The sequence below is a fragment of the Ornithodoros turicata genome, chromosome 2, assembly GCF_037126465.1.
Source record: "Ornithodoros turicata isolate Travis chromosome 2, ASM3712646v1, whole genome shotgun sequence".
In the NCBI taxonomy this organism is placed as follows: Eukaryota; Metazoa; Arthropoda; class Arachnida; order Ixodida; family Argasidae; genus Ornithodoros; species Ornithodoros turicata.
The window spans coordinates 37,666,537-38,243,252 of record NC_088202.1 but is presented as its reverse complement, the minus strand read 5'-3'; the positions used below and the strand labels follow the sequence as shown (position 1 = coordinate 38,243,252).

The window sequence follows — 576,716 nt, the reverse complement described above, 5'->3', positions numbered from 1 at the left end:
GTGTGACAGGGGTATTAGATGTGCCAAGTTAACTTGATGTCTTTTGTTTCTTACTTGAATCCGTGAATTACTTACAGAGCACGCATAATTGCACACACAAACACTGGCCAGATCACGTCTGTTCGATACACAAATAAATAAAATGAAATGAATTTCATAAATAATGTGAATAAATAAGTCCAATAAATCATATAAAAATTAAATTATTTTTAGCGGTCTCGGCAAGTTGACATTTCGTCAACTTCACTTTAGTTGACTCGTCAAATTAACTTTAAATGCAGGCAACCTCAACTAATTCAATAGTTGCTCAAGTACATTTGATTAGTAACTGCAGTTGTAACTGAGTTGCAGTAGCCTTTCTTGTAACTTATTTACTTTCAAATTGATGCAGCTATTAGTGTAGCTTCCCAAGCAGCACACAATACTGGACCCATATTGGCTGGGCATTGGCGATGCGGGTCCAATATGGGACCCATTTTGTGAGGACTTCCCCCATATTGGCTCAAACTTGGCAGTATGGGCTCATATTGCCCGTGTACACCCCATATTGACTGAAAATGCAGAAAGTGTTACGTACCCGTGTTGGTATACTGGTGCCAAATGCCCAAGCAGCACGGCAAGATTGGACTTTGAAGCGTGTGGAATGCCCAACTCAATGCGTCGTTACATCCAACAACTTCCCGCAGGTGATACACATTGTTCGAAACAGTCAACATATCTGGCGATCCCACTGTAACATGCACTGCAACTCCACAAATTCACTTTCCACTTGCTGAAAACAGCCGCCATCTTCCTTCGCGTTGCCAGTCGGTCGAACCGACTGAGACCATGGTCGTTTGTGCGAAATCACGCGTCCTACAACTAATGCGCATGCGCGACATTCGTATAGGACGTTTCGTTCTGGCTAAAATGTCGCTGGTTCCTCTAATGACAACGGAATTCCGGCAGGTCAATTAAAAAACACGATGTCTGATAGGAAGGGATGTCTCTTCTTTAAAGCTAGGCGCTTTCAAGTTACTGCAGGCAGTGTGACTGGCTGGGGCGTATGACCGTCACCGTCACGAAAGTGTTTCGCTCCTGTGTGCACTAAGAGCGGGCTCGAAATTTTTGAAGGGTTCTGAGGGATGTTCGGCACTGGCAGTTCCGTGGGACTGCCTGCCTAGCACTAGTTGATCCTGCTCTTCGTTTTTAGAGCGAGGGCAGTACTATTTTTGAAATGTCATGTGAGCAAGCTTTCGCTTGTCCCATCCTACAGTTGGCAATACGACTGCTTAGGTCCTTCAGGAAGACGGGCGTAGCACCTGTTCTTTGTTTTCAGGGCGATGCAGTCTTGTTTTTGTAAAGCTATGCAACGTGGATCAATTAAGGAGATTCGCAGAAATAAAAAAGGAAAAAGAAGAGAGAAGTAATAGCTGTGGTGGGGGAGGGGGGTATATGTTTAATCACACAAGAGGAGATGTCAGCCAGGCAAGTGCTGCAAGTGTGGTGGATATTATACCGGATAATGCTTTATTATTACGCGAACTCACCGCTGCCGTTCTCACGGAAATAATTGCGCAATATGGGCAACATGGGCTTGCCAATATAGGCAGCCCATATTGGTCCAATATAGAGCCTCGTTACACTCCCCATATTGACCAGCTCCCCTGGCATAATGGTTAGGGTGATCGCTTTCCACGCCGAGACTGGGAGGTGACACGGGTTCGGATCCTGCCACCGGCTGTCTGTCTGAGGTTTTCCCTGGGTTTTCCGAATACTTTCCAGACGAATGTCGGCACAGTTCCCCCTGAAGTCGGCCCAGGACGCATACTAATCGCCTGCCCCCTTCCTGCTGTCCTCTCTCCATCTCTCCACATCTGTACGCCGCTCATAGCCACACGGAATTAAAAAAAGAACTCCCCATATTGGTCCCATATTGGCAGCCCATAATGGACTAATATTGGTAATCCTAGCAGCCCACATGGGTCCAATATTGGACCAATGTTGGCGTGCTGCTTGGGTTAGCTACATCTTTTGAGGATTTACACAGCTCTGATTGTGACGTCATGTCATTTAGCACTTTTATTGACTGCCGAGCAAAGCTTTCGCTGCAGATAGGATTCAAGGCTGTTATCCTCACGAATTCGCGTAGCGCTCTCCAAATGGTGACGAATCCGTCGTGCAATAACATTCTAACATGCTGTATCATCATGTGCCCAGCACAGAGCAATCGATGGAGCCATCTCCCTGCAATGGATGATCTCCTACGCCGACATCACTAGCGGCTTTTCCATCCGACTTCGGTCGATGCAACAGATGAGGACAAGGTTGGAACAGCTAATTAGGATAATGACATCTTTTACCCTTTGGAAATTTCGCTGCACAGCCGTAGCCGAGAATAGGAGGAACCAGCTGATGCAGGCCGGTTCCTCCTATTAGGCTCTCCACGGCTCTCCACGGTCACTCAGCTGGTAACAGACTACTTAGAACACAGGCTCCCTTTTTTTCTTGGGTGACCAGGATCGAGTTCTTGTGACAGTGGTCCTGCCGTCATATTGCTCTTCACAAAGGACATGTACGCCTAACGGGCCTCATCTATACATAGTTCAATTCTCTTAGGTAGCTACAAGTTAATGCCCGTCAAGTTGTCTACGAATAGTGCACTTATAATACGTACGTACCTCATATTTCTTGTATACTGAAAACGTTTCCATTTTTTCTTTCTATTTCTATTCTATTCTATTCCATTCTATTCTGGGACTGGAGAAGTTAAAATATCAGCGTAGGCGGATGACATCGTTTTATTTTTAAGGGACGGAAACCGTGTAACACGCACGTTCGAGATTTTTCAGCAGTATAGGAAGCTGTCACGAGCCCATAGATATAGTTCATGTTCGGTCATGTTTGGTCATATTATGCATATTTCGTAAACAAGTGAAATAAATATTCTATTCAGCTACGGAAAAGCGGACCAATTAGCCTCTGCTGCGCTCCACAACAGTATAGCCTCAGTTTGCCATTCCCGGGAGGCGGCGACAGAAAATTTGATCTCAATGAGATAGTACTTACACAGCACCCTGGAATTCGGGAAGCCATACAAAATCATGGACTAGATCTCCCGCTTCAGCTACTTTCCAAGCAATACGCAAACCCTGCTCTTCGGGTTACGAACAGGAAGCTCATTCACCAAATTACAAATATGCGATTGACTCTCTGGATAACTCAAATTTCAGACACTGTCAGCAAACCGAAACTATCGAACACATCCTGATGCTTCATTGTAGTGCATGTGCTGTGGTTGCGTGAAAAATACCTTGGACACTGCAGGAATTGTACGCTGGGTGATGTCCTACATCCCAGAGGCTCTTTCACGGAAAGACACTCCAAAACTCGCAGCCTAGTCTGCTTTCCACAGACTATCCTCGACAGACTATCCACCGACTCGCCCAAAGACTATCGGTTTCTTTGCTCGTGCTTTTCACCAATCCTGGTAGTGACCGGCCTGTACATCTTAACTTTCGACCGTCATCACTTAAATATCTGTTATCATATCAGATAATCCCATCCTGGCTACAGCCGACCCACATATGAATGAGGCCAGCAAGGGTAGGCCGGTCTCGTCCCCATCAGCAGGATGGAGCGGTCGACTGCTCAGAGTCAGACGCGGCACGGGCGACGCCAAATAGAACCGCAAAAAAGAAAGAAAGAAGAAAGGGCGCGCGCCTCACTATTGAGCGGAAGACGTGAAGTCGCAGAGTGGCAGCCAAGATTGAAAGCACTCTTGCGTACCAGGATTTCACGCAACACTGGTACTTTTTGTGCGAATATGTATCCCAGGGCTTGTACTCCTAATTTCCACCCCCTCCGACATGTTTAATTTTTTTTAGACCTTTCATGCTCACTTGACTGATACGCTTTCAAAATTTATTGGATCCCAACTTGGCTCATCAAGCAGCCTATCGAGAGTGACCGTGCAAAATATTTTCGTTCAACGGTGAGCTATGGCTGCGAAATTCAATATACAGCATGTTTTTTTTTTATCCGTTACAGATTTTTAAAAAAATGCTGTGAGAGCAGCACTGATGCCATTTTTGCGGAGGGGTTACGCGGCTAGGCGGACGTCGTGGGGGGTGGGGGGTGGGAGGGAATCTATTTATTTCGGCAGGAAAAGTTAGTCAGAAGGACGGCTTGCTATTCCTCGGTAAGTAATTCCTTAGTGGGTAGTGGGTCACTGTGGGAAAGAGCGCGTAGCTACTGGACGACTCTAATTTTTTTTCAATCCAATTTATTTCCAATTCAGTAATATGGGTGACGTTGCCGACAAAAGCTGCAAAGGCAGCTTGGCAGACTCTCATCACCTAAAATAACCTTTCCTACTTAGGTGTTTTCGCGAAAATACGTGCAGACTTGGAGACGATCATTATTTGAATCCACCCTCTTTCCCAAAATCCTGAAACGAGTACGTACCCCGAACACAAATCGCCAAGATTTGTTGTGCAAATGAGGCGAATCCAGAACTACGCACTTATAGTAGTGCATAAGCGACATCGCTTCGGCTCATCTGGGATGGAAGGGGGTCCACCTCGCAAACACATAAGCGTTTATTCGAATGAGCTCCATCGCTAGAAAACGCGTGGCCTTCCGATGCGAACGCCCTTTCCCTCCTTTTGCGCTAGAGAAGGGTGTGGTTTCAGTTTCGGCTCATTTGCATAGCAAAATTGGGCGTGTATCTAAAAGCATGTGCTCATTTCAGGACACACACACAGACAAAAAGAAGGCGATGGATTTAAATAATGGATGGATTTAGATAATTTATGAATTTTATGTAATTACAGTCCGAAAACTGAACTTCACCGCATAGCACGCTCTGCGCCAACCATTGCCGCCAATGATAGGGTTATCGCTTCTGATTCGAAGAGAGAGGAGGGCGTACGCCTTTTTGTGTCAATATGGATATATGATAATTGACACAAAAAGGCGCACGCCTCCCTCTGTCCTCGAATCAGAAGCGATAACCCTATCATTCATGACAATGGTTGGCGCAGAGCGTGCTATACGCGGTGAAGTTCAGCGTTTAGAGATAGACGCTGAGCAGCGACGAGCCCTTTCCCACGGGATGTCCGCCCAGCCGCATAACCCACCTGTGAAAACCGGATCTAATAGCTGTCATAGCTTTACTATACGCCCTGTAAACAAAAAAAAGAGAAAAAGAACATGAGCGCACTCTATGGCGCACTGCCAAACGCGTACGAGATGCAATTGTATTGCAGCAGACGCTGAGGTCTCTGTGCTGTTCCTGCGCTGTCACCGTATATGATCTGCGTCTGGCCCAAAGGCAAACCCGACCGTAGGTTCTTATGGGCCCTGTGCAGAAACACTAGATTCGCCTGCACAGACGTTCACTCCTGAACATCTGGCCGAGTGTATAGTGGCAATACGCTTTGTCGCACGCCGGTTGCGTTCCACATCTCACATCTAATGTTCCGCGTGTATTGGGGTAGTGCACTGCTCGCCAGTGGTGAATCACCCCATGTCACAGTCACGATTTATATGTGGTTATTATTCTTCATTTTCGAACACAGCGTCCGCACCTCCCACAGCAATGGCGAACTCTACCGGGTTTTTCGCCTGGCGTGATAAAAAAATCGCATTAGAAAATCTGCTTTTGTGAACATTAGGGCGTCACTATTTGTCTCGGGGGAGATATTACCATTATTTCTGAGCCCTTTTATGAAATTTAATTCGCCAGAAATTGAATTCCCCCAATAGATCTGAAATTTCCAAAACCAAAGTTTTTTTTATTTCTTTTCCACGGAAGCAGAAACCGCAAGTCGAATTTACCCCATTGAACTGCACAATACATTCCCTACTACTAATAGCTGAAAAATGATAATAATGGGAAAACCAACGTTCGAAGCGCGCAATGGGTGGCAAAATGACGCAAATGAAGTTGTAACGTCACGTCGGTTTACGCTTTCGGTTCGAAGATCTGCTCGAGTCGGATAACGCGAGCGTGTTTTCATCGTTCTTAAGGAAAAAATGGGCGGATGTTCAGCACAAACTCTGCGTAAAAACGACATAAAATATGTCGCGTACCCTTGGATCCTGCACTTTTGGAAAAATGTCATCAGCGTAAAACTACACTCTTAAAAATGAACTTCTCCACATAGCACGCTCCTAGCCAACCATCATCCCAAATGACAACGTTCTCACCCCCGATTTGTTGAAAACGTTGTCATTCGGGATGATGGTTGGCTAGGAGCGTGCTATGTGGTGAAGTTCATTTTTAAGAGTGTACACTGACCTAAGAGGAGTAAGCACTTGTCACAAAATGCCGTGCTGTGAACTTACCATGTTGAATTGTGCGTGGCTGTGATAACCTTATAAGCTCATAATGTGAAAATAATTTGATTCAAGTCACAACTTCGTCTGAAACTAGAAAGGAACGACTACCCAGACAGAACACCATCTCCCACGGACGTCCGAAATAGATCCCTATGTTCATATCTGAAAATGGACCTCCGTGGGACTCCCCTGGAATATTTATGGAGGGATATCCGTAGCCGTGTATCCGCAGGAGATCCTGTTACGGCTATTTCACGGATTGTCTGGATCAGCTCCGTGATAGGATCCTGTATGGATCATGTATTGCTAGAGAGAGAAACGCGGGATGATGTAGTACTGCACAAATTCGATTTTCTATGAACCAACTCACTTTCTCAAATCAAATGAGTAAGAAACAGAGACACTACCTCCACGGTGACTTACGCAAAGCAATTAATTTCGCATTTCATTGTTGTTTGCGTACGCAATCGAATTAAACGTAGACATCTCACCCTTCATTTCGATTCACGGGCGAACAGGGCTCTCGAACATGATGAAGCTCTCGAGAACACCAAGGTACAGTGTCTGTTTAATGTTTGGAAGTGAATGCCACTTAATTTCCAAAGCTATGCGGCGGAGTGGCCCAATCTCTCGTTGCTGTTTGTTTTTCATTAATTTTTCTTTTTTGAAACGCCGCGCTTATTTTCCATCATGGGAAACAAAACGGAGCTACAAAAAAAAAATGAAAAAACACCTGCGATGGTGGCAGGTGTGAAAAAATGGCGGAAAGACGTTATATATTCTACTACAAAGCGTATACTGCTTCTGTATGTTTTACAGACATTTGACAAATTCATTTTGTGTGCCGCTTGAGACTGGACATAACTTTTCATCAATTTTTCCGTCTGTCATTGCAACACAAGTGTCTTGTATATGTATCGTGCGTAAAAATAAATCACTTCTGTCCTTTAGTGATTTCTATATTTTAATTAATATAATGATTAGAAATAAACAAATCATTTAAATTTCAACATGAAAGAGTACTTCCGTCCGTCGCCCGTCAGCATCCCCCATTTTCAAATGGGACCGCCGTGGGAAGTCACTGGGATGTTCGAGGAGCTGACAAAACGGTGTCCCTAGGACGCCTTTTGTCCCACTAAACTCGTGAGATCACGTTTAAGAGGGGATACGAGTGAGGCGGCATCTCCGATTCACGATTTTTTCGCTCGTAGATGGCGCCACACGAACATACGGGTCTCAGCCTGGAGGAAGCTGTAACCATTACCCTTAGTACAAATAACTCACTCCTCCGCAGGATTGTGTAGTCCCAAAAACACGTGTGACCTCCTTGACTATTGAGACGCAGGGATCTCACGTCATGTTTGGGTTGCCAAGGTCAACTCAGCTACAAAGGAAGAAGGAGGTCCCGACGAAAGCCAATTCTTCCCTTTTGTCCCTTTGTGGACTGCATCTGGTGACTTCTTGATGTTTTGCTATCTTAGCATGTCTGACTTTCTGGACGCAGCGCGGAGTCCAAATGTTATATTTCGTTGGCCCTCGCTTATTTATATTCACCTGCTGATTTTTCTTTGGCGCCGAGTTCTCACACTAGAACATTTTGCGGACGTATTTTGTATTTACCTGACTATTCTGATTTAGTGTATTTACCTTGCGTCTGTGTGCAAGTGAATCTAAATATATTTGTCGCTACAAACATTAACCGAATAAGTCCTCCGAAACCTAGACAAGATAAGCCGTGCAGCAGACCATTGCATATTGTCTTCTTTATTTTTTTTTCTCGGACAGCGTGGATGTGCAGAGATCCAAGACTGCAGATGCATACTCTAAATGAGGGGAACTAATGTTTTGATTGTAGATGAGTAGAAATCCAGCGAACCGGTAGAGATGTAGGAAGGGAGCTGCCTCAGGACAGCAGCCGCCGATATTTCGAACAGAGACTGTTGAAGAAGAGCAGTCTCTGAAGAACAGAAGAACAGTCTCTGTTCGAAATATCGGCGGCTTCTGTCCTGAGGCAACTCCCTTCCTAATGTTTTGATTGATTGATTTGTAAAAGAAAAAAAATGGAGATGTTAGTCCCGTGCCACTCGGAACTAATGCTTTATATGCTGTTAATTTAATATGTTTTGTTGTACCATGGCGAAATTTCCTTCTTATAGTTTCCACAGACAAGCGGCTTTCGCACACATATGGATATCCGATTTCAGAACTTTCCCTTTAAATTTGCCGCCAGCAATGAGAAGGGTGCCCAGAAGAAGCACAGACGGTCGGCTGCTCCCAACGTCAGGCCATATTCTTCAATATGTGTAATTCGTCGGATTGTACCCACTTTTCTGTTCAGCTGTGTTGTTCGCAAATGACAAAGGTCTTAAAATAACCAGTGGCCTCCCCTCTTCGGCTGAACAAAGCAAACAAATAAATAAAAAGCAGAGTCTGATTGCCTGCACCGTATGCTAGAATCGAAACTTACGGAAAAATAGGCGCGTATGACCCACTCCACGGAGCTTTGAACTCCTTTCAAAACAAACGCCTTTCCAACAAACGGCGTCGATCAAACGGCATTCGACCAAACGATTTTCGATTAAATGGGCGGACACCCAGTTTTAGTTTATTTACTTTGCGCCTATGTGCAGGTGAACCTAAATTTGGTCCTTACAACATACATGCATCCTTCGAAACCTAGACAAAATATCAGAAGGTCGAAACTTAAAAGGCCGAAAAATTAAAACATCGAACGATCAGAAGGCTGAAAATTCAGAAAACCGAACTATCAGCAGGCCGGAAAGCCTTTCGATCACTTAGGCAGAAAACAAAAAGTAAAAGTAGAGATGACTGTGTTATTGCAAGTGTTTATTGTACACGACGACAATCACGTTCGGGTTGCCAAATGCGACACCATCTCCTCTAAAATTCATTGAGTGGGTAGTACAGGTCATTCACTGGCAATCACCCACCAGGCACTTTCTTTTTGTAAACATGTCCCCAAGAGTCCAGGCAGCTAAGACGCTCAGACTTGCAAATGCAGGTTGCAGTACATCAGTGCAAATAGTGTTCCGTGAATTTTGGGAGCAAGCCTTTTTTTTTCAGAACTTGCCATTTTTTGGGTCAATATACCTATAAGCACCCTTCTTTTGGGTGTAATATGTGACACCCCTGTTACACCCATCATTGGACCCCGAGCCCGAGAATTCGGAAGACTGAACTATCGAAAGCCAGAGGCCACCAAGAAAGGAACAATATATATTCGAAAAGTTACATCTGCTACATCAGGTAGATCCACAACGCTGTGCTCAGGACAGGTATTGGGAATTAATGTGCTGAATGCTTTTTATGCATTTAAAATAACTTTGTATGACCTTGTCCAGCGCATGCCACTTTCTGGCAGCATCCCTCGTGTACTGGGGTTGATCTTACAGCTGTGGATAGAGAAAGAGCTTCTTTTGAAAAAGTTATCTTAAAAAGTGAATTTCTACGTGGAGTCTTTTTCAACGTTTTATTCATAAATTATTTATTTCGCAGACATCCTCTTGGAATTCCTTATTTTTTGGCCTTTCTATAATCCAGTCTTTGACTGTTTGATATTACCTCATTAAAAAAAAGAAAGAAAACTGTCTTCCAATTTCAACACATCGGGAGAGCGAATGATAACACCACTCGGTCTCACTGTGCCTCACCTCCCGTAACCCTACCGTTCTTTTTACGTGCATGCGATGCGAGACGAATATTGTGTGGCTGTGTAGCAAAGCTTTCCTGGTCTATGCCGCCTATTCTCCCTATTCTCACTCAAGGCCTTCCCATTATTTTGCGACGACCTACTCAACGTGGATCTCTTCAGACAGGTTTCACGACCTCAATTTCGCGCGTCCGCTGCCGGGGAAACCCCTGCTGGGATAGGGTGCCAGAACAGTGACTGCATTCCGCGGAACGATATGAAGTTCTCTTCTGACCAGCAATGTGGCGCTACTGTACGATGGCAAGACGGGGCAGTTCACGGAGCCGTACATACCTTAAGTTTTTTCAATATTGTGAACAACTGGAGGCATGGACAGACATGACATGGACACGTAAATATTCAAGAAAGAATTCCGCGTAAATGCTACTGATTACATTTCACATATGTGCTACAGTAAACGAGCTACGAACTTCCAAAAGCGAGAGACCGAACTTATAAATTTTTTGCAGCTTTCGTAAGGTTTTGAAAAATTTCAGCAAAAAAAATTGCAAATGTCTCCAATGCGAATTTTTTGAAATTCTAAAATCTATCGAACAAGGCCATTTTGGTCCAAATCGGTTCAGTATTAGCTGCAAAAGATCGCATTGTTTCGCCCATAGAGAATACATGGGGCCGCCGGAGGTCGTATCCCGTGGGATCTCCATCCGTGGGATCTCCATGGGATCGATTTGTTCTGTCTGGGTACATACGTATATGATCCCGAGAGCGCAGATGATCGCTGCTTCAAATACTGTCTGCATTTGCTGTTATGCGACTCGAGACCGAATGGTGCCGGCACAGTGCAGCGGCTCCGTGAACTGCCCTTAGTGGGGATGCGCGGCTTGAGCCGGTGCTTAGGCTGCGGACATCGTTCTCGAAAACGGGGTGGGGGTAGGGGGGGTTATCGGAAGAAAAAAAATAAGAAGATAATAAAGTGGTTTGCCGGCCGAGACAGGCAGCAAGTTGCCACGGAGAGCAAAAAGAGGAAAAGAAGACGGGGAAAACGGACATACCAACAAGTCGTGCTTGTAAGGCTCACTTTGTGGACATTTCAGTTCTTCAAATCACTTCAAAATGAGTGAAAATTAGTGAAATAAGCCGCAGTGCGGGAGCAGCCGCTTCCGCGTTCCGCCTTTCCTTGATCGCGCAGTGCACGATTTTCAGCGGCATACCGCCAATCGTCGTTCAATCAGGCGGTCGATGGCGATTGCATCACACACTTGCTTTCTTCCGGCCTCCCACGCAGGCTGCAGTACGTTCATATCATCGTCAGTGTCGATATCTTAAGAGCCGCGGAAACCGCAGGCGATAGCGGCTGCTCTGCGGCATGCACTTTTTCTTGCCGCCCAGCGGCAGCCCACACGTGGTTTCCGTACATGTGCACCGCATGTGGGTTCGGGTCCTTCTCGTGCGGCCGGCAATTAGGGCGCCTCGAAACGATAGTTTTCGCTATTTTTTTTTCTGGCTATTACCATTGCGGTAGTGAATATATTTTGCAATAGAAAGGGGTAAATCCGGCACTGCTCTTTCTGTTTCTGTGAAAAGAACGTGAGGTCCACTCAGCAAATTGCGAAGTTCAATTGGGAAAATCCAGTTTCTCGAGAATTGAATATGATAAAACTACTCAGACGTCATGACAAAATATCCCCCGTTAACCCCATAATATTCAGACAAATAGATTTTTTCAAATTATAGTTTTATCACGTTAGCCGAAACACCCTGAATTCTTGCTCCGAATGCTCCGCAGCACACCACCTACGCAGGAACTCTGCGTCGTCCGTGTTGCCAGTCGACGTGGACTACATCACTTGAGACACTAAAACACATGAGACACACGTGGGTAAAAGCGTCCGCTCGTTGGTGATGTTCGTCAGGTTCGTTTGTAGGTGGAGGGTTCGAATCCTACCACCGGCTCTGCTGTCTAGGGCTTTCCCTGGGTTTTCTGGCAGATGTTCCGGAGGAATGTCGGCGCAGTTACCCCTGAAGTCAGCCCGTGATGCACACCAATCCCCTGTCACCCACTCTTTCCTGCTGTCCTGTCTCCATTTGTCTACGTCTGTACGCCGCTCGTAGTCACAGCAGCTTCGTGGCGCTCACACGAAATCAAAAAGAAGTAACGCCCCCTCCCATGTCCTCCTCTGCGCGCATGTTTGCGACTGATTTGGTGCGCCGTTGAATACCTGAAACTTTGAAGCCTCAATTTCGGGACTTTTTTTGGGCAGTTACATTTGCAATATCGAGCTATCTGCGGGTCCAGATCCAGGAATTTCTCGTACGCTTCACAAGTCAGTACCCCAACGCAGCTATGATATCAAAACTTCATTTCCTCATCGCTTTATCCTACATCGCTTTATCCTTCATTTCATTCCTTTATCCTTCATCGCTTTATCGCTACATCCTCGCTTTATCTCTATGTTCGGCCCTCTTCAGCAGTACTGGGGGGTGGGGGGGAATTTGCAGATTTAAAGAAGGAGGAAAAAATGAAAGATAGGAAAGTTAGAAGAGGAAGAGAAATTAATCTCCATCCCTGTTCCACAGTAGTATTACAGGAAATGGAGTTTTAAAAAAAATGAGGGGGAGAGGTTAGTGTATATACCATCAGCGACACCACATCAAGGGAACGAGCAAAGCTGTCAGCGGATTTATTTAAGTTTCTTGTATCTTACAAGAAATTTGTATAAAGGAATATGACATCATTGCTAACTATATAATTCTAGCTAATTGATACAATTAATTGATTTTTGTTCTTCTCTTCTTTAAAGTCTTTATCTTCATTGTATTTCCATTTCTTGTTGAATCCTATGGTCACTTGGTCTTCTGTTCCGTTTTTGCTGTTCTCCCGTCTGTGGCTTGAATTCTCGCGTGGTATTTACTCCTGTAAAAAGCTTAATACATATCTTACAATTTTCCTTTGTTTTGGATGTCCCCGTGTTATGAGGGATATTATTAGTATGTTTTTAGAAATTAACATATTTATTTATTTTTTGGCTTTGTGTGTTGGATCTTTCAAGAAGGTTATGTTTATCTTCTCTCTCCTCTTTTTCCTTTTGCTCTTTTCCTTCCCTTTTTCCCTTTTTCTTTTATGAGTCTGTACATCCTATGGATTAATTTAGTCCTTGTTTTGTTTGCGACATTTTTTTTTCTTTCCTTTTTCCTTTTTTTTTTCTGATTGTGTGATTTATGTTTTTGGGGTTAGGTAGATATATTATCCGGCCTCCCTTGATGTTCTGCTTCAGTTCATCATCATCATACGTGAGTCCTTCTATCTCATTTTCTGCCCTTCTTGACTTCAGGTGAACTATATGGCTGCTCGCTAATTGAAGAATCTTTGTGATATTCTGCCTGGTCGATTTCGCTGGATCTACATCCCCTGGGGGTTTGGGATGCAGACAGGCTCCAGGCTTAGATAAGCCCTTGTAGTTAGCCTCTTTATACAGATTCTTGCCAGTTTCCTGGCTTCCAGCAGGCAGATTGTCCTGGCCCTCAATCAACAGGAGCCCTCGTCCTCCCCCAAGGTCCGAGCCGGTTGAGGCCGCAGCGATGGAAGTCAACGGTATATTTCACAGAGGTATATCATCATGTCTTGGATTGCTGACATCGTTTGTTGATTGCTTAGTATGGTTGGGAAGCAATCTCTGGTGATCGGTTTTTTCATTATATCTTGAATTTTTTCTCTGTGGGTCTTTGTATCTGGGCATTTTATCATGTAGTGCACAACATCACCTATACCTTGGTTGCATTTGCATTGTCTATTATTGATAATTCTGAACTTTGCCAGATATCCAGGGAAGCTTCCATGACTTGTTAATATTTGGGATTCATAATGGTTCATAACTTTATTTGGCTTTTTCGTAATATTTGGTATCCATATTTTTATGTTATTATTATCATAGTTTAACCACCTTATGTGCCATTCTCTCGTTATGTCTTTGATTATTAAACTTTTTATGTAGGATTTAGTCATTTTTACTTGGATGTAATTGTTGCAGTGCCGAGCTTTATTAGCTATTTCATCTGCTATGTCGTTGCCGAATATATCTGTGTGAGAATTTATAAAATTGAAATCAATACTTTTAGTTTTTCTAATTTCCAATATTTCGTTTTTTAATTCCTGAATTCTAAGATTATGATGGATGGGGTTTGCAAGAGCCATGAGGGTGGACAGACTATCGGAGTATAGGACAAATTTATTATGTGTGGAGTTTTTTATATACCGCATACTTTCTGTTATAGCGGTAAGTTCAGCATCGAAAATATTTGAGTAACTTGGAAGTTTAAATTTCCCAATATGAATTAGTTCTTGTTCATCCATCACACAAAAGCCAGCTCCTACATTTTCATCCATTTTGGATCCATCGGTAAAGATGGTTTGTTTTCCATAAATGACCTTGTCCGGTCTTTTAAAGTTAATTATTTTTAGTTCAGTGGGATGTATTTCCCATTTATTGTAAGGATATTCTACGTTTTCACTTTTTATACTTATATTATTTATTGTGCAATTCATCTTTTCCTGCCATATTTGATACACTAAACATTCCTTTTTTATTTGTAGATCTATGGGGTTAACATTGGCTAAAACTGGGAGGGTTTCGTTTGGGACGGTTTTGTAAGCTTTAGTTATCTTCAATAAGGGAATTATTTGTATTGATTTTAGTTTTCTTAGCATGTGAGAATTGTTTTCTGCTTTGAACCAAGCCGGTGCAGCATACACTATTATCCGTTCTACACATCTTAGATATAGTTCCCTAAGTTCCCTCTTTCGTTTTTTATTTTATTAGGAAAACTAGAAGTTAGTGTAGTAACTTTGTTTTTTATTTTGTCTAGATGTTCTCGAAAATTTAAGTTTTCATCTATAGTTACTCCTAATATCTTTATATTTTGAGACATTTTTATACTTTGATTTTTCATTTTTATAATAAGTGGTCTGTTTTTATATTTAGTTCCTGTAGTTATTAACATTGCTTGTGTCTTTGTTACGTTAAAATTAATACCGATATTTCTACTCCATTCTGATAGGACCTCCAGGGTCATATTACCCAATTCTTCCAGTTGTCTTCTATACTTACCTTTGATGATAATAGTTAAATCATCTGCATATGCTTGTATATTTACCTCTTCTGAAAAGGAGACTCAAATATCGAATTAATAGCAATATTCCAAAGGAGGGGACTCAGGGGGGATCCCTGAGGACTTCCTGTATTCATCCTAAAGGTCATTTCCTTTTTTGTGTGTGATGATTTGGTATCTTCTATCGATTAAGAAGCTTTTTATTAGATTAGTTAAATTATCGGGGCAGTTAAGTTTAATTAATTCTTGGATGACGATTCCAGGATTTAAATTGTTAAAAGCATTCTTTATATCCAAGGATATTAGAATGGAAGAAAATTCGTCTTTTTTATTTCTTCTCAAAGTGTCCATTATTCTTTTTATTGCGGTTGTGCTTGATCTACCGTGTATAAAACCATATTGGGGTTTATTGAAAAATTTCCTTTTATATAGGAAATGATATAACCTTTGGTATATGAGTTTTTCCAGTATTTTACTAAATAACCCTGGAACAGCTATTGGCCTAAAATTACCCGGTTCGGTTTTGTTTCCATTGCTTTGGAATCAATATTAATTTATTGATTTTCCATTGCACAGGAAAATACCCTATCTTGATGCATTCGTTATATATCCAAAGCAAAAACTCGGGATGTGAGGTTGTGATAGATTGTATTGTTTCGAGATTGACTTTATCTATTCCGACGTCTGTTTCTTTCTTTAAAGTTTTTATAACCATTAAGATTTCATTTTTGGTAAATGGAATGTCATTGTTATTGCTTGTTATTATTTTATCTGTTATGTTTATTGGGATTGTTGTAGGAAATAAATATGTTATTATAGTCTCTATGCTATCTTCTAACGTATTGGTATATGTACCGTCTGTTTTTAGAACGGCCGGTATATTTTTTGGGGCATCATTGGATTTTTTCATCATCTTATATTGTATAAGGTAAAGGGATTTGATTTTTTTATCTGATTAATTTGGGCCGACCAATGGTCTTCTTTGGCTTTTTATATTTTATTTTTATACTCTTGAAAATGTTTAAAATATGTATTTTTGTAGTGTGCTCTCATTGTTGGATCGTAGACTTTTTGATATCTTTTCCTCATTGCACGAACTTTTTTACGTGTTATAGTTAACTCATTGCTCCACCATTCAACTGTATCTCCTCTGGGTGTTATTCTACGCATACATTGTTTCCTGTATAAGTCAATTTTTTTTATAAGTTGCTTCTATTGTTTTATCTATATCATCCCTTGTTTGTAGTTCTGTTTTGGAAATCAAAGTGAACCATTTGTCCTTATTAATTTTCTGGTTTAGATATATCTGTCCTTTTTTCGTTAGTCTCCATATTGAGCTTTTTTCTTTATTAAAGGCTTTAAAAATAATGTATCTATGGTCGGAACATGATGGGATATCACTGACTGTCCAATCTTCGATTGATTGGAAGTCCCTTTCTGAAATGATCGTTAGGTCAATCCATGAACTGCCGCAGGGGCCATGGAAAGTCGCCAAGGATCCACTGTGATTTCTTAGAGCTAGGTCATTTCCCGTTAAAAAATCTACTACGTTTTCTCCTCTTTCGTCCGTAACATTTCCACCCCATAGGGTATTTTTGGCGTTAAAATCTCCGGTTATGATTATGGTTGTTCCTTTGAATTGATTTATTTCTTTATTTAAGATTGATAAATTTTCCATAATATCTGAGGTAGGTTCAAAATAGAGATTAATCAAGATGAAGGTTCTAGTTCTATTGGAACATTTCAGTATAATCTGATTTCTTGAAATATTTAGTGGAAAATAGTCAAAAGTTTTATCTCTACAAATAATTACAGTTTTTGGATTTTCATTTGCACAAAAGAATTTACAATTAGGGATGATATCCTGGAATTTTTTATTTTTAATATAAGGTTCTTGAATACAAATTATGTCTGTGTTTAGTTCTTTCATTATAGCATAACAATTGTTTATTCCTGCCTTGCTTCTGGCTATATTACTTTGTAGAAAATTTAGCATGTTGATTAAGGTAAATGTGTAATTTAGATGCCCATTCTTTTCTTTGCAAGGGCTAGTTCCCTTTTGTATTCGGGACATTCCCGGGAGTAAGCCGAGTGGTAGGTATCATGGTTGGCTCCTTTCATGGAGTTTGCATACCCGCATGGCATACAAAAGTACTCGCCATTTCTTTCTTGGCAGTCTTTTGCCATATGAGCTCCTCCACATAGGTGGCATCTAGATCGCTCATCTTTACAATCCCTGGTGTTGTGGGTGTATAGCAAGCATCTCCTACATCTCTTGATCATGATCTCTTCGCTTACCCTGCACTCAGACCATCCCATATATAGATTTCTTTTTTCTAGTAGGGCTTTTGCTGAATGTAGTGCCACTTCTACTATGTACGTTGTGGTGCGTCCCATTTTGATTTCCTTTATGATATTGAAGTCATCCTGCTGTATCTTTAGGTCGTTTTTAATGTTGATTGTTGCGAGCAGGATGTCCTTTGTGATGCGTTTTTCCACCCCTGCTATGCGCAGTCTGGGGTTTCTCTTTTTAGGTAAGGCTGCCTGGAGTACTCCCGCCGTTTGTTCGTTTGTGTTTACTTCTTGTACTAGTTTTCCCAGACCATTTATATGTCGAGACTTAACCATTATTCCTCCATTCTTCATGGGTCGCAGCGTGGCATCTGGAATGCCCATTTCCGAGGGATCAATGTTTCCTCTCAGTAAGATACCTATCTCCTCTTGTGTTCTTTTATCCTTTGCGTGAATAAATGCCACTTCCATAGAGGGTTTATCTTTGTGTCCGCTAGGATCTGGGATCGATCCCACCGCTTGCGCGTAAGTCGTCTTGGGGAACTCACTCATTTTGAGTTCAAGGGTCTCCACTTTACTCTCTTCCTTCTTTAGTTCCTCCTTTAGAATGGATATTTTTCCTTCAGTTTCATTTAGGTTCTTAGTCACTGCCTCCAGATTCCTAATGGTTGTCTCCCTATCGGCAAGTATAACCTCTCTCTCTTCTTCAGCCATGTTGGCCCTTACTTTTGTTTCCATTAGTTTTAGCTCGAGTTCCCTTACAAGGGCTTCATACTCGTGAAATACTCCTCGTACTTCTTGCTTATGCTTTATGGGTATTGTCTGCTCAACATCTATGTATTTGTCCCTCAGTCCTCTCAGTCTGGCTTCGATGCTCTGTTCTTTAGTTTTCCCAACTCGTTCTGCGTTCTTTTTTTCCTGTGATGCCATGGGCATTTCACTTGTCGAGCACTTTTCCTTAGAATTATCACTAGCATTCGTCTTTTTCCTTTTTTCTTTCTTTGGCTTTCTCCCTCTTTTAGATTTACATTCTCCTTGTTCGTTACTTACACTCCTTGGAGTGAGTACCTCCTCATCAGACTCCGAACTTTCCTCAGTCGATTCCACGTCCCGATCATCTCCTCCCTTGGAATCCGTTTCCATATTCAGGGCTATAGCATTTTGCTTGCCCTAGGAATGTATGTGCCAACTTCAACTGCGATTTCGGCACTTTCTATTGATTTTACAAGGTTTTTGCTTTCCATTGTTTACTTTCCTTTTCTAATTAGTTCCTTATTCTTTTATCTTTATTTTAGTTTTTACCTTATTTTGATACGTTACCTAGGACTAAAGTTATAAGGTGTTTAGTACCAGTACATCTTTATCACCTCTTTCGCTGTTTAGAACCCTTTTCTGGTGTTGTATATTGATTTTTATTAATATTTAGGAATTTATTGGTATTTGGTATATTTTCCTATTCAATAAGCTTACCTATTTACTAGTAATTATGCTAATTTTAGCAGAATTAAAATCGGAAATAGCCACGGAAATCTAAGCTAGTAGTTCTTGCCTTTAGGAAATAGCTTTCCACCCAGTGGTTGGCGGCATTCAGGTCTGCAAAGTGTGACCGTACTCTAACCGAAGGCAACAAGCTCGAGTCGTTGTCGGCGGCGGCACTAGTAAACAAACATGGCGGCCCCCATGGATCGGGCTATCAACATGTTTATATTATTTTCTAGCGTTCTAGTGAGCGGATTTTCAAAAGTTTTATCTTTTTGGAAATCGGAACACTAGATCTTTAATTTGAAACCAAGATGAACGTTCTACACTGTAAATTCACGAAGTTAGCTTCCTCGTGGTTGTAAGTTTAGGCCTAACCAGTTACAGTGATAATAGTGAGTTTATTTTATATCTAGGTGGATTTAAAGGAAAATTCCACTTACTTTGTGGTCCTGACACCTTTAGACACCACTGTATATGTTAGAACTCCTCCAAACCACACAAAAAACCTCAAATCGATCACTTTTTTGCAGAGCACAACACAGGAACATCCATGCGCGTTACTAATTAGATGACGAGGTTATGATTACCATGGACCATGCGCTTTGAGTCAAAGCACCAGTACTTCAAGCAGCTAGCATCAAGAGTAAAGAACTTCAAGAATATATGCAAAACGCTATCTGCCAGGCATCAAATCCGACAGTGCTTTGAGTTGCAAAGCGACATCTGTGTTGACGATATATCCACTTCACGAGGAAAACCTGTCCGCAGTGATTCCCTACCTCCCTGTGCTGCTGAACTCTCTGTGGGCAGCAGCTTATACGAAGTTACAGAAGCTACTGTTCATGCTTGCCGTTACCGAAGGAATGATGTACTCATCTTAGAGGAAGGGCCCATTCCTTTAACGGGTCATGTGAAGGCAATTTATGTGTCCCATGGTGATGTTTACATTGTGGTTGACCTTTTACATACTGTTTCAGTCGACACAAGTTCTGCTTCACTGTTAAGCCAACTGATTTCCAGAGAATTATCCGTCCAGGAGAGGAAACGAGCCATCCACCTCTGGACTATTACAAAGACGCAGTAGTCACAAAATGGGCCATCTTCTGAATGTGATGGGATGATGTCACTGATCTGGTGAACGAGAGTGCTGGGCCCTGGGGAATGAACGAACTGTGTGCACCACGAGTCCAGCTCATTGCCTCTCGTTTTGTTTACATGTACCTTTGTTACATCTGTAATGTATCTGTTGATAACTGTAACAGGTCATCAGATGGTTGCCAAGCCCCAATGGGAATTTCTCCAAACCTTATTAAACTGTGTGATGAGAGGCATGGATGCATTGTGCACGCACCATTATAGATGACTCAGTCTCATTTCCACTAACATTCCACATTTTGCGGTCGGCTTTCCATGCAATGCATGGTGCAACACATATTTGGCTCCTGACGCACCAGAACGTGGCTAATTCAATGGGCTGTATCTTTTCTCTAAACTTCTGCAAATTGGTTTCGTTAATCTCCTGTTGCGTTATGGGCGTTCTGTCTCTGCAGCGGTTTTTACCAAAGGGTGAAAATATGATTACATCGTCACTGATATCCGTGCATAACGTGCCTCCCACTATGTCTGCATAATAATTGTAAATGAATACATCGATTGAACTACTTGTAGTGGATGTGATGCAGACAGGAGTACCAATTAAATTTACAAAACCGTTAGGTTCAGTCAACAGTCAGTAAGCGTCATCTGATGAGTTGACGTTCTAGATACACCTAAAAATAGTGTCAGTTTGTTGTCATTGATACCAGTTGATTGATGACAGTGAACCTTGTAAGAAAATTAAGAACAATAAGGTATTACTGTCATGATCCTGCATTACCCTGATAACAGCGAAAGCACTTCGTAATCAGCACTACGAACACTGTATGGTAACAGAACATCCCATGGCATGTGTCGAACAAGCCGGGAGACTCTGCCACCCCTTTTCACGGTGCGGTTTAAAAAGTACGTTTGGAAGCCGGTCAGCCGTAGGGCATCGTAGTCATTCTAACAACATGTCTCCATGAACATCAAGACTCAGTCTCATTTCCACTAACATTCCACATTTTATGGTCGACTTTCCATGCAACACATGGTGCGACACATATTTGCATAATACGCTAAAATTTTGGCATTGTTGGTAGCAGGTCGCAGGTTTCGGTGATTGATATGGTTAAAGCTTGGGCTAAAATAACATTTGTGCTCACTGATTTACCACGTATGCTGACCTGTGGTCGCCTGTCAAGTACATATCCCAAGGTCTGTTATCGTTGATAAAGTTTGTCATAAACTAGGCCTAGGCAGCACACAGTTTCAGTAATAATCTATGCAGTTATTGATTGAAAAGAGGATGTAATGTGACTGCTATCGATGTATTTGACTGATATCGAAGTTTATAGCTCTACTCGAACCTTCCAGGTGAGGGCGCAGATTTCGCGGATTGGATGCTGTCAAAAATATAACTCGGAAATGCGGATCAACTGCAGAAATTATGTGTGCTGAAGGGGGTTGGATGCGTATGGCCAAAATCTCATCGATGCAGGGCTTTAGTGCAGGTGTTCTCGCCTGTGCTCATTTCTTCGCAGAGTATGCGCGCTGAGTGGAGGTGCGCTGCAGTTTCAGGATGTACCCAATTGTGACAACATTTATATTTTGTCAATATTATTTTGCCTTTCGAGGAGTGAATGCCTCTTTGCGGCACTCAGGGCGCAGCTACACAAGAGCGGCCATGCTATCTGCACTGGCTCTAATGATGATGGCAAGAATGTGGCCACCATTTTGCAATACTCCGGCCTTCATGGTGAAATGCCATTCAGTGTGGCAGCAGAATACCTCTTCTTAGGGAGCATTACTTGTAAGACGAATACAGACAGGCTATCATATCAAAATTCAGTTGTTTCTCGCCATAAACAACATTAATAATGTTGGTTTCTGGAATGCGAAATACTGAGACTCTCACGGTAGGTGCTGGCAGCTGTGCGATGAATGAAGTTGATGAGAGCGACCAACCATTGTTCACGCCATCTGATGAGCGTGATTGACACGAATGATGGCTTGGGTTGCTTGTCATCTGAAAGGAACCAATTTGGTGCGACTCCAGTTCCATGTAATAGTTGCTTTAGAAAAGTCGCATCGTGTGGATGGGCCCCACATTTCCTTGCCCAACGAGGACGTTCGCAGACAAGAACAGTGCTAGTGATTTTTCCATTGCATTGATACTGTGTGTGGTAAATACCAACTGCAGCAGATTTCTGCAGACAGATCTCAATTAATAATAATAATAGTTTATTACCACATTCGTTAGTGGCAAGAGCTGTGAAAAAGTCACTAAGGTGGCTTGACGGGCTCACAGCTCTCATACATTGACAAAAGTGGCAGCGAAACACAACATTAAAGACGAATACATGTAGAATCAATTAGTCTGTACACAAAAATAATTGCAGATGGTTTTCCGTGGAACATATAACGGATCAAACAAACATTCACTGAGTAAACAGGGAAGAAGGTAGCTAACACTTTGTTCGCCATAAGCAGTCCGACAACAGGGAATTGTCCAGACCTTGGGGTTACGAGAGTCGTAACGAGGGGCATCTGAACTGAGAGCGCAAGATACACGGACAAAGAACGGAGAAACAGACAGGACGGGCGCTAACTTCCAACTACGTTTATTGAAGAAAATGAATAAGAAAGCATAAACCCTTCACAGCACACGTGTCACATTCTGGGCGCGCCGGTTCTGAGCACACCGGTTCCGAGGAAGATCAGTTCCTTTTCGGTTAGAGATACAGAAGGTGTGCTAACGCATACATCTTGATGGTTATTCGAGCTCATGGCCCTAATCAACTGACGGCAGCCGACACCGACAGAGGGAGAGTAGTTGTCATTCCCTACCTGCATAACATCTCGCACCGCCTAAAAAAGATTGGTGAAAGGGCAGGAGCAAGGGTTGTCTTCTCGGCCCCAGAAAAGCTAAGTAAGCTCAGTAATTTGAGTTGTCCCCAGGCTACGCACACATGCAGTACCAAGCACAGAAATCCCTTTGTTCCCTGTGATGAAGGAGTGGTGTATAAGTTACCACTCACTTGTGGAAAATGTTATATAGGCCAAACAGGGCGATGTATCAATGATCGCTTGCGCGAACACCGGAACCATGTGAACAACAAGAAAAAAGAGGGGTGGTTGGCTTATCATTGTAACACTCATGGATGTGAACCCATCTATCGAGATTGCCATATCATCGCAAGAAGCAAGACTAAACTAACAAGGGAAATAATAGAAGCAGAAAAAATAAATAACCATCAAGATGTATGCGTTAGCACACCTTCTGTATCTCTAACCGAAAAGGAACTGATCTTCCTCAGAACCGGTGTGCTCAGAACCGGCGCGCCCAGAATGTGACACGTGTGCTGTGAAGGGTTTATGCTTTCTTACTCATTTTCTTCAATAAACGTAGTTGGAAGTTAGCGCCCGTCCTGTCTGTTTCTCCGTTCTTTGTCCGTGTATCTTGCGCTCTCAGTTCAGATGTCTCATTACCAACTAGCCCAATCCTCAACCCTTCTCAAGTAACGAGGGGGTGTTGCCTCAGCTCAAGAATGGACAGAATAGTTGTCAAGAACTTTTTTGATGCTGTTTGGTAACTACATAACAATATGTATTGGTATAAAATATGTACCTTTATCACACCTTATTTTTCAAAAAGCCCTTGAATCGTGTGAGGCACTGTAAGTTGTCCAGAATTCGGAAAAATTTCTTTTGGAGAGCAAACAGAATGTTCAATCTCGACTTTGCGGAAGTACCCCACACCAAAAAGCAATAGTTGTAATGTGAGTAAATTAATGCATAGTGGAGTAATACAACAACAGACTCCGTCATGTGCGCTCGATATCTGTACAGAAAACCAAATATCTGCGAAGCATTTACGTGAACGTGACTGATGTGTAGCGTCCAGGAAAGATTTGCGTAATGGAGTTTTGACAGTGTCAGCGAAATCCACAACCGTGTTATTTATTACAAGTGTCACTGTTGCTTCTGTTGTTTTATTGGCATTTACTCTCAATTGGTTAACGTCAGCCAAGGATTTTACTTCCTGGAGTACGCGATTTGCATTGTGTACTAGAGTGCCAGGATCATTGCAAGCAAAAAATAGACTGGTGTCATCTGCATAGATGATGAACTCGACCTCATTTGTTATTAGTACATTGTCATTTAGATAGATGGAAAAAAGGAGTGGGACCAATAGGCTTCCTTGTGGTATCCCAGACTGTATCTTACGCAGAGTAGATGAGTACCCATTAATGACCACCTTCTGATAACGGTCCGACAGATTCGTTGTGAACAATGAAAGTGCAGGACCCCGAATCCTATAATGGGATAGGTTTTCAGTAATACACTGAAAGATACAGAATCAAAAGCCTTGGTGAAGTCAATAAACACCCCCAGTGCTAGCAGCTTACATTCAATATTTTTTAGAATAATTTCTTTTTGTAGTAACAGAGCTTGTTCGGTTGAACAATTTTCGCGCAAACCAAACTGCCATTCGGATAGAAAGTGATGTTTATCAAGGAAAGCGACAAGTATACGTTCGAAGCCCTTTGAAAAAATTCGTAAAATAGAGATAGGGCGGTAATTTGAAACACAATTTGTGTTGCCGCTCTTGTAAGTCATAGTAACTTTTGCTACCTCCATGCTTTTAGGAAACTCTCGTGTGCACATACAAAGATTAAAAATAAACAATAGATAATATATTATGAGGTCAAGCACTACTTCAATTGAACCTATCTGCATATTATCGACACCTAAAACCTTGCTATTTTTTATATTCATAAAGCTATTAAACACTTGAGACTTGTCGGTAGGGCTCAGGAATATATAAGTACTCTGGACTTCTGCTATTTGTTTGCATGCATTCTCGGTGGGACTCTAGATTATTCCCTGACATGGTAGGGCTGACCAGATAATCATTAAAAACTTGTGCCATGTCCTGCCCATGGAAGCGAACACCGTCCATGTCAATGTGTGTCAAACCTTCCCGTGGCTTTCCGCCGTTTAGTAACATATTTACATTGCGCCATATCGCAGACAAGTTGCCACAACTGGAAAACAGCAAAGTTGTAGTCCTGCTTAGCTTTTTTTTTTACCCTTTTGTTGACATGTATCTGTATTGTACGTATTATCTGGCTCCTGACACACTATGATCTCAGTTGTCTCGCGACGTAAAACCCCCAATTATGAAACATTATCCTGACACACTAGAATGTGGCTAATTCAATGGACTGTATCTTTTCTCTAAACTTCTGCAAGTTGGTTTCGTTAAAAATCAACGATGAAAGATGAAAGTCAGATCAGTTTCTCTCTTGGTTTCGTTAATCTCCTGTTGCTTTATGGGCATTCTGTCTCTGCAGCGGTTTTTACCAAAGCATAAAAATATGATTACATGGTCAGTGATATCCGTGCATAGCGTGCCTCCCACTATGTCTGCAGAATAATTGTAAATGAATACATCGATTGAACTACTTGTAGTGGATGCAATGCAGGTAGGAGTACCAATTAAATTTACAAAACCGTTACATTCAGTCAACAGTCAGTAAGCGTCATCTGATGAGTTGACATTCTAGATACACCTAAAAATAGTGTCAGTTTGTTGTCATTGATACGAGTTGATTGATGACAGTAAACATTGTAAGAAAATGAAGAACAATGAGGTATTACTGTCATGATCCTGTATTACCCTGATAACAGCAAAAGCACTTCGTAATTAGCACTACGAACACTGTATGGTAACAGAACATCCCATGGCATGTCTCGAACAAGTAGGGAGACTCTGCCACCCCTTTTCACGGCGCGGTTTAAAAAGTACGTTTGGAAGCCGGTCAGCCGGAGGACATCGTACTCATTCCAACAACATGTCTCCAGGAACATCAAGATGTCAAAGCAGTGCTTGCACTCTTGAAGTAAAGCCTCCCCAGGGAGTACATGGTGGGCTAGTAGACGTCTAAATGACGTCTAAAAAAAGAGATAAGGAATGTCTATAGAATGTCTAGGCACTAGACCAAATGTCAAGTATCCGTCCACTAGACGTCAAATAACACGTCTAACGTTACGCCACCTAGCCATCTAGCCCTAGACATCCGATGTCTATGTACCTAGCCCAGATTTAGACATTCTTTTGGCCTGGATGTCTGGAACAGGGTCAGACACTTAACCATGTACTAGACATGAAGTCTACAGCTAGACCAATTTTATCCCTCCATTCAGGCGACAGGTCTAGGGTTATACATTTCCTGTACCTTACTTTAGCCACCCTTAGACCTACTTTAGACCATGACTAGTCCTGCTACCGTCCTGGCATGCATTCATGCAGAAATGTGATATAATTGATAGCAACACGGATCTCAGCATAAACATTTATTCACAGTAAAGCACACACGAAATCTACGGTACAAAACTCAGTGTAAAAACCGGATTGACTTTTGCCGCCAAGCAGGCGTCTTGTGTTTCGACTGAGGAGTGTTGAACTGGCAGCAGGGTGTTGATGGCCACCTCATTCCTTTCTTCCAATGAGTGATTGTTGGTGCGGCAGCAATGCCTCCAATGACTCACTGTGGCTAGAAAATAGAACAAAACATGTCAGAAAGCATTATGTAGCCTGCTAGTTCTAACTAGTTTGTTTAGTGGCTATGCACACTCTTTCACGGGATGCTTGTCTGGCCACATAAGAGCAAAAACTGTATCAACACTGATCTGAGAGACACATAAAGGAAAGAAGCTGCACGTACAAAAATCACAGAACTGTTACAGCTACACAACACGAATTGCAGCAACAGCTGAAAATCTGTTTGTGCGTGACTACCTGATGTGGACGCTAGAGCCCTGCACCATCCGCGGATGGAAGCGGATATCCGCAAGATACTTGCGGATTCTGATGAAAATGTATCACTTTCTGCGGTTTGCGGATCGGATGCGGATGGATGCGGATATACCGCATGCTGTAATTTTTCTACTAGCAATTTATTTGTATTGCGCACCGACAGCGAGCGCATGCCCGGGTTCACCTTTGACCATACACGGCCAATACGGGAGAGAAGGCATTCTGGCGTCCACACGAGCACCGGCGAGGTAGCGTTCCACGCGTTCCAGAAGACTCTCCATATCGCGTTTGTTGAAAGGTTTACCTTTGCTTGTCGTCGTGAGTCCTTCCGTGAGAGCATGGAGGCATCCGAAACTATACCAACATTCTTCCGGCGGTGTTTACGCGTCCTTCGAAACTTGCGGATTTTGCGGATCGGATGCAGATGTAAACTGTTGTGTGTGCAGTGGTGCGGATCGGATGCGGATAACGTGTGCGCGGATGCGGGTCGGATGCTAAAAATCTTATCCGCGCAGGGCTCTAGCGGACGCTGCCAGGATCTCAGGTGCAAAAATTCTGTACAGGATAAAAATAAACACTGTGTATATTATAAAAGACAATACAAAGCAAGAGCTGTATCACTACGTCAAATATTATAAGGTTTATTCACATGACGTCATCCGCAGGAGACCGCCACTGTCGCTAGCGGGCAGATTTGCTGCCATCGGCCTTTGTAGATCTCGGCCCTATTGCAGATTTCAGTCAAGCTGTTACTCCTATTATACTCACCGTATATCTGGTGTTTAAAACTTGTTGATCTGTGATTTGTAGAATACCCAAGCAATTTCCATGTTATTGGTGTTAATAGTCACCTAACTAGCACAATGCAGCGAACAAATGCAATGACTTGACATTGAGGGACCTACAGTATGGGGCTGCGGTGACTTCAGTGAATAAACCTTTTAGGAATTCAAATCTTGCACTACTGCCAGATAGCTGTTTGGGTGAAGTAAGACGGAATGACATAGTCATGCTGTTCTCCATACAATACCAAGGATGTTTCAAAACGACTAAGCACAGAAATACTAGTTTTGTACCGTTTGATGAATATTTTGTCTGTATACTTCATTCTCCTCATGCTCAAGGTGATGCTTCCTACTTCTGCGTTGCACCAGCTCACTTGTGTACTTTTTCTCTCTTTGGCAAATTTCCAGATGAATTTCTGTAACAAATCCCGAGTCTTCGAAGACGAGTGCAGACAGCGTTGACGTGGCATGCTACACCCTTCCAAGTCCTGTGCTTTTTTGTTTCATTCTAGTTTGAAGCTTACCCAGGATCTCGCAGTACATCTGCATTTACTGTGATTGTGCGTGTGAGGTAATCTACAAGTTGCACACAACGACAGTCCTAAAGCACTGTCGGCATAGCTTTTCCAGACGAAAACACGAGTTTGACCTCCTTCAGAATGCTTTCACCGGGCACCCACCATGACTTCCTATGGTATTTTTTCTCAGCACATGCATAATGCACCCACGTTTAATTAATAATAATGGTTCCAAGAAAGTCTTTTTTTTTTCGTCTTGATACCATTGAAGGAAAATTCAAGCTGCATTTATTCGTTGCTCTTTATGAACGTTACCGAGCGAATGTGGCCCCCATCTCGCACTTTCGTTGACCAAGCTGAAGGAAACTTGTTCCTATGAGTATCAGAGTGCAGTACCAGTGACCCGCCACTCTCCGTTAACAATTCTCGGAATTTCAGAAAAGAAACATTGTTTCGTGGTGTTATAGCTGATCTCCCACTGTACTGTTCAATGTGCAGATTTTCACGACCCTGTATAGAGGACACACCATTTCAATACCTGTAAAGTGTTTTGTATAAACAGGTGTTAACTGTCAGTGGATATTCTCTAAAGCAGCACTCTTTTTTCTTTAACGAAAAGTAGGATAGCTCTTACTTACTAGGATAGTCAGACGTACTCGGAAATATTACATCCATATTTGAATGCCTGACACATAGGTGAACGGCACTCCATTAACCAACGTCTGCAGTGCCGGGATGTCACACCCAACTACTACACCATTCAGTTTGTCCTAGTGGTGTTTCCATTGAATAACAAATATCGGGAAACTTATTTTTGGATGACCCTCCTAATTCCAGTTCTCTTTCTGCATTTGGCTACATTTTTTAGATTTCTTGTGGTGACTCTTGTGGACAGATACCAGCATGGAAGACTTAAGAATAATTGGGGTTTACATTGCGAGACAACTGAGATCATGAGCGACGCCACAGCAGTCGGTCTGTGGATTGCCCACCTGAGTGTCCTTAAATGTGCAATGAAAGCTCACCACACAACACACCATATTTAATGTCCCTTGCGGAAGATGGCATGTCTAAGCAACTTGTATCTTGGCACTAAGTTGCTGGTGTTTTTGGCCGGGTTCGAACTGGCAATCTCGGGATCAGAAGGCGAACACACTACAGGCTCAGCCACCAGGCCGGTTCACGGACAACTTGAACAACACAGTTATGTTAACTCTGCCATCAAGTAATTCAGTTTCCTGCATATGTTTTGTAACAATTGAACTTCAGATTTGTAAGTCTGAAGGCTAAGTTTAGAACCACCTCTCATAATTTAGTGACTCTATTTGATGTGTGAGTGTGTTCACACCTCTTAAAAACCTAATAAGACAAAATCTTGATGATTTGTAATATGTGGTATATACAAGGCCAGCTACAAGACGTCTACAAGTAGACGTCAATTACTAAATGTCTACCAGATGTCTTGTAAATCACTAATTTTAGACATCTAAATAATGGTAATACTTTTAGACGTCTAGTCAACGTCTAGTATGGGCACTATCCCTAAAGTCTAGGGTTAAAACAGGTCTGGATGTCTTGTAGACTACCATGTGTTCCCTGGGTCATTTTTCTCTGGTTTGTTTCCGGTTTACATGTAACACTTTTAGTCGAGAACTGCCAACAATGTCATGCAGTTCACTTGGCAGAATTATTGGATGCCTCATTCTGCATGCAAGTCATATGTCCCCCGATAGACCAGATAACGGGGAACATTGAAATCACTGCAACGTTGCAAACCCATGTAGCATCCGTCAAAGGTGGTCGAGTTAAACGCATGTGTGTCGCACAAAGCTCGTAAGCATAGGCGTAGTTTACTGACTTTGCGCAAGACGCGCTTAGTGGCTATGTCACCCCCACAAACTGCTAGCAGACAGCACAGCATAACACATTGCACAACAAGTAAAACAAAACGAAAATCTCGCAGCGAAATGTCCGCATACAGGAAATGCATTCATCTCCTGCTCTCGGGATTCACAGGTATAGGGACGGCTCGGTTGACCGAAACGACGAACAAAGCAACGTTCACACTTTCACCATATGTTCATCTGCTCCATGAGCACTTGCACCATCGCCGCAATTACAACTTGGGATGCTCGGCATTCGATATCAAATATGACGCGCAGAGAAAGCGAAGGAAAGCTAAAAGCGGAATCACCACCAATGTCTTCGTTGCTGGTTTTGCGATGACTTTCTAAACTGCGTCCACGACTGCGTCGTTGCTCATTGCAAGTGATTGCAAGGGCCTCACCAATACCTGCGCAATCGCTCTGGCCTCCGCTGTCAGCACAATATCCACGCATGACTGCTTGAAGCACCGATAGCGGACAGACAAGACGACGCAAAACCAGCAGAACATTTAATTTACAACCCCTCTACCGCCACACAGTGCAACCCGTAATGAACGCCGCCAGCGGCAGCTTCCATCTTCCGAAAAATATGTCAACTTGACATGCTGTTCGGACACAAAATAACATGCAGAAACGGCTGTGAAAAAATGTCAGTTACGAGAAAATAAAATACACATTCATCGAAATCATCCATCGTTGCTTCAGCCACGACATCTTGCAGCCACTCACAACCGTTGTACCGCTCGCACTCACTTGCACCTGTTACAAGCCAACCGCACTTGGGTGTCTGACGCAGTGGAGAGGAGAAGATGCGAGGGAAGCGCCCAGTTATACTGATGGCGGAGGAACTGCTCATGGGAGGTAGAAAAGCTGCCGTTGTACCCGCAACGGTTCAAAATTCTACTTCTTTTTCTTAGAGTGATGCGTCTGAGTGGTCGTCATTGACAGCAGCCGTGAAAATTAATACACTTGTCTGCGACATAGATGTGCCTAGGTCTGGTGCGTTTACGGCGTTCAACAATAAGTCCAAAAAGTGATACTTTATTGAATTTATTTATTGTAGTACCGTAAGAGCCCGGGGTTAATACATGGCGGAGTGAAGTTTTGCAAAACGTGAAGAACAATGAAATGATATGAACACATAAAGCAAATACAAGAACCGCGTATTTATTGAAAGACTACGCCGTAATAGCTATGAGCCGTGACGGCATTTTTGCCGATCATTGCTAACTAGTGATACTGAGGTAACCAGGTGTTCTACAGTATAACGATACGCAGGAAGAATGCATCGACATGTGAGCTGAATTATTCAAGCGTTTATTAATGAATTACGCGGCATTTAAAGAAAGTACCGAATTGATGTTCCTACGGGCCATGACAGATGGCGCCAGCGGCGCCAGTCCGGAAGTCTGTCCAAAACTCCGCCGATAAGGCGTCTACCTAGCAGTCCACTCAGACAGCTTCTCCTGCGTCGTGTATTGAAACACAGCCATCGTCTTCTACGGCGCAGCAGGGGCAAGTGGGAGATGGGACGCAGACCATTTTGAACAGGAGCGAACGGGTGAGGACAACGTTCAGCCGAATACGATGTAGAAGGGACTATTCTTCGCGGGTAAAGTGGCAGCCGATGACAAATTCCAGTGAGGGGTCGATGGACTGCAGGAATGCATGAGGTCGGATAGCGTCTGCAAGAAACTGGCGGGTGCCGTCGCCGCAGAGACGGCGTATTAGCAGGCGACACGCAGACACCGGGAGCGGCAGTAGGGGCACCTGCGTGGCCGCATCAAGCACGGCGCGTCTCGCAGCCGCGTCAGGACAGGTGTTTCCGTGTAGCCCTCTGCGCCTGGGTACCCACTGAAGGCAGATACGGTGGCCGGTCGAGGAGGGGTAGGCGTACCATGGTACGCAGATCACTCACAACGCTCGGGTGGTACACTCTTAAAAATGAACTTCACCGCATAGCACGCTCCTAGCCAACCATCATCTCGAATGATATCGTTATCTGCCCTGATTTGTTGAAAACGGAAGGCGTACGCCTTTTTTGTGACACTTATGCTGTTCATAATTGTCACAAAAAAGGCGTACACCTCCCGTTTTCTAACTGCAGTATTTTTCTAACTGCATCCAATTGTTGTGTGAAACCCGTCCTTATTAAACCTGACTCCGAGGATTTTGGTCTCTTCCACAATGCTCAGACCCAGATCTTTCCTCAGCTTTTCCCCACCTAAATATACCAATTTTGATTTGTCTCTATTTATTTTCACCCCGCTCATTGTCGCATATCCTTCCATTACTTCCAGAGCTTTTTCAACTTCCTTTTCGCCTTGAACTACCATAGTGAGATCATCTGCGTAGGCCACTATGGTTTTACACTGTACTGCCCCAGGTAATCCAACCCATTTCACTGCCTCAGACTGGTTCAGCTCTCGTATTAACCTATCAAAGGCTAACACATACAGCAGGGGAGAAAGGGGGCAACCTTGCCTTACTCCTCTTTTGACCTGAAAGCTCTTTCCCAATTGCCCATTGATGAGTACTCTTGGCGTTTTCATACATGGCTTCTATTGTGTTTATTATTGGATTTTCCGATCCCAATTCCTTCTAATGTTTGTCTTAAATATGCGTGTTTAAGCCGGTCAAATGCCTTTTCTTGGTCTAAGGTCATGAGAATACTTCTTATTCTCCTTCTGCTTGTCCATTCTATAACATCCCTTAGCTCCCATATTTGCCTTTGGATTCTTCGATCTTTAGCTGCAGCACCCTGTGATAGTGACACCCACTCTTCCATATTTCCTTGTATTCGGCCCACGACTGCCCTTGCTAATATTTTATAATCTAAATTTAACAACGTTATAGGTCTCCAGGCGCCCAACTCCTCCTTACGCTGCTGCTCCTTGCACATCATAGTGACCGTTCCTTCTAGGAAGATTTCTGGAAATGTACCATTCTTAAGTGCACCATTAAGCACCTTCACCAAAGAGGGACCTAGGATGCTCCATTATCGTTTGTAAAACTCTGCCGGAAGCCCGTCGGGTCCCGGCGACTTCCCATTCAGGCTTCTAACAGTCTGCTGTACCTCTTTGCAGCTAAGCTCTATGCCTTTTCCTGGCTTTCCCCCCACAAAAGGAATCACCTGCCGTAAGTCCATTCTCAAACATGTTAGCGTAGAACTCTCGTGCCACAGTGGCTATTTCACCTTGCTAGGTGACTCGCCTGCCCTTGTTTATGAGGGCCTCCATGCGCGGTTGCGCTGAAGCCAGATGTTTAGAGAGGAGCCTCCGGAAGCACCAGGCTTCCTTCTCTAGATTGTCCCTCGCCGCCATATACCTCAACGCCTCCCACCTTTCCTCCCTTAGGAGTGCGAGGTGATCTTTGGCGGACGTGTAGCTCACACCGGAGAGTACTCCCACGCCGAACTGTTGCAACCGCCGCATGTGATCCTGGAGCTTGTGCGTCGTTGCACGCTTCTCATGCGCCTTTTTCTTCCCCCAGGCCTTAAGGCAGTTTTTCACAGCATTTTGAGTTTATCCCACCAATGAAAAGAATTGTCACTATCCTTGACCCCTCTCTGGATTATGGCTTTGACTCCTTGGTCAACTTCTGGGAGATCGAGCAACTTTATATTCATTCTCCATGGACATTGGGAACACGGAAACCCCATTTCTGTCACTTCCAACAAGACATTCTTGTGGTCGGAAATGTCAATTGTTTCGATGGTTTTAACGACCCTTACTTTCTGTGCCATTCGACTTGATACATATATTCTGTCGATTATGCTTCCCCCTTTTTTATTGAGGCGGGTAAAACCCGTCCCTCCCCCACATGCTATTGTCCACACATCTTGTAATTGTAATTTTTGTACTGCCCACTCCAAGTGTCTAGCACCACTACTGTTGGAATGTTTTCCTGATGATGTATCTCTAGTATCAGTAACGCAGTTAAAGTCCTACAAAGTATAAAATTGTGAGCCCCAATAAAATAATACGGAAGTTATCCTTATAGTACTCCTCCGATTCTTTTGCTCTATTACGCCCATACACGTTAATTATTCTAAGCACTCCTCTTCCGTGAGCTATGTCCACTGCAATTACTCTCCCACCGATGTCTTTTTCGAATTTAAGTACTCTTATGCTCCTTGGTTGCAGGAAAATAATTCCAACCCCTTTTGAGTTGTGCGTTCCATAACTCCAGTACGACTTTGTGTTGAATATTTTATCGAATTCCATTGCTTCTTGTTGTTTGTGCCAATGCGTCTCTTGAATTAGGATACAGTTAACTCCCAAAAATTTCAATAGACTTCATTTTGTTTCGGTTTACTTCTAAATCCTCTTGCATTAAATGTTAGAAATTTGAATGTCATAATGGAGTGGAGTGGAGTGGAGGAGACTCAACTGACTGACACGGTAACATCTTTAACAACTTTGTCTTAAATATCAACCTTCGCCTGTCTGCTACCTTTTTTGCCTTTCTTCTTCTTCTTTTCTTCTCCTTTTCACCCTTCTCCTTTTCAAAGCCATACCACGACCCTTCTTATCAACGTCCTCGCTTTCTTGTCCCTGACCCTCCTCTGATGCCATCGTGTGGAAGCTTTCTCCACTGTCAGAATATATAACTTGTGACATTGAAGACATGCTTAAGGTTGTGCTTGTTAACAGAGGAAGCATCGTCCGGGCTTGCTTCCTCTTCAACATTGCCATTGCGAGACTCTGACCCTCGCTTTTCTTCCGTTCCTTCACTCTTACTTTCATCATTTGCGGTTTCCTCCACCTCCTTTCTGACCTCCATTTGGTGCTCTAAACCTTTTTCTTCTGCCTCTTGCTGCTTATCACAGGCCCATATTTCTCCCTCTTTCTTACCACTGACTACTTCATTCATTTTAACTTCACCATCATTCTTTACGATTGTGGTGCCCGACTTGTTTGCTTCCTCTACAACCTCCTGCTGCACTTCCTGCTGCTCTGTACTTTCCAAACGTGGAAAGTTCTCCTCTGACACCCATGGCGTACTCTTCGGCTCAGCCACGCCTCCCCAAGCCGATGGCCTTACATCTGCCGGGACGTTCCTCTTTCTTGCCAGATCACTTTTACATTTCCCACACTCCACCTCGTAGTAAGACCCACCCCAGCGGTTTCTATGAGCCTTACATTCACGAGCTAGGTGACCAGTTGCGTCACACTTCGCACATCTCCGTGTGACCCCATGATACAGGCACTCAATCCCGACTCCTCTCAACGTAAAAACATTCGGAAGGTCCCAATTAAGCTCCATGATCACAAATCTTGTTCCAGTTTCGCAGTCTTCATGCTCTCCACCATATTTTCCCCTTTGAGTCTGCATCACCAATCCATACTGCCATAACTCTTTTTCCAAGTCGGTATCCGGATGATCGATGGGGTATCGAAATACAGTTTTTCTTCGCATTTTCGCTCCCAAATAATATGCTTCTACCCGTTTTAAACCAATTACTACACCTCCCTCTTCCTTCAGTCACCTGATACCCTCCATATCATTCATAACTACCTCATAAAAGCCATAACCCTGATTCTGTGCATCGCGGACTCTGACGGGGGCTACCTTCTTACACGCGTCCAAAACATCCTTCCCGAAGTACCCCTGAGGGGCTCTTACCTTAAAAACCAGGATGCGGTTATCCAGGCTCTCATTCATTCCTCTGCCGGCGTGTCAACCTACGAGACCCGGTTACACCCTGTAAGCCGCTCAGCCCTTGAAACTCACACTTGAAAAACGAAACACACAACTAACAAAAGGATACAAAGTGCAAAATGAACAATCTCTTGACAAGGTTTTTAAAGCCTAACAGCGGAGCTCTCACAGAACACGTCCACACGCGCTTGCACATTTTCGTAGCTCAGAAAGCGCTCTTGTTTTCGCTTGATGCTCCTGACAAGTGTTCACTGCCCTACTTTAGGTGGAGCGCGGCCTGCAGATTGCCTGGTGAGGTTGCTTAGAAGCTGGCACTCAACGGCAGTCATGTCAAGTAAAGAAAAATCACAACCGAGGACGCCGTTCCACGAAGTTAAAAGCATGTTTCGACACGGTTTTCAAGCGCGCATGAGTTCTGCGCACGAAACTTGAGAACCAGAAGGGCAACAAAAAGAAGTGACAGCGACAGCTGTATCGGTCACGCCCAACCGGTCGCGGTGTTGCGCGCGTGCCGGTGCCACGTCAAAGTCACCTAGGTAACATGGTCTGAGCACTCTTTCGATAACGTCACCCCGATTTTCAAGTCTCACATAGCGATCGTTATCGTTATACGTTCGCGCTCTCCATTGCCGCTTTGATAGGCTCGCGCGAGAGCTCGTGGCGAATCACGGGCCGAAGTGATGCATTTAACGCGCGTTATGGGGTAAACAGCTCACGTGGCTGACTGGTTAGCGTGCTGGCCATGTCACGTAGAGACTGGAGGTACCCGGGTTCGAATCCCGGTGCCGGCTGTGTTGTATGGGGCTTTTCTCGGGTTTTCCTCAGACATTTTCAGACATATGACGGTATAGTTCCCTTAGAAGTCGGTCCAGGATTCCCAGTCCAGCGCACATTCCCCCAGGGCGTCAGTCGTGACATTCCCCACCTCCGTGAGGCCGTCAACGGCGAGCCCTTTCATCAGCACCACCACCACAAGTTATGGGGTAACGACACGATGAAAATCGGGCCCCTGGACCGGCTGCCAAACATTTTCAGTGACAGAGCTTTCCTCTTCGTTCTTTTGGTAACGCCATATCTTATCCCCGACAACCCGCAGCCTAGCGCACAAACTCGTTATTCAGAAACCTCTCCGCAAACTCTGCGTTAGCCAACGCAAACTCCGACGGACGCGCCCTTGTTTCCAGTACACACGTTAATACGTGAAGTCGGGACTGTTGGTACAAATCAATTCTGTAGCGCCAGGGGAATGAAGACGAAGGACACAACAGCACAGGCGCAACTTTCAATAACAGTTTAATGAACGAAGCTGTGGTTTTAAACGCTCCCCCCCCCCCCCGAAAAAAAAAGCTGACCCACTATCTGTCACCCAATGATATCGATGGTAGGCTGAAGCATCTGACTTTTTGCTCACTGATAAAGAATGCTCCTACACTGTTAAAACAGAACTTCACCACATAGCACGCTCCTAGCCAACCATCATACCGTATGATATCATTCTGTGTCATGATTTGTTCAAAACAGGGGGAGGGGCCTATCTGGGACAAGATAATCTGTCCCAGATAGGCGCCTCCTCCCATTTTCGCCAAATCAATGCACAGAATGATATCATTCGGAATGATGGTTGGCTAGGAGCGTGCTATGTGGTGAAGTTCTGTTTTGGCAGTGTAGGATCGACGTTTCGGACTCGTTCCAGTACTTTCATTTTGTGATCCTATCACTTAGACTGGCAGCAAAACCGCAAATGCGTTCCGATAAGGTGCCCGTGTCAGTTTTGAAGTTGTACGCGTGCTCATGTAATCTGAGAGAACTGATGTTCTGAGGCTGGAACAACATAGAATGGATAATTACATACAAAGCCTCAAATTGCCTAAGAAATTAACGATGAAGAAATTAACATCATGCAATCTGGTTTTTATGCATTCGCGCGTCTTGCCTGTGAAGTGTTTCCCACAGGCCAAAGGAATATTTGATACAACATGGGTGTTGCAGGGAACAAAATTGGCTTCTGAACACAACGGCCAGTTTATTTTTCCGTTTCTTTTCATTTTCTTTGTTTTTTCTTTTTCTTCTTTTTTTTTTTTTTTTTTTTTGCGGGGGAGGACGATTTTGAGCTGAAGTGATGATTCCTCTGGTCAACTGAGATAAGGAACGTCCCGTTTTTGACATCAAACAGAAAAAAAAGAACAATTTCGTCCCCTGCAACACCCAGGTTGTGTAATACAACAACAACATATACATCATGACTTCAGCCCGGATTGTTAGGCAAATACTTATTTTTTTTCGTGTGCTCTCAACAGTGTCTCTCCGATACATGGCCACGAATTGGGTGCTGGGGAACCTCCTGTATCTATCTGATAGTGCCAATAAATGCCTATTCCGGCTTTAGTGCCTCTTGTGGCGTAGATGCCTAAAACTCTGATTAAACATGAAATAATGGCCCTATAGCGGTTGCGAAACACCGTTGTCCAGGCGAAATTGACATGGATGACGTCGCACGTCCTTTTGAAACCATCGATCATTTGAAAGAAGCGAGTATCCCAAAGGTATTGGAATGTACGTTGTGAAGTAAAAATCGATTACTCGGTACAGAGCTTTCTCGTTCTTTCTCTGCATTCCAGCAATGTGGAGTCTTGTGGGTCGTTATTAAATAATATAGGCACGTTTCGTAACGGTTCTGTGTCAATCTAGAACACGCATCGCTATTGCCTGCTTACATCTAGAGGAGTCCCCGAAGCTTCCCGTTTCTTTCTTTTTTGCTAACGAGGGGGCGTGACGTACGAAGGTAGGTACAAGTGCCTACAGTTTGGCAACCTTAGAAAGCTCCCTTCCTCGCGGGCTGTCAGGGCCATAGGTATACGAGCAAAGGTGACACCGCGTCCAGTGTGAGCAGAATTGATCCCCCATATTTGCAACTATTGCGACCCTTGTGGTAATACTGAAAACGAAATCCAGAAGGCGAGGCTTAAACATTTTTAGTTCGAACTTTTTAGTTCGAGGACTAAGAAATTTTAGCGTCACACTAAAGCTTCCGATGCTCGAATATCCCCAGTATACGCTGCCCGCGACAAGTCATTCCGAGAAGTGTCGTGGAACCGGTGGCAATGGCTGCAAGTGTTGTCTTTTGACCATAGTAGGATCATGATGGAAATTGATTTCTTTCACCATAGTAGGATCATGATGGAAATTGATTTCTTTCACCATAGTAGAACAATACGTTTTGCATTTCGTGCAGGAAAAAAAAATAAGAAAAGAGCCACAACCACCATTTACGGTATCGTTCCTGCACTCTAAAGACACAACTTCACCGCATAGCACGCTGTGCCCCAACCATTGCCACGAATGATAGGGCTATCGCTTCCGATTCGAAGACAGATGGGGGCGTACGCCCTTTTGTGTCAATTTGGATATATAGTAATTGACACAAAAAGGCGTACGCCCCCTTCCATCTTAGAATCAGAAATGATAACAGTGTCATTCGTGGCAATGGTTGGCGCATAGCGTGCTATAAGGTGAATTTCTGTTTTTAGAATGTGCGGATAACACTGATTGATTCACTTTCTTTTTGCGATTTCAGTGCTACAGATGAAAAAGCTCGACAATTTTTAGTGCCTATAATACCATCTTGAGTGGTTAAATCGGGTTTTTTGGCGCATTTTAAAGGCGCCTAAAACAAGATTTTTTCGTGCCTAAAAACCCGGGCTCTAATCATGACTAGGACATGGGGTGATTCACTGCTGGAGAGCAGCACACAACCCCTACTTACCACACTACCCCTACACTTACATGCGAACAGGTTGTGTACAGAGAGAGATACATGATGACGATGATTCCTTTGGCCTGCGGAAAACAGGTTGTTGAAAGTTGCGCCTGTGTTGTTGTGTCCTTCGTCTTCGTTGCCCGAAGCCTTCATCGCTGCCTTGGAGTTCCAAGATTGACTGAAACACGGCAAGTCCTAGCTGAAGCTGGTGAACTCCCGGTGGAGGTTTTCTGTGCGCGTGAAAGGCTCGACACTTCCTACGTCTGCGTGTGCACATACCCCGTCACCCACACTCTTAAAATGAACTTCACCGCATAGCACGCTCCTAGCCAACCATAATCGCAAATGATATCGTTATCTGCCCTGATTTGTTGAAAATGGGAGGCGTACGCCTTTTTTGTGACAATTATGAACAGCATAAGTGTCACAAAAAAGGCGTACAAAAAGGCTAGGAGCGTGCTATGTGGTGAAGTTTATTTTTAAAAGTGCACTCATCAGGAAAATTCGATACAGTCCTGAAAGTGATTTCCATCGCGTAGCGCAAAGGACACGCCAGGCTCTCACTGGCTTCATGGCTAAGGACGTCACACCGCCGGACGCCCCCTGTTCTCTGCCTGTGCCACCCGCCTTCGTCCGTCTTCCGTACCGCATCCGGAGCGCATTTTTATGCTCTGGTAGACGCGAAATTTTCTACCTCTGCCGCAGCATACACCGATGACGCATCTCGAAATGGGAAGTCCGCCTCGGCATTCGTCATCCCATCTGAAGGCGTAGTGGAAGGACGTCGCTTTTCGCATCAAACGCCATCTACAGCTGCAGAACTCTATGCCATACTTTTCTTTCTGCAGCACATCGTTGATTTTGCCCCGCGGGAATGGGTCGTGTTCACTGACTCTACATGTGCGCTGCAAGCAATTGAAAATTCTGGCATCAGAGGCTCACCCGCACCGTTGGCGATGGATGTGTTAATGGCTTACATCCTTGTCTACGAAGCAGGGCGCAGGTTGGTTCTCCAGTGGGTTCCAGCCCATTCCGGTGTCGAAGGGAATGAACAGGCTGACAGCGTCGCAGAAGCAGCTCTCTCGTCTCGGAGACGGACGCGTATCGCGCTGCTGAGAGGAGATCCTCGGTCCGTACTTCGACGCCTCGTGACTCCTCCGGCTACCCGCCAATGGACCGCTGACATTCTCCCCCCAGCCATGCTGAGCAGAGTTGATCCAGCGCTGGCTTTCCGCATGCCTCGACATACCTCTCGTCAAGATGCAGCATTAGTTCATCGAATGCGCCTCGATGTGGCGTTTACAGCGCAGTGGCGTTACCGCTTGAGGCAAGTTGAATCTCTCCACTGCAGTCATTGCGGTGCTGTAGAAGATCTAGAGCACATTCTTTTCAATTGCCCACACTACCAACCTTCTCGAACCTTTTTTCGTCTTCGCTACCCTGCGCTCTTAGAAATGAGGTGGTGCTGGTGCTGGTGAAAGGGCTCGCCGTTGTCGGCCTTACAGAGGTTGGTAACGTCACGAATGACGCCCTGGGGGAATGTGCGTCCTGGGCCGACTTATAAGGGAACTGTGCCCACATATGTGTGAAAGCGTCTGAGAAATGAACTTCACCGCATAGCACGCTCCTAGCCAACCATCATTTGAGATTATAGTTGGCTAGGAGCGTGCTATTCGGTGAAGTTCATCTTTAAGAGTGCGGCGCTTTACAGAATGGTCAAGTACACACGTCTACGTCCATTTGCATCTCGGGGCCACGGCTACGTGCTCGCATACTTGTTCGTTCTCTCGCCTTGGTCTCTTGGCCTCGGTTTCCATTCCATAACTTTGTGATCTTCTCGGCTTCGTCTCATCGTAAACGCTTACTGTTCCCTCACTCCCATGTTGTGCAGCCAATGTCCGTTGGCAGAGGCGGAGAGTTTTCATTTTCCCGGAGGGGGCAAGGGCGCACCGCGCAGTAAGTATTCTGGCGGGGGGGGGGGGGGGGGGATATGTTTATTAAGAAAAAAAAAAAAAGAAAGGAAAGGTAAGCCAGATGAGATGTCGGCTTGTTATTCCAATAAAAAGTGAAAGGGGGAAGTAAAAAAAGGCAAAGAAAATAAGAAAACAAAAAGAAGGAAAGAAAAGGAAAAGAAAAATGAAGAACACAAAACTAAAGCTGAAGAATCACACACCCTGGCGGGATCCTATGATGTATGCAGAATTGGTATAGAAATAAGAGGAAGGAAGAACAGAAAAAACAAAACAAAAGAAAAAGAGATAGAACGTAAACAGTGAACATGTGCACAACTGAAGGCATTACGCCTTTGAAAACTGAGTGCAAAAAGAACAAAATGTATTGAATCCTCTGTGTTTGACCGCGCAATTTGAAATGCGCGCAATATAATGAATATGGTCAATGAAATGGACCAGCGGGAGTTGAACCCGCTCCCAACGAATATGCGTTCCGAAGATCCTACCGTTACACCTCACTGGCAGCTGCTGGTATCTTTTCGACTGCTTTGTTTCATTGATCTGATTGCTTTGGGCGAAATTCAGGCTATGTGTTGTGTCATCCTCTGTGTTTCTTCGCCTCACCTTCTACTGTGATAATGAGTATGGTGGGCGGATACATATTTTACAAATTGCAAGATGCATTTTTGGGTTGGTGCCTCTTCGCTCTTTTGACCTGGGCGCGCCGAGCCCCAAAGGTTGGTGTCAGTCTCTTAGCGGGACTTCCCGGGGGAGGCGGCGCCCCCCCTAGTTCATGTTCCGGGGGGGCAAGGGCCCCTGCGCCCCCCCGCAGTCGGCGCCTATGTCCGTTGGTCTGCTTGTCCCCTAGGGTGCGTGAATGCGAGCGCTCTCCTCCTCCTTGACAGGATGGGGACAACGGCGGATGTGCCGCCATGTTCACTCACAAGCGCCGCTTGCAGCCTTGGGTTCTGATAGAAAAGTTCGCCTTTCGAAGCTTCTTTCCGCACTTCTTTGTTTGTTTGTTTTCTGGCCTAGGGGAACGAAGTGGCGTCTGCATTCCAAAGCGTTGTGTTTTTGAGTTTGTCTCGTTGATGGCGAACACCTGCTTTAGTTTGTTATCGTGTCGGGTGCGCGTTGCTGCAGGTGTGACAAGTTTCGGCTTGCGTAAGACTCTACCTATGGGGCGTCTACGGGGTTGTGAATGCCCTAATTCGTTTGTTTGAGCTCCAGTCGCAGACATCAAAAGCAGCTGAGATGCGCACGTACTTGCGCTTACGCGATATAATAAAAAAATCGATGCACTTACAGTCAAACTCAGTTCGGACTTACACCTCGTATTAGCCATATTAGCCAAAAGAGTGAAGTTACACGAAATTGTTTCTTTATTCAAGGTATACAAAATGTACATATCAAAACAACATTTTAGTTCATTATTCAATACGAAAACACCGTTTAGGAACTTCTGAGAGAACAGGGCAACTTGATATATGTAATGTTCTCATGGGAGATTTCCCGCTGCACAGGTTTTACTGCTGTAACACTTTTCTGTACAGATGTTTACACTCCTGAGGGACGTTTGTAGGCGCACTGTGACGAACCTTATTCAGGAACGCCTCGTGGCAGTGCTTGTGTGCCTCACAGAAGGTCAGGTCCATTGTGAGCTTAGCTTCAAGAATTTGAAGAAAGCACTGTAGTGGTTGTCCAATTATTGTGATGTCATGTTCCTTGTCGGCAGCCTGAAATATCTGCTCATATTCTTGTGTTGCATCATAAGACCTGCATGCTGACATACGTCAGCTTCATCTGCCCATGAACAAACTTTTTAAAGTCGTCGGAGTATGTCCCTCAGTAGCGGACGGTGCAAGAAGGAGCCCACGGCATGTATGACATCCTTTTGTTAGAGGTAAAACCCTGCTTACGATGAAACCAGCCAGATGGCTCACAATGCCACACTCAACCTGTGAGCTCAGGTAGCTCTTCATAGCCCTCCAGGAAGTCGGTGTTGTCCTCCAGCACTTATTTGATGTTGTCCTGAAGGAGGTCTACCAGGTACACACTGTCGTCAAGCTCGTAGCTGGTGTTCTTTGGAGTCTTCAAAAATTGGCTCACAGTTATAATTTTTAGGACGTACTTCAGGTCCAAAGCATTTGGCACTGGCTTCTTCAGTCTCACAACGGAGAACAAGTTTTCCAGGCAATCCTGGAGGAATCGTCCAGCAAGAACAAACTTGTATCCCCTTGTTTTCAAAAGGTACTCTTGCAGCCTCAATATTACAGTTGTCGATATCAGGATGTCTGCTTGAAAGGGCTCCCACAAGCCTGAAACGTTCAACTTCAGCTTCACTGTGACTGCAATGACTTCGTGTAGCTTCCTAATAGCTTCAGCGTGTTTCTTAGGCTTGATCAGAGTCAGTGCTGTGGTAGCAGATCGTGCCGACATGATGGTGTACCCAGCAAATACAAGGTCAAAGAACCAGGCTGTTGTCATGGCACCATTTTCCAAGACTCCGTATCCAATGTAGTAGCGAATTGCGGTTCGTGCCTCTCGAAACAGTTGTACCGCTGTTGACATCTTCATCTTCGTGAAGTGCCCATTACTGACGTGGTGCCTCGAAATGCGATGGGCTGCTCACAACTCATTTTCTTCTTCATAGTCTAGCACTGCAATGACATCCTTTATTGACACCTCGTTTGGTGGGAGCTGAAACTCCCGAACCGTGTCTTCATCAAGAAAGAACACATCACGACGGACAAGATGACCACGGATATTTTTTTAGAACGTGCGCAGCATCTGCTATAAAAAATAGCTCACAGTCAGCCTTGAATGGGTGGGGTATGCTGCAGGTGGTTAGTGACATCCGGCCACTTGAAAGTCCGAGGCTCCATACTGCCCTATTGGAGCTCCACATATCGGATGTCACACAAACAACGTTTAGTGAAATGCTCGTTAAGACCTGAATGCGCTCAAAAATAGTTCTTCAAGAGGTTTCCATCAGTTGATTTGCCTGTTAAGAGGTACGCAACTACCTGCTTGTACCGGGTGTTCTCCCCTCCTATCATAAACGCAAGTGCACGGCTTGCGAGTAGGCAGTCTTCGTAAGACGGGCTCACAACGAGCGACGAGGCTTCACCCATTAGCGAGTCAGATGTTTTGTCCAACTGCACACCTTCGCGGATCTCCATTTCATCTAAGAAAAGAGCACAGTCTCTTTCAATGTCGCTCATTTTGGCAACTTTCATTTCCAACAGGTGGATAACATTCTGGAGGGTGCCTAGTTCAAAATCAATTTTGCTGGGCCGACGAGTGAGAATCTTCACTGAGGGCAGAGGATAGCCCTCATCCAGGAGGGATTGGTAGCCTGCTCTTCTACATCCAAACCTAAGCCGCAAAGGTTTCGCTGTATACTCTCGTGTCCCGATTTGTGTCCTCTTGTGCTTCTTCTGTTTAAGGATTACTTCTGGCAGTTGGTCAGGAACCCCATCTTTCGCTGCTGGCATTTCCGCTGCTAATCTGCAGTTCTACATGCTTTGCGAAGTCTCTTTACTTCATTTCTTCGGCATTCATTTAGCTGCTGCAGCAGGGCTACACGGTTCTTCGTGTCCTCAAGCTGTTTCCTGAGTTCTGCCTCGCATAAAATGCACAGCACAAAGAAAGCATCTTGTATACGTATAAAAAACAGTTTTGAGATTATTCTATTTATACTTCACAATTTATAAGTGGCTTACTATGTTATATTTAAATACAAACAGCTATTTCAGATTTTGCATTCTGTTGTGTCCGCTCAGCCAGACATCCCATTCCAGAATCCTTTATTGATAGCGATCATCATGGTGCTTCTTACACTCGCGCGCTATCGGCTCTGCGTGACACCATACATTCCCACATGGGCCTTTCACTATAGAGTTATTCTCCTCAAAGCAAGTACCTACCTAAAGGCACTGGCAGGAGTACTGGCTGTGGACTCTCACACTCACTGTCTTGCTCGCAAGGAATCATCGGTTCAGCCTGCTCGTTGCTCTGTTCCTCTGTCTCACAAACCCTCCTTGTTGGTAGCTTCCTTCTTCTCTGAGGTGCTGAAAGGAAAAGTGAGCCTCATTTGTGTGAAAAATGCCATGCTTCCTAGCAGTCACGACTAGAAACTGGTGCACGCGTACAACTTAATCACACGTTACCTAAAAATAATGTGATATTGGCTCTTTCTCTATGTACAGAACAGACCGTAGCAATGCACGTGAAAATACTTAAAATTTCAGTGGAAATCTGAAGCAAAAAGAGCACAGAATAGTTGTGCTTACGTCCGATTGAGAATACACGGCGTTTGGCTTTCATTTTCGTCATCCGTCTTGCCTGTTCAACTCAAACTGGTCTTCATCGAAATGTGCCTGCGATGTCATATAATTATTGGCTTACCCATTATCGCACGCTAAACAACCTGTGCTGTGAAGCTTTCGAGCCATAAAGAAACGTGCAAAAGAAAACCAACGCGACATATTTCAAAGATTCCTTCACTTCAATAATTCCGGAAATAAGTACAAATAGACACTACAAGTTATATAGTATATACTACATCATTACCCAGTTATTGTACCCCGCCACGAACTGGTCCATTCAAATACATTGCAGTTATGTATTTACTTCGCATAACGCTGAACTGGAGTTTGGAGTCCATTTGTCACGCTTGCACTGAACGAGCCATTTTGTTTCCGTCGTTCCGGATCCCGCGGAAAGGTGAAGCACCGCAATCTTTTCCGGGAGGAATTCGCGCACGTCGGAGCACAGCAACAAACCATTTTCTGCCAGAAACACACTTCCAATGACGAAGTCTCGCCTCGCTCCTACGTCTGTGCTCGAGAAAGAGATGCAGTCAGTGAGGAAAAATGGCGGCAACCCCCACTTTGTCGGCGCGACACAGCCACTAAGGTGTCCCCACCCTTCAACGACGAGGGAGGAGGAGAGCGCGCATTCAGGCACCCTATTGTCACCCGCTGTGCTCCGCCGTTCGCGGGCTGCAGCGCCGTGCCGAGCCACACATCATAATTTAACTGTTGTTGTTGTTCATCAACGAGGGAACGGAATATTATTCATCATAAATTCCATTAAACAGGACAGACCTGAACCTAAGTACGAAAGGATATTTAAATAAAGACGTCGGAGGGCAATCGGAAGCCACACAATATTATTGAGGGAAAAGCCACTGATTTCTTAATTTTGACTCACGAAAAAGGTGAACGCATCTTCCTTAACGTTCTAACCCACTATTTCCTATACCCTTAATTTACAAATTCAATTTATCCCCCCCTCCCCCAACAGAGTCAACAATTCAGGCCAGTCCTAAAGCTCTGCCTCATTGCATTTGTACTTCCGTGATACACTGCATCTCGTGAACTGCATGTGACGTTGTTCTATAGTGTCTCCTTCCTTCTTTCTTTCTTTCCTTCTCCTGGACAGGACAAATAACTGTCGATGATATATGGATGTCTTCCACAAACGTGAATACGACATTGGCTGCGACGTTACAATATCAACGTGGCAATTAGTCAACCTCCATGAGAGCAATATTGAAGATGGCGCGTTTTTATGAAAAACGAAAATAAAAGAAGACGTTGTTCTTTTCATTTCTACTATACCACATAACACACCCCTGAGAGACATCCTCTGCGTTGAGACAGGGCCCCAGACGTTTTGTGACGGCGATTGCCTTCTTCAAAGAACTTCCAATGAGTGTCTCGTCTGAATGGACTTTCCACCAGTGGCACAACGCACTCAGAGACTTGGAGATGCTGAGGGAGCCCAGGGAAATCGACTTTCTTGAAAGTCTCATATTGCCGGCCCTCCTTTTACTTGTTCTGTACTTTTCAGGTCATTACGTTTGCTCTCATATTACCGTCGCTGTGGGTTGGCATTAAGTTAAATAGATAATGCACTTACAAAGAAAGAAAGAAAGAAAGGTGACGTTTTTGCGACACTGAAATATATCAGGAGGACTGAGCTTGACCTTTGTGTTGTTCTCAACAGGAAAGGCGATCCTTCTTGGATATTTGGAAACTGACGAGACGGCTACTAATGGGGAGGGCAACGTGAAACAACAGATACGCTTTAAAAATTCCGATATACAGGGTCTGTAAGCGCTCAAACATCGCTGTGCCTGTACTGGACAGCTGTTTATTTATTTATTTATTGTTAGAAACCCAAAGGCCCGAAGGCATTACATAGGTAAAGAAAATACAAGAGAAAATTATAAGAACAACCACAGCAATTACAATCACTGAATAATCAGTGTGGCTGGGAGGCCAGACGGTCTAGCGTCGAAATAGACGAGTTCAGAAAATCCCACAGTGCTTAGCGCCGCTTTGAACTGTTAGAGTTTACTAATACGAAAGAAACGGGTGGCCTCCAAACTGTTCCGATTTCTCTCCTAGCGGTCCATTGTCCACGACATATCAAGTTCAGTGAAAGCGAAATGTGAAGGGTTATTCTTCGTTCTCCCGCTCAGCAAGCGCCCGGTATGCAATGCGTGCGCAAAGAGCACTGGGATTTCCTGAACTCGTGTATTGAAAATACAAAATAAGAAGATGGTTATGTGCGCTGCGAAGCAAGGTGCGCTACCGCCCGATTTGAATGATGAATGATCATGGATGGATGCGATTCCTTCGGGCAACGAATTCCAAAGTTTGATGGCGCGCGGGTAGAAGGGGTGAAGGAATGCTTTGGTGTGACAGAAAAATGGTTCGCACTTGTAAGAATGGTTGACACGCTTGCTCCTACAATGAACTTGGAGAATGTAAGAGGTAAGACGTACAGAAGAATGGAAAAGGTTGTGAAATAAATATAGAGTTTGAATAGTTCGGCGGTGCTCTAAACGGTCCAGATCGAAAGTGCATTTCAAACCGGTGGCGCTAGTGGAAGAGGACTTTAAGGAGTATAGTCATTTAGCGATGAATCGAAGAGCACGTTTTTGGACGGATTCGATGGGTCGAGACAGGAAGGATTGGTGTGGATGCCAGATACGTGAGGCAAATTCCAGTTTTGGTCGGATGAACGGATGAAACATCCGTTCATCCGTCCAAAACTGGAATTGGGTCATCGTCAGCAGTACGCTGGCAGGCAACGCTTGAGCTGATGGCGTCAGAAGATCGCGTTACACAGGTCGATATATTCGTACAGATTTAAAAAGAAAGAAGAGAAACTTAAAGCCGCCAGATGCTGTTTATGCAGGCCGATTATATGGCCAAGCGAACACGACGACCTTCTTCTTCCGACGACAATTATATTCTGGTTAGAGGCTTCCCAATAAATATGAGATAGCAGAATTGGAGTCAGACATCATTCCATGCCACGCTATATCCTGATCCTGAGATGCACCCTATAAGATCCCGAAACGACGAAATGCATTGTACTATTCATCACGAATTCCTGCTATGCAGGTGAGCGAAAACCGAAAGAAGCGCGTCTTCAGCGCTTGAAGAACACGCCGGGTTTCACGTCGGAGGGCCACATGCTTTGAAGCAATAAGGTTGATTGGAGTAGGCCCCGATCTGCTAGCAAATAAGTCGTCCAATGCGAAGGTCGTATCGTTCCTGTGCTTCTGACGTGCTTGGTTTCGGTTTCGGCTGTTTTGCATGAAAAAATTTGGCGGTAGATACCTCAAAGTACAGCTTGGGACATACGTGTTTGGAATCTGTCCACCTCGGCTGCAAAAATAGCATTTGTGCTGTTTTCATAGCTCTTATTAAAAAAAGATTGTGACGAAGAAAGCAAACACCCAGTGCCAAGCAACCAAGCAACGGGAACACGTAAATTCCCGCGTCGTGTCATAACATACGGCTCGTGCGTGAATCAATTAAAAATAAAAATGAAAACTTGAGACGGTTGCCATTTGTGTCCTTTCCTGATTACATTTATTTATTTGTTTCAGGGTTTTGTGTCTGGGGAACGTGTCCAAAGAAATAAATAAACATTTTGAAAAACAGAAGACAAGCTTAAACCAGACGGATGCGTCAATCACAAACGAGGGAATTTTATTTGTCGTTGATCCCTGTAATGCTGGAAACTCTAAAAACAGAACTTCACCGCATAGCACGCTCTGCGCCAACCATTGCTATGAATGACAGGGTTATCGCTTCTGATTCGAATAGACAGTGAGTTGTACACCTTTTTGGATCAGTTATCATATATCCAAATCGACACAAAACGGCTTACGCCCCGCCCTCTCTTTCGAATGAGAAGGGATAACCCTATCATTAATTCGTGGTAATGGTCGGTCCAGAGCGTGCTATGCGGTGAAGTTCTGTTTTTAGAGTGAGGGTTATCCAGTTAGGCGAAATCGAGTTCCATGCAGCGCTTTTACAGCCCGACGGGTATCCGACGTGCGTTTAGATTCCAGCAAGGGCTGTGATGTCTGCAGACGCTTTCAAATACAGATCGGCAGCGGTCCTCATGAAGTCGGCCCAGTACACACTAAGGAACTGAAGGCGCAGTAACCTAACCTAACAGCTAAAACGAAGTAAAGTTTCAACTATCCTTGCGCCAAGGGCCCAGATTTCAGCTGATCGATATTCCGCGACGAGCGACAAACACACCACTTGCCGCGTGATTCGTCAGGAGCTCCCGCATGTATAGGCGAATCGCAACGTTTATTTGAAATACCCGCGGACCGTCGTGTGACGTTAGGGACTTGCCAAACTCGAAAATAATGATGCTCGTTAACTGCGCGTTTGAGATCAATTTAGAGTGACACAACGCATTTGGTTTTACATGAGCTGAGGGAACGTAAAAGTTATCGACTCAAGTCCCATGTTTTCAGAATTTACATTTCTTCTACTATATACACAGCTACTTATACACAGCTTCTTCCAAACGCAGGGAAGAAAGAGAAAATAATATGGAGACAGAAAAAAGAAGGAAGAGAACACGCAAGTAAAATGGAACCAGAGTATCTCTCGAATTTGCTAGCAAGGGTGCGATCTACATAACTTATGCAGGGGCATTGTCGTCTGGCGCTGATAATGACATCGTAAGCTTCCACCAATAACCCATTACACATCAGTTTATCACTGAATCGATCCACTTCTCTTTCTGACCATGGAAACACCACAGTTACCTGCAGCTGCCTCCTGGATCTGCTAACATTGAAATATTACATGATCTGAAGCTCACGTCTCCAACAACAACAACAACAATAAATGAAGGAGAAGCGATGATGACATGGGATGTTTCCCCGTGGTAGCCACAGGACTCTACCCCACTTCACAGTGGTTAATGTGAGAGGATGAATTAATGGTGAACTCGAAGCGACGACAGGTCGGAGTTCTCTTTAGAGCTTTGCGTGAAAGCAAAAAGGGAGCGAACAGCCCGGCACCGATGCGCTGGTGAGCTCCATGGGCCAAGTACTTTGGACAAGCTGAATGGTCTATGGTCAAGCAGCTCAAGTTGGCGTCGAAACACCCGGCGTTCACACGTGTACCTGTCACAGTCCTCGATGATGTGGAAGATCGTAGCTGGGGTGTGGCAAGCTAGGCACAGCGCCATGTTCTGTAACCCAGCTTAATCCTGAACACAGGGGTGAAGGCGACGTTGAGTCGTAGACGCCGCAGAAGTGACGTAAAGCTGCGGGGGAAGCCACCTGGCATCTTAAATGATAATGACGGGTCCACTGCATGGAGGAGTGACCATTGAGTGATGTCATGGCGCCATTGCTGACGGGCCAAGGGTGACACCAACGCAGACAAGTAAGAACGTCTATCTCCGTTGGAGAGGATAACGGGCACGGCTCTGCAGATACGGCAGATTCCAAATCTGCCTCCTCGTTGCTCTGAATGGCAGTGTTGCTGGCCCACAGTAGGGTCAACCGGCGTCCTTGTTCCCCAAGAACCATTGAGCGCCGTTAGGATATTCACTACGACCGGGGCCAAGGAGCCGCGGACGCCCATGCTTCCTACACATTGCATGACTGACTTTGCGTCAACACTGTTAGAAAAAAAAAGTTGAAAAAGGGTAGAAGCGCAACAGCTCTCCCCGACCTATTTTCCTTCTACCGACTGCAGGTTGAGGTGATGCGGTTTCTGCCCTTTTTCTCAACTCTCTCCCCCTAACGGTAAAACCACTGTGGCAATTTTATCAGGACTAGGGTTCAAGTGAATATTTTCTGCTTTTGTGTGTTTCACAGCAGGGTCACTAATGGAAGTGTAAATGGAGTCCTAGAGTCGCCCAAGTGACGGCAATAGCTATAGCGTCACATATTCCAAGTAGGACTTTAAATCGTAGACATGTAAACGATAAGCCTTGGTTCAACTCAGAGCTACGGGCTTTAATTAAGCGTAGGAAACTTGCATATGTAAAATATAGAAAATCCGGTAGTCACTTCCATCTTTGTAAGTGCGAAAATCTCTGTGATCAGTTTAAAACCAAGGCTAATGAAGCAAAACAGAAATTTTTCCAGCGGATTAGCTCTGGAATGAACGGAAGGAAGGAATTTTGCAAATTTCTGCGGTCGAGCAGAAGTGATAGGGCAGCAGTCCCAGATATTTTTCATGAAGGCACGTGTGTATCAGATATCGCAGAGAAAGCTGAACTGTTTAATTGATACTTTTCATCTGTGTTTCGATCATGTAACCCAACCGTTCTCCCAGAGACCACTGAAAATACTACCGATACGATGGTACAAGTGTCTTTTAGCTATGAGGGAATTCTGCATCTGTTAGAAAATCTTGATGCTAAAAAAGCAGTGGGACCTGATGAAATATTGCCAGACATTATGAAACGTTGTGCGAGTGTAATTGTCATTTGTCATTTGTTGTCATTTTGTATAGTAAGTGACCATGCTATGCCCAGCGAATGGAAATTAGCAAATATTGTCCCTATCTTTAAGGCTGGCATCAGGCATGATGTTGCTAACTATCGTCCAGTTTCTCTTCTTTCTGTGTCCTTCAAGATAATGGAACATATATTTTTTTCGAGTATTATCAAGCATTTGAGTGATCACGATTATTTTTTCAAAGCTCAGCATGGTTTTCGACAAGCTTACTCACATGCCACGCAACTAACAGAATTTACCATGACTTAGTTTCGTCCTATGATAACTCTGTTCAAACAGATGTTATTTTTGTGGACTTTAAGAAAGCATTTGATATGGTACCACACGCTTATGTGTTGCACAAACTTTCTTATTTAGGTATTGATAGAGACGTTTTCCTGTGGCTTAAGGACTATCTGAAAGACACAGCACAATGCGTAGTAATCCAAGGCCAAAAGTCTTCGAAGTGTCATGTGCGCTCAGGAGTCCCACAGGGTTCAGTTCTGGGACCTTTACTATTTCTTATTTTTATTAATGATATTATGTTCTCTGTTAGTTCCAAAATTAGGTTACTTGCCGATGACTGCGTATTATATATATATATAAAACTGCTTCGGATGCGCAAATACTTCAAGATGACATAAATGGCATTGTTTCTTGGTGTGAGAAGTTGGGTATGAACTTAAACATAAACAAATGCAAAGCAATTAATGTTACAAGAAAAAAGAGTAAGATTCCGTTCTGTTATAAGTTGTGCTCTTCCAACCTAGAAATAGTTTCGGAGTATAAGTATTTAGGTGTTATTTTCATGAGATGACCTCAAATGGATCTCGCATGTAAGCTATGTTTCTGCAAAAGCTATAAAAATGCTTCATTTTGTTTATCGCAACATCAGGCAGGCTAATTTCAAGCCTAAAGCGATTCCTATACTACAATGATCAGGCCGATTTAGAATACGCAAGGCCTCCTTCCACCGACTTGCCAGGGACTTGCCCATTGGTTGTAGATCTCGAAGAGGACCAAAAAGGCAGGTAAAATACCCCCTACTGCTAGCTGGCTCTAGACTGAACTACGTCTCGCATCATCAGTACCTAGGCATAATCATTGATAGAGGACTGACATGGTCGTGGCAGATCAACTCCCTGTTTGCTAGCGCCCGCATCTACTGTAATGTGCTCCGGCACCTCTGTGGATCCACATTCTGGACCCACTGCATTGTGGATTCCACTGCACTGGATGTGCTGGTGCATTGTGGATCCACATTCTGTGCAGCCCGTCCTGTGCTGACCTCCATCGTGTGCATTGCTCGCTGTTGCTTGGCGTTATGCGCTATAGCCTGCCTGTCCTTTATGGGATCTCCAACACTCACGAGCAGGAGCTGCTCAATATTCAAGCCAGAAGCCTCCGTCTCTGTTTGGGCGTGCCAAAGACAACGGAAACCTTCTCTGTTTTGGCGGAGGCACGCGAGCAATCGGTGCTTATTCTTCGAGATAGTGTGGCCTTACACGTGTACACACGCTATATTGTAGCCATCCAGCCCATTACCTCTGTGACATTGCGCAAAGTTATCCCGCATCTGCATTCGGTCAAGCTATTTGCATTTACAAAGCAACATCCCCTCAACCTCAACCTCGGCCCGGACCTCCTATGCGCCACCCATGTGGACACTTCACTAGCCCACTGTACAAATGTCAATTCCGACCCTTAGGAAAAAGAAGGTTGTGCCAACAGTCGTGGCCTGCCAACTGACCTTGCACCACATCTACAGTCACCACCGGCATCGAACCCAAGTATACACCGATGCCTCAGTTTCTCTAGTTGGGTCGTCTGGTGCCTTCTGCATCCCAGAAGATGAGTTGAGCACGGCTTCAAGCTCCCTCTTATGTCACCTGCTGAGGCCGAGGCATTCGCGCTACTGGCCGCTCTGAGACATGTCTCCTCGTTGGCGCCCAGGGCCTGGACGATCCTCACTGACAGTAAAGTGGCTCTGGAGGCGCTGACCTCTTACTCTGCTGCAGTCATCAGTGACACCTACACCACGATCATCGCCCTGCACTCTGAACTTGTATCCCTGGGACACGGCGTGGTGTTCCAATAGATTCCGAGCCATGTCGGAATTTCCGGCAATGGTCGTGCGGACGCTCTTGCTCGGCAAGCCCACGACACTGAGCAACCAACTGTCCTTCTCCTTGCGCACTTTATGTGCCAGCTGAAAATCGACCGCTTCATTGCCAACCGCACACAGCTCTTTCAGCAAGAAGCTATACGAACCAATGCCTTCCTTAAATCCATCGACCCTTTAATGACATACCTGTGCCTGGCTGCATCCCGCGCATCGAGGAATCGTTGCTTCATCGGCTGCGGCTAAATGTGGCACGAACTCCACTCCTCCTATTTAAGATAAGTCAGCATCCATCGCCTCTTTGCCCCACGTGCCACGTAGAAGCTGACGTGCCACACATACTACTTGCCTGCCAGCGGTACGAAGATCACCAGTCGAGTCTCCGGCGTCGCCTTGCTCATCTAGGCTACACTCTCAGAAAAACGGGTGGAGCAGTTATACCTTTCAGGAGGTAATATTTGTCGCATATGTTCATTCCCACCTGCACACCTTTCTTGCTCAGGCTGCGAAAGGACTGCCGATTTGTCAACCCAGCGATCCTGTGGCCTGCACCGAAAGTGTACATGGAATACGAAGGGAATATGGGGAGATCATCGCTGCCTCTACCGTCCAAATCCCTACTCCACGTGAAATGTGGACAAAGATCCCTGGAACACGTCTCCAACTCGGAGCGATACCCACACAAATGCGTACTTTGCTTGGGAAAGGTTTTTGTGACAGATTTCTAAACTCTCAGGGAACAATGGTGTTTCGGATCACTTCTTAAAGCGATTGATTATCAATAACAGGCTTTTTCTTTCCACTGGCTTGGCAAGATTGCTCACCCGGTGGAAAAGTACCTGATAAATAGTGATGTTAGTTGAGAGAAAAAAAAAAGGAGAAAACCTGCTGTACAGGACATTGAGCCGGAGCCTATGCAGGAGACACGCTACTTGTCGAGCAAACGACGGAGGCACATGGAAGCGTAGCTCGGGGCACATGGAAGCGTAGCTCGGGGTCGACCCTGTACAAAAGCGAAGACCGAGCAGACCCTGTCAGCCAAGAAGAATTGCACGTTTGTTGTCTCGGTTCACGTGTCATCCTCTTCGCGTTCCCTATGGTGAAATAATTGGTCTTTATTTTAACGTGACCGTGTGAAGTGCTCGGCGTGCAGCAGCATCCGCGGCCTCGTTACCGGCTATGCCGCAGTGACCAGGGATCCACTGTATATGATATCATGCCCCTGTGAGACTGCGGCATCACATATAGGTGCAGCACATCATGAACAATTAAGGCGAGAGACCCTGTGATGACCATGAGAGGCCAACGACTCTAGGCCACATCTTGAGTCGCTATACACAGACCACAGAGAGCACGTGAGTTTTGAAATGATGAAGATTAGAGACAGATGGATCCCGAGCTCAGCTGGTGAAGCCGAGGTGGTGTGTAACAGCCGTGCTAATCGTTCGACATCCATCTCAAGGACCATGACGCGCATGACGAGCCAGATACCGTTGCAGATTCATCGGTGAAGATTTGTATTCTACCCGCCGACCTCTCCAATGGGTCAACATTAAGCTCCCGGAGGACTTCAGTCGATGCATCTTTCCGGCGCGGCAGACCCGGGATATTGACCCTCACTTCGGGTGGTTGCAGGGCCCATGTTGAAACAGTTGGGTACACGTGCTGCTTGTGTTTAGGGATAATTAACCGTTGTGCCTCGATAGCATAAGTGAACGCAGCGAGAATGAGAGCGTCGCAATAAGGCTCGAAGCAGAGTATGGCGATGATGACTAGTTGCCAGTCGAGAGAAGTGGGGAAACGACTCTTGCGTCCTGACAATAGGTACAGGTGCTTCCCGTGCCTCTGCCATGGCTGCCGTGTTGGAAGTTGCTCGAGGGACCCCAAGACTGCTTACTACCCAGTCAACACACATTGTTGGTAGAATGCAGAATTAACGTTGAATATTGCTGAACAATGTAGAACGCAAAATGCGAACATTGATTCCGCGCTGACATTACGTAGTCAATTCAGCATGTCAAATCTTTTACGTGAATATAACGTGGATTTGTTGCACACAAATTAACAGTAGATTGTCATACGTGAAAACAGCGTCGATAACTGTAATGGAAAGTCACAGGAGGACAGACGTCGAATATACAACGTTGCTTTTGCGAAAATTTTGCCTTATGCCTTTAGCAAAAGCATGCTCAAACAATGAATCTGCCGCGCAGGCAGTTCAACAGCGCTTTACCATGGTTGCTTTTGCGTGACTCTGCTACTGTTAACATTGCAAAAGATCGTACAAAGAAAATATTAATATGGTAGTAATTCGATACGTCGGAAACCTACAGCTGATGGACAGCCAGTAAGTGCTCACCCAGTAATCCAGACACGGGTATTTTATCAAATTCAGAGCATCTTGAAAAGCCTACCTATAATCAAATTCTATTCATTTCAAAGAAAAACTAAAGTTTGGGCGTTTGAGCCCCCTTTTCTCCGCCATCCGCCTTCACCCCATCTTCTTAACTCTGCCCCCCTGCCAGCTGAGACCCCCACACCGCCGTACCACCGCCATGGCGCCTGGCCAGCCGGTCACAGGAGAAATCTGCGCAGAAGGCGTATTTTTTCGTCAGGCGCAGAAGAGAGAATCACGTGATGCCCTCGCCCGTTGCGCCGTTGCAGCGGTTAATTTCAAACTGCTCGAGACGCCGCTGGACGATGGAGCTGAGGAACATGTCGGCGTCTCGATAGGAGTGAGGTAATTTCCAGCGCGAACAGCTCAAGCACAGGTTGAGTGAGTATCCCTCGTAGGTAACGGATGCACCACATGCGGCCACAGTCTATACAGGTAAACGGGCGTGGTGTCTTTGTTTATTAGCGTTCGTTTGAGACTCTATTGTTCTTCCAGTCGATTCAGCCCACCGAGTTCATGAAAATGAAAACGATCCTGGCTATGCTTCTAGGCACATTAGCGTGGTGTGCTACTTTTAGTTTGTGGTCGATTCACTGCAGTTTTCATGTTACATATTCTTTTGGGACTCGGAAAGTGTCTCTTTGAGCAAGCTTGGAATCATTTACCGTCTAATGCGCTACAGGTAAGAATGCTGCGTAAATCGGAGAATTCTCTAACGTCGAAATGTCTGTATCATGTCTGTGTCGTTTTTCTCAGTGTTCTTTGACGGCGGAACTTCTACTTGGCCGGTGAGTTCCAGCGACTGGAAAACACGAAGGAACAATGAAATCGGTAGCCGTTCATAAGGCAACAATTGACCAGAGGCTACAGTTGCGTCGCTAGCAGGCAGGACCCGAGCTAATTATACTGGTGAGTAACATCGACGATCCTTCTTATTTACATAAGGTGGTGATATTGTGATCGTGATCTATATAAACGGACGCTCTGTGATTTGCAAACATAAATAACCACAAAGTGGTCTTGACACAGGCATGAACAGCTCATCAGTTGACACTTCACGATTTTTTACAGATGCAACATCCAAGTGCCTACGTGTACAGATAAGCAGAGGTCCCAGCACAACCACAAGCCAATAGTGCAGAAGATAAACACGAGGGCTATAGCAAATTCAAGTCAACGGTTATGCCATATGTGCTTTGGGTAATAAAGTGATTCTATTCCCCACTTTCCTGCGACGTTATTTTCATACCTGACTTGGGATGTCTAAATGAACATTCAAAGTGTTAAGGGGATATACTAAAATAAATGTAAAATTACACTGAACGTGTAATTTTTATCGTCATGGCAGCGTTGGAGAAACGTTGTAAAGCACTGTTTATTTTATGCTCTCATGTCGTACAGTCTGGTACGTTGTATTCACATATAAACTGCATTTCATATACGTTAAGCTTACGTTGATCGGCACTTGTTAAATTAACATGTTTTCGAGCGGACATTTGACATCATGATTTCACGTTCGCTTTCATCGTCGATTCAACATTCATTTCGTTGATATACAACGTTTTTTCTACATCGAATTTACAATAGTGTGTTGACTGGGTACTCTTTACAAGAATTGTTTGTAGGGCTTGCTGTGTCGTGAGAGGGAGGTTGTGAAGCACCGGTATGTGGTACGCTCACAATGGCGTATGAGGGGGCAGTGAACACCAAGCATTGCTTTCGTCGAGTTACCCCATCGAGAGCCGAATAGACATCTCAGTATGTTGAGTCTGCTCTCCGCTCTTGCCTTTAGACAATGCACCTTGCCTCCCACAACAAATTGCGACAAAAGTAATCCACAGAAATCTATGAATCTATCATGCGGCACTCGGTGTATCTGGAAGCTGTCAATATGCCGTTGAAATTTCTTTAGATGCGGGCTTGAAAAAGGGAAGCAATCGTCTCTGATGAGACGTCCATGCCCCTCTGCAGGTGGAAGGTTCTAACACAGTAGGCACTTTGAAGGCGACGCTGCAGGGGTGGCCACCGCTTACCGGACGATCGTATGCAGATGTCGTCCGCATAAAGACCGATGTACGCACCGCGAGGTAACAGGGCGGGCAGCGCAGCCAAAACGACATTAAACAGGAGTTGACTAAGGACGCCTCCCTGGTGCACACCAGCTGTTAATTTGTGAGAGCTTGTGTCGCCTTCAGATTCAAGAAAACAGAGCTTCGTTTAAGATAGTCGGCAATCCAGCGAAGTGCCCGCCCCATGATGCACAGAATCCATAGGTGATGAACGACATGGCTGTGCGTTGCTGTATGATAAGCCCTTTTATATCCAGAAAGACTGCAACGGTGAATTTACCATTTGCCCTGGCTTCTTCGATGTGACTGACCAGGTTTAGAACGCAGTCCATTGAGCAGCACGCCTTCCTGAAACCTGCCATTTGCCAAGGAAACAGAGGACGAGATTCCAGGAACCAGTCCAAACGCTTCAGAATAAGTATATCCATGGTCTTCCACAGTAAACTCGTGAGGCTGATGGGCCGAAATGATGCAAGCTCTCGAGGCGGTTTCCCCAGTTTCAATACTGGTACAACCTGCGACATCTTTCATGACTCAAGGACAACGTCGTTTCTCCAAGAATAGTTGATAAGGGCAAGGAGTACAGAGCGCGACGAGGAGCCCAAAGGTGCTATAGCCTTGTATATGAAACCCCGTCGGGCCCAGGAGCTGATTGTTTCGCGGTGAGGCGGATGGCAGCTCCCAGGTCTTGAACAGTGAAATCTTTGTCCATGTGTGGGTCTTGGGCTCCAACAATATTTTTTCATACATGTCATCTTCTGAGGATCTGTGGGTGGCAGTGAAGGACGCCTCCGAGGGCTTGGATAGGAGCCTGCAAAAGTCTTCCCCGATCAATATCTCCGATGTGGCTTGATGAACTGCGACAGCTCGGAAGGGCTTCAGTTGTTCCATTGGGGAACTTTTAAGAACATGCCATATACGTCCTGTTGGGGTGTACGACGATAATGATGAAGAGAACGACCTCTATTTCTGCCGGCTCAATTGCTGGAGATATCTCCGGACTAGCGATCGTAGCCTGCAGACTTCGTCATAGTTACTAAGACACCGAGACCTCCGAAATCTTCTCTCCACCCGACGCCGTATAACCCGTAACCTTTCAAACTCCGCATCGATATTGCTGTACCTGGCAGGGCACGAGACCCTTTTGCTCGCTACACGTCTACAGTCAGGCCCACTGGGAGCGCGCTGTTAAGATCTTGTAATGTTGTGGTGTTTTGTACTAGATGCTCTGTCCTTTTTTGGAACACGGCCCAATCGGTGACTTTTACTGTGCGTGAAAATACCGCCGTACCAGTGAAAGAAATCAGCAAAGGCACGTGATCTCTTCCCATTGGGTCCAGGTCTGTCTTGCAAAGCAAACCGGAAGCGACGCCCATCGAGCAAATTGTAAGATCTAGGCAGCTGAGCACGAATGGTCTCGAAAATATGTTGATCAGCTGTCATTTAGGACCTCGGCATTAAAATCCTCAATGCACTTTCCACGGTGTCCACGGTGATCGGTGTTCTGACTTTCCCAACTACCACAGTGGGCATTAAAGTCACCACATAGAATAAAACTGCTAGGAAGGCACTGGAAGAAATCTCTAACCACGTCCTCAGGGATGCGGACCGAGGGGCGATATACACACTAGCTGTACAGCGAGCCTGCGTGAGTGCAGGAGGAGGCTATACAAACAACGTAATCAAAGTCCCCAGTAAATGGTCCTGAAGATGCGACACCCATTTCCTGTCTAAAATACTATTATTATCCTTATTGATCACTCTTTAAATACAAATGAACCTCAGGTGGCGCATCATCGGTTAAAGCCGCAAGATCGGTTGTAGAAGAGCATCTAATCGATTAATGGACCCATTAATCAAAGGGCAATTATCTACTTTGTCACTTGTGGACAAACAACGAGGGATGACCCTTGTACAAATACGAGGAAGTACTTGTCGGCCAAACAAGCAATATAAAATATTCACCCCTGCCTTAGTAATCAGGAGCAACCTTGCTTGGTACTTGCACGTAAAGTGGGTACTTAACGAGGCCAGTGGAAGAAAATAAAAGTTTTACAGCGTACACAGATGGTGGTCCCGTTTTCCCTTGAGCGGGACAACGACGAGTGTGCTTGTTATCTGAAGGCGCGCACGATGTGAATACGGAAAGAGTAATCACGAGGAATACACATGTCCGGGAGGGCTACATCTGCTGGGGAGCTTCTGAACCCCGTGGTCTAATTCTAGTGAGTCCATTAGCATAGAAATTAGGCTTCTGATGCGACGTTCTTAGCACACGAGACAGACTCTTAATAAAATCATTCTCTGTGTGTGCCCTTGGAAAGAGAGCTACGCAGACGACATTGTTTTGAGGACCCATTCAAGCGAGGTCAGCTCCTCATGCTCCCGAAAGTGTACTCTTGCGATGAAATAACGTCTTGCCCAAAGAATATGATTACAGTGAAGAAAGGCTAATTGAAGGCAGTTCGCTATTATGACGGCTTTCAATAATCAGGGATTGGACGTGTGAGCAATGACGAGCGGGATCCTGATAAGCAAAGCCCCATAACGAACACGATGAGAATAGAGGGGGATGACGACAACATCTCTTCACCGTACTGTTGACGGCAACCCTAATCTTGCAAGACCCGGCTACCCTAGTTTCGCAAGCTCCGACTGCGCCCGTCTCACAAGCACCGACAGCACTCGGCTCGCAAGGCCGGTCCGATCTGCCCATCTACTCGACCACCTCAGCTCGTCGTTCCCACCAGCGGTCTGTAGCCGCAGCCTGTGCGGAACGACAACGTTTCACGGCGAGCAAAGCAGCATCGTCGAGCAAAGTCATCAAACTAACATAAAAAAGACAGTGTCTTATCCATAGCTTTGACATATCATTTTGCAGGAGCTGGAAGAGAACGAGGCTTAGTGCTGCATCATGTGCTTCAAGCAGCGGCAGTACTGCAGTGAAAGAGGCCCTGGAGTTCACTAACGAAGCAATGATGTGACGTTGAACATGGCTCGAAACTGTGTCCCATTCGTGAAGCCGTCCACCAGGATCCACCATGCATAATATTTTCGCTGTGCGATGTATTGTGACTGCGGAGGCAAATTTACAAAAACACTCGGCGAAGGCAACGTCGGATGGACGGCCAGATCTTGTCGCGTGACGTCGGCAGCTCCACGTGTGCTTTCTTCCATGTTTCGTTCTTCTCACGTTATGTGCTTACATTTGCCTCTGTCGTGCAGGGCTTCGTGACATCTGCACAATCGGCCCTGCCAGGGAGATAGCTGACGTCACGACGTCCCTTCCTTCGTTCTCTTACATGTTTTTTAAAAGCGTTAAAGGAGTCCAGAAAGCCATCCAAATAATTTTCTGTTTCTTGGGAATTACGGAAGGCCGTAACTTGACGTGACAAGTAACACAAAAAAGTTATCTGTACGCAGTATTTTTCTTGGAATAAAACCCCCAAAACATCGACGCGGGCGTTCCAGCTCGACTCGCTCTGCAGACTGAAACGAGGAGGAGGAGGAGGATTGTGATGTCATCGTGGTTACAAGAGAGACGGTGGCGCTCTTCCTCATGCACTGCAGCTTTTACGCTAGGCTTCCAGAGGCCTATATAAGTCTCCCTCTCCGTCTGCTAGGGTTTACCGTGTCCCTATCAGCCCTCCTTTCGTTTGGAGCCTCCAGCACTTCCAGCTGGGATAGATCGGTAGCGGTTGGGCTTGCGTATTTCCTTTCTCGCTCGCGCCGCTTCTTTGCATCCACAATCACCCATTGAGTGTTAACACGTGCACACCGAAGTAGCTCATTAGGTCTGAGAAATTCCGGTGGCTCCCTCGCACGAGGCGAGTCACAAGCAGCAAAAGTCTGAAAAGGGTGGCCGAAGGTTACAATGGCATCTGGTTGCTTTGGATTACCCCAAGTATCACTTCGTGCCACACTTTCAGTGTAGAGTATCCAACTCCGCAAGCTCTTACTTACCTGGAATGGAAAGCTACGGTCAAACACACAGACATACATCTACAATGACTCTACATCTGAATTATGCAAATAACCACGACATGCACGATGCTTGCCCTTGTGCCATGGAGCCAAAACAAGCGAACTTCAGCACCTCCACCGCTTCAACCATCACATTCTCCACTAACCATCACATTCTTCACCCAAATTGTCACCGTCAGCCATAGTACAGTTAGACATCCTCATAGCCCTGGCCGATCTCCCTTGTGGCTAATGGCCATTCTCCGTGGGACGAAGAAGAAGAAGAGAGACCGCGCTCCAATCGGGGTCGGCGCTTTTCGCACTTTTTTTTTCTTTTTCGTTTCTGCTCGCCTCTCTGTGTAGCAGACGACGCTTCTCCAAACAAGCAAACCAGTTAGCGGGTTGCACCGCGATGACGTCAAAGCGACTCTGGCGGCTAGTCGCTGCATTGCCACGGTTGCGCGCGGTCGCGATCTCCAAAATGGAATTCCGCGATATGTATGCATCTGTCGAGTGAATTACTTTCCATGGTTCGTTTTAGCAGTCATGCTAACGGCATGGTTTGAAAAAAATAGTCGTGACAGAAGCGCTTTCTCTGCTCCTTTAAGGCTTTTTTTTAAAGGTGTGCAGAACAAGAGTCAGGCTCGTTTGACTTCTTGAAGAACACATACGTCGTAGCTGTTTCGCTTGCCCGTGGTGGTCTTGTCCTCGTCGTTCACGGGCCGCTACATGTCTTTCCTCTCAGATGCGGAGTGGTGAGGCCGTGTGATGTGGTTGAGGTACGCACTGCTATGAAGGTCCTGCACGTCGGATAGACCTCATAGGGAACTGTGCCGACATTTCTTGTAGGCCCATATGAAACACCCAGAGCGCACAACCGGTGCCATGATTCGAACCCGGGCCACCTCCCAGTTTCAGTGCGAAAGGAGATCATCTCAGCTAGTAATTCACTGGAACCTATGAGAACGCAGAGCAAGTGCTAATTTTGGATTTTGTTTTGTTTGTCTAGTAGTTTATGAAGCGTAATGATATATTTCCCTCAGATACTAAGGGGCATACATTTACTCAAACGTCCACGCTACAGAACATGCGTGTGTAATGCGAGGGCAGCCCCATGAGTTATCGGCGTGACTCAGGAGGAGGTAGCCAAGGTGAATGAACTAATGTTACTATTCAACATAGTCCCCACCAGCGCTCCAGTGTCGCTACATGACTGAATGCCGTTGTAGAAAATCTGGGTATTTGTCCTCAGAAAGAACAAAAGGAACGAGCTGGTCAGGGTGTCAATGACGTCACCGTCACTCGACTGCACAACCGGGCTCGTAATCACCACTATAAGCCCTGATACCCATGATGCCATCCCAGAGATAGTAACGTAGAGCACTGCACGGGCATGAATTTACCATCCCGACCCATATCCCAAGCCACGAACTCTTACTTGAGCCTTAGTCCGACCTGACTATCGAAAACTCAACCAGGCCCTGCGTACAGATTTGCAATGCGATCCGTGGACGAGGCGAAGGTCAGCAGCGCATCTCGTGCTCTCTGGCGAATGTGGGTGTAGGACCCTGCGGGTACAGGATGGACGGACCTCGCGCGACACGAATACCGTTGACTATTCTTTCGAACAGTAAATCAGCCGTGGATGCCCTGGCACCGTATTCGCAAAAAGTGATCAATGGCATCTACGCAGACTTCATTGGCCTGTACACCATGCTATCGGGTATCTTGGGGATGTTATGTATACCGTCGTCGCCGTTTGCCTGGGCCAAGGAGACAACGAGCACAACGAAGAAAAGGGTACGAGGGTGTCGTGCCACGTGATGCCGCCACTGAACTGTTTGTTCCAGTTCTCCTTGGGGGGGGGGGGGAGGGGGTGACATTGGGTAGACGAGCGGTCTGCGTGCCTTTGCTGGCCTACGCAGCTTCTTTAAAAGCGGATTGAGCTGTGTGTGTGTATGTGTGTGTGTGTGTGTGTTTAGTAATTAAACTGGTTTGGGCACCACTTGGCACTTGATCATTGGGTCATTGCTTATCCTGGAGGGGCCATTAAAGTGCCAATTAGAAACGACTCGTCCGGTGCAAACCGATGACTGTGGAGAGCGTAACACACATGGGAAGGCCACCCCGCGTTCTTGACTACCTTGAGGAGAAAAGGAAATTCACGGTTCAGCAGCACAAACTGAAATATCAGTTTATTGTTTGGTTAAGTGCGATGAGACAAATACAAGTAAGCGAGCGGTGGCATGTTTCTTTATTTATTTTTGTTCTCGTCAAAAGCGTATGGTGTCAATGGGTGTCATTATTGTTGCACTTAAACGGCTCTGCTGAGTCTTCTGGCCATGGCTTAGTCAAGCACAGCAGACATGCTACACGTGTCACCAAGCACACCAGCGAACTGCTTAAAGGCTCCTCGCCGCATGATAAGAGTTTCAATTTCCAGCATACAAACTTTACCTACGTTGATCAAAAAACGAGTCGACGTCCCTTGCTGGAGCGAAACCAGCGTTTTCCTGTTTCGTCTTTGCAGGATACTAAATGGCGCGTTGCTACACTTTGCGCAGCAGGTCTGCACACAGCGGAAACGGGTGGATGGTACCTATTCGGGTGAATTTCATCTTCTACTTTTTAAACGGGTGTTCGTCTTCACCATGCGCGGTAACAGAGCTGAAACCAAGTCTGTCTCGGACGGCACGTACAGTTGAAAAATGTAATGTCGGGACCCTCACAGCGAAAGTTCGGGGGAGGGGGGAGGGCGACCGCCTCCTCTGCCCCCACCTTCCGACGCCCCTGGTTGCTTCGCTTTCAACGTTTTCACGTTGAGGATTAAATAAGGTGACAGCATAGCTCACACAAATTCGACCCGACTCAGGCTCCTCAGCTCTCGGACTAGACCCGAGTCCGGCACGGGACCGCAGTCAAAATGACCTTGAGGCTTTGAGTTTTTAGGGCAAGCGCTGCCCTTGCAGTACCCTCGCGTGTTTCATATTCCTGGTTCCCCGTGAGGTAAAGAAGCCAAGTCAAGTGCAGAAATACACTGAATACTAAACAAACATCAAGTACGGAAAGGGTCAAGGCAAGATCGGAAGTTAGTGAATGGACTGGGCGGGTTAATGAATGGACGTGGAAGGTCCAGTACATCGTTGTAAAGTTTTCTAGGAGCGAAGACCCGTCGTGCCTACAGCTATACAAGATATATGGGGGTATCCAGGAGTAGGGAACATTAAACGATGCACTGCATTACACGTCCCGACGCTGCAACGGCAGGTGGGGTTGAGGGGCACGTCGTCAGACTGAAATAGTAAGCAGTCGAGCAGTGAACTGGTTTTCCGGTCTTAAAAGCACAGATGCGAGAAAAGCCATTGCTTGCCTGGGATGTGTTTCATATAAAAGCGGTGGCTCAAACAGGCATGGGTATCACTGCGCTGCAAGCGAAACTCCGTTGCTCTGTGAGGCCTTTCTGTGGGTAGTAAGAGTAGGAGACGCAACAGTACCGTGTTGTACGTTGTTCGTTATGTGCAGTGCTTGCAACTTCCAACCGATCTCCCGTTCCCGTGACTTCGCTCCGATAAGCGGTCGACTGGTGGCGAACATCGCAATCGGTACCGGGTCTGACCCATGTTCTTTCGAGGGGTGGCAGGATGTTGACATGCAGTCGCTTGTTGTCAACACGTGTGGAAGGAGACTCGACAAAAAAGGAAATCTGGGGCAATCTTAGGGACGACATTGCAACGTCTCTGTTTTGCCACTTACCCTTTTCTTTAGCTGGCGTTGTCCGGTGCAGCGTCCAGCCTGGGGCCCGTGAACAGCACCATATGCCATCCCCCCCATTCTTTCCTTCTTCTTCCTTCTTTTTCCTTCTTAGTAAGCATATCCCCCATTACATAATGTCAAATAGCGATTGATCACAAGCTTGTGCGATAATCCTAAAGGGGCACTAAAATGCAAAAACAACTTGTTCTTAAATGAAAGTCCGTGTTTCAATTAGTATAGTGCAAGCAAAATTAGTTTACACAGCGGTACCGCTTAGAAGGAAAACGCAATGAAAACAGAGCCGTCTTTGGCGGCAACCAGTGGGATCCTCAGGGAGCAAAGATTGGCGGCATCCAGTGAGACAGCAGGAGGAGCGCGCGCATGACTATCGTGTGCGTGTGGATTTGGAACGAGGCCTGTCGTAGTGCTCCGTACATGCGCGGCATGATGCACATTGCTGCATTTTTCAATACCGATTTACTGAATTGTAGTCCGCAACAGTTATCACAAATGTTCCACTGACAACAATTATATTCACGTCCTTCGGACAGCGACACCAGTCGGCTTGGTAACTTGCCCTCTGTTTTTTGTTTGTTTTTTTGCGCCGGAACTGCTTCATGGCGTGACACGCACAGCATGGACTAAAAGTACCCGATGTATACCCATGATACATGTGTATGCACGAGCTCAAGCAGCGTTAGCTGCTTAGTGCCGAAACAAGAAAGAGCCCAGTATAATTCTGATTGTAGCTTCGTAACGAAATCAAAGTTTTGAGTTATTACAAGAAGTGTGGAATGAACACAGCGTGCAACGTAATTTGAAGTGAACTTGTTTTGTATTTTAGTGCCCCTTTAAAGATATTAGTGGTAAAAAAGAAACGTTGCAATGCCGTCCCTAAGACTGCCCCAGATTTTGTTTTTGTCGAGTTTCCACACCTGTTGACGACAAGGACATCATGTCAACATCCTGCCAACCCTCGGAAGAACATAGGTCAGACCCGGTACTGATTGCGATGTTCGCCGCTAGTCGAGCGCTTATCGGAGCGAGGTCACGGCAACCGGGGATTGGTTGGAAGTCGGGAGCACTGTACAGTATCCGAAGCAAAGCACCTTCCTCTCTCAGAACAAGGGCTTTCGGCTTACCTTAGCAAAGACGTTCTGGAGAAGAAAGACGCGACATTTGACGCTGCGACTATAGTTTTATCTGTGCCTACCTCGTCAAATAACCGGCGGATGTGACGACTACTTGTTACCCGAAGACGACTGGCAAAATGGTGCAGCAGATCGATCTCAATTTCCTCTAACGGACGGGCGTACGTCTGAAAAATGCCAAGGTATACGACTGTAAAGGGTTGGAAATTGCGTGAAGAGGTCATGGTGTCGTCTTCGAAGAATATTGGTAATGCGGTGCCCATGTTTTCTCCTTGAGCGATATTCCGTACCTGTACGTATAAGCCTGAAAACGCCTCGAGAAAATGTACAGAACAAGTGGGTGCTGCTTCATACTAAGTTTTGCATATACATCATACATACTAAGTTTTGCACGCATATATCACGCATCCATCAGCGACAACTCGCAGTGGTATCAGCGCAATACTTCAACAACACCTCAGATGATGAAGGCTCCCCTTTGTGACAATGCTGGCTGTGCAACTCCACATCAATTAACCCTGCAATGCTGCTTTAGCATCACAGATTTGAAGAGAAAAAAATCGTGTCCTTCGTGGGGCTTCGTAGTGCATGTGTGCATGCACTGGCACATTATTTGCCGAAAGAGAATTAAAGTTGAGTGCATTGTTAGCAACATCTCAATGAAACTCTCACGATCTCAATACTAGCAATACTTGCAGCAACTGCAAAAATATTTGAAATGCCCTTAATATTTCGAAATAAATAAAACATTAGAGTCCGTATTCACCAGCCGACTTCAACCATTGGTTTAGTGACGTCTGGTTTAAATCGATCACGTGATTTCTCCGGCTATGAAGAGCGGTTGACCAAAGGTTGACCACAACGCATGCGCACTATTGACATTGCCATGAGATGGTTGAGGGAGGGAGAAAGTAGCAGATGACAGGACTGCGAAGGGGAAGGCTCCCCCTTTTTTTTTGTTTTTTTGTTATGAGATTGTTCGCGGAAGAAAAGTTCAGGCGGCGCTGGCGCTGCTGCAGGTGGTTACGGATCAGGATGTCGGTAATCGGCGGTTATGCGTACCTCTGTTTTTGTTAATGACAAGCTCTGCGAGATATGGTTGATATGGTCGCTAAAAATGTGTTCATAGCGAGCGTTTGCCATGTTATTTGAAAGGCAGCAGTACGTATCCTCGCGCAGGTGAACGTTGTGCTTTTGTCGGTGTTCGGTCGTCGATAGTGGCTGCGTTTATAATAACTTCATCCGCATCGACCATCGCTTTTTTATCGTCTGTTGTGCGATCTGTGTGGTGAACTGCAACGATCAAACTAGCCTCTCGATTGATGGGGCACTCCAGCAGCGTTTTTTATACGCTTTCGAGACTGATGTCATGTTCGCAACGTGTGTGCAAGTGCTTGATCACTGTAGGATATGTAAACAGAAAGAACATTCATGCAAGGGTGGCCTTATCCTGCAGGTGACTCCCACACGCACAGCTTTTACGGTATTGTAGTTTTAAGAAGTCGGCGTGGTACTACAACGCGTTGAGCATCTCTTCGCGTGTTTCTTTTGAGTGCGACTCATACGGAAAAGTACTCAGTGTGCTACCGTGTTTACGTCCTCGTCCTGTGTGTGTGTGTGTGCGTGTGTTTTTCTCTGTTCGTTTAGCGCTGTTTTCGTCATGTTACCTAGGGCGTCCCTGCTTGTGGGCGTGGAGGTTGCCAGTGTCGTGACCCCGTGTCAGTGCGGTGCTGTGCTTACCTCTGCTGACCTCTTTTTATTTCTGCATTTCAGTGTATAAGATTATTGTACATATCATTAAGCACTAAATTGATTGTTCTGTTCAGCCAGCAAAGATTCATCATTAGGTTGTGACTGTCTCTTGCTCTGCTGAAATTTCACAAAATGGGAACATGCAAGTATACAGGGTATCCCAGAAAACGTGTCATTGAATTATAATAAAAAAACTACACCACCTAGGGTCATGCGGTCAATGGCATTTGTTCTTACTGGGTTTTTACCACCTCCTCATGTGAATGTCGTGTAACGTAAGTTTAATTATGTAAATTTTTGCGAGCTAAAGTCGGAAATTTGCCTAGTAAAGGTCACTTTTTTACCCCACCAATGTGGAGAACGTGTCTAATTTAGTCAAATTAATGATAATTGACTGGGATATTCAGGAGCTATCCCATCGGAAAAAATCATGCCGAAAATCGCCGAACATCATGCTCTACGGAGGTCGCACAGAATAGCGCACGATGAATTTTTCAGCCCAATCTTTGTCAGTCCGACGAAAGGAGGTTGGAAACCCAGCTCTCCCCGACATCGCAGAAAGAGATAAAACAGGCACGGCTTATCACGTTCGACTTTCGCTAGGATAATGTTTTCCCTCTCCCAATTTTAGGAACAGTTACTTTTTCTACTATCACCCTGTGGGGGTGGCTTCGGAACCTCCTTTCGTCGCACTGAGAGCGATTACGCTCAAAAAGTCATCGCGCGCTATGGTCCGGTGCTCCGAAAAGCATGATATTCGGCTATTTTTTCCGATGGGATAGCTCGTGAAAATCACTGTGAATTATCATGGATTCGAGTGAATTCGGCACGCTCTTCATATTGGTGGGGTAAAGAAGTGACCTTTACTTGGCAAATTTCCGAGTTCAGTTCGCAAATATTTACATAATTAAACTTGGAGTACATGACATTCAAATTAGGAGTTGGCAAAAACCTAATAAGAACAAATGCTGTTGACCGCATGATTCTAGGTGGCGTAGTTTTTTTTATTATAATTCAATGACACGTTTTCTGGGACACCCTGTATATTTGTCCTTACTTGTCATCTGCTATGATGCACTGGACATCACAGACGTAATAACTGCTAAAATAAACGGCTACACTTTAATGCCATTACACGTACTGCATCCGAGCCATTCAGGATTTGCAGTTTATTGAGACCAGGTACACAGATGTAGATGATAGATGTTAAAATGAACCAAATATCTCATAAAGAAGGATGTCTTATACCGGTTTCAATAGTGGTGTTTCAAGGATGAAGCAAACAGGAATGGACCAAAGAAAACACACACTACAACAGCTGCAAAGTCAGCTACAAACAAGCCTGTGCTGATATTTTGTTCAATAATTGCATTGTGCTTATTTGTTCAAAGCCATATGTTCTTACCGAAATACTTTTACATACCTGGTTGGAGACTTATCTATTTTTCCTAGCTATCTCTCCTATCTATCCTCTATTTCCTATCTAAAAGTTCTCTCTCGACTCCATACTGGCATTGTAAGCAGTTTCACTAGCATTACCATCGCAACATTACTTGCCAAACCACCACCGCCGCCGCCAATGCCTAAAAACTCCCCACAGCTCATGCCATGCTATAATACAGCTGCCAACAGCATATCATGCACTAAACAAGCATATGAAGCCGGGGTAGTTGGTACAAATTCATGATTCATGATGACAACAAAAAGACGCGAACAGAAGAACGACAACACGGACGACCGCATCATGCACTGAGATCTTTGAAATAACTCCTTATTTAGTTTTTTTTTTAATTTAGGCTTTTTGTTCAGAAAGAATTTCCATAGTGATGCAGTGACAGTTATCACTTCACTCTGACACAGATCACTCAACCTTGACTGTGAAAGGACATAAGAGGCCTGTGTGATGCCATGACAAAGACAATTGCCACTGCACAATTGTGTAAACTTACTTAGTGTATTTTTACTTCAGCAGCTCTTCACCACTTTGAATTTTTTTTAGTTTTCCAATCATGCCATAGTTCTCAGAGCATTCCCAGTTTTCCATGTTTTACTCGATTGCAGACATCCTGAAATATAGACGATAATTTAAGTAACTCAACTGGACCTTTGAGGCTTACATGTTTGTATCGTCCGTCTTTGTGGCCTGCTTCGACTAATTTTCGTTGTGTGCACAGATGATAAAGCTATGAAAAATTATTCCACAGGCTGCATTTCTGCACTGTATGGTTATGCAGTTTGATTGTACACCTTTGTACTGAGAGATTGTGCTATTTCTTGAGAAACAACACAGTGGAACATCACAGCAAGGCACACCCAGAGGCGCTCGTTCTAGCATGAAATCTCAGTGCCACAGCAAGCAGCAGCACTGATCATTGTCTGCTCGCTTTCCGTATTGATCTATATCATACCGTAAGAGGAAGTCTGTAGTGGAAAAATGGACACAATGCATGTAAGCTCATACAAAGAAAAGGATGCAACTTGAAATCAGGTCCATCTTAGCTACTATGTGCTGTATTGCTTTTATTGAAATTTACATGATTGTATATCTTTCTTCCACAATTTCAGTTTTTTAGCCACATTAGTAGTTGTCACTTTGCAGAACCCGACATATTGATCCAGTTGTGTAAGCACAAATGCAAATGCAGGTCAACTATGCAACTGGACAGTTTAATGTAGTGAGCACGGTGTACTGTGTCATCAAGGACAAAGTCTGGTAGCAGATGTATGGGACACAATGCTGAATTCGTAGTAAAATAATATAGATGCCTCTGATTGACTAACCACCTAACCTCAGTAACGAGTAATGAACATGCACTGTCTTCAGGCAACTTCTGGAAATTAATACATGACATATGGGAGACGGTTTGGAAGATACCAGCACCCAAAGCAACAGTTTCACAGATTTTGGCCATATGCATTACGTTGGCACACAAGAAGAGCATGTAATTATTTCGGTCCACTTTACTGAACTTTAGCACCCCGAAGGGTGCCATAGAAAATGTAGGGGGAGAGGGGGGTTCTAAAAAGAAACAGATGTAGTGTGAATTCCCCATTTAAAAAAAATGAAAAATTTCACACACACAACCACAAGATTTCTGAACCTATTGTGGAGCTAGCTCTTACACAGACATGATTTTTGTAGGGGATCGCATTGCATGCCATAAGCCCAAGCTAATGCCAGCCACATTTTGTATAGCAGTACATTTTCTTCACATATGGCGTTGAAGAACTGCACACCTGAAACAAAATAAATAACCATGTGTGACACATACAGGGTGTTTCAAAAAACGTGTCATTCGGACTTTATAAAAAAACGGGGCGACGGAAAAATACGGGGTAAAGGGCACTTGTGTGGCAACTGAATTTGCCATCTTGCAAAATTATTTTCATTTGATTTTAATTAAAATAAATTGAATTTCTTTAATTGAACTTCAAAATTTCCCAAGTCAACCTAACGTTGTTTTTACAGAATTTGGGAGCCCGTAGCGAACTTAGTCAGATCCACCAAGAAATCCGCTCGATATTGCAAATGGCACTGCCCAAAAAAAGTTGAGGCTTCAGAGTTTCGGGTATTCAACAGCGCACCAAATCAGTCGGAAAAATGCGCGCTGGGCAGGACATGCTCCTGCCCCCATGAAGCTAGAACAGTTTATCGCCAAACCGGCGTGCAGCACAAGACGCGCAGATAACAAGGCAGGTGACATTCCACCATACGTTGGTAAGCGGCAAACAAAAATGATTCCGCCTCTTTTTTCCCGCCCTGTGTTTTTTCGACCTTCTATCTTTCATGGGGCAAGGAGCATGTCCTCCTCTCCACGAATCTTTGCGTCTGATTTGGTGCGCCGTTGAATACCCGAAACTTTGAAGCCTCAATTTCGGGACTTTTTTGGGGCAGTTCCATTTGCAATATCGAGCGGATTTCTTAGTGGATCTGACTAAGTTCGCTACCGGCTCTCTAATTCCGTAAAAAAAAACGTTAGGTTGACTTGGGAAATTTTGGAGTTCAATTAAAGAAATTCAATTTATTTTAATTCAAATCAAATGAAATAGTTTTGCAAGATGGCAAATTCAGTTGCCACACAAGTGCCCTTTACCCCGTATTTTTCCGTCGCCCCGTTTTTTTTATAAAGTCCGAATGACACGTTTTTTGAAGCACCCTGTATATGATATGTACAATCATGCGTCACAGGTATTTGCTGCCAGGCATGCAGTGAAAGCAGTATGCACGAGATGGCACATATTTTCCTGGTGATGATGTGAAGGAAGGAAGCTTTCCAGCAGTAAATATATGTCACGGTGTCTCGTATTGCAACAGCATCCAGCTACTGTTTCGAATGACATATCCATAGATGTTAGAATCATTTGTCATGATGCTGATGACACATTCTTAGTTACATCAGAACTTTGTGACCGTAGTATGCCCATGTTCTGTTCATCTTCCACGCACTGCTGTACAGTTAGGGGTGGAGTGCAAGTCAAGGCAGAGGAGAGCTGGTGTGAAATGAGAGTACCAATGTACAGGTCATGTCATACAGCAAAACCGTGGACACTTACATGCACCTGAGCCGGTGCAAGGAGAACAAGTTGTAACATAATTGAAAGTACAGTGATGTACTACACATATGCATATTGGAAGGATATTGGTGCATCATATTGGTGATCACACCAGTGTAAAGCCCTGCAGGCCCTGTAGTGTCGTCGAGTAATTTTTAACTGTCGTACTCACAAAATGATGCAGAACAGCACGCATACATTTTTGTTTGAAAGAAAAGCCTTGAGCTTCAGGAGGCACAAAATGGAAACCTTATTTTGTTTTGTGCTATATTCACACTGAACACATGAGCACATGGATAAACTCTGTGGCCATATGACAGCTATCACTAACGTGAAAGAAGGAGAGGTGGTGTAACATGGGTGCTTGTTTACCCTGCTTTACTGCTGTCGTCAATATGCACACTGAACACATGAGCACAGAAAGGCTATACGGTGATACGGCAGCTGTCAACAACGTAAAAGCACGATAGCTATTGTTAATATGGGTGCATGTCCTTCCACGTGCTCGTGTGCACAGTGTGGATATAAACGGCTGCACTGGCTGGAGAAATCTGTACCCATTTAACGCAAGCTAACTTTCTTTTAAGTAGTTGACAACTGTCATGTGACCATGTACAATTTGTCCATGCGTTCATGCTACAGTATGGCAGAACCGCATTTCCATTTTGATGTTGCATGTACCACCTGACTCCTATTAGAATTGTCTATACCATCTATTTCCTAGTCTATAGCCTATGTTCTGTTATATTCGTCTGCAAGGTGCTATATGCAGTAACTGCAGTTGATCTAATTTTCAACTTTAAGCGCGGTGCAATGGGAGCTTCAAAGTTTCTGTACGCATTGCCCTTTATTCCTCTGCAATTCAACTCTATTGCAGTACGACACCTCAGATATATTAGTGGAGTCAGCATGTGGAATGTAGCAAGGTTTTTTCCTTGTGCAGCGTTTCTCACCTATGTTCTCATGTGACCTGGGCAATTAATTGAGCAGGATATTGAGAGTGCACGCTTCTATGAAAAAAGTAATCGTTGTGGAACTACGTAATAACCTTTATTGTCTGAATATAAACAAAAGGCTCACGAATACAAAGTTGTTGTGATAAATGAGTCCATAACAGATAATTTTTGAGAAAGGACCTCCAGAATATCTGTGCTTATACAATGCACAAAAGCTGTCGGTGATTGGTGATGGTTATGCACCTGCAATAGTTAACCTAAAAAAATAATGATGCTTCCAAAGGTTTGCAGCCTCCTTTAGCACATTGCTGTGTAGTGTCTTTTGCAGAAGCAGCCCTACAAAAGTATATCTACTGTTACCAGATGATAAATCAATACAGAAGTAAGCAGTTGTCTCTTTGAATGTCTTCTAATGTAGCAGCGATAACACGATACCTGAAGAAATGTTCTTCATTGGTGTGTTCTGCGGTGGCGTGCTGAAATAAGTGAAGGACACATGCAATATTTCCATGCCTTGATAGTATCCACACAAGAGCTGCAAGACACTAATGCACTTTATGATCAGTCCTATTGTACTGTATAATATGCCTGGAGATCAGACACGCTGCGAAGAGATCATGCCAGGAAGAGATACCGGGATGGTTGATAAACATGCCAGATGGATAACGCCCCTCAATTTCTCCATCGGGGCTCGCAACAACCATCAAGCACTCTTACTGTACAATGACGGGGGCGCTTACAGTCTGTATCACAGGAGATGACACTCATAATAAGCGGCAGCACTACTTATACTTTGTTTTTGAAGATGCACGTTGACGTTCGGCCATCCGCTCTCTCGGTCCCTTGGATTGGTATATGGATTTTGTCCAGTGGCACATGTCGATGTGACTCTCTTTGACCACACTTTGACGGAGTTTTTTGCGTTTGCCAAGCACGCAATAGCGCCTTGAAACAACTGCCGCATTTCGTGCCCCCGGTCCAGCGTTACACCGTTTTCTTTACTAACCGTGCATTTAAACGATTCTGCTTATTTTTTACCAGTTAACTTCAAATTAGTGCAACATCACCCACCGCAACCACTCTACGATAGTTTTTTTTCAACAAACATGTTCACAGTAGTTGCAACGTACTTTGACCGACGTTAAACTAGCCCCTCCCCTCGTTTAACATACGTCCCATTCAAATGCATGGGGCTTAAAACACCAGTTTAAGTAGCTTAGGTGGATGATCGAAATGGAATATTCGAGGCAAATATTCGTCCCACTGTGATAAAATTCGTGTCCTGGGCGCTTCTAGTAACTATGTAAATAAGAAGTTACCCAAGATTTGATGAAAAATTATTCATGAACCGGGGATTAGGCCTACCGGGCTCCTTCGCTTCTCGCAGACTCTGGCGAAATGCGCATGCGCCGTGCAGGAAGCTCGCTATGTGCGGTGCCATGAGTTGCATGAGCTTCACAGCAGCAGGTGGTAGAGCATGGGGTCGTGATCCAGGGATTGGCGAACGAAAGTCTCATTTAGTCGATTTAAACCCGACGTCACTAAAGCAATTACTTAAGTAAGTTGGTGAATACGGACTTAGATGACTCACCTGCTGCAACAATACACATCTCGGTAGCATTTCAGTCGGAACTCCATTTGACGAGGAATTTCTTTCCTCTCGAATCATCTACGCTTTCCGGTTAATGCAGTGTCCGTAAACCCGCATCACCGTCCTGAACGTTTTCGATCGGATAGTCCTCCACCATGCCCACATCTGGACACTTCACCAAAATTTGCATCGCAAAACAACAATCCACTTGAAACACGAAAAACCAAATTATCAGAGAACTTCTAAATGGCGCCACGATGCTATCAAATAAAGATGGCAGTCGAGGAAGGAAGGGGTGGCTTGGCTTCTCTTGGATACTAGACAATGTTGCCCGCCGTGTTTCATTGTCACTAACTGTCAGCAAGTGCGGGAACCGGAGGAACGGTGCACGCTAAAGAAGGAGGCAAAGAAAAAAAATCTAGTATTACCAGAATAAACGGATACAGAAACGCAAGATTTTCCTTTTTTGTTGCGCAGCGCAAACAATTGGGTATTAGGTACCGGCCATGCAGGAGCGCTCGCCGTTGCCTGTCGGCTCGGTAGGTGGTGTTTAACCACATCTTTGTTGCGCTTCTCCGTACATAAGTCCTCATTTATTTATTTTTTAATTAACGGATGTGAAATCATGCAGTGACCTATTCAATTAATCATGCTCAGCCCATTCCTGGGATATGTACGTTCGTGCTATCGCGTGGAGCCCCCTGACTTCTCTTTCCTGCCCTTGGAATGTGTACTAACAGCCCCCTATCGTGTAATATGTTACTGCAATATTATTTCAATTTAGACCTCCACCTAAGTTTTCTTGTTCTTGTTTCCGTCGGAACACCCTTTTTTTCATAATGGAATGGAAAGTTTTTTGCAGTGGCAGGAAAACTTATGAAAAGTTATGTTGTGTTGCGACGTGGCCAGGAATGAGGCAGGACGTAACTAAGTATGTGCGTACTTGTCCGATATGCCAGAGAGCAAAACCTCGTGGTGGTTTACCCCCTGGGCGCTTACAGCCGGTTCAGAGCAATAGGCCCTGGCAGATAGTTGCTTGTGATGTGATGGAACGTTTTCCTCGTAGTTCTAGAGGTAACCAGTACTACCAGGTAAACAGTTTGTGGTTACTGATCATTTCACAAAGTGGGTGGAGCTGTTTCCTCTCAGGACGCTGACTTCCCAGGGAGTATGGGAACGACTACTCAACACCTTTTGCCGGTTCGGGTTTCCCGCTCAGCAGATCACTGACAACGCAACCTACTTTACAAGTAAGGTGTCCTCAGATTCTTGCGCTGTCTTAGGCATTCAGCACAAGAAGACTTCCCCGTATCACCCTCAGGCTCATATTACCGAACATGTTAAAACCTGAAGATGATGTTGGTTGCTTTCACTAGTCAGCACCACTGTGATTGGATCTTCGCATGACTAAGCTGGCGTTCGCTACACGGACGACGGTCAACAGGCTTCACCCCGGCGTTCCTGAACTTCGGACGAGAGGCACCTTTTCCAGTACAGAAGGCTCTGCGCGTCCGGCATGGCAGTACCCAGCCTCCTTATTCAAGGTACGCTGAGGACCTCCAGAGCCGACTGGACGTCGCAGCTCGGACGGCTCAGGAGAACTTGGACGTCGCAAGGTTGGACCAGGCTCGCCAGTACAACCCTGGACGACAGAATCTCACTTACAGCGTCGGTGACCTTGTCCTTCGACGGACTCACCCGCTTAATGATGCGCCACGCGGCTTTGCAGCTTCGCTCGCAGATACCTCTCTGCGGCCCCTTCGGGGGGCGGCTCCCTCAAGGTAAGTGCGTCCTCCTCCGGCCTCACTTACAGGCTCCGTCACTGTGACACCGATGAGGAAACTGGGCCAGTACACATCTCGGATCTGAAAGCTTACCACCTTCGAGACCCCGACGGAGAGTAGACTGATCTTCAGCCGTCTCCTCCCCAGGACCTGGACCAGGATTCCGCTTCCGGACAAGCTTCTAGAACCTACAACTTGCGTCCTCGCAGGCGGCGCACGTAGCAGCTACTATTTCGGTCACTAAGACCTAGTGCTCGCGGCTTAGTTGGACACAGTGTGATTTCTGTTTCGCAGTCTTCCGCTATAATTGTTGGGGGAGAGCCTTCTCAGGCACTCACGGCTTGAAGTACCCTTTCTCACCGTATCGCTCCTTGTTTGCACATTTCTTTTTCAGAGATGCCCCCCCAAGGAAAGCGTAGGAGTAGTTGCGGGCCTGGATGCTCTCCAAGAGCTAGTTCTTCTACCGCCCTGCCTCAGGTTCCGAGCCGACCCGTGCCACCAACTCACCGGTCAGTTGCTACATGGACCGTCGTAGCGGGAGGCAGACCTGTATCGTGTGCCTCCCGCTCTCGCTGGACCTCCCAACCCGCCCGCTCCGCACCGACGACCCGGCGAAAGTGCCTCAGCCTTTCAGAGGCCAGTGGCTGACAGACCGACACCTCAATGATCCCCCGATTGCGCTGACTCAGGAGGAAAGGCGACTTCTATGTCCTCTATGTCAAGTCCCCGAACTGCACCGTCGAACGCATCAACAAGGGCCACTTCATCGGGCTAAACAACAGTCCAAAAGCGGGGACGTAGCCGCAGCCCTAGAGACATTGAGGAGGCATAGGCCCGACCTCTTAAGGCCTTCCTCTCCACCGAATCCTGGAGACGACGTCCTGGAGTTCGACGACGACGACCTCTAGAGGAAACATTGTAGTTGTTTGAGTTGCTGCATTACTGCATTGTAGTTGTTTTTGATTGCGAAACTCTGTGCCATGTTTTGCGGTAGGGGAAGTGTGGGGAAAAAGAGGACGAAGAAGTCGAAAGGTGGGGGTTGACGGTGAAAAGAAGAGGAGGAGGAAGTTTGGGAGTTGCTGTGTGGACGTGAAAGCGGTCTGCTGTAAGATGTGAGTTATTAAAATAACGAGTTTCTTGGCACATCTTGTATTTCTTGTTGTGTTTCGCCTTCCACGGAGACGGAACGGATGGGCCTTGCCCGGAGAGTGGGAGTAGGATCCCACAGGTTTGAACACCCTTTTTTGGTTGTTCTTTGCTCTACCTAGTAGTATACGACTTGTGTTAAACTCAGAGATGGCGAAACTCAGACATTGCCGACAGGGCAGCGACACCGTCGTTCGCGTATTTTTCCCAGCACGAGGTAGGCGGCGCTCGGGTGGAGGGCTGCTGCGGTGGGCGGAGCGTGGCCGGAGGGTTGCGTGCGCGATTACCCGCTCACATTTTTCAGCCTGGGCCGACTTCTTTCATCATTTTTCAATCTGTGTCGACTTCAATCGCATTTTTTTCCCGCTACAACAGGTGTGCAGTAGGCAGTTTACATGCAAAGGATAGCCGTACACAAAAGTACAAGTGAAAATATGTTTATTAAAGTCATTAGTGTCAGGAATTATGTTATAACTCTGCGTCGAGGGGGCAAACCCAGCCAAAAGCATAAAGCAATAGCATTGAATGGTATCACAATTTTTTTATTAGTGATAATCACGCAAGTTTTCAATTAAGCAGAAGGAGTAGCACATTTAATCAAAGAAGATACTTTTAATCAATACGATTACAATCAAAATTAAAAGTTTGATTATAAAAAGTCTAACATGAGCACCCTGGCGGAGTTTTAACTACAAAGTTCTGACAGATGTACGTAACTTCATGTACAACAGCTAATATTCCATTATGACACATTTAATCAAAGAAGATATTTTTAATCAATATGATTACAATCAAACTTAAAAGTTTTATTATAAAAAGTCTAACATTATTATACGTGACCACCATAGTGGAGCTTTAGTTACAAGTGCCGATAGATGTATATAGTTAATCGTGGACAGCAGAGAACCTGGAAGACTATGGGATAAGAATGACAAGAATGACACGAACACAAGAGGAAATAAAATCTATAACACTACATTTAACCAAAGAAGATATTCTTAATCAAAACAACAGAGGAGGAGAATAATCTATCATTTTGACTATCATAAAATCATCCTCGTGACTTAAACTAGTCGAACCCCATAACCCCCAAAATGAACTTCACCGCATAGCACGCTCCTAGCCAACAACCAGCTCTAATAATATCTGCCCTGATTTGTTGAAGACGGGAGGCGTACGCAGGTTTTGTGACAGTTATGAACATTTTCGAGCGCAATAGGGAAGATAAGTTGATTATTCCAACATTACACAACTTTTAGTTAATCAATTTCTTATTAAGTAAACAGCAGACATACGGAAATAATGAGAAACAAAACGATCAACAGCTAGCATTATTAGAGAGCCAAAACCATGCACAATCCAACATGTAAACAACACACACATGCAGGAAAATAATTGAAAAAGAATCTATCAAAACGAGAAACATGTACGGATGAATAATGAATAGCAGAGAAACACTTTGAACGGCACACCATCCATAGGTAAACAATAGCACACACACAAGGAAATAATGAGAAATACGATCAACAGCTAATGGAGAACCAAAACCCATCACGTAAACAAGAGGCACACAAAGGATAAATAATTGAAAAAGAATCTATCAAAACGAGAAACATGACTAATTTAATACAGCACAGAGCTAACGCTGAATAGCGGACAAACAATTTGAACGGTGCATTATTCACACGTAAACAATAGACAGGAAAATAATATCGAAACAAGATCAACAGCTAATAGAGAGCCAAAACAATTCACGATCCAACACGTAAACAACAGGTACACAAAGGATAAATAGTTGAAGAACAATCTATCAAAACGAGAAACATGCACGCACTTAACACTGAATAGCAGAGAAACACTCTGAACGGCGCATCTACCAAGGTGTAAACAACAGACACATGCAGGAATATAATTGAAAAAGAATCTATCAAAATGAGAAACATGCATGGAGCTAGCACTGAATAGCAGACAAACACTTTGAACGGCACATGATGAATAATTTAATACAGCACAGAGCCAACGCGGAATAGCAGAGAAACACTCTAAACGGCGCATCTGTCAACGTGTAAACAACAGACAGGAAAATATTGAAACAAGATCAACAGCTAATAGAGAGCCAAAATTCAACACGTAAACAAGAGGTACACAAAGGATAAATGGTTGAAGAACAATCTATCAAAACGATAAACACGCACACACTTAACACTGAATAGCAGAGAAACACTCTAAACGGCGCATCTGCCAACGTGTAAACAACAGACACATCACTGGGATTGATGGTGGAGTTTTTGAGGTTTGCTAACGAATAATTGAAATACACTAGACCAAACGTAATTGTAATCATTGCAATGGGCATTGCATTAATCAAGAAATCAATAAAGTCAAATTATCATATACAAGCAGTCTATATCGCACGATTCATTACGGATTTGTTGAAATTACACCTAACAGTTGAAATGGAAAGTATATAAAAATCTTATCACGTGATATATTCCACTAGAGCCTCTACCACATTTATTTTCTTCTATCAGTCAACGATGTCGAATGAACAGAAGTTCAATATTGTCGTGCAAGGTCTGATGTATCATCACTTATTGAAACTCAACAAACATATCAATTGCGGTGGGCCACCGGACGATTTTCATCTAATACTCTCTTGTACGCCATTTAAGAATCTTCATACAAAGAAAGGAAACGTCAATAAGGGACTATGCATGTTCATCGCGACAAAGTGCAAGTTGTGGTGGTGGTGGTGATGGTGAAAGGGCTTGCCGTTGTCGGCCTCACGTATGTGGGCAACGTCACGACTGACGCCCTGGGGAAATGTGCGTCCTGGGCCGACTTCTAGGGGAACTGTGCCGACATATGTCTGAAAGCGTCTGAGGAAAACCCAGGAAAAGTGCAAGTTGTTGAAGCAATACAAACACGGCGACAGCGTATCACCTGCATTAATCAACGCTGGATTCAAGCGCCCAATAATCAGAATAAACTACTTGATGTCTTCGGAATTCATCAGTCAAGACAACAAACGAAAATTTCAGAGTTTGGAATAGAGTTGTAATTTATCGAAATAAACAAGTGTATTATTGAAGTAATAATTGTATTCTTTGTCATCATTGTAATGTATTCTACACATCGCAACGAAAACAGCTTACGATTAGATTGAAGATTGCTAAGGAGACGTTTATTCCACACTATGTACAAGGATATTCACATGGAATCAGCGCTGACAATCAAATAGATTTTACACGACCACACTCTATACAACACCGACACCCGAAGGAAAGAATTGTAGAAGAATCGCTAATGGAAATTTAGAGGCATGTTACATCAATCTTTGTTTACAAAAGAGGGTCACTAATATTTTGCGAAAGCTTATTTTATGAATTAAATTGCACAGTGTATATATTTTCTCAGACGATTGGATAGTTGACAATACTATATTGAAACGAATCTATTATCAAATGACGCGCAGGCGGAGTCTACAATTCTAATCATAATAACATGCGGCACACAGTTCCAATAAGATTTTGGGAGAATCGGATCACACAACTGTCATCAGAAATGTTTAACCACTATACAATATTCCTTTTGCAATCTTAACCAAAGCACCACCCATAAACATTGAGACTTCGTGTTGTGTCCGTCCCTTCCTGTTCCCTAGTCTCGGGGTTTTTACATTATACATCATCTTCACCAGCTCGCTTGCTTCCTAGCCATTTTTTCATTGTCACATAAACGTAGCTCCAATTCACAGAATGTACTCGAGGTTTTTCATTAGCCATACTGAAAAAACTATCAGTCTATTCATTATGTCATGGCATATGAGGCACTACAAATGGGAAGGGCATACTTTAATTTTAGAAGATTTTAGCTCATAATGAAACAAAACGCAAACTCCAACACCAAAGGTTCTTGCTTAAATTTTCAAAGTCAAAACTGTGCGCTCTTTCTTACAATTTTTCATTATATAGATTAAAAAGCTGTCTATATAGTCACATGTTGTATACAAGATATTTGTTTGTACATTAATTGCTAAAATTTATCAGATCACGTTCTCGAGCAGTGGTGACTATCACGCATCAGTAAGTGCTTAATTAAAATTTGAACTGCTGCCGCAATTTACGAACTGAGTTGTAGAAAGTGTAATTTCACAGCTTTAGCTGGATCACTTTGATACACGAAGGTTTTAAGAACTCTTTCACGGTGACAAAGAATTTAGTCGAGTGTATTGATATTTTCTATGTACTCTATAACGTAATGTGAATTCTCCATGACGCGGATAGTAAAAGTTACAAATATTTTTCGAGCTGAATTTACTTAAAACTCGAAGAAATGGTCATCCGCGTCGTCGAATGCGTTTCGGCAACACGCCGGGCAGCGTTTCCCGGACACCCTTCAGAAATCGAACGCGATTCGGTGCCCGACGCGTTAACGCGGCACCCCACGCGAGCGTGTTGCTTTCTTCCGGAAACGGGTTCGACGATGCGGATGACCATTTCTTCGAGTTTTAAGTAAATTTAGTTCGAAAACTATTTGTAACTTTTGCTATCCGCGCCATGGAGAATTCACATTACGTTATAGAGTACATCAATACACTCGATTAGATTCTTTGTCATCGTGAAAGAGTTCTTAAAACCTTCGCGTATCAAAGTGAGCCAGCTAAAGCTGTGAAATTACACTTTCTACAACTCAGTTCGTAAATTGCGGCAGCAGTTCAAATTTTAATTAAACACTTACTGATGAGTGGTAGTCACCACTGCTCCAGAATGTGACCTGATAAATTTTAGCAATTAATGTACAAACAAATATTTTGTATACAATATGTGACTATATAGACAGCTTTTTAATCTATGTATTAAAAAATTGTAAGAAAGAGCGTACAGTTTTGACTTTGAAAATTTCAACAAGAACCTTTGGTGTTGGAGTTTGCGTTTTGTTTCGTTATGAGCTAAAATCTTCTAAAATTAAAGTAGGCCGTTCCCATTTGTAGTGGCTCATATGCCGTGACATAATGAATAGACTCGTAGTTTTTTCAGTATGGCTAATGAAAAACGTCGAGTACATTCTGTGAATTGGAGCTACGTTTATGTGTGCTGCTTTGGTTAAGTTTGCAAAAGGAATATTTACTTATTATAATTACTTATCTTATGCATAGTGCTCATCTTCATTGTATAGTGGTTAAACATTTCTGATGACAGTTGTGTGATTCGATTCTCCCAAAATCTTATTGGAAAGGTGTGCCGCATGTTATGATGATTAGAATTGTAGACTCCGCCTGCGCGTCATTTGATAATAGATTCCTTTCAATATAGTATGGTCAACTGTCCAATCGTCTGAGAATATATATACACTGTGCAATTTAATTCATAAAATAAGCTTTCGCAAAATATTAGTGATCCTCTTTTGTAAACAAAGATTGATGTAACATGCCTCTAAATTTCTATTAGCGATTCTTCTACAATTCTTTCCTTCGGGTGTCGGTGTTGTATAGAGTGTGGTCGTGTAAAATCTCTTCGATTGCCAGCGCTGATTCCATGTGAATATCCTTGTACATAGTGTGGAATAAACGCCTCCTTAGCAATCCTCAATCTAATCATAAGCTGTTTTCGTTGCGATGTGTAGAATACATTACCATGATGACAAAGAATACAATTATTATTACAATTATACACTTGTTTATTTCGATAAATTACAACTCTGTTCCAAACTCTGAAGTTTTCGTTTGTTGTCTTGACTGATGAATTCCGAAGACATCAAGTAGTTTATTCTGATTATTAGGCGCTTGAATCCAGCGTTGATTAATGCAGGTGATACGTTGTCGCCGTGTTTGTATTGCTTCAACAACTTGCACTTTGTCGCGATGAACATGCACAGTCTCTTATTAATGTTTCCTTTCTTCGTATGAAGATTCTTGAATGGCGTACAAGAGAGTATTAGATGAAAATCGTCCGGTGGCCCACCGCAATTGATATGTTTGTTGAGTTTCAATAAGTGATGATATATCAGACCTTGCACGACAATATTGAACTTCTGTTCATTCGACATCGTTGAGTGATAGAAGGAAATAAATGTGTAGAGGCTCTAGTGGAATATATCACGTGATAAGATTTTTATATACTTTCCATTTCAACCGTTAGGTGTAATTTCAACAAATCCGCAATGAATCGCGCGATATAGACTGCTTGTATATGATAATTTGATTTGATTGCTTTCTTGATTAATGCAATGATTACAATTACGTTTGGTCTAGTGTATTTCAATTCTTCGTTAGCAAACCTCAAAAACTCCACCATCAATCCGAGTGATGTGTCTGTTGTTTACACGTTGGCAGATGCGCCGTTTATAGTGTTTCTCTGCTATTCAGTGTTAAGTGTGTGCGTGTTTACCGTTTTGATAGATTGTTCTTCAACTATTTATCCTTTGTGTACCTCTTGTTTACGTGTTGGATTTTGGCTCTCTATCAGCTGTTGATCTTGTTTCAATAATATTTTCCTGTCTGTTGTTTACACGTTGACAGATGCGCCGTTTAGAGTGTTTCTCTGCTATTCAGCGTTAGCTCTGTGCTGTATTAAATTATTCATCATGTGTCGTTCAAAGTGTTTCTCTGCTATTCAGTGCTAGCTCCGTGCATGTTTCTCGTTTTGATAGATTCTTTTCCAATTATATTCCTGCATGTGTCTGTTGTTTACACGTTGGTAGATGCGCCGTTTAGAGTGTTCCTCTGCTATTCAGTGTTAAGTGCGTGCATGTTTCTCGTTTTGATAGATTGTTCTTCAACTATTTATCCTTTGTGTACCTCTTGTTTACGTGTTGGATCGTGAATTGTTTTGGCTCTCTATTAGCTGTTGATCTTGTTTCGATATTATTTTCCTGTCTATTGTTTACGTGTGGATGGTGCACCGTTCAAATTGTTTGTGTGCTATTCAGCGTTAGCTCTGTGCTGTATTAAATTAGTCATGTTTCTCGTTTTGATAGATTCTTTTTCAATTATTTATCCTTTGTGTGCCTCTTGTTTACGTGATGGGGTTTGGTTCTCTATCAGCTGTTGATCGTATTTCTCATTATTTCCTTGCGTGTGTGCTATTGTTTACCTGTGGATGGTGTGCCGTTCAAAGTGTTTCTCTGCTATTCATCCGTGCATGTTTCTCGTTTTGATAGATTCTTTTTCAATTATTTTCCTGCATGTGTCTGTTGTTTACACGCTGGATTGTGCATTGTTTTGGCTCTCTATTAATGCTAGCTGTTGATCGTTTTGTTTCACATTATTTCCGTATGTCTATGCTGTTTACTTAATAAGAAATTGATTAACTAAAAGTTATGTAATGTTGGAATAATCAACTTATCTTCCCTATTGCGCTCGAAAAAATGTTCATAACTGTCACAAAACACGCGTACGCCTCCCGTCTTCAACAAATCAGGGCAGATATTATTAGAGCTGGTTGTTGGCTAGGAGCATACTATGCGGTGAAGTTCATTTTTTAATATATTTTCTGTGTTGGATTCATACAACAAAGTAAGGTTTGTAGTGTCTCTTAGAATGAAAATTGTATGGGGTTCGACTAGATTAAGTCACGAGGATGATTTTGTGATAGTTAAAATGATAGATTATTCTCCTCCTCGGTTGTTTTGATTAAGAACATCTTCTTTGGTTAAATGTAGTGTTATAGATTTTATTTCCTTTTGTGTTCGTGTCATTCTTGTCATTCGTGTCCCATGGTCTTCCAGGTTCTCTGCTGTCCACAATTAACTACATACATCTATCGGCACTTGTAATTAAAGCTCCACTATGGTGGTCACGTATAATAATGTTAGACTTTTTATAATAAAGCTTTTAATTTTGATTGTAATCATACTGATTAAAAATATCTTCTTTGATTAAATGTGTCATAATGGAATATTAGCTGTTGTGCATGAAGTTACGTACATCTGTCAGAACTCTGTAATTAAAACTCCGCTAGGGTGCTCATATTAGACTTTTTATAATAAAACCTTTAATTTTGATTGTAATCGTATTGATTAAAAGTATCTTCTTTGATTAAAATGTGCTTCTCCTTCTGCTTAATTGAAAACTTGCGTGATTATCACTAAGAAAAAATTGTGATACCCTTCAATGCTATTGCTTCATGCTTTTGGCTGGGTTTTTTCCCCTTCACGCAGAATTACAACATAATTCCTGACACTATGACTTTAATAAATATATTTTCACTTGTATTTTTGTGTATGGCTGCCCTTTGCATGTAAACTGCCTACTGCACACCTGTTGTAGCGGGAAAAAATTGCGATTGAAGTCGACACAGATTGAAAAAGGATGAAAGAAGTCGGCCCAGGCTGAAACATGTGAGCGGGTAGTCGCGCACGCAACCCTCCGGCCACGCTCCGCCCACCGCAGCAGCCCTCCACCCGAGCGCCGCCAGCCGCGCGCTGGGAAAAATAACGCGAACGACGGTGTCGCTGCCCTGTCGGGCAATGTCTGAGTTTCGCCATGTCTGAGTTTAACACAAGTCGTATACTACTCTACCTATATACTGTTGTCTTTTAGAAATAAAGAAAGTCCAAATGCAGTCAATAGATTTTCTTTCGTGTGACCTCCTCAGATATTCAGGAAAAAGAAAGGCCAAAGTTCGTCTACAGCCATTGCTTGGACAATTGTCTACAGGAAATCAAAGTCAAAAGAAAAGTCAAAGAAGTCAAACAATGTCCCTGACTGAAGACGCGGCGCAGGGGCCCTGTAATCTAGATGGTGCATGTAGGGCAAGGCTTCGAGTCTTTGTGACGACATTGCCCTACCGGTCCAAGATGCAGAAACGAATACAACCATGCTCGTACCGACGTCGATCGGCTATGCTAGTGCAGGACGGCACATATTCACCGAATGTTGGATGTGTTTTGCGAGTGCCTTGTGAGACGAAACAGGAAGTCAGGTAACAGCTTCGGCTCGTTTGTGTAGAATCTTCGTAACGAGTTAGTGCAACCAGACAAAGGAGGGAAAGACGACGACAGGGAGAGGCACTAAATTTCAACGAACCGACAGTCCAACAAGATGATCGAAAATGAACACCAACCACACACTGCAAACTACGTACCTTTGCCTTCCAAGAAGCGGAGGTTTTATATAAGACAAGAGAGGAAATAAAAAGAGAAGCAATGAAGGCGGCACACATTAGAAATGAACAGGGGTGCATAAGTCAATATCAAGCCATATCAATCAATAAGTATCAACAAGTCAAGTCAGTCAAATCAGTATAAGTACATAAGTCAAGTCACTAATCCCAAACAGAACAAAACCCCCCGGGGTGTTCCTGTGGATATCCCTTCACGGAAATTCGGATCTCCCAGGGGAGACAGACATTTTTCCGACGGACGTCCCCCACATCTCAGAGTGGCCACGGTTCGGACTTCCCACATATATCCGTCGTTTGTCCTCACAGGATGTTACATGGAGATGTCTGGACATTGCATGGACCTACTTATGTACATGCACACGTTGTGTGGATATACAAACATCCGTAGAGGAGATAGACATTTATCCTCAGATTTCGTAGAAATCAGCATTTTTCTGCCTGCCATTTTTTTTAATCCCCGCCTACGCACTTTTTAATTTTTGTTGCTCCTCTTTGTTTCTCGTGCATGCCATGACGGAGAACGAACGCAGCGTTTTAATCTAAAAAAAATATATATATACAAAAGCTCCGACAGGACCACCCAGTCCCAGAAGCAGTCGGAAGGCAGTGCCATTTCCTTCCAAAGAGAGAACATATACCATGTATTGCTTGTCTCGCGAGCATCCCCATATTCCAGATACCTTCTCGTCTGTGAATCAAAATGATGGGTGAGTCTAAGCTTAATTCGATTACGCACGCATACAACAACGAAGTGAGAAATTGCTCGGTGTATTAACTCGCTATCAAGAGAACGTCTGTGTTTCCTACTGGTTTTTGGGTTAGGAGACATTCAGCTGGTACATCGAAAGTCAAACTTCCCAGTGCTACATTGCCACCCAATTTCTCTCTTCCCGCAATAAATGATCCGTGTAACATCCCGACAGGGATCTAACTCGGACAATTCTTGAAACAGCCGCGACCGGACATCCTGTGGATACAGATCCTGGGACTTCCATGTATGAGGCTCCTAGTGATATCCGACGGATATAGATTTCCGGAGATGGACCTTGGGATCTGTTTCGGACGTCCACAGGAGAAAGTGTTCTGTCTGGGATAGCGATTCACCCGTATCATGAGTGGAATGTTACCTCGTAGGGGGCGGTGTGTGGTTGGTGTTCATTCTCGATTATCTTGTTTTTTTCAGCAAGAAATGCGTCGTTGGAAATTTAGTGATTTAGTGTCTGTTCCTATCGCCTTCTTTCCGTCTTTGTCTGGGTGCACTAACTGGTTATGAAGAAAACACGAAGGGAGAAGTTCAACCTAATATCTGCTCGTGTCCTTCATTCCTCGTTGTATCTTCTCTGTCCCTAGCCATCTAGCCTAGTGTAGTGCCTGTGGCAATGTTGATTTCCCAGACAGAGCGCTTTGTCCTGTGGAGGTCCGAAATAGACCACTATGTCTGTATCTGAAAATGGATGTCCCCGGGACATCCCTGGGATCATGGTAAATGTACGTCATTAGTTAGATGCCCGCAGGATGTCTCATGTCGGCTGTTTCAAAGACTGTCCAAATCACGTCCCTGACAAGATATTACATGGAGCATTTCTTACGGGAGAGAGAAACGCGAGGTTTTTATCAGTGCGGCAGTTTAACTTTTGGTCGAACAACTGAATATCCCAAACAAAATCAGTAAGAAACACACGTTATGTTGATGGTGTACTAATACTCCAACCAATTTCTGACTTCAATAACGTTTGTGCGTGTAATAGAATTAAACTTAGACACCTCGCCCTTTTTTCTGTATCAGAACTGAGCAGGACTCCCGAATTCACGGAAGCTACTAAACTAGACGTGTGTAGTATCTGTTCTCTCTATGGATGGAGTGATGAATGTTCAGGTCTCCCTTCAAATCTGCGTACTTACGTGAGGAGGCGGTAGACGTCCGCCTGCTCTCATGTTGACGCGGTCTGTCTTGCTGGATCGTGTCTTGGTTGCGAACGGTTTGCGGGGCTGTATTGCTTGCGCTACTTCTCCAGGAAATCTTTTCTCTTATCTTTTTAAAGCTTCTTGGACTTCGTGGCCCTATCAACTGTCTCTGCATTTTGTTTTTGGCAACATCAAATGGCACTAACTCCGTGCATTATCGCGTAACTCCGTGTTACATCTAGATACAGCCAGAGAACGGACGTTCCAGGGAGGTCCGAACCTCGGCCACTCGTATGTCCGTGAATGTCTCTAGGAGAAACGGCTCTCTCCCACGGAGATTGCAATCTCCCGTTACCGGATGACCCATGGAAATCGCCAGGACATTTTGTTCTGTCTGGGTTCATACAAACATTACATAAATATGTTAATAAAAGCGGGCCACCTCGTCTGTAACGCTTGTTTTTTCTTAGCTCTTCTTTTTTTGCTGCGCAAAAGGAGGTAGTAAAGTTTTTCTTTTTTTCACAGTCCAGGAACGTGTCGCACCATAACTCGACTCGTTCTGGGGGACCAAGGTGCTCGAATTGCTCACCATAACAGAACTAACATATAAAATCTACTTCACGCAATCCGACGCGAAATACTTGCTCGCCTCCCTACGTGATCGCCTCTCTAAGACCATGTGGACAGGCGACGCCATGAATAACTCGTTCTCGCGCGAATCGACCCCACTGCACCTACTGCCTCCCATCGAAGATGCAAATGCCGTGAAGCCTGAGTCACACTGCTGCGTTTACGGTTGTCCGTGCGTGTTACGTCCGCTGATAGCGACTCATTGCAACTGAACGCGCTTCAGGATGGAACGAAGGTACATGTAAGACGCATACGGCAGCCGTAAACGCTGTAATGTGGATCAGCTTTAGGCGGTAACCGCACACGACGATTTTTTCGACGGAAAACGGCCACTGTCAACGGTTTTCTGCTGAGCCGACTCGAACAATGGGAACTCACCGATTTCCCGACGACAGCGGTAGACAGAATTATCAGGCGAAAGGCGGAGCGGCCGCTCGACGGCAGGCAATAGGACCGCTCCACGTGCGGCCGCTCCACATCCGGATGTGACGAGCATTTCGGACGCCCGTATGACCAACCTGGGAAGCATGCTGTCACCTGCCGGCTACCGTCTGAGGGCGCTTTTGTAGCGCTTGCTTTGCGAATATGCTTTGACCGGAATAGCTTATTGTGTGTGCCAGTAGAACTTTTTCTATGTATAGCAAAATATGTACTATCAGTGAATTTGAAGTCAATAGTTTAACACAGACGAACGAAACGCCTGCTAGGGCACCACCGTCCGCAGCAGTGGAAATCTGTGCATGAGGTTCGTCTCGCCGTTTCTCCGGCGAGTTGTCGTGCCGGTGAGAAGTTGCCGGTTTCCCCGTCGGAGAAATCGTCGTATGCGGTTACCGCTTTTGATCCGTCATCCATTCCCTGCGACTATAAGTCCCGTTGGCAGCAGCATTCCTTCCTAGATAGGTGTCGTTGGATCACCGAATTGCTCAACTTGTGGAAGCGGGGAGAACACGGAGCAAGTGCTGGTACCCTGCCGATGTTGCGACTCTAGTCGGCAAGCACCGAAGAACGTCCTTGGTACCTTGACAACCAGCCTTTAGTGTTGAGAAGGTACTCGGGAGCTGGCCAAAGTAGCACCACAACCTACGCTCTGTAGCCCTGGCGAACTACCTCAAGGACATACGTGTTGAAGTAATCTTTAAATAACTCAATGCTTTCACAGATCAAGCGTCGTGGAACAGCTGGTCGCACAGTGCGACCTACGTTTCCATTTTCTCGCTCTACTTCTAATCTAATCTAATTCGTTCTGGCTTAAGTGTTGCATACAGACACAGGGAACTACGTTGGAACCATTGTAATGATTTATTTTGGTATCATGTTCTCGATAAATAGAATATATGATAGTGCTCTGTTTACATAAGACATCACAAATGTAATTTCTTGCAATATAATAACAAAAGCATGCTTGATGTTTTTAAGTCTGGTGGCTTAGCCAATCGTGGATGCTCATTAAGGTAACGAAGGGGCCCCGAACTCGGCAGAACTCCATGATATAGCTAGCTCTGCTAAGCTTGCTTCGTCGCCTTGACGAAGGCAGCCATAACTGGCCACCGTTGAGGCAATGTCGTAAGTGCGGCGGCCTTCAAAATCACTGATTTATCAGTTTAGTAGTTGTATATCTCAAATAATACAACAGTGATGGGTAATCCGCAAATAAATCATCTATAATTCTATCCAGAAGGTTATGCGCCCGTCCGCACTTCGAGAGATGAGTTTTACACTTGCTGCGCGTTTTAGAAATAGGGATACGCATTCTGCCTCTGTGTTCATCCTCACGAGATGTTCACTTGCACAAGGGCAATATCGGCTGTGTAATCAACATGCTTACTAAAACAGAAAGCCGCTGAGGTAATACACTCACTTACTTAGCTTCAAGCAATGAAATACAACAAATGGTTTTTACAACAGTTTTTGTGTCCTCTTTAGGCACACCAACCATCAGACGACAACTTTATACATTCTCCGTAGACTTCACGATGATCACAAATCGCACGTAACGTCACCCCCTCAGTCATGGTCACGCCTGCTTCTCACATCATACGTCCTCCGGGTATTTCCTTTCTTTCTTTTCGAGTCTTCAACTGTACCGATAAGCCAACATGCTTCCCTCATCAGTGCGTAACACACCTGAACTACTACACACACAGATGTGGTCAATACCTGTAAAATAACATAACGGTGCCTACGGAGGAGTCTGCTCAGTATGAGTTACCGCGACGTTGTTACACCAGGGTGCTTAAGGCCACTGAATCAGTACAACAGCGCGGACGTTTGGACACTAGGAGTACAGGGAAGCGATGCACCCGTCAAATGACGTACAGACGTAGGCGGCGAGGCGCTATGTGGAATACTTTCAAAGGATTGTCTCGTTCGTCACGGTTCTCGGTCCGTTCACGAGCGAATACCGCGTCGAATTCTGGGTTCTGGTAGTAAAGGCTCCAGCCACGAACAAATCTTTGAGGTCTTACGGAATTGTTTACTCATCCGCAGTAGATGGCAAAGTTGACAGGATAACTCAGCATGAGGAAAAAATTCGTGAAGAGCAAGGTAACATTGAGGACGGAATAGGAGACAAACTGTACACCCGTTGCGTTGATGAGCACATGCAGCACAATGGTCACAGCCAACGGAATTTCGACGGCCAAGAACACAGTGACAACGACGATGAGCATCATGGTGGTGCAGTTGCTGTCGCGAAGTTTCTTGCACTCGCTCTTGCGGTTTTCTTTCAAGAGCCTCGCTCGTTTCTCCTGTGCTCTCTTAAGCGCTCTAACAGCAGTATATTCAGCACACGAGCACGGTGCACGGCCCGATATCACGAAGATCACCTTGAAAGCGTAGTAGAAAATGAAATACACTTTCGCGGTGAATATGTGCGTCACCCAATCGGACACGAGCATGAGGCAGCCCCCAGGGACCTCATTTTGCCACCAGAAGCGCACGTTGATGAATGTCGTGTCGAAGAAGCGGGGAAGTTGGATGCGCGAACGCTATGAACATTACCCAACACACTCTCCGAAGCACGCGAGGCACTGTGCACCAGGTCACGGCTGTTGTCGGGTTGACAGACGTACACGTACCGTTGACTCGCTAGGACCAGGGTCAACCAAAACGGAAGCAGTGTGGAAGGAGTTTGGAATGACTTCGTTCATGCTGTTGTAAGCATAGCAGGTGGAAGCAGGGCTGAGAACGCGGGCGTAATTTTCCGAGTGTGTAAATGTAGAAGTACCAGGGCGAGGCACAAGAAGCGTCATCATGTCGCAGATGGCCATTCCGAGAAGCACTATGTTGGTGGGAGTGCGCATGTGCCTCTGCGCCAGAACGACAACGACGAACGTGTTGGCGATGATGGTTACCACCAGAGGGCTGGCATGGCATACCCGAGGAGTGTAGAGCGAACTTGATAGGCGGGCCCCGGTTTGTGAGGTTCAGAAGCATCGGGATCACTTCGGCAGGAGGAATCAGATTGGTGTAGTTCACTGAATCGGGAGTGAAGTTGTCGTACATGTCCTCCGTTGTGCCTGCGACAGAAGAGAAGAGAATAATTTGCTTTGGCAATGCACTACCAATACTCGTTACGCTTTTGAAATGTAAAGATCTGCATTACTCGGTACTTTTCATGCGTAGAAATGCAGGAGTAATAAAAGATCCAGAACCGTGGGATTCTTTTATTATACCTAATTCCAATCGAAGCAATTGTCTCATTAATCAAAGCCGCATTATTACTGGAACCGCTATACGCCACAAAAAAGCAGACTCGGTCTTTTCCGTTATATATACTACTTTCACAGTCACATTTTAAAACAGCACCGTCCGTAGCACCATCGTGCGTTTCATCGCGTGTTCATCTTCATTAGAAAGTAGCGATCTCACACTGGAAGAACAATGAATTCCTAATAGTATATACACATATATAATTATGTAAATATGAACTGAAACCATTTTCGTTGTTGTGCATTAGTTCTAACATTTTTCACGACATTACAATTGGTCACCGTACACCTCTACAATGCTTAATTGTCCGGGGACACTAATTTAAAAAATAAACACATTACAAATGTCATTATTTTCGTCAACTAATGGCATTACATTTCATCGTACGTAAGTCTCTAACACAGTTCCCCGCTGTGTTTGAAGCGCTTATGGCGTGATTACAGTTTTACCCCACATGCAATACCGGTGGTAGTCATATGAGTTTCTGGACAATTGTTACGTATGAATGATTTCGTCGAGAGATGAGAGAAGTAGGCATCATATACAGGGTGTTTCATTTAACGTAAAAAAAATCGTATCAAAAATTTGTTTGTCTTAATATTATGGGGTGACCGCTATTTATCTTGGTGAGAGATTTTGCCATCACTTATGAGCGCTTTATCGAATTTAATTCGCGACAAATTTACTTTCCCCAAGTGGTCTATGAAATATGCCAAGTCAACCTCATGTGTGTGTTTTTTTATTGACAGAAACAAAAAGCCCACGTCAGGTTTTTTTTAATATTTATTTTCGGATGCTCCATATAGAGGTCCAAGTAGGAGTGTGGTGTACAAGAGCACAAAATACTAACACATACTACAAACAAAAACGCTCAAATAAACACCAACACAATTAAATAAACACCTAACACATTGAAACAATCCCTTACAAGTATGATTGCATTTTTGACATGAAGTGCCCAACAGTTTTCGCCGTGACGAACGTCGTCCGGTAGAGAATTCTATTTCGTGATAGTCCGACTGTACTGCCTGATATACTGTGAGTTCGAATTGCGTGTCAGACGTCTCTCAGGTAATGTTATAAATCTCTCATTGTCTGTGTTGGGCTTACTGTTCATGACAAGGTACAAAGTTTTTAGCCTAGCTCTTTTACGTCGTTTATGTAGCATGTCCGCAGCGTTCGTCGCATGGTTCGTCTGTATGTATTAAATATAAATCGCAACGACTTCTTTTGCACCGCCTCAATCTTTGTGGTGTTACGAGTTGTAAAAATATCCCATGCAACGCTTGCATACTCTAACACCGCCACCAGTAGGTCGGTCTTGAAGGCTGTAAGTTTCGTTTCCTACGTGGCAGTGGATTTACCCCCACTGCATTGTAGAATACATTCCCTACTGCTTTGGTAATAACTGAAAGAAAGAAGAAAAGAAAAACGCTAAAAACGTCGTTTCGAAGCGGGAAAATTGTCGGCGGAGCTCACTTCTCCGTCAAATAAACGTAAGATGCTGCGGAAGACACACGGTAGCTCCTGCATCCTTCTCGCTCTCCTTTCAGATAACTTCGCGTTGCAACCACGCTGCCGTTATCAGCAGAGGCTTGGATAAGGGAAAGTAGGTACACCGCCTCCTGGCATATCGCTTCTTTCGGAGGTCTGAGGTCTTTTTTCACATTAGGTGAAACACCCTGTATATTGAGCAATCATAAGATTCATTGCAGCGTAAAAGGAGCTGGTGTTCAAGGACTCCACTTTCACTCCGTCTTGGTATCTGGCCCGTACCAAAGGTTGTAAAAAAAAAAAAGAGAGAAATAGATCAGGGATATTTCTTGCCTGTACCAGGCACAGTTCCTAACTGCTGGCTTCAGACAATGTGTGAGCTTGCAACCCACGTAAATCGCATTGCATTACTCATTACTTCTGCACAAAATGAAATACCTTAGCCTTACTGGCTACCGAGACGTAGCTCATTACCTAGAACCTTCCGACCTGGCTCCCCGTTACGTGGCATTTACATAGTGCTCGCAGAAAGGAGCGTCGCGCCATGTAGGGCTGCCACCCGGCCGGTATTTAACCGGTTATTCCGTCGTGCCGGATGTCGGTTGAAAGGCAATACTGGCAGCGTGTTGTCGGTATTCTCAGAATGCGTTCCTTCGAGAAATATGTGAGGTGTATCTTCGAAAATAACATATTTGTCATAGTACTCTTCCTTGTTTAGTTCTTAGTATTTAGTCTTGTTCCTTATACGGATCTCTCTTCATCATCATCTTCCTCTCTCTTTTCATTTCACCCACTCAGACTGTATCTTTCGTGGCGAAAAGTGGCAACCCTGTACCATGCGGTCAGGGGCGCCGTCATGGGTTACGGGACCGGGCACAGCTGCGACAGGGTAAATTTGCTTTGCACGACGGCTCCTGGCGGCACTTCGTTTAAATTATTTCGTGAGAAAACCTTTCGCAAAGCTCCAGTTACCTGTTGAGAAACACCTCTCCTGCCAAAAAACAAAACGAGAACAAATTCATTCCTAGTCCCTTTACGGTGCAATGGAGGCATCGCACACTATATTTTCGTTGGACCCCATTTCGAAACTAGAAATCTCTGCAACACGTCACCGCTGCAGTTCCAGGAGTCCCTCATGCATCAACAGCTAGGTGGTTTCATTGTAAGTGAATTATAGTGATGCGTCGGCTTTCTTTGCCGCGGCACTAGCAATAGGAAATCCGTAGGAAATGCATCTGTAGGAGCGTATTTCATTTACGAACAATAGCACTTCCAACATTGTATAAAAACGTGGGTGCCGAGCATGTTGCGGACAAAGATCCTGTTCAAACTTTGTATCGTACCGATAACAGCATGAAAAGAGGCTGTTTTAAGCTTCCCTGTGTACATGGGCACGTCCTATAGAAGTTGCTTCCTATCTGACGTCACGCGCGGTTGTGGTGGACCATCTTCGAGTTGGTTTTTTCTCAAGCGGTATATCCCGTTTGAAGAAAACTGCGATTTCGGTATGGCTACATATTCCTGGTCTCAGGAAACGATTCTCAGAAAGTAGTTCAGTGGTACAACAGCTTGATGTGGGCTGTACCTCACGCAAGATATCATTCATGGATGAAATGGTATATCGACACTAGTTTTACGCGACTGGGAATTTAGCGGCGCAATCTAAAACATTCAGTAGAAGTTGAATGACATCTCATTTACATACTTCAAAAGAGCTGAAGCGGACTAGGTCAGAGCCGGGACGATACGTTTATTCAGCGCTTCGGTAGAACTGGGGCAAGTGCCAAGCGTGAGTTCCTTTTTTAAAACACCCGGTGTAGCCACGCGCCATCAAGCAAAACGCAGGCGCTGGGACCGGTCTCTGACCTGGTCCGCTTCAGAGCAATCATATGTTAATCCGAAGCCAGCTCATTAGGGCAGAAAATACGTGAAAAGATTTTGCCAACAACGGGCAGCACGTGTTCCCCGTAAACACGGATCGACAGTAGTTCAGTACTTTTATATCGGATACAGTACAATCCCTAAACTCTCGTGGATGAAGTGACGCAGCTGTATTCTTTCGATGCTGGTTCTACGACCCGTCTTCCGATAAACTTTCCGCGCTGCTGCTGCATCCTGTATGTGTTCAGTTGCTTTCAAAATTTCATGATTCAGCATGCTTAGCCAACTGAATGGTTGTGCACGACTGCACGAGCAAACAAAATCGCAATCTATAAATCATGGCTCCCAAAGCATGAGCAAAGCATGAGCCTCCTTATGCAACATTCAGTATTCAGTACGTTCAGAATTCAGTACGTATGGTTATGCAACAGTAAAAGGGGGGTGACACTTAAAGTGGTTCGAAATCCTGCTTCGTTCTCAAGCAGTCCATCACAATACTTGAACTGTGCAATGCACCGTCGATGAAATTTACAAAAGGCTTTCGGGAAAAGCAGCCTCCGGTCACCGTGATCTCCTCGCGTGACGTCAGGAGACCCCGCGTGCGTCGTGCTAGCGTGGGGTGCACCCGCAAGCCCTCATTGGCCACCGAAGATTCGTCATCTACTGGTACGGCGCTTCGGCAACGCCGGGCTACGTCAGCTGACCTGCCCTCCCATCGAAACTGCGAACATCCCGAAGTGTCGTCGACTTCCCTCGTTTATTTACACGCTCTTTGGAGGAGTGTCACAATTCTCGAAGAAACGGGGCAAGTCGTGTATGGCAGTTCTTTTTCCTTGCCACTAAAAAACTTCTGTCCGGCACTGCAACAGAGGCAAGAAACTGCGCGAATGGCTTGCGCTCTGTTAGCGGCCATTCGCAAACGCTATGGGAGCTGGAGGTACCCGGGTTCGAATCCCGGTGCCGGCTGTGCTGTCTGGGGTTTTTCCTGGGTTTTCCTCAGACGCTTTCAGATATATGTCGGCACAGTTCCCTTAGAAGTCGGCCCAGGACGCACATTCGCCAGGGCGTCAGTCGTGACGTTGCCCACCTCTGTGAGGCCGACAATAGCGAGCCCTTTCATCATCACCACCACCACCACACCCTATGGTGCCTGGTCCGAATTGCAGGTCTCCGTGTAACTTCTTCCTCAGTGAGACACAAAAACGTTGCGCGCTTGCGAGGGTCTGCGACAGATTTATGGAGAGTGGATAGGTCCCGAAACGCGACAGAATAATGAACTGTAGTTAGTCAGTATCGGGCTGGCTCACGAAAAAGTCGCACTATTTTCTCGTGGCGTATCGGGCACCTCGATGCAGTGCCACCAGTATTGGGATGGTGTAGTCTTCAGTTAATCTGTGCATCAGTGTTTCCGTGCTCAAGCTCCACCTTCATTGTCAACTTTAATCGGACTTCTCGTCAAGGCTTTTCATCTCGGCTTCGCACCTCATCTCAACGAGGGATCCCACTCATGAGAGATTGGACATTCTTTTACGGCAAGTTTGTTTTCTTACTCTTTAAAATGTCGCACTTATGCAGCGTCTCATAGCAGTACTGTCATGCACCCTCCTTTCTCATTGTCAACTAATGATTGTCTATAGGCGATTATTTCGTTGTTGATGGTTCATAAATGTGTGTTTTCCAAAAACGATCGTGTGACTTCGTCTGCTCATTGGTCGGGTGACAACACAGCTCGTCCTCAGTGTTGAGGGGTCTTTCGCTCATCAAACTAAATGACAAGGAGTGAACGATTTCTAGGGGCGTTTTGTTTATTTGCTCGGAGAAAAGCCCGAGCTGAAAAGAAGGGTGTCATCGAACCGGAAATCGATCGGTCGAGGGAAACCCAGGAGAAAAGAAGATTCCATACGCGACCGAGTAAGAAGGACAAGGCGCTTGCGCCTTTTCTTTTGCTGTCCCTTCTGCTTCCAGATGGTATTCGTCGCAGGACACTGTTTATTACCTTGTAACAAAAGACCCGGATGACATGCGTCCCACGAAGAGACACACAGGTTCTGGCAGTTCACCTGATTCTCTCCGGCCATTCTAATCACATGCCCAGATTCTGTTGTGTAGTCATTTTACCTCATCGATCCGTCCGCTGTGTCTTCCTGTATGTTAATTGCTCGAAGGTTTCACTTCTGCGTATCTGGCTTTACGGTTTTTCCTTGTTTTGTGTTCCTTCTTTTTTTCTTTTTGTCCACCATTCCATGTTCCATTCCATGTTGTACATATGTTCGAAGAAGCGCAGTCTCTGCATGAGAGCCCTTGTCACATAAGAACAGTCTCTGTTCGAAGTATCGGCGGCTGTCGTCCTGACGCATTTCCATTCACATAAAGTTTTTATATATGTGTCATTACCAGTGATTCTTTTTTCTTTTTTTATTCCAGAGGCAAAATTTAAGCACTTCCAACCTACAATCTGCGAAGCAATCTGCGCAGGTGGTAAGGCGACCTAGAAGGTCTGGATGAAAACCATTTCACAATTCAAAGTAGCCGCCAACTTGTAGTTCAGGACGTGGGGAGGACCTGCGAGCTCGGCCTCCAAGCTCCGAGCGAAGAGGTGCTCCGATCTCCGAGCTGCCTCGGAGGTGACGCTGAGCTAATATCGAAACACGGAGCGTGCGGATCTGCGAGCTAATTCTCATACGTCTTCGAGCTAGCTCCGTGACGTCATATCCGATCCAAGTGCCTCTGAGCGAATAAACATCAACTCCCTAGAACGCGTCCAGATAAAAGCATATAGGAAGGCTAATTTACTCATGATGGCCATCATGGCTCTCAGCATGGAGAATCATGTGGTTTCGAGTTATGCGCTGCGATGCAATGCGATGTGATGTTGGAGTCGATGTTGACGTGATGCGGTGGATTGTGACTAAGGCCCACCATGGTGTGGTATTCAATGAATTTCTGGAAGCGCCGACCAATGGCTAAGAGGCAGCTCGCACTCGTCGTAGGTCAGCCGCACGCGTCCTCCTTTCGCGAGAGCTCGCGTTATATGTTGCACAACAGGCTGTAGCCAGCAACTAAAACAAGAACAAAAAAATCATAAAAATATGGATGGCGAATATGTAGGGCTGATATGTGTGTATGCTGTGTATATGTACGGAGGTGCTATTATGGAAGGGGATTCCACTGTTCCTTTCAGTTGTTGGAAGGTAACTATGGTTCAGGTGTTGTGTATAACTAAAACGCTGCACTGCGCGACTTCTGTCCACGCGAAAACCAGCAAAGAAACCCAACAAGAAACGCGGCGTTCAAAGTTTTTGCGGAGACTTCCTTTCTTGATTCCCTGCCACATAGAAATCAACTATGTATCGGGAATAAAAGAAAAAGAAGAGACTGCGACCTTACTGGGGCAGCAGTAAATTATTTCACTCTCTACTGGCGCGAGGACACCTTTGCTGTTTTTCATATATTCGCTTGAGTATATTCGTTAAAAAAAAGGGAAAGGAAAAACAGTGCTTCTCCCGTTCACTTGATCGCTCGAGCTCGGTGCTCTATAGTTGGTTGCTGTATTATGCACGTCGTAGTCCCTAAGACAGTCTAAGCCGCTCGCTCGTACTCTGTGATCTACAAATGACCTATGTTTCTAATTCTATTATTCATATCTTTTATAACGCTACTTACGTCAAGCCTCCTCGATGAAGGGAAGACTAAGCAATTCCCCACATAAGCTCTCCAACAATACTCAAGCACTTTCTGTATAAACACGACTTAAATAAAGAATGTTTCGTCGGGACCTGGGAATTATATATTCCGACTTTCTAATCTGCATTTGAATTTCAGTAATCTGCTTGACAGCTCTCGGGAACAACGCAACGTGGAAATAAGTATCGTAAATTTCGACTGCTTGGAGATATCCTTGCGAAATGTTGTGACATTGGTAACGGAGGTTTTCTACAACGAACACTAAAATAATAACATTTACGGAGACCTCTATACCACATTTTGTGATCTTATGTTTGCATCTTCCCTGTGTAAGACATGTTACTAGGTGTATTCTTATCTAAAATATATCGCGTTTACTTATGTCAGTGCACGATTTTGCAGAAGTGCACAACGAGGGCGATTAAGAAAGAGAGAGAGAGAGAGAAAAGAAAAGGGACATAACGTCGCGGCAAAGTTGGAATGGCTGCCCCAGTACACCTATACACATAGTAAATTAAAAAAAGAAAACAAAGAGAAGTAAAAATGCAGTTGGTGCAGGTTCCAATCCCGACATTAAACATTTTATAGCTTTCCGTCGGGTGCATATCATACAGGATGTTTGTGATTTCTTCAGTCGTTACAGATTTTTTTATAAAGGACTATGGGAGCCGCATAGATAGCGTTTTTGCAGGTGGGTTTTACGGCCAGGCGAACAGCCTCCCGAAGAGAATATTTTACCGTAGATGACTAATTACCTAAAATTCATTAACCAACTCTTTAATCAGGAGATTTCGGGCAAAAGTGAGACTGCAGAATTGGAGACAATCCTCGTTGAAAGCATGCCTATTTTTTAAAAAATCCTGAAACGAACACGTACGTTGAAATAGTGTACAAGTAGGGGTAAAGTGACCATGCGGGGCAATGTGGCTGTCACCGCTAATTTCAAAAACCGCTTAAGCGATGTCGCCACCGTAACTTCGTACATGTCTTATGTAGGTGTAGTGTCTCATGTACAGAATTTGTGGACACTGTGGCACCCAAAGAATGAAGAAGCGGACAGGGCTGCGGCAGCCACGTATGCAGGGGTGCCAATCGACAATATCAATTATCCTCTGCAAAGGGGACAGAAGAAGCTACGTTGCATATACGGTAAAGCCCCTGTCCCATCTAGAATGCTGTCAAGATGTCCCATCAAGCATCCTCATGAGAGAAGTGGATCCCGACTTGTCCCTCAACTTGCCCAGTCCTTCACCCCGCCCTGTAAACGCAGGCTTGGTCTCTTTGACACCATGTGATGATCCAGATGTGCCATGCTACCATATCAAGCACGTTATCTTGGACTGTGTCCTCTTCAGGTGTCAACGAGAAACGCTACGAAACCACATGAAGCAAATCACTGCCGCTCCGTTCACTCTGGCGACAGTCCTTGAACCCTGGACCCACATCCTGCAATACCGTCGCGCACTGCAGGTTTTCCTGGGTTTTCTGCAAGACAGCGGTCTCCTGTATGTCATTTAGTACGCCTCTCCACATTCTGTGCCTTCCGTGTCTTTCTTCATTTACGGACGCCTTAAGGATGATTCAGACTGCTGAGTTTACGGTTGCGCTTGCTTCTTACGTCCGCTGACAACGAATCATTGCAACGGGACATCCTTCCGGATGGAGCGAAGGACCACGTCAGACACTGTACGCACCCGTATGCGCAGTAATGTCAATCAGCCTTTACTCTGCAGAGGCTGATGTGCAGCCTCACTACCGTCCCTCGCCCATCGTCACCTCGTTGTCATTTTACATCTTATGCAGTACCGTCGGCGTTGGGGTAGTGGGCCACAAGTCAGGTGGCGAATTTGTCCATTCATCAACATCAGTGTATTTGTTGTTGTTGTTATTCTAACAATGCAAACAGAAACGGAGAAATGACGCACGCGGAGCAGCATGTTGCTGCGCGTCAACTCTCCACATACTCCAGTGTTAGGTAAATGCAGCGCGTTTCTAAAGCATTAAATTTGCACGAGATCTGGTTGAAGTGTCCAGATATTTTATAGGTGCTTCGTCCATTGGATGTAGAATAAGAAACAACTTTTGTACGGCCACATGGTTTTTCTTTACTGCATTCGTGCGAAGCTGTTGGGGGTAAGTGCCCGAACTATAGATTCGGTGTAAACTGACCGCAAGACGTTGGGGGAATTCGCCCCTGGTGGTGTTGACCTTCCAGATAGATATCGGAAGGATATTTTCTGATCTCATATATGGCTCGCACGTATTCCAAGAGATAAATTTGCTGCTGGGGTGCCGAACAGCTGGTGGCAGCTATTCTCGGCCCTCGGCCTAACCAGGTTGACCATCGCCAAGCTCTTGAGTATTTCAAGATTTTTCTCCGGGACACTGGTCTCCTCTCTACCCTATGATCTGCCTGCGTACCTGTGTGCTGTGTGTGTGCTTGTGTGCTGTGGTTTTGCCTACCGTTCTGATGTCTTACTGACTCCACTGACTATCGACCCTATTTAGCATCGTTCATCCCCTCATCATCAAGACACATCTCATCCTGCCCCATTGTGCCTTGTGGTAGTGGGCCGCACCTTACGTGGCGAATTTCCCCATTCATTATCATTAACTTATATGTTGTTGGTGGTGGCAATCGTCAAACGGACGCTGTCAAATGGGACGGCCGCTCCATCCATGATGCCGCTGTGCACTGCAGCATCACATCACAAATCCTTAGTAGAATGCTCCAAACAGGCACGACCGGTGTACCGTGTGTTGGGATGAAAGGCGGAAAGGCCTCCACATCTGCTTACACAACCTCTGCCATCACTCATCTCTTACATAAAATCGAGGTACACGTAACCCTGAGCAGTAAGTGAAGGGACTAAAGCTACATAGTCGGTGGGCTGAGCGGACAGATTACAGCCCTTACTTATTCTCCTTCTAAAAGCGATAAAACCCCAGTGCAGGGGACACAGACAGAAAAAACACAGACGAAGCACTGACTGACAAACACCTTTAATGGCAGAGACACCGCTAAAGTACACCAACTGCACACAACCGACCCCTAGTGGTAGCCAAGGCAATCATGTAATGATCAGGTAATGATCAGTGATTCGTCTGTGTTTTGTCTGTCCGTGTCCAATGCACTGGGGTTTTATCGCTTTTAGAATGTACCACCAAACAGCCCGGTTTTTATCGCGTTTTGTTCCCCTTGACGACCACCTGTGATTCAGAAACACTGTAAAACTGAAACACACGTGAAGCACGCTACATGGGATCCAAGAACGAAGCGCTCCTGTACGCACATACAGTCACTAGAAAATGTCGGCTTTCACCAATAAGGGGCTTTGTGCGTGCTGTGGTTGAATTGTGCTCATTGTGTGCTCACTGACTTGTGCCATGCAATCCGACTTACCCTATCCTTCACAGATGTTTGATATGCAAATGAGCTGTACGCATATCAGGTTCGCAGGGGGATATGACCTTCGCCATCGGCAGCTTATCTGTGCCGCAAAGCGGTAGGTCGGGCCTGCAAGTGAGCAACTGCACTCTAAGAAAAAAATTGAGTGAAATGGGGAGCAATTGCAGCTTCTAGTCCCCTAGACTGCACTTACTCTATATTTTTGTGTCCTAACCCCTATATTTACTCCCCAGAACTTCAAATAGTCACTGAACTTCGCAAATGGTCTTCCGACTGCAGTAGTCTACGTAAATGCGTGCTCTTGGTTAATTTAATGGCATGAGGCTGTATGACTCAGCCAACTTGGCAATTTTCCACCCACACAAAGTAAGAAACAGTTAGCGCTGCTTTCTTCGCAAATTGTGCAAGATTTTGCACTGCTTTTATTATTTTTTATTGCTTTCAAGATAAAGTGAATCCTCGGCAAAACCGTTGTTGTACCTCTATAACAGCAGCAACGAGTGAACCTGCCAACATTGAAAGACCACAACATTTGGACAAAAATATACTTTATTGAACGACACAAGTTTCTGATAATGAGAGTAAACATAATCATGTCACCGTTTTCAATATAAATGCAAGCTCTCTTATTGATTTGTGTTCTCGCTCGTAATATCGTTGCACATGACACTCACGAATTTCTGAACGAGAACATTTTGATATGTTCGTGACAGAGCGCATTCCTCTCAGTAAGAAGTTAACTTGTCGGACAGGTGTGGGGACAGAAGCTGTGCTCCTACAGTATTTAACCAATAGGTCATAATCAGTTTACAAAAGTATGTACATCGTAGAAGGTGGAATGTATCGGTCACAGTTGCGTGCACAAAATTGTGTGTGTCGGGATATTCTCTTGAATGAGTTCCAAATGGTTCATGCGCCAAGAAATGAAGTCACGCACCTAATGTAGCGTAAGAATGACAAGCCAGCGCCGAGTTATCTGACCATGCAAAGATAAAACGAAAGCTGCTTTGCTTTGTATTATTAGCACGGCAGGGGTGCCAGCCAGTGAGGCGTCCGCAGGCGAGGTCACGTGCTTTCGAGAGCCAATGGGAATGGCCGAGGCTCCCGTTCCTCCAACGTCAGAGCTTGGGACAGTAGTTTGTTAAAGCGTTTGTATCTGGCAAACGACGACACGAAGAAGAAAAATTATTTTTTATCATCACTGTGGCGTGTACTATTGTCTGCATTATTTAATGAAGCGCACATATCAAAGGATCGTAAACACACTTAAACGAGATGTCATGTCGCGACATTGACCCAAGTGTTCTTCTAATTGTAGCAGTGTGAAGAGAGTGTTTTTTAGCTGCAGTAGGTCTTTTTTAAGAAAGCTATGAGGGCAGCATAAACACATTTTTTTTAAGTTGAGTCATACGGCCAGGCGAATATCTTCTCGAAGAGAGTATTTCATTACTGAGTAGTTGCCTAAATTTATTTTACTCTTTGATTTAATGATTTCCGGCCAAAGTGAGAGTGCAGAATGGGAGACAATCCTCGTTGAAAGACACTCTTTTTTTTATCCTGAAACGAACACATAATATCCATCCCTGAATCTTGCTATGCAAATGAGCCAAAGCCGAGCGCCTCAAGAGCGATGGGAAGACAGCGCTCATTCGACGTCAGAGGGCCACTTGCTTTGGAGCGATAGAGATGATTGGAGTAAGTGCTGAACTGCTGGACAAATCAACCGCTTGGCGGCATTCCCTCAGGGATTTAGCAGTGACGTTGCCCATCTTTGTGAGGCCGACAACGGCGAGCCCTTTAACCGCCACCACCACCACCGTTTTGCTGCCCCGGTAAGCCGACGACAATGAAGGCTAGCTCCTCAGGCGCGTGGTTTTGGTTTCGGCTCATTTGCATAGCAGTATTCATCAATGAACATTTCAACGCAAGTGGTGCCTTCAGGATAATTTTTTTAAAGATGGAACGGCTTTCAACGTGGCTTCCTCCCCATTCTGCTATCTCACTTTTGCCCGAACCCCCAAACTCAGAGTTAATTAGTGATTTTTTTTTGTAATTAGTCATCTAATTTAATACACTCTTCGAGGGGCCGTCTGCCTGCAGAAATCGTTTTTAAAGGCTGATCTTGTAGCTTTCAAAAAAATCTAGTACAGCTAACAGTGCACCCTGTTTAAGCTAAAGAACTGCGAACGTGTATTGAAAGTTCTGTTCCACTGTACGTTTGTGAGCTTCGTTTTCGCGTCGTCGACGTTGCTAGTGGTAACGGATCTGTATCCACTGGCCTATACTTAAGTGACACTAGTAGTGCCTCTCACTCATGATACACAATACGACTGATTACGTTGACGGGACATGTCTTCTTCCATTAGAGCGTTAATGCAACAAAAAGTCAGATAAACTGAAGCTCTTCGACATTCAGTGTCGTGAGTTTACCTCACTAAATACATGTTATGCGTCCTCTCAATGTCCACTGAAAGCCTTAATGGATTAAACGTGTAGAAGTGTGGAAACGTCAACTTTAGTCTTATTTTCATCCTGTCAAAGTCTGTTCCAGCTAGGGATTCTGGTTTTAAAGCTTAAATCTACGTAAAGGAAAATCGTATTTTTCCTTCCCGCATAGCTTCGCTGAAAGAACCCAAAGGTGATATTCGTTATGAACTCCACAGTAAGGAATCCCTTGCTACAGGCTTAAGTAATGCCTCAGTTGAATACCATGCCAGGCTTGTGTGTGCGGCTTAGTTAGGAATCCCTTGCTAAGAAAAGTCATCAACGTTGGAAATAGTATAGCAGGAAAATGGATAGCAGTCCTTCCTCGATACACTTTCTATCAAGGTAGGAAATTGGGCTTGTTGGCAAACCAGCATTATGAAAGAGAACTGGAGCTACAAGACCCGAACAAAGCTAGAGAAGTAGACACACAAACGCTCCACCAAGACCGATTAACTCACAACAAGATTAAGTGCGCCCCCGTCGCATATGTCGGGAGTACGAACCCAGAAGCCTCTTCTTCCGTCCAATTATGGACACGCACTAAAAGCTCTTAAAAGTTGGACTAGCTCTATCGTCCACTAAGAACGGCCTGGGCAAGTCGTGTAACCACAGGACACGCTCAAGCTTACGTCTACAATTGGAGAGGCTAGAAGCAGCGGTATTCCCTCTAGGACCCGTATTAGCGCCCTTCTAGAGCGGATATTAAGGGAGCTATAAAACGTCCGTAAGGCCACAAGAGGATCAAGTGGAGAACCGACTATAGTTTTTCGGCACGTGCATCGACTTTCTCACCGGCTCAAGAAGGCTGCTGCAAGATATGGAGTTTCAGGTTTCTTTAAAAACACTTTAAGCTCGCCTCCCTCCTTAGCCGTGTCAGTATAGACCTCCTCACATGACCTGTGCTGTAGAGTTCACAAGAACCCCCACGTAGCCTTGCAAAAAGCGCGTGGTCTAGGATATTCCGCTATCTTGCAGAAGGAGTTACGTCAGTCAACCAGGTAGGTGCGTGAACGACAGACTTAGGGAGCACAATGCCACCATTAAGGGCGATGCTGTCTCTGGCCATCTTGAGTTACGCACGATACGTTGCGCATGCGCCCCTATATTCGAGCACACCATTATCAGAGGTTCGTCTGCTATAGTATTCGAAGCGTACCTCATTGATAAACAGGGGACACATAAATGTGATATCCAGTTATCTTTAACGCTATCATACAATACATAGTTAATTGTTAGCCGCCATACGTGGATGACGAAGCGCTTGCTGTTGGGGGGTGGGGGGTGCAGGCGCCTTCGTTTTCCTCTTCTTTAAATACGTGTACACTTTGGCATGCAAACACCTGTTGTTAGTGGAGTGTTCGTGTGTCTACTTGACCACCTTCGTGTGTGTCTCGTACCTCCAGTTCTTTTTAATAACCTTCTTTCTATTTTCTCTTTGGGAGCTGTTATCTCATCCTGAGCAACGTTTCTGGCCACATGCTCAGGGAATCACTTCGCCAAGTGTTTTCCATGAAGTGCTAAGAAATTTTATCTGACGTTGACGATTGATATCTAACCTAACGTAAGACAGCTGAAAGAGAAAGGCAATTGGCTGATATAAGCGCAGCAACGTCGTGTGAATCAAACGCGTAATCGTGATTCTGATCAGAAGATGATGAATAATTTTTATCACAGCCAGTGCTTTATTTGATGTGTGAATTAGTCCCTCCTAAACAAAACCTGCATATTTTTGCAGCTGTTATATGATAAACGACGCATATTCGACGGTGTTTGTGCCACTCGAACTGTGCAGTTTCTTCAGAGATGGAGAGGGATGTACTGGTTATTGCGAAACAGCAGAAAAATGGCGGACACTAGAGATGGGCCACACTGCAGCATATAAAAGACGTAAGAACAAGTGTCTGTGTGATTATGCTGAAATTTTCGGGTGTGGAATATATCGCTAAGTTTCAACGCTATGTGCCATTGATAACAGGGTATATGTAGTGCAGTATTCACACATATACGCAGTGCACCGTGAAAGCTTGCAAGCGACTATAGCCTACATTCTGTGTTGGGCTTTGCGACACCTGAGTCTTATTCAAGAATGAAAACGGAGTTACACACATAGTTGTAAACATCACAAACATTATAAGCTCGTGCACAAAGGTGAAAGTCAATCAAACACGTGAACTTCACAACACACACTCACGCACTTCGAATGTGCACATATACTACAACACACACTCCGTAGGACTCCCATGTCAAGTACGGTATGATAGGAGGAGGAGGACAAAGGGCCTCTTACAGGACATGTTACACGTAATAACAAATGTACACGAAATTAACAATTACAATAAATTCCAGGTACAATTGCCGCTTCTTATCGTAAGAGGATAGTGTCAAAAGCATTGATACATCACTACATACAACATCACATTTTTGAGTAAACAGGCGCTTGACCGAACATTAGCAGGACACCATGTGTTCCTCAGTCCGGCTGCGTTGTGAGCGGAGACATGGATCTTCCGGAACATTACAAAGCCAAGGAACCACAAAACTTTACAAACTGTATGACACACATCTCTGTTTTTTATTGTCATGGCCTGTCCCACAGCAAGCAACTCAACACTCTTTCATAATCGCCTTGGAGCATTGTCACCCTTAGCTCTACTACAAGACGGCAGAAAAGATACAGTCTGTAGATTGTCTCTGAAGACAACAGGTTACACGCCGATTATCTTGCTGTGTATATTGCATTCATATTTTACAGCGCTAAAAGGCTTTTCTACGCAGCGGATGAAATGAAATTGTCCATCGCTAAAGGTAACCGGAATATAAGCCCTAAATGAGATTGGATTGATTAATTGAAAAAGATAAAAATGTTGAGTAGACTGGATTGGAAAGCTTGGATTGAAGTGGAAGCCCTGGCGTGAATTATATTGGACTTGAGAGAAGAGCATTGGAACCAGGGATCGGAACCGGTATTTTTTTCGGTCCGGTTCGGGTTCGGGTTCAGGCATATTGGTTCGGTTCGGGTTTAGCTCCGCTGAACCGAAATTATCAGCTTGAACCGGTTCAGGTATATCGGTTCGGTTCGGGTTCGGCTCAGGGAAAACACCCTCCCCTAGCAACACAGACAAAAAATCGGTCAGCGGTCGGAACATTTACAGGGGTTGGAACCGTTACTTTTTTCGGTCCTGGTTTAACCGGTTCATGGGCAGTAATTTTGCTACATGAAATCGAGCTTACGCTCACCGTACACGGTTGTAAGAGAAAGGTGTGAGATAACCGTTTCAGGTGAAAAACCTTTCAGGAAAGCAGGTGAAAGCACAAGACGAGTAATAAACACATTTATTATTTACCTGATATTTTACTCTATTGTACTCTCGTGGTCGTCTGCTGAAAACGAAAAGCGAAGGGCTGGAACCCTTTTGGCAGAACCCGGTCAGCGCCCTATTTTGCTGCGGTAAAAAACTGGCGCTACAGTCACAAACTTTTACAAGCATCTCGCATCGTATAAAAAATAAATAAACAAAAAAAAGGTAGGTCAGTAGTACAATTATTTCACCTCTCAACCGATTCCCGAACCGGTAACCGTATGAGTTTTTTTTTTCGGTTCAGTTCTGGTTCGGTTCAGGAGAAGCAAAAAAATTGTTCTGGTTCGGTTCGGTTCGGGTTCGTCAGAAAATAACGTTTTTTTCCGGTTTTCGGTTCGGGTTTAGTTCCGGTTCCGATCCATGATTGAAACACGGTTATGAGAGCAGAAATGACTGGATGGTCAAAACCACGAGGAATTTTATGGGAGAACAAAAACAATGTTTACGCGAGGCATGTCGTTTGTACCATCAGTCGCGCTAACACGTAGTTTCTATAATGTAATCAAAAAAGGTGCACACGACAGTTACGGCCCCTTACGTCTGCTTGTGTCGCATGTTACAAACGCCACCCGTCGTCTCTTTGTCTTTTGGCTAATATGATAGTTCGATATTGGTCTGAATGGGTACAGCACTGACTATTGTGCCAAGAATGTATATTTGTTGTTGACAGAAGGAAAAGTGCGAAGACTAAATAGAGAACTGTCCACGGAGAAGTAACGCGACCTGTCATGGGGGCTGGGTTCCCCAGGCATGAGCAAAGGTGATGATGTTGTTGGACCCCAAATTTAGAACCAGCAGATTGATAGAAAATCGTCCATTTGAGTTCACGAAAAAAATGCAAGATTTTCACTTGCAAGGCCGACGTGTGATTCAAACACAGTTCGAAGGACCATGTGTCGATAAAATGGCCATGAAACGGTGTTAAATCGTCTATGAAGCGTGGTAAAGTAGCAGACGGCGCTAGAAGCACGTTCGCATCTCTTGTGCAACCCTTCTTTACATTGGTGCGCCTGGCATATGTACAGTAATCATTCGCATTGCCTCGCACTCATATTTTGTGCTATAAGGCTATGACATATTGTATAGGAGGCTGTATACAGCAAACGGGATAGCCCCGCATAATGTCTCGTACGTTGTGATTCTGAGAAACAATACATTAGCGTCACAGCCTTTCATTCAACTTACACCTATAGTGACGCGCATCAAAATAAAATAATTGGGTAAATTTCACAATTGTTTGCCATAGCTGTACGTGGTCATTACAAGTTCAAGCACTGCTCGAACACCATTGTTTCTTTTAATGCTGTGAGAATGGTTAAAACCCGCAAATCGTTTATGCTTGATGAAAGATGAAAGTCACTGAAAATGTTGGCCAGCTGTAGGACTCGAAGCCACATCTTCTGGATTCGTTCATTTCTTAGGCAATTTGAGGCTTTGTATGTGTTTGTCCTTCCTGTGTTGTTCCAGCCTCAGAACATCAGTTCTCTCTCGTTTATGCTTGTTTCAGGCCAAGACTAAGCACACGCTAGGTGTTCTGTCATTTCCGAGTTAACTAACATAAAATGTAAACGTTTGAGTGTTCTGTTGCTAATACCAAAACTTCTCGCTCTTTCCACTAGAAAGAGTTACACTGACTGCAGACTGACCAGAAACGCAATTGCTGTTACTGAGAGAAATTCGACTGCACGCATCTGGCATTTGGGAGATGCTGCAACGACGGTCAGGTTGCATCAAATTTGCAACGAGGCAGTCTCGTCTCGTGGGTGAATTCGTTGTCACCGCACCGTGAATGCAAATAGGTTCCACTTTGTAGTTGCTGGCTGCGGGGGAAGATTCGTTAGCGAAATCGAGTGGTCAGCATACCCGGCCCGATCCTGTTTTGTGCCACCACAAAAGTTTGGACCGCTGCGTCGATAATTCGTAGCGTAGGAAACGATGATTTCGTACAGCTATACGACAGTAATAGAGTGACCCTGCATTCGTCAACTCAAACTTTACATAACTGCAGATGTTTCTTGGGCCGATGGAAACTAAAGAAATAATCACAAGAAAGGCGAATGCATATTTTAGTAGCTTTCATTTTCTGATCACCTGGCTTCACTCGCTGTCAGCCAACAAACCCTAAATGTAGAGTGCCAAGCCGAAATCCTTTTGTGACTCGCATCTTCGAATAATCGCTTTTACGTATCAGACGTGCCCCGACCCTGGAAGTCTTAGAATGAAAAACATGTTAGCAGAACTCAATTTGCACTCTTTCCTTCGATTCCAGTTTCAATTTTGTTTTCCAAGTACAGCATGTGGCGTGGTACAATATGGTGTCCTCCTCGTTAATCGTATACTGATAAAACGCTGCGCAGGTTGTCACTATGCAAAGCATAAGTGACAATCAGGGGGTCGCACAGTACACAAATGTAAGATGTAAACGTCAAATTAGGTTGCAACTTGTCTATAGGGACGAGGACAAAAATAAAACAAGTCGCAACGAAACGAAGGCGTCTCCAATCGAAGTCTGAAGCACTGCGTTGGAATACACCATTTTCTTTTGGAGAAAATCTCGGACAGAACGTAGTCGTTAGTGTCATCTTGTGCGCTGTCAACCGGAATCTAACCAGTAACGTCAACTCCACCCCACTAACGTTTTCTTACAATCTTTTTGATAGTCAGCAACTGTCTGCGCTGAAATGTGCACATCGGAGCCTTTTATGCCACGAATCCCTCTCGTGGAAAAGTCACAACATTGATGCAATTCCCACTAAGAGCTTTCTTGGGAAGATGCTCCTCTGAAAGGGCATGTTTAGTCCGCGAGAAAATTTATCCGTAAAGTACAGCTTGGGACAAAAGTTTACGGAACACAGCACCTGCGTATTTCTTCATCGGAGCGGCCACCTCCTAGCTATGAGGAAGAGATCGAATAAGAAACGGGTGGCCGGTAATTCCATCCATTTCTCAGTATGTGTGTTGACTTCGGTTTGCTGCTAGGTAGCCGCCTTATTGGAGAAATGCGACACCCCGGTGTTCCGTAAACTTTTGTCCCAAGCTGTACCAGTTGAGAACCAGCCGAAATGGTTGACGTTGACGCAGTAATCGCGTCGCAAAGGGACAGTACGTGACGTTACGAAAACGTGGTTAGTGCTCTTTACGAAATGCACTGCATGAATATCTCGGGGTAAAAGTGAGATATACCGCCCTGGTTTATCATGTTCCCCTGGGTTTCGGAGACCACAGCCATAGGCTGCACCCAGAAGTGGAGGGAGCTATTTTCTCTGGTAACCACGGTCGCGGAGTTGCCACTCCCGAGGTGGAATGATTCCGGAATCATTCAAGATTTAGCAGGGCCCGGAATGGAATTGGAATGGAATGGCCTGGGTGCCCCGGTGGCCAGTTTTTGTTTTAAGGTGCTGGTTTCTGCCCTCGCACCTTTGCACCGCACCTGCACACAGTCAAGAGTGAAATAACCTTGTCTTTGTGCTTTTTTACGGTGCTTGGTAATGTCAATCTCCTCTAGCACTGCTGGACTTTCCAGTCTGGTTACCGGTCCTTTTCTTTTATTGAGGGAATCAACGGAATGGAATTGGGTTGCCAAGCCATTCTAGGAGTGGGAACTGGCCATACCTTTTCATTCCGAGGAATTGAAAGGAATGGAATTATCGCAAATCTCCATTCCTCGGAATGGAATTTGAGCGGAATGGGAGACCCCATTCCGCAACCCTGCTGGTAACAATCCCTATTTCAAAGTATTTTGCACGTAAGTTCAATACGTATTAAAATGACGGAAGCGTTCGCAGTCATCAGTGACCTATAGCGTTCGTCTCGATGCCTGTCTTGCTTCTACGTGAGCAGCGCCACATGAGCTGCTGAGGCAGCGCCAGCAGCAACACCCCCTGTTTTAGAAGACGGTCACGAGGTCAGCAGGCAGCAAAATGATATTGCGGAACGTTGTAGCAGACTACGTGTGCATTTTTCTCGTGGAAAGGACATTTTGCAATGTCGTGTTTGGATAGGAATTCGATGACTCTCCAAAAAAAGCGCATTGCAAGCAGCCTGTCAAGGGCTACGCGCACAGGCTATATATTGTATTTTCGCTTTTTTTACTATTTTCTTTGCCTTTCTTTGCACTACTAGCATCCTGAATTTGACTAGCATAATCCATCTCCAGCGTACCTGTATCATATTACTGGTGCATGCTCACTGTTGTTATTTTGATCTATCATGCAAAGCGGTACAGGAACAGGTTAAGTTCCGCCGCAGTTGCTCTTGCCGATACAGTAAATTTGTGAACGCAAACGTTGGCCGCAAACTTATCTCCTCTATGCATTGAGTAAAACTATTTATGACAATTTACAAATAGCTCTCACGCAGACTTCATGATTAATCGGAATGAAAACATGCAGGCAACATAGGCACAGGCATGTTATAACATAGGCAGGACGGCCGGCATTCATGAAAGATGGCGCGTCCGTACCAAAGGGCGAGCTGTGGAAAAAATATGCCGTTGATGGCATTGTTGACACCGTAACAATCGAATGATTACGCCGCATAATCAACGGACATTGCGATGACTTTTTATGATATGTTATTCATATGTTGTTATGCACACCTGTATTTTTAACAAGGCTGGCGAACATGCGCATGGTGTCATGCCTTCGGGGCGAACCTTCAACAGGACGAAAAAAAAAAAAAGAAAAACATTCCTCGCTGTATACAATATTAAGTGTGTCGGGATATGGCTTCATTCTGCTATATAAATGTTAAACTCACTTCTTTCTTTTCGGCCTTTTACGTTATCTTAATATTATGCTATCGTTTCGCACTTGTTGATGCAATGTATGCTGAGCGAAGGGGGAATTGGAGAAGACATGTTTCTATCCCATATGCAGCGTGCTCAGAGTTCGTCCAAGCTTTGTCGATATCGTGGTTTCAGTTAGGCCGGTTTCACACTAACGTTTTACTCGTCTGTGTTTTTCACGGGCGGGGAAGGGATCCATTAAGGCCACTCAGTTCTTAAAGGGAGGCTCCGGGGCAATCCGAAACTATTCTAATATATGCGTAAATAAGTTCGACACATTCTTCTGAAATGAGACATAAGGCTGGTTTAGCAATCGGGAACTCGTTAGTTGCCAAAAGAGCTGGAAAACTGAAAATGAAAGCGAAACTTCTGAAAGTTCCGTCTGCTACCTCCTGTACCATGCGTGACGTCAAGGGTGGTCTCGTGTGGGCCACCGCCTGTTTTTCGGGCACGCACTTTGTAACTTCTTCGTGCCACATGGATGACCAGTCATCTACTTCCTCGATTCGTTCTAAAATATTCGCCAGCGGTAAAAGCAAAACCTACCGAGAGCCGTACACGAGGAATACCGGTGAAGTGAAGCCCAGTGTTGCTGAACTGCTTTTCCGTGGAGCAGCACCTAATCACTCAAAGGAAAATATTCATTTTCTAATTATCTGTGCCACCTAGGGATTGTAAATTGTATTCACAGAAATACCATACAGTACGGATCGGTGTCGCACTGCTACCTCAACACGTTTTTGGTGCGGGGACTATGGGCAATTTTTGTTCGCAGATTTCCCGTAAACCTCGCTAAATTTCTACACGAAACAAGTACATGCGCGTTCTCCTCGAGTTTATCTATGGAATGACACATTTTTGAAGGCCTGACGCGATCCACTGATTTTTGGCGAATTACACTTTCTCAAATTTTCAATACATGGGAGTCAATCGGAGATGCAACAAAATCGCATCTCTCGACCAGCGATATTTGGGCAAAAATGATGTCATTCCCTAGAGTAGCAGTCTGGGAATTGATTGCAATCAACAAATTCGACTAGCTTGCTGCAGTTTTCCAGATCCCTGAGAATGAAAATGATGGCTTTGTCGTCTGCTAGCATGTTCTGCATGCTGGCGCCGATTATATTACTTCCTTAGAGCGCTCTAGAAAAGGAAAGCGATAAAAACAATCTTGGGACGGTGCAGCCAACCCTTTCCGGAAGCGAACGTTGACTTGTTGAACGTTGAACGTTGAACGTTGAGTCCGCCTTAAAGTCTATGGTGCCATTTACACATGCACGTTTACTCACGGACCATGCGTCCGTGCCGAGAAACTCTTGGCGTGTCCCATTCTGGCCCGTTTTTAACGCACCCACCTCGCCATTTCACACAACCGAATTCCTCGTCCGTGTGCATCTTGACCCTGATAAAAATAAGAGATAAATGAAGAAGAGGAAGAGAGTGTTCTTTAACTTAGGCTAGCCTCAAGGACAGTGGCCTCATAAGATAGGCGAGACACCAGTTTTTGCTGTTTCTGTAGGGTTCTAAGGTCCGTCTTTTTGGCCGGCCATCCCGTGAATTCAAGCTATATGAATCTGAGACCTTCACACCACGCATTTTTGCCCACCGTGGGTGTGACAAATAGCTTGCGACAAGAAAGTGTTGCAAGCAGAGAAAATTTTTAATTGCAGTCTTCTGTTACGATGATGATGATGATGATGATGAGTTTCATGACACGAAAGTATTCCAAGCAGAGAACGTTTTTAATTGCAGTCTTTTGTCATGATGATGATGATTTTGATGGCGCATCAACTAGCCAGGTCAGTCTTTTCTCAACACAGAGGCAAAAATATATCTTGTACATATAAAAATATATGTAAATGTATCAAAGGATCCAGAATACTGCAATATCTATGATAGGACCGCTACTGGGGCAAGAGCAATATGTACTTGAAACAGCGAGCTAACAAAATTCCAACATCCTGGTATAGTTGAGGAGCGGGAGAGATAAAAAAATGCGTACGTACAATGGGGATGTGGTGCCACAGAAACACGGACAAGAAACGGACATGCAGTAATTTTCACGGACCGGCCAGACTGGCTCGGTCATTGTGAACAGCAGCCTTGAGCAATGCTGGCCCGTTTTCTACCCGCTACAGATTACGAAGGAGAAACTCTGTAATCTGAAAAGGCACGGAGTTAAAGACGTGTTTGTTCCGTGAAAATCGCTCAGAAAATTGGGGCGTGGGAAGGATTTATCGTCGCGAGCGCACCTCTCGTGAGGAAACCAAACCAGACTTCGCCGTCCCGCGGCCCATAAAAGTACAGACGACCTCGTACCCCCCTCGGTTTCCCTCGTCGCGTTGCCGGACGTCCTCCTATCTCATTGGCCAAAACGATACGCTGACATTTTATTGGGGCAACATTCAGAGCGAGTTCTCTGGGCCAAAAGGTCTATCACAACGGCAGGAGCGCTTGTGTTTTTGGACTCCAGAGTTGATTTTCGTATGACATCGGTCCGAAATCGTTCCATGATTAAACAGCTGGGCGCACGCAAAACTCTGAAACCAGAAACACGAAGGAACGCTTAATCCTGAGCAAATACGGCGCCGTGGTCTGCTAGCTACTGCATGCTTGCCCACTGACCACGCACGCGAAATGGCTTTCTAAGGTTTTTGGCGTCCGCTCTAACGGGAAGATGGAACTGCGTGGGGCACCCTGAAGGCTGGGCGTCCGCGTGTGTCGCGATAGACGCAGCGCGTGGAATTTTTTTTAAATTATTATTTGTAGGTCACTACGCGACCCCCCTCAGAACGTATGGCGACCCACAGTTCGGGTGCCTCTGGCCTACATGAACCCGAATGGAGTCTGTGAAAAGTGCAAAAACAGGCACAAGTTCTCGAACACAGACGGATGATTACCGAGAAAAAAGAAAGCGGTCAAAACACGGACTCATTTCGCGGACGCGAAAAACGTCACGTTAGTGTGAAACCGGCCTTAAAGAATTATGTACGTACTCTATGTAGGCGTGGTTTTATCACATTCGTGCTTTATCAAGTTCAAGTGCATTAGATCGTCTATAATGTGGGTGTTCTAAGGCGAGTCTAGCGCTCTTTCTCGCACGTCCTGCAGAATTTCCTTTGTTAATGTAATGGAACTGCTATTCCCCTCTAGCCCCAAGGGAAAAATGGGTGTGTCCTCCTTCGTCCGTTCACTGTAATCAGGAGCTGTGTCACATGTCACCTAACTTTCCATGAGTGTGAACCTGTTCTGTTCCTTGTTCTGGCAGTGGACGATCAGGGGATAAAGTAAATAGAAAATGCTAAATAGAACTGAAGTGGAGTGACCGAGGAATAAAGAACAGACTGCGTCGCTACGAAAAAAAAAAAAAAACATCGGTAACTCATATTCTGCTTAAGATAGATCATTGTTACAAGAGCGTCTCGTTATTAAGAAGTGGTCTAGGTCCGTTGGCGCAAGAGTACCTTGAAGAGCTATCTGGTCTGGTCATGAAGGTACCAGCAGCGAAGAGGTCTTTGAAAGTTTCGCGAAACTGCCTGCTCATTCCGCAATAAATCGCGAAGTTAACGGGGTAGCTAAGCATGATGAAAAAGTTCGTGAAGAGCACGGTAATGTTAAGTGCATCGTACGACACAGGATTCACATGTAAAGTATTCATAAAGACGTGTAGGAGCACAGTCACAGCAAGCGGAATTTCGACAGCAAGAAAAACAGTGACAACAACAATGAGCATCATGGTGGTGCAGTTGCTATCCCGAAGCCTTCTGCTTTCGTGTTTCCGGTTTTCATTGAAGAGCTTCAGACGCTTTCTTTGCGCTCTCTTCAAGGCCCTGAAGAGCTTTACATTGAGAACAACCAAAACTGTGCACGGTCCTATGTTCACAAATATAACTTTGAAAGCATAGTACAGCACGTAATAAACATTCTCGCCAAATGTGTTCTCTACCCAAGCAGCCGTCCTCATGCAACAACCCCACAGAACTTGGCCTTCCCAGCGGAACTGCACGTCTTCGTAGACTCTGTCGAAGAAACGAGGCAGCTGGTGAGCAAAAGCCAAGCATAATATCCAGCCCACCGCTCGAGCAACCTTGGGCATTATGCACCAGTGTCTGGCAACAGTCGGATGGCAGACGTACACGTAGCGCTGACCGGCCAGCAACAAAGTCAGCCACACGGAGGACGTGTGAAAGAAGTTTGGGATGACCTCGTGCATGCTGTTGTACGCGTAGCAGGCAGGTGCTGGTTTGATAATGTCCACATAATTGCCGAGTGAGTAAATGTAGAAGTACCACGGAGAGGGTACCAAAAGAGTCATCATGTCACAGATGGCCATGCTCATGAGCACCACATTCGTGGGAGTTCGCATGTGTCGTTGAGCTAGTACCACAACGATGAGCGTATTGGCTATGATAGTGACGACGAGAAGAAATGGCATGGCGTATCCAAGCAACGGAAGAGTGTACCGGATGGGGGCCTCGTGGCTGGTCAGGTTGACCAAACCAGTTATGTTCTGGGCTGCTGGAATGGCGCTCATATCTTTGGGCGCGTTACTGATCTCAGTGGTGTCCGTAGACTCCGAGGACCCTGTAAAGAGTAAATGCAATGGAATCACACTGCGATGCAAGACTGCTGCTAGGATAGGTGCGTTGATTATATATAAAAATCATTTTTCAATTTTTCGATATTCCTCTGCCACTCCCTGCAATTAGCCACAGTTACTTCGCGGCGCTAACATAGAATCAAATTAAATCAAACTATTGGCAGTTGGCAGTACATTTCTTTTAACCTGATACTCTACACACCGATAAACTGCAGTACACCTTACGTGGTGAACGAGGTTCCTTCATTTAAACTAATTTGGCTACCTACTGCCAGTGAGGCAGTGCAAGATATGACAGATCCAAACCGAACCTGACCAATTAGTAAAAGACAATCTGTAAGGTAAGGTAAGACGTACACATTAGCGCATAAGGTGCACACAAACGGTGCTTCCCAACTTGGTCGTTAATGTAGTGCTCTCACACTGTCTTCCTTGTGTATTTGCGCCCCGTTGTGTGACAAGACGTAGCGAAAAGCTTAGCGGAATAGACCATGTCTTTGCAGTGTTGCCGCCGGCTCTGCGTTTCTTTGTGTGAACACGGGTGCTATATAGGTACTACGCGGGTGCGTCAAGAGCATGCAATGAACCGCATGCGCACACTTTCGAGTGCCCAGACACTCCAAAAATACCCTTTGCATTTTTTTTAAATTAGCCACGCGCACTTTCTTGCGATATTATAACCACTTAGGGGGAAAATGACATTCTAAACCATAGGAGTGATTATGAGCTTGCATGCTCTAGCGTAACGACCATTCAGGAGCTGCAAATGTCTAAGAAGGAAACAGAGCATGAGCGAGAGAGAAAAGGTGCACAGTGAAGCTGCTCATTTCCGCCCCCTAAATTACGTTGCTGGTATTGGTGCATATAGGTAAGAACTGTCCCAAGCAGCACAACATATTGAAGTACAAGTACACTGTTTGGGGCACACTGGTGCTTTTTTTTTTTTTTTTTTTGTCAGTGCGGCGTTTCAGTTGGCCGCTCCTCTGTGAGCACTGCGAAACCCTGGTTGGTCTTGGTGAAATTATAAATGCTGAATATACCACTCCCACCGAACGAACGCGCTGAATATACGTTTTTGTCGCTCGAAATTGTCGATGCCGTCAGATGTTGATATGATTGTCACTGCCACCGCTGGAAAGCTGTTGATGATGGGGAGTCGACGTGATACTGTAAGTGTATTATTATTATTCGCGGTGTATTAATTGCGCGACGCCAGAAAAATCGCGAAACATTGTAATCGGGAATAAAGGTGCACTAGCCGTCACCAAAAGCACACTGTTGCCAGTTGAGCAATCAGAACAACAACGAAAAATAACGAGATGCACTCCTTTATTCTGCGCTTTATTTCACGTGTTTGAAACCAGTCCTGCTTGCACGTAGCCTAAACGAATATCGGCAGGTCGTCTAGCGAGTTCTTCTTCGGCTTCAATGAGCCACGCAGGATGGATAGGCTTGGATAGGCTTTACAGGCACTACAGGTCGCGGGTCCTCTCGCTATGGATTGGTACTACTTGCGACTGACGTGCGCACCAGTTTCCGAACGCTTTCACGAATTTGCTCTGGGACCACAGACCGTGGCCTTGTGGTATACAATGACCGCCCAGGAATTTGCTAATCTCTTTGATCTCTCGTGAATCGTGAATCTCGTGACCTAATCTCGCTCAGCTAGAGAACTAGTGCAGAGTGTGGAGCCCCATTCTGGGAAGCTTCCTTGTCAAGTCACAACAGGGAAAGAGGCCCACGGCCTCCTGAAGCTACACTTATGCTGTCCCCAGGAAATGAGGGACTGTTCTCAAAGGGCGAAACCAAGTAAACGCAAGTATGTCTGAAAATGACAGACTACTGGATTCGGGAAAATTAATAGATCGCGAATGCTAATACACTTACAGTATGCCGAGGTTACGTCGGCTCATTCGCACGGCCCTGCAAGAGATTTATCCAGACCCCTCCACGCCCCTTAAGAACCCGCAAATGTTTTGCAACATCCTGAATTGAACTGAAACTGAACTCAATTGAAACTTTATTTCACATTGTAGCAAGTCGCATTCCTTGCGTTCCATCCCATTTCTTTATTCCTACGCCGCACCTCCTACATGGTAGCGTTTGTCATCTCAGCTTTATAGACGCATGTCGGCAATCATAGATAAAGCTGTTACAACTAACCGTAATGACGCCCCCCCCTCCCCCCCCCCCCCGAGCTTGCGATTCTGGATACATCACTGGTGCCTGCTTAACTCACTTAGGGTTCGCATGTTTCGTTGATTCGTCTACAACTACCGGATAATCCACTCCATGTCAATGCAGCGGTAATTATTCAATTCCGCGGCTAGCAGCACATTCACTCTTACGCATGGCTGGATGTGTTTCTCGAAGTGGAGCTTCTACGGGATTGAACACGACCGCACAGGTCTCCGCGATTGGGGTGTAAGGGTGAAGATGCGGTGTTGCTGGTCCCCGTTTCGTTCCACATCATTGCGCGAGGGGGTAAGTCTGACAGAATGTCCTCGATAAGGGGAAAACGTAATCGGAGTTCAGGCAACAGCTTCCACCTAACAACCAAGCTACCCTTTGCACCCGCAATTTCAGTACAGTGTGCTACTAGTGATGTATCAAAGTGTACTCTGTGATAGGCGAGCCCGAGCGATGGACGAAAAACACACAAACACGATGTCGTGAGCTGTCGTGTTTGTGTGTTTTTCACCCATCTCTCAGGCTCGCCTATCATGGAGCTTATCCACCAGCTAGCTTGCATGTACGACACCTTGTCAAAGAGTACGAGCCCCGCGTTTTTGCCATCTGCCTTCTATACATGTGTGCACTTTTTTTTTGCTCGCTAACCTTGTGGATGGCATACGATAATATAATCACTCTCTCTCTATAACATGCTCTAGAGCGGAGCAGCAGAGGTCTGTCGCCATTTTCAGCACCTAACAGGACGATTTTCTGCAACGATTACGCTATACTTTGTAATGGTTTAATTTCATAACCTCGTCTAGCCCTATAGCGTCTACACGCTATGTCTTCTTTAATGTGTTTTGCTAACTTTTATACGAGATATCAAAACAAAATTTTCATAAATTTTCATTCAGAACGCTTACCTGAAAAGCTGGCAGAGGCATCTTGCGGTTCCCCACGAAAATCGCTTTCGCTGCTTACTGGCCGCATTCGCCCTGCGCGACCGACAAACGGCTGCTGCTCCTCTCATTACACTGAGTTTTTCACATTGCAGGGCTGCATGAAGGCCATCACTGAGAACACGAAACAAGGTATCACTCATCCCGAATGTGATCCGAGGAAGCTCGCGTGGCTTCGTCCTAGAAACTACGCTTCCGCTCCACTGATCGACGATGTCCCAGAAGACTTCAGATGTACCATATTCACAGCAGCGCGTTTAATGTTGGCAACCACATACATCATTATCACCCAGCTGCCCATGTATTATAGAGGAGAGTTTCGACAACTGAAGACTCACTGATATCTCTCAAAATAGCAGTGAACGCTCCCTTCATAATTTCCTCGTTTTTGACGGCGTCGTACAGCGCAACGAGCGCCATGTACTCTTCCGCAAGAACGATGATCGTATAGCCATGGCCATTGCTGACCTGAACCGCTCGCGAGAGGATCAGTCTTCCCTCTGTACACTTTTCCCATCCTCCGCGGTCCCGTAAGCGAATGAGTGATGCTGAGGTCATTCCGTGACGTGCACAGTCTACCGCAAGTAGCGCCGCGCCGTGTCCGCAGCAGACGAATTTTCAGTGGGAAATGGGACCTCATGTGCAGCCACGATACCACGCGTCTGCTCGCTACGGTGATGAGACGACAGGCGTCATGCCAGGCGATCGGGCCGGGCCGCCATGGTCGTGTCGCACAGCTCTTGGAGTGGCCGAAGTTTTATTTGTGCAGTGACAAGACAATGCATATATTGTGCATGGTGGTCCCTGTGGAACTGTTCGATGAATGAAGCAAGGTTCTGAACAATGCTAAATGTCGCTTCCTTACTCCTGGAAGTTACAATATTGGTACGCAGTCACGAGCAGCCTTGCGTGTTTAGCGACTGATGAAAATGTACGGAAAGGTTGTAGAAGATACGAAGCTATTGGCTGAGTAGATGCAAACAGGCATCGAAATAATGGAGAGCTTTTGGGCGTCCATTTCCCCCCCAAACAAATCGTCCGGTTCAAGCGCCTCGCTTCCGCTTTAGAAATCGGTTAGCGTTTCGTTTGAACATCCCACTCGCTCTGAATTGTTTGTTGTAATCAGCGAGCACGACCGAATGACATCGTCAAAAAAGACGACGGCAGTCAGCAGTGGTAGGAGCGCAGGGCTGCAGGAGTTCTACTTCTCAGAAGAAGAAAAGTTGTGGCAGAAATCGCTGTGCACCATCGAAATGCGACAGCATTTATGGGCTTATCGTAGGCATTCTCCGACGATGAACAGTGGTGGCCTGTGGAGATTGAAGTAGCTGACGCACTTGGCAACCACTAGGGGTGGGGGATATACGTTTATTCCGGAAAGGTCAGCCTGACCGAAGGTCGGCTTGCTATTCCGAAAACAAAAATATGGCAGAAAGATGAAGCAAAACCGAATATAAGAAAACGAGGATGGGTGAAGTGTAGATGACATGAAAGGTCAACCCATAATGTGTTCATGAGGTGCATCGTCTGGAGGAAGTCGAGCAAAGCTCGAGTGACGCACCAATGACGGGAGTGTCCCACAGGGCCAAGTAGTACAGAAAGGTCTATGTGTGTGTGTCCCAGAGCAGTCAGGCGTTCTTTGAGGGTGTCGCAGGCAGTGTCGTAACGTCTGCAGTGCAGTAGTAGATGCGCTGTGTCTGCTTCCACCCTGCAGGTTGCGCATGCTGAGGGGTTCAGTTGGCCCATCTTGAATAGCAGTGACGATATTCGGGCAACCACTAGCTTGTCTATGCCCCTGACGAAGACACAAGGCATACCACTTTCCGGACGGGTTGTAGGAATTTTATTGTCGCTGTCTAGATGCGAACTGCAGACTTCCTTTATGACGTCAGCGAACCGGTTGTTCTGGGGCTTGTTTATGTCCCATGAGGTTGTCTTCCATGATAATCATGGACATGTTGCTTTACTTCAAGGTTTCCACGTAGGTGATGCTTGCACTGCCCATAATTGAAGAGTTTTGTTAGAAGGAACATCTTGATCTTGCCTTACAGAGGATACCGGTTAAGTTAAATCCCCGGGCTATGTAGTTCGCGAACCGGTGCACCAATCGAATAACTTTCTTTTTTACAAGTACCTCTCCAATACCGCCTACAAGGTGCGCACCGCGTGAATGGGCGGGAGGCGCTCATTATTTAAATAAAAATTCAAACGAGTTTCGTGAAAAAAGCTAACTTCTAAAGCAGGGCGCCGTCGGCATTAAAATGGGTACTACCCCTTTTGGGACCTTCAGTGGACATCTTTTAGAGAAAAATCTGCCACCGAAGCGGGTCATTTGTTGCAGTAATTAATTTGTTTCGGTTTACGTATTTTTGTCCCGGCTGGTCGCGGCGAAGCGCAAAAGGATGTAATTCATTGGTGTAAGGACGTAATTCATTGGTGGACATGGGAGTGAAAGAGCGTCCTTTTGCGCTTCACCGCGACCAGCCGCGACAAAAATATGTAAACCGAAACCAATTAATTACTGCAACAAATGACCCGCTTCGGTTGCAGGTTTTTCTCTAAAAGGTATCTACTGAAGGTCCCAGAAGGGGTAGTACCCATTTTAATGCCGACGGCGCCCTGCTTTAGAAGTTAGCTTTTTTCACGAAACTCATTTGAATTTTTATTTAAATAATGAGCGCCTCCCGCTCATTCACGCGGTGCGCATCTTGTAGGCGGTATTGGACACATACTTGTAAAAAAGAAAGTTATTAGATTGGTGCACCGGTTCGCGAATTATTTAGCCCGGGGATTTAACTGAGACACCCGGTATAAGCGCTATGAGGGTAGGGGCATCCTTGTAGTCCACTTCTACAGCGGATAGGTGGGGTAACTTCGCAAAACATCGTCGCCTTTACTGTAGTACAGAATGCAAATGAAGGCTTCTGAGTAGGGTTCGGAGCCCGGGATCCCCAAATCCCGGGATTTCAGCATAATTTCATGCCCCGAAATCTCGGGATTTTGCAAGGCCAAACCACGAGATTTCGGGATTACAAATTTCGGCTTTTTTGACAAGAACTATTCGGTGCAGCGAGTGAGAGGAAAGAAATGTGTCCAACCGACTTTTTGTTTAAAGCGTCCCTTCCCAGAAAAATATTATTTGCAACCCAAAACCGAAACAAGCTTGTCGTCCACGGCATATTACAACGACGTTAGTGGCTGACTCATGTGAACTGTGTAAGCCACAGCGGAGAACAGCGCTCAGGTAACATAAAACTCCCCCCATGAAATCAGAAGGAGCCTTCCAATCATACAACAATCAATATTGCAGATCTCTCTCTCTCTCTCTCTGCAGAATCTCCCTTTTTGTTCTTTTTATGCTCACGAATACGTATATTTCAAACGTCAATATCCATATATATTCGCGAATGGAGACAGCCTTTCCAGAAAACTATAGACTCGGCTGCTGCAGACCAGAACACAACAGTCACTGTGGATGAATAAAAGGTAACAAGAGCAAAACGCACCACTCATTGGATTCCCCACAATACAGCAGCGGATGATGCGAAAGACGTCATTGATTCTGGCGGCTGCGTAAGTACAATTGCTGTACGTCATAAGTATTTATCTTCTCGTGCACTACTAACTGCAGGAAATATCCTGGGGCGCGGCCAGAAGATATTCCATAGCAGACGACAAGAAGAGACGCATTTCATTGCGAAGTCGACATTCCGGCACGGTGCGAATGCTTAATATGATACGCAGGTTTTGCCCCGCGAGCGTTTTTTTTTTTTTTTTTTTTCGCGTTCCCTTCACTATAATGTTCGGTGGAGCAACAAAACCGTACGTTGCGGATGCCTTGTCGTCATCGTGTGGCTCATGTCTCAGAATGAATTTTTCCATCAGCACGTCTCCGGGAACTTTGGTGTATGGCCCTGGCCACATATATGTGGGATCTCCATCCTCGATGGTTTCATGAATTGTCCAAATCACTTCCCTGACGGGATGTGACAGGGAGAATTCATAGCTCGCGCGCGAGAGAGAAACATGCGATCGTGTAGCACTGTAAAAGTTCACTTTATGTGGTCCTACTAAATGTCTCAAATCCGAAGCAGTAAGAAACACAGACATTATTTTTATGGTGAGTTAATGCTCCCAGGAGTTTATCACTCCAGCGTTGCTTCTGTCCGTAATGGAATTAAACTTAGACACCTCATCCTTCATTTTGACTCAAGGACGAGCAGAACTCTCGAATTTGCTGAACCGCTCAAGATAAGTAATGTATAGTATCTGTTTTCGCTTAGGAAGGCAATGCTGCCTCCTCTGTGAAGTCTCTTGGACTTCGTGGCCCAGGAGCCTTTATATTCCTCTCTTTTTGTTTTTGCAACGTCGCGCCCATTTTCCGTGGTGTGAAATATGAGAAACAAAGAGGAGCAACAGATAATGATACGTCTGGTGGCTCTGGTCCAGGTGTTGAGAAAAGGAATATCTTCGTAAAAGGATATGCGATTGATATCCACAGGACAGAATTTTCTAACTGGGAGCAGGAAAACCGGCGTACTGCATTAACGTTCTGGAATATCCTGAAAACCTTCCTGAAAATGTCATGAAGGAAGGTCCCAGGATTGCCAAAATCAAATCACCGGCTGCTGCAATGGCAATACGGTGATGTCCAATAGTATGTCACTCGAACAATCCGGGATATCTCATGGGCATCTGATTGTCCGGTCGGCGACATCCTGTAGGCATCCTTAGGATGTGCCTTGGATGCGTGGGAAACGACGGAACCGGAATACGAGCGACCGCGATCACCCTAGCGTGATTCAAGTGACTAAAATCGCTAGCTTCTGGGCACCCATGTTCAGGTGAAAATTGTCACGTGACCTGGTGCGGGCGCAAAGCTCTCAATTTGCAAGCGCTAGGTCGTGTTGCCACATTTTGACCAAGCAAATGCTCCACTAATGTCGCTGTAGAATGTATCTGATATGAGCGTACTGGTATGTTCGTCAACCATATCGAGCACGCGTGCAATGCTCATTCTGCTCTCTTCTATTTGTAATCTCGAGGAAGTGTTCCTGTTGTAAATTTACACGTCAAATGTCTATAGAGGGGCCAGTTCTAGGGTTTTCCTTATTTTGTGTCAACTGGGTGACCGTGAGGCGGGCTTCTTTTGTGCTACTGAGCAAACAACTTGTACGCAGAACCCATTCTATGAGTATGTTAGCTCCAACGCTGTCGCCAGAAGGCAAATAAATTTCGCGGTGGAACATACGAACCCTTCTTTATGAACAACATTGTGTGGATGTTTGCCACGTGAGCTCACATGTATACACTTCACATCGCACCATGCTCCGGAATGAACAGTGTGACGCGTACACAGGTAATTAAGGCCTGTCCGAGACTGAAAGAAAGTATCCAACAAGTCAGCTCTTTGTAGACATGCAACGCGTTAGCTGCGATGTCATTAGCACATGGGATGTCATCTGGAAATTTGCATTATACCTGTAGGAGAGGAGAGCAACAGTGGAGGGAGGGGTGATAGTGAGAAAGCAAGTGGAAAGAGAATGGAAGAGAGCGGAAACATCTACGCCGTGCGTGTGCTCGTTGTGTGAAGAGGCACAGCTCGCCAGACCAAGTGAACTACAAAGTTACTCATATATCGTTAGAATGCATCCTGCATTATAAAACTCGCGATGGTGCGCCTGTATATATATATATATATATATATATATGACAAATGGGTTAATATATCAGACGGCTACGAAGTTGAATAAAAGTGACATTCATCAGTCGCCAATTCCCACCCAGTTTAGTTGAGGACGCAATAAGGAAGGCCCGCAGGGCAGATCGCAAAGCTCTGTTCCAAAACCAACCGCAACCGCAATGGTTCCGTTAACCTCGTTGTAACATTCAACAATAATGTTTCCAACATGAACAGTATACTTAATCGTCACCACAGTATTCTTCCTCAGTCAGAGCGCATGTGACAAATCTTCCCGGAACCCCCACGTGTGACCTACAGGCGCACGCAAAGCCTCCACGATAATCTAGTCAGCTCCAAAGTCAACCGACCAACAAGTCCGACGGCAGGCTGCCACCCGTGCAATGGCCGTAGATGTTAAATATGCAAAATAATGCGAAGTGCCCACATGCTTAACAGCACAAATTCGTTTCTTCGTCTAAATTCATGGTGACTTTGACTGTAATTCATGCAACGTCATTTATGCCATTCAGTGCAGCGCGTGTCAAGCACAATACGTAGGTCAAACCAAAACATTTTTTCGGATCAGGTTCAACAACCACCGGTCGGACGTTAATAAAAAGCCAAATCTTCCTGTTTCTCGTCATTTCAACCAGCCTGGTCATTCAATAAATAACACCGCCCTTTTTATTCTTCAATCAAACTTTAGCTGCGATAGAGGCAGGGAACAACGCGAGTCTTACCTCATTTACAAATTCCAATCAATCATTAACGAAGATCCCGGTGTACTTTCAACAGTAAGGAATCCGGTCGCCTAGATGGGATATACTTTCCCATTTGGAGGAGTGCTCAGTCACCCTCCCAGGTGTATATCGCTCGCTGAGCGACCCCTGGTTTGCCAATTCCGAATGATGCGCAGCTACCTAGAGCTGACGACCCGCAAACACGGCGAAACACGTGTCTTCTGGTGCTGTCGCATCGTTCGATGAGTATCTGTTTCTCTGCGTGCAGCCATAGAAGCCATCTTAATCTGTAACTTTGAATTTCAAACACGTCTAGTGTCATTTACTTGTTTCTTTAATGGCTTTTTTCCCTCATTATAATTCACTGGCTTGCACTGTGGCATTGAGGAGTGCTCAGTCACCCTCCCAGGTGTATATCGCTCGCTGAGCGACCCCTGGTTTGCCAATTCCGAACGATGCGCAGCTACCCAGAGCTTACGACTCGCAAACACGGCGAAACACGTGTCCTCTGGTGCTGTCGCATCGTTCCATGAGTATCTGTTTCTCTGCGTGCAGCCATAGAAGCCATCTTAATCTGTAACTTTGAATTTCAAACACGTTTAGTGTCATTTACTTGTTTCTTTAATGGCTTTTTTCCCCTCATTATAATTCACTGGCTTGCACTGTGGCATTGAGGAGTGCTCAGTCACCCTCCCAGGTGTATATCGCTCGCTGAGCGACCCCTGGTTTGCCAATTCCGAATGATGCGCAGCTACCCAGAGCTGACGACCCGCAAACACGGCGAAACACGTGTCCTCTGGTGCTGTCGCATCGTTCCATGAGTATCTGTTTCTCTGCGTGCAGCTATAGAAGCCATCTTAATCTGTAACTTTGCATTTCAAACACGTCTAGTGTCATTTATTTCTTTCTTTACTTGTTTTTTCCCTCATTATATATATGTATATATATATTTATATATATTTGATACGAGCGGATCTGCATACTACAACGACGAAATAATATGTAGAAGAAATATTATATTTATGAACCCTTTCGCACTTTGAGAAGCTCAAAGGGACCGTCCAGACCTTTATTGAGGTCTTAACAGAAGCTTAGAACGGTGTACACAATGGCCATGTCGAGCGACGTGCATGAAAACGAAAACCTCTTTATGACACAATATTAGCCGGAAGCACGCACACCGTACACCAGCAAATCGTCATTCAGTGATAATCCTGCCCCGTACCATATTACTTCTCCCGCTTGACGCCGTTACTTCCCAGAGAGACGGGCTTATCCGGGCGAAATTGCACGAAATTCCGGCACCCTGAATTTATTGCAATGTGGTTATCGATTATACGCCACTCACGTTGTGTGTGCGTGTGTGAAAGTGTGACAGAAAGAAAGTATATAATGGCTCCAAATAGACGTCCGCGCGCTTTTCTATTTTCCTTTTCCTTCCATCTGTTTCTTGAAAATCTAAAACGAATATGTACTTTTTGCATGCGAATCTTCAGTATCAAATTCTTCAACGAATTCATTTCATTTCTTGTTACATTGAAACGCTTCACGTCGTTTCTCGCTTACCACAGCATGCATGCCTTCACGCGAATGACGCTGGAGATTAATGGAGATTAGGCTTGCCGTCATGTTCATAACGTTCGCCCGTCGGACACTAATAAGGCAGGACGTATTGACTATACCCTGCACAATCTGTGAATAATTATAGAGTTTGCGTTTCACCGGACACAACTGTAAGGATCGAACGTCTTCAAGGGTCCCAGGGTGGTACGTTGCCTTTTCTTTGCACACTTCCAGCATTTCAAACAAAGTAATTTATTTCTTAGCCTGTTACCTAAAAGTTGGTTAAGCTGGGGCACGCGAAATGCATTCTATTGCAGATAGCAAAGCGACCAACGGCGACTATCAGACCATTCTAGCTCACCATGATCAGACTCCTTCCCTTTCAAGCCCTCCTCACTGCCTATGCACGTGCCTATATGCGATTTCTGCTATGGACTCACAATTGGCTTGGTCGCTCTTTCATCTTTGCAGACTTGCAGTCTGGCATGTGATGAGCTACGGCCTTCCTCAAGATAAGCGCATAGTGCATACAGGCTCGAGACACATACATTCTTCGCCCATTAGCTTCATTTGGGGCTTCTAAGTGAATGTGTCACAGGAGAAGAAACGGCTTCCACGCGTTGCACCGAAGAGCGCTGCTCGACTGAAACTTTTCACGCCGAATGCACGTTCTCGTCCCATCTGATGCTTAATGAGACGTGGAAAGGTTGCTCTAATCAACGTATGTGATGGCTGTCAACGGGGCGTGAATTTTCCGCGAAACGGGAAGCCACACGCACGGTTCGGCGCGATTGTTGTCGTCACAATGGGACGAAACTTTGGAGCTCCTTGAACGTAGAACACGTTCTTGAACTTGTACTACGAGTTTCCAGTGTAGCACGCGTGAACAAGGTGTCCCAAAAGGCTCGCGAAATTGCCCATTTCTGCCCTTTCATTTAGCTCCAAAGAAAGAGCATGGAATGCACTTTGAATAGGGTGAGGGGCCCATTCTGGGTTTTGAAAGCAAAATTTAAGCGAGCGCGATTGACTATCTTATAAAAATGGTATGTTATCACACGTAGGGCTATCTCTTGAGACAAGAGAGCAATATAATTGGCGCTTTGAGCGCTATAAATGGCGATCGTTGGTGGTAAAATGGCTGCTGACAGATCGAGTGCTACACCTGCTCCCCAAGGAAGTGCAAATAATAAGGTAAGACGTTTGACATATTTCCCAAAGTTGTAGGCCAAGAAAATTTAATAAAAATTCGACAGGTCAGCTAGTAGAGGTTCTATCTGTGAGGCTAAATAATGATGGTCATTAACTGGACTTATGTTCATGCGGTTGGTGGTACATGTTGTTCACTCACATTTCAGCCAGTCATTTTGTTGTAATGAGCATGTTATAGATTATTACTTTGCAGTTTTTTGTCCTTAGACAGCTATTACCGAGAACCAAATGCTATGCATTCCAATTATTTGATTTCTAATCCAAGAACACGAAACTTTTTTTAATATTCTTGTGGGGAGAACGATCTCTTAAAAGGTCATTCACTCGGCTGCTCACCTTATAGGGAGTTTTCACCTACGTCACATTGTGACGTGTCAGTGACATGCATGCTCGTAAGCTCCTCCCACTGATGGTCAATTTTTGTGTTGGCGGCATTGAAAGATAAAAAAGTGCGATAGTTTTCCATGCGACAACCATAGTTTCATAAAAGAAAATGTGAGAATGACAATGACGAAATGTATTCGGGATAAAAGAACGGTACGGAGGCGACCGAATTTCAAAACACCATTCAAGGCTTCGTTTTCGAGCAAATGCTAGATAATCACGGCAGCTGCGCCGAAAAAGTGGCCACCAGCATGGCGGCAAAAAGGGTTGACGTCATTTGAAAGCACCCTATATATAGGGGTAGCTACCTATAAAAGTTTGCCCAGTTTTTCCACCTTGATTGTTTTGTCATTGGCATTTGGGGGTATTTGGTTGTGACTTTGGCTTGAGATGTTGAATCGGTTTGAAGTCTACTAAGATGGAACGTACCAATTAGAGTTCCATGCCAGGAATTGTCATATACTTTTTTACCGCTTAATATGAATATACTGCCTTCAAAATATTTCCTTTGGGAAGCGCGCACTGCCTGAGTAGGTTAGTTTGCAAGAGTGCGCGCAGCGGCATCGAACTCTCTCAACTCCTTCTGGCGTGCCGTGACGTCAGGTCGTGTGAACACGTTTATTGGCTGGCGAGAATCGTCCGCTACATCAAGGAAGCAAGGTCGACTGCTCGACGTCCGATGCTTGACGGGCGGCGACAGGTACAACCGCGAAAAGAAAGAATGAAAAAAGGAGGCGCGGCTTCCTATTTGTCGGATCACATGTGGTCGCAGAGTGGCAGTTCGGGGAAGAGGCTTTTCTTACAGGCGATATTGAAAGCTCTCTGGTGCATGCAGTACTTGTACTTTTAATGCGATAGCATTATTGCCGTAGCTCCTCAGAAATTCCTGTGGTCTGCTCCTGTAGTCTGCTCGGACGAGAGATGGCGCCACGGCGATCGTGGGACGAGAATAGCTAGTGGCCGCCGTAAAGAGAGCAAAAAAAGGCTTCAGTAGTCGCATGGCATCCACGGTTCCTGCGCAAGAAGCTCGTTCATGGCCCCCTAAAAGGGTATGCAGCCGGAAGGTGGACTGTTGCCGTGTTGTGCGACTTTCAAACTCAGTTAACCCTCGGGACCGTGACACAATGAAGAACGGACCGGTTAACATTTAATAACATAATGGTAATATCAGCAGCATACAGAAAGATTTACAAAGTCCGCGTGAACAACTGCGTAGATACGTTGAGCTAAATATAAAAAAAATAAACGTTTGGGTCGATTAGAGCAAACAATGACAGTACAAGTGTACAACATGGAAATAGAAATATTTTCTTAAATTGCTTGGCATCGGTAGCTGGGGTAATGGCACCGGGAAGCCGGTTACACTCCAGCGATATTGGAGGCAGAAGTGGATCGTGAAATGACCTTGCCGAGCGTTAGGGAATGGCCCCGTTCTGCACTTTTTCATTTATTTTTATTTCGGAATAGCAAGCCGACCTTTGCCTGGCTGACCTTTCCTTTTTCATATAATATACTTTCACGTCCCCCCCCCCCCTCGCCACTTTCCGCGGGTGATCGGTACGAGTTGCGATGTATGTGTGACGGACCCTTCTTGTGAACTTGCGACATGAACAATATGCTGGGTGGGTCAGGTAATGCAGACCAGGTGACGTACAAAGGAGCAAGCGACGCGACAAGGCTCCGCGTCTGGGAGCAATTAGAAGACCCCATCACCTCCGGCGACACGGTGGCACCTGACGGCGGCATCAAAGGGGCGCGTACTTCGAGCCGAATGAAAACCATATGTGCGGGGTGCTCGAAGGGAAACAAGCAGGCGAGCGAGAAACAAAGGGACCAAGCCTTTGCGTTAAGGAAGAGCTTTGACGGTGGACAGAGAAGACACAATAACCAACGAGAAAACATCTCCTGACGATTGGGAGCTCTGAGATCACCTGTCCACGGTTGACACTAACCGCCTCCCGGAACAACGCCGACCAGGCCCTGCGTCACAGCCGACGTGTCTGCGTCCCCGGATCTGAACTGAACACCAACGTGGTGCGACCGAGACCATCGCTCAGGGTGCCGTCGTCAACGAAGGCCTGTCAGCCAGAACAGCCTGCAAGCCACGTCGAAAGGGTGAGCCTGTCCCACATGATGCGATGTTGTACAGCTAGGAAAGTAAAGATGCTAATACTGCAAAGCGGTCTCGTCTCGTTTTTCCTCGCCTCAGCGTGGGCCCACCCGTTTTGGTTGTGTAAACATTAATGTGGATGCAACGCGAGCAGGCGGGTGCATACATATGCAGGCTGCTGGATTAACGATTATCTGATGTGATTAATTATTATGACAATAAATTTTGTGAAACAAACAGAGACAAGTTATTGTTCGCCGAGTGGAAAGCAGAGGTAGATTGGGGCTATGTTTCGTAGCAGTGACATTGACGAGGAGGTTGTAATTTCCGAATACGAATCGAGTGGCCCTGTTTTGTACTGTTTCTGTTGAGATTGCGCTGTGATCTCTCCCACACCGACGCTGCACATTCCAATTCTGGAAGGACTATAGTGACTTGAAGGACTGTCGTTGCGGGACCAACTGCGGGTTCCTTTCCTTTACGGCTTTCCTTTACGGCAGACCTCACAACGCGTTATCCTTTCTAGCATTACATCACAGAGCATTGCAGTTGTGCTCCTACATTTGACCCATATCGGCAGACCACTACAAGCACTTCAAAATGATTTCTGTATTTTCTTAGCCGTTCAACGATTGTTATCGCAGTACTCGTCGTTGCATGAGCAGGGAGAGCGCAACTTTCTTTTTCTTTTTTGTGGGTGTGAATATGTATCCCAGGGCTTATAATAGTAATTTCAACTCCTCCTGACATAATTTTCGAGCCCTTCCATGGTCAGTAAGCCTTGCACATTGAAAGGAAATGACCCTGAGGCCCACATATTTGGCCGCTATGTATGCTCTATTGAACACAAGTGTGAACGTTATGGCGGAAGTCAGGAATATCCTTGAAGACCCTTTGCTCCTTGAAGAAAGACAAGTTTCTTCTAAAAGGCGAGTACTTTTAGAAGACTAGCATGCTGCTAGCAGATTTCCAGACGGGTAGTAGCCTCTAGGATGTGCAAGACAGCTGTATACGACAACTTTCTTTATCGCTGCAGCTACGTGATTGTGAGAATTAGTACAACTGCGGACTGATAATGATATTTCTCTTACTCTGCATTGTAAATCAACGGCGCTCAGACACTCAGTACACAAGATACAATTGCCGCCTGTGAACATTACGCCATTCTACGAATTCTCCAGAAAACCCGCAAAACTTCGTAGTTTCGGATTCTCCGAGAACAGGTGACGTTATTGAAAGCTGTAGCACCTCCCTCCTAGCAGCAGTGCGCGTTTCCGCTCTCCACCACACGTTGAAAGACTGCCAGCAAGAATGCTAAGACGGAAATCGACCTTCTTGGAACGTTGTTTCCAGACGTGTGGCCATTTTACGCACGCTGTGACGTCATACTTTTTAAAACTCGAAATTAATTTTATGATACTTCCATGTCACATGGAGAAACAATATTTGGGAGAATACAATGTGAGACAGGAGGATTACTATGGAACAACTTCCGTATGGTTCTGAAGACACAACAGTTAGGGGGTTCTTTAAGCACTTTAGCAGCACGTTGAGTGATGACAATAAAAAAAAACAGACTATACACCATTCTCCTTTCCTACAACTTATCTCAAATCTTACATGTATACCTTCTAACGAGTGTATTATTTATTTACTTAAAGGCTCACCTTGCACTTTGTTCGCATTATAAGTGCACTGTTATATGCACGATGCACAGAAATGGTGTTATGCTTAACGTAGCCTTCTACATCTTGGATTTTGCGAAGATTGTTGTTCTAGCTGTTTCTTTTTAGTTTGTTTGTGGTAATTGCATGTGTTCCTGTAGTAGCCAGCCTTGACACAGTAGGCACTAACAACCCCATATTTTTCTTTTCTCCTCCAAGCGTTGTGCAAGTTATTAAGGCATTATTTTTACCTTCACCTAAAGATCGTTGTCGTCAAATCGGGATTCCTTAGCTCCTTGTATTATCGGTATGAAGCACAGAACCAAGCAGCAATTAGGATTATATTTCAAGAACGTGTCCCAAACAGAACCAGGGGCCCGAAATCGTTTCATGCGAGACTGAAGGAAACGCTATTGTGCGAAACGTTATCAGCGTTGACAGAGTGGGAAGGGTTTATGGGAACCCTGCAACGTGAACGACGCTCCTGGGACGACGTCTGCAATTTCGTCGGGTTTCCTCGTTTCCTCTGAACACGTTTTCGTCGGCTTCACTCGCAGGCGGGAGAAGTAGAACGTGGCTTCTGACTGCAAAACGTTGTACGTTTTGTTCGTTCTATATTTCTACGCCGTCTGCCTGAACTGGAAAAGTACGTCCCATGACGCTGCGCACTCGGGATGGGTGAGGCGTCCCATACCAAGAGTTATGTTCGCGAGTGTTATGTACCTTGTTGCGAGTGCGTGGACGAAAGCGTGACGTACCAGAACACTACACCTACGCTTTGTCTGTACTTTTGCCTTGTCGTTGAGGAGAGTGAGAAGCGAAATATACATTGGATGTACACTGAATCTTTATTAGATCCGCTCTGCACGTACTTTTTGCGTATACAGAAAAGTATCGGAAGGGAACCGCGACTTATGACAAACAACGTGTACTTTAACATCGGCAGCTGTATCTGGGAGGTTTTGCGGCGTTGATGGCGGTAGCAGAAACGAAATGGCGTCACCGCGCCATGACGTCACAATATCACGTGGTACAGTAGGAGCCACCAATGACATCACATACACCACACCACCTCCAGCACCCTTAGTTGCTTGTGTGCCACAAGACTTCAGTCATCATCATCATCCAGCACCGCCATTGGCCGGCGCGGTAGTCAATCGCGGCGCTGGTTTCTCCTGCCCACGACCTACTCTATACTAGAGACCTGGTCAAATGGCAACTGCCTATGGGAGAGCCGGGTCATGGGTGAGTTACGCTAGTGGCCACTGCAAGCGCCACATAGCATTATTGGGGAGAGGAAATGATTTGCTCACTACTGTCACCATTGCCACCGTCGTTCGTCTGCTACACAGGGCTACTAGGCTGTTGCTAAGCACGCGCTACCCTCTTCCGTACCTCTTCGTCGTTGACAACACAGCGTGTGGTGGTTGTGAAAGGTCTCGCCGGTCAACACAGTCCATCATACATTGCCACGGATTCGGCAAATCACGTGGTAACAAACAGTGTTAACTAGCGCCAAATCCCATAGCGCAGCGGCGATTGCCAGAATTTCTACCCCGGTGCTAGGAGCGTTGCGGATGTCCAGCTTCCTAGTATAGTAGTAGGTCGAGCCCCTGCCCTGTTCGGCAAACAATTCCATCATGACCATCGCCACCGGCAGCGGGGGGGGGGGGGAATCCCGTAGCTGTGCGCTTGCCGCCATTGTTCCAGACTCCCCTCAATGGCCCAGCCATCAAATTGCGCACGCCATCTGAAGAGCGGGAGTGATCGCACCCCTCACTCGCAACGATACGTGCATTCAGTTTCGTAGCCAAGAGTACAAACCAGGAGGACTTGCCCCTTGTTTCCCTCTCCGTTAATGCACTACCGATGGTACAATTTGGAGGGTGCTTGTACCCCGCAAACCGCCCCCTCCCTCCCTGGCTACGCCACTGCGTGCATTGACCTAGACCTCGACACGAACATTCCGACGAAGTCGGTGGTGCTTCTGACAGACCGCCGACTTGTGAGGGAACTGTGCCGACATATGTCTGACAGCCGTCTTAGGAAAACCCGGGAAAAACCAGACAGCAGAGCTGGCATCAGGATTTGAACCCGGGTACCTCCCAGTCTCGACGTGACATGGGCAGAACGATAACCACTCAGCCACGCGAGCTGGTGTTCCCACGAAGGCTCAGTGCCTCGTCCACCCGACATACTGTATTGACCATAAAGGTATGTTGTCGTTATTTTAATAAACATGGTCGATCCATTGGTGGATAAGACGGAAATGCGTTAGCATTAAAACTTGAAAAGCCCTTTGGGAACTCCCCTTCACAGCGATACACAACCCTGCAACGACCTTTCACAAACGCTACACAACCCTTCACAACGCTAACTCAAGACAGCATTCGCAGCCAAACGAGCCTTTCGGGCTTCCCCCGATTCAGCTTGGCGGCGCTGTCTCGCAGCGTCAGCCTTCTTTCGCCGCCGCTTGTTTAGTAGCGGGTGCTGCTTCGCACAGCTTTTATAACCCACAGCGCGCCCACGCAGACACGTCCGAAGCAATCGGCCACCACAGCTGCACGCTGCGGTGCCTGGCACTCCTAATGCACTTGCGCCCGGCGCCACGTCGCGCCGTATCCTTCCCTCCTCCCCTCTGCACTTACCGCGCATGCGCGCCGCGCCGTGGCTACAGACACACCACGCGATTTTGCATAGCGAGGACACTAATGCTAACGCATTAAAAGCAAATCTGAAAACAGTTGTCTATGTGTGTGTGTGGTGAACACAGTGAACAGTGAAAACATTGCGCCAAGGTGATACAGATATCGGTGTCACTTCTTCGCACGTTGGATGCTAAGAGGCACGTTTTTTTCCACTGTATGCTCCACAAGCCAAGCGATTTAAGTTATGTTCTCACGCATGTCGCTTTTAAATGTCGCTAACCTCTGTGCCCGTTACCTCCGCGTTTCATCGGATGTAACCACAGCTGCTGCAGTTGCGTTTAACAACCAGTTTCATCGGAGATGTTCGAACTTGTGACGTTAGAGCACATCAAAGGCAAGAAGCCATACATAGCGTGGTGTGAACTGCAGCTGTCTAGAACGCGAGAACTACATTTTATCTTTCTTTTCCATTCATGGTAAGTACGTGAAACCTTAAGTAAAAGTTGTGCACGAGGAATCACGCAATTTTAATACGTGTTATAATGATAATAAGAAGTGTTATTTCGAAAAGACCCATTGGTTCTTCGGAAATTCCTTATACACTCCTATTACAAGCAAGTGCGTCTACGGTCGATAAGTACGTAGGTAATCAAATGACCATGAATGAATGCTGCGTATGTTGACATATGAACTCTGTACCTATTTAGTTCTACGAAGTACGTGCTAATATGTTTCTGCAGGTTCAGAGGCAGCTCGCATGACTTGCGCAAATCCCAGAAGGGTTTCGACCCTTAAACCACCGATTTGCTTTAATCCGTGGGAGCATCAGTAATTATTTTCTGAATCGATTACATAACAACACGAGAACACAGCAATTAAAGGTCCTTCGAATACTCCGATAACTGTACTAAATACTCCGATAACTTCTAATCTGTGAATGACCATCTTAGCCAAGTATAATGTATATATCTTGATGTCGTGTGTTTGTTTTTGTTCTTGATTATACATGTTGTTTCTATGTAGGTTTTCATGTATCCACTCCTACAATGACGTCCAGAGGACGTTAGTAGTATCTGCAAATAAATAACTAAATAAATAAAATAAAACTTCTTGGGCGTGTTAAACAGTATAGGAACGTCCTTGGGGATTCGTGAGGTATGTTACTCACGAACGAGAAAGCGGGGGAACTATACCGTAGAACTCGTCCCGTTGCATCCATCCATAACATCATCACGTCTTTGCTCCACAAACTCCCGACTCTCCCACTCCCCTTGACTGTCACGCGACTGTGGCTTCTCCACTCGGCTCGACTCTTTCACACGTCGACCATGCCCGATCCCGGATGTGAAGCTTTCACTGTGAAGCAATGTCGTCCACACACAAGCGTGTGCTGTTCTAGCAGACGTTCGCTAAGAAGAGTGGGGCACAGATTATGCGACGGTATCAGCAATGCCAGAATGCAGTGAACGTGCGAGGAATATTGGGAGAGAACAGTGTTTGTTTGCGGGCATTGTGCAACTTTAAGGTCCAGCAGTCGTGGAAGGTTCTCTCTTCGGTAGCATAACACAATGTAACAGCACAGATGGCCGCTTTAACACTTGAATATCAACTCCGAAACTATACCGCTTCTTTCTCGCAAAAAGTGGTGACGGTAAGGGTCCAGGCAATGGACACGCCGAGCGTATTACTCGAGAATGTTCTGGTATTGGAGACTATATGGCCACTATAGGGAAAATAAAGGAAGCGCCACCACCTGTAACTTTCGTCGTATACCTTCCGCTTCATCAGGCTGAAAATGAGGAGCACGAGGAAACTACGAGAGTGAGAAAAGAGGAGCCCAAAAAGTTTAGATCTAAGCCATAGCCCCGACGCCCCTTCCATTCGTCCCGCATTTATCTTCATCATTTTCAGGTTCGCGCCTGTCTTGGCGTTGCTCCTCAACGTGAGGTACACTACAGCAACAAACGGATAGCCGCCACCAACGCCACCTTTCGTGTGAACTGCTGCAGAAACAGCGATGCGGCGGTCTAACTCAAAAGATGCGAGGCTCGCTGCACAACATGGTAATGCACCAGAATGAAGCTCTTGAGAACCTGGTGTTGCATCGATATTTCTCACGGGAAAACATCTTTTCGTGGTTTTCGACAGCGTCATCGCTTTATCCACTCTAGCCGTTCTTGCAGTGCACCACACATCCGAGGTTTGCAGCGGATGTCAGCGGATGAGTTGGACAGGATGTCACGAAGGCTCCATAGAGGCAGGACGGCTCCCATGGAAACAACGTTTGCTTTGACAAAACGAAATGAATTAATTGCTTTCGTCAGATTCAATGTGTTCATTTTTGACAGCGAGATGTGCGTTGCCTCTTTTACCTTGTGCCGAAACGGAGAAGTGTCAAAACAGCCTGGCTCAAAGAAGCCAGATAAATGAACGAAACCGCTTTTTCTCTGTACATGCGAATCTAAACTGAAAAACTACATTATCGTCATAGCCTTGCGATATGCATCAGTGCAGGATAATTGAAGAAAATTTGTGGAGCTGTAGGGTACTGATAATAAATAAACAAATAAAAAATATATCAAATGCATCCACTTTATTTCCGGTGTTCACACAGCATGCAGTTCGGTGTAGTGGCTTGTTCTCGTTCTCGAGCAACTTCCGTAGCGCAACACCAATTAGTAAAACACATAAAGTGTTTTTACTGATAGTGTATCTCTCTCATTCTGCCAACACAGTTAATGGAATACTGCTGCGCTCGTTGACTGCTTACCTGTGTCGTAATCCATCATGTTGTCGCGAAGATCTCACTCAGTTTCTTCTTGAAAATATAACTGTGAACAAAGAATGCATGAGCATTAGCACAGGAGCATGCGACCGATCTAAGGTGTAACACTAAAATTACAGCAATTTCGCATCACAAACTCTGTGAAAAGCAACCCGTACAACTTTCTGTAGACAGCTGTGCTAAGGTAAGCTACCGTTAAAGGGAGACGCCACGCCGAAAACGTGTTGAAGTAACAGTTGGACATCGATCCATACCGTATCATGCTTCAGTGGACACAATTTCTCATCCCCAGGTGGCACAGATAATTAGAAAACCAATATTTTCCTTTTGAGTGATTCGGCGCTCCTCACGGAAGAGCGGTTCAGCAACACTGGGCTTCAGCTCACCGGTATACTTCACATGCGCCTTTCTCGATGTTCCCTGCTATACCGGTGGCGAGTAGTTTACAACGAAATCGAAGAAGCAGATGACCCGTCATCCATTTCGCACGAATACGTTACCAAGCACGCCCGCACGAGACTACCTGTGACGTTACGCAGGGTACAGGACGCCGGAGGGAGAACCTTCAGGAGTTTCAATTTCGATATAAGCTTCCTAGCTATTTTGGCAAGTAACGAGTCACCGACCGCCAAACCAACTATGTTTCTCATTTCTGAACAATGTACCAAACTTATTTACACAGTCACTATTTATTTATTTATATGTTTATGTATTGATTGATGCCCACCAAAGGAAAGAATCCTTATGAGTGGTGCACTGTAAACGAGAGAAAGAAAGAAAATAAACGTAATGAGTAAAAACAAATAACACTCTGAGCAAAAAAAAAAAAAAACGATGCTAAGCACCGGATAAATAGCTAAGTAGATCTCGTTTCATTATATGCAGGCCTTCAAAAATATCAACATCAGTGTTACGAGCAAAACCATTGAACTCGCGCTGTACACGACTATGTCGATGATGGACTGAAGGATAGAATAATATTGCAGAACATGTGGGCCAATGCGGCACATGTAAATAAATGTCACTCAAAAGATTCGGACTATTGATTTTCTCATAAATAAGCTTGTGGTGATAACAGAAATCACGAAACGTACTCCTCGCTGATAATGAACACATATTAGTCATGCGGAGGCTAATACTTATAATAACAAGCATTGCTGAAGTATCTATCATACAATATGCCTATGAACTTCTTTTGCACTCTCTCAATTTTTTCAGTTTGAGTCATATTCAACGAATTCCACACAACTGAAGCGAATTCTAGTCTACTGCGAACGAGAGCTGTGTACAATGAAACAGCACAAACGGGGTCACGAACTTCCTTTGTAAGTCGGGTGATAAATCCAAGAGTAGACACTGCAGTGTCGCAGATAGCACTAACATGCTCGCGAAAAAACAAACACGTTCAACAACAGCATAAGAATTTCGAATTGTCCCGGTGTACCCTTTAAGTACTATATCAAAGTGACACACTCGTACCCATCAATCTATTACTTTCCGTTACTTGTCACGTGGAACAACAGTCCTGGTTACGAAACTTATACTTCGCTCACGGTACCTAGGATTAGGGACCGGAATCCAGGAATGGTTTCTGGGCGAATTTGGACAAACGCATGTAAATTACTGCCACTTGTGCGGAGTGGCTAGCCGTGTTTTGTCGCACACGCACCACTACGAAATGCGCATGAAACGAACATCGCACGATGAACACTGAGGTGGCGTTTTTATAAATAACACGACAGAAACTGATGTTCTCAGGCTGGAACGCAAATGATGCACCCTTGCAAGTCGTTGGGGAGGTGTGTTGGCTTAGGGTCGATCGATTCATACGATGCAACTTTTTGCTACAACTCTGTTCCCGCTACAGTTGCGCGCAACCCAAGTTGCACCAAAAAGGTTCCTTTCATATACGGCGAGCAGCTCGGAATGCCGTAGTTGTCACCGAGCTCGCCAGATGGCGCGAAAAAACATAATTGTCATCATTTTCGTCCAATCGCACTGCGACTTCCGCTCGTTACAACTTCAATCCGTTGCGAGTTTGATAATTTTTCATAATTTCCACTAGTCAGTGATAATTTCATCGTCTCGCGTACTGCCGCTGCAATAACTGACACATGGAAGTCTTCCTGATTCGTCGCGCTTGCAAGGCGGAGCCGTGTGATTGACAGGTTGCAGCTAGAGTTGCAGGAGAAATCGTTCGTGAAGCGATCGGCTGTGGAACTCCTGCAACTCGAGTTGCGCAACCAGAGCTTCGCAGTTCACACGGTGCAACTTGGTGGCGCAACCTGGTTGCGCGCAACTAAAGTTGCATCGTGTGAATCGACCCTTAGCTTGGTAGAGCCCTAATCTTGTCAGTGACTTCCTTCTTTCATCACGCAATGAACTGTCGATTTCACGTTTGGTTTATTAGCGCGGAGCACGAGCTCACCTCCAAAGGCCTGTCCTGGCGCGAACTCCTTATCTCGCTGTGTTAGTTTGGTTTGGTGTAGGGAAAAATAAAATGAACAATGTGCGGCTCATGAGGAGAGCCGGCCGCACAAGCTCCATTACAGATGCAGTAAAGTAAATAAAATAATAACTAACCATAGAAACGAAGAGGAAATGGCAGCCGCGTTCGAACTCCCTGTGTTCGAAACTTTTTTTAAATCCTGTGTTAGCGCCGCGAAGCAACTGTGGCTATGAGCGGCGTACAGACGTGGACAGGTGGCGAGAGGACAGCAGGAAGAACTGGGGGACAGGGGGTTTAGTATGCGTCCTGGGCCGACCTCAGGGAGAACTGTGCCGACATTCGTCTGGAAAGTCTTCCGAAAACCCAGGGAAAACCTCAGACATCACAGCCAGTGACAGGATTCGAACCCGTGTCACCTCCCAGTCTCGGCCTGGAAAGCGATCATCCTAACCACTATGCCGCGGGAGCTGGTGTTCGAAACTGTACGCACAATATACTTGCTTCAGCACAAAGGAGTTCAAGGTAGAATGCATACAGAAACGTCTACAACCACGACGAGTAGATGACTTTTGGATATGTGGGTAGATCAAGGTTTGGTCGCTCATCAGTATGGTTGAGAGATACTCCCAGTACACGCCCATCGCATCTTTCAAACTCTATTCGAGTCGAACACGCCTAAGAAAAATTAGAGGGTAGCTGTCACCGACGATACAGGTGATGATGATGATGACGAGACAAGAAAATGCGCGAAACGGTGTGCGAGAGCACTGGACCGAGCACACGGCATACCGAGACTCTAGGCCAACTTCCTTAAAATCTTCCAGGGAACGTTGAATCTATTTTAAGGGGGCACAAAACAGGTCGACGAACATTCTCCAATTATTATCCTCAATGAAAGAACGCATCTCACCATACCCAATTATGAAATTCTTCTGCTTCTAGGGAGCGTCTTTAGCACGAATCAATGCCATTCAAAGAGCATAATCCGCGCGAGACTCTCCTTATCCTCGGAACCGGGTCACGACTCCATGTTCCAACGTATTGCAACGGCGAATTCTAGGCGCTGGAGGTGGGGAAGATTTCGCTCCCCTAGCCAATTTCGGACCCCACTGAGACAAGCAGTAGCTCGCGAGGGAACCGGTTGCGGGAACATCGCGGTAACCTCGCAGAGCAATACAGCACTGAAAACATATTGCGCACGTGAAATAGGATATTGAGTGTTTTTGGTACAGTTTGAACTGACTATCTTGGATGTGACAAGTGGGTATATGTTTAGTTTTGACCTCACTTCTCTATAATTCAACAATATTCAAGCGTCCCGTTCTAAATGGCTGATGATGCGCAACGTCAAAATGACGAGTCGCCATTGTCGCAGGACATCGCAGGGCGAGGCATGAGAGGGAAAGAGTGCAGAGAATATTCAGTCGGTATGGAGCCATTATCTACTTTTTTGCGACAACAGTTTTTTTGAAGACGTTCACCGTCGGCAGCTTATCGCAATGAATTTAAAAAAGTGCGTGTCGTATACCTGTTGATTGCCCCTTTAATACATAAGGCATTGAAGGCATCGGGAACCCTGGTCACGATGACGCGTATGGGAACTGTAGTCGATACTGACAGGACGACGACCGCTTTCCCAGTTAGCCACACAGCTCTTCTCTGCACTTCTATTACCTTCGCACGCGTTTGTTCTGCTTCGAACCCATACGGAAAGTGCTCGAATGGCTACATTGTGGACGACTCGATGGAAGGGGCATGTGAATATGTAATGGGGAATATGTGGAGAATTGGTCGCAACTATGAGTACCTACCAGTCTGCATTCATGTGGCGCTGTAGGACGAAACTATGTTGTTCTATAGAGCAGGGCCGGCGACAAGGGGGGGAGGGCGAGTAAGGCGACCGCCATAAGCCCCGCGCACGAAGCCTTCAACCAGGGATTACTTTTTTTTAAATATCAAGTATGCACTTAATGGTGTGAAACAGGCCCAGCGATGTGCCTTTGCGTCAGGCCCGCACACCCCTAGCACCGGCCCTGGTAAAGAGTCATAATAAGAGATCAGGCACTAAAAATGACGTACGACACTGTCGCAGCAGTTGAGGTAGCATTGTTAATCTACTACTATGCCACATAACTCTGCTGTCGAAGGCGCCGTCCAAGATAATCGAAGATGTTTGTAGAGGAATGTAGCCTGCCGGCTGGAGACTGGATGCTGCCGTTGAACAGGCTCAAGCGGTACATGTACAGCTGGATGATCAATATTTTAGTTATGGCTTTCGATTGGTTCCACACCATCTTGTGAGTGCAGGCAATCGCAGCAAACTGGACGAAGACGTGATAAACAGTGGCACGGCTGCGTGCTGGATATTCAAATTGACTGCTGAAAATATTGGCAGCGCAGCAATGGTTCCAGCCATGTCACCCACAGGTTTGCGTCTTTGGAAGCATCAGAAGATCGTGCGCTCAGCATAAACAAACCGGGGGCGATGTCGTCTTCCAATGGATCCCCCCTCGTGAAAATAAATTTGGCCTGTCTATTGACTCTGTTTGGACGTTTTTTGGCCCCTTTGGCTTTTCTTTTTACCTTGCCTTTCTATAGACAATTGTACAAATAACGTCTAAAGACGTGCTTTGGACACCTTTTTTCCCGCATGTCCAAAGCACTCTTCCAAAGGAAGTCTATAGACGTTCTTTGAAAATTCTTTTTCTCCACAATTAATAGACAATAGGAAATAGAAATACAAAAGACAGTTCATTCGAAAACTTGATGATTGATTGAAAGAAAGAAAAAAATGGGGATTGTAGCCCTCATCACGAGGGCCGGCTACCCCAGATTCGAAAACTTAGTGAAGCAAAACAGCATCGTGCTGTCATGCTATTTCAGTCTCTTCTGTTTCTACATATACAGCACATTTTCAGAAGCTTGATCATAATTTTTAATTTGTGTTTATATATACATGGATGTGTGACTCCCACATGTATAAAATGATGAGTGCAGATCACATCACGAAAAATGTGTTGTGTTCTCGCAATGACGAAAACTATGACAATCCATTACAGAACAATTTAATGCACCTGTGTCACTGCACAAAAAAAAAAGAGAGAGAGAAAAGGAAATAAAAGGTCAAACGAACACTGAGGTCATTACATACACAATTACATGCGAAAGCGGTTGACACGCAGAATTGGCCAAGAGATTAAAAAATCTAGATTTCAGAAAAGTTCTGTAGATCAGTACAACCCACTGGAAAACTGCAGGTATTCATGCAACACTGCTTGGCACCTCAGGCGAGGGCCACGTGTATCAGTCGTGGTTATCCCCAATGTGGGTCAACGGGGTCATCCAATGAGTCGACGGGACTGGTTAGCCTCCCATTCAGGGGAAAGGCACCATTGACAAAGGGACAAAGTGACCTATTTCGCCATTTGTCGTAGGTGTGGAAGCGTGAAGAGGTCTGTCTTGCCGTGTTCCTTCACAGATTTGCCTTGCAGAAAATGCACGTTTTAGTGATGTGGCCCCATATGAACTCTTTGTATGTCTACCCGGTGGATCAAATATTTGATGTGGACATTGGTTTGCACGGTGCGCGTGTGGTGGAACGAAGCTCCCCGTGAAATGGGATCTGGTCGCTGAACCGTCCGAAGGTTTTATCGTAGCAGCTGGTAAGTTACTTGCTTATCTGAAGCTCTTGGCACCGTGTGTGCCCGTACATTTTACGAGTAGCATTTTTAGGAAGGTGTTCTCTGCTGCATGCATGCGGTTCATAATCTCTTCTATTGGTACAGGGGATGCTGCAGCCTTGGAAAAAATTAGGTTAGGAATCCTCAAGGCGCTCGAAATCGTTGCCGACCTATGTGGAAACTACGTAAGTACCCCATGATCGTGATTAATTTATAGTCTCATTGTTTGCCATCACAGTTTGGATGATCAAAATGGCTACACGCGTGGCTTGCGTGAAAACGGGATTTGCCGACGGAATGCTCCGATAACCGAGCGTCCATGGGAAACCATCCCAGTACCAAATTTAAGAATGCAATACGTAACTGGAATCGGAGAGTTTGTTGAATGCACTTGTTCATTAATCAATCGTAACCGGGAAAGAACTCATTCGAACTGCCGTACGGAAGAGTGAAGGGCTCACCGTTGGCCATGCTTACATTTAACGATAGATAGGCTTAATAGAGCGGCAATGCCGGAGCTCCAACAGCTCTAGCTTTGCCCCTTTTTATACTTTTATTTGTTTTGGATTTTGTTTGGATTTGTTTAGATTGGAAAGTGATTGTGACATGGTGCATGGCTATGCGATAAATGTGCGGGATAGCATCGCCGTCAGAGAGGGACAGTCTGGGATATTGTTTTTTGTTTTCTTTTTTCATTGCGTGTTAGCGCCGCGAAGCAACTGTGGCTATGAGCGGCGTCAATCTGGGATATTGAGTACCCAGATATTCTTAAACAGGTTCTTCTGGTAACATTTTTTGAACGCAGGTCACAGCAACACAAGAGCCCACTGGCACTACATGTGACAGGAACGTGAAACGAGCAGCTGAGCTAGAAGACGAGAACGAAGCACTGTCCAGAAGGCTCCCGAAGTGTAGGAGAAAAAATTATGTATGAGGAACAATAAATTTTCTGGCGTTTCACATGTCTGACTTGGTCAGTGTGTTATCTACGACAGGGCGCGTTTTGGGGGGGGGGGGGGAAGAGAACATGCGAAAACAAATGCATGCAGGCCACCGTAAGCATTCAAAGAGAAGGAGCATTTCAACTGCAATGGGCGGAAGCCCCAGAAGGTGACCTTTATAAAGTCTATAGCATGTCCAACGACAGATTATCTTTTGCTTTCCAATAGCACAAATGCTATAGAATGTCCGTACCAAATAGCTAAACGGAGGAAAAAGGAAGGAAAGTACTGTGTCCAAACAGCGTCTATATGCCGTCTATTTGTTGTCTATAGCCTCTTTAGACTTTTCTCTATAGAAATGCTATAATATGACCATAGGATTTTTCACAAGGGCCGCCCCACGTTGGCGTCGGCGGCAACGAAAGGGCGGACCAGCTGGCGTCCTCGGCACACCTGGGCTGCAGCAATATTTTGCCAACTCCGGACGACGCCGACAGGCAGATGGCCGTTCAGCAGCTTGTTGAACTGCGCCACCCTGGGATACGGGACATCATGCACCATCATCGACCCCTTCTTCCCATGAAAAACCTTCCTCGAAGCATACAGGCCATGCTCCATAGGCTCCGCACTGGGCGTGCGTTCACCAACTCTCAGCTATTCAAGATCGGCGATAAGGGTGACGCCTGCTGTGGCCACTGTCAACAACCCGAAACAATCGAACACATCCTGCGAGACTGCCGCGCATACCATTCTGCGCGCGAAGTCCATCTTTCTCGCTCCACCTCGGGCACGCTAGCGGACATCCTCTAGCCCGGTGGTTCTTCTGCAGAACGTGCCGCCAAAGCAAGATACCTCATTCTCTTTCTGCAGAAGGCAGGCCTTGCTCAACGACCCATCTAATACTTTGCTCTCCCCGACGAACTCGTGAACCCTCACCGCATCCCCACCTTCATCCTCCTCTATCCTCCATCCGTCCGTCCTTTCTTAGTGTTTTGTGTTTTTTAATTTCTTCTTTTTTTTTTGCTATAGCGTGACGACGCCCACTTCTGTGTGACCAACAACGGCGACCCTATCCTGCCATTACCCCCCCCCCCCCCCGCGTCTTTCCTTCACTCCCAACGGAAGAGAGTGAAGGAGCACAGCGCCGCCTCATACATCGAAGATGAGGTTTAACTTGCGGAAACAAAACAAAACAGACGTATCGGGTGACGCTATCGGAACTGCCCTTATCTTGGGTTGCATTTTCTATTTTCTTTTAATCTGTTTCCAGGACGCAAGAGGCGACAGTGTGCTCTTTCACCTAAAGTCCCTGGATTGGGAAAAGTAGCGATATCTTTACTGTCACCCTCTCACATTGGGGGTGAAGGCAAGGTGGGTCTCAGAGAATGCGCAATGAACAAAATAAAGAAAAAAATCTGGGTTCCTTCACGAATTGTTTACGGACGATCTACCGAACGGATTTTTGTTATGAAAACGGCTACGATATCAGATGACCGAAAGGAACAGCTGTTCCCATTGGGACAACTTTATCGCTTTAATTAAAAAGTTAGCTAACGATTTTTAGGTAATTAGTCATTCGACGGCTGAGCAAGAGATGGTCAAGAACGTCCGCCGGCCCAGAGATGATAGAAGTGAAAACAGGATGTCTATAGCCCTTATAGCTTTTTTTAATGAAAAATCTGTATCCAAGAAAAAGAGACACCCTGTAGAAATTTTCTATATACCCACCCAATTCCGCGTCTCCTGTTCGTCCGCCACTGGAACCACTACATCAGAGAGTTCACGAACGAGGACATAATCATGTAGAAGGACTTCATTCGATGGAGCATAGCCAGCCACTCTTATACTCTGTGACTGTATAAATGTCTCTTTCCTGCCGAAGATTTCATAAACAGACAAAACGGAATGCCACAGCGACTAGTTGATCGTCCTAGAGTGCCCGATGTTTATCCGCAATGCGCAGAGGAAGGAAATTGCCAACGACGACATGTAGGAATCCCTTTGAGCCACATCAAAATGGGGTAATGCCAGCGCGAGTTTATTTCGACATTCGTTGCCGTTTCTCATGCTGTTGCCACTCTCATGCCCACACCGTAAAAGCTTGACGAGAAGTCATAAGCTTGCAGGAACGGTACCCAAAATAATATCAGTAAAAACAGATGGAGAATAAATTTCCTCCCTAAGCGGAATCGGGAAGCTTTTTGAATGGTGGAGGGGAATTGCAGAAGGCTTGCTTACATGCATCAGAATGCAGTCAGCTTCACTGTCGTGCCGTCAGCGGAACTGGAAAACGGTTTTAAGACCGAACAGACAGATATAGAAATTAATGAAAAAAAAAAAAAGAAACATTCCGAAATAGGGGAACACGCCATACCAGAATTCAAGTGCAACTACGGAGGAAGAAAATTATATTTCTTTTATTTCGCATAAGAAATCAGCCTCGCTCGGAGATTCAGCATGCAAGATAAAATTGCCGGCAGTGAACAGCACGCACTTCCGTGAATTTTCCAAAGAAGCCACAAACCTCAGTATATTCCGAAACCTTCAGGACCAGATGGCGTCATTGAGAATTGGCTTCTTACCCTTAGCAACAGGGCGAGCACTCTCCGCTCTTCCTCCAGCATAGGAAGTTTGGAAAGAATATTTCTGGAAGTGTACACTGTGAGCTAAGCGGACTGCAATGGCACAAACAGAGGGAGATTCTGAACACACGAGAATAAGTCCGTGGTGACAGTTTAACGTGTTTCGCCATCTTTCCAAGCGCGATGCGCTGCGTATAATATTGCTGTCACGCGGACGTTTCAATGCTCCTTGAAATGAACGACGACCGAATTGGATGGTAATTGGACGCTGCTAGCTGGCCATTTTGAATTACCTTTGGCTCGTATGGTCCTCGACTCGATGAGGTTCGAGACACACCATTGAAGCCGTCAAGCCTGGTCCTTGAAAGCTACCGCTGACAGTCCCGTGGTCATGATCAGCGAATAAGCGACCGCTTAAAACGGTGGTGCTATGAAAAGTCCTGAAACTTCACTTTAACAGTTATTATGTTTTCTTTTTTTATGTGTATGGTATTCCTAAATTTACTGTTCCACTCTCGAAATCACGCAGAGGACGGTGTCGACACCACGCACGGTTGTACAAAAGTGTGCATTAAGTTAGCAGTTTTCGTGTTGATGAACAATTCAAACACTAATAAACTTCCCAAACCGTTCGTTACCTTGCAATTTACGCCGATAGACCCCTTCTTGTCTGCTAGAACTTACGCGCGCGACGTAGACGGACACGCGTAGCGTCACATCCGTCTTTCAACGTGTAAATCTCTGAAGGAGCTTTGGATAAGCCCGTGTGGCAACCTCACAGCGTCAGTGGTGCTCAAAATGATCAATGGCCATTGCTTTCAACAATCATTCAAATGCCCGTGTGACGGCGGTATAATATATATCCGCTTCCTCAGTACACATATAGCGAGCTCACGTTCTGACATTTTGATTACGATTGTACTACAATATTTCAATAGCCTCTGTCAATCATGCCTGTGAATCACACTTCTGTAACCAACGCAATACACAATGACCGAAGGCCCCATTCCGGAAGAAGCCTGACTAACCTTTCCTCTTTTTTCAATAAACATACCCCCCCCCCCCCGCCCCGGAAGAATCGAAACGTAACAACCTGTCCACGTCCTTCTCCTTTTCGCGAGTGAAGTACATCATACGCCGTCTACAGCTTGCAATTGCAGTCAGTTGCATTTATAAAGGAAATCACCGAACCCTTTCGAGAAGCCTGTCACGCAGTTTGTCCCGCGAAGTGAATAAACCAAAATGATGTCCGGTATGCTTTCTCCTATCGTCATAGCCATCACCATATCCGACAACTTACGTGCGTACACTTTGACGATGGGGCCACTGTCATTTAATGCCTAAGGCCAGCAACATCACTGTGGATCTCATTTCGCAAGTCCCCGAGAGAGAGAGAGAGAGAGGGGGGGGGGGGAGATGTTTAATGTAAGAAGGAGAAAAGAAAAGACTGGTAAATGTCAATGGACTGTGGGGGATCATCGATTTGCAGTTGCAGCAAATTCCAACGTAATATTGCATGTTCGCAAGAAAACGGATCTCGCCGGTAGCGAGTGTTCCTGTGTAATACACGACCCAATTACTGCGGTCCCCAAGTTCGTAAGGCATTCCGCGATGGGTTCCAGTATGTCCGGCGTCGTAAGTGGCATGTTAGTGGTGACAGGAAAGAAAGAAAGAGAGAGAGGGAGAAAAAAGATCGTATGTGCCTCCATAAAACATACATCCAGTGACTTTGGGCTAAGCTGACAACGGGTTGTTAGTACCACGGCAAATGAGGGGTAACAAAACTGTTATTGCACTTTGAAAGGCAAGGCTTCAAGGCGGTCCTCTCTCCCCACTCGCGGTGCTGATCATTTCCGATATATCGTATCGTGCTTTAACTTCTGTCACAATTGCTTACTGGTTCACCACTAGCGATGCGACGCAGTCAATAGAAATAGAAAGCCGCGTACTCTCGATCAAAGTTCGGCGTCTTACTCAAATTTTGCGACGAGTCCTACAAGCGAATGAAACGGCTTGGCATAATATGGGCAAGTAAAACGACCGCGCGCAGCTGCGGCAAACGAGATGGTCAATGACGGAACTCGCACCACGCGAGCAGTCATCGACCGAAGGGTTTCCTCGTGGTCGATATTCCAGCTGATGTAGCAGGTGTTTCACGGTCCTTGCAGAGGGCGCTGTGCTTAAACAATTGATGTCATGCTAATATACGCTGTGGATCAAACTTACGCGGATATCACTATGCAAATGGATGGAATCACGGAGCCTTTGCTGCCACGGGGTCATCGAAGCCGGTGAAATTGTTAATAAATCATACGACAAAAACGAAGACTCCTGTTCCTCTATGGTCAAGCGTGCTGGCTGCAGGGTGCTCATGTGGAGGCATGTTGCTCGAGGGGGGGAGGGGGAAGCAGGTCCTCATCACTGTTTTAGGAGACAGAACCGTGCCACGCGAGCCGGAGTTCCATGCGACGGTGTCACACGCAGGAAAGACCTGTCAGCTCGCCTTCGCTAATGGGCAGACGTCATCAGCAAAGCACAACCTTCTTTCTATGTCGCAGGGGAGCACACCGAGCGTAAACTATTAGTGCGTCACAAGGTATGTCCGCTACATTCATCGTTGTTATGTCAGAACGGCCGGGCATTGCGGTACCTCCGGGATCGGCATAACGGAATATTTATGGTGCGGGACTTGCACTGCTCCATTAATCTCCACACGCATAGGCGGGGTCAAATGTCCTTATCATTTTCTGCTTCTTGTTGGTGACGTCCTCGTGCAGTATACGTACGAGAATATGTTCACGCACTGTTATTATGCAGTTCTGCATACGGTGCACTTTACACTGCATGGAGCAGGCGTGTACGTCGTAGCGCGGCATGTCGGAAGCAATGGACCCCTAGCCATTTCTACAGCAGCTGCGCCCTATGTCCTATAGGAGCACCGTGCCCGCCGACGACGTTTCTTGCGGCGCAGCAGAGCACCTCCGAGGGCAAAGGAAGTGAAAGGCCTTTCTGAATTATGGGAAAAGAAGCGCGGTAAATCTGTGCAAGGTCACACAACACCGCTGCCTACTTGTAAACTTTGGCAAGCGATTTTTATCTGGCATAGTTATAGGGCGTAACGCTTTTTGTTTCTGAGAGTGGAGGCGGCACTTACAGGTACGACCCCAAAACGCAAATCGCTGCTTCGCTGATTACTTTCTTGGGAGCAGCTCAAAACACATTTCTTTCCTATACGGAACAATCGATCGCAGACGCGTGCGCAATGAAGTCGATCTGTGCATTGGAGGAGAAAGAAAATGTCCCGATAGTCTTACGATGACAGATATTTGGAACGTACGGACGGAATGAAGAGAACGGGCACAATTGAGCGGCGGCAGAGCGTTTGTCGCTTACGCAAGTCCTACTTGACGCTGTCATCGATCATCAAGCTGCACAAACGATAGGAGTGGAAAAGTATGTGACGGACACCAATTACCGATCATGGTTGGAAGTAGCCTTGCACAATGCAGGGGTTTTCGATCATGCGGAAAGTACGCCCTATCGCGCTGAATAAGGAAGGAAGAACTAGGGAACTAGGGCTACTCTAGGGTACGTAAGCGAGTTTGTTTAAAGGTTTCGGGGTCACTGTGCAAATATCTACTTTTATTTACATCCTATTTGCGCCGTGAAAGCATTGTAAGTGCGAGACATTTAATGTTTGCAGCACACTGGGGACAACGAGACACGATGTGTGAACAATGTGGGGTACAATATAATTTGCCATTATTTCCCCGTTTTTGTAGATTTTTTCCATAGTAAACTATTGTACTATTTGTGCTACATGTAACACTGCACTGCCCATACTATATTGCTACTAAGAGCGGCTGAAAAAGAATGCAGTGTCGCACGTAACGCAAGAACGAAACATTGTACGGAGCGGCGCGTGCTGCCATCTTCTACCTGCATTAGTCCAGTACAACCATGCCAAGAATCGTTGAATTCAGTACACTCGCCCTTCGTCAGGAGTCGTTGCCATGGAGCCGAGTATACTTGCTATTTCAACGCGTTTAAAACAAAGCGCAGTGACTAGATATTTAAAAAAGTAAATTCCAGTAGTCCTATTAATCGTCATTTACAAGCTATACTGCCCTAATGAAGAAGTACTGTGCATAGGTGACCCGTGAAATTTCGTGCTTCAGGTGCTGGTCAAGCGAATACTGAGGATGCATCTTGCAGTGGTCGACCAGTTTCTGCGAGCAAAACACTTGTAGAGGACGATGGTATTCCTCTATATGAGTCCCGACCGTCGATGACGGTGGCCTATCGGATGACGGTGGAGAAAGGATGCCCTATTGATGTTATTAAACCTTTTACTGCGGTTGAGAACTTTACGTGTTTGTCTGCGTGTCCCGTGTCTCTCGGTTATTCGTTCCTTCATCATGTTTCCGAATTTGGGAAGACAATTACGAGGCCAGCACATCACCGAACTTAGAAAAGGGGGACATTAAAGAGGGACATTAAAGGACCACAGAAAGCAGTCTAATTTTTTTTTCCCCGAACGCGTTGTGAGAGCAGGCAACTTGACTTGATGATTAACACAGCAATTTTCTCTCTAGGCAATATTTTCTACAGAAAAAAAGAAAAGAAAAACAGACTCGATCATCGCCGCCCGCGTTCCCGCTCGATTCGATCCACGGGAGCGAGGAGGAAAATATACAGGACTGTTAGGATTGCGTAACGCGAATTTCAACGGTATCTTTTGTGTGTGGAAGTCGACACTTTGATTGCTGACATATGCGGCAACTACTTTAGAGTGATGAGTACTGTCTTGTGATCTCTGAAGTGAGTGGTGACGTGTAGAGCTGGGATTAGCGGGACAAAAGCGGGACAGGAAACGCTGAAAAATCGGGACACTCTCCGGGACAACCAATATGTCACAGCTGCTTTTATTAGCTTTAGATTATTTTAACATGTTTCGCATCATCTAATCCGACAGGGAACAGATAGAGCAAGGCATAAGGAAACAGAGAAGAAGAAGAGAGAAGAAGCGGAGGGTGCAGTGAAATGGCCACAGCGATTTCCCAAGACCTTCCCATTATCAGCTCCGGCTGTAAAACATCATCGGTGACGTCATTACGGTTCAAAGGGGTGACCGGGCTTCCATCGGGGTCAGCGCTGTCCAATTGTCTTTTTACTTTGTGTTGCTTTCTCCCTGTCAAGTGGTGAATAATGGAGGACCTGGAAGTGCCTGCGGAATATCGACACGTGTTGCTACTTTCAGAGTGGGAAATTGGCACTCCGCAGAGATGCACAAGTTTGAGTTATACGCGGTACGATGCCGTACATGTCGGATGGCACAAACTTAACCGGCGTTGTCGGTCGGTTGCGGCCACACAACAGAACAACAGTAACAATCACGATAAGGAACGCGACACATAACAGAGACACGGACAGAACAACCCTTCTACTATCCAATCCACATACTCAGGGTGGTCGCGCTAGACAAATGCGAGGTGGAGGGGGGACAGGTTGTGGCGGGGCGAGGACAATCTCGCGGCTGAACCTTGAACAGTGTGTGTGGACCAATGTTCGTTCTATGTATCTGATGAATCGAAGGAAAAGTGGAAACAAACACTTCTTCCAGCGCTGCGGCGTACGGCGTCGTTCCGATTGAAAAATAGCAGACGACGTTTCTCCAAGAAAACCAGCCGGCTGTACCGTAGTGACGTCAAAATGACGCGAGCGGCTGGTCGGCTCGTTCCGAGCAGTGCCGCCGTTGCGCACGACCGCGATTTTTGAAACAGTGACCGCCGTATTCTTGAACGAGCCTCGACTCAAAACTCGACTCGAGCTGCTCCTCGAGGCCGGTTTTGCGCTTCATAAATCGACCTTGACTCGAAACTCTCCTCGAGTAGAGGAATTCCTCCGGGCATTCCTCGAAAATCTTGAGGTAGCATCGGTGCTACCTCGAGAACGCTCCTCAACTCGAGTTTGGCTGGTGTCATGGCGGAAGACAGGTCGTTCGCTGCGTCCATCGACTGCGTTTTGTGCCACGATGGCCTTTAACTGGGTGCTGAAAACATTACCACTGAGCGACAACGTTCAATAAGAGGCCATCAAACTCCTTTTGACCATTTTGATGATCACGAGTTCCTCATATGGTACACGGTACCGCTTCATGAAGAAAACTGTACGAAGCATTGCCAGTGGAGGAAAATCTGTGCAATCGTGGGCTGCCTCCACCTCCTGTGCTACAACTGCCCGTCGACATGTGATTTTATGGCGATAGGACTTTTCGAACTGCCACGGGAGACATTGTGAATGTGTCAGAAACGACGGTGTGCCGCGTTGTGGAAAAAATCCCACACCTTCTCGCAAGCACACTTTTCAAGACAAGGTGTAATAAATTTTCCTTCTGTCGCGCTATTTAGCACAAAGAAGGTGTGTTCGAAGGATGTTTTCACGCAAGAAGTGGTGCAAAAAAAGAAACACTGCATTGACTGGACATCTAAAAAAAATAAACATCTGATCTGCCTCCTCAATGTTTTTCCGTAATCTTTATACTGTATCAAGCTGGCCCAACCCCTGCTCCAGGTATCACCGAAACGGCTCAACAAATCTTCCATTCATGTTTTTTTTCTCTCTCGTTTCTTTTTTTTTTTTTTTGCAGTTGTTGTTCCAATAGTACAAATTCCGTTTGTGCAGTGGGATAACAGGCTCCACCGTTTAGGCAGAGCGCGATTGAGAGCCATTAAAGTTCGTACGACATGCTCGCGGTGACTCCCCAAGAATGGTCTCCCCGATTCTTTGCTCGGGATGTTGTTGTAAAATCTGTTTTGTTTGTTTGATTGTTTATAGCTACCCTCAAGGCGTTGGGTAAACGTACCCATCCGCTAACAAACAGTCATTCACGCCACATATTGTAACATAATAGAAGAGTGACAAGCAGTGACATCATCTTTCATATTATTTGACACGAGGTGACCATGCCATTAAGCTAGCTGCTGCCGTTGTGGTTGTAGTTGCCAGACCAGAAAACTAGGAAACCTATCAGTCTGTTTCCCTGTTCGAAACCCCTGCACCCTTCTTCAAACACTTGCAGACCTTTGTGTTTGTATTTGTAATGCACGCTTGTAGCGGACGCTGGACAACGACAAGGATGGCCACGCGCATGGAGCACCCGCTTCTCGGTTCCACCGGCGCGGCCATAAGGATAGGCCACCGTCATCGCCTCTCCGTGGCATACCATCATCGCCGGTCGGGGCTCATGTAGTGGAAGACCATCGTCCTCTACACGTTGGTCGAAATAAAGTAAAGAATTACATTTATTTTTCATGCCATAAGTGTGTTTTAAGCACGATAATTAACATTTTCGAGTGGTCCCGAAAGACGGCTGGGGGCGAGACTAGAGCTTTATTCGAGGACGGTTTATCGAGGAGCGCCTTGGCGGAGGAATCCCCGAAGCGGGTTCATGAAACGCATGGGCTCTTCGAGTGGAGCAGCGCCACTTTCCTCCACTCGTTGGAGTCGAGGCTGAGCGTCGGGTCGAGGCTTGTTCAAGAATACGGCGGTGAGAGAATCACCACTGAAAGCCCAGTGCAAAGCTAGTGAAGTATTATAGAAGCGGGGGGGGGGATAGTTTAAGCTCCTTGGCTGCACGTGGTGTATGTGTTTGTAAATATTCAAACGTCGCCCTGACGCACAATGCCCCGACGGGAGGTTTTCACGATCCACGTTACCTTCTGACGCCACTCGCTCAAATGTCGCCTGACTGCGCACTGCTGAAGAGGCCCAAAAAGGCCGAAACAGCTGTTCACTGCTGGTAATGCGACGTTTGAGCGCTTACAAACACATACACTGGGTGCAGCAAAGAGCTTCGGTTATTTTTTCCACTATATACTTCACTGGCTTTCCACCGTGTTTTCAGTGGTGAGTCTCTCACGGTGACGGGAGGATATCATGTTCCACGTGACCTTCTGACGCCGCTGTCTCAAACATTGCCTGCCTGCGCTCTGCTGAGGAGGCCCAAAAAGGCCGAAACAGCTGTACAGCGCCACAATCCCGGCTGTGAACGGCCGCTTCGAGCTGTTGTCTCTCATCGGCAAAGCCTGGGGATGTGACACGCTTTAGGGTCGGCGCGAACAGTGTGTCTCGGCGAGACATGGATGTTCCCGGATATTAGCAACATGTCTGAAGGCTGCGGTGCAAAGCCATCAAGTACTGCTTGGGGCAAAAGTTTACGGAACAACGGGTTGTCGCATTTCTCCACTGAAACGACAAACTAGGCGAAAACAAGAGCGGACACTGTAGAAACATAATTTCATCGCATAGGAAGCTGTGCGCCAACCATTGTCACGACTGATAGTGTTTTAGCTGCTCATTCCAGGAGAGAGAGGGGCGTACGCCTCGTTGTGACCATTTGAATACATGGTTATTGCCTCAAAACGGCGTAGGTGCGATAACCCTACCATTCGCGACAATGGTTGGCGCACAGCGTGCTATGCGATGAAGTTGTGTTTTTAGAATGCAGTGCCACGGATGATGTGGTTATCACCACTGATTCGAAGAGAGAAGGGGCACACGCCTTTTTGTGGCAATTTGGGTATACGATGATTGACACAAAAAGCCGTACGCTCCCATCTGTCTCTCTCTCTCTCTTCGAATAATAATCGATGCCTCTATCATTGGTGGCATTAGTTGGCGCACAGCGTGCTTTGCGGTGAAGTTTTTTTTATAGAGTACTTAAATATTAGAGGTTGGAACACAGGTTGTGATGAAACATGTGGAAACTACGATTCTGGTGTAACTGGTGTTGTTACACCCCTCTTTGGACTCTGTCGGATCTGCAATATATTGGTAAATAAAGAAAGAAACTCCACACACAGAGTACAAAGGCGCACCTGTTCAGTTCCTGCGGATCTGTGGCCTTCTGGGTGAACTGTGATCAATTTCGAGGTTGTTTTCCTTTTTGTTTTTGTTTTCTTCTTTCTCTGCTTGAAATAGCAAGCAGCAGTAGCGTAGGCTAACCTTTCCCTGCTTTTTTTTATAATAAATATATACCCTCCCCCCTCAGCATGCCCAATTGCATATTTGAATCCACAATGGGAGTTCAAGTAAACAAAGAGAACAAAGGAAATTTCACTGCTGGCACCTTTTCTTCAACTGTCATCGTTCAACAGAGCGGGAGCTGAACAACAAAATAATGCACAACAGCAAGAAGGCAACACATGCCTTTCGATCAATATCCTCCACACCTAGCTCTAATGGAAAATCTCTCTTGACCACCTGTGAGAGCCGCAACAGAGACGCGTTATGGGTTGTCATTTCACCCGACATCGAGTGAGGCACCCATCCCAACCCTTTACTACCACGTGCCTGAACAGCCTCTTACAGTGAATCTGGTACTTCCTCTCTTTGATGGCCTGCCAGTGAATGTCCATCGGCCGACAATAGAAGATTAGGTGGCGGTGATTGTCTTTGTTCTGGGCCGTGATTAGTTGGGCCGTGATGGTTCGGTGTCACATTGCGGAACGGGTAATTACAGAAAGGGCTCAAGATGAGGCCGGATCTCTTTTGCTCCCTGTTTTTGTTTTGGTGCACCTTCTGCAGCACAAAGGCAAGCAGTGGTACGGGTAATACGGCCGCGCCGCAGATAGGCTTCCGAACGGGTCTTCTGGACACGCATGTAAGGATCCTACTAGCCAAATAATCAGCCCCAAAATATCTAATGCTAGGTTAGAGTTACCGTCAATCATTTACGTAATGTAAACCTCTGTGAGAGGTAACTGTGTGATTACATCACGGCAAAGGTACAAGCTTGCGAACAGGTAGCTGTCCTGACCACGCTGTCGCCCTCCACTGCATGCCGTTTGGGCTTCGGGATCAATAGACGTCTACCCGAGAAACGCCATCATGAGGTTTGTAGACAGACTGAAACCGAAACAAATCTGAAGGGGGGGGAGGGGTGGCACGAATGGGCACTTGTTCGCTGCCTCCTATTGAAACAAAAGTAGGACCGAAGGTCGCGTCCCTTTGAGGGACCATCGTAATCCCCTCAAGATCGTGGCTTTCGGGCGCGAACTTGTTCGCCTCTAGCTTCGAGCATATTTCAACTCTGCCAAACTGGTTGCGCTGTCGAACACTATGACGTTATTTGTTTACAAACAAGGAGAGGACTATTGGTATGAGATTATGCGAATGTTAAAAGGTAGCGTAAGGCAGCAGAGAGACAGGTTATGTTGGCGGCGTAGTTTAACAGCATGTTGATTGTAAACCCAGCACAACATGTTATGCATGTAACAAGGAACGCTAAGTATTTTTAATTTGCGAGTAGAACTGCGGTAATACGGTTCGGAGCCACGTCTGGTAAGAAACAACCCCCAGCTCGTGGAGCAACAATGACCTATGTTCCCGACTGACTTGCTGCTCATGATGGCTTCGTAGCCAACACGTAGCCGACTTCTCTTCTTTTAGGCACAGTGTTACGCGCATACAATGTAGCTTTGCCGCCGTACTTGACTAGCAATGCGCAGCTGGTGGCGACTTCGACACACTATCTCATCTTGTACGTTACACCTAAATTCTATTTTAAATTAAAAAAAAAAACCGGAGCGCAATTGACACGAAATTTGTACACGAAAGACTACTGAGGGTTCAGGCTATCGAGCAGATGAATTTTCTGAGATTGCACTCCTGCTACGTTACAGTACCTAGACTCCAAAAATCAGAACTTCACCGCACAGCATAATCTGAGCCAACCATTGCCGCTATGATAGGATTACCGCTTCTGATTGGAAGTGAGAGGTGGGTGTACGCCTTTTTGTGGCAATTTGAATATATGGTAATTGCCATAAGAAGGCGTACGCCTCCTGTCTCTTCGATTGAGAAACGAGAGCCCTATCATTCGTGACAATTGTCGGCGTACAGGGTGCTACGCGGCGAAGTTCAGTCGTGTACTAATGAGGAGGAACGGGGTCAGTGTCAGGCTGACACACTGGCGTTGCAAACAGCAAAGTATTTTCACAAAATTCAGCCTGCCTCTCAAAGAGAGGGAGACAGAGAAAGCAGCAACCTCAGGTCCAACCCAAACTTTTCGGAGAGTACAATTTCAACAAAGACATTTGCAGACTATACTTATTTTCACCAGCTCTGTAAACGCGCAGCTTGTCTGAAAATTATACGTGGTGATCGAGCGTCCAGATTGAATGACTTTTCGTGAAACGACCCAACTATAATAGGAGGCTCAACTGACGTGGCGGAGGTGCTTTTGCTTGTCGTTTTCGAACTCATGTTCGTGGGCAAGATTACGTTCAAGCTTAGCGACCAACCAATCCGAAAGACACTGCGGCCACTATGATGAACTTACAGTGTCAGAACCGCTACAGGTACAGAACCGCTATAGGTGTCGTCGAAAAAAAAAAAAATCTGAGTTAGCAGAAGTCCTTCCAAGAGAACCAACACTGAACTCGCATTCAGAGGCTTTCATTGTTACCTTCTTCCGTGTCGTCTGCTTGGCAGCCACATACCTCCGCATTAATTCCCCAAGCCAAGTTAGAGCGTGGGATTGCTGCACGGCGAATATTCCCAGAGTACAGAATGTGAGCGTCATGAAAGGCAAGCGTGGAGCAAGAAATTAAAAGCGAAACTTGCCGAAGGCTCGATTTTGCAGCGCTACATCTAGATCTTGTTTTTAGTCTCGAAAAGGTCACTGTGCTCGTATTGCCAGGTCACTGTGCTCTGCCGACCTTAATTGTTATGTCCATTAAACGTTTGCGCCAATCCTGACAGCGCCAAATTTAAAGGGGAGGGCTCAAGCTAATCAGGTATTGTACAACTACATCACTGGTGTCACTTTTAGAGGGTGTGATATCCATTCGAGGATTTAATAAGGAGGAGCATTGCAGGTGACAACGAAACGCTACCCTGCGGGCCGGAGCCTGTTCAAGTAATTGACCAACGTGAGTGTATTTACTTTGACGAAGGATGTAGATTGGAAATTCGTGAATCTGTTAAACACAACATTTGTTGCATTTATCGTGCAAATAGTAACGTGCTGATACTTAGGCTTGCAGAACCTCCCTTTCTACTCTCTAAAAACAGAACTTCAGCGCACGCAGTAGGCGAACTATCACCACGAATGATAGGGTTATCGCTTGTGATTCGAAGAGAGAGAGAGAGAGGGGTGCACGCCTTTTTATGTCAATTATAATATATCTAAACTGACACAAAAAGGCGTACGCCTCCCTCTCTCTATCTTCGAATCGGGCTTCATCGCTTCCAGTGCTCGCGAGCTAACGAGTGGCGGGGCTCTCGTTAACACGGACACGTTACACGTTTCACGTGACGCGCTTTCGTTAACGGGACAAAGGCGTAATCTCTCGCTCGCATAACGACCAACGGTGTCGTCTGCCTAACGAGTGTGTTCACGTGTTCTCATGCTTCATCGCCTACATGGCTCATGATCTAACGAAGCGCGAGGCACTCGTGAACTCGAGCATGTGGTGTATGACGTGTTCTTTTCGTTAACGTAACAGGGGCGTAATCTCTCGGTCCAGTAACGATTGAACGAGATCGTGTGCCTTACGAGTGGGTCTACCCACTCGTTAGAATGTTAAACATCTTCGTTTGCAGATTTGCGTAAACAAAAATGAACATGTATTGCTCCACGACTGCGTACAAAATGATATACTTTCCCTTTCATCGTATTCACACCACTGGTTACATGAGGGCTGTGACATATTCTCGAGAAGATGAAGATCAAGACGAGAAAGAAGATGAAGAGGTGACAACGGCAAGCCATAGACAAGCCATGCGAGCTATCCAAACAAAATTAAACAACCCCATTGGTCGAAAACATTGCATTGATTACCGGTCCAGGGTAATCCTGAACGAACTACAGCTGAAACGAGCTGCAGACCAGCTCCCGTGGCTCAGTGGTTAGCGTGCTAGCCATGTCACGTCGAGACTGGGAGGTACCTGGGTTCGAATCCCGGTGCCGGCTGTGCTGTCTGGGGTTTTTCCTGGGTTTTCCTCAGACGCTTTCAGACACATGTCGGCACAGTTCCCCTAGAAGTCGGCCCAGGACGCACATTTCCCCAGGGCGTCAGTCGTGACGTTGCCCACATACGTGAGGCCGACAATGGCAAGCCCTTTCAACATCACCACCACGTAGTTTGTTCAGGGCGGTGACATCACAGCACGTAAGGGCTGGTAACGAACAGGATAGCCTCAAGGAGGAAGCTAAACGAGGAGCAGAGAATGTGACCACAGCAAAGTGCAGATAAGGTTCATTGTTTCGTTATTGCGAACGACTGGCTGATGTTGAAGTTGCCAAAGATGTCGGAAGGATTCGTCACTTGGGCGATCTCGCAAGCCGGTAACCAGTCCCCATAGACTCGATGGCGTCAGGATGCCTTTCAACTGGACGAGACCGATTTTGTAAAATTGTTCCGTCTGCCAAGAAACGTTGTCCGCGCCGTTTGTGGGGCCTTGCGGCTGTACTTCACACCGTCTTGATAGCAACGGGGTTGTGATGAACAACTAAAGCGAATTGGGTACCTATAGTAGTTTTCGAATTCTTCTTTTTTAGAGTACATTTCGGACGTAGTGTTGATGTTGTAATGAATGTGAGGATCAAAGCATCCTGTACATTTCCTGAGGTAGATTCTTTCGAATAGTTCCATACCATTCTCTTGCTTCGTGGCACAAACACGGAATATAAAAAAGCTCATTAACGTTTTGTTCAAGCTCGCTACAAAAACGTAATAAAACGTTTTCTGGTAATTTAATTTAAGGCTGCGGTTTATGAAGCTTACTAAGGCTGCGCGTTGTACTTCCATGCTTGAAACAAAAATTAACATACAGGTAATCAAATAGGTGTTTACGCTGAGGAGAAAGGGCAGCCTCCTCCTTTCTTCTTTTGATACTACTGATACCACTAAGTCTTCCCATTCTTGCCTCGGACTCCCATGTGCCCTAGAACTCGGCACACACTACTTCTCGTGTCACGCTGAAGACCATTCTCACACAAGACCATCGTCGGGGCAGGAATATGGTTTATAATTTTTGCACGATGCGTATTACACGATTTTTTGCGTATTGCACGATTTTACTTACAGTGACATACTTTTTTGTTCATTATTTTTACACGACTAGCGAGTCATATAATGGGACGTGAAGAAGAAGATGAACGAGCATGGGAACGAACATTGGAATGGAACGAGCATGTATGAGAGCACGAGAATGAGAGTTAACGGAACAAATAAAACATTTCTATTGGTCGGAGAAAATGCAGCCTCGCTGGCAGCCTGCTCTTCGCTCAGGGCGGTGACATCACAACACGTGAGCACTCGTAACGTGCACAATAGCCGGAAAGAAGAAGCTTCACGAGGAGCACAGATTGTGACCACAGCAAAGCATCGATAAAGTTGCTCGTTTCGTTATCCTGAACGACTCGTTCAGCTGTCTCGTGTCGTCAAGTTGAATGTGCGAAGCGATTAATCCCTGGCAACCTGTCGTTCGTGGCAACGGTCCGGTTGCGGTGAAGTCCTGGTTTTAGAGTGTAGCACGCTATTAGCCAGCCATCATCCCGAATAACAACATTCTCGCCCTTGATATGATGAAAACAGGGGGCGTACACCATTTTTGTGGCAATATGCAGTTCATAATAGCCACAAATATGGCGTACGCCTCCATTTTCATCAAATCACGGGAGAGAACGTTGTCATTCGGGATGACGGTTGGCTCGGAGCGGGCTATGTGGTGAAGCTCGTTTTGAAGAGTGAGCGGTTACGATGAATGGAAATGAACATTATCGAGAAAAAGTAGCATAGGTTCAACTAGGATAGCGTTTATAGACATGTAATATCATCCAGCCGTATGTTTCTTGTGTGTCCGAAATGTCCTAGTCGCGCTTTGAGTCGGGTGGGGGCGGAGGGGTTATTTCTTCTTTGCGAATGCTTTGAGAGACGCATTTTTGAAAATACTGTAAAAGTCGTGGATTTGGTGAAGGCCATTGTTGAAGCCGGAACCTAACTTCGCGAAAAACGCAAGCTCATGTTTCTCGGTGAGGTCAGTGTATCTACTTCGCGGATACTTAAATTCGCGAATTCTCGGCGCTCACGAAAAAATCACAAAATCGTTCCTGTCGAAAAAAAAAAAAAAAAAATGCCGTCGATTGGATTGCACTAGGAAGCTGATGTACAACGTGACATTTCATTTAATACACCCCCTTGCGAAAGCCTGTTTATTGAGGTTCCTACTGACACCAGTCATGCGTTCTATCAATGTTGGGAACAAGCGTTATACTTCATGTCCCGCCCTTTGCTAGTTGGGGTAGTGTACAGGTCGCCCCAGAACTTAATTCCTCATTTTCTAAAGGAATTAGAGAGAATATTGCACTTTTGTCGATCAAACAAGTACAATCTGGTTCTTCTGGGAGACTGTAACATTGATCTGTTCACTAACAACCCTTACTCGATAGCGTATAAGGAAATTTATTGTTCTTATGGTTTTCAGCAAGTTATAACTTCGCCGACAAGATTTAGCTCAACATCTTCCACATTGATAGACCATATTCTTACCAACCTCAGGGAGGACCATTTGCTTTATGGTGTTGCTGCATGTGACATAAGTGATCACGAACTCGTGTATGTGTCTCGTGCAGCTCGAAGCATAAGGGAAATACATAGAGTAAGACACCCGTTCGTCGATTACACCATTGCTGAACCACAATTGTCTGCACAGCTGTGGGAGTTCCCAGACAGCTTGAACGCTGAAGACAAGTTTAGATGTTTCCACAATGTTTTGCAAACTATTATCACAAAGTCGACTTTCTATGTTACGCGTACTAAGCGAAATAGGGCAAGGAAACCGTGGATCACGAGTGGCCTCGTGAGGTCAATCAAACATAAATACAGTATCTATAAAAAAAAAACATCGGTCCAATCCAGGAAACCATGCACTGCACTTGAGGTATAAAAAGTACAACAATGTTTTCCTTGCGGTCCTTGAGCGAATGCGAGGGGAACAAAAAAAAGTGTGGAATCTGATAAAAGGTGCACTTAACCAGTCAAACAACAGTGTAGAAGTGTCTGCTGTGCGAAATTATGACGGCAACATTATAACAGATGCGTCCGATATGTGTAACCTTTTTAACCAATACTTTTGTAGCGTCACAGACCAAGTCAAGTATATACCTCCAGCGAGAAATGATTTAGTTATGCTACCAGAAAGGCGCTCACCAACATTTTTCTTGGACCCAACGTGTGCAGAGGAAGTGGAAACTATCATGTTAAACATGAAGGTAAAAAAAATCCACTGGGTACGACAACATTTCACCCACGTTCTTGAAACATTTTCGACATTATCTATCTGGCCATTGTCTCGTATTATAAATGACATTTTCTTAGAAGGAGTGTTTCCAGCGGAACTAAAGGTCGCTAAAATCATACCAATACACAAAAAGGGGATAGGCTCCAGATTTCCAATTATAGGCCCATAGCTGTGCTGAGTACACTCAGTAAGGTGATCGAAACGCTTCTCCATCGTAGACTGTTAAAGTACCTTGACAAACATAGCTTCTTGTCGGAATGTCAGTTCGGGTTTCGCCCAGGTAAATCTACAGATTTGGCGTTACTCAACACTGTTGAGAAAGTTAGAACAGCCATAGATAGAAAAAGATTAATAATGGGCATATTTATAGATCTAACGAAGGCGTTTGACCTCATAGATCATGAGAGATTACTGCTGAAACTAGAACTGTACGGAATAAGAGGTACGCCACTTCAACTCTTTAATAGCTACTTAACTGGCAGAACCCAGTACGTATCAATAGGCGGTGATAAATCTACTAGCCTAAAAAACATAGTTGGGGTACCTCAGGGTTCAATCCTGGGCCCTCTGCTTTTTTTAGTTTTTATCAATGATCTGCCAGAGTTCTTGTCAGCAGAGTGTACCCTTTACGCGGACGACACCAGCGTGTTTGTGGATGCCGTAACCCTAGAAACACTTCACCACGAAGCTAACCAAGCTCTTAACAGACTGTCAATCTGTCTGTCTTTAAATAAGTTAGTTCCGAATTTTTCAAAAACTAGCTACGTAGTGTTTCGACCAGTACAGAGATCACTTGATCTTGAGAATTCAAGTGTGTATTTTAGTTGTCACAGGCTCTCTCGGGCAGAGTCGGTAAAGTTTTTGGGTGTCGCACTTAATGAGCACCTTAATTGGCAAGAACATGTTAGTTACATTAGAGGAGAAATGTGCTGCAGCCTACAGGCACTGTCGAAGGTCAGAACCTTTTTTCCCACACACATACTAGTCAATATCTACAATGCTTTGATCCACTCACACTTAAACTATGCTCTCGTGGCATATGGACTAACCTATAGCAGTGTACTTCAGCCTTTGCTAATAGTTCAGAAGCGTGCACTGAGAATCATACTGGCCAAGGGTCCCAAGGACTCCATCACACACACCTTCTCCCTATTTTCGATTATGGATGTTTTTACACTTATCAAATGTAAATTAATTTTACTAGCACACAGATTGGTGTACTCCACTAGTGTACTTAGTTCTGTTTCTCTTACATATTACAACACAACTTATTCGTCGCGCAGAACATACATGCACCTTAGAATGCCCTTCCCAAGAACTAATTTTGGTATATATAGATTTAGTTATTGCGGACCAAAAGCATGGAATGAATTACCAAAAGAGCTTCGGCAATTAAATAACTTTTTCTTATTTAGACAGCGACTACGAGCACATTTAACTGGGCATTGATACACCGCTATCTTTGTCACTGTTTTACTGTATGAGCTTGTTGTCGCTAGTGATGCATGTCACTAGTCATTTTACGTTAGGTGTTAGCGTTGTAGTTGAGATCTATTGCTGATGCTGTTAATTTGTTGTGCATCTGTCACATACCTGTGGTTTCACTTTATTACACTTGTGCTGATAGGCTGATAGACATGTAACGCAGTTCCCATATTGTTTGCCCACACGGGACTACATAACAGGCTGCGGCCTCGTAGTCCCACATTTCATCAGTGTACGAGCAATGTGTCAGTAAAAAAGAAAAGAAAAGACCGTCTACCTAGGGTCCAGAATCTACGAGCAACGCGGCATTCAAACAAAACATGTCTGTTGGCTTCCTGATGGCCGCAGTACGGACACGTGTCAGTTGAAGTAAACTCCCGCGAATAGAGGTGATCACGAGTAAATTGGATGGCCCAAGCAAAGGAGCACGTGATGTCGCACAGCGATTCTGTGCGCCAGGCAGGCGCAAACGTAGTCCATGTTACGCCTGACGTATGGTTCGACCCGCCTCTTGAGGCTTTTGCTCATTGTCATCGTACTTTCCAGTGCTGTCTCTGCCATCGCTGAAGGCAAAGTAGATGAAAGGATCCATCTTGAGGAAGTCGAGCGATGTGGTCGCCAGAGAAAACCAAACACGGCACAGCGGCCCAGGCTTTGTCCACCCACTCGCCTGCGTCATCTCTCGTATCATCTAGATGCCAGGCTAGATGTCTCCGTGACAGCTTTAGACGATAAGCTGGAACAGCTGCATTGAAAAGCTGTGGCAATCGCTCGATGGCACACAGTTCGCGCCATTTCAATTGCGGTCCGCTGGTATTGCATTAGCCTGATAGGTATCTTGTCACCGCTCCCCCCCTGGGCGGCCTGATGCAAGTCTCCGATACCGATGCAAGGCTTTTGAGAATGATAGTTTCATTTTTCTTTGTTTCATTTCTTGCTATCAAATTCACGGTCGTGTCTTGTTGCTGCAGTTCTCATCGCCAGGGATAAGCAATGGCCAACTCGCAGAAGGTTCAGAGATAATAATAATAAAAAGACTAGAAAGTGGCCATACCAACTATTTGGTTCCTAGTCTCACTTCTATGTTCTCCTCTTTGAGATGACACCCGTCGTAGATTATGTTTCAAGCTTTCTTCGAATTCTTCCCTTTGCCAGACGATTTAGAAAGGCTCTGCCGCAGATTTTAGTGAATGGTTGGTTGGTCACTTTGCAGTTCGCCAAAAGATGCGGTGGCTTCTCTGGAGCAGGAGGCTCCAGAGCAAAAAAATGTTAGAGGAGCCCACCCCATGACTTTCTCGCTTTAAGCGGGCATCTACTCGCTGGGGCACAGTCGGAAGCATATACCGGCCGGACGATTTCACTGGAGCTGTGAAGGTCCAAGACGTCATAAAGCAGAGTGTTATTTAGAGAGAAGAATGATGAAAACAATAAGAGAAGTAACCTAAGACGTACGCATGCCATTTGACTTCTGGAACACGTTTTCGTCGGAATCATCACCATGATCATAATCATCGTTCCAAGAGTTTTTCACCAACCTAAGCGGTGCAAGTGATGTGGAGTTGCTGTCCTCACACTAGTGAAGCCACTCTATTTTTCCTTAAAATCAATCAATCAGTCTGGAGCTGTATTCATCGAGATGCTTCTCGTGACGACTTCCTTCACCTTCACTTTTATGAATACCACTTCCAGATCTTAGCCAACAATATGACCAAGCCATTTGAAAAGAGCACAGTTTGAGAATCGGTCTCACTCAAGCAAGTCAGTAAATGTGTCCATGAACACAGCAGCAGAGGGCAAGGAGCTGGCGGACACCTGAAACTGGCAACATTTCTTTGAGCCTGAGGAGATGACAGACACATATCGTTCTTGTGTGTGTCGTCCAAGTTCCCCTCAGACTCAAAGAAATAATCCCCCGTTTCACTAAATGTAAAAAAAAAGAAAGAAAGAAAAGAACAGAAATGGCAACAATGAAGTCAAGGTGACAAGGTAACGGTAACATGAATGGCAAGGTGAGGTCTCCCGTGTTTGCGCTCATCTCCAAAAAATGTGCAAGGAACTTCAGGTGTCAAGACCTCAGCTCCCTTACGACACTTTTTTCTTTGTTCTTTTTATCGCGGCACAGGCTATAGAGTCAACACCTCCTTGATAGCAGAAGGCCTGCTCCATACGCCACGCTCGGAGGCCTGCATGAGCTTTGCTACCTGCTTCGAGCTTTTTTTCTTTTTCGCTCTTTCGTTGACGTCGTAGCAGCAACAAGAGTTGTAACAGCAGGCCTCCCTATGCGACCTAGTGCGAAAGCCTTCCGCTATTTAGGAGGTGTTGGTAGAGTGCACCGCATTCGCACGTTTTATTTCCTTCCTCCATTTGGATCAAGCATTCATCTGTGGCCGGCGTGCTCGTCAGGACAGATCGTGAGTGCACATAGATAACCTAAGTAAGTGAGACTAGTGTATCTGGGTGAGACATGCGAGCACGCCAAGCCGCCGTCGAGAGATTGGGCCTGTGTGCACTGATGCAGTATCTCGAATGGGGCTGTCAGATGGGAAAAGGTGCGCGTAGGGAATCTCGTGACTCACGTAACCAAAATGCAGTCAAATTTTGCAGCCTTGGTCTCAAAGCTTGGCTGTCGCACTCTCCTACACTGTTGCTTTTGGTGCCAAGTTTTGTGGTGATGCTTTCATCCATTCCGTTTCCATTCCGTTTCAAAGTGTATAGATTTATGTAGTTTCCCTTTCTTTTCTGAATAACGCATCCTGGAGTATCCAGTCCCGAGTGGCTCGAAACTAACAGCTCCATTTTTTTTCTTTTACAAATCAATCAATCAAGCTTGGTTGTCTTGGCGGTGCTAGCGTCTATGTGTGCCACGCGCCTGGGCGTTAAGCTGGAACCGCATGGCGCGTATCTCAGCGCGATGAACGCGCAGTAGTACGCTTGGCGCAAAATTTCACCCTGAGAACCGGTTTCTAGCGTGTACTCGAGCGCGTCAGTAGCCTCTTGATAGTTCACGAGGACGGCAACGTGGCAATCACAGCGTGGCATGCGGTTCCACCGTAACGGTTAAAGGGAGGCTCCGGGACAATCCGGAACTACTATAATACGAGGGGTGTTCAAGACAAACCGGGACTTTTCATTTTGGGCAAAAGTAAAATGAACTTAGAGGCGAGAAATTTGTTTTATTTTTCAACGTAATCTCCAGCTGCACTAATGCACTTGTCCCAGCGTTTCACGAGGGCTTGGATGCCAGCAGCGTAGAAATCTTTATCGGCGCGTAGCAGCCATGATCGGACCGCATTCTTGACCTCGTCGTCGCAGATGAAGTGGAAGCCCCCAAGGGACGCCTTCAATGGACCGAAGAGATAGAAATGGATGGGGGGCGAGGTCTGGACTGTAAGGGGGATGCGGCAGCAACTCCCAACCAAGTTCCTGTAAGGTGCCTGTCGTGAGATGTGCGGTATGCTGGCGTGCATTGTCCTGTAGGAGGAGGACTCCTTTGGTGATGAGGCCGGCTTTTCGAAACTGGAGGCCTTCATGAATGACAGTGTTCAACGTTCCCACAGAAAGGTCCGTCTTTCGAGCCACTTCGAGACATGTTGTCCGTCGGTTCTTGAGGATCAGACGCTCCACAAGTTGGATGTTCTCAGGAACTCTGAAACTGGGCTCTCAGCCGTACCGGCCGGGATCGTCCTGCACTGATGTACAGCCTTCTCGGAACCGTTTGCACCACTCAAACGCTTTGCTGCGGCTAAGTGTATCGTGGCCATACTGAGTCTGAAGTATTCTGTGAATTTCAGATGACTTTACGCCTTCACTCACGAGAAACTTCATGACGATTCGCTGTTCGATGTGCGCGCTCACCTCGTTGTCGGACATCTTGTCCAGCACGTGTCTTCTGTTTTGGACAAGCTTTGGACCACCACGTGGTGAACGCGGAGGCCTGTCGCGTGTGAAAATGACGAAAAAGAAGTAGCGCGAGCCATTTGTACACTCAGGAGACAGAAAGTCCCGGTTTGACTTGAACACCCCTCGCACCTTTGTAAATAAGTTCGATACGTTCTTCTGTAATGAGAAATAAAGTTGGTTTGGCAGTCGGGAACTAATTAGTTGTCAAAAGAGCTAGGAAGGTCAAAATGAAACCGGAACTTCTAAAGGTTCCATCTCCTACGTCCTGTACCATGCGTGACCTCACCAGTAGTCTCGTGTGGGCCACGGTTTGTTTTTCGAGCACGGGCTGTGTAACTTCTTCGCGCTACACGGATGACCAGTCATCTGCTTCCTCGATTTTGTTCTAAAATATTCGCAAAGTGTAAAAGCAAAACCTACAGAAAGCAGCACAGGAAGAATACCGGTGAGGTGAAGCTCAGTGTTGCTGGACTGCTTTTCTGTGGAGGAGCGCCTAGTCATTTAAAGGAAATATTCATTTTCTAATTATATGAGCCACTTGGGGATGAGAAATTGTACTCACTGAAATATTATACGGTAGGGATTGCTGTCACACTGTTACCTCAACACGTTTTTGGTGCGATGCCTTTACGCGTGCGAACAGCTATAAGCTCATCCTAAAACGTGCGTCTGATTACCTATCTTAGCAATCTATCTTAATCATGTGGCGATGACGATGATGAGACACGTTGTTGGATAGATATAACAGATCAAATCTTCTCTGTCGGACGAAGCGCATGACGTGAGCTGCGTTCCATCCAGTGGCAGGCGGGATAGAGCATCGGCAACTCTGCTGCCGCCCCCTTTAGTGTATTGCACTTCGTACTTGTACAGCAACTAACGTGCAGCCCATCTGGCAATCCTTACTGGCGGACGTCCATATCCTTGAATGGGCAATAAGGTAACCAGTGCTTGGGGGTCAGCCTGGAACTTAAATCGCCTTCCAAGAGGTAGATGTGCCTTTTCTCACGAGCCCAGAGACTGGCGAGAGCTTCTTTTTCTCTTGCGAAATAGTCAACTTCTGCAAAAGTCAATGTTCTGGACACGCAGCAAACTGTTCGAAGGCCTTCTGAGTGGTGTGTGCCTCCATAGCTGGAGGCATCGGTGGAAGCAACTGTCGACAAGCTGTCCTCCACAACTTCCCATACATGTAGCAAAGCAAATGTTTCCACGCTTAGAGATTTAAAACCAAAGGGATTTCCGTGGCTACTTGTAATCCCTCGCCATCTCTGGCGCGCAGTCATTGCTGCCTGCCACGACGACCCTACAACAAGGCCACCTTGGCCGCCGTGGGGTCATCACCCAAACGGAACGAAACAAGCCGTGGTGTTCCTGGGGCTAAACTAAGGTCTACTTGGGAGACAGACATTTTTCCTACGGACGTCCCCACATCACCAAGTGGCCACGGTTCGGACTTCCCGCAAGTATCCGTCGTTTGTCCTCACAGGAAGTTACACGGAGATGTCTGGACGTTGCACGAGCTTACTTGTGCACGCGCTCAGGGCTGTATCGCTAATACAGTTCGTTGTCGAGCTGCGGCTATATGGACAGATTCTTATTCGGCATGTAGACATTTTTTTCTGCCATGTTGTTTCAACTTCGGCCACTACGTCTTTCTTTCTGTGTTGCTCCTCTGTGTTTTTTTTTTCTCGTATTTCTATTACGGGCAATGAGCGTGAAGTTTTAAAAAGCAAGAACACAGGCATAAAAAAGGTCTTAGGAACATTGTGTCCATGAAGATCGCTTAGAAAGGCAGTGACATATCTTTCCAACGAGATAACACATACTATATATTGCGTGTCTCACGAGCTTCCACAAATTCGGGAGTCCTGTTTGCCTGTGAGTCAAAATGAAAGGAACTGCTGAACTGAGGAACTGCGTGGAGTATTAACTCACTATGATGATAACGTGCTGTGTCTCTTACAGCTTTCGGTCAAGGCATTCAGTTGGTTCATCGAAAGTCGGACTCGTGCCGCGATACACCATGCCGGGTGTAGGAAAGGACAACTTCAACTTCGCACCGGGCTGTTTAATTGTCCGACGTGATCTGGACGAGCCCAGAAGAAACTAGCGCCGAATCAGTCGGCCGTAGCAGAGATATGAGAAACGAAACACGCGCACAGGCGCCAGGAACACCTGACAGGTGGTCCAGAACACGTCGTTGTCGTCTCTCATTCCTTACACCGGGGTTTTCTCTCTCTGTCGCAATAAATGCTCTGCGCAACATCCCATCAGGGACCATATTCGGACAATTCTTGAAAGTGCCGTTACAGGACATCCTGCGGATACACAGCTAGGGACGTCCATCTATGTACCTCCCAGACTTGTCCATCAGACATCCATTTCCGGACATGGACGTTAGGATCTATTTCGGACGTCCTCACGAGATAGTGTTCTCTCAGGTCATGAAGGGACCGAAGCACTGCTTCCCAGAGATGATGAACAAAAGGCGAGGGCCTTTAGGAGTGTAGTTTTTGTACAATATAGGTTTTGCGTAATTTTTGTACAATGTGTCATCATGGAGCACGAAGCGTTTAGATTTGCGGATGAGCTTCTTGTCTGGGAATGGAAAGGTGCCCTCAATGTGAGAAATGAGAGGGCTAAGCGTCTTGTCCCGAAATTGCTTCGAAGGAGATGAGTTTGGGTCAAGTTGGGACAAGAACAGTACGCCATCATAAAAGAGGACAGTATCACAGGCGGGATTCTCAATTGACATCGCGACAGTGCACCAGTATGCTGTGTTTACATCCGGACTTGTACAGCACCGTGAAGTCGAATTCCCCAAACACCCGACGTCCTAGAAGACGATGTGGGACCCTTCAAAGTTGCTAGCCAGCATAAAGCATGGTGGCAGAGCTGTCGCGAGATGTGTTTGCGCCCGGGCGGGGCAAATATGAAGCGCCCCCTCACTGCCGTAAGAAGCCTTGTAAAGAAAGAAAAGAAAACGCCATTTACACTGCCGAGTCCCTTAATTCAAATTCTCTTCATTTCTACTTCATACTGTCCAACCAACCTACCAAGGCTTGCCGTTCGGCGCCCTCTCTGCGAGGGCGCCCCGGGGCGCTGCTCTCACGCACCCCCGTCGCTACGGCTCTGCATGGTGGTATGCGATCACAGAGAAGTAGCGTCCATAAAGGTGCGTGCCGAATTTGCAAATTGCCCAGATAACGGGCAGGCATTCCTTTTCGGTGGCGAAATAATTTGTTTCGGCCTTACGGCTTGCATACGAAATAACTTAGTATGCGCCGCTGGCATCGGTTCAGGCGGAGCGGAAGGATGGAAATGGCGGAGAACAGGAGCATCGTTCAGAATGGAGCTGAGGCGCTGGAAAAGGCTGGGTCAGATTCGAGATCCCACGTGAACTGCGAAGGAAAGGCGACAAGGGAAAAGAGTATCGATAGTGTGCTCTGGTTCAAGGCTATATAGTAGGAAGAATGGGCTGAACTGTGTTGCCGACTGCGTGGCAGTGTTGTGGGCGCCCACAAGATATGGGAGTAAAGCGTCTCAATTGTCGTGCCGACGCGAAATGTAGAAAGGCACCATGTTCATTAGAGTGTGATTAAACTGGTCGGTGAGGCGTTACTCTTTGGGCGATAGGGCGATATCAGCGAGTGGGAAACTGAGCAGTTGGAGAGGACCTCCTTGACGATTTGTGCAACGAACTGCGGTCTTTTGTCGCTCACTGGGACTGTAGGAGGGCCCCATGCCAAAAAAAAAAGGGTACGTAGAATGAAGGGGTTGGCGATCTTCGTTGCCGTAGTGGTGGGCAGCCCAAATGCAACGGGATACAGGTAGAATGGTCTACGGCGGTGACTATTAGAGCGGTTACCCGAGACGAGACCGACAATGGTAACGGCCCGAAGAAAGCGATGCCGACCCGTTAAAAAGGATGGTGTGGGGTACGTGAGGGTTGAAGAGGATCGGGATATAAGGAGAGGTCTCGCATCGTAGGCACACCTTACATGACGACACATCATAATGTAGAATACATGACGACAGTTGCAAAGTCAATACAGAAGACGACCAGAGAAGCATCGCGGGCCTATCACATCTTGATAGGAAAAAAGGACTAATGGTCAGTGCCCTGCCAATGGAGTTGACTAAAGCAGAAATTAAGTTGCGCATAACTAATGTGGGTAGCGTATACCACATTTGTGCGTTTGAATAACCGCTGCACCAAAGTATTGGCATACCTTGTCCAACCCTCCACCATAAGGTTACAAGAGGAAGCAGTTCACATTTGGCTTGGTGTCGTCCACGCCGCTTGCGTTCTCTAACTATACTAAAAACTAACGGTTCTAGTTCTCTCCGATATCCTCTCCTAGTATTGCCAACCCTGATTTGTTTCGCATTTCACTGATTTTTAATTTTTTTGTCATCACAAAAATTGAAGCCGCCTAAATAACGAAACGCACCTCGACAAAAATCGCAGCATTGCTAGGTGAGGGGGGGGGGGGGGGGGGGGTAGGATGTACGAGCTACCGGCCTGCCTGAACAGTTGTACCAAACTGTACGTATTGCAGGCATTGCACTTTCTTTCGCAGCAGACCTTTCAAATGTTTCATCAGATCGCGTCTCTGGCGTGCAATAAATTCCCATTCGATCCTCGTTTTTCGTATATATATGTCGATGTAGAACAGAACTCAGCATCGCTCGCGATATATTTTTCGCGAAGCACCTCGCATAAACGCGCCATAAAATGGGACGATCGAAATAGAAATAACTGCAAGAGACAACACGGCTGAAAGGGGCGACTTTACGGTACAATTTGAAGAGACGCTTTCCTCGTGTATTTGCACAATATCGTTCCAGCGCGCGACGGGGCGAAATAACGAAGCACTGAAGAAGGAACGACGCACTGAAGAGGTACGCATTTTTATGAGTCATTCCGCGCTCGACAATGCCTGTCAAGGATTCTTGAATAATTATAGGTCGGTGTAGATGAAAATGTTCCCCGCTGATTCTAAAAATGTTCCTTCTATTTTGCTTTGTGCGTGTGTACGTTTAAAATCGATGAAACATGGACGAATAGAATAGGCACACAAGGTACGGCTTACTTTTTATTGGATCCTGACTCCATTTTATTCGTTCATTGTTTTAAGCTCCTCTCACTTTACGGGTTTCGACAACATTTCAACAGTATTTCGCAGCCTAGGGAAAATACAGAAACGGGAGTGGAAACGACAGACAAGTCGCCGTGAGTTCGAAAGAGTGCATTGAGACGAAAGAAGATACAGTAACGTCCTAATGTCAAAATCTGACGAAACGGCCTGAAGGTGGTGGTAATGTCGTAAATGTCATTACGAGAAGGTGTCTTGAATAGCAGGGCTGCACTCTAAAAACATAACTTCACCCCATAACACGCTACGAACCGTCATTCATAAGGATATACCGTTCGCTTTCGTCAGTTGTTGAAAATGGGAGGCGTTCGCCTTTTTTTGTGATGGCAAATTTGCGTGGTCATTTCCCGGCAGATTCCTTTGCCGGTAGGCGAAGCCGTATTGGCGAGGAGAACGGCCTATGGGTGGCGCTGTGGATGGCGCGTTTGATCTGCACAGCGTTCCAAGAGATTAAGGAAAAATTGTCTATTGTTGCTCTGTTATCCATGATGGAAAGCCGTTGTGAGACTGGAACACATAAGGACGGACACAAAAAGCATCAAGTTACCTTAAAACATAAAATATTGAAAGATGGGAGACATCCAAAAAGCCAATTGTGGCGACGGGACGTTGACTAGTGCGATACATGTTGCACTGAACCCTGAATGAGCATTCACGCCTTCCCGAAGGACAGGAAACAACGAAAAGTTCGGTGTGTCAAACTCAGAGTTGGGAGACAGCTCACGAAATATGCGATGATGTGTACCAAACACATCACCTACGAACACTTCCGGACAGTAAAGGAAGACGACAATATACGGTCCCGTAGAAATGCTGAGATCATCTAGTGTTATCAGTTGTTACTATATGAGCGCGATGGAAAGTATATATAACTGTTCTGAGGCTGAAACAACCGAACAGACGAGCACAACACAAGCCTCAAGGAGAGATCGACAATCGAGAGATGCGTGGCTCAAATCCGACTTTCTAACGACTGTCATAGTTCAATCGTAACTGTTAGGTTTACAGTCAGCGGATGCGTGTGACACAAGTAATCCCTATGCAACGTTCCCGTTCTTCCGCAGAACTGCTTAGCATGTCGCCGTAAAGCACTAAAGGCGTGATAGAATTTATCGTACTGATGGGTTTTCTTACATGACCTACTTTTATATTCATGTTATCCGTGTGATGGCACCTCTCATACTCATTGTAATCAGTGTGCACTGGTTTAGGATCAGCTTGTTGTCCCAAGTTATATTCGGTATTTGTGGACACAAGATCAACATGAGGTTTGCTTCGATATGCGTTTATTTGTTTATTTCATTTCTAGTCTTGCTGAGTTCTACTCAAAGTGTACACGGTCCACAAAGTGAGAGCAATGTGATGAAATCATCAACAGCAATTCCCAATATCTGCGAAATTCTGCGCTGGAAGATAGATTCGTTATCTAGTGCGTAGCGTATTAAAAAGGACAATTGCATAACAAACACTTGCTTTGCTGTTAATAACGACGAAAGCAAACGTGTGCACACCGCAGTTGCAAAAGTTTCCATTCTAAGCCTAATTGAGTTGCTTACATCGCCGTCATCGTAACGTATAAAGAATTCATAATGCTGTTAATGCATGTAGTAGATGACGAGGAGGTTGGGACGTGAAGGAGAAGAGAAAGTGTGGAAGAAATAAAGGGTGCGTTTTCTTATTCAACTCTGGCAACTCCGAGTTACTTTGAGCCGGCGAAAACTAGCCAGAGAGCCTGTAAATATAGCGACAGTGATATGTTTTGTCATCGACACAAACAAGGAGTAGTGACGACCAGCAGCATGGACGAACGGGTTACGGCGCGCTCGTTGGTGGTAAACAAGGTCGAGCTGAATACTTGGAGGTGGCCGGTTCGAATCCTACCACCGGCTGTTCTGTCTGAGGTTCCCCCTGGGTTTTTTGAAGACTTATCAAACAAATGTCGGCACAATTGTCTCTGAAGCCGGCCCAGGATGCATACTAACCCCCTGTTTCCCAATCCTTCCTGCTGTCCTGTCCACGTCTGTACACGGCTCATAGCCAGAGTTGCCTCGCGGCACTAACACGGAATCACAAACTGAAGGACGAATAATGTAATTAATGCGGCGGATATGCGTTAGCATTGAGCCGACCCACCCACTACCCCTATCCACCCCAACTGACTACACAGCCATAACAGCGGCGCAAGCCTTCTTCCACGCCCGCGGCGGACTTTGAAACGCTGCTTTCGCTCTTCCTCCGTCTCGTTCGCCCGCTTTCAGCGCCGAGCAGCTGCATCCCCTGCCTGATGTTTGCGTTGTTGCTCTGTTTCGGAAGCTCGTTGCCTTCGCTCAGAATCTTTTGGCGCCTACTTCGCAGGCACTTGTACAGGGTTCGTACTCCATTGTGTACTTGAATTCAGCCCATACGCGCCTTGCACACCCGCAAGTTCAGACTCGCCCGCGTACCCCGCGCATCGCCAAGACCGCTGCTGCTCCGTTTCCTACTTTCTCTTACTCTCAACTCTCCACTGCCCTGCTCCTCTCTCACGCGGCGTACTTCCGTCTCCACGTTTTGACAACGGATCGACAACGACGCTTTTCCTCGGAACGCCGCTTCTCTTGCCCTAAACTCTCTTGACGCCCTAAAAATAAAAATAAATAGCAGATGACGGAACCCGAAACCACCCATGGCGCCTCTAGCAGCATCCAAAGGAGTTCAACCGCCAGATTCTCGGCACTTATTGGTGGACCAATAGGGGGGGCAGACTCCGTAGTCTGAAGAGGCACTGGGTTAAAGGCGAGTTTGTTTCGTGAAAATCGCTTAGACTTATAGGAATGGGGGAATTCTTCGTCGCGACCACGCCACTCGCGAGGAAATACGGTAATAAGAGTGTCCAGAGCATCTACGAGAGAGATAGAGGGAGAAAAAAAAACAAAAAAAAACAGGCACACGTCTCGAACACGGTGAGCACACGGATGATCACCGAGAAAAAAACAGCGGTCCCAACCGGTCTATATAAGGCCCGTTTCACATGATAGTTATTCCCGTCCGTGTTTTTAACGGATGCAAAATGGACCCATTGGATCCTATGAGGATCGAATGCCCTTAGGTTCTATGTTTGAAGCACACGGACGACGAACTGTCGTGTGAAACGGTCGTGTGAAACCGGCCTAAAGGAAGCTGTCGTATCAATGACCGGCAATGTGATACCAGCCAGTCCAAAACAATACGGCAACCTTTTCTTTTTTTTTTAGTTGCTGGCTTTTCGGTTATCGTAAATACCTTCCGGTGTGCTAAAAGTATTTCGGAGCGATATTATATGTTTGTTTCTTGACAGTCAGTACGACTGAGAGTTCCTCTATCGAGATACACAGCTGAAACAATTCCACTGTCGTTCCGTATAGTTATAGATTGCGCCCAGTATCGCGGGGAGTGGGCTCACATCTCCATAATTATTCTCCTACCATCACCATTATCATCAATAGCAGTAAGAGATAGATCGAAAAGTGCGGAATTGTCATTAACAGAACTTTCTGTATCTATACAGGGTGTTTCACGAAAATTTCCCGGCTGAATAATTCGTGAACAGGTGGCGCCATCGAAGAAATTTCTTTTTGGTAAAGATCCTTGGGACATCGACCATGAACCGAGTCGTGAGCGGCTCATTTGCATACGCTCATTAATTAAATAAACATTTTAACTTTTAATTCGCACGCTTACGGAACCTCTGTTTTACGCATCGGGACCTTCAGCGAAAAATATTGAAATAAAAGAAACGTGTCGACATTCAATGATTTCTCCGAGTAATTAATCGGTTTCGGTTTACACACTCTTGCGCGGAGGAGTGCACCAATGCGCTCTTTGGATCAGCTATCCGGCTGTCAATTTCGTGTTCATCCGCCTGGTTCACGCACGGGGCGACGGAAGATTAGGAACAGCCGCCGCCTTTGAAGGCGACAACTGTTCACGAATTATTCAGCCGGGGGATTTTCGTGAAACACCCTGTATACTTATGGTGTCGTTTTTCTCAAACGTGTATTAGTGTCTGCATAGACTACCAATCAACCGCTCCAATCGATTTCCCGAATTCGTTAGGAATTAGGAAAAAGGGAAGAAAGAGATAAATGAAAGCTTATTTATAAAGTTGTAACTGGGCAAGACGTCTAGACAGTTCCATAGTGTCGGCCAATTCTACGATGTACGCGTTGTGCCCGCAAGAGTCGTAGGTAAAAATCGAATTCTTGTGCGTGAGTAGTCAATGCAAGCACACTTTCACTGCGACTAACGTCATTAGAGTACCTCGATTATTGTTTCTGGTTTTCTTCAGCTGCCATCTTTCAATTCCTTCTGGTTCCCCTTCTGTTCTTTCTCTTTTTTTATGCACCGCAGTTTCCTGTTAACCTTTTTGATGTAAAACTTGGATCATACATTTTAGCATTCGATCTCACGCATTTTGCAAGTGGCTTTCTCCTTTCTGTGTGAACGACATACGAATGAATACAAATACAGCTACGCAAACAACTTCCTTTTAGAGCCATTCAATAGAACTCCCTGATGTAAGTGATTAAAAATAACGACCTTTCATTTTCTCCCTCAAAGCTCCCCGCAAAGCAAACAAATAGTGTGAAGAGGTGGGGGTGATGTTCAATGAGAAATGTGTGAATAACTGTAAATGAGCTTGGGACATTGCTGCAGGAGGGTAGCACGCTCGGCGAGCACGTTATTCATCACTTCTTTTATCCTGTAGTTTGCTAACGAGCCATGAAGTAATTTCACCTGCACCTTTCATGCGGAGAAAAACGAAAGCGTTTTTCGCCGAATGCTCCATTATAGGAGAAGACATGTTCTAGCCTTATATCACGGATTTTATTTCGTATAATACAAGCGCACAAGCAATATACCCGATAGTTTTTTTCTTCTTCTTTTTTGAAGCGACCTTACGATAACGCATGCTCCGCATCGTTGCTGCCTAATCAGTAACGATCTAGAGTAACGCCAGCAGACGACATGGAACTCAGCTATAGACCAGCTGCGTCCCGTGTTGAGAGCAAAAGCACACATACGGGTTTCGCGCTCACTGTGGACTAACACTGTTGTGGATCCCGTCTCACTGCTTCGCAGTATAAACATTGACAGAGTATGTGTGGAGCGGAAAGGAACATTCCGGTGTGTTCGTGGATGAAAGAATTCCCTATATTTGCTCGACCCGCTGCAAACGCGTGCCATTTATTGCAATAGCTTTAGCTACAGAGCAGTTTAATTATTTGCGCGATGAAGTTGTGAGTGAAATAATAGTTGTTCCAGGTAAATTGCAGACGTAACGCTGGAGGGGCGAGGGCGCAGACGGGCGGCCATATGATGACGACGAAGATGAAAACCCGAGCCATTCGCGGTGATATTCGCGGCGTTTACATGAACTCGACAGGAGCGGGTCGAGTCGAACCTCTCCAACCGGAGACGATTGCAGCGGCGCCTTGCGAGTGTACCGTCGAGCATATAGCACGAGCGTGTCGAGTCGAATCAACCTACCCCCTGCTTTCAGGATGACTCGACTCGACGCATCGCGACGCCAGGTTAACACGACCCGGCTGCGTTTGCGTGGGCGAGTTCAACTCGACAGCCTAACTCGGCCTGCATTTGTAGAGTTCACGTAAATGCGGCTAAATTGCGATCGCGTGTGGTTCGCCTGTATTTTTTAGTTCTCCCTGCCTCGTGTTTTTATCTACCTCGTTTTTCGGTGCCAAATATGACCTGCGGACCAGAGGCAGATCGCTCGTATACAGCACGCGGCCGCCGCCTCCAGAGTGGGGGGCGAGATGGCAGGGTTCCGGAAGCTCATAGCTTTTGGCAATAAAGCGAGAGCCGGGAGAATGTTTTCACTGCAGTACTTTTCCCAATTTGCTTTTTTTTTTTTTTTCAGGGACAGTTCTGCTGTAGAGCTTTCAAGTCCAGAGCATTAACTTAAGCATTAACTTAAGCATACTTAACGATGGCGAGCACATATGTAGAATTCATATTGCGTAAGTGTGTAGGTCCTTTTTACTAGTATTATGCAATCTTTAGATAGTCCTTTCTGGTGAGGGGGAGAGGGCGCTTCACGTTTATGCTGTCTCTTGCGGAAGAGGGCCTCAGAACGATTCTTTTGCTGACGTAAGGCATGTTAGGTGGCAAATAAACAACTCGCTACGACTGCTCACGAGAGAGAAAAAAAAAGTTCGGAGAAAGCACGTGACAAAGCGCCTGTATGTGACAGACGCATTGTAAATTCTTAAAGGGGCCGTAAACAGGCCACCAAACATTTCTGAAATAATGATTACCCATGAAAGAACGCAGATCATAATACCCACATATACATTTCGTTCGGCTCGTGCCAGCTCATTGACCCATATAACTACCATCAAAGATGAGCAACCAGCGAGCCTCTCTCTACCACGCATACGTCACATGGCTGCGTAGCGTTTTGCCGTCCAATCGGGGGGCCGAGTTGCGCACATGACGTTTCAAATTACCAGCCAATAAACATACTTCGTTATCACCCGTGAGTCGAAGCGCTCAGTTTGTTTGTGTGAAACGACGTTTTGCGCTCCGTGGTTCCAAAATTCAACGTCATAACTTCTTCAACATCTCCGGCTTGCGCAAACGTCAACAGTTGGGCTGCTATCACATGACGCGATTCGAACCCGGGTTCCTCCCAGTCACGACATGACATGGCCAGCACGCTATCCACTGTACCAGGCGAGCTGGTGACGCGATGCCGCGTGGCTCAAACCAAATTACGGCAGCTCAGTTGTCGGGACCATTCGAAGATGACGAAGATGTTCCATTGCGCACCTACCTAAGATTCCGGAACTGTAGTCCCGGATATTCATTCGCGCTTGTGATGTGCTGCTTGCTACTGCCCAGAAAACGTAGTGCGCGTATGATACCTAAATTAAACGCTTTTTTTTTTCAATTTGAGGCTGCAACTGTTTAGATTTTGAGTAGAAGAGGATTCACGTTTATCTAGTCCAATTCCGCATTTGAAATAAAATCATACGTGGAACACTCCATCGTAATTGGTGAGGAAAGCGCTAACGTCAAAATGACGTAAAGTTAGAGCGCGGGGCGGAGCTTAAATGGGAAAGAGTGCAGTGAATATTTAATGCGTATACAAGCGCCTTTTGTTTTTGAGTGTTAGTAATTGCAAGGAGTTTTCACTGCCCAAGTTCCAATAATATAACAAAAATAAATGTGCACCTTTTGTACCTGTTTACGGCCCCTTTAAATAGATTACGAATCATTGAGCTGCTGCGCATGTTGGCAAACACATCCGCTATTTTCCAGCAGCTTGTTTCCAAGCGAACGCTGCGCAGCGCATCGCTACCCTACCGTTAACGCAAAGGGTGAAAGACGTTTGCTCACCAGACGAATGCTGAAGCAATCGATTAGATGCATATGCCACTTTAAATATGGACACGTTCAGAAAATGTTTCTTTCTTCTTTTCTTTTTTCTCTCTTTACGAAAAGTCATATTGCTAACAAAAATGGGGACGAGTTGAGTAGCCGGTCTTGCCATTTGTTTGAACAAGGTGTTCGTTTGTGCCAGCTAGAGCCCTCCTTTGGAACGTGAAAACAATCCCAGGTGGTTAAAATTATCCGCAGTCCTACCCTGCGGGACATGCAGCATGTCTACACACCAATAGGCTGACACAACTTACATGTAAGTACTCTACTCGAATTACTAGCTCCTCGAACGCCAATTCAATGCAAGAAAGCGGGCTGAAAATATACAGTGAAATACGTTACGCCGAACAGTTAAATTTTCTATGAACTCTTACTCTCTCTCTCTCTCTCTCTCTTTGATGAAACTCCCCATTCACCACCTTAGAAATAGAGTTGTTGTTGTTGTCCATTTTGATATCAAGCGTTTCGTGCAGTTCTACACACGTGCATCTTACCTTGTCTACTTCGCGTTCCGTCTTCTCTCGCACGCCTCATTGTAAATCTGCTTTGAATGTACAACAGGTCGCTTGCATCTATGTTGAACGTAATTATATCTAATCTGCTAATCTACGTACTATTCCTGTTTTCGTTCACACTGCTGCAGTGAAACAAGACCAGGAGCCAAAGGTTGAGAAAGGGCAATGTTGCTTCAGCTTTACCATATCTCGCTCTCGCTGTGCTGTTTTTGCGGATACAAAGCATGTGCTCCGCGACTGCCATCTTTACACCTCCCAAACAGCAGCTCTACAGTGCCGCCTGCAGTCGATCACAGCCGCACCATTTACATTGGCAACCATTCTCGGCCTTTGATCTAACCAGATCGACCATCGCCAAGCTCTTGAGTATTTCAAGATTTTTCTCCGGGACACTGGTCTCCTCTTTACCCTATGATCTGCCTGCGTACCTGTGTGCTGTGTGTGTGTTTTTGTGTGCTGTGGTTTTGCCTACCGTTCTGACGTATTACTGACTCCACTGACTATCGACATTTAGCATCGTTCATCACCTCATATTCAAGACATATCTCGTCCTGCCCCATTGTGCCTTGGGGTAGTGGGCCGCACCGTACGTGGCGAATTTCCCCATTCATTATCATTAATTTATTTGTTGTTGTTACCATATAGGCTAATCTGGCTGTTGCTATACCCAAAACCAAGGGTGCTGCCCGTGTACGTAGTTTAATGGTTTAGTGTTTAATGGCACAACTGCAACATCAAATACAGGCAGAGACGATGAGTCAGGAATTATGCAACTTATTTGTGACTGAGCACCCCATGGCACTGCTTAGTACTGGAGGAAATGATGAGGTGATGCGATGACGGGTGGATAATGATAGTGCTTAGTAGAAAACGGAGCCGTGACTCTTAGAAAATGTAAGTTCACAAAAGCATAAGAGTTACAATATGAGTCCAGTTCTACCGAAATGTGTTAAGGAGACCAGTGTCCCTTTGAAGTCGAAGTTGAGAAGAAGTGCGTGACAGTGCTGCATGATATTGGGATAGGGACCTAGCACTTGAACCAAGGAGGACCTATGGCCGAGCACAAAATGTCATTCGGAATCGCGTAGGCACGTGCAATTTTCCAAACGGCGCGATAGAACAAGTGATCGCTGGGTTGGGACTATATGCAGTTTGGTACTTTGATGACGTCGTCGTTAGAGTACGTCTCAACAGCATCTTTCGAATTTGGAGAGCGTTTTCAAGCGCCTTTCTCAAACCTCAAGACCGGTATTTATTGCGATAGATAATCGTATCAGAAGACGTTTTCCGGCCACCAGGGTATCTGACAGAATTATATACGAACCGAATAACGTGTCGCAGCTGCGAGGCACAATTGAGTGTTATTCAACATTTTTCACGAATGCATGTACCTCTGTTACCAGACGCGTATGCTTCCGCTTCATGAGGTACTTAGCAAGGGCTGTCGTCAAAATGGCGGTCCAAATGTGTTCAAGCAAAACGTCCACCTGAAGCCTTAGCTCACTGTAAATCCCACGAAACCTTTTTTTTTTTTTTTTCTCGCAACCGACACATCTTCAGAGGGTCTAGAAGAAGTCATTTTTCATAAGATCGATGGTAAGGAGCGTCCGATTGCACATGCTTCGGAATCCCTCACGTCCACATAGAAAATGTACGTCTAGACTGAACGGCAAGGCGTTGGCCATGATTAATGGCACGGAGAAGTTCAATGAATATGGGGACCCAAGTATACGCTGGACACAGAACGCACGCCTCTGGCAACCATCTAAGCGCTTGGTACAAGTTCTTCACGATCGTTATTTTTGTCCTTCTATCAACTACAACTATGCGAAACTATACTACATATATGTTGGTTTTATGTAATCGCCGCGCCATCCGCAATAATCTTTTCTGGTCTAAAATCAGATGCGTATACGAAGAGGGGAGTCAAGTCCTGTAGATCACATAAACAAAATACAGAAGCCTACACTGAAGATTTTTGCTTAAGTTTAATTTGTACAAGCTTTCGCGTGGAGGTCCACGCTTCCTCAGGTACAAAGTGAAGTGGTGACACACATAAGTATATATAGTATAGACACTGCTGTACAAAGAAAGGGAAGAGGAAAGGAGATCGTAAAGAACTGCATTGACTGAGACTATTTGTTATTCCTTGTTCCATTTCGTGCGCATGACATCTGTACTCGCTCTTGTGTTGGATTCTAGGTACCCCGCTGTTATGACTTCTGTCCTCTATGTCGAATAATGAGTTCCCTCAATGATACCTATTCTAATTGTTGTATAAATTGTATATATGGTTGTATATATTTTTGGCGTCACGTGACCTGTTTTACGAGTCGTATCTGCACACAACCTCTTAAAGTTCTTCTTATATGTTCTTAGTTTGCTTTATTTCGATTTGTTTTATTTCCGTTCTTTTTCCATTCAGTGCCGCACAGAAATGTGTGTACCGGTCACCGCTGCAAACCAGCTACAGAGACGGGGTCTCCGACATTGTTGTTCAAGACAACAAACAGTTGTAGTGGATGAGGGAATCAAACATAGGGCAAGCAGAACACAAGCCTCACAACGCACAGTCGCATACTTCTTCAGCTGTCAGCATTCCACCGCTTCAGTATTGTAAAAAAAATGCTGTAAATCAAGAGAGTTTGTCATGACAAGTGGGGGGTCCAGATATCGTGTGTAAAGTTCACTGAGGGTAAATTTCGCTGATGTCATGGCGGTTCGCATTTGACGCTATCAGTTTTCCAATGTTGGGGAATGACATAGCTAAGGAGACAGCACGAGTTTCGCTTTCGTATTAGCGCACTGTTACATTTTGGAAGGACGGCACCCACATGTATACTGGTGTACTACGATGGGAAAGTAATCAATCTCAAGATAGCGCGTTCCCATATTTCAACGGCAAGCATAATTTGCATTGTTCCATATGGATTGGGATTTGCGAACCTTCCTTAGGGAAGTTTATAGGCCACATATTCTTGATGTCTATCACCTGTATCAGCCTGGCCAGAAACGAACCAATCGAAAGAGCAGGAACACGAGAGTAACATCGTCCGCAATCGCCATGACATCCCGGCCATCCCGTTACGTTCCACATTGAGGGAAGGAATTTTGTGAGTTGATAGGAAGATGGGAGGAAACCTGCTTCAAGCGGGTCGACACTGCGCCAGACATCTCAGTCGTGGCACCTGGGTCGCTTTCTCGGCACATAAAAACATTATTGCATCGATTCCCGCGTAACAACAACTGCATGCGTGACGATGGGTCGAGGTATTTCACCGCAAGAAACCTCGCGTAACGTCCCCGGTATATTGACCGCTTGGGAAACCGGCATCCTCGAATCGCCCTATATGTGGTGTTAAGAATGACGTGGAGCAGACTTTGCTGTCCTGCAAACGCTTCACTGGAGTCTCTTGGATAATGCAATCGGAGTTCGCAGCACTTGACAACTCCGCCTCTCAGTGTTCTCAAAGGCCGCGTCACCGCCTAGTCAGGCATCGGCCATTCTGCACCGTTGTCAAATATTTCCGGGACATCCAACCGGACACAACCTTTTGACGCATAGTGGCATCAAAAAAGAAAAGAAAAGTGGAACTCAGCGCTTCTGCCGCTTTATGATGAACCCCACCAACCCTGTGCGGTCGTCGCGTAGTCAACACCAAGCGCTCTGGGTTAGCTGGCTCCACAATATCCGCATCACAAACTCAGCATGATGACCACAGTGCCTAAAGAACAAATCCTTCCGTGCAGAACAGCTAATTGCATTGCGCACGGTCAGTATATATGCATGTATGTTTCCTTACTTTGAGCGCCCACGAATCATTATAATTTTATGCATGCATGTAATCTATCTCCAGACAAGCCAATGCGATACATGTACGTTGTATCGTCGCAACCTCCACCATGATCCCCTGAAACTTCTCAACATCCACCACTTCAGACTTAACGCTGTCATAGCAAAATCCCTCGTCCTATAATAGAGTCCCTTTATGGAACGTTCAATGCTCTGTATTGCTTCGCGTGTGTGCACGTTTGGAACACCATTACTGGGATTAGCTGTGGAGTTGGACGGGCATACCCTTGTACAGTAAAGCCGGTAGAGGGTGGAGTAGCCAGGCGGGCACGTTTCTCTCAGCGAGTGCCTTCATTTCAAGGTAGGTATTTATAAGACGTGTAGCTGCACTCATAGAATCACGCATATATCAGCGATAGAGTCAAAGTTATACAGCCTTAATGCGGATACGCGGCGCTACGGGGATTTATATTCGGGGTACAGCTCGGGTAGAAAAGGTCTGTCGGTCCTGCCTGACAAACACTGACGGTCTCTTGTGGCTCTCAGCGTCACTGTAGTCTGCGGTACACATTCGAAATAATCTAGAAGTAACTGACGACACATTACAAACACAATTACCGCAACAATGCGGCGTGCCACTTCGCAAAGGGGTGACTTCAGGGAGTAACTCGCAGGGAGTGACATTTTTCTTGGTCTGACGAAGTGCAAGGGACTGATACAGCGTAGCTAGTCCAGCTGTAATTGTCGCGAGAAATACCACGTGAGAAACGACTCGCACTGCGTACCTTTCTGTAAGGCGAGCTGCAGCATCCTTCTCCAATCTTCTGCGGCGCTGTGGTAATCTGTCAGTGAAAAGAAGAAAAAGAAAATTGTAGATTACCCTTCACAAAGGGATTCCGACAAGTACCCAGCTATGAATAAGACGATGCTCACTGAATAACACTCGATCGTCTCTGCCCGGAGAAGGAAACCGTAGAACACATTTTTCTTGGCTGTACAGATGCCATCTGGGATGTCTTCCAGCGCACTTTCAGGGAAGATATTTTCCTGTCTCCCCGTTCAGTACGCTATCTTCCTGTGCGGGGTGGTAGCGCACCGCCCGCGGATATTTTAATACTCTTGGGATTATATGCGTTGTGGGTCGGACGTAGGGTCCATGACGACAATTAACCGCCTGTAGGGTCATGGCCCATATTTCGACGAATGCTGTTTCCGCTGGGCAAGTTTTTATTCTGCACGTCTTCAGAGGAGGTATCACAGAAGTGGCTGCATGTGAATGACCTCCTTCGGGAGGCGTTGATTACTGAGGCAGGTTTGTGTTGTGTTTCCCTTTGTATTGTTCCCTCCATTTTCTGTGGTGTTGCATGTTGGATGATTGCTATCGTAATGTCGCTAGAAACCGCTAATGTACATAGTGTACATACCTGTTGTTCTACACTACCTCTTGTATATAACATTGCAATGCATTGCAATGCAAATAAGTTTTGAAAAAATGAAAATAAAATTAAAATTAAAAATAAACACTTGGTAGCTCAGCCGGTGGCGTGCTGCCTTGTTGAGCTCAAGATCGTAGGTTCGATCGATCCAGCACCATGTGTCGGAGGATCCGACGCACGTTAAAGAAACCCAGGTGGTCGAAATTATCCGCAGTCCTTCTCTGCGGCACGTGCAGCATGTAGCCGCACTGGACGGACTCACCTTACGTGTAAACCTACTCCAAATGATTACTTTACTCTGGCCCCCAGACGTCTGACCACAGAACGATGACATTGGTACACAAGACCACGATACCATCGGGACAAAAGTCACTTCCAGAATCGATTACAAAGTGGGAGGAGCAGCTGCCGCCGAGAATATAACATGCTATATATCGATCAGTAATGGGTACAGTAACGATTCAAAGTGTATAGATTTGTGTAGTTTCCCTTTCTTTTTTGAATAACGCGTTCTGGAGTAGCCAGCCCCGAGTGGCTCGAGAATAACATCTCAATTTTTTTCTTTTACAAATCAATCAATCAATCAACGAGATACCAAATCCCACTAACGCCTCCACTTTCTCCTGTTTCCAATCAATCAGATACCAAATGGCACCATGGGGACGAAATATACAACGCACAAGGGAAGATTTGCTTATAATCGAACGACTAGCTGCACTCGAGTCCAACGGTCAAATGGTCACGAAAAGTCCGTAGGCAACAACCGAACCACATGCATAGTACAGCCCATCCGCGAGTAAAGAGGACCATGCCATATGACGAATCTTCTTTCGGGGAGGATCCCCATGCATTGGAGGCGGTAGACCACAGCAAGAAATTATCCTGTTCTATTCACAAGCCTGTCTCGTCATCTGGGTACCGGTACATAAGCACCGATTTCCAACGTCCACGACAAAGGTATCTCCGACTTGGACGTGGAAATAATTTCCCCAGTATTACTCAAAGAACATCAAGAGTCAAGGTAACATTATTTCGAAAATCATTACGTGCTGCACAAAACCCTTTGATCGCATCCAATCAACACAAATGATACTCATAGACACTTTGTGATCTAAAGTAGCACTGAGTGCGCCCCTCATAATTTTTTGTGTTGTTTATTTTCAACAAACAAAATGTGGTCCTGCGAAATCTAAGTCTCACACGCACACTTGCAAAACTGCTGCGTCGGAGTGTGCACCCCACCCGCCTCATGCTACAATACAGATGTCGTGTTTACGGTTGCACGAATTATGTACACTTGCCCCTAGGTCAAGCTCAGTGAATCATCACTGACAGCGCAAGAAAGGGCTCACAAGAGGGACTGAAATTCGCCATGGGGTTCCTAGGACCACAAGGCACCAACAGCTACTCAATAAATTCCCAGGCTGAGGACAACAAAAAACAGTAAGGGCTCTCATGGCTAACTCCTGAGTAGGAAATGCTCCCGCACCGTGGCAACTCTGAGAACTCACTGGTTGATCGGAAGTCAACATCGACGAACAGGCCAGCCCGACTATGCACCACCCACAATGTAAAAGAACAACCCTAAGCATAAGGGAAAAAAAGAGAACACATCAGACGTAGTTGCTCAGAAGTTAGATGGAGACCATAGGAACATCACCGTGGAGCACTACAAATATTCACAGATACATCGATAGGGCAAAACGCTGAAACGAGGCTTCTGCATCTCTTCCCTGCAAACGGACTGGGCAGAAGGAATGCAGGGGATCCCGCTGAAGTGACCTAAATTCTGGCATTACTGGTGAATATATCAGCAATGAACCGACAACCTGGACATGTGGTAATCGTGTAACATTCAAAAGCCTACCTACAACAACAACCTAACAACTACGAATACCATCACTTATCATTAGAAATTCTGCGAACTACATAGGGGGACTAAATGCCACAGACGATACAATAACCCTGCAGTGCGTACCATCACATAACGGCATGCATGAGAATTATTTATAAATACTGTTCGCCCTTGACGATCCATGGCAGGGGAGAAAAATTCTCACATATTAACTACAGTAAATATTAAGTACCGTAACTACAATGTCAAAGAAAAATAAAGCCAAAACAGAACCTGCAGTTCCTGCATACGCCAAAAACATTCACCCGTGCAATATAGGAGAAACAACAAGGGAAGAACAAGAAACAAACAAACAAACAAACAAACGAAAAATGAAGCTCATGGATGCAGAGCTACATAAAGCACCCTAATGCCCTAATAAAAGCTGGCAAATTGTGTAGGTGTTCTACTACATATCCTGAAAGCCTATTCAATCATCTAGAGTACGAACAAAATATGAATGCCTAAAAAATATTTATCAGCTTTGGAAAGGTGTTGAAGAATAATGGTGACGTGACCGCAGTGCCATTCCCTGTTCCTCAGGAACAATGTAGTGATTTGCTCCGATCCCTAATTCACTGTTCATTATCCTACAATAATGGAATGGAAGAACTGATAGTACTAGCCAAGTAACCCACAGAATTTCCTCCTACTCTGCCTGCCATTCCAGGTAACATTCATGCCCCAAGTGCCATTAACCTTAAGTATGGCGATTTCAATCATCTGCATTCACGAGAGGCTTCACTAATGAAAAAAAAAAAAAAAACCTCTCTACTAATGGGGCTGACAATTAATAAGCGCCAGGGCAAAGTAAGTCATCTCCATTGGAGGCGGAAGTAAAGATGTGTCATGCACCTTTTGCTACGCCCAAAAGTCTGTTGAACATATACTGCTTCATTGCACAAAATATGAGCACAAAGAAGACATCTAAAGGGAAAGATGAAGGTCCCCGGCCACCAAGCACCCTTGCTGGGATTCCTTCTTTACGCCAACGGGCCAATGCCGACGTCCTGGGCCGACGTTACAGGGAACTGTCACGACATTTGTCTCAAAGCGTCTGAGGAAAACCCAGGGAAAACACACAGACACAGAGCCGGCGCCCGTATTCAAAGACGGGTTACCTCCCAGTCTCGGCGTAGAGGGGGTCGTTACGAGGGCACGGAAGACGTTACGTTTTACGTATCGTGTATGCAGCTGTTACCTGCATATCGTGCCGAATATCGGGTGATGCAAGCGTGACTGGATATCCCCTGTGGTATATAATACAATGCGGAAACACTAAGGAGATCAGCCTCCTGCACACCTATCGTTATAGATAGTGGTAAGCAGAAAATGGTTTATTTTCGCCAGCATCCAAGGGCGCTGACATCATCTATCCATCAATGTCTAGTTTGAAATATAATTAGATAATCATTGGGTCCTATTGTACTATCTCGCATTTTCCCGAAAACAACGTTTTTATTCTGTATTAGCGCCGCGAAGCAACTGTGGCTGTGAGCGGTATACAGATGTGGGCAGATGGAGAGATGACAGCAGGAAGGAGTGGGGGACAAAGGAGTTAGTATGCGTCCTGGGCCGACTTCAGGGAGAACTTCGCCGACATTCGTCTGGAACGTCTTCGGAAAACCCAGGGAAAACCTCAGGCAGCACAGCCGGTGGTAGGATTCAAGCCCACCACCCGTAAGCCTTCAACACGACGTTGGCTAACATCAACGAGCGGAACGCCTTAACCCGATCGGCCATGCCGCTGGTCATCTAGTTAAAAAGTTAATTGGTTAATTAATGAATTTCAGCTAATCAGTCGTCCAGTAGTGGCATACTATTGCAGGTAGGATGTCCGACTAGCCGTAGAACCCATCTGCAACTTGCGTACCTTTCATAGCTTTCTTCTGGGTTTCTCAAAAAGCCCGATAAATTCATGGGCGTGGTCCGAAAGCTCACTGTGTGCTTTCATTCACAATTACATCTGACGACATATCTGACACACGACGTGTCATAGGTCTGCGAATTCATTCATAATCACCTTCACGTCACGGAAAATGATGTGATGTTGAGGAATGGCATAGCATGTGATGGGATATGTTAAATGAATGACGATAAATTAATGTGATCTTGAAGTTGATGACGAATGAAGTCCACTGATGAGCCCTGGAATAGAACTCCAGTGATGGGTTCTGGAATTAACGTCCAATGGTGGATTTTTGTGATGAAGTCAGTGTGATGGGTTTCAAAGTTGATGTTGGATTGCTGGGTCCTGATGTGCGTTTGTTTACACGCCGCATACTTTTCTCGTGCGAAACCCCGTGAGCAGAAAGGTGAATATGGAAGTTCAAAACACGTTCATTTCATCTTATTTGCATTTTATTTACCCTCAACGCCAAGAAGCATTACATAAAGTAGTGGAGGAAATAATACACGAAGTCGCAGACGTGTGACACCGGGGACTGCACGATATTTAAGTTACATGGTAAGCTAGGTGGGTCAAAGCCGTTTTGCCCGGTAGGGGTATTGAAGTGGCGCTAAAAAAAAAGAAACAAGAAGAAGAAGAACTGGAGCACAATGTTTTTATTTATTTTGTTATATGAGTCAATGAAAGCCTCAGTTCTCAAAACATGTAAGCGGTGCACTGACCGTTACGCTTCTTCGACGAATTTACGAAAGAACCCGAAAAACTTCTCCGAGTATCTGAGCCCCAGCAACAGCGCGCGTCTCCGCCCTCCGCCCCACGCTGGAAGAAGGATATCGTTCATTGAGGAGCAATATTGGCAGATCCGCGGCGGGTTGCGCGTCCCCATGAGGTGATAGTTCCCAAAATTTGAAATTAATTTTATGATACTTCCGGGTCACGCAGAGAAACAATATTTTTGGAGAACACGCCGTTTTTTATTCCGTGTTCGCGTCGCGAAGCAACTGTGGCTATGAGCGGCGTACCGACGTGCACAGATGGAGAGAGGATAGCAGGAAGGAGTGGGTGACACGGGGGTCAGTGCGCGTCCTGGGCCGACTTCAAAGAGAACTGTGCGGACATTCTCCTGAAATGTCTTCCGGATAACACAAGGAAAACCTCAGACAGCAAAGTAGGTGGGAAGATTCGAACCCACCACCTCGCACTTTTCAGCACGAGCTTGGCTACCAGTAACGAGCGAATGCCTTAAACTATAGATAACAATGACAACCCGTAGATTGAAACGCAGATTGGAATGACAAAAATTTGGTAGGATTCTGAAGACATCACATCTAGCCCACAGTGACACTTTAAAGGTAAACTCTCTCTCACCACTCACGCTTCCTTTTTCCTTCTCGTTTTCGCTTTATAGTGCGTTAGCATAAGAAGTGTTAAAACGGAAAAAGGTGTATCTACGTGTGGGTAGGTATCCGTGTATGCGATGGTGAAGCCTCACCGAGGCATAAGTGGACAAAGTATAAGTGGACATGTAAAGGGGATATAAGAGGGTAATTTTTTTAGATTTCCGTGTTATCGCCGCGAAGCAACTGCGGCTATTAGCGGCGTACAGATGTGGACAGATGGAGAGAGGACAGCAGGAAGGAGTGGGGAGCCAGTGAGGTTAGTATGCGTCCTGGGCCGACTTTAGGGGAAACTGTGCCTACATTCGTCTGGAAAGTCTTGGGAAAACCTCAGACAGCGCAGCCGATGGTAGGATACGAACCCACCAGCACCCAGTGTTCAGCACGACCTTGTCTACCACCAACGAGCGGGATGCCTTAAACCACTCGGCCATGCCGCTTGTAGAGGGTAAATGTAAATGGAGGTAAATGATTTGAAATTGAAGTAATTGAAGTAATCGAAGGTAATTAAGAGTAAGAGGAATTGAAAGTAATTAGAGGTAATTAAAGGCAATTAAAGCAAGAAAGTTGAGTCTAAACGTAATGAATGTAAGATATATGTAATTAAGAAAAAGATTAAATTAAATTAAAGATTGCGGAGGTAATTAAATGTAATTAAAGAAAATTAACGTCAATTAAAGTGTAATTGAAAGTAATCAAAGCAAGTAAACGTAATTAAAGGGAATAACATGAAATTCAAGATTACCTCACGTAACCTGCGGTTACCAGAGGTAACTGGTAATTAATGGGTAATTAGAGTAATTGAAAGTAATTAATGATAATTAAAGGTTAATTGAATTGATTTCCCCCTGTCCCCCACTCCTTCCTGCTGTCCTCACTCCATCTGTCCACTTCTGTACGCCGCTCATAGCCACAGCTGCTTCGCGGCGCTAACACGCAATAAGAAAATAATAAAAAATCGATTTACACATAGTTATCGATAGTGTGAAACCGGAAGTCAAGTATAGACCGGAGCTGGACAACTGGTAGTCAGGTTTGACCGGCAGTGGAGAACCGGAAGTCGAGTTGGACCGGAGGTGGATACCAGAAGTCAAGTATAGAAGGGAAGTGGACAGTCGGAAGTCGGATTTAGACCGGAAGTGGTTACCCAGAAGTCCAGTATAGACACGAAAAGGCGCTTAGTGATAACGCATTTCTCTCGCATTTACCGCTAAATCGCTACTAAATTGTTTCAAGCGCACAGAAAGTCCTGATGAGTTCCAACACGCCTCAACTGCCGGCGCTAATTATGTTACTGCTCATAGCCTTCGGTCGAGGCCTGTAATAAGGTCACACTGTATCCTTTCCATAGTGACTGTTGAGTACGCAGACCGGGAACGACCGAGAGATTGCCTCACGCGGATAGCCAGGACATGAAAGCCAAAGTCTATCCAATGTCTATTGGAACACAGGCTACGCACAGATGGGAATTTGCGAGCTAGCGTTTCTTTCTTCATTCCCTCTTTGGAGCAAGGCTATTCTCGTTTACAGTTTCAACCACGTTGCAGACGGGGTATCGAGTGGGTGGAGAAGGCAAGGATGTTTCATCCCGAATGCTTCGAAAGTGACCAGAGAAGAGATAAGATACCAAGCAGCAGAGACTTGAGAAGAATACGAGATCTCGCTTAGTTTCCTTTCATTGGCAATAAAATACAACGTTATAGCATTCGACTTCCTGTAAAACTACACAAGCACGTTCTGCACACCGACTGGATCGTTGTCAAATGGTGCCGTGCTTCAGAGCTGTGTCCAAGTTCCAAAATCTCCGATTTACTGCCCGGATGTTTCTTTCCCAGATACCCAGACTCGTTGCTACGCATGTGCTATCCTTTAACACGGTTCCACCCTCCTTGCGTTTCCCTGGAGATAAAAGACGGTGCTATAACGGTGGCGCAACAGGGAAGCGGATTATGGAGGAAGAAGAAGCGTGAGTGAAACTTATCCTTGGTCCCCCACGAATCATCGAACGCTGAGTGACATTTCGTGATGGGAGCTACTCCATGAGGCCACGCGCAAAGTCCACGTGTTTTCGATGTCATTATGTTGTCGCGATTAGACTGCAAATGCAGTGGCGCGGCTTCCTAGAATCCGTTGCGACGTATGGCACGAGTTGCACTCACTCGTCATGCCGGGCTTCAATTAGGCGGATTATTGATGGTTACTTAGCGAGTAGCTCTCAGAAGGTCACCTAACGGTACCTTCGGCTGATGACACGGATTCTTTGAGCCGGAGCACGTGAATCCGGCTCTCAGTTCGAAATCTAGCACAAGAAGCCCCACACGAGCCGAGTACGGCAGCCGCCCTTGGGGTAGGAGAACGGTGGGTAAGTCGCTATAGACGTGGTTTCTAGTTTTCTGTCGAAGAAAAAGGGAATACGCAGTCTTAAAAATGAGGGAAAGGGGGGGGGGGGTCCAAGTAGCTTGCTGTTGTTCGTAGCACTCAAGTGGGCATCGTCACGACTATAGCTAAAAAGAAAAAAAATGGGGGGGAGTTGACGATTTCAAAGTGTGGCATAGGTAGGATGAACGATACTCATGGGGCGGAGGCACACTGTGTATGAGAGGTGCGCTTGAGTGGTCTTTCCGCGAGGCCCGTTTCTTGAAGAAACGCACGAGGGTTCGAGTCTTTGTAAGTCGTTCTGCATAGGAACCTTCGGGGAATAGGACGTCCGTCAGTATGCCAGGCCTGGCGTGGGGAAGGTGAGTTTCCCGCATAGCGTACCCTTAAAACAGAATTTTACTGCAAAGCACGCTGTGCACCAACCATTGCCACGAATGATAGGGCTATCGCTTCTGATTCGAGGAAAGTGGTGGGCGTACACCTTTTTGTGGCAGTTTGGATATATGATAATTGCCACAAAAAGGCGTACGCCCTCCTCTCTCCTCGAATCAGAAGCGATAACCCTATCATTCGGTGCAATGTTGGCGCACAGCATGCTATGCGGTGAAGTTCTGTTTTTAGAGTGTATGGTATGCGCGGCATTCTGTCAGGTCGCACCTCTGTGGTTGTTTAGGCACGAGTGACCTCCACACGCTTAAAAATGAACTTCGCCGCATAGCACGCTCCCAGCCAATCAGCATCTCGATATGATATCGTCATATGCCTTAATTTGTTGAAAACAGGGGGCGTACGCCTTTCCTGTGACAATTATGGACAGCATGAGTGTCACCAAAAAGGCGTACGCCTCCCGTTACGAGGTGCCATAGGGCGCGTCAGCGCAGGCGCACACAGTCAGGTGACTGTAACTCTGCCATATGTTGCTACCGCTCTGACAGTGCAGGCAGGTTTTTCAGGGCGCTCCGACTTTAAGGAAGGCGATCGAAAAGAAGCAGCCGAATGTAATAAGAAAACACCCCTTTCCACCAGCCGAAGAGGAAGTGTCTCGCCAAAGCGCTCTATAGAGCGATCTGAGGCCACCAGTTGAATATACCATATGTGTTGCAATAGGAATTTGCCGGCCGCGGATAATGCAGGTAACCACGCGTATTTTCTACAGTGTACTAACATATTTGTTATTCTGAGATTACGGGACATTCCTTGTTTTTCTCTGTGGTGATGTTGCAGTGGCTGAATATGGCAATAAAAATAATATTAACTGAGAGTGAATAATCCTATTTTAAGTTACAGTGGACTCTCGTTAATATGACCAAGGCCTTTCCTGTGGATTTTGGTCATAAAGCGAATTGTCACATTAACGAGCAATATGGATGATGCTCCGTAAACTGGAGGTAAGGAAGTCTCTTTCGCTCCGTCTCATGTATAAATGACGCAGTTATTGCAGTCACAGTACTTCAATTCAATTTATTTTATTTTACCAACATAATTTATTATTTATAACCTTACAATTTATCGACGAATGAAATTCGTTACAAGCGTCTGGTTAGAAAAACTGTCAATATGTAGCGTTTCCCCTGACTCAATTACTGGGGCGATGGCGGGCGAATACATACTGTGCGTACGTCATCCGTGAACCACTGGGCTTGTTGGTTAGGAGGACGACTCGGTAGAAGTGGGGTCGTGACTTGGGCATTCATGACGCATACATGTTCCCGGGACCACTGGACTTTTGAGTCAGGAGGATGACTCATTCTGTGATGAACGGTCACAATAACAGGGGAGGAATACAAGTGTTCTTCCCAGTTCGTCCCCCGGAATGTTGGTCATAGTCAGTTTATCGAGTTGCCATAATAACAAGGGGCCTATACACAGGACCTCCATTGGCAACGATCGGTGCCCCAGAAAAGTGTTCATAAAGTGAGGATGTCGTACTAACGAGTGCCATATTAAGCCGTGTCCACTGTATTCGCTATTCGGCGATTATAACACGTGCGTATGTGTTTAAAAAAATGAAATTATTGGACGCAGATGTCATATCAATCCAGTTAGTCGTTCTCGTTTTATTCAGTAAGTTAATGAACTAGACGTTGAGATACCAGGCCCAGGGAGAAATAAACGGTTTAATGGGTCATGTGAGAGAGACCGTGGACAGCGAAGCTTCCCCGTCGAGGCCCACGATCGAAGACGAAGCTGATCCTACTAGCTGGTGCTGAAGAGCGCGAGAACAGCTGACGACGTTTCGTCTTCCTCTCGATCAGCTGTTTCTTGCTCTCAGGCCACTACATCCCTCCCACCTTAGCTGTAGCCATAACGTTGGGGGCCTCTCCGGAGACGCGAAGGATAGCGCCTGGTGGCAGCATCTCCTGAGCCCATGACCTGTCCAGGCTCGTGATGACCAGGAGCAATAGCGTCATTGTTACCATGGGGTTCATGGAAGTCGTTCTGGTTCCCCTCTTCTGGACGAGGATCTCGGCGGCAAGGAGGGGGAAGAGGAACCTCGTCTTTTCGGAATACCTCTGGAACTGAAGCTTGGTCAGGCCAGGAATCAACGGAGTGCCGGCACTTGAGGTGGTCCTTGTGTACGCGGTGTCGCCTCTGCTGCTCATCTTCGACGACGTAAATTGCCGACCCTTGTTTGGAGAGAACGACACCAACTTTCCAGTGGGATTTCTTGCCCGGGTCCAACATCCAGACCTTTTGGTTTATCCCAAAGCTCCTGTCTCGGCTGCACTTGTCATAGTTGCGTTTCTGACGTTCGCGCGACATGCGCACTGTACCGGAGATATCGGGCTGACCAGGACGAATAAAATCTAGGAAGTGTCGAAACTGACGTCCATTTAACATTGCACAGGGAGAGCGCCCTGTTGTGGCATGCGGGGTTATCCTGTACTTGAACAGGAAACTACGAACACTGTCCTTCGTCCCTTCCAGCGCTGCGCGGCGAAGGGCTGTTTTGAAGGTACGCACAAAGTTCTCCGCGAGACCATTCGATTGCGGATGGTATGGCGGCGTCAGAACGTGACGTATCTCGTTTGCCTGAAGGAAGTTCTTAAACTCCTTGCTGGTGAACGGTGGACCATTGTCGGTGACCAGAACCTCTGGCAAGCCATTTCGTGTGAACATGTCGGAAAAAGCAATAGCAGTCTTCTCAGCAGCTGTGCTTGTCAGTTGTTCTATTTCCGGCCATTTGCTGTAGGCGTCTATTACTATGAGGTAGTGCTTCCCATTCAGCTCAGCGAAATCGGCATGCAGACGTACCCAAGGCTTATCTGCGGGTTCCCATTGGTGAAGTGGCACCGGTACCTCGTGGGCAGCAACAGAGGCGCATGGCTCACAACTTCTCACTTCCCTTTCGATATCTCTGTCGAGGCCCGGCCACCACAAATAGGACCGAGCTAACATCTTCATCTTTGTTTGTCCAATATGGCCCTCATGAAGGAGACTTAGCAGAGGACTTCGGAATTTGGGTGGTATCACCGTTCGTATCCCCCAGAGCAGACATCCTTTGTAGATCGTTAGCTCCGTGCGGCGTTGAAAGAACGCTTCCAAACAGGGATCGACGTGCGTCGGCCAACCACCGGAAACGAATGCAGCCACCCTGGCCAGGTCCGGGTCCTGTGACGTGGCCACAGCAATATCCTCGACGGAAATGGGTAAGGTAGAGACCTGATGGTCCAACACTACGTTTACCTCTGTCAGGAAGACGTCGAAGATGCCCCGTTCCATCTCTCGGTCAAAGTCTCCATCTGGACCCTCAGGCAGACGAGAGAGGCCGTCGGCGTTTCCAAATTTCGCGGTTGGCGTATATTGAATGTCAAAGGTGTAGTTCATTAAGATCAAAGCCCATCGTTGCAAGCGACTGGCGGTTGTCGCAGGAATTCCTTTCTTGGGACCAAAGATCGTGGTCAGGGGCTTATGGTCCGTGTACAGAACAAACCTCCGGCCCCAGAGATACTGATGAAACTTCCTGACGCCAAAAATGATGGCTAAGGCCTCCCTCTCTATCTGTGAGTAGTTCTTCTCCGGGGCAGTCAATGTCTTCGAAGCGTGTGCCATTGCCATGTCTTTGCCATCGACCTTGTGATAGATAACAGCTCCAAGACCTCTAGAAGATGCATCTGCGGCTAAGAAAATGGGTTTTGCAGGATCGAAATGCGTAAGCGCGTCCACAGATACCAGCATCATCTTGACCTTTTCAAAAGCCTCCACACAACCCGAAGACCATTCCCACGGTACGGCTTTCTTCAGGAGGTCATTGAGGGGCGCAACGACATCAGCAAGCGATTTTAGGTATTTTCCGTAGTGTTGTACCATACCAAGGAATGACCGCAGCTCGGAGACGTTCGTGGGTGCTGGCATATTGAGCACTGCGGACACCTTCTTGGGCGATGGCCGGAAACCCTGTGCGTTGACTACATGCCCCAAGTACTCCACTTCGGCCCGAAAAAAAGCACATTTCTCGCGCTTCAGTGTAAACCCAAACTCGCGTAGTCGGCTAAAGACCTGCTGGAGATTGTCCAAATGCTCATCATCGGATTTGCCTGTGACGATGATGTCATCTAAATAGCAGGCAACCGACGGTATGCCTGCGGTGACCTGCTCCATGATTCGTTGAAAAACTGCCGGTGCTGAGGCGATTCCAAAGGGCATTCGCGTAAATCGGAAGAGTCCTTTGTGCGTATTGATGACAAGGACCTTCTGTGCTTCGTCGTCGAGCTCCATCTGGAGATAAGCTTCCGACAAGTCTAACTTGGAAAACCGCTGTCCGCCATTGAGTACGGCTAACAGCTCTTCAGGCCTAGGGAGTGGGTACTGCGATACAGCCAACTGCGGGTTCACCGTCACACTGAAATCCCCGCAAACCCGAACAGCCCCATTCGGCTTAGGAACGACGACGATGGGGGTAGCCCACTCCGAAACGTCGACCGGCGTTAGCACTCCGTTCTTAACTTGTCTCTCGATGTCTGCTTCGACTGCTTGCCTCGTAGCAAATGGAATCGGACGCGGTTTAAAAAACTTTGGTTGAGCAGCCTCCTTGAAATGTAGATGCACCTTCGTCTTTGTGCACCTCCCCAGACGGGATTGGAACAGGTCGGGAAACTTGGACAAGACCTTTTCGAGTGAACTTCCAGGCCTGACAACACTTCCGACGAACAACTCATTAAGATCCAGTCCCAGGTGACGAATCCAATCTCTACCCAGTAGGTTAGTGTGCTCCATGTTAGTAAAGAACACTTCTAACTTCCTCTTCCGTCCACCATAAGACACTTCCACTTCCGTCTGGCCACGAAGGGGTATATCGTCTTTGCTGAAAGACCGAAGACGGAACCGTGGTTGTTTCAGCTTGGGTTTACCTAACCTAACATAGGTAGAAGTATTGAGAAGAGTGGCCTGCGATCCGGTGTCCACTTGTAGCAGCACATCGTGCGACCCTATCTGGCAAGTCACAAACTTGTCTTCACCGGTACCCGCGAAGAAAACATCCGAAACATACTCCACGTTCCGATAGCTCTTCTTCCCTTTCGAAGGACGATTGGCACGGCACATCTTAGCGATATGGCCAGTTTTGCCGCAGTTATGGCAGTCTTCATCTCTGAACCGACATGTGTCCGAGTCATGATTAATATTGCCGCAGCGAAAACATCTTGCATGATCGCTTCTTTTTTCTAACTTATGCACGGTCTGCTCGGCATGAAGTTGGCGAGACTCGGCTTCTGCGGTCAACGTTTTGTCAGCCATGTTGGTAGCAGTTTCAAGCGTGAGACCCTTCTCTAGGACTAACCGGGCGCGAATTCGTGGATCATGAAGTCCCACAATGAAGGCAGTTAATAAAGAACATGCTCTCACATCGGTTTCTGCTTCATATTCACAATGAGGGATGATGGCGGAAAGGCGTTCCAAAAAGTCTTTGACAGACTCCGACTCGTTTTGACGGGTTGAAAAAAGTTTCCACCTCTCAAATTCTTTAAACTTCTTTGGGGTGTAATGCTCGGCAAGCTTCCTTGTGAGTTCAGAATATGCAACGGACAGAATGTCCCGTGGCTGAACAAGGTTGTACAGATGTTTGAATACTTCAGGGGTGAGCGACGTTATGAGCAAATTGGTTTTGTCTTCCTCTTCGGTGACTCTAGCCACCCGAAGTGCAGCCTCAAACCTTACTTGATACATGTTCCAATCTTCCTTGGCCGGGTCAAATATTCCTGGACTGCGGAACCTGCGAGAGTTGTCGTCGCCCGACAAACTGGGTTGAGTCGCCATTGCTCGTCGCCAGTTGAGATACCAGGCCCAGGGAGAAATAAACGGTTTAATGGGTCATGTGAGAGAGACCGTGGACAGCGAAGCTTCCCCGTCGAGGCCCACGATCGAAGACGAAGCTGATCCTACTAGCTGGTGCTGAAGAGCGCGAGAACAGCTGACGACGTTTCGTCTTCCTCTCGATCAGCTGTTTCTTGCTCTCAGGCCACTACAGACGTAAGGTCCATACATCTGGGGTGTAGCTTAGCGGAAACCGAGGAATCCTATAGTGCCATGATGGTGGTGATGGCGGCGGAGGCGATATTTTACTCGTGTGCCGAAGAGTGGGCCTCACATTTGTGGGCTTGCGGAACGCGATATTACTTATTTATTTATTTATTCACGTTAAGGACCCCCGTTGGAGCTCTTACATAACGAAGGGACACAACTTTGCTCTTCTTGCCGTTGCGACGAACACTTCGCGTTACAGACCGCAAACAACAGGAGTAATATCAGGACGAACATAGACCGGAATAACATCAGAAATAAGAACAGGCTACAGCAATCACAAAATACATCAAACGGAAAGAAAAGCAATGATGACGGTGGCTGGAGTGACGGAAGGAACGCGAGAGAATTGTAATGGTATGCGTGTGACTGCTTCAACCAGAGCGTTATACTACGCGTTATGATATGTAAGGTTGAGTAATGGCAGCCTTGAAACGAGCAGCATCATGAATATAGACAGGAGATTCCGGCAGGTGGTTCCAGTCGCGATTCGTCTTAGGAAAGATGGAGTGCATGAAGAAATTTGTGCGACAGTGTAGAATTTTGATCTTGTGGGCATGGTCATGGCACGAAGAAATGTTGTCAGCGGGGGGGAACGGTCGTGTGTACTTGTGTTATGATATAATTTGTGGAAAACACACAAGCGTAAAACTGCTCGTCTGCATGAGAGAAGTTCAATGCCAAGGTCCCGTTCTAATTGTGAAACACTACTGTCCGGTGAATAATTGGAAGTGATGAAACGTGCGGCCCTGTTCTGAACTGATTCCAGAGCTAGATATTCCTGACGTGGGTCCCAAACAGTGGAGGCGTATTCTGGCAGGTAATACGAAAGCGCGATATGATCGAAGCTTAATTTGAGATGGAGCGAGTGCAAGATGGCGACGAAAATAGCCAAGGGTCCTGTTGGCTTCCGACACAATTTTGTCACTATGATTAGACCAATGTATGGTCGATTCCAAATGCAGGCCAAGATATTTGTACGTAGGAACACGAAGTTGTTGGGAGCCATTCAGCAAGTAAGATGTAGAAATGTGAGCTGAAAAACGTGAAGGAGTCATGACTTTGCATTTGGTGGCGTTGAGAGAAATGGGCCAAGTGTTACACCACCTCGATACAGCGTGTAAGTCCTCCTTGAGAAGATCATGGTCAGCACTGGACGCCATCTTCCTGTATAAGACACAGTCGTCCGCGAAAAGTCGAGTGGTACTACTAAGGGACTGGGGTAGATCACTTATATAAAAGAAATAAATAAAAGAGGGCAAAGAACGGACCCGTGAGGAACACCTTACACTCTAAACCTCTTTACACCTTAAAGGGTGTAAACCCAAATGTGCAGGGCATGCACCTTTTAATGTGTAGTTTAACGCCATCAACATTGTTAGGGTGCAATCATGTGAAAGGGTGTAATTCGCAACGCCGAATAAGAAAATACGCAGAAAATGTTGTCAGCTTGATGCGAAAAAACTACTTTTTTCGCATCGAGCTGACAACGCTTTCTGGGTATATGCCCAGGACCCTCTAGGAATGAAGTGTAATTGTATGTCATTTTGATAATCACCAAATGAACATATCTATAAAAAGTTTCACTGCATTTAAAGTATTCCGTAAAAGTTGGTCTGCTCATGCAGCATGTCTATAGGTAATTGGTTAACTCTAAGGCGATCAACTATGTGTACAAGAAATATATACGGCTATACTGGGCAACTCAAGGATAGTCCAATTCGCCAGAACACACTTCAATGAGCTATATGAAAAATGGTATGTATGGCTTGTTATAAGCTCTGATTTTTTAATTTTTATTGAAAACTAATGGAACAAGAGAGGTGTCACTTGAACAGGTACTAGAATGTCACATACGAAACAATGTTTCTGACAATATAGTTGTTGACATTGCGATGTCTGTCAGAAGTGTCACGATTGATGGCTTTACAGTTTCAGTAAGTTGTGTAATTGTAAAAGAAATTCCTGAAAATTACATGCCGGTATTTTCTGAGATCTTAGGAATATATGTTGTAAATTCTCAGATTATTTTCATTGCCCTGTGTTTAACCACCGTCGAATACGATTGCCACATGCATGTCCATATGGTAACCACCACTCAGGAATCCACTGTTTTGGAAAATTGGAAGAGCGTTTCACCTGACGGTGCTGAACCTACACACACTCCCGGACGGCAGGCGCGTTATCAATCCATGTAATGCGCTTCTGTAGTGTGACTTACTTATATCAATTCATGTGATGCGCTCTCTGATTGCCTATGTTATTTCTTAACTTATGTCAAGCTCTCCTTAGTGTGCCTGAATTAATCCACGTCTGGCTGTTAGTCATGACATGTGGTTATTATTTCGTCATGTCGAGCGTTCTTCTAGTGTTTCGCAATTATGTAATGTGGAAAACCTGCCCACTTCATCGTCAAAATATGATTGTTGTTGTTGTTATGTAATGCGCTCCTTTATAATGTTCCCCTGTCATGTCTGTAGTATTCGATCTCCTTTCAGTAAACAAAGTCAATGTATGTTCAAGATTCAAACACACCTTAGAATACACCCTGTATCATACCCTCACCGAGATTTTCCTGAAAAGGGTGTAATACACCATTCTTACACCCTCAAGAGCTCTCAAACAGATGTTTGGGGTGCACAAAGGGTGTATTACTGCTGTGTACAGCCATTTTACACCTTAAGGGGTGTGAAAAGATTTAGAGTGTAGTGTACTCGAGTGAAGCTCGATAGAGTGTTGCTACTGAAAACCACCTGTTTACGGTCAGAAAGAAATGCTCTGATTCAGGTTAAGACTGAAGGGTCGAGATTTAAAGATGAGAGTTTAGTCAAGAGACGGCAATGAGGAACAGTGTGAAAAGCCCTGGAAAAATCTAGGCTGATGGCGTCCGCGTATTCGTTGGAGTCGAGGCAACTCCGGATATCGTGAACAAACTCAACTAATGAAAAAATGAAAAAATGACTAAGAAGCAAGCGAGGTGGCTTTTATATTATGCATCAAACTCAACGAGTTGCGTCTCACTGGGGTACCCGTTCCTAAATCCATGCTGAAAATCATAAAAGCAATTTACACAGGAAAGATGTTGGCGAACATGGGGTTATATAATGTGTTCCATTAACTTACAAGGAATGTTGGTTAGTGAAATGGGCCTATAATTTGAGGGAGTAAAGGCATCACCAGTCTTGATGATAGGTATAACCTTGGCCGCATGCCAGTCGTCGGGAACTTGTCCGATTAACAAGGATTGATTGAAGATGAGAGTCAGGATCTGGCTAGATGTTGCAAAGGTATCCTTAAGCACTTTGGGATTGATTCTGGCAAAGTCAGGAGATGATGATGATCGTGCACACTCCATAAGCTTAGCTACACCATGATGGTCAATAGTGATGCCAGGCATCGTAACAGTGTCGAACACATAACATGAGGAACATCAAAGGCACTTTCAGAGACGAACAGTGAAGAAAAGTAAGTATTTAGTATGGCAGCACTTCGCTCTAAATGCACAACATCACCGCAACCATCTCTCAATTGGATGCGGCAGTCCTTATTTGGGTTTATGACCTTCCAGACTTTCTAAGGTTATTGCTTAAAAGAGTAGGGCGTGTCGTGTTGAAACACGAGCGTTTCTCTTCTTTGATTGCTAGATAATATTCCTTGGCTTCCACTTTATAGTCTTCCCAGGCGGAACTGTTGTTGCGCGTCATCCCATTGCGGTATGCACGTTTCTTTTTGTTGGCCTAGCATTTCAACGCACGGTCGTACCAGGGCGAGCTCTGAGATGACAGCGCAGTAATTTAGGTATGTACTTTACCGTCCGGTTGTTAAGGGTAATCTTGAAATCCCCCATTCCCATTGCCCTCAACAGATCGCGTCGAAAACAACCGAACAAACTCATCAAAAAACGTGCCTAGTTCCCTGTTTATGACATCATAATCGCCCTTGGCGTAGTCTATTATGTCAAACTTCTTATTCTTGCGTTCGACGTGCGGGACATTAATACGGGCGTATATAAACCTGTGGTCGCTGAGGCCATCAAAAAGTGCAATTGAAGAGAATAGCTCTGGTTATTCTGTAAGAACGAAATCAAAAATATTTTCATGAGATTCACAAATACGCGTAGGCTCAGTAAGTAGCTGCTGCATGTCAAACGATAAGCATAGTCCACAAAACTCGGATGACAGAGTCGTGGAGGCTTCGGGATGATGGATCGATATCCGGGAAATTGGAATCATCAAAAAGCATTATTTTGTGGGTTGGAAAATTCATTTTAACAAATGCGAGTGCTTTCGCTCTAGCTCTAGTGCGAGCTCAGTTACAGAACAAACATTATTCTGCTGACGGTAGGAAACACCAATAAGGATCTTGTAGTGAGGGTGGTCAAGGTGTCATTAAGCCACGATAGCGGGAAGACTCCTCTGCCAATCGGCCTATATCACGAACAAGGAACACCTTGCGAATTTCGAGCCCCCAACACGCCAACGTTGCGGGGTAGTACATCATGCAGGTTCATACGTCAACCCAGCCATTCGCGTCCGCACCTATGCAGTCGTGGAATGCAGTGCCAACTCATTTTTCCTGTTTGTGCGGTCCTTGCGGTCCGGTGCGGTCCGGTTTGTGCGGCTTGTGCAGTGTGTTAATCCACGTCACACTTGATGCGGCCAGGAATATATTGGACAGTTGCAGGGCAGCTACATGTGCGTCGACGTGCTGGTTGCAGTGGGTGCTTCGGACCAACGCTATTTCAGAGTAAAGATTGTATACTTTAGGCACGGTTTCACCAACGCTGGTTAACTTTAAACCGAGATCAGGGATTGCTAAAACTTGAACACTCAAATCTCTCTTAAAAACGTTAGTTGGTGACATGATGAACGCTTCAGTGACAATAACTGCCTTTGATGAAGCAGGGTTAAGCGTTAAATTCAGGTTAAGGGGCCGTTAATCTCGGTTCCAATGTTAATCGGCGATGGTGAAACCGTGCCTATGTGTGTCATTCGTCTTATTCGCTCCGTTGCCACTTAATATCTCGGTATGGTCTGCTACAGCGGTCCCTTGTGCGAGAAATTCAGAAGCTGGTATGCGACTGCATGTAACCTCGCTTAATAACGTACTCGCATTATTATGCACACGAAAACGCTTTTCGCATTTCCAAGAAAGCAAGTCTGGGACACACTGTCTGTTTTTATACTGCCACTGCCTGCGCGTGCCCACATGCAGGTCGAAACAGGAAATCAAACACTGTTGGGTTAATATCGCTCGATATGTCCCATGGCAGCTACTTTTGGGAATATCTACGATAAGCAATGCGGCCGTTCTAGGACCATTTGTCAACGGGAAGATCGTCTTCTATCCGGGGTAGTCATCGATAAACACAGCAGCCATTCTAGCCGCCATACTAGATCGAAGAAAAGATGAGAAAGGGTATGAGAAGAAGTGGAATACATGCAAGCATAAATATGCTCATTCAAGACAGCGTGTCCCTCTCTACATGAAAAACACAAATCGCTAGGGGTGACAGCCGCAGTGGATTTGCTTGTACCCTTGCGCTTCTCATCTGTCATTTGGCAAATGTCCAAATCTAACATCGTCGGCCGATTGTGTCTAAAGTTCCATGGTACTTTAAAGGGAGACTCCGCACCAAAAACGTGTTGGGGTAACAGTGCGACATCAATTCGTGCCGTATAATATTTCAGCGTATACAATTTCTCATCCCCAAGTGGCACAGATAGTGAGAAAATGAATATTTTCCTTTGAGTGATTAGGCGCTCCTCCAGGAAAAAAGCAGTTAAGCAACACTGGGCTTCAACTCAACTGTGTTCCTCGTGTACGGCTTTCCTTACGTTTTGCTCTTACCGCTGGCGAATATTTTCGAACGAAATTGAGGAAGCAGATGACTGGACATTCATGTGGCACGAAGAAGTTACAAAGCACGTGCCCGAAAAACAACCAGTGGCCCACACGAACCTACTGGTGACGTCACGCATGGTATGGCGGGCTAGTCCGCCATACGCATGGTACAGGAGGTGCGAGAGGGAACGTTCGGAAGTTTCGGTTTCGTTTTGAGCTTTCCAGCTCATTTAGCGACTAAGGAGCCCCCACTGCCAAACCAATTTTATTTCTCATTTCGGAAGAATGTATCGAGCTCATTTACACAGCTATTATGATAGTTTCGGATTGTCCCGGAATCTCCCTTTAATGCGACAGCCCATACGCACTCCAGTTGGTGATGGTGATGGCGATGTGACACAGCTGCAGTTAATGCGGGACTTCTAGTAGAGACTATACTCGGGGCGACATGCGCCCTATACGCTACGACAGTTTGACTCTACACATGGGAGAGGGCAAAGCTTGGAGGGACCACGTGACGAGGTGTCTGTCCACTCAGAAGGCAACCGTAAGGGAGTATACGTTGACCCGCATTGTACTGCACGTAGAAACCGCTCGCGCCTCACGTTCAGCTTTTACGCTCTTTTATGGGAGAGGGGTCAATGACGTCGCTCCATTTGCAATACGGAACAGAGAAAAACTGGGGAGCTGCGGAGACAGTTGACATACTTGCGTGGTGTATTGAAGTGAGATAGTAGATGTCACGTCAACATGATCAGGGATCTTAACACTACCATTTCCTTCGTCACGGACCTTCATGCATTCCATAGGTAGGAAGTGAAGTGTGAATAGGGAGAGGTGAGAGTAAAGAGAGTGTAAGTGAGTAAGCATAGTGAAGTGACAGTCGAAGCGAAGTCGAAGTGAAGCGTGCTTTCGCTGTACTGGCTTAATACGTGCAGGCGAAGCGACCAAACAGTGTGACGTTTCTCCTTTGAAGTTTCTCCTGAAGTGAGTCATTTGTGTTTGATTAGGTTCACACTCACGGAATACGCTAATGCATCGCGATTCAAGTGAGAAGGCCAAAGCAGTTCAAGCAAGACGGCAGCGACTACATCAAGAAACTGAGGCCATAACCTGTGTACATTCCGTCACTTACTTCGGCCATCACAAGCCCATTCGCTCCACATACGACTTCGAACAGTCCGCAATCGACGCAAAGCACGAAATAAGTGTCATGACGTGGCATTCACGCCACTCGTGCTAATTCCTACCAGTACTTCGGCGTCGGAAGCTCGCAGAACAAGATTACCACGAGTGCAAAAAAACAAACAAAGACGCAAACAATACGCCGCAACAATCTGTCTCTTCGCAGGGGAGAGCGCAAAGTGGATAAACCACGTGATGAAGTGTTTATCCAATCACAAGGCACCAATAGACAGGCATCGGTTCACAGAAGGAACTACGTACTCCTCGTAACCTTCAACTATTTGCTGTTGCATCCTTATTTGAGAGAGGGACCAATGACGTGCTCCATGGGCAACAGGGGAGAGTAGGAAACAGTAAAGCTACGCAGACAACTGAACTACTTGCATAGCGTATTCGATACACATTTACTTTGTCTTTCGCGACCAAATCGCGCATACATTGCGGTAGAATGTATTCTGCATGCGGAGATTCGGTCGGAATCACCAAAAGACCTCTTCATTTTTACCATGCTCCCGTCATCACCACCACCACTGCAGACTAAAAGACTCTGCCTCAAAGAAAACATCAAATGTGATGTGCAAGCACACTGGTCTTTTTAATCGTGTCATGGGCGTAGACACCTCCTCTGAACATATTGGGTTGTCTCCGTGGTCTTGTTCGATGTCCAGAGCAGCCGCGCTATTTGCATTATGCTTGGGGTTTACACCGCGCTGCTTCGTGAACAAAGTAGCCAGTAAATTTGTTTCTGTTCCATGCGTGATCATGTAGTCCACATTTATACAAAAAAGCCGCAGTCGGCACAACGGGAGCTTGCGAACTGAATACTGTTGATGCGGTAATAAGATATCGGTATTTCTTAACATGTGTTCAGAATTTTTGCGTTTTAGAATAGTACAATTTGCACGCGTGCGTGACGATACTTGCAGATAGGGTCAGGCGTAAGCAGAATACAAAAATTTTTCAGTTACCATGTCCAGCCTTCTTCCGTTATGTAGTTCGTTACATAACTTGCGGATATGTCCCGCTCAACACACAGCAACACCATCAACAAATTTTGTATCATCATAGACATAAGGTGGACATGTCTGGACCTGTATTGTCCCGCCGCAAGACGTCTACCAAACACAACACATGACCCCAGGCAACACAATTGTTGGTTCGTCGGTTGGTTGGTTTTAAGAAAAAATTAAATGTAGGTTTTACAGTTGTTGTTAGCTTCACGATCTTAGGTCGCTCAATACGCTGGTCAAGTGTCGTTCAAGCCGCGCGTGCATAATGTTCCGATACAATCAATCCGATCAGCAATGCATAAGAAAAAAAATGAGTGAATGGGTTTGACTGGCACACACGGCGGTTGAAACGGGGCGCAACAGTAAATATACGAGGTGAACCAGGTTCGAATCCGAGCGCCGGCTGTCTGGGTGTTTTCCCTGGGTTTTCCCCAAACTCGGGGGGGGGGGGGGGGCTCAAGGCAAACGTCGGTCTAATTCCTTGTGGTATCGGCCGAGGACTCACGATCCCTCCCCTGTGATAGCTGTGACGTTGCCCGCATGACTGTGGCCGACTACGGTAAGCAATTCCACAACCACCGCCATATCCACCATAGTGTAGCTGGAAGTAATCCAGCTACGTGTGTCGGGGATTTCCGAAGCCCGTACAAAGAACCCCATATGATCGAAATTATCCGCAGTCCTACCCCGCGTCACGTGCAGGATGTCGCCACACAAACTGGGTCACACGCATTACGTGTAATCCTACTCTAATTACCTTTATACTCGTATCCGAGTCTGTCTTGCGATCGAGCAGTAATGCTGACGCCTTACGGGTCCTCAACACGGGTCCACGTCTTCGGAGGAAATAATGCAATTTGTTAATTTATTTCACTATGCAACATTATTAAATCGATAGCTTCATCTTGCATGTACCCGCGCACGACGAGGTCGATGTCAGACAAGTGACCAGCAGCACACGCCGCACACTCGAGCTGCATTCCCCAGCTAGAGTGGTCACGGTTGAAGACCTTCAGCAATCCCACCTTTAATATGCCCCAATGACTTCACAACAGGCCCTGCAAAGTCGACAGCCGTGTAGGTCCGTCCGTAAAACTTCTGGAGACAGCAGATGGAAAGAAGGGATAAGTTACGAGTGTGGCCGCCGTAACTCCTTCTTCCCAATAAAGTTGCTGCATTTAGACGCGTTTTGCGGAATATTCAAAGATGCAGCCCGTTTTAATGGCGAATGCCATAAGGACAGCAACGTTTGCTTCTCACGGAGTGGAGGTTGAATGCATGCTCCCGGCAGGGGTGAATCCAGACCCTCGGTTTGGGGGAGGGGGTGACGGTTTCTTTGCCGAAGCGCGTAGCGGGGAAGGGGAGAGCAGGAAATCCAATGTATAAACTTTTTTTTCTCTCTTGGGCGATTGCTCGCCCCTCCCCCTCCGGATCCGCCACTCGCTCAAGGCGGTATCGTGCTGGTCTGCTTCGTCATTGGAATGCTAGAACTGGTTCAAGGTGCGACGCACTATCTCGGGTATGCTTTGGCCACATGTGTTTCAGCAAACTGTGTGGGAATTGCGCCATATAATTTGAAGTACACACAGCCGGATGCGCCATGTTTTCAATGTTTAAGTGACACACGACATCCGTCGCAACACACGAGAAACAAAAGTTCAAACAACACTGCACGCGTGGCTCTTCTACTCTGTCATGTTCCGCCTGGCTTTGCCCCAAGGATCTTACAGGGTAAAAAAAAAAGTCGGTCCCTGGAGCAAATGTGTTGCCCCTGCTCTGCCAATGGAACACTCAACGCGGAACGCTACCTACCAATTTTTTGCTCTTTCCCGGTGTTAAACCTTTCACTCAGCTCTGTCAATGAAACGCGCCCTACCTTTAGCTCTTTTCAAATATTTGAGCTTTCGGTTCAGGCTTTTAACAACTAGCTCCTAGATAATTCCAAGAAAATTGCATCACATGTTACGCCAATCTTTGCTTCAAGAGAAATAATCGAGAGAAAAGAACATTTGAATTAAACCTATTATCCAATAATTGGTACCGTGTAACATGACGCTTATAGGTGGGAATGCAGCCTGCTTAAGCAATTGACTCCGTTACCTGGAGGCTAACATGGCTGCCGCATCCTCGCCACTAACGTAAGCGCCAGCTAGACTCCCTATCAGTGAAGCGCTTGAGTTCGCACTACGTGATGGATAACAAAAATGTGCCGCTTGAATTGGAGGCGCTGCGCTTCAATCGTCACTCGTTCATCGTTCGTCATACTGTAATGGAGAGATAATGATGTGCCTCGGCAGAGTGAAGGAATAGAACAGTTTGCCTCTCTATAGGGGTGTCGTGTTGAAAATGCGTTAGATTTTCGTTTTAACTGGCAGGTTCAAGTATTAACCACTTCGAACGAAAGCTTGTTTAAGTAGGTGCCTCTTCTTGAAGTGTCGGTCGTCATCGAAATGAGACAACCATGTACGTTAAGAAATTTGAGCTTTTATATAAGAAATTATATTTACTGCGAAATAAATCCAGCTTTGTCAAGCATGCATCTAGAGATCTTCTGACGAAACAGCAGTACCTAACAATAAGGATGCCATCAAGTCATGTACTCTGGAAGAAAGCCTCGGCTTGGTCGGGAGGGAGTGGGAGGGTGAATGCATGGGACGAAGAATGCTCTCACATTCGGTTTCCGTCAAGCAGTGTCGCTGAGACGTCGAAGGGTTGGGTCAGGAACGCGTCTCTTGAATACCTTAGCGGCGTATCAGGACTTCTTTGTCCCAAAACACGTACATGCACGTCAAACAGAGTCAAAGAAAAAGAAAAAAAAGGTGAGAAGAAAGACGGTACAGAATGTCTTAGATTATGAAAGCGACTCAGTGATGTTATTCATGGAGGTGGAAAACATTTTCTTCAAAACCCAGCTTCGTCGAGAACGATGCGTGTCGCTAAGGTTTATGTGACGTCCCTCTTTCCTTTGTCTTCATAAATATCAGTTAAGCCAGTTAAGGACACGGAGAAGGTGGAGAGCACATAATTATAAAGCGCTCAACACGCCGGCGTGCCATTCACAATCATGTGTTACGTCAAGCCACTATAGATTAAGCAGGCTAGACAAAGCGAAGCGTACAACAGAATCCGTGGCGGAAGGTAATTAAGTGTACTTTGCTGGTCCACACGACTGCACTTCCGTCGCAACAAGTACACGACAGGCCTTTCCTTTCAGAATAGTGACGTCTCTGTGCTTGACTGCGCTTGCCAGGGAAAGCAACGCCGCCTTCACTACAGGACAATCGCCGCTGAAGGGACTGTCAAACAAAGGACAGTTCCGATAGGTGCGACGAACGGTAAAATGAGAACTAAACAATACGGCAGAAGAACGCAGGAACAAAGGCCTTACACGGCGATCGAAGGCGGGAAGGAGGAGGAGAGAACATATTTGCAGGTAACATATGGATAAAACTGCTTACTCATGTTGAAATCTTTATTGGGCGTTTTTCCCCATTCCATGCATCAACTAAAGTGACAAGCGCCCTAATCAAATTATAGGCCAGTTTCGTTGTTATGAATAGTTCCCCGGAACGAGATACTCGAGTGTCGTGCTTCTAACTGAAGAGCAAAAAATCATTTCTAGTGTGCAGTTCGGTTCCACTTGCAGTGCACACAAGTCGACCGAGTTCAAACAAACATGTTATCAGTCCTTTCAAGGAAAGGCACGTCGCGTTGAAGACGGCTATTGATCTCACGCAAGCTTTCGATGGCGTCAATCATGGTCGCCTTTTAAGGAAGTTGCATATACAAGGTGTTTCAGTTAAATCCCCGGGCTAAGTAATTCGCGAACGGGTGTACCAATCGACTAACTTTTTTTTACAAGTGTCTGTCCGATAACCATCTACAATCTGCTCATCGTGTGAATGAGTGGGAGGCGCTCATTATTTAAATAAAAATTCAAATGAGTTTTGTGAAAAAACGTAACTTCTAAAGCAGGGCGCCATCGACATGAAAATGGGTACTACCCCTTTTGGGACCTTCAGTGGGCACATTTTAGAGAAAAATCTGCCACCGAAGCGGGTCATTTGTTGCAGTAATTGATTAGTTTCTGTTTACATAATTTTTTAAACATAATTTTGTCGCCGCTGGTCACAGCTTCCGTGGCAGATTTTTCAGTAAAAGGTGTCCTCTGAAGTTCCCAGAAGGGGTAGTAATCATTTTAATGTCAACAGCGCCTTGCTTTAGAAGTTATGTTGTTTCACGAAACTCATTTGAATTTTTATTTAAATAATGAGCGTCTCCCACTCATTCGCACGGTGCGTAGCTTCTAGGTGGTATGGGACAGATACTTGTAAGAAAGAAAGTTATTCGATTCGTGCACCCGTTCGCGAAATATCTAGCCCGGGGATTTAACTGAAACACCCGGTATAGGTATGGCATCCCCGCGATCCGGTACCTACACTCATTTCTTCATATTTATTAGACCGTTTACAGCGTGTACAACAACAACACTCAACAACTACAACTCACCAGTGAAACAAACGGCACACGGCACAGTGAAACACGGTTCCTCAGGGTGGCATCTTGGAGATAATTCGTGGCTTTACCTCGCCAGACAACTATATTATGATCATGGGCGGCGCCACAGCGGTCGATCTGTGGATTAATTTTGCCCACCGGAGGGTTCTTTGACGTGCACTGAAATCTCAGCTCATGGCACACCGTGTTTAACGTCCTTCGCGGAAGACGACATGCCTCAGGAAATTGCACCCTGCCATGACGTTGCTGGAGCCCTCGGTCGCGTTCGAAGCCGCAAGTTTGGAATCAGTATAGGCGGGTATGTTGCCAACAGATCCACCCAGGGCGGTGGGTATTCTTAGTCTGCGTTTTTTAGTACAAATATAACCGATATCGCAAATACATCTAAAGATGCAATATGTATATTGAGCACGAATGACGTTGCACTAGTATTCTCTTCCAACGCAGTTGATAATCCGACCAAATATCGCGCTAACTATACTACATACTAATTCTATGTCGGTCACATAGTAAGCAGTTAAAAATCAACGTGAGCCAGATTACGTTCTTCAAATAACTCGGAAAAAGAACACGAACACAAGGAATTGAACAAAAAGAAACGAACTGATTCATATGCCGCGTGGTGTGGTGTGATGTGATGTGATAGAAAAAGGAAACAAAAACTGATTGATAAGCCCCATCATCAGCGACTTGTTTGATGTTGTAGAAAATATATTGGGAGTTGTTTTTAGCATGTAGTTAGCTGACCCAGGATCATGATTTGAAAACGACAATCACTAAGCAATCAACTCTATCTGCTCCCAACCAAAGTGTAGTCTATGTGATATAATTCTTGTTTTCATCACACTTGAACTATACGCCACCCTTAGCATGGTGGGCCACGATTTTTGTAAACGAGGACGCAATATATAGCTTACACAATAGCTTTGACGCGCAATATATGCAACTAGAGTTATGCAACTCCTAAAGCGGAGTTCATTTCAAAGTTACATGCTGTGAGGCTCTTTGAACGTTGTGAGAAGGGAATGGCGAAAAATGCCACTGTCTGGCGCCGACCGGCAGGTATTTGGCTTCATACAGGACATACCCGTGCAGGCATTTCCAGCACTGCAAAGTTACAATTCCTCGTGAAGCACATAGAAAACGCTGACGCGTATACTTTTTACCTTAGTATCCAATTGGGCGAATTTCTCGAATTCAACTTCTCCACGTCTTTATTTTTGTCATTCAAACTCAAACTCTTGAAAAGAACCACAAGAGAAAATTGTATTAATGTAAATAACGTTGCGTCCGCTGCATTTAAAGCAACCTTTCGGTGTTCCGGAGCATAGCGTGTCGTAAAGCGTAGAGCCAGAAGATCTGCAGAGCAACATTTTTCGTCTAAGACTACTCTACCAATTTCATCCCAACGCTGTCAAACAGGCTCGATCACCATCCAACGGCCGTCAACGTTCAACCTACTAGCAGAACTCTCAAACAGAGCTGCAACTTACCAGTCAAAATCATCAACCCATTAACACAGGCAACATCACCAAAGTCAACAAAGCAAACTCTACGCTCGAAACCTTCATGGAAGGGAGCGCCCAGCCAATGTCACCAACCAGCCCACTATGTGCTTCAGCTCATTCTTTCGCTTTTGTTTCTTTTTCTTTCTTTCTCTTTCATTTCTCTTTTTTTTTTCGCGGAATTGCAAGTCGACATATCGTTTGGCGAACCTCTCCTCCTTTTTTCCCTGGCTCTAATAAATATATTCCGCCTCTCATTCCGCCTTCATATGTTTTCCACACGCCTGTAACGCATTCAAAATAGCAAAAATAAATGAAGGAGAAGCGATGATGGCATGGGATGTTTGTGTTCACAAAGTTGGTAAACCCCGGGGTAAAACTAGGACCTTCTCAGACTCATTTATACCGCGAACATCAAGGAACTGAATTTCCTTCCCACGTCGCTTATCACATCTCGCAATTTTTCAGCATTTCGCTCAACTGTGTGTAACGTCATACGAGAACATGACAGCAGCAGTACTGTAAATAGTGACCGTTAAATGAAATGATTTGATGAACAACTTGTGATGAACATGATGATGTGTTTGGCGATGAATGTAATGAATGATTTGTGAATGAAATGAATTGATTCATGGAGTGAGCAGTTTCTGTAGTACTCTGTAATGTTTTTTTTATTAATAATAGACAGTATTAATTCGTTGGCAATCGACTCTGTACACACATGCTGTACGTCAGCACTTCGTTATCTTATTGCTTGTTTTGACCCCTTGACGCCATCATTATTTAAGTGTCATTGCCTCTCGACGTCATCATTCATCATTTAGCAGTCAGTTCTGTTGTGTTGTGTGTTAATCCACTCCCCTCTGTAGTGCTCTAATCTTGAGGGGAACTTACAAATAAATAAATACATACCCCCCCCCCCCCCACACACACACACTTCCATCTCTTCATCAGCCCCGCTCTCGTCTTATTCACCTTCATTCTTTCGCCGCTCCTACTTCATTACCTGTAGCGCGCATGGCAACAAATCTACAAGAGGAATTAGTAGCAGCCCTTAGGGAGGGTCGTTTTTCTTTCTCTCTTATTTCGCGTTAGTGGTCATGAGCGACAGACAGGCATAGACAGATGGAGAGAGGAGAGCAGGAAGAAGTGGGGTCAGTATGCGTCCTGGGTCGACTTCTGGATGAACTTTGCCGAGATACCTCAGGAAAGCCTGCAGGAAGCCCCACTTAAAAACCTGACACAGCACAGCCGATTCCGGGATTCGAACCCGTGTCCCCTCCCAGTCTCGGCGTGGAAAGCGATTATCCTAACCACTATGCCACTCGAGCTGGTGGGCGCGTTGTTGATTATCAATAAGCAGGCAAGATATAGAGGTTCGTAACGTTTCGCTGAGGCTGAGGAGCTACGCACGAAAACACGACACGTACCGACGAGACGTCGGTTTATGCATCACGTTCCAGGCTCAGGGAAATGTTGCCAACAACAATTCCACGCCGGCTTGCTCGCATTTTGCGTCTGTGTTCCAGAGAACAGAGGTTGGTTCAGGAAAGTGTCTTGCAGATACTACTGGTGAAACTATAGCAGCTATACAGTCTTACAAATCTGACAGGTCGCGAGTGTTACATCTGGTCAGAGGCGAATGGACTGTCTCTCAAGATTCTAGTTCAAGTACTATCGCTCTAGACAAAACAACATTACGAAACCCGATTTTTTTTTTTTTGTTCTCTGTTGTTCACTGCAGGGACTTCGTACAAACGTTAGCCATTAAGAGAACTGACATCGATTCGTCGACAGTGTTTCCATCTCTAGTGCGCCATTGGCTGTCTACAGGAAGCACCGAACACAGACAATAATAAGATTTAATTACATAAGCTACACCTACGTTGCATATTCGACATCAGCGAAACTATTACCGTGGTCACGCTCTACCATATGCTCAACTCACTGTGTATAGAGCAAAAGCACCCGAAGATCTTTACTCTTATTTGGTGACCAAACCACCAAATAGCAGCAAAAAAACTGAAATACATTCACAGAAATCTAATGCGGAATACATTTCTAATATAATGAAATACGGATTCGCTCTGAAACAGCAAACCCTGCAGCTGTTTTTCGGTCTCCCGAGGTTGTTATCGATCGGTCACTATGTATTCACGACCACACCGATCGCGAGTGAACCAACGAAGTTAGTTTACACACCGAGTGCCTGGGATCTCTATATTAAAACGCACCCATATGGACATACCAACAGCGATTATGTCGCTCTCCAAATTAATAACGTGCCTTAGTAAGCCCTAAGACGTGCACACAGAACCAAGTGCTAATCCGATCTAGACGAACCCTCATTCATAGCCGTGCATTGAATAGAAGCGCGAATGATTGCGAAGGTACAGGGGCTATACACATACTGAATGTGAACCGAAGTGTAATAATGAATTTATATAATCTTTCTGGCAGCTTATATCGCTACTATAGCGTCATCTTGTGGAAAGAACAACAAACAGCACGAATCTTTATAGGAATCCCAGAGTAAATATTGATATTTTGAATATTATATATGTAACGTTTTAAGCATACACAGCCACTGTAAAACGTTATTCATACATGGTATATTAAAATATCGGATGTCCCATTAATAATTTGGCTCCTGGGCAATTGAAGGAGTACGGAAAAACCGGGAAAAATAAGTCAGGAGAAGAAGAAATTAGTGCGCATGTGAAATAGAATATTCCGGGGTTTTGGTACAGTTTGAACTGGCTACCTTGGATTGGACAAGTGGGAATATGTTTAGAGTTGACCTCACATCTCGATATTACAACGAAATTAATGTATAAGCGTCCCGCATTCTAAATGGCTGAGGATGCGCGACGTCAAGATGACGTGTCGCTATTGTCGCCAGGACATCGCAGGGCGGGGCATAAGGGCGAAAGTGTGCAGTGAATATTCAGTCGGTTTGGAGCCATTATTTACGTTTTTGCGACTTTGAAAACGTTCACCGTCGGCAACCTTTCACAATGTATTTTAAAAAAGTGCGCCTCGTATACCTGTTTATTGTCCCTTTAATCGTAAACACGTGACCCGTCCATCTTGCCTGAGAAGTGAGCAGGACTCTCCAATTTGCGTTATGCCACAAAACAAGCAATATATACAATGTGTTCCTTTTTTTATTACAGATTATTACAAAAAAACAAGCAGAGCAAAATAGATGCCGGTTTTGGAGTGGAGCTATACGTCCAGAGGAACATTCTCTCGAAGAAAGTATGTAACGACAACATGACTCCACGGGCCGCCACAGACTAATTACCTAAAATTCATTAATGAACTCTTAAATTAGGGGATTTCCCGCAAAAGCGAGGCAGCAGAATGAGGGTCCCATACCATGTTTAAAAGAACCCTTAAACGCGCACATGTGTTGATATGTCCATCGTTGAATTGCGCTATGCAAATGAGCCGACACAACAAGTACGCATTGCTCGAGCGCAGAAACGACACGACTTTCGCCTTGTCTGTGTCAGAGAGCGGTCTATCTGTCCAACAGATTAGGTCCTACACCAATCAGTTCCATCGCTCCAAAGCACGTGGCACTTTCACTTGGACTGCCTGTAGCTCTTTCTGCACTCGAAAAGAGCGTAGTTCTTGTTTCGGCTTATTTGTATCGCGAAATTCACCGACGGATATTTCAACACACCTTGCGGTTGAAGGTTTTGAAGGAAGGAACGAGGGGACAACCTTCATTGGCAAAGATCAGAAGGCGATGTTTGTCGCCAGAGGAGTGCCGGGGACAAACCGTCGTGAAGCAGGTGGAGGCCAGAAACTGAACTCGCTGTGATCTCCCCGCGTGTCCCCGGTGGAACTGGGGTCCCGATATGCGACTTGTCCACCAGAATGTGGTTCACTGCTGGTTTGCCGAAAAATTTAGGGTGATGAATGGCCGAATTACGCCGAACATGGTGTTCGTTGTTCGGGTCACCAAAAATGAAGGAAGGAACGAGGAGACAACCTTCATTGGCAAAGATCAGAAGATAACTGATTCACGTTTATTCGCGCCAGCTCGCGGCTGGCGCCGGCCGTGTGGCGATGGCACTAGGGCCGCCACAGTATCTTTTAAACATGGAATAGCTTTCAACGAAGAATATCTCCAGTTCTGTTAACTCGGTTTTGTGCGAAATTATCTAATTAAAAGGTTAATAGTGAATGTTAGGTAATCAGTGATCTTGTAGTTACATCCTTCCTTCGAGAGGATGTTCGCAACTGCAAAAACGCCATCTATTTTGCTCTTTCAAAGGAACTCCCATGGAGCCATTCGAAGAGCTTCATGGCCTTACTGGTCCTAGAAGCTTTTATATTTTTCTATTTTTTACTTTGTAAAATGCCGCGTTGTTCGTTATGGGGAATGCAAGACACGAACACTCTCGACGTCCTCAGGATATCCGGTAGACGAACATACCCAAAAAGATCATGTCCCACGAATATCCCGATCTCCTGGCACAATATCTATGGGATGTCCCGTGGATTGCTTTGTTCCCTCTGGAAAGTTAGAAGACCGGCCACTGGGATACCCCCAGGACATCCACTGAAGAAATTTTATTATACTATGGATATCCGTATCTCCGTGAAAGTACATGCACTAGACATCTGTAGGACAAAGTTTTCTCAAAGTTCATGTCCTAAATTGTGTTTGTAGCTGATAATTTTCTATTCTCCTTGGGGAGGTGCAGTAGTAAACTGCATGAATGTATGATTAACTTGTCTGAGTATTATTTAATTGGTGTTTAGTAGTCGTATTTTTACATTTTATTTTGGTGGTTCCCTAGTGCTACGTTGTTACGTTTGGATTTTCATGCTCGGACCTAACAATACAACATGCCAGGCATAAATAAACTCGGACTTGCACTAAAAAAAAAAAAGAAAAAAAAAACACCAGAAAACCAATCACTGCTATGCCTTAGAGCATATTTAGGTACACTATGACCTGTAATGGGTTTGTTACTGCAGCCGTATGGGGCAAGATAGGGGAAAGCGCTGAGGTTGGTCTTGAGTATTTCACTCCCTCTGAGTCCCCGAATGTGGCCGCCATTTTTCATTCATGTTGAATTCATGGCGGGTTCTGGAGCGACATTGTTTTAACCATGCGTGAAATTCAACTTAATCAGCTAGAAGGACAGGGTAGGCAATTGACACTGAGCTGCCAAGACGGCCATTTATATTGCCATAGGTGCGTGGGGTGCCACATGAAATAAGGTATACGTATACAGGTGTTGTTTTTCTTATCCTTTACAGAATTTTTATAATAAGACTATGAGAGCTTCCTAGACACGGTTTTCGTAGATGGATTATGTGGCCAGGCGGACGCCCCCTCGGAAAGTGTACGTAACTGTACTGGACGATTACTTACCTAAATTCACTAATTAACTTATTCATTAACTGTTTTCGGAGAAATGCGAGACAGTAGAATTGGAGCCAGCCACTATTTCAGTCCATCCTTTCCTTAAACGTCCTAACAAGCACGTACTTTTTGAAGCATATACATCGCAAAAGTTCGCTGCGTAAATGAGCCGACCCTGAAACCATGCGCTTCTCGAATGCAAAAAGAGAGCTCGGGTGTTCGCGTCGGAGGGTCACGTCTCTTGTAGCGATGGAGTTGATTGAAGTAAGCGCTGATCTGTCGGACAGAGAGACCGCTTTTCGGCCCAGATCAGCCGAAAGTCACGTCGGTCCTGCGCTCGAGAAGTGCGTAGCTTCTTGTTGCGGCTCATTTGCATATCAGACGATTTATATCTCAAAGTGCATGCTCATTACAGGGTTTAAAAAAAAAACACACAGAGCGTTTCTTCAAATCCTCCAATGTCCCGAATTTCTTTAAAAAAAACTAATTCAAAATATTAATGCATGAATTTTAGGTAATTAGTCATCCAGTAGATACACGCGCTTGCCGCACGATGTCCGCCTGGCCGCATAAACCGCCTGCGGAAATGGCATCAGTGTTGCTCTCACAACTTCAAAGCAAAAAACACACAAAAAAATATAAAGGATAACAACAACAAAAAACAAAAAAAAACATCCATTATAGCGTGGTCACGGGGTTTCTGATATGGAATAAATTATAGAAAGGCTGCGCGCGGTGGTCAAGAATACACCGAAGCAACGGTTTTTGCCGTTAAATCTGCGTCAGAGTGCGTACAGGGGATAAAAAAAGCCGCGTATCACATTCTACTGGGGATGTGTACTGACAGGATGCTTGGAATGTCTGAGAGATCTTGCCGGGTCCTTTATGTCCACATAGCTGGTATCTTCTTCTCTACACTTTAGGAGGAGAACAACTGAGGTACATAATATGGCCGCAGGAGTGAATCGTATCTCATTCCGGCCTGGGCGGTCCGATGTAGCAATTATGTTATACCGAGCCGGGTACCAGATGGCCCTATATTGAAGTTACGCGCTCGAGTTGGTGCACAACTGCATTCGGACGAGAGCTCCTTGTGACGGCGACGCAGTTCCACGTGGAGGGGTTCGAAGGGGATATCAACGTCGAAAATCAGTCCTTGGTGGGTCGGGTTATTCGTCACTCAGTTTTGCTCAGCAGCTTTGCAGCGCGTCTTTATCTGTGTCACTGGTCTCTATTTAGGGAAGGCTAGATAGCGGATGGGTGAGGGCATCGCGGAAAGGGTACGCCAACCGGCCGCCATACTGCGGTGCTCAAAAGAGCGATTACAGCCCATAGGAACGCATGTAAGCTGTGACATGTTTCGCTGTATGTGAGCGCTTCCCGTGCTGCTTCACTAAAATTTTTCCACTGGTCGCTGCAGGAATTCCTCGTGATTGGGTTCCTTACGTTTTTTGTGTGAAATGCCGTCACGTACATGTTATTTCCTGTCTATTTTGTACTCGTGTGAGTGCGTGTCATTCCAATTTTGTACTTTGAACTTCTATTATGTGATTTGGTTTTCAGTGGTGTTGTGTTTGTTGTGTTACGTTTCCTTTGTGGTCTGTCAGCCTGCGCGCGCGTTGCTTCTCGTGTTTCTCCCATTTCCTTTCTGCTCGGGGGTCTGGAATGCTAGAATTCTCAGAATTGAGTCGTGGCATTCAGCAATGTTTGGCACGTTTGTTTATGAAACGACCTTAATATGCCTATGAATGATTGGGCATAAACATTAAGCTTTGCACCGGAAGTATAGATATGACTAGGTTTGACACGAAAGGGCAAACGGCAATAAAGCACTTCTAAAGGACTAGAATGGGATTAAGTATGTGATATAAAGGCTATATGACGGTAAAAACAAATCGACTAGAAAATGCGCACTAGGAAGGTAAATGGCAGTAAAGACAGTTCAAAATGACCAGGGGTAGACTGAACATGTCATAAGAAGGTTAAGTAGCAAGGTCCTCTGGTGAAAGCTCCAACACCAAAGTATCACAAGTCCAGTTGCAAAGGCAAGTTTGAAGCAGTTAACCAGGTAAGTGTTCAGAGTGCACTACTGGTTGTTGAATACGATCAACCTTGACAATTGCTTTCGCAGATGACGCCTGGCTGTCACCTCCTCTGTATATTCTTTGGCAAAGTGGTAGAGTTTGATCCTGCTGTAGCACTGGAAAACTTATTTGATCAGACGGATACCGCGACCCCCAAACACAGCGGTAGATCCCACACCAGGCAAGCGCACTTCCACGCCTGCTGCGTGCTGAGACCATTCCAGTGAACTCCAGGAAGTCTACACTATCACAATCACTCTATCCAGAAAACGTACTGCTTAAAGTTTAACGTTTAGATCTTGAGATACGAGTCACAAAGTGCCGCGCACATGCTTCAACGGCAACGTTTTGTCGCCCCGCTCGTGGACTAATAAATCACATTTCTTTGTAAAACTAAGTCACTTACTTGTGAAATGTCGCCCCCGGTGCCTTGCCAGTACGGGCAGTACACCCATAACCACAGCAGGAGGGCCTGACACCATCAAAATGCTACGCAAAGGCTCATGCAGAATATGCAGCTGCAGTCGCGGACGGCAATGTTTTGAGCTTCCCAAGTTGGCGGCCGGTGACCGTAGGGTTGCACCCTCAGTCCGCTATCCAGCCTATTACTATAGACATCTGTGAATTCACTCGATCGACATCCTTACGGAAGATTCTAGTAAAAAAAAAAAGAAGCAAAAACACTCTTCACAGAGACGGAGTTCCGTCCCGTGTTATGTTGAGCATTCACACGGTGCGGAACATCGGGAGTGGCGCACTGCGCACTTTGCAGACGACACCATCAGCGTCTTTCCTGTCGTCTGCTACGGAATATCTTGTGCTGTGTAGCAGACACCACGCATTCCCCATAGGGAGTTTTAGTTGGCCACTTCTGCTCCTCTGATAACTTTCCGACTCAGCTTTCCGCAAAGCGCGCATGCGTAAACTGAGTCGGAGATCTCTATCGTCTACGAAAAATATCGGAATCCCACTCATTGCGAATTTATCGGACTTCTTTCGTGCGAGCTTTCGTGCTCCCACTCAGCTGGAGCATGCGCAGAGCGTTCACTTACATACAAGATGGCTGACAACAACAGAAACAATATCGTTCGCTCGCGGCGTGCACTGCGAACGATTTTGGTCTGCAGCTTCCCGAAATCATGGCTCTGCGACAACCGCGGGTACAGTAGCGTTTCTTCTGAAGAAAGGACAGCGGACTGTTGATGAGGCGTAGTGTGCGTACTTCACACCTTGTGTGACTTCCTCCGTCTGGACGCCTAAGCCTACGTGAGGATGGGCATTGTTTCGCATACAATTTTTTTGACCAAAAACTGTTGCCGCCGCACAAATGCGCAGCGAAACATTTAGAAACATTACGTCTTCCACAACCATTGATACACATGCTTGGAACACGCGTTTCACGCGCATAATGTAACTGGAACCTAGCTTATGATACGAGTAAACTAAGTTGAGATTTGTGCAGACAGATGGCGTCCCGCTTGATTTTCCGTATCGATGGGGTAGTTCTCGGTGACTCTTGGTCTGCAAACTAAAACTGCGGACAAGCGCTATACGAATCATTCCCACCGACTCGTGAATCGTATGTGTTTTTCGGAGATCGTATCGATCGGCGTGTTATCGTAGTGGGAACTAAAGTCACTATTTAGCATTGTACGTGAACGCTAGACGCTGAGCGCTCGCGCTCAGAAAGCTAGGACGTTTTTCGTGTCTTCCGCTTCAGCGGGGAATGTCGCTCGTGTGAATGCACGGTATGAGTAGCTCTCAAGGAAGTAAAGGGCTGGCATATAGGCCCTTGTTACGTAACGTTATATTTTTATACCACATAATATTCCACATGGGCACTGATACACTCACCACTCGCGTATCACGCTGGTCAGAAGAGCACAAACACACTGCAGCAATTCATACCAAGCGAGTGATCGACAAGTTGGAACGAACAGACCATAAACCAAACACCACCTGCACTTCACCAGCTCCCAGAAACAGCTGGTATCCAAACGAGGTCACAGTATTGTTTCGATCAATATTTTGGAGTTCAACGAGCACGCGATAACGGAAGAAAGAGAAGTACGCATATCACGGCTCAGGCAAGCAAATGCCCGTGCGTCTATACGCATGAATCGAAGAAACGTCTTCTGGCCAGAAAGCCACAATAGGCTACTACACAGAACACAACTCTTTTGTGCTGCTACGCTATCAAAGCTGCTGTTGCTGTCACGGCGTTGAGTTCCTTCTGCGACATGAGTGAGAACGAGAACATTCGTACAATAGGAGGCCCGGTGAGTATTGCGGATCAAGCGACTTGTTTACGTTCGGAGAGCGGCACACGTCAGATGGCTGCCGTTGTTGTTTCAGTCGCTCCGTTCCCGTAAACATGTTGCTGCAAGGAGGGGGGGGGGGTATTCTTTATTATTTTTATTTACGTTGATGTAAAGAATGCCGCGGGAAATCAAGGGCCCGAACAGGGGTGCTGAGACACCACACAATATCCGCAACGATCAATAATAAGATGCGCTCCGACGGCACTACGCACACAATATTCTTACACTGTAATCTGTGAACATTCGGAGAAGTTACTGATAGGATAATGAAATTGCTTATAAGTTACAACGCAGGAATAACCTACATATCAGAAGATGGTTAGAAGATGGACTCAAGGGTCTATGAAGGAATTATAGATATTGTACAAGTCAAAGGCTGGTAATGGAAGTATACTGCCCTGTTCCCGTAACTCCGGAAAATAAGAGTATTCTATATCTGCGAACCAATGTGGAGGTTAGCGAATCGGTATTGGTAATTCTAGTTGGCAGGTGTAATTTGCACACGCACTTAAATGGGTTTGTTCCTAGTCTGTGGAAATACAAAGTTGACTGAAGAGCTCTTGTTGGTCTATCGCGAACCTGTCGCTGAAAATGTTAACTGATGCAACAATTCGCGCCTCATTGCTTCATAACGCTTTGCACCGGGTTAGAGCGGTGCGAGGAGCAAGAAAAGGTTGGGTGTTGGAATTTTTCATCAATCGTAAATGTGCAATCTTGATCAGGCATGCACAGAAAATATATAAGGAAAGATGACTGGTATGTGTACGGCGAGCACACAAGTACCAAGTTAGGGTACAGAATAAAGTGGCCGCACCACAGTGTAAGAAAAAGCAAAGTAACTTTAATTCGTGTTGACCAGGTGCATTGCAGCAACCATTCGTCCCCTTCGGGACTAAATGCAAAGCAGTTTATACTCGATTTGCAGTACTGGAGAGTAAATTTCTGAGTGAGCGGACTAAAATGGGGAGTAACTGCAGCCTAGAGGACCATGTAAGCTGTTATTACTCATCAATTTAGTTCGTCTTCCCTTAGAGTGCGAAGCAGATTGTTGTCTTGTATTTTTTTCTGCCTCCTCTCTCTGAAACTTCCCTCGCTCTCTCTCTAGAATGCATCGTATCATGAAAAGGCAAGCCACAAAAATAATAATAATAATAATAATAACGGTACTCTTTGGCGCGCTGCGAAACGCGTACGAAATGCGGTAGCATTGCAACAGACGAAGGGCGGTCCCTGCGCTGTAACCGTACATGATTTGCTTGCGGCGCAACTGCAAACGGGACCTCATGTGCAGAATCACGGGGTTCGCCTGCAAACGCGTTCACTTCGTGTTTAAGTCACTGTACTCTTTGGTACTCATTTCCGGACACCTAACCCAGCGTGGCAGTGCGCTTTGTAGCACTCCGCTTCCTGGCATTCTATGCCGCACGCAGCTTTGCGTTCCTCATTTTCGTTCCTTGTCTGCATCTCCCGCAACAACGGCGGCACATCTGCGAAATCTATTCGCGTTTTGCATGACCTGTAGGTGGCGCATCTAAACTCCAACATGGCGGACGTATCCAGAGTGTCGCTTAGTTTCGATTTTGAGATCTCTGAACTGCAATGTTGATTCTCTATGCTTTGAAGGCGAACGAGTATTAACCGCTACTTCCGGCAGGCGTAACCGAGCTGTCCAAAGAGAAAGCTATAGTTGTCGCGTATTGTTTGCGAAGCTCCGACGTGTTTGGTCAACCACTCTTCATGAAGGTGAATTCACGTTTACCGGTTGCGAGGCCGAAATAGCAAGCAGCGAGTGTCCTGCGCTGCAGCAATGTCAGACACGCAAGCACACGACAGCTGTGCTAATGCTCTCTTATAGATAAGACATTCTAAGTGTACAGTGCGTGTGTGTTGCGACACGCGTGTGTCACTGGTGCGCATGTTTTTTGGGGGAACCTGAACAAGACGTCGTAATTTGAAATGCACAGTTACAAAACTGACTTTGTATAAGCTTTCGCGCGCTATCTCATGCGCTTTCTTATACAAAATGGCTACTCAGGTTCGAAATAAACCAGTTCTGTTTTGCCTAGACAGTGTTTTGCTTCCCTTCCTGACGTGAGCTGCAAGAGAGCGAGAGCTGCAGACAAGCAAAAGAAGGAGAACAGCTACCCACCCAGTCAACCACATCTGTCCTACGGATGTCCGGTTATTATCCCAGAACAAACTGCCTGAATCGATGTTCTATAGATCTCCGTAGGATACCCTTAAAGGATATCTAATGTCCCAAAATTATACAATGAACTACGGACGTCGGATGGACAGAGGACGTCGTGTGGGCATCTGTGTCAGTAGACTTCGCAGTGAAATTGAATTAGAATTAGTGCTGTGACTTCAATTAGCATTAATCTAGGGTACCTGGCTCGAGAGTTGGCTTCATTGGTACTTGTGATCCCAAAATGCAGTTCATTACCGCGACGCATTTTTGACTGGGGTAGGAGATCATGCACGAAATCGAGAGCAGCTCACGGCTGGCAACAGTGGGCAGGCGGTCGTGGCGGTTGGCTTTGACCAGTTTGCCCGTCGATGAGCGTGTCAGCTACACAAGTTGGTACTTGTGCACGCTTCAGTTAGTATCGCTGAAGCAGTAGCGTGTACGACAGGTAAGCTATGCAAAACAGAACGGCGAGCAGACGCAGCTCATATTCGTCTTCCACAACAGGTCATGCAGCAGGGAGCAATTCACCCGGCCGCCATATTGCTGTCTCCAAGTTATCACAACAGCTGAGAACATCAGCTACGGATATGTCAAGCAACAAACAGTGTTCGCTCAAGCGGTGATATTGGTGATCGAGGTGGGTACTGGGTACACCTATCCTATCAGAGTGCCATATATTTCGGATAGCGAAGTGTTTTCAGGTAGTATTTCTGATTTGAATGCACTTGCAGGTCGTACGCCTGGTTCAGAGGTGCATTTTGCGTTATGACATATGTATCTGTGTAGGTCTACAACGACGCATGGAATTAACTGACGGTGACAAAATAAAGCTATGCTCAGTGTTGTGAAAGCTATAGCTAGGATGCTTCAGAAAAATCTTAAAGCTGTTCTTTTGCAGTGTAGAAGTGGAAGCTGACTTACACGCCAACTGCATTCCTCCAGACTAAGGGACTGTAGCACTCGCAGATATACCGCTTTGAAGTTTCTTATCGTGTAATAAACGTTCTTTGTTCTGTATATGCTGTCTTTACTGTGTAACCACCACAAGTAAATAAAATAGAGAAATAAAATCAAATCATATACTACCTGTAGAACCCAATAAAAACCTGCCACAGCGTCCATAGGATAACCACAGAACAGCCACCTACATGCCTCAAATTATCCAAAGTGTGTCCTCTGTTCGTCGGCCAGGATGTTCTGTAGACCGGTTCGGGCGGTAACATTGAACAAACTATGTTAATACAATTTCCATCCGTGGGAAGTTTCCCGACGTCCTGCGGACGTCTGGTTATCCGAGGGCGCTACTCCATGGGACATCCTAAGGTTCTATATGGCTGACTGGGTAGGACGACGTGCGACATTCTTCTTTAGTTTAGTGTCCATGTTTGGGGATACCAACCGTATTACAGTAGTACAAACCATAACAGTGGAAACGATGGGAACACGGGTTGTTCTTTAGTCGGATTCACGCGGGTACAGTTGCCAGATACGACTGCTTTCCGACTACGAAATGTGAAAATCTGTGGTAGTCTTATCGTTGCGCTGCGTCGAATCGCGTCAGACAATGAACCCAGTAGGATGAGGAAACGTGGCATAACGGACATTAACAGTCGGCGCGGAACGCGGGCGGCGACGAGACTACGTCGGACTCTAAACCAGCCTTTACACACAGCCACGCCAGCGCGCGACGCACGTGGAATACAACAAACACCGAGAGCGCGCACGGGAGTAGTACAAACATACCGCTGGGAACAAATCAAACCCTGCAGTCTCGCTCCCATTGAAACGTTTGCATAGAGCTGCGAGGAGAACGAGCAGCAGAGGGAGAAAACGAAGTGAGTGACGAGGAAATGATTCGGGGCGACGTGCGAACGCATATAGTAGTTATCGCGTGCACGTGTGAATGTTTACCTGACACTACCGCCTTAAACATATCAGTGCTGTCTCGCCGCCAAGTTCTGAAGGAGAATTTCATTTAGCCACATCATTTTCCGTGTTCGACAAATATTTTTTCAAGCCGAGTCAGGTGCTGTACCTCATCTAGACATTGTCCGAATCAACCTGTTTCTTCATGCCTTCTCCCACGAGACACGTTTCAATGATTGTACAAGTAACATGCTGACGTGTCGCTCAGCTTTCTTCGTTGTTTTCGTTCACACCGCTCCTAGGGCAGTATCCTTTTTCTCTTAGACTTCGCTGCATTGAATGATCTTCTTCGCAGTATTTTAGCGCTGCGGAACTGGACAGTGCTCATTGCTGTTTGAGTTTTGTAAGCCGGAAAACTCCATCTCACTTCGGGAGGGTTCGACATTGTTTCGGATCACCGCGAAAGATATGGGCCGGCTGCTGTGAGTTATAGTTCATTGATGCTTCTATTGGGGTCTGCTTGGCGAGCAGCCAGTTGGAGCGGCGAATAGTCTATCCATCTGTCCCCAAAAATAACGGTTTCGAGCCCTGGTGAGTTACGAAGTGCGGTTGCTAGCGGTATTCTCTCATGCAGAACAGAGCTCCCTCAGTAGGTCATTATCGCGCAAAAAAATTTCCTCACTGTCGCAGTAGAAAAGAAGAAGAAAAACAAAGTAAACGAACACAATGTAAATGGCGACACGTTAATTACCTCCTTAATTACAGTGGATTGCAAAGCATGGACTTCGATGAGAAATGCTTCCGAATATATTGGAATATACTGCGAAAGTAATTTATTTTTTGTCACATGCGTGAACGCGCATAGCGGCTGCAGCTTCCACGCAATTAAATTTTCTCGTTTTTTCTGTTCATTTTATTTTTCATTGTCAAATTTTTCAATTTCTTATCTCTTCGTCGCAACTCTGACATGTTGTGCAACTCGTTTTGTACGTCGGCGAACTGCAAAAAGGCTGTTTCGGGATGAATAAAGTAGCTGTGGCAAAAATGTATTGCTTGCATGAAGCGAATGTACTTGGAAATACGCCCTTCCGGAGTGTGTGACATGTAAAAAAGGCGAACTGCCTCTCATTCCAAAGAAGCAAAGATGCGTCGCCAAATCAAATTACAAAAAAAAATATATATATATCACGGCGTAAATTGCCAAAAGGCAAGCGTCATGTTTCGAGAAGCTCACAATATTTCTCTCAGCATCGGTTAACAATGGCCTATAGGGCAATATTTCTCTGTGCGAAATTTGTAAGCCTCGCAGTCACATAATATTCCGCAAACTCGTGTCGTTTAAAGGTACTGTAAAGCAGCACCGATCAAATGTCATTTAGTGTGGCTATTCGATAGTCCAAGCCACCAGGACAAAAACTGCGCAAGTTTCATTCCAATCGACGGTGCAATTAATTAGAAAATTACAATTAAAGATTATGGGCAACACTGTACTAGGTATTCGAAATGAATCCGTACTCCTGACACATACGGCGGCAACCACATTGCATGCGTATAACACTGGGCCCGACATAACAATCCACCACAATCCACCATAAAATCTGCCCCTGCAATCCACACAACGGTCCACATCTGAGGATAAACGGATAAGCGAACTGAAATGAAATGCTGAGCCGTCGCAAAAAAAATGTGTCAGACGTTCAGGAAGCCAGACAGCGTCGGGTCTTGTTTATTCACAGAGGTTCACAGAGAGAGTCTGTTCGTTCGAAACAGGCCGCGAACAGAAGGAGCGCGCAGGCGCAACAGAGAAGTAGGGAGAGCCTCCATCGAACAGCGGCCAGCACTGGGTTACTTGGCAAAAAAAGGGGTGAACAGGTTAAACTGTTAACAGGGGTTTCAGAATGCATAGATAAACAGGAAAACTAATAATATGGTTACTAAAATAACCAAGTTCCGATGTAATAGTGTGTAATACCAATTTTCAGTGTTGCCCGCTGTACACCAGGCGTCGCACCGCTCAACTACGCCGCATCTTTCATTTCAAATTAAAAATATTTATAGCGCGTTGTCGGTCGTATATGGTTCCACATATGATATTTAGAAGCAAGAAAGTCTCTAGTCACATCACCGGCATATCATGCTTGTCTACTGCTTTACAGTAGCTTTAAGCAGAGCACACATTTCCCTGAAGCACGCACGAAAAGATAGTTCGTAATTACTTAGGAAGCTTCTTGCGTGTATAACCCTTTTAACTATTGGAGACGCGGGTGTCCCATTCTTGCAGTTTTCCAGCTTAACAGGGCGCGTTCGTTTTCTAGCAGTTTTTTCGGAGACCCTGCACAGCGAATGATCTTCATCCTGTTGGTGGAGGATGTTTTGCACCAGACGACTTATCTTGTGCGATTCACAAGATGGCTGCGTAAGCGTTACTGTTCTGAACAACAGCCTACTAGGTCTGGATATTTGCTGCAAAGCTATACGATAAACCCGTAATCCCATGTGGTACGCCCACTCGTCGAAAGCGTCAAGCGTGCCCTAGCCTGCTGACAGAGCCCTTAGTTTCCGATGATTTTATGAGGAAGCTTAACACACTATCGAGTCACGCAGACACTAAAAGACGATGGGCGGAACAAGGCAAACCTTTCTCAGTTAAGTACACGGTTGCCCAATACCCATACAGAGTACAGTATTTCTTCCGCTCTGTAAAAAAAAAGAAAAAAAATAGCACTGTCACGGAGAACTCCGAAACTCTTGTCGCGATGTACCGAGTGCTGAAAACAGCTTTAATGGTGTTTCATTTAGTTATGAAAAATTAACACCACTCGGTATCACGCTACAGTGAACTATAAGAGGGCAGTGCAAGGAACGTAGGGGACTGCACGTTGGGACGGCTGTCAGAGCAAGTGCCGAAAGTAGCTGCGGCACTGCTGTCGCCAGCTACAGTGCGTGGCCTGGTCGAGGGCATGCTCCGCAAAGCGTCTCAGCCAGCGTCAGCGTCTCAGACATTTTACGAGTTGATATTTTTGTCCTCTTCTGGTCTGTTGAGAACAAATTATTGTAATTGTAATAATGATTGTAATTAATTGTAATGGTATTCTTATTCCGCGTCCTCACAGTCGTCGACTGCAGCGCCGCCGCTAGCTGCGATAGTCACGCGAAGAGCGGTGTCGTTCCACTGTCTTCTTCTTGTTCACTGTAAGTATACACTGTCGATACAGTCTTCTGCCTTTTCCTGAGCCGGCGGGGAATTGTTGGGGGCATTGCAATTACCGTTAGAACTGAAGTTTACTAAAACAAAAGCGATTATGCTTCAACACATAAGCAAAACGTAGAACAAAACTGCATGTTATGCTGTTATGCTTAGAGGCATAGCAGCAATCGTAACAAAGCTGCCAGGAAACGGCTGCTTCGAAATAAAGTGATCCAAATCCCCGCTGCACAATAAACTACTGGAAATAAATGCTGTCTGACGGTAAGACGCAGAGTCCCACGCGGGAAAATGCCAAGAGCGAACTTAGCTACTTTACTACGAACTCACCAACAGGCTTTTCGGTCGTGTGCTCCCTACTAGGACTAACAGCCGCTAAAATGCGGGTTTCATTCGCTAAAACAACTTGGACAGACATGGAAAACCCGTGAGTTTGAGTGGTTAAATAGTGATGTCAGAGTGTTTTAAACGTGGCATGTGACCCAATGTAGAGCCACTACTCTTCAGTAATACCTGCTTTAACTACCTACAATAATTCAGTGTGAATTATCTCAAACTATGGGCTCTATGGGGAGCTGTTGGAGCCTGACAATACTTCAAAGAGCGCTTCATGGTTGGTGCTGGAGGTCACACAGAAGCAACATGGCGGCTCCAACTCGCCCTTTTGCCTCGGTGTTGATACTCTGAAGCGTAGCTTATTTAGTGACTCTTACCTAACGAAGGAATCGAGCATTTTCATTGTCTTTAGATCGTGGAATCGGGAATTCGGGACTTTCGCAACCCGGAGTATCGATCCCCCCCGAAACTACGCAACGCCAGCATATACAGGAGACTTAATAGCCGGTACATGTCATGGGTGCTCTTATGATAGGACATTATCAGCATTTTTAAAAGCGTTGTTGTTGTTGTAGGAGCGTTTTCGCTCCTTTCCAGTAACAACTCCTTCTGGAAAGTCAATCCTAACGAAGTCGCTAGCGAGCTGCCCTGCTAGCCCAACAACAGATTATGCACCACCGTTTCCACCGAGATGGTTCTTCCTTCGTCTCCGTCCAGTCTGAAGCGGCTGCCCGCAACCTTTTGTCAGCTAAGTGCTTAGCTGGAATCTCTGTGTTACCTTCAATACCTCAAGAGTGCGCCAGAAATATGGGCAAGATTTATGCTGTACCTAAAGAATACTCCAATGACGATCTCGTGCACTTCCTGAAAGACGCAGGTGTTATATCTGCAAGGCGACAGATTATGCATTGCATGACAGAAGATGGCAGAGATGTGTTCACCCCGTTACGCAGCGTCGTCCTAACTTTTCAACCCACAACCCATCTTCCACACTGAACTGCGTGGACTTGGCTCGATCTGTACATTAGCGCAGAAGTATTGTAGCACTGTGTAATCAACTGACACGTGAAACGCAAACACGATGACAAGGTAGGTGGAGCACTTCATTAAGAATTAAGATACCCTCGAGGATGCAATGCAGACGTTCCAAACGGTGGAATGATAAAGAATACATGAGGATGACTCCATTTTCATTTCATATGAGACTCCACTGCACGCCTCCAAAAACCAGCGCCGATGAGACAGCCAGTGACAGCCGAAAAGTGTGGTCCAAGCTGGGTTTGTGACAGAATTGCAATTTGGCTGGACTAGCAGGGAGTCTTCTTGGGGAACCGCTGAGTCGGTTTGGGTCAGGCTGTCGCTCGCTGACAAGAGGCGATCGTGACTCCTTCTCGCGGCGCCCGAGTCTTCGTAACTGTGTCTGTGTTCTGTTATTCAGCTCGCGTCACACGGAGTCTTGACGTACAGGTTTTATCATATGTGGTCGACTCCAACAACCCGCATCGAAAGGAGAGTCGCTGCGAGCCGACTCTCGAGTATGTCTAGAGTAGAATCTTCGAGTTTTTGAACGGGAATCACTGCCACGGTGATGAGATCACAAGAGAGCCGCAGTGGAGTTTTCGGCCACCAAGAGTCGGCTCTCTCGACTCTCAACTTCCTCCAGTCCAGTAGACGAACGCGACCCGGTGGTCGTGGTTGTGGTGATGATGATGATAACAGCTTGCCTTCATTGGCCGAACGCAACACAAAGTTCATAAGGCGATGACACATGCGTCGGCTGTAGAAATCACAAGGAGCTGCGTCTGCGGTTATTTGCCACAGTCGTTGCCTCATTTTTGTCATGTTTGCGCCGTTGTGCGAAAAGGAGCGCTCGGTTTTGTTCGGAAAATGTGCGCCGGGAAAAGAGGGGGGCGTGCTGATATGCCTCGGGGTCCGCTCGTGGGACGAGGTTCGTGCTGATGAAGTACGACATTACATTGTTCCATTCAGGAATAATTTACCTGCAGTGTTTAAAAAGAATAACGCACCAGGTCACGAGCTTAATTTCCGTTATTATAGAACCATTAGAAAGCCCTTAATTTCCTTTGTTTGTCTGTTTGTGGCAGAACCTCACAGGGCATTTCGTCCAGGGTTGCCACCGTCAAATTCGTACTATGAGGCCGGGCATTGTCATGAAGAATGACCCTTCCGCCCATCACACCAGGCATTTTCTTGCGAATTGCGTTTCACACGGCACCCTTTATCAACGTGGAGTAGCACTGGGCATTATCGTGATCCGCTGCTCCAAGAAGTCCAGATGGATTATGCACCAATGGACTTCCCAAAAAGTGGCTGCATCTCGCTTTCCTTTGACGGCGGGAAGTTGTATTGCGCCATTGCATGCTGCTTCTTTTAGTCTCTCGTGTGAAAATATGCATCCAGGCCTCATCGCATGTGAAGATTGATTCTGAAAATTCGTCCCCCTTGGATAGAAACCAGTGCAGCAGCTGCTCAGAGACCGGCATGCGCGCTCTTTCTGGTCACAAGCGAGGTGTCAGGGAACTCATTTTGCACAGACTCTGCGGAGCAGTAAGTGCTCGTGCATGATTGTCTCCACATTGTCGACACCAGTATTACGCTGGGCTGCAATGTCCGGAAATGTTACTGGGCGCTTTTCGATGATGGCTTGCTTAACACCCTCGATGTTCACTGGCGTGACTGCGGTCGGACGAACGCCTCCATGTGGTTCATTCCTCACCATATAACGTCCTTCGCCAAACTGTCTGCACCATTCGTACTCTCTTCACCTTGACAACGTTTGTTCCCCATACTGTGCCTGTAATCTTTGCAAAACCTTAGCTGATTTGGCGGCCTCCTTTACAAGGAACTTGATTATGCGTCGCTACTCCCGAGCTACAGACAAACTGCTCACCGCCATGATAGCTGCCGCTGCTGCACGCGCCGCTGACCCGTGAAGGATTGCACTTCATCATCCGGAAGTTTCATTCAGTTACATTTATTCACTGATTTTTCTCGAGCGAAAGTATCGGTCAACCTTGAACGACCCTTGTATTTTCAACATCCTCCCGCGGCGAAAGTGATGCTCTATACTTCGAGATGAATCTGGCGGTGGGACGCAGCCTTTATCGGCTTCCCGCTTTGATGCTTCACAACGCGCGATCTTACGTGACCGTCTTGTTCAGCGTAGTCCTATATTTTACTTCTCCCACATGTCACAGACCTATTGGTGCCTTGCTTTGAATGAAGACTATATCGCTAGCTTCTAACTTTTTGAAATCGAAGAATTGAAATGGTGCACTGGTCGAAGCTGTAGCAAACAATGATGTCCACATAATTATTTCCAGCGGTCCCAGAATGGCTGCATTAGCTTTTCTCGATGCATAATTTCTAGAGTGATTTCGTCCTTGGTACACAAAGGCTGGTCTTCACTAAGATTTTCTAATTGCGATGTCAAAGAGACTATCCTCCTGCCTACAAGAAGATAGGATATACACAGCATATGAGGCTCCTCTGGATCATAGTAAGAGACATTGTTTGGGTGTCTGCAATTCAACCAACTTCTGTCATCAGTATCTGAAGTTCTTGTCAACAAGCTTAGCAAGAACCTTTCGAAGTGTGACCTTTAGGTTACGAACTATCCTCTTCCACCAGCCTCCTCATCATGGAGCTCCGGAACGATGTATTTTCGTGCTATGTTATGGTGACCAAGATTGTTGCTGACCGCTGGACCTTTGGTCGAGTTCCAGAGAATGCGCAGATTTTTTACTCGCTCTTTTAAAACTATACGGCCGTTGTCAGAATATATAGTGAACGACAGTCCTCTGTCGTCGCCGAAGTCACCTCGACATGTATGGCGCTGGTTGAGGCGCAGATGAACAGTACGACGTAGAATTTGACACTCTTACTCCTTCCATATAACCATATACAGGGTGTCCCAGGTAAATAAGAACATAATTTTTATAAATATGTACATCACTTTTTCCGAGATGAAATCCATTGCAATATAGACGCATATAGCTGGGACACCCTGCATACTGCGATGTCTGCACCGACTGCCTGAGATGGATCACTGCCCCTAACACGGGTCTCAATCGTGGGAGGGTGCCGTATAGATGCAACTACCGGTTGTGCTCTATACCTAAAACACACGAAACGCCTCTTTGTCACCCTATTCACTACATGACTGCCTCTTTCTATGTGGAACGCTTCGTGCAGTCCTGCGAGGGTACACCAGGTTCCTGCATAAAAGACTCGACCGTAGGCCTTTTGTACTGCTAAGGCTGTGAAGTGATCCACAAGGAAAAATGATAGGGTGTTTCACTTTTCCGCTGCTCTTAAGATGTTGCAGACGACTTCTTAACCAACTCTTTGTTCGTCTGAAAAGTGGTACAGACCTCTGAGCTCGTAGACATAGTAACCCTTTTTTAGCTTCGCAGTGTGTGCGTCTTCTTGAACCTTGCCTATCCGATACATATTTGCCTCGTGTATATCGCTTGCTGAAAGTGCTCCTGTGTTTCTATGCTAGAGTTTCTTGCAGTTTGCGACAAACCACAACACATAGCCGCTACATACACCGCCGAGGTATAATGTATGACATAATAACTGCTGACGGTACTGCTGTGTCTTCAGAATGCACAGAGGGCTTACATTACTTTCGCTTACTGCTGTGGGCAGGGCCAGTAACCCAACAGTTTGCAAAAGCTGAAAGGTCGAAAGGCAAGCTTACAAAGCGCGGTATGAAGGCGTCCTCTGGGAGTTTTGTAAAAGGAACAATATACGGTTACGTGAAGTGTGTCTCCCGGAGTGTTGCAGATTAGTTCCTGCTGCTCTCACCCTTCTTGATACAGCGTTTTCGAATTCGTCTTCAGAATCTGTAGTAGCCACCAAGTCGGCTGCATAAAATGATCGCATTAGTTTCCCTGCGATCGCGCCGTGTTCACCGGTACTACCAACATGATGGTGGTTAATGATCGCTGACAGAAGGAAAAATTACTAGATGCCGCTTCGAAAGGCACGCCCGTCATATGTTTGATCTTCTTTCTGGTTCTCATGAGAACTTTTTGAATGAGGCAGATGTTCAAACCAAAGATATCGAAAAACGTCGCGATCGTCTTCACGAATTTGCACTTGAAGGAAGGCAATTTCTATGTCAGCCACAAAGGCAGTCTTGTTGCTCCGGAATCGGAGAAGAAGTTGTAAAATACCAGCGTTTAAGTTGACATCCTTGTCCAGGCATTGATTCGACGATGTAAAGTCGGGTTCGTGAGGTGAGGTGTCAAAGAGAACTCCAACCTTCACGGTTGGCGACCGTAACGCATAACAGGAAAGCGCGACATGTACAGTCAAATCTCGCTTTACGAACACCCTTCGTTTCTCAGAAAATCTTTCGTAAATCGAGGTATTCGTAAATCGAGATCCGAGGAGTGCAGTGCACAAATACCTCACAAAAGCACGGGAAATTGATTTGAATAAGATTGATTTTTGAAAATACTGTGTAATTGTGCTTTGGACCATACTTTCTGCAGGGCCTATCCTGTTTAGAAGAGATGACAGAAGTCTGACACTTGACTCATCCACCCGTTCCTCAAAGTACCGTATCGCGCGCGGATGAGACTGTTTCCAACGGCAAATATCACGCTTGTCACCGGCTGTCATGACTGAACGCCTTCTCTTGGAACGGCTTCTCTTGGAATATGTTTTCATCTCGGAGACCTGGTCCAAACTCACAACCGTTCGGCTGTAAACGCCCGAATTATTCTTTCAGGAAGTGGTGAATCATGTTTGTGGAACGTAGCGACGTTGGGACATTGTATGTTTGACCTTGGCAGCATGTACTGAGGAACTTTCATTATCCTCCGGTCCATTGGCCTGTCCTCTGTACGGTCATAACGCCCGTTCGTATATCGAGGTCAGAATGGCTTGGCTACTTTGGGTCCGTTCCCTAATAATCCGTTCATAGTTCGGATATCGAGGGTTCGTAAAACGAGGTCAAAATACACGGAAAAAGTTTGGTTCCCTGTGGAGCCGTTCGTAGGTTGAGGGAATTCGTATATCGAGGGTTCATAAAACGAGGTCCGACTGTAATACTAGCCGCGTTTATATGAATACGACACAAGCGTATCGTATATATCGTATACATGGATACACTGTTAGAAGAAAAGGTATATAAAAGGTATAAAAGAGGTATAAATAAGGTCTAGAGAACGACATTTATACCTCATCACCACTGTCTATACCCTGTTTAAACCATGTGTTAGGTATAGATCACTGATTCTATACCTTCCACGGCAGCTGAGGGTATAAAAAAGTACTTCTATATTACGTTTATACCTTCAGCGTTTTGTATACCTTTTCTCCCACAACATCTGGGATCACATTAATTTGTGACGGCGACTATATCATCTCAGTCAAGCAATAAGTTAATTTAAAAACATAGTCAGTAATACAGTAGCATTCTAATTATATTGGGTAGTGACATCTGGAAGCCAATTATTTGATCCCAAAATAAATAAATTTACACGCCCTCACTTCTTAAGTTGCTTTCCGCGCGAAGGATGGTCTCCACCATGTGTAGCCGCGATTTGTTGTATATGTATCTGTTCTCCAGCAAATGCCAACTGCTCCTGGAAATATTTTTCCTAATATTTGTTGGCGTAGCTTCTTGGTTTCCAATGTAATGCTAACTCTTACTTAATTTATTTCCTCTCCGATTCACATCCATGCTTTGTGAGTTTGTGCGCGAGTGTCTCCAGGTATTTTCTTTTTTGTTATCGTTCGTTTGGTCCTTTTTTTTCTCGATATTTGTGGAAAGCTGCGCTGGGACTGGGAAGCCGCCACTCGGATATGACGCTGAAACAAATCGGATATTACCGTTTTCTTCAATTACACCACAAAGCCCTTAAAAATATACCCTCTAGGAGGCATATGTTTATACTCTGAGGTGCAAATAATATGCCTTCAGGGAGGTATAAAGATAGTATACCTTGAGGAAGGTATAGCGTTTATACCTCAAAAGGTACACGCCCTGGGGCAAGCCGTTTATACCCCAAAAGGTATAAATTTTTCTAACAGTGTACGATACGCTTGTGCCGTATTCAAACGCCTCCCACCACCACAGTTTCTTCCCATTTCTACTCCCAACGAACCAGTTGCTCGGCACAAAACTGTTACCTGCCACCCATTCGTACCGAGGGTTCTACAACTTGTCATCTTCCATCAAACGGGGTGGAGGGGGGCCCTGTGGTGCGTCCGAAGACCACGCTGATTGCTACAACTGCTAGTGCGCGACGGCGCGTGAAATAACTTATTCAGTTTTCGTTGCTCTTCCGCACTAGTCATGTCGTCCTTCTGTAGCGATACGCTACAGCAGGTCACCAGTTGTAGCGTGTCGCTACAGAAGGACGACACGACTAGTGCGGCAGAGGAATGAAAACTGAATGATTTATTTCACGCGCACTTGTAGCTTTCAGCGTCGTCCTCGGACGCACCACAAAGCAACGCTTACGCTGTGTTCATACACATTGCCGCCACACAACAGAACAACAGTAACAATCACCACGATAAGAAACGCGTCTGAAAACACAGACGCGGGCCGAACAGGGTTCAACTAGCAACTGAAGTTTATTTTCGTAGTCCACCTACTCGGGAAGATCGTGCGAGACAAACACGAGCTCGAGCGAGGACAGATTGACCGATTTTTGGCTAACGTTGTTTGGGGACATCTTAATGGGGTGGCCTCCACAATTTCACGGCCTAACCTTGAATGGTGTCTGCGGGGTGTGGACCAATGTTCATTTACTGTGCCAGAAGAATCAAAGAAAAGGCGGAAAGAAACATTTCTTCCACTTGCGGCATGTTCCCAGTGAAAAGTAGCAGGCGACGTTTCTGTAAATCAACCAGCGGGATGTACCATAGTGACGTCAAAATAGCAATAACAACAACAACAGTTATATTCTGACCATGAAGTGGGGAGGTTTTCCACTCTTGGAGTGGAACGCTACCCCATAGCTAGGGGGTCTAATATGAGTGATGACAATGATGAGTGATGACGATGATGAGCGATGACGATGATGAGAGATGACGTGATGAGGGATGACGGTGATGATCGGAGCGGCGATGGCGATCCTGATCGTGAAGGTGGGAATGTCCGAGAGCGCTGTCGGGGTCACAATGACTCCTTTAGGCCAGTCGCCTAAAAAAAAAACGACTACATGACGTAAGGCCGCCCTGGACTGGGCCGTGGTGTCCCAAGGGCCGAGGATGCTCGACAAGTGGATTTTAATAGGCAGGCTTGAAAAGCTGGTAGTGATTCAAGAATGAAAGGAGTTGCCTCAGGACGAGAGCCGCCGATATTTCGAACAGATACTGTTCTTCTTCTGGGCACCGTCCTCATCATTGGCATGGCATTTAAAGGGATAGATATGACGTGTTAGAGGTTCATGCGCACTGTCGGCCAACAGCCTGGAGGGAAGAAAGGGTTCTTACAGGCTTTTACGGCCGGAGTGAATGACCGCTTTGTTAGAGTGTGGAGGGGATTATGTGAGTGAAGTGATCTTGTCTCCAGACTGGTTACAGAAATGGGAGGTTCACGAACAGGGGGACAAAACCAGACAACACGCAGGAATTGCCGAGCATTCCGAAAGATAAGGAGGTCTGGAGTGAAGATCACTTCATTCACATAATCCCCTCCACACTCTAACAAAGCGGCCGTTCACTCCAGCAGTAAAAGCCTGTACGGACCCCTTTCTTCTCTCCGGGCTGTTGACCCACACTTCACATGAACATTTAACACGTCATACTTACCATTTAAATACCATGCCAATAATGAGGACGGTGCCCAGAAGAAGAGCAGTCTCTGTTCGAAATATCGGCGGCTCTCCTCCTGAGGCAACTCCCTTCTTACTTCCTCACCGGTTCGTTGGATTTCTACCCGTCTATGGTAGTGATTGAAGTGCTTTCTGAGCTACTTTAAGTTCAGCGAGGTCGTCCCCGAACGTGGTTGGAGAACAACGTCAACAACAATAACAACTAGATACTGACGATGAGATGGGGTCGTTGGACGTCGTCTTCTGTAATGCTCGATTTTGGGACAAATGTGTAAAGGTATAAGAATTATGACCGGAGTCATTTCAACACAACAAGTGCGTAGCGTTCTAGTAGTATAAAGGGCTGTCGTGCCCTCGCAGTTTGCCGTGTATTTACGAGCATTCATTCTTACTTTGTTTGGAATGAATAATAAAGTAACTTAGAGCCAGACTTGTGCCCGTTAGTCGAAAAAAGTAATTGATTACCGTTACCGTTACTTCTACGGAAAAAGTAATCGATTACCATTACCAATTACTTCGCTCCAAATGTAATTGAGTAACGAGTAAAAAAGGAACCCGTTACTCCGGTCGTTACTCTGCATTCACGCAAATTATACCCGTCTTCGTGTGCCTCAGGACAGAAAGAAAGAAAAAAAGCTTCAACAGCGGAACAGCTGAAATACCATGATAAACAAACACACGTAGGACAAGTAGATCTGTACGTCTACTGAATTTATCGCCTAGGAAGACGTTGACCCGATTGTAGAAAAACATTGCATGGAACCTCCCCATGACTCACTAAACCTATAAAGCTTCAGGTACTATCACCACGCTGGTGTAGGAAGAGATTAGGGAGAGAGACCCATTACAATGCCCTCTGCTTGCTATAGTAAAACGGCCCAACAAAGGCTGACCCCAAGAGGGGCTTGACTTGGGGCAGAACATCCGAAAGATAAGTGAATCTCGGGTGGAAAAGCAATTACTGAGTAATCGATTTTCCTCAGAAAAGTAACTGATTTCTCCAAAAATTACTTTGATAGTAAAGTAACTGATTACTCGAAAAATTACTCAAAAAAGTAATTGATTACAAGTAACGCAATGACTAGTAATGCGTCTGCTTGGAGCCGCCTGTTTAGTTCACACGATTTAATTAGGTCAGCAAGGACTCCAGAACATAACGTGCATTCGGCACGCACAGATAAACACAATAACAAAAACTTGAAGAACGATTCCAAAGAACTTGCAATCATGACCAGCACGATGCTGCTTCTCCATTCTAAGAGGCTCGTTACGACATTCCTTTCCCCTACTCTGATGTTTAACAGTTTGGGGGACGTCGTGTCTTGGTTGATTGGCGAGACGGGTTGGGATCTCTGGAAGTCGACGGAGATGTCGCAGAAACGATGTGTCCTTGTGATGGTTCCTGTAATGGGCAGACGTCAGTGGAGCTGGCCGGATGAGTCATGTGGTTTCTCATAGCCTCAGTGGGTGGAGAGGGTGCACCAAAACTGTACGCTTCTTAAACTGGTTTCGTTGTTGCCGAAGCTGTTCATCGCCTGGGCCTCCAATAGTGACCATTCCAGAGCGTTGAGCTTCGCGTGCTACTGCAGGCTTCCGGTCGTCTGCTTGTCTGTAGTTCCTCATCAAAACTGATTGTCCAATGCAAACCTTTTGGCCGGATGACCCGTTGTTGCCCGATATTGGCTGGGGAACTACACAGGTCTCGGCACCAGGTTATCCTATCGTGGTCGGAGCTCCCTACCCAATAGCAACAGAAGCTGACGTTTAGCCGTTCCTCAGCGGAGTTCGATTATATCTGTGCGAAATTCGGGCCGGTCAAGTGGATAACGTCCCATTGACATTCTTCTTCAGAGCAGCCTTATTAGAACGCATGGTATGTTCCACTAGACTGAGGGTAGTATGGCCCTAATCATAGATGAGCGATATCGTTACAGGCTATGAACTCTTTAATAAGCTCACCTGCAAACTGCGGCCCGTTGTCAGAGACCAATGTGCGCGGAATGCCATAACGACTGAAGAGACTCCACAATTATTCAGCTGTCCTCACGTTTGAAGTCGACTCCATTGTGATGGCCTTTATTCACTTGCTCTGCGAAGCAACCACAATCACCAACATGTGGCCGTGAACTGGCCCGGCAAAATCGACTGGCGGTTGCACTGGTGTCATTGAAGCCATCAGTGCACGCACTGAGCAAGCACTAGCCAGATGCTCGAGGTCCGCATCCAGTCCTGCGTACCATCACAAGGTACGTGCGTGTAACTTCATACCCTTGTGTGTCATGCAAAAATGGCATAACATCTTGTGAACGGCTTGAGGAATAACGACTCGTTGTCTCAAGCACACTAGCCCGTGGCTCGTAGTGAGCACTTTCCCACTGTTGAAGTATGGACGAAGTTCGCCATGTTCCGTGCGCAGAAGGTGTTGCCAACCATGCAGTATCCAGTCATGCACTTGTCTCAACTGCGCATTCTTGAATGTTAGCACTCCCAATTGCTTCGCAGACACTGGACAGCAGTCAAGATGTTCAGCATGTAGAACGTACTCTTCGGCGTCCTTAACTGCCCGAAAATCACTCCGCTTGCCCGGGACCTGTGGAATCGCCAGCCGACTCAGCATACCGGCAGGTACGTTGTCTCGGCCCGGTTTATCATTAATGTCGTAAGTGCTCAATAGCAAAGCCCAGCATTGAATACGTTCTGCCGCCTTTGCTGTTACCGGCTTCGCAGGATGTAAAAGTCCAACCAACAGTTTGTGATCAGTTAAAAGGATAAACTTGCGTCCCAGTAGGCACTGCCGGAACTTCGTTACTCCACGTACCAAGGACAACGCTTCTCTTTTCATCTGACAATAATTACATTCGGCCGTTGGGAGAGTGGAAGAACGAAATCTGATCGACCCCGTCGATACGGTGAGACAACACAGCGCCAAATGCCTGTCTGTGAGGCATCGCATTTTAAACGAATGCGCAGTTTGCTGTCAAGGTGTACTAACGGATTCCCTTTTCGAAAAGCTTCTTTTGCTTGTGTGAAAGCTGCTTCCTGCGTAGGCGTCCACCGCCATTGCGTGCCCGTTTTATACAATGAAGCCAGTAATATGGCGACGTGGAGAAGAAAATTCTGGTGATACATTATCGTCCCCGAAAAAGATTTGAGTCCGTTAACCGTAGGCGGCCTGGGCGCCTCTAACACAGCTGCAACGTCCTTCTTGTTATGGCCCCAGAACATAAGAACACAACATGCCGTTCGGCACGCGCAGAGCAACAGAACGACAAAAAAAAAAAAAAAAAGAAAGAAAGAAAGAAAGCGCAATTGTGACGAGCATGATGCTGCTGCTCCAATCAAAAGAGTCCCGATACAATAAGTAACACTGAGAAGATAAAATGCGCACAACAATCTACTGAACTTGGTTACCTGGTATATCTCCGTTGTCTCAGAACTGCATCTAAAGTATCATCAGCATTAATTTAATTAGCACTAATTAATCAGCATGAATTTTTCACGCAATAGAAGTCTACCGTTTACATGACACGGGGAGAAGACAGGACGGCAAACCAACTCGCTCGATCAGTGTTGTGAAGCATAGCTGAGGTGTAATTACATTTCATATGTAAGCTAACCTAATTTACATTTAAAACACCAGGTCTATGGACTACTCTAGTAGATTGCCATGCACCTCGAATGCTCCTGACATATTGTGGGTATGAGGACCAGATGTCTCACTAAATAGGTCCATTAAGCTTAGCGTCTAAGTGATAAAGGTAACCATATATCCCTGCGTAGGTTCCTGGTAGATATGGTTTGAGCGGGAACGTAGAAGCCGACAGAGCGGCATCTGCGTTCCCATCAGTCTCGGACGGTCGTACGAACTGTGCTGTCGAGAGAACACAACAGACCACTTTTGTCTGGGATAATCTAGTCTCTGGCTCGGTAGCAATGGAGTCGGAGCATCACCGACAGGTCTCTCATGTATTCGGTGGATCGAAATTTGTCATTTTCAGTTCCAGGCCGTTTACCACGTTATTTTACGTCCCTCCCGCACAGACTTCGTCTCAGTGTACCCTTCACTCCATAATTCAAGTTCCGGATAAGATACTGTGACAGCAGCCTATCCTGAAAATGTGGCGTCGTGGCGGACATTGAGCATGTCCTGATAGAATGTGAGCTCCACGAAACGCAGAGGCGGTTATTGTATGCTCTGTTGAATACTGATAGCAGGCAGACATTTAACACACCTGCAATTATAGGGCGTTACCAGAACCTTGTCCAACACCGTCGAGGTCTTCTAATGTTCATGGAGTTTCTTATGTCTACCGGTTTGCCTCAGCTGCACCCCCCTCCCCCCTATGACCCGGGGGGTTATCTTGGGTAGACGAGTGGTCCGTCTGCCTGGACTGTCGGCACGCTGCTCGGGGGAGAGGGAAGTGAGAGAAAGGGGGAAGGGGGTTAGTTAACTTATTCGCTGGTAACGACCATGGACTTATAGTCGTCCTTGAGGGTCGATGACCTTGAAAACGCGATTTGCCCCAGACTCGCTTTAGTGTGATACTCAATATACCGATAAACCATCGGTGCTTCTTCCGTTTTTCCCCCTTCATCTTCTTTTGGTTCGGCGTAGCAAAGCCAGCAGAGGACAGCTCACTTGTTTCGTAAATGACTTGTACATAGCTCATTTACCTTCATTCTCATATCTATTGTTACGCATGGAATTTGGTAGGGCACTGCTCGTCAGCGGTGAATCACCCCACGCCATAGCCACGATTTACCTCCTGTTGTTGTTCACTAACTAGGAACTTCAAAACGGAGGAAGAGCCACATTTGAAAACAAAATGGACCGTAAACGAAGAGGTTGAGTCGAGGACGAAGAGGATGTTGAACCGTGAACCTTTGACAGGACTGGTTAACGCAAGCCCGATGCATAACGTTAATATTTTACCTTCACCATACCTTCACCGTGTTGGGCGCTCTTTGTCCCCCGTTTACTCCCGCAGTGGCCAGGATGAAACAGTTGAACACTTTTTGCTCCTCTGCCCTCATTTCGACCAACTCCGCCACAACTATATCTGCACGCCTTTGCGTTCATTGGCAGCCACCCTCTCGCTAGTATCACTGCTGTCCCTCTCGCAGCATCTCATGCAGCGCTATGCAATAGGCCTGTCGCAGCCTGCCTCGTTTCTTACAGCCTGCTCTCGAGCCGCTTTTAGGCACTTCCTCAATCCTCTATCACACATTAACGTACACACATTCGCAAATATATAGATCTCTCCTATACACGCGTATACGTCATACGTTAGTTGAAACCTGCGCTCAGGCTGTTAAGGGACTTACATCTCAGCACGACCACACAGACGTAGTTTCACCCTCCTAGCCAATCTCCCTTAGTGGCTCACGGCTGTCTTTTCAGAGGACGAAGAAGAAGGAGAAGAATGTACCATTTCTGGGTACGCGTATGCGCATGCCCAGCCACTTCTGTAGGCGGCCGCCATGTTTGTTGACATGAAAACGTGCTGTAGGCTGTGATGCGAGTTGGCGAAGCCTTTTCTCGCAATGCCTGTAATGCGTCAACTGCTGAAACATGAAAGGTATAACGTCGGTGTATGGTTCTTCCATTTTCCACCGTAAAAGCATCACCGCATGAGGCGGGAGCTTTGCATTCGCCCCGTTGGGCGCAGGAAGAAAGATGATTCCATGTGGATGACGACGAAGAACTCACGTGTCACGTTATCCGTCCCCAACATCTTTCTCTTTGCCAGTGTTTGCGCATGCGATTTGAAGCTTCTTGCAACGCGATAGCAACGTGGGGGAGGTAAACATTGCTTCCAGCACCCTGCGTCAGAGATTTCCGACACACGTGAAAAGAACCCCAGGTGCTCCAAATTATCCGCAGTCCTGCCCTGCGGCAAGTGCAACATGTCGCCACACTGCGCAGACACACGTTACGTCTAACGTCACGGTACCATTATTTTGTAATGTGTTGCGTCGAACTGTACGAGCGTCGCCATGATAGTTGGCCTGAAAATATGGCGTGTTATGAATTGCGTGGCGTGTTGCTTAACAAGTTTTCAGTAACAGGACAAGTAACAAGTAACAGGAGCAGGCTATACCATTCTAAACAAATGTTATCCTGCTGGAAAGGAATGCCAGCCACACCCACGTTGCATAAATTTGTCACCATTGCTTCGTCGTTTTCTCATCATGTCGTTTCTTGCCGCCAGGAGCGACGCGTACATGGAGATAGTCCATTGCAGGTAGGTATAATGCATAACGTATAACCAGCGTGACTCCGGCCTTAGGGCGCGTTAAGTAACTGCTCTACTCAATACGCTCGGTGTACTCTGTCCCTCGTACTCCGCTGCCTCTACTAAAGAGTCTTTCAGAGCCACGAGTGCGATACGCGCCCCTGCGAAGTTTCCAAGCCGGTTCATTGGTGTTCCGGCCTCCAATTCCTACATACGTCACGGAGCCAGAGCAGCACTTGCGCGCTCCGACCCGCAAGCTGGAGCGTGAGAGTTCATCGAGAGCGCCACGCTCCGGAAAAAGAGTGGCACCGTCTAGTAAAAAGGAGCGCGCTCCCTGCGCTCTGGCGCCGCTACTTAACGCGCCCTAAGGTTACTCCAGTGTCATGAACAGTGCTCCAACCTTGTGAGCGCAACAGACGATTTTACAAAGATGCGCGCGCCACAAAGTGTGCGCCGCAAAGCAGCACGGAAACTTTGAGGGACACTGCTTCGTCGTCTGCTTCGGTTATGGTTTACCCCGGCTAACGCTGCTGGTGCGCACACCGGGAATGTTGTTGTTCTTCTTCTACCTCCGCCTCTGGCCGTCTCATAATGCATGAAGGCGCTCTAAGTTCCCATGAGCCCTTGCGTGCCTAAATAGAGTTTGCAACACAAAATGATGAAGGAATATGGGCTGACTAATTCTGTGACTCATCTAATCGGTGAACAATACAAGGAAGCTACATCTTCAGTGCGAGAACTGTAATTACAGAACGCGTATTTTTCGTACTCTAATTATCTCATTACATATCAGTATTCATTATCCACTGCGTTCATTTTCATCGCTCGTTGTTTTTCGAAAATTTTGTGAAAACCAATGTAGGTTGTATGACGATGTCAAAGGGTTGTGTGGAAAGCTTCACTGTTCATTGAACAAAGCACTACGATCCACGCGTGACTCTCCTATTCGTTACTTCTAGGCACACACTTCGAGTTCAGCAAAATCTCGATATGGCTCTCCTCCAATGCGGACGCACGGTGGGGGAACTGCGTTGTGTCTTTTAGTTCAGAGAAAGAAGTGACGCATTAATTTGTATTGTTCAAGCCGCGTGAGTCTCGTCTAACAGATTTTAGCGTGAAAATGTTACGTTGCACATGTCAGATTACCGAGCACATGGAGCGATGTCCCGATACCGGCGAAACGAAATAAAAGACAGTTCACTCTGCACCGTCATCCTGCATGGACTGAGAGATTATGCATCATGACTAAGAAAATCGGAGAATCTCTGCATAAGATTGTGTGGCGGATTACCATAGTAAGCCAGAGAACGGATACACTCGCATTCCGCTTGCAAGAGCTCGAGATACCCGCGTACGCCCCTGCGCAGGGTTTTCTTTTGGAGTAGAGTCCGGTAGTCCACCTTTGAAAGCTCGGTTATAAGTTAACCAGTAGACAGCGCAAATATCGTTCCTGTAGAATAACTCTGCGAGTAAACTATTCTTGTTTTCACAATAGCAGGGGCATCGTGGCAATCTAGAGCGTGATATGCTCGTACCTTTTACCTGTCCGTATCGTGTAGAAAGCGGCAGATATTCGATAACTTGCTTATTACATCTGTAACAGTGACAATATAATATATTTTTCTTCTTCGGTACCGTCAGTTACAGAGGGCTCCAGCCAGGCTCACATGAAAATATGATCTCACGCGGAGACGCCGACCTATTTCTCATCCTGTCTCATGCCACCGCTGAGCTCGCGAGTTTGTTTTGTGTGGTGTCAGCATCGCTGTGGACGTTCTTCGCGATATGTTGCACACGCGGTACATTCCCAGCTACATTACATCAAGCAGGACAGACACGGCAGTCGCGTTCGCATTTCATGTACTAAGTGTCTTAAGAGAAGCAGGCCAAAACTTATGATTCATCTTTCATTCGAAAATAGCGCCGCGTACGCCTACTTGCGATATGGCCCACTCATATGTGCCATCGTTTGAACAGGCGTCTTAATGGAGTTTAAAATTTAATTTCGTGAATTAAGAACTTCGACAAAGTTGAAGACTCCGCAACACCGCACCAGTTTCCGTAAAATCCGCAAAACCGCAAAAAACCGGAACAGCTGCCAGCTTCTTTGAAGCAGTATGAAAGTGGTGAAAATGTAAAATCCGCGTGCGCTCGCCGGAGCTGGGTGCTCTATCTTCTCTCCCCGGCAGGCAGACCGCGCGCGCTCTCTCTCCCTCTCCCTTCCGTTCTTTCGGTAAACAATACGGCACCCCCCGCTGCGTCACCCCCATGGCGAATTCCACTGACAGATTCCATGTTAGCGCCGCGAAGCAACTGTGGCTCTATGAGAGGCGTACAGATGTGGGCAGATGGAGAGAGGACAGCAGGAAGGAGTAATTGACAGGGGGGTTAGTATGCGTCCTGGACCGACTTCAGGGTGCATTGTGCCGACATTCGTCTGGGTAGTCTTCAGAAAACCTCAGACAGCACAGCCAGTGGTACAATTCGAATCCACCACCTCCCAGTCTTCAGCACGGCCTACCCTGGCTAGCCTAGGCACCTTGGCTACCACCAACGAGTGGGACGCCTTAACGCACTCGGCCATGCCGCTGATTCCACTGGCAGAGCTTCTTTCAAAGTTTTGCTCCGGGAAGGTGCACAACAAAAGAAGGTCCACTGGCGGAACTAGGGCAGGTGGCATATGGTCCACTCTGGGGGGCGTGGCAGAACGTTTGCTCCAACGGGCAATATACTTCTTCATTCCACATTTCGCATGGGGCATGACGCGACAACAGAAGGCAGTAATGTCGGAAAGTTTTTGCAGGTTCGTATTATATGTAACGCCAAAATTATTGCTGCAATAACAAACATTGTACCATAATACACGATAGCTCATGATTCCGAGGAATACGGGAGCGGCCATGAAGTCATGCACGCATCTTGGTCAATTCAATTCAAGGAAGGAGACTCGGCTTAAAGCGCTGTGCAATGGGGGGACGCCCTTTGCTCGCGACGAGAGAAGATGACATTCCATTGGGGAGACAACCCCATCTGACACCGCCGGAAGTAGGCAATTGACCCACAACCGTCGTGAGGCAATATTTGCTTTCTCAATGGAATTCGCCATCGGTTTTCTGGCTGGTTGTTCCTCATGCGAGGTGCATCCTCGCTCTGTGCCGCAGAGGAAGGCGTGAAAATTGCTTTTCTTAAAACTTTTTTCGTTGTCATCAAACCGTCACGCAAAGCCGCGATGAAACATGAGAGAACGCGTCTTGGGGGAGGGCACGCATTGTGGAACAGGGTACAGCAGACTGATTTGTCGAATTCCATCGCTCGGTATAAAATAAGCCGTGCTCCGAGTCAGGCGCAATGTTCCGCTGGGCTGGAGAGAACTTCGCTCCAGGGGATAATAGTTTTCGACCTGCCAATTCGCATAAGGGTAGCGAACGAGCGGAACGGAGCGGGAGAGGACAGGTGTTATACCCCTGTCACACGGGCATTTCGATCCTTCTCGAATCCGATCTGCATTGAACTTCCCGAGCACGCTCGAGTTTTGACGCTGCTACACGGCCACTTTCAATGCGCATTGAATGGTTGACCTGTGCAAATGAATAAACGGAACTCATTAATTTCGCGTTTCCTATATAAAAGCGATATTAGTGGTAATTTATAGTATACCGATGTAAGCATCATTTGTAGCTTCGCGCGCATGTCCGTCTTAAGTTATGACAGTTCACCGGGGTCGAGGATGCAAATGGCGACCGTCGAGCAGTCTCGAAATTCTCAATCCTGTTATGGGAACTGTCTTGAGTCAAGCAGGATCAAAGTTCGATCCTGCTTGGAAGCGGCCGTGTAGCACCATCCGATCTGCATTGGGTTCAAGCAGGTTCGGTCGAGCAGGATCGAAAATGCCCGTGTGACAGGGGTATAACATTTTCGCCAAATTACCAGGCAGAACGGAGTACAGTTGAGAGTATCGCCAGTGACGATGAAACACCCCAATCATCATCATGAAAATGAAGGTTTTGCTGTTGAGAAAGAGCTTATGCACGACAAATGAGTTCAGGAATGCCGGATAGTTTTTTCGGGTTCGTATTGTCGGTAGCGCCAAAATTATTGCCGCACTAACAATCGAATACTACAATGAGTGGTTGGTCGTGCAGTTTCACAGTTTCTTCTTTTTTTTTTCTTTTTCGACGGACCGTACGTCTTTCCCAAGAAACGCATACTGATACGCGTGTGCACACCGATTGTGAACGGATGCTCGTTCACACAAGTGTGAAGGGTTGCACGCACGTTTTTCACGAGCACAAACAGCGTCACGTTGGTGTGAGTCCGGCACGAAGGTTTTTGTTGATAGCGGATGCTTTATCTCGTCTGCTGTTTCTGGAGTCACTAAATAGAGGTACAGATTATCGCGTTCGTTTTCCGCGCCGGAGCCGTCGTTCTGTGTACACAATGGGGCCGATCGTGTCACATGGTTTCTCCTTCCAAGAACGCGCCGCCCCTGATGAGTCCCCTCCATGCAAAACCGCCTTCCTCGGTTGCGAGCTGGCTCGACTGCACGCTGTTGTGCGGCGGAGTAGGAGGAGATTGGCGTCCTATTGCCGGGCGACGCAGCCACGCAGGACCCAAGATCGCGGTCTCGCTCGCCGGCGTGGCTCAGTGTCACTACTCTGACCCTTATTTAGTGAGTCTAGCTATTTCGTCTTCGGCGTTCCCATTTGTACCTTTGGCACTCTAATCTTCACCAATGTTCTATACACTAGCAGTAATGTGTGCGATGTAAAGCCGTCAGATGAATTACGACCTGCTACTCCGCATTCATGGGTTGCTAGCTGCTAGTGAGTGAGATAAGTACAACTGAAGCAAAAGCTGGAGTGGATAGGGCATTAGGCATACATGGTAACAGGAATGCTGCTGTGGTTGAAAACACTTTTTTATTGTCTCTCTTGGTCTTGCAAAAGTAGCATGATGGATCTCACAACGAAACGAAATGTTCTTCTTTACTCCTTTTCATGGAAAGAGTTTAACTTTGGTGCCTTTCTCCGTTAGTTTACACTTTTTCAAGACAATCTGCTCTACAAAAAAGAAAAAAGAAAGATATGTCACAAAATACAAAGGATCACCATAGTCGATATTGGGACCCGCTCGTTCTTTGATACAAAGCCTCGAAAAATCACATTGTTCACTTGCATCCAGTCTATATCTGGGTTTCCTGCTATTCCATATTGTGAATGGCAAGCAGACTCAAGCCTTCTGCAACGACAATCCACTAAATGCATAGAGGGGATAACTGTATAAAGCGCTTCGTTATTCAGGATCGCTGTTGGTCACAGACTGCCGTAAGACGAGGTTATGCTGGGCTCTCGAGGAGCTATAAAATCCACGTAATGGATGCAATGAATTTCAAAGTGTATCATCTGGTAGATCCAGACGCTACGCGTGCAGTTAAACTCCGCCAGCCCGGTTACAGTGCGCACGCCCACGTGCATTTCTGAATCCCTTATGGCTTAGGGTTGTCGTTATGTAGCCATGCCTGCCAGATGACCCGTCATTGTTTTACTTTTGCAAGGAGTCTGCATAAATATAACAAATGGAGAGAGATGCTTTCTGCAGCGGCATACCTCGTTGCCGTTTCTCTAACGATTGTTTCTGCACGCTGCAATGTATCAAGCACACCAGGAGGAGGCAGTTTTCTTTCGTCGTAGCACGTGTTTCTACACCAAGCCCTGTTACCCATAGTGACGTTGATATGATCAGCTTCAGTGACGTCTGCGAGGAATCCGGAATTCCAAGGTTATTGTGACATCCACTTGGAGATGCTTTCCAAAAAGAAAACCCACAAACGTTTCGCAAAATTCATTCGCGTTTTTTTTTCTTTTTCTTTTTTATAAGTCATCGAAAATATCTTATTCGGAACCACTGCCAGCTTCCGGTTGAAACGGCCCTTCCCTGCTTGACCTCTTCCGGTGACGTAATTGGCATTGTCGGCGAGATTCCCAACCGCTCAGCTGACGCCGTCGCCAGCCTGGTTGCAGTCCGATACCACCGAAAGCACGAACGGAGGTGTTTCTAGCGACTGTTCAGTTGCAGATTACGAGGCGGAAGACCGCATTTTGTGACGAACAACCTGCCTTTATAGCCGACTCCAGTGACGTCTGTATGCATACTGTTGCCTGAATTCAGCGGGGAGCGCGAAGCCAGCTGCAAAATCCGATAAAGTTAATTTTCTGATGTTTCCGACTGCTTCAAAACGAAATGTTCCGGTTATATGTACTCCAGGCACCCACTATTTCGATCGCACCTTCAGTTCAACAGCGTCTTTTGTCCGGACACCACCTTTAAATACAAGACAGCATCAATATCAAGATCATTCGTAATCGGCAGCCCATGTTGTCGTTTCTCTGACGATTGTTTCTGCGTCATGACAGATGTGTAAAGTACGCCCTACAGCCATGACCTTCTTTATAACGTCTCAGGTGCTGCTGCCGTAGAAGTTTTATACCTCCCATCACCGTATCATTGTTATGAATATCCTAGCAGTTACGCGCGAAATCACGGCGCAGTGTAAGATATTTCGAAAATCTTTGCAGATTTTAAGATCGAAATGGGGCAGGAGCTCGTAGAAATGAGGAATCGGTTGTTCATGATGTCAGGAAAGATACGAGGGAAATTAAACAATCCCTCGATTTCTTCAGTGCGAAACATGATGAACTCACCACTAAAGTCGGTAATCTAGAAAAGGAAAAACTCTCAGCTGAGATCACGCTATCAACTTGAACAAGATCACAAAGTCTTGCAACTTTTTATTTATCATTTTTTTAATGGCAGTAAGCAACAATCAAATTCTGCATCTCCAAATTACTCCTAGAAATGCTGAAGTCAAAGGAATTCCTAAACTGAAAACGGAGAACACATCGCATTCAAAACTAGTTATTAAGATAGCTGAGGATGTGAAGACGCGTCAGGCGCGCCAGGCGACGCCTGTCAGACGCGCGCTATCGAGACGTTTCACCGCGTCCCAAAGGGGTGACGTGAACGTTGTCATTGTACAGCAAAAAGAGACTTATTCTTACTGAGATCTCAAGCTTCACGAATCACACACGTTGCTTCTGTATTGGTGTCAAGGTATCACGCCATCTTTCGTTTTGCCAAGGTAAATTTTCGCACTTTATGGCCCCGTTATGTCAAAGTCAGTCACAGTGACCTGTCTAGTTAAAAGTAATTGATGTTAAAGGAACATGGGAGTCACCCACAAAATATTCTCTAATGGTACTGTGATGTTACACATAAGGTTTGTCGGCGCAGTGTGGCGACATGTTGCACGTGCCGCAGGGTAGCACTGCGGATAATTTTGACCACCTGGGGTTCTTTTGACGCGCGCCGGAAATCCCCGACACACGGTGCTTGGAAGCAATGTTTACCTCCCCCACATTGCTACCGCCCTCGGGCGGGATCGAACCCGCGATTTTGAGCTCAGCAAGCCAGCACGTTACCGTACCGCTCGTTTTTCGCCGCCACGCCTTCTGCAACGAATAAAATGAGCTCCTGCGAAAGAACCATGAGCGCAGGTGACCTACAAAGCACGCGCAAGGCTCTGTTCCCCGCACACCTTTACAACACCCTCTCCACGTGGAAAGAGCGCATCGGCGAACGAGAAGACGTTGTGACGTATCACGGGCTCCGGCACGAGACCAATGACGTCCAACGAGAAGAAGAAAAACAAAAAAACAAAGAAAGAAGGCACTGAGCAGTTTCTACGTCACGCGGGGTTCGTGGCTCTCTTCTGCGGCAGCTTTCACCGGCTGTCTTTTGTAAATTTTATTGCGCAGTCACAATACCACGCAGAGCGAAAATATTTTGCATGATGATCCCTGGTGGACATCTTCACAGATGAAGCAGGGTTTCGAGACATGTTAAATGTCACTTCCACTCTCCTTTAAGCAACTACACGTCAGTTCAATCAATATCCAGATACGATTCAAATTCAATCGACATTCCTATAGTGGGTCACCCATCTTCGTAGTAGTTCAACAAATATGTTTGCAAAACACGCAGCTACAGTGCTCGCTGCCACACTTTAGTGTTTTCGGTTTTCCTCAGACTAAGGTGGGTTGCCAATGCGCTACGTCAAAACCAACGAGATTTGGCCGAGGCAGGCCACACTTAGGGACGACACAAACATGTAAGCCTCAACGCACAGAAATCAACGAATGCAACAACTCAGGGAAAAGAGGCAGACGGAGTTGTTGCATACGCTACGACAGTACGTCGCTGCGCATGAGAGACAGAAAACGCTGGAGAAAGCACGTGACAAAGTGTATGTCCACTCAGAAAGCAGCAATAAGGGGGTATTCGCAGACTGGCTACAACACTATGGTGGAAAAGATTGTGCAATAGTTGTGGTACCTTATTTCAGAGCGATCCAGTGAGACCGTTCAACGGGCACAAGGGAAACGGGAAAAGCTGAGGGACTGCACGAAAGGCTGACCTACTTTCATAGCGTATGTCATAACTATAGGATAGTCAACTTGCTTGCTTTAGTCATTTCTCGTGACGTCGATTATTCTAATCAGACTGCGACAGACCAGTGGCATGGCCGAGCGGATTAAGGCGTCCCGCACGTTGGCGGTAGCCTAGGTCGTGCTGGACACTGGGAGGAGGCGTATTCCAATCCTACCACCGGCTGGTCCCTGGGGTTTCCGAAGACTTCCCAGGCGAATATCGGCACTGTTCCCCCTGAAGTCGGCCCAAGAGGCATACTAACCCCCCCTGTCCCCCACTCCTTCCTGCTGTCCTCTCTCCATCTGTCCACATCTGTACGAAGCTCATAGCCACAATTGTTTCGCGGCGCTAACACGGAATGTATATATAAAAATACCGTGACAGATTTTCAAACAGATACAGGCAACCGTTTCCATGAAAAGCTTGAAGCGCGGAAAGAAAGGTAGCCAGATTAAGCAAACGTGGTAAGACTTCAATGAGATTTGCCTTCTTTCGTTCTGGCTTTAAATTTGCAGTAGTATGCTTTTCTCCTGCCAGTGTCGCTTTTTCTCAAGCCTAACTGTTTCCAACACCGCCACTTACTCGATGGCGTGCTGTGGCGTGACAGCGTTATCAGTGTTTAGTCCATCTGTCGCATCGTACTCCTGGAGCTACTAGGACACGAGAAAAATACAAAAAAAAAAAAAGTCAGGAGAAGTAGAAATCAAGATTGCAAGCGTTGGCGTACACATTCGCGCACAAGGCGTGAGTGCAGTGCGCGATACTAGTACGCACAAGAGCTTTCAATCTCGCGGGACAAAAAGAAAAAGAAAAGCTTTTTCCTCGGCTATACATCGGCTGCCAGGTTGCGACGTCACCCCACCCGCCTAATGCTGCGGTGCGCGATTTCTTCTTTTTTGCGGTTGTTGATTCCGCCCGTCCCGTACTTGACACAGAACAGTCAATCGGTCGCATTCGGCTGTCGAGAGTCAATAGAAGCGTTGGGTTGCTATGACGTCGCAACACGCTAGAAGGAGTCGGGAGCGATCGCGGCCCTACGCAGGCTCTTGTAAACCAATTTCTTCAGGAAATGCACGCTTCCCGAAAGCAAGTATTTTTCGTGTGTCTAGGATATTTGGGTGGCATGTATCTCTCGCTCAGTAACTGTTCACACAGTAAGTATTCAGTAAGTATTCAAAAAATAGACACAGATGTATCAAACTTAAAGGAGCACTGAGGCGACCCCCAATATATATTTTTCTTGTTGTTGTTGTGGCGTGTTCTAAAACGAATAAAAGGAGCTCCTGAAAATAAATAAATAAGAAGAAAAGAAAAATTCACTGTACTCTTTGGCGTACTGCCAAGCGCGTACAAAGTGCGATGGTATTGCAGCAAACGAAGGGCGGCCCGTGCTCTGTGAGCGTACATGATTTCGTACTGCGCAACAGCAAACCCATGGGTAGGTTGCCATACGTCTCGTGCAGAAACACGAGTTTCGCCTGCAAACGCGTTCAATTCTTCTTGAAGTCAGTGTATTCTCTGGTGCGCATTTCTGAACATCTGACCGAGTGTAATGTCGGCACGCTTTGTCGCACACCGCTTACGTTCCTCATTTTCAGTCACGGCGTCTGCATCTCTCGCAGCAGCATCTCCGGCACATCTGCGAACTCTATACTTGCGTGAATGCTCCGCAGTACACCGCCTACGCTGTAACTCCGCAGCGTTCGTGTTGCCAGCAGAGCCGTATATAAGGGAGTCTGACCATTAATAGGTCATGCCCATACCTGAAGCTCCACACACTTTTTCAACTTTCTGACCAATGAAGTCTTGAAATATGGGGCGCTATCAACCAACCTATCCTCACTATTTGATCCCGTATCCAACATGGGCAGTGCCATTTTGGGTGGCAAGTGTATTGTATGTGATTGAAATGGATACCTCTCGCAAACTGCAAAACTAATTGATTTTTTGTGCAAATCTGATGAACACCACCTAGGGTGCGTAAGGCACGTCGGGAATTGTCGTCTGCTTCCGGCGTTGTACCGCTGCCGGCAGAACCACCTGCTTGGATACATGCTGTCGTCGGTACGACTTTTAAACAAATCTACATGAATAGTTGGTGGAATATAAAAGGCAAGAATGTTTATATGCATGAAATCCAGCAATTAAATATAAGATTGTACAGCACAGTGCCGTTTTTGTTACGATTTCGTTGCGCTCGCCGTGTTCACTAGGCCTAACACAGGCGACAAAACGCATTATTTTGGTTGAAACTGATTTCCGAAAAACGTATATGAGGATGTACATTTGCAGCGTAAAATCAGAGTAGTCTGTGTAAGTTTTTTGTCACGAAATCCCCGCTTCACTGTGTTTGTTTTCGTCGCCATTTTGGGTAGCAGTATGGTGCCATGGCGACGCCTTGGTAAAAAGCAAACCAATCAGAGGAGCGAAACTGTGATTGACAGGTCGAGCCTCTTTTTGTGACTCCTCCCAATGGCCAGACTCCCTTTTTTATATACGGCTCTGGTTGCCAGACGGCTTGAGTGACATCACGTGAGAAGCGCTGTGCAGACGACCCGGTGGGTAAAAGCGTCCACTAGTTTGTGGCAGCCAGGGTCGCCCAGAAGATTAGGAGGTGGTGGGTTCGAATCCTACCACAGGATGTGCTGTCTAAACGTTTCCACGGGTTCTCTGAGAGACTTTCCAGAAAATGGCGGCACAGTTCCCCTGAAGTCGGCCCAGGGGGCTTAATCGCATTACGCTTTCGATTTATCGAGCCGGTTCGATCTAACGAGTCTTTAGCCTAACGAAACGGTCGGCCTTAGCAACAACACGTTGAGGGCACAATCACTAGCCCTGGGCTCGTTAGGTCCGTGACATCACTGCACTGGGAAGACGTAGCTTGCGGAATGCGCTCTTAGACAGGCGAAACAACTTAACGAAATCTATCTCGTTTAATTGGAAAGGATCCTGACGCCTTCGGCTTCGAGGTGCACGGTTAGCCCACTGGGTTACCTTCCAAGCAAAGAAGCCCTCCGGCATGTTGCGTAGCATATACGAGTAGGCCATAATATGAGGGTATGTCCTTACATGCTGTGACGTCACGAGCGTCAGCAAATAGCGGTCTGGTGACGAGACTGTTCTGCCAATATGATTCATGTGTTCCCTTTGTTGTGGTAGTGGGGTTTCCATTCTCCTTCCTCAGCTTCCGCCGTCTTCTTCCTCCTTCTCTTCTTCCTTCTCGGGTTTTCGGAAATCAGATCAAAGCGCCAAACATATGGGTTGCTTCTCGTTGGCAAACAAGGCTTTAAACGACTACTTTAGCGAGTTAATAGGAGCTAGCTCTCCCGCCAGCGCATTACTCTGTGGAAACAGTGACGTCTAAAATTCCACGCTAAACGGAAAAAGTGCAGCACATCGTCCAGTTTCCAAAATAAAAGAATTCTGCCTGTATTGCATCCATTTCTTCGCCGATTAAGTGTGGAAATCGTCCGTCTAACACGACAGGTCGACAAGCAGCAGATTGCGCCATTATCATGTTAGCGAAAACGAGGACGTCGCAAGTCACGTGAAATTCGTCATGTGTCGCAGTGTTGCGAGCGTCGCGATTAGGTCGGAGCGCGCAACTAAAGTGAAGACATAAGAGAGTTTTAGTACATCGTACGCAAAGGCGATAGCGTACGTAACAGATAGCGGTGGTGGTTCTGCGCACTGCGCGGAGCTCTCTTTCTGTTATGGGATTGCGCAGAACCATCAACGCTATTCCTTACGTACGCAAAGGCGATAGCGTACGATGTACTAAAACTCTATTAATGAATCGCTCGAACGAATCGTTAAACGGTACGAGCTCACTAGCTCGTTACGACTGCCAGAGATTACGCCAGTGTTGCGGCTCACACGTTACGTGAATACGTGTCACGTGACGAAGTTAGCGAGCGCCCCGCCCCCCGGAAGCCCGTTAGCCGCGTTAGGGATTAAGCCCCCAGGACGCACACCAAACCCCCGTCTCCCACTCCTTCCTGCTGTCCTCTCTCCACCTGTCCACGTCTGTACGCTGCTCATATGCCCATTGTTGCTTCTTGACGCTAACACGGAATCAAACAGAGACGCACATAGCTAGGAAGTTTTTGCATATCGGAAACGCTCTACGAAAACTATGCTATAAAGGAAGCTGTTACAACCAATACCAATCTTTTGAAGGAGTGTCATTATATATCCATCGTGTAAGGTTTTAATTGCAAAAGCAAAATATTACTGATATATAGGAATTTCATCACTTTATACGGCTATGCCCCGTAATTAGTGCTTTATGTTTCACGCGCACTCTGGCGTCCGGTTCGGCGTTGGGCATTCGGGAATGACCCACTTGATTGGCGCGTCTTTTTTGCCGGCCGAAGTAATCTCTTGAGCCACTTGCACTGTGGATACTACGGCATTGGCGGACCGTCTTACGGGATTTAGCCCATGTTGGAAAAAGGAAATTCACGTGACAAACCTTGTTATGTTAAAGAATTAGGTGCTTGGTCTTAGTTTCACGGTGTTGATTTTATTGGACCCTGCGCATAGTGGGCAGTGGTGAATTTCGCACTTTATAAACGGGTGCGAGTTATTTTCCGACAGCTCGAGCGGGGACACTTGTTACAGGAATGTCTGGGACCTGGTATCACCGTCCATCCCTACCGGTTTCCTGTTTCGTAAGACTTTGTCTTGATTTGCATTGTCCTGTACATAGTGTGTATTCATTAAACACTGTTGCTGTAGAGTACTTCGTTCGTCGGACGACCTTTTTGGAATGAACCGCTGCTCCTAGAACGCATCACGAAGCTCTTTGTGAGAGATAAACTTTGCCCATAGGCACCTTAGAGAAAATTTAGAAGCCTAATCGTGGCACAGAGCTACACATTCCACAGTAATTTCGACGTAACACATTCGGTGCTTGTAAGGAACAACCAAGGAATCATGCATGCGCTTCCAATGCTCATCCATCAGTAATTCTTTCACAACGCTGGCACATCGGTCAATACTTTTGCTCTATTGGCTTATCACCAACAACATTGTTTTCTAGACGTAGTGCATCTTTCACTAGAAATCAATCCATGTTGCACCAACCGTGTAAACGAAGTAAGTAATTAAATGCCTGTATGGTGACGTTGTAGACAAGGCTAGTTCAACGCCGAAGACTGGTTTCACTAATCCGCTTTGCTTTCCGTGTGTTTGCGTTTGCGCAATGACCAGAGTCCCTTATCGCCCCAAATCCACAGCATAGAAACGCAACATTAGTGAGTTTCACTGCATCGTACGCGATCACTTTTGCGTACGGAAGGAGTATCGAGGCTGTTTTGCGCAAAATGCGGGTTCTCTGAGAGACTTTCCAGAAAATGGCGGCACAGTTCCCCTGAAGTCGGCCCAGGGGCTTTATCGCATTACGCTTTCGATTTAGCGAGCCGGTTCGATCTAACGAGTCTTTAGCCTAACGAAACGGTCGGCCTTAGCAACAATACGTTGAGGGCACAATCACTAGCCCGGGGACCGGCCTCGGTGGCTCAGTCGGTAGCGTGTTCGCCTGCTGATCCCGAGATCGCGGGTTCGAACCCGGCCGAGGACGCCAGCAACTTGGTGGCAGGGTACAAGTTGCTTAGACACGCCGTCTTCCGCGAGGGACGTTAAATACGGGGTGCCGTGTGATGAGCTTTCATCGCACGTTAAAGAACCCTCAGGTGGGCAAAAGCAATCCATAGACCGACCGCTGTGGCGTCGCTCATGATCTCAGTTGTCTCGCGACGTAAACACCCAATTATTATTAAACTAGCCCTGGGCTCGTTAGGTCCGTGACATCACTGCACTGGCAGACGTAGCTTGCCGAATGCGCTCTTAGACAGGCGAAACAACTTAACGAAATCTATCTCGTTTAATTGGAAAGGATCCTGAAGCCTTCGGCTTCGAGGTGCACGGTTAGCCCACTGGGTTACCTTCCAAGCAAAGAAGCCCTCCGGCATGTTGCGTAGTATATACGAGTAGGCCATAACATGAGTATATGTCCTTACGTGCTGTAACGTTACAAGCGTCAGCACATAGCGGTCTGGTGACGAGACTTTTCTGCCAATATGATTCATGTGTTCTCTTTGGCTGCGTTCCAATACTCAGCGCAGGAGAAGCTGTCTGAGTGGACAGCTAGGTAGACGCCTAAGGTAGATGCCTTATCGGCGGATATTTGGGACAAACTTGCGGACTTGGCGCCGCTATCGCCATCTGTCATGGCCCGTAGGAACTTTAATTCCGCATCTGGTTTAAACGCCGCGTAATTCATTTATAAACGCTCAAATAATTATATAATTCAACACAATTGTCGATGCATTCTTTCTGCGTATCGTTATATTGCAGAACACAGTGATCAGCGAAAATGCCGTCACGGCTCATTGCTGTTACGGCGTAGTATTCCAATAAATGTGCGATTCTTGTATTTTCTTGTATTTTCAATAAATAAATTAGATAAAATATCTCTTTTTTGGACTTATTGTTGAACGCCGTAAACGCACCAGACCTAAGAGTATCGATGTCGTCGACAAGCGTATTAATTTTCGCGGCTGCTGTCAGCGACGACCACTCAGACGCATAGCTAGTGTGCATCGATGCAGACTAGGCGAAAGATGCCTGGAGAGCACTCTAGGCGAGAATTGGAACAAACCTTAACATGGCGGCACTTCCGGTTAGACCGCTAGGCAGTGGACTAGCCGGGGTATTGGAACGCAGCCTTTGTTGTGGTAGTGGGGCTTCCATTCTTCTACCTCAGCTTCCGCCGTCTTCCTCCTCCTTCTCTTCTTCCTTCTCGGGTTTTCGCAAATCAGATCAAAGCGCCAAACATATGGGTTGCTTCTCGTTGGCAAACAAGGCTTTAAACGACTACTTTAGCGACTTAACAGGAGCTAGCTCTCCCGCCAGCACATTACTCTGTGGAAACAGTGACGTCTAAAATTCCACGGTAAACGGAAAAAGTGCAGCACATCGTCCAGTTTCCAAAATAAAAGAATTCTGCCTGTATTGCATCCATTTCTTCGCCGATTAAGTGTGGAAATGGTCCGTCTAACACGGCAGGTCGACAAGCAGCAGATTACGCCATTATCATGTTAGCGAAAACGAGGACGTCGCAAGTCACGTGAAATTCGTGATGTGTCGCAGTGTTGCGAGCGTCGCGATTAGGTCGGAGCGCGCAAGTAAACTGAAGACATAAGAGAGTTTTGGTACATCGTACGCAAAGGCGATAGCGTACGTACCAGATAGCGGTGGTGGTTCTGCGCACTGCGCGATGCTCTCTTTCGGTTATGGGCGTGCGCAGAACCATCAACGCTATTTTGCTTACGTACGCAAAGGCGATAGCGTACGATGTACTAAAACTCTCTATTAACGAATCGCTCGAACGAATCGTTAAACGGTACGAGCTCACTAGCTCGTTACGACTGCCAGAGATTACGCCAGTGTTCCGTTAACGAAAGCAGCGGCTCACACGTTACGTGAATACGTGTCACGTGTCGAAGTTAGCAAGCGCCCCGTCCTCTGGAAGCCCGTTAGCCGCGTTAGGGATTAAGCCCCCAGGACGCACACCAAACCCCCGTCTCCCACTCCTTCCTGCTGTCCTCTCTCCACCTGTCCACGTCTGTACGCTGCTGATATGTCCATTGTTGCTTCTTGACGCTAACACGGAAACAAACAGAAACGCACATAGCTAGGAAGTTTTTGCATATCAGAAGCGCTCTACGAAAACTATGCTATAAAGGAAGCTGTTAGAATCAATACCAATCTGTTAAACGAGTGTCATTATATATCCATCGTGTAAGGTTTTAATTGCAAACGCAAAATTTTACTGATATATAGGAATTTCATCACTTTATACGGCTATGCCCCGTAATTAGTGCTTTATGTTTCACGCGCACTCTGGCATCCGGTTCGGCGTTGGGCGTTCGGGAATGACCCACTTGATTGGCGCGTCTTTTTTGCCGGCCGAAGTAATCTCTTGAGCCACTTGCACTGTGGATACTACGGCATTGGCGGACCGTCTTACGGGATTTAGCCCATGTTGGAAAAAGGAAATTCACGTGACAAACCTTGTTATGTTAAAGAATTAGGTGTTTGGTCTTAGTTTCACGGTGTTGATTTTATTGGACCCTGCGCATAGTGGGCAGTGGTAAATTTCGCACTTTATAAACGGGTGCGAGTTATTTTACGACAGCTCGAGCGGGGACACTTGTTACAGGAATGTCTGGGACCTGGTATCACCGTCCATCCCTACCGGTTTCCTGTTTCGTAAGACCTTGTCTTGATTTGCATTGTCCTGTACATAGTGTGTATTCATTAAACGCTGTTGCTGTTGAGTACTTCGTTCGCCGGACGACCTTTTTGGGAATGAACCGCTTCTCCTAGAACGCATCACGAAGCTCTTTGTGGGAGATAAACTTTGCCCATAGGCACCTTAGAGAAAATTTAGAAGCCTAATCGTGGCACAGAGCTACACATTCCACAGTAATTTCGACGTAACACATGCGGTGCTTGTAAGGAACAACCAAGGAATCATGCATGCGCTTCCAATGCTCATTCATCAGTAATTCTTTCACAACGCACGCACATCGGTCAATACTTTTGCTCTATTGGCTTAGCACCAACAACATCGTTTTCTAGACGTAGTGCATCTTTCACTAGAAATCAATCCAAGTTGCACAAACCGTGTAAACGAAGAAAGTAATTAAATGCCTGTATGGTGACGTTGTAGACAGGGCTAGTTCAACGCCGAAAACGGGTTTCACTACGCCGCTTTCCTTTCCGTGTGTTTGCGACCAGAGTCCCTTATCGCCCCAAATCCACAGCATAGAAACGCAACATTAGTGAGCTTCAGTGCATCGTACGCGATCACTTTTGCGTACGGAAAGAGTATCGAGCCTGTTCTGCGCAATGCGCGGAGCTCCCGTTTTGTTTTGCGCGTGCGCAGAACCACCAACGCCATCGATTACGTACGCAAACGCGATTCCGTACGATCCACTAAAACTCTCTATTGCACTGCGGACGCCTGGCAGCAACAACAAAGTGGCAGCGAAATCGGCAAAACGTGAGATCCGGCAACGGCGGTGGAACCTCCACACCAGAACGTTTTCAGGAGAAATTCCGTTGGTGGCGCCGTACGAAACTGTTTGGCGCGCTCATTGGCGGAGCTGCCACGTTTATACGAGAAAGAAAGCTGTCAATTCCGTCAGATGAGTAGCTGATGTCAGCCACTTCAAAGGAATCAGGTGGGTTGGCGTACCATATTTTCGGAACCGTTATCGTAAAGACCTTCAATTTGCTAAATCCTCTTCTAATGCTTTCAATCCCTCTAAATATCCGTACTGGCGCCGCGATCAAGAAACAGAAGACTGGGAAGAGCATGACGCTATCGCGTTTAAAACAGGCCCAGGTGACTTGCTGCGCGCGTGCGAAGTCTTCTGCCCAAGAATTCCTTTCAAGAATCCCCCTCTTCATGAAGGAGCGTATGGGAGTATGTGAAAACCTGGTGACGTAGCGTATTAAATAACTGACAGACGTACGTTAATAAACCTGAAAACCTGCTATTTACCGCTGCTATACAGGGTGTCCCAGAAAACGTGTCATTGAATTATAATAAAAAAACTACGCCACCTAGAGTCATGCGGTCAACGGCATTTGTTCTTATTAGGGTTTTGCCACCTTGTAAAGTTTAATGTCATACACCCCAAGTTTAATTATGTAAATATTTGCGGAACTGAACTCGGAAATTTGTCAAGGGAAGGTCACTTTTCACCCCACCAATATGAAGAGCGTGCCGAATTCAGTCAAATTCATTATAATTGACAGTGCTATTCACGAGCTATCCCATCGGAAAAAATAGCCGAATATCATGCTTTTCAGAGCACCGGACCATAACGCGCGATGTCTTTTTGAGCGCAATCGCTCGCTGTCCGACGAAAGGAGTTTCCGAAGCCAGCCCACAGAGTGATAGTAGAAAAAGTAACAGTTCATAAAATTGGGAGAGGGAAAGTATTATCCCAGCGAAAGTCGGACGTGATAAGCCATGCCTGCGTTATCTCTTTCTGCGATACCGGGGTGGGCTGGGTTTCCAACCTCCTTTCGTCGGACTGACAAAGATTGCGCTGAAAAATTCATCGTGCGCTATTCTGTGCGACCTCCGTAGAGCTAGATGTTTGGCTATTTTTTTCGATGGGATAGCTCCTGAATATCCCTGTCAATTATCATTAATTTGAGTAAATTAGACACGCTCTTCACATTGGTGGGGTAAAAAAGTGACCTTTATTAGGCAAATTTCCGACTTAAGCTCGCAAAAATTTACATAATTAAACTTACGTTACACGACATCCACATGAGGAGGTGGCAAAAACCCAGTAAGAACAAATGCCATTGACCGCATGACAATAGGTGGTGTAGTTTTTTTATTATAATTCAATGACACGTTTTCTGGGACACCCTGTATATAGATGTCCAAGACACGTCGCCACAGCTGGGTAACGAAGCTTGTCCTGTGTCGTTTCAGTGCAAGGTAGAACTGTGAGGGAGAAATATTCTGCATTGCTTGTTCCGAAAAATATCCGGGGGTCTATACAGGGTGGGTGCTATAAGAGATCAGTCACATTTTCACTCGTGACGTTTATACCTACTTGACAGATAGACTTCTGCTGCCACACAGTGAATAATATATGCCAGAGGAACATACAAAAAAATCGTAGTTACCAGCCACTGCGTAACGAAATAAATTCGGCCCACGCAAACTTTCGTCTTCGTGTATTTCCTACGCGCTATACCGATGGATGGAGGCGAAAGTATGCGTAGTCGTACGTGTTTTGTTACACAGTGCTTGGTAACCACAATTTTTTCGTGGGTTCCTCTGGCATAAATTTTTTACTCTGAGGCAGGGGAAGTCTGTGCATCAGGGAGGTATCGCGTCCAGGAGGTATCACGTCTTGCACGCAAATGTGACTGACCTTTTAGAGCACCCACCCTGTATGTGATAATTTTAAGGAGAGGACTCGCCTAGTAGTTCGCCGGAGAAACGAGGCATCACTTAATTCCCAGTTCCTAACCTATCAATCATCGTTTTTGGGTTGAATGGGGCCTAATAGAATTTGGATACTTGGCTATTAAAGCCAAAGGTTTGTAATTACAACGCATTCGGGCACGGCGTCACATTGCGTACAGGGCAGCGATCCATGAAATTAACTGCATGCAAGTGGTAGCTTTGTGTTCAAGCAGCGTACGATCTGTGGAGAAACGATGCAGATAAACAACAGGTTCGGAATCGGGGCACCTCTTAGTTAATTTGGAAGCTTAAGTAAGGCATGAATAAAGTCGTTAGTGCTTACCTAGCAAGATAATCGCGAAATAAAACGGAGTCTGGTATGTCTTCATGAATCCTCTTATCGGACGCACTTATTCCATTCTCGTCGAATTCCCTGCTTCAAAATTCAACATTCTAACTTATTAGACGTACTCATTTTTATTTGTAACAGATTTGCAGTAGTGGGTTTCTGTGTTTTGTAGGAGCCACGGTCTCCGTATTTTTCTTCTCTGTATTGTAATCTAATCTAACCTAAGATTCAATCGTCATGGGCTGCTCCCCAGAGAAATCGGTATCAAGTGGTGCGCATCGATATTTGTCGGTAGGTATTGTCTATAGCCTACGGAGTCTCGATCATTTCCTTCGTTTGAAAATGTACATGAAAACACCCTGTTCGATGGACCAGAAATGGTTTTAAACTATATACTCGTTGCTTTTGTGTAACGCCAGAGACGCAAATGTTTATGAAGAAATGATTAAGAGTCATTCATGCAGTCGACTCATTGCACGCTTCGCAAGCATTAATCGTGAGGGAAGGTCCAGGGGGATATAATAAAGTCTGGTAATACCACAAATAACACTAAAGTAATCGAAGTTAAAGCTTCCTAAGTAGATCGAATAAAACGTCACACCGGTTCGAGTGCCGCAAGTGTTACATCAATTGAAAACTCCCGAGTAGTGCGTTTCTGGCCGGGAGTATAGTTGTACAGCAGGCCACTAGGCCACGAGAGCTGGTGGCATTCTACGCCGAGACTGGGACGCGACCCGGGACGCTGACTGTGTTGTCTGAGTGTTTTCCTCAGACGCTTTAAGACAAATATCGGCACAGTCCCCTATGAAGTCGGCAGAGGAGGCACGATCTCTCTGAGCTACATACCGCGAGGAAGGCAGGCGGGCAGACGGCTCGGACACAGCACGACACCACCACCACCCGTGCAGCAGGCCGTACGAAATCAATGCTCGGTATTCCCACATAGGTACGTGGCATACTGATAATTTCTGAAATAAAATATGGTCTTCAACACTATTACACGCGAGTATGAACCGTTGGCGAAGAATTGTTAGACTACATTCGAACGACATCCCCTGTGCATGACATGTTGTTTCACACCGCAGAGGACGAACACCAGAATGTGCGTGCACGGAAAAATACGTGCTACGAAATAATTCCGAGAGTTTGTCACCAAGGTAATTGGTACAACTAATGTGGAGTTGCGGGCCTCACACAAGTGAAGCCAAAATCTCCATTTTGTTTTTGTTTTTTCTCAAAATCAAATCAAATCAAATCGTGCTCCGAAATGTCGGTTCCCATATTGCAGTATAGTTTCATGTCACGCGATACACAACGCGAAGAAAGAAGAAATCTGAGTTTGACTGTGGACAAAAAAAAAAGAAAGAAAGAAAGAAAGAAACAACAAACAGAAAAACAAAAAGAAACATGTGTTGGTGATGTACTCCATGCTTTAAAGTCACTGTATGTGACCCTTAACCGAATACAGAGCATACTCTGGCCCCATCTTAACGCTGTCACATGTCAAATGCAAGTAAAATAGGAACCGAGCGAGTAGCAAAAAGACAACAACAGATATACGTGTCGACAATGACAAAGGCGTTTCACTGCATGAATTTCGATATCCTACCCCATTGTACATGTGGGTGACTATGAATGAGATGGGAATGAAGGAATGAAGCACGCACGTACACATGACAATTGATGCACTGTGCGTAATTGGTGCACGTTTTCGAAGGGACATAACACGCGGTACGCAGGCCCAACAGATGTTTACACGGGGGTGGGGGGGGATCTCATTATGTTGGCGGCAAAGAGCAGAAGTCAGCGGGAAAAGTCGGCCTGCTATTCCTCGAAACGGCGGCAATGGAGGAGAGGTCGTCGAATGCCTGCGCCAACGTACTTTCAGGTAAGTCATGGGGGGGGGTCAAGCTGGCCCTTTCAGTGCTACTAACTACAGGCGTCAAGTGACAAGTTCGCCAGCGGTAATTACTCGCTGAGGTCCTAGCAACAACAACAGATAAATTAATTATGAAGTATGGGGAAATTCGCCACATGTGTGCGGCCCACTACACCAAAGGCGTAGTGGAACTGCCAGTGTCATAATACATTGTGGATGACGATATTACAAAAAAGAAAAGAAAAAGGAAAAGCAAGAAAATACAACGAATACTACACCTAAGGGTTATTATGGATGATTTATTAAGGATTAATAAGTATTATTTCCGTTGGTGAGCACTAATAAATAAATACATAAAATAAAGCATCCAGACGAGCCGGTCGTTGTCAGGAACCTCACAGATGGAGACCCTGACGGTGTTGTACGGGTTTAGAAGAAGGGCATAGAACTGCAAGGCTGAACAGCTTCATGCTGATGTTAATCAGCTGAGCCAGGCAAATGAACGGCACTCGCAAAAATGACTAACACAACAACCCACCGCGTCATTAATCGCGCAATCGGTAGCTGCCTATTTAGCATACGCGGCATTTATGACGACGATGCGGTTGGAACTTTAAAGGGATGTCTCATTGAGCGTGAATAATTCAGCCGCTTCTCATTTGATTATCTGTCACTGGTAATGCAACTTGCCTCAGCACAACAGGACCGGACTGTCAAAAAAGGACAGTGAATTAGTAGAGGACTTACTGCTTGCTACAAGCTGTGCCGGCAACAGCAAGATCTATATATTCAAATTCCAGCGCCCCGGCTTTTTTTTTTTTTTTTTTGTGTTGTTGTTGTCACCAACAGGGGGCGCTCTTGACCGCATAGCACCAGAGCGCACGCTGTGTAGGCCAATCAGCGTCCCGCGTGATATCGCTCTGTATCTCGATCAGCTGAGAAAGTGGGCCCACTCCTTTTTATGCATCAGTTTTCCTTCCAATCGCAACATAAAGCAATATCATTCTGAACTTTGGTCGGTCAAGAGTGTGTTATGCGTTAAAAAGCGCTCCTCTGTTCATGCCTAAAAATCTGCTCTCTATACAACGGTCTCTTGGACATGGAGGTGGGGGTTCTGTATTTTTTTATTTTTTCACCTTAGGGGGGGTCTGTTTATGGCAGGAGCCGAATTTGCCGTGTGACGAATTCAACCTCTCCATAGTATTTTCTTCAACATCATCATCAACATCTCTTGGACATAGGTTGTATTCTTCTTCTTCTTCTACTTCCTCACACAAAAATGGCCGTGATCCAAGGAGGGATGTTGGGAGGGAGGAAGGAGGGAGCTATACAGAACTACGCAAGACTGATGTATTGCTATGAATAACCTTGCACATCTTGGGTTGCATTTGTTTTGCATTTTCTTCTTTCCCTTCGGTTTGTCTGTACTGGAGTGGTATTGGGACAAGTAACGCCGTCCTTATACTTTCCCACCTCAACCTTACAGCAACAATGGCGGCCGCGCAGCATGCGTTGGCATGTTAGGGCCGCCAATGTTGCTGAAAGCTCGTGGCGGCAGGATTGGCGGTACTTTCCCCATCCAGTTACTTTCGAGTAGCCTGTCCCCGTCCAGCTGAGCTTCATACTCCTTCTGTGTGTGTGTCTGTTCCGTCCTCCCTATAGTTTCGGAGTTTTGCCGCCGCGTATTCACATCTCCATCTTTCTTTCTTTCCATCAATCAATCAACCTGCAGCGCACCGATATCAAAGGGAACAGCAAACAACTACGGCAGCAGATAAATCCTGGCAATAAGAGGAAAGAGTAATGACGTCTGACCTAAGCGAGAACTACAAAACGCGGGTTCCCTGAACATCGGGGAAAACTGAGGATGGCTTGTCCAGAAGAGGACACTACAATGTCTGCGTAGGGTTCTTCGTTTTCGAGTTTTGTGATTTTCTCAAATTCGAAGGGAATAATAGGGTGCTATTTACAGACGAGAATCGGGGAGAAATCGGGCGCTACGATCTCTCTTCGAAATGTTATCGGGAATTTTCGAGTGAAACGAAAGGCATATTAAACAAGCCACTGCTGTGACACTAAGGCCAGAAATCAAGAACCTTTATATTTGCGCTCGTAACTGGGGCAGTGACTGAACGCGGTATTCAAAAACTTGCCCGAAGCTCCACAAAAGCTGGTCTTTGACTCCTGTATAGGAGGGGGTTATAAAAGGAGGACAAATAGGTTGTCCACAATAGCTCTCGTTGTTGATATTATGATTCACTTTTCAGACGGTCTATCTAGAACGACAAGTTGAAGGACCGCAAGGGTTTCGGCTAGATATCGGGTTTTATCCGAATTTTGAAAAACTTGTTTGGGGGGAACATGGCGAAAAATCGGGTTTAACCCGAAAACGAAGAAACCCTGAGTATATACGTTGCGTGTGGGGATAACCACCGTTCGGACTGGCCCGTACGTTTCCGGCACATCAATCTGGTCCGACACGAACGTGAACGATCGACTTCCTCGTCTTTTAGAATAAAACGTTGCAAGATCCCTGACTTCCTTTCCTCAGTTCACGCTTGGGCATCCTTCGATGGGGCATTTGTAAACAATAGTCGTATGTTTTATAGAGTGAGGACCTCTTCATGTCATAGAGAGAGGCGGCGACATTACATTATTTATCTAAACGTACGAGCATATTCTGAACGAACGTACTCTGATACACAAGCTGTTATGTATGATTGCGCGTTATTTAATTTGATATTTTATTAAGAGCTCTCCTTCTCCGCGAAGACTCCGCGTGACTCAGATGCGCACCTATAATTTGTCTTACACCATGACAAATTGTTAGACGTGATACCCTCTGTACAGCTCCCCGCTTTGTTCGCTCTTCTCGGATGACATGGCCTTCGAGATAAAGGGAGGACCAGGATAATTGACAGAAAGCAGCTATTGTCAGGAAAGCCCAAGGAGGAAGTCGTGCAGGGCCAATAAGGGGGGGGGGGAGGAAGACGGCACGTGGCGGCTTGCTTCAAGACGCGCAAAAACGAAAGTTTGCAGAAATAGACTAACGTGTTAAAGTCTGGATATAGCGACACGACTGGAGGAGCAAGTGACTAACAACCAGACATTATACCGTTGGTATCGCTCCCGGAGAAGACATGAGGGGGGAGGATGGAATAAAGTACTATGCGAGAAAGTGGGTCACAAAATACAGGACCTGTCACTCTGCATTCATGGGTTGTTAGTCTATAAGGAGTAAAACGGTTGAAGCTGAGAGACCAGACCTATTTCGATCAGGAAATGTGCAATAGCTGCGATGGGCAGACGCTGAAACGATTGGTTTGCACCAGTGGTGTAGCGAAGGGAGGGGTGGGAGTTTTCAACCCCGCCGTAAGCGTACCTTTGTTAGTTTCAGGTTTCAGGTTTTCAGGTTTCAGGTTTCAGGTTTTATTTACTCTTTCTGAGTTTCAATGAATTACAAATGGGACTGTGAGGGCGTTAGTGCATTTGGGGAGTTGAAAACAAACAAACAAAAACTTCTCCTCCATGGTAAAAGTTCCCGTAGAACGCATCCAGAAATATTTTTCTGGGCTACGCTGCTTAGTTGGACCAAGGACCAAGCACCACTCTTAAGCGCAGAGGACTTACTGTAAGTTTTCCTTACTGACAAACGCAAACACGCGTTGTCGTTTGCAGTGGAGGAGGACTGCAGTTGAGAAATTACTTGGAGTGCATTACCGTTACTCATTACACTGTTTGATACTAATGCATCACATTACTCATTAGCAATCATTACTTTCATGCTTCGTAATGCGTTAATAATGGCATGATTTTCGTCAAGTATGATATTACATATTCCGAAAAGTCTCTGTGGTGGTTTCAAACCCGTATGTATAATAGCTTTTTATGTTGTTACACATGACCGGAGATTGTAATTAGTGGCTTCTGCAAGAATACTATACGTATGAACGACTCTGTCGAGAGATGCACGAGAGAAACATGCATAATGGGAAATCAGCAGCCACTGATAATATTAATGGCGGCGTACAGCTTGGGACAAATGAATACGAAACACGGCACTGTCGTATTTCTTCATCAGGGCGATCCTATTAGGCTATCAGGAAGAGATCAAATAAGAAACGGTTGGCCGGCTATGCTCTCCATATCTAAGAGTGTATGTCCGTTCCTGCTTGCCGCTAGGGTGTCGCTCCTGTGGAGGAATGCGATACCCCGGTGTTCAGTGAACTTTTGTCCCGTTCTGTACAAGGAGTCGCTGTTGGTGGCGCTGGGCTCGCCGTTGTCGGCCTCACAGATGTGGTGTTCAATCCCCATCATCAACCATCAATCAATCATAACGACAATTTTTTGCAATGTTTCGTGTGTCATATAATTGCATATTTCGTCACATTTCTTCCTCCTCATCATATAATATTGCATATAACATTACATATTCCATTTATACATATTACATTTTAGCGATTACATATTACATTTTAGCGATTACATATAACGTTATAGTTCGGCGCCATTGGGTTGTATATTACGTCATATTCCGGAGCCAATTGAACAATTTTTAACGTTTTCCATTCATTTTATTTCGCCACTGCTCACGTTATTTCAAAAGGGAGGTCACTAGCATTCAGAACTAACTTCCGAAAACAAAATGCGCAACAAGTAGTCAGCAGGTTCAAGTTGTGCTTCATAAAATGAAGGGATCAAGGTACTGCAGTTTGTGAGCGCTGTTGTCGAAGGCAATGAACAGCACAACGAATAGCTGTCTGCGCATGGCGTAGATAAGCTAGGTAGCTAGCTATTTCTATAGAGTAGCATCCCAAGACATAGTGCACATTTTCGGGGTACACCACTTTCCTAACTGGCCATTTTTAATCGTCCCATGTAAAAATACATGTAATGCATGTAAATGTAGAAATGCAACGCATGTGTCTGCGCTTTTTAAAACCCGAGTATGGCGGCGGCATACTGCAATGACCAACGAGGAATGCTTGAATGTGCACGCGTGAACGTACGTTCCAACAGCCAATAACGAATGCGCACTTATCATTTGCAGAATAACGTTTTTTTAGACAATTTGGGTGTTTACACAGTCCAATGTACGCAAAAGCTTCCGGAGCGATATTTCGGGCGTCATTTTTTTTTTCTTTTTTTTCATTTCATTTCATTTCTGCATATCTCATGCATATTTAGACGTTTCACAATGCATATTTGCATGTTGCATGGATATCTTGAAACATTTTTATGTATAAAGTTCCCGGCTTAGTCATAACCATGCCACCCGTTTTGTGGCACATTTCCTCAGTCGTGACATCAACTGGACGACCGGCCCGACGCCCCTGTCGATAAGCTCTGTTTGTTTACAGGTCAACGCTCCACCGCTCGCCTTAACCTGAAATCAAACAGAGCTTATTGACAGGAGCGCCACCTTTCGGGAGTATACAGTTCCCGCCCCTTGGTTTTGGTCTAGATAAAAGAACCGCAGAATATTTTTTTCATTTTCATAGTAAAACTTTGGTTGAAAGTTGCGACGTGCCTCTGCTCTGTTTTTGTGTATTTAGTCTGGTGGCTAAACCGTTGTCGCCTCCAAGTAGTTCTGTACCAGCCGGCCCTTTAGTTCTACTAATAGTGAGTGATAGTATATCGTACGCTGTCGCCTTTGCGTACGTAAGGCATAGCCTGGTGGTTCTGCGCACCATGCGAAGCTCCCTTTATGTTTTGCGCTTGCGCAGAACCCCCAGCGCGATCCCTTACGTACGCAAAGACGATAGCGTACGGTACACTACAGCTCTCCAATATTTTCGTTTCTGTTTCTGATAATATCTGATCTCCGCATATTGTTTTCGTTTTCGATCCAATTTTGGTACCAGTTTCTGTTTCCGCTCCCGAAGTAGATGTTTCGTTTCTGGTTTCGTTTCTCGGCTATGTCTGCTTGGGGTGCCGCTTCCGTTCTAAAAAATTAAAAAAGAGAATTGGTTGTTCCTATTATGTGAGCTTTATTCTTGTGTAGGCAACACGGCATTCACAGTGTTACTTTCCGTGTCATAATTAAAGTATGAAAGAAAAAAGAAGAAAAACGAAGGAAGGTGGTGGTTAGAGTGCGGATAAGTATGCACCAAACACTCCCGAAATATGCATGCAACTATGCACTGAAAAGTTTCGAAATATGCAGTAAAAATCTTCAATATATGCAATGTTTTCCATTGTTCTTAGTCCGAAAGCAAAGCACCGAATGCCTATTTTTTAAATAAAAATTGAGCACCGTATTAAAGCCATTGAGCAGGTGAAGCCCATGAAGCCAGTGAGCATTTTATTAGGGTAAAATAAAGCCGCATTTGTTACAGTACACAACGAGAATACTTGCCACACATATAAATCATGGAGCTGAATACGTTGCATTCGTGAATGATAAAGTAGCGTTAGAGCAAGCTAGTTGGTGGAGGAAACCCATGACGAAACAAGCGTGAGCATGGGCAAACGAAAAACAGTCCTCAACTTAAAACAAAACAAAAATAAAACGAAGGTTGAGTTTGGGTTTGAATATATAATAAAAAAAGGAAGCTCAATTCAAGCTTCGCCCCTGGCGATGCAGCTTCCCACTCATCGTCATTTAAATAAAAATGTTGTTTGTTGTGTATGTTCGCGTTTTTTGCGTTGTCCTTTCTCAGGCTTGTTTCGTCGTGGCTTTGCGTTCGGCACCGCATCATGCCGATTAAATGATGAAGGTGAGGTACGGCCCATCGCCATGCACACAGTGGAGGATGGAGCAGCCAGGGTGCGGTGTTCAGCCCATACCCGAACACCGCACCGTACCGCACCCCACCCACCGGGACATAGAACGTATTCGTTTCTGACCAGAATTTTCGCGAAAGATGATCCAACGCTCTACCGAGACCAGCAAAACCATCCATGAGAAAGAGATTAAACAAGCTCTCGCACCCGAAAATATTGCAAAATATGCACTTTTCATACACTTTCACGCGAAATATGGCACAACGTGCAAAAGCTGCATTTATATGCACCATAGAACCCTTCTGGTCCGTCCCAAACGAATACCAAGTGTTTTTCGTCGTCCAAATGGGGTAGAGTATGGCCCTTGGTGAAACTCCCCATTCATCATCTCACAATAAAGTTGTTGTTGTTCTTGTCCTTCTTGTTATTCATCGTCCAGGTACGAAATCATATCGAGAAAAAAAAAACATACATTTGCATGAAAATCCGCGTGGCCTTCCCCGAGGACTCATATTTGAATTGATTCAACACGACAAACAAGCGCGCCCGATTTCGGCAGTCACGACAATGGGCTTGAGATGGGTTGGATTGGCCTGTCCAGTGTCGTGTGCTCCTCCACAGCCAGATGTGAAGTGCGAATATGAGAGTGCTGACTGGCTGGCTTCTGAGAAGTTTCCACGACCTGCATCACGGTCACCAGCACTGAAGCTTGTCGTACGTTTAGTTGTATATTTGGCTGTAATACATTTTGAACCCCAAATGCAGCATATAAATAAATTGATGACGTTGCCCGTTCAGGCCGGAATACCTGGAGTCGAAAAATATGTTTCCGTTATCGTTTCTGTTACCGTTGTTTGATTTCTGTTTCTGGTAATGGCAAATATTTTTCGAAATTCTTTTTACGAAAATATTTTTGTTTCCGATGACATTCAGGTAGAAACCGTCCTCCGTTCCCGACTCTGCTTCCGGTAACAATCCCTGTATGAAAACTGTTAAAAAACGTCTTGCACCACTCATTGTGACATAAAGACCTCAGCTAATTATGCAAAGCTCAAGAGCTAAAGCGTACATATTACTCAGCAAGTAACTTGGAGGTAACACGCCAATTTCGCATAGTAACTTGGAAACTTCAAGTTAATTTTCGTCTTCGTGCGTTGCCTTCGTCTTCTTGCGGAGTACCCGTGCGTCACCGGTCTGGTGACGGCTCTCTGAAAGCCCCCATCATCATTCCCTCATACGTTCCCAATGCGCAATAGGGCAGTGTACCGCCTCAGCGGCGGTGAATCGCTCACCTCATCGTCGTCCAATGTATGCGTGTGCGTGTATCAAGTTCATTTTCTTGACTTCTTTGTTACTAAGTTAGTTAGTTTTACACACTAAATTAACTTACAACTTCCTTATCTCTGCTTTAGACCTCCATTCCGCTATGTCTCACACGGTATGTAATACAAGCTTGCACAGACGCTATATATTGCAAGTTCATGCACGTAATTTTACTCAAAAAACATTAGAGGTAAGACTTCAGCAAAGGTCGCTGCGCTAGATAGAAAGCAGGGTTCACAACTTACCTGTTGGAGGGATATTTCTGTAAGACTCACTACACCACTTGTTTCCACAGCAGCAAGAGCAGGCGACAACGAAACAGCAAATAAGCCGTGCCCAAAACGAAGCAGCCGCTGCGATACTTCGCAACTCCGTCTCTTATTTCACTCGGATTACTGTTTGCGCAGACATCAGGCAGTGCATGGTCTCTAACATACAGGTCAGGCTGAGCACTATGTTTCATATTGGAGCCTATACCAGTTATCACATATGTGTTCCTCAAACACAACTATCTTCACGCCTGAGGAGCTGATGGATAAACGCACAACATGAGCTGCGGCCCAGATTTTTCTTTGTGTACCGTCCATAAGGTGCTTCGATTTATTTTTTTATTTTTTTTAGAATGGCGACAGTAACTTCAGGAAACTGAGAATCCCTAAAACTACTGCGAGCAACAACAACAAAAACAGATAAAGTAAATGTGTATATCATACATACATACATATTTGTATAAACGTTGCGAATATTCGACGTGCACCCAGCGCAAACACGAGATAAAAGCTTTCAGGAATGTTGTTTTCTCTCTGTATTTTCTTCTCGAGGTCCTGTACTTCGGAGACGCTATAGAGGCGACACACAGAAGAAAAAGCTCGCTTGAGCTGATGGACGTTTGCTCGGCAAAAGCGTATCATGCTGAGATCATCTTTTCAAAGGGATGTCAGGATCGATGCATTTCGCAGACTCAACTTTCGTCATCCGTGCACTTCGAAGGATAAAATATTTTCGGTGATTCCTGCATTACTGCGGAAACTTCTTCCGGAAATGTTTTTCGACTCCAAGAATAGCATGCACGCCATATAGATTTCCGTTAAGCTACCCGTCCCGTTCTCTTTCTTTTCATTCTTAAAAGTCAACTCAACAATTCAGAAGCACGGCTACAGAAGTTAATGAGATAAAGCCTAACAGAGATCGCGTAGGTTGTTTAAAATGACTCGAGCAAGATATCCCTGCGCCGATGGCTCGCTGTGCTGACGCACATGCTTTCCTCGCCGTGGGTCAGATCAACGCCCTAATGTCTCCTCTTCGAGAAATGTTTGAAATGAGGCATGACCGATGAAGCGAGGCACTGGTATCAGAAGGAAAATAAGGTGATGTTAGCATCACCACGGAGAGATAGTGTCACATCGAACCATGCCGCCAACAGACTTGATGAGGGATATATACTAGTAGTGTGTTTTTTGTTTTTGTTTTTTGCAGAGTTGTATGAACAGACGCCAACGCTGCATATGAGGACACATGCACTTAGTATAAGAAGGCGGAATCTAAATTAATTTACTAAGAAAAGACTCTGGGTGCTTTGCTAGCGCAGTGAGTGTATGATTCTAGTAAGAAAAACACAGGATGGAGAATGCGATCGACAAGTGGGTACACTTCTCGCTGGCAGGGCAAATTTTGCGTGAAGAGGGATGGTTTCAAGTGTTATGGAAAGTGCTTCTTTACTTTTTGCTTGGTTAAACTAGTTTTGAATTATTTCTCGGAGTAGTCTTCATGCAACAGAGAACCACGGTAAAGTTTCACTCACATTTTCCTGAGTGGTGCTTTGAGAGCTCTTCTTCTTGAGACAGGGCACTGCAAACACCACCAGTGCCGTAAGGAGACACGATTCTCCACTCGATGCCATGAAAACCATTCCATCATATAATGTGCGCGTTGTTACTGTTTATACTGTGCTTAAGGATGTTGAAATTTGGGCCTCAGCTATCCATGAAAAGGGAGCGCAAAAAAGAAAGAAAGGGAAGAAAATGTAGAAAAAGGACGTTGCTTCTGAGGGACGATGAGGTGCGGAGGAAGGCGTTCCTTCTAATGGCTTCACTAACTGTACTTCTTCCATAACGGGGATGAAATATTAGGGAGTTCAACTAGATGTTTTGCGTACGCTATGCGTGAGCAGTTAACAGCACGCTGCATTTTCGTGGCACACGTACAGTTTCACTACGAGGCAGCGCGCACTCACGCAAACCATTGCGGCTTCATCTGTCACGTAAAATTGAAAGCTACACACCGTCTACTTTAAAAAAAATGCTACAAGCCAAATGCAACCAAAACAATCCGCCCAGTCCGACGCGACGCGAATGGTGTCGTATCTTTCTTGGAGTGTGAGTGTTGCAAACTGAAGGTCTCGAGTTGCATCTCATGTCACAAGAACGGAACGCAAGCGGTACTCTGCAGGCACGCTAAATTCGAGAAGTTTTTTTTAGGACGGTTACGCGGCCAAGCATCGGAAAGTGCATATCGTTTTTTTTTTTCCTTCTTCATATTCTCGGTCACAATTCGCAAACGTGCGACATCCCATCAGTACCTATTCTCGGGTATACAGATCGCCGATGAAAGTGGTAGCTAGTAGCTACCATGCTGACCACAATGCGGTTCCCCACTTTTCCCCTGGGACCTGCATTTACTAACACTTAACAGAAGCTGCCCTAACTGTTCTGTGCATTCCAAGTGGCAGCTGTGACGCTGAAAGAGCTTTTCCAAAGCAGCGATATGTTCAGCCGTCCAGTGCGCTCGCAAATGTCCTCCGAGCTTCTTGGAATGATGGCGGTGCTATTTGTTAAGAGGAATGGGATGTTGGTAATCCATTCACATTACCAATAGCCTGCAATTAGCTGGCAGTAGCCTGGCTGACATTTCCTTTTCTCTTGTTTCTTTCACTCTATTAAACATATCCCCCCTCCCCATTCACATTATACTTATGGGCACGCACTATATAGTAAGAATGTAATGCACGTCTTATGTAAACATTATTTGAGTGCAACGATAAACTATGCGGAGCACATTTGATCTCATTATTACATTCGATATTCAGATGGCTGGAGTAGGTGATGTAATATACTCATTACATGTCTGTACCCTGCTCAGGGATCGTCCTCTCTGTTTAGTCGCTGCTTATCTTGGCGCCAGCATTTGCCTTTTGCCTTCTTCGTTCTGAATTGCAATGTATTAACGCCTTCCTGGGATGTGTATTTAAGCATACCCACCGGCCAGCTTCACTATCATCACGCTCATCTGTAACAGCGCAACAACGTTACATCTGCTTGCTAAGACAACGGGGGCAAACACATACTGGTAGGTGGCTCTCCTGCTTACACTGCGCCTATGCAGCGAAAGCACGCTTCACAGGAGGTTGCCTCTGAAGGCTATGAACTTGACTCCAATGCACTCGGCATTAATCCAACTGTTAACGAACAAGTGGAGCGTTTTATCTTCCGCCCTATCGCTTGCAACGATACAGGTTTTTATTCCACTAACGTTTCCTATGATATTCTATATCAATAACAACAGCTTTATTTGATAATGATGATGATTGGAGAGTTTCATCTGCAGGGGCGATACTCTACCCCATTGCTGGTAGTGGTGTGGGAAATGGAATAATGAATCCCCTCACAGTTTTACGCGTGTCATTAAGTTGTACAGACATCAAGCTCACATGGATTCGCTGATCGCGACCTTCTTAATGGTACAATGTAATTATATAATTTTCGGCACGGCATTGAAACGCAAGGGTCAGCTATTTTAGACTGAATGACCGGAATGCCCTGTCTCGACCCGTGGGGACTAATATCGGTAATTCGCTAATTTTTCCAGTGTTTTTCTATTTTTCCTTTCCACGCCTCGTGAACTAAGCAGTTAAATGTTAAACATCCATTGTTATCGACGCAGGTACTGCCGTCAAATCATAAAATCTCACGGAAGTAGAAAAATACCATGGATAAAATCTGTTTCTTGTTTCATTGTTCGTATAAAATCGTTGAATACGTTTAGCATTTCGTAACCAGGCACTCTTGTTATTGATGACCCATGCTTTGGTAGCCGTAACTAACTGTGAAGCGAAACTAACTCAGCATGTGCACTTCGGTAACAGCAACCAAATCGACAATTAAATCGTGATATGGTAAGGTGGCGCTTTTCAAATCCAAGAGCACGAACATGCCCTCTAAAATCCATCGGATCTCACTGGGACTCAGTGGCAATACCAGCGATTCACCAAATCGAAAACGTCGCCTCAGGCAGCCACCAAGCGTGAAACTGTCAAACTATTTACTTCGATAACTATCGCCTCACTGGATTTTCGCCGCAGTCAAAAACAATGATTGTTGCGAACCTCTGTCGCGTCTTTTTCGTTCCGTCTCTTCCTTTTCTTTTCACCAGTTATCTTTCCTTCCTCTCGTTGACGCGTTGTGCTGCTGAAACGGATGAGTAGAGCTGGACGATTCGGAAAGCATGGATGTCATGATTCCTTGTCCAACAGGTGCGAAACCTAGAAGGCGTTTATCATCATAATACCGAGTGTGGTTACGAAAGAACAGGAGCAAACGGAGTGAAAAGAAGCTGCGTGTGGAGCGCGAGAGAACGGCTCAAAATGTGAAACGTTAAGACAAGCATCCGCGCCGAATAAAAGTTGCGCGAAACTTGATCGGAGCGTGTACTGTTTACTTTGGATTGTACCGGTTGCGTGCCGTCGTCTGTTGGAGCGAGGAGAATACCACTATAGAAAAGAGGCACACGCACAGACTTCCGCACGGACACGCACCCATGCACACGCGCAGACTTACGGGACGCCCCACAATGAAAACGGAAACGAAACGACATGGGTTCGCGAATGAAAGGTTCATTCTAGAAGTGTCTATTTTAGTCATCTTCCGAGATGTAGAAGCAGGAGGAGAAGGCGGGACCCGTGTGGTCTCGAAGTATTTTCTTACGTGCACTCAAAAAGGTCATTTTGGAATGGGACTCGGATCCGGTTCCACTTCAGGTTTGGGTAACAGGGGACTAATTTTCCACGAGGCAGTCACAGGGTTACGTGGGTAGCACACTCCCGAGTTTTGGGAAATGGAAAAAAGAAACATAACAAGGGAACGAACAGTGCAAAACAAGATTCAAGCCAGCAGCGAAACTTTAATATGCACTGATCGAAAAAAGAAAGGAAGAAAGAAATACGAAGGGGGGAAAGCAGACTTTTCAAGCACGGGTGAATCTCAAACGACACTAACTACGTCTTAAAGGAATGACTCCACGGACTTACAGCCAACCCATTGCTCATACCTAGTATTGGATTCGGGATATCACGAATACCCAAATTCTGGGTGCATTTCAAATTTTTTCGTAACATCCCGAGATTTCGGAACTCGATGGCAATACTGGAAACGTGCTGCTGGCGCAGTCGCGACGCAAACCTATGGAATAATCAATTTGTTGTTTCTAGCACCGGTTAGAATGATGTAAAATTCTTCAGAGGACCTAACCTTTCAAGAACCCTCAGAATTGACTAGCCGTTATTGTTCACACTCGAGAAGGCATCGTCAGAGAGGGATGAAGGGTGACGACGTGAAGGGTTGGAGGTGGGGTAAGTACAGGACAACAGTGTCCGATGTGCACTGTGGATGAGGGGAACGTCAGAGGGATCTTCGCGCAAGGCTCGTTTCCTGGAGAAAATACACGAGGTGGCGAGTGTTTGTATAGATCATACAGCATAAGTGCCTCCGGAGCTTAGGATGTTCGCCAACGTGCGTGTCCTAGAGTATATTGTATTGTGTTGTATCGCATGTGTATTGTATTGCAGTGTGTTGTATGCGCGGCGTTCTTTCAAGATATCTTCGATTGTTTCAGACTGATGACAGTGGCAGTATAACTGGCTTCATCCCTAGGCCAACCTTGTATAGTTGTAAATTGGTGAAGGAAGATCCTGTGCGTAACCTATGTAGTGGTTTTTATCACCTGGGGGGGGGGCTTTCATGGTAAGAAGGGGTCGATGATTTTACATGATGTCCAATGTCCTAAGGGTGGCGCATTTCAACTAGCTACTTAATTTCAACCATTTTTTCTGTCGGTGTCGTCCGGTATTGGTAGCGAGCGCTTCAGCTCAGGTGTGCTGAGGATGCTAACTGGGTCGCCCTTTCGTTGCCGGTTATACCGGAGTGACGGGATCCACTGGAAAGCCAGATGTCCTTCGATTATTTTATGCTGGGCACACGATCTTGTGATAAAACGCACTACGATGCTGTCGCACATGGGGTTCATCACGTTCCACAGGGCGCTTCTTCGAGGCCGTAAGTAAAACTGCCCTAACTATAACCCGCACATGAACCGCGCCGCCTACGTGTCATAGAGCCACAATTTCGCCAGTCGTAGAGAATACCGTGTAATGTGCTGGGTCATTCCATGCCAAATCACCCAAAGGCCGTGCTCGACCCCCCTCAGTTTTGCTTCCAAAAATTATCATGGACTCCTTATTGCAAATGAAGACATTTTCCCAAGTTTTACTGGACAATGTTGAACTGTTGTCGATTTAGACGGGGTCAAAGTTCGTCAGAATCGCGAAAACCATGCTACGAAAAAAGTTACCTACTGAGCAGGGTTTTGAGTCTAGGTGGACTTTAGTGGCATAGAATGAAAGAGCATGCAAAGCTTGCACTTCAAATCTTCAGAATATCATATCACAGAAGGATGAAGAAATCGCCACACTAAAATCACAGGTCAATGATATCGAGCAGTATACGAGGCGAAACAACCTTGAGATTCGCGGGGTTCCTGCGAACGCAAAGGAAGACATGATCGAAGTTCTGAATCATGTCGCTACCGCTTTGTTTGGGTGGGTCTAATGCCAAGGTTGTACGCATCAAACAAACAAGTGATCTCAACGATGAAAGATGAAAGTGCCCGATTGTGATGTGTCGCGGTGATGTAGCTTCTCATGATTAATAGTGTTCATGGACCTGATTTCACTCGAATGTCTGAATAAAGCATGTCTTAGCTTCCCGTCGGTACTGCATCTTAATACACGTAGTTTGGGGAAGCACTTTGATGATATAAAAGCTGTATTCAAATCTTGCAAAGTAAAGTGACTTTCTTTGCTTTAACCGAAACGTGGTTACAAGGTGACCGTGATGTTATTTCCACATAGATAATTTAATGTAGAGTTGCACATAGGATGGGTGAACCCCACGGTGGTGTTGCTCTGTTCACTCAGGGGTACCATACTCTGTCAGAAACGACATTCGGTTCCACTGTCAGCTTGTCGAGTCCTTGTTTCTTGATATCCCAGATTGCCCATCATCGTTGTCCATATTTAGTGGCCCCCCCTCACAATAGGAGTATTGTACAGATCACCAAGCTCTCATCTACCAGATTTTTGAATGAACTTGATGGCCTATTACATTCTCATGCCAACAAAGCTCAACCTCATTCTCGTTGGTGACTTCAATATAGATCTCCTAGGAAGCGATACCAGTGTTTCATTATATCAGGAGATTCTTGCCAATCATGGATTTAAGCAGTTAATTAGCTCGCCAACTCGATTTGGAGGAGGCACTTAATGGCTCACTTCTCGACCATGTTGTGACTAATCTTTGTGATCATAACCTGACTTGGGGTTGCCGGGTGTGACATCTCGGATCATGAGCTCACATATGTTGGCCGTAAGGGGACGCCTTCACGTGATTTGGGCTATCGCACACGCACACGTTAACCCTGTTTCACTCGAGAATCGCCTTCGTCAGCTCACATGGGATTTTTCCTCATATACTGACACATCGGAAAAGATGAATTACTTTCTTGCAACACTCTCTGGGTTGATTAAGAATCGACCGTAACCTCAGTTTTGAGCAAGCGTAGCGCGATTAGACAACCATGGATCACAATGCAATTCTTAAAAGCATTAAGCATAAAAATAATCTATATACTAAAATGCGCCGTCTCCATTCAATCACCACCTTCGTTCTCGTTATACTACTTATAACAATACCCTCAGAAATGTCCTGCGCGCCGCGAAACGTAACTATTTTTCTAGGTTTCAGCGAGACCAACGGTAGTCCCAAAACCATGTGGAACACAATCAATCGCATTTTGGGTAAAAGTAATGGACAGACACATACTGACATTTCACTCCAAAATAACGATGAACTGGTGAGTGTCCTGATAAAGTGGCAAACATGCTAAATGACCATTTTACTAATATAACGAAGAGCGTGCCTTTATTGAATGTACAGGTTTGGAAGTTCCACTGCCGCCATCAAACCCGCATTCTTTCTTTCTTGACCCAACCACACCAAATGAAGTGCTTTCCACTATAAGATCTCTCAAAAGTTCAAAGTCATCTGGCCATGACGGTTTATCTCATCTCTTCTTAAAAAGTGGGACACCTCTTGGCCCACCACTGTCAGTGCTAGCAAATAGCATGTTTTTACAAGGGACATTCCCTGACGAACTTAAACTGGCGAAGGTTGTACCTGTCCATAAAAAAGGGACCAGAGTGGATGTAGGAAATTATCGTCCCATATCGATACTTCCTGCGGTCAGCAAGGTGTTTGAAAAATTAATACTTAACCGACTAGAAAGATTCTTTAACAGACATAAGATAATACATCCGCTCCAGTTCGGCTTTCGCAAAGGTAAATCCACAACTTTAGCACTAATAAACGCGACCGAACAGATAAAGAATATCGAACAAAAACTGCTTACAATGGGCATTTTTGTGGACCTGACAAAGGCCTTTGATTTAATTGATCACAAAATACTTCTACAAAAGGCATACAGGTATGGAATTCGAGGGCTTCCGCTCACTTTGCTAAGAGCTACTTGCAAAATAGAATGCAGTATGTTCATGTCTCGGGCTACGATTCTTCTATTAAGGCTTTCAACTGGCGTTCCTCAGGGGTCAATTTTGGGTCCCTTCCTTTTTCTTATGTATATCAACGACCTTCATCTCTGTCTGTCTGAGAAATGTTTCTTATATGCCGACGACACAATATTTTGTTGAAGACCCCACTATTGCAGGGCTGTTCGTGAAGGCTGATAACGTTTTAACTAAGTTTTCCGCATGGTTGACAGCTAACAAACTCGTTCCTAACATAGGTAAGACTTCATATGTAATCTTTCGCCCACGCCAAAAATTACTTACCTAAGCCAATACACGTTGCATTTTGTGGACGCTCCCTGTCAAGAACGACATCCGTGAAATTCTTGGGGGTTATCTTGGATGAACATTTATCGTGGACTAACCATATCCAGTTTGTGCGTTCCAAGGTCACCAGCGGGTCTATGCTCTTTCAAGAATTCGATACCTGGTCCCCGTCACTTGTCTCCTAATGGTTTTCCATGCTCTAATCCAATCGCATATTTCTTATGCCCTGGAAGTTTATGGGCTCACTTATTCATCCAGCCTGCTTCCTCTACTCCACGCTCAGAAGAGAGCAATGCGCACATCCCCGCGATAGTATCTCATTTGCATTCCAGTGTCTGTCTATCCAGAGCATATACAATTTACTGAAATATAAGGTTGCCATCCTATCTACAGATTATGCAACGGCATGATCTCAGATCATCTTATTTCAATCACACATCTTCAAAAACCTTATTCGCTGCGGTGCGAACCTGGTATGCTACAGGTACCTCAACCTCGAACGAATTACGGGATCATTCAATGAGTTATTTCGGATCCAATGTCTGGAATTCATTGCCGTCTCATATACGGTCCCTAACCTCTTTTCCCCATTTTAAGTATGAGTTACGCAGTTTCTTACACTCCCAGCATAATACCCCATCATCACTGTAGATGTAACCATGTGATGAATTATGATAACATATGTTTTGGTTAAATTGTTTTTCTCAACAACTTTATAAGGCTGCTGTGCTCACAAGGCTGCTCGATAACTTAACAGTTTGTTTATGTCGGGTAACTCTCTGTGTGTTCTTTAGTAACTTATCAGTGTATTAGTTGTTGGGTAACTCCCCGTGTGTACTTTAGTAACTGATCAGTGTATTAGTTGTCGGGTAATTCCCCATGTACTTTTTTTTATCTTACATCGATTTAACAATATATTAATCATAACTAAGCTGTATTTTTTAGCTGTTCATTCTTTAGCATTGCTGGGACTGTACTACAGGGCTTGCCCTCACAGTCCCGCTTTCTGTACATTTTGCATTATCAACTAAATAAAGATTACGATTACGAACGTGGCCCTAACATTCTGCCAATATCAAGTTCTTCCCTCGTGTTTCATTTTCGGCCAGCGAAACAGGGCTGCTTTGGCGCTATTTCTTACAACTTTGCGCCTTGCTAAGTGCACTTTTCGCACAAGCTGGAAGGGACAAATAAATTCAGCGTGTTCTATACCTTCCATACTTCAAAATCACATGTTTTGAAGGCCGACCACACAATACTTTTGGCCCCATTTAATCCCAAATGCCGTACTTTTGGTAAAGCTGGCCGTTTTCAACGCCATTTTTGAAAATGAAGCGGTCGGCCGAGAACAATCCAAATAGATGGAGATGACAGATCAATATCTATACTAAATGAAATAAACAAAAAAGATGGCGTTCCTTCACTAATTTTTTTGCGGGTGATCTATCGAACGGCTTTTTGTTCTGAAAACAGCTACGATATCAGGTGACCGAAAGGAACAGATGTTCTCATTGGGACAACTTTGTAGCCTTTGTAATTAAAAAGTTAATCAATGAAATATAATTAAGACATTGCCTTTGGACTTTGCTAATGCCCTCCTAGGGAGTGCCCTTCAGCATATGCTATATTGCAATTGATTTCATCTTGGAAAAAGTGTTATATATATTTTTAAAAAATATGTTCACAGTTAGCTGGGAGACCTTGCATATCCTTGCGCGTAGATCAATTCTCACAAAGTGTTTGTTTCCCATTGCTGCAACTAACACACTGGCAGATTCATTTATTCCGCGCACAGCACGTAGCTGGAACCACCTTCCTTCCTGTGTTTGCAACATCAGCTCTATAACACATTTCAACAATGCGCCTTAGTGAGTATTGTATTTGATTATACCTGCTTTGATACATGTGCTTTGTTCCATACCATACGCTTCCACGAAACCTGCATTTGAATCAACTGCATTTCTTGTTTTGTTTTCTTGTATAATATATGTGTATGCCTATTTTCAGTGTAGTACCCACTCCCCTCTGTAATGAAGAACCCTGAGGGTAAATAAATAAATAAACTCATTCGCTTTGCCCTCTCGCACCGGCTGCGTGTCCTCGCCAGCAGAGAGGTAGTAGAAGGTAGAAGGGTGAATGTTTGGGCCTGTTGGTACATAGTATTGGAGAAATGTAACCACGCTCGAAAACAGGACAAAGAAGTAGAAGAGACACAACCGGACGCTGGAGTAAAGTTAGGGACACAGGGTACACAGAGGCATAGGTAGAAAAAAAAAACGATAAAACCGTTAGGAGAAATTAAACACGAATGAAAAGTTGTAATCCAATATTTTATCATGAATTTCATAAGTTTCGACATGAAGAAGAAAGTGTTCTGGACCTCGTCAGGCTCACGTCCCCCCTTTTTTATATCATTATTATCACCGTCTCGTCTAACCTCTGCCGCAATTACACATCGACAACACTTAATAACAATGCTGACAAAGCTTAGTATTTATTAAGTGCAATCTTGCCCTAGGCAGAACTAGAGTTGAAACAGACACTCTACAAAACTCTCATTGGTCCTAAACTCGAATATGCAGGCTTCAATTTGGACCCCGGACAGGGCACCACTTAGCTAAATAATTGCATAAGTTCAAAACTAACCACCCGCTCCATACTTGGCGGTTACTGACGCACAGTCGGTAAACTGACCCCCCCCCCCCCCCACGTCCCTGTGTTTCCCTGTTTTTCATAAAGTATGCTACAAGAAGGAATCCTTTCGCAACACACTATATTCCATCCCCACTACATCTGATCTCTAGTGGACCCACTAGTTTGGGATGTTTGTCTCCCGGCCCCCAACTACTGAGTTTTCCCCCATCTTTTATTGATTTCTACCTAACTGCGGCTAAGTGGTCTGGGGTAGCCAGTCTGACTTTGTCGCGACTTAAATCCCATGGTTTTTTTTTCAATTTCAATTTCAATTTATTTCAATTCTGCGGTACAGAAATTTGGTCCATGTACAAAAGGCCCAGGCCTGACAAGGTACATTTTTCGATCATATCACATCAGATCGAGTGGACCGTACTCAAAAGGTCGGCGTCCATCCTGCAGAACTAACGCATTTTTCAACATTTTCTTCCAAAACACCTCGGTAGAATGAAATCGCCTTCCCAGCCAGGTATATGTTCATGCGTAATGTGTGTCATAATAGGCAATGAGTAATCGTATCATATACTGTATATATAATGTATGTATATTACTACGTATTATGCACATGCCTGTGTAACATGTTTTCACTCGTATAATCCCTATTCTGGCGATCCCTATTCAGCGTCGTTCATCGTCTCATCATCACTTTCCGCACATCCCATTCCGTTCATTGTGCCTGGGGTATAGGTGGGCCGCACCTCATGTGGCGAATTTCCCCATTCAACACCATTAATTTATCTGTTGTTGTTGTATAACCACTCGCTCTTCAATGCTGCATGCCTGAGGGTAATTATAATAAAAATAAAACGAAATCATCATCATCATCATCATCATCTTCATCACATGTTTCACTTTCTATCCAAATACACCTGCTACACGAACACAGCACCAGTGTTGCCATACAGCCATACAACAGCCCTGAAGTTCGTTCTGAATAGGTACCCTATAGCAGAGCGTTCACAATCGACTGCTCAGCCTATGCACGTCAAAATTACGCTTAGACAATACTGTTCCGTTCAGTCGAGTTCCATTAGGCCAGTTATTGTGCACATGTGCCATCGAACACCACGTATTTCCTGCCATTTCCTTGGGCCTTGGGCCTGAGGCAGAACACACACACACACAGACATAAAAACACGCTCAAAATGAAACCTGCATCGAATATACACCAGCTCTATTGTTCGCTACTTCTCTGTTCAACGGCATTTTCTACCCTGGAAGGAAATCGAAACGAAATGCGAAGCGTTGGAAGGAATTCCTACGCAAGAACCTGTGATAAGTGTTAGAGTACGTGCAAGGAATTTCTCACTTACACGAAGCGCTCATTTATTCTCGATACGTTTGTTCTATTGTGAGGAAAAAAAAAAAGAAAGACGAGATATTGAACTCCTCTCCCGACATGTTCTGTTACTCGAAACATAAATCTCACCCCACCCCACCCCACACCCCGCCAAAATACTTCGCATGTGCTCTGCTCAAAAGTTCGCTATTCAGATGTTCCCTATTCAGAAGTCCACTATTCACATGTTCTCAATGCGTGTCTCATTGTTTTGCTTTGCGTTCCACTAAGCACCGTTCATAGTATATTGTGCGGAGAGCTCATCAATGTGAAATATTATGTCACACTGGACCTAATCGCACAATATATAGTGTGCGCTGCCTAATCGAATGCTTATTGGAAGTGAGACTGAAACAAGAAACTGAGAGGCATGACCTTGTACCGTCCTCGTGGAATATACGTTCACGAACGTCCATGGCCCTGTGGGATGACATTTGGCTTCAAACAAACGAACAACGTAATTTTATCTCGCAACTCCTTTTCTTCGTCAGTTACAACGGTCATGATCATCATCCGCTCCCGTCATCTCCGGCATACCCACAAGGATCTGTACTCGCCCCCTTGTGTTTTCCATATACATCAATGACCTTCCCGATAACATACGTTCTCAAATCCGCCTCTTCGCCGATGACTGTGTGTTATACCGTAATGTTTTCCTTTCCTCTGATCATGAGATAACACTACAGAACGCCTTATCGTGAATCCAATAATGGTGTGACATTAGGCATATGCCATTAAACCTAAGTAAATGCTTACTTGTAAAGAGTCATTTCCGTAAAACATCGCATCACTTCAGTTCCAGTGACCGGCTTTTTTTCTTCTTTCTTGTTTTTATGTCTTTTCTTTTTTAATGTTTATTTTGAGCCGGCAATAGCAAGCCGGCACCAGCCTGCCTGACACTGACTCTTTTCTCTCTTCTTTCTATTAAACATAGGCCCCCCTTATAACGCCCTCTCGTGCTTTTGAAGTACCTCGGTGTACATCTTTCAGCAGGTTTAACATGGGATAACCACATTGACAAAATAGTCCCGAATGGTAATCACACCCTAGCCTTGATCCGACGCAATCTTAAATCGGCCCCGCCTAACTTAAATTGATTCACGTTACCTAACCATCGTCAATATGGGATCCCCTCCTAAGGTATGTAATAGAGAGTTTTAGTGCATCGTACGCTAACGCCTTTGCGTACGTAAGGGATGGCGTTGGTGATCTGCGCACGCGCAAACCATACAGAGAACTTCGCGCAGTGCGCAGAACCACTACGCTATCCCCTACGCACGCAAAGGCGATAGCAAACGATGCGCTAAAATTCACTAATAAGTAACATCGAATCCATTCAAAACAGAGCAGCACGATTCTTCTGTAATGATTTTTCTCCTAATATATCAGTCACTGCCTTCAAACGCGAACTTAACCTGTCGTCCTTAGAACTAATTCTTACATGACATTCCCTCACAACCAATGTCCGATTCGCCGATCTACTGCCATCTTTCCCCGCCTTCATCACCCAAAATAAAGTCGACCACTTTTTATGCGATTCTAATGTTTTTTGGAAATTATTCTTTGCTGCACCGTCCTAGAACGGAATGACCTGGAAGAAGGAATGGAATGCAACATCGCTACAATAACACATACTCAAAATTTCAACATGCCACCTCTGTTCTGTTCTCGTAGTTGCTATGCGGTTACCTTCGTATGAGTTATCCTCGTGTCCAGTACCACTTACGTACGCATTAAAGTATATCACATGGTTCATTTTCATCGTAGCTGATGTATCACATTGCTGATTCATCATGCAGAAAATTCGTTGTATGATACCTCATCACGTGACATCATCATCGCATTCATTTTTTTTTTAAATTTATCTATACTAAAAGTTTTGTGCGTTCGCGATGCATTACACTATTGCTGTAACCCACACACTGATGTAATGCCCCTCAAGGGCCTTTTGGGGTATATTGAAATAAATGAATAGATAATCAGGTGTGTTATTCATCAGCATTTGACTTCGAAAACGAAGGACCCACGGTCCCCAATGAAGTTCGACGTACAATGACCAAAGCAAAATCATTAGGTCGGGAGCCGCTGATAGTCCAGAGATTATCCATCTACTGGGCACAGTAGAAGAACAATGTAAGTTCAAAATATTCGTCGTTCCCGACCATCACATTTGCTTCAATCTACGTGCACCATTTTCCACTTTTCGACACACGTAATAATGTAACACGCAATAAGCCAAAAGTTTTCATTTTTTCTTGAGCGGGGGGTTCTTACTTGGCAGGTTACAGGAAACTTGTTGACAGTCCTGAAAGCTGAAGAACATCGCGCAGATGACTTTGGATCGAATTTCAGAGTGCTTGGACGAAACTGCTTGAGGAGCCGAATAGACGTCGAAGATGGACGCTGTTGATTTTCTGGCTCCATGCTCCCGGGCACGCGGTACTCCGTAACCCAAAAAACACGACATGGCATTTCTTAAGCGTCAGCCACGTAAACGGCCAGGAAGGCATAAATTCTATTCAACAAAAAAGAAAGGAAGAAGAAGGAACAATTAATGTCTGCACTTGACGTCGAGACCAGCTCGGGATTGCTTTTTCTTTCTTTTTTTTCGACGGGATAACTGTTGGGGAGAGAAAGAAGGAAAGGGGATTGATGTGTTTGGACGAGGGTGCAGGACGGTATGGTTGTGTTCTGGAGCCAACAAAGACCATATGCCAACGCACGTATTCAACGTTGAATCTATCGTTTCCAGCTGACTGCCGTGCTGGGCGCTCTTCTATTTTGCCTATTCGAATACGTCGGACCAACAACTCGCACAAGTGTCGCCCCGTACTACTGACTCAGAAGAAGTTTCACCAGTTGAAAGTGGATAAGCCACCATTCCGCATTTCGCTTATTCATTTCTTTATTTTTCAGCTGCGACGCAGCGTCCAGTTCCAAGGCCAATTATATCCATGAAATTCAACTTCCAACGCTCCGGGGGATGTTATATCACACCTCGAGGGGATGTGCGGCAGTGAGGTTGATTGTCGCAGACAGTGCCTTGAGAGAGAGAAAGAGAACGATATAACAGAGCGGAGACTTGACGGTGCGCAGGAAAGTGCCTGGAAGTGTAGAGTATAGACGCTCGGTCCTCTATAATTGAACCCCCGTATTCAATAAGGGGATAACTCGACTTATCCCCTTTTGAGTATTTTCGTTGCAATGACGTCTACGTACTAGTATGTACCTACCAAATAAAATTTAGGAACTTATTACAATTTATTGACCTGCTACAGAAGGGTAAGAAACGGGAAATGAATGTGTGTCAGTGGGACGGACAGTCAGATCAGGAACCTTTTCTACATATGCATACAAATGGTGTAACTTATACCCCTGTCACACGGCCATTTCGATCCTTCTCGAATCCGATCTGCATCGAACTTCCCGAGCACGCTCGAGTTTTGACGCTGCTACACGGCCACTTTCAATGCGCATTTATTTCTTAAGTTATGACAGTTCACCGGGGTCGAGGATGCAAATGGCGGCCGTCGAGCCATCTTGAAATTCTCAATCCTGTTATGGGAACTGTCTTGAGTCAAGCAGGATCAAAGTTCGATCCTGCTTGGAAGCGACCGTGTAGCACCATCAGATCTGCATTGGGTTCAAGCAGGTTCGGTCGAGCAGGATCGAAAATGCCCGTGTGACAGGGGTATTACATTTTGCTACGATGCGGACATGAACTTCGACTTCCACTCGAAAAACACGTCCTTCATACCTCACGTGACCGTGACAGCAGTGCTACTGAGCGTTGCAATCGAAAAAAAAAATGTAAAAAGAAGTGCAAGATTGTGCTCGTCTAGCAGCACGATAAGCCCGATCCAGGCTGCACCACTACGTAGAGGTGGCTTAACCCTACCTGCCATCACCACTTTTCAGCCATCTAAATCCGACTCGTGAAAACTTTTTCTGCACGATAACCTGTGCATGCTGTGTTAAACTGAAAAAGGGGATATGTCATGTTCCTGGACTTTGTTCAATTTCTCCGATGTCACACACCCAAAAACGATGCTAACAGGACACATATGTTGAGTAGGCACATACATATGTTACAACATTTTGCAGTTGCGTTATTGTAGGAAACCCAGCTACAATTACTTTACAAAATATTCAGTTGAAGTTTTTTTCGGTTACGCATTTTTCGACTTATCCCCTTATTGCATACAGAGGTTCAATTAGATTGGACCAAAGCTCTTCGATTCTGTTACGTGTTGGTTAGAACAGCATGGACGTTGAACATGTTCGATGCAACCGGAAACGTGAAACTACTACCTGTTATGTCGAAAAAAAAACGGATTAGGCGAAGACGTTACCACCTACGGTTACATGATAGTAGGGAGTTTTAGTACATCGGAAGAACTCTAGGAATACGATACGATAAAGCAAGTTATCAAGTCCAAGCTCAGCAAAGTGATGTCAACCGCTTGAAAGAAACAGGACAATTCGCTTATCATGCTTCCGGTGTAGATGTACTAAAGATCGCTTGAGTGAATAGAGAGTAGAGAGTTTTCGTACATCCCACGCAAAGGTGATAACGTACGTAAGAGATAGCGTTGGTGGTTCTGCGCAGTGCGCCAAGCTCTCTTTCTGTTATGGGCGTGCGCAGAACCATCCAAGCTCTCTTTCTGTTATGGGCGTGCGCAGAACCATCCAAGCTATCTCTTACGTACGCAAAGGCGATAGAGTACGATGTACTAAACCTCTCGAGTTTTAGTGCGTCGTACGCTATCCCCTTTACGTACGTAAAGGATTGTGTTGATACTTCTGGGGCACGCGCAAAACATAAAGAGTGCTTCGCGCAGTGCGCAGAACTACTACGATATCCCGTACGTACGCAAAAGCGATGGCGTACGATGCATTAAAACTCACTAATTTTAGTGCATTGTACGCTATCGCCTTTGCATACGAAAGGGATAGCGTGGTGGTTCTGCGCAACGCCCGAAGTTGTCTTTATGTCTTCCGCGTGCGCAGAAGCACCAACGTTATCCTCTACGTACGAAAAGGCGATAGCGTACGATGCCCTAAAGCTCACTAGTATCTCTATTTCTCGATGAATGCAAAAGCGCGATACTCGAAGTGTCGTACAGTGAAGAACCTTTAGAAGAGGAAGCGGTCAGAATCGACTGTCAAAATCTGCTCTCTCCCTTTTCTTTCCTTACATTAACCACCTACTTTGCTGATATTGGATGATCACTCGCTGTACCTCGCTGTAGCGACCGAGTGTGCGTCACCTATACAAACATTTCTGACGAGGTATCGAGATCGAAATATACGGACATACATTTAGAATGTGATCGCAGCACCTTGATAGCGGAGAGAGGGTTCCCCTGCATCATGCTCAATAATGAGAACATCGGCCAACGCAACGTGAACGTGTGCATAGCCGAACCTGCAGCTTTTACGCGGACGGTCAACAGGGCTAAAAGAGACACGATAGTGCATGCGGGTAATTTGATTTCCACAAATAACGCCCTTCCGATGAACAATGCTGGTCCTAGCTACATCATGCATGGTAGTAACGAATTTGAACCTTCGACTATGACGAAGCGCACAAAGAAGCGGTTCTCCATCACCGTTGAGATTCTGGTAGATTTTATGCTACAATAGCAAAAAAGAAAAAGAGAAAGCACGGGTTGGCTGTGGTGTGGACACGGCCGCATGTTTTGACGCGAATATATCTTTTGTCGACGTCTTGCGTGAAAGGTGTTGAATGAACGAAAGTTAATGTTACACCTTTTATTATGCAATCTGTTTGACCTGGTCGGTGGTAATAGAAGATACAAGTGTAAGGCATAGATTCAGTCGAAAGGTTTCTGGCAAGTGTTAAATCGAGACAAGTGTTGTCGAGCGAGGTATAGACGGCAGATGATTGTATCACATAGTTTCCAGATTGAAATTTTAATAAACTCGAACAGGGCCTTGTTTTGGGTCTCCGTACAATAGTCTCCGTCTACAAGGTCTCCGTATAATAGAATCGGTGCTGCGATATCTGGTTGAAGGTTTCGTGGAGTGGCTGCGTATGGTACCAGAGACTGAACCGAGGAAGTGGTGAGTATCCGAATATGATGTGCCTGGACGAACATAGGCGGTTGACGAGGGAACGAAGTTCATTTGAGAGTACACAGTAACTTCCATGAGGAACATAGTACTTACTTCGTATATATTCATATATCTTCATATAGCCGTTAGATGCGTAACGGCTACAGGCCGGCAAGTGGTTGTACTCTGTAGCTTTCTGTAGATTGCTACTCCGCATGCAGCATTCTCCGTGTTTCGTCGGGATATATCCCTTACAAAAAATCTTGATGAGTTTCTAAAGAAAAGTCAATGCTTTTGACATCATCTCGAGACGCACTCATAGCCGTTAATGGCACAATGGGCTCTTTGCCGTGCATCCAAGTTTCGGTTAGGACCAGGAGTGACAACGTTGGGACTGGCGCAGCGCATTTAACATCTGTACGTTACATTTGACGACGTACATATGACCGACGGATGCGCAGAACGTTTGCACTCGGGCAGAGTTACATGGTAGACAGATGATGCTTTTGTAATCGGTGATAGCGTATTCGAATATCGTTCAGCTGTGGTGCGTCACAGGAGCCACGTGCATGGTAGAATTTGGAGTTAGAGAGTTTTAGTAGATCGTACTCTATCGCCTTTGCGTACGTAAGGGATAGCGTTGATTGCTCTGCGCACGCCCAGAACAGAAAGAGAGCTTCACGCAGCGCGCAGAACCACAGACACTATCCCTTCCGTACGCAAAGGTGACAGCGGACGATGTACTAAAACTCTCTATTTTCTTCGTTGATCGTACCAATCGACGTAACCAATCGACTGTTGTGCCTCGGCACAACACCACGTACACTAGCTCTTGTTGCTGACCACGATCATACTTGTATGATTGAAGAAAAATACTAAGATACCAATATAATCTGGTTGAATGTACCACCAGAAGCGCTAAAACCCCAGTGCAGGGATGCAAACGGAAGAAACAAATAACACACGACTTTGTTTCATTCCTAGAAGTATTGGCGTGTTAGCGCTTTTAGTATTTCACACCTACCTGCCCAAGTTTTTTGTCTTATTTCATCCGAATTGCACAGCCAGGCACAATGGGAAGCTGTATTCTTTTACATAGACAGCCTTATTTAGTGTAATGTTTGCAGTGGAGCACAGCTCAATTGTTGTACTTGCACATAACTTTAACTTCATTCTCATATCACACATCTAATGGATGGCGTGTAATGGGGTAGTGTACTGCTCTCCAGTGCTGAATCACCCCAGATCATAGTCACGATTTATTTGTTGTTGTAATGGTGGCTGTTGGCTTTGTAATCGGTGTTCATTCGCGATTTCGCGATTGAACATGGTAGGCTTACTCAGTACATGGGGTCTACACTTGACACGACACGTGCATCCAGTCTGCGGATTGTTGAAATCAAGCCACAAACAAACATTAGTTACCCAACCCTTGCTAGTAGTGGAGGGCCAATCATCGTTCACCGGCTGCTCATCGATAGTGTCAGTGTACTTTAAAATGCCAATGCGCCGTTGAGTAAACCATCTTCAACATCGATGTTAGCAGTCGTCATATACGGATAGCCCATAGCGAGTGGCACTATTACAAGACAATGCACTAGATTCGGCCACTTCCAGTTCATCTAAGTTATGGCAATAGCAATTCAATTCTACGACCGCGTCGTAAATAGTGATTCGGTCTTGAGCGACACACTGCATCGGATTGGCGATCTCTGTTCTATTCTATATACTCGTCGACATCGTTGTTGCGATGACACAAACATACGGCTTTCATTACACCACTCCACATTGTGAAATTGACTCTCTATTAAACGAGTCTCATCATCGGTGAGTGCACCTCCATTGACGATATCTGAGAGTATATTGGAGAACGTTGTGTCGGCTTGCTTCACCACATGAACCAACGGGAAGCAGTCTAACCATCGCCATAGTGCGGACCCACCGATAACAGTGCTTGGTTATTTGCAAAGCGGAGTAACGTTAACCGGACGGTAATTGTTGGACACGAGAGAAGATACTAGGGAGTTTGAGTGTATATCGTAGTCACTCAACGAAAACGATGTGATAAAGGTAGCTGCCAAATCAAGGATCAGCAACGTTGTGTCATTCACTTCAAAGGACGAATGCCATTGGCTTATTGTGCTTTCTGAAGTACTATCGTAAACACATTCCGTTCTACAGAAACTTGTTAACGTGGAAGCCGCAAAACGAACGATCACATGCTTCGGGGATTTGTTGCCAGTGGTGGTTCACTTTATACAGGGCGTATTTTTTATCATTCACATAAGCTCTTTAGTCTTGTACGGTGTTTGGTATCGATTTGAGAAACGCAAGATTCCGGTGGACGCATTCGTCGAGAAATCTTCGATCATCGAGCATACGGCGGGTGATCTTCTGTGTTCGTCGGAGGCATCTGAACGTATTGCAAATACCGTTCACAACAGCGCAAACGAAGTATCTTCATGGCTACGCACAACACATGGTGTATATTACGACGATATACTATACGATCGACGATATACTCGACGATCGCCTCGGCTAATCTCGCTCGTTGCCATCATGTACAGAGTAGCCGAGATATCGATGTATCGGCTCACTGTAGTATATTGACGGAAGGATAACTCTTCGTACTGCCTATCGTAGGTTATATTTCTGGGTTGTGTTTTGCCCTGACGCTACCTAAAGCACTGCTGTAGATTCCAAAGCAGTGTGTGCCATCCCGCAGCCAGCACATGCGATTCCGGCGCCTGATCGACATTCATTGGTTCAATCGCACTGTTATCATCCCTATGAACTGTCGTTGTCGAGGTTTCACCGTCACCATACTCATCCAGTGCTCTCTTGTCAACTTTAGCCTCATGTAACCGATATATTGTCGATTTCATTACGTACGGGAAGGGTGGGTGGCAAGTTGAAACATTTCTTGAGAAAACCGCCTGAATTGAACACGTACTTGGGGGTGTAGGCGTTTCGGTGCACTAGCTGCACTGTTGATCCCTCTGGATACTGTGGAATGAAAAGGACGCGAATATTTCATGACAATATGGCCAAAAACTTTTAATATGCAACAGGAGGCAGAGAGTTTCAATATGCCTCTCCCTTAGGGCTACTGGTATGTCAGAACAGCTGGGAATTTCATAAGGGAGGAATCGGGAATTTACGTTGCAGTCATGGCAAACGTATAATATGTCTTCGTTACTAGAATCCGGATGTGACCAGCCTGTGCAAACATTGCTCCGAACCCACTCCTGGTTCGGTTCGTACTTCTCATGTCACACCAGACAGTAATATTCCATGAAGTCATCCACAACAATGTTTGGGCGCTGTTTATTCCTGGACGTCCTAGGCTTTACTCTGCTCAATGTTTGCTGTGTCTTGCTTTTCTCTGCGATGTACATGTCACCTTTACGTTTCCAAGTTGAAGCACTTGTTGCAATTTGCCCCATAGTGGCATGGCACCAGTTAACGCCATTTTGCCGCCGAGGAAGACGCCATAAGTTACTAGAGTTTGAGAAGTTAAGACTGCGAAAGAAGGACCTACAAGTACGTCCCAACTTTCATGTTTCTTGTGCAAGCATTCTCGAGAACACAGACAATAAGAGTAGTCAGATAAATTTTGCTTTGGATGCCAGGAACCATAGATTGAGAAGTTACCCGTCAAAACGAACTCGTTACAAGTTAAGTTACCGCGTGCTAAATGTAACTAAGTTAATAACGAAGTTCTTCAGCATGAAATCTAACTCGCAGTTACTGAGTTACTTAACAAAAAGAACGAGTTACTTCCAAGTTACTTCGGACACAAAATAGCATTACGCAGCTGCAGCGCGCGAGTAGTTGAGGTAGACCTTGAGTTGCTTGCAGAGGAGTGCAACACGCTTAGGTCGTTTTCGTTTATGCCCAACAATAGACCTCTCCCTGTTTGTAAATAAATGACGTCATAGTGTTCGACAGCGCCAAAATTTGGTAGAATTGAACTACGCTCGAAGTTAGATGTGAACAAGGTCGCGCCCGAAAGCCACAGTCTTGAGGGGATTACGACATGATCGCTTGAATGGACGAGACCCTCGGTCCTACTTTTCTTTCAATGGGAGACAGCGAAGAAGTGCCCGTTCGTGGAACCCAGCCGTCCTTCCGGTTTGTTTCGGTTTCAGTGTGTCTACCAATATGTCATGATGACGTTTCTCTGGTAGAGGTCTATTGGAACGCTTTGCATCTTTCCCCCTGTGGGCGCACAACGGTTCAGCTTTATTTCAATTGCAGCAGTTCTTACTTCCTAAATAAAATACTGTCACTCATTGAATATCACGTTTTATGGCAAAATATGCCATGAAGGAACCGGAGAGAAAGCAAGAAAATGTGTGGACGTGAGTGAAAAGCGAGTTAAAAGTAACTTGGAACTTAACTTAAGTTTACCAAAAGTTGGCAAAGTTACCAAAAAAAGGAACGAGTTCCTCTGAAAGTTACCACGGCGCAAAAGTACCGAGTTACGTTACAAGTTACCAAAAAATGGAACTTAGTTACAGTAACGAGTTACCTCGAACTCTGCCAGGAACCGCTTTTTGTTGTCTCGGAGGAGATCCGCTCTACGCAGCACTGTTCTGAATGGACAATGGAGCAGAAGTGTGGAACGATGCTACCGTCAAAAGGTAGAGCTGCATGCGCCTGAAGGGGACCAGAAAAAAGTTGACTGTTTCAGTGTACTCAGTGTTCCAATGTGCCCCATTTCCTCTACGCCAAACATATCACTTACTTGCGTACACAGCCATGTAGATAGACTGACTTGTAGATGAGATTACGTTTGATGTTCAAATTAAATACTCGGTCGGCATGGCATTCGCTTTACCATCTCGGCGACGTCTCCACGGGCTAAGGATTCCATAGCTGCCATCGTGGCGTAAACGGGGAATGTGCATAAACGGCAGTCCTGGCGAGATCAGACGATCACTGAGTGGATCGACGCATGCTAGTCCTTGTGCTTTCTGCGATAAGCGAAGCTTTTGGCATTTGGGCATCGGTGGGCGATTTACCACGGCTCAGATTGCTCGCGGTACAGAGTACAGACTCTACTATACGCGGTACAGACAGTACTATACGCGGTACAGAGACGGAACTCCGTGATCGACTCGCCGTTACAGCACCGCCGAAGTACATGCACATGAACGAAGAAAGAAGGAAATCACTGGAAAGGTTAGCCATCTTCATGACTGAAACCCACATCTTCTGGATTAGCGGTCGAGGGCTCTACCAACTGAGCTAAGCTAACACGACTCCCCAGCGGCTTCTAAGGTGGCGTCATCTGAAGGAACAAACCATAACCACTCACTCGCTTATTCCACAATCACTCTGACATGTTTTCTCACTCACGCGCATTCATACGACGGTGCGACGCAAGCGGCATTTGTTGAACACGGCTTGAGGCTTCGACTGGCTTGACTGGCTTCGGGCTTTGACGACTTGAGGCACTTGAGGCTTTGTGAGTTTGTCCTGCCTTCCTTGTTCCAGCCTGAGAACATCAATTCCATCGTATTCAACAGATGCTGCTTGCGTCACCCCGTCATATGGACGCGTGTGAATGAGAAAACATGTAAGAGTGAAAGTGGAATGAGTGAGTGACTGGATGTGGCTTGTGCCTTCAGATGACGCAATCTTAGAAGTCGCTCGGGAGGCGTGTTTGCTAAGCTCAATTGGTAGAGCCCTGGACCGGTAATCCAGAAGATGTGGGTTCGAGTTCCGCAGGTGGCTAACCTTTTCAGTGATTTCCTTCTTTCTTCGTTCATTTTTCTTAGGCACTTGAGGCTCTGTGTATTTGTCCTGTCTTCCCTATTCCAGCCTCAGAACATCAATTCCTTCGTGTACGTACATATGATTGTTGGTCACCTTGGTGAGGTCTTCCATGAACCATAAACGGTCACAGGTACTGCATTCATGGCGAAAGTGATTGGGTACAAACACACAACAGACGTGTGCGTCACTAGCGGTCTATTTCCGCTGCCATAGTTCACGCGTGAAGAGCCGTACCTCTGGTGCCCTGACTTGGACCCCAACCGGACCCGTTGATCCTCTGACATACACATCTGTTTCAGCAGACCGCAATGGTGACATTTAACTCCATCTGCAATTCGGCGTTGCTTGTGCTCGGTCGACAGAGGCTCTCACGTTCGGCTCTTCGGAGGTCTCTGAAGGCTTTAGCCGTCTCGGCCCCACAAAGTAGCACTTTTCTCGGTTCGTCCTGCTCCGCTTTATCAATCGACGCCTGTCGACACGATTTCTGCTTGTACTTTCTGGCCATATAGCGCCACATTTCGAAATTAATTTTCACCCGAATCTCACAATTCGATGCTCACCACGGCACGATTTATACACGACCAAACCTCCATGGTGTAGTCTGTACACATGACTACTATGGCAATGAATCCAACGCTTGATTTGTTCCGATCGGACGACGCGTATAGCCGCTACGAAGGTCTGAAGTCGACCGAGCGCGCTGAGTCATGCCCCTTCTATGCGGGCCCTGGTAAAGTCTATTGCAGACGATTGTCGCGCATACGGTTAGACGCCTTCGTCCTTGCTCTACGGAACGGTATGCTTAGCTTGTCTACATGCGTTACCATTGCTGGCGTGTTACCTCCTCTGAGACGTTTTCGTTAAAGTCGACTTTGCGAGAATGCGTGCTTAAAGACGTGTTCATCGCGCACGAGCCATCCCGCAGTGATTCGACGCAAAGGCAGCTTCGTCGGCACCGAAGGGACTGCGGCACCGGACTGCAACTCCCTGATAGCAGTATAAAGATCGCTGCCCATAATTGGATGTCAGAATCAGGAAGCTGGGGTCGTAAACGTCTTACAATATCAACACAGTCGGCGTATTGATGATAAAGGACCTAGGCCGAAACCTAGGACTCTCAATCAACCACCTGGTAGCGCATCCCAGAGAATGCAGCACTAATGCGCACGTTGGCTGTTCGTGAGCGTGCAATGCCTCGAATTAAACGCGTGACTGAAATGTCGTCCGCGAACGCAAAAGCAGGTGAAGGGCATCCACTGGGTAGTGCCAATGAAACAGGAAGCGAGCACAGTCTTTCGAGTACAGGGTTCATGACGATGGCGTACAAGACGGGAGAGAGAGAACATTCTTGACGGACACCACAAGTTACATCAAAGGGGGACGACAGGCCGACAGCGACAGCGACAGCGACAACGCTTCTTGGGCCCGTATACAACGTTTCCACATACCTGACCCAAGCAGTGGCGAACCCGTATGCCATGAGCCGAGAGAACAGGTATGCCTGTCGCACATGATCAGATGCCTTGGATTGATCGAAGGATGCCAGCACACCAGGGGCATGACCACTGTTAATCCGGTGGATGGCATCGCGAAGTGCGATTCGTTGAACGTCTTAGGACCTGCCGGGCGCAGAACCTGCTTGACAAGGATGTAATACCTTCTCCAACAGAGGTTAAACGTGCAGCAGAAGAGTTTTAGCTAGAGTCTTATAATCGCCTGTCAGTAAAGTAATCGGACGATAAGCGTCTGGGTCCAGTTTTCGAGACGTGTCTTTGCGCAGAACAGCACCATTCTGAGTGCTAGGGCATAGCAGCCCCTTGGTTAAGCAGACGTTAAAAACCCGAGTCATGCAAGTACCAATTACACTCCAGAAGCACTTGTAGAACTCAACTGGGTGGCCATCAATGCCAGGGCACTTCCGCTCGTCAATGAGGAGACAGCCGCTAAAACCTCATTTTGCGTGAGTGGCCCTGAGTCAACATGCTCCTTCCCCCCCCCCCACCCCCCGGAAGTGGGCACTCTCGGCTGACAACAGGCTCTTCGCAAGGTGACTCGTGATAAAGGGCCGCGCAATGCTCACGCATTGCTTCCTGAATGCCACCGGGATCAGACAGAATCGAGCCTTCAGCTGACTGGAGCTCAGTGATTCCTAAGTCCGGATTTTCTGCCACATAGCGCTTGAGTAACACACGTGAGCAATATGCCTCCCGACACAAGCGCACCACATTGCGTTGTGCGACAAATTTGAGCCAGGACTGCATTCGTCCTCGATATAGGACACAGATTCAGGACTGCGCGAGTCGGGATGGCAAAGCACAGATAACACCTGCGTGAGTGAGACTCTACAGTCTACACTACCGGCATTCACCCAGCGCTGTCTGCCCCAACGCCGGTAACGGTGTGCTGCATCCACCTTCAGAGCCTCCCGGTGATATGGCCCAAACTGGGGCTTGGAACAAATATCCGCAAGCCTGTTTTTTGCGTCATTTTTAATGTCAGAGTTATTGAGCAAAGACGCGTTCAGCCGCCAAAAACTGGAGCCAGCGCGAAAATTGAGCAGGCCACATAAGGATAATAGAACACGAACATGATCCGTGAGATCCCCAGCAGGTCGCGTCACACAGCGGGAGATGAAACCCTACAATCTTGGCGAAGCGTAAAATCTGTCCAGTAGACGGGAATCAATGAAGCCAATAGAGTATTGAAGCCAACAGAGCCATTACTTTTGAACTTGAATGTAATGCAGATTTAGGTATAACGGGACTGCCAACGGCGCTAATTGCAGCGACACCGATAATGGCGTCACGCAAGGGCTCATGGGAACTTGGAGCGCCTTGAAGCATTACGAGACGGTCAGAGGCGGAGGTAGAAAAAGAACAACGACATTCCTGGTGTGCGCAGCAGCAACGTCAGCCGGGGTAAACCATAACCTAAGCAGACGATGAAACAGTGTTCCTCAACGTTTTTAATGCCGACGGCGCCCTGCTTTAGACGTATGTTTTTTTTCACGGAACTTACTTGAACTTGTATTGAAATAATGAGCCCCTTCCACTCATTCACACGGTGCACAGCTTGTAGGTGGTATCGGACACTCCTAAAAAATAAAGTTCTTCGATTGGTGCACCCGTTCGCGAGATTACATAGCTCGGGTATTTAACTGAAACACCCTTTATATTTTTACCCGGCAATATAAACATACTACCTTCAGGATTTATCACGCAAAATATTTTCTTTCGGGAGTGCGATAGTTTTCTAATGAGAAAAATGTCACCCAGAGTAAACTATAGTTGAAAAGAATGGCGACGCAGAAGCAGTGTCATTCTGTTTCGCTTCCGCAGATTCGTGTCAAAGACCCCATCCTTGGCATGTGCTTGCGCAGGGCGTTGGCATTGTCCCCTCGAGGAACATCGGCTAATGTGTAAAACTTCCATTCTGCTCTTTCACCCCGGTTTGGTCGGGGGTTAGCCACTGGAGACTGGCGTGGAACGGCAGCAGTCGTGACTTCCGAGAAGCCCATGAGGTGCCAGATTTCTACAATAAAAAGTTGACATGCAAGCGTCGGCTTCGTAATGTGGGAGTATTTCTTGCCTTCAAGACTGGGCTAAAGAAGCACTGCGCGGTGATGTCGGATAGTTCGGGATCTGCAACGTCCGACGAGAAAAATCTGAAAAGCGCAGCTAAAGCGAACACCCGCCGGATGTCGCTGCATGGGAGATTCACAAGTGTTACCGCGTGTTACGGAAGCACTGAGGTGGCCCTCATTTTTTTCTTTTTTTGACGCCAATACGTCTTGTGAATCATGATGCCAGTTTGATAAGTTGAGCGTAACGAAAATAGGGGAGGTTTTATCAGAAGATATAAACCGTGCATAGTACACTCGAGCTGCGTACACACATATTTAGAGCACGAGTTCACGCGTCTGCGAACAACATTAGTCTCAGTAAAGCGGTGAAATGCAATCGGCAGCAATTGCCTGTCGTTCCGTGCGGTGTGCACGATCGCGATATACTATATTCTCAGGGCGGCACGTTCGATCAGATGGTCTTCAAATTCAACACCGGCAAACAGCATCATCTTGATTAGGTCGCTCTGAGTCGAGTGACCACTGTTGAGGGCGTGTACATGGTGAACGACAAGAACGACTTCCGGTTCCATCGTGGACGGTAGCAACGCACCGCATATGCACGACGTCAAAACCGAGTACCGGCGTCTCGAGCAACACCGGCTCGACACCATGAGCTCGCGAGATCATCTGCTTTGCACGTCTCCGGCCACTGCGTTGATCATACTCAAATGCGACGTACGTACAGAGTCTCACCCCGCATTCAGTCGGCATCACAGCGGACACTGCGTTGCAGCAGTGCGAGTACCTCGTGGTCAACGAGACACGGATGCGCGATCACGGGTCCGCTTCATCGATCACCGGCTACAAATGTGTGTCTCGTTCTAACTACTGCGGCAAGACAGCACACATTGCAGGTGTTGTCGCAATACAAGAGCTCCTATATACACCCAGCTCAACCATTTGTCAGCCGCCATCAAGATCTACAACCGCATGCAGTGCACTCGCGAGTGTGGTCATATATGTCTGGCAGAAATTGCCATCCACTGTTATGGTATCGATAACTACACTAATGTTCTTGCATAGGAAAAGGCGCGTTGTACTGAACTGCCAGCTCTCATCGGCGAAAGGCCCACCCAACTTCTGGCAGCGTCGTGACGCCGAACGCTTTTTTCTCTAGCTCCCCTTTATTGCGGTGAATATACGGTGAAAATCTGCGCGCGCGCGTCAAAATTTCGTCGCGCTGACGTTGACGCGCGCGGATCGCGAGCAAAATCGCTCTATGCGGGTCCGGCTTTACGCACACATTTGAAAAAATCTTCCACCCATAGTTGTGGTGGTGGTGGTGACGAGACCGGCTTGCTGTTTTTGGCCTCGCTTATGTGGCCAACGTGACAACTGTATCCAGGATGAGACGATATGATATACCGGATGTTGAAATGATGACGACCGAGTATGGAAAGAGCACAGAGCGCATCGAAGAGCATATCTGAGAATGAGGGCATGTCGTGACATAGGCTATTCCCCTGCCATGCAACTGGTAACGTTGACTGGCGCAGCTCAAGCGGGTATACGCTACGCAAGTAGGTCAGCCTTTCGCGCAGCCCCTCACCTTTTCCCTTTCACTTCGTGCGCGCAGAACGGTCTCATTGGATCGCTCTCAAATAAAGTACCACAATTAACAACTACGTCGCGTGGCTCAGTGGGTAGCGTGCTGGGCCTGTCACGTCGAGACTTGGAGGTACCCGGGTTCGAATCCCGATGCCGGCTGTCCTTTCAGACATATGTCGGCACAGTTCCCTTAGGAGTCGGCCCACAACGCACATTCCCTCTAGGCGTCAATGGTGATGTTGCCCACCTCTCTGAGGCCGACAACGGCGAACCCTTTCACCAACACCACGACTACGCGTGAGGTCAGCGTTGCTTCATCTTTTCCAGAGTAGTGTTGTGGCCGATCCTCGAATGCCGCTTTATTTCTGCTTTGTCAGGGGACAGAAGCATTATAACGTCTTATAATTCTATTTGTATGTGTCGTAGTTACCAATACACGTAACACTGAACATGCTTCCGCGTCGAGCGCTGACGTCAGAGATGTGAGAGCCTTCGCCATTTCCATTGCTTCTCCCACGTTTCATGTCGAGCAGCAAAACAAGAAAACTCCCTTGGTACGAGAGATACATCTGGGGGTAGAAAACATATTTTCAGTTGTAGTCGTCGAGCCATACGCGCATTACATCCCCATGAGCCTGGAAAGTCCATCTTCCTTTGTGTTATCTGAACATGTCATAAGAGCTTTTCCAACTCGCTTTGTCATCTCCGGCGGTTTTCGGCCTTTTGGTCGGACGTTTGCTACGCGTCTTGTTTTTCTTATTTCATTTTTCTTCAGGTATCTCACGTCAGAAGCCCATACTCTTTCACTTGAATGTTATTTCTTCCCACTTTTTTCGATATGCCTCGCAGGCGAATACACAGCGCTATTATGCACAATTCGCATCCTTCTTGCTGTCACGAAGATGCAGCATTTACTAATTTGATTTTGCTTTACGGCACCAGATGTGGAATAACCCGAAGTTGTCTACGTTTACGGCAGCATATACCGATGGCGCATCCCGAAACAACAAGTCCGCCTCAGCATTCGTCATACAATCCGAAGGCGTAGTGCACGGAAGACGCCTTTCACATCCAACCTCCTCGACAGATGCGGAACTCTATCCTTTTCTTTCTACAACACATCGCTGATTTTACACCGCGGGAATGGGCAGTCTTCACAGACTCCAAATCTGCACTTGAAGCAATTGAAATTTCCGACATTCGAGGCCCATCCGCACCCCTAGTCACAGATGTGATAATGGCTTACCACACTATCTACGCAGCAGGCCACAGGCTAGTTCTCCAGTGGGTTCCAGCCCATTGTGGTGTCGTGGGGAACGAGCAGGCCGACAGCGCCGCAGAAGCAGCGCTCTCGTATCAGAAACGGAACCAGTATTGTTCTGCTGAGAGGAGACCGCCGTGCAATTCTTCGACGCCTAGTGACATCCCTGGGTTCCCGCCAATGGACAACCGACATTCTTCCCCCCTCTATGTTGACCAGAGTTGATCCAACGCTCGCTTTCCGCATGCCACGAAACACCTCTCGTCAAGGTGCTGCATTAATCCACCGAATGCGCCTCTATGTGGCATTTACAGCTCGGTGGCGTTACCGCTTGAGACAAGTTGACTCTCCCACCTGCTGCCACTGTGGTGTGCTTGAGGATCTGGAGCATATTGTTCTTCATTGCTCCCACTACCAACCTTCCCGAACTACACTCTCCGAGTCTCTTCGTCAGCTGGACTCTCGCCCCTTCTCCCTATCGAAATTGCTTGGTGCCTGGCATAATCCAGCCCAGCAACGCTCTGCGCTCAAAGCTCTTCTGACGTTTCTGCACACCGTCGGTCTTCGATCGTTATTGTGAAGGGGCTCGTTATTTTATTCCACACATTCCCACCAGCAACAGGGTAGAGTATCGCCTGTGGCGATGAACCTCCCCACTCTCCCAAGCCAAAATAAAGTTGTTTGCGTTCCGTTCCTTCCTCGGCTACTCAATCTCCACCTGTTGATCTTCTTCCTTCGTCTACGCTAACTCTCCGCGGAGTTGTGTAGACAGCATGATAGCAACAACAAAGAGGCGGTGTCCATGATATGGAGCGTTTCACCGCTGGGGAACAGTTCCTTGCCTCATTATATGTGAGACATTAGATAAGATGAGTTTGTTCATAAATAACAAACTCCATCTTTTGTGGCCATTATTCGTCAAGGGTCTCCCCTTTCCCGGTATTTCTGAGAACACACTCCGTCTCGTCCAGTTGACTTTAGTTTCAGTGTAGTTTGAAGTTAAAAAAAGGGGGGAGGAATTGAATTCGTCACCCGATGAATTCTTCTACTCCCATAATGAACCAGTAAATGAATTAACCCACAGTCGCGTCAATGGTGATGTTGCCCACCTCTCTGAGGCCGACAACGGCGAGCCCTTTCACCAACACCACGACTACGCGTGAGGTGAGCGTTGCTTCATCTTTTCCAGCGTAGTGTTGTGGCCGATCCGCGAATGCCGCTTTATTTCTGCTTTCTCAGGGGACAGAAGCATTATAACGTCTTATAATTCTATTTGTATGTGTCGTAGTTACCAATATACGTACCACTGAACATGCTTCTGCGTCGAGCGCTGACGTCAGAGATGTGAGAGCCTTCGCCATTTCCATTGCTTCTCCCACGTTTCATGTCGAGCAGCAAAATAAGAAAACTCTCTTTGTACGAGAGATACATCTGGGGGTAGAAAACACATTTTCAGTTGTAGGCGTCGAGCCATACGCGCATTACATCCCCTTGAGCCTGGAAAGTCCATCTTCCTTTGTGTTATCTGAACATGTCGTAAGAGCTTTTCCAACTCGCTTTGTCATCTCCGGCGGTTTTCGGCCTTTTGGTCGGACGTTTGCTACGCGTCTTGTTTTTCTTATTTCATTTTTCTTCAGGTATCTAACGTCAGAAGCCCATACTCTTTCACTTGTATGTTATTTCTTCCCACTTTTTTCGATATGCCTCGCAGGCGAATACACAGCGCTATCATGCTCAATTCGCATCCTTCTTGCTGTCACGAAGATGCAACATTCACTAATTTGATTTTGCTTTGCGTTCCTTTCCTTCCTCGGCTACTCAATCTCCACCTGTTGATCTTCTTCCGTCTCCTACGCTAACTCTCCGCAGAGTTGTGTAGACAGCCTGATAGCAACAACAAAGAGGCGGTGACCATGATATGGAGCGTTTCACCGCTGGGGAACAGTTCCTTGCCTCATTATATGTGAAACATTAGATAAGATGAGTTTGTTCATAAATAACAAACTCCATCTTTTGTGGCCATTATTCGTCAAGGGTCTCCCTTTTCCCTGTATTTCTGAGAACACACTCCGTCTCGTCCAGTTGACTTTAGTTTCAGTGTAGTTTGAAGTTAAAAAAAGGGGGGAGGAATTGAATTCGTCACCCGATCAATTGTTCTACTCCCATAATGAACCAGTAAATGAATTAACCCACAGTCGTGTCCAGTTGACGTCGTCGCTTTCGTTCTTGTTCCGCAACTCCCCAGGCCCAAGAAGATGATACTACTGTGGTATCGCTTCTTATTTTGCTTTTCTCCAGTCTTTGTGAGTAATGTCCGTCCGAATGACAGTTCTTGATTGCTTCGTACCTTGTATGGCCTGGAAGCTCATTCAAATGTGTCGCGTCTACGTGCATTGGGTGCAATAGAACCCCTTAGTGAACGTTACGTCGCACGCATCCATTACGTGTATTATGTTCTGGATGCCATGCCATTGCGTGCGTCCAAGACATACGCTGCTCATGCGAAGTTCTGGGTGCATTTGTAGTGTGATGGATAATGCAGAAAACTGCCCATGTGCGGCGCACCACGTTCTTTTTTTTTTCTTATTTCAACTGGGCCTAACAGTTTTCTGTTGTTATCGTCAAGGAGACAGTTTGTGATGGAAAGTAATTGTTTCGAGGCTGGAACATACAAACAGACAAACACAACACAAGCCCCTAGTTGCCCACGACTTCTTTTCGTTTTGTGGAGGAAATCCAGAAGTAGTTCGCGCATCCGATGTCTATGCGCGTGTCTGGAAAAGACGTGGCAGGGTTGCCAGGTCACGGAACAAGCAATATCAGCTCCTCTGACGAGAGAAGGCGAACCTAATTACCACGCACTGGAAGAAAGCCATAGTGCAGAATAATGACTGCATATCTTAGCACTAAGTAGCTTACAACAACAAACTGCACCGTCTGAGCGGTACTGACGTGAGCTACCGCCTGCGGCACGATTACGCGAAGTCCTTCCCCACCCCACTCGACGCTCGGTAAGCAAACAACAACAAAGACAACAATAACCTAATTGAGATATGAGGAATGGGGAGTTTCATTTCCAGGGTTGATACACTACCCCACTGCTGGTGGTGATGTGGGGAATGAAACGATGAGCCCCTTCACAAGAAGGATTGAAGTCCTATGGTGTCCAGATAGGTGAAGAGAGCTTTATTTGTGCCCACCAACGGAAATAATCCTTTTGAGTGGTGCACTTCAACCGAGAGTAATAAAGAAATAAACGTAATGAGTAAAAACAGATAACACTTACAAACAACCGTCAAAAACCGATGCTAAGCACTGGATAAGTAGCTAAACAGATCACGTTTCATTTCGTGCAGACTTTGAAAAATATCAACATCAGTGTCACGAGCAAAACCATTGAACTCGCGCTGTACAGGGCTCAATGGACAATGTCGATGATGGACAGACGGGCAGAATAATATTGCAGAATGTATGGGCCTATGCTGCACATGTAAATAAATGTCACTCAAAAGATCTGGATTATTGAGTTTCCCATGGATAAGCTTGTGAAAATAACAGAAATCACGAAACGTCCTCCTCGCTGATAATGAACACATTAATCCAACCTTGACAAGGAGCACTCACTGGTCATTAGGCGTCCTCTCAGTCAAACGGGCGAAGCTCACAGATGAAAATTTTAAACATCAACTACTTGTGCGTTGCAATAAATGCGTAAGTTGTGTTCATGCGTGACCTTTGTTTGTGCCCAACATTGCTTGTATTGATTTGGGGAATGCACTTACGTGACTCAACCAAAAATGGTACACATTATAAAGACAACTTGTGAAGTAATGCAAAAGTAACGGCATTACTTACCAGAAGTAACGGCGTTAGTAACGTGTTACCTACTACCGCAAAAGTAACGAATAACGTAACGCGTTACTTTTTGAAAAAAGTAGTGAGTAACGGTAGTGCACTACAAAATAAAAGTAACTTCCCCACCTATGATCCTGCGGAGAATACTATCATACTTATAATAACAAACATTCCTATCATACAATATGAATTTTTTTGCAATCTCTCAACTTTTTCAATTTGAGTCATGTTCAATGAATTCCACACAACTGAAGCGAATTCTAGTCTACTGCGAACGAGCGCTGTGTACAATGAAATAACGCAAACGTGGTCACGGAATTCCTTTGTAAGTCGGGTGATAAATCCAAGGGTAGACACTGCAGCGTTGCTGATAACACTGATATGCTCGCGAAAAAGCAACCACAGACAAATATCACACCCAGGTCACTGGTTGCATTAACAGGTTCAACACTGTCATTGACTAAATAGTTATACAACAAAGGTTTTTTATAGCTATTGAAAGACATCAGTTTCGTTTTAGCGCTATTTAGAACAAGGCAGTTCCTGGCACACCACTCAACCACCGATTCAACGTCCGATCGTAATAGCACGCAATCATCCCACGTAGATACGGAGCGGAATAACTTGATATCATCGGCAAACAAAAGTATACAGGAATGTTGCAATGATAACACAATATCGTTAATAAAAACTAAAAATAACAAAAGACCTAGATTGCTGCCCTTCGGGACTCCAGATAGCGACATGAAAGGATCAGAGAGGCCAGCAGACACACGTACAATGTTTGTGCGATTAGACAGATAGCTATTGAACCAGCTGCAATAGGTGGGTGACAGACGGTGTCCCGCTAACTTTCCGAGTAGCATAGGGTAATTGACTTTATCGAAAGCTTTTGTCAAATCAAAATAAACAGTGTCCATCTGCTCACGATTTCCGAGTGAAGGTGTAACCCCGTGCATAAAGGTGAATAAATTCGACTCGACGGATTTGCCTTTCATGAAGCCATGCTTAAAATCACTAATTTTTGGACTGAAGCACGGTGCCAAACGATTATGGAGTACCATTTCAAATACCTTGGCAAATGTATTAAGTATGAACACTGGACGATAACTAGTAACACTACTGCAATCCCCACCTTTTAGTATTGGGACAACAAGAGAATGCTTCCACTGTTCGGGAAAAATACCAGACGACAGAGAGAGATTAAAAATGTGACATAGTGGACGAACAAGCAAGTCTACATAACCCATCACAATGAAGTTGGGTGTGCCGTGTGATCCGGCAGTACGCCTAGGTTTCAGCTTGCGAATCGCAGACCGCACGTCGTGCTCCTCAACAAGTGTACACGGCAAGAAATCGTCCTTTTTTACAAGATTTACTGGTTGTCTAGTATCGGAGGAGAAGCAAGGAGCAAAGTAATCTGCGCACACGTTAGCCACTTCGCGCGGATTATACAAGAGCTGGCCATTGGAACGCAACAAAATTGTGTAATGGTCTTCGAGGGCAGATCCAGGGTACTTGACCCAGCGGTTGCTTTCCGCATGCCTCGACATACCTGTTGTCAAGATACCGCATTATTTCATCGAGTGCGCCTCAGTGTGGCTTTTACAGCGCAGTTACCGCTTGAGGAAAGTTGAGTCTCCCCAATGCTGTCACTGCGGTGCTATAGAAGATCTAGAGCACATTCTTCTCCATTGCCCACACTACCAGCCATCCCGAACCGTACTCTCCGGATCCCTTACCGAGCTGGACTCTCGCCCTCCTCTCTCCCACACAATTGCTTGGACCCTGGCCCCATCCAGCCCACCAACAAACTAAAAAATGAAGAAGAACCCCCCCCCCCCCCCTGGCGAATGCGCGCGAAGCGGCTGCAAATCCCCATCGGAACGAATCTGTGCACCATATAACTAGAGGAAGGCGCGGATAACATTGAAAGTATCCACGCTGTACCCGCGCACGTAAGATCCGCAACCGCCCTAGTTGACACATGAATATATCCGCACATGCGCAGTCATTATATTTGTAGGAAAAAAAATCCACACGACGTAAATGTTATCTTTCAAACGTTGCCGTTTGACAGCACGCAAACCACTCCGAAACATGGTGTCATCAAGAATTGTCCAGAAAAATGCTGCTAGAGGCAGAGCAATGCAAAGGATGACACACATACCGCACTGCGCTGGGCTCGCCACATTCACCTTGAAATCAAAGTGCAGCGATGACTTCCTGCAATTCAACATCTTTCTCGCTTAGCATGGGGCTGTGATCAGCGCTCCCTTCTAGCCTTTCACGCAGCTTTGGTGAGCGCGACTGTGCTTTACAGCGTTCCAATCTTGCACAGGATATCCACAACGTCATTCTATAATAGTCTTCGGACCCTGTTTAGCCAGAAGCCTTCGTCGCTGCCTTCGAGCTCGCAGAATGGCTGAAACACGGCAAGTCCTGGCTGAAGCTGGTGAACTCCCGGTGGAGGTTCTCCGTGAGCGTGAAACGGTTGGCACTTCCTCCCTTTGCGTGCGCACATTTTCCGTCACCCACTCCTCAGGAAAATTCGATATCGTCATGTGACTTCCATCGAGTGATTTGCAAAGTGATTTCCATCGAGTCGCGCAAAGGACACGCCAGGCTCTCACTGGCTTCATAGCTAAGGACCTCACACCGCGTGCATAATGACTACAAAATAGGCTCCGCCTCCCGTTTTCAACAAATCAGGGGCGCGAACGTCGTCACTGTGGATGATGGTTAGCTAGGAGCTTGCTATGTGGTGAAACTCATTTTTAAGAGTGGACACTGTTAAAACAGAACTTCACCGCATAGCACGCTCCTAGCGAACCACCATTCCGGATGATATCATTCTGTGTCATGATTCGTTCAAAAGAGGTGGAGGAGCCTATCTGGGACATGCATAAGGTGTCCCAGATCGGCGCCTCCTGCCATTTTCAGCAAATAAGGACACAGAAAGATATCATTCGGAATAATGGTTAAGCTAGGAGCGTGCTATGTGGTGAAGTTCCGTTTAACAGAGTACGGACATGTTATTTGTGATGGATAAAATCGTTTTGACTTGTTTTGTAGCTCGTTTCATAAGTCGTTTTGTAACGCGCCACGGACGTGGCCTTGGGGATGTAATGGCTCTGCCTAGCGCGATTGACCCCCTGTTTTTCTTCTCAGCCTATATAAAGTCTAGAACGTTCCGCAGCAGCGAGTGACACCTTTCTACATTACTTACATTCCTTTTAGTGTCTGTTTGTTTCAAAATCATGAACAACAACAGCAACAGATACATTTTGATGATGAAGTGGGGAGATTTTCTACTCTAGGAGTGGAAAAATCAAGTGGAGTCAAAATCATGAGCTTTTTAAATTACTTCGACTTTTGTGATGCGGCCTCACCGGTCATGACACCCCATACCTACGGCAAAAAAATCCCTAGCTCTGCGTCAGTAAGGAGAGCTGTAAGGCACTAGAAATTGGCATACATCTCTACATATGCAGTTCCACACTCGGTAACGGAGTTTTGCAAACTACAATACACAGCATAAAACGCGCGACTCAAGCAGGGAAATACTGTAGCATTAGATCGATAAGGCAACTGTGCACTTGACACACGTCAGCTTTTCGTTTTCATTTACCTTTTAGTTCTTAGAAAGGATGCTGTGACCGTCTGGGACTCTACAAGTAGCTTTCATTCCGCCTCACGGGCGCCTTACAGCGAACCCTCGCGAAGTTTCTCCCATACAACGAGTTTTCTCGTTCGTGCTCTGCATACGTGGAGCCTGTCTTCTCAAAACTGCCCTCGAGTAGGGAAACGATGACATGGGGACGAAAAGGAGAATGTAGTAGAGAGCGCGACACGTGCCTGACACCTTAGATAGGGATGCTCAGGGTGTGTCAAGGGTGAGCAGCGTTTTCGTGCGGATTCTGACGGATGCGGCATGTATGTGTGTACCCCAGCACGGGTATGCGTGAATAAGACGCTTTATCGCGATGAAGTCTGCTTCGTTACTTGTGGAAAGTAACATGAAAAGAAAATGGAAAAGGACTATGCAGAGCACTTTATTGGTCTTGATTGGAAACGAAGAACACATAAACACGTTACACAAAACGGGACATGCGTCCCGTTTTGTTTTGTATGTTTAGGTGCTCTTCGTTTCCATAGTACGCTAACCGACCATCCCAAACAGACGAGGTCGTCTCTCTTGTTTCCTCTTTTCTTTCTTTTCTTTTTTCGAAGGTTAGAGTGTGTTTTTGAACTCGCGAAATCGCAATATCACTTGTTACAGGAAAATGCATTATGATCGTAATACACAAGCTGTACTCAGCACAAACTAACTCGATGGCAACACTAAGTGACTGTATACGACACGCAAAAACACATATGTTGGTCATAAAGCGAATTGTCATATCAACGCACAGTATGTGACATCATGACAACATATCAGAGAGGGTTCAGGTTCAGTTTGCAGCTTCCGAGCGTCCGCTACGGAGGTATTACAGAAGGGAAGCTATATAGAAAAGAGGAAGTGTCTATCAAGTGCCTCTGCCAGTATTTGTTACACATGCAGCAAAACCTGCTGGTTCCTGGGTTCCTGCGTGTTGATGACGCCATCATGTATCTATATGAGGGATTTGTGCGGCGGCGCAGCCGAGGGAGACAGACTATACGCACATTCTTTCATAATACGCTACGATAGTTTGTCTCTGCTCCTACCACCGGCTGTGCTGTCTGAGGTTTTCCCTGGGTTTTCCCAAGACTTTCAAGACGAATGTCGGTACAGTTCCTCCTGAAGTCGGCCCAGGACGCATACTAACCCCCCTGTACCCCACTCCTTCCTGCTGTTCTCTCTAGATCTGTCCACATCTGTACATCGCTCATAGCCATGGTTGCTTCGCGGCGCTAACACATAATTAAAAAAAGTTTGTCTCTGCGTTTGAGAGAGTGAGTGGTAGTGGTGCTAGTGAAAGTGAAAGAGCTAGTAAAGTTTGGAGAAACCACGCGCCGATCCACTCACAAGGCAGCAAAAAAAGGGGTAATCGTAGACCGGCAGGGTACGGCACTCCGCGTGGGTCCACAGAAGAGACCACGTGTTCCTCATGTTCGGCTGTTAGCGCTTTATTTGGGATGGTTTGGGACGGTGGGTCAATCGGAGAGAGAGAGAGAGAAACCATCAGAGCTACCTGCATCCACTCTTAAAGTAGAACTTGACCCCATGACGCGCTGAAGGCCAACCATTACACAGAATGATACTTCACTCCTTGATTTACTCACGTCACACCTGTACCTCACTACCTCACTTCTGTATCACTCCTGAGCTGTGGCAAGCTCGGGGCGTACGCCATCTTGTGACAGGCGCACGCCTCTCGTTCCTTCGCTGGCGCACGCCTTTGTGTGACGATTTACATCACATCACATAAGTGTTACACAATGGCGTGCGCCTCCCGTTTCCGACAAATGAGGAAGAAGGGGAGAGAAGGATGGCATTCGGGATGGAGGATTTGGCAAGGAGGATGTTATGCGTGAAGTTTTGTTTATTTAGAGTGTAGAATACCATTAGACGATTTATGACGTTCCAGAATGTGGCTATGAAGTGAATCTACTTGAAATGCTTAACTGAGGCCGTGTATTTCAACGCGCGTTAGCGAGCTGTTCTTTTATTAATTTCGTTTGAATTATTCGCAAGCTGTCGCGAGGGCTTCGCGGGAACCAGCTGTATAGTCAGTTCTGTAGTATTAATTCAATTCTGAGTATAAACGAGCGAGCACGTGTATCTGAAAGACAGAAATGGTAAGTCCTTCTCACTGTCTGGTTTCCACATAGAGAATGACGTCATTCGGAACGATGGTTTGCTAGGACCGTGTCAGTATTAGATGAAATTCTGCTTTTAGAGTGCAGTATAGAGGCGCAGTTGTGTGCACCGCAAAATAAAGCCCATTTGAATGATCATTGGGACTGCCGTGTTAAAACGACATCGCATATTATTTGGAGCGTACTCATATCCGTCACACGTCCAGCAATGTGAGGTACGTGCGTCTAACTTTATCTCTACAAACGGTTGCCCAGACGCAAATTGTTATTCGCAGTCTGTTAAATATCCCTTGAACACGGAGTAAGAGAAATACGTGAGCTCCTCCACTGCCCCCGAGGGCTATTTGCCGACGTTTAACCTCCATCTCTGCAGTCTACACGTCTCCTAAGAATTGCGCAGTGCATACTCCTGGGTGTCCGGGCCGATCGTAACTTGTGTTAGCAGAGTCAATTGAGGAGGCCACCAGACTCTCGAATAAACATGCCCGAGTATCTTTCGGAATTCCAGCTCACACAGAACTGAGGTAGTTTTCTTCGTTTTCCTGACTCTAGTCTTAGGGGATGTAGTGCTGCGAGTCTGAGCAGACTTTACCTACTGCGCTGCAATAGGCGAGGGCTATTCTATGGCATCCGTCTGGGTTACGACGCGTGCGGTGTACGCTTGCTTCTTTTGTTCTCTGTAAAACTTTGCATTGGCTGCAGCACTGTTTCTTGCATGCATGAGTTGACTTGATGTTATCCTCGTGCTTTTGTTTGTTTGTTTGAATGTAACTCGGTTTGCCAACAAAGGAATACGAAGAGTGAATGTATCTCATTGGATTAAGCGCAACATGCGCGTATTCGTGCAAACCCTTTGAAAAGGATACAGCAAAGTACGAGATCGTGAACTTTCCACTACATCAAAGAATTTGACTTTGTCCTTGAGTTGTGCAACTGGTTTGGTTGATACGTTTACTTAGACCTAGCTCGAACTTTATGGAAACAATAGCTCCGAAACTTCCAGCGTACTGTGCGACAAAGTTTCACCTGCTGTTGTCTTTAAAAGGTATACGATTCCCGATAGGATACATATATTAAAAATTAGCAAATCTACTGCTCTATAACATGTAAAATTAGCAGCATGCATGTAAAAGTGCGGAGCGCAACGTCGTGCTCCGTGGTTGCATAGACATTTACATTTAGCCATAAATATGTGTGCTTATGATGTCGCTATTTTTACCAGACTTTCGTCCAGGAAGACGGTTTAACCGTTAAGCTGAGACAGATAAATTTTTCTTTCGTCTTTCTTTTTGTGTCTCAAGGTAATAGAATAGGCGGCGAAACGTTACCTCCCAGTCACGTTTTGCACTAAAACTCACGCCCTGTGGTTGTACGCACAGACCCAGTGGTCACACACAAAAAGAGCATATAAAGCCGACACAAGGTACTACACTGGAGTCCCAGAGGATTGGATTGTTCTGCTCCCATTTGTTGTTATTACTGTACTGGAACTCTCGGACATATGTAGCATTTTAGTGATCCCATTTCGAACCCTAGAAGTGGAATTAGAAAGAGCTCTTATTATTTATTTATATTTGCTCGCCTTCCAGGGATAACAGGTATAGCAATATATCTGTGCCTTCGTAAATAATTACATTTAGAACCTTGTTAATAATTGCGATGGCAATATAAACGAACGCACGTGTGCCCTGGTGCACTGGCTCACTTTGCAGGTCTCACCTCACATTGTTCGAGTACCTGCTGGAGCTGGTTGAGGCCACACAAGGAAATTATTTATTCCGAAGACTCCCGGCAGCGTGCGGCGTTATTTATTTTAGTGTTATGTGATTGTAATGAAGCTTTGCAATTGAGGACGTTTTCAATTTCTCAATTTCTTAGATTATGGTATGCTCACCTATAATTAAAATTGTTTTTACTATTACCTATTATTAGTTCATTAATATACGCGTATGCGCGTTGCACGAACAGTAGAATTGCTTGTAAATGATTCACCACAATATGTCCAGCGTTACGTGGTTGTTACGTGGCGGGCTGTACATAACGCAGATAGCTCTGTACGCAGGGACAGCTTTTAAAAAATTCTCTCCCGTACCGAAAGAGGCCTATATCCTCTCCACGTTACCACACTTCATAGTTGGACAATCCCGTGCCACCAGGTCATCCGAGGACATCTTCTGCGAGTGGCATCCACTACGCGTGGTACGACATATGGGCATAACGAGGAAATTTATCGGTGCTATACACGCGCGCCTTGTTCTTGACACTTGAACCTGCATGGGACGTGACTCCTTTTTCTCCATGTTCCAAGCCAGCTCACCCTGTCGTGTCGTGCAAATGTTTCGGATGGAGTAGACAAGTGCACCGATAGAGAAAAAGGAAAAATAATCTACGAGAACACCGATGATGCTTTAGAGAGGCGATGGTATCGACTAGACTGGAGAGGGTTACAGATAGCCTGACTTCCCTTGACAGCTCAGGCTAGCCATAGCCCAAGCCAATCCATCCGACGATTCCATCCATCTCTGGCAGGCAGCTGCTTTCCAACGGTCCATTCTGGCGAAGGGTTTACTGGGGCGATTGTGAGAGGCCACTCTTATCGCCTGTTGACTGGCAAACACGTCGCTCGTAAAGCAACCCTCCAAAATGTTTTAAAGTGACTGGAAAAGGTGAACTCCGGTGACACGGCACTAAATTCTGGAATAATCAGGTCTCTAACCACTCGCTCTGGGGCGAATGTAAACTCAGTCCCTTATAAGGTGGGAAGCACGGTCCTTACGAGAAGCATGTCGTAATTTCGGCATGCTATAAGCTCTGTAAATCACGACGATACCAGCGTGTCTCATGAGCGAAGGTCTTGCTTGCTTAATAAGCGCGACGAATGATATAAGCACACGCGCGTAGCCATAAGTCAGACTCATCAGAGCACCCGAAATATAATTAGGGTGCACGTCTATGGCACTGTGTGCGTCTCAGCTCAATACCGTTACAGAAAAGAGAGTAAACGTTTGCTTACCTCATGCAATCCGAAACACTTGAGAGACCCGCGCAGATGAACCCAGGTGTGCTGCGGATAGAAAGTTTCAATTAGCTACTGCAGAGACGGCTCAATGTGCAATGTCATTATAGCAGGGCGTTACGCAACTGAGCTCCACGTGCGGCTATTGGATGTCCGAAGCTACCGGAACCTTCTCGAGCAAACAAGTGGATTCACTAGGATTATGAGTGTTTGTTTGCTAGTTTTCGAGCTCCGCTGATATTTTGTGACGCTAGCGAAATATACAGCGCGAGCAGGTGCAAAAATGGAAGTCATTGCATAATCGAGTGCGGCTGAAAGAAAATTCGAAGAGCTTGACGGAACGTGCTGAAAGATACGTACTTTGGTGTGCAATTTTCGTCATAAAAATAACCTCATTTAGAACAGTTCCCTGAAGATCTGAATGACGAGCCTAACGTTGAGTAATTCGGCAATAGGGAAATCTATGGTAGTGATGAAGTCGGATCTATATGGTGACAGTTGCTATGGCCGATGCGTAATCGGTCCATGATGCAATGATTTTGTCCTCTTGATGCAATGATTTTGTCCAGGCTCGTTGTCGGTGGACGAAAGAGTGCCAACATTGAAAAGTGGTCCATACATATGTTTTGCAGCGTCCGTACAAGATAATGTAAAGTGACAAAGAAACAGGTGGTGCGAATGAGCGTAACGCTGATCGCTATTTGCGAGCGGACTGCATATACTGGTTCCTGAAAAGTACGTCTGGTGTGTGTGAGACACAATGATAATTCTATTATCAATAAATTGCAATATTATATAGGAAGAAGAAAGCCTGCATAATGCTGCCACAATCTGTATGCTTTCCAGAATGACTGCTGCAGCAGCGATATAGACAGTTCTACTTTCTTTCAGTGAGACAGTTCTACTGTGCCGAGTTTTTAACACCCTGTTTTCTTTCTATAAAACTGTTAAGTAGAACAGTAAGATGCACCATGCGAAGTAATTCACACCACAGAGTCATAATTATCGCAGAAATTGAATTTAAAGTATGATGTTCCTTCCCGAAGGAACCTAATACTAAAACTGTTACATCTTCTTTCTTGCTCGTGGCCCCGCCCTCTCGTCTTCCTCGTTGGCACCTTACATAAAGTACGGCGCAAAAAGCAACCGTGCGCAAGGGCGGTGGAGAGCAGTACCAGCCTGGTGATCAGTCTGGGACCTCGCGCTGACGCTACAAGGATCACGCTCGCTGATTGGTCCAGAGAAATGTTGTCTGCTACTCCGCTGTCGTCTGCTACTCGACTGTTCGGGGTTCAGAAAAAGCATTGCTATTGGCTCGGTCATGATTCGGCCGTTCCGTCTATCCCCACTTCTCCGGAAGAACTGGCAAAACTGGTTTACGGCGGAAAAGGGACAAGGCACTGACCCCCACTGACCGGCGAACCAGAACGAGTTCTTCATGTAACGTCATCGGTGGTGTGGCATCATACCTCCTCCTCCTCGTTATACCCGGAGTGGCGAGTTAAGGGTGAACGCGCGGAGCCATGTTTATGTGAGTTTCCTTTTTTTTTTCTGGGAAACAAATTGCACACATCAAAACATTTCGCGCTATTCGGTAAAATGACACACACACTTTCATCAGACGTCTTAGCCTGAATTTGATTCGGATTTTGATGAAATTCGGATAGCCCTCCGTACTCCTTCAATGGTACGGCGAAGCAGCAGACCGGCACTTACTTTGACGGCGTAGTGAAACAGCTTGTTCTTGTAAACCCAGCGCAACAAGCTACAAATGTGACACAGAGCTTTTAATGTTTTCAAGTTGATGGCAAAATTCAGATCAGACGTCTCGGGACGTCGTCTGGTGGGAAATAATCCCCAGCCGGTCAAGCAGCAGTACACCCTGTGTTCTCGATCGACTTCCTACTCCTGAAAGCTACGCAACCGACACTCAGCAAACTTCTTTCCTTTTAGACCCAGTCCGTATGCTATGTAGTTTTGTCGCCATATTTGACGAGGAACGCGCTATTGGTGACCACTTCGACACATTGTTGCAAGTAATTTTGAATTTAAAGGTAGTGTCCGCGAGGAATCCGGAATTATAAGGTTAATGTGATATCCGCTTGGCAAACGCTACAAAAGTTTCACAAAATTCGTTAGTGGTTTTTCATAGAACATCAGAAACCAACTGTCAGGTTCCGGTTGAAACAGCACTTCCCTGCTTCGTCTCTTCCGGTGACGTAATTAGCATTGGCAGTTAGATTCCCAGTCGCTCACCTGACGGCGTCGCCAGGCTGGTTTCAATCTGATACCACCGAAAGCACGAAAACATATGTTTCTAGCGACTGTTCGGCAGCAGATTGCGAGTCTGGAGACTATATTTTGTGAGAGAACAGCCTGCCTTCATAACCGAGTCGAGTGACGTCGGTCCTCACAATGCTGCCTGAGTCCAGACGTGAGCACGCAGCCGACTGGAAAATCCGACTAAATTCGCTTTCTAATCTTTCCGACTGTTTTAAAAGAAATATTCCGGTCACATGTATCTCGGGCATCCACAACTTGAATCGCACCTTCACTTCAACTTTGTGTTTTGTCCAGACACCACCATTAAGGGGAGACTCCGGGACAATTTGAAATTCTTATAGTCGCTGTGTAAATAAGTGAGGTACATTCTTCGCAAATGAGAAACAAAGTTCGTTTGGTGCTCGGAGACTCGCTAATTGCCAAAAGAACTAGGAATTTCGTGTCGAAGACGAAACTCCTGAAGGCTCTCTCTGAGGGCCTCCTGCAACCTGCGTGACGTGACAGGTAGACGCGTGCGGGCCGTCGGCTGTTTACATAAAGTCCATTCTTTTCGAAAGAAACGTGCTGCACTGGTTCTGCATCAGTTGTTAAATACATGCGAAGTCTATGGCGAAAAGAATGCCAGAGGGTTGCACTGCTTGAACTAGTTTAGGAGGTGTAGGCGAAAAGAATGGATCTTTAGTTTCGGGCACGCGCTTAGTAACTTCTTCGTGTGGCATGGGTTGTCTGCTTCCTTGATTTCGTTGTGGAGTACTCTGCACCGGTAGAACAGAACCTACAGAAAGGCGCACGCGCAAAATACCGGTGAGGTGGAGCCCAATGTTGCTGGACCGCTCTTCCGTGGAGGAGCGCCGAATCACTCAAAAGGAAAATATTGGTTTTCTAATTATCTGTGCCTCTTGGGGATGAGAAATGGTGTCCACTGAAGCATCATACAGTATGGATTAATGTCACGCTCTTATTTGAACACGTTTTTGGTGCACAGACTTCGTTTAAATTTTCTAGAGAACTACGAGTGCAACTGGGACGAAAATTGTGATGCAAGAGTACTGAGGGTTCAGGCTAAACGAGTAGATAACCCTTCTGAGATTACACCCCTATACTGCTGCATTGACTTTCAGACGACGCAGCTCTTGGGATGAATCCTTTTCTTACCTCATTTGTGCGCATCGTATGTACCACTAATACAGAGAAGCCACGCGTAACCTTCGTGAAGGGATAGGCCTTGTGAAACGTCGGTGTTCTTCGTCCGCGTTGTTTCGGTTTTGTTATGCCCACCAACGTCATCATTACCTCACGGTGACGTTTCGTCGGTAGAGCTCTATTAACTACACGTCTTTCCATCACATCCAAGGCTTGTACTGGGACCCAGCTGTAATTGGGGTATACGTTGTATGAACGTCCACCAAACTGCGGTAATTGTGATTCATGGTACATTTTAGCCACATCCCCAGAAGACAAAGAAGATTACTTTAATAGCAGCGCACGGTCATTCATTTAGAGAATGCGCTCCCTTGAAAGTATCACTCCTACCCTGAACAGCCCTACTGCGGCATGTGCAGCATGTCACCACACAAATAGGCTGACTCACCTTACCCTTAAATCTACTTCCAATTATTATTGTATTCAGATGTTCTTTTACGTTCCAGGTTGTCCTTTTCATGCACTTGCCCATTTTCTCAAATGTATATTCTACGCCGGCATTTTATGCAACACAGGGAATAAAATTGCGGAATCCATCTGGGAATTGAACAGTTTCACACACGGCACTCTGTTTTAACTGAAGGGCTTCCTTTAATTTATTATCGACCAGAAAGAAGTAGGACGCTCTATGCCACTCAAGCCCAGCGACAGGGAAGATTTAACGCCCCTACTGGAACATGTAATCTCACCTCGATTCCTGACGCGAACCGGAACTAGCTGCCCCTTCCATTCCACACAGAAACACCACGTGCGTCTCTTACCACGCCAAGTGTGTTCAAGCCGTACGTTTTTGGAATCCCACATTACAAGCCTCTGCTCACGTTCTCAAGCCTCGTTACAAGCTTCTGCCCAAGTTTCCCCTTGGGCACCGAGGCCGTTAACGCAGAGTTACCTAGTCCGCCGCCAACAAAGATTGCTCGGCTACTCTCGAAATTGCTGTGTAACTCAGGTACATACGGTTGCACTCTGCACCGGCCCACATGTGTCACATTAAACACAGCAACGCTCTTCATAATCAAGCACGGCGCGCAGCATATACTGCATCAACGATAAACCAATCATCACACAGCCCACGATCAGTCAGGAGCAGTTTCATTAGACAATTCATCTCATGTACGTTGAGTATATAGAAGTGCATGATCTTGAGCTGCTGTGGGTCCCGAGACACATGTGACATTCGTGAAAATGAAAAAGTAAAGCAGACTAAGACTGGAACGTCATTCGGCTCCCTTTCATCTATATGGCGCTTCCTTCTTGCAAACCACGTTTCACAATGTTCGACAGAGCAACGTGCATCCATCACTATGGTTAGACAGTGCTCCGGATAATGAGGATTGTGCAGTGACGTCATCGTTTGGTCACGTGACATGGAAAAACATATTGCCGCACCGGAGACACAGTAGGAGGGCATGCCGTTATTTGTTGCGGTGTGCGTGCAGTTACGAGATGAAATTCTAAAAACACACGCGGCTTCCTCACTCAGCCCGCGGTATGACGCCTGTGACGCATTCTCATGTTTTCCAATGTGACGTGGCTCAAAGGCTACGCGTGACGTCATGTACAGGAGCCTCATTGAGCGTGCAGGTTAGTTTTTGACGTGAAACTACGTCTTCGTTTGCGGTGCGTATGAGGTGTCATGACCGTTGAAGCCGCGTCACGAAGTTGGAAGTATTTTAAAACGCTTATTTCATTTCAAAACGATTCGAGATATCACAATGAATGAGGTGGCGTTGAGATAACTGGCAAAAGCTTCGTGTAATAATGCACGCGTCACCAGCAATGGTGTGGGGAGGGGGTGCGTTGAGGACGACGAATGTCGTCTGTCGTATACAACAATCTCCGGGGGTAGCACACGTACCGTGCGTAGCAACAAAACAAATAAAGTGTCAAACGAATCGGCTTGACGAGCACTAACTCTACGTGCTTATAACACTGAAAATTGGCATTTGAATGTCGTGCTGGTTGTGCGATCAAAAAGAAAGAAAACGTGCCTTGGAAGAAAGGGCAGGCTCTCAGGAGGCGCCACTCTCTCCTGTAAAACGTTCTAGACTTTATAGACAGAGAGAGAAAAAGAAGGCCGCTTGTGCTAATAGCAACATTACATCACCAGGCCATCGGCGACTTGCATTACTTGCACTACAACACGAACCAAAACGACTTCGACCATACGGATAACATGTCCTTAGTTCTGCGTCAAACCCCAACGGCTGTGACCACGAGCACAGCCATCGGCATTTTTTTTTATTTCTTTCATTTGTATATCTTCCTCGCTGTTAAAGTAAATTTGTGACTGCAAACATTTCTTTGGCGTGTTTCTAGCAAAAGTGGCAAATGGCAGGCACGTTGGTACGCGACGGCAAAAAAAGTTTATGGTGACGTGGTGAAGAACCTTCGACAAACTTTGCGATCTCCCAAGTTTTAGAATAGTCACAATGGAATTAGGGGCTGTTTCGCATGTCCAAAACCAGTCAGGCTTTTCGAAAGCAGCGTGAGTGAACTCATATACGCTACAAATAGACGATTTCAGAAATTGCATGGATGGCCCACCAGAGAGCGCCGTGTTGCGAATGCCCCACTGCACCTTGGGATTTAGTTTTTATGAGTCAGACAGAAAACGAAGAGCATAAACGGTTTCGGTTTTCCCTCCTTCCTTCGAGCAACAGGCAGGCAAGCACAAATGCAAACCATTTCCCACGACGCATTGCGCGATGCGCGTGACTTGGACGACGGAGGGTCCCTGTGCGGAGCTAAAGGGCAATATCTGAAGCCGCCTATTGAACTTGCGTTGCTCTCGTTAGGAAAGAGATGTTGCGCGAGAGAGCTAGAGCCACGGAAAAGTAAAAGAAGCGCACATCGTTTAGTGTTACAAATTCAACCATCATATTTGGGACGCAGACTTGTATTTTCAAAGAGGAAAGAAAAAAATAGAGGCGTAGAAGTCTACTATTTTCAATCTAAATGAGTTTCGTACACAAAATGATGCCTGCCGTAATCTATCACAAAATCTGAGCTTTCCCGGTGAAATCGCCCATCAGAATGACCTATAACTAATTCAACAGTGGGGTGACAAATTGCTAATGTCCATTGTTTTTAACAAATGCTGCCACGTGTCCTTTCGCCGTAACCAACCGTTGTTCCCATTCCCTTACAGCCCGTATACTACAATTACATCTTCTTCTAACTCACGTATCGTAGAAAGTGAAAAAACAAAGAAAAACAATATGCAAGTTTCTGGCGATAACGATTCACAAGTAAAGCATGTCCTCAAGTGTAGCAGGTCCTCAAACCTGAAGAAGTGCAGCCTACTGCACGAAAGTCTCGTTTTTCGCAAATTAAACTGTTTAATGCCCTCAACCGTTTTCTCTTTATTTGTGAATCTAACTCATATATGTAGAAATACCTCGGTATACACATACATTCCAATCTTTTGCGGTACAAACACATCGAATATATCACCGAAAATCAAATCGCACGCTCGGCTACCTCAGACGGAACCTACACTTCGCACCTAAGCACATGAAGCGTTTGGCATGTGCTGCGTGTTAGTTCACCCTCAACTCCAGTACGCCAGTGCTATTTGGGACCCCGGCACTAAATATATCATTAATAATCTTAGAGTAATACAGAACCGTCCGGCGAGTTTCATTGCATTAGATTACTGTCCTCATTCAATTATTTCAACCATTACAACGAATCTGGACCTGCCTTTACTTCGCAATCCTGGAGAAGTTGCTCATCTCGCGCGTTCGTAAAATTTGCCACTCAGTCACACTACAGTCGTCTTATATCACCACGGCCAATCACATATCTGCTACATCACCCTTTTAAGGTTACGCGATATGGTACTAGATCGGTGCCCTTCACGAAATCATTCTTTGTACAAACTATAGTATTAGTTGGAATTCCTTGCCCCCCAGTCAACTGTAAGAATAATTAACCACGTTCAGTTCCGCTCGACCGTTACGCATCACCTCGTTTAACCTCAGTACTTACCTTCCTTTTCTATTTCTCTTCGAGTATTTTTGTTCTCTCTCCCTCTGTGGTAACTTGCCGCCCGTCTCGCCAGGCAGACCGCCTTCTCTTTCTTATATTTTCTTTCTTTCGATAAACGATGCCCCCCCCCCCCCCTTCCAGTATATTGACTGCTTCACAATTTTTGGAATCTATACATTATCAATCAAAACAGACCAGAAGCCATGCGACGTGTTGCTTTATAGAACGAAGAAAACGCAACAACAACAACAACAACAACAAATAAATTAATGATAATGAATGGGGAAATTCGCCACATAAGGTGCGGCCCACTACCCCAAGGCACAATGGGGAGGACGAGATGTGTCCTGATGATGAGGTGGTGAACGGTGCTAAATAGTCAGTGGAGTCGGCAAGACATCAGAACGGTAGGCAAAACCACAGCACACAAAAACACGCACACACAGCACACAGGTGTACGCAGGCACATCATAAGGTTGAGAGGAGACCAGTGTCCCGGAGAAAAATCTTGAAATACTCAAGAGCTTGGCGATGGTCGATCTGGTTAGACCAAGGGCCGAGAATGGTTGCCAATGTGAATGGTGCCGCCGTGATCGACTGCAGGCGACACTGTATAGAGCTGCTGTTTGGGAGGTGTAAAGATGGCAGTCGAGGAGCACGTGCTTGGTATCCGCCAAAACAGCACAGCGAGAGCCGAGCATAGAGTCGGAGCGGCCGATCAGATGCTTGAAATGGGGGGTGAATGCAACCCCGAGACGAAGCCTGTGTATCAGCGACGCAAAATAGCGAGGCACACGAGAGGGCATGGTAAAACCAAAGTCAGGGTCCACTTCACGCATCAGAACTCGTGATGGAACGTCCCGAGACCATTGCGCATGTGCGAGAGGCCTCACCACATCATTTAGGAAGGTTCGCCTGTCGCCTTTGGGGAGGGTAATCTGCACGCTTGATCGGGAATGATATGCAGCTGCTGCAGCCTTGTCAGCCTCTTCATTGCCGCGGATGCCGCAGTGTGCAGGAACCCACTGGAAATAGATAGAGTGCTCGCTGATCTCAAGACGGCTTAGTTCCTCCAGTATGTCCACAACCACAGGCGCAAGTGATCCACGAATACCCATGTTCTCTATACACTGGAGAGCTGCCTTGGAGTCGCAGTATATCACCCAGCTTCTGATAGCGGCGGATGGAATGTGCTTGAGGAAGAACAAAATGGCATGCAACTCTGCAGACGTGGATGCCGTGCGGTGCGAGAGACGGTATGCGTGGCACAACGACATAGTCGGAATTGTAAAGGCAGAAGTGGAGCAGTGTAAGTTGGTCGACCTATCTGTGAATACTGCAGTGTGCGAAGGGTAACGGCACTGCATCATGTCTAGCACAAGTTGTTTCAACACGGGTGCTGCAACGTGATCCCTCTTGCTCTTGAGCCCAGGAATGGTAGTAGAGATCGAAGGTATCGAAAAGCCTCACGGAGGGGACCTGGGGACGACTGATCTCTCAACAAAAGCCGGTAGCAACGGCTTTACAGCAGCGATGCAGCGAGAAATGTTGTTCTGCCTCCGCTTTTTGAGCTTCGAAACCAAGGCGTGACGACGGTGTTCCACGAGGAGGCGTAGATAATGGCGCACAGTTTCTCTGAGACGTAAGACCTCTACTTGCAGCTCGCGGGCCTCTGCCACCACCATGCGCGTTTCAGCGGCGTGGGGAAAACCGAGGCAGATCCTCAAGCTTCTGGCCAACATACACCGAAGCCTCTGTTCAGAAGTTCTTGAGCTGCCGTGTAAGACTGGGAGGCTGTAGAGAATGGTTCTGCGAACCAATGCCCCATGAATCGATAGGAGTGCTTCCTGATCAATCCCCCATGCAGCGCCAGCGAAGTGAGAAATGGCATTGGTCCAGCGTTGAACTTTCGCTTCCAGGTACCTCATATGGGCACTCCACGAGAGATTGGCATCCAAGATAACACCCAGGAATTTATAGCACTTCATTTGGCTGCGTGTATTATTGCCTAGCGAAAGAGGGAAGGCGCTCATGCGTTTCCGCGTGAACGGGAGCACAACTGTCTTCTCAGCCGAGATGTCCATGCCAGCCTTGGTGAAGTAATGCTGAACAGCATCTAACGAGTTTTGAGGGCGGCGTTGAATCGCTGGCCTTGATTTACCGTTGGTCCAAACGCATACATCGTCTGCATATACAAAGAGCTGAACTTTGCGATGAACGCAACGCTTGATATCCGCCATAACCAAATTGAAGAGGATGGGACTTAATACACTTCCTTGAGGAGCGCCTTGGGTCAAAACTGTTTTTTGCGTGTCACCGTCCTGAGTGCGGACGAAAATGGTTCTGTTGGACAAGAAGTCAGCCACCCAGACGAAAAGCCTGCGAGACACTTTAGCCCGGAGGAGGGTGTGCAATACATAAGTATGACTGACCGCATCATAGGCACGTTTGACACCAAGGAAAACAGGCTTGACAATCCTCTTGCAGCTCTTGGCGACTTCAACAGCAGTCACAAGGTCCATAAGGGAGTCAACTGAGCTGCGGTGCCGACGGAAGCCCGCCATCTCATCAGGGAAAACGTTATTCCTTTCCAACCATCAATCCAGCCTGTGTAAAACCATCCGCTCCATCACGTTACCAACACAACTGGTAAGGCTAACTGGACGGAAAGGGGACAGGTGCGACGGATGGCTTGCCAGGCTTCAGCAATGGGACCCCTATGGCTTCCTTCTAGCTTGCGGGTACCTGCCAGACCTCCATGAGCTGTCGCATATAAACAGCAAGGTTCGAAGGCTCTCAGCGCCAAGATTTCGAAGAGCTGAACAGGTGATCCGGTCTGCACCAGGGGACGATTTCGGTCGGGACAAACGAAGGTGCAGTTTTAAGCTCTGGCAGAGAAAAATCCGCATCCAGCTGTGCGTTCGACGGGAGCGTTATATGCTCAAGATCCTCGCGAAGTTCAACCATGTAGGTATGAAACGTTGCAGTTCCCGCAGCTTCCGCAGCCGCCGCCACAGTTCCGAAGAAGTCCACAGCTACGTCTACCTCAGACTTGCTGAGGTTCAGAGCAAGTTACCCCAGTGGATTGGTGCTTGCAAGGCTATCGCGCAGGCTACGCGCAACTTGCCGAATTCTGGCGGGTCTACAGAAGGGCGAACGCGTCTTACAAAACCGGCACCAACGCTGTCGATCAAGGGCTCTCAACCTATGTTGCGCAGCTCTAAGTGAATGACGTGCTGCGACAATATCACAAAATAAACCCGAGCGTCGAACTCTTCGCTCAGCTCTTCTACGGTAAGCACGTAGCAGTTCCACCTGGGGCCTAGAGCCCGTATGTCCTGCTGCAACAGGTACGTGTTTCGAGGACTCACGAAGAGAAGTTGTCAACACCTCCGAGAAGTGGTCTGCGGTCATTTCCCGCTGTGATGACGTCTCACATCGCTCCCGGAACACCTTCCAGTTAACTAGGCGAACGGACCTATTGCCACGTTGCATGGTGCATCCACGGATCGCTATGTAGATCGGAAGGTGAGCACTTCCTCTCCCACCACAATCCGTAGACCATGACGCCTTTCTAAAGATATTTTTCGAGCAGATAGAGACATCGAGGACATCCGTGGTGATGTCCCTACGCATAAATGTGGAGGAGCCATCGTTCAGCAAGCACACATCGAGTTCGTCAATGACGTCGCTCCATATTCTCTTTTTGGCGTCCGTTTTCCGACTTCCCCACAATGGGAGATGTGCATTGATATCACCTACGAGAATGAATGGAGGAGGCAAGTTTTCCAGACGATGCTTCACCTCACGTTTCGTAAGGGCTGACGAGGGTGGAACGTAGAGGCTACCCACAGTGAGCAAAACGTCACGGAAGCCTACTAAACACGTGACGTAGTCTACAGCAATACCCGGCGGCCGTGGCTGCACAGCAAAAGTCAAATCACTTCGTACGCACAATATTGTCCTGGACGAGGCCGCACCTCCTGATCGCACTATGTGGTACCCGCTAAGTCGACAGTCATCTTTGACATAGGCTTCGCTGATCCCTTGGCCAGGCGACAAAAGAAAGGAACGAGACAGCGACGACGCAAGCCTGTCAACACACCTCAAACAAGGAAGTTTTGTCACCTGGCCAACGGATGTGTATATGGCTTCGCTGATGGCCAGTATGGGGGTCAATACTTCAATAAAAATAATTTCAAGTCAGGGAGCTTACTGCGCAAGCACCGTGCGTTCCATTGGAGGAGAGTTGCGTTTTTATAGCAGCGGTCCATGGACAGATGCGGGGAAACGCTCCGTTGCAAGAAGCTGCTTAACGGCTGAGAGCTCTGAAGAATTCGGGAAAGTTTGCAGGATGGCCTTGAGTGCCGCAAAAATCAAGGGAAGCAGAAGATCGGCCAAGCCATTTGTGTCGATGCGACGCTCAGGCTCCGAACTCTGATACATGTGTGGACTCTTGTTTCCCACACTCGAGGTCCTCCCAGCAACACCAGCACGTGTAGTGCAAACTTGAGGACGAGAATTCACACTGCCATTGTTTTGCGGGCCATGAACTTGCTTGTCAGATGCACTGGTAGGTGCTTGAACTGTTGTAAATTGTCTGGGGGTCCTGCTAGCCAGCATGACATTTCCGCGAACATTCTTGGGCGGTTCCGGGTGCGGATTGGGACGCGAAATGCCGACACCCCGTTGTTGGCCACGTCGCGAACTGCCGTTTGGATGGGCTTGTTGGGTTCAAGACTTCTGTCTGGTGCGCCACTGTTGCCACCCACTTCTTTGGGCACATGGAGTGAGAAGTGGCGTGAGGACCGCCACAGATGGCAAATTTAGTGATGTGATGTGATGTGAATAAAGAGAAAAAGGGGATGTGAGTTTCGACTAAGTCAAACTGGCTACCCCAGTACACTTAATACAGAAAGTTCAATTCGATGCTGAGATACGCAAAAGGATGATGTCCAGAGACGAACAGAGATGATAATGGAGTTCAACATGTAGGTCAAAAGTTCAAGAGCTGCGCCCAAGTTAGAGTAAAGTGGCGGAATCACCGGGGGCACACACAGGACACATCACACATTCACCATGTCATAGGATGTCCATAAGCCCGGTTGCATGCAAAAAGTCTTCAAGTGCCCTTAGCGCCTTGTCGGACGAAGGAGGACCTAATAGTTTCGTGATGTCGAAGGCTCGGGCAAATTTAGGCTGCCTCCGAGCAGTGCATTCTTTAAACTTATTAGGCCCAGCACATATCGTGCACCGCGTTGACCCTCGACAAAAGCGCGCCAGGTCACCAAAACGTTGGCACTTCTAACACTGGACGGGGCCTTCAACGTACTCAGAGACTTGGTAAGTATTGAAACACAGCCGAATAGTCTTCGGCAGCTTCATGTTGGATTTGAAAGTAAGAATTGCTGAATTGAGTGGCGTATAGTAGTCTAAACCCCCCTCCGTATAGACGTGACGTCGTTGCCGGCGAGCCGAAGTGACACCTTCCTCTTCCAAGTAAGAGGCAATATCCCCATTACCCATGTTGTTCAGGTACGATGACAGAATGATGACTGCAACATCCAGTCCGGCGACCGTTTTAAGGCCCATCAGGTTTTCTACTGTTTCTTCAGAAGTTACACTCACACATAAGCTTCCGTCACGGTTAAAAGGGTGACTCAGGAAGAAAACACACTGGCTACATCAGAATTGAAAAACAACCAAAATGAACGTTTGGACGCCTATACGGGCGTCATCGTCAACACGAGAAATGAAGCGGAATTTAAAATGGGAATCATTTACAAATGTTTAAGAGGCTCGTTAAAAAACCTTTTAAAGACTTATACACAACAAAAATTGTTGTGTAAGCCAGCGTTTTCTTCGTTTCATAAAGTAGTACATTATCAATGTTGTTGATGTTGTTGTTTCTATTTGTTGTTGCTGTTTTACTGCATTTTTTCTATGTATTATTTTTTCCTCACTTCCTATAACCCACTCTTCCCTTGTAACGACCGTATGGGACTTTTGGGAGCCCAATAAATTTATTGATTGATTGATCAATGTACCACAAAATTATATTATTAGCTATGTATTACAACGTTATGTAATTACTTGTGTGTATTCATGTATGTATTAACTTATGTAATGTAATTATTTGTTGTGCACACAGCCAGGTACCTCTCTCTCCGTTATTGCCCTTGCCCAAAGGCCCTTGGGGTGTATAAAAAAAATAAAAGAAACGCCTTTTCGCATCTATATGCGAAGAAGTGAGAGATATAGATGTATCGTCCACACGCAACAGTTCGCTGTGTTGTGCGCGTGCGGGCGCCACGTTGGTCCGAAACCACAGCCTATCGCGAACGTCACAAACATGTCCAAACCCGTTACTCAGAATCTCCTCGTTGGCCAGTGCAAACTCTGACGGACCCGTATTCGTTTCAAGTACACACCGACTGGAACCGTTCACATCTCATGGCCATGGCTTCGTGCTCGCGTACTTGTTCGGTCTCCTACCTTCGTCTCTTGGACTCGGCACCTCGGCTTCGCGTTCCCTAACTTTTGAACCTTCTTGGCTTCATCTCATCGCAACCGCTTTGCGTTCCTTCGTTGTTGGGTCATGTTGTCTTCGTGCAGACAAAGCGCATTGAGCCCCTTAAAGGTACTATAAAGCGGTCGAGGTCAAACCTATGCAATCTGCATGACGTGAGAGTGCTAGACTCAAAGGTTCAGCACAACAAGTAATATGCGCAGGAGTTTACTCTAAGTATTTTTAATTGGCAAATAAAAACGCAGTCAAGAATGTCGGAGCGACGCCTGGTGGGAAGAAGTCCTCAATTTGTCAAGCAACCCTGTAAACAAGGAGACCGATAAACAGATGGCTTTCCTGTTGGGATTTGCAAATACTACCTTTTGAGAAAATGTAATTCGTGTGAAAGAAAATAAACAAAAGCCGAATCTTGCACTCAGTAGCTAAACATCGATACCTGAGCCTTGTTTCAGCACCGTGGCGCTGATATCGTACGTCGCTCTGTTTGGCCCAGAGTCGTGCGCATGAGACATTTTCGCCGCCGTACTTGGCGGAGTTGGCGTTTCATCGGTCTCATTCGCCACAGTGTTGCCAGTAGATTTAAATTAGCATTTTTTCGGGAGCTATAACGTCTATGTGAGAAAATATGTGAGAAAATTTTACGGCATTTTACTCCTGGAGCGCGTACGCAATTCAGGGCACACAAAACATGAGGTTGCACCTCGACTGCTTTATAGTACCTTTAACCGATATGCTACGCCGTTCCCGTGCTGTAGCTTGCTTGATAAGAGATGTCCGGCGCGCCGAGCCGCCCTATCTGCGGACGGTGTACAACTCTCCGTGGCCGCCCAAGAACGTCTGGAACACTGACTGCGCTCACTCCGGGGTTTTCGTGTTTTTTTTTAAATCTGCTCTTCGATTTGCTGCTGCGCGCCTAATAAAACCAATTCAATGGCGCGCCTAATAAAATGTCAGGAACCACGCGACGGCCTTGACAGATGTTCCCACATAGAGCTTTCACTATAATAAGTAAATTAAAAAGTGAAGAATAATACTACGGCTACCGGTTAATGGAGCTGGAAGCCCAACGAGATTGCGTTTTGTGATGCGGTGGGGAAACCCCGTAATAGGGCCTTCCAGCTGCTTTCGTTGTTTCGTGTTGCTTTCGTTTGCGTTCACTGCTCGTCCCGTTTATTTGTGCGCTAAAGTTGCGGCCTCATATTCTAAAACATCCTAATGGCTGTCGGTACATCGGCGAGCATAACGCATGCTACACAAACCGATCCATAAGATTTTTTTTTTTACACTTTACATTTTCACGCCAATATGATATTTTCCTAAATCCTCCAACGTATATAATCCAAGTCCTCTGATTTATTTGAAACATCTTTACGAGTGTCATAGATGAGACATTATATATTTCAGTTATCTGTCGCTTTGTTAAATGGACATTATCGTTAGAGATGTGCGTGGGCACAGTTATACCCGCGGATCACCGCGGGTATCCGCGCTATATCGTGGTTTGCGGATAGAAAGATAATGTCTTGAAATCCGCGCGGACAAAGCACGGTTGAAATCGCGGCCCTCTGTGGTCCGCGCGGATATCTGCATTTTATCAGCGAATATCACTGGTCGGAAATCAGAAGGGTCTAGGTTCGAGTCCATGGCGTCAGCCCTTAGTTACCGTGGGTATTTAAATTCATTGATTCTTGAGCATTGAAGTCTTATGTGTCTGTATCGTTCAGGTTTTTCCTTTGTTCCCTCTTGCTAATTCTCGTTGCAAGCGTCAGTGTCTCTGTACACTACCCCCAGGTGGAGCTAGAATTGACATAGACACAATCTCGAACCTCGTTAGTATGACACTCGTTAACTTGACGTCTACGCCTTATGACCATTTTGCTTCGGAACTGTTCCCTCTCTATGTATCCGACAATGAACGAGATCTATTTTGCACAAATTGCTTCAAACATGTGTGTGCTTCCCTGGATGTTATGACTGTTGTCAGTTCAACGACTCGTCCTCCTTGGTTGAGCAAGCAAAATCATTGGAGGAGATACAGATAGAAAATCTAACTAAACAGACAGTTTCATTCGATTTCTTCCGCAAGTAAACTGTAAGACTTTCTTCAAAGAGTCTCCTGTTTTGCAATAAATAATACCACAGCATTGTGTTATGCATGCGGTTTTCCTTGACGCGTTTCATGTAATATTTGTTCATATGACAATTGGCTGTACAGCCAATTGTCCAATATCTACGACCACCGTCATTGTCATATTAGCGGGCTATACGACATGGCGTCGATGTGTGTCATCCTTTGCGTTTTTTATGGACGGTACTGGATGACGGGCAATAACCGAAATGGCGTCGATGTGTTTCATCCTTTGCATTTTTTTGGACGGTACTGGATGACATCATTTGCCTGACGGGTTTGCATGCTAAAAAGTGAAAACGTTTGTTAGCTGAAATCTTCGTCATATGAAATTTTTCCTACAACTATAATGACTGCGGATATGCGAATATCCGTGCGGTCGCGTATCGTGCATGCGCGGTACACTGCAGATGAGGATACTGTCAATGTTATCAGCGCACACCTCAATTTATTGTTGTGACTCCGTTCCAAATATTTGGCGCTTCGATGCTTGAGGCTTCCTCTGCAATCTATCACCTCATCGTTGAATATTCCACTTTTCGATTTTCGTTCCGAATTCCTCTTGGGCATTCCCCGTGACCATGCCATTGTCAATAATCTTGAACGCGCCCCCAACACTCCTGTCACTCTCCTCGCCCATCCCCTCCTGTGCTCTAAAGTGAAGCCGCCTTCCAATTACTAAGGAAGGTGTGAGCAAAGAAAGATAGACGCCACAAAAAGCGCCTTCTTTCTGTGTCCCCACGAAGCTACAAAAAGTAAAGGCGACCACATGTGCGTCTTCTGCGTTGCTACGTTCGTTCAATATGTCTTTCATGTCGTGTCTTCGAACGATACAAACCAGTGAGCCATGCCGATATCAATTATTAACTGCAACTAAGATTTCTTGACTGCCAGCGATAGTACTGCAGCAATGTAGTTCTGGGTTGAGGGCGCGGGAGTCTGGCCCCTCCCAGCCGATGGTTGCCACGCCAACGTCGTGATTGAGTCAGAGCTATTTTCTTCGACTTCCTATAGAGGATATCCTCCTCTCTCCCTCCATCATTTGATCCGATTGCGATGCAGCACCACGTTGATCCCCTTTGTCGTTTCCCCGGCCCTTCTGTCTGAACGATAAATTGTTTACGAATCCACGAAGCATCATTACTCATTTATGCGTGCTCAGCGAACAACAAAACAGGTCGACGTTGATGACCCAGAACTAAAAGGCTGCATTTATTCAGCTCGAGTTACGGAAGCGCTTTGGACGTAGAACTACGTCATCTGCAGTACGTATGGCGTGTCGTGAAAATGATAGAAATTGTAAACGCTCATAAGTTTCAAACTACTCAAAAGTATGACAATGAGTGAGGCGGCGTTGTATAGATCGTGGGCAAATGTTTAACGTGACGATGCACACGTCAGCGATAATGACGAGAGGGAAGGGGTACGTTGCGCAATTGAGGGTGAGAAAGTCGTCAGCAGCCCTACAGTCACCGCGCGTAGCGCACTTGCGGTGTCTTGCAGCAAAACAAATGAGGTGTCTCGCGATTCGTCTTGACGAGCTTTAACCCTACATATAGGTTACATAAAAAACAATTTCCATTTGAACGTTAAAGGGAACAACAACAACAATAAATGAAGAAGAAGTGATGGTGACATGGGATGTTTCCCCGTGGTAGCCACAGGACCCTACCCCACTTCACAGCGGTTAATATGAGAGGATGAATTATGGTGAACGCGAAGCGAACAACAGGTCGGAGTTCTGTTTAGGGCTCTTCGAGAAATCCAGTGGCGTTAAGGGGAAATAGTGTGTCGCAGTATGGAATTTTTTAACAACGTCGGTACATATCAGACGAAAATAACCTCAAAATAAAAGAAAACGTGTCCAACAGGAGAGAGGAGACTATGAGCAGTAAACAAATCTGCCGCTCACTGCTGTGCTGCGGAACCTTCTAGACTTTATAGATGGCCAATGAAAAAGACGGTCACTGGCGCTAACAGCGTCATTATGTCAGCAAGGCCATCGACGTAGGTCGTCTTCATCGACTTCAGCCATGACGGATATCATGTCCGTAGTTCTATGACAAACCATCGACTGCGATGCCGAACACGGCCACCGCCAACAGTCCTGTAACGTATGATTCACATAGAGCTCAGAAGCATGAGGTGTAGCCAACTTTCGTTTTTCTTTTCTTTTTTTTTTTTAGGCTGACTTTTTGTATAGGCTGATTCGCTTTACGTGTAAATCTAGTCTTAGTTATTATTAGGGATAAATTCGAAATATAAGCGGCACATCCTTTCACATATCTGTCACCTCCGAGTAGCAAAAATGTTTCTTCATGTCCTTCGCCTTCCGTCGCACGTACACTTCATACGCCGACCTGTACCTCATTGTAGACGTAGTTTTCTGTGAAGCACAGCAAATGCTCGCGCACTGCGTTCAGACAAGCACAGCGACACAAAGAGTGAAACTAAAAAAAACAAACAAAAAAACTGTAGATTGTGTTTTGCAGCGCGTTGCGTGGCGTAGGTGTACGTGAATATATTACAGCTTACATGTATCTCTGTGGTGAGCAAATGTGGCTATGAGATGCACACTTGCTTCGGCATATTGCTTCCCCAATATTTTATCCCGTGCGTAGATAATATCGACGCCGCACTTCAACAACAGGCACAGCACGAAGCAGCGCTCAAGCTGTTATTTATTCACCTTGTCGCACACATATGCCCGCGAGTGTTTTTTTTGTTGTTAATTTTGTAATGCTTGTGCATCGCTCAATTCCCGAAGGAAATTCGAATTTTCGCAGAAATCATTGTGCAGAACGTATGGTAGATGTGGTTTATTTAAACATAGGAAAACAAACAAGGACGAACACAACACAAGTTTCACAACATGAAGCGTGTAGTTCTTGGTAGAGTGCGAGAGTACGATACACGAGACAACGGAGAAACACACACAGACACGCACACACAAAATTTAAACTATGTGCGTGCGTGCGTGCGTGTGCGTGCTTGTGTGTGCGTGTGTTTGTGCATATGTGTGTGTGTGTGTGTTTGTTTGTTTGTTTGTTTGGTTGGTTGGTTTTTGTTTCTTCCATGTCTCGGGTATCGTACTCTCACAGTCATACACCAGCTAGTCAGCACCCTTCTACTCCTTTCTTGGTAGAGTTAAAAAGAAATCAAGAATTTGGCCTTGAGCGAACTCGTAGCTATAGCCTTGTAGACAAGTATAGCGAATGATTTTTTTAAATTGTCTGTTAGCGCCGCGAAGCAACTGTGACTTTGAGCGGTGTACAGACGTGCACAGATTGAGAGAGGACAGCAGGAAGGAGTGGGGGACAAGGGGGTTAGTATGCCTCCTGGGTCGACTTCTCAGGAAACCGAGCCGTCGTTTGCCTGGAAAGACTGCCTGAAAACCCAGGGAAACCTCAGACAACACAGCCAGTGGTGGGATTCGAGCACACCACCTCCCAGTCTCCAGCACGCCCTTCACCCCCACAAACGAGCGTACTCCTTTACCCGGTCGGCAACGCCGCTGGTCACCGTCATGCGGAAGGTCAGAATGTCACAAAACACAGTGATTGATTTGAAGGGTAAATAAAATTGAATGTTACGTCTAAGACATAGTGTTAAAAAGAGAAAGATGTCGTTCGGATATTTGAAATACCCGCTGCAGAAGAAAACAAAAACGCGCCGTACTCTATGAAGTTGGCGAAAGACGCATGATACCTCCCCCCCTCCCCCCCTCAACTGCTGGAACAGAACTACAGAACTACACACACACAGAAGCTGAGCAACCTGGCGCCATATAGGCAGGCAGACCGACAACAGAAAATCATCGAAAGTTTCGGCTTCATATTTACACGTGATATACGTCCTCGTCAGTGTCGGTGCTCCGTAAGAAAACAACTTAGTCCAATGACCGACTACGCCCAACACCGCTCAGAAACAAAGCCTGATTCCTTAAACGACGTGACTTAGCAATTACGAGTTCGCCAATCACGCACGGCCGTGCTTCGGCGGTCGTAGCTATGGAGACGGGCAGCTGTCAGCCGCATGGTGAGTCACTGGTATAGACACAGAAACCCTGTATTTGAAATCGTCTGTGGCGGTTGACTGACATCCTGACTTTATATGTCCACTCTGTGAAGGCGCCTGCTGTGCTGTATTGGTGTTGTTACGTTCCTACACTGTTAGAAGAAAAGTGTACGTGTAACCCGATCTGCGCAAGTCTTCGTGGCTGACGTTTCGGCGCCAGGACGCACTGCAGATAACACTGAGTTCCATGAAGGTGTCGTCTTTCCTTGTTTTGGGGGAACCGTCCGTGAGACATTCTTCACTCCAAGACAGTGCCACAGTTTCTCGTGACCGACAAAGGATTGGCGGAATGCTTTCCCATGCCGCCTTCGCAGCAACCAAAGATATATAAGCGGAGACCAGAGTGGCCCAGGCGTCTCTCTCTCAACCGACGATGAACAGGCTGGAGGGACCACCGACAGTTTTCTGTATCACCCAACTCTTGCAGTTATGTAAATAGTTAAATTTATTTGCTTGCTGGTCCCTGGTCCTTTCTTTGAGGTGTTGCCACGCAACCAGAGACGACAGACGCAACAGTGGTTTCCCTGGGTTTTCACCAGACGCTTTAAGTAAGACAGATATCGAGATATCGGCACAGTTCCGTGTGAAGTCGGTCCAGGACGCATGATCCCCCCCTGCGATAGTCGTGGCGTTGACCATCTGAGAGTAGCCGTCTACGGCAAGCAGTTCCGTCACCCACCACCACCACCACTTTGTGATGGAGGAAGAGGAGGCATTAGACGGACTTTATTTATCTAGGTGGCGTCGCTACTCTTTACGCTATGATGATGGTGATGTTGATGATGGGAACAGGAGAAACAAAAATATCGTAACAGGGTTTTACTGACTACCCCCGTACCCCCGCACTAGATTAGCAAATAATGAATAATAATAGAAATAATAACAAATAAGATAAGTTGAAGGAAATGAAGTAGACAACAGTGGAACACACACGGCTTTGTATATGACACGACACTTGCGCGAGCGACGGCATGCACCCCAGTACAACATGCTGATCCTCATAACTGAACAATCAAAGAGTGCACCAACCACCTTGTGCACCAACTCGCCCAAATTCCCATTGTTACAGACTTCTCATCCTCCTCGATTCTATTGCAACATTTTAGTTGAGGAAGAATAATATGATGAACAACTGCAATATGTCTCATTTTTGTTACTGTATTTTGGCTCATCGAAGCGGATTACCAATGCGCTAGCATTAACATTACCGAGCCATGCCGTGCTCTGTCAAAACACCAGCCTGACCTTTGTGCTCGAACAGACTGGATCATATTCGATAGTAAGTGTGCTTCGCTGGATATACGGATGGAACAGAGAGCGTACTCTAGACTGAAGGGAAACACATGCGTTCTCCTGTTCCTATTGCTGAAGTGTCTTTCTTTGGCTTTATCGCCAGGCCGGTACTTCAATGCACACGGAACAGTTCACGAAATTCGATGCCGACTTTTATTACAGCGGCAGCGTTTCGCGTCGACGCGATGTCTTTTAACGGGAACAATGTTTTTCGGACTCCAACGTTTCCCACAATTGAGGCTGTGAACCACTCCGACTTGGTTAGAAAGTCGTCGCGCCATACTGATAGTAGCTCCAATTCGTATTGAACGATAGGACGGCTCGTTTCACTATTTCTGGACTGTTTTTTACACTCTTACTCTGAACTTGTAGTTATTATACATATACCGAAACTTTGTTCGAGCGTTCAAAGGCTTTCAAACTTTTAATGAGCTCCCGCACAGCGCTTTTGCTTGTTGCGCGACTGTGCCCTCCGTGAGAGACAAACAGTTCCACATGTTATCGAAAGCTTGTTCAACTATACGAGATGCATTGCGAGGGAATCCTTTATCTCAGTGCGTAGTTGAGAAAAATTATATACAGCGAACCCTCGTTAATATGACCACCACGGTTCCCGCGGTTTTTGGTCATAATGCAAGGCGAGGTGTCATTCTAACGAGAAACGCATCATCCGCTGTCCGGATAGTCTGCTGCGCAGAACAAAAGCGTACATAATTATGATGGGTTATTTTCCGAAAAAGTTCGTTTCGTTGCTTGGAGCAATTGTCAGCAATGAAGTTTCCTAGATGGACATTTGCACCATATTGGTGGGAGGAAGCGCTCTCTTTAAAACGGATGCAGAGTCGCTTCTTCGTTCCAGCTGTCAGCTCGGTCATCTTCTGCTTCGTTCCGGCCATTCATACGTGCAGGACAGCAGCAGCACACTGGAACCTAGACCCGTGGTCACTATACCGTCTTAAGCACATCAGCGCCTTGGCGGTCTGAAAAAGCGCTATGAGTAATTCCGAGGTCAACAACATCAGGAGCATTACCAAACATTGGCGCCCTACTTTAATAAATCGAAAACTCAGCCACGAGACACCAGTCAAAGGGGGAAACAGGGACGGGACGAACAGCGAACGGTTCGCGATTCGTTCACAGTTCGCAGTCCCTGCTTGCTGTTTCGGGTGTTTCCTCCTCTGTTTGGTGTCGTGGCTGCGTTTTCGACTTGTTATGTACCGATTACGCCAACAACACTTCACTGTATTAAGTAAAACGTAGGAATAGTTGTTTGTTCGTGTTATACATGGGAGTGGCAAATATTTCGTAAGAACGGAGCATGATATATGTGCATGTTAGCGAGTCTCCTACTGCACCAGAGGTGCAGTACTTCGACTGAAAGCGCTCATAAACATACAAGAAGATGTTTCGCTATTGCGCAGTTCCAGCTTAGAGCAGAGGACAGGTGGAAGCACTTATTCATTTACCCTGGCACTTGCAAGGAACCTAAATTGAAACAAATTACACGTGCGCCGCTCGCAGCAGCCTTGGCACTTGGGCCGTGTCCTTCTTTACTTCACCTTCTCGTAAGCATTGTGGTTGCATTTTGTAACCAGAAGGAATGTCTTTTTTGCGCGTGCGTGCGAGGCTGACAACGCCATCTGGGGACCCGACTCAGGAATTAATGGAGTAAGGGTTGTCCACGAAAAGGTCAGCGTCTCGACGACTGCACATGATGCAAATTAGTTTCATTAATATCACGTATTTCGTGACAGTGCGCGTGGTAAAGTTGGTGTAGTCACCAACAGCATTCCTATACGAACAGCATACGTAGACGTCCGAGGCATAAGTAATAAATAATGTAACAGGAGTAGCCTTACACGTAACGTATGTGAGCCACACGCTGCACGTGCCGCAGTGTAGGCCTTCGAATAATGTCGACCACCTGCGGTTCTTTCGACGTGCGTGGAAATCATTCGACACACGGTGCTGGAAGCAATGTTTACCTCCCCCGCGTTGCTACCGACCTGTGGAGGGATCGAACCCGCGATCTTGAACTCAGCAAGTTACCGACTGAGCTACCCAGGCCGGCCCACGGCGTACGCAATGACAGACCTATAGAAACTGTGTGCGAGCTGGGGTGGCGATTGGAAACGTGCAGTGACACGCTCTATCAAATGATTATTACAACCGTTTGTCCCAACGGTTTGTGAGAAAACCGCTGGCGCATCCGCATTCTTTATCAGCTGATGAGTAGACGGCGTTCAAGGGGAATCTGTCCTAGCGTGAACAATCACAGTGTATTCAAAATGTGAGCGTATGGGGAGCATACTACCCGAGGCATTTCCTGTAACGCACCAATCCAGTGCGGGAAATTAGACACCAAATGCGAGCCACAGATAACGCTCTCGAGCACCACAGGTATGCTTGTGAACTTTAAGTACAGGGTCGCACCATATAAAAATACGCTTGCCAGCAGGTTACGCTCGGTATTTACTCATTGTAACCTGTGGAACATTGTGTTCTCTACATATGAAGCTCTGAAGGAGATTCAATCCTGGTAAATTTCAAAGTGATTCAAAATCGCAGCTAAACGTTATAATGCAAAGCGTGCGAATCCCGGATTCAAAAGCGTCATGGGCGGCAGCTATTGAAGCAGCGCTTAAATAGCTACCGCCACCCGAATACACATAAAACGAGTATGAATGGTCAGTGTCTCTGTGTCAAACGCATTTTCCGTGAAAACAGTGACTACAATAAACGCGTCCAAGACATGATTTTAGAATTTCGGAACACAAGTTAATTCCCCGAACTTCGGCATGAATCGTTTGTCAGACCATCATCCGTGAGCACAAAATTCTTTACTGATCCCCCCTGGCCCAAAAATGTTAATGATAATGTATCACCAGCGCATATCGCAAAATACTATGCAATACTAAATCCATTCGCAAACAGCTCCTAAACAGCTTACATGGGATGACAAAGAAAAATAAATATTCCCGAGTCCCCCACTGATGGTTTCATTCTGCAGATCGAATAATCTATGAAACATCCTCGTATCTTCCCGCTTGCTTAATCCTACCATCATTAGCGCTGTCCGACGTTTTTCCTGAGGTTTCCGCCAGACTTTCTAGACGAATATCGGTACAGTTCCCCGTGAATTGGGCCCGCAGGACGCCCACAATACCCCCTGTCCCCTACTCCTTCCTGCTGTCTTCTCTCCATCTGTCCACGTCTGTACGCCGCTCATAGCCACAGTTGCTTCGCGGAGCTAAAACCAATACGGCTGCTGGCCCTGTAGGCAATACACCGTGTCAAACTCGCAATGTTACCTTCCCTTGTACATCTGCGCGCAACCCTAGTTCTGAATTCCCAATTTGGTTTCACCAGCGGCATGGCGGAGCGGGTTAAGGCGTTCCGCTCGTTGGTGGTAGCCAAGGCCGTGCTGAAGACTGGGAGGTGGTGGGTTCGAATCCTACCACCGGGTGTGCTGTCTGAGGTTTTCCCTGAGTTTTCCCGAAGACTTTCCAGACGAATGTCGGCACAGTTCCCCCCGAAGTCGTGTCAGAACGCATACCAACCACCCTGTCTCCCACTCCTTCCTGCTGTCCTCTCTCCACCTGTCCACACCTGTGCGCCACTCAGGGCCACAGTTGCTTCGCGCCGCTAACACGGAAGGAATAAATAAATAGTTCGGTTTGATGTGAGGAAAAATAATATGGATGATGTGGCGCTCATGAAGAGAGCCGGCCACCCCAGTTCAATTAAATATGCAGTAAAGTAAAATAGAAAACTAGTAATAGTAGTTCTGAATTTTCATTCAACATCTGCCAACCACTTTATCCTAATTCATCCAATACTTGTTATCTAATATTATGCTAAAAGTGCAATGTCCATTACATTGGGTAATCCTCCAATACCACGCCGGAAAGTTATACGCACATCAGTTTGATATTCAAAAGAAGCGTCTATCCCCTATTTCCGTTCACTTCGACCTGCCCGACCGTAGCATAGACAACGATTTAAAAATTCGTATATTAGAATCAGGTTATATCAGGCATTTCTGACGGCTTTTAAATATAATTCCTTTTGTTGACCTTGCCCGACATTCATTTTCTATATAATTCCATCAGAGGAATTGCGGTTTAGTTTCCAGAGGTTATACGCTTTTCTGTTCCTCATTTTTCTCCTTGCCTGCTCTCCTCTTATTATTCACGTGACCACCCTACGTGTATATAGATGTCACTTCCTCGTTATTTTTGTACCTGATGAAATTCATGCATGAAAGTTTCTGCTCTAACAAACAGAAGTTGCAGTGTTTTTATCTTTTTGTTTCTAGGCTGGCTCGCAAACTCTCAGCATGCACAAACCTTTGGTACAGGTGTAGCGGTTGTCAACAACGAAATATATTTCCAATACATATGGAGCATTGCAGCGAAGTGCCTTTTCGCAACCCGTACCTTCAAAAAGAGAGACAAAAAAATCTAGTTGTATCTATGGGCCTCGTGACGCTCTTATTGCCAGTCTTGCTGAGTAGTATAAACTGGGAGACAAATAAGGCTCTCCGTTAGGTATTACAATTGCGTAATAGTTATCTTTCGTAACTGCAGGTTTCACAAGTGGAAGTTTCACGAATAGAAACGTGAGTGAGAGAAAAAGAAAATAACAGCCGGTGGATGTCCATCTCACCTCTGGGAAATGCCACAGTTGTGGAGCAGCAATTTCCCCATTCATCATCATTAATTTATCTGTTGCTGTCGTTGTTAGAGCGGCAAGAAGTTGCTATTCTTGGGGAGCAAAACATGTGGGGTATTGCGCGCGGATTATTGCATTGGAACAGCAAATCTTTTGTATCTGCATCATGTATGGAACTCCGACAAAGCGGCTGCAGTAAACGAAAAATAATCGACTGAAATGTTAAGGAGAAATTTTTGTTTTACGTCGGAATGATTCCAGTTGGTTAGATAGTTCCAGTACCGAATAATTATCTAGCAATGATTATGAATCGTAATCATAATCATAGTTGCCAGGTCAGAATCCTACAAAAATCGCAAATGCGTTTCAAGAGAGTAGCCAAAAGTAGCCAATTTGACCTGCGTGTAGCTAAGTTATACTGGAAGCCAGGGCTGTAGAGTGAAGACATCACGTCATACGCCTGGAGCCCTACCAAGCCAATGTTACCACGCATATGGAAATGCCATTTGGACTAAGACATGTGCGCTACACAGTGAGGAATGAGTACATAAACATTTGCATCGGGTTAAGAAATATGCTGTGACATAAGATCATTCTGCTCCAAGTGCTGCGTGCCAGTGTACATGGATAATACCATTCTGGTCAGCGTCGATACTCACGCTTTCGGCGGTTAGCTCAAATGAGTGACACGGCGTGGCACCACATGTAGCCGCTGACACGGGGAACCCTAGAAAACTTCCGGTTGTGCCTGCTGCGTGACTTTTTTTGTAAACATTGAAAGGGCGTCACGTTTTTCCCGGTTAAGTCAAATGAGTGATACGGCGTGGCGCCACATGTGGTCGTTGACGCGGGGAGCCGTACAAAACTTCTGGTTTCGCCTGCTGTTTGTAAACAGCGAAAGGGTGAATGCAAGTGAGCGACACCTACTCTTGTCTCAAAATCTAAAATTTGAGAGCTGCTTTCTCAACGTGAATATTTGGGCACGTTGGTTCATTCTTTGCTAAAAATTGATAAGAAAAAAGCCCGCCAGTGCTGGGGTAACACCAGACGACACCCCACAGTGACACAAAACAAAATATATCTCGTCTTTTGTCAACTTTTGCCGCAGACAGAAGAACCTTTGACTATCAACTGGAGTTATTTAGCACGAATGTATCCTTCTCGGAATCCCTTCTTCAGCGCAGCCTCAAGGACCAACCGCATGCGGCGTTTTTCGAGTGACAGAACGCCGAGCTTCTCTCGACGACAAGCGACGCTGTCGAAAAACGCCCATAGCTAACCGCATGCAGCGTTTCCACAACGGCGGGTGGACGGAACCCCAAGCGAGCGTTTGCCTAGCGCGTTTCTGCATTGTCCACATGACTTAATAGAGACTTTTTTTACAAGTGAAAAAATCACAAACACAGGTGCTTTGGAGCGATGACATATTGTAACGAACAACATAAAGCACAATGCGCATGCACGGAGCGATGTGTTGTGAATGCGGTTCCGCTGTTGAGCTTCACAAGGCGCCCAAACACACGAAGTGAACGCAGTATTCCAGTTAACATATTCATCAATCTCATGCACACTTCCTTTTGTGTATTGCACGCCAAATTGTGGAGGCTCACACAAGAATTACGTTTTTAACGTCTATAGCAATCATCTACCGAACGCGATCCACACGAGTAATTCCGCGAGACGATATCTATAAGCTTCCCCTAGAACGGCGCGACCGGATGGACCTAAGCTGAGCCTAATCACTGATTCGCCACTCGTGCGCGCCACTTCCGCCACTTGCCGTCGATATCTGCTATCGTCTGAGACTTCAAGGACGGCGTCGCGTCACTATTGTCTATTTGTCTATCTTTGTCTATGTATCTATCTATCTATATATGTCTGGGGGAGGACCCAGTCTTCCGCAGCTGGGACTTGCCGCGCTACGGCCCACAGATGGAAAACGCCTCAAGTGGACAATCGGAATTTAGCCTCACGTTAGGCCCATCCGCTCGCCAGTTTTTGGGATGCCCCATAGATGGCGACACTTGGAATTGATCATAGTCGCTCAGGTGGGTCGCGTTCGGCGGTTGTTGCGGATGTTAAACGTAATTCTTGTGTCAGTGTGACCTTTAAACATGCAAAACACAAAGAAAAGTGTGCAACAGATTGCTGACGATTGGAATGCTGTGTTCGCTCCTTGTATTCGCTGAAGACTTCCCACATGCTAAGCAAAGGTTTTCACACAACAGTAGGAAGTCTACTTTGTTCACCATCTCCAGACTCATGAACGCCGGAATCCGTGCAATGTGGCCCTGTCTACGCAGTTTTTATCATGAAGAACGACCGACAAGGTCCAATTCAACCATAGCTCCAAGAACTTGAAACTTAGCTCTAACCCTACCTAAGTTCCTGGTGAATTCCAACAAACGGCAAACCAGGCACTCACCCACAATCGCTCCGCGTCCAGGAAAGTCGATATCACAGCTGTCACCAGTTGTTTCGTATACAGTGTTAGAAAAAAAATATACCTTTTGGGGTATAAACAGCTTGTCCCAGGGCGCATACCTTTTGAGGTATAAACTATCTTGATACCTCCCTTAAGGTATGTTATTTGCACCTCAGGGTATAACCATATACCTCGTAGAGGGCATATTTTGAAGACCTTGTGGTATAAATGACGAAAACGGTAATATCCGATTTATTTCAGCGTCATATCAGAGTCGTGGCTTCCCAGCCCAACTTTCCACACACTTTGAAAAAAAAAAAGGACCAAAGGAACGATAACGAAACAAGAAAATACCTGGAGACACTCACGCACGAGTTCACAAAGCATGGATGAGAATCGGAGAGGAAAGAAATTAAGCAACAATTAGCATCAAATTGGAAACCAAGATGCAACACCAACAAATATTAAGAAAAATATTCCCAGGAGCAGTTGGCATTTGCTGGAGAACAGATACATACACAACACACCGTGGCTACGCATGGTGGAGACCATCCTTCGCCCGGGAAGCAACTTAAGAAGTGAGGGCGTGTAGATTTATTTACTTTGGGAACAAATAATATGCTTCCAGATGTCACTGCCCAACCTAACTACAATGCTACTGTATTATTCACTATATTTTAAAATGAACTTCTTGTTTAACTGAGATGATATAGTCGCCGTCACAAATTAATGTGATCCCACATGTTACGGAAGCAAAGGTATACAAAACGCTGAAGGTATAAACGTAATAGAGAAGTACTTTCTTATACCCTCAGCTGCCGTGGAAGGTATAAACTCACTTATCTATACCTTACACATGGTTTAAATACACTCTAAATCGTTTCACACCTTTAAAGGTGTAAAATAGGTGTATTAACAAAGATCACACCCTTTTCACACCCTACAACTTTGTTTTTGAAGTTCCTGAGGGTGTAACAATGGTGTACTACACCCTCAGGTGAAATATATGGTGATAGTGTGTCGCCTGGGTGTAGAAAGGGAGTGCGTTTGTTTTCGTTCACATGAACAAAAGTAAATATATACAACAACAGGGAGCAGGAAGTTACATTACAAAAGTGCATGCCCTGGATTTACAACACGTCTACCATCTGGTAATGCATGCAGATTTAGAAGATCTGTTGAGATAGTGCTTAAATTTCTTAAAACACGTTGCTCCTCATTGCAAGACAGAACAAATACATGACAGTGCTCATCATACTCAACTGTAGTTAATGTTTGTATGAGAAAAATGGTATCAGAGTTAATAACATGCATTCCTGCAATCTCAATGAACACGGGTAAGTCCTCCTCGGAAGATTATTTGGCAAGCCAACAGCAAATGTGTTATCATTATCAACTGCACTTTTCACATATACTCTAGATTCTGCGTGAATATCATGGTCATGAATGTAAATCTGAATTGCTTCTGGAGCATGTTGAACTAGTATCTCCTTGGAACCATCAGTAGATGTGGCATTTCTCATGAAGGGCTGCGACCACACATACATTTGATAAAATTGATGTCTTCTTGCTAATGAAAGGGTTATGTTCTTAAAATGTCGATTTTTTTCTAGCAACATCTTTAAAATGCTGGTGTTTCCCTTCGAAACACGTACAACCATACAGATAGGAAAGGACCAAACATCCTGATGAGTCGCGGATAATGAACAACGTAATGCGTTTTACAGGGGTTAGATATTTGTGCGTACAACACTGCAAGGCATTGAAGAAATATGCAGCGAATAAATGCAGCGTTCTAAGTAATGAACATGCATATGAGGGAGGTGCCTGCTCATGAGAAGGTCTACAGTTTCACGAAAAGCTATTACAGCTGTCATGCTTCATTGGCATGCACAGCTGCCACGCCATACATGATTGTCTGTATGTCGGCTGTGCATGTTTACACACATATTTAGTCACCTTGATGTGCATACATATATGGACCTCAATGTGATTATACGCAATATGCTGGTAACTGTGAAAACACAGTTACCAGCATATTGCCACAAACCAAACAGTTTTACTCGGCGTTACACCCTTCACACCCCAATTGCCAAGGGGGTGTTAAAATACACCTTAAAAGGTGTGCGCCATGAACATTTGGATTTACACCCTTTAAGGTGTAAAACGATTTAGAGTGTAGGGTATAGACAGAGGTAATGAGGTATAAATGTCGTACTTTAGACATGATTTATATCTTTTTTATGCCTTCTATATACCTTTCCTTCTAACAGTGTCGCCTGGGTCCCAGGACCAATGAGAAGATGCCAAGTGGAGCCGAGACCAGTTTAATTTCTCAAAATTACAGCGTCCTACGCTTATAAGCAAAAGTACAGCAGCGACCTCTCATTGCATGCCATCCTGCCGCCCTTTCTTCATCGTCCTGGTTGTCACATTAAGTCCAGGCAGAAAAAGACGGCGAATATGCAACAGTGTCTTGTGAATAAGACCGGCGTTCACAACAAATGGCTCCATGCGTGCCCATTGCTGCAGTACCTTGTTCATTACAATATATTACCGCGCAAAAGCACCTGTGTTTGAGACTTTTGACTGGTAATAAAAGTGTTTGTCAAGTGATGTGGAGTTTCTTTCTTTGAGAGAGTGCAGAAACGCTCGCATGGGACGACGTCCACCCGCCGTTGGGGGAACTCTGCATGTGGTTAGCTTTCGGCATTTCTCGACACCCTAGCTTGCCGCTGAGAAAAGCTCGGCGTTCTTGCACTCGAAAACCTCTGCAGGCGGTTGGGCCTTAAAGTAGCACAGAAGTCATCTTTAACACCCAGTTTTCTTCCTATAAAACTGTTAAGTAGGCCAGTAAGATGCACCATACGAAGTAATTTACACCACAGAGTCATAATTATCGCAGAAATTGAATTTAAAATACGCCGCAAAAAGCGACCGTGCGCAACGGTGGTGAAGAGCAGTACCAGCCTGTGATCTGCCTGGAACCTCGCGCTGACGCTATAAGGAGAACGCTCGCTGATTGGCCTAGAGAAATGTTGTCTGCTACTCCGCTGTCGTCTGCTACTCGGCTGTTCGGGGTTCCGATAAAGCCTTTCTCCTTGCTCGGTAATGCTTCGGCCGCTACTTCTATCCCCAATTCTCCGGGAGAAGTGGCAAAACAGGTTTACAGCGGCAAAGGGACAATGCGCTGACCCCCACTGACCGGCAAACCAGAACGAGTCTCCTTATGCCGTCATCGGTGACGTGCCATCGTACCTCCTCATCCTCGTTGTAGCTGGAGTGGTGAGTTAAGGGTGAAGGCGCGGAGCTATGTTTATGTGAGTTTTTTTCTGGGAAACAAATTGCACACATCAAAACCTTTCGCACTATTCGGTATAATGACACAGACACTTTCATCAGATGTCTTAATCTGAATTCTTTTTGGATGGCCCTCTGTACTCCTTTAAGACTCCCTCACGCATACGACAACGGCAATGTTAATGTACCGTTGCCGTATGTCGTCGCTCGTACCTCGCTCCCGCAGTGGTCGAGTGATCTCCCGGAGGGCGGGGGATCTTCCTTTTCGCGACAAGCTAAAATGGATGCTAGCGATGACGCCAGTGATTCTGCTTCATCGTCATTCCTGGGAACTTTTCTGCTGTTTATCTCAGCCGGAAGGTGAATGCAGAAAAGAGGCAGAAACGCCGGATGTTCTGGGTGCGCGAAATTAATCGCCCATTGGTCAGTTTAGCGTAGGTGGGCCAGTGCACGGCAAATATTGGACATGTCTCAACGTCCTTTCACCGTGCAGCGGAGGAGCGGCGTGGTTACAGCGAGAAAACGGCGCGATTTGCTGTGCACAGTTGCCCTCCGTCATTTCCGTATGTATGGAGGGTTTTTTGAACACGTTTTAGCACAGAGTTATAAATGGGGTACTCTCCAACTGATACTCAACACGCCCGAAGTGTATTTGTCCTCCAATCCACCTGGGTGGTAATGTCATTGGCTAGATGTGTAACGGCACAGCTCACGGAATGCAGTGAGAATGGCCATACCATGAGGTCTGATGAACGGAAGTATACTTGTCACCGCTTCCTTTTTTGTTTCTCAGATGATTTCGCGCATGGTTTCCGTTTGAGATACTGACCTTTCAATTTTGTTCCCGTTTCTGTTTCCGGTCATGAGACGACCGCTTCTGTCGCTTTGTGTGGACAACCCTTTCAAGCTTTATAGTCGTTGCTGAAGTGTTGCTTTCGAGTGCGCGACGCGTAGTATAAGGACTCGTTTCAGAGAACGACATCTTAGAGTAAAGGTAACAGATTATCGGCCTACGTTGTAGCGATCGAAATGGTTCGTTTTATCGGAAGTTCTGAATCGGAGCAAACCAAAGAGGACATACGTACTTACACTTTAATATGAATATCAACCGCACAAAGCAAGCGCAGAAAAAAAAAAAAAAGACATGAGTGAGTATATCCGAGCCTGTGATGTTCATAGTGAAGACCTGCAGTAGAGCTGACGCACTAATTGTGTTTTATACCCCTGTTACACGGGCAGTCTTCAATGACTATTGAGACTAATGGACCTTTAAAATGTACGTATTGCGGCATCATGCGTCTAACGCGTCAATTTGTCAAACATCAATAGGTTGGTTTCAAACATTGGTTCCAATGCACCATGATAAGTTGACACGTTATACGCTTGGTGGCGCAACGCACATGTTCATTGCCATTGCCATTGATGCCATTGGCTTTAATGGTCATTGAAGACTGCCTATGTGACAGTGGTATTAACCAAAGATGCGCTGGAAGACGCTGACCATACAATAAATAAACTATTCGCTTGGAAAGCGTTGATACCTGTCCAATTAAGTGACCCCTTTCCAATCGTGCGGTTTCCCGACACAATCGTGGATAAGACAGTACAAGAGTGGAACAGTACCTGCTACGGGGAACAACAATCCGTTTCCTGTTTAGAGGGAGATTTAGTGAACGGTTTTCACTCAACTGGGTCACGCGCGGAGCAAAACCCATTCACTAAAACTCACTATTCTTGACCCGATTATCCGTCTCTGACGTAACAATAAGTATATATTTAATCACAAATGCATCACAATCACAATGGATAAAATTCACCGGTTAATACATCTGTTGTGTACACTAATGAGACAGCATGTATCCGGAGATCTGCTGAATTCCAGTGGCTGGAAACATGCGGTGGGCGAAATAGATATTTTAAATATTAAATCGCCACGAGAAGCACTTGCGTGCTTTTCCCATCGGGCACAGGAGTAGAATATCCTGCCTCGGACACCTGTCACTAATTTTTCTTCTTTTATGTCGCATATAAAATATAGTAGGATGTCGTGCATAAAAAATAGAGGAAAGACAGTTGAAGGCGTGCACCAGGCCCTTATTGATATTGCACATGAATGGGAGCACAGAGAGTCATTTCACTTCCGTTCTGCACTTGCACACGTGCTGTTACCCGTTAAACCACATTTTAACAGTGTCAGCCATAGAGCTGGTTCAGTGAAGTAGCCAACTTTTTTTTTTTCGATGGAGGCTGTGACTCCTATAAGGGCCTAAGCGAAGGGGCGACATTAGAAAAATAAGTTCTGGTTGATCAATGCAAACGTGCATCGTTAGTAAATGGTGTTCATATTGGTTGAGCGCTTCGACGATTCGTCTTGCGACGACCACAAAGAAGGCGCACATAGAAGGGCGCTCGGTGTTGTGCGTGTCTTGTGTTCGTCCTGTGTTTTAGCGTTTTTACGTTATGGAAGACCAAAAAGGAATGGCGGCATTTATGCACAGCCGACTGAATTTCGACTGCACAAAATCCACACTGCCGAGAGGGACTCATCAAAATACGCGTTCGGTGCTAAATGAATTCGCGTTGAACAAAGGAGACTGACTCTGAGAAAGTGAAGGTGTTGAAGAATTTAGAAGGTGTTAGAAGGTTAGAAGGTGTTCGAACGACGCCACGTCGCTTCGGGAACCATACTAGGGCGGCGGATATTGGATGCCGCACTCCACAGCTCTAAGTCGAGTTCTTAGTCGAGTCTATAGCCTCCAAGGAGTCCTCCAGCCGATAGTTTCTTAAAGCACGTTCAAAGTACAGTGACGTCCGAGCCGTAATATGAAGGGATATAAACCTGTCTTGGCCAGCGGATACGCAGCAGCTGCACCTCTTTTCAACCACCGGGCCAATTTAGACGTCATTTGCATGGAATCGCGGGTAATCTGGAAGCACGAGCGGCCTGTAATTTAGGGACGAAACGAACTCTACTTCTGGAAACGAAATGTCACGGCGCCAACAAGTTCATCTTCTAAATTACCATTGATGGTCGTGAATTCATTTAAAAGGCATCCGTTGGCCTTTGGAGAGGACATCGGTCTACGTTCTGGGGTGCAGCACAATGAGAGCGTATCCTTGTAAAGTATCCCTGCACGATTAGTTAGCGAAGAATGGTGTGTCCCAAGTTGGAGTCAATGACGCGTAATTGCGAGCCTATCCTTGCAACTGACGTGCTTGCGCTCCGTTGTTATAAGTTTGTTGGTAGCAGAAGTGTCCTTCGCGCGAAAGTAACAATACACAGGGCGCTTCTCGATGAGGGAGCCAAAATTCATGGTTAATTTTTCCTTCGAAGATAGCGCTATTCATACCTATTTGTCGTATATGTCCTGCTTCGACGAAATATTGTTTGGACACCCAGCGCCAGCCTTAATGAGCTTTCATAACGAACAAGTGTAGAAAGTTGGGGTAGCTGGTATCGATCCATAGAAATACAGCTGCGACGAAACGAGGACAGATAAGAACACACTGCATCAACAGCTCATAAAGAATTTCGTTAAATAATTACAACGCGTCGGTGCCTTAAATTTTGGATGGTCTAGAGAAAAGCACTGAGGTAAAATAGAAAACGGCCCGTAGTGCCTGACGAAGAGCTTCGTGGTCGAAACGTCGCACCGCCCGTTATCATCTTTTAAATATTAAAATCTTTTTTATTGTAAAATAGGAACTACAACGAGCTCATATGGTGACAGATGGAAAAATGCAAAATCTCCGCGGGTCCTCCGAAGTTTAGTTTTAGGGGTGTCCGCTTAATGCCCCTCCTTCCATTGTGTTCAATCGCTGTCGATGCACTTCCTGCCGTTCCGCGAAACTGATGTACCCGCGCTCTGTAATGGAATAAATCAAGGGTAAACCCGCGGACTCCCGCGTATTGATAAGCAATTATCGACCAATCACACTAGCGAATGCGGACTATAAAATTCTTGCGAAAATACTGACTACTCGCTTCCAAGAAGTAGTACCGTACGTTGTTGGGGAGCATCAAACGTGTGGTATTCGCAGTCGTACCATTTTCACAAATGTACATGTGGCGCGAACGGTCCTCGACTGTTGTAGTTTTTTTGGACTGCGAGCAGCTTTAATCCAGCTAGATCTGGAAAAGGCATTTGACAGAGTCAGCCATGCGTTCCTTTTTCTCGTCCTGCGCCATGTGAATGTAGGACGTGTTCGCTTGAAGTGGGTTGGCATGTGCTATCGTGATGTTAGTACGAGGTTTCAGGTCAATCGCGTTCTGTCTCAGCCTCTGCCTGTGAAGTCGTCTGTCAGGCAGGGTTGTCCGCTTTCACCCTTACTGTTCGCTCTCTATATTGAGCCACTGTGCAGAGCTATTCTGGGGGACCCACATGTCCGCGGCTTCCGGAGACACGAATTTGAGGTCAAGGTTCTTGCCTACGCCGATGATGTCACTCTTTTTTGCTCAACAGTAGGTAGTGTTCATCGTGCTATTTGTCACGTACGGCGGTTCTGCGAAGCTAGCGGTGCGTGTGTTAGCTGGCCTAAATGTAGTGGATCGTGGCTAGGTAGGTGGGACAACACGCCCAGCCTCATGGCAAATCTGTCCTGGTCCAACCAGCCCCCAAAATACCTAGGGATCGAGCTGCGCTGTTCTCGAGCATCTGGTCCTTTCTGGACGTCCTTCCTTGCCCGCTTCCGACACCTCGTGGCTGCTTGGAAGCCTCTGCATTTCTCCATTTTTGGCAGGTCCTACGTTGCGAACACGTTTTTTGCGTCGCGGGTAAGCTACTACCTGCAAGTGCTCCCGTGCGCTAGAGTCTATGTAAATCGCATTCAGAGGTGCCTGTGCACCTTTATATGGAATTCCACGTACGAGCCGATGCGTCGTGGCAACCTTTTTAGGCCGATCAAACTGGGTGGCCTAGGTGTGTCTTGCCTGTTTGTCCGGCAAATTGTTTGGCGTTTTTGTTTTGTACGCAAGCAACTGAATCCCTTCCTACAGCATTGTATCGCTGCGATCCTTCGTGACGAAGTCCCTGAAGTATTTGTGTCCACGGTTTATGACACACCAATGTCTGTCTGGGGCTTCTACAAGGAAGTAGCCGCCTCTTTCCGCTTTCTGTTAGCTCGTTTCTCGAGAGAATATCTGTGCGAGACCACTCGGAAGGGGTTGTATCACGCCATCTTGGACTCACTTTTTCCGCCACCAATGTATCGCACGGTGTTTGAACCCCAGCCCGGGGGGTGACATCCTTTTACGTGTGAGCCGCATGCCTATTAGCGCAAAAGTGAAAACATTCTTCTTCCGTCTTCACACGGGGACGTTGCCGCTACGTGCATGGCTTCGTGACAGGGGCTTCTGGGTTCCCTGGAACAATTTCAACTGCCGTCTCTGCCCTGAGGAGGAAACAATAGAACATGCTTTTCTCGGCTGTAGGGATGCCATCTTCTTCTGGGATGTCTTCCAGCGCACATTCAAGGAAGATATTTTCTTGTCTCCCCGTTCCATTCGCTATCTTCCTGTGCGGAGTGGTAGCGCACTGCCGTGGGATATTTTAATCCTATTGGGATTATATGCGTTGTGGGTCGCGCGTAAGATATATGACGCCAAAGAACCGCCTGTAGGATCGTGGCCAATATTTCGGCGAATGCTGTTTTCACTGGGAGATTTTTTAATCTGCACGTCTTGTGAGGAGACATCCCAGAAGTGGCTGCACGTGATTGACCTCCTTCGGGCGGGACCCGTTGACTACTGAGACATTTTTGTGTTCTTTTTCCCTTTGTATTGCTCCATCCCTCCCGCCCTTTTGGGTTGTGCTGTATGTTAGATGCCTGTTGGCAGAGTGTCACTGGAAACTATAGGGCTGTAATGTAGATAGTGTACATATCTACTGTTCCACACCGCATCTTGTATATACCATTGACACATTAAAATCAGTTTGATTGAAAAAAAAAAAAAAGGGCAAACCTCATGTTCAGCAATCAAGAGGTGTGTGGTTCGATGCCCGCCACTGACTGGATTTTTTCGACGACTGCCATTTTTTAAATTATCTTCGCTGTCGTTCCCAGAACTTCCTACCTAAGTAGAGCGCGGCAACGAATGGATCGAAAGAAGTGCGATAGACTTTTGGTGGCTGCACAAGGTGGAGGTACACCACCAGCTGAGGAAGGGCCAGTGAGGAGACTGAAAGCGTGCAACAGAGTGAGGGCAGACGAAAAAACAGTCGCATGTAAAACGGAACTTCGCCGGGCGCACGGAGATTTTGTGTGTTTATCCATTTTTATTAATTAACAGAATTAATTACAAAAGCTCATTAAAGCTATTAAAACGCCATTAAAAATATGTTATGCTGAAATAGGCAGTACCACAAATAGCTATTTTCGAACATTTCGAAGAAAAGTAAGCCATGAATTTAGAAGAAGAAAAAAAAAAAGAAGACCTACTCCTCAGAAGTACCTTGTATAGTCCTTCGACAGTATTATGGAGTAGCCGACTCCTATGTTTTGTAGGAGCCACCATCTCCATATTTTTCTTTCCTAATTCCAACTCAAACCTACGTAGAGCAGCGTTTCCCAGCCCAGAGCAGAGTTTCTCGTTGTGTCGGACCCCCAAAACCACTGCGAATCCGTTCGAGGGCCCCCGTTAAGTACGATTCATGTTGACATAAATAAGGGACATCAAGCAAGAAAAGAAAACAAACAAACAAACAAGGCACCACCATGCAGGAAATGAGAAGGTAGTATATTTTGATTCGATAGCCCATACGATATTTCGATTTAGATTCGCGCGTCGCCAAGACGGCCTTCTGGCTGTCTTCGGTCGTGGCAGCCCCACACTTTGGAAACCACTGCTCTAGAGCAGCGTTTCCCAAACTTTTGGCGGTGACGGACCCCCGGAAGCGATGACAACCAATTCACGGACCCCACACACACACACAAATATACCGGGATACGCGCTGTGTACACTGCATTGCAGACCGCGTTTAATATGCGCCACAGGGTATAACAAGGAACGAAATTACATTTGTGTGTTACAGTTCGTGCCTGGTGGCGCAGAAGACACCGATTAACCGCTTGCAACGCAATCGCATGTTTGTCTGCTCCGTTTCGAGCCAAGATAACACACTGCTACGCCATTTTGTACTTTTTCTTTGATGGTGCACTGCTTGTCAACTCTCAAGATTGATAATACCAAACAGAGGTATCATCTGTAGTGCCACCATCGCTGCAAGAGGTCCGCAGGCTGCCAAATATAAAATGCGCTAAACACAGGAACACTCTCAGTCAGTTCGAACTCGAAGCAAAACGATATGACGCACTGTATTTCCCATGCTAGCCAGTGCATAACCAGCAACCTCGTCAGCTGCTGCGTGCTTTCGATACAGCTTCAGAAACGATTCCGTACTGGTTTCTTCTTCTTGTTTGTATGTGTATGACGCGGACAAACGTACATTGCAGGACTTTTCTATCAGAAATTAGAAGCTAGCCGTTGAGCAATTTTGGAAGTTCTGGATGTTTGGAAATCGGGCAGCATGTACGAGCGCGTGTTTGTGGGGACGAAAATCCTCACTGAAATGTGAGAGACGGTCGCGGACCCCCATGGACACTCTCGCGGACCCCCAGGGGTCCGCGGACCACACTTTGGGAAACACTGCTCTAGAGGATATAGGATTCTTATTATTCTTCGTCTTTCAGTTGTATTTCTGTGGTCTAGCAATACGAAAATTGTGCTGTCAATGTCGACAGAAGGCGGATAGAGTCATTTCTATCAACCAGGGTGCCCAAGGGAGTCGGTCTGTGTCTCCTTCCTTCCAACGTGGTCATCGCGAATATACCGCAACGGTTGCCAAAAACGTGCCCATTAGTATATGCGCCGACGACATATATGCTTTGGTCCTTTCGATCACAACTGTCCCCATTGCAAAAGTGTCTTCAGAATACGTTAGTTCGGCCACCTCGTTAAGGGTGATGGGCACGGCTATAACAGCAGGGGAGACCGTATTTCTTCAGAGTAGTAAGCAAGAAAAGAAGAAAAAAAAATACCACTTTTAACTTCCACTCGATGGCCAGCCAATAAATAGGTGGTTGCACCACCGACTCTTGGGAGGAGTAATCGATACACAGCTCTCATGGGCTGCTCAGATCAAGCATCAAAGTGTGACAGTCGCCTCCGGAACCGTGTGCATGAAATAAGTACGACGGTGTTGAACGTTGTTCGACAATCTGTTTTGACAATTTGCTCTCCTGAAAAGTGCATACACATTAAACAATGAGCTTTATAGGTTAGCATTGCCGCTGCAGCTGGGGGAGCCCAGCGGCAAAAGCAACACGGTGACGTACCTTTGTACGCCTATCAGAGGGCAGCGCGGTCGACCGCTTTCGCAGACGATTATTTCCGAGGTCGTCTGCCCTGCGCCAGGCCTCCACAGCTCCCCGTCTTCCCGGCTCTAAAAAAAAATTCCCCGTCAAAACAACGTGGTATTTCCGCATCAGGCATCATCGTTGATACCCATCGGCCGAAGGACGTTGCGGGCTCCGCGATTGCTTGGCAGTGTTTAGAAATATCCTTCTTTTGCGGGCATCTGGTCTTGCGGGCAGTTGCGAAGAGAGAAGAAGACTGGCAGCGAGCAAAAATCAGAGGTGGGCGTTTGTCCTCACTAGCCTCGCCCTCACCTCAATTTTCTGGGAGAAAAATTTTCCTCGCCGCACCTCAAAAAATTTTTGAAAATTTTTCCTACCCTCACCTCACCTCAATATTTTATTGAAAAATTTTCCTCACCTCACCTCACCTCAAAGGAATTTTTGAGACTTCTCCTCACCTCACCTCAATTTGTTTCAAAATTTTCCTCACATCACCTCACCTCAATTTTTTTAAAGGTATTTGTGTATTCGATGCGCGTTGGCTTTGAGTGACTGCCAATGTAGACTGCCTCAAGTGTGAGTGTATACAGGGTGCGGCACGAAACGTGTCGTTTGACCATTATAAGAAAACGGCTTAACGAAAAAATATGGGGTAAACAACTTTCTTCTGGACATTTTAGTTTGTCAACAAACACAAATAGTTTCATCAATTTGCCATTGAAATACATTTTCGAAATTGAACTCATGAAATTGCTTAGTCAGTGTAACGTTCTTCTTTTATTCTTCTTCTTCTTGCTGGAGGATTTGGCCTAGTCAATCACAGAAAACGCTTCGTGGATTGTTATACCCGTAAAAGTTGCGCGGAAATTGAGTTTCAGTTGCGGGTATGCGAATGACGCGCAAAGTCGGGCGTCAGATCAGCGGCGAGAGAGGAAACCAGTCCCCGCCCAGATGAGAGACAGAAGCTGCAGAAAGAAGGAAAGATATCCCGTGTACGCACGGGAAAAGTTTTCATCAAGTGCGCGTTCATACATTTTTGCTCGCCTCACCAAAAAAAAAATTCCCATAGTTTTCCTCACCTGACCTCAAAATGTTTTTGAAATCTTTCCTCACCTCACCTAAAAAAATGGAAAATTTCCCCACCTCACCTCACCTCAAAAACGTTTAAAAAGATTTTCCTCACCCCACCTCACCTCAAAATATTTTTGAAAATTTTCTTCACGTCACCTCAAATATCGTGAGGTGAGGGTGAGGTAAGGGTGAGGACACCCTCACCACGCCCTCGTGAGGGTGCCCACCTCTGGCGAGCATCTCGATGATGTCGGTTGACAAAACCGTATTGTTCAAAGAGAAGTGTCTTCTCGGATTTGTTCGAGTGTCAAAGTGACACTGCGCGTGTTGTGATGTTTCCCGACACAAGGATCCTACGAACAGTCTCTCCAGTTCGGAACTAGGTCACTAAAAAAATTTCTAACTAACTAAATAACTAACTAATAAATAACTAATAAATAAATAATAAATAAATAAATAACTAATAAATAAATAAATAACTAATAAATAAATAAATAACTAAATAAAATGGGGAAGCGTAGCTTATTTAGTGACTCTATTCGGAACTGGAATGCAGCGGTGAGCTGACCCCAGAGGAACACTTTTGAGCGCCGTCGCATTTTCGAATGCAGCGACAACAGAGACAGGATTCGGTGTCAATGTGACGCACACATTTCCCGTTTCCTACATCATGGCTAAACTTTTCCCTTAATTTTCTCCCTTTTTTTTTTCTTGAGCATTAACCATATCCTCCCCCCGTTTCGTTGTAACCTTTGATGCTCTGCAAGCAACGAAAGATGATCACCGTGAAATCGCATGCACTCATGTGAGTGTCGCTCGTTTCTAGGAGTAGACTGTGTGTGTGTTTTGCGAGTTCGAACTTGGTCTGATTGTAGTCAACGAACGCAACGCTTTGGGCTGTGTACGCACGGTGAATATTTGTCTCAGACCTTTGAGTCAATACGATGTACCAAATAAATGTGTATTCTGTCCACAATGTGCCTTAGTTGTTTCAGAATACGGAAAAACAAAACAACTTTATTTTCGACCTTGGAGAGTGGGGAGTTTCATCGCCACAGGCGATACTCTACCCCATTGCTGGATGGAATGGGGGGAATAAAATAACGAGCCCCTTCACAATAACGATCGAAGTCCGATGGTGTCCAGAAATGTCAGAATAGCTTTGAGCGCAGAGCGTTGCTGGGCTGGATTGGGCCAGGGACCAAGCAATTTCGATAGGGAGAAAGGGCGAGAGTCCAGCCGACGAAGAGACTCGGAGAGTGTGGTTCGGGAAGGTTCGTAGTGAGGGCAATGAAGAAGAATGTGCTCCAGATCCTCAAGAGCACCACAGTGGCAGCAGGTGGGAGAGTCAACTTGCCTCAAGCGGTAACGCCACTGAGCTGTAAAGGCCACATCGAGGCGCATTCGGTGGATTAATGCAGCATCTTGACGAGAGGTGTTTCGTGGCATGCGGAAAGCGAGCGTGGGATCAACTCTGTTCAATATAGAGGGGGGAAGAATGTCGGTTGTCCGTTGGCGGGAAGCCAGGGGTGTCACTAGGCGTCGCAGAATGGAACGGCGGTCTCCTCTCAGCAGAACAATACGGGTCCGTTTCCGATACGAGAGTGCTGCTTCTGCGGCGCTGTCGGCCTGCTCGTTCCCCACGACACCACAGTGGGCTGGAACCCACTGGAGAACTAGCCTGTGGCCTGCGGCGTAGATAGTGTGGTAAGCCATTAGCACGTCTGTGACTAGGGGTGCGGATGGGCCTCGTATGCCGGAATTTTCAATTGCTTGAAGGGCAGATTTGGAGTCTGTAAAGACTGCCCATTCCCGGGGTGGAAAATCAGCGATGTGTTGTAGAAAGAAAAGAATGGCATAGAGTTCCGCAGCTGTGGAGGAGGTTGGGTGTGAGAGGCGTCTTCCGTGTACGACGCCTTCGGATGGAATGACGAAGGCTGAGGCGGACTTGTTGTTTCGGGATGCGCCATCAGTATATGCTGCCGTAAACGTAGAAAACTTCGCGTCTACCAGAGCATGAAAATGGGCTCGGAGGAGTTGATTGAGTGATGATTGATGATTGATGATTGAGTGACTGATTGACGGAATAACGAATGTCAGGCATGAAAACCAGTAAAAGTAAAAGCCGATTGTAGCCAGGACCTGCCGAAAGGCGAGCCAAATTGAGAGACTCCTGAGTGGCCGAATGGCAGGCATCATAGTTCATTTTCATTGGTTGCATGCTCAGTGTTGCCTGAATTATCTCAAACTGTGGGCCCTATGGGGAGCTGTGGGAACCTGCCCTGCGCCTTCCGGACGACTGACGCTCAAGCGGCTCATTTTTGTGAATGGCGCGCCATGGTTGGTCGGTGAGAGAATGATGTTTTCTCCTTTCTCCAGAGATGGAATTCCGCATTACTCTCAAAATATGGCGTCTGCTCTTGCGGTGTCATCCAATTGCACAAAAACTACGCCAGGAATTCGCAAGTGATTTTCAGTACCGTGGTTAATAACCAACTAGGAATAAGTTGTCATCATAGCCACCATAGGCGAAGGCAACTGTCCCACTGAGGGAAAGACCGATGTCAACATTCTGCGTCGTGTCACCGGCTACCTACCACTGGAGGATAGCGACACGATCCCACGCATCATATATAGAGCGCTCATTCGGCAGATGATGAACTATATTCTGCTGGTACTGAATGGGATGGGAGACATGTCAGAGAGACTATGCAAAGCGCCTCAGCAAAAAGTGTAGAAGTGTACCCCGTGTACCATTTACAATGCCATTCTCTCCACCAGAGGATAGAGAACTTCCTTTAGAAATTTAGTGAAGACCGGAATTGGTAGCCCTACAGCTGGCAATGCAGTATGTGGCCACGCTCCACTTGCCTGCTCAATGGGTCAGTTCAAAGGATAGTCTCCAACTCACAACGTCATTCTTGGGAAATGGCTGTGTCGCAGCAACAGTACGGGAAGTCCTCAAGGAATATCAGAAATCTACAGATGTAGGCCATGGCGTATTTATTCAGTACATCACTGGACATAGAACTATACGGGGTAGCGAAGCTGCATATGGTGAGATGACTAACAGAAGAAGAAAAAATGGGGAGACGGAAATGGAAGGCAGATGAGGTACCAGATATGGCGCTTCTATCACCAACGAAACACCTAGAGTGACAGATTCAAAGTGAGACGTAAAATTCTGTTGAACTCGCAGACAGAGAATATATGACGAAGAAATGATTAAAGGCCGACAGCCGCTCATTTCTTCCACGCCACTGAGGCTCGGAACCGAAATTCCGTATTCCATCGAGCCTTAGCGCGATCTATTGGACCTATTGTGTGTTTCAGCCTCAGCACCCTTACTTTGCACCTATTCAGACATTCCAGCGCTGGTTCCGCATGGACTTCCCGCATAGTCGGCAGTTTCTCCGCACATACAGGGAAGGCTGACTCTACAAGTTGTTCAGTGTGTGCAACGGCGGAAAACGTGTAGTATTTCCTCACTGCACAAATTACGCATGCAAAAGTGCTGCACTGCAATCTGCTCTGGACAGCTTGGACAATAGAAACTTCGATATAGTGACGGTGCTCTGGGTCTGCGAACTCAAGAACAGGGACCCGCGGTGCCGGCACTTATAAACGTTATAACGTGCTATGTAGCCAGTCTGTTTAGGCTCCCGTGCTAGGTGTGCCTTATCGAGTTCCTCATTCATTGTATTGCATTTGCTGCATTGTCCTGTTCCTGTACACAGTTATATAGGGTGTAGTTCGGAGAGGGGAATGCAGGGTACATGGAGGAGTGTGTGTGATGTTGGCGTAGCTGTTGCAGTGTTTCCTTCTCCTTCTCTCTCTGTTTTGTGGTCGCGGGAAGGGGTCTTATAATGGGAGTAGAAGAATTCATCTGGTGAAGAGTAGAATGTGTCTTCCTGAATAATGTCAATCGCTGTTTTTAGCGGCATCGACGCACACATAAATGTGCTCAACATTCGGGATACACGTGAAACAGAAATGAAGAAAGACAAGCAAGACAAAGTTGGGCGCGTACCTTTCCTCTTAACCTTCGGTTCGCTGATATCACCACTGTCCGCAGACAACGCTTCTTCAGAGAGCTCCGAGAACAGCTGGTGACGGTACCCCTTTCGTCGAGGAAGTGCTATGCCTTTTACGCGGTCCCTCTTGTCCGCCATGCACAGAGCATTAGGGTGAAATATTGAATTTTCCTCTACAGCATACTTCTCCTAAGTGCTTCGCTCCATATGTGTATATATAAGAACGTCAGTGTGGCTCGTGCCACGCCCTTGTGTGATTTTCTCTTGGGACAGCCCCCTTTCCCATCGTTTCAGGCTGCACATATTGGCATCAACGCCCAACGCCCATGCGCATCAGTCGTACGCTCGCTGTTGACGTGGCAGTAACCTCTGAAAGGAAGTTGGAATCGCGCCCCGTTGTTCTTGTTGCTGCGACGCTTGCGCGTGAAGGTGACGAACTTCGAGCAGCGAGAGCTCCCCGTGCTCGGACGCGATCGGGTCGATAGGCTATGAGGTGCACATCCCTCAGTTTTTGCACAGGACGGCCACGTGTCAATCGTGGGAGCCCTGCCTTGATTGGACATAGTGTACGTCGTGGAATTATTTTCCTTCATACTTTCACGCCTATAGGTATAACCTGATAGACTATATGACCAATGAGTTTTAAATGTAAGTGTACATTGTTTATCCTGTATAGTGCTATGTTTTTTGCGTGTCTTATACCGGGTGTTTCAGTTAAATCCCCGGGCTAAATAATTCGCGAACGGGTGCACCAATCCACGAACTTTCTTTTTTACAAGTATCTGTCCGATACCACCTACAAGCTGCACACCGTGTGAATGAGTGGGAGGCGCTCATTATTAAAATAAAAATGCAAATGAGTTTCGTCAAAAAGCGTATCTTCTAAAGCAGGGCACTGTCGGCATTAAAATGGGTACTACCCCTTTTGGGACCTTCAGTGGACACCTTTTAGAGAAAAATCTGCCACCGAAGCGGGTCATTTGTTGCAGTAATTAATTGGTTTCGGTTTACGTATTTTTGTCGGGGCTGGTCGCGGCGAAGCGCAAAAGGGCGTATTTCATTGGTGTAATTCATTGGTGTAATTCATTAATGTAAGGACGTAATTTATTGATGGATAAGGGAGTGAAAGAGCGTCCTTTTGCGCTGCGCCGCGACCAGCCGCGAGAAAAATACGTAAACCGAGACCAATTAATTACTGCAACAAATGACCCGCTTCGGTGGCAGATTTTTCTCTAAAAGATGTCCATTGAGGTCTCAAATGGGGTAGTACCCATTTTAATGCCGACAGCGCCCTGCTTCAGAAGTTACGCTTTTTTACGAAACTCATTTGCATTTTTATTTTAATAATGAGCGCCTCCCATTCATTCACACGGTGTGCAGCTTGTAGGTGGTATCGGACTTGTATATACTTGTAAAAAAGAAAGTTCGTGGATTGGTGCACCCGTTCGCGAATTATTTAGCCCGGGGATTTAACTGAAACACCCGGTATAGTCATTCTAGACTGTAAAGTTTCCTGTAGCCTCGGTTTAGTTTGCGTCGAGTGAAAGTCGAGTATTACGTACATAATAAATTTTCCCATAACGAGAGAGTTCAGTCCCACACAAAATGATTCCCGTTCCAAATATTGTTTCAGAAATAGACAAACCTTCTCCAATCGATCTCAGTACTTCTCCACTTCGGTGTAAAAATTCAGAGAACATTTTGCTGCGTGATAAACGTGCTACTCAACCATGCCAGTACGACAACTATGTGATGACGGCGACATTGGGTGTTTTATCCCTGGAGTGGAACGCTTCCCCATTTCACGTTAGAGATACAATGTGTGATATGGGAATGAAGCGGCAACGAGTTAAGTAGTTCACAGAAAAGGTGCGTTGAAGGCCATTGATCTATTTGATCCTTGGTTGTTTTTTCTTACGTCTCCAGGACAACCTGGGTTGAAGTTGTTGGGCTTTGGACGGTACTGTCTTTGTTGGGACTGGCTGCTGCCAAGGCTGCGCTGAAATGTGTATATCGTTCAACCAGTCAAAATAAACAAATAATTTATCATTATACTAAGTGCTCTACATACTTCTTATGTTTTCCTCAGACGCAGCCTTCGTTTAGTAGTCCCTTGTGACGGTATATATAGACCTATATTTGTCGTGTGGTGGAGCAGCACATGGTCACTTATTTTACTACAATTTCACTCAAGCTGGCCTTATCAAATAGTCTCCTCTCCGTAAGTAGCCTACCACAGTAAGTTGTTAGATAATTTAAAAGGGTCCTCTTCATTTAGAAGCGCGTATTCAAGCTTCAACGGGACTTAATGGCCGTTGTGAAGCACTTAGTTCTCAGAAAGATTAAATTGAAGTTGTTTTGACGTAAGATTAACCTCTTTCCTGTTGTTTATGTTACTGACACTTAAGGAATTTCACGTAACGTTTTGGCGTCGCGGATTGGTGTATAGGACTACATTCATTACAGCAATCTAATTTATCTAATTTATTACTTCGTTAACTATCACTTTTTTAATTAGTCAAATAAGATAAATTAACCAGTTAATTAATTAACAGTCACCAAAGTAAATCTACGTCCAAAAATATCGTGGACTTCGTCCACAACGGTTTAGCCTCACAAACTGCTGTATGGATCTTGTGCTGAAAAATAAGCAGGCATCTGGTTATGCATTTCCTTTTCATTGATTGATTTCTGTTTTTATCTATCAACTTATTTTGTTGTAAGATTAGACGCAAAGGCCCAGGTTCGTCCTAAACGATCCGGTGCGGGCACTTAGTGTTTCTCCCGCAGCCGAAGGGAAAGCTGTCAAAAGCATTAAACATTATGCGAGACACTACAAAATACATAACACACATGCAAGATACATCCAATGCGCACGCCACGAGCAATCGCAGTAGGAAAGGTCCGATTGCATTCGCCCAAAGTTGCTTATAGGTATATCTCGTTTGCTTCCTTCCCGACATTCATTTCGATTCTGATTTTGGTCACATTGCTAGCTTCATTTTTCTTTAGACTTTAACAATTCCCCTCTCTTCCTGACAACCCAAATATATACTTGACTTTCTTCAACGTCCGCTAGTAACTGAAAAATGAAAAGAGAGAGAAACAAAAAGAAGAAGTTTTTGAAAATGCTGAAGCTTATCAAAGCCACTGTGCTCGTGGCACGGAATTGCATTTTCAATTCCGACTTCTTCCTTTGAGCGTGTCTTCGATGACAGAAAATTTGATCTACGTACCCCGCATAAAGCTAGGCCTATATTTGCATTTCCAATATCAAATGCCATGCACATATTGTCTTCACTCAATGTTGATCCTTTAGCCGCTTCCATCGATGGTGCGTGCTATTTGCTATTGATGGTTTATAGCGGGAAAAGGAAGAAAAATTTCACGAACTCTGGAATAGGGATAGCAAAAAATACGACAGGAAAGAGGTCGGAAAGTAATCACCCACAAGGTAAACCGTAAACTACATGCCGACCGTATAATGGTTAGCCGCGTGGCTCAGAATTCACATTACCAACAAGTCAAAATGTGAGACGAAAAAATAAAAAAGAAAGAGAGAGAAAATAAGGATTTAACAATATGAATTTTAGTGCGTCGTATATACGTTATCGCCTTTGCGTACTATACATCAAAACTCACTAATCTCGATTGGACTGGCCCTGGTATACCGGCATCTCGAACACGAACAACAACAATCACATTATGTATGATGATGTCATTGAGTGTTTCTTCGCCTAAGGGGGCGTTCGCACGGGCCGATTTTCAGCACCAACTCAGAGCAACTCGAAGCAACGTCTTTGGACCAATTTCAAGACGGTACCAGGCCCCCATAGCTCCCCCTCTTCGCGGCTCTAAAAAAATGTTTTCACGTCATAGACACGTGGTATTACTCCGTCAGGCATCATAGTTTATACCCATTGGCCGAAGGACACTGCGCGCTCCGCTATTGGTTGGCAACGTTTCAAAAGATCATTCTTTCGCGGGCTGCCTGTCTGGCGGGCAGAGAAGAGAAGGGAGAGAAGTGGCAGCGGCGTCTCGCGTCTCGACGATGTCAGTTGACAGCACCCGTATGACCGCATTGTTCAAAGAGAAGTCGCAGATTTGTTAGTGTGTCAAAGTGACTCATCGGGTGTTGTGATGTTTCCGGACACAAGTATCCTACGTACGAACAGTCTCTCGAGTTCAGAACTGGAATGCAGTGGTGAACTGACGCCTGAGGAACACTTGTGAGCGCCGTCGCATTTTCAAATGTAGTCACAATGGAGACAGGATTCGGGGTCCGTGCGACAAGCATTTCCCGCTTCGTTGAAACCTTCGCACTGCGACCAACGAAAGGAGATGCTCACCGTGAAATCGCATGCACTCGTGTGAGCGTCGCTCGCTTCTGGGAGTAGAGTGTGTGTGTGTTTTGCGAGTTCGAACTTGGTCAACGAACGCGACGACTTTGACTCTGTACGCACGGTGAATATTTGTGTCAGATTATTGAGTCAACGATGTTTCAAATAAACGTGTTTTTTGTCAAAAATTTGCCTAGTAGTTCTGGAATACGGAATAACGAGCGTCCTGCATGAAAACCAGTAAAAGTAAGAGCCGATGATAGCCAGTACCGGGCCGAAAGGTGAGCCAAACTGAGAGACTCCTCATTGGCCGAATGGTAGACATCATAGTTCATTTTCATTGGTTGCATGGCCAGCGTTGCCTGAATTATCTCAAACTATGGGCTCTATGGGGAGCTGTGGGAGCCTGACGGTACCGTCTCCACGTTCACACGTACCAACTCGTTAGCTCCGCCCACAACCAACCTTACGGCAATCGGGGTGTATGGATTCAAGTCCAACCGCTCGTGACTTTTTTTTAACTGTCATTAATCAAAACGAAGTCATTTTATTTCGCAAGAAGGTCACCAGTATCTAAAAAAAAATGCCTATTGATATGTTTATATGGCGCTAGCAACCAAAAAAAAATTAAAAAACTATAATGTACCCCTGTAGGATTTGAACCCATGCCAGGCAGTACGACAGGAACGAAATCGCTTGACGCCCTCGCGGGTCACGTAGCAATGCTCGTCGCGTTGATTGGTTAGACCACCACCAACTCTCTGAAGTTTTCGCTCGGCGACCGATTCCCACCAACCCGAGTTGGTCATGGTCGGTGATGTCGGCCGACTGCCACCAACCTGAAGCCGCCATAAAAACCTGAATCATCATCATCATCATCAACTCCAAAGTTGGTCCGAGTTGGTGCAGAAAGTTGGCCCATGTGAACGCCCGCTAAGCTAAAACAAAAAAAGTAAGGTAAAAGTAACGTATAATATTAGTGAGTTTTAATATATCGTACCCTGTCGCCTATGCGTACGTAAGGAATAGCGGGTCGGTTCTGCGCAATGCGCAAAGCTCTATTTATGTCTTGCGCGTGCGCAGCGCCACCTTACGCAAGCAAATGCGACAGCGTGGGATGTACTAAAGCTCGTCACTCGAAACGCGGCTTCCGCTTGGCACAATCAAAATAACTCCGAGCTATTTACGAACAAAGCTTCAAAGAACAATCTGGCTAGTACGTTCGGATCAGTGCTTTTTTTCTTTTTTTTTTTATTTCGTTTTTGTACGTCTTCACGCTCATGTGTTTCACCGCTTTCCAGACACATAAGTTTCCATGGAAACCGGGATGGGGAGCGGCGTGCGCACAAGGACCCTTCCCTTCGTTCGGAAAATATTGATGCTTCATCGCGATTGTAGTATTCATTCTTCACTTCCCGTGAAGTATTTTACCACGTAACCCTGTACCTTTCACGTCTGAACTAACTTACTGACGAAGTGGATCTCAGCAGACTCGCAACAACCAATCAACTAGTGTGACCGACTAGAAGGTTAGTGGCCATGCACACGCGTGGCTTTCAAATCGCCGTCGTACACAGCGGCGGGACTAGTGCAGTACCGCTGCCGTATTCGTTACTTTTTTACAGACACTGGTAATTTTTCCGTCTGATTTCTACCATTTATTTTTCAGACGAAGACGTCTGCTAATCCTCCCCAATTCCAGTTTAGCATAGCGTACCTGAGAGCACGGACCCAGAAAAGCTGATGAGCAACCTCCGACGTCTAGCAATTTTGTCCCAACGCTCTCAAGCACGCTCAATCACCAAGCAGCGGCCCTCAATGTCTTCTGCTGAAGGTGTTTCAGAAGCGCCAGCTAGTGCTGCAACTTTCCATTCCAAGTCAAGTCATTCACGCAATGAACACCACAACAGTCGCCAAAGTAAACTGTACGGCCAAACCTCGCGGTGCTTTCCGACCCATCACGCCCCATTTTTTTTTTCCTTACTTCACATTTGCGAAACACATCTCACTATCTGACGCCGAATTATATGGGCACGCTGTGGGCATGCTATATGGGCACGGTATAACTATTTAATGTGCCCCATGAAAGTCACATTACCAGGACCTTCATGAGTGCCTCATGCAGGGAGTAGTTCGTCCAGCCTTGTTCTCATTGTTCCTCCCGCACTCTGGTAACTGAGTGGCATCTCTTGCAATGTCTTTTCCACGCTGTGTGTGACCTCACATGAAACCTGGCACACGGACCATTCAAGATCTGTTGCATAGGTTATATGTTTTCGCGGTACCAGATTTTTCATGCACTGCGTGTTGCGGAAACTGCTTCTTTTTTAAACCAACCAACTAAGAAACCTAGGACTTGCTTCAAATAAACAAATAAAAAGAACTCGCCCTATCATCGTAAGCATTTTTGCATATCGCTTTTGTGTGCGTACTGGGTCAAGCCTGTAGAGGTTGTGACAAATCAACAGGTCACAAGCAGCCGAAAGTTAAGAGAGAAAACGCGTCAAACAGTCGTAGAGAGAAATTATTATTTGAACCAGTAGTGCACTTGACAGGCAATCAAGGAATGCAGGCTTGAGTCCAGCCACTGGACAGCCGTTGCATTTTTAGCAGTTCTATGGTGTGGAGGCTCAAAGCGTGCCGTTTGTCCGCTTGTGTATGAAAGACACGGCGTTTTGTTACAACCCACAGATATCGAGGTAAATACCTCGTGAATCCCTGACTACCCCAGGAACTTGACTACCCACTAAGGAATTATTTACCAAGGAATAGCAAGCCGTCCTTTCTGACTGATTTTTTCTGCCAAAATAAATAGATCCCCCTCTCATAAAATCCCTGTCTTTCCTGTTTTTAAATGAAGAAATCCCCCCTCGTAAAAAAGAAAAAGTAACATGTCCCGAATTCATTATATAAATGTTTTTGTTTTAGTATGCGGCAGCGAGCTGACGTACACTACACCGCCTTGTATATACCACATATTAGAAATCATCAAGATTTTGTCTTATTAGGTTTTTAAGAGGTGTGAACACATTCACACATCAAATAGAGTCACGAGGTGGTTCTAAGCTTAGCCTTCAGACTTACAAATCGGAAGTTCAATTGTTACAAAACATATGCAGGGAACTGAACTACTTGATGGCAGAGTTAACATAATTGTGTTGTTGAAGTCGTCCGTGAACCGGCCTTTGTGGCTCAGTCGGCAGCATGTTCGCCTTCTGATCCCGAGATCGCCGGTTCCAACCCGGCCAAAAACACCAGCAACTTAGTGCCAGGATACAAGTTGCTTAGACATGCCATCTTCCGCAAGGGACGTTAAATACGGTATGTTGTGTGGCGAGCTTTCATTGCACATTTAAGGACACTCAGGTGGGCAATCCACAGACCGACTGTTGTGCCGCCGATGGCAGGAAATCTGCCTAGTAGCGACAGTGGCGGTCTCCTGCAGATGACGTCATGTGAATAAACCTTATAATATGTGATGTGGTGGTACAGCTCTTGCTTTGTATTGTCTTTTATAATATGCACAGTGTTTATTTTTATCCTGTACAGAATTTTTGCACCGAAGTTATGAGAGCAGCACAGATGTTGTTTTAGCGTAATGCAGTGATGGAAGTGCTGCGCCAATCATGGAGTGCTTCGCAGTCGCCTGCTCGACCAGGTCGTGCGTCACGAGAAAACGCCTGTCACATTGATGCACTTTCACCAGGTGTCTTTCACAGCGACAGCTGTTACGTCCTCGTTTCCCTGAGATCTTGGCAGCGTCCACATCAGGTAGTCACGCACAAACAGATTTTCAGCTGTTGCGGCAATTCGTGTTGTGTAGCTGTAACAGTCCTGTGATTTTTGTACGTGCAGCTTCTTTTCTTTATGTGTCTCTCAGATCAGTGTTGATACAATTTTTCCTCTTATGTGGCCAGAGAAGCATCCCGTGAAAGAGTGTGCATAGCCACTAAACAAACTAGTTAGAACTAGCAGGCTACATAATTCTTTCTGATATGTTTTGTTCTATTTTCTAGCCACAGTGAGTCAGTGCTGCAGCACCAACAATCACTCATTGGAAGAAAGGAATGAGGTGGCCATCAACACCCTGCTGCCAGTTCAACACTCCTCAGTCAAAACACAAGACGCCTGCTTGGCAGCAAAGTCAATCCAGTTGTAGACTGAGTTTTGTACCGTAGACTTCGTGTGTGGTTTACTGTGAATAATGTTCATGCTGAGATCCGTGTTGCTATCAATTGTATCACATTTCTGCATGAATGCATGCCAGGACGGTAGCAGGCCTAGTCATGGTCTAAAGTACGTCTAAGGGTGGCTAAAGTAAGGTACAGGAAATGTATAACCCTAGACCTCTCGCCTGAATGGAGGGATAAAATTGGTCTAGCTGTAGACTTCATGTGTAATACATGGTTAAGTGTCTGCCCCTGTTCCAGAGATCAGGTCAAAAGAATGTCTAAATCTAGGCTAGGTACATAGACATCGGATGTCTAGGGCTAGATGGCTAGGTGGCGTAACGTTAGACGTGTTATTTGACGTCTAGTGGACGGATCCTTGACATTTGGTCTAGTGCCTAGACATTCTATAGACATTCCTTATCTCTTTTTTAGACGTCATTTAGACGTCTACTAGCCCACCATGTGCTCCCTGGGTGCCGTCTGAACTGTGACACAACTTCAGTTCGCGTCGTCTGCTTTCGTGGTGCCGTGCTCTCTGGAGGGTCACGTGACGGGTCACGTGGTAGACAGGAGCATCCCAGAATGCAATGCGAAGGCGGCTACGCTCGTCCCGATGGAAAACTGTCGGAGGGGCCGCTCCTGTGTTTCTTTTTTCTCCATGCTTGCACCACAGGGCCTGCCGTCGAGGCTACGCACTCTGTGAACCGAAGAGAAGTGTAGTGAGCTTGAGGAGCCCACTAAATCGTCAGTGCGCTTGCTGCCGAGTGTCACTAAAAGATGCCGTGTGACAGCACACGAATGACACTAAGTGGAAGCGACAAGTGACAGGGGTATAAGCTTCGACAGCGGATCTCTAGCACTGTTGCAAACGGAAAAAGAGACAGTTGCGTAACGTGAAGCAGCAGAATCCGAAAGTCATTGATGCAGTTAGCAGATCCATGAAGCAGCATAACGTAATTAATGTTCGCGAACGACACAAGGACATGTACAGCAGCTATCAGACGCGACCGTAACGCGCTAGCGCGTGGCCTGCGCAAACGTCACCGCAGCATTGCGTCCGTCTTTGGGTTCGAGATTGCGTCCGACATATATTCGGGACACACTCTTAAAAATGAGGGGGAAGTATTGACAGGATCGGCTCGCCGTTGTTGGCCACACAGAAGTGGGCGTCGTCACGACTATAGAAAAAAAAAAAAAAAAAGAAAGAAAGACGGATGGAGGATGAAGGGTGAACTTGACCACATAGCACGCTCCTAGCCAACCATCATCCCGAGTGACATTATTCTTTCCCATGATTTGCTGAAAACGCGGGGCGTACGCCGTTTTTGTGGCATACGCTGTTCATAATTCCCACAAAAATAGCATACTCCCCCATTTTCATCAAGTGAAGAGGGAGAATGTTGTCATTCGGGATGATGGTTGCGGTGATGATGGCTATGCGGTGACGCCCAGTTTTTAGAGTGCAGGGCTAAGGCACACACCGCCTCACAACAGTAGATTGCCATGCGTGGTTGGGTGGTTATCGTACCTACATCCAGTATCTGCTTCGCATTCACGCTCACCACCACATCCAAACCCAGTGGACAACGTTCCGCGGCGCTGGCGTCCGCGCAGGTCAAATACTCGCGCGCTTCGGAGACTTCGCAACAGTCCCCTCCCCCCCCCCCAAAAAAAAAAGAGGTGAACGACGTACCCCGGAAATTTGCAAGGGAAAGGACGCCGTGACGTCAGCCTGCGTCGTCATCGTCTGCTTTGAATCCTGCATTCTCACTTATGTTTCGGGAAAACGAAAGGACGAGTAAGGCATGAATTTAGACTCCAGCACGAAATGTTCTTTGCGCCCTTTTCTGAGCGACAAAGCTGCACTGGTTTCAAAGAGTTGTGAGGCGATTCATTATCCCAGTTTCCACCAGGGCGCGCACTCTTAAAACAGAACTTCACCACATGGCACGCTGAGTGCCAACCATTGTACTGAGTGATACCTCAATCACTCTTGATTTGTGGAAAGCGCCAGGCGTACGCTCTTTTGCGACAATTAGCATTTCCGCGTAAGTGTCACAAAAAGGCGTACGCCTCCCGTTTTCATCAAATCATGGGACAGAACGATGACACTCGCGCTGATGGTTGGCTAGGAGCGTGGTATGTGGTGAAGTTCATTTTTTAAGAGACATATGTCGACACAGTTCCCTTAGAAGTCAGCCCAGGACGCACATTCCCCCAGGGCGTCAGTCGTGACGTTGACCACCTCTGTGAGGCCCACAACGGCGAGCCCTTTCGCCACCACCTCATTTTTAAGAGTGCGTCTACGACTGCCCTCTTGAGCTTTCTTGATGCCTCGGGCCTCTCGACCAGCCTCTAAGGCCCCCTTTTGTGTGTGTGTGTATGTGTGGTTTTTGTTTAGATTTTGTTGTTTTTTGTCTTATTTTTTTAAGGAATAGCGAGTCGGCCTACGCCTGACTAACTTTTCCTCCCTTTCTTTTTCGATAAACATGTTCACCTCACCCCCATTTTTCCACATCACCAAGAGCAATGGTGTATAGGGCATCGCCCATGGCGATGAAACACCCCAATCATGATCATCATTACCATAAAAAGTTGTTGTTCTTTCAGCACACCGTTCTGACAGAGTAACCGAAGCATGCCTTACTATAACAAACGAGGAATCGTCATTTCTCACTCATCGGCTGCCATCACAGGCAGTACACTGTAAAGACGAAGAGTGCATTTCCGGCGCGCGTTAAAGAACCCCAGGGCCCGTTTGCGTAATAGTTGAGCACTCAATCTCAATAGCCTTGGCTGTGCATTGAGCGCGCGCTCTCCGCTCGTGCGGAAAGTGCTGCAAAAGCTTTTGAGAATGAATCTGAGACTCGTACTCAACGCTTTTGCAAACGAGCCCTGTGGTCAAAATTGTCTGCCGTCCTAACCTGCGGCACGTGCAGCATGTCACGACACAGATATAGGCTGACTCACCTTACGTGTAATCCTAGTCACTACTATTATAGTACGAAGAGCGCAGTATGGCGCAGCGAAACCTCCTCGCTGTCGCCATTGCATAGTAGTCGCAGCGTTACCTCCCACACGACGTCGCTCGTCCGTCTGGAGGTTGAAATATGACGCGTCCGTCGTGTGGAAAGATCTGTTGCCACATCCACTAATGCAGCATACTGATCCGACCATTGCGGGGTCGATTTCAACGGAAAAGGAACGAGCAGGGTTTAGCAATCGGTTATCCTCTCGAGAACACAAGCGCCACTAAAGCAGCAGTGCTGCGAAGAGATGCCTGGTGATGTGACACCCAGTGTTGCTTGCAGGAACCTCCTGCAGTAGAGAGACAGGCGAAATGCTGCAGACAGTGTACCACTGTCTCATAAGTGATCTTGTTGCAGAGTCCTGCATGTACCTAATACAATGATGCAGAGGCGGAAATAAGTATCTAGCCTTCACAAAGCTGAAATTCGAAACAGGAGGGTTATTGTACACGACGCCAAATCATTAAGTTCTATTGCCTCAATATCGTGAGCTTTTAGCAGAATGCGTTAATTAAGTCCTACATGTGTGTCAAGATCTGCCCTTCTCGTGTTCAATCTCATTACTCTTAATTCATTCGCGCTAGCTTCCTGGGGAGTATTGAATCCAATAGACTGTAGCCGTTATTTGTCTGGATTGCGGACCGCGCGCAACGCTTTGTTGATTAGGTGCTTCTTGTCGGGTCGATATGTTCATGGCAGAACGCGACACACTCTTCCTTTGTTTCTTTTGGGAATGGTTTCCCCTAGCACTCGCGTAATATTCGATTTCTCTTGTTGTGCGATTGTTCTCGTTGACAGGCTTCTGTTTCGCTTTGAGCTACACGTTCTTCATACGCACATGCTTTACGTGCAATCGTTTTGCACGTCTAGGAATTACGTGTGCAAGCACTCGCCATAGTCAAGGCATTCGTGTTTATCCATGCAAAATTCCCCGTCTTTTTTTTTCTTCTTCTTCTTTTATTAGTTTGAGCGCACAAATGAACTAGAATTTTCAGTACGGAACATACGTTACTGGCCCAACCTACGTTGAAATCTGTGAAGTCTGTGAAGGCGATCAGCGTGACTTCATTATGCACCTACACGGAGCATTTAGAAGCCGGAAAAATTGCGAATTCACCAAGGAAAAGAAGAAAGAAGACACCCTGCAATGTACTCGTACACGTACCAAACATACTTTACAACTCCACAGAGTTGGGCATAACAAAAATGCATCGCTCGTTTGAGTTACGTTTATGAAATTGGGTCGGAGCCTGGTGAGTTTCATCTTAGCTAACGTGACCGTCGTTTTATGGTATAGTATCAGAAACTGCAGGCTCAAAACATTGAGGCTGCCAGGATGTGCTATGCTTGTATGGTAAAGGATAAACAAAGTAACGGCTAATGTGTTCTTCTGAGACATACTAGTGGCATGGCAACTTTCTGTTACATTATGTGACGTCCGAACAGAAAAAAAAAAACACTTAAAAACGCCGGTCATTGACAATTCGTTAGAACTTTGAGTAGACAATACGAAATTCGCCAACATAACCCGTAGACATTTCTTAAAGGAGCAATGAGGTGACGCTTAACATCGCTCGAAAACCTGCCTCGTCTGTCAAGCTGTCCACCAGGAGTCACCATGCAAAATATTTTCGCTCTGCGGTGCGTTATAGCTGCGCAATAGAATTTACAAAAAAAAAACAGTCGGAGAAAGCAGCCGCAGACGGCCGACACGATGCTCTCGTGACGTGGTGAAGGCTCCGTGCCTTGTTTCGTTGTTTTTTCGTCGCAGCTGATGCGCCGCTTATACATGCCGTACGTCTTATACATGCTTATACATGCCGCCGTACGTCACTGGGCACGTGAGGGGAGTAGCATACGTCATGACGTCCTCTCGTTCTGCGAAGCGTTCTTTTCACAAGGAGAAGGATTTTTCAAAGGTGTGCGGAACAGAGCCGTCGCGCTCGCTCTGTATGGGTCACCTAAGTTCATCGTTCTTTCGCAGGTACTCATTTTATTCGTTGGAGAACACACTGCAGCGGAGAACTAAAAAGGAAATGAGGATCACCTCAGTGCTCCTTTAAAATGCGATTCATTAGCGGCAACCAATCCATTCATTAAAATAAGGTTCGCTAAAACCTTATGTCTAGGCGATGGTCGTTACTACCAAATCGCCAACGCATATTCACACGAAGTTTCCTTCAGTGACGCATATTCCAGGACCAGGCTGTAGAAATTCGAAGAGAAACGTTATTTAAAAGCTGACGAGGAAGGGAAGCACGTGTAGCCATCACATGGGCACATTTTAACAAATAAGGGGCAATGGAAAAGCGTGTACATGCGTTCGGAGCTCCACACCCGTCCCAACTGTGGGTCTGCCTATAAGCATATTCACATATTTTAACCGTGTGCCGGAGCTCCATCGCCTATGCATGTAGCACTACAATATGTGGATGTCGTGGCAGGGGACGCGCCGCATTCGCATTATGCATTATTCCCCAATCAATAATGGCATTCACGAGAGCCAACAGTACCCAAACCGCTCGACGAATGTAGTGGATATAGAGACGACGCACTCGAGCTTCCAGAGTACGACTAGCGCCACGGGCCGAGCGGGCGTAACCAACCTGTAAGAGGGGCACTTCGCCTTCGCTTGACTCCATGTCGGTGAGATAGAGAACATCACCCGGAGGTCGTGCTAGACAACCAAAGGAATGTATTCCTGCGTGCTCGGATGTACCAATAACGAATGAGGCGCCTGCAATGCTGTTCCTCGTATGCATTTCCTCAAGGACGCGCGAAGCGAATAGAAAGCAACGCTGGATAGCCGGCGAAATAAAACAGAAACTACCACAGAGCTCAGGGCTGGGGGCTTAATCGCTCGCACGCGTTACGCGCTAACGAGGGGCGGGGCACTCGTCGAGGGCAACGAGTGCAGGTGCACGGCGCTCCTCGCGCGATACGTGTAGGTCGTGGGGTACGTCACGCGCAATGTGTCACGTGCCCATCTCTTTGAATTTCCAGTCCGCCTTTTTGAATTTCCCGCCACTCGTTAGCTCCTAAAGACCGTAACGACTATGAAGCGCAATACCGTGCACCCAGATATGTATCACACTGAGTACTCGGATACGCGTGGCACTTCTCCTATCTACGGACGACATTTTTCATGCGTGCTGCGTACTCACGAATCTCCAAAGGCCGATACATTGCCAGGAGGAACGAGCAAAATATGCCTATCATTCTTGCGAAATGTACAGGGTGGGTGCTATAAAAGGTGAATCACATTTTCTTGCGTGACTCTATACCTACTTGACAGACATACTGCTGCTCAGGGATGGGCAGTAATACCCATATTTTGTATTATAATACTAATACATAATACTTCCTAGAAATTGGTATTATAATACTAATACGTAATACTTTGATTCTGAGGTATTATAATACATAATACTAATACTTCTGTGTATTACACGAGTAATACTAGTAATACATTGATACGTAACTTGGGGAGAAAGAAAGGAAAAGAAAATCAGAAATCTATATAATTTTCGCATTACTTATCGAGCCAGTGATTCTCCAATGACGTGTTATTTCAGATGCTTACATGTTTAGCATATTCTCAAAGGGTAGCCCTCTATAGGGCATGCCTTTTCCGAATATGATGAGATAGCGCTGGTCAATTCGATCACAGTGAACAGCTTGCTCTCAGTGTGGAAGAGTCTTCATTTCGTCCACCCTGGACGATAAAATGTGGGCCGCTCAAAAGTGTGTAACTGTCCATAGTGCAACCCCGTACAGGGGCGCCCGGACTGGACGCACTCTTTCATACCACAGAGGGCTTGCAATGCGATGATTCATCTTTACGGACGCTGGAATGGACGGAATGCGAGGAAGCCTCCAGTAACCTCTGGCACTGAGGTCACTCCCTTTGGGATTGTTTGAGGCAAAGGAATAATAGGGACCTTGTTGGTGTCCAGATGTTTGTGGGACACGAAAACTTGCTCATAAAGTGCACCGGTGACACCTAGGAGGTCTTACATATGACCTCTGGGAAGGTATTACACCTTCAAAAGTATTATAATAGATGTAATACTTCGATTTTCTGTATTATAATACAGATACAAATACATTTCAAAAATGAGTATTATAATACATAATACAAATACTCAAAACTATTACAGTAATAGTATTATAATACAAAGTATTACTATTACTGCCCACCCCTGCTGCTGCTGCCACACAGTGAATAATTTATGCCAGAGAAATCTACGAAAAAATCGTGGATACCAGCCACTGCGTAACAAAATAAATACGGCCACGCAAACTTTCGTCTTCATGTATTTTCTATGCGCTATACCGATGGATGGAGGCGAAAGTTTGCGTGGTCGCATTTATTTTGTTACACAGTGCTTGGTAACCACAATTTTTTTCGTAGATTTCTCTGGCATAAATTATTCACTGTGTGGCAGCAGAAGTCTGTGCGTCAAGGAGGTATCACGTCTTGCACGAAAATGTCACTGACCCTTTAGAGCACCCACCTTGTACATTATCAACGATTAAAATTTACCCAGTATGAAATGAAGTCGTTAACTCTCGTAAACCACGGCAATTCTGAGTCAAGCCATAGATGCTCAAACGTCCGGGTTCTACGTATCACGAATAAAGTGCATACCATGATAGCAGATGATTCCAAGCATTTATTCCTTTCAGGTGCTAGGTTCAGCTGCTTTGTTAATGTTGCTACCTCAGGTGATGTGGCACCGCAGCATTCATTCGGCAACATATTGCAAGAAATGTTGGAAGATCATAGTGCAGACTGATTAGCCTGGAATCAGTACAAAGATGGAATTCTCCAAAGCAGAGATGCGGTTGCGAAATTCACTGTTTAAGAAGATGGACCTTACAGAAACAATTTGCAACATATAATATCGATGTTGTTAGGTTGGCACCGGGATTTAATGCGTTAAAGGCTCGTCAAGGAATGAATGCGGGGGGGGGGGGGGGGGGGGGGGGACGAGGTCGAAAATCAAATATGATGACGATGATGACGCAGATGAGGCTATTTTTTACGCGCGGTGTGATAATGATGTGTTAAATGGAACGAGAGCATCTAACATATCAATATGTGTCGCTCAATTTAGTCTATCCGATGCAAATGAACGTTTATAGCTTTTGCACAAGTTCGGAGAGGAAATTCAGAGAGGAAATGTTTGTTCTTTACTAGCACAATGTCCCCCTACTGCTTAGCTGAGTAGGCATATAAGTGGTAATATAATAGATACGTCTGATACCAAAATTCGTTGTTTTGTATTATAAACGTGTATGAATAGCAGTAATCTCCTTCGGATTTCGACATCGCTGCTTGAAAAATCGCAGCAAGTCACCATGCACTGCGCCCAACAACGCCCACACATATGGGAACGATACCAGTCAAACGACATGCTACGGAAATGTTTGCACATATTTGTCGCAAGTGGCGCCGAGCGCCAAGAAGCGGTAGCGCCATCTGTGAACCGCGTCATCCCTGAGGCCAGGTCTGTAATATGAACGTAGTGTGAACCTGCCAGCCTGCTCTGCATGTGAACGAGTAGTGGGAACTGCGCAACTTTGGGTTATCAAGAATATATTGGCGCATTCCATTGGCAGAGCTGGGTCAAAAGACTAAAGGGGGAGCTGGGTCACCACAAAGGCTGGGCCTCGGGAAGGGGTAACAACTGTTCCACTGGCAAAATCTGGGCATCCGTTGAATATTCTATTGGTGGAGCAGGAGCAAAAAAAGTTGCTCCAAGGGGCAATAGTTTTTTACCTATAGTGATCTCCTGGGGCAAGGCCAGCGGAACAGGACAAAGAAGAGAAGTTAAGAGGGGGTAAGTCAGCGATTTTTTTCTTTCTACTCGTGTGTCGCGCGTGTTGTCGTGCATCTCTTGAACAGTGGAAATTTGGCGCTTCCCGCAGTGTGTGCGCCTATTGTGCGATTCCGAAGCGGTTTGCTGAACCCCACGTGGCAAAGCAAACCCAGAAATGCTATGCGCTTCACAGCTTCAATGACACAGGAAACTCGTGCGACGTTGCGGTGGCGCTGGTGCTAATGAAGGAGCTCGCCGTTATCGGCCTCAAAGAGGTGGGCAACGTCACGGCTAACTCTCCGAGGGAATGTGCATCCTGGACCGGCTTCTGAGGGAACTGTGACGACACATGTCTGGCAGATGTCAGACGTCAGGTTGCGAGCCCTGAAATATATTTCAGCGAAAAAGCCCGTGGAGTGCGGGACATCACCCAGCGTACGGTTGTACGATTTCACTAATTTATATTGATACAAGGTTTGCCCTATGGATAAGGCAAGTTGTCGTGTGCGCGTTAAGGCGGGAGAAATACCCTGGACACTTCAGGAACTGCTGGGTCAGGTGAAATGTACATGGCACAGTATCTGCAAACCAGCGTACATTCTGGGGCTCAAGCGTCACCGGGGAGATCAAAGTGTGGTTTCCTCCGCACCCGTGGAACGGTGTACTCTCTATGTCAGTGATAGGCAGTTTTCTTCCGTCGGCCCATGCACGATCGGAGGAATCGCTCCTCTGAAGTAAGGGATCTTCGCCATTTTAAGCTAGCGTTTACACCGATACACCGTTTTGTATGAATCAAGAGTGACTGATGCTCCAGATAAGCCACATAAAAATCAGGCATGACGTCGTTTTGCATGTACGAGGGGTGTTCAAGTCAAACCGGGACTGTTCATTTTTCGCAAAAGTAAAATGAACTTACTGGCTAGAATTTAGTTTTATTTTTCAATGGAATCTCTAGCTGCACTAATGCACTTGTCCCAGCGTTTCACGAGGGCTTGGATGCCAGCAGCGTAGAAATCTTTACCGGCGCGAAGCAGCCATCATCGGACCGCATTCTTGACCTGGTCGTCGCAGCTGAAGTGGATGCCCCCAAGGAACGCCTTCAGTGGCCCGAAGAGATGGAAAAAGCTGTGGGCGAGGTCTGGGCTGTAAGGGGGACGTGACAGCAACTCCCAGCCAAGTTCCTGTAAGGTGCGTGTCGTGAGATGCGCGGTATGCGGGCGTGCATTGTCCTGTAGGAGGAGGACTCTTTTGGTGATGAGGCCCGGCCGCTTTTGCTTCAGCGCCTTATGCACATCCCTGAGAACCGGCAGTAATATGCACTATTGATGGTGGTACCACTGGGCAGAAAATCAACATGAACAACGCTAGCCTTGTTCCAGAAAACCGTGGCCACGACCTTACCCGCAGACGGGGTGCTTCGGAACTTCTTGGGAGCTGGCGAGCCCGGATGATTCCACTGTTTTGATGAGCGTTTAGACTCAGGAGTGAAATGGTGCACCCACGTTTCATCGCACGTGATGGTCCGATCAAGGAACGGCTGTCCTTCAGTGTCGAAATGGTACCTTAGCTCTTGGGAGATTTCCAGTCTTCTCTGCCGGTCAAACACGGAGAGCTGCCTCGGGACCCAACGGGCACGAACTTTCCGAAACTGGAGGTGTTCATGAATGATAGTGTTCAACGTTACCACGGAAAGGTTCGTCGTTCGAGCCAGTTCGAGACATGTTATCCGTCGGTCCTGGAGGATCAGGCGCTCCACAAGTTGGATGTTCTCAGGAACTCTGACACTGGGCTCTGAGCCACCCCGGCCGGGATCGTCCTGCACTGATGTACGGCCGTCTCGGAATCGTTTGCACCACTCAAAAGCTTTGCTACGGCTTAGTGTATCGTGGCCATACTGAGCCTGAAGTATTCGGTGAATTTCAGATGACTTTACGACTTCATTCACGAGAAACTTCATGACAATTCGCTGTTCGATGTGCGCGTTCACCTCGTTGTCGGCCATGTTGTCCAGTACATGTCTTCTGTTTTGCACAAACTTTGGACCCCCACGTGGTGAACGCACAGGCCTGTTGCGTGTGAAAATGACGAAAAAGAAGTAGAGCTAGCCATTTGTACACTCAGGAGACAGAAAGTCCGGTTTGACTTGAACACCCCTCGTAGTACCAGTTTCGTTTTACGAATTAGGTTTAGGTGTAAACTTACCGCATATTCCCTAATCTTTGTAAACGTCGTCCGGGTTGGAAGTATATTGGGTTTAACCCGAAGTTGCCAGTCGTACTTTCGGGCGGTCAATACTGGGAGGAATAGGTTAAATCTACTACTTGTGGTGTTATAATCATAAGACATTAACGTGACTCACACATAAATAAATTTTCCCTATTTACGTCATCGTACGTCTTGGGCAGAATTGCTTGAACGCTCGTCAGGAAGCATATCTAATGTGTACCCGTGTATTCTCCGACAATTTGATTCATTTTCATTCCTGTTTTGGGGATTCACAAGTGACTTATTTGATTTCTTCCTCAAAGTATCCTGGAACAGAACAGAGCCCTTTCAGCGCACATTTCTTGAGGACGACGACACGAGCAAGCGAAATGTGAATGACCTGCTTTCAAAAGAAATTCGTATGAGCTCTAAACGAGCGCACTAATTACAGAGACTCTCAAAGCGGACGGATCGGAATTGAAAATATACATCGGCTGCAGATGTGCATACCTTTGAAATATATTACTGTTCGGTGTTCAACACTAAATTCTTAAAGAAAATATGTAAAAACAAAATACGGGCAGAGGTCCTCGACTTTTATTTTGACAAGATTTCGTTCAGTAGCACAGCTAGCAAAGGAAGCCCAGTTATACAGGGTGTTTCACCTAACGTGATAAAAATTCTAACTGGTGACGTAGTCGCCGGAGGATTGTGGCACTTTCGGCAATTACCTTCTCTAAGCTTTTGCCTAATTAAGGAAGGCCTTGGACAATTTTTAATTGCGGAAAATTTATTTTTTTCAATTAAACTTTGAAAATTACCAAGCGAACCTCACCTTTATGAAGAAAACAACTACAGAAATATGAAGAAAATTCAATTGACAAAAATAAATTTCCCTCAATTGAAAATCGTCCAAAGCTTTCCTAAATGGCGGTAAAAGTTCCCAGAAGGTAATTGCCGAAAGTCCCACAATCCTCCGGCGAGTACGTCGCCAGTTATATTTTTTATCACTTTAGGTGAAACACCCTGTATTTATGATCAGAGATAACTTGACACTCCTGCGAAATCTTGCGAACACTTTGACCCAGTCTTAAACATAAATGTTTCGGGGCGACTTAACGTAGAGGGACTACCTCCGAGGGATGGTTAACATGATCATGATGTTCGCATTGTGTTAGGTCGCAAGGGTGCTCCGCACATAAGTGCTGAGATGCAGAAGACAGCTCTCGTTTAATTTATTTCTATTTATTTCTATTTAACGGGGAGTAACTGCACCTTCTAGTCCCCTAGATAGCAGTTACTCCCCATTTTAGTCCCCTAACCCGACATTTACTCCCCAGCACTGCTAATAGTCACGGAACTTGGCAAATGGTCTCCTGAATGCAACAGTATGCATAAATATGTGCTCTTCATGAACTTGATGGAATAAGGCTGTGGCCAACTTTGCAATTTTCCACCCACACAAAGGAACAAAAATAGTTGGAGGTTCTTTCCTGCGAAGTTGTGTCGAACGCATGTCGCAAGGTTTTATATCTCTGTACACATAACGGTTGACGGACTTATTCAAAGTATTTCGATGGATGCACACGAATTATGTACCTAGGGCTCTTGAACAGAGCGTCAAATACGGTCCCAACTCTTTGACATTCATTTGCTCCGGTGGATTTACTCCCTAAAGGAACTATTTTTTGTGGCAAGACATTTAGCCCCCGGAGGGACTAAAATTACACTTTTACACTGCACATACAAACTCTGGTGGCGCGCTAATCACTGGCGCGCTAATGGTGGTGCTTGAATCACTGGCAGAGCCGTGTATAAAAATGGGAGTCTTGCTATTGGGAGGAGCCCAAAAAAAGAGGCTCGAAGTGTCAATCAAACTTGAGGGCTTTTGATTGGTTGCTGTTTTCGGTAGCGGTCGCCTTGACACCAACATTTCCCGAAAATGGCGGCGTATCGGCGCAGCGACAGCGAGAATTTCACGACTAACTTTTTCGCAAATTGTTGTGTGTTTCTCTTTGTTCGTTTCTGGCACTTCTCGTAACGAACAATGAACGTGGCAGTTTACGGCAGCTTAAAAAGCAAACAGAGAAAAATATACTGAGAGAAATATAGAGAACCAACATGTCCGAAAAAGTTACTTCGAAAGGTTATGAAAATTCTTCCCAGGACCCGTACTGCCCGGCGGTACTGGCATGTGTGTCTATTGCCACGAAGCAGCCGAGCTACCTATGGAGGTGGTCGTATTGGCAACTGTAGGATGGGATAAACGCAAGCTTGCTCACATCACCAAGAGAAAACGGGTACCACATATTGTTTCTTACGCGAGCTTCCGCTAATTTCAGAGTCCCGCTCGCCTCTGCATTTTGGTCATTCGGTGCGGCTCACACACCAACAGTCTTACATTTTTCGTGTGAGATAATAATTTGATCGCGTTTCGCAGCGCATATCAGCTAAAATAATTTGATTTCGCTACAAATTCTTCAACTGCGGCACAAAAACTTCAAAGTTCCTTTGGAATGTATTGACTACGGACATCCTTTGTCGCATTTTGCGATATATTTCGATGTTCCTGTAGCACAAAACACCTTGTGTTGTTTCCCTGTCCCCAACAATAGTGTTGCAAAACTCATTCTTAAATGTGTCATCAACGTGCTCGCACTAGTTTTGCAAACCATTGCATAACGAAAACTCGGATTGATTAATATCGAGAACGAAAACTAGCATCATAGGCCATATTAGGTTGTTTTTGTGTTTCACTAACGTGAGTTAAAGAAAAGCTAAGTTACATAGAATACAGGGAAAAGCACGCAATCAGATTCCGAGATATTCACAAAAGCTTCACTACCTCTTATACCTGGAGGGTCTTGACTTATGAGAGTAAACAAAACTGAGGAGCGCCGCCAGATATGTCCGCCTGAACGTAAAGTAAATAAAAGAAATAACGAGAAAAAAATCGCTACCCCGGTAGTTGGTGTCGTGTCTGCCTGCCGGTGTGGCGGTATGTTCCTAGTACCGTAACGTCTTGGGCCGACTTCACAGGGAATTGAGCCAACATTTACCTTGAGTGTCTGTTGAAAACACAGGAAAAATACCCAGACAGCACAGACGCTGCCGCGATTCGAACCCGGTTCACCTTTCAGTCTCGGTGAAGAGCTAAACTATTCTGAAGAGAACCGGAACTTCACCACGTAGCACGCTGTGCGCCAACCATTGTCACGAATTATTGTTTCTGATTATTATTACTATTATCATATATCCAAATTGTCACAAAAAGGCCCCTGTCCTCCCTTGCCAGGTGAACGAAAGCTGCATCCTCGAGTGGCTCAAAAGACGTCTGCACCGTCGGAATTAGCATATAGCATAGTCTGCAGCAGCTGTCTCTGGTAGTGCAAAGTCCAGGATGCGTAGCTGCTGTTTCGTTGACGATGAGTCAACAGACGATACACGAGGACACACCTCAGAATCCCACAGGACAATTGACAGCGTACGCTTTGCAATGGCTATTCCTATGTTTCTCAGTTCGTCGTGTCGCTGAACGGGGTGCCTGCTTCCACTTGCAAATCTGCTTTTTCGCCCAGGCGGTAAGTTGCGCTTCGCTGCTCCAGAGCTGTTCATTTCTGAATCCGAACACCAAATGACAGCTGTCCTAGAGGTATGCCAATTCGTGTCACTAAGGGTGAGTCACGTTTCCTCGTACAGTATCACCCTGTGCTATCAACTTTCCAACCAGCCAAGTCTCACCTCGGACACCACGGACACGTCATGCTCCAAATCCTACCTTTTTCTGACCTTTTGGTGACCGGGCGTAATCTGTTCATAAATCGAGGTGAAAAAGCATTGGGATTTCCAATTCGTACCCACAACATGTGTTCACTATTCGGAAATCGAGGGTTTATAAAACGAAGGGAAACTACACGGCAAATGTTTCGTTTCGCGGCATACCGTTCATAAAACGGGGAAATTCATAAATCGAAGGTTCACAAATCGAGGGTTGACTGTAGCTTATTGCAAATGGCTGGCTTGACAAGATCGAACCTCAGCTCGCAAAAAAACTTGCAACCAAGAGCTGAGCTGACATTCACAGAGGATGCATACTTCCGGTATTACGTACGGTAGTTCCTGACAATTATATTGTTCAATAGCTGAACACGCTTCATGACTGTCATGTTCGGCAGATAAAAATGAAAATGCTTTCCCGCTCGTACCTATCGTGGCCAGGTCTCGATAAAGATACTGAAGCTATAGGCGCCGTGCACTTCGTCAGGGGGCAGCTCGACGGTCTGCCTACAGCGCCACCCAGCGGCAGAGCTCTTCGGAACTGGGTAGGTGAGTACATGTATACCGGCTGCAATGGCTGCGGTTTTACACGGTGGCTCCTAGAAAATTGATTTCTTATGCGACTTCTTCGGGAGTTTTAACTTGAAAAAATGTATTAAGCTTGACGAGAGTGGTCATGTATACAGAGTCCGTGAAACTCGGAATGAGATAAACGTTGGCCCAATCGTAACTACAATACACAGTACGTTGCGCATAATGATACTGCGCATACTGAGTCGGTTAATTCTGTGTAGATCCAATGTTGCGTTGAAATAGCCAGTACTTCTAGCACGTGATGAAATATTCTTTACGCCGTTGTCTGCTTACTGCTGTCTTTCCGAGCCGTGTTACTATGACGGTGTCCCGAATTCAGCATTATGTATTTGATGCAGGGTGAGTTTGACGTTTTACTTCACAAAATAGTGTAGTTATGGAACACATACGGAAAGTGGTCTCGTAGTTAAAACCAATTTCGAGACCTCGCGTTACTAACATGAACAGATACCGAAAAACTCTTCCGTTAAATGGAATACATACCAGAATAACATAGAACACATACGCTAGTTATGCAGGTAACACTTCACCGTCAAAATATAATTGTTGTTGCCGTTGTTAACGGAGTTATAGAGCTAAAATCAGTCATTACAGCATAAGTAATCATATATTGCTTTCAGTTTATTTTCTTGCTTTTTTAATGTTTTCAGCAATTTGAGAAATGATGTATCATAGGCAAAGTTGCTTGCTCAGACTTGCCGCGCTTAGTGTGCGCTTAACTTCGGTTGCCAAACTTGTATCATGTTGTAATTTCCCGGATATTAAGGTGACAGTACACCAAAGGCCAGGGAGTTCAGAACAGTCATTGGCGTCGGAACTACTTTTGCGCTGGGGAAGCGAAAAAAAAAGGTGCTACCATAAACATCATCATCATCATCACCATAATTAATTTTCCTCGAGGGCTCATGCTGGCGCTATATAGTGTTGGTACACAAATTGTAAATGTGCTCCAGGGAAATTACGACATGTGCATATTTGTACAGTAGATCTAAAATAACATTGCAGAAGTATTGCAATTAAATAGCGCTTGGTGGTGGGCTAGTTGGTATGAGTTCAGGGCGTCCAGCGTTTTGTACTTCTAAGCAGTGCCTAGACCTCTATGAGTAGTAATGTGTAAGGAACTTCGGGAGACAAGTCCTGTCGCGGCACGTACATGTGCCGAAGGAGAGACAGTGAGACGGTGTTCTCTTTCCATAGACTATCTGACGACGCTACGTTTTATTTACAATATATACATGGGCTGAGGGTTATCACTGGAAGCATATCGAATCACCATATCGAATCATAAGTCAACTAATGCATTACAAGTTCCTGCTATTGGAGGAAAACACGGAAAGGGATGAGACGCAGAGATCAGATAACGTGTCTTTTATGCATATTTTACAAACAAGGCGCAAACGAGGAAAGATAAACGAACGCTATTAGCCGCGAGAACGAACACAAGCGTCGCTACAGTTTTCGCCGATACCCAACCGTTCGCAACATAAACACGCCACTGTTGTAACTACCTTCAAGCGGGTGCGTTTCGCAAAACCGACATCTCGTCGTGGTAACACGTCATCTGCGCAACAATACATATATGCGGTGTAATCAGAGGGTGTTGAATCCGACAGGCCGCCCTCGGTGGCTCAGCCGGTAGCCTGTCCCCCTGATGATCCCAAGATCACGGGTTCAAAGTCGGACAAGGACGGTGGCAACTTTGTGGAAGTGTACATGTCGCCGAGACACGCAGTCTTCCGCGAGGTATGTTAAATGTGGTGTGCCGTGTGTCGAGATTTGGGCTCACCTTACGGAACCCTCAGGTTGGCAAAATTAACCCACAGACCCGACCCCTGTGGCGTCGGTGATGATCGCAGTTGTCTCGCGACGTAAAGCCCCGAATTATTAATTATTGAATCCCACAGAATCAAATCATCAAAAGTAAATTCCTCTTCCGCGCTTGCAGTAAACAGACAATATGCAGCGCCGTGTTTACCATAAAGTCAAACATATAAGCAGTAATTTAATAGCAAGCGAAGGAGAGGGAGTCATCCAGGTTCGGAGTTCGCAAAAACGTCAAAGCACCAGGTTGCGTCTCATCAGACACCGTCCCCGTCGAAACCAAAAATTGCGGACTGACTTTCTCAGGATTTTTTTAGCAGACCTTCCAGCTTATGCCTAAGCATTCAAAGACTCCTGTACCGGCCGGGTGGTAATCATAAGGCCGAAACTCAAAAGGCCGAAAAAAGCCGTAAAAGGCCGAAAACGTCGAACAGTCTTAAGGCCGAAAAATCAAAACACCGAACAATCAGAAGGCCCAAAAGCCGACGGGCCAACGCGACACCTCCAACAATGGAAGACGTAACAGAATAGGCACATGAAATGCATGTTTGCGTAGGAGCAGAACGAAGATTCCCCTGCCAATTGTCTTACAGCACCACTAGAACGTCAACTCCAACGAAAATCGAGAACTATACCCCCGGGGACTGGAAGCGAATATCGTCCGACCCTCAAGGCTTGTGCGAATAAACCAAACTTTCCTGGGGCGGTCTGGAGGTCAGCAAGAGGCTACAGGCGCCGTTTGATTGGGTGTCACGCTCTCGTTATCACTCCAGGGCGACTCAATAAGAAAAGCCGACGCAATTAAGCTGTCCGTGTAAATGACCACAGTGGGTAATTTTTGAGATCGCTACGATGGAATGTGAGGAGCCAGCAATCAGGTTAACAGCTAGAATATTTGACAGGTGAACATATAATATGAAGATAACAAAGAAGCTGCGATAAAAAATCTCTTGCCAGAGGTGTGGTCTTCTCCGATGTCAATGGCGTTTAACTATCCTGTAACGCTGCTGCAGGCGAGGACTTAATGGCGCTCCCTCCACCTTGCCGCTGCCGAGACATAAACACGACACCGGTGCGACGTTTTGTTACTGCCCATCGCACTTGCCGTATTACAGGTCTTATACGCCAGCTCGAAGTGGCCACCCTTTCCACAACCGCCTGACGTCTGTGGCTGCGCCTCGCTAAGTACCCCTCTCTTCAACCAGGCGGTTTCTTGGTACCTTAATTTCCCCCCGATGTCGGTGTCTTGCGTGTCTTTCGCGATTCTCGTTTGCGCCTCTGTACCCTCACGCCGTTGATTGAGTCTGGTAATGCTCGTGCCTCGCGTTACACACTTTCGGACTGATTTATGGCACTTCGAAACTTCGACAGTGCACTTCGTACCACAAACCTTGCCATAGTCAACTCCAGAACCCCGTGAACCTGACACCATAGGTATGTAGCTCTTCTCAAACGGTCTCCGCACACAGTGACAGTTATAGGCTATCTTTTTATTGCTTTCGAAATTTATGGCCACCGAAAGAACGCATACACGGGACATTCCGTTATACCGTAGTAGATTATGAGGCTGGGCTGAAACTGGGGTAGCCGCGCCACCCCATTCGTAAATGAGGGGGAGCCGTTGCTCCCCCTGCTCACCCTGTTCCGGCGCCCTTGAGAACAGTCTTCCTGGGTGGTAGTAGTTCATCGCAATATTTTCTGAAGTTCCGCAGCAGGCGCTTGTGTTGCCGTTCTGCAAACAGTGTTCCCCATCATGCTTGTGAAGAAATAATTACTCTTCTTCTAAATGTAGAATGATATGCTTGCGTTAACAAACAAACAAAAATTTTACCTCGCCGTTTGAATTGATTTGAGTGACATACCTAGTGCTGTTGACGATCGGCTTCCCTATTTTGCCTGGGGTGTGATGTGATTTGATAGCGGAACTCCGACATGTCGTCGCTTCGCGTTCATCATAATTCATCCTCTCATATTAACCGCTGTGAAGTGGGTAGGGTCCTGTGGCTACCACGGGGACACATACCATGTCATCATCACTTCTCTTTCATTTATTGTTGTTGATGATGTTGCGGACGAAAAAAATGGGGACGTAAGTCATGACGAAGTCAGACTGTTACCCCAGACCACTCAGCCGCAGTCGGTTGAAAGAAAAAAGAAAAAAAGACAAGGTTAAAGACAAGGAAAGAGAAAACGCAGTAGTTGGGGAAGCGGTGCAACTTCAGACGCCTCTCTCAAAGTTAAAACTAGGAACAAACCAACAGTATCTCCTGTGATAACTTTCGTTGATACCTTTTAGTGTTGGGATCTGCGTTTTCTATTGCCCCCAGAAGCAGCTACCCAGTTGGAAACTGCTTTGGTCACTGCTTTCTTGAGCGATTCAGGTCTTATGAACAGCCTGTGAACTTCAGTCGTGCAATCTCATTGTTCAGTGCCCCACTCTCACCCTCAACCCATTAACCTCATGCTTTTCTGTTAAAGTCATCTTCTCCTGTAATCCATCTCATCCTTGTTTCACTGTTTGTTAGTCATCTTTTTTTTGTCATCTTTGTCTTTAATCTATGTCATCCTTCTTTCGCCGCTTGTTAGTGTATTCTTTATTTCCTAGTTCTTTTCTTTTGTTTTTCATTTATTTTACTCTTTTATCATTTATTTTTCTTTTTTCTCTGCGGAATAGCAAGCCGACGTCCCGTTTGGCTGACCTTTTCCAGACTTGTGCGTATTGGGAGTATTGTATTTAGAATACTGTATTTTAAATACAATTTGCGGTATTTTGGTACTCTACTCAATACTTTTTGTTTTGTGTATTTGTACTCTATTTAAAATACATTTTATGATATTTTCTACTCAGTAGTCTGATTACATATTTTGGATCTCCCTCTCAAACTTTCTGTGTCTCGTCTTTCCATTTCTGGTTCAGTGAAAATTTCCTGAGTCCCTCGAACTTGTCCCGGACATTGACCCTTCTTGGAAGTCTCCATTTAGATATCTTGCCTCGTGTGTACTAATCCTTGGCGAGTGAGGGTTCTATTATGTGTGCCCTGACGCGGTGACGCCGAATTCTGACCCCGCGGAGCAGGGACCTGCTAGAATGATGAAAGATGAAGGCAATCTTAGGCAAAAAATCTTAGGCAAGAAATCTTAGGCAATTTGAGGCTTTGTATGTATTTGTCCTTTCTATGTTGTTTCAGCCTCAGAACATCAATTCTCTCACGTTCACCTGCTAGAAGTTTGCTTTGTTCTGGGTCACATATACTTCGTGGAGTTCTGCGGTATTTCTTTGTCGTCTCTTTGGGTCTTGTGTTTAGATGACTCCTATCACACAAGGACGTCTTGCATAGTACGCGGGGTTTAGGTGATACATGTCACATAGCGGCTACTTGCCGCATTGACCAGTGACTTTTTGCGGTCAAGGATAGATTGTATCTTAATTGTATTCCAAATACTTTTTGAAGAACTTCGTACTCTACGTTAATTACTTTAATTTTCATGTATTTGTACTCTATCTTAATTACATTCTAACGTCAGTATTTATTATCTTACCTTGAATACATTTGTGAGTATCTTGTACAAGTCTGAGCCCTATTCCTCCTGTTTTTCCTTTGGTCTAATAAATATATCCCCCCCCCAAAGGCCTTCACGGGAGAGGGCGCTACCAGTACTCCGAAAATTTCGTGCACAGAGAGGTTCTCATCAGTGTGCAGCCGTCGCAGTACAGTTATCCCAGGTGCCCCTGAATCAATAGGACCCCCCCCCCCCCACACACACAAAAGAAAAAGAAAAGGGTTCGGACTACGTACACGCTTTGCGGAACTGCATGGAAACCTTATCTTATAATAGACGCCTTTAATAATTGGCATTTTCAAGCAGCACTCGAAACACAGATGGAAAAGGACAGCACAGACAACTGCTTATCTGTGTTCCGTTCTGTCTGTATTTTGAGTGCTGCTCAGGTGTGGGGAAATTACTTTTGCCTTTTAATGCATTACTATTACTCATTACTTTTCAGAAGTAATGCGTTACGCATTACCTTTTTGGCGTTAGTAATGCATTACCAATGCCAAAACTTTCATCAAGTAATGCCATTAGGCTGGCATTACATCCTCCAAGAAGCGTCTAATGAGGCCCTGTCCTATAGGTATCAAAGGTATCAGTTTCCCGAACATTTCCCAAATCAGGGCAGGCTCTGCCCGGAAGTCTTCAAATTAAATATAGTTACTCTGACTTCGTGCTTCATTCTTTCGTTATTATTTTTCTTGAAAACGTTTCAACAAGCTGGACTGTGTATTATTTTACCCTCTTGATCTCATATACGCGTATGCATAAAGTATAAAGAAGAGTTATTGCAGCGCAGATATACTTAGTGCTCAGTACAAGACAAAAACAACCAATTACATGTACTTGTCACTTGTTACATATGCTATCGTTTTCTATCTCTCTCGCACTCTTTCTTTTTTTCGTTGATTCTTTTGTGAATGAAAAGCCGAAGTTGATGTTGATGATTGGAGTTTTAATGGCGCATGGGCAACTAAAGTCAGAAAAGCGTTAGAGGAGAAAAAGAGTGATGGCACCATGTGGACACGTGTTGAGCTACCGGGGATACCACGCACTTGGTTCCCTCCTGGTCATTGTGATAGACGGATTTGGAAAAACCAGGAATTTTCCATGCCTCGACATGGCGCAATTTTCAACTGTTCACTTTAGACAGTGCGTGACCCTTCAGTTCAAGTAATGAGCAATCCCATGCCGCTTGACTCGGTCAAAATGTAATTACTTTTGTAAATTATTTTGTAAGGCATTGCTCCCCACCGCTGGCTCTTCTGCTTGAAAGTAAGATGATCTGCTACCAACTGCCCCAGTTGAGGACTTTGACCTTCACTAAGTAGACCGATTCTGTGCCTATTGTAACAACTACATACAGTGAGGAGGACAATAGATGAAAGATGAATGAAATATATTTTCATGCGAAATGGCCTTTCAGGAGGTCCTGGTGACGGATAATAGACCTTCCTTCACCAACCAACAATTTCAGATTTTTCTTGCTTACTGGGAATTCACACTAACAAGTTCATGTGGGGTAGTTGTTACAGTGCTGGACAAAAGTTTACGGAACACGCTCCGGGGCATTCCTCCCTCAGAGTGACAATTTAGCAGCGAAGGGTACCGTACGGACTTGCAAACAGGTGACTGGGTTACCTAGGCACACGCCTGTAAGTTCGTACGGTCATATTCGCTGCTAGTGTGTCACCCTGAGGAAGAAATGAGCCGGAGCGTGTTCCGTAAAGTTTTGTCCAGCACTGCACGTATTCACTACAGAAGAAACGCAGCCGGAGACAAGGGACGGCAGACTTCACGCAAGAAAGCATGGGAGTTCACCATGATCAGATGCCTCCAGACCCGAAGTCAAACGGGCTAGCGGAGAACTTCGTACGAACGTTCAAGGGGGGGGGGGGGATGCGCTGTCTTGCTCTGTTGTCATGCTCCCGTTCAAATATCGAGTAACTCTGTGCGCATCTACAGGACGTCCACCGTGTGAGCGGCTCAACAGCCGACACTATCGGTTCATGTTGCATCTTGTTCGGCCCTCTGATTCTGTCCCGATCCCCTCGTCAATGGAAGATGGCCGCAGGGAACGTCAAAAGCAATGCCACAGTAATCAAGCACGGGGTCGATCGTGTCAAAAGAATTCGTGTGTGTAAATATTTGACCCACAGGAAGAGGGTCATTGGAAAACCGGGAACATTATTGGAAAGGAAGGGTGAGTGACTTTCCACGTGTAGGATGCGGATGGAAAGTTGCATCGGGTGCACAAAGACCACCTTCCACCATCTCCTCTACAAGTTAAAAAGAATATTGTAACGACCGTAGCTGAAGATGAAGTGCATGTCACGCGCAACCATTCTCACGCATTAAATCATTACGACCCTGACGCTGTGCCTCTCGCAACATTTGGTGGAGGTGCTGGCTCGATGCCCCGACGGAAGCGATCACGACATCTTTCCTCCTACACTGATGTTCACCTGCCCGTACTAGTGAGCCACTAGTCCCAGCGCTGCTGCTAAGGCCATCGACCGCCCCAGCCCCGTTGACGACAATGCCCAGACGCCGATGAACGAGCAGAAATGCCGCTATAGTTCAAGACCTAAATTATCCCAAGCCCTGTAGATGAACGACGTCCGTGACAGCAGCGTGTGATGGCGGCCAGGTTGGTGCGGGTAATCTATGTCACTACAGGCACTGGATCACCGTGGGGAGCACAGCGTCACCATCAGCGTCACCTCAACCTCATTTTTCACATTTCAACACCTGCCGTTCGTCCACGTCCATTCGCGAACTGTGGTGCAAGGGGGTCACCACTTGAAGGACGGGGGAGTAATGTAACGACCGAAGATGAAGTGCATGTCACGTGCAACCATTCTCACGCATTAAATCATTACCATCCTGACGCTGTGCTTCTCGCAACTATATGATATGAGCATCAATACTGTCAAACAGGAGTGTTTAGGGAAGACCTTCTGAATGGTAAACATCGTCATAAATAACAGACACTGCTCTATATCACTGAGTTTGAGCCATGGAGATCCGTGAACCAGTTATTCAGGATGACCTTGTGATATCCCGTTGGGCGGGTCCAGGGTATCTCTTGCTCACTCTCATCAAATGCACAGGAGTTGTATTATCCTTGGAAGACGCTGCATGTGCAGATGTTAAAGGGGTTGGGGCACTTTCATAGATGTGGTTCATAACGTCATGGACGCATTGTACAGCACGCCAGAATACCGACGAGGAAAAAAGATCACGGTTGATCCATTGGTGGATCCGACGGAAATGCGTTGCATTAAAACTCCAAAACCCTTTGCGAACTCCCCTTCACAACGCTACACAATCCTTCAACGACCCTTCACAAAAGCTACATACCGTTCACACGACTCTACACAACGATAACACAAGACAACATCCACAGCCACACGAGCCTTTCGGGCTTCCTCAGATTCAGCTGGAAGGCGCCGTCTCGCAGCCTCAACCTTCTTTCGCCACCGCTCCTTCGCACAGCTTTCATAACCCATGGCGCGCCCACGCCACGCACGTCTGAACCTGTCGACCAGCACAGCTGCACCAGTAGCCCGAAATTCGCGAGTTCTTTTGCGGGATAAAGTGAGGCGCTTCATGCGTTTCGCGTCATCGGTCGTCAGAAAACGTCACAAATTTAACGTCAGGACGACATCTGGTGGCGAGTGCTTACTGATTGGCTCCCATAAGGGAGCCGTTCATTTTCGAGAGCCTCGTTTTAGCGAACCTCGTTTTAGAGATCCCGTTTTAGAGAGCCTCGTTTTAGATAATAGCGTTTTAGAGAAGATGGCGGTAGGTTACGTTTCAGCGAAAACCGTTTTAGAGAATAACGCTTTAGCGAAACCCACCACGATTTTGGTTTAGTTTTCGCTTCCCACTAATCATCAACGCATTTTTTCCCCTTTTCTTGTATGCTCAGTTTAGAAGCCGGTGTTCATGTATGGTGTTTAGGTCTGGCTAGTTGGTGAGGTTTACGTATGGCTGCATCCTAACTAATTTTTAAGTAATAATAATTTTTAAGTTAATAAAATTTATGAAATATTATTTGCTAGTTTTTCTACACTGTGAGCAATATACAGCGTGTATTGTTATTTGATTATTACTATTATTTATTGTTATTATTATTATTATTATTATTGATTTTCTCTCTTTCTTAACTGAACGCGCTGTGATGTGATGCGTTTCCAAAAATAAATAACACACCCTGTATTCTCACGTGAGGATACCATGATGGGGAGAGCAAGCAAGACAAACACAAGCACACAACATAAGCTCAACCTGTACAAACTACCCCGTCTTGATACGCTTAGGGAGCACAGGGGTTATTACGATGTCTTAAGTGTAATAAAACTATGTAAGAAATGTATGCTTGCTGGAGTGACGGTTGCAAAATAATTCGTTTTCGCTCGAACAAGTAGCCAGAACTATATTCATCTCTGCTGTGCTTCCCTCCTCTTTTCATCTTTTATGTTCTTCGGAGCTAGCATACCAAAACCGAAATCTGTTTTCTCTAAAACGGCATTCCCTAAAACGTGCCCCGGAGTCTCTAAAACGGTATTCGCTAAAACGAGACTCTTTTTCCCTAAAACGTAACTCACTAAAACGTGACCTTTTCTCTAAAACGCAATTCTCTGAAACGAGGCTCTCTAAACCGTAGGGGAACCCTCCCATAACGATTGGCTCCCATTGTTTTCTGAGCGATGATTGGCTGTTTTCAAAATTGTGCGCGAACGCTCAAACAGGCGACAGCGTGTCGGCGGAGCCAGCTGGAACCGGCATCCACGGAGTAGCCGGCGTCCGTCTTATAGCGATTGGTCTATGAATTCCCATGTTTCCTGGTTTCCTGTTTAATTCCTGGGTATTCAGCAGAGATATATCATTGTGAGGTAGCGTAATAAAAGTTTTGTACTTAAGGCACTCATCACACCCCATAAAGGCGAGCTTCTCATAATCGTCCTTTGTTTTCCATTGCATATCAGCTTTTGTCTTTGTGTTTACATTATACACTTTCATCATGCAACTTTTGCCATGCACAGCTGTATATCTGATCCTAATTTTAATCTTGCAGACTCTGAGCTCCAGCACCCCGAAGCAGTCTTACAGTCCCTGCCCGAGGCAGTCCGACATCGTCAGGTTTCTTCAAGCAAATTCCGGAGAAATATTAATGTCTTGCATTTTTCGTTACTGCAAACATGCTGTGTACCTGTCGCTTGCATAGACGTAAAGCGCACGATACTTAATAAGTACTTAATGTGACAAAACAGCCAAGGCTGCGTCGTTTTTCTGCAACTCCAACTGCATTGGAAGAAACGCGAACCAAGAAAGAACGGAGGAGAGAAATAACAACAAAAGTTGAGAAGCAGAGCAGAAAGGAGGAACGTAGAGCAAGAGAAACTCCTGTCACGTCAATCTACGTCATTGGCAACACAATCAAAAGAAAAAAAATAGGGTGGCTAGTCCTCAGTCATTGGTCCTGCGCCGGAGGTCACGTGAGTTTTCCGCTACAATAGGGTTCTATGGCAGTTTCCCCTGACTGCATTGCCGACGTTGCGCTCTCCTTCCCTCTCCACTCACCACGCACGCGCGCCGCGCCGTGGCTACAGACAGACCACGCCAGGATTCTTTCGTAGCGAGGACTCTAATGGTAATACATTAAAAGAATTATTCTACCGGCGTCGTACTCAGCGAGATACAAGCATTCGAACATACTCTCGAGTAAAGCGCAGCCGTCACAGATATCAGAGCTGCATCTGTTCCCATTGGCAGCCGTAAGCACGTGACTTCTCGTGCGCTGCCTCACGTGCGACGGCTGTCGGAACAGTTCCCTTAGAGGTCGGCCCAGGACGCACATTCCTCCAGGGCGTCAGTCGTGTGTATTGTCATCAAGCAGGAGAGCTACCTATGGAGGTAGTACCCTTTGGACAGACACTAACTTCACGTTACAATCCTACAAGCTAGATAACAACACTTTCTAGGAGTGTTTGCTTTTCGTACTGGCCATACCGAGTGAACAATCCAAACACGGGAGGGTCGCTGCGGAGGGCAGTACAGCCCTAGCGAGCTGGCTAGAACATGATTTGCCACTCACCCTGAATGTGGCGGAAAAGACGAGTAGACGTCAGACAGCGGCGAGAGCGAGGGTGTCAGTCGTGACGCTGCCCACCCCTGTGAGGCCGACAACGGCGAGTCTGTCCACCTTAATCACCACCGCCACATGAGTTTCGGTATTCGCCGTGCCCATGTTCTCCACTCCTATTACCCTTTTCGCTGTGAAACTTTCAATGCAGGTTCACATTGGTGCACGGACGAGTCTTTTACGTTGATCTGGGATAATCTGGGTTGTCCCGTCGCAACCCCTTTAATGTTTATTGGACTTCCGTCCAGTTGCCCTGTACATGAAAGTGTAGGAGGAGGTGCGTACGAGGCGAGACAGAATCGACGTCAGCGTGGCTTTTGGTGATGTTTCCTAGTATTATTCCTCAGCTTCATTTCACTGACAACTTTAACGCATTTTGTATAGTTATTTTTGTGACTCGGAATATTATCGTCCTTCGAAGTTCAATAAGGAGATATCGGAGCTATTAGAGCTCTGCGAGTGCATCATGAATAAACTGGTTTCTCTACGCGAGTATGAAAGTATAGTTCTTGCGGCGGAAATGTTCAAGCTGCACGTTAAGATTTCTGAGTTAAAGGTACTGTAAAGCAGCAGGAATACAATTTTATACTGCTAGTACATTTGACAGCCTGGGTGCCCAGTATACAAACGAAAGAAATTTCGTTCAAATACCTCGTAGTTTTTTTGTTTGTTTTAGCAAATTCAAATTTAATATTACGTGCAATTCTGTGTCTAAGTCCCGACGCGACATCCGCAGTTCCCGCCGTGGAGGGCGGCCTACGTAAACGTACCAATAACAATGGGACTGTAAAGTGACATCTGTGGAGCGCTACCATCACCACGTCGGCTTGACGGACGTGGTGCATTTTAATGTAGGTGACTTTCATGGTGTTTCTGCTTGCAGTTTGATGCCCATTTCTACGATGTACCAATATTCTTGCATTTTGAGAGAATATATGTCAGAAACTACCTCTTTTGAACAAGCGTTTCAAAGAAAGTTTATGAAGGTGGCTATACTTAGCCCGTGACTTAGCCGATAGAGGTTCGGGGACATGTAACACTGTTGCTCGACGAATAGGCGATTATTTCCCACCAGACGTCGCCCCGCGTCTTTTCACCGCAATTTCAGTCATGATTAAAAATATTTTTAGAGTTTTCTGTCGCACATGAAATTTGCAGTGTGAGTTTCTTTCGGAATAAGCTTTCAAATGCTTCTGCCAATCCTAAGAGCTTGCCGACTACTTTACTGTACCTTCAAGTTATAATTGATCTCTTGTAGTTTCACGGAAACCTGAAGAACATTACACTGCGACGTTCGATTGTACAATCTAACAAATCTTATTACTACATGTCATCACCTCATTGTTGCTGGGCCTCATCACACCCCTTTTTTTGTTCAAGAGTTAAATAAGCATATGTTGCAGCAATGTGAAAAAGATTAATCGCATCGAAAATTTCCTGACCGCGTACCTGACGTAAAGCACGATGATCGTCGTTACGCATATTCTCCTTCCTTTCCTCTACTGAAAGCTCACTTGTAATGAACAGGTCGTTAAGCGAGTACGTCTTCTTTTCACATCATAAGGACATCGCCACGTTAATGGCACGGGCCTACCGACCCACATTACGTCTAGACAGCTGACCTAGCTCTTCTAAATCATCGCCTTTGTCAGGCTTTAACGAATGCCTCTTTTTCCTACTTCCCATAGGATGGTTTCTGGCAGGACGGACCTTTTTCACCGCGCCACGTTCTTTTGCCACTTCCGGGACATACCCACGCGGGTATCTCCTGCGGCGAATCGATGTGCAGCAACCATCGACGACGTTCGTATACTTTGGGAGCGCCTTCGATTATTGGCAAAAAGAGCCATCCAAGGCGGATGAAACGGTGCGTGTTAAGATAAGTGCGTGTGCTTCAGTTTAACTCCTCAAATTCATCGAGTGCTGTGCTCAGTGACGGTGGGAATTGACAAGCACATAGATTGCGTATATTGATCGTTAAACACGCAAGCTCCTCGAGAAGACGAAGGAAACGGCGGAGCAACACATTCCGTGTGGTGTGTCGTTTTCATCAGATTCATTATTCATCTGCTGGTAAACTTGTCCCGATGAGTCCCGATCGGCTGCGATGAAATGTCCGGGAGGGTAGGATGTGCTGGGGAGTTTCTCAAACCGTGGTTTCGCTCCAGGACCTTTCGTATATTCGCCTCTCCAGCTACCTGTAGAGGCGCTCGCGTCTTCTTCAAGAGAGCGGAGAAGAAGAATGATTGCCGATGAATAAATCAACCCTTATTCATTCCTTCTTCAACGAGACACGCTTCCAAAATTGTACAAGCAACATAATAACTCGCGTGTCATTTCCCGCTGTCTTCGTTGCTTTTGTTCACGCCGCTCCTGTGATAGTTGATGTTGATGCTGGTGAAAAAAATAATATGGAGAGATTGAATTCGTCACACGACAAATTCGGCTACTCCCATAAACGGCCCAAATTCGGCCAAAGGCCAAATCACCGGTTAACATAGCGCACAATGCATCACACAGTCCTAATAGACTGACTCCAACGCATACCTCAGAATAAAGGTCACAAGGGCTGACAAGGCAGCATCCCTCTTGTCAGGTGGCAAAGGACTCAACACTTTTACGAGGTCAAAGTTGCGATTGTCCAGCCGGTCGAGAGCAGATTTCATGGTTGCCCTTTGAGGTGCGTATCTAGAACAGTGCACGAGAACGTGCACTGTTGCACGATTGCACAGAGTGTACAGTTCGCTGAATCAGCCTTCCCAATTTTATGGAGGAATTGGCGCCAGTATGGCACGTTCAGACGGAACCTGTGCCAGAGCGTCTGGATAGACTGAGGTAACGAGGACGGAACTCTAAATTTCATATACGGGAAAACTAGATGGAGCAACGAGGAGTTCCCATCGCCTTGTAGCCATTACTATCTAGTCATAGGCTTTGGCGTACGGCACTAGAGGTTTTGATGAAGACAGATGTGTGTCCTATGAAAGTGTCTTGTTCCTCATCTCCTTCTCGACATTGAATATTCTTCTCCGCTGTAGTTTTGCACTGCGGAATTGAGCAGTGCTGTTGCTGTTTGTGTTCTGTAAGCCGGGAAGCGTATTTCCCTGCGAAGCGAAACCCTGACCGATACAGAAGAGCGGCGGCGGCGGCAGAAAACCCCGAAAACCCCATGCGTTTGCTGTATGGACGCCGACGGCGACTATTTGTAAATTGTACGCATCGCCCACAGGGGCACGGCGGAGGGTGGTGAAATGTACTGGAGAACAAAATTAGGTTGGAACACGCACGTCATTTTGAAGTTCTTTGCTATATGTTTGGATTACAAGCAAGGGTGGGACAAATTTGACTCCCCTTGGACTCTAGATGAGACGGAACGTTACGAAGTTATAGTTGAAACCAGACAAATATTCGGGGAATGTGTTACGCCATATACAGCAAGAGGGCAACAACTGTTAATTTGAACGTTCGGAAACTGTCACACAAGGAACAGTATGTCCAGTCGCACTGTTAATGTCAATGTCGTTCTTTCCCTGCCTGATGTAGTATGTGCCTCGACCCACGTTCGAAGCACATCAAAACAGTCTCTTGCGTCAAAACGGTTGTCATTTGGGAGCCTACATTGATAATTTATGTGCTGTTGGTAAACAGGGTGCGTAGAATTGATCCACTGTACTGAACTGTCAATACGATGTGTTATGCTATGTGTTACTGTAGAGATGTGTAATGCTAAGGCTGAGGCATACACTGAAGGCAGGAACACAAACAGGCTATCTGTATTTCAATGCAAAAGTGAAGACCATGTTGTACTTATTATATCCTCATACAGATAATAAGTACTACAAATGTTAGCACAAACTAGTAGACAGGTCCCAGTAGTTATTATACTCTAGGAAATGTTTGTAAATTTTGTTATATTTTGCAACATCAACAACCGCAAGAAACTAGCAGGCGAGTCAATCGAATGACAGATGTGGCCTGACTTGTATTGAAGGAAAATGATAATGTGTCAAATAAAGAATAATGTAATGACTGGATATTTGTAATAAAGAGACAGATATTGTAATCGAGCAGCATCGCTTTGGCACTTGCATGGGTGAGACTGGCTTTGAGGGCTGGCTGTCGCTGCATCGAGCTCTTCTTCTGAGTGGGCATATAGGGCCTACAGTTAGGAAACAAGTGTGTGTTGTTCACACTTGACACACGTGTTTCAATCGAAACTGGCAAATTAATTCTGTACGTCTTAAGCTGGGTTGCACTAGTGCAGATTAGACCTCCGTAAACTTGGGAGTGCAGTGCCATGGACTGTGCAGGCAATGGCTCATTTGTATATGTTCGCTAATTGAATGACAATTATAACATTTAAATTTTACTAGTGGCACTTTTGGAATGTCTGTTTTACGTATCGGAACCTTCAGTGAAAAATATCTTTAAAAAACTAGATTGGCAATTGGTGATTTTTTCAAGTTATCAGTTGGTTAAAGTTTACACATTTTTTGTACAGAGCAGTGTACAAAGCTCTCTTACTCAGCTCACTTGACGTATCTATCGCATGTTCATTTGTCTGTCACACAAACAGGGGTGACAAAGGATAAGAGCGTTCACACAGGCCAACTTTCTGCACCAAATGCACATTCATGACCGACTCAAATTTGAGGGAATCTGTCACCGAACGAAATTGGTTGTGCATTGGCAAGTCGGCGAGAGGAGCATTGTCACATGATTATGCCCTCACTTCCAATGGTGATGCAATTTTATTTGTGTCACAGTGCCGTACTACTATTATTAGATTGCAGGTGTAGCTGAAAAATAATAGTCCTTAAAAGGTCAAAGCCGCAGAAACATCCCAGTTGGCATTTCTTAAGAGAATGTTGTTCTCTTGGTGAAATAACATGTTGTGAGATTGTTTGTCTGCGGAGCTGCCTAGTTGGTTCTTCTGGATACGCAGATGGCACCGCCTCGAAGTTGGTCTGTTGGTCTCTGTGAACACTGCTTAAAGAAAAGCCACAAGGCATGCTTTGGAAACCTTCTCTACCTGACTTGTAAACAGCAATGGCTATGGTGCCATTCCGCAGGTGAGACAGCACGTCTGCATCATGAGAAAGCTGAACACCAGTTCGGTAGAGAAGATGAATGAAAAGCGCAGTGTATCTTCCATGTGACCTTCACACACAACTGACAGCAGAATCTGACACAAAACAGAATCCAACTATTAACTCGAAAAAGTCACTGAGTGTCAATGCCGTTCGTTCTCAGAATATTCTTTGCTGTAGGTACTGACCCACTTGCACAAAACTTCTGCTAGGATGCTAACCTTGAGGCATTTCCTTTGACACAGCTCTGGCAGTGCATTTCGCTTATAGGAAAGTTTATGTCAGTAGCATGTGACATAAGTACTAGCAAGGCTGTGCCAAAGGGAATTCCTCAAGGTTAGGACCCTAGCAGAAGTGTAGTGCAAGGAGGTCTAGGTACTTACCCAAAAGTGTCCAAAGTAAAATTCAAAAGTTGATATTTATTTAATTAGTCAGCATATGCAAATAAGCCACTCACTGCACAACTCATCTTTAGCGATAAGAAAGCTCTCCAATAGCACCAACTGTTTATGAATTATTCAGACTGGGAACCTTCACGAAAGAAGTCCAAAGAAATGGGACGCGGACAACAAAAGGAGTAACAATTAAATGGGGTGTTTACACTTTAGCAGTTTATTCCATGTAGCAGCTGCAGTTCTTGAAATCTAATCTGCAATATTGTAAATTGTGGTAAGCAGACTTCTGGTAGGACTCACATGATGTGAGGCCATATTTAGGTATGTTTGGTATCAGAGGGGTAGTGATTCTATTAGTAAACATATTGATGAAACATAACAGATCCTTCTAATTTAATAGACGCTACCTGTAGTAATCAAAATGCATGTAAATTCTGTAAAAATATGCCTTATGAAAGAATATCAGGTGCCCTGTCTAGTCCCTTTGTATGAAAAGGGGGGCCGTTCACCCAAAGCCCTGAGATCAAGAGGAAAGTGTTCTCCTGCACCCACCTTCCAACACCTGCGTACATACAAACATACATTATATCAATGTAAACAAAAGGGTTGTGTTGATAGACCTGGTGGTTATGATGTTTTCATTGTCATCACGCATGCTTGTGTTTGGTCAAAAGTTGACTGCATTGAAAAGACAGAGCTTTTGTTAAAAACCTTACACCACTTGTTTTTCTTTGGTTTGTCTTTCCCTTTTTTTCTGTCCTGGGAATAGGAAGCCGCCATAGCAGAGGCTAACCTTTCCCTACTACTTTTTCATATAACATACATACCCTACACACACACCACTATCCCTTGCTTTTACGAAAGGTGTGCTTTGTAGCCTGTATGATAGATGAGACCTGCGCTGGGTATCTGCAACCACGTATAAGACTATGCAGTATAATAATAATACATAATAATAGTATATAATTAGTTATATTATTAATATTAGTTTAACAATAATAGTATATAATTATAAACAACAAATATAACAGAGCATGTGTGGGATTCATCATTTCACTCAACTAAATGGTTGCTGTGGCTGCAAGACATGAGCTTTATTAAACACAATTGTGTTACAACATTGTGTTTCTTCACCTGTCTTTCAGATAGTATAGCAAAGGCAAGTGCTATCTGGTCTTAGAAGCAGGAAGCATGACAGTAACAAATAAACAATAATGTCTTTTTATGTATTTGTCCTTTGTATGTGATCCAGCCTCAGAACATCAGTTCTCTCATGTTCAACAGTTGCCGTTTGCGTCGATCCCGTCGTATGAATGTGTGTATGAGTGAGCAAAAATGTAAGAGTGAAAGGAGGAAGAGTGAGAGAGAGTGGCTGGTTTGTCCCTTCAGGTGATGCACCCTTGGAAGTCGCTGGGGAGGTGAGTTAGCTTAGCTCAATTGGTAGAGCCCTGGACCGGTAATCCAGAAGATGTGGGTTCGAGTCCTGCAGCTGGCTAGCTTTTCAGTGACTTCCATCTTTGATCAATAATGTGGTTGCATGACAATAACTTGGCCTACAATCGCTGATAGAACAGCATAAATGCAGGCAAGCTGGTGGACAAACTGCATGGTAAACAACCCCGAGCAATGGGCAAATGTTGAAGACAATACGAAAAGACTGCATCCTGTCATGTTGTTTTCAGAGTACGTCCATTGATGAGGCCTGTTTACCACAAAGCATGACCTACAAGATTTGCAGAACAGTCTGCGTAAACTTCTAAAATACTTTTTTTGCAGGCTTCAAAAGATGGTGCAGTACAAAAGCAATTCCCAAAGCTCATCAAGCATCACACTGCTCTGCCCTGAGGGCATAAATAAACAAATCAGAAGGAAGCAGCATAACGAAGCAAAACGAATGGACTGGCCCTGCATTCAACTTTTCCATATGGGCATAATTGCAAGACGTTGTGTAGAACACCAAATTACGGTAGACTCATTAATTCAAACCCCAGGTCATTACATATTTTTGTTAAAATTGTCATAAATTACTCCAAATATATATTGCAGCACACATTTTTTGCCTTTCCTCTGAAGAGGTGCTATTATGAGTGGGGACACAAAAAAGCAGGCATAAGTTAATAACTGCAGAGATATTCAAAAGAAGCATGTCGATGGTTACTAGCTTGACACGTCCGTCCTCAAAACTAAATGTCTGATGTCAGCTAAAGCCCAAGCAGTAAGCGTGCCTTCCTTAGGAGAGAGGCATCTGGAGGTGAGCATTATGTTCAAAGGAGGGCGTCTCAAGAGATGGCGTCAGCAACATGGGGAAGCCATCTTCTGCCCGTAGGAGGGTTTCACAACGGAATGAAAAATGTTGATTAGGCAAAAATGCCGTTCAGTTAATAAGCTTTTCAATACACTGAAAACTGTGGGCTAAACATGGAGGTGACATGAAGTTTGTGTGAAGTATGCAAAAGTATGAATTATCGTAGCTAGAGGTAATGAGAGAACACCTACATTAAAATGTAGCAGGTGCCAGACAAGTTTTTGTCGGTTGTTTGAGGTCTATCTTATTAACTGCCGTGAACTTGCCTGGGCTATGCTTCTATGGCATTAGCACCCGACATCATAAAACGCAATATATTTCCTCTTTCTTGTGCAACGATGGCCCGCTTAAAGACATGTCCTGAAACTCACTAACGCAACTGTTACCTGATAGCCATAGTACTGTACATGTTCATCGCATTGCCCTTGGTGGTTTGTTTTTCTTTTCGTTTGCCTTTCTTTGCTGGGATTAGCAACCCGCCATGGCGCAAGCTAACCTTTCCCTCCTATTATTTTACATAATAAAGTTATCCCCCCCCACCCCCACCCTGGTGACCTTATACGACTAACCAATAGATGTCTTTGTGTTGTTGAGGCTGTGGTTCTTCGAGTTTCGCCCTACAATCTGAACGTTATAGCAGTGAGTGGGACCAGAATTCATCAAAACCACGCTTTTAAGCACAGAAAAATCAACACTTAAAAAAAAAAATTCATCGATTTAAAGCTTTCTGGCAGGTGTTTACACAGCCTATAGGAAAACCAAAAAGTTGTAACTCTAGTGATATGGTGCTACCATAATTGGTATGTTGAACAAGAGAGAACTGATGTTCTTAGGCTGGAACAACATAGAAGGGACAGATATAAACAAAGCCTCAAATTGCCTAAGAAATCAACGATGAATGATGAAAGTCACTGAAAAGGTTAGCCAGCTGTAGGGATCGAACCCACATCTTCTGGATTACCGGTCCAGGGCTCTACCAATTGAGCTAAGCTAGCACGCCTCTCCAGCAACTTTCGGGGTGCGTCATCTGAAGGGTCTACAAACCAGCCACTCACTCTCACTCACCCTCCTTTCACTCCTACATTTTTTGCTCACTCATACACACATTCATACGACGGAAATCGACGCAAGCGGCACCTGTTCAACAAGAGAGAACTGATGTTCTGAGGCTGGAACAACATAGAAGGGAATGATATAAACAAAGCCTCAAATTGCCTAAGAAATTGTTTCTCGTCCACGTGTAAAGCAATAGCTTGTTTCATATGGCTTTCGTTTCACCCGAAAATTCCCTGATGACATATCAAATAGAAATCGTAGCGCCCGATTTCTCCCCGAATTCTCGTGTGTAAATAGCGCCAGATTTTTACCCCCCGAATTTGAAAAATCATAAAATCCGAAAACGAAGAACCCTATGCATGACGTCTTGCATAAACAGGTGACGGGTGAAACTGATGATCTTTCGTCCTGAGGTGATAACCACTATTGTCTCTTTGTCCATTACCATCACAGTCATGAGCAGAGATGAGAGTTGACCATGAGACACAGAGACTATCATAGCCATGGGATACAGAGCGAAAAATAAAATCAGATAAAATAAATTACACCTCAAATGGCGATTTCAATATTGTTCATGGAACGTGCAATGTGGGCATTTGCTAAGTCACAAAGTTACAAAAGTAATGTCTTGCTGAGCAGCGTAGTAATGAACTAATCTAAAACAAGTAACGTAACTAATACTTGCGTTCATTTCGTGCAGTTCAGATGAGAAAACAAACATTTCAGGAATAAATGTGTGACAAAATTGGTCAGTTCTGATTGGGTGATATCAAGTGAGACACAAGTACCTATACCTAAATGTTCCAACTCGAAGCATCCCTTCTCTCTGCAGAAAACAATGTGAATGCCATTCCTCATCATAAGATGACCAATGCACTGATACTGACTTCATTATTGTTTTTGCTTTCACTGGTAGCTTTTGTAGAAGTATGCTTTTCATTCATTTTAGTCTTGCTATTTTGGTGCACTTGCTAGCTTTAGGTATGCATGTGTACATTATGCATAATGTTTTCTCAAGTTCAGGCCTGAATTTCGCCCTGAATTCAATCACGTTTCAATCATGAACTAAACTGGGTGCACATTATTTGGATTTGACGCTCAAGACCACTACATGCAACTTTCTCTACGAGAGAAAAAAAGACAAAAGGAATATAACCTGAAAACGTCAGAACTCTAGTCACTATTAGTGACTCTAGTCGGAACCACACACACATTTGTGCACGCACTACGCACAGACTTCACTACGTCACCTTTGCTTTTGCAGATTAGCTTCAAACTTCTCTACATGCCGCAAGGACCCATTTTCAGTTTCTGTCCCGCTTTCACATTCGAACATTTTCAACTTCCATGCCGTGTATCAATGGCAACGACCACCCAAATAGAAGCACAACATCGCTCTCATACATTGAAAACACCGGCTCTCTGCGGACTCACGCATTCAAACACAAGGAGCATAAATATTGGAAGAACTTGCGCGTTACTTAACGCGTACTCTCAAGGCACGCCAACCAACAAGCCAAATCTATCTGATTTTTTTCGCTCAACCCATCTGTCCCAACCCAACACCACAAAACGTAACACCGCCTATAGCCGCCATTATGTAAGCCGCGTTTTCCGCCAACGCGACGCATATGGTTTATATATATATATATATATTGCTACAAGTATCCGTCATTTTATTTCTTTACTCATGCAAACACCTTGATGTCTATATATTGCTTTGTAATACCGGCTCGTATTTCACGCACAGGTCTAAGCGCTAAAAAGAGAAGAAAGAAGAAACAGGATGCCCCAGGAAATGTCGTGCTATTTAGCAATGCCTTCATCAAGCACGTGTAGACGACGTAAGGCTATGGTGATCTAGTACGGTAACCCTTCTAGCCCGTCATAGTAAGAGCAACTAGTAGATGATGACGATGACACTTGGAATTTCACCAGCGTTTCAGAGCTTAGCCAACGTATGGTGAGCCTGCCATAGCCAACGGCTTCATCTTTTTCTGTCTCAACGAACAATTCAACAAAGTGTGAGTGAACAAAATACATGTTCCACGTACATTCAGATGTCTCTTAAAGGGGCCGTAAACAGGTACAAAAGGTGCACATTTCTTTGTGTTATATTATTGAAACTTAGGCAGTGAAAACTCCTTGTAATTACTAACGCTCAAAAACAAAAGGCGCTTGCACACGGATGAAATATTCACTGCACTCTTTCGCATTTTAGCTCCGCCCCGCGCTCTAACTTTACGTCCCCCCCCCCCCATTTTAACATTTAACATTTAACATTCAGCATTCAGCGATTAAAGCACGATGGAACATCGTCGTCATCTTCGAATGGTTCCGACAACTGGGCTGCCGTACTTAGGTTTGAGCCACGCGGCATCGCGTCACCAGCTGGCGTGGTACAGTGGATAGCGTGCTAGCCATGTCACGTCGTGACTGGGAGGAACCTGGGTTCGAATCGCGTCATGTGATAGCAGCTCAACTGTTGACGTTTGCGCCAGCCGGAGATGTTGAAGATGTCATGACGTTAAATTTCGGAACCACGGAGCGGAAAACGTCGTTTCACACAAACAAACTGAGCGCTCCGACTCACGGGTGATAACGAAGTATGTTTATTGGCTGGTAATTTGAAACGTCATGTGCGCAGCTCGGCCCCCCGATTGGACGGCAAAACGCTACGTCGCCATGTGACGTATGCGTGGTGGAGAGAGGCTAGCTGGTTACTCATCTTTGAAAGCAGTTATATGGGTCAATGAGCTGGCACGAGCCGAACGAAATGTATATTTGGGTATTATGATCTGCGTTCTTTCATGGGGTATCATTATTTCAGAAATGGTTGGTGGCCTGTTTACGGCCCCTTTAAAGAAACAGCGAAATGCCCCTCACTATATTTTTCGTTTTTGTCTGAGATGCGTCGTACAGCAAATATTGTGAGCTGAAGCGAAGGAACGGAGAGCTTAGCTCACTTGTAGGGCGCGCGAGACGCCTCTGATCTTGCCGACCTCTTCTCGCCTAAACATCTACTCCTTCAAAGAGCGTTTAAGTGAACAGGGGGGGGGAGGCGTCTACTTCGCGACGTTCGTAGTCCCACTGCGAGGATCCCTCAGGTGGTTCGACTCTCTCCGGTACGGCCGAAGCGCCATGGGAGTAGCACTTGCAGACGAATTGTTGGTGGCCAATGAGAGCATACAGCTGCTCCGCACACATGCCTGATGGCTGCCTCGCACGTCTGATGACGTCATGCAAGGAGATGAGGCGGCGCTGGTAGCTGCTTCTCTCTCCGGGATTTTTTTCTTTCTTCTAAATTTGAGTTTGAGCGCTAAATTTGAGCGCTAAATTTGAGCGCTCAGTGACAGCACACCGCACAGCGGAAATATTGTCCGTGATGGCTCCTGATAAAATGTTTTAACGAAAGTTTCGGGCCATCTCAATTGTAGCTTCCTTGTTCCTTTCTTCATCGTAAACATCTCAGCACCGTGTGTCGGAGATTTCTGGCGCACATCAAAAGAACCCCAGGTGGTCGAAATTATCCGCAGTCCTACCCTGCGGCTCGTGCAGCATGTCGCCACACTAGGCAGACAAACCTTACGTGGAACATCACGGCGTCATTATTATTTAACATCTCAGCGTTGATCACCGGCAATCGTGAGTGGTACTTATCAACATATCAACGCTCAATTCAACACAATTCAACGTTCCGAGTTCGAAATATGATTTTTTTTTTCTTTTGCAGTGTACACTAAAACGAGCACCTTAACCTATTCGATCGTGCAGTAGGCTCAACGTCAGTCAGTCAGTCAGTCAGTCAGTTTAATTGTTGCCATCATTTAAGCGGCCATATCAATTTGCAGCAATGCACGTATACCGCAGTGTCACTGTATGGTCCGGAACCGCCCTGCAGAAAGTAATTTTTTGGCAGCAAGAAGTGTAGTTTTTCTGTGGATTAATCTTTAACCACGTGGGGACCCTGAAATATCGGGCCGTGACATGCTCTGTTCAGTTCTCGAAAGACGATGTACCTAAGCGACACTGTAAAGGCCTTGCAAAGCACGAGTGTTTGCAAGTATTCATCAGCGTATTTTGTCATAGTATTCTTTCATCATTTGCTTTTTTACTTTTACGTTGCATACATACGCGGAAGGGCAATGAACCTATAGATACGCCTTTAGTGACCAATAGGGAGCACTAGTATCAACATTCAGCGGCGCAACTTTGAAAATGAGTGCTCGTAACCACAATAATAAAACATCGAGACACCACACGGCGGTACTTCTCCCTCACCTTCTTGTCGTCATCATGTCATTATCGACTTCAGCTACAGTCGTTGGAACGCACGCAGCTATAAAGTCAACAACGGCAACCTGTTATCATCATCACCACCACTTCGTGTGGGCAGCGTCCTTCGCAGCGGCACGTGCAGCATGTCGCCAAAGAAATAGGCTGGCACACCTTACTACGTGTAAATCTACTCGAATTACCGTACCCTGTGGGAGCGTCACGATTGTATCCATGATGAGAAGAAAGGACGAGAGGTCGATAGTTAAGTTAATATCGGTCACTGTTAAGAATGATGAGAAGGCTCGTATGCAGGTACGCGTTGAGTCATAGTCTGTTTTTTTTTTGGGGGGGGGGGGGGGTATATGTTTATTAGCAAAGGAAAAAGGAAACGGAAGGTTAAGGGTAGCCTGCGCTAGGAAAGTTCCGTTTCCTGTAGGAAGCAGACTAGTTGGAGAGTTTTCATTTCTTCTTTTTTCTTTTTTGTATTGCCGCAAGAAGATGTACGTCTTATCCTCTCCTCACATCACAAGCGATCGCTTCATTCGGCGCAATGGTTATGGCAGAGCGTGGTATGGGGTGAAGATGTGTTTTTCCAGTGTAGGAGAGTACACAGTACTCTTTCTTCGCACAGATGAGTAGAAATGGAAGCACAAGTGGTCAGCGCGGAAAGGAGGAACAGAACAGTAAAATGCAAGAAAGCTGGTGTAACTGTGTTGAAGATAATATATCTCGAAGTTCGAAAAGCGGGCGACGAAGACCCGAATGAATGGGTGGTTTGCAAGTTCCTGTCAAAATGACGTGAGGGAAGTTGCAATGTCATGCGGAGGTACGCTTCTGGTCCGAAGTTCTGCTGGAGTCGCATAGCGTCAGCATGTTTTGAACGTAAAAGTGGGAGGTTGTTCAGCGCATAACTGCACTAATTCTGCGGAAAAAGGACATGCAAACGTATGGCGTACCCAGGGATCCTGCGCCCTTCGAAAAATGTCATCAGCTTACAAGAAACTTGAACTTAGGGGTGTAGGCACTTGCCACCAAATGCCCTGCTCTGTACTTACCATGTTGAAGTTTGCGTTGATGTGGTAACATTATAAACTCATAACTTGAAAAGAATTCCATTAAAGTCACAGCTTCGTCCCAAACTAAACGAAAACGACTACACGCGAATGACCCTCAGAGTGCAGAAAATGTATGTGTAAAATACCTGTACATTCGGTTGTACCATATAGGAAATTCTGCTTTTTATCGTACTTATCCGAGACGCCTCAGTGACCACGTTGTAACGGAGCATATCGCAAAGTGCGCGCCCAAGGGAACCGAAACATGAGTGAAGTGTCACGAAATCTAAACGTCGCCATAAGAAAAGTGCGTGCAAAGCATTTTTAGAGTAACTTACTTGTTTGAGGGTCCGGCGTTCCCAGGCGAACTCATCTTGATTGTCGTTTAAGCCGTAGTTCATAAACTTTTGCTTTGCTCCAATTGAGCGAAACTAAAATTACGGACCGGAAGTTCGAAGTCCCAGCATGCGTAACACCACCTTTGAACCTGAATAATAATGTGACACGTAAGGTTTGTCTGCGCAGTGTGGCGACATGTTGCACGTGGCGCAGGGTAGGGCTGCGGGTAATTTGGACCACCGGGGGTTGTATTGATGTGCACCGGAAATCTCCGACACACGGTGCTGGAAGCAATGTTTACCTTCCACACATTGCTACCGCCCTCGGCCGGGGTCGAACCCACGATCTTGAGTTCAACAAGCCAGCACGTTCCCGACTGAGCTACCGAGGCTACTCATATATAGGACAGAATCTTTCTCCTCATGAGTTCAATTTCTCCTCTTTTTTTCCTTACAAACAAACAGGATCTTTCTCAGCATGTTATTTGAAGTTTGAAGCATATTGCACTGGACGAAGTTGATTCTATCAAAGTGTGCGTGCGTGCATGGTGCGCGTGTGTGTCCTCCCGCTGAGGACTCCTGTAAAGGGTGCTTTCGATGCACTAACGCGATGTACGCAGGAGAAGCTAGCAAGCGATAAAAAGTTCCTACACTCTAAAAACAGAGCTTCACCGCATAGCACGCTGTGCGCCAACCATTGCCACGAACGGTAGAGTAATCGCTTCTGATTCGAGGAGAGAGAGGGGCGTACGCCTTTTTGTGGCAATTTGGATATATGGTAATTGCCACAAAAAGGCGTACGCCTCCCTCTCTCCTTGAATCAAAAGCGATAACCCTATCATTCGTGGCAATGGTTGGCGCACAGCGTGCTATGCGGTGAAGCACTATTTCTAGAGTGTACGGTAAGAGTATTGTGGTTTTTCGACTGCTGAAGCGAATTATTGTGTATTCGATTCGAATTCGGGTATAATATCAAATTATAGATTTGACTTTCGAATCGAATGTCTCTTTCAAACCGACTATATCCGTGTAGCTGCAAATCTGCTAAATGCTACAAGAGGAAGTATGAAACAAACTGAGCGCTGCTTAATAGGCAGATCAATTGCCATGCACATATATCACGCATTCATTTAACGACATGTTTCTGTGTTCTTAGTGCAGTTAATTTCTCTCACTGGGCAAAGCCTTCTTTAAACAACAATGAGGAGGAGCTTCCTTCACAGGGCGAGAGGACACTCCGCGATTCACGTCTTTTGCGATGCCTTCGTTTACTGCTATTCCGCGTTTGACAGCAGCTAGTGTGCTGTGAATGTCTCCTGCGGAGTTCTGCAAGCAACCACCCATGACGTTTCTGTTGCATGTGGTCGCCAGTAGCAAGGTTTGGGAATTTTTAAAACGAAGCGAAGGCGCCTCGACATACATAGCCGGATTCCACGGCTACACTTGTGGATGAAGCGGCATTCGGCTGTTATTCCTTATTTCCTTAGGCCGCTCAGCGAGTAGACGTAGTGCGGGGTATATGATACGCCTCGCGTAACGTTGTTATGCTCCTGCAATAGAGTGTGATGAAACTGAAGTGGACCATTTGCCTGGATACACGCCTGAAGTGAAAATGACTATGCCTGAGCATGTGTACAGTACAACCATCACCAGGCGAAACATCCATCAAGCGCAGGTCAAACAGCACCAAATGATCGCCCAGACGTCCCAGTGTCGCTAGCTTCTACCAAACGCGGAGTACTTCGCCATTCGTAGCGCGCACAAAACTTACAACGGGCGTGCAATACATAAAACCAACTAAACTGCATGTCCATTATCACACGTGGAAACCTATTTATGTGTTCGATGTCGCCAACCTGTCCAGACACTGCGTAGAGATACCGCGTAGCAGACAGGTGTCTTTTTCTTCCGCCTACAGGAGGGTGATAACGTTGGGTAGACGAGCGGTCTGCCTGCCTAGCTGGCGGCATGTTGCTCGGTGGGGGGGGGGGGGGGGGGTCGCGACTTGAATATAGTTTGATGGGTTCAGGAACGCCACTACGTAGCTCACATTTTAGGAATGCATCACAAGTGACCCTTTTTCGCTTTTTTTTTTCTTTTTGTTCAGCATTTCCCCCCTACCTTCTCGTCTCCTTGCGCGCTACAGTCCGCCTTCTGAATTTCTGCCAGGACTTGAATTTGAATCTCACTGCTGCTTTCCTGTACTTGCGTCAATCAGGACGTTTCCCACCTTGTGATGCCGACGACCTCATGTAGTTTCACCACCACCATCATCACCGCCGCATTTTCTGACGTAGCAACGCGCTTCCTTTGCGTACGTATAGGATGTCACGACCGAAGAGGCTGCGTCACGACATTTGAAGTAATTTAAACCATCCATAACTTCAAAACTCTTCGAGCTATCGCAATGACTCACGTGGCGTTGTATACATAACGAATAAGAGTTTATTGTAATAATTCATGCGTCACCGCAATTCTGCGGAGGAGGGGAGGGGGCAGCCACCGCACTCATGTTTTTTTTTTTTTTTCACCCGTGCCAGCAGTGCGTCGCAAATGTCACTATGAGCGGCGTGCAGATGTGGGCAGATGGGAAGAGGAGCACAGGAAGGAGTCGGAGACAGATGGTGCTAGTATGCGTCCCGGGCCGACTTCAGGAAGCAATGTGCCGACATCCGCCTGGAAAGCGTTTCGGAACGAGCGAAGGAAAGCTTCAGACCAGCACAGACGATGGTGAAGGATACGATCCCACAACCTGCCAGTGTTCGGCATGACATTGGGGCTACCACCAACTAAAGTCCCGTTCCAGCGACTTTACCACTAACGAGCGAATATCCCGTCGACTCGGCGATGCAACTGGGCAATCTCATTTTAAACTTCTCGCCAGGAAGCGTACGGAATCTCTCCCAGGCGTTATCAACCGGAAGCCAGAGACTCCACCTCATTACCGCCGGGCAGGCAAACCTGTTCCTCCGCAGCACGCTCGTTGAATTTCGTAGAGGAGCAGTAGAGATCGGTACTGGGGGCAGCTCAAATGAGTTTGAGCAGAGAGAAGAGGAACCTCCTCCTCAAGCCCTGATGAAACTGCGTACCAACGCGACTTTTGTGTTCCAAATGAGGAGCTACTGAAGGAGAGAGAGAGAGAGAGATAGGAGCCTTGCACTCTGGCCACCTCATTTGAATGGAAAATGATTACTACCTTCTGTCCTCGTGGAACCATTAACGAACAAATGCTAAAGGGCAAATTTTCATTTTTGCGCATCGGCTATGCGCACGCGTAATGAGAAGTCGTGTGCAAAACTCATAATAAAATACTGCAGTGTGGATCAACAAATACCCTACAAGTAATCCAAGCTGCAAGCGTAAAAAAAAGTTAATATACATCTAGCTGCGCACGCTCCTGGATGCATACGTAGTTGCTTGAGGATATGATATTTTGCGGTTCACTGAGCCAGGTCTCTGAACTTGCGTGACGTAAAGAATGGTTCAAATTACTTTAGTCCGTGTAACCGAAAAAAAAAACATGAACTCGCGTGTGCTTCGTATACCTGCCGACTTCATGTGGACAGCAACAAGAGGTATATGCATGGAGATGGGGTAACTTCAAAGAGATCATCTTACAACGTTCGCGAACGAAGAAAAAAAAAAGAATACCCAGAAAAGTGCAGCCAGTGCCTGAATTTTGCAGGATCTTTCAGATGATGGAGCTTTGTCGTTGGATTACGGTTTCCACAGACGTTCGTTTTGGTGCGCGATATGTATAAAAAAAGAAATGTGAATAAAAGAATATTGCGCTATGTGCATGTTGTAAAAGCTCGTCATTCTATACGGTACTGCGACCAACATCTCACTGTGTGGTACAATGTACATACACCCCGTCGATGGTCCTCGAGTTTCTGCCATCGTGCGTAACAAGATTTCACTGCACTGCTAGACCCTGATTCAAAATACGTACGTTAAACGAAACGACGATCCCTTGGCTTCTGCGTTTCCCACGTAGCTCAACAGATCCTTTCAGCGGCGACACCCAATTCCACACACAGGGCTGGAAAGAGACAAGTAAAAAAAGCTCATGATATCGTTCTTTCTTGGGATTGGGTGAGTCGTGGCTGTGTCGGGTGAATTAAATATACTTGTTTTGCATATCCAGAAAGATAAGGTAGAGGGAAGAAGTGCAGCGATAGTGTCACAGTAGAAGAACATAGATAAAGTACATGCTGCGCAGTAATTTGCCTAGAAATCGACCACTGGGGCGGGGAGGAGGGGGGGGGGGTGCCGTGGGTGGAGTATATGTTCGTATGGGTATTGGTAACCAAGCTATGTTGGGCAATGTCAGAAATCTGGAGAGGGTAGGGAAATCCCCTATGCTGTGTATGCCGAAGATTTTACCATTAGCGATGATTTATGTGCAAGAGATATAAAACATTCAATAATTTCAAAATGTGGCATCGTGTACCACCTATGTGCCGCCTTCGACTTTTTACGCCTGGGAATTATGTAGATTTTTCTGTCTTTGGGACTAACATCTTCTTTTTTTACTTTTACTAATCAAATCAAATCAGTCTTTTCTGTATGTTTGTTATTTGATTTGCTATATTAGTATATTCCTCCTGTCCTGTCTGAATGCTATACATGATGACTGTACCATCATTTTTGAAACCTGTTGAAGTGTAGACTGCTACACGAAAGTCGTTCAAATATTTTTTTGTGTGTTTCTAACCATCACTAGTTCCTTCTACTTCATTATCCAGTCACTTCACATTGTGTTTTATTCTTGACTTCTTAAGTACTAGTACCTAAGCTACCAGGTCTACTAGCGCTTAAGTTAAAAAAATCGGGTTTCTAACATACAACCACATCTTCGAGAACGTCAAAACTATGAACCTGCACGGAGGCAGACATGTGTTACTACTGGACAGATGGTAACAAGAAAACAACGGTTCAGAGAAGTATTGCCGTACGCCTTTATGAACAGTGCATTAGAGGCAAGTTAGCGGTGCTTCGAAACATGTCTCTTTCGTATCCATAGTGCATAGTTCGTATCCATCCATAGTTCGTAATAGTGCATATTACTGCCAGGTTCTCAGGGATGTGCATAGGCGCTGAAGCAGAAGCGGCCGGGCCTCATCACCAAAGGAGTCCTCCTCTTACAGGACAATGCACGCCCCCATACCGGGCATCTCACGACACGCACCTTAATGAAACGTGGCTAGGAGTTGCTGCCACATCCACCTCCGTCTCTTCGGGCCACTGAAGGCGTTCCTTGGGGCCGCCACTTCAGCTGCGACGACGAGGTCAAGAATGCGGTCCGATCATGGCTGCTACGCGCCGGTAAGGATTTCTACACTGCTGGCACCAAAGCCTTCGTGAAACGCTGGGACAAGTGCATTAGTGCAGCTGGAGATTACGTTGAAAAACAAAACTAATTTCTCGCCTGTACGTTCATTTTACTTTTGCGAAAAATGAAAAGTCCCAGTTTGACTTGAACGCCCCTCGTAGCTACTGACTCACGGGAGAGACTGAGTCGTCTTCATGCGAAACCCTAGAGATAAACACGTCTGCAAGTGTGTTAATGTGGAGATCTCCAACAATAGCAACGATCTGTGGCTGCCCCCCGTGGCTCAGTGGTTAGCGTGCTAGCCATGTCACGTCGAGACTGGGAGTTACCCGGGTTCGAATCCCGGTGCCAGCTGTGCTGTTTGGGGTTTTTCCTGGGTTTTCCTCAGACGCTTTCAGACTTATGTCGGCACAGTTCCCCTAGAAGTCGGCCCAGGACGCACATTTCCCCAGGGCGTCAGTCGTGACGTTGCCCACATACGTGCCGACAACGGCAAGCCCTTTCACCATCACCACCACCACCACCCCGTGTGTGATGACGAAGACGTGTCTCTGCTGCCACTCGCAACGGCGCTGGCACAGCAGTTCTACCGGCACTGTCCTAGCGTGAGGCCACGACCATCTGCCCGCTGGCAAATTCCATGATCGCCGGTCAGGACTCATGTAGAGGGACACCACCTCCTCTACATTTGGTGACCCGAACAACGAACACCATGTTCGACATAATTCGGCCACGCACCATCCCGAATTTCTGCAAGCCCAGCTCCGAAGGTACGATGCATCGTTCTACCGAGGCACCGCTAGGCGACGACGTCAATTCACCGCGGCCCCACTCATCGCAACGCCCCGCAGCGCAACACCGTGGTTCTACCCAGCTCGCTCATCTACTCAGCTCGCATCGCCATGGTCTCTCACTCTGCGTCACGTCGCCACATGCTTCGCGATGGCACTTCTCGGGCTTTCACCAGCGGCACCTTCACGAGCATCACGCTCCCATACCGGTCCCGGTATGCCGCTGGCGGCTGCATGGCCCCATCCTCATCGTCATGCCAGTCCCAAGAACCCTGCCCGCCTTGCCTTCCCACCAGGCTTCGATACAGGGTGCTGGCAGCCCATCCAATGGCGCTCAGGAGGCACCAGGACCAACGTTCCACCGGGGACCAGCAAGGAGGCCACCGAGTTCTACTCCCGGTCTCCCCGTGCTTCGCGATGGTCCTCCCCGGCACTCTCCTTGGCGACAGTACGAGCTCACCGCTCACGAACCGGTCGCGGTTCTGTCGCCCCATCCTGCATTACGTTCTGCCTACCTGCCTACTCTGCTCTCCACTTCGGCCCGCCCCTGGAACCCTCCGGGCCAGCTCTTGTCCGCACCGTTCAGCCCGCCACTTCTGCCCACTCAGCACAAGATGCAAGACCAGCCGTCCCTGTTCCACCTGTCGCCCACGTCTTCCTCCTCTTCATGTATCGACGCGGACCTCAACCGCCAGCTCTACCCCGCTCCGCGTCTCAGGGGGAGAGTGATGTGGCGGCCCGTGTGTGATGACGAAGACGTGTCTCTGCTGCCACGCGCTACGGCGCTGGCACAGTAGTTCTACCGGCACCGTCCTAGCGTGAGGCCACGACCATCTGCCCGCTGGGACATTCCATCATCGCCGGTCAGGACTCATGTAGAGGGACACCACCTCCTCTACAGATCAGATTTTCCTTATTGCTGAATGCATGAACAGCCTTACTCCAACTGTAGGCTGCCTCTCCTCGGGTTCAACAAGGGTGTCATCGTCATGCTCCTCTGGGACCTCGACGTGGACAACGGTCATTGCGATGGAACTCGGCTGAAGGTTGAGATAACAACAACAGATAACTCGCGACTGTGACTCACGGCTGCAGAGCAGTACCCTAGCCTATTACATGCGTACCATTAGATGAGAGGTGTGATAATGAAGATAAATGAGCTAGTGCAAGTCACTTACGAAACAACTGAGCTTTTTTCTGCTTGCTGTGCTACGCCCAAGAAAAAGAAGATGAAGGGAAAACAAAACGACAGAAGCACCAATGGTCAATTGGAGACATATTATGATACGAAAGCGTCTGTAGCAAGCCGTTAGACACCACAAACCCCATGAACATTAGAAGACTTCCAAGGCGTTGCACAATGTTCTGACGTGAGCCTATAATTTCAACTAGATTGAATGTCTGCCTGCTAGCAGTGCTCAATTGAGCACATAGTAGCCGCCTCTCCACTTCATAGAGATTACGTGCTATCAGGGCATGCTCAATGTTCTACACTGCGCCACATTTGGAGCTTAGGCTGCTATCACAGTATCTAATCCGGTGCTTGGAGTGCAGGCTACAATGAGACGAAGTCTGTGCAGGAGGGAAGTAAACTAGCATAGTAAACAGTATGGAACTGAAAAAGACACACTTGGATCCAGCGTATACATACGAGACCTGTCAGCGACGTCCTGACTCCATCGCTGCCGAGCTAGTGGCTGGAGTACCGCAGACAAAGGAAGTGATCTACTCTCTTCTCTGGGCAGCACAATTGGCACGACCGTCCGAGACTAATGGGCAGCCATTGTCGCTCTGTCGGCCTCTTCGTTCCCGCTCAAACCATAGTGACCAGGGCGGGATCAACTCCAGGGACATACGGTGGCCTTCGTCGCATGGACGCTGAAATTGGTGGAGGATGTCCCTGACGATCGGAGCGAGTGTTACACGAATGCCCGTGTTCGCTCATACTTCAGAGCAGCCTTTGAGTCCGTATAAAGCACCCAGGCCCGCGGAGTATAATGCGACATCTTTCGCGGCGGCAATAGGATAGCATATAGCCCAGTCGACGTTGATTACGTGCGGTGTGAGAGACAGTGCCCATTCGACACATCGTCCGTTGGGATAACAAAACCAGACCATCAGCATTATCGGCTGCCGGATCCAGAAGTGCAAACTGCAGTGTGGCCAGCATATCGGCTATGCATCATATCCGCTACCAGCGGTTGGAGAACTGATGTAGCTATTTGGTTCCCTTTGACATTAATACCAGGAACAGACAGTGAGATCGATGGCAATGAAAGCGACCACAAAGGCGTCGTGGTACCGTTGATTTTACAGAAAACCGGGAAATCTTTGCCTTGGTTTCCATGGAGCATTTGCATGCATACTTTGCTTCCGGTGGCAAACTTTTGCTGTTTGTGGATGACGTCGGGGGGAGCTCTGTGGAACATGTAGTGTCGAATAGTCTCCCTCTGCCGTTAGTCTTGAGTAGGTATTTCACTATTTCGCAGAATTCTCCTATCACCATCCGCGTCCGTGGTAAAACTGCCACAAATGGGTGTCACATTATATTCTGTGCGGACGTGTGTGTGTGCGCGTGTTAGTCCATCAGGCGTATCCGCGTATGAAATCTCCTTCCCGCCTCTTCCAGGCGCACTTGGCCCTTTAGGGCTACATTTGACTGGAAGTTATCTTCATCGACGGATCACCAATGGAAAGACGCACACAAAAATGTACCGCGCTTACGAACATCCAAACCTCGCGCGCAAGGCCACACGCGCAATGCGCAGGTTATGCTGAAAAGTCGTGCAGATTCCCACTATATAATCACATGTGTGGGAGAGAAGATATTATTAATAGGCTGCGACTTCGCAAATTTGACAAGTGACTTTGCAAGTGAGGATCCGGAGATTTGCTCATTGTAATAACGGAAAGTCCTCCGCCACAAGTGACAACATTTTGGATTAAAATACAACCGTGTTGCTGAGTGTGTCTTCCACTTAAATTGCTCCTCAAATACGGTGGTACCGTTTCTCTGAGAAATTATCGTCGTGGCATGTAAGAAACTTGTGTACCGTGGGAGGTAAATGAGATGGGTTACCACCCCGCGTATGTTGTCCACCGAAAGATGGCGCCGCAGTCGAGGAGGTAAACAGTCCCGCTATACCCTTCCGGACGCTGCGGCCGGAATGGTAAGAGAGCCGGTTACCACCTTTTCAAACCTTCTTTTCTAAGAGTGTCGACGCTATTTACAATTATTTATGTGATTATGTGTGAAATGTAAAAGAACCATTGTTATGCAAGATGCATGGCTATGCATCCGTTTTACTTATTGCCCACGCTTGCACCTTTATCATCGAGAGACTTCCTAGGCAATGCTTCTGGATATGACCCATTTCAATTTCTGAATATCGCATAACAGACCATTGAAAGCCATTCTGTTTGTATCCCAGACAGAAAGGCAATATGTGAGAAGCGTTAATATCTCATCGTAATATGCTTTCACACAGGAACATGCACATTGACCTAAAATGTGTTACATCAATTAGAAGGCGGGACTCCTTAACTTCCTCCTAACTGCGATATACGCAACAAAATACACAACGGTCTTCGCATCTGTGCAAGTGCATAAGGCGCGTAGTTGCATGTATACAGTCGATCTCGTTAATATGACCGCGGCCGTTCCCACGGGTTTTGGTCATAAAGCGAATTGCCATATTAACGAACGCATGTTACGAGTCGTACCATACCCTTTGTGTACGCTTCGAAAAGTAGAATATTACGTAAGTAACAGAATACGATAATGAGGCATTTTAAAAGAATGCAGAACACATTTCGGAAAAGTCTGATAAATACGTTTGCTTATAGTGCAAATCTCAACCTGACGCATATCCGCTTATTGATTCCGGCAGTCAGCTCTGTTCGTTTGGGCTTCTTCTCAGACATGGTCGATGAATGCGCCGTATGACTGGTCACTATGACCATAGGACCAAGGACACTGCTCTTTTTAGAACGTCACAGTCACCCTGAAAGCCGGCCCGTGCTTTGGGCATTATAGGTCAGGAGAAACGCCTGTTCATTGGTCAAGAGTCATAGCAACGACGGTAGAGCACACGTGTTCGTTCCCTTTGTTGTGCTGAGAATACCTGCACTCTAAAAACTGAACTTCACCGCATAGCACCCCAAGCAGCACAATGTACTGAAAGTCGAGTGCAATAGGGGTGGGCGATATGTGTCTTATCAGTGTTCTTTAGTTTCAGGAGTCTGTTCAAGGCCTTCCACCTACCCGTCCACCCCTATTGCACTCGACTTTCAGTACATTTGGCTGCTTGGGACGCTCTGCGCCAACATTGTCACGAATGATAGGGTTATCGCTTCTAATTCGAAGAGAGTGGGGGCGTGGGCCCTTTTGTGTCAATTTGGATATATAATAATTGAGACAAAAAGACGTACGCCTCCCTCTCTCATCGAATCAGAAGCGATAACTCTACTATTCGTAGCAATGCTTGGCGCAGAACGTGCTATGCGGTGAAGTTCTGTTTTTAGAGTGTGTCATTGTCATATAAGCGAAATGTCCTATTAACGACCAAGAGTCATAAAGCGGGGGAGTCTTATTAACGAACGTCATATTAACGAGGTTCGACTGTAATATGAAGGATTAAATCAGGTAACCAAATAGCTGTTAATTTTTAATTTCTTGACAGTATTGAGCCCACTTATTGGCGATGTCGGAAACGCATTCGTACGTACAGTGCTGGACAAAAGTTTACGGAACGCGCGAGCGGCGTATTTTCTCTGGGCAGAGACACCCTAGTGGCGAGCGAAAGCGAGCGAGTCCACTCATTCACAGCGATGGAACAGTGCGCTTTTGGCGACCCAACCTGGTAGTAGTAGTAACTTTGCTTTTGAGTGTAACGAACGCCAAAATGGTTTCGTTTTCGGTCTACTGAATCGAGCACGATTGGCTATCGCGGGAAGGAAGTCTCTCCGCTATCGGAGAGATAACAGGGCGATAAGATGGATTGAGGTGACAACCGAGCTGCAGTGCCTAGCTTTTTTCTTTCTTTTTTTTTCTTATACAAAAGCCGACGGACAAGGTCCACGTCTTCACGTAGGACCACTCTGCTTCTATAAATGCCCAAAGTGCGTCCTTGCTCCTTGTAGGCGTCCGTCTCTTGCTCATCCTATTCTTCAGGATGCCCCAGACGTTTTCGATGATGTTTAAGTCCGGTCTCTGCGGAGCGGAGAGACTTCCTTCCCGAGATAGCCACTCGCGCTCGGTGCAGTAGACCGAAAACGAAACCATTTTGGCGTTCGTTACACTCAGAAGCAAAGTTACCACTACTACCACGGTGGGTCGCCACAATCGCACTGTTCCACCCCTCTGAACGAGTGGACTCGCTCGCTTCCGCTTGCCGCTAGGGTGTCTGTGCCCAGAGAAAATACGCCGCTCGCGCGTTCCGTAAACTTTTGTCCAGCACTGTACCAGATACCATCTGTCCCATCACATTAATGTAACTGAGGTAGAGGGGCTAAACTGTTAATGACACGCAACGCAAAACGTTCAATGCTTTTTAAATGCATTTCTGCAACACGTGTTTGAGGCCTCGATGGGGAGGGGGCGTCGGACCCTCTCTGTCGCCATTCCCGCTCTCCCCCATGTTTGTTTCTCTATCGCGCCGCCTTGGCGAAAAGAAACGTTCATGCGAGCGCCCTGGCTTAGTAGGGACGTTTAGCAGACATTTTGTCTGCACGATAACGGTTCCGAATACATGATAAGCGAAGCACCTGATTCCCTCAGAGTGACTGACATCATGTGAGTGATCTTTCATTTGACAGATTCCTTTATCGTATAGTTTTCGTAGAGCGCTTCCGGTCTGTTAAACCTCCCCAATGTGTGCTTCTTTTCCATTCCGTTTGAGCGCCGCAAATCAACTGTGGCTATGAACGGCGCACAGAAGCGGACAGATGGAGAGAGGACAGCAGGAAGCCTTGGGGACAGAGGGAGTTTGTCTGAGTGCTGGACCGGCTTCAGAAGGAGCTGTGCCGACACTCATCTGGAAAGTCTTCCGGGGGAAGTCTTCAGGGAAATCTGCAGAATGCAGAGCAGGTGGTACGATTCGAATCCACCACCTCACCACCTCCGAGTGTACAGCACGACCTTGGCTGCAAGTTCCACCAACGAGTGGACGCGTTCAACCACTCGGCTATGCCGCTGGTCGCTAAATGTCTCGCGCGTCTCGCTTGGTGTCGTACGCGTCAGGGAGGGGGGGGGGATGTTTATTGAAGCTAGAAAGTGAGGAAAGGTTAGTACACGTCGGCTTGCCAACACAGACGCCACGGAGCTACAGCATAGGCGATGTACTGCGGAGCTTTCGCGCATGAGCATTCGAGCATTCGCTGATGTAGCGCCATTGCTGTTGGAAATGCAGATACGATGGTCGAAAATCAGGAACGTAGGTGGCGGGCGACAAAGCATGCCTCCATTGCACTCGGCAAAGATTAGGGACTTTAACAAGAAGTTTGCACGCGAAACCCGTGTTGTTTCTGCACGAGGCACAATGCAGGTCGGATATGCCGTTGCGCCGCACGCAAATCATCCTCCCGCTCCCCTTGGTACTGCTATGCCCCTTTGTACGCAGTGATGCGTAGAGCACCACACCTCTACGCTGCGAAACAACTTTTGCTGTTTACTGATAGATGCACGAAACAACTGTTCACTCATCCTGGTAGCCGCTTACACTGCATAATGCACAGCTAGGATCAACAGCAGCGACGATATGACACTAGAATACGAAGCACATTTGTTGAAACGCCTGGGAAGCTCAACAGGCGGCACTTCGTTTAACATTTCATACGGTTACGTATGGGAGACATGACAAATACGACGACGCAGTTGTGTTGTTAAGAGCTGTCGCTCCGAAATAACGCAACGCAGAATCTTGTCACGACATACCGCATCTTGTCATTGCCCCCTTTTTTTTCTTCTCTTTTGTCCTTGCGCATCGTTGCAACAGGAATACGCACGTCACGTTATTATAGCTACCTGTTAAGTGCTTCTTGTACTCGAATACCTCAGGAGAAAATTATCTCGACTTTCGCATGTTCAATTAAATCTATCGAGTTGACTCTATATGCGGACGAGCGACATGCTCTGATTCGGCAACCCCTTCACGAGAAAACCGATACAGTGATGAGGGAGCATTACATTCGTTTCAATTTGTAAGTCCTATGTTGCACGCTGAACTAACGAGTTTGCAAACTAGTGGACGCAACATTTCAGTCTCTATTGAGCCCAGATGCAGCGACATACTTGGTCTTTGGTGTCTTATTCCGCGGCATTTAATGGACGTGTTCTCCGCCTAGGTTTCCTGATAGAAAATAACAGGGCGCACGTCAGCATGCAGTACAGCGTACTCGAATTTCGTGTTTATAGTTCTGTGAACATCAGTGTTGTTGCATAGGGCAACAAGACGCAAAGTCTGAACAGCAAAAAACTTCCTTGTACCCCACTCCTTCCTGCTGTCCTCTCTCCATCTGTCCAGGTATGTACGCTGCTCACACTGGCAGTTGCTTCACGGCGCCAAACGCAGAATTTAAAAAAACAAAGAACAAATCGAAAATTAAAGATATAATAATAATTGGGTGTTTACGTCGGCGAGACAGCTGAGATCATGAGCGACGCCACAGCGGTCGGTCTGTGGATTGCTTTTGCCCACCTGAGGGTTCTTTAACGTGCGATGAAAGCTCATCACACGGCACCCCGTATTTAACGTCCCTCGCGGAAGACGGCGTGTCTAAGCAACTTGTACCCTGCCACCAAGTTGCTGGCGTCCTCGGCCGGGTTCGAACCCGCGATCTCGGGATCAGAAGGCGAACACGCTACCAACTGAGCCACCGAGGCCAGGCGAAAATTAAAGATATGATGAGCGAAATTAAACGAAATGAACCAAAATGAACGACGCCCACGTATAGGTATTTCTTGTTGTTTAATTGAGATAAACGATGACACATTGATAGACGCCTTCCATCAATCAACGAAACAACAGCGCACGAGCGACGGTATGCGTACAGCCTCAGACAAAAGTTCACGGAACACCGGAGTGTCGCATTTCTCCATTGGAGCGACACCCTAGCAGCGAACAGGAACGGACACACATATTGAGAGACGGGTAGAATAGCCGGTCACTCGTTTCTTGTTTGTTGTATTCCTTATAGCTAACAGGGGCCGCTCCAATGAAGAAATACGCCCGTGCCGTGTTCCGTAAATGTTCGTCCCAAGCTGTACCTAGCACTCGGAACACTACGAAACGTACGAGCACCGCGTGCACGTGGCACGCGGTCGGGACAAAAGTTTACGGAACACGCGATCGGAAGCGGGTGAGTTAACTGTTTCGGAGGGTTGGAAAGGCGTGCTGCTAGCGACACACGGCTGTAGAAACATACCATCGTGCGTTACCAGGCGCAGTGGCGCGCGGCGCGGCCAGTTCCACCGGCACCGTTCTAGCGTGAGGCCATGACAATATGCCGGCTGTAGTTCCGGTGCCGCTTAGGTGTGCCTGGAAATTAGAACACAAAGCTTGTGGCTGCGTTCCAAAACTCACCCGGGTCGACACCAGACTAGGGAGTAGCTACTCTCCGCGTTCCAAAACCTACTCAATGACGTCACGACCCCCGTTCCAAAAGCGGGTAGCCTACTCGAGATGGACTCCCTCTACTCCCTATCAGACGGGAGCACGGTGTAAGATAAACATACGTTAATCTTACACCGTGGACGGGGGTAGCCAAGAGTAGTGACGTCAGAGCTGTCGTCTGCGTTGAAGTCTACGGTCGTCTGCTTTTGCTGCTGCTCGCCTCGGCTGCATCATAGAGAACACAGGAAAGTTCCAGTGCTTTTAATTAATAATTAGGTGTTTACGTCGCGAGCCAACTGAGAGTGCTGATTTTGCGACGTGTTTTCTTCAGAGCAATATGTACGGAATCATACATATCACACACATCAGATCGTTGCATGTGGTTTCCCGAGGACCTTCCAGACGACTGTCGGCACCGTTCCCCCTGAAGTCGGCCCAGGACGCATACTAACCCCCCTGTCCCCCCACTCCTTCCTGCTGTGCTCTCTCCATCTGTCCACGATTGTACGCCGCTCATAGCTACAGTTGCATCGCAGCGCTACCACGGAATCAAAAAAAAAAAAAAGAGATCGTTGCATGTGAAGGCTGAAGCCTGTTTCTATACGTTTTAGAGCTAGCTGTGTACGAGAACAGCACCACCTTTTCTCGGAACGTGCTGTAAATACCCCTAATTCATGGCACGAATGCTTTACGAACCCACGCAGATGACCCCATATCGAAGTCAACAGCGTCACACTAAAGCGGAGCAGCGGCCAGCGGTTCTGATGTCCCGGGGCCCAAATGTCACCGTCGTCAGCTGTCGCCATGTTGAGAATCGTACGCGCGCCCGTTCCACAACCTACCCGAGAGTTACCCTACTCCCATGGTCACGTGGTACAACTCTGTCACGTGACCAATTCCTACTCGAGAGTTAGTTGTGGAACGCACCATGTGTGTCGCTACCAGGGTACATTTCCACACCTCCGAAACAGTGAACTCACCGGCTTCGGCAAGCCGCTCGGGTGTCACACGGAAGGAAAAGTACGTCGCTCGCGTGTTCCATAAACTTTTGTCCGAACATGTACGTACTCATTCTGCAAACATGGACAGATGAGAATGTAGCGAGAAGTGCCACTTCATGTGAAAACTAGAAGGTCACACAAGGTATACACGTGAGCTCGAAATCAATACGTTGAGTGCGTATGCGGGCTTCGACATCTGACTTTTATGTGCGTGTGCACATCCCGGCACAGCATCGCAAACTCGAGCGACTCTCCTCTCTTTGCGAAAGTCGATTCAGATGGTCTTTTAGGCGTAATGAGGCCATCAATGCGGGACATCAACGAGTAATTACAGTTTATACCTATAATCAGTGCGACGCACTTCGCACAGTAAAATGGCTAACTCGCAGTTTCAGCGTTATCGGCAATCCAAACTGGAATGCCACTCACCTATGGTGAATTCCGCTGTTCATTTTCGCACAGCGTATTCTAGTGTGCTGGTGTATGCTCAGTGCAGAAAGAACGTGTCGGTATTGGAGAGGAGAACGGCGTATATAGCGGGGGGAGGGGATATATTTACTAGAACAAATAAAGGAAAGGGTCAGCCTGACAGCATGTCGGCTTGCTATTCCGCAAAAAAAGAAAAACAAATAAAAGTAAAATAAAGACAAAATAAAATAATTGGGAAATAAAGGATAAACTAACAAAAGGGGAAAGCAAGATGAGATAGATTAAAAACAAAGATGACTTTTTTAAAATTGACCATACTCTTTGGCGCACTGCCAAACGCGTATGAAATGCGATAGCATTACTAGCATTGCAGTAGATGAAGGATGACGACTCCATTTTGGATGCGAAAGAAGCATACTTTCGGGAGTTTTAGCAGATCGGCAACACTCCATGGAAACGACACGATAAAGGAAGCTGTCAAAGATCAGAACGTGATGTAAGCCGACTAATTGATCATATTTCCCTAGCGTTATCGTTGAGAGCTTCCGATCTGATAAAACTAGGTATTCATTCCTAAGGCGATGAACCTGAACCTGCCACCGTACACGATCACTCGGACGATGCTTCTTCGTCTGGGTGATCTTCATTTCTAGCGATGCACATAATGGGTTTGTGGATACTGTAGAAGGATATGTAGATCATGTAGCGCACAGTAACATGCATTTCTCGCGAACACACAGTTTATCGTTGTGATGTTACGTGTCGTCGGCATATTTACATCACCCACGATGTCCAAATTGAACGTTTCCTTCATATAGTCGATAACCAACCCATTGTTGCCATCCCTGACGTTAATGTTAAGGTCACCACACACAATGAGCGGCACGTCGGTACAGTGCGCCGTGTTTACCGCGGGAACCTTCAGTAACGTTTTAGGAGTTTACGGCAGGAGATTCCAAGTGAGGATGAGCTTGATGTCATCTCGCGAAACGTTTGGCGAGAGGTAGACAGCGACAATGATGGTTCTACGACAATTCTTTCGATTGCGTACATGCCTCAACGCATCTCGCTTCGTTTTAATGGGCAGATGCCATGGAGTGACCTCACCTTTCCCTTGCTTCGCGTAAAGTGTGAAAATCAGCCGCTCTGCTCTCTTGGTGCATGCGGAGCGACATGCACCCGCATACGTCTATCTCACACGGATCATCAGTCCACGTTTTCGTCAACCCGAGCACGTGCGCGTTCGTAAGAATTACATCACCCTGAACGTCCATTCTGCGTGTCCGCAAAATGTGAGCGTTCGCTACAGCCATGCTCAGAGTTACGGTCATGCCAGGAGTGGTTGCTAACGAGCTTGCCATCGTCGACGGACTCGAGAAACTTCGAGAAACAGCTCGTCGCGTAACAGTATCGGGTCTCTGGTGCTCCAGTCTGCGAAACTCGTCGTGTAGATGCTTGTCTGCGATGTGATAGAATATCAAGTCTCCATCGACATTAGTGATAGACGAGCTGTTGCAATTGTGACTTGCTATAGGAGTACACTACCTTGTTGTAGGTCGCACCTTGCAATTTATGAATGGTCATGGCGTTGGCCTAGACGAGAGGGAAGTGAACACGTTTGCAGGCGACACCTTTACTTTTTTTTACATCAGGTTGGTGCCCGTTCTCAGTTTCATGGTAACCTTGTCCGGACCGAGACAAGGGTTGATGGCACGTAGCGAGTCATCTTTGATTTTAGCGGTGCGACCCTTTACTTCACCAACAAACCGGAGCCATAGACGGACGATGCGACCTAGCTACTCCATCGTTCTCGATGAACTTGAGAGTCCCCAAACGAACCGCTAACGATGACATCGTACACATTGACATTTCTCGTGATCACGTCGTTTGCACTGTAACTCCGTGGTGTCGGACGATATTGACGACGTAACGAAGTCACGCAGCTACTAGGGAGTTTCAGCAGGTTGGAAGCGCTCTACGAAAACGATACCATAAAGGAAGCTGTGAAAACAGAGATCCCTCATAACATGACGCCAGCCACATCAAAGAAATAAGGGCTTATCGTGTTTTAGGAACCGATATCATGAAAACCTTCCAATCTGCTAAATCCCACCCCGCAGAAACGCTTCTTATCAGCCCAGGCGCCCAATAAAGAAACAAACGAGGGCGAGATAACGCACCGCGAGAGTGGAAGTGCACCTCTCCACTGACGCTACACTTCCGAGGCCGAAAAGTGCGATAAACAAATGCTATCGCATTTAAAAGGATGAGGGTAATGCATATGAGGGTGAGAGGTGAGGGTGATGCTAACTAAATGATGGGCGCTGAGAAGACCGGACGATAACATTCGACGAACACTATATACACACTACAATCGATGATATGATATAAACTGCCGCCAGAAGCTGTTCTCCGCCTGCTGTTCGCAACGTGTTCCATTACAGTGAGCAATGAAAGAAGCACTGAAAGTAAACAGAAAGTGAAGCACAAGTGTTGAGGTTCTTCGACAGCATAAAACGTTCAACGAATTTCTGAGATGATTACTCGATGAAGTTTGCAAATCACTCGCAAGGCTAAGCGCGTTCTTTTGCTTAATCGACTTCTTAACAGATTTCATGTAGGGACTTAATGCACTATAAAGGCTTCAAGGAATGCATTCAGAAGGAGAATGACCGCGGCAATCGTCATCCACGCGCGCAAAGTACCTAGCAAATAAACGCTACTATGTTGCAATTATGTTCCATCAAAAGAACGCGGTATTCCTGCTGACGACAAAACTGCAATTCGTATGTCCATTGATAGTATCTTACTTCTCACAGTTTCTTAGTAGTGTAGTATCTTACCTCTCTCACACCTCTCTCTCTTTCTGTTCCCATATTAGTACCAAAGACCACAAAGCAGAGGGAACACACCGAACGTTAGGCGTGCAATGCGAATTGCCCGCGTCGATCCACACTGTTGACGGTTTCCGCTAAACGCCGCGTGGTGGCGGTTTGATAGGTTCTCTCCGCTAATAGCTTGCACCCGCTTGCCCAGTCGAACATGCTCTGAGACTTCTGTGTGTTCGTCTGTTTGTGTCTTCCAAACTAAGAATAGCGGAGCAAGTGTTGAGCGGAAATACGCTATGCAAATAGGTCAGCTTTCAGCGCAACTCCTCAGTTTTCCTCTCACCATTCGGAGCCATTTTAGAGAGAGTTTGAGAGAGTCACGAAACACGGTGCGTGGGGGGTCTGCAAAAAAATGGGTGGGGTGGAGTCATCATTACAGTTACATTGGAACAGCTCTACACTACAAAGCGCCGTGTAAAAGAACTGTAAACACATATGCCGGCATATGTGCCGAAACCTAGTTATTGCAAAATATCGTTTGGAGTGCACACTTCACAGTTCCCATAAGCGAAAAGAATGGGGGATGACGTGGGTAGGACCTTGCGGTACAGAATGTCTTCCAATGTGACACAGGGGGAAGAGCTTCTAACTGCGCCATCATTACTTCTCTTGTGACGTGGCGCTCCGGGCAGTCCATAACGATGTGAGACAGGACGTCGTGGGTGAAATAAGGCCCGCAGCGGGGGGATGGAGCGAGGCCAATCTTGTAAAGGAAGGCAGATGCTAGTACAGTCCCTGAAGCAGGGAAGCCTGGTTGCGGCTGACGTCCTTAACGGGGCAGGGTTGTGCAAAGATGCAATTCTGGAAGTGCTCTGAAAAATGTTTCCTTGGTCCCGGATCGTTGGGTGTTAGGATCTCCGGGGGAAGATTATGGCAGCTGTTGGAGACGAGGTCCGCTTCCTCCTTGCCAAGGATTCCCACGTGTGAAGGGATCTACTGGAAGCCCACAGGAAAACCGTCGCGCTGAAGCTGCCTTCGGGATTCCAAGACTGATGAGGGATACTTTTTTATGTGTTGCAGTGCGCATGTCGGGTCAGTCAGCACAGCCACACGCTGTGCTGTGAGCCTGGGCAGAGACTCCAGGGTTCGCTGAATGTCGACGAGTTCAACCAGTGTTGTCGAAACTTGACTGTCGATGCGACGACCCCAGGAGAGCACCAGTGCAGGGCACAAGGGTGTTGCAGTGCTGCTTCCGGAAACAGGGTTGGCGAACCCATCGGTGTATATCTGCAACGATTTTCCATGCTTCTCGACGACGGCTTCTTCGGCAAGTGCCATGGCCGCTATGTTTGTCACTTGATTTCTGCCGTGGTCCGCCTATATCGCAAGCGCGCTGAAACAGAAAGGGAGGGTCTCCCGGTCGGATGATTGGCCTTTTGCAGACCAGCATCCCCTAGGTATTTTTTCCCAGCTCTCTGAACCGTGATTCTCGGTGGCCTCGTATTCGGAGGATGATTTGCTGTCCGGTAGGGGACCTGTGTAGCCTGTCGTGATGCCTTTGGAGGCTTTCGGTAGCGACAAGGCGAGAGGGCATTGATCCCGCCGGGACTTAGCTCCATCTGCCATGTTTTTGAGTGCCTGATGGGAAATCCCATTAATTCCTGGAGCCATGCAACGCCGACACGATTGTAGAGCACATGAGAGTTCCGCCATGGTGAATTGCTAGTCCAAGATGTGTGGGTCTTCTGCAGTGTAAAGGATATCCTTGACCGGGGTGGCCTTTTTTATTAGACATTTCGCGAAGTTTTCAGCCGTTTACTGTAATGACATCCCAAGGCGCGCTGCTAAGGTTGGGAAGAGAAGGTTCTCGCTGGCCGTTCCAGTCAGGGCATTGATAGTTTTTCACACCAGAGACCGAGGTGTATTTGTGTGGAAGGACTTGCAAAAGGAAGCACATTGTCGGCGGCAGTGCCCAATACTGTGTCGCCTGATGATGGCGGAAATGCGTCTGTACTCCACGAGGTAGGAGAGGACATGGGATTGTCTAAGTCGGCGCTGTGCTCTGCGGCTCGCAGTTAGCAGGTTTAGTAGCTTCAGGTCTGGTAATGGACCAGAGCTCTTGGACGTGGTGAATCTGGTTGCGCTTTGTGCACTGGCGGTCATGGCATCAGTGATGGGCCTCTTTCCGGCCGGTTACCGTACTCATCCCAAACTGTCACTTTTCAAATCAACCGGGACTCTTTGTGATCGATGCCCCTGTAGCTCTGCATAGTAATGAAGATCGGGAAGTGGGCACCTCCACATGAGTCAGCCTCAACCTGCCAGGACAGGGAAACGTCGGAAGAGTGAATGCTTATTGGGACTATGAAAGGACATTTGACAAGCCTGCGACCATTTTCAATTTTTCTTTTGTAGTAAAGCATTCATCATATGAAATATAAAGTTGAAACTCGCTCACATACCGAAAATATTCGATATTAACCACGGTCATGAACGGCGGCTGCTAATACCAGCCTACGATTCGAACTGCCCGTGACGTCAATCACAGCGGATGTCGCCGATTCGCAGACGGTCTTTTGCGAGCAACTTGCAAAATTTGCAAGCAAGCTTGCAAACTTCGCCCTGAAATATGTTTTAAATTGACCTGGAGCTAAGATCGTATCTAATCGTTGACACAGAATGCTACCAGAAGTGTAATGTAGCCGTTGATTGTCAGCATGGTTACCAGAGCACGTTTTTCTTTCTGAGCTGCTTCTTCATCAGAAAATGTCTCCGTCGGTGGTCGTTTGGGAACTGCTGCGTACGGAACGATTCCTAGACGCGGTGTGCGTCGCACAATCTCTTCCTCCATCGCTGACAATTCGCGTTTCGTCACATTTTTACTGATTACTGATTACGGCAGATATACAACATCGCTGTTGTCCAAACCGAAACCATGCCCCCGAGTGGTCCCGCGGGGTGTTTTTTTTTTATTGCGTGTTAGCGCCGCGAAGCAACTGTGGCTATGAGCAGCGTACAGATGTGGACAGACGGAGAGAGGACAGCAGGAAGGAGTGGGGGACAGGGGGATTAGTATGCGTCCTGGGCCAGCTTCAGGGGGAACTGTGCCGACATTCGTCTGGAAAGTCTTCGGAAAACCCAGGGAAAACCTCAGACAGCACAGCCGGTGGTAGGATTCGAACCCATCACCTGCCAGTCTTCAGCACGACCTTGGCTACCACCAACGAGCGGGACGCCTTAGCCCACTCGGCCATGCCGCTGGTCACGCGGGGTGTGTGCTCCCGGTCGTCCGCAATGGGCTAGAAAATCATTTCATGGTCCCTTTAAATCTAGCACACTGTAGTGTAGGTATCAGGAGGACGGAAGAAGGCAGGAGAGCCATCATTGTCGACTACCAGTGGCAAACTGCCAACCGCATCTTGAATTTCACGGCCCTAGAGACTGTCCTGATGCTCCCTCATACAGTGTTGCGGCCGTTGAGATCGCCACAGGACAGCAGGCCGCCATGGCAGGCCTTTGTTATGAGATTGAAGCACGCTGCGATGTCAACCATCTTAACAGGACGGACATATAGGCAGACGAAAAGAATGACACTTACATTAAAGGGACATTGGGGAGACATGATAACAGCGAGATGGACGAAGTGAAGATGACAGGACAGTTCGCTGCACTCACAACTAGTGAAATGATTTCTTGAAAAACCTTGATGCCCTCTGCCAGCATTTCCGCTAGGGGAACACCTACATACCAGTTACCGTTCCTATTGCTTGTTCTTTCAGATAAGCTATCTCAGCAGGAAGTAGACTGATCGACGGGCTGCTGGATGCACATATCTGTCCCTGTCATATGTATTTGGAAGGCATTGATAATCTCTCTGGCCGTCTTACTCCCCAACCTGTCGATAACGGTTGTCTCACAAAAGGTCGGGCAACACCCACACGAGGCACTGTGCACCGATACATTTCCCGATGTTGTGCCCGATAGCAAGAGGGATATGAAACTGCGAAAGCCTAGTCCGAAACTCTGCTGTGTGCACTCCAAGCGGATTTTGTACACCATGTAGGTTATATATGTAGCAATTATTTTGTAAAAGTGCATGCATCATTGTCGGCATGCATCTGAAGCTGAGATAACAGAGGTCCCCCGGTAGGGGGACGTCTGTTATCCCGGTATACCCGGTAGGGGGTGCAATAGGAAAGACAGGCATGGGATGGTGCTAAACGTTTGGGGGATGTAGGGGAAGGGGTTTGGATAAATCACTGATAACTTCTCAGCCGTGGACGGCATCATGCAGAGAAATCGGTTTTGAGAGGTGTCACGAACAAAGATTGGATCATTTTTCACAGCTCAGAAGTTAATTTAAGAAGTTAAGACCGGCTTGCCGTTGTTGAGAGAGGCCAACGACGGCAAGTCGGTCTCGTCATCACGACCACCAGCAGCATTATCAGCAAAAGCAGCAATTATCTGTTTTTATCAGCATTTCCCCTTTTTGTAAACTATATACACTACAGCATTATGCCCATAGTAAATCGAAATCCTGAAAAATGTAACGTAGTTTTCTGGTCCCTTGAAGTTCTGTTTAAAGTGATTCCAATATATACTCTGATTACCTGCTCGCAGAACGTCGACAGTAGTCCATGATTCCTAGATGCACACCCCATATATTCGGTTACTAGGATAAAATTTTAAATCCAATACCCTGCATAGAAAAATTGTTCCATTCCATGAAGTGGCCGTCAATCAGATCCAAATCCAACCCACGTAAACCTGGCTGACCTTTCCTCCTCCGTTTTTTTTTTTTTTTTAATAACCCAACCCTCCCCCCCCCCCCCCCCCCCGTACGCAAACGCCTTTCCTGCGAATTTGAAACTGAGTCAAATCCAGTACTTCAAATCCGCAACGCTGGTTCTGGTACTTAAATCCTTTTTTTTTTCTTCCACTATCACGTCACGGCACACTTTATGGACACATATGTAATCCGGTGCACAAAGAACGATTATACTACGTTTTCAGTGGAGTTGCAGCGCACATTGGAAAGCCCAAGGCCCATGATGACAAAAGCCTGAGGCTCCGGTTTGCCAGACGTTTCATAATGGCTTGCAATCTTCGTGGCGTCAAACGATGGCATACTGCGTCGCCTTATTTTTTACTCTGTGCCTCGGCCGGCAGGTTTCTCCCCTCGAGGCATCGAAATGCCTTCCCGATTTCTCCGTTCTTTGTTTACTGATCTGCGAAGGCATTCATTTAAACGCGATGATTGTGGCCCCGAGGGATATTCCACGAAACGACTGCGCTGCGAATGGAATATTGTGATTATACGAATTCCACGGACAACGTACACTCAAACTCTTGTTATGCCTTTTGAAGTTCAAGATTTGCAAGAACCAAGTTGCCGCGGGTGTGACATACTTTCGGGAGCAATACAATCTTTTTCCAACTTGCATTTGCGTGCAGTTAGGCGCCGGAGCATTGTTTGCTGAATAGAGTTGGGCCAGCATCTCCATATTTTTCTTTTTTTATACCAACCAACCAGTGTTTGCCTATTTTAATTACTGAAGGATATGTAGCAGGTGTTCAAATGCTCTGTAAGTTAGACTGTTCCGACTGAACAGTTGGAGTGGGGGGGGGGGGGGGGTAATGGTAGGATCGGCTCCCTGTTGTTCGCCACGTAGAAGTGGGCGTTGTCACGACTATAACAAAAAACAAACAAAAAAAAACAAAAAAACACAGAGACACGGATGGAGGATAGAGGATGAAGGGTGGAAATGCGTAGAAAGTGCATGAGTTCATCGGGGAGAGCAAAGTGTTAGATCGGTCGTTGAGCAAGACCTGCCTTCTGCAGAAAGAGCATAAGGCCTTCGGCTTCATGGCAAAAGCTATACCATTTGCGTAATCAGTGGGCAATAAATTTTGAGCCTGTACTATTAAAATCAAAGTGAAGAAAACAGCAGTTGCTCATTTTCATCTTAGACAGTCTCCAAACGCTAGTTGTTTAATTGTTTATTTGTTGCTCTAGTGTAGCGCTCTTGTAGCGGACACAGTGTTGACGTTTGGCAACTATGTAGTCGACACCAGTTGGCGAAAGGAACAAAAGGGGGAAGGCTTGCAGTGTGACTTTCTCGTTTTTTGTTGGGATCTGAGTCGGGGAGTCGTCAGTGGACGACCGAAGGCAAGTAAAGGTTCGTCCCGAACTACATGTGCTTGCAACGAATGCACGCAGTGTTGCACATATTCCGGTCAAAACCAATAACGTGCCCACATCAAGTGTCGGCCATACGTTTGGTGAAAGTACTATGTTCCAGTACATTGCTAGCATTGCTTTTATCATTCATTTGGCGCTGTTATGTGTTATACATTCGTGATTTTATGTTCTGGAAGCACGAAATGGTAGGTGTGGAGGTCACATGTAAAACGATTATGGGAAGAGAATTATTGTTTTAAAAAATACGGCAGAAATGTCGGCGCAAATGCGATAGCATTTATGAGGTCATTAGGGATGTTCCGTCGCCACGGCTTTCGTCTCCGCAATTAGCCCATACTTATGGTATCGCATTTCAACGATAGTTTCTGCGCGGCGGTTACCGTCGTAATTCTGTTATGCGGATATTTAACACCGTATTGTAGTACGTATTTTTATTAAACTAATCGAAACTACGTTCCATTCCCTTTCCATTTCCATTTCCTTTTGAATCCCGTGCGCAGACCAGTAGAACTTCTAACTCTTGCATTACCTTGCCCTTGTATTACCCATCCCACGGTTGTCTCCAATACTGCTACCGAATCAGTTATCCTGTATGTCTTTCCAGTGACAATTTCCCGGTAATGATCTGATCCCACTGCACCCCTATGTGATCGCCATACAATATTTTTTTTCGTCCTCAATGTCTCGCTTAACTTAGTTATGCAAATCCATTTAGCTTCTCGCATATTAATGGCAATGAGAATTCGTGGCTTTACGGCGCGAGACAACTATAATAATGAGAGACACCACAGCGGTCGGTCTGTGGATTGATTTTGCACACCTGGTGAGGGTTCTTCAGCGGAGGCCGATGTCTCAGCGCACTACGCGTCTAAGTGTCTACGTGTCTAAGGAACTTGTACCCTCCCACCAAGTTGCTGGCGCCCTCGACCGGGTCTGAACCCGCATCTTGGGTACAGTAGGCGGACACGATACCAACAGATCCACCGGTTCTCGCACTTTAAAAAAATCGCGTTTCCATGTCACCCTCGCACGCCGTTGTCGCTACGCCCAACCACTGCTCGCGCTCGCGTGGCACTGTTGCTACATCTGAATGAGTCTTCTCTCACGGCTGCTCTAATATAGGCGATGAAACACGTGATCTCCAAGCAGCGACCAATAGTAGCCCCGCTCATGTTGTTACATGCCCCGGTGCACCAAAACTTGGTAGGGTTCGCTCATACACTCTATAAAACAGCCATGCTTCTGGTAGCCGTAGCCATGACTACAAGCAGTCATTAGCCGCATGGACAATCAGTCGTATAACGAAAGGCTTTTGGTCCGCGTCTATGTCCATGTAGCGAAGAAGAGAGAGAGAGAGCAGACATATCGAAGAAACTAGCCGTTGGCATAACGCCCCAGCACCTATTCACGCAGGTGATAATTACGTTGGACCGTTGGACAATACACTGTAAACTTTTTCACACCTTTAAAGGTGTGCGCTATGAACGTTCAACCTGGTTGCGTAATATTGCATCTCCAGGATGATATTTTACAAAATTTGGAAAGCATTACTAAAGATCAAGTGTCAGTGCAAATCTTGCTTTCATTATGTCTTGGATATCGTAGGTACGAGCTAATGCATATATGCATCGCTATCGATAATCGAGCACGCGCAAGTGTCTACAATACTGTTGAACAATGTTGAGATGTTGCAAGACTGAATTTTTGGAGGACAGACAACACTCGAGTAAAGAAAATTTGTGCGAAACCGTGCTCCATTATGATGTTACCAAAATTACACCTGAAAAGGCGTGCGCCATGCACGTTGTTACACCTTTAAAGGTGTCAAAAGATTTAGAGTGTACATTGTGAAACCTCAACGATGAAAACGTAACAATGTTAACCAATCGTTCAGAAAGATGTCATTCACGATTCAAGATTATCGTTATTCTTTATTCTTATATAGGGAGTGTAACCTCCCTATGTCGGACACTCGAAGCGTAACCTAAACGTGTCCTAACTAGTGAGGTGTCCGAGCTAGAGAATCAAGTCGAAAAACTATTTAGAGCACGTCATGTCGCCACAGTATGCATATTTATGCAATTAACTCCACAAAATTCACGTCACAGTGAACTGTTTTTACACTAACTTGCTGAGAGGCACTCCTTCTTACCACAGGAAATGTCAGCATTCCGCCAGCACAGGTCTTCCATGGACTCTGTTCTTGACTTCATTACGTCGGTGGAAGAAGTAAAGGCGTGTAAGACGACAGTGGTGGCTGCGTTTCTTGATGCTAAACGCGCTTACCACACCGTGAGTCACGCCTCCGTTCTGCATACCCTTAGCCAAGCCGGCCTACCCTCAAGAGCTCTCTCATGGATTAAGGACTTCCTCCATGGCAGGCAACTATTCGTTCGCACCCGTCAAGGGAAACGGAGCATGTATCGATGACTCTAGGAGTTCCACAGGGGACCGTGTTGAGCCCAATTGGCCAAAGGGAGCCGTGGTTATGGCGTATGGCGGGCTGCATTGGAAAGAAACTGTCAATTTCGATCTACGCGGATGACATCTGCATTTGGACCAGCGGCAGATCCCGTCCGGCCATCCAGTGGCGCCTGCAACAGGCTTTCAACACTATTGAGCACTACCTCGCAACGGCTGGCATGGACATCTCGACTGAAAAGTCCGTGGTATTCCCGTTTACGAGAAGGAACATGCATCCCTTCCCTCTTTCAGTTGCTGGTGTACAGCTGAGGAGTGCTTCTTTTCATCGTTTCCTAGGTATCATGGTAGACGCCAGGCTGTCTTGGGTGAAGCACATAACGAGCTTGGAAGCCAAGGTCCACTGGTGGATTGCGGTGATCAGGCATCTGGCAGGCATGATGTGGGGCAGTGCCATGGCGTCGCTTTGGACCGTCCACCGAGCTTTGGTTCGCGGGTCACTTGCATACAACTTGCCTGTGTTGAATGGCCTTCCACCTTCCTCAGTCCATAAGCTTCAGCGCCTCCTGGCGCGCAGTCTCCGAGTGTGCTTGGGAGTCCCTCGGGCGGCAGAGGCCCATATGGTCATTGCTGAGGCTAAGGAAGCCCCGCTTGAAGTGCTTCGCTACGGGGAGACATGTCGGCAGTACCTCCGCCTTCTCGCTCACCATCGGCGGCATCCACTAGTTAGGAAGCTCCGGAGACGCAAGCACAGCAGCGTACACACACACATGTCTCTCAACTGAAGACTAGCATACCTGACTTTGTGGTCGCACCCACAGCTCCCAGCACTCCTCCGTGGACTTTTCCGACGACCTGCATCTCCCTGTCGGTGCCTGGGCTAACAGGGAAGAAAGGCAACGTCGCTGCATGTGTGACGAAGCAGCTCAGTCTCGATATGATGAGCTCGTGTTATGAGACTTCCACCGCAGTTTTCACGGACGGCTCAACCACAAGTTGAAGTTCGTCGTCTGCCTTTGTCATTCCCTCTGAGTCAATTTCAGATGGCCATCATCTCTCACATAAAACATCGTCAACATGCGCTGAGCTTTATGCTATTCTTTTCGCCTTGCGGACTGTCAGCACCGTTCGCTACGGATTCCAGATTTGCGCTGCAGTGTGCGGCAACTATGGGACTTCGCGGCTTCCTCAGTCCTGTGGTCATTGAAATTCTACAAGTATGCCAGAAAGCAAGCGCACAAGGCCAGTCTATCGTCTTCCAGTGGATCCTGGGTCACGTGGGCATCAGCGGAAACAAGGACTCAGATCGAACCCGGCGTGTCCCCATCATCTTGTCTCGGGGGGATCGCCGTTACCTCGTCTCAAGCCTCACTGGTCCCATGATGCAGTCTCACTGGCAACGTGACATCACCACCCACGCTTCTGCTTTACTCCCTTGACCCCACATTGTCCCTTACTCTCTCCGGCCGAATGCCGCGTTATGCCGCGTTCCTTTACCACAGTCTTCCACCGCATGAGACTTAATGTGGCTTTTACACCGGCTTTCAAACACCTCCTCGGTGTCGGCGCGTCCAGCCTCTGTTCCACGTGTGGTGTGCGCGGTGACCTCCATCACGTCCTCCTGGCCTGCGGACAGTACGATCGCGAGCGCACCTTCATGGAAACTGATGTCCAACGCGTCGATCAACGCCAGTTCGACTTAGCCAAAATTCTCGGCCATGGTCGGACCCTTCACATCTGATGCAAGGCCTACGAGCTGTTGCTGAGTTCCTCTCCAGCACTGCACGAATGGACGAGCTCTAATAGGACGCCTTTCCATCATCATCACTTTCTCATCCCTTCCACAAGCGCAATGGGGCAGTGTACTGCCATAACGGCAGAGAATGACCCACTACATCATCATCTCATTGATGTGTGTGTGTGTGTGCGTGTGGAAGCGACTGGTATGCATATTACCGAAGGACACACCTTATTGCCCCTATACTGTTACACATCTGCACAACATGTAAATCAATCTGCTATATACTGTGACCAAACGCTTCAGTTTCACCCTCAGCGTGCAGTAGTAGATCCTATGCATGTTTCTCCTGACTGTCCCAAACGTTTCTTCCTTTCTCAAGCCTCAATTGCCTCAGTTCCACACATTTTCTTTTTGGCATTGCTGTACTGGACACTTTCTCGAGGGCTTTGATGCTGTGCACTATACAAAGGCTCTAATGGCGAGTATACCACTGGTCGTTGTATTGCAGAAGAGCTTACACTGGATTCAATGTTCATGTTAAGCTGGTCACTTCAGTGTAGCGTGCGTCTCGTTTCATTGGTCGCTCGGTATAGTTCGACACTGAACCCACGCCGGCAGCCATTACAGGCAGTCAACATCTCTCGCTCCGACACGTTCGACGTGTGCTGAGCTGCATGCTTTGCTTTTTGCAATGCGCAAGATTCAACAGTGTTCGGTCCGACCATGGGTCCTCTACACAGACTCCAAGGCTGCCCTCCAGTGTCTGGCAAGAATGGGCATCCGAGGGCTTCAAGTGTCCATTGTTGCTGACGTGTAGAAGCTTACACAATGGGTCATGGCGCGTAGTGTTACAGTGGGTACATCGTCACGTGGGTATACCCAGCAATAAAGAGGCAGACCGGGCTGCTGTACGGGGTCACCAGCTTACATCAACCCGCTTCATCATCTTGCCCAAAGGCGAGCGTCGAGACCGTCTACGTGCTATCCCTGCAGACAAGACGATATATCAGTGGATGCACGACATGACATCTTACTCTCTGCTCCCCGCCATGGGTCCGTAGCTCTGCCTGTCGCTTCTTCCCGGCCCCTTCCGCGACACTGTCATCCCTTCTTCAGCACATGCAGCTGAACGATGCGTTTTACCCCCAGTTATATGGCAGCGCCTTGGCCGCGCGCCGTCAGACCTTTGTACCACATGCACTGTGCGCGCTGACCTACACCATCTACTTATGGATTGCCCCGTCTACCAGCAGGAATGCGAGGTCTTGCAGCACAGGATGCATCAGTGGACCACCGCCGCTTTACTCTCAGTAAAGTGCTGGGCGCCTGGTCCAGTCCTGCTAGACGGTATCAACCCCAACTCATCATTATTTCTTTGTGTGTTTATGTGTGTGTGTGTGTGTGTGTATACTTCAGATTCAACAACGTGCATACCATTTACCAGTGATGGCCAGTAGTTAACTACATGTAGTTAAACTACCTGATTGTAGTTAAAAGTAGTTATCAACTACTTGCAGAAATGTAGTGGCAACTACTAGTTAAATCATTTTGAGTAGTTAACTACAGTAGTTAGGTTACTGCAGGCGCAAACTACTTCTGATTTTGCCGCAAGCTTTACGGCACGATTGTGCTTCCGACTTTTACCTTCACTTTTAATGCTTGTGTAGTGAAGCCTCATTTGCTGCGAAATAATTCTGCAATTTAGTTTATCGCGTAGGCACAGAAAGAGTCCTGCCGCAAGCTTTGTATTTGACGATCGTAGCAATGGCTTGAGCCAAAGTTTATCATTGCTTGTCATTCATATTTAAGTATCCAAGAACACTATACAAGGGATTGGGGTTGATGGACAACGTTAAGTAGTTATAGATGTAGTTAGAATTCATTGCAGTAGTTAAAAATGTAGTTTTAACTACTCCCCTGAAAAGTAGTTGAACGAAGTAGTTAGTAGTTATAGTTAGACTACTCTAGAAGTAGTTAGTGGCCATCACTGTCATTTACCTTGTTCATGCCGCACTACCGCATTGCAGTCTCTTTTTCTTTGTTCCAGAACCGAAGCCAAATCAGTGCATCTCTGCTTTTAATTAAAGGGGTTGCGACAGGTCATCCCACATTATTACAGATAAACGTAACAGACGGCTCTTTGTTTCGTTGCGAACCTGCATTGAAAGTTTCACAGCGGGAAAGAAATGGGCGCCGCGAACGTGATAGTGGTCGTAGTGTGATAGACCTCGCCGTTGTCGGCCTCATGGAGGTGGGCAACGTCACCACTAACGCTCCGGGGGGAATCTACGTCCTGGGCCGACTTCTAGGGAAATTGTGCCAACTTATGTCCGAAAGTCGTCTGAGGAAAACCGAGGAAAAACCGCAGACAGCACAGCTGGCACAGGGATTCCAACCCAGTCTCCCGTCTCGACGTGACATGGGCCAACCACTGAGCTACGCGTGCGGGTAGGGCGCCGCGACCACCGAAACTCACGTGGCTCTGACATCACAGCCCTCGCCGCCGTCATTGTGGCAACGCACGAGAAGTCACGGGCTTACAGCTCCCAATGGGAAAGTGCGCAATTCTGAGCTCTGTGACGTGTGCTCTTTGCTCGTGAGTGTGTTCGAGGGCTCGTGTCCCGCTAACTGCCACACGTAGAAGAATAATTCCTTTTTCCTCAGTATTCTAGCGTGCAGTTTAAATTGAGGAAGAAGTGAAATTCGCAGGGTGCCAAGTCCGGCGAGTACGGAGGGCGCGAAATGGGTTCGAACTTAAACTTCACAAGAGCCTCCGCGGAGGCGATATGTAGTCGGCGGTAGCCGAGCAAGTATGTGTGGCCGACCATCATCGTATTGCAGGATTGTCGGAACGTATGACACGTAGTATAACACGTAGAATAATAATTCTCTTTTCTTCAATGTTCTGGCGTGCAGTATAATGCGTCCATGATGCAATGAACCACACCTATGAAAGTGTCCCAACCCCTTGAAAGCAGAGTTCGAGGTAACTCGTTACAGGTAAGTCGCTACTGTAACTAAGTTGGTACCTTGTAACTGAACTCGGTACTTTTGCGCCGTGGCAACTTTCAGAGGAACTCGTTTCTTTTTCAGCTAACTTTGCCAAAGTAACTTACGCTAAGTTCCAAGCTACTTTTAATTCGCTTATCGCTCTCGCCCACATATTTTCTTGCTTTCTCTCTGGTTCTTTCATGGCATTTTATGCCATAAAACGTGACATTCAATCAATGAATGTATTCTATTCAGGAAGTAAGAACCGCTGCCATTGAAATGAAGCTGAAGCGTTGTGCGCCCACAGGGAGTAAGATGCAAAGCGTCCGAATTGTTGGACATAAACGAAAACGATCTAAGCGTGTTGCACTACTCCGCAGGCAACTTAAGGTCTAACTCAACTGCTCACGCGCGCTGCACCTGTGTAGTGCTATTTTGTGTGCAAAGTAACTTGAAATAACTCGTTCCTTTTTAATGCGTTAGCATTAGGAGTGTCAAAATGGAAAAAGCTGTATGTATGTGTATGTGTGTGCGTGTCCGTGTGTGAGATGGCGAAGCCTCACTGAGGCAGAGGTATAAGGGAACATTGAAAGGAGATATAAGAAGGTAAATGTAAATGGAGGTAAATCATTTGAAACTAAAGTAGTCGAACGTAATTAACAGTAAGAGGTAAGAGTAATTGAAATCAATTAGAGGTAATTAAAGCAAGAAAGTTGAGTTTAAAGGTAATGAATGTAAGCTATATGTAATTTAGAGAAATGTGAAATTCAATTAAAGGCTACCGAGGGTAATTAAATGTGAGTAAAGGTAATTAACGTCAATTAAAGGAATTGAGAGTAATTAAAGCAAGTAAATGTAATTAAAGGGAATTAAATGAAATTCAAGGTTACCTCAAATATCCTGCGGTTACCGTCTGTAATAAATGGTAATTGAAAGTAATTGAGGCTAATTAAAGGTTAATTAAATGAACTTACATATAGTAATCGAAAGCGTCGAACCAGAAGTCAGGTATAGACAAGAGGACAAGCGGAAGTCAGGTTAGACCGGAAGTGGAGAACCGGAATTCCAGTTGGACGGGAAGTGGTACCGGAAGTCAAGCATAGACGGGAAATGAACAACCGGAAGTGGACAACCAGAAGTTGGATTTAAACCAAAAGTGGGTGCCCTGAAGTCGACTATGGACTTGAAAAGGCGTTGAATGCTAACGCATTTCTCTCGCATTTACCTCATAATCGCCACTGATTTTTTTAAGCAACTCCGTAACTGCGAGTTACATTTCAGGCTGAAGAACTTCGTTATTGACTTAGTTATATTTTTCAAACGGTAACTTAACTCGTAACGAGTTCTTTTTGAAGGGTAAAGTCTCGACCTATGCTTGAAATGCATGATAGTAGAACTATACGACTAGCTAATGTAACCTACAATACGACTACATACGAGCACTCTTGGTGATGGCCCATAAGACCGAAACAGCTGTTGCTGTCTCCCTTCAAATTCGCATACTATTGTTCGCCGGGAAGGGAGACAAAGCAGTGAGTGCCTGCCCTTCGTTTTTAGGACGAGGGTAGTACTATTTTTCAAATGTGATGTGGGCCAGCAATGCGCTTCTACCGTCCTACAGATATAGCAATACAAACAAGTAAAGGTAACGGTCGCCGCAGAATAACTCTTGTCCAGGATAATAATAATAATAATAATAATAATAATAATAATAATAATAATAATAATAATAATAATAATAATAATAATAATAATAATAATAATAATAATAATAATAATAACTTTATTCAGCACAGTGGTGCGGGAAACAAGGGTAAAAAAGCCGCGAGGCTTGACGGGGCCCAAGCTCCCCAACTGTTCACACGGCAATGACAAAAAGCTCACAACAACATAAACATCAACAATCGCATGAACACTTACTTTACAGCACAAATTGAAATGCAACAAGGTAACTGGTACTCAATTTAAAAATATATTCTTGGTGCTCCGAATGTTTAAATTATTAACGTCAATTTTTCTGGATGCAAAGTCGTTCAATAACCTTGCTAGTCTATCGCTAATTAACTGACAGCCGTAACCTGCTCGAGATAGCGGTACCATCCAAGGAGACGGACTTTTCAACGGATACGTGCTAACTCTTTCTTCTAGAAAACATACACTCGGAAAAGGGCTACATGTCTTGATCAATTTCAGATGAAATTGTAACAAACGGTATTCATAAATATCGCCAGCTCGCAAAATTTCCAGCTTATTAAAAAAGCATTCCACGTGATCTCTGAACTTAAGCCCCATAATAATGCGCAACACTCGTTTTTGTATCATTAGAATTTTTCTTATGTTTGTTTCTGATGTCGTACCCCAGATTAAAACACAGTAACAAAGTTGCGAAAAAAACAGAGAATTGTATAACACTAGCTTGACCTTTCTCGGAAGTATCAACTTGCATTTGCATAAAATGCCAGAAACTTTAGACAGTTTTGTTAAGAGATATTCACAGTGATTATTCCAAGACATGTCCTGGGGAAAGAAGATACCAAGTGATTTTACACTATTTACGACTTCAACCACTGACCCCTGCAGGTACAATAAAGAAGCCGTTGATGTTGGCTTATTTTTCGGCCTGAAAACAGCTGCCTTACTTTTAGTTGGATTTAGTCGTAAAATATTTCCTTCTGACCAAATCCCTATTTTAGAAAGAACGATGTTTCCTTTTGGTAGTAGGGTAGGTTCATCATGTGCAGCTATTAATACGGTCGTATCGTCCGCATACACAATAAAGTGGGCTATTTTATCTATAGAAACTATATCGTTAATATACAATATAAAAAGCAGCGGTCCGAGGATGCTCCCTTGGGGCACTCCTGTTTTAATATCAAGCATTGCAGAATTTGCTGACTTTAGTGAAACAAACTGCTTCCTATGGCCAAGATATGAACTAACCAGCTGGGATACTATCCCTCTAAACCCGTAATAACGCAATTTTTAATAAGAACGTCATGATTTAGGCAGTCAAAAGGCTTGCTAAAATCTAAAAATAAGCCCAAAGTCAGAAGACGAGCCTCGAAATTTCTTAAGATATAATCCTTTTGCGTAAGAAGTGCATGTTCAGTGGACAGACCCTTCCTAAAGCCGAACTGCTCAGGCGCAATCAATTTATGCTTATCAATAAATTTGGAGAATCGGGTGTGGATGATTTTTTTCCAAAATTTTTGAAAATACCGGTAAGATCGATATCGGACGATAATGTGAAAAATAATTCCTGGTGTCCCCTTTTTGCAATAGAATTACCCTGGCAACTGGTATCAGCTGAGGAAATTCTCCACTGTTCAGAGACAAGTTGCAAATAAAAGCAAGTCGGCAGGCTAAGGAATCACAAGCGTATTTGAGAGGTATGATTTGCATATTATCTGCATCAATACTTTTAGAGTTTTTAAGACTCATCATTACTGTTCGAACTTCGTTTTCATCTGTCGGGTCTAAAAACAACGAGTGGGCGTTTGAATCTATATTGTGCGCTACTCTTGGGTGCTGCATTAATTCATCGGACGCGACTCAATGTGGCCTTTACAGCTCAGAGGCGTCACCACTCGCAGCAAGTCGTCTGTCCAAGACGCGGTCACTTCGGTGACTTGGAAAATTTGGAGCACATCCTCCTCCGCGTGTCTTGGATGGGTGCTACGTCATTTACATGTGCATACATTTCATGTCAAGTATACCGTGGCACCCCGGTCCTTCTATGAGGCACGTTTTTTATCGCAAGGGTGGCTGTGCGTGGTAGTTGGTACACAGTTAAAAAAAAAATCAAGCAACCAAAGGATGAGGATGGAAGACCAGTAGACACCACAACTACTACACAATTACAGCGCAACTGCCTGTAGCAGTTGTGGTGTCTACTTGTCTTCTGTCCTCGTCCTTTGGCTGCTTGTTTCTTGTGGAACAGTTGTTATCTTCACTTTGTTTGCGAAGGCTGATTTGACAGTGAACTTCACACACACACACACATAAATGGGATGATGATGTGGTGGGTCATTCTCCGCCGTTGTGGCGGTACACTGCCCCACTGCGCTTGTGGAAGGGATGAGGAAGTGATGATAATGGAAAGGTGTCCTATTAGAGTTCGTCCATTAGTCCAGTGCTGGAGAGGAACTAAGCAACAGTTTGTAGGCCTTGCATCAGATGTGAGGGGTCCGACCATGGCACGAGAATTTTGGCTAAGTCGAACTGGCGTTGATCGACGCATTGGAGAGCAGTTTCCAGTGAACTTCACAAATTGGTACTCCATATAGTATATTGAAAGTAATGAATTACTTCTGTGAGTATGTAGGGCATTCTACTGAAATACTTTTCAAGGTTCGGTATTCAGTACTGTACATAACTCTACTCTACACACTCTACTTTAACTTAAATACTTTTCGACTATCTTGTAAATCCCTGTTTATGGGTAACGTGCCTTTCATGATGGACATGACGCTGCGGTGAGGAGATAAAAGAAAAAGAAAAGCAGCGTGAAACACCTTGCAACCCATAACACTTTATTCCCTTGTCAGGAAAGTATGTTCGACCACTTTGGGTTTCCTGCACGATTTATTGCTGTCGAATGTGCGAGCATCGCAAGTGCCCTTTGAGCACTTTCGTCTGACCAACTTGATATTTTTCTTCAAATATCTATCCATTTTCGTCTGCGGGTCCATCTGCCGGTATAACATGGGCGATAAAAGACGCGCCACCCGAGAGACCTATAACAATACCACGCGGTGATACTAGGATACGCTTGGCGATGAGTCTGATAAAAAGTTTTGTGGCCACTCTTATGTAGGAAGGAAACTGAAATGGGAATAACCGTTACGCGAGGCGTCTTAAAGGGGATATGAACTCCACCAAGCTAGCCCGCCTGTGTCGGCTCCAAACGGCGATTTTAGCTTGTTGGCTGTAGCAGCTTTTGTAGAGATGAATCGGATAGGCTGATCTGTATCTTCACCACATGTAGCACGCTTCTATAGCCAACCATCATCCCCAATGACAACGTTCTCGCTCCTGATTTGTTGATAACAGGGGGCGGAGCCTCTTATGTATCCATCGTGACGATGCCCACTTGAGTGAGGCCAACAACGGCAAGCTACCTCGACCCCCCTATGTAACCATTATGTACGGCATTATCGCTACAAAATAGGCTCCCGTTTTCAACAAGTCAGGGACGAGGACTTTGTCACTCGGGATGATGATTGGCTAGAAGCGTGCTATGTGGTGAAGTTCATTTTTAAAATGTAGAGCAGAACGCTATGTGTACATCCGTGTTGGCGTCTGATTGGGTGCTACAATTCTTCAGATAACGTTACAATGGATAGAGGTATCTGGAGGGCGAGGGCGGTACAGCTTGGGACAAAAGTTTACGGAACACGGCACTGGCGTATTTCTTCATCGGAGCGGGCCCCTGCTGGCTTTCAGGAAGAGACTGAATAAGAAACGGGCTACTTTATTCATCTCTCAGTATGTGTGTCCGTTCTTGACTGCTGCTAGGGTGTCGCTCCAATGGAGAAATGCGACAACCCGGTGTTCCGTAAACTTTTGTCCCAAGCTGTACGTTTACTCGCCCGTATCCGAAAAAAAGCGCGTTTTTGTATTAACGCTGCGCACGTTATGAAGGAGAAGTATTGAACAATAAATTGTAAATAGAATTACGAAGCCTAGAAGAACAATATTACACCCATTACACCCGTAACTAAATACCTGCAGATAGGAGTTCTTACCTCCTGTAAGGCAAAAAATCGAAATACAATAACACATGAAATGCCCAGTGTTGCGCGTTGTTATTTCGTTTATGAAGCTCCTTCAATGTTTGTAGCGTTTTACTGCGTTGCAATTTCGTTCGTGTATTTCCGTGCACTGTGTTCCTGTGCTTAATTTCACGAATTAAGAGTATTTTCCTCTTAAATAATGTCATGCTTGTCACTCCACTTTCAAGTTATTTTTAACGTGACTGTACAGCTGTTATGCGCTTATTGTGGTTTATTTGTTCTCTATTGTACAGCCATTTCTACATCCGCGCCTTCAGTTGTGAACAGACATTATACGACAAAAGATGATGTTCTACTGTTACTCTCAGAGAGCCTGTTCCCACACTCTTAAATAATGAACTTCACCGCATAGCACACTCCAAGCCAACCGCCATCTCGAATGACATCGGTATCTTCCCTGATTTGTTGAAAACGGGAGGCGTACGCCTTTTTTGTGACATTCATGCTGTTCATAATTGTCACAAAAAAGGCGTACGCCTCCCGTTTTCAACAAATCAGGGAAGATAACTATATCATTCGAGATGATGGTTGGCTACGAGCGTGATATGCGGTGAAGTTCATTTCTAAGAGTGCAATGTCTAGCCCTGCACTCTTAAAAATGAACTGCACCGCATAACACACTCTTAGCCAAGCGTCATCTCGAATGACATCGTTATCTGCCATGAGTTGTTGAAAATGGGAGGCGTACGCCTTTTTTGCGACACTTATGCTGTTCATAATTGTCACAAAAAAGGCGTACGCCTCCCATTTTCAACAAATCATGGTATATAACGATATCATTCTAGATGACGGTTGGCTGAGAACGTGCTAATGCGGTGAAGTTCATTTCTAAGAGTGTGTGCCGAGACAGTAAAGTCTTATCTGCGGATGTCTAAATTAAATTTGTTGCAGCTGTATTAATTGTTCTCGCGGCTGAAACCCACTATGATGCAGCAAACATGGGCGCATCATGCACAATGCACATTTTGTAGATTATCTTGATAGCATTCTTCAGTAATGACAGCTTCATGCAAATTTCTACCTTACAGCAAGCACATTCTGCAGCTGGCAATCTAAACAGAAACTGTCATTGAAGCGTCGCAGTTGAGGCTGGACGGAATCGAGGGAACTGCTGTGGTGCCTTTATTTCCTGAATTTCACGGAACTATTCTTGTTTATAGATTGGGAAAATGACAATATTACCGTTTATGACATGAGGAAAGCTCCTCTCGGCACGTCCTCGTGGTCCCTCAGCATTTCACTATGTTCATATGAGAGTTCTGCCTCTACAATTGTACGGAGTACAAGGTACAATATACCAGACGGAAATATTGTCGTTGAAGTTCACGCTCAATAAAGGCAATCCTCGCTTCAGTTCCCCGTCTTTAGAACACACATGTCCCTCCCAGTGATTGATCCTGTAATTCATCTTTTCGTGCAACTCAATTATCTGACCAACGCCGATGAACAATATGGTTAATGTTAATTGATCCCGTGTGTAAAAGAACAGCCGAGTGTGCTTTTTCGTTCAAGTCTGCGGGAAACTGAATTGGGTCGGCTTCGACGGGAGGATCTTGGATTACCTTTGTGTTTCAGCTAGACACTTTTCCCCCCGTATTTTTGTCGTTATTCACAATATCGAACTCTAACCGAGTTGGCCAACTCCTGAGTTCAAACTTGAAAAATTCTGTAGCTGTAGTCGCGGCGCAGAAGTAAACTGTCCCTGAAAAATTTATTCCCAACACAAAATTCCGAATCACGTAAATGAAAACCGCCGAAGACGAGGAGAAGCCACACTGACGACTGCCGAATAACCCTCACGGTGTGTGAAGTTTCCTTCAAGACCATCGCACAAGTGAGGATAGAATATGTTAGTATAGGATGTTCCCGTACAGTCACAAATGGCTGGAGAAGCACCCTACACTCTTAGAAATGAGGGGGGGGGGGGAGGCGTACGCCTTTTTTGTGACAATTATGAACAGCATAAGTGTCACAAAAAAGGTGTACGCCTCCTGTTTTCAACAAATCAGGTCAGATAACGATATCATTCGAGATGATGGTTGGTTAAAAGCGTGGTATGCGGTGAAGTTCGTTTTTAAAAGTGTAGGTTGTAGTTACGGTTTCTTTCACAAGGTTCATTTGCCTGCTCAAGCACAGCTGATTTAATTGGTAGACATAACTATGCCAGGCAACGCAAAAATTACACGTCAGAAATGCTGAAATGGTGTGCCCTTAACAAAAGCAACGTTGCACCAGTACACACTGAAAACAGAACTTCACTGCATCTCACGCTCTGCGCCAGCCACCGAGCCGATTGATACAGTTATCGATTATTATTATTATTATTATTATTATTATTATTATTATTATTATTATTATTATTATTATTATTATTATTATTATTATATGATCGAATTACAGTTTCTGATTTGAGGAGAGAGAAGGCCGTATACGCCTTTTTATGGCAATTCAAATTCAAATTTTTCAAAGAATGCTGTAATTACGATTCGTTATCTAGAAAGTATCCAAACTGGGCTCGCCGAATTGCACTGCGCGCGGTCCACGAAAACTTCTTCCGTCGGTAAAAAAAGAAAAGGTAATTGGAGTAGGTTAACAACCCATATACTCTAAAAATGAACTTCACCACATAGCACGCTCCTAGACAACCATCATGCTTTTTTTTTCTTTTTTGCTATAGTCTTTTGAGTGCAGCCAACAACGGCAAGCTACCTCGACCCCTCCCCCCGCCCCCCACTGTTTTTAGAGTGTAGACGGCAAACTTAAGGCCGTAAACGGAACGGCCGTAACTTCACTGGTACCGCGCTCCTAACCAACCATCATATCGAATGACGTCTTCTCTCCCCTGATTTGTTGGGGGTCTACGCCTTGTTTCTTTTATTTTTTTGTGACTGCATAATGGCCACAGAAAAAGGCGTACCGCTCCCGTTTTCAACAAATCAGGGGAGAGAACGATGTCATTCAAGATTATGATTGGGCTGGTGGTGAAGTTACGGCCGTTCCGTAAGTTTGCCGTCTGACTAGGGTATTACACGTAACCGTGTATTCACACGAGCGCCTTTTCTGACTGCGCAGCGACTGAAGGAGGAGAAGGAGGTATAGCGTAATCACCCAATCATCAAACCATTCGGTCGCGGGCGGGGCTTATCGTACAGCAGAATCTAGGAAGCGCGCACGTTCTTATCTTATTTTTGGCGAGATATGAAAGAGCCTTGTGCAACATCACTGCGCTCAGCAGCTCCGTCCGTCAGAAAGAACCACGCGGATAGTTTGTTCGCGGGGCACAGAATCTGACGACTGACGCGCAGAGCCTTCCGGGAGGACGAAAAAAAGAAAAAGCCACTTCTGTTGCCAATGTGACAAGCTCTTTTTTTTTTATCTAATACACCTGGTAGAGCGACACTCGATTTTGTGGAAGCTTGCCGATAAGCAATACCGAAATGTACCATGGAAACATGCCATGTGAGAACAGATCGTTTTTGAAATGAAAAAGAGACACCTGGATGTCGAAGCAACGGTATGTATGTACACCAAAGCACTTTTTGGGTCCCCATATTCACGGCGTAGTCGTTGTATCAGTTAAGAACGCGTTAATTATTAATAACGAGTTGGCTGCATGCTAGCATTCCAAACCAAAAGGTATCGGCTCAGGATGCTGGTAGTTTCGTTTAAAAACGAGAAAATGTGGGAGCAGTATGTCGCACGCCAGGTAAGCCAAAGGGGCTCAAAACTTAATCCACGAGCCGGCCACTGCGGAAGTCGCGCATATCCATAGTTCTCTTGCTTCATAAATTAACCGTGTAATGCTATAATATTTTAGGCAGACATGTACAAGATACTCAAAAATGTATTTAAGATAAGATAATAAATACTAACGTTAGAATGTAATTAAGATAGAGTATAAATACATGAAAATTAAAGTAATTAAGATAGAGTACAAAATACTTAAAAAAGTATTTGAAATACAGTTAAGATACTATTTATCCTTGAACGCAAAAAGTCACCTGTCACTGGTCAATGCGGCAAATCGTCGCTATGTGACATGAATCACCAAAACCTTGCGCACTAGCGCAAGCCGCCGCTGTGTGGCAGGAGTCATCTAAACACAAGTCCCAAAAAGATGACAAAGAGATACCACATAACTCCAATAAGTATATGTGACCCAGAACAAAGCAAAATTCTAGCAGGTCCCCGCTCGGCGAGGTCAGAATTCGGCGTCACCGCGTCAGGGTACACATAATAGGACCCTTACTGGCAGAGGATTAAGACACACGGGGCAGGATCTCTAAATGCAGACTTCAAAGAAGGGCCAATGTCCAGGTCAAGTCCGAGGGACTCAGGAAATTTCCACTGAACAAGCAAGATAATGTAAAGACGAGACACAGCAAGTTTGAGAGGGAGACCCAAAATATGTAATTAGAGTACTGAGTATAAAATACAAATAAAGTACAAATACACAAAACAAAAAGTATTGAGTAGAGTACCAAAATACCGCAAATTGTATTTAAAATACGGTATTTTAAATACAATACTCCAAATACGTACAAGTCTGATTTTAGGGCTGTAATTACACAAGCTTACAGGTAGCACCCTGTGTTCACCATCAAGTCTTGCAGTGCGCTCGCGGGAGGCCGCTGTGTGCATACATTGTGTCCTTACAAGCAGCAACAAGACGAACAGTTGTAAGAAACGGAGGCAGTTTTCCTCGGTTTCACTATTTTTGCGTGTTTGCCATCTATCGCGGCCACAAAGTTTGGGAACTGCCACAGCGCTTCAAAGTAACGTGTTTTAAATCTGGATAAAGCTGGTGCTAAAAATGCAACATATTGACGAACTTACGTAATAGCTTCTCGCTTTGCCATAGCATTATTTCGTAATTATTCACTGGGGAGCTTCTTATACAACGCGATATGCAAAAAATGCGAATTCGTAAATTTCGTTTTGTCCCATAATTTTATATGTATGGACGGGACGGTAACGTACCCCCCCCCCCAAAAAAAAAAAAAGAAAAAGAAAGGAAACGATAAGGAAAGATCATAAGGGTTGTTTGAGTGGGAGAGGATCATTTCCAAGAGAGATTCTTCTCCCGTACTAATTGCACTACCAACGGTGCGCGTTCATGGTGGTGAACTCTACCTCGCTGTGCCACCGGTATATGCGATGGACGTTTTACTGCAATGAGTAGTGTACGAAGGCAGTAGACACAAAAACATGGTCTGTCCAACGCCTAAATCAATGGGACCATGAAACGCAGGAATTGGAAGCTCCCAGAGGAGTGGATCGTACCTGAACCATCCCATTTCTGCACTCTAAAAACTGAACTTCAGGGCGTAGCAGGCTATGCTCCAACCATGGCCACGAGCGATAGGGTCATCGCTGCTGATTCGAAGAGAGAGGAGGGCGAACGTTTTTTTTTTTTGTCACTTATCATATATCCGAATTGACACAAGGGAGTGGGGGGGGGGGGGGGTTATGGCAGGACCGGCTCGCCGTTGTTTTCCACACAGGAGTGGGCGTCGTCACGACTTTAGCAAAAAGAAGAAAAGAAGCAAGCCGGATGGAGGATAGAGGTGTGTAGAGGGTGCATGAGTTCGTCGGGGGGAGCAAACTGTTAGATGGGTCTTGGAGCAAGACCTACCTTCTGCAGAAAGAGGACAAGGTTTCTTGCTTTAGCAGAACGTGCGGCAGAACTACCACACACACACCATTGAGACAAAAAGGTGTACGCTCCACTGTGTCTTCCAATCAGAAGTGAGCGTTCGCGGCAATGGTTGGGGCAGAGTGTGTTATGCGATGAAGCTGTTTTTACTGTGTTCTAAAGTACATCTCTATTACAGCCCCTTCCTACGTATCTGAACGTCATTATCACGAAAATAAGGTTTGCTTACATAAGTATAATACCCTTTAATGCTTCCAGTCGTTTATTCCCCGATTGTCAAGACTCTGGAATGACCTTCCCCGCCATGTAGCACTTTTCACTAATCATCCCCAGTTTCAGGCGGCCATCACTAATTTGTTATCTCTCCCCTGACTCTTCTTTACGTTTTTTTTTCTTCTTTTTCTTTTTCTCGTACTGTTGCTCACGGGATCATGTGTACATCCTTGCTGGTTTTTGCATTATATCTTGATGACTTTAGTGTTGTATTTCCTTTTTTTAAGTATATTTGACGTTTCTTTTGTTGTTTGCCGATCATGTTAACTACTTTTTCCGTTTTCGCAGTGTTATTGTTATTGTCGCCCAACTTCTCTGTTATGTTGTACCCGTTTGGGTTTTTAACGTATTCTAAATAAATCAATAAAGGTGCGACCTTTACGCCACAGACGTCTCTGCTTTACAGCACACTCATCACTATCATACTGCAGCGGCGTTACGGTAGAAAACGAAGACACACAGCCTTCATAGCACTCTCTCCTCCAATCTTTCCCGCTCAGTCTTATTTACGAACGCTTTATGTATATAGAGGCATGTTTAAGCACTAAAGAAACAAGGGAAAGGGTGCAGGCTAGCTGGTATAGATCCATGAAGAAGACGGAGAGACACGGACACAGAAGAGAACTGAGAACCTACGTGTGTTGTCTTCTGTGTCCGTGTCTCTCGGTCTTCTTCATGCATGTTTAAGCGCACATAATTCAAAGGAACCTGTTGCAGATGGGTTATGGAAAAACTATCACTGGCAGGTATAATGTCCCGCGTATTCATCTCTATACTCTCGTTATGCGCTTTGCTATGCGGAGCAGAATGTATTCAAAAGCGGCCGCGTCCATTCTCAAAACCTTGCGGTAGGCACATGGGTCCTCGTGTCGTAGCTCCCGTAAAAGGCTATTTTGCAGACCGTGCTCTTCCCTCAACACCCATTCTTTCGTCCATATCGTCCGTAACCACTTCTTTTCATGGCAGCATTCACTATAGTCAATGAGGACAGCAAAAGCCACCAATGTTCGCTTTTTTTCGTCCATTGCGTACCAAGCGCCGTGCACATAAAATTAATGCTGCAACCTTCAACCGCAGCGCGAACTTATCCCCGGCATCTGAGCTGACAGCACATTGGAACACTATCTGTGTAGGCATTCCAGAGGGGCGTTGCCTCAGCGCCTTATCATTTACCCTCTCGCTCCTTCAGTCGCTGCGCCGTCAGAAAACACGCTCGTGTGAATACACGGTAAGGTGTGTCAGCCTTGGGTCGACATGCTGCACGTGCCGCATGGTAGGGCTGCGGATAATTTCGACCACCTGGGGTTCTTTTGACGTGCGCCGGAAATCTCATGACACACTGTACTGGAAGCAATGTTTACCTCCACCACATTGCTACCGTCCCCTCCCCTCGACTGACAATCTGTGATGTCACCTCATCCACCCAATGGGCGCGTTAAGCAGGCTCCCGAGCGCCATAACCCGGGTTTTCAGGAGAACGTACCCTTGGTGTTTCTACTTAATGGTGTGTGTGATCCTATCCGGAAGCCGAGCGCCAGAGCCGCTGAGCGCGCGCCGCCTATCGAGCTTTCTTTTGTCATCTGCTTTTAAGTAAACATAGCAGTAGACCATAGCAGTCCTCTATAATCGTATAACTATTTACGGCCGACATCCGATGATTCCGGAAACACAAAGAGCATGGGCGGTTGCAATGTGTTCCAACGGTTGCGCCATTTCGAAAGGCAGTACACCGGAACATGCGTCACGCTCCGGAACTGGCCTCGCTCTTCCCCAGCGTTCTCCGGCTCCCCGGCTCCGAAGAAGGGTTGCGCAGGGTACACCCGGGAACGTGCACCGGAAGTCACTTTGGAGGTGTTAAGTGATCCCCTGAAAGAGGGAATGTTCCCGGAGCACGAACCTAACGCGCCCAATACATGACATTCTCGGGTAAACATAAATAAGCCTAATGTAAAACCCCGAGACTAGGGAACACGAAAGGACAGACACAAACACTTTCGTGTTGCCTAGTCTCGGGGTTTTACATTATGCATCATCTTCACCGGCTCGCTTGCTTCCTAGCCATTTTTTCATTGCCATAAAAAAGCCCCTGTCACAACTTCCGATGCCACGAAGACTTCCGGTCCTTCGGCGACTAAAGACGCTCGGAACAGCCACCATGCAGAACGATATATCTTGAACTTTCCTTATTTGTTGAAAATGGCAGGCGTACGCCTCTTTGTGGCGATTTGGATTGCGTTTGGATAAAAAGGCGTATACGGCCCTCTCTGTCCTCAAATCAGAACCGATAACTGTATCAATCGGCTCAGTGGTTGGCGCACAGCGTGTTTGCTGCGAAACCGGATGTCGTTTTGGCAACAAACCAGAAGCAGTGCAGAAAGGCATGTATAGTGCTCCTTCTTTCTCCTTTTGTGGTTAGCGGTCGTCGTTTTTATTCGCTGTTTAATATATTTTTGTAGTTGTATCTCGAGAGGAGCGTCCGGAGTGTGACACACAGCAGCCAACAAGTCGCCTTGTCGCCACTCTGCAGCAGACGCTTCCATGAAGCCAATAAACGTGTTCAGATGCGCTGACATCACACATGCCAGAATAAGCTTGCAGAAAGGCAGCAAACAAGCCAGAAGAAGAAACTGGAAGAGTTCGTCGCTTCTGCGCGCATTCGTCGTAACTGATTTTATCAGGTTATGCGCTCTTCTTAAAGGAAATATTGTGCATGATAGTTTTCTGAATGTAATATGTTCATACGTCGTGGCAAAAAAAGTTCTTGTTCTATTGGCTCCAGATACGTCAACCGAGCGAAGAAGTTCAAAAAAAGTCCCCCCCCCCCCCCCGCTCCAAGAAGTCGCTGCGAGAAAATGCACCATACCTGTATTGATGCGCCGATAGTAGCGCTCTTTTCTCATTTTTTTCCTTTTTTCCCCCTCCCTGTTTGATGTCAAAAGCACACAAAACGTGCACTCGTCGTGCGGCGCAATGCATCACTGCACGCCTGAACCGTTAAACGTCGAAAACACCAGCTGCAGGTGGCATGTTACAGATTATTCACGTGTACCGCCGTCAGCCAAAGACGTTAACTAGCGCTCATCGTTTGTTTAGCCCGTCCCCAGCACTGAACCTTATATACATCGCTGTTCAATTTAGGCGTGAGATAAACAGGAGACGACATTCGACACGACCGCCTGAGTATAGTCTTCTATTTGTCTCACGCCATGAATTGCATACAGGGTGTCCCAGAAAACGTGTCATTGAATTATTCATTTATTTATTCATTCATACTGCAGACACAGTTGTGGGTCCTAGCAGGTGTGGACATTCTTATTCAGCCACGAACAAAAACCATTATAATATTCAATGAGGACAGCTTCCTCAGGCTGCCTGTTCCAATCCCCCGCTGTGTGTTGCAAAAATGAAAACTTGTGAGCGTCAATTTTTGATGGCTGTACTTCTAGAGACATGGCATGATTCAGTCTCCTGGGTCCTGTAACTCGCAGAGTTATAAAGTTTACAATGTCGCATTCAAGTTTATGATGAAGAAGCAAATACAAAAATTTTAGCCTTGACCTTCCACGACGCACAGCGAGGGTCTCAAGCTCACACTTACACAACAAATCATTAACAGAAATAGTCCTTCTGTAATCAGAAGAGATAAAGCGAACAGCCATTCGCTGTATCTTCTCTGACGCTGCAATATCATTTTTATTATACGCATCGCAAATCTGTGAGACGTATTCCAATATCGGCCTAACATATGTTTTATACGCAGCCAGCATAACCTCATATGAGGCATACCGGAGTTTCCGTCGCAAAAGCCATAGCTTCTTGGTAGCGCGATTGCAAATTTTCTCTATATGCGAACTCCATTTCAAACTTTAACTGTTGTTAAAGTTATACCCAAATAGTCTACTTGATTAACTTTCCGAATTTCACGATTATCTAGCATGTTTTTTTCTTTGTTATGCTCATGGAATACGTCTTACAGACATTAAGATGCATACTAAATTCATCACACCACTGCTTCACAGAACACAGGGACTCATTTAAAGCTATCTGATCTTGCACAGTATTAATTTCAGACCATAAGACGCAATCATCTGCAAATAGTCGAATCTTCACTGGAGGTAAAATTAGATCGGGTAAATCGTTAACATAGAGCAAAAACAAAATTGGTCCTAAAACACTTCTTTGTGGGACGCCAGAAGTAACACTCAAGGAGGAAGAAAATACTCCGTCCAAACTCACAAACTGGGCCCTACTTGAAAGATATGCTTGTATCCAGTTCAATAAACCTTCGGAGAAACCGTACTTATGAAGTTTTCCAAGAAGTTTGAGATGTGACACTTTATCAAAAGCCGTCGAGAGGTCGATAAATAAGGGGTCAGTCTGACGTAAATTATTTAAACATGCTGTAAAATCATAAGCCACCTCTAACAACAATGTTACAGTACTTTTGCCGCGCCAAAAGCCATGCTGACAAGAATTCAACAACGGATAGGTCTCCAAATAATTAACGATCTGCTTTGCTATGATATGTTCTAAAACATTAACACATGTGCATTAGAGAGTTGGGACGATAATTGTTAACATTAAGTAAGTCACCTTTTTTGGGTGTTGGAATAACCTTGGCTGTAAGCCAGTCAAGAGGAAGACAAGAATCTCTAAGCGATGTACTAAAAATTATATACAGATATTTTGCCAACCGTTCCGCATATCTGCGCATGAACATATTCGGTATCTTATCTAGTCCCGGGGATTTCCGAACATCAAGTTCAAGCAATAGATTCAAAATGCCCCCAATTGAGATATCTATATCATCCATCTGATATTTAACAGTACACTCAATGCGATTATCAACAGCAGGTACATCTTTAGAGAAGACTGACTGAAAATGCAAGTGAAAATGGGTGACAATCGTTTCCTTGTGAGTAGTGTGCACACCATTCACAAAGAGTGCTTTACGTTTTTGTTTTGCGAAAGGGGACGCCAGAATTTCCATGGATCACTAGAGAGCATATTATGCAATGTAATCGCATGAAAACGTTCTTTTGACGCTATTATCATTACCCTGATATTACATCTCAAATTCATTAAAGAGGAGCATTGTGTTTACGCTGCAAACGTCTTATACGACGTTTTAAATTAATTATATCACGTGTGATCCATGGATTCTGTCGCCCCCTTTTTATACATCTACTTGGGACGTAGTTCTCTATACGGTATTCTAAGATTTTTCGAAATTCCTTCCACATAACAGTCACGATTTGGAAACAAGCAAGCCCATCTAGCTTGAGCTCAAGAAGGTCCAAAATAGATTCGTCTGCTGCATATTTAAAATCCTTCACAACGCTATTTTTGTTTTCCGTACGGGGACATTTTTTTCCCAACTCACACTCCAGAAAAACAATTATAAATTACACAATTATAATTTTTTAAAAAACTACGCCACCTAGAATCATGCGTTCAACGGCATTTCTTCTAACTAGGCTTTTGCCACCTCCTGATGTGAATGTCATGTAACGTAAGTTTTACTATCTAAATTTTTGCGAACCAAACTCAGATATCTGCCAAGAAAAGGTCACTTTTTACACCACCAATGCGAGGAGTGTGCCGAATTTACTCAAATCCATGATAATTCACAGGGATATTGAGGAGCTATCCCATCGAAAAAAATAGCTGACCATCATGCTTTTCGGGGCACCAAGAGCATATGATGACTTTTTTACCGCAATCCCTGTCAGTCCCACGAAAGGAGGTGGCAAACCCAGCCCACAGAGTGATAGTGGAGAGAGATAGCACAGGCATGGCTTATCGCATCCGGCCACCACTGGGATCATGCCTTCCGTTTCCCAATTTCAGGAACTGTAAGTTTTTTTACTATCACTTTGTGGGCTGGGTTTGTGACCTCTTTTCGTCGGTCTGACAGCGATTGCACACAAAAAGTCATCAAGCGCTATGCTCTTGGTGCCCTGAACAGTATGATATTCGGCTATTTTTTCCGATGGGATAGCCCCTCAATATCCCTGTCAATTACCATGAATTTGAGTAAATTCGGCACGCTCTTCACTTTGGTGGGGCAAACGCACACACACACATAAAGATACGATGATGAGATGGGGCTGATGCCGGTGGTGGGGTAAAAAAGTAACCCTTAGTTGGTCACTCGAAACCGAAACTGTCCGCCTCTGTCAGACATATAGCACTTTTCGAGCCGTTTCGAGAAATAACTTCACGTTTCAGATACTTCGGGGCTCTTTAATTACTCTTACATCAGCTCCAGCCTACGGGGTGATCATTTAGACATAATTAAAGGTTACCGAGCTACAATGTTAGATACGTTTCACTCAGAAATATCTTTCTTTCGTCCAGTTCAATCAAAATGCTTTACTTTTCGAAAGCGCCACCTCTACATTCGTAACTCTGAAGAACATGACGTAATATAATTTTTCGAAGGTAACTAGCTTATTCATTAATAGAACCTTTAGGACATGTTTTGCTGACGACGATGGGGTGCGCAGGAACTCACTCACACACACACACACACACACATATTTTATCTCCCCAGATTTTTCTCGGTTTCTGTGAAGGCACTTCGTTGGCGCTGAACTTTCATTTTTGAACATAATGTATGCGGCTTCATCCCTGATCCCACCATTGCCGCAAATTACGTGTGACAGACAAAGCTAAGTTTGCTACAAATAATGAAGGACCGGAATATCGCCACAGAAATATGAAAAAAAAAAACATATCATGATGGTAAACTCACAGAGTGGCGCATACCTCTAGATTGAGCCCTTCACAGTTATCGCTATAAAACAGCAGCACTGACCTTTACATGTTACTGAAGGTATATGCGTAGACTCATTCGAACTGTGCAGGACGAATAGATTTCTTTTTCGTGTTAGCGACGCGAAGCGACTGTGGCTATCAACGGCGTACAGACGTGGACAGATAGAGAGAGGACAGCAGGAAGAACAAAGGGGACAGCAGGTTAGCATGCGTACCGGGCGGACTTCAGGGGGAACTGCGCCAACATTCGTCAGGAAAGTTTGCCGGAAAACCGAGGGAATACCTCAGACAGCACAGTCGCTGCCGGGATTCCAACCCACCTAACCTAGCCGCAACATGGAAAGCGATCGTCCTACCCACTATGCACGAGAGCTGGAAAGAATCAACGTGCTTCTACCATGATAGGTTGTGATCAATAACAACTCCAAGGAGTTTTGTGTGGTTTACCTTTTCGGAGGTTATGTCAAAAAATTGTACCTGCTCGTTTCCTGTAGATGGGAAGAAGATGGAAGAAATAAAATATATACGTCGTCTTACTGAAGTTGGCGATCAATTTGTTCGTTACTAGCAAAGGTGATAAATTCAGTATACGATAATGCCTTTATTGTGTATCCCACCTACAGATTTCCAGCAATAAATACGGTGGTGTCGTTTGCATAAAGAACTTTTCGCACGCGAGATGACGCGGAAGGTGACTTTTTCCTTGTAAAGCCATTACGTGTGTTTAACAGCAAGTGACACAGAAGCTTCGTTAACTGCCTTTACTACTGTGTTCTTGTGGGAGCCCAGGGTCACTCAAGCTGCCCCTTCACTTTTAGAAATGAACTTCACCACATAGCACGCTCCTAGCCAACCGACATCCCGTGTGATATCGTTATGTTCCCTGATTTGCTGGAAACGGGAGGCGCACGCCATTTTTGTGGCATTATGGCGTACGCCCCCTGTTTTCATCACGTTCACACAGCCATTCGGGATGATGGTCGGCTAGAAGCGTGCTATGTGGTGACGCTCTGTCTTTAGAGTGTTGATACTTTTCGTACTGTGGCTTTCCCACTATCTAAAAACAGAACTTCGCCGCATAGCACGCTGTGCGGCAACAATTGCCACGAAAGATAGGGTTATCGTTTGTGATTCGAAGAGAGAAGGGGCCGTACGCCTTTTTTTTTTTTGTGTGTGTATCTCCAAATAATTGCCTATGACGTTTTTCTGTCACTTTGAGTGAGGGCGTAGATATCGAGGTCAGCGTCGGCCTGTTGCCGATCACTTGCGGTTTGCAGCAGACGGCGGATGTGAAATAGTTAAATCTGTAGCGCGCGCTGCGATTTCTTTTGTGCTTCATCAGTAGTACGAGCGGATCATGTGGAGAACAGGCTTTAATATCGCAATTGCAATGCGCTTCCTAAAAACAATAATTGAAAAGTTGATTAAAATACCTCTGTTAATTGGTACCCTCATTGAGAAAAAATACGGGTCCCTATAGTAGCAGCCCCGTCGAGTAATTCAATGAGAAAAGTAAAACCGACCTAAGGCAACTCCCCGTTTCATGAAAATTTGTTGCAGATAAAACGAAACATCCTGTATACAGGGTGTTTCTAAAAACGTGTCATTCGTACTTTATAAAAAAACGGGGCGACGGAAAAATACGCGGTAAACGGCATTTGTGTGGCAACTGAATTTGCCACCTTGAAAAATTATTTTCATTTGATTTTAATTAAAATAAATTGAATTTCTTTAATTGAACTCCAAAATTTCCCAAGTCACCCTAACGTTTTTTTTACAGAATTAGAGAGCCCGTAGCGAACTTAGTCAGATCCACTAAGAAATCCGCTCGATATTGCAAATGGAACTGCCAAAAAAAAGTCCCGAAATTATGGCTTCAAAGTTTCGGGTATTCAACGGCGCACCAAATCAGACGCAAAGATTCGTGGAGAGGAGGACATGCTCCTGCCCCCATGAAAGATAGAAGGTCGAAAAAACACAGGGCGGGAAAAAAGAGGCGGAATCATTTTTGTTTGCCGCTTATCAACGTATATGCTGGAACGTGACCTGCCTTGTTATCTGCGCGTCTTGTGCTGCACGCCGGTTCGGCGACAAACTGTTCTAGCTTCATGGGGGCAGGAGTATGTCCTGCCCTCCGCGCATTTTTCCGACTGATTTGGTGCGCTGTTGAATACCCGAAACTCTGAAGCCTCAACTTCGGGACTTTTGTTGGGCCGTTCCATTTGCAATATCGAGCGGATTTCGTGGTGGATCTGACTAAGTTCGCTACGGGCTCTCAAATTCTGTAAAAAAAACGTTAGGTTGACTTGGGAAATTTTGAAGTTCAATTAAAGAAATTCAATTTATTTTAATTAAAATCAAATGAAAATATTTTTGCAAGATGGCAAATTCAGTTGCCACACAAGTGCCCTTTACCCCGTATTTTTCCGTCGCCCCGTTTTTTTATAAAGTCCGAATGACACGTTTTTTGAAACACCCTGTATATAGATCAACTTATAAACGAATCCTCCACGTGCAGCCACGGAGTTCCGGCTATTTTCTTTTTGCATACACATACAGGGTGTTTCAGGAAAATCCCCCGGCTGAATATTAGTGAACAGGTGGCGCCGTCAAAGAAATTTCTTTTTGGTAAAGATCCTTGGGACCAGCTCCCGTGGCATAGTGTTTAGGATGATCGCTTTCCACGCCGAGACTGCAAGGTGACACGGGTTCGAATCATGTCACCGGTTGTGTTGTCTGAGGCTTTCCCTGGGTTTTCCGAAGTCTTTCCAGACGATTGTCGGCACAGTTCCCCTTGAAGTCGGTGCAGTATGCATACTGTCCCCTCACTCCTTCCTCCTGTCCTCTCTCCATCTGCCACATATGTACGCAGCTCATAGCCAAAGTTGCTTCGCGGCGCTAACACGATATTTAAGAAAAAGATCCTTGGTACATCGGCCATGAACTGAGTAGTGAGCGGCTCATTTGCATACGCTCACTAATTAAATAAACATCCTAACTTTTACTTCGCACGCCTATACGGAAAGTCTGTTTTACGCATCGGGACCTTCAGCGAAAAATATTGCAAGAAAAAAAACGCGTCGACCTTTGGTGATTTTTCCGAGTAATTAATCGGTTTCGGTTTACATATTTCTTGCGCGGAACAGTGCACCAATACGCCCTTTGGATCAGCTTTCCGGCTGTCAATTTCGTGTTAATCCGCCTGGTTCACGCACGGGGGCGGAAGATTAGGAACGGCCGCAAGGGATGGTTTGGTATTCCTTCTGAAAGCGACTGGTAAACAGCGCTGGCGGTTCTGTCGTTCCGTAGGTGAGATAGCGTGCTCTTATCATGGATGATGACGAATTCGCCGTGAGCGCTGTGAACTAGTGGGATACTCTCGTAAAAATTAACTACCCCAAGCAGCACAATGTACTGAAAGTCGAGTGCAATAGGGGTGGACGGGTAGGTAGAAGGCCTTGAACAGACTCGTGAAACTGAAGTATTTTGATAAAACACATAGCGACCACCCCTATTGCACTCGACTCTCAGTACATTTTGCTGCTTGGGACACCACATAGCACGCTCCTCGCCAACCATCATTCCGAATGACAACGTTGTCGCTCCATTTGTTAAAAAGGGGAGACAGAGCTTGTTCTTCTTTTTTTTGTCTTTATGTACGGCATCATTGGTACAAAAAAAAGACACGCCTCCCATATTCATTGTTGTTCAGATTGTGCTATGTGGTGAAGTTCATTTTCAAGAGTGTTTTCAAGTATCTCCTCCGGTCTTGCGGCTGTTCCTTATCTTCCGTCACCCCCGTGTGCCAACCAGGCTGATGAACACGAAATTGACAGCCGGGTACCTGATCCAAAGAGCGCATTGCTGCACTGCTCGCCCAAGGAATATGTAAGCTGAAACCAATTAATTACTCGGAAAAAAAAACTAAGTGTCGATGCGGTTTTTTTTCTTAAAATATTTTTCGCTGAAGGTCCCGATATGCAAAAATAGAGGTTCCGTAAGCGCGCGAAATAAAATTTAAAAGTTAGGATGTTTATTTAATTAGTGAGCGTATGGAAACGAGCCGCTCACTGCTCAGTTGATGTCAGATGTCCGAAGGATCTTTATCAAAAAGAAATTTCTTCGATGACGCCAGCTGTTCACGAATTATTCAGCCGTGGGATTTTCGTGAAACACCCTGTATATGTATGTATATTTGCGTCGTCATCATCACACCGGGTGTTCAACCGAAATATTATCTTACGATCGTAAGTGTCTGTAACAGCCATTGTCATTTCACGAGCGCCTAACGTTCCTGCCTAACGACCCCGGGCATGACGCTAACGGAGTTGAGCGTGAACTAAACATTTTTTCCTGCTCGAGTAACTGTATATGAAGGGAACCGCCGCGATTTGTGTCATTTCGAAACACGAGCTGTTTCAGCGTTATGTTTCCTCAAAAATGTAAGAAACCCATTCTGCCCCCCCCCCCTTCTGCGGGCGCATTTGCAATACACCCACGGAGACGGACTCTTGCTACACGTTAGTACTCAGCTGGGCTTTATGCGCCGAGAGAATTGGGAATGTGCCCCCTTGAAGAAATGCTTTCTCGTCTCAGGAAAGCGACTTTTGTGAGCTCTCTCGGAATGACTGCGCGCCGTAGAGGATATACCTCGACACGCTGATGTCGACTCATGAAATAAATAAATGAAAAAGTCCCATTTGGGTATGGCACGTATAGCTACTGATGGCTTCATGTTAACTTTATATAACAGGCACATGACACCAATTTATTCCCACCACATCGCTCGCTCTCTCTCTCCTTCGTCGACGACATCATTTTAATGTTGCACCTGAACGTGTACTTCCACGGAAACTACTCTCCCTACCAGCTCGTTATAACCCGCATCATGTGGCGTACTTAGTTCAGAAAATTTTGAAACTAACGGGCACTAGCTCCAGTGGCTATGATTATCACCTTGCACGCGGAGACAGAGAGGTGAACCCGGTTCTGCTTTTGTTTGCTTGATAGCTTTTGGGAATAGCAAGCCTACACCGTGGCTAACCTTTTCCTTCTCTTTTTTGTTTATTTTGCATTAAACATATCCCCCTCCACCCAGGTCGAATCCCGGCACTGACTGCGCTGTCCTCGGAGACAGCGAGATACGGTGGACATAGACCAGGTTCTACGTTCGAGCGGGATTTAATTTAATTTAATTCATTAAATACAAAGAGCATCATGAGGACCATTGCAGGGTAATAAGTACAGGGCGCTAACGGTATTTCTGAGCTGGATCAGTAGGGAAGACCTGAGAGAGTTATCACAGTTTTTACTTCTGACCTTACTGTGACGAAAATACGTCGTCAGGCTGATGAAACCAACGCTGGATTTCAGTGCGATCTTTTGGCTACACAGCGCACATATTAAACTAAAGCTGGCTTTCAAAAACAGTTTATCGAAGACATTTCCGCGGAGCTTGCCGAGTGTGACAATACTCTCAGAAAAAAAGGTGGAGGAGTTACACCTTCTAGGAGGTAATAGTTGTCGTGTTGTGCCTAAAAGGTTGCAAAGTTCTGCCTGCTACCTTACACTCTGCCACGAATGATAGGGTTACCACTTCTGATTCGGTGAGCGAGGGGGGCGTACGCCTTCTTGTAGCAATTTGGATATATGATAATTGCTTTGACCACCCTTTTACACCCTTTATCAGACGCTATGTATTGGCCTAGGTAGTAACTATAGAAGTTACCACCTTTTCACACCCTTTTTTCTTAGAGTGTAGTAGCGGGGCAGCTACATTTTCTCATGATCTTTACTGTGGTGGTGTACCCAATGGAATACCATTGGAAGTGCATATGGAAAACATACTACGCGCGCACAGAAGAACCTAGGGAAGGCATAGCACGATTGTCTCACAGGGCATCATCGACGACAACGGAGCCGGTAGCTGTACAGCTAGCCATGACTTACCTTGCCACGCTCGAGCTGCCTGCGCAATGGATAGTGTACTGCGACTCCAAAGCCGGCCTTGAAGCTATCTCATCGTTCTTGGAAAAAGGCCGTACGGCGTCAACAGTACGAGACCTCCTGTTAGTGTATCGCAAGTGCACAGACATCGGTCCCGACGTCATTCTTCAGTGCATACCTGGCCATATTGGCATAAGTGGTAACGAGAAGGCGGATGAAATGGCGAACATCGCACACCTGTCATCGACAGAACATCTAGTCACGTTTTCTAAGCAGGAAATCAAATCTCTCCTAAAATCTATGACTGATGACATCCGCAGGACAAAATGGCACCAAGCCGACAGGCGTCCGTCACTGCTGCGCTCGCTAGACCCGGAGCTGAATTTTACCATACCTCCAAAAACGCCCAGACACATAGAAACTCTCCTGCATCGTCTACGCCTGAATGTGCCCTATGGCCGCCAGTTTTTTCATAAAGTGGGCAAGGTGGACTCGCCCAACTGTTTACTGTGCGGGACAGTGGAAAACACTGAACATATCATCATGCATTGTCCAAAACATGCTGCACAAAGAGGCATCTTGAGGCAGACCCTTGGCCATCTCGACAGTAGGGGCTTCAGCATAGGGAAAGTCTTAGGCGTATGGGACGCTAAGCACAGGGACGCGGCCTTCAATGCACTAGTCAATTTCATTGTGAAATCTGGACTAGAAACCCTATACTAGACGGTGCGTGGACATTACTATGATCCTTGATGTGAACGGCGCGCTCGGTCCTGCGTGGTCGCGGCCGAGACGCTCGCCCCGGTGAACTTTTGCGGTGCGCTCGCACCTTCTGTGGTGCGATCGTACCGTTTCCTTTTTTTGGGGTGGCAGAATTCGCTTGGGCGAATTTAACCCCCCTTGTTATTTTTCCAACAACCAACCCAACGAACCTGTTATCTTAAGCCTTCCGTTTTATATTTCCACGTCTGTCCTAGCTGTACAGGCTTAATGTAAGCTAGCCATTACTGGGTGGTAGACCGGCAATGTAAAATATGAAAAGCGGCACTAAATTAGTACACGATCTCTAATATGTACTAAAAAAGCTACTGAAACACTTTCTCGCGGATATAGTTTGCGCTGTCAGTTGCTCACGTTGAAGCACGTGAAAACTTGCCCCACCTCATATCGGACACCTGACCCCCTACGACACCCGCGATCACTTTACCTCTGCTGTGGACTTAGGTGTGGGACGTATTCCGCTGAAAATCCATGAAAAGATTTCCAAAAGTTGAATAAACATTATAAACGCGTGCGTACTGTAGAGCTTTAGTGTGTGCCTGAACTTTCTGAAGGCAGCGGACCCTCACTGTTGGTTGTAGTGCAGGAAACAGTCGAACCAGACGTCTGAGCCTGCCCCCACCGAAATTTGAAAATTGCGCGTCAAAACAAGTCTTGTGCTGTGTGCACCTTTCCATACCTTCTATGACAATGAAAGTTTCTTGAGTTAGTGGTTGCTCGTGCCGCTAACAAACAGCGGGAAAACGGCTCCGGCTCAGCTTTGTTTCCTCTAAGCACTCAGTGTGAAAACTGACCCGTGTGACAACTCCCCACGGTCTCCGCTAGCATATCTCAGCAATCACCGGGTACTTGTCAGTAACAATGTTTTACAGCGAGAGCTGTATATGCGGAGTTAAGCTGTATATGCGGAGTTAAGCATCGGATAGCGAACGTCCACCGGTTGTCCCACGTACCCTGGCACGGTGAGTCACAGAGGAAGCGCGCTGCGTGTCATGCGACGTTCGGTATCACGTGACGTGTTGTATAATGCTGGTGGCGGGAGTGGAAAGCACGAGACGTCAGTCCATTCGCCAGGATGGCTCCACCAAGGAAGGTTCTTAGTGAAGGTTCTTGTCTTGTGTTCTTGCAATATAGACCACTTTCTGTTTACAAACATGTGGCGTCCCGAGAAGACCGGTTCGAGGTTATATTTTGCTCTGGTTGGCAAGAAGCGGGAATAACACGTCTACTGATAGGCTGAAAAGGCTGATAAGGTTGATAGGTGCCCACCAGCATGCTTTGCGCGGCGGCGAAACGTAATCGATGACGTAGGAGTGCAAGTGGTCTATAAACTTGTTCAAAAAATATTATAAAGATTCCTAAACATCTAAACGGGGTTCGAGTTGCAATGCATTTGTAAGAGATAATTTCGAAATATGAATATATTATATGGAAATACTTAACTCTCAAAAACATAGAAAGAGTCGTGTGCCCACAATGCGTAGCGCCACAGCTGTCGCTGTATTTCAACTGCAAGTACCAAACGTTCGCGTAGCTGCTCGGACTTGTCTTATTGCAACTCTCGGATAATGTATAGATGACATTCTCGGCTAAACATAAACAAGCCCCGCTGCAACATCCTGTGCCAGGAAGACTTCCGGTCCTTCCGCGACTTAGGACGTTCGGAACCAGCAGTCATGCAGAATTATACCTGTCACTTTCCTGATTTGTTGAAAACGGGAGGCGTACGCCTTTTTTGTGGTAATTTGAATTGCCACAAAAAGGCGTATACGACCCTCTCTCTCCTCAAATCAGAAGCGATAGCTATCAATCGGCACAGTCGTTGGAGCAGAGCGTGTTTGCTGTGAAACTGGATGTCGCTTCGGCACCAAACTGGAAGCGGTGAAAACAGCATGTATATTGATATTTTAAAACGGGCACTAAGGTGTAGAAATTTCCGCTCCCGCCGGAATGAAACATGTCGTTACCTCGGCAGCACTTCGAAAGGAACGGGTTTCGTCCGTTGCCTCGTTCGTGATTTAAGCGGGGAAGGAACCGTCATTTGCGCTTCCCTGTATTTCCTCCATCTCATAAAGCGCGGCCTCCATTGGTATCCTTAAACGATGAAAAATGGAAGTCACTGAAAAGCAGAGTTGTACGTAACGCGTTACTACTAATTGCGTTACTAGTAATCAAATACTGTTTTCAGTAATTTTTAACGTAATCAGTTAATTTTGTGAGCAAGTAATTTTCCAAGTAATCTGATTACAATTTTCGGTAATCAATTACTGAGTAATCGATTACTTTTTTAACCTTCTGTCAACAATGGCAACCCTTTTCAGTAAGCCAGTCTGTTCTTCTGTTCCACCACGAGTTCGACTGAAGCAATGACACAGAGGTCACTGTGACGGCGAGGAGGAGGAGGAGGAGGAATGTCGTTGGGAGGAACCCGAGAGGTCTGCCTGCCTGATTAGGCGGCATGTTTCTCGGGAAGGGAAAGGTGGTGGGGAGGAGGAGAGGAAAGGGTGAAGTGGAAGACCGAGCGGAATCCGCTCGGGGGGAGGATAGCTGCGTCCATGGGCCGACTTCAGGGGAACTGTGCCGGCATACGCCTATTACACATCTGAGGGGAACCCAGGAAAAACCCCAGACGGCACAGCCGGCCCGCGGATTCGAACCGCGGACCTCCCAGTCTCCAAGCGCACGCGTTACCGCTGCGCCACCGGAGCTGGTCACTGTGACGGCCGTCTCTAGTCCACACGTATTCCATGCACACCACAGTAATATGATAATCCCTTACAACCGCGACCTGGAGAAACAGTAAAATAGGTGACTGTATTGATAAATTGTGCGACCTGTTTCGACGCCTATACGAACGTCCATGTTGTGTACATATAGATGTAAATGTGTATATAAATCTGTAATACACGCGTGTATGTGTTTTGTATCTTGTTTTCAAATGTATTTGTGAATTTCACGTATCATATATGTTGGTGTCTCATTAGAATTTGAAGTTGGTGTGTCATTAGAATTTGCAACAAGAGCTGCATGGTTGCATTCACTGCAGGCTTGTTGGCTTTAGTATGGCCCAAAATATAAAAGTAACGCGTTACATTTGTAATCAGTAACGTATTACATTTCTAATTAAGTAATTTGTAACGGTAAAGAATTACTCTTCGTGCTGTAGTAACAGTAATTGTAATTAATTACTTTTTTCGAGTAACGTGTACAACTGTGCAGTGAAGAGTCACCACCACCACCACTGAAAAGGATGGCCAGCTGTAGGACTCCTCAGCCAGGCTAATAACATCAATTTCTCATATCTTTAAACGATGTCCCGCGTCTTAAGAAGCAGGAAGAGTGAAAGCGCTATCTGCGGTGTCTTTACACTCTAAAAACTGAACTTCACCGCATGGCACGCTCTGCGCCAACCATTGCCTCGAATGATAGGCTTATCGCTTCTGATTCGAGGAGAGAGGGAGGCGTACGCCTTTTTGTGTCAATTGACATGTATCTAAATTGACACAAAGAGGCGTACATCCTCCCTGTCTCTTCGAATCAGAAGCGAAAAAACCTATCATTCGTGGCAATGGTTTCCGCCGAGCGTGCTATGCGGTGAAGTTTTTTAGATGCGGTTTTTAGAGTGTAAGGCATAAATCAGGAACGAAGCGACATGTTGACCCCGTTGCTTTTGCATGTCAAAGTAAGAGCATCTCTCGTTCCTGGGGGATAACTTTTTGTCCTTTAGAGACCTTTTAATGGCGGCACCAATTATCTATCGTTTAAGAATGTTCTTTTACTTGTGACCACAACACAATGACGCTAAAGTGTCTATGGGTGTTACATAAACTGTCGTGGCATGTTCGAATAATGTCCTCGTATCACGCATCCGAACCTGATTGATATGAATGGATACCGCGAGGATATCCTCCCGATATCTTTGCGATATCGGCAAAGTGATATTGATGGTTGTGGTTGGCTGGATACCCTGGGCGACAAAATAATACCCCAAGGATGTCAATGGCGGACAGGTACGCGAGCTTTGCGGGCGTACGTCGAGCAGCATGCCGCGAAAAATGGCAGTTTTACCCACTGGAAGGTTTTCGTTGTTCAGTTGGGTACACTGGTGCGAACGTGAACGTTACACACGTGCCCGGACTCCTGGCGAGTCCAATTTCAACGCCTGAGCAGGAAACCGCTAAGAGCAGCCTCCATTTTTTCTTTTCTATTTTTGCTTCTGACGGGACATGCCATACGACATAGCTTTGATATACGAATATACGAAAGCAGACATATACCTTGTCTGTCTCTCCATTTTTTTTTCCTTATTTTGCGGTCGCCCCCCAGCTACCATTACTTGCCGACATGCCGTTATAAGAAATGACAGACGACCAGCAGTTTAAGGTGAATCGTTTATTCGCCGAGGAAGGAATATGACGCAAATATTACGAAAGACTACGAAGGTTAGAGAAACTCCTTGTGGCTACATCAGTTCTATATTTTAATTCTCAATAGCATTCTGAAGCGTGACGTCCCACTCACACAATACTGTCCATGCGCCAGAAACGCAGCTTTTAAAGCACAGTCTCACGATATCAAGCAGAGTATGCGTTCTACTTGGATTATCTGTTGTTCAGCTTTTCTTCGTCAAAGCCTTCTTTTCGCTCCAATATCGAACGTATTGCATGCGCTTTGCAGAAGCTCGTATTCATCAGCTCTGTTGGTCATTTGTTCGCTGCCAATTCAGCAACTGAATGAACTTCCCCAGAATTACACTTTACTGGACGGAATACCGTAAGGCAAATTTACTGCGTTTCCCTTTGGCATCACTACTGCATGCGTATGTGAGTGCAACGCTCACCCATCCTAACGTCGTGACGCGCCCTTCGTAAAAATTCGTATCTACTGCCGGCAATCCGTCACTCTCACAAACAAGTCCACAGACAGCACAAGGGGATTAAATGGAAGGAAGCGACAGAAGAAGTAAATAAACTGATTTCTTTATAACGAGATTTCTCAACAACTTTCACAATCAATCACCGCTTCTGCAGCGGAATGATTATGCCGAAGGTTTTTGTGAGGAAGATTTTTCTGCAGAGCAGGGCACACGACTGAATGTTTTCAGGCGGCTGTCATGCCAAGGAGAGCACTCATGTGCTACAGCTAGGATTCCGGGTTTTCGAGCAGCATTTTCGGGCATATTTGGAGAGTGCTCTTCGAAGTTTATTATTTTCCGTGAATTCGTAATTTTTCGTCGTTTGTTTTTACAACTGTGTTAATATAGGCCGCTCTAGCGAGTCGTTTCCGCCCGAACGAAACAATCGAGTCTACTGATTTGAAAAGCTTAGGAGAAAAGAGCTGTACGCGAGCTGACGTTTGGCAAACCGGAAGAATCGTTCCTCCCCAAATATATTGCGGATATATCTGGGCGGCAACCACTGGAACGCGGTGGTTCGCATGTTTTTCTCCGTAGACATGGCATATCGCAGAATACAAGTTTACGACTTTCTCGCTGCGGAAGACTCGAGCTGGAGCGAATTTCGTGACCACGATGTTGTCAACGTGTTTTCAGGCAAACTACGTGTTTCAGGCTTTGGCTACTCGATCTCGCGGTAATGAACCAGGATAATGTACAAAAGTAGATTCACATTAAAAAGGATTACATCATCCATGTGCAAGCCTCTCTCCATAGCACGGGGAACGACGGGAGATGAGGCACTTTGCATAGCTGTACATAGCAAGGAGCCATAGCCATAGCCTTGGATAACTCAAACAAAAATTTTCACCTGGAGCACATGTTCTGGCGCTACAAGTAACCGCGGAAATCTGTGGATTGCTCCATTGAACACGTCGTTGCATCCACAAACTTCCTGCAGACGATATACATACATTGCCCACAACCGTAAACACCTTCTGGCCAGTTTCACTTGCGTTCCGCTTGCACAGGCCCCGACAAAAGTTTACGGAACACTGGAGTGGTGTATATAGTCCTCTGAGCGACACGTCTGTTGTACACAGGAGCACATAGACTTACAAACAGGTGACCGGGTACGCGACGCACCTCTCAGTAAGTGTGTCCACTCCCGTTCGCCGCTAGGGTGTCGCTGAGATCAAGAAATACGTCGCTCTGGTGTTCCGTAAACTTTTGTCGGGATCTGCACAAAACAAACATCTGCTGTTTTGCTTCGAGGGGTCAATCGGTCCTTGGCAGCGGAATGGAACGAAACAACTGAGAGAGAGTGGGTCGTCCGGACGAAACCGCCCTCCCCATGACTCGTCTCGGCGATTCGTAATGCGCATGCGCGACACTAGAATGGATTGTTTCGTCCTAGCGATAAAGACTCGTTAAAATTCTCTATTTAGTACAAGTATTACTAGATCAACTAAGTATTTTAGAAATTGAGGAGGCAATAATCATGCCGATGACTAGCGCCACCGCTAGCTTCCAAATGCGGCGCTGGGAAGGGGTGCGTATGTCATGGTCATTGTAATCTAGTAGGTCGTGGGTAGTTCTAGGAGTTCACCCTCATTGCGAGGACACTTCGCGCACTGTTAGGCAAAAGAAAGGGTCAAGAGCGAGAGCTACCCTTTCTTGTCTCGGGGGCTACCAGCAACAAGGAAACCACAATGGGAGCCAACCTCGACACAAACGGAAACTAACCCAGCCAACCAGTCATCAGGGCACGGCATTGCTTGCCGATCGGCTCTCGGCTACTAGAACCCCCCAAAAGCGGAGCTTACCGAACAAATTCCGAAATGCTTTACCTTTTACCGGCGTGTGGTTTTCAAATATTCTCGAACAATTCGGAAGACCTGGAATCCCAGCTATAGCGCAAGGCTTATTACGGCTTATGTCACATCCACTCAGTGCCGTAGATGGGTGGTACTACACTGTGATTCCAAAGCTGCCCTACGATGTATTGCCCATATGGGTCTTCGTGGGTCCGTGGCTTCGGTAGTTACATCCATCCTCCAGGAAATGAGCCGTCTATGGACGAGTAGTGGGTCACGAAGTATCCCAGCAGTGGATTCCGGAACATTGTGGCATCCACGGGAATGAAGAATCGGACAAGGCTGCTGCAGCGGCGTATGGGTCCCGATCAATGGTATCTATTATCCACTCCAAAGGGGATAGAAGAAGCTATCTTGCCGACATGGTAAAGCCTCTGTCCCATCTGCAATGGTGTCATCTTCAGCATATGTTGTTGTTGTTGGTGGTGGTGTCGAGATGTCCCGTCAAGGACCCTCTTTTTTCGTTTTTTCCTTCCCCCTTTTTTTCCCTTTTTTTTCGGAATAGCACGCCGGCTCTTTGCCAGGCTAACCTTTCATTTCTTTTTTCTTAATAAACATATCCCCCCCCTCTCATGATGTCTCATCAAGGAGAGATTTATCCGTCAACTTGCCCAACCGGCTGCCTCGCACCTTTTCGTCCATTGTACAGAGGATCCGCCTCGGTGTCGCCTTTAGCCCACTCTTTAAGCATAGGATTGGTCGACCTCTCACCATGTTATGTTCCAAGTGTACCGTGCTAGCAGACAGCCAGCACGTGATCGTGGACTGTGTCCTCTTCATGGGGGGGGGGGGGGTACATTTATTAGACGAAAAGGAAAAAAAAACGGGGGCAAGGTCAGCCAAACGAGACGTCGGCTTGTCCTCCTCAGGGCTCAACAAGAAATGTTGCAAAATCGACTGAAGCAAAGTCGCTGCCGCTCCGTTCACTTTGGCGACGGTCCTTGAGCCCTGCACCGACATCCTGCAACGCCGTGCCCTGTATATTTTCTGCAAGATAACGGTCTCCTTTATGTCCTTTAACCCTGATGTGCGGCCTTGCTATACCGTCTCTCCCCCCTCATCCCGTCATTATTATTTTACATCTCATGTAGTCACGTCGGCGTTGGGGTAGTGCGCCGCAACCCAGGTGGCGAATTTTCTCATTCATAATCATCAGTATATTTGTTATTGTTATTACGAAGAAAAAGGAGGTTTGAGTTTGCTGAACGAGAGTAAATGACTACAGGTTTTCCCGTTCATTTTAATCCATTGGTCACTCAATTTAATCCAAGCGCTACCCAATTTAATCCAGTGGTGAACCAAATTAATCCAGACACCAACCAATTTAATCCAAGCGCTACCCAATTTAATCCATTTGTGTACGACCCTGTATTCAGTCATATCATGACAGCAACTTTCATGATTTCCCTAATGTATCATGTATGACTACTGATTCAACAACTCCTGGATTTTGCAGTGTCATGCCGTGTTTTATGACTCCCTTTTATCATTATGACATTTCATGACTATTTTCATGACATGTGCCATGAATCTATTTTATGGGATTACCGCTGCTTCACACAGTGTCCCTCAGTGGTCTGTGACTACAGAGGGTCATTATGACGTTTCATGACTATTTTCATGATATGTGCCATGAATCGATTTTATGGGACTACCGTTGCTTCAAACAGTGTCTTACAGTGGTTTGTGACTACCGAAGGTCATTGTGACATTTCATGATTATTTTCATGATATGTGCCATGAATCGATTTTTTGTGACTACCGACGGTCATTTTGACGTTTCATGACTATTTTCATGATATGTGCCATGAATCGATTTTATGGGACTACCGCTGCTTCAAACAGTGTCTTACAGTGGTTTGTGACTACCGACGGTCATTGTGACGTTTCATGACTATTTCCATGATATGTGCAATGAATCGATTTTATGGGACTACCGCTGCTTCAAACAGTGTCTTACAGTGGTTTGTGACTACCGACGCTCATTTTGACGTTTCATGACTATTTTCATGATATGTGCCATGAATCGATTTTATGGGACTACCGCTGCTTCAAACAGTGTCTTACAGTGGTTTGTGACTACCGACGGTCATTGTGACGTTTCATGACTATTTCCATGATATGTGCCATGAATCGATTTTATGGGACTACCGCTGCTTCAAACAGTGTCTTACAGTGGTTTGTGACTACCAACGGTCATTGTGACATTTCGTAACTATTTTCATGATATGTGCCATGAATCCATTTTATGGGACTACCGCTGCTTCAAACAGTGTCATGCGGTGTTTTATGACTGCTTTCTGGCATTATGCCATTCCATTACTATTTTCATGATATGTGCCATGAATCGATTTTATGGGACTACCGCTGCTTCAAACAGTGTCATGCGGTGTTTTATGACTGCTTTCTGTCATTACGACATTTCATGACTATTTTCATGATATGTGCCATGAATCGATTTTATGGGCTACCGCTGCTTCAAACAGTGTCTTACAGTGTTTTGTGACTACCGACGGTCATTATGACGTTTTATGACTATTTTCATGATATGTGCCATGAATCGATTTTATGGGACTACCGTTGCTTCAAACAGTGTCTTACATTGGTTTGTGACTACCGACGGTCATTGTGACATTTCGTGACTATTTTCATGATATGTGCCATAATTCGGTTTTATGGGACTACTGCTGCTTCAAATAGTATCATACAGTGTTCTATAACTGCTGACGGTCATTACGACGTTTCATGACTATTTTCATGACATGTGCCGTGAATCGATTTTATGGGACTGCCGCTACTTCAAGCGGTGTCATACAGTGGTTTGTGACCACCGACGCTCATTATGACTTTCAATTACTATTTTTACAATACGTGCCATGAACCTATGTTAGGGGATACGCTGCTTCACCAGGTGTCGTACAGTGTTTTGTCACTACTGACGGTCATTATAACATTTCATGAGGACTTTCGTGATACGTGCCCTGAATCAATTTGTGGCACTTCAAACACTGTCATATTCACATTATCTGACTATTTTCATGATACGGGTCATGACTCGACTTTATGCAGATACCTTAGCTTCCCGCAGTGTCATGCAGTTTTAGGAATACCGATGGTCACTAAGGTATTCGTAGATAGTCATAAAACATTGTATAACACGATGTGAAGCAGCTGAGTTGCATCGAGTCGGTCACGATAGATATCATGTAAGTATCATGGAATGTCATAATGAGCGTCAGGAATCATAAAACTATGTTACACTGTCTGACGCAGCGGTAGTCGCACAACACGTTGGTACGGTCAATATTGGGATACGCAGCCGGTATGCGGAGTCGTTATCAGGTGTGATAGGCTAGAGCTTGTTCTGAACAATGCTACGAGGTTCATTTTTAATATACGTGATCGCACAGTAAGTATGTCCGAGATTAAAAGGCGGTATACAATTTCGTTATGGGCAGTGAGACCTAAATAGCTAGGCTTGTTCTTATATATAAATTATATAATTCTGGTTGATATGTTACCCCTGCTCATTTTTGCTCTCGTGGTGTAGAGCATCCTTACAAGATAGAATCAAAATAAGGTTACACAGACACACATAAATACTCCACACTGGTAGCTAGTTATTAGCGAATGGAATGACTTGCCAGCAGACGTTGTCGCACTGTCAGATCTTGGTAGCTTTCAGATAGCACTTGAGAAAATATTCTTTTGATTGTAACACACGGATTTGTCTAAAAATTTCTGTTTTCTGTTCCTTCTTCTCCCCTACGTAACGCCTTTACGTAAAGGGTCTTTAAGAAAATTAAATAAAATAATGTCAGTTCATGCCACATATAATGGAAATGTCCGTGTACGTCATAATGGCCGTCTGTTGCCACTAAAACACTCGTGACACTGTATGAAGCAACGGTAGTTGAAGCCGAGTCATGACCTAAATCATGAAAATAGTCATGGAATGTATTAAATACCATTGGTAGTTAGAAAGCACTATGACGCTGCTTAAAGCAGTGGTGGTCCCATAAAATTGATTCATGGTCATATCATGAAAACAGTCATGAAATGTAATAATGACAGCGAGAAGTCATAAAACACTGTATGACAATTTGAAACAGTGACAGTCCCATAAAATCGATTCATGACACATATCATAAAAATAGTCATTAAACGTCATAATAACCAACGGTGGTCATAAAACACTCCATGACACTGTTTCAAACACTGGTAGTCCTATAAAATTGATTCATAGAACATGTCACGAAAATAGTCATAGAATAGTCGTAAAACACTGTATGACACTCTTTGAAGCAGCGGTAGTTAGAAAAAATCGATTCATAAAACATTTCATGAAATAGTCATGAAATATCACAATGACCATCGGTAGTCATAAACACTGTATGACACTGTTCGAAGCAGCAGTAGTCCCATAAAATCGATTCATAAAACATATCATGAAAATAGTCGTGAAATATCATAATGACTATCAGTAGTCATAAAACACTATATGACTGTTTGAAGCAAGGGTGGTCACACAAAAATTTATTCATGGCACATACCATGGCATATTCATGGAATGTCATAATGACTGTCGGTGGTCATAAAACACTGCGTGACACCGTTTGGAGTAGTGGTAGTCCCATAAAATTGATTCATGGCACATATCATGACAATACTCATATAATGTCGTACCGACCGTCGTTAGTCGTAAAACACCGCATGACACTGTTTGAAGCAGCGGTAGTCCCATAAAATCGATTCACGGCAGATATCATGAAAATAGTCATGAAATGTCACAATGACCGTCGGTAGTCACAAACCACTGTAAGACACTGTTTGAAGCACCGGTAGTCCCATGAAATCGATTCACGGCACATATCATGAAAATATACCAGCGGCATGGCCGAGTGGGCTAATGCGTCCGCTCGTTGGTGGTAACCAAGGTCGTGCTGTAGACTGGGAGGTGGTGGGTTCGAACCCTACCGTCGGCTGTGCTGTCTGAGGTTTTTCCTGGGTTTTCCCAAGACTTTCCAGACGAATGTCGGCACAGTTCCCCCTGAAGTCGGCCCAGGACGCATACTAATCCCCCTGTCCCCCACTCCTTCCTGCTGTCCTCTCTCCGTCTGTCCACATCTGTACGCCGCTCATAGCCACAGTTGCTTCGCGGCGCTAACACGCAATCAAAAAATAACATGAAAATAGTCATCAAATGTCATAATGACAGAAAGCAGTCATAAAACACCGCATGACACTGTTTGAAGCAGCGGTAGTCCCATAAAATGGATTCATGGCACATATCATGAAAATAGTCACGAAATGTCATAATGACCGTCGGAAGTCACAAACCACTGTAAGACGCTGTATGAAGCAGCGGTAGTCCCATGAAGTCAATTCATGGCACATATCATGAAAATAGTCATGAAATGTCACAATGATCGTCGGTAGTCACAAACCACTGTAAGACACTGTTTGAAGCAACGGTAGTCCCATAAAATCGATTCATGGGACATATCATGAAAATAGTCATGAAACGTCATAATGACCGTCGGCAGTCACAAACCACTGTAAGACACTATTTGAAGCAGCGGTAGTCCCATAAAATCGATTTATGGCACATATCATGGAAATAGTCATGAAATGTCACAATGACCCTCGGCAGTCACAAACCATCGTAAGACACTATTTGAAGCAGCGGTAGTCCCAAAAAATCGATTCATGGCACATATCATGAAAATAGCATGAAACGTCATAATGACCGTCGGCAGTCACAAACCACTGTAAGACACTATTTGAAGCAGCGGTATTCCCATAAAATCGATTCATGGCACATATCATGAAAATAGTCATGAAATGTCACAATGACCCTCGGTAGTCACAGACCACCGTAAGACACTGTTTGAAGCAGCGCAAGTCCCATTAAATCGATTCATGGCACATGTCATCAAAATAGTCATGAAATGTCATAATGACAAAAGGCAGTCATAAAACAGGGCATGACACTGCAAAATCCAGGGGTGGTTGAATCAGTTGTCATGGATGAACTCATGATACATTGGCGAAATCATTAAAGTCACGGTCATGACATGACTGAATACACAGTCGTACACAATTGGATTAAATTGGGTAGCGCTTGGATTAAATTGAGTGACCAATGGATTAAAATGAGCGGGAAAACCTGTAGTATGCTGACAAATAGTAAAAGGTTTCACCCATTTCATAATAATGGCAAGCCTACCTCTATCTGGCTGACCTTTCCCTTTTTTCTTTACTAAACCTTGATATCCCCCCATTTCATAATCATTCATTCTTGCATCCCATCATCATCTCCACCAATCTCTAGTGTGCTGCGCTCTTAACCACCCTCTGGCAGTACAAGTAAGCTAGAGTAGCCGGCTCCGCTCCCGTGTGGAGCAATGATCTCCATAATATTTTTAATCCTACTCAAATACAAAATACAGTCCAGTAAAAAATAGGGTAAAAGATAATGAAAGGCTACACGGAAGATCATCGCATCCTAGAAACGTAATGCGATTTCAGTGAAGACCTGCCATGAATTCTCCCAGATCTCGGCCAATCGCGTCATTAGCTACGATTATAGCCGCTAGACAAGTAAAGTAGATACCGAAAGCTAGTTCCAGCTCGGGACCCATTTGCTGTTGCTGTGAGACGATCCCTTACCATGGCTTAGACGAACGATAAGGATACTTGGGTTAAATTGAGATATTAGGGAGATTTAGTAGGTCGGAAGAGGCCCAAATGGAACAATGCACTGAAAGTGTGAGTGCATAGGGACGAACGAGGGCAGCTCTGTGTACCGGACGTAACTAAAAATACACCTGCCAGCCACCCTCATGTACGTGAACTTTCAGCACATTGTGCTCCTTGGAACTAGCGAAAAAGATACTATAGCGAAAAAGATAATATAAAGAAGCGTCAAACGTAACGATCAGCAGCGTGATGTCGATCACTTTGAGGAATCAAGCGGTCGGCTTATGATGTTTTCGGATACGTCATTGTGAACACGTTCCGATCTACCCAAACTCGCCATTACGTTTGGAATAATTTTCTTCCACGGAGAATGAGTGTTACCAGCCCTCCCTATGGCTGCTTCTCGCAGTCGGCGCAGGCCGAAAGGGGGGGGGGGATCTATTGATTAAGACAATGAAAAAAAAAAGAGAGAGGAAAGGTCAGCCAGGCAAAGAGCCAGTAGGCATGAACCACAAGTTTATCATTACCCGTGATGAGAAGGGCAATCAATGAGAAAATGCGCCGGCCATTGCAGAAATAATCACATGCGTTTATCGCCGGCAATGGGATGGATAGTATCGCCTCTGGCGATGTAACACGCCACCCATTATCACCAAAATGAAGGTATAGTAATAAAAATGTACTATAATAGTAACAAAATTTGGGGACACGACACCTTGTCGACATTACCTAAAGACATCTTCTATCTGCTACAGGTTCTGCTGTTATCACTACCGCTCCATTCTGCGGCATCTTCGAACAGACAAACGCTTCCCGACCTAGAAGAATGGATTACGCCGAACCTACAGCCGCTCGACATTCTGCACTCTTATACGAAATCAAGTGTGCTACCATCAGTCACAGGCACGAGCTGTAGGGGTTTCCTTCCCTTGTCATCCTTTCATGTGAACCCTTTTGGAATGGGGTAGGGTCCTGCACTCAACGCAGGGAAACATCCCACATCATCATCATCCATTCATCTATGTTGTTGTTGTTGTTGTTGTTGTTCAGGCACAAACCCTGTCAAGCAACCTTGGAGTACTACGTCAATGGAGCAGCTATTTAAGCCTCACTCACAACCAGTTCATTGGGGACTCGACACCGTGTCGACATTACCTAAAGACAGGTTCTATCTGCTACAGGTTTTGCTGTTATCACTACCACTCCATTCTGCGGCATCTTCGAACAGACAAACGCTTCCCGACCTAGAAGAATGGATTACGCCGAACCTACAGCCGCTCGACATTCTGCACTCTTGTACCTCACTCACAACCAGTTCATCGGGGACACGACACCGTGTCGACATTACCTAAAGACATGTTCTATCTGCTACAGTTAGTTATCTACCAAACTGCTTATTTTATTACTCAGATAACCGCTGCCTTGTACGTGTGTCGTGTCCCCGAGATCACTTGCGTAATTGTATTGTGCTTTTGGTTAACCAATGAAGGTGGTTCATCTGCTATGCTATAAATCTTAACCTCATTCTGATTTGTAGTGGAGACATTGAAACAAACCCAGGACCCAATAATCAACGCTAGATTAAAACACGACGTACCTCCGCGGATGAACAAGCACAAAATATTATGGAGTTTCTTGAACGCCTTGACGCTGGGCAAAAAAAAATGTTAACCGAACTCAAAGCTGTCCAGTCCAAACAAATAGACGTGGAAAATAAAGTTGATGCCTTGGCTACAAGAATAACAAATCTGGAAGTAGACTTAAGCAGGATAAACAAACTCCAAGACCAGGTTGATAAGATGGAAGAAAGATTTCACGAACATCAAAGGGCATATCGGTGACGCTGAGATGCGTAGCGACCATCTAGAAAATCGAATGCGAAGATGTAACCTTCTATTCCACGGGATTGGCGATACGGCTACAGAATCTTGGACTGAGTCTGAACCTAAGGTTATAACATTTTGTAAAGACTGCCTGGGTGTAGACTCATGCAATATCCAACGGGCTCACAGAGTAGGTCGAATAGGTGAAAAGCCCCGCCCAATTATTGTTAACTTCACCGAGTTCAAGATAAAAGACCATCTGCTCTCGCTTGCTTACAAATTGAAGGACACTAACTATGCACTTCGTCAGGATTATTCCCCAGGAGTGCGTGCTGAACGTAGAAAACGTGTAGAGCTCGCAAAAAACCAAGGGAGAGCTTTTAAGTTGCGGTACAATAACCTTCACCTGAACAATAAGATATATATCTACGATACCGCAACTCAAACCATAAAGGAAAGACCTACACACTCGAAACCCGATGCGACGCCTAATGTATACTCTAATAATGTCAATGCTCGTCCAAGTGTTACGGACTGACATATCCCTATGCTATCTGAAAAATCTAAAGTGACGTTTCTTGTGACTAACTTTCGCAGTCTTCTGTGTAAGCAAGACGAATTACAAAGACTAATACAAGACACCTGCCCTCATGTTATCTTGGGAACTGAAACCTGGTTGCACCCAGATATCAACAACAGTGAGATTCCACTAACCAACGCGTTTACGATTCATCGAAAGGACAGATGTTTATCGAGGGTAGGGGGCGTTACCGTCGGTGTAGACAAGAGCATTGTTTCCCATGAGATTTCCATTGATACAGTTCTGGAACTTTTGTGTGTGCGACTGCACACTTTCCCAAGTACCGTTGTCTGCGTATGCTATGGGGCCCCAGGGTATACCGACATTTTGTCTGTAGGCTGCAACTTTGTTTAAACCAAATCGTGGAATCTTATCCGAACAGTAATTTAGTTATCGGTGACGATTTTAACCTTCCTTCGATAAACTCACTGTCGACAGTGGTTCCAGAAACACCCACATGTGTACTGATTTTATAGACCTTTGCGTTTTCCATGGCTTATCTCAGTTGATAACGCTTCCTACACGTGGAAACGCTTTGTTGGATTTATTTCTTGTGTCTGACGAAATTACTTCCTCACCACCGGTTTATATTAGAGGATCAAGCGATCATGACGTTGTGCTTATCGATACAAATATCCAATTTATGAAAAGGACTAAACGCAGTACCAAAATCTGGGATTATAAGAAGGCAAATACAGCGCAAATCGACTTGTACCTTTCAACCTTCATCAATAACTTTTTGAATACACGTCACGACTACTCCATCAATGATAACTGGATAAGGGATGCCCTTCTCACAGTGCGCGAACGTTTCGTTCCTTGCATCACAGTACGAAAAACGCAGTCTTCCCCATGGTTCAATCGCTCTTTGCGAAGACTAGATAATAAAAAGAAAAGACTCTTTCGCAAGGCCAAAAGAAAAAATACTGCGGAGACATGGATGGCCTATTATGAGTGTCGTAAGCTATATAAAAAAGAAGTGAAGATGAGGAAAACTAGCTGCTTCAAGGACGATTTACGACATATCTTAAAAACAAACCCAAAACAAGCCTGGAAAATAATTAATCCGAAAGTGGGCGGGAAAACTCCCGTTATCATAAAAGATAATGGGGAAACTTGCACAGCGACGAGGAGGCAGCTGGTAAATTCAGCCGCTTCTTTTCCTCTGTATTCACTGAAGAAAGTTCCCCTCCCCCCTTGACGTTTCAAGTACTGCAAGAGATGCCTCCAGTAATTATCAATCCATTGGGCATAACAACATTAATAGATAAGCTACCTAACACATGCTCAGCCGGGCCAGATGGCATCGATAGCAAAATTCTAAAGTTAACGGTCCAGTACTTCAGCCTCCTCCTGAGTTGCCTTTATCAAGATTCTCTATGTGAAGGTGAATTACCCTTCGACTGGCTGCAAGCCAATATTATACCCATCGGTAAAAGCGGAATTCCTAGCTCAGTGGACAATTACCGCCCGATCTCGCTGACATCAATCCCATGCAAAATTCTAGAGCATATACTGGTTTCTCATATAATGGACCATCTTGATGCTAACGGTATTCTCTTCAAAAACCAACATGGCTTTCGAAAGCATTTCTCGTGCGAGAAACAACTATTTGAATTAGTGACCGATCTTCACAATTGCCTGCATTCAAATGGTCAAACTGACGCCTTATTTATTGATTTTAAAAAAGGCTTTTGATAAGGTGCCCCATCAACGACTCCTTCTAAAGACTGCTAACTACAAGCTACATCCCCAAGTTCTAAAATGGTTGTGTGCTTTCCTTCAAAATAGATATCAATCGGTTATCATGGATGGTAAAACGTCTCCACACAGTTTGGTGAAGTCCGGAGTCCCTCAAGGCTCTGTGTTGGGTCCTATCCTGTTTTTGATGTACATTAACGATTTACCTGACTCTGTTCAATCAACAATCAGGTTGTATGCAGACGATTGTATTATTTACCGAAGTATCGAATCAGTAAGGGATTGCGAGATTCTTCAATCTAACCTGGATAGTCTTTACCTCTGGTGTTCTAAATGGCTTATGGAAATCAATGACGATAAATCTAAATGCATGACAGTCACTTCTCTGACAGTCCCATATATGTATACATACACAACTCCGCATTCTTCACTGCAAAGAACCTCTGCGTATAGATATCTCGGTGTCACTATAACAAGCGACCTCACCTGGACCTCACATATAAACTCCATCGTGACTGAAGCAAATAAATCATTAGGCTTTATTAAGCGTCACCTGGCCTCACCTGAAACGAAGTCTCTTGCTTACACAACCTTAGTCCGACCACAGCTGGAATATGCCTCTACAATCTGGAACCCATCCCAACATCTCTTAATCGATAAAGTAGAATCTGTACAGAACAGAGCAGCGCGGTTTATTGTTCGTGATTATCATCCTTTTTCCAGCGTCTCAGCCATTAAAGCAAAACTCTCTCTTACTCCTTTGATTACCAGACGAAAGGTATCAGGCATGGCGTTCTTTCATAAGTTATATTACGGTCACCCCCTTCCCCACCCCAGTTACTGTCAACCCCCTCACAAGTTATTTCCACGACTTGATCACCCGTACAAAGTACTTGCTCCACCTACGCGAACCAAAAAATTCCTCTACTCTCCACACCAGCTGATGGTATCAAACTGGAATGACCTTCCTGCCCACATAGCAAAAGACCGAAATATATCGTCATTTATTTCCAATTGCTATGATCATTTTCAAAACGAATGAATTTCGATGTGTTGACTAAACGAATTTTGTGCATTTTTGTGTACATCGTTTTTGGTGTTTGTCTTGTTACAAAACTTCCCCCCTTCATGTAATTCCCTTCACGAGGGTCTTTAAAGTAAATAAATGAAATGAAATGAAAAATTTGAGTATAATAGTAAGAAAAGAAATTGTTGTTGCTGTTTAATCACAACAGTGTCTCCCACAGGAATTTTTTCTTTTTTTCTGTTGACTGATTAGGGACACCTGCACCAAACAATATCATGGTTTGATCATGGTTTGCAAAAACTTCCTAGTAAAAACAATAGATACGTTGTGAACAGATGTTAATGACTGGAATGCAGTACAACACGACAATGTGGTCGCTCTTGAATCGGACATTCCAGACAGTCCTTGGATGTCAAATGAAAGTTGCATCGGACAACAAGATATGTCCCGTTGTTCTTATCCAAAGTTTGTGATCAAAGTTGCGTTGTTTCCTAGCTAAACCAGGGAAACGAACAACAACTTAGCACGTGGTCTCAGTTTTAGGTCGACGACAGTGTCTGTCTGCAGGAAAACTTTGCACAAGTTGTAGCGATGTGGAACACAGAGTCGGAGGCTCCCGCTTTGACGGTTTATTGTCACAGGTAATTTAAAGTTCAATTATAGAGTTTTGTTATAATTTGTTATCTTGTTATTATAAACATAGTCCAGTTATTCAGTTAAATTTTATTGCTTACAGCTAATTAGCATGGTCAGTCTCGTTTGTCGACATTTAATGCATACGTACAATATGATAGGCGTATTTAGTTTACGAGCCAACACTTATTTATACCTCGCTAAGAATTTCGAGGGTGGCAATTAATTAATTATCTGCCTTGCAGCTGTATTCTGCTGTTGCGTTGCTCGACAGTCGGATTTTAAAATGCCACAGAATTGACTGGTAACATACGAAGCGAGACACGGTCCGCAGAAAGAGATTCGTATTGTCCATAACTCCATATTGTCGGCATTGTCGCGGAGATATTCACAAAGGACAGGACACAACTGTTTACAATGATCGCGAATGTACAAAAGGGATCCAGTGTCTTCCGTGCGGAATAGAGCATGACCCCATGCTCGCTTTTAGGGCTTCATAGGACTCTATAGGCTTTACAAGTGGGGTAGCGTTGCAGTAATTGAGAAGGATATCGATCTTTTATCTCACGCGGGCCGTAGCAGTGAATAACGGCGCACTCGACCGTAATGGTGCACATTTCACTGGTCTTTCTCAATTCATTTTACGCGTCTTTTTTCAGCAGTTTATTCAAATTCCTATGTGGTGTGAAAGCAGGTAATTATTTTCACTCACCCGCATGTCGGCATCGTTTTTCAAGTTACCGTCAGATTCCCGAATATTCTCTCTCTCTCTTCGCAGCTCCTCCCCGTTGAGACTCTAATTGATTTCGAGCGCCACAGCCTCGACGCGAACTCCATTCCACGAACGCTTTACGATTTCCACGGCGAAGCGAAGCTATATTACGGACTGGCCCTCCTATATGTCGCGTAGTCGAGGGAAACAAACAAGAACGAATCAAGGGGGTCAGCCACGCGACTCTCTCGATATTTTGCAGACGCCATAAGTTGCGTGCACAGGCACAGTGTGGGTATCGTTCACAAATCTTCGAATCTGTCATTAGGATATGTATCGCTAATATCAACACAGCTATACCGTTCAAGTAATATACAAGCTCCCGTGGCATAGAGGTTAGAATGATCGCTTTCCACGCCGAGACTGGGAGGTGACACGGGTTCTATTCGTGGCAACAGCTGTGCTGCCTGAGGTTTTACCAAGGTTTTCCGAAGACTTTCCAGACGAATATCGATACAGTTCTCCCTGGAGTCGACCCAGGACGCCTACTATACCCCCTTGTGCCCCACTCCTTCCGTGTAATAACCGTAATAATATAGGTGCACATCATTAGGGAGTTTTAGCGAATTGTGTTCTCTCGAACGGTTCAGGAACTGGTTTTGTCGCTGTCCAACCAGATGACTCTATTCTGAATAATATTAATAAGTCAGAGTACATTTGTAGTAGATTGCGTTCTGAGTCAGTCCCTCTCCTGACTGGTTCCCCGCGAAACCGTTCACGAACGGTTCACGAACGGTTTCGCAGAGGGCCGATGAGAAGAGGGAATGACTCAGAATTGAATCCTCTGATTGGGCACGTGAAAAGCCGTTCGCGAACCGTTTGAGTGAAAACGATTCGCTAAAACTCCCGTTTGAATACTCCAGGAGTAAACAGTGTTCACATATCTATTTGAAAGACTCGCAGCTGAACGCATCAAATAAACGGACGCTTGAAATATCACCGAGCATTCTCATGCAGAGTTTGTCCTGCACGCGAGAAATCTTGCTCTGAATGCGATATTGCATTCCAAGCAGTTCGCTTCTCGTGGCGCGCTCTGTAGGCGTATAGTGTGTGTCGTATATTTCGATTCTCGTCCGTGTGTTTCACTAAGCCATCCTATACGCCGTTGAAATCTAATAGGCGGAATCCCTAGTAATATCTGCAAAGGATACATGCAGTAGGCAATATGTGCGCATCTTCTGTGTGAGAAAACAGAAAAGTTCACTCAAAACGCTGATAAATATATACCTCGAATTTGAACTACATCACACGATGATGGTGATGATAATTGGAAAACATATGGGTAAAAGGAGGGGATCGGTATTGAAGGCACGCACTACTTTTCGTGCACCTAGGCACTCTTGATAGACAAACGGCATCAACGGAACGAGATGCGAAGCGAAATCACTTCAGCAGTTCATGCTCCGCAAGGTTGAGTATATATCCTCATCTTTATCTTTATTGTTATCTTTCCTTCTCCTTTTTTTTTTCTGCCTATAAACCCCCTCCCCTATTTTTCGACACTTGCGTATGGTTGCAGATTTCGCATGCCTACGTATGTTTCCAGGGGATTTTGTCAATTCTATGAGAAACTCTTGTCTGTTTTATGATCTTCACAGGAGCAACGAACACTCCAGTAGAACATAATAAATTCAGGGAATGAAGTATTTTTTGGAATAAAACTTTAATATTTACAAGCTTTCGTGCCGAACTTGCACTTCATCAGGTGAAGACAAACAGCGCACAGCAGAACCGGGCTATTATAGCCTCACATATGTGTATATTACCTGCCTCTTTACCATAATGAGGCGTGTAAACTAGACGCCTAAAGTTATCGCGTAGAGGCGCTATCACCTCACGCACGAAAATGTGACTGGCCTTTTAGAGGACCGACCTTGTATATACTGTAGCAGACGAGAGGGCCGATGGTGCCGACTGCTATGTGTACTGCATGCCGATGCAATGCATTTCCGATATCCCGGCGCCGTGCGAATGCTCCAGCCTCCACATAAGACAAAACATGGCTCAACAGAAGACGTGGCTTCTTTGCATCTTTTTCTTTTTGTGTGCGTGTGGTGGTGGTGGTGGTGGTAGTGGGGGGGATGTAAGCAGTAGCAGAACACATTCGGGTGATAAGTCTAATTTCTCCTGTTTTTCTTACAAGCAAACAAACGCAACATAAGTTCTGCTCCGTGTGCAACTTTTTCTTTCTGTTTTTTTCTTCCCCTAGAATATTCCATCGGTATGTCACTCGTGTGAATACACGATGACAAGATGAATTTAGCATTCGTGTTTGTTGTAAATTCTATTTGGCTTGGCCTCATAGTCCCGTGTTCAATGTTACGCTGAGAAGCGAATAACAGGACATCTCGAGGCTTGAATCGCCTATACGTGTATGACACTACATGTCTAACCGTTACCAACCTTCAGTACTGTAGAGACGTAACACTGAAAAAAAAAAGAAAAGAAAAACATATCATGCAATTCATTCCAAAAAGATAGTCAGCGCTGTTTCCGCTGAGCACGCCTTTCTGATAATCATTTTCTTTGGACAAGGTAGGAATTAGTTGCCGAGGAATACAAATACTCCCTGTCGGTGCACGCATTTAGCACACATTTACCGCGCTGGACTGCCTCAAATCATAAAGGGGTAGAAAATCGAGCGAACCAGTAAGGAAATGTGAACGGTATTACCTCAGGACGAGAGCCGCCGATATTTCCAACAGAGACTGTTGTTCCCCTGGGCACCGCCCTCACCATTAGCATGGGATTTATAGAGTTGCAGATGACGTATACGGGTTCATGTGTATTTTGGGGCAACAGCCCAAAGGTGTAGAAAAGGTCCATTCAGTGTTTTACAACACAGGTGAACATAGCCAGTAAGCCGCTGTGTTATAGTGTCGAAGGAGATTACGGGAATGAAGGCCAGAAGAGCAGGTTGCGAACGTTCCAAAAGATAAGGAGGTTAACGGTATATATTTTTTATTTATTTATTTATTTATTGTTTTTCACCCTACTGGGTGAAGGGACCGAGGTAAAAAAGCCTTCAGGCTTAACGAGCACCTGGGCAGCCCCAGCACCAGCGGCTACATATACATTCGTATACACTTCACTACATGTACATTCAATGCACAACACATTATATAGACAAATAAGTGCACATGTGTAGTTCTTTAGGCAGGTCTACTCTTTTGTTTACAGGGCAAAAAACGAGGAAGAAAGAACGAAAAAGAACAGGAGAGAAAGTCGACACTTAAATATATGATAAAGGGAACGCAGGTTTGGTGATGAGATGGTGATGATATATATATATATATAGGGGGAAAAAGACACCAGAGACTGAAATAGGGAGTTGGAGAAGGCTATTTATTAAACTGGCATTAAAACTAAGGGCCTGGGGAAGTCTACGTTTCGGCGAAGGCTCCGCCTTCGTCGGGACTAAGACGAAAATCTATGTACAGGGTCTTTTACAAAAGTGTCATCACAGCCGGTACAATTCCACTGCGAGGCGGTCGTGAGTGAGTCAAGTTCTGGAAGGTTCCTGGGTAATCGGCCGGTGTCATTAAGTGTTATGTTTGTCCTGACGAAGGCAGTGCCACTGTCGAAACGTTGACCCCTTGCCCATTTTACTTTTTAACGTCTCCTTACATAATAAATTAGTGTTTGTAACTTCCGTAAAACCTGCTACCGCGTCTTTCTCTGCAACTTCTATATCTATATGACATATATTTGTAACTACACCATTGTGCCATGCAAAAAAAACAACAAAAAAAAAGTAGGGAAGTAGGAGCCATGCAAAGCATAATAGTGTTAATAGACGATATAAGAGCAAGAAATAGTAGCGTGGAGATGTCTGGAGGTATTTTGTTTGTGTATTGTTTCTACAGAGTTCCTTGTGACTTGTTATTGCCGAACGGGTGAAAAGCGTTGAATTTATGAGATAAGACTCCCTGTCACACCAGTCGTGCGTGGATCTGAACCTGTTTCTAGTATGTGTATAGTTTAATGTTTGCAAAATTGTGACCACGAACGTTAAAGTGTTCGGCAACGGCTCGCTGCCTAAAACCATATCAGATAACCGCAGACAATTTTGGAAGATAGTAAATCCTCATTCAGCTTCACAAATTCAGTTGGCAGATTCTCGTGCGGCAACGCTGTGGCAGAAAGTGGTTGTGTAGACATTTTAAACACCGTCTTGTCTTCAGCATTCGCAGACGACGCTAGCGGTGACGTTACACTATGGTTGTCTGGTCAACTCTGAACTTGTCTGGTGAATTCCGAGTCAATTTTTTTCAGTCCCAAGGATTTCGGGATTTTCGCGGAAAAATTACATGCATTTCCATGACGACTGACATAAAGACGAGAAAGCGCGCATAAACAGCCTTTGAGTAGAACAACAACAACAATAAACGGAGAAGTGATGATGACATGGGATGTTTCCCCATGGTAGCCAAGGGACCCTACCCCACTCCACGGCGGTTACTATGAGGGGATGAGAAACTCAACTGAGTAGTATACATTTCGTGTAGTAGACATCATTTTTGAACTAGTAGACATATTGTGCGTGTGTGTCTCCGTAGTGCTCTGTCTTGATAATAACACTTGATATATAATTGATATCAGCGATGTCATAATCTGATTATTTAGTCTGTATATTATTAATTAATATCCCAGAGTATTGGACCCGGGTCTCGTTCCCCTGTTGCACCCCGGGTGTGCCCTTTGGATATCCGGAAGGAATAGCCCTTCGCCTTTCGAACTCTTTTTTAGACGCATTTTAGACGCATGCGTATTACGATAATACTAGAACTTAGTGCGCGGGACGCCTAAGAACGGATTCTTGTCTGGGACGCATCTTTAAAGGGTGCATCACGGTTAACACTCACACACCGTGCGGTGGTTGATATGTGGCCTGGAGGATATACTGATTCAAAATAGGCGACGACATTTCAAAAATTTTACTTTCTTTGTCGAAAAATCATAGTCCAAAAATGGGCCCTGTGCAAAAATCGACGAAATTCCCATAGGCGCAATACATTAAAATTCATTTGACCTGGGTGCAATAGATATACATTCTGCTACTGCCATTCTTGTTTCCAGGAGTTCTTTACATGTTGTTCTTACTTCTTAGACGATGACATCCTAAAAATGTTATTCAGTTTTGGTGTTAATTGGCATAAACGCAATTTCTCATTGTATTCCTGTCCTGTAAGGTCGCTTCCCGCAAAGAAGCTCGGTATAGCGGTGGAGCGTGCCGACGGGAGGGTAACTGCGAATTCTGCGAATGGTCCACAAAATGTTCGTCTATAACTTAATACGTGCCATCCTGTTTTGATATCTGACGCTTCTTATAGAAAAACTGACGAGGTCCGCTTTACCAAGCCCCTTTTTATAAGACGCTTATAGTTTTATTTGCAGTCGTCACGTCGCGCCAATCGATTCATTTTACAATGGCATGAAAGACGCAACCAAGCTCCGACTTACCAAACTGAGTAAAAAGTATCAAAATCTGGTAATCGATAGGAAGTGAAATGCCCCCGGCGGATTAATCTAAGAGAGCGGAACTCCAGGTAGTTTCGGTTGCCAAGTGAGTGGTCACGCTGTATCGAAGGAGATACGCGTATGGAGACCTTTTGCAGCAGGCCCCTAAAGTTCCATAAAAGGCGCCCAGTATTTTGCCACAAGTCGCGCACTTAGCGTCCAACCATATAGTGGTGAACGAACTCGTGAGGTGGTGCGACAAAATGTCACCTTCATCATATTCGCCACATTGCGAGGGCGGCAGCCATGTGTGGGATGTAAACATCGCTTCCAGCACCGTGTGTCGGAGATTTCCGGCGCACGTCAAAAGAACCCCAGGTGGTCCAAATTATCCACAGTCCTACCCTGCGGCACGTGCAACATTTCACCACACTGCGCAGACAAGCCTTACGTTTGGTGGTGGTGGTGCTGGTTAAAGAGCTCGCAGTTGTCGGCCTCACAAAGGTGGGCAACGTCACGACTGACGCCCTGGGGGATTGTGCGTCCTGGGCCGACTTCTAAGGGAACTGAGTAACATCACAGTACCATTACCATTACCCAATCGCACGGCTGCAATGCCGCGGTCTCTGAGGTCAGCGGAGTGTGTGTTTCTCGTTAGTATGACAATTCGCCCTATGACCAAAATCTGCGGGAACGGTGGTGGTCATATTAACGAGGGTTCACTCATAGCCTGCGATCGTCGTGACGTTGCCCGCGGCGAGCGCGGCCAACTGCTGCGAGCAATTCCGTCGCCACCACCACCCCGGGACATTCCCTAAAGCGAAGATCGCGTCTTTTCCTGTGGTTTCGGTTTGGTCTCATGTGCATTGCAAAATTTGGTGAGGATATCTAATATATGCAGAAAACGTATGTAGCCGAAATGAGAAACACGACCGTTCCGTTGCAAATCCAAACTGTTTATTATACCACGTGCGCCTCGTCTCCATACCGCTTTCTTCGTTTCTAAATTCGAAATCTTCCCCTGCGGCCCGGTGCCACACCTTCGAATAAGTACAACCGTTGTGCTGGGGGGTATCGTTATCGAAAGAAAGAAAAAAAATATAAGAATGGAAGGGCGGTCTGCCTGCCGAGACGGGCGGCGTTGTGCCGGTACTCGAACATTGGATCGGTCAGAGAGCTGCACCGCAAAATACCGGGAGATACATATTCACTGTTGGTTATTTTAGTTTACAATACTGGGAGCCCGTGGGGCCCAAGCGGGAGTGCATACAGATTTGCAATTTGCAGGGAGTGTACATAGCCACGCTCATGTATAACATATTTGTACAAGAAGAGATGCTGTTTAAATTAGCCGTCGACCAGAAGGCATAGAATATATATACATTTTTTTGCGTGTTAGCGCCGCGAAGCAACTGTGGCTATGAGCGGCGTACAGATGTGGACAGATTGAGAGAGGACAGCAGGAAGGAGTGGGGGACAGGGGGATTAGTATGCGTCCTGGGCCGACTTCAGGGGGAACTGTGCCGACATTCGTCTGGAAAGTCTTCGGAAAACGGAGGGAAAACCTCAGACAGCACAGCCGGCGGTAGGATTCGAACCCACCACCTCCCAGTCTTCAGCGCGACCTTGGTTACCACCAACGAGCGGACGCCAAGGCATATAATAGCCGCTGAGAAGGCACCGTCAGAGTCAAATGCTTCAGGTGGTAAATTGTTCCATTCTTCAGTCGTTTGAGGGAGAAGGAAAATTTAAGCAGGGTAGTATGAGCAAATATGGGCGTTAGTGCATAGCCATGAGTGTGTCTAGATCTCCTCGAACTTAGTGCTCATATGTAATTAGAGCGAATAAGCGTAGTTTGTTTGAATAAACAGAACACATGAATCTTATTCTTTCCTGTTTGCGACGCTCCTGCAACAATGGAAGGTTCGCAGTAACAGTTCAGTCATTGAGGTGAATCTACCATACAGGTATATTCCAGGGCGGGGCGAATGACAGATTTGTATGCCATCAGTTTAAATTCGGCGTTTGCTTTGTTGAGGTAGCTTCGAAGAAAGCCGAGCTTTTGACGAGCAAGTGAACATACATGGTGTTTATTTTTATTCTTCACATAATTTTTATAAAAAAACCCTATGAGAGCAGCAAATATGTCGTTTTGCAGTGAAGTTCTACGGCCAGGCGGACATCCTCTCGAAGAAACCATGTAAGTAGAAGAGGACTAATTACCTAAAATTCTTTAATTAACTATTTAATTAGGAGATGAATTAGGGCAATTAGGGCAAAAACGAGATAGTAGAATGAGTGACTATCCTCGTTGAAGCTATTCCCTATCTAATATATCGTAAAACGCGCACGTACGTTAAAATATGCTTCCCAAATTTTGGATTGCAAATGATCCGAAACCTAAGCCGGGAACGCAGGGAGCACAACGCTCGTTTTCACGTCAGAGGGCAACGTGCTTTAGAGTGACCGAGATGATTAGAGTAGGTGCCGATGTGCTGGTCAGATATACCGCTTTTCGGGTCAGATAAGCTTCGAGGCTTATCTGGCCCGGAAAGCGGTAGAGCGGAAGAGGCCTGCGATAGAGGCATCTTTTAGCCGAAATGAGAAACCTGGTGGTTCCCTTGCAAATCCAAACTGTTTATCATTCGAACCCGTGTCTCACATCCCGCACAGCGGTCTGTGCGGCAGTTTTGACGTTCCTGAGCAACACGGGTCTCATGAACAGCCTGTGTACTCAAGTAGTGTCATCTCATTCTTCAGTGCCCCACTCTCACCCTCAACGCATTAACTTCGTCTTTTTTTTTTAAGTCACCTGTAATCTATCCTTTCTCATTCTTCTTTCACCGTTTGTTAGGTATCCTTTATTTCATAATTATTTTATTTTCCTTTTATTTATTTTATTCTTCTTTCGTTAATTTTTCTTGTTTCGTTTGCAGAATAGCAAGCTGACGTTCCGTTTGGCTGACCTTTCCTCCCTTCTTTTGTTCTTTGTTCAAATAAATATATCCCCGCATGGCTCACGTGCGCCTCGTCCCCATACCGCTTTCTTCATCGCTTTCCTCATTTCCAAATTCAACAACGTATTTAATCTTTTCAGAATATGTACAAAAAAAAGTGACCGCTAATGACCCGACCCTAATTCTGGTGTCTCACATTTCCCCGAAGCATCGAGGTTGATAAGTTAATTAACGAATTCAATGTAATTTAGTCATCTAGTGGTTCAATTGCCCTCGCTGACAGAGTGTTCGCCTGACCGCATAACCGATCTGCCAAACCGGAATCTGTGCATGCACTCACAGCTCTCTATATTAAACGTACGAAACGAATAGAAATTTGCTGTACCGACAATAGCTGACTCGTCAGAAAATACCGTTCGATCTCGCCTGTGTTTTGTCCATCCTAAATAAGACGACGTGAGCGCTCTGGGCCTTGTCGTGCTGAAGGATGGGGACCTTAATAAACCATCAGCACAATGATGTCGCATAAATTGCGTACGTATTCCAATTAAATGACAAAGAAAAGTAGCACGGTGAATTCCTGCATTCGTTATTTTTTTTTATTCTGTCGCATACAATAATATTTCTGTGCACGAGAAAAGAAATTTTACAACTGCTTCCGCACACTGCGCGGATCAATCTGTAAGGTTCGCGGTCGCCAAGCAACCTGCACAGACTGCAGAAAAGTAGAACCTCTATCCCGTATTTGCCGGTTCCCAATCAACCTTAACTGCAGTGGTTTTTCTCATCACACATCTGCCAGATATAGGCTCCATAGCTTGCGGTTGGTCGTTCCATCGACAAGTAACAGTCTCCACTAGTGTTCCTCTTCGTACCACGCCGCTGTTACCATGACAACAAAGGAGCTTTGTACGCTTCTGCATTTTTCATAGAAAAATGTTTTTGTCTCTCAATGTTATGAGCTCCCAAAACACTACGAAAATGCGCGCGCACTCTTTACGTGGGTGGATAGTCACTTGGAGAAAACCTTTCTCTTGGAACACTATATATAACCATAATTACATGCCCGCACCAGATGGCAGACCATGACGCGAGGTTGCAATCAAACGAAAGTATTTAACCTTCCTTATTTCCGATTACGCGGGGGAACCAGCGTTGGCTTCTCATGAAAGAACGCCTTAAACCTACTGATAAGCTGTCGAGCGAAATATGTTTCTAACTGCACGACGCACGTCGGACGTCATCCGTTATGTAATCAACGTTCTGAAGATGTCGGTGCCCTTTCACGGCGTGTTAGCTCCTCAGTGTATCCGATGTAGGTAAGTGGCTTGATAAGTAAACCTGCTTATATGGAAGAAAGATTCATTTTATTCATTCATTTAGTGCCCCTTTATTACAAATATGTAAGAGAGCAAAGAAAGAAAATCTGCGAGAATATAGAAATACGTCCTTCATTGTGCGAATCCTTTCTTGTCCTATCGAATATGTGATCATCGATCATCCCTTTTTCGTTCGGGGTAGAGACGCGAATCTTTTTCACGTTCTCGATTTCAGTATGGAGGCAGAATGTTGCGTACAATCCGAATGGCGCACACTATATGAGCTCCAGTGGGATATGGCCATCAGTGGGGTTCGGAATCCCTGGATTTCGGGATTTCTAGATGTGGATCCCGGGATTTCGGGATCCGAATCCTAGCCATGTGTGCGAACGAACGTCGGCGAAAGAAATGAAGAAAACGTGTTCACTTGAGCACGGTATGGAGAGGAGATTGCACCAGGTTTGCCACTCGGCTCGTTATTTGACCTTCGCATCGCCTGCCGCTTAAAAGGCAGTACTATTGCTACCCCACGGAGGAATTTGGAATGGGTAAAACTCCGTTGGTAAAATTGAAAGGATACAAAACTGGGTGCTAAGATTGATATTTTCTGCGTAGAATAAGCAAGTATCAGTAACAGAATAACATGTAAAACGGAACTAGATAGATTAGAAAAACGTAGAAAGATCGGCAGGTTAAAAATGTTTTATAAGATTTATAACGGTCACTCGGGTACAGATGCAATAATATTACCTGACACGTAAATTACAGGGAATATCATTGAGGTCAGACCATCAGTGCACCTTAAAACCCTTCCAGAGTATAGAATAAATTTATTTATTCTAAATAATAATATTTCGTAAAAACAATGGAAGATTGGAAAGGCCAACCTGCTAATTTATTTGTTACTGGACATGATGTTCCTTGCCTTTTAAGAGCGCTAGAAGACGTGATACGAACCTGGGCGATATGTGATATTTTGCACGGTGACTGTGAGCATCGTGACCGAGCAGGCGACACCATGCTTTTAGCTTTGATTTCGTTTGTCCTTCCTGATTGCTTTGCACGCACAGCGGTTCCATTACCGGAAGCAGCAACGGCAACGAAATTCAAAGGCTATATACTATCAGAAGTGCGAGTCGAAAATATTATAGTAATCAAATATCTAAACAGCAATAAAATTACCCCCGCTACCTTTCCCTGGACAGAAGACGTGATATGGGCTTAGTGTTGCTCTGCTTTCACAAAACCAGTATTAGTAGAATTGACTGGGACTGAATGTTCTGAATATTGTTCTGAATTGACTGGGACTGACTGGGAATAATCGCAGGACTGAATGTTCCACCGATATACCACGTTAATCAGCGATATCAAGTACCGAAAGGTACTCTCCTGCTGCGAATAGCGAAAGGGGTACTCGTACAGGTTGGGTCAAACGTTTACGGAACACGGAAGCGGCATACTTTTTCTTCGATGCAACACCCTAGGCCTGCGGAAGCGAGTGAGTTTACTCTTTTGGAGGGGTGGAAGGGTGCGCTGCTAGTGACACACAGCGATAGCTCCCACTTCCCAGAATACCGGAACTACAGCTGTGTGTCGCTAACAGCGCATCCTTCCACCCCTCCGAAACAGTGAACTGAGCCGCTTGTGTCAGCTGTTGGGGCACCAAACAAAAAAGACAAAGTACGCCTCTCGCGTGTTCCGTAAGCTTTTGTCCTAACCTGTACACCCTATACAGTATTCGAATCGAATCGAATGCGAAATTATTGGCGTTGATATTTGAAATAGTATCCAAATGGTCTACACAGCCCTGATAACACACATTTCGACGCATCTGGCGGACGTCTGATGCGACAGTGCAAATGCGCGCTATAACTTCGCGGGCAGGATGGCGCATGCACTGGTCAAGTCGGAACTCACATTTCTATATTTCTCTGTAACTCTACGCACTCGACGAGAAGCTTTGGATGGCCATTTGTAAAGGCCGAAGCACATGTCGCACAGCAGCCACTTACCATACCCAGTATGAGAACCCACACTTATCAGTCTCACAGAAGAAATGACAAATACACAAAGCCTCAAGTGCCTAAGAAGTATGAATGAAGAAGGAAAGAAGTCACTGAAAATGTTAGCCAGCTGTAGGACTCGAACCCACATCTTCTGGATTACCGGTCCAGAAGTTCGAGTCCTACAGCTGGCTAACCTTTTCACTGACTTCCTTCCTTCTTCATTCATTCTTCTTAGGCACTTGAGGCTTTTTGTGTTTGCCCTTTCTTCTGTGTTCCAGCCTCAGAACATCAATTTTATCACTCTCACTGTCTTCTTTCCTTTTTAACCTGCGACAGAAAGGGAATATGTAAGCGCTGGGGCTGGGATTCGGCACAGGACTATAGCTGTCAGCGCCAATTCGCCACTTCAGAAAGAGCTAGCGCCTCCGAGCAGCCAAACCACGGAGTAAAATTGTTGGCATATGGTATATGCATGTGTACGAACTGCCCACGCTGGTCATGAAGCATTCCGGGGGCCAGTCGCTCAAATATTCGTTATGTCGTAACGCGCGATAAACGCAATACATCTCCGTGATTCGTCGCGAGTTCCCGCGCGACGGTCAATTGCAGCCTTTATAAATTTAGAATCCCAGCTTATACCAGTAGAGTTTTTACGTGCCCTTAGGGTACTTTCTGAGCTCGCTAACTCAAAAAGTAACAGCGACGAATGTTACGTTCAGTTCAGCATCTGACCCCATGGGCGCTTTGTGGAGATCCAGCATCCACGAAGCTCCACGAAGCAACATCGTACCTGTGGGGTATTCACATGTAACTGTAATCACAGGCTGAAACGAGACCGTAAGCAGATTACTGTTCACATGGAGCTTACGTAAAAGAGATTTCGGCTTACGAAGGAGGGATACGTTGACATCATTCCTTCCTTTTTTTCTCTTCATCTTCTTTTTACGGGTTATTAACAAGAGCTCCGAAACTAATCCGATATTGCGCAGAAACAAGGTAAGTTTTACGCAGCCTGCCAGCATGAAACTGTCTTTTACGCGAGTACAACTTTTGATTACGTTAATATACCGCCTACGGTAAAACCTACATTGTGCTCTAACGTTGTTGAAACGACGTCGAAGAAAGAGAGTACAAAAACATTCATAAAAGTGTCCCAGCTTCGACAGCCTATAGACCGTGTGCAGGGATGTTTCGTATACACTAAGCAGTCCGCGCACGTATGTTCTTAGCGTATTAGCGCTACGTTGGTCGAATTCAGCTAGATATATTTTATGCTTCACTTCGACACATTCCGTGCGTAACAAAAATACTGCTCGTACGCTAGCGTAGCTGCGCATCAATTGGCGGTACCAAGTTATCGACTTCTCATAAAAGGAAGGTCCACAAAAAAGTTTCCGTTGCCTAATTGCTCACGGTTTCTCTGCTGCGGAATGGGGTTAAGTGCAGTAACACGCAAAGGGCGTCGGCTAACCTAATTTATGTAAGTTAGTGTGGAAAGGAATACGAGGCAGGAAGAGGCCTCGTAAATGCACGCTGCTCCACAGAAAACACGACGGAAATCAGCAAAAGCAGAGAAACAGCACTGTGTCCGCAAATTACTCTTGCTGCACAAAGAGGCAATTGCAGCCCGGACAGGAAAGCGTGAAAGTAGAGCGGTTAACTGCTACGACGGCGACGTGCTGCGGCAAATACGATGAACTTGTTTTCATGGCCCTGCAAAAAGAGCCTCGCACAGAGCTCATTTGAGGGCAAGGTCATGTGCGAGTCTACCGCGAACTATAGTGTGTGCACATTTTAACAGGGAAGGCTTTTTTTTTCAGGGTTCTGTCAACTCGAAAGCTTACCGCACCGCACCGGTCCCTCATCCACTCCTACGTGTTCGATTCCGTTGCTCGTGCACATCTTCTTTCCTCCCACAAACACTTGGAACTGAAATTTTTATACGTGAAAGAGTCTCTGCTCCCGGTTGGATTCCTTCATGTACTTCGACTTTGAGTCCAATTAATGTATCGTGACTGAGTCGTGTGTGGTACACGGTTGACCACGAGAGTGAGTGCGAATCGCAACCCAACTACAGAGTACTATACGTGCATCCACCCGTTCTCAGCGTACCACCGCAGTGCGGCAAGCAAGGCATTAATCCCGGACAAAAGCGTAGTATACGCATGGCTCCTAGGATGCAGACTTCGTTGAAAGAAGACTTGTAACGTCGGATACGCTTCTGGGTAATCATATATTGCTCACCGAGTGTTACTGCGATAGTATTCATGTGATGCCTTTCCGCACTTTCTGTGCGATGTGAGCGAAAACTCACTGGTAGAACTGAGCAGCGCTAGATCGCGTCACTGAAGCAGCCTATGCGCGGCGCAGCAGGACGCGGAGCGTCGTCAAGTGGCGCAGCCTGCGGAATCACTGGCGGGCTTGTCGGAGAAAGAGGTAGACTAGACACAGGTTGCCGTGAGAGCCAGGCCAGTCGAACTAGAGCCCGAGCTGGCCGAGGCAAAGGTTTTTATTACCCGCGCGCCTAGGTTATTGGTGCGCGGGAATGGTAATGGCGATGCCGCTACAGGGCTCCCCCCCCCTAGTGAGGCGTCGGAAGATGTCGAGCGATACATAGCTGTGGGGCCCAGGTGACGTGTCGGCGGCGGGGGGGAGGCGATGAAGTCGAGGGTGGAGAGTGAAGTGCGGACGAAGTGGCAGGAAGAATTGGCGTCGGCCCTGTGTGGGAGTTAACGGCGCTGGGGGACGTCGCAGGAACGTCGAGGAAGGCGGGCTTCAATCGCTGCAGGGCGACAGTCTCCTCTCGGTTCTTTACCAGGATGGTGTAATGCGTGGGAGATCTTCGCACGACAGCGTACGGGCCGGAGTATGGGTGCTGAAGGGGCCTCTTGACTGCGTCGCACCTGAGGAAGACGTGTGAGCACGTTTCGAGTTCGGGGTGCTGGTACGTCGCAGCAGAGCGTGGCACACGCGGGGGAATCGGGTGGAGGGCGGCCATTGTTTGGCGAACGCGGGACACGTAGTCGGCTGGTGATGGAGACGGGAAGTCGGGAGGTGGGTCGATGATATCGCCAGGCAAGCGAAGAGACGTCCCGAAAACTAATTCCGCCGATGTGCAGCCTAAGTCTGGCTTATAAGCCGACCGAACTCCCAGCAGAGCTAGGGGCAGGACTTCTGTCCAAGGAAGGTCAGATGAGGTCCGGAGCGCGGCTTTCAGCTGCCGGTGAAAGCGCTCAACGAGGCCGTTGGAAGCCGGGTGGTAGGCGGTTGTTCGAATACGTTTGGTGCCAAGGGCTTGCGTGAGGTTCGAAAACAGGTTGGACTCGAACTGCGCGTCCCGGTCTGTGGTGATGATTGACGGAACACCGAACCGCGATACCCAGGTGGAGATGAAGGCTGAGGCGACGGTGGCGGCGGTAGCGTCGTGAATGGGAATGGCTTCGGGCCACCGGGTGAAGCGATCGACGATGGTCAGAATATACCGGTGGCCAGCACATACCGGAAGCGGTCCAACCAGATCAATGTGGAGATGCGCGAAACAGTCGTCGGGGGGCAAGAACCCTTCTGGTGCTCTGCGGACGTGCCGTTGCACTTTGCTGCGCTGGCATGGAAGGCAAACGCGCACCCAGTTCTTGACGTCCTTGTTCATGTGCGGCCAGACATACCGTTGGGAAATCAAGCGCAGAGAAGCGCGGGCGCCGGGGTGAGAGAGCGCATGGTACGTCTCGAAGATGCGACGTCGCAGGGAAGAGGGGACGAAAGGTCGGGGCCGTCCCTGAGAAGTGTCGCAGGCAACCAGAGTGGAGGAACCGGGTAAGGCGACATCTTCGATGGTCAAAGAAGCCGCGCCAGAACGGTACTGAGCCAGCTCGGCGTCGGAAGACTGTGCTTGGGCCAGGGCGTCGAGAGAGAGTGCAGGCAGCGATCCGAGAGCGTTCACGCGACTGAGAGCATCCGCCGCTGCATTGTCAGCACCGCTGACGTGTTGAATGTCGGTGGTGAATTCCGCGACGAACGCAAGGTGACGGGTTTCGCGAGGACTGTATTTGGTACCTGATGCAGAGAAGGCATATACAAGGGGCTTGTGGTCAGTAAGGACTGTAAATGCACGGCCTTCCAAGAAAGGCGGAAGTGCTTTATCGTGAGGTAGATGGCTAAAAGTTCTCGTCCAAAGGTGCTGTACCTCGTCTCTGGCGGTTTGAGCTTGCGAGAGAAGAACGCCAAGGGGCGCCACGCTCCTCTGATACGCTGTTGAAGCACGGCGCCGACGGCTGTGCTGGAGGCGTCAACCATAATGGACGTTTCGGCGTCATGGCAGGGGTGGAAAAGGAGCGATGCGCTCGCAAGTTCTTTCTTAATGGCCTTGAACGCGGCAGTGGCTTCTTCGGTCCATGATAGAGGCGGTGGGGACATAGTACGTTTAGAAGTAAGCATGGCTTCGAGTGGAATAAGCTTGGCCGCGCACGACGGAATGAAGCGCCGGAAAAAGTTGACGGAATGAAGCCACTGCTGACGCTGCTCGAGGCATAGTAGCAAACCACGCGGCTGTGGGTTCGGGAGTGGTTGGTAGTGTACAACACCCGTTATGCGTGCTAGGTTTTACCAAAAAATGTGGTCCTGGGATGACCACCAACAACAACATAGATGAATGGATGATGATGATGATGTGGGATGTTTCTCTGCGTTGAGTGCAGGACCCTACCCCATTCCAAAAAGGTTCACATGAAAGGATGACGAGGGAAGGAAATCCCTACAGTTCTTGAAGGAGGCCGATAGCCCTCAGAAAGGAAAGAAAAGCGCCAAGTGCACTCATGTCCAGGCTTACTCCATGGGCCGAGAACTTTGCAGATGTTGAATGGTCTCTGATCCAACATTTCAAGTTGACATTTAAAGGCCCGTCGCTCGCGTACGTGCTGGCTACAGCCTTCTATAATGTGTCGGATTGTTGCCGGGAAATCACAAGTTGTACACAGCGCCGTGTTGCTGTGCCCAGCCTATACTGGAATGCAGGGGTGAACGCAACGCTCAGTCCTAACCGACGCACGAGAGACGTAAAGAGGCGAGGGAAACCGCCTGGCATTTCAAATAATAGAGTTGGGTCAACAGCATACCGAAGCGACCACCGGGTGATGTGATGACACCATTCCTGATGGGCCCAAGGCGACGTCAACGCGGACAAGAGGGAGCGTCTATCCCCGTTCGAAAGTATGATGGAGACTGCTGAGCGGATAGCGGATGAGTGGGCCGCAGCAGCTGCCCGATCCGCTACCTCATTGCCTTTATTCCAATGTGGCTAGGGACCCATTGGAGGGTCAGCCGGTGGCCCCTATCTTCTAAAAACTTGAGCGTCGTCAAGATGTTCACTACCACCGGAGCCAAGGAGCCACGGATGCACATGTTGTCTATGCACTGCAGCGCTGCCCGCGAGTCTGTGTAAACCATCCAGAGGCGGGGGTGGTGATCCAAAATAGACTTGAGGAATAACAGGATGGCATATCTCCGCAGAGTTGGCCGAGGTGCGGTGTGATAGGCGCAACCCACGTGAAATTGACTCCTCTTGAATTACAAATGCAGCAGATGAGCCGCCAGTAGTGGGGGAACCGTCCGTATATACGGCGGTTTGATTTCCGTATGCAGCTTCCATCAACTCCAGAGTAGCCTGCTTGAGGACTGGAGCAGGGGTTTTGCTCTTCGGCCCCTTGAACCCCGGGACGTGAGACGAGATGGATGGTTTCGGCAGTGTCCATGGTGTTATTGAAGAAGCGGTTGGGGCAACAGTGAAGGCAGGTATGTGGCCCGTTAGTTCTTGCGCACACAGCGCGATTTTGCTGTGGTTCCGCATACGTAGCTTCTGTACCAGTGGGTAACGGCGATGGTGAGCGCGCAATCGCAAATAGTGGCGGAAAGTTTCTCTCTGACGGAGGACGCCAATTGGGAGTTCCCTGGCTTCGGCTACCACCATCCTCGTCTCAGCGCAACGCGGAACGCCAAGACAGGTCCGCAAGCTGCGCGCCAAGACACAACGGAGCTTGTGTTCGGACGTCCGTGATTGTCCGTGCAACGCAGGAAGGCTGTGTCCTACTGAGCCACGAACAAGCGCTTTGTGGAGTGCAAGAAGGTCCTGCTCAGTACATCCCCAGCGCAAGCCGGCAAAGTGACGTATCACATTTCCCCAACGTTGCGCCTTTGAAATGAAATAACCAATGTGTCTTGCCCACGACAGGTTGCTGTCCAACACAACACCGAGGAACCTGCTGTGCCTGACCTGCCTTAAGGGGGATCCTCCGATGTGTAGTTGGAACCGGCCCATCTCTTTCCGGGTAAACGGAAGGGTAGCGCTTTTCTCCGTGGAGATGCCCATCCCTGCTATCAGGAAGTAGGCATGTATGGCATCAAGTGAGCTCTGGAGCCGACGATAAATTGCAGGGCGAGACTTCCCAACCGTCCAGACACACATATCATCAGCATAGATGGACAGATGTACCTTCCGAGGAAGGCACCCCTTGAGGCCCATCAAGACAATGTTAAATAACAGAGGGCTAGGAACACTTCCCTGAGGAACTCCCTGCGGCACAGTGATCTTTTCCGTGTCCTCCACGCTTGTAGTGACGGAAATTTTCCGTTGACGGAGGAAGTCGGAGAGCAACGTCGGCGCCCTATCAGGCACCTGGGCCTGCAACAACCCATGAATGACACGAGGATGGCTTACGGAATCGTACGCCCGTTTGATGTCCAGGAAGACAGCCATCGCTATTTGAATTCGCGCCTTCGCGTCTTCGACCGAAGAGACTAAATTGAGCACCGAATCCATCGAGTTATGGTGCCTGCGGAAACGCGCCATTTCCTGAGCAAAAACAGCTCTTCGCTCCAGTCACCACTCGAGCCTGTGCAGTACCATACGTGCAAGGACCTTGCCTAAGCAGCTGGTGAGGCTCACGGGTCGGAAAGACGCCAGATCAGAGGGTTGTTTCCCAGGTTTCAGGATGGGGACTACAAGTGCCTCCTTCCACGCAGCAGGGACCTGCCCATCCCTCCATGACATGTTATAAACCTCTCAGAGCGCCAAAAGGGATGCGTCGTCCAAATTGCGGAGCGCTACGTAGGTGACCTTGTCTGGACCGGGGACGACTTCTTGTGACCAAGAAAACGGCTTTTTCACTGAAGAACAGGAGATCGAACAGAAGAAAAGAACAAAAACATGGCAAGGAGTAGCGAGCGAAACCTTTAGGAGAGACTCCCGAACCCCGAGAGCGAAGTCTTGCTTCGTTACAGGCCGAGGATAAAGGACGCGCCAAGCATGTTGCTGCACGACGAAGCGCAGAGGCAATTACGTATTGTAGTATGTGGGAGCGGATCTCCAGTTTTACCGGCGATTCGTGAGCCATCCATATAAAGCACCGTGTTCAGTATGTGATCGTTTGTGATCTACTAATGATGTTTAGATGGTGCGACGTGAGTGGGCGTGCGTGCTTAGTGAAGCGTTTTTTTAGAATTTTAAATTATCCGCACAATATCTTAGCAGTTCAAGCGAATATCCAGCAGTGCTATTTAGTGTTGTACGTATCGCCGTTACAAGTAACGCCGTTACAGTAATCGATACTTTTTCGGTATCGGAGTGCGTATTGCGATACTTTCTAAAGTTGGTATCGAAGAAGTATTTCCGTTACAAATTTATGGTAGCGCGATCGCTGTATCGTTACCGATACCGACACTTTTTAGTGCCCCACCCTTCCTTCACCGTCCATATTTCTCACTCTTATTCGTTTTCAATGGTCCGCCTAGCCCTCGACAAGAAGCTTGTGGATTATACCAAACTCGTGTTGACCGTTTTTCTTTGAAACTGGAGGAAATAGCCACGCTGTGTTCAACAAAAGAGTTGAGGTCAACGAACAGAGGTCAATACTTAGACAGTGCGCTCTGGGTTCTACTGCTAAGCTGCCGGTTCACACTGAGTCACGCTCACATATACTGTGGCATTATTAACTTCGGATAGGATTCCTTGGTTATTGGACTCCATGGTATGTGTGGGCCTGACATAACACAATTGTCACACTGGCCTCTGTCAGCTGCCGGAGAGACCACGGCTTGCAAGGATGGCAGAAGACGATTTCAAGAACCAGCTATTATAAAAGTCAAGCATAACGTTTCCGAGCTACATATGATATATGCTGTCTTTTCACTGCAAAACTGTACACGTAAGTGATATTTCTATGTTGCGTCATCTCCGTATTTCAAACAAAAGTATCGCCCAAAGTATCGCGTTACTTTTTTTAGTAACGGTAGCGGTACTCCGTTACTTAAAAAAAAGAGTATCGATATCGGTATTTCGATAGTTTTTACTCAAGTAACGAGTGTCGATATCGCGATACCATATTTCGGTAACGGGTACAACACTGCTATTGCATTACGCCTCATTGCATCAGCCGAGAGGCCAGTTATCTTGTTTTTTTTTTAATGAGCGCTATCGAATTCCTTCAGCGTATGGTGGCAGTGCTGATATCTGTATCTCTTTACTTGCCTATCTGACGATCGCGGACGACGATCAGACCTGCATTTATCAAGTGAATTGGCGGGTGCACGCGCTTGCTTCAGGTGTCTTTCCTTCTTCTTTTTTTTTTTTTTAATGAGTGTCAATGCCAAGCAACCCCTCGCACACTTGAGCAATTCCTGTACTGAATGAATGGAATAGATCGGGCTGAAAAATGCATGCCGCTTTCTATTCCCAGGACTGCGACAAGAAATAGCGGCTCCAATAAACGACAGCTGCGGCATGTGCAGCGTCCAGGAGTCATATCTCCGGCCGTAGAGCTCCACTTAGGTACATTGTATTCCCATTTTATTGATGTGTTGTGGGATCGAATGGAATTCAGAATTCTAACGCATGTATAAAATGTCCAAATTTTAACCAGCGGGTTATCAAAGAAAGAGGCAAGGCACCGTTTGCAGGTTTTCGCAACCGGGCAAAACTAAGAACACCATCGGTGTACGTCAAACAGCAGAACCGACAGAAACAGAAGACAGACATTGGAGCAAACAGTGCAATGTCAGGGAAACACTAAAGAGGCGCCTCCACGTTAATGGAGGACGTACTTCAAACTCACAAATAAGTATTCCATAAAGATGAAAAACTTCGCACAGAAACGGCACGTGCAAGATGAAAAGAGCAAACCTATAGAGAAAACTCAATGGTACTGGATAAAGCTCCGCTCGGCGCAGCTAAACATATTTCTGCATTTTTCTTGTTTATGCACTGTGGTTGTAAACCGTGAGCTGGCTGATGTGTATGTGGTACTCTGCGTCTCGAAGTCACACTCGAGACTTACTCGATATCGTACCTAGGCCGTCATGTACACCAATAGACAAGAAAACTCCGCGTTTCCTCTAGAGGACGCTTGGGCCGAAGGTGATGCTCGTATCTAGCGTAATAGAGGACACATCATAGCCCAGAATAGTGGCGATGCCGATGGAAGGCGCAATGAAATTACATCACAACTTATAACACGCATTATTTCGTCCCAGGAATACCTTGAACGTGTACTGTAACGGAGAAGATACATCATCTATCTACGCCCCCATCCCCCGTCACGGGACCAGTTGCTCGTGGCACTAGTTCTTCGGTCTCAGCTCAACTCACCTGACTCGGTATTCATTCAACTCCTGTTCTCCACAAACGACGGCGAAGGAGCGGGCGTTATGCCTGTGGACGAATAAACGCATTCTTCATTCCACCGTTCATTCGAGTGCCTCGTTGCTCTGGTGTCTAATACGTGCATTTTCATACGTTCATGTAATCGATAAAGTGTGATGACGACGGCTAACGTCGTCTGCTATGATCAGTTGCAGGCGCTGGACGTGCTGGCGTAGAGTGCACTTACATTATTCCAAACGGAGTAGTGCCGGTACCGCCTTTCTCTGCGTCAGGGACCCAGAGACATAACGTTTACAGCGCCGATATAATTTTCGTAATGCACGCGAGTGCCTAATTTTCCCGAATTTGGCTAGCGTCACTTTCTCCGCAAAATTAAAGCCCCGCGAAATGTTTACAACGACGACAGAGAACTACAACCAATGGAATTTGCAACGAGTGTGGCGAAATCGAAGAGCACTCAATGCAATGTATTGTAGTCCCCTCATCGTTTCAGCAACCTTTTAGGGCGCGCTGCGACGTTCTCAGTAATTAAACATCGATGTTACATGCATTACTTATGCTTCGTCATTCCGTTGTCATTCTCAGCTGTTCAACGTTGAACGTCAGCTTCAGGCTGAACGAGGAAGGGATTGCCAATGCAACCATAGAGAACGTGCGCAATAAAATTCAGGTCCCGCGTTACGTTGAACATCAAGGGGCATGTGTGAAGTCTGCGCCCTGACAAGCAAACAAGAGACGAATCTGTACCACCACTCTGTGCAACAGGTGGCCTCTCCAGGGCCGAGACTTCGCTCCTGCTTCGCATCTGATCCCACAGTGCCTACACACGCGCCCACGTCTTCAAGCTCGGCCGTGGATGTCTCCACTGTGGGGAGACGGAAACGGAGGGGCATGTTGTAATGGACTACTGAGCCACACCGGATGCAAGACGCAGGCTTCGGCAAGCTGTGCAGCCCACCGGCACATCTGATCCCCAGCCCGAGAAGATGGTATATCCTCGTGGCAATCTCCACCTTCGGAGCTCGTCCAAAAAGCCGTGCTGAACTTTTTCAAGGTCGTCGACCCTCAAGGGCGGCCATATACCACGCTGCTTACCCGCAAATAAGCTAACGAACCCTCCCTTCCTCCAACCTCCCACTCTGGCGAGCAACGTGCCGCCAATATAAGCAGACAGACGCGTCGTCTATCCAACGTAACCTCCCCCCCCCCCAACACCCCGCGTAGTAGCGTTGTGTTGCGTCTGCCCTGCGCTGAGGGGTTCGCCTTCAAAACCAGGGGACGCTAGGACGCGAGTTCCATCGCCGTTACGAGGGAACAGCGAATATTTTCCGAGGTGTATCAGGAGAAATGGACAACTGTGATTGGACGAGGGTACACTCTGGAGCTCACGAAAGCACAGCGGCATGGCCCAGTGGGTTAAAGGGTCCGCTCGTTGGTGGTAGTCAAGTTCGTGCTGAAGTCTTGGAGGTGGTGGGTTCGAATCCTACAACCGGCTGTGTTGTCTGTGGCCTTCCCTAGGTTTTCGGGGAGACTTTCCAGGCGAGTGGTGGCACAGTTCCCCTTGAAGTCGGCCCAGGACGCATACTAGCCATTTGTCCCCCATCTCTCCTTCTGTCCACGTCTGTACGCCGCTCATAGCCACAGACGCTTTGCGGCGCTAACACGAACCAAAAGACAGCAAAAAAGAAAAAAAAAGATAAGAAAAGAAACGCAGGCCAAGAAAACGAAACATGTGTGTCACTAGGTTTACTGTTAGCTGGAAGTCCGTGTGACTGCACCTCGGTGATATTGTGTCACAGCAAATTTGAGAGATCTTGAACCTATATAGTTTATCCGCATTCACCATGCCCCCGTTCACCATACCATATCCCCATTCGCCATTTTGCTGCTGCGTCACAATCCCGTAGCGTTTTACATGTCATGCACAGCACAATGTAAGCCCCTTTTACAATAAAAAAAATATATACGGCTTATAGTGGATAGCATGCAAAGCTTAATGCACCGTGCAAAATTGCATCCATTGTGAACAGCGGCACGGAATATTCAATTTCTCACAGCGGAAAAAAAAAAAACGTTTGGAACGCCTCAACGGATTAGACCCGTGCGACGAAACTACGCTTCTACCCACAGGTGAAATCTGGGCCTAAAGAGAGAAAAAGAGACAAGGCCTTCTACATGATTCTGCTTTTCGCTCTCTGTTTCTTGACGTTCTTCTTTCACTCTCTCGTTCTCAGTGGAGTTCCATTCGGAGGCTTGCCCTTTCGTGTTTCTTTTTCTATACGATTCATAGATACAGAGGCAAAAACTAAAATGCGTATGTTGACATAGGTGCTGAGAACTGTCCCTATAATTGACAACCGTCCTTGCAATTTAAAACTCTCTCGGACAAGTCAAACAGAGCAGAGCAGACAACATGCGCATGTCGCCATATTTCGCGGCCCTATTGCCAACGGCATCCAAAGCACATCTGAATCTTTCCTTTTGCTCCCTTTTTCTTCAGGGTACCAAACCCCGCCGACTTATCGTGCATGGCGAAAACGCATGAGAGACCGCCTCGCAGTATTCCGATTAACGGTGAATATCCTGCGTTTATTCATCACAAAGCAAATTAAATGTCTTCTCAAATCATCTCCACATCGTCGCGACCCCATCAATTGAGACAGTGCCCAGTTTATGAAGATGCCGGTGAGCAATCTGTTATAACATTAACTACCGCTAGAAAAACGGAGCGCAGGGAACGCAGAATTAAATACGTAAAGACTGTACGTAAAAAGGTGGTGGCCCAGGAAGCTCCTGGAATCGTGGCACATTCGGGGTGACCCACTTGCGTGCAACGTGAACCGTGGCCCTCTCCCGGAGATCTATGTCGACCTTCTTAAATAACGACTTTTGTGTCTCTCATTGCTGCCTTTTGCACTGATGGTGCCTCCCGAATGGGAGACGAAACGTCTGCAGTAAATTGTTGATTTGTTGTGTTAAGTCGGTGTATTTGTGTTTTTTTCTTAGTAAAAAGGACCGGCCGTCTTGTTTGCGCCGCAGTCGTTCTGCATAACTCTCATCTCCAAAGAACGACAAAGCAAACTACGTCGTAGTGCCACCTTCTTGCACCTCGAGGAGGCTTTCTGAAATGAGGCATCTTCCGCAAAGTACATCGGTGCCAGGCTTCCGCGTGTAATAAGTGTCATCTAACGGCGAGAGACATTCCAGGCTTCATTACTGGCGTAAAAACAGAGGAAGTTGTGCCGCTCACGCAATGCGGACATATTCTGTTGGCCTCGCTAAGCATGCCCGTAATGAGGCCCATTTGGAGGACAGAAAAGAAAGTTGTAAGGATAGAAAGAAACTAAGAAGCCCTCAGTTTTAAGCGGCCCAAATATGAAGCCTGTCGAAAGAAGGATGGTGTCAAAACATAATGTATGTTGACGAAGCGGATTGGGACGTGAATAATGCGAGCCGTCAAGTAGATTACACTCTAATGAGAGGTAAAATAAAAAACGACGATTTGCTACTGCTCTAAAAATAGAGTTTCACCGCATAGCACGCTCCTAGCCAAATACCATACCCAATGACAAAGTTCTCTCCAGTGATGTGATGAAAACGGGGAGCGTATGCCATTTTTTATGTCAATGATGAACTGCATAATGCCACACACAGACAACAAAAGCTACAAAAAATGGCGTACGCCCCCCCCCCCCCCGTTTTCAGCAAATCAGGAAAAAGAACGATGTCACTCGGGACGATGGTTGGCTAGGAGCGTGCTATGTGGTGAAGTTCTGCTTTTCGAGTGTAGGGACAACAACAGGGAGTTTACTTTTATGATACTGAGCACACTCCAAAAACAGAACTTCACCACATTGCACGCTCTTATGCATGCAGTTCCAGAAAAGGTGTACGCACAGCGCTTTCCACAAATCGGGAGTGATAAAGGTATTATTCTGTGCAGTGGTTGGCCTTCACCGTGCTATGTGGTGAAGTTGTGTTTTTTGAGCCCTTTCACCATCACCACTTCCACCACCACCTCTGTTTTTAGAGTGTAGTTTGTTTCATCACCACAGGCGATACTCTACACAGCTTCTCGCGGTATTTTGATGAAAACATAATGATAAGCTTCACAGTGGGCACCGAAGTGCTGCAGTGTACAGAAAGATGAGCAGTGCTTTGAAGCCATGATGCTAGTGAGCATGACTTGAGCATGAACCAAACAATTTTGTCAGTTATGACGATGCGAGAGCATAATCGATTTAAAAACACTGTAAACGAAGTCCTGAAATGTTTATGATAAAGGACAATGGATAAGGCTAGGTTCTAGATTGTCCGAATCGCCAGATTGGCGGCAATTTGGAGAATCGAATGCGATAACGCAATTGAGCAGTAAAAGTGCCGTTGAGTCGCGTCCGATGAGTCAACGCAGCATCCTGCTGGGGGATATTTCTTGACATCCAGAGAGCGAGTGTTGAATCAGCTCTTCCAGGCGTAGGTGAAGGAGGAATGTCAGTTGCGCATTGGCGCGACAGGTTCCATTAACCTTTCACGAATGGACAGATGGTCACCTCCTATGCGCGATTCTCGTCAGTCTTCTAGAAGAGTGAGCTTCGTTTCCGGTGCAAGATAGAAATGAAAATTGCAGAGGCTTGAGCGAACAATTACTAACGCACTTAAACCTCACTACGCCCAAGCAACAATCTCGAGGGAGGCAGTTGACCAAAAGTCAACGAGCGATTAATTGACCGGAACAGCAAGGAGGTGCGGGTTCGTTTACCGCCAGCGTACAAGAGCTTGCGGGCAGAAAAGGCTGAGAGAAATAAAACAAGAAAACACACTAGAATCAGGGCACACTTGCACGAACGTTGAGAAACTTCCCCAGTGCCGTCCTCAGGAGCTTTTGGAGTGCTCTACGTACGAGGACTGTAGCACGTGCCCGAAACGCTACCACTACCGCACTACCGTCTGTTGATCAAGGACAATTCCAAGGATCAATGATAATTTTTGAGTCAGAAAGTAACAAAAAAAAAATCAAGTTAATCGGGACTGTTAGGGCAATCCCTGGTTGATTGCGAGAGGCCTGATATTCAAAGTCTCGCGATGTGGCGGGAAACCGAACCATGAGCTATAGCTATATGTCTCGACGAACGTCCCAAATAAACGATGAGAATAAAATACACAGCCCAGCGAGACAGAACGATCCTTGCCTATGGTACCATGACCATTTCGCTTTTCCCGTAGGACATTAGGAGAAAATCCAGTGTTGTACCCGCTACCAAACCAAGTAACGAAATACCGCTACCCGCTGCTCCACAGAAAAGTAACGCAATACTAGCGTCGCTACAAATTTGAGAAAGTAACGAGATACCGCTACCGCTACCAAATAAAAGTAAATGCCATGGCGCTACTTATCCACTACCGTACACTTATATCCGCGGATCCTAACCTCATACTCTTACGTCTGCTTCCGGTCGACGAATTGATCAGTGTGATCAAGTGGCGCAACTGCCATGATAAGCGACCACACATCGAATCATCAATAAATGGCTGCCGTGAGGTGAAAATATCAAACGAATGGCATAATGTTTGCTCTCGGCAGGGCCAACGCCGTTCTTTTGGCATACTGCACCAAAGCTTAGGTCTGACAGGAATTAGGAGTAGTTGCCTACCCCCTGCTTCCCTTCTTCCGGCCACACGACGGCTTCTGCTGCGAAGCGTTTGACTATATACGACAATCTACGTTTAATACGCTTTTTCCGGGAGTATGAGTTCCCCAGTAAGAGTCTGCCCGTGTGAGTTCACCTCCGTAATGGAACATTTAGAGAGAGAGAAATATCATGTAGCTTTTCCCTGAACATGTCAAACGCTGTCAACAATCAATTGCTTTAAGGTTAATCGCTTGTGTATCGCCCCCAAGCAAGTGTACAAATGGTATTAATAAGCATGTTGGCGGACACTGACTGCCAGATAATATTACTATAAATTCATATTGCGTAGCTCATGTGTACCCACAGTGTAACGTATGCAATGTGAGCAAATAACTAAACCGCGTTCGGCAACCTGTGTAAGCTTAGGCAATTTTATCTCGCCAGAAATGCTTCACCTGACACAACACCCTGCAGCAAAGTCGGCGGTATGTTTGAAGTACTATGAGGTACTACAGCGATATCTCGTTGTGTTTCCGGTATATTTTCGTATTCCTGTTCCAAACGACAAGATGCTTTGCCCCTAACAGTGCTGCAAAACAGTTTTAAATGTGCTCTCAACACGCTCACTCTACTTTTGCAAATAATTGTATGACGGAAACTAGCTTCGTAGCGAATATTATGCAGGATGTTATACATACCTGAGTCATTCCACGCCAAGTGATCCAGGAGGGTTGCTCGACCATCAGGGATATTTATCGAACAAATCAGGGTGGTTCGTGTATGCATTGGAATGTGAAGTTCGTATTATTTATTCTAACTTCCGCTCCGTTCCGCCGCTAGAGGGCCCCAAAATTGGCGCAAGGAGCAAAAACCATGTTCGGCTTCGTTGCGTCTCACGGCCGTTCTGCCTCCTCACGGCTCTTCACTTAGAATGCTGAAAATCGGTACACTTCTTGTGCTTGTGCTCTAAATTCACGAGATCGAAGGCGAAGGGATTTGCGATCCAGGAATGTAGAAACTTTCTCTCTTTCTTTTTCTTTTTCATTGTCCCCGAATCGCTGTTTTCACGTGACCCCTTCGTATGTTATATACAGATGTCATCTCTCTGTCACTTTTGTACCTGACGAAATCCATACTACTGCAAGAAAGCTTGTGCGGTAATAAACAGCAGTTTCAATGTTTTCATCTTCTATCACTTAAAAAGTTAGGAAAAATTGAGGAAGATCGTCATATCAATCTGCCTGATTCACAAGTAACAAAAAGGAATGACAAGAAGAAATTCTGCTTAACCGCCATCTCTCTTTTTCTCTCTATATTCCGCGTTATCCATTTTATGAAAAGTATCGGTAGCGGAGAAAGAGTCCGCCGCTACGCGTACTTGTAGCCGAAATACTGTTTCCATTACCAATTTAAAATGTAGTGCGATCGCTACTCCGCTACTGAAAAAAAAAGTAGCAAATACGGTAGCGACGCTACTAGTAGCGCCGCTATGTACAACACTTGGTGAAATTAACATAATTCTGGAACTGATCGTGAGAAGGACTCGATAGCTCCCCCTGCCGATGGCTTGACCTCTCCTTTCGGAGTTTTACAGCGTCAGCTGTTAAGGCCAGACACACCCGAGATCGCGCAGTCGGCGTCCGCAGCAAACGCGCGTCACGTGATGAAATCCAAGCGTTCGAGATTCATCGTACAAACTGAAATTCCCAGTACGGTGAACTTCCTCTTCACGCTCGGTTCTTGCTGTGCAGGCAGATGCAACTTGGTACGTAGATTGGAAATACCCCTGGATCTCTGGAAATAGCTCCTCGTCGACCGTCATTAACGTGCTATATGTTGCTTGTTGCGAACAGCACGCGGCTTAATGTAACATCTACAAAATGTTGGCCGACAGGTGGTCCACAAACGTGATCTTGACGTCGAACGATAGGAAATTTATTCCTCTGTCACGCGTTGAAATTTCGCGCTCCTACATCGAATTGCGCGGCAATTTGAACCGTTCGAAATCTGGACGTGGGTGACACTTACAGCGTCAGGTGAAAACGCGCGTCACGTGACCACCGCAGAATGTAATCCAATCACCAATATAAAACGGCTTAACTCATACTCATCAGAGAAAACATTTGAGAAAAGAATAGGTTCATCCATCATACCCAGTGTGCGAAAGCATGACTTGAAACCCCAAGACTAGGGAACACGAAGAGACAGACTGTGTGTCTGTGTGTCTGTCCCTTCGTGTTCCCTAGACTCGGGGTTTTACATTATGCATCAACTTTACCAGCTCGCTTGCTTCTTAGCCATCTTTTCATGATTTGAAAGACTGGAAAGAGCGGGAGACCGGACTGGGTGAGGCAAGAGAGCGTATCATGCGAGGGGTGACATTACGAAAGCACGACCGGACTGGCCGATAGACATCGTATGATGATAAACCATTTCAACCATTGCATTATTAGAACCATTAAGCATTGATTCACACAGAGCTGAAGCTGAAAATCGCGTTACAATTGCGTAACCGTTCCTTCAATTTTCGTCTTTGCTCGGCAGCCTGTCACACACCAGCCCCGTCGCATTACATCTAGGCTTATACATGCAGCTATCTTTGGATGGCGAGCATTCCATTGTCTTTTGCAGACATTTTGTTGTCTGTGTAGAATGTGGTAAAGTGTGCACTAACGTCTGTTTCGCTGAGGATAAAGTCGAGCATCTTAAGAGCTAACGCAGCTACACAAAGTCGAAAGACGGGTGTGGCATGTTCCAGTCTAGACACTTAATAGTACGAGTCAGACATTTGATATGTGTAATGTGTGTGTCCACGATCCTTGAATAGGCAACTGAAACGATTGTCCCCTGCGGTAAATTTGACATGATTCCCTTTATGTCTGCATCAGGAAGGAGCTAGTGAGGTACCTAGGCTACCTGAGCTAGCTAAGTGAGGTACCAACGAAAAGGCTCACTTCGAGTTGCTCCATTTTCCGAAGTGAGTTCTTCCAGGTATCTCATTCCGTACCGGCAGCAGGAGAAGCCCCCCTGATCCTGCGTTTCACGTGAAAGCTGTCCAAGCGGAAGTTTTCGAATTACAGTCAGCGAAGTTGCTCTACGGGACCGTAGACGCTATTCACCGTTGAAAGAGCTCTACGTTTGGGATACGGTGTCTCAGGGCTTATTATTCCCCAGCTTCCTTTGAAGCAATCCATGCCGAGACTAGGAAGTGACCAGGGCTCGTATCGTGGCACCGGCTGTACTGCCTGGGTGTTTCTCTCGGCTTTCCTCAGACACTGTAAAGCAAATGTCAGCACAGTTCCCTCCCAAGAAGCACAATATATTGGGCACATATTGGCTGCTCGTTGGCGATACGGGTCCAATATGGGGCCCGTTTCGCAAGGATTTCCCCCATATTTGCTGAAACTGGGCAATATGGGCCGCATATTGCCCAGTTTCAGCCAATATTGGGAAAATCTTGGCAATATGGGCCCCATATTGCCAGTGTACACCCCATATTGACTGAAAATAAAGAAAATGGTACGAACCCGTGTTGCACAAATGCCCAAGCAGCACTGCAAGATTGGACGTTGAAGCGTGTGAATGCCCAATTCAATACGTCGTTACATCCAACAACTTCCTGCAGATGATACACATTGTTCGAAACAGTCAACATACGTGGTAATCCCATTGCAACATTCACTAGAACTTGACAACTCAACTTTCCACATTCGGGAACCAGCCGCCATCTTACTTCGCGACGCCAATGCCACTCCGTCGAACCGACTGAGAGCGAGCGTGGTCGTGGTCCTACTAGTGGCAATATTGGCGCAAAATGGGCTTGCCAATATGGACTGCCCATTTTGGCAAGCCCATTTTGCGCCAATATTTCTGTGATAACGCAAACGGGGAGTCCGTCTAATGATAAAGCAGTATCCGGTTTAATATCCACCATTGACATTACTTCTCGCTTCTTTCTGCCTTTTCATTTCTGCAGATCTCATTGACCAACGTTGCATACAATTACAAAAGCAAAACAAAAAAACACTGCATCGTCCCAAAAACGAAGAAAGGGTGCTACGCCCGTCTTGCTGAAGAACGCAGGCAGTATCAGGGAACTGCCAATGCCAAACATCCCCCACAAGCCTTCATCGGGATCCCAACAGTCTATGAACCAGAAATTTCCAAACAGCTCCGACAGTACAAAGGAGTGAAACACTTTCGTGATGGTGACCGACATACGCCAGAGCAACTCACACTGCTTGCAGTAAATTGAAAGCACCTAACTGTCTAGAAGAGCCATCCCTTTCTATGAAACATTGTGTTTTTTACTTGACCCGCCGCAATCCCGTTATCATTAGAGGAACCAGCGACATTTTAGCCCGTATGAAACTTCCAATCCGACTGTCGCGCATGTGCATTAGTTGTAGGCAGGGTTCGCCGAATGGACCCAGATTAAAAAAAACCACCCGGGTTTTTTTGGGTCCACCCGGGCTGAAAACCCCAATAAAGCCCACACGCGGGTGAAATACAGAAACGAAGGGAAAAAAAGAAAAGAAGGAAAAGGGACGACTGCTTCGGAGATTCCTTTACCGTAAATTCTACAACGGCAAACAATTATTTCTTCCAGAAACATGAAAAATAGGTGGAGAACGGCTGTTGCGTGTCATATGCAGCAGTTCAAAAAAAAAATCCCAGCACCCGAAAAACCCACCCGAAAAACCCGAAAAAACCCAATGGGGCGGTTTTTTTTTTAAAAAAACCCGGGTTTTTCCGAACCCTGGTTGTAGGATGCGTGATTTCGCTCAAACGACCACGCTCGCTCTCAGTCGGTTAGACCGAGTAGCGTTGGCATCGCGAACCAAGATGGCGGCTGCTTCCAGAAAGTGGAAAGTTGAGTTGTCGAGTTCTAGTGAATGTTACAATGGGACTGCAACGTATGTTGACTGCTTCGAACAATGTGTATCATCTGCGGGAAGTTGTTGGATGTAACGACGTATTGAATTGGGCATTTCACACGCTTCAACGTCCAATCTTGCCGTGCTGCTTGGGCATTTGTGCACACGGGTACGTACCGTTTTCTGTATTTTCAGTCAGTATGGGGTGTACACGGGCAATATGGGGCCCATATTGCCCAGTTTCAGCCAATATGGGTGAAATCTTGGCGAAACGGGCTTCATATTGTGCCCGTATCGCCAATGATCAGCCAATATGGGCCCAATATTGTGTGCTGCTTGGGTCGGCCCCGGGCGCACGATCCCTTCCTGAATAACATGCCGCCCATTCCCAGAAATCCGGGACACGGTTTCTTAAAGTTGGCTTGACTGGCGTACTCGCTGCCCTCCATTGAAGCAATGCATTCCACCTGGTTTTGTTAGAATATCTGTTGACGCTGAGCTTTAGAAAGAAAAGCCCACACATGGGTGTTGCTGTGAGAGGCCCATCGATGGTGTACTAGTGGAATGGAAGCGCAAGAGCGTCCCAGTTTTGTTCCTGGAGGACTTATTTTCGCCGTGTTGACTTCATGGCAGAATGCACTGGTGTGCTATTTTGTTGTACTTGGCTAAAACAGTGGGTTCTCCAGAAAATGCGCATGTAGGACATGAAAGTTGAATTTGTCTTGTACGCTTTGCAACTTGGTGCGCTGTTGTGGGACGCTGCAATTTTGTTCCCACGGCAAAAGAAATATTGATAAGCTCGGTGTGGCTTGCGAAGCGTCTGTACCTTCATTCCTGCAGGGAGCAGGTACGGGCAGCGGGATATCTTAGTTGCGTTCTTCCATTATTTTTCCGGGATATTTGGGCAGCAGGTGCCGTTGCAGAACATACCACTAGGGCGCTCACTGCTTGCCTTATTGCCGCAAGTCCCACAGGATGTAGCGGATACGGTGAGCGGCCCCATCACAGTTGATGAAGTAGTCGCAGCCATTTCCACTCTACAGGCAGCGAAGGCCCCCGGTCCTGATGGGTTGACGCCCGAGTTTTACAAATGTTGCAAAGACGCGGTGGCGCCAATATTATCTACCGTATTTAATACTGCCTTCTCTTGTGGCATGCTACCACAGTCATTTACACGTACGCGTACGGTTCTTATTCCCAAGAAACTTGATGCAGAATCTCGTGTGCTACTAAGCAACTACCGCCCCATAACATTGGCGAACGTGGATTACAAAATACTTGCGAAGGTTCTTACTGCCCGCTTTCAGGAGCTAATGCCCTATGTTGTTGGTGAACATCAGACTTACGGAATGAAGGGGCGTACAATATTCACAAACGCGCATGTGGCGCGACCGGTGGTCGATTGTTGCAACTTCTTTGGGCTATCAGCGGCATTAGTTCAGCTGGACCTCGAAAAGGCATTTGACCGAGTGAGTCACGCTTTGCTTTTTTGGCTACTTCGTCGCGTGAACGTGGGATGTGTACCGCTCAAGTGGGTGCGATTGTGCTGTCGGGGTGTCACCACACAGTTCCAAGTCAATGGAAGCCTTTCGGACCCGATGCCTGTGAGGTCTTCAGTGCGACAGGGATGCCCGCTCTCCCCCCTCCTCTTTGCCCTTTACATTGAGCCGCTGTGCCCATCTGTTCTGGCAGACCCGTATGTTCGCGGTTTTCGTAGGCACGCATTCGAAGTTAAAGGTTCTTGCTTATGCAGATGATGTAACGTTGTCCTGCGGAACAGTTGGCAGCATCCATCGTGCGATATGTCATGTGCGAAGGTTTTGTGATGCTAGTGGCGCTCGCATTAGCTGGCCTAAATGCAGTGGGTCCTGGGTAGGGCGGTGGGATTCCACGCCGAGCTTTATGGCAAGCTTGTCATGGTCTACGCAAGCTCCCAAATACTTGGGATTGACCTCAACTGTTCAAGACGCTCACGGTCTTTTGGGGCTTCTTTCTTGAGTCGCCTGCGTTACCTGGTGGCAACCTGGAAACCTTTGGACTTTTCCATTTTCAGTCGTGCATATGTGGCAAATACGTTTTTTACTTCTCGCATAAGTTATTACCTGCAAGTACTCCCGTGCGCAAGAACACACATTAATCGAATCCAGCGGGTCATTTGCACGTTTATATGGGGTTCGTCGTATGAACCAATGAGACGTGGAAATCTGTTCCGGCCCGTCAAACTCGGGGGGTTGGGATTGTCCTGCCTTTTCGTTCGTCAGTTGGTTTGGCGTGTGTGCTTTGTACGGGACCAGCTACACCCTTTCCTCCAGCACTGCACTGATTCCATCCTTCGTGACGAGCTACCGGAACTGTTACTGTCGACAGTATATGACACGCTTATGGTTGTTTGGGGCTTCTACAAAGAGGTAGCAGCCTCGTTCAGATTCCTCCTGGCAAGGTTCTCTAGAGAGTTCATCTTTGAAACGACTCGGAAACGCCTCTATCACGCTCTTCTGGATTCGCTTTTTCGGCCTCCAATGTACCGTACCATGTTTGCACCCCAGCCTGGTGGTGATGTTCTCTTGCGTGTACGGCGCATGACAGTGCGACCAAAGGTGAAGACTTTCTTCTGTCGGTTACACACTGGAACGCTACCGCTTCGTGCGTGGCTGCGCGACAGAGGGTTTTGGGTGTCATGGAATAATTTCAATTGCCGTCTTTGTCCGGAAGAGGAAAACATTGAGCACGCTTTTCTCTATTGTCGAGACGCCATCTTCTTTTCGGACGTTTTCCAGCGCGCATTCAAAAGGGACATCTACTTAAATTCCCGTGCTATACGCTTCCTTCCTGTCAGGCCTGGATGCGATTTGCCTCTGGACATCCTACTCCTGTTGGGGTTATACGCACTGTGGGTAGTTCGACGAATATATGACGCAAATGAGCCACCGGTCGGCTCCTGGCCCATATTCCGTCACATGGTGTTTTCGTTAGTGCACTTTTTAGTATTCACATCCTCTGATGAAACTGCGCACACCTGGCAGAACGTCATCAATCTCTCACGAACGAGCCCGTAGACTACTAATTTTTTCTTACCAGTCAGTCCTGCTCATGTCTTCATGCTCCTACTTCTTCTACGTGTCCTCATTATAGTAGGCTTACTTTTCCTTGTTCATGTGGGTTTTTGTGTTTGTAACGTTTCGCGGCGTTTGGGTTGTTGTGGAGTTTGCTTTTCTAACGCGCATTGCTCTCATTTTGTCGCTGTATTATGTTAATGTGCAGCAGTTTTCAATGAGTTCTACATAATGTAAATATTGTTATTCATTGACTCATGTCATCCTTGTACGTAGCGCCATGAACCATAATAAACGAAAAAAAAAAAAAAAAAAACGGGCAGCGTTGGCTCAGTGGTAAAGATGTTGGTCACTGCTTTTGGGGGCCGTGGTTCGATCCGCGGTCTGCTCGGTTTTGCTTTTTTTTTCTTCTTCCTTTTTTTTGGTAGAGGTAGTTAAACAGAGGTAGGTACGAGAGTAACGGCAGGGCGAGAGCGCTAGAGTTTTGGCTTAATAATGCCGTACTGGACCTATGCCACACTGCATGGCGTTCAGTTTGATTTAGTTGCCCTAATGCTGTGCGATCACCTGTGCAGTTAATATGTGAATAGCAGATGACTTCCCCTTGCATTCCCACTTACTTCACCGCTACAGGAATCCCCGTTTTGCACAATACCACGCGCGTTTGTTGTAATGTAGATTATTGTCAATCATTTAAAATAGATTTCGGACTTGTGGCATAAACGCCCTTTCTTGACTGAAAACGCCAGGTCGATGTGACAACGGAATCAATTATGTGGGTCAACTTTGACTAATGGTAAGGGTATTTAAAATGAACGAATTACCACGCGCGTTTGTTGTAGCGTTGATACATGATAGATTTACCATAAATTTCGGACCTGCAACGAATGCAACCATCTCAGGGAAAACAGCTGTAGCTTAAACGTCCTTGGCGCTTAAACGCTTTATAATGGCGAAACTAATTGAAATGCACAAAGTGCCACGCGTGTTTGTTGTAGTGTATATGCTTGTCCATCATTTACCATCAATTTCAAACATGTGGCTTAAACGCCCTTTATTCCCTGTCAAGGCGGAACTCATCAAATTTTCATTGATAGAGGTCGACCTGACACGGAGTCGTCACGCGGGTACACTTTAACGCTTTATAATGGCGAAACTAATTGAAATGCACAAAGTGCCACGCGTATTTGTTGTAGTGTAGATGCCTGTCAATCATTTATCATCAATTTCAAACATGTGGCTTAAACGCCCTTTGTTCCCTGTCAAGGCAGAACTCATCATATTTTCATTGGTAGAGGTCGACCTGACACGGAATCGTCACGCGGGTACACTTTAACGCTTTAGAATGGCGAAATTGATAGCAATGCATAAAGTGACAAGCGTGTTTGTTGTAGTGTATATGCTTGTCAATCATTTACCATCAATTTCAAACATGTGGCTTAAACGCCCATTGTTCCCTGTCAAGGCGGAAGTCATCAAATTTCCGTTGATAGAGGTCGACCTGACACGGAATCGTCGTGCGGGTACACGTTAACGCGCTATAATGGCGAAACCATTTGAAATGCACAAAGTGCCACGCGAGTTTGTTCTAGTGTATATGCTTGTCAATCATTTACCATCAATTTCAAACATGTGGCTTAAACGTCCTTTGTTCCCTGTCAAGGCGGAAGTCATCAAATTTCCGTTGATAGAGGTCGACCTGACACGGAATCGTCGTGCGGGTACACGTTAACGCGCTATAATGGCGAAACTAATTGAAATGCACAAAGTGCCACGCGAGTTTGTTGTAGTGTATATGCTTGTCAATCATTTACCATCAATTTCAAACATGTGGCTTAAACGTCCTTTGTTCCCTGTCAAGGCGGAACTCATCAAATTTTCATTCATCGAGATCGATGTGACGACGGAGTCCTGGTGAAAGCCAACTTGGACGCGCTCTAATGGTGAAACTAAATAGGATGCACAAAGTTACAAGCATGTTTTTTTGTAGTGTAGATTTTTTAATGTAATGTATATCGAACTTGTGGCTTAAACGTCCTTTGTTCTCTGTAAAGACACAGCTCACCAAATTTTCATTCGAGGTCAATATGACGACGGAACCAATTATGCGGGTCAGCTTTGACGCGCTCTTATGGTAATTGGAATTAAAGTGAAGACATTCCTACGCATGCTTTTCGCAGTGTAGGTGCATTTCAATCATTTAACATAAATTCCAGACATGTGGCTTAAACTTCCTTTATTGTCTAACTCGCCAAATTTTTCGTTCTCATGCAGCATGCCGTAACGTCTCTCAGGCCGTAACGTCCTTACGGGTTAACTCGTTCTAATAGCAAAATAATAAATACGTTAAAGATAACATGCGTGTTTATTGTCATATACATGGTGTCCCCGCTAAATGTGATCATATTTTTTAAAAGTATATTTATCACTTTTTCCGAGATGAAATCAATTGCAATATATCATATGCTGAAGGACGCTCTCTTGGTAGGCATTACGAGACTCCTAAGGCAATGTCTTAATTAAGTTTCAATAATTAATTTTTTAATTATAAATGCTACGAAGTTGTTCCAATGAGAACATCGGACCTCTTCGGTCACCAAATACCAAAGCCGTTTTCAGAACAAAAATTCGTTTGACAGATCGTTCACAGAAAAAGAAAAAAAAAAGTCGTGAAGGAACACCATTTCTTTCTTTATTTTATTTATTACACATCCCTAGAGTCGCGTCTTTCCTCCGACCCCAACACCAGAGAATAAAAGAGCACACTATCGCCTCTTGCGTCCGTGAAAAAGATAAAAAACAAAAAAAAACGGAAAATGCAGCTCAAGATAAGGGCAGCTCCGATAGAGTCACCCGATACATTTGTTTTTGTTTTCTTTCCTCAAGTTAAAGCCAACCTTCCCCAAGCAGCACAATGTACTGAAAGTCGAGTGCAATAGGGGTGGGCGGTATGTGTCTTATCAATGTGCCTTTAGTTTCAGGAGTCTGTTCAAGGCCTTCCACCTACCCGTCCACCCCTATTGCACTCGACTTTCCGTACATTTTGCTGCTTGGGTCGACGCATGAGTCGGCACTGTGCTCTTTCACTCTCTCGCATCGGGGGTCAACGAAAGACGCTTTTTCCAAGATGCACAATGAACAAAATAAAAGTGAACGAAAACGAATTTTTTTCATACGATATATCGAACAGACTTTTGTTCTGAAAACGGCTTTGGTATCTGGTGACCGAAGAGATCAGATTTTCTCATTGGAACAACTTCGTAGCTTTTCTAATTAAAAAGTTGCTTATTGAAAGAATTAAGACATTGCCTTAGGAGTCTGCTAATGCCCTCCTAGGGAATGCCCTTCAGCATACGCTATATTGCAATTGATTTCATCTCGGAAAAAGTGATATATTTTTAAAAAGAATATGGTCACATTTAGCTGGGATATACAGGGTACGTGATGTAAGACTGAATGAATTTGATGTAATCCGCGAATGACTTTCTTTTTCGCAAAAGTCGTTCAATATATCTATTCCGGACACGACCAATTCAAAGGTGGTAGCGTATAAACAAATAGCGCAGCCGTTAACTAACGTTCCCGATTAATGAAAATATGTTGACTGCGTAATTGCAAAGATGTAGAGCACAACCCTGAGGGGCCTACCATGCAAGAACCGAAATCACAGAGCCTTTTTGCGCTCTAGTAAAAAAATGTGCGAACATACAAAATAATTGAACACTATGCGGGTTTTGCGGCAATTTCTCCTCTCCCTGTCCCTGTGTCACCACTGACAACAGGTTGTTCCTGAAATCATGGAACAGCCCGCTTTGTCCCTGAAGTGAGGGAAATAGCGATGTTGTTTCTCAGTCTACATTATCATAAAACGTGCCGTACTTGATTTTCTTTCCGTCGTTATCTCGTTTCATCTGCACAACATAGTTCGCGATGTGATGTGATAAACGTCACGCAATAAAACTACAAATGCATTACTGTAAAAACCTCGCAGATAACAAAAACATAATCACCCATTCCGCTGCTCAATATATGTCTACGTTGTATCAGATTTGAACAAGAGAAAAACAACTAGGACGCTAGGAAGCGGAGGGCCCCATGTTTTGAGGAACAGCGTGATGTCAGTATCGTCAAATGGTGACAGTGAGGCTGATAGGAAAGAGCGGCTGCCCAAGCTCGCGCAACTCTCGACGATAGTGCATTTTCGCTCATTTTTTAAGGGCACAGAGAAGTGTTACTGTTTCGATTCCTGCTGACTAGACTTCTCAGGGTTGTGCTCTCCAAATTTGCAATTGCGCGCTCAGCTTGTTTTCAGGAATTATGAAGATTCATTACAAAATAATTAACGGCCGCAGTAAATACATTGATAAGACACGTGCCGTCCACAAGTATTGCACTCGAGTACATTGTGCTGCTTGGGCATCTCTCTTCCTTTTGTCTTTCATTGAAGCCCCTATTTGAGCAACACCTCCAGGATATGGAAAAGGCCTGTGCCTTGCGTCACACTGGAAGGCCTGCTGCTGTGGATGCTGCCATGAAGTAAAGGAAAGAACGAACTAGAAGAAAGCTCGAAGCAGGTCGCAGGGCTCCATATAGGTGACATAAGCGTGCATGCCCGACATTATTTAGGAAGTGTGGGTTTTCCAATGACTTTTTTGTGCCGAACATGACTCTGCTTTCACCTCTAGATGTTCTGAAAATAAGCAGTCTTCCGCTTGTTTATTTTCTTATTTTTATTTCTCTAAGGGAGGGAGTTGATAACCGACAAGCATTCTTGATGGTGCCGGGAAGAGACTAAGACGCAAAATTTGTAATTAAACATTGAAATGTCCTCATGATAAGGCCAAGAACAAACAGACGCGTACGATACAGTGATCATGGAGTAACAAGGTGCAAGTACCAAAGTGAGGTGCAGTTACCGAATTCGGTTTCTTACCTTATAGAGCATAATTTCTTTTCACCATAATGTACGATAATTTCTGGGGTTTTTCTCAGATGCTGACACACATACGCCGGCACATTTCTCTCAGAAGTCGCCCCAGGACACACACTGGTCATCGTCGAAGGCATCCCCATTCCCCACAGAGAGGCAGGCATACTGACGGACGTCCTCGTCCCCGAAGGTTCTTGTGCGGAACGACTTACAAAAACTCGCGGCCTCGTGCGCTTTCTTCAAGAAACGGGCCTAGCGGCGAGACCACTCTAGTGCACCTCTCACCTACAGTGTGCTTCCGTCCCATCAGTATCGGTCATCCTGCCTCTACATCACTTTGAAGTCCTCAACTCTGCTCTCCCACTTTCTTTTTTTTTTTTTTTGCTATAGTCGTGACGATGCCCCCTTGAGTGCGGCCAACAACGACAAGCTACCTCGACCCCCCCCCCCCCCCCCCCAGAGAGAGAACAAAAAATGGACCAGGGCTAGCCTTACAAGTGGCAATCACCCCGTTCCACACGCTACAAGCAGCAGCCCAGAATTCTGAGCAGCAACAGAGCGAGAAAAGTTTGGCAAAGCTTATCAGAGCTGATTCATCACGTTTTCATTCTGCGCTGGCCAATTGCTGCTGATAGCCGGGCTCTGCGCGCGATATCTTATGTACAAATTCCCTTCCTCGTCTGCCCACGTCTCTTTCCATCTTCCTTCCTCCTCGCCGCATACTTTTCTTTCAAGTTGGCTTTCTTACACGTTCTTCTGCTATGAGGCAGAACCTGAATCAGAGGAGGTGTCCCTGAATTCTGGTCATGATACTGGCAGGCAGATCTCTCGGTGGTGCTGGTGGTGACGAGATCTCTATAGGTAAGAACACGCCACCAACCAACCAACCAGCCAGCCAACACCTGAATCAGAAAATCGTCGATACCATCCGGGTTATTCAGATACTTTGCGTTGTCTTCTGTTGGAACAGTTTCTATGGCATCCACGTTAACATTTTTGTGTTGTCTGGCAAATTGTTTTCCCGATGACCAGAATTCACGGACACGACACAGAAAGGCGGTTCGCAGGATAGCAGATAACCATGCAAGAAAGCACTTGACAGATTAGCACGAGGATATGTGAGGAGGAAAAATTCGGGGAAGGACGTAAAGGTGAGATCAGAAAGAGAACTTTTAAAGTCCTCTGCACGGCAGTGCTTGCATATACGAGTAGCAACAACACCGGCGACACGTTACGGTACATCGGGCGCTTATTCGGCAATGGTGGCTTACCATCTACACGTACTATATGGCAGAAGCAATACAGCAGAGAGGAAACTACAGTGAATTTTAAGTTGAGAGGTTTATGTTGTACGATGGAACCACGGCTGGAAGTCTGCCGTGTTCAGGGTGATGCTTGCCATAGACGCAAGAACGTCGAACAGTATGTCTCGGCATGCTACCGCGGGAGCTTGTATTACACAAGCTATTTGAGAGGCAGTATTTGCCCGAAAACAACTCCATTCTAAAAGGTGTTTTCAATAGAATACTCTCCTTTCTAGGGTGTTTTTGTTTTTAAGCGCCCATTATAAGCGTGCTGTATAAGGAATACACCTAATTAAAGGGTGTTTTAGAAAACACCCTTAATTCAGATGTACAAACAACATCAAAAAGGTGTGCGCCATGGGACAAGCCATTTACACACAAAAACCCTCAGCGCTAATGGACATTCTATGGAAAGCAGACGGAATGCTTCAATGGAGGGCGGCGAGTTCGCAGGTTAAAGAGACTATGAAACGATTTTTTTCTTCGTTTAGTTCGAAAGAAGGCATTTTTCTGAGTCTAGAACCGAAATTTTACTTTCGTCGCGCGAGCGGATTTCTCGGGAGCGAATTTAAACGGAGCGGCGAAGGGAGGACAGCTAGCGCCGCGCCGTGACGAGCTGCCGAGCGGAGCCACAACGGGTAACTTGACGCGACCACGGCCGGCTCAGCAACACGTCATCGTGACGTGTTGCCGAGCCGAGGAATCCCGCCAGGAGAATGCGCCGTAGGATCCCGCGTATGCGTTCGTCGGGAGTGGAAATCTCCATGACAGCAGCTTTCGCGCGATCGGCAGATTTCGGCAGTGGCGGCAGACACAGCGCGAGCTCGCGGCATTAGTTGCCATTGTGCAACACCGGTGACGTGACGGGGAACCGAAGTGCGGTCCGTACAGTTACACCATCGGCAGGGAAATATGCGCGGGAGAGGAGGAACGCGGAAGAGACATTTCCAGCGCGCGCTCCTCGCAAAGTGGAGCGATTTCGTCCGGAAAAAATTGTGGCATATTAGTTTCTCTGCGGGAAGAACAGTTTCCATCGAAAAAAACTATGGGGGTTCGGGAAATTTCATAGTCCCTTTAAGCCAACAACAACTTTATTTTGGCTTTGGGGAGTAGGGAGGTTCATCGCCACAGGCGGTACTCTACCCCATTGCTGGTGGGAATGTGGGGAATAAAATAACGAGCCCCTTCACAATAACGATCGAAGTCCGATGGTGTCCAGAAGTGTCAGAAGAGCTTTGAGCGCAGAGCGTTGCTGTGCTGGATTAGGCCAGGGACCAAGCAATTTCGATAGGGAGAAGGGGCGAGAGTCCAGCTGACGAAGAGACTCGGAGAGTGTGGTCCGGGAAGGTTGGTAGTGGGGGCAATGAAGAAGAATATGCTTCAGATCCTCAGAACACCATAGTGGCAGCAGGTGGGAGAGTCAACTTGTCTCAAGGAGTAACGCCACTGAGCCACATCGAGCCCCATTAAAGGCCACATCGAGACGCATTCGATGGATTAATGCAGCATCTTGACGAGAGGTGTTTCGTGGCATGCGGAAAGCGAGCGTTGGATCAACTCTGCTCAACATAGAGGGGGAAGAATGTAGGTTGTCCATTGGCGGGGAGCCAGGGGTGTCACTAGGCGTCGCAGAATTGAACGGCGGTCTCCTGTCAGCAGAACAATACTGGTCCGTTTCCGATACGAGAGTGCTGCGTCTGCGGCGCTGTCGGCCTGCTCGTTCCCCACGACACCACAATGGGCTGGAACCCACTGGAGAACTAGCCTGTGGCCTGCTGTGTAGATAGTGTGGTAAGCCATTAACACATCTGTGACTAGGGGTGCGGATGGGCCTTGTATGCCAACAAAGAGAGTAAGCCTTTAAGCCAACAAAAAGAGTATGTGTCCCGCAATTCTGGGAATAATAAAGACGATAGAAAGATGTCGCTGAAGGTGACGCCCTTGTATTTCGAGCTAGATTCGAACTATTCGTTCAGGTTTGTGACACATCAAACGGTAAGATATACTGCTAAAATCATTCATCCTCCTTTATTTATGTATTAGTAAATAAATAAATAGCTTTTCTAATAAATAATAGCTGCTTCTGCGTGATCGTTCTTTAGCTTTTCCCCCATGATATTCAGAATTGCATCTTCGTCTCGGATTTATTGCCTGGGATCCTTTTGAGTAGGCAAATCTCGAGTCAGACTTTCCTTCTCATCGGGAAGCCGACGTCTCAGTACACGGAACGGTGGAAGTGCCATCCAGCTATTTGTTTCGTCCCAATAGAATTCACAGTCCATTAGCCTGATAAATTACCTGCCCTCCTGCGAAACAGCCAGTTTGTTGTCATCCTTGGTTTTCCGGAATGTTGACCCTTGCAGCATTCGTCGCACGCCAGTTGGTATGAGCGAGATTCCTGGATTCGTAAATCAACGACAGCGGCTGTCGTGGACGTCTGGCTCTCCGATCAAGGTAGGTGATTAGAACACGGCTTGACATACGCCGGCGTCACCCTTTTAGATCCATCTATATGTTTCAAAAAAAAGAACGCCTTTTTGCTCCCAATGTACAAAGAAGCGACAGCGGTATAGTTGTTTCATCTTCGCACAACGGGGTGCAATTTTTTTACGCTTGTGTTCACCACACACACATAGACAACTGTTTTAACACTTGCTTTATTCAAATAGCTATATGGGACTTTTATGAACAGTAAAGTATGCCGGAAAAGGAAGAACTCCAACTCCGTAGGAACTGCAAATGATCTCACCCTCTCCCATTCGCGGCACGTGCGCTCATGGGCGCCGCCAGGAGTTTTTCAGGGGGGGGGGGGGTCAGGGAGGCAGAATGTTTGGGGTGGCTGTACGTCAACTGCACCCGCAACTACATTGGCTTGGCTCAGGAAGCCTACGTTTCTCGGAGCCACCCCCCGGCGCCCATGCGTGCAGCTTCGCGTTGTGCTTCACTTTCTGTACGACGATGCTCACGAGCACCAGCGACGAGATCTGCGCTTTCCGCTGTCGCTCTTGAGATGGCGTGCGTACTTTGCGTGGTCTAGCGTGGACGCCCAATGTGAAGCCTCTGGTACAATGACCACAAGCGCACAGCCGGATTTATTTCCCTTTCCCCGCGCTGCGATTGAGCACCGCCCCGGCAAATGGCGACGCTGCAGTGGTGTGACGTGATTGGAGGCATCCACTATACCACGTGATGTTGTGACGTCATTGCTCGGTGGCATCATTTCGTTTCTACTAAACTGGCCATAATCACCGTCAACGCCGCAAAACCTCGCTGATACAGTTGGTGTGGGGGCGCATCTCCACATTAATCGCAAGGACACGATAACAAAAGGAAGATCAAGGAAAAACACCACACGAACGCACCGCTTGTGGCACCAGGTGGCATATGATGTCGTGAGCCTATCTAGAGCGTGAGGCACGGGCGGCACACAAAGACTATGGAACGTTGACAAACAGAAATGCACTATTGACATTTCCTTGACGTGAGACACGCCCGCGTATTCGCATTGATAGAAAGTTTAAGCCGCCCTTTCCTCTGCGCTCGACACGTAGATGCTCAGATTTCGTCGCCGCACATGACTTCCATTCGTACCCGACAAGTGTTTCCGATGTAGAGGAGAACAGCTGGGGGGGGGGGGATATAGGTTTGTTGCACATAGAAAAAAAAACAAAGAAAGAGGGGAAAGGTTAGCCTGGCTCCAAACGCCGACTTGCTATTCCCGCGTAAAACAAAGAAAAAAAAAGAGAAAGAAAACAGGCGCAGTCACAGGCTCCGCGCGATCTGCATACGTCAACCACAATATACGATGTAGGGTTGGAAATGCACCACAGCCCCTTTTGTAAGCCTGTCAAAGGTTTGCATGAATGTTCCTAGATATGACTGTTCGCAAAAGTGCTAATGCATATGCGATTTGTCATTATGTGCACTTCACGAACAGTGCTGGGGAATTTGGTGTGGGGAGAAAAGACGGTTGTAGAAATATGATTTACCGCAAACACAAACGAGATAAATGCTTGAAACGCCACCACGACCAAAAAAATTAATGGCGTCGTAAAGAACACGAACGACGTGATATATATCTAAGCATTCCTGCTTCTTGCACCATGTACGAACAAGTGCACCATCAGTGTCATATAAAGAATTTCTGAACAAAAATTCTCAATATAGGTGAAAACAATATTTGATCCTAGCAGCCAGTTCATAGAACAACAACAGGCAGCTACATCATGACGACGTGCATGACATGTTTCACCGCAGGAATTACGATACTGTATACCCAGCTAGCCCATAGAAGTGGAACTCGAGAGTCACAAGGAATGCGTACATTTCACGTTCTTCGTTATTGCTCCACCATCAGGGATTGCGTCAGTTAGGACAGACTACTTAGTTTCCTATCGATGCTAAGAAAATGACGAGTAAACTTTGATGACTGCGGTGCCTCATTTTAGCTTGTGTTAAACACAGGAGGTCCGGTGAGAAAGTGTCGTTTAATTCATAAAAATTAGGGCGCATTACACGAAAGTTGCAAGCCTCCTTTGTGACACAAATAAATGTTTTTGTCACATTTGTGTCTCGCATTAATTAAGCTAAGTTTGTTAATGTTTGAGGTTGAGGGGTAACGTTAGGTAGACGAGCGGTCTGCCTGCCTATGCTGGCTAATATTTGACGTTAGCTTTTATGGTTCTATGATTTCACGTGTTACATGGTAGTTTGCCAGAAGAGGTCCTCCACGCAGGCAGCAGAGGCGGAGGCGGAGAGATGTTTTATGACGTTTTATAGATGCTTAAGACTTGTACACGTTACCGAAAAAAATGAACTAAATACCGTTACTCGTTACCACGAAAAAAATGAACTAAATACGTTACCCGTTCCCAATGTAGCAAAAGGAGCGCGTTCCCGTTACTCGACAGTAACGAGTTACTCTTACATTACCATGCTATTACAGAGCCACAACCATGTCAAAATCAAAATTGACATGTGCTTTATTTGGTGCAACAATTTACATGGAACTCGCTTTGAAGAATAGTTGGTACTCGAAATGCACATCGGTTATTTTTGGTGCGTTTCCTCGAGAGGGCCTCTGTGGCAAGACTGCAAAATTGCTGTGGAAAGGCATGACTGCATGAAATAGAGCCACCTTTGTTTGGTGTATGTATTGGAAATAGAATGTGCATGATTAGTAACGAGGCTGATTTTCCTTTTCCTCTCTGCATATTCAAGGTCAACAGCTGCGTTTACTCCCTTATTTTTGCACCACTGTTAGGAGGTTACATGACGTAAGCGCGATTGTGCGTTTATGTGAACTGATAAACGCTACACCAACATCGGTAAGCCGCTGTGTATAAGCTGGCTCTTTGCATGGCTGACCTTTACTTCCTTTTTTTAAAAATAAACATATCCCCCCCCCCACGCCCTAGTTGTAAACGATCAAATCCACCGAAGTACTGTGGCTAACTCCTCACTACAAGGCATTGGCTCCAACGAGGTATTCGATTGATTAGTGAAAAGCGGTGCCTTTAACGCGTAATCCTCGATGCGGTAACTGCTACAACTAACAAAAATATTGAAGAGAATTACCTGAGCACGCTTCTTCAAATTCGAATACGAGGTGTGGGATGTACCGAGTCATTTTGGCTTGGGAAGGCAAAGATGACACTAATATACTACATTCCCGCCACCTTTTGCCGCCTTCACCCTGAACATCTCCTCCAACCCAGACCACATTGACGTAATTATCATCTGTGCCATTGTATAACCCAACGAGCGAAACACGGGACTAAGGTTTCTTCCCGTGATACGCTGCTAGGCTAATGACACACACGGGCTGCACATAATAAACCCGGCATCTAGTCGTCCAGATCATGTGAACACACTTTACAACAACACGGCTAATCAGCAGAGAATGACAATGTCATCAACTGGGATATAACATACACTCACACAAAGAAATCCAGGGTCTTTTTCCAAGAATGCTTTCATGGTCAATGACAACGATCGAAAAGCCTCGCGGCATTCGTCATTCCCGCCACCTTAGGACTCAACAAAAGAGTGACTGTCGACCAGAGGTTCCCAGGAGCTGAACATCCAGGTCTGGTCACCTAGCTCGTCTTAGAAGCGTAAGAAATTTCAGGAATTTCCGCATAGTGTTTGACCATGTCGTCCATGTTGAAGCCGAGCGTAAACGAATGAAAGGAACGAGTAACGTGAGTAACGAGTTACTGATTTTTGTAAAGTTCTGAATACGTTATTAGTTGCAAGTTTTAGAAAAGTAACTAGGTCGTTACTTCGTTACCAAAAAAGTAACTGGTTACTGGGTGACGAGTTACTTGTAACAAGTTACGTACAACTCTGTGCTTAATAACAAATGTTTACCAGCTACATATGTTGCTGATTCGTTTCTTATTGACTCTTTATTACTGCTTGCTTTATGACGCTTGTGAACAAACTTACATACAGTATAACTTACAGTATTTCAGACATCAATACTCGGATACTCGGTAATCGAAAAGATTGCCAGTTTCAGCTCCCTCCCCTAATTAATCAAAAGCAACACAGGTACTATTTGGCCCTTTTCTAACGACGCAATTTCACGGCATCGTGTAATGGGCAGAGGGCACAGGACGAGGTACAATAAGAGCTATTAGATAATAATAATAATAATTGGGGATTTACGTCGCGAGACAACTGAGATCATGAGCGACGCCACAGCGGTCGGTCTGTGGATTACTTTTGCCCACCTGAGGGTTCTTTAACGTGCGATGAAAGCTCACCACACGGCACCCCGTATTTAACGTCCCTCGCGGAAGACGGCGTGTCTAACCAACCTGTACCCTGCCACGAAGTTGCTGGCGTCCTCGGCCGGGTTCGAACCCCCGATCTCAGAAGGCGAACACGCTACCGACTGAGCCACCGAGGTCGGTAAGAGCTATTAGAATAACAGTACCTAGTGCATAAATATTCTATAATTTGGTACAACAATGGTCCGTGCAGCTTATGTATCGGTTGATTGACAGACGTGCAAGGTCGTTATTTCGTGGAGGAATGTCATACACCTGTGCACAAAAGACAAAATATAACAACGAAAGTAGTTAAAACAAAGAGCCCGAAATGAAGAAAAAAAAAACGCCTCCGCGACCACTTTCTGAAATTGTCATATCCATAAAATTAATTGTGAGAAGAAAAAAAAGAAGAGAAAAGGTGATGAGGATACCCAAGAGCTTCCGCATTCATCAGCCGTCACCTTGTACCACGACCCATGAGGTACGGCAGTGTCCTACTTAAAGTTCGCCTGAGGCGTAATGCGTAAGGACGCGTGCATTAATTATGATCAATCACTCTCAGTACGCATACAGTATGCCACAACACTGTGTCCATGCATAATTATTACAGATTTGACAGTCAGGGAGAGGGAGGGGAGGAAATGCGCCGACCGTTGGGCTTCACAGCGCCGCATGAGTCCCGCGTGTGTACCACGTCAAGGATCTAGTTTCCAGCGATATTTGATCCATAATTCAGCAGGCCGACGGGGTAAGGCCACAAACAAAGACGAACATTTTCATACTCGCAGAAATCGCAAAGAGGTGCAACAACAACGACAAATAAATTGAGTCACGATGGATAAGTATGTTCCGAATATTTTATTGACATAATTATCTAATCAAGTAAATTTTCCACCTAAGAGCATGGAAGGGCTCGAAACAAAAACAAAACACAAAACAAAAATGCCAAGTGGAGTAGAAATCAGTATAGCCGCGGTTACATTCGATCTCGCGGGTCAGAAAAGCTGCTTCCCTCACCTGCCAGTAGTCGACCGGTCGCCTTAAAGGGACGGTCTCGTACAGCCGGGGCGATTCCGAAACTTAGCCAAAACTAGTTTCACGAGTACTGTACACATACAACCGTCAAAGTTCCATTCGGAATAACCAAGTCGTTTTCGAGGAATTTGTCGAAACGTGCCGTAAGAGCAGACGACGAAAGCTGCCCCTCTCTCATGCATACGTCACGTATGACGTCTCCCTGCGGGTGCGTCGTCGTTGTCATGGTAATTGTAACTTGCAGAAGCACCTTGGGTTGAGTAATCCCCTTTGCTCTCGAAATGGGGACACTCAGGCATATACCTCCGCTAGCGGAGAATGTAGTCCGAGCATTGACTGTGGGGTCTCCCATAATGTGGCGCACAATCGGATACGTGGAAGCTAAGTCACGTGTTTTCTTTCCGCGAGTATTTAATGCGGTTTTTGAATAAACACGTACTCCTTCTCCATGTACGTCGTCAGCGACACTTCATTTCGAAGCATGATCAGTGTACAACGGGGAGTGTAATGGAAGCGTGCGTAATATATTTTTGGTCGGAGCTGTAATGTGACCGCGCGCGCCGATGGCCAGCGACTTCAGATTTGTGATTGTGGATGGGGTTGTTCTGCGACTTTTAACTTGTCTCTGAGGATTAACATACTTGTTCTGAACCACCATGCTTGCCACTACTTAGAATGCGCGTTTTTCACCGGAGAATTGAAAGAAAATGTACGAGAGTTGCCGCGGTGCCCAGTAACTTCTGAAAGTCGTCTGCTCACGCCGATGCACTAGCGCGCGCAAAAGCAGACGATTTCTGTATCCTATCACGGACTTACTCGCAGGGCGACGTGGCCGTTCTTATTGTTGCCAACACAGATCGCGGCATGCTCTGCAATCTTTATCAATTTAATTCGGTTATTTAATAACTGTGGCCTGTTTTGTCGGGTAAATTAGCAGTATTTAGCAGTATTCCATTTTCAACTTAGGGCAGTCGAATGGTACACTTTATGAAAGGGGCAGGGGGTACGAGACCGTCCCTTTAAGGGCGAAACACAACACGACACAATGCAGACAAAAACATGGCAAAAGGTCGCACAGTTTCGTGTCACGAGTTGTCGCGTGCTGCATCAGCAGACACATGGGCGGCGACATCCTTGCGACATGTCGCTCTGGACCGCCGTGTTGCTAGAACAGCGGCCAGAGATACACGCGCTTACACTTTATTTAACATAACCAAATGTGCTCACTCGTAAGACAGAGTAAACGAGAACAATTCATTCCTTATTTCGCGTGCCCTTCAAGGCGCAACACGACGGAATCCGCCACTCTTTGCATTCAGAACACACACCCCCCGCTATTTTTTCTCGGACCCATCGCATCTACCAGGGAGGCAGAATCATTGGCTGCTTGGTTCATGACGTCAATACTTCCGCACGACAACCCACCGACGGGAGAGGAGATGTCCAAGCAGTTTTGTCGCGCTGCGACTTGTCGCAGAGAGCTGCTGCGACGACCTATTTCTCCAGAATTTGTCCCAGGATACTTTGCGCTGCGACGCGTCGCACGACAGGTCGCACATTTTGTCGTACATGTGTCTGAGCCTTTACTCCCTCGCACTAGCAGACGACTCTCTGTAGCCAATAAAAATATTCGTACAGCTCCCGTCAACTTTAATAATAACACCGAAAAAGAAATTAGGTCTCGTTTCCGGGCGCGATAGCAGTCACCATGGGGGCACTGGGGGAATGTTAAGCGAACAACATCCTTCGGTTAAACCAACACAATAATTTTGTTCAATTAAGACTTCCCCACGGCCGCAAGGGTTGCTGTAATCGCTGTCGGGAACGGGACCATCTTTTTTCCAGTGCTATTATTAAGGTTGACGTGAGCTGTACGATCTGATGTCACAATACGCAAGAAGGAGCTTGGAGAGATCGCCGCCGCTGCGAGCACTCTTGTTCGAGGTGCCTTTCTTGCTCCTTTAATTTGCATGGCTCACATGGCAGTGCACACAGGTCACTGAGTCAAATAAAATTATGAGGTGATGGTGAACAATGTTCCGAAGCCCTGTTATGCCGCGCTATCCACACCCACATACTACCCCAACAGTCAACACATTAACCCCTTCTTTCACCTTTTGTTATTTTATCCTTTGCTTCCCAGTTCTTTCTTCTTCTTTTCATTTATTTCTCTTTTCCTTTTGCTTTTCTTTTTGTTTTGCGGAATGTCAAGCCGACATACCGTTTCGCAGACCTTTCCTCCCCCTTTTTTTTTCTTTGTTCTAATAAATATATCCCCCCTCCTCATAACGAGGTAGCGTCATTGCAAAGATGTGCAAAAGCAGCTCTCGCGTGTGTACGCTCGTCATAATTGTGAGTCGGTTTCGAGAATCCATGTCGTGCGCAAAGTTCCTGTCACTGCATCTCTTCATCACTCATACGTCCATTATTGCTGCGTACATCGCAAAAATTATAAGAAGGAGCAGTACAAGTTTTTGCACATTTCGGATTTCGTGCACATTTGTATTCATGCCCACCCGTAACTCCCCATCCTCGCGTGGGAAATCAGGTCAGATTATAAAGGTCACAGCAAGCCGCCAATCAATATTTTCAAATCTGACATTTGTGCGAAGAGAAAAGCTTTCATATCCTAGTCAGGTATGGTTTAGGGGAAAAAAATTGAAATGGTAGGGATTATGCGCCTTTAGCTACGGGAGGTTCTTTTACGGCATGGTAAAGCCGTCTCTTGCACGGTACGTATCGCCACTGTCTCAGACTTCATTCATAAACGTCACTTCCTGTCACCCCAGGAGATTTGCTGTTAGCCATAGTTTCGAGGGAACGTAAGGCAAGCCTCTCGAGACACTCGCTTAATTTGGATGCTTTGGTCCTGCCGTAAGTATGACGCATGTTGCGTCCTTCCTCGACATTTCAGATACAAGCACACATACGTTCGCCTTTTCTCTCTGTGCGCAACTCCTAAATGTGCAGTCTAATAAATTTTACGCCTTTATTTGTCTTCAGTTTATCCCTCACAGCTAACGCAGGATATTTTTAAAGGAAGGTACTATATATCACAGCTCCTGGACGCGGTAGTGTACCCGCTGCGTGTATCAACATCTATACCATTTTCGACACGCACATTTTTAACGTATATTAAATTATCCCGGTACATACGTGTACATGCAAATACGTACAAAACCAAACCCTAATTTCAATGATGAAAGATGGAAGTCACTGAAAAGGTTAGTCAGCTGTAGGACTCGAACCCACATCTTCTGTTGCATGTTTCATCTTAATTTCAATTTTGCGGCTTTGCAGCCCATTCATTATCATCAGTGTATTTGTTGTTCTTGCAGCCCTGTGGGTACAACGGGGAAACATCCCATGTAATCACCTCTTGTCCATCGTATATTATTGTTGTTGCTGTTGTTGCAGCTCGAGATCAACAGACCACTCGCTTCGGCGAAGTGAACCTTATATTTTTGTTCTTGTTGTTGTTTTTCACTTCACGAACGAAAAAACGCTTTGTATGTTTCACCCGTTATGCTTTCCTCGTGGAGGATATCATTGTCGTAGTAGCTCACCGAGAAATTCACACTTAGACATGATTTGGAAATTAAAAAAGTACTTAGCAATTCACCTAGAAATGCGTATGGATACATTTTAAACTTTTACATGTATCAGGATGTTCCATTGTTGGAAGGAAGGATAATGGAGACAAAATATGAAGATGGTGGTTCCACAAACGTGAATTCATCTGCCCGATTACCCTTCAAGGGATTGGGGCAGGTCATCCCACGTTATCCCAGACAAACGTAAACGTGTTTGAACATGAAAGAACTGATGTTCTGAGGCTGGAACAACAGAAGATGCGGGTTCGAGTCCTACAGCTGGCTAACCTTTTCAGTGACTTTCATCTTTCATCGTAAAAGAGTTCTTCGCCCTGATGTGAGCCTTCAATGAAAGTTCCGCAGTGAAGAGGGTAATAGAAGCGTAGAAAATGGCATGGCGAATACCGAAGCTCACGCCGCCGCCAGTGAGGCAGCGCACGAGAAGTCACGTGATTACGGCTGCCAATGAGAATAAACACAACTCTGAGCTCTGTGACGTCTGCGTTTCATTGGGAGTGTGTTCGAGCGCTTGTATCTCGCTAAGTATGGCACGTGCAAGAATAATTATTTTCTTCAGTATTCTTGATGCAGTACAATGCGTCCATGATGTAATGAACCACATTTTATTAAAGTGTCCCAACCCCTTTAAAGCTGAACGATCAACAAACACACAATTGTAGGAGAAACGAACAAGAAAGCTTAATATCTAAGCAAGTAAGATGACAGAAAAGGTAACAGGCTACTGTCGAACTAGTGTTCGAAAATAAAACTCAACAAGCGAAAATAGCCAGGGTCATAAAAAAACAATGTTGGTAACGCACCATCTCCTTTTTGTTCTTGGAGCTACAAGAAACATTTCTTCCCCAACAAGCACAAGATGCTACATAACAAATTTAAAGACGTGTAATATCTCTCCGTGACTGCGTGTGGCCGCTGCTCGGCGTAGCAAACTTTGAATTCGCCATAAATGTATCTGCTTCTCCTTTTTTCACTTTGTCTGGTTTCCTTCTAAGAAGCTCAACTACTAGACAATGTAGTGCTTCTTTCTTTTTCTTTCTTTTCAGCTGGGATCCCCCCTTCCCCCGAGTTTAAGGACGATGACCTCACCCAGACTTGACACAGCATTCGTGGACTTGACCTACTCACAGCCCCCCCTCCAATTCTGACACCAGTTTAGACACGTGCAAAAGCTCTAAGCAACCACTGTCACCCCTCAGTCCAGACGAAGGTGGAGCTTCCGCCGCAACGTCGACGTAGCCCCTTAACTTTCCACCTGTAAATAAATGACTTCACCCTTTTTCCTTACTTCCTACACCTTCGTTGCCTGCCTCTAATTTTTTCAGCTACCTTTGTCGACTATATGACTTTTTCTCGTCGTACAGATACGATGTTTCTTGTGGATTATGCAAGCGGCGAGTTCATTTTGTATTTATGGAACAGAAAAGCGCTGTTGGCTCACAAAGCTCTCGCGTTATCATTCTCCTTCTTTCTTAACGGCAGTGACCAAACGACAAAAACGGTCTGTTTATCGTCTACGACTTGTTTTGCGTAAAGCCTTCTTTCCCCAGCCACTCTTTACATGTATTTGATCTCCTTCCTACAAACAGAGACGGGTCCATACACCAAAACTGCTTCACCAGAACTGATTGCCGCAAGTTGGTGCTAGCGAAGTTTTCGAATACTAATCGTCATAGATGTTAAAAGAGAGTTTTAGTAAACCGTTGATAAAGTGGCTTGCGTCGCACCGTATCAACGGGAACCAATCAGTGGGTAAGATTCTGAGTCACACACGATTGCGATTGGTTCCAATAGGCACGACAATCTTTCCAACAGTTTGCTAAAACTGCCTATTAACTATTCCATTCGTCTTTTCCTATCATGGTTTCTGTAAAAGATTTAGTGCTTCGTTCTATTAATTATCCCTTCTATTATTACACTCTATTTAATTCATCCAAAAGAAATTGTTGTTATGTAGCCATATATACACACATGGACCGCGGCTAGGCCACACTTCCTGAAGCTCGTGTGGCAAAAGGCACTTTTAACAAATGGACAATGACATCATACCGCTTGACCATTGGAAGAATATATCAGAATCTGACTCGTTGAGAGTCATCAGGTAGCGCCCTGTCACCGGATTATAACGTCACCAAGAGAACATTTAAACGTGTACATAACTTATTGTCATGTTTTCAACATGGTTATAGGAAGGGGGGGGGGTATGTTTATTGAGAAAGATTTTCGACGACCACGCAGCTTGTTTCTATTGTTCATGCATTCTCACACGTCATTGATGAGAATGGTCAGATTGGTCAGATGTTCCTTGATTTCAGTAAGGCTTTTGACAGGGTTTTCCACGAAAAGTAAATCTTTAAATTATGCTCCTTAGGTTTTTCATAAAATGTTGTTCAGTTGATTAATAATTATCTTGCTTGTAAGAAGCAATTTGCTGAAATTGATTCTCACCCATCTGAAGTTTAAGTATCACATCCGGTGTACCACAGGGTATAGTGTCGTGGGTCCGCTTTTGTTTCTAGTCTACATAAATGGCATTGTTAAAGTTGCACACCCCGGACTTGAAATTCCGTTCGTCGCAGATGAATGCGTTCTATTTCATAACATTTAAGTCACACGACGATTAAATCACGTTGTTCGATTATTTATTAGCTATTTGTGACTGGTGTGATCGATGGCACATGAAACTTAACTTCGAGGAAAACGCGTTACTAAGGAACAAAAAAGAAGGTTCCTGTTGCTCCTGTGTCATTAATCAAAGGTCATCCCAGAGGTTTTTGAATTGAAGTGTGTGTGACATTCACTTCTCGCCTACGGTGGTCTCAGCACATTTCACTTGTGAACTCTTCTGCTTGCGTGGGTTTCTAAAACGCGCATTTTAAAACGTAGGCTCAAGTGTGGTACGTCTGATGATTTAAAGCGTTTTTGGCGTACAACTCTTTTATAAGCTTCAAATTAGAATACGCGGGTGTTGTCTGGGATCCGGCTACCAAACGTGATATTAACATGATAGGAAATGTACAAAGAAGAGTAGTTCGGTTCATTTTCAACAAATATCGTAAGTTCGATTCACTACCGCGATTAATAAATTAAATTTGGACGATGAGGTTCTTCTTATGACGTTCTGATGGTTCTTATGCAGAGCGAATTAGCAGAACTCGCAACCTCCTGCCCCATCCTGCCTGTCCTTCATCCTGCCTATGCCTCACTTTTGAACTGATCAACTCCCTTCTACCCACCTCTTTTTCTTTTTTTGGCTATAGTCGTGACGATGCCCACCCGTGTGCGGCCAACAACGGCAAGCTACTTTTACCCCCCCCCCCCCTTTATGCAATTTATTTGGGTCAATATTTGGATCTTCGATGTTCCATTTAGGTTCCAAGTTTTCAATAAGTAAAGGAGGCTTCATTCGCTACACTGAAGCGTTGGGGTGAAGCCCACCGGCAATTAATGCGTCATGTATTTCACACCTGTAATGTCCTGTGACCTGTAATGTAATGACCTGTGTCGGTGTTTCACACCGTCATGTAATAAACACCTCGTTCGTGAAAAGTTTGAGACCCCTACGGAACAAGTGCAGAAAGTTGGGCTAGTTGGTAGGATAGCATACTGCAATATTTGGGGAACCCTACGGAACCCTTATGGAACCCGTATTACTACTCTTCAAAGACGTACTACTATTAATAGGTTAACATTTATATAACGATTATTTCGAAGTTAGGGGTCTTTTAGTGGAGGGAGTTTAGTGAGGCCGCACCGGGTCAGAAGGACGAGACAGCAGCATGAGTTTTCGCTTAATCTACGTTTTGCCAGAAGAAGCGCTTTTAAAACTTCATTTTTTTTATGGAACAATCGAAATGTAGAATAGACTGCCTGAACCTCCCGACTTCATGGAGAGCATTGAAAGCTTTGAAAGAGCTGTTATCAATATTTATGAATAGAGTTCATATCAGTGCTGCTCTAATAAGTAATGCGTTGTTTTTGTACTTTGTTTTTCTGCTGTATACCCTCCTGGTTGAGCGAACTTATGGCCTACAGTATGTACTAAATCAACTAATAAAAAGTGTATGGAAATAATTCTAACGGCTCTGTCCTGAAGAAGGCGGAGCCTCAGTCACGACGTAGACACGCTTGTTCACCTTAGATAGCACGCTTAGATAGCATAACACCTAAGAAACATTCCTTTCTATTGCTTATGTATAGCAAATGCGCGACAGAAGGCTGAGCTAGGTAAAGTAGCAAGAAATATCACTTATGACGAGGTAAAGTAGTGAAGTGTTAGGGGAAGTACCGAACTTCTTGTTTTACATTATACCGGGTGTTTCACGAAGGTCCCCCGGCTGAATAATTCGTGAACAGGCGGCGCTATCGAAGAACTTTCTTTTTGGTAAATACCCTTGGAGCATTGACCATGAACTGAGTAAGTTGGCACCATTTGCATTCGGTCAGCAATAAACACCCAAACTTTTAAATTTTACTTCGCATGCTTTCAGAACCACTATTTCACGTATCGGGACATTTAGCGAAACATATCCAAAGAACAAAAAAAGAAAAAAAAAACGCCTCTACACCTAAGTGATTTTTTCGAATAATTAATTGGTTTCGGTTTACATATTTCTTCAGCGGAGCAGTGCATCAATGCACTCTTTGCATATAGTTTTCGGGCTGTCAATATACGTACCATATTTGTATACATAACATTACGTTAGGTTTTCTCTGGGTTTTCAGGCAGACTTTCCAGAGTACGTCGACACAGTTTCCCTAAAGTCGGCCCAGGACGCATACTACAGCACGTCCTTCCTGCTGTCCTCTCTCCACATACCCACGTCTGTACTTTGCTCATAGACACAGTAGGTTCGCAGCGCTAACAAAAAAAAGAAAAAAAGAATCACAAACCATTACAACTGAAGATACTCTTGTGACATCTGCGTAAGTGTTCCTGCGTTATCCTACACTTGGAATTATACGTGTCTTAATGTTGTATGCGTGCTGCAGACAATCCTAGCGGCTCCCCAGCGAAACACGCTCGGATCGCGTCAAAACAAATCTACCTGTATAGCACCAATGACCACAACCCGTCCGGAGTGGGACCGTGGAGTTCGCGCCGTTCGTGCGGTCTCCCCACTTGTTCCCACTTCTCTCGTCTGCACACTGCGCCATCTAATGAAGACAGAGATAACCCTCCCCGGCGCTTCAAGGTCATGCGCATGCGCATAAGTCGTTGTGAAAAAAGGCCCATTGCAATCGCGTATCCGCGACAAGTCCCAAGTGTGTCAGGCAATGGATAAAGCGCCGACGTGTAGCTGGTGCCAATATCCATTCCATTACGCTGTCAGGAGAACACACCGCGTGAGATAGAGCATAACGGAAGCATGGACGCTCTCGCTCACGTACCACATCTCCGAGTACAGATGACGCCCCTAGGGAAAGGAAGGCAGAGCCTGATGTGCATCTCCAGCACCAGACTCTCGTAACTTAGCGGAGCAATTAGTTGCGAAACAGGTATTTAGGAGATATCGGGTGACAATCCACGACAGTATTACAGAGAGCAGTGTCCAAATGCATTAATCCACAGTGTAATGGGCATGATTCAGATATGTCCTAAAGCGTTTGCGACGTCTACAGGGTGTTTATTTCTATCATTTACAGAATTTTGACTAAAATGCTGCGAGAGCAGATAAGATGTCGTCTTCGCAAATGAGTTATGCAGACAGGCAGACACCCTATGGAAGAGAATGTGTAATTACAAGATGACTAATTACCTAAAATTCATTACTTCACATTTTAAGTAGGGAATTTTGGACAAAAGAGGGATCGCAGAATGGGACACAATCCTCGTTGAAAGTCACTCTGTACTTCACAAATCCAGAAAAGAGCGCGTGTTGTGAAATATCCATCGTTGAATTTCGGTATGTAAATGACCCGAAACCGAAAAAGCGCTCCTGAAGAGCGCATCGTGTACGGAGGCTTATCTGGGCCGGAAAGCGGTTTATCTGGCCAGCAGGTCGGCACCTACTCCAATCATCTCCATCGCTCCCAAACATGTGGCCCTATGTCATGGAACGAACGCTGTGCTCCCCGCGTTCCCGATCGCCACCGTTCGGTTTAGGCTGATTTCCATATCAAAATTGGGGGATGAATATTTTAACGCACGTGCGTGTTTCAGGATTTGTTAGACGTTGAATGGCTTTCAACGAGGCTGATTCTGCTATCTGGCTTTTGGCAGAAATCCCCTAATTAGAAAGTTAATTAATGAATTTCAGGTAAGTAGTCATCTTGTAGTTGCATACTTTTTCGAGAGGATGTCCGCCTGGGCGCATAACTCAACTGCAAAAACGACATCTGTCCTGCTCTCATAGCTTTTTTTTTAATAAAAATTCTGTGAAGGCTAAAAATAAACACCCTGTAAGACTATAACATCTCCAACGAATCAATCAAAGACCCTGTATCGCTAGTTTTTGGTGCAGCGTCCTGGCATATTTGGAGCATCCTGTGCACACAAACCATGAACCTGGGATTAGGCAGACAGAGACATTTCTTAAACATGCACTGATCATCCGCGGAGAACTCACCTTCAATTTCCGTAAACTAATTTCAAATGTCACCTGCTCTCGACATCCTGGATAACCAACTTCATTTTTGTCCTTCACAGAAAAATGCGTCCAGTGGTTAGTTAACATCCAGTTGGGAAGCTGACAGCTGGAGGCATAGTGATCAGCGGAAGAGGATAGATGAAAAAAAGAAAAAAAGAAAAAAACGACCAGAACTACAACTACAGAACTACAACAGAACACAAGGTGCTAACAGTTACGTCGCGACTTGCGTCCCCAATTTTTTTCTTCTTCCCACCATCGCCATCGTCATAGTTATCGTCAGAGTGCCGAAGGTGTAGAGAAGGAAATTTAAAGAAAGATAGCAATGCCCACAATTTTCTATGTCTCTACTGCTTTCCTTTTCTTTCTGCTTTTTTTTTTTTTTGCTTTTGGGAATAGCAAGCCTACATCATGGCTAACCTTTCCCTTTTGTTTTCGTTTCTTCTTTCATTTTTTTTTTCAACATTAAACATATCCCCCCGAGCGCTACACCGCCCTAGAACCGTCAGTAAGGGAAGGACGCTCAACAGCAGCCTTCCACCAGCGCAAACTATACGTGTCAGACAGCATCGCTGGAAAACTAGAACTTCGCATCGACGCATTGTCTGCGTTATCCAACACCAAGTACGCGTTAAAAATCTACGCGCCCATGTAGCACACCACTGCAGCTTCGGCTGCTAAAGTTCACACCATGCGTGAAGAAGTTACGCCTAAGTTACGTAAGACGTTAGGCATCTACAAGCTTCTTTAACTCGGCTGGATAGCAGACCCTTCGATGTTGTTAAGGTTCTGGGCCCTAGTCACCGGACCATCAGTTCCACGCCATGCAAGCATTTGTGCGATTTAGACTCCAAGTTAGTGGACACAGTGTGTGTGAGTGACTGACTGAGTGTCTCTGTCACCCATTGTTCTTATTTTAGTTAGTTTTTAGTGTCTGTGAGTGATCTGGAGTAGCAGGCTCTCGTAATGAGTGCCTCTTTCTCCATTTTTTTCTTCTCAACTCAACTCAACGTTACGGAGGAATATAAACAGCCCTTAAAGGAGCCATAAACAGGTATACGAGGTGCACTTTTTAAAAAATGCATTTTGATATGTTGCCGACGGGGAACGTTTAAAAAAAAATGTTGTCGCAAAATAATAATTAATGGCACCAAACGGACCGAATATTCACTGCACTCTTTTGCGCTCATGCTCCGCCGTGCAATGTTCATGCGAGAATAGGCACACGTGGTGGTAGTGGTGACGTACTGGCACACGTCATTTTGACTTCACGCGCCATCAACGCTTCAGAATGCGGGACGCCCTAATATTCCATTTCACGTGTGCACTACGATTTCAGTGCTGTATTGCTCCGCAAGGTCAGAGCGACGTTCTCGCAACCGGTTCCCTCGCGAGGTGCAGCTTGTCCCACTTGGGCCCCTCATTGGCTAGGAGAGCGAAATCTCCCCCACTTCCAGTGCCTGGAGAGCGCCGTTGCTATACGTTGGAAGGTTGTGACGTTCCAAGGATGAAAGAGAGACTCACTCGGATAATGCTCTTTGATGACATTGTTTCGTGGTAGGGACGCTCGCTAGAAGCAAAATAATTTCATATTTGAATATCGAACAGCCACGTTCCATCATGGAGCACAATAATTGGATAATGTTCGTCGAGCTTTTAGTACCCGTTTAAGACAGTAACCTTCGCTGAATCTCGCGAGACGTGTCATACTTTCCCTTTAGGAATTGAATGCGGTCAGCTGGCAAGTGCTCCCCAGTGTTGAGGTGGAGTTCTCGCATGTGGTGCCAGAGTGCAAAGAGAAACCACTCAACGAGGTTGGAAAAACACGTCAGAACAGTGTTTGTGCGTGCCACAAGAGGGTAAATCTGGCCGCTTATGTTATATCGCCCTACTAAACAATACCGTCAGTTCTAGTCGAGCCCAAACACCAGCTGAACGTTACGTACAAACAACGACATCTTCCTTAATGTATCAATAAGTACCTGCATCAACAAGGACATTTACGGCAGACATTAATATGTAGTTAGCAAGTTAAACTCGAAGAAGTCTGCATGGCACTTATGCATTATGCATGATGCCATGCAAATACTCCCACGAAGCCGAGAAATGCGCGGTATTCGCACGTTTCTTCGGGGCCCTCGGAACATTAATTGTGGATGTCGTGTCCATCGCATGTAGTACATAAAATGGATGTAAAACTTTTGAAGTTCATTGCGTTCACGGTCTTCCTGCATATTTTAGTATGAGTGCGTATGCAGACCGTGTTCACTTCACTTCTAAGAGTCAACATTTCCGTTCTCTAGTGATTATGTGTTGTGCCCAAGCGAACAGAAAGGACAATATGTTCCAGCGACGTATCCCTCGAATAATCGCCAACCATTACACGCGAAGAAAAACCTGGAAGGGATACAAACAATGGATGATGACGCTGGCATGATGGGGTGTTCCACCGCTCCAGGGCATTAAACTGCTCCATTACATGAGTGATATGGGGATGCAGCGAAATGAGCTCAGGGAACAAGTGATGAAACCGAAAAGAAAGGAGCACTGAAAGGAGCAACTCGAGTCATTGTGAAACAGTGTTGAACACTAAAGCGTCTGGAGCAAACCCCTGGTCTTCAGGAATTCCATAAACATTTGAGGGTCTCGACGGTGTTGCACGCTCTTAAAAAGTTGCGGTCAATGTTAGAATGGCGTAGGTGCAGGGAGGGGGGGGGGGTATATGTTTATTAAGAAAGAAAAAAAGAAAGTAAAGGTTAACAAGGCAAAGAGCCGGCTTGCTATTCCAAAAAAATGAAAAAGAAAAAACGGAGAAGAAACAGAAGGATGCAGGCTAGCTGGTGGATAAACTCCATGATAGGCGAGCCTGAGCGATGGGTAAGACACTATCTACAACATAACAGCCTTCGTGTTGTGTTGTTTACGTGTCTTGCCCGTCGGCCAGGCTTGCTTACGATGGTCAATGTTACATTTTAGCGTGGCAATGGCTAGTCACAAATGTTTGTCCACAAATGTCTGAAGTTTGATCTATGTGGCACTCTGCGAAAAAAAAAAAAAAAAAACTCCTTTAGCGGAGTAAGTAGCTTGTCCCATAGAACACTCTCTTTCGGAGTAAATCTTGTACCCTCCAAATCAAAATCCATATTTACTCCATTCTCAAGGAGTAACTATGACACCAGTTAGAGGTGTCACGCTGACGCTATTAAACGGGTTCATGCCACCAGATGTTCTCCACATGCAATGGAATCTTCCATGGTATTTCTTGTGTTTTCTTTTAGCGTTTGTGTGTGTGCGCATATGCACAAATGTATCTCGCTCGGTGCGACGCGAAAAGGAAGCGTTATGGTGGTATAATGAAGGGAGAGGGGTATGAAACCATGCACTGCCACCTGGAGTATGGGGTAGTCCCAAAGAACTACTTATAAAGGAAAACATTCAAGCTGTCCTCAGCGGCCTCCATTGGGCATGCAGTTCCCTCGAACGCGGTAAACGCCGGAATAAATAATTAAAGAAACTGGATTGTCAGAAGGTCACCTGCCACGCTATATCCTCCAGTAAGGGCGAAATCCTCACAAACTGAGAAATTAGTGCAAAACTAATGATTAAATAACGAAGACGATACAGCAACTGAATAGCTGGACTGTGGTACAAGTGTTTATATGTCGAAAATCTCCGCATGTTGTTGCCTGCTTGTTAATTAAAATTTTGACATGGATGGGGAGTAACTAGTTACACTGAGGGAGTTACCTGGCAAATGCGGAGAGCAAGGGGGAGCACTTCACTGACAGGGTAGCGAAAATGGAATAAAAATGGGAAGTTAGTCCCTCGTTACTCCCTTTTTTCTCAGAGTGCAGGGCGGTACTGTTCAACCCTAGACGTGGGTCCTAGCTTTAACGCCCTCCCAAGCAGCACAAAATACTGGTCCAATATTGACATTATCCCGGTTTCATTGGGCCTAGAAGAAGAGGCAATAAATGGCGGTTTATTAGCTCTATTGTTGTTATCTTGGCCGAACCAAAAGAATGCCAAACTGAACAAATCAACTGCATCATGTTAGAAAATGCCCAGAATACCATTGTTCTTGAAGTTTGGTGCTAGTTAAAGGGCTCGCCGTTGTTGGCCTCACAGAGGTGAGCAAAGTCACGACTGACGCCCCGGGGAAATGTGTGTCCTGGGCCGACTTCTAAGGGAACTGTGCCGATATGTGCCGCCATATGTTCCGATATGTGCCGACACAGACTCCAAATCTGCACCTCAAGCAATTGAAAATTCCGGCCTACGAGGCCCATCCGCACCCATAATCACAGATGTGTTAATGGCTAACCACACTATCTACGCAGCAGGCCACAGGCTAGTTCTCCAGTGGGTTCCAGCCCATTGCGGTGTCGTGGGGAACGAGCATGCCGACAGCGCCGCAGAAGCAGCACTCTCGTATCGGAAACGGTCCAGTATTGTTCTGCTGAGAAGAGACCGCCGTTCAATTCTGCGACGCCTAGTGACACCCCTGGCTTCCCGCCAATGGACAACCGACATTCTTCCCCCCTCTATGTTGAGCAGAGTTGATCGAACGCTCGCTTTCCGCATGCCCACGAAACACCTCTCGCATTAATCCACCGAATGCGCCTCGGTGTGGCCTTTACAGCTCAGTGGCGTTACCGCTTGAGACAAGCTGACTCTCCCACCTGCTGCCACTGTGGTGTTCTTGAGGATCTGGAACATATTCTTCTTCATTGCCCCACTACCACCCTTCCCGAACCACACTCTCCCAGTCTCTTCGTCAGCTGGACTCTCGCCCCTTCTCCCTATCGAAATTCCTTGGTCCCTGGCCTAAGCCAGCCCAGCAACGCTCTGCGGTCAAAGCTTTTCTGACATTTCTGGACACCATCGGACTTAGATCGTTATTGTCAAGGGTCTCGTTTATTCCCCACATTCTCACCAGCAATGGGGTAGAGTATCGCCTGTTGCGATGAACCTCCCCGCTCTCCAAAGCCAAAAATTAAAGTTGTTGTTGTTTGAAGTTTGAAGCCATGTTGCCCATATAATTTACGTTCTGGAATTGCTCAATGCACGATGGGGCTTCATTGGTGCTACATAGGTTTACCATCAAACGAAAGTGCCAATGTAGCCAGCTTTCTACGAATGTACCTTCATTTTCACTCCATTTGTAATCCTGAGTGGAGTGTGGCTCTTATTTGTGCGCTCCAAATGCTGCTAATTTGGAAATTATTCAAGTGACACGCTTCAAGCCAGGCACAAAAATGATCGCTTTTATGGGTGGCAAAGCGGATAACGACAGTGGAAGCGGCAGTTCAAATAAAAAACACAATACTTGATAGGGATGAAATTCTGCTGTTGTATGGTAGGCGCCTTGAATTAATAACAGATTCATCGTAAGTGCTAAGACGTATGCTCCTCACTGTTACAGGAGGGTTACGCCCCCTTTTACTACAGGTGCAGGTTATGTGTACAATTTGCTGAGTTTGCCAATGATTCTGCCTGTGAGCGCTTGCGCTACTGTTTCCGGGAAGGTATTTTTTAGGGATATGTCAACCGAATACCCGAATCCTAGGGAGGAATTCGAGATTCGCGAATCCGAATCCCAGTGCCCAAAACGGCAAATCGAATCTTTCGAGTCCACAGACCACCGTTTGTTTGTTTATTTTTCAATTTGGCGTCTCCGGAGCCCGCAGGAAGTCTAATTGGCCGGCAGGTGTTTTCTTGTTTGTTTGTTTACATTTCTCTGGACTGTTCTGGAGTTCAGGCAGGAACTGTTACATTACAAGTTTAAAAGTAGATTGGTTTTGCTTGTGATTGTCGCTTATATATAGTTTTATGGAAATAATTCAGATTCGAGAATTTATGCATTTCTTGCAGTCGATGAACAACATGTTAAATAAATTACGTTTAAGAAAAACTATATTGGTATTCTCCTGAAACTGAAGCATTCTTTAATTTGGTTTTCGTTAAACAAAGGTATCATATTCTGCTTCAAAACACTTTTCACTAGAAGCTTTTTTTCTTGGCTTTTAAAACTCTTTTTAAAGAAAGGATTCGAAAATTCGAGATTCGTAAGATTCGTGGATTCGTACAACCTACCTTGGATTCAGATTCGAAAAATTTTGAACTCGTCCCATCTCTAGTATTTTTCTTTTCCCAATGATGCACGCATATGCTTTCTATGATGGGTATATAGTTTTGTGGGACTACCCGGATACTAGACCAAGCGGAATCTTAGGATTCTACCACCGCGTGCCACCGATGGCAAAGTTTGAGCATGTTCAAAAAAATATACAATGAAAGAAAGAATAATTATTTGTAACGTGATGCGTTCCTGTTGTCGTGCTACATATTAAAAGCAGTTAAAACTAGACTAGCGTTGGGGTTACTATAACTTCAGACGATTCATATTTTTCATTGGCTCACCACTGGCTTGCAACATTGGACCAATATTCGCAGTTTGATTGGCGCAATATCTGACCGAGTATTGGACCAATGTAACTTATATTGGCTGCCAATGTTGAACCGATATTGGGCCAATGATGGTGTGCTGCTTGTGCTGGGTGTCAAATTTTTCAAGAGTTCAAATGGATTGTCCCGGGGCCTATAGCGTTTGAACTGTGGACAGTACGACTTTATCGAAACATGCTAGAAGGGTACGTTTTGTTACCGTTGTCTTTCCTTTTTTTTTTGTGCGTGTGTGCAAAACTGTATCAATATGGCAGTGATCTATTGGCAACTTCTCAGTGAAATTTTGATATACGCGTTATTACGAACCAGAAATTGAGAAACGAGAAAAATTCTCCAGGCCATTAACGGAAAGACAGAAACCAAAATTAACCGCACCTCCAAACATGCAAACTTCGGGCGCAAGGCCGCACGCGCAAAGCACAGGTGTTACACCGAAAGGTCGTGCACGATACTGCCGTATAATCACGAGTGTGTGTGTATTGTCATCGATTAAGAAACCCGCGTGAATCATAAATGTGGGAGCAACTTGCCGGAGAACATACACTACTATAATAGGCTGCGACTTCGCAAATCTGAGGTCCGCTTTGTCTGACAAGCGACTTTGCAAGTCAGGGTTCGAAGATATCTTCGTCGTAGTAACGGAAAAAATGCCGCCACAAGTGACAACATATCGAATAAAAATACAACCGTGTTACTGACTGTGTTTTCCACTTAAATTAATCATCGAATACGCTGATACTGTCTCTCCGAGAAATTATCGTTGTGTTATGTAATAAACTGGTGTACCCTGGGTGGTAAATGGGCTCAGTCACCACCCTGCGTATGTTGTCGACCGAAAGATGGCGCCGCAGCCCAGGAGGTAAACAGTCCCGTTATACGCTTCCGGAAGGGCGCGCTGCAGCGGGGGCGGTAAGAGAGCTGGTTACTAGGTTTTCAACCCCCTATTTCTTTTTTCTAAGAGTGCACTGGGTTCGGATAAGAGCCGATCATTGCATCCACGTTGAAGGTTTGCAACTCGTCGTAAATATACCACGCACATATGTATTTCTACGCGCGTTTCCGATTCTAGGTGCAATTAGGAGCCAAATCGACACGCAGAAAGTCTCCATATCAAATACAAGGAGTTCCCGCATACAGGGCATGTCACGTGTGTATCCACTTCAAACCAACACAGAATAGCACTTAGCAGAAAACGCGACGGATTCAAAGTTACTTGAAGGTTCCTTAAAAGAACCAAAATGTTGCCTACGTCTTAACGTTGCGCACAGCCAACGAAACACCACTGTTCGTGATACTCTCAGGCGACGCCTAGCTAATCTGGGATGTGCATTGGTTTCTTTGGCGACACTACCTTGCCCTGTACAGCATACTCCACAGTGGAGTACGACGAAGGCGGTACTCCACTTCCTGAGAGACACATAACTTAAGGACAGCCCCTGAATAAGTAACGACACAAATAAATGAGTGGCAGATCACCAGTAAGGTTTGTCTCTCCTCTCCTCCACTTTCCTACTTTTTCATTTTCCAGTGGAATGGCAATGGAAACAACCTTGTGCCGTCTGACTGACCTTTCACCTGTGTCCTGCTCATCTTTTTTCCCTTCGAAGAACTCACAATCCACCCGTGAATATCTCATATTTAAGTGTTGGATATTGAGACAACTAACCAGTTTTGAAGCTTATAGCGGACGATAATTCAGTCCTGCTATGCTGCTGCAATTGTAGTTCTGCGTTGTACCGCGTCCCGTACGACTCTTCCTAACCTCGAACATTTATGTGCTCTATTTTTCGCTTCCGGTACCAATTCGGAGCAGTCCATCCATTAATTATCTCATCATAGCTTTCCTGTGCAATGCAGCAGACTAGTTTCCCTCTGTTGAAACCACTATATCCAGTTTTTAGCGGAGAATACTTTATTTTCCTTTTCCTTTCTCTGTTTTTGTTCTCAGGAGCGTACCGCCAGATTTATCCCGTATCGTAACGATACCCTTCAAAAACATGTCGAGCGACGACATGCCTTCAGGGTTATTAAAACAACACGCGCCGAGATGTGAGCTTGGTCGCGGTTGTTCCTGGGGGCTAACGTTTCAAGAGCTGATTACGCTTCTCATTAGGAAGTTAGATAACTGCCACAGTGTGACTTCGAAACGCAAAAGACACTTAGGAGGGCGGTTCGCGTGTTCGCGGTACAATTTGACCATCATATTTCAGCGACTATGCTTCATACGACAGGGTAGAGCTCGTAGTAGTTGTGCATTGGATGTAACGAATTTTTAAAAATTGTTTCTTTCGTTTCCTTGCAAAGGTTTTAAAATGTCAATGTTTGTCACCATTTTAACTAAAATAACGGCGTGCTCTTCGTCGTCCACGACCAATACGCCCTTTGTCGGCAAACGCAGCACACATCCCGCCTTCACTTCTGTTGAAATATGCGCTAACAAAAGCTGTTACAGCTTTCTCAATTAGACCACAGCTGCAAAGCGCTCTATTTTGTTTACCAACAACAACTTTATTTGATGATGATGATTGGGGAGATTTTGTTTACCGAATTTGATGTTAGGGTGAGGAACAACTATACGAATACGCGCTCTTGTAATTTGATGCCTGCACATCGCTGCTTTCGTTTATTAAAGAACCCTAAAGGTAATATATTTACATATTGTATGGCGCTGTTTCTTGTTGTGTGATTAGTAATGCGCATTTGCTAGTTTCTGTGTGTTCGGAAAAACGATGGTAAACAGTACCAGCAAGTAGATTGAGGACGTGCACAAATGCTTTAACATATCCTCTCAGATCCCTTTGATGATAAGAGCGCTGATGAATTAAAACATTACCAAGTATGCAAAACGAAGAATAAGCTGAATGAACACGAAGGAGACAGAACACAGCGGGAGAGCACAACTGCTAACTCGCAGCTTACAGTTTTATTTCGTTGAACAGGACAAGCTTATATACGCACATATGAAAAGAAAAGAAAAATAAATAAATAAACGCAACATCTCATTGTCGACTGCCAAGCTAAATCAGGTATGATCGGAGTGATGCACTAATACAAATGAAAATATGCTCCCAAGCACTAGTGACATTTTTTAACTACACCTAACCTAATCGAATGTTGATTGTGAGTATCTGTGGGTCTATTTAGTTTACTATAGGTGATATCTACGGCGTAGCTGCATGGATGTCATGTTCCATTTCCAAGCGATCTACCTGTCGAAGTTATTTTTACTTTTTTATTTTTTACGAAGTTATTTTTTTACACTCTAACTGACTTGGCAGAACCTGAAGGAATACAGAATGCTACACAGTGAATTTTAGTGTGCATAATTTATGAAGTTCATAATATACGTACTGATAATTCACGCTGTTTCGGTCTAAATGTCGGTTGTGCCCTCCCTCTTTCTGTGTTTTCTTTGAAAATTCTACTTCATGAAACAGATGAAATGCTCATGAAAATTAGTGATTAGGTGTAGTAGTTGGGTTTGTCATCGCAACAAGGCCCACTTCATCGCCCTCCTTTTTTGTTCTTCTTATGGATTAAGAGATGCTCTGTCTATTATTACTGTGCTTGCAGCGAAACATAATGGAGCGGAGATGTTCAATAAAGGCAAGTTATCCGGAGAGCAACACAAACAGGCCTCTTCTGGAACGTTGCATTACGAGATAACACCAGATATGCTACGCGTGGGACGTTTCGAAGCCGCTCTTATAAGTGTTGCGGATGTGAACAGAGTTCACCGCACAGCAGTAACTACATTGATCCATTAGCCATTTCCACTATTGCATTCCATTACCGACTCTCAGGAGTGAGGGCGGGAGGAGTGCTGGCAAAAAGTATAAGCAGGCCCCCGTGAAAGAGTGCTAGAGCCTCTCTCTTCGCATAATCACAGCTTAATCCTTTGCGCCTAACAATCTCCTGCCTCCCTTGATGCCGATATTAGTCCATAAGTTCTATACATAGTGGCGTAGAACCTAGAAGTTCGTCAGCCACTCAGCAACTACAGCTCGCGGAAACTGTAAATACATTTTGCGAAAGAGATTGGTACAAGGTCATTGTAATAGAGTACCTAACTTAAAAAAACTACGCGTTTGAAACCAAACTCCCTGTCATTGCAATGCACGTGTTGTCGTCAATGGAAGTTTCATATTTTTATTCCTTTATGGTGTCGTGATCCGGGATTCAAATGTCTGGACGATCATATTGGGTATGTCTGGGTATGGGTATGGGTATTGGGTATGTACGTCTGAGCTGCACGTGGTTGGCTGCGTCGAAACGATGGACAGATGCAACTGACGAGTTTAGATACTTCTGAGTTTTGTAGAGTTGTTCTAGACGCGGCAGTGGAAATGATAAAAAAAAAAAGTGACCCACAAGTGGCGTTGCCAGGCTTAATTAAAACGCGCGGGCATGGGGCCCGCAGAAACGCCAGCGCCGCCAAGCGTTGACGCTGGGTTCGAGACGTTGGGCGCAAGGACCTGCTGTCTCGCTTAGGAATGAATTATCATTAAGGAGACTAGAGAACTTGGGGGGGGGGGGGGAGCTGCGGGGTGCAAGAATATATAATCTGCAGCAAATACGAAACTCTGCCATATTTGTGCAGACGTTCATTTTTATCGCCTGTATTCGTCGTGAGCATGAGTTTGTGCGCGAGATTGCGGGTTCTATTATTTTTCCTTCACCTTCTTCATCTCTCGCGAGGTGGTTATTGTCATTTAAACTTTCCATGTTGTAGTTTTTGTTTATTTTAATTGATAATACGCGTAACAAGGATAATTAGTATCCTTAAATAGCGGCGAACTAAGCTGGATCTTAACTTACGCGCATTGCCATGTTATACCGTATAGGGTTTCCAAAATGCACCCTGTGTTTACATCCGTCATGTGCCAATAATATTGCTTCCGGGAGGTACAAAACTGCTGTGCGTTGAAGGGAGTACTGCTTGCGGTTTATCCTGTCGGAAATCTACAGGTGTTGCAAGATTGTTTCTTCGGACTAACAGGCACCTACAGCATGCTACCGGGTATGTGTTTACCAGTCGAATGAAACAATCTTGCAACACCTGGGGATTCCCGAACGGATAAACCGCGAGCTGTCGATTCCAGACAAGTACATCATGTACGTTTCTTAAGCACCTCTAAAGCATCCCACCATGAGAAAAGGTGCTAATACACAAAACTTTCTAACAGTGCATGGTAGCGAATAAGGTGTTTTCGGCGGCTTGTTGTTGAAATTTGGACGAAAAAAAAAAAACGAAAACGAAAACAAGGAACGTATTGAAGGAACACGAAGGACACACGTTCTTATATGTTATCTGGCGCATTCTTTTGTGATCGAGCTTCAGTATAAGACGAGGTCGACAGATTCTCGATAGCAGTCTCGTCAACAAGACGTATCAAAGCTCTTGAATACGCCGTGACAGTGACGGCTCATCCTTTCTGTTTGTTTTCGAATGCTATTTGAAGCCCGATAAAACAAAATAATATGCCTTCGGTTCGGAATCTTTCACGCGGTAGACTACTGAGGACCCATGTATGCTTCGTACACAAACCATGCAGCGGATTAAGAGAGTCATGACGTAAAAACTATCTTTTCACTAAGTGGTATGACAAGCGTTCACGATTCCAACGTAGCCTGTGAATAATCGAGAAACGCGAGCTCAGAGCCTCACACGCTGCGTTCATGAAAGTTCAAATTGAAAATTCACGTTCGCAACGAAGCCGGACTGAGTTAGCGACTACCATGTCCAAATTCATAGCGATACATTTCTTTTTTTCTACCGTCACACAACCGTAGCGAGCGATATTCGGGGACACTTTCATCTTCGACGACGCCTTGGCTTACATCGTCGAAGCTACGTCGAAGCTACGTTATAATATTCCCAATCACGTGACCCTCAATAATTATGATCGATTATTCTCGATCCTTCGGCGGTTCTTATGGTTCGCGTGCGGAGCGAGCACACATTCTACTCAGTAAGCTCATCATCCTCATCATCCGCAGCAGAAAACTCTAATGTAATCGCGGAAATCAAGATATGATGGGCCCTTTCTTTATACTGCTTTCCTCTCGCTTTTTTCCACGATACTACTGGGAGAACGGCCTCTAGTTATGAGTTACGTTTCTCGTATCCACTTCATTGCATTGCAAGGGCTGCGTCGTCAAGTCCCGCAATTACACCTGTATGCGAAAACAATCGAGAGTGGGCCGTCACTACAAAGGGCATCGTACAAACGTGCATAAGATCGATATGAGAGGAACTGCTATGACGTCGAGAGCAACTATAGTATGTCACTTTGATTCACCAATGCAGTCGCAACACCAAAGACGAGGCCGTGCTGACTCTGCGCCTCAAAACAGTAATTCGTTGAAACCTTATTGAAACACGAAAGATTTGAGGAAGATGACAAAAAATGTCACTGAAATTTAGTGAATCAGAACTGAATTACTAACGTGCGGATATCGTCTGCCAATAAAGACAAGAAGATTCTCCTTTATGTAGTTTGTCATTGATGCCATGTAACTGTTTGCCTTCGGCGAGAGCTACCGTTGAAAAACTATAATGGCTGTGGTTGCTACCACGTTCAATAACGAGGACTGACCACATTTTTGGTTGCTGGCGGGTGTCTGTTATTTTTATTACTTGTTGATTTGCTTGAGCAAATACTTTCCAGTTCCACGTAAACACTAAATAAGAAACAAAAACTAGTACATGTATCTAAATATAATTTAACAAGAGTAAACAAAACAAAACTGACAAATCACACAAATTCCTGCAGACTTCAAATCTATAACGTAACCCACACATTCACTAGAATGATGAGAGATGCCATCGTATGTATAGTATAGTTCATCGCACTACAACCTCATTCACAGTACAATCTCACATTTTGCATGCTCCAAATGTACGGCATACCTACTTGCGCCGTCACACAACACCCTTGGCCAAAACCACAACATAAACCCCCCAAGAGGACACCGACAAAACGAAACCATTCTACCACCTCGCCGGCTCTTCAAAAGTTCGAAACAACTGTTGCCGCGAACGCAGCCACACCATATTCGTCACTGGGGCTAAATACACGTTCGCTTGTCAAAAGACAACAATGCTAAGCAGAGAACGCACCTCTTTTTGGCGATCCTCCAAAGGCTATAAGGTCCAACGGTGCAAAGCCGAAGACACAGTTCTCACCAGCACAGACTCCAAAACAACACTGGAATTTGGAGAGCGCGCACCTCGATCCGGAGGCTCGGGAGTCGAGCACTTAGCGACCTGCGCGCCGCCGCCACCGCTGACGTCGTGATTTCGACGTCACAACCTTTTCTCCTGCAATTTTTCCCTTCTCCCGGGTAGCTTCCTCCCCCTCTAATTCTCGACCCTATTTCAGAACGAAATAGGCTTTCTCCCTCCACTGAGGCGAAAGCGGAGGATGCTGGAGCAACATGAGGCTGTGGAGCGTCTGATAGCGGCGGTGAATTTTAAATAGAAAATACTGTCATTCAACTTTATCTCTATTGCTGGCAGAAAAAAATGACACAAAAGTAAAACAAAATAGGGCGTTTTTCAAAAGCACACATTTTATGCGGTGCAAGCAAATGCAAGGGTCGTGATTCGCGCGCGACCACTGGAGCATTCTGTACGTTTGAGTATAGCCCGCCATAGTTTGAGTATATTTCTTTGCTTCCTTCTACTCCACGCCACTCACAAAGAAAAGAAAGGAAAATGTAAAAGACACCGTAGTGCTGTTCAGCTATACGTCGACTGTAATATCGATATGTTTATCGATAAATATTGGTATTTTAAAAGTATCGATAACATCGCATACATAAAATATCGATATCGTTCCATCCATAGTCGGAAGGCAAGTATTCAATTGTTGACATATACGTGTATAAACAGGTATAATCACAAGAAGCAACGCTGCTCCCCAGCCGAAAACAAATTTACAGTTTCCAGCTTACGTACTACTACTTACATAATGCCAACGCCTGAAGCTATGCGACCCCGTAGTTGTGTGTGGCACTGTTTAAGTAAAAAACTGTAGAAAGGAAATGAGTATACGAAAGAATAAGGGTAACCTAAAGCTGTCCCGTGCCCAACCTGTCGAGGAAATGTTCAGTAAAATTTGCCGTGCTGGATAACCTACATCATCTACAGACCGTATACGGGAGTTATACGAGGTCGCGCCCCTGGCTCTGCTCATTACGGGCAGCGGTACTTCATGGGCGTCGAGGACTTTATCTTTGGCTATAGCGTAAACATTTGTATCGCTTCTGATAACGCTGCATCGTGTCTGCTAGTTGAGCCGCTTTGAGATAACGGTGGACCGATACGGGAGCCCCTTCATGCGTGTAGTGTGACCGTGTTTCTATTTGGCAGTTACCACAAGCGACGGCTACTACGTTTGCAATGACATCGAAGACCGTTTACTTTACGGTATCTTCCACTGGTTGCCTCCGATCGCTCTAGAAAGCTCTGGCGAGAACCGCTTCTTGTTCGGCTGGTGGAAATTGAGCTTCCTCATTACATTTGGCTGGTTCTTTTCGAGTGCTTGCCTCCGAGTCGGAACGCTCTGGGCCGCTCTAACCTGCACTATCAGAGCGGTTGTAAGATCTGGCAGGGTTTCGGTCACGTGACTGGTGGCGCCTACGCTGAGAAGCCTTATGGACGTCGGTTCTCCTGCACGAATAATCTCCATGTTGTTAGTTCTTCATCTTCTTTTTTTTTTTGTTGTTGTTGTAGTTCTCACTCTCACTCTCTCAGAAGAATAACCGGAAATCACGTTTGGTTGCATATCCGCCTTTTCCCTGCTCCGAGGGTGACTGCCGTTGTTCGACCTGCGCGAGACTTCTCCCACTCGGATTTAGAATGAGAGGCAGACCCGCGCGCTTTCACTCAGAGCACCGCGAGCAATCGAAGATACCATTAGCTTGAGATAAGCTGCCACTCCTCTCTTCCTTCGTTTTTCACGGAGGCGCTCTACGCTCAGTTAAACGTTAACGGCGACTTGATAGCGTTTTCCGCTTCTGATGTACCGTTCAGGAAAAATAAGAAAAACGAAAAAGCTACCGCAAACGCCACTAGATTCGTTCATGCACTATGCGGTCATATGGCAAAGTTGACGATACCTTCCTGGTTAATAATAATAATGGTACCGTGATGTTACAGGTAAGGTTTGTCTGCCTATAGTATGGCGATATGTTGCACGTGCCGCAGGGTAGGACTGCGGATAATTTCGACCACCTGGGGTTCTTTTGACGTGCGCCAGAAATCCCCGACACACGGTGCTGGAAGCAATGTTCACGTTCCCCACATTGCTACCCTCCTCGGCCGAGATCGAACCCGCGATCTTCAGCTCAGCAAGCCACCACGTTACCGACTGATCTACCGAGGCCGATCTTGAATGGACGGCATAGAACGCGCTCGTGGGTTGCCAAAGAAACGCTGTTTCCCCGTTCAATTTCTCATCGTTGCTGCTGCCATACTTCTGCTTCATAGCTATAGGCGCCACGCGACACTCACTGTTGTTTTTTCGCCAAACACGGTAGCGCGTTTATATACGTCTAGAGATGTAATTATGACGACAGAGCACATGGTAACTTATCACCGTCATGCTCTCTGTGATTGCTTCGAAAACGCTGCGCACCAGAAACAAGCAGGAAAGCGTGGTGGCACTTCTTTTGCTCTGTCATCTTGCACACATAATGCATGGTATTCGCGTTTGGCAAACGTTAAACGCGCCCTCATCGGCTCCCGCCTTTTTCAATTCGAGGAGAGGAATAAGTATTTCAGTCCAAATTGACACACATCAACAGAAGCCTCTCAGCCTTGCCCCAATTTCAGGACCTTGCAGTTACCTTGCCCAGCACCGTGAATATCTGCAATAATTTCGCAGGTTCTTGAGGACCACCGATCTGCTTGAGCCTCCGTCCACTCAACGATAACTTCTGCAATAGTGGATGCGGCTCTTGTGTGGTCGTGTGGTCGGCTGGATGAATTTCCAATCCCGACAGTTGCGATGCCTCTCCACGAGTAAGATCTCACTTGCCGTGTGTGTTCTTTTTATTCCGTTCGAGCGCCACGACACAACTATGGCTACGAGTGGCGTACAGATGCAGACAGATGGATAGAGGATAGCAGGAAGGAGTGGGGGCAGTCCTGAGTCGACTTTAGGGGGAACTGTGCCGAGTTGTCATGTGTTATGTCATGTGTTCGCATGTTCCGTCTATGCGTTTCCATAAAGCGCACAGAATGTTCACGAGCATGCCGCTACAGGGGTCAAAAAGAGCTGAATTGATTTGTCTGTTTTTGAACAGTCCGTGAACTGACGCAACCCGTGTTTACGTTCCTCCAACTGGGTTCAGTGCCCGTCCCAAGTATTCCCACGAAGTAAAGCAAGGGTACACTAATTCCTCCAACGAGTGGCAACGGCAAGTAATGGCTTTAGTGTTTGCCATCCGAAGCGCTACCGGGTAATGTGTCTCATGAGGCCCTGCATCCGACCGCGTCTGTTCGACTCCCCAGTGCCCCGAGAAAAACGTAACAGACGATCACTTTATCGGATGTGCCTACTCGGAAGTGCAAGATTTCATGGACGCATTTCCTGAAACAAAACTATTCATTTTTTTTTTTTTCAGATCGTGCGACAAGATCGTGAAACATACCGTGTTAAGGGTTCCCTACATCGTGTATGACGTTTTTCTGTGATGTGAAGTGAAGTGAGGGCAGAGATATCAACGTCGCTGACGCTCCTCTGCCGCTCTCTTGCGATTTATAGCGAATGGTAGAGGTCAAATAGTTATGTCTGTAAGGCGCGCCGCGATTTCTTTTATGCTTCATCAGTGCATCGAGCGCATCCTTTGCAGGTTCAGGCTTTAATATCGTTGCTGCAATGTGCTCACTAAAGTCAATAGATAAAAAGTTGATTAGAATATCTCGGTTAGGGTAAGGTGGGGGGGGGGGGTATATTTATTAGACGAAAGGAAAAAAACGGGGAGCGTGATAGAATGGAGAACGAGAAAGTGCACATTGCCAAATATATTTGGGCTGCGCGAGCATTACAATATTTCGCATCTCGAGGCCCGTAAATGTGTTCCGAATCTAATACGGAATTATATGTTCAATTTTGAATCGAATCGATATAATATCAATCAATATAACCACTACAATCAATCAGTATAATAAAAAAATACTGGGTGTGGTTTTTGAAGAAAGTCTCTCGTGGTCAAATCGCGTCCTGTTTCTCAGAAGTGAGATGGCTAAAGCTTTTGGTCTTTTGAACAGAGCCAGGAATATACTGCCGGTGGAAGACAAGTTAATGTTCTATTATTCTTGTATTTACTCTCGTGTCAATTATTGCATGTTAGTGTGGGGCTCCACTACGCCAACAAACATCTCTATCATTCAGCGCATGCAGAACAAGGCACTCCGCGCAGTAGGTAGCGCCAGCTTTGACGCATCAATTGAGCCAATTCTGCATGGGTATAGTATTCTGAGTGTATTTGTCATCT

At 45.8% G+C, this 576,716-nt stretch overlaps 2 protein-coding genes and 1 non-coding gene across 3 annotated transcripts; all 3 read right to left on the bottom strand.

Annotated features, from left to right (window-relative positions):
• Positions 1–92,311: 92,311 nt before the first annotated feature.
• Positions 92,312–572,478, bottom strand: LOC135385293 (sex peptide receptor-like). The gene is given in 15 exon segments (XM_064614517.1): positions 92,312–93,484; positions 93,487–93,507; positions 93,510–94,002; positions 94,004–94,087; positions 94,089–94,133; positions 94,135–94,227; positions 94,229–94,260; positions 94,263–94,388; positions 94,391–94,414; positions 94,417–94,545; positions 142,344–142,404; positions 191,381–191,437; positions 326,600–326,650; positions 425,903–425,992; positions 572,332–572,478. Coding segments are annotated over 11 exon segments (1,173 nt in total). The 5' UTR covers positions 142,363–142,404; positions 191,381–191,437; positions 326,600–326,650; positions 425,903–425,992; positions 572,332–572,478; the 3' UTR covers positions 92,312–93,377.
• LOC135384541 (uncharacterized protein K02A2.6-like) lies at positions 201,903–205,865 on the bottom strand. The gene has a single exon (XM_064613738.1). The coding sequence runs from the start codon at positions 205,863–205,865 to the stop codon at positions 201,903–201,905; it is 3,963 nt and encodes a 1,320-aa protein (XP_064469808.1).
• On the bottom strand, positions 416,146–416,218 carry Trnat-ggu (transfer RNA threonine (anticodon GGU)). Its single transcript has one exon. It is a non-coding gene; the product is annotated as a tRNA-Thr (tRNA).
• Positions 572,479–576,716: the final 4,238 nt, after the last annotated feature.

Coding starts and splice junctions, on each gene's coding strand:
- LOC135384541 (XM_064613738.1), bottom strand. CDS start 205,865: ATGGCGACTCAACCCAGTTTGTCGGGCGACGACAACTCTCGCAGGTTC.